Source organism: Phyllostomus hastatus, unplaced genomic scaffold, assembly GCF_019186645.2.
Source record: "Phyllostomus hastatus isolate PE091 unplaced genomic scaffold, TTU_PhHast_1.1 phas_scaffold_21, whole genome shotgun sequence".
Taxonomy (NCBI): Eukaryota; Metazoa; Chordata; class Mammalia; order Chiroptera; family Phyllostomidae; genus Phyllostomus; species Phyllostomus hastatus.
Genome location: NW_025334017.1, coordinates 26,534,380 through 27,111,095, shown reverse-complemented (window position 1 = coordinate 27,111,095; position 576,716 = coordinate 26,534,380). Strand labels below are relative to the sequence as shown.

The 576,716-nt window shown below is 38.9% G+C and overlaps 2 protein-coding genes, 2 long non-coding RNA genes, 1 other non-coding gene and 1 pseudogene across 15 annotated transcripts; 4 read left to right on the top strand and 2 right to left on the bottom strand.

Annotated features, from left to right (window-relative positions):
- Positions 1-33,388: 33,388 nt before the first annotated feature.
- Positions 33,389-35,621, top strand: LOC123833220 (annotated as a pseudogene).
- A 43,965-nt stretch (positions 35,622-79,586) lies between these two features.
- Positions 79,587-87,357, top strand: ABRA (actin binding Rho activating protein). The gene is made up of 2 exons (XM_045860722.1): positions 79,587-80,300; positions 85,966-87,357. The coding sequence occupies exons 1-2, from the start codon at positions 79,639-79,641 to the stop codon at positions 86,441-86,443; spliced, it is 1,140 nt and encodes a 379-aa protein (XP_045716678.1). The 5' UTR covers positions 79,587-79,638; the 3' UTR covers positions 86,444-87,357.
- Positions 87,358-92,605: 5,248 nt separating this feature from the next.
- Positions 92,606-467,453, bottom strand: OXR1 (oxidation resistance 1). Of its 11 annotated transcripts, XM_045861020.1 has the most exons (18): positions 467,332-467,453; positions 465,862-465,994; positions 392,519-392,689; positions 272,290-272,486; positions 154,973-155,055; positions 149,254-149,361; positions 148,218-148,331; positions 142,292-142,444; positions 137,573-137,757; positions 133,046-133,803; positions 129,828-129,996; positions 125,122-125,284; positions 104,359-104,439; positions 102,483-102,608; positions 101,571-101,723; positions 99,506-99,601; positions 97,415-97,488; positions 92,606-94,520 (listed from the first exon to the last, which is right to left on the bottom strand). In XM_045861020.1, exons 3-18 carry the CDS (start codon positions 392,539-392,541, stop codon positions 94,385-94,387), a joined length of 2,619 nt encoding a protein of 872 aa, XP_045716976.1. In that variant the 5' UTR covers positions 392,542-392,689; positions 465,862-465,994; positions 467,332-467,453; the 3' UTR covers positions 92,606-94,384. The 11 variants fall into 11 exon arrangements, with proteins under 11 accessions (XP_045716976.1, XP_045716975.1, XP_045716978.1 ...); XM_045861019.1 differs by lacking the exon at positions 465,862-465,994 and having other exon boundaries at positions 467,332-467,431; XM_045861022.1 differs by lacking the exons at positions 104,359-104,439; positions 465,862-465,994 and having other exon boundaries at positions 467,332-467,431.
- LOC123833031 lies at positions 164,272-178,133 on the top strand. The gene is made up of 3 exons (XR_006788154.1): positions 164,272-164,408; positions 173,082-173,226; positions 177,849-178,133. It is a non-coding gene; the product is annotated as an uncharacterized LOC123833031 (long non-coding RNA).
- On the bottom strand, positions 177,809-178,021 carry LOC123833405. The gene has a single exon (XR_006788243.1). It is a non-coding gene; the product is annotated as a small nucleolar RNA U3 (small nucleolar RNA).
- Positions 202,576-206,294, top strand: LOC123833032. The gene is made up of 3 exons (XR_006788155.1): positions 202,576-202,646; positions 204,957-205,102; positions 206,062-206,294. It is a non-coding gene; the product is annotated as an uncharacterized LOC123833032 (long non-coding RNA).
- Positions 467,454-576,716: the final 109,263 nt, after the last annotated feature.

Genomic DNA, 576,716 nt, shown 5'->3' with positions numbered 1-576,716 from the left:
TTTGTTTAGTTCTTTTTCTGGAGTTCTCTACTCTTCTTATATTTGGGCCATGTTTCTTTGTCTCCTCACTTTGGCAATCTCCTATGTTTGTTTCTAGGTATTTGGAGAGCTGTTCTGACCCCTGCTTTAGTAGTGTGGCACAAAAGCATACCTGTAAGTTGGATGGGGTGGAGCCTTTAATAATGGTCATGGTGGGGCAACCTATGTGAACCAGGTTAATGGAGTCTCAGATATGGTATCACCAGGCTGTTGATCTGGTTCGGGGAGAGCTCAGAAAAGGGATAATGGCTCTACCTGGCCTCTGGAGTTTGTTCCAGGAGGAAGCTGTCTCCCAACAGTCTTCCTGATGCCTGGTACTTCAGTTCCTTCCCATATGACACTGGTGCCCTTCCAGATGCTGTCCTGGTGCTGAGCCCAGAGAGAGTGAGTCTCCATAAGTCCTAAGTCCATTCTGGGACCTTTAAGAGGAGATGCCTGAGAATCCCACACTTTCTTCTGCAGTCCTACCCCCACAGATTTTGAAAGACAGAGGTTATGGGGGCTTATCTTCAGGCACTGGAACCCTGGGCTGGTCTGATATGGGGCTTGGATCCCTGGCTTCTGAGGTATCCCTCCCAATTAAATAGATTGACATATTAAGAAGATATTATTATTATTATATAATATCCTATACTGAGTTTAGGGCTTCCTAGTTTGTCCTGAAATAATTTTTGTCCCTTTTCTGTTTCCTTTTTGGTCTTTCTGGGGAAATATATAGTTTCTTCTCATGTTAAGGGATATAACTATATTCATATTCAAATACTAGATCCAGTCTAAACACATGAGGCTGACTTGTGTTCTTCAAACAAACCCAAGGCGATTCTCCCACAGTGGAGTGTGCAGAAGAGTCAAACCCAGAACACGATGAAAATGCTGCATCAGAACAGCTGGGGGAAACTAGAACATCAGGTTTTCTCTGTGCCTCCTTCAACCTGCACCCTTGTGATAGGCATGTGTTTAGGCTCGTTTCTCCCTGGTGCTACTGTTTATGTCAGATTAATGCCACCCAGTGAGATGATCATTGGCTTCACACCCCTTAAATTGCTGGTGGAATCTGAGTAGCATGCATATTTCCTAAACTGAGTTATTTTTTTTTCATCACTGTCATTTCTAATATACTCTGAGAGATTTGGTAGCATACTTAAATGCTTGTTGATACCTAATAGTCAACAATTAACATGATAACAGTTACAATGAGGGGACTAGAGCCTCCCTCTGGTACAGTGCTTATATCCTGCTGGGTCTGGAAAAGGAAATTACTTTGACCTTCCAAAGGTATGTTATCAGAGATGCAAAAAGATGAAAGTCTTAATTAAGATAAAGATTGACTTTGTCAGGGAAAATTCGAGTTTAGGGCATGGCTACCTGCCATAAACTGCTATTAGTTCGAATGTTTTCATTGCAGACTGTCTTGTATGGTTACCTTAGGTCTCTGAGTATGTAAGGTCACCATGCAGACCTCCCCTGAGCTTGTCATGTTAGTAGGTGACCTATTTTCTTCAACATGGCCCATTTCATTTATTGTTAAGTGATTTTTAAAAAGTAGATGTGAGTTTATTTTAATTACACAATTTTTGAGAATTCTGAAGGTATAATGTAGTGTAGCTTTCTGTCACGTAGGATTTGACTGGCATCACTGGAGCCAAATGCACATGTATCCACAGCCACGTTAGTGCCTGTGGAGCATCCTTCCTTATTCAGCATCCTCACCTTGCAGAATGGCCTCAGTATCTGCTGAGCCCAGCACTGCTATTCGGATATGCGGAATCTTGACACTTTTATTTGTTTACTGGCACTATTTGGGGTTTATCTCACAGTTCTTTCTCTTCTTCCCCTGCTTTCTCTTTCTCTATTCCACATCTTCATCTTTGGAAATGTCCTATGTTGTGTTTTTTTAATATATTTTATTGATTATGCTATAACAGTTGTCCCATCCCCCCCTTTATTCCCCTCTGCCTTGTATAACCCTTCCCACCTGCATTCTCCCCTTTTAATTCATGTCCATGGGTTGTACATATAAGTTCTTTGGCTTCTACATTTCCTATACTATTCTTAACCTTCCCCTATTTTTCTACCTTCCATTTATGCTACTTATTCTCTGTACCTTTTCCCAATCTCTCCCTTTTCTGCTCCCTTTGATAACCCTCCATGTGGTCTCCATTTCTGTGATTCTGTTCCTGTCCTAGTTGTTTGCTTAGTTCATTTTTTTTTGTTTTTTTAGGTTTTGTTGTTAATAACTGTGAGTTTGTTGTCATTTTACTGTTCATATTTTTGAACTTCTTTTTCTTAGATAAGTCCTTTTAACATTTCATAAAATAAGGGCTGAGTGATGATGAACTCCTTTAACTTGACCTTATCTGGGAAGCATTTTATCTGCCCTTCCATTCTAAATGATAGCTTTGCTGGATAGAGTAATCTTGGATGTAGGCCCTTGCCTTTCATGACTTTGAATACTTCTTTCTTCCGCTTCTTGCCTTCAAGGTTTCTTTTGAGAAATCAGCTGGCAATCTGATGGAAATTCCTTTGTAGGTAACTCTTTCCTTTTCTCCTGCTGCTTTTAAGATTCTTTCTTATCTTTAATCTTGGCTAATGTAATTATGATGATCCTCCTTGGAGGAACTGGAGAAGTCCCAGCTTCTTTAGGACTCTCTGAGCTTCCTGGACTTCCTGAAAGTCTATTCTCTTTGCCAGATTGGGGAGGTTCTCCATCATTTTTTCAAATAAGTTTTCAATTTCTTATTCTTCCTCTTATCCTTCTGGCACCCCTATGATTAGGATGTTGGAATATTTAAAGATGTCCTGGAAGTTCCTAAGCCTCTCCTTTTTTTTAGAATTATTGTTTCTTCATTCTGTTCTGGTTGAATGGAATGTTTTCCTCCCTTCTGCTCCAAACTGTTGATCTGAGTCCTGGTTTCCTTCCTGTCACTGTTGGTTCTCTGTAGATTTTTCTTTTTTTCATACAATTCAAACTTCATTGCTGCCTGGGTCTTTTTTAGGCTGTTAAAGTACCCAGTGAGTTCCTGGAGCATCTTGATAACCAGTGTTTTGAACAGTGCATCTGATAGGTTGGCTATCTCTTCATTGCTTAGTTGTATTTTTTCTGGAGCTTTGAACTGTTCTTTCATTAGGGCCATTTTTTTTTTTGTCTTGGGGAGCCTGTTAAATAGTAAAGGGTAGAGCCTTAGGTGTTCACCAGGGTGGGGCAACCCACCTGGTTGTGTTGTGATGCTGTATGTAGGGGAATGGTCCAAGAGGGAAGAGTGCAGCTTGCTCCATGCTCTGCCTGTTTTCAGTCACTTCCCAGGCTACCCACAATCAAATTGGGCTCTTAGTGCTCATTCCCTGGTGGGTGGGTTTGTGTATGTTCTAAGACCTGTGGGTCTCTCCAATGAGCTCTCCTGTGAGGCTGGGAGTTTCTCCCACTGCTGCCTCAACCACCACAGGAGTTTTCAGTCAGAGGCTTAGAGGCTTTGGGGCTTTATTTCCACATACTGGAACCCTGGGTTGTGCAATGTATCTTGCCCCCTAGTTGTTCCTCCCAGTTTATCTTCATGCGAATGTGGCATGGCCCAGTCCACCTCGTGGTAGGTCCTTTGCACTCTGCTGCCTGTCTCTGCCCCTCCTGGAGCAGAGTCTGGATGAATGTTTTTTCTTCAATTTCTTAGTTGTCAGGCTTCCATGCAGTTCAATTTTCTGTCAGTTCTGGTTGTTTTTTGTTTTAAATTTTTTGTTGTCCTTCTTTTGGTTGTGCGAGGAGGCACAGTGTCTCTGCCAATGCCTCCATCTTGGCCAGAAGTTCGATTTCGTAAGTTTTACATTGAGCCTAACTCTGCTTTAAAAAAGAAAGTATGTTATCAATGTTAGGGTAGTCAGTGACTCGGGCTTGAAGAATTCACAAAGAGAAGAAAGTGTGAAGAAAAAGTTTTTATTCATTCTGCAACAAAGGAGAGGGGCGTGGTGTGGAGAGATACACCAGTATTGATGGGTGGGATCTCTGAGATTTTATTGAATTATAATTGGGTTAAAAATGGGTGGAGTGTTGCTGTAGTGTGGGCCCTGGGCTGTTGGGAGTGTTGTAACCTGAGGCTGCTGTTTGTTCCAATGTTATCTTCTCCCTGTGGCTGTAGGGAGCAGTTAGTTCTATCCCTACTTCCAGTAGTTTCCAGTCTTGGGGACCTAAGCTCAGAAGAGTAAAATGGCAGTTGTGTTAACAAGGTCGTAGGCCTGCTAGGCAAATGGTGCCACAATAGCAAATGGGGCTGACTTTATCCTTTCAATAGTTATGCAGGGTCAATTTGCATTCCCATAGAAGGACCATTTGGAACATATATCCCATAGCTCTGCTCACATGGAAGCTAGACCTTGCCTTTCTTTGAAAGAATGTAGGGTTCTTCTAGAACCCTGAAGCATTTCTGAGTTATAATGTGCTTATTATATAGCATCCAGTACTGGAATTGGTTTGATTCATTTTATTTTCCTTATATGCCAGATTTTTTTAGCTTTATTAAAATCCAATTGTTACTTATCACATAATTAAACTAGTTATTTTCATTAAGAATGGACATGAAATACTAAATTATATCTGAAAAGAGGGCATAGGTTTTATATTTATGGACTTCTTTGGGAAAACAAATTTCAAGGATAGGTATACTAATATTTTCATTCTCCCAAATCCATCCTTCTAGCCTATATTATTTAAGATTATAGCATATGGACAGAAAAAGACAGCATATGGAAAGAGTACTAAATTTGTAGTCAGAAAAATTACTGTAATCTCAGTTTCAACAATAAACATTTGATTTTCAGCATTGTAATTAAACTCTAACAGCCTGTGTTTCCTCATTGTATACTAGAGATTATTTCTATTACACACAGTTATTATAAGGATTAAATCAATTAAACAAAATAGTATGTGTGGAATTACCCATTATGGTGTCCATTAGAGAGAAGCAGAATATGCCACCCCAAAACATGCCTCTTTGGCTCAAGGATTATCTTGAGCTCGTTATTTTTAAAAAACAACAGACACTGGAGAAGCTCTGAGAGCAATGTAGAAGTTGTCCCTTCTGTAAGAGACATGTACACTTACAAGGGAAACTTCCAATTTTGGGTGTGTCTCCCTCTCTGTGGGAGGAAAAGAAGAATGACTACCTAGAATCGCTTGTCCCTGGAGAAAGCATCAACTTAAACCTGTGTAACAACTCTACCCTTGTTTACTGTACTTTGCTTGATAACCTCCTATAACTGGTTTCTCCCCACCCCCACCCCACACCATCGCCATCTCCTTTTGTCTTTGGCTGGAGATGGTATTTAAGGTGATAGGTGATTGGTTGGATGATTTTGAGGAGTTACTCAGATATCCTGGATATAGGAGGTATACATGCTATTAGACCTCTGTTTTTCTCTTGTTAATCTATACTTTATGATGGAGAAGGTAGGGGGGGACCTACGCCAAAAACCTAGAAGAGGAGAAAATTATTTTTTTCTACTATACCAGCACATATAGCACTTAGACAGTATTATTTTTTCTTTCTTTTCTATGGGCTCTTTGAGCTAAGGTGATTAAATGTGTGGTTTCTAAAATATCTCTTGATTTTTTAAAATATTCATTTCCTTCTACAGCAAATATATCAGCCAATCTTTACATTAAGTTGAGAGTTAGTTTTTAAAAATAGCAGAGTGAACTTCTATCTATACAAATTAAGTTACTTTCAAGATATGGGAAGTTGGTTCTGATTGTAGTTAAAAATGTGAACAACGCTTATGTAGCTTTCGTTAGGCAAAATCTGGAACTGATCTCCAGAACTTTAACAGAACCAGCCTGATGAATCCCAGATGATGAAACATGGCTGTGTTTCTTAGACCCAGTGGATTATGAATGTGAATACATGGAAGGAAGGAAAACATTTGCAAGAACTAGGTGTCAAAGTGGCAGAGAGGGTATTTGGGTGTTAGCTTAGTTGCAGGGGTAGGAGGAGGTCTTTCTAAACGAGTAACCCCTTTAAAGTTGTATGCACATTATTAAGAAAAAGGTCTAATCTTTGATATCCTCAGTTGTATGTCTTAATAACTTTATTCATATTTTCTCCTGCAGATATTTTGAGTATCTACTATATTTATTCATATTCTCATTTCTACTGAGGAGCCCTGGTTAACTCTGGATGAGGCAGGTAAGAAAAATCAACTTTCTTGTTGGTACTGGGGCCACTTACCTTGTCCTTAACTCTTACTCTGGACCTCTTTCCTCTAAATCAGCTAAGATAATGGGGTCAAAGGAAACCTTAAGGCCTATTTCTATGCATTCCCTATCACTTGCCGATCTGAGAGTCAAACATTCAAACAGTCCTTTTTGATTGTTCCTCAGCTCCCTATTCCTCTGTTAGTCTGGGACCTTTTAGCCCATATGAGAACCATCTTGTTGTTCCCTGAAGAGCCACTTGATTTAAGCTAGGTCATGATAATCAGTAGTAGCCGAAACCAGCAGGAAATCCCAAGTTTGGTTCCGGATGCAGTAAACCCACTAGTTTGAGAGTCAGGGATTCTAGGAAGAGCAAAGACTTTATTACTGGTTAAAATCTAATTAAAGCCCAGGTCAGATTATCCTCACAGGAAGCTGTATCCTATTAAATGAGAAGCTTTGGAGGGATTACAACCTATCATAACTAAATTTATACAACATGGTCTCATAGTTCCTTGTCAATCTCCTTGCAATGCTCCCATTTTACCAGTGATAAAACCCATGGGAGAGTATAGGCTAGTTCAGGATCTAAGGTTAGTCTATGAAACAGTAGTACCTTAACATCCAATAGTAGCTAACCCTTACACCTTGCTCTCTCAGGTACCTGATGATGCTCAGTGGTATTAAGTATTAGATTTGAAAAATGCCTTCTTCTGCATCCCTTTGGGTCCTCTCAGTATCTGTTTGCTGTTGAGTGGACTGATTGAAACATGATGATACATCAGCACTACATTTGGATTGTATGGCCACAAGGGTTCAGGAACAGTCCTTACCTCTTTGCTAGGGTTATTAGAAAAGGATCTTAAAGAGCTACAGTTACAAGGAGGTGCCATTTTACAATATGTAGACAACAAACTAATCCACAGACTAATCTGCAGCCCCACCCAGAAGGCTTCTGGTCAAAATGCCATCCAGACTCTAAATTTCCTAGCTGAAAGAGGATATTGGGTATCAAAGAAGAAGGTTCAGACTACCAAACAAAAAGTAAATTATTTAGGGTATATTTTGACTCCTGGGTCTAGGCAATTATCACAGGAGAGAATTAAAGCCATTACTGAGTTAACACTGCCTGCTACTAAACAGTAGCTTCACTCCTTTTTAGGAATGGCAGGATTCTGTAGGATTTGAATCCCCAACTTTGGGCTAACTGCCAAATCTTTGTATGAAGCTACTAAGGTTCCAGACACTGAACCCATTATATGGGAAAAGGAATGTGATTAGGCTTTTAATAAAATGGAGCAGGCCTTAGTTGAGGCCCCCAGCCTTAGGCATCCCTAACTTCAATAAGCCTTTCTCTCTATACATAGCAGACAAGCAAGGAATAGTTTTAGGGGGTCTTAGTCCAATGACTAGGGAGTGAACCTCAAACACTGCATAGTTCTCTAAAAAACTGGACACGGTAGCAACCAGGTGGCATCCATGTCTAAGAGCAGTTGCAGTTGCAGCCACAGCCATGCTAACTGAGGAAGCTTCTAAATTAACTCTCGGGCAGAAGTTAGAGGTCTTAACTCCACATCAGGTACAAGGGGTATGCACAGTTATCAATAAAATTTGCCACACCTATGTAAATAACTCTGGAATAGTTGAAACTAACATAAGGAAAATTTATGAACAGGCAGAATGGCTATATAAATACAATCAACAGGGCCAGGGAATTAGGGATACCCTGACCTCCTGGCTCCCTAGCTTAATGTGACTATTACCCCTCCTAGGTCCCTTAATAACATTGCTGCTTTTATTACTTTCAGGATCTTCCTTGCTTAATTTACTTGTTAAATTTGTATCTTCTAGACTTAAGCAGTTCCACATCAAATTGATGATGCTCCAGGGTTTTCAACCAACCCCTGAGAGTGATATTGATGCTGACCAACATACAGCATCTGTGGTGGCCTCAGGGGCTCCTCTTCAACCTCTAGATAGAATAGGGTGAGAGTTTCATGATAGGGTGAGAGGTTCTTGATAGGCAGGGATGACCGCCCAATCTAAGCTGGAAGAAGTTACAGAAGAATGATCTTCACCCTTCAACAACCTCAAAAAGATTTTTGAGAACCATGTCTCTCAAGGGGGAAGTTGAGGCAGAAGATAGGAAGGAGGAAACTCCAGAGGTGCCTCGAGAATAAGATAAAGGACATAGATACAGGACAGAGACCCTGTTCTAAGACTAGTTGTTCCCAATTTATGGAAAGGCACTGAATCATGGTGACTCATGAATGCATCTGCATAGAAGATAGTACATGACCTCTGCTTCATTATAATAGCATTAAACTAAAATAACATTGTGTGACCCCTTTCTCCAGTGGCCAATCAAGGAGAATCATGGGAGAATCAAGGAGAATGTCACATGTGCAGCAGCTTTAAAGTAATACAACTATTTGTACATGTGCAATAAAAGCCTGCCAAACCTAGCCAGGAAAGATCCACCCTATAAGAATATAACCCCTCCAGATCCTGAGTTCCATCTGAGCTCAGAGTTGGCCCACTCCCATGTTCTGTGGAGTGTTCCATCACTTAGTAAATCTGTTCTCTCTCCTTTTGCTATAAACTCTGTGTGTTTGGCTCAATTATTTGTCCACGATCACCAAGAACCTGGATACCTGTGCCCACCTGTGGCGCTTCCACTGGCTGACCAGAGTAAACTTTCTTACAGAAAAATGGCACAAATGGAGATTGAACTTTATGGAACATAGTTAGTCACTCCTAAAGGAATAGTTAAGTTCACACTTACAAGTTTATAATAATCATATAGATATTATGCTATTTGGACATGGTTTTTTGAAATGATGACAAATTAATTAGAAGATTGTAGATTTGTCTTCACACAAACAAGTTTGATTGCATGGCAAAACAAGTTGCTTGAGTTTCACTGAAAACACCAACAATCCGACTGATTAAACAAGCTGTTTTTGTGCTGCAGAAACCACATGTGCAGGCTGCGGATGCAGACAGCATACACTAAGTTGTGCTGCTCCAGGTGAGCAGGAAATATTGTTTCTCTCCTCAGGAAGTTCACATTACATGTGTTTTAGTCAGCATCATCCATACTCGGAATGGTAACAAGAGCATAAAATCCCTCACCGTGAAGCTCTTTCACATTCTGAGTTTCAATGAAAAAAAAAATGCAGCTGTTTTTAAATGATGTGTGTGGACAATCCAACATGGTTAACTTTATACCAGCAGCATCTTATACTTTTGTGTCTCTTCTCCCACCTCCTCACATTCTGGTAACAAATACATCTATACTGTCTTCCAGTGCCATTTCAAATCATCAGTTTGAGCCATAAAAAATACTGGAGTGTTTCACCTCAAAAGAAAGGTTTTGCCAAGTTTTGAGTGAAAAGAGAGAATCATAACGGAAACCACTATGCACCGCGAGGAGCAGCCGTGTGTCTTCACAGTCACCCAGTGCTAGTGCGGCAGGAGGCCCTGGCTCGGACTCTCTGCGGCTCCAGTCCACCTCACCTCCTCCTTTCCCGTCACCGCAGGAGAACGTCTCCTTGTCCCCGTGTCTCCGGGTCTGTGAGGCAACATTGGGCCTGCTGGCTCTCCATCTTGCAATTTACCTTTTTTGCTCTCTTCTGGTTCAATTCTCATATTTTATTCTTCAATAGTGAACAAGAATCCACTATTAAAAGCTGAGGAACCAATAGTTTATTACCACTTTTGAACTCACCTGTTATGTGCCAGACACTAGAGGTGCTTTGCTTACTTTAATAAAACAACCCTATGAGCAAGGTACTAACATCTCCATTTTAGGGTTGTGGAGAGTGAGGCTCAGAGACTAAGGAAAATGCTGAAGGTTATGCAGCCAGGAAGTGAAATTGATGCAAGACCTCTGGACTGTTGCTTTCCAAAGCCACTCACTGTGCTTGAGTCTGTCGGCCCCCAGTCTAGTTTAGTGTGGGTTTCCCTCCCAGGCACAGGACACTGATCTTCCAGTGACCACTCTAGGACTTTTATCTTTCTCTAAGGATTAAGATTCTTCTTTGATTTTGCTACCTTTCTTCTGCCAGTCTATCTGGAGACTATAGCTCTAACTGGGACCCTGCTAGGTTATGTATTCCTGTCTGACTTCCAAGGCTCTTCCTGTTGCATCCTGCCGACTTCCTATCAGCACGATTGTTCCATTATCACCCATCCAGCAAGGGCTGGAGCCTACAACAAAGTTTGAACTTCAGTGGCCTAGTTTCTTGGAAATGCTTTCCAACTTATAACAAATGTTCTGACTTACCTTAAATACATTGCAGCTGCTCTTTTCTCTGTCTTTCCAGAGATAGTATCAGTCAGGATAGGGTGACAAGAAACATGAATCTAGCTATTTGAAGCACAAAGTGACTCAAAACAAGGAAGCAATAGCCTCCAGGAGTGACCGACCCTCAGAGTAACAATGAGCACCTTGCCAATGAGAGGAGCTGCTTCTCCTGTCAGGATGGAGGAGTAAGAAGAATCGGGCCACCTCTGCAAATGCTGCTGGGCATTTGCATCCAGGACAGCAACCAGGCACTGAGCGCCCATTCAGAAAGACCCAGCAGTCCTGGCTGTGACTGTCTACAGCAAACAGCAATGAAGTGGTCAGTGGCTTCCAACCACTTCCATCTTCTGCACACAGCACGGGTGGGTCTCATCTGGTGAACCCTGCCTGGTGTCTAGAACCCTAGCTACAAGGGAGATTGAAATGCAATTTTTAGTTTTCCAGTCTCTGCCACACAGAAACATTTTACAAAACAGATGGCAAAGAGGATTGGGAAGTGAATTATTCTTACTCAGAAGGGGGTGGTATTTGGTAAAGGCTGATTTTGTTTGTTTCTTTTGTATTAAGGTGAGGTAGAGAATTTCGCACAAATAGTTATAATACTGCAAACAGCAATAAACCACACCATGAGTCTGTTATTTGGTTGAATGACTGGTGTCCTGTCCTGTGGAATTGTATAAATATTTATGCTTCATTGATGACAGTACTTGACAAAAGCTACTCCTTTCTCAAATGCATAAATGGCTTCTTCGCTGGAGAGGATCTGTCCAAACACTCTGGGACTCCCTGCAGAGGGACCCATGAGTACATGCAAGCTCCATCATACTTATGGTCTAGAAAGGAAGGATATCATGTTGGCAAATGCTAGTTCAGATTAATCTAAACAACTACCAGTATTACAGGGAACCTAAAACCGATTCAAAGCAAATGAATCAACTTTAGAAAAGTTAATTGATAGTGAGATTACTGAGCAATGGCAAAAACAAAGCCTAAGGTATATTTCTCTAAGAGAGAAAAACTATTCTAGAGATCTCAGAAATAACAGCAATGTTAATGATGTACTTTGACTTGACAAAAGCATGAAATTAACATACAAACATTTCGTGACTTTAAATAAAGTTTGGTACTAAGTATCCCTTAAACATTTATGTTTTTGTTTTGTGGAAAACAAGTTATTATAGAAATAACAAGAGGCATTTACCCCCTAAGTGAGTTTATTAATTAGGGTAATAAACTAGTCATCCCAAACAACTTGCTAAAAAGTATACTCACGCATAAAATGGCACAAAAAACACATCATGAATTTATGAAGAAAGTTAGCTTTTAAGAAGTGAAGTCTAAATATAATACCAACTTTGAAAATCTTGAAAATGAAAAATTCTGTTTTGATTTCTTTTTTCTTTTTTTTTAAATTGTCTTTATTTACTTTAATTAATTAATTTTATTGTTTTTTATCACAAGCATTTTTATTGCACATCTGTACTTTTATCATACATTGACATTTTATTTTTTTAAACCTTCTTCATGATGCCTAGTCTGAGTTTTGAAATTGCAATTGGACAGGCACATAGAAGAGGAAAATGCTTTTTTATTGTGTTGTTTTGCTTTTGGCATAGACCTCAGGTTTTTATAGCCCTATCATATTTTAATCGTCATCAGTTGATTTCTTCCAAAGCTTATGTTATACTATGATTGGAAACACTTAAGTATAAAAAAAGCTTGGTATAAAATTCTCATACATTATTCATCAAAAATATAATAACCTGTTAAATATAATTAAGTTTTGAATTAATTTGTAGAAGTTTCCAAAGTGTCTGATGTTTTTTTTCTTTTTTTTCTTTTTTTCTTTTAATTATTGTTCAAATACAGTTTTCTCCTTTTTACTCCCAATCCAGCCCCCCCTCCCACCCTCCCCACTTCCCTCCCATTACCACCCTCCGCTTAGTTTATGACCATGTGTCCTTTAAGTTTGTTCCTGTGAACCCTTCCCACTGTCCCCTTAAATTCCCTCTTCTCTCCCCTCCGGTCACCGTCAACCTGTCCTCTATTTCAGTGTCTTTGGTTATATTTTGCTTGTTTCTTTGTTTTGTTATTTAGGTTCCTGTTAAAGGTGAGATCATATGGTATTTGCTTTCACTGCCTGGCTTGTTTCGCTAAGCATAATGTTTTCTAGCTCCATCCACGCTGTTGCAAAGGGTAGGAGCTCCTTCTTTCTTTCTGCTGCATAGAATTCCATTGTGTAAATGTACCATAGTTTTTTGATCCATTCATTTACTGATGGGCATCTTGGTTGCTTCCAGCATCTAGCTATTGTAAATTGTGCTGCTATGAACATTGGGATGCATAGGTTCTTTTGAATTGGTGTTTTAGTATTCTTAGGATAGAGTCCCAGCAGTGGAATTGCAGGGTCAAAAGGCAGATCCATTTTTAATTTTCTGAGGAAGTTCCATACTGCTTTCCATAGTGGTTGTACCAGTCTGCAGTCCCACCAGCAGTGCACTAGGGTCCCCTTTTCTCCACAACCTCTCCAACACTTGTTGTTTGTTGCTTTGTTTATGATGGCCATTCTGTCTGGTGTGAAGTGGTATCTCATTGTGGTTTTAATTTGCATCTCTCTGATAGCTAGCAATATTGAACAACGTTTCATGTGTCTTTGGATTTTCTGTATGTCCTCCTTGGAGAAGTGTCTGTTCAGGTCCTTTGCCCACTTTTTAATTGGATTCCTTGTCTTCTTAGAGTGCAGTCTTGTAAGTTCTTTATATATTTTGGAGATTAAACCCTTGTCTGAGGTATCACTGGCAAATATGTTTTCCCATACAGTCGGTTCTCTTTTAATTTTGATACTGTTTTCTTTAGCTGTGCAGAAGCTTTTTAATTTTGATGAGGTCCCATTTGTTTATTCTTTCCTTTATGTCCCTTGCTCTAGGGGACACGTCAGTAAAAAGTTTCTTCGTGAAATATCTGAGATTTTCCTACCTACGTTCTCCTCTAGGACTTTAATGGTGTCACATTTTATATTTAAGTGTTTTATCCACCTTGAATTTATTTTTTGTATATGGTGTAAGTTGGTGCTCAAGTTTCATTTTTTTGCATGTGGCTGTCCAGTTCTCCCAACACCATTTGTTGAAGAGGCTATTTTTATTCCATTTTATGTTGCTGCCTCCTTTGTCAAAAATTAATTGACCAAAGAGACTTGGGCTTATTTCTGGGCTCTCTGTTCTGTTCCATTGGTCTATGTGCCTGTTTTTATGCCAGTACCTGGCTGTTTTGATTACAATGGCCTTGTAGTATAGTTTAGTGTCAGGTATTGTGATCCGTCCTACTTTACTCTTCTTTCTCAAAATTGCAGCAGCTATTCGGGGTCATTTATAATTCCATATAAATTTTTGGAGTGTTTGTTCTATGTCTGTGAAATATGCCATTGGTACTTTAATAGGAAATTGCATTGAATGTGTAAATTGCTTTGGGTAGTATGGACATTTTGATGATATTAATTCTTCCAATCCATGAACACGGTATATGTTTCCATTTGTTTGTGTCTTCCTTGATTTCTTTCTTCAGTGTTGTGTAGTTTTTTTCTGAATACAGGTCTTTTACCTCTTTGGTTAGGTTTATTCCTAGATATTTTATTTTTCTTTTTGCTATTTCAAATGGGATTTTTTCCTTGATCTCTGTTTCTGCTGTTTCATTGTTGGTGTACAGAAATGCCTTTGATTTCTGGATATTGACTTTGTATCCCGCTGTTTTGCCAAATTCATTTATTAGGTCAAGCAGTTTTTTTGGTAGAGTCTATAGTATTTTCTATGTATACTATCATGTCATCTGCAAACAGTGACAGTTTTGTTTCCTCCTTTCCGATTTGAATGCCTTTTATTTCTTTTTCTTGTCTGATTGCTGTGGCTAAAACTTCCAGTAGTATATTGAATAGAAGTGGTGAAAGTGGACAGCCTTGTCTTGTTCCTGATCTTAGTGGAGAAGATTTTAATTTTTGGCCATTGAGTATGATGTTGGCTGAAGGTCTCTCATATATGGCCTTTATTATGTTGAGGACTGCTCCCTCTATTCCCACTTTGCTGAGTGTTTTTATCATGAATGGGTGCTGTACCTTATCAAATGCTTTTTCTGCATCAATTAATATGATCATGTGGTTTTTGTCTTTGCTTTTGTTTATGTGATGTATTACATTTACTGACTTGCGAATATTGAACCATCCTTGCATCCCTGGAATGAATCCCACTTGGTCATGGTGTATGATCTTTTTAATGTACTGTTCGATGCGGTTTTCCAATATTTTGTTGAGGATTTTAGCGTCAATGTTCATCAGTGATATTGGCCTGAAGTTTTCTTTCTTTGTTGTGTCTTTATTTGGTTTTGGAATTAGGATGATGTTGGCCTCATAAAAAGAGTTTGGGAGACTCCCATCTTTTTGGATTTTTTGGAATAGTCTGTGAAGGATAGGGGTTAGCTCTTCTTTAAATGCTTTATAGAATTCTCCTGTGAAACCATCTGGTCCCAGGCTTTTGTGTGTTGGGAGTTTTTTTATTACTGCTTCAATTTCTTTTGTTGTGATTGGTCTTTTCAGGCTTTCTGCTTCTTTTTCATTGAGTTTTGGAAGATTATATTTTTCTAGAAAGTTGTCCATTTCACCTAGGTTTTTACATTTCTTGGCATACAGCTCTTTGTAGTAATTTCTTACAATCCTTTGTATTTCTGTGGTATCTGTTGTAATCTCTCCTCTTTCATTTCTGATTGTGTTTATTTGTGTCTTCTCTCTTTTTTTCTTGATGAGTCTACTTAAAGGCTTGTCGATTTTGTTTATCTTTTCAAAGAACCAGCTCTTGGATTCATTGATCCTTAGAATTGTGCTTTTAGTCTCTATGTCATTTAATTCTGCTCTGATCTTGGTTATTTCCTTCCTTCTGCTTGCTCTGGGCTGCCTTTGTTGTTGTTCCTTGAGTTCTTGTAGACGTAGGGTTAGGTTGTTTGTTTGGAATGTTTCTAACCTTTTTAGGTGGGCCTGTATCGCTATGAACTTCCCTCTTAGGACTGCCTTGGCTGTGTCCCATAAGTTTTGGGTTGTTGTGAGTTTGTTTTCATTTGTTTCCAGAAACCTTTTGATTTCTTCCCTAATATCATTCTTGACCCATTCATTGTTTAATAGCATGCTATTTAATCTCCATGATTTTGAGTGCTTTTGGTTTTTTTCTTTGGGGTTGGTTTCTAGCTTTAGTCCCTTGTGGTCTGAGAAAATGCTTGGTATGATTTCAATTTTCTTGAAATTCTTGAGGCTTGTTTTGTGTCCTATCATGTGGTCTATCTTTGAGAATGTTCTGTGTACATTTGAAAAGAATGTATATTTAGCTTCTTTTGGATGGAGGACTCTGTATATATCAGTAAAGTCCATTTCATCAAGGGTATTGTTCAATGCCACAATATCTTTGTTGATATTTTGTTTAGAAGATCTGTCCATTTTTGATAGTGGGGTGTTAAAATCTCCCACTATAATTGTGTTGCTGTCCATATCTTTCTTGAAGTCCTCTAAGATTTTCTTTATGTATTTCGGTGCTCCTATGTTGGGTGCATATATATTTACAATATTTATGTCTTCTTGATGGATTCTTCCCTTGAGTATTATGAAGTGACCTTCTGGGTCTCTCTTTATGGACCTTTTTTGGAAGTCCATTTTGTCTGATATGAGTATTGCTACCCTGGCTTTTTTTTCCTGTCCATTTGCTTGGAAGATTTGTTTCCAGCCCTTCACTTTCAGCCTGTGTAGGTCTTTTATCCTGAGGTGGGTCTCTTGTAGACAGCAGATATGTGGGTCATTTTTTCTTATCCAATCAGCTATTCTATGTCTTTTGATTGGAGCATTTAATCCATTTACGTTTAAGGTTATTATTGATAGGTACTTATTCATTGTCTTTTATGTACGTGTGTTCCTCTCTCTCTCTCTCTCTCTCTCTCTCTCTCTCTCTCTCTCTCTCCCTCCCTTCCTTAAAGCAGTCCTTTTAGAATCTCTTGCAGAGCTGGTTTGGTCGAGGTGTATTCTTTTAGACTTCTTTTGTCTGGGAAGCTTCTTATTGACCTTCTATCTTGATCGAGAGCCTTGCTGGATATAGTAGCCTTGGTTGCAGACCTCTGGTTCTCATTACCTGGAGTATTTCTTGCCATTCTCTTCTGGCTTGAAGTGTTTCCATTGAGAAGTCAGCTGTTAGCCTTATTGGGGCTCCCTTGTATGTTACTTCCTTTTTCTCCCTTGCTGCCTTTAAGATTCTCTCTTTGTCTTGAAATTTTGTCATTTTAATTATGATGTGTCTTGGGGTGGATCTCTTTGGGTTCCTCTTGATTGGGATTCTGTGTTTCCTGGATTTCTGTGACTTTTTCTCTCATCAAATTAGGGAGGTTCTCCTTCATTACTTGTTCAACTAGGTTTTCGATCCCTTGCTCTTCTCCTTCTCCTTCTGGTATCCCTCTTATACGGATATTATTACATTTCATATTGTCTTGCATTTCTCTTAATCCCTCTTCATTCTTTCTGAGCCTCTTTTCCTTTTCTTGCTCTTTCTGGATGCTGTTTTCTACTTTGTCCTCCAGCTCGCTAATCCGATCTTCTGCTTCATCAATCCTGCTTTTCATTCCTTCTACTGTGTTCTTCAGTTCAGAAATTGTATTCTTCATTTCCTCTTGACCTTTGTTGAGAGTTTCTATTTCCTTTTGCATGTGTATATAGTTTGCAGTGAGATTGATGTAGTTTCCCTCTAATTTCTGAAAGCTCATTGTGAGTTCATTGAAATTCCTGGTAATCATTGTTTTGAACTCACTATCTGATAGTTGAGCTGTCTCTATTTCATTTAGCATTTTTCCTGAGGCTTCCTCGTTTCCCTTCAATTGGGGGTTGTTTCTTTGTTTTCTCATTGTTCGTGGGTTTCTTCTTTTTTTCTTCTTGTTTGTTAATTTGATCTGTTCTGATTCCCTGTAATTATGGTGTGAACTTCTGTGGTAGAATATTTGTGAGATTCAGTGGTGCAATCTCCTTCATGTATCCTGGTGTTCACAGCTTCCCCCTACTCTCTTGTTGGTTTCTAACTGGCCAGACAAGTTTTTCTGATCTTGCTGGCTTCAGCTGGCTGAGGGACCTTTGAAATGCTTCTCTCTCTCCCAGCCAGATCTCAGCAAGTCTGTCAGGTACCCTGGGCGCTCCCGAACACACTGCCTCTCTGGATCTCACTTCCACATTCTTCCGGACTCCGGGGTCCGTCTGGTTTTCCAGTGAGTGCAATAATTTTTGATGTCCTGCTTTCAAAAGTGATTTGGTAACCTAGCCCACTTGCTCTGTTTCTCCACTGATCCGCGAGTTTCCCCCCTCTTAACAGAAGCCAAGAAAAACGCTGCCTAGAGTAAAGCCGCCATCTTCCATCCTGATGTTTTTAAACCAATTTTATTGTTTTTTATTTAATTACTCAAAGAGAGAATCCAAGTTGGATAGTTCTCTTTTCAGGCTGGCCCAATGGGAACCACCCCTGTTTTGATTTCTTAAATCAATCTTGACCTCCTTGTTACTGTTTTTGGTGCGGGACAGGAAGAAAGGAAGGGGGTAAGGCTACCTCTTCTGCTCTGTTTTTTAAAAGCACTTTTAAATAGGTTTTCCTTTTCTAGTTCTTAACTACAAATGTTTTTGTTTCATTTCCTACTAGGATAGTCAGTTCAAGAAAACTGAGTCATAGGAGTTCTGGGTCAAGATGGCAACACAGGAGGATTCTAAACTAACTTCCCACGAACACACCAAATCTACAGCTACATATGCGACATTTTCCTCTGGAAGCAAAACAACAAATCTGGCCGAGCAACTCCTACAAATCAGGCGAACATGAAAAATAACCTACATGGAAGCAGGTAGGAGAGGCTGAGACACAGTCTTGCCATAAACCTCATCCCCAGCACAATGGTTTACTCTTGGGAGGGTACTTAAAACCCTGACTTCTCTCTGAGGAATGAAGGATTCGAACCCCACATTAGATTCCCCAACTTTTAAGTCTTGCCCATGAGAAATGAGCCCACAAGTGTTGATTTGAAAGCCAATGGGCCTGTGTCCTGGCGACACACAGGCTGCAGGGACCTGGGAAGAGTTCTCAAAGGGCTCACAGACACAGACTCACCTGCCCCAGGGCCCAGCACAGGGGCAGTCAGCTGCAAAGGGCCCAGACTTTCAGTGAAAATTGTTTACTTGCTTATCTTAGGGCATCAGCCTGAGGGACACTCATCTAATTTACCATGCCTCTAGGGTCCTGGATTTAGGTTACTGATGGCTCTTGGAAAGGAGCTTGCACACTCATCCACTGACCTGAATTTAGTGTCTGCCTCCCAGGGGACACCTTTAGATCACCGGGCTCTGGTAGCCAGCAGGCTTACACCTGAGGGTCCCACAGGACTCTAATAAACAGAGAAAGAGTTCTTAACGGACTGCCACCCACAGGAATCAGCAGAGAGACAACAGACTTAGGTGCTCAGTCTTTCTGTGGAAGAGGCCTAACAGCTTATCGTTATGGTTACGGCCTGAAGGGCAGTCTTCTGTGGAGGAGAAACTGTTCCATGGTGAGACCACTGCTGGACATGAATGCTGGATCCAGGAAAGAACAGAGATTGCTTTCCATAAATTGCCCCCAGAAAACTGACCTCTTCTCTAGGCTGCATGTGGTGCTATTTCTTGGAACAAGCTGTTGTCCTACCCCAGGCAAGCATGTAAGGCATTTTCCCTTGGATGGAACATGCACCCAACCTTTATGCATTCTGCCTTGTACTGTGAAATCCTTTAGCAACTTCCAAGCAGCATGAAGGATACCCACCTCCTCTTGCTACCACCCAAGATGTGCCTTGTATGTAAGTTCTCCTTAATAAACTAATTAATTGCCAGACAAAAGAGGCCTGCCATTTTCTTTGTGCTTTCCCTGTCCTCCAATTATGGAGGTAAATTTCACTCTCAGACAATGCCCTGAGTCGGTGTGTATAAGCAGCTTCTAATTAAACATACATCTACAAGCAAGCTACAGTTCTCTCCAGAGACTGGAGAAGAAAGTGAGCACCATCTTCACACGCTCCCTCTGACTCACTCCAGATCACTGGTGTCTCTGAGAAAGGGGCTTGTGAATATGTATGGTGCCTTGACTTTTGTGTCTGCTGCCCAGAGCACACATCCCTTGAAAGCCTGGCTCTGGTTGCTGGCAGGGCATGGGTTTACAGGACTGGTGGGAGAGTGGCAAGCTAAGAACCAGTACCTGGCTGGATATGACCCCAGGGCACAGAGTAGAGGGAGCAGATGGAAATGCCCATTCTTCCCCTGAAACAGGTATATTTACTTACTTTCAAAGAGGCTGTCTGTGGATCTGGCTTCCAATAAGCCTGAGTATACATGCTTACTGAAAACCTGCCCTTTGGGACACCGACAGGTTTCGGGATAATGAAAGGATAAAAAGAAAACAGCATGCTAGGATAACCACAATGGTTTGAGAGACAACCAAGACCTAGGGCAGCACTGAACAAAAATGTGTCTCCAAAAAGGGACCACTCCTTTAAGACTGGGAGAAGTAGCTATCTGAGCTAATATATAGAAAGCAACAAAGAAAGTTCAGGAGAATGAATAAACAAAGGAAAATGTTCCGAAGAAGAAAGCAAGATACAAATTCCGTGAAAGACCTGAATGAAATGAAGATAAAAATTCACATGATGAAGAGTTCAAAATAATGAACATAACCATGTTCACTGAGCAGAAGAGAGGACTACGTAAACAAAGTGAACACTTTAATAAAGAGCTAGAACATGGGAAAGGGGACTAAATAGAAGTCACAGTGCTGAAGAATGCAATAACTGAACTAACGAAAATGCAGTAAAAGGGCACAACAGCAGACTAGATGATGCAAAAGAAAGGATCTGTCACATCAGAGCCAGGGCAGTGGAACTCAACCTTCAGAAAAGCATGAAGAGAAAAGGACTTTAAACAGTAAAGATTGCTTAAGAAACACAGAATGACATCCAGTAGACCATTCACATTACAGGGTTCCCAGAAGAAGAACAGAGAAAAAGGTAGAAAAATTCTTCGAAGAAATAATGGGTGAAAACTTCTCTAACCTGGGGAAGGAAACAGAACTCCAGGTCCAGGAAGCCCAGAGCACACCCAAAAAGCTGAGCCCAAAGAGACCTACACCAAGACACATGATAATTAAAGTGTCAAAAGTTAAGAAGAAATCTTAAAAGCAGCAAGGGAAAAAACAAGTTGTTGTGTATAAGACAATCCATAAGAAAATCAGCAAATTTTTTAGCAGAGATGTTGTAGGGCAGAAGAGATTTACATGATATACTCAAAGTTTTGGGGGAAAATTGACCAACTAAGAATACTTTACCTAGAAAATTTTACCTTTAGAATGGTATATCCCAGACAAGCAAAAGCTAACGGAGTTAATCACCTTGAAACAGTACCTGCAAGAAATGTTAAATGAACTATTTAACTGAAACCAAAACACCCTAATTAGTAATAGGAAAACATATAAAAGTATGAATCTCACACATGAGGGTAAGTATATAGTAAAATTGAGAACAATCTACTTTTGGAAAGATGATGGGTTAGTCACTTGTAAACCTAGTATGAAGATTAAAAACAAATTAGTAAAAATAAGTGTAACTATAGTAATTTGTTAAAGGACATGCAAGCTAAAAAGGTGTAAATCGGGACATCAAGAACATCAAACACTGGTGAGGAAAGTAAATATAGAGAATTTCCATATGTGATCGAACTGAAGTTGTGATCAACTCAAAGAGATTGTTTTAGCTGTAAGTTGTTTGATGTAAGCCACAATGCAAAAACTTATATTCAACACACAAAGGATACAGATAATGGAATCTCAGTACAGAAAATTACCAAATCTCAATGAAGAGAGCAAGAGAAGAAAGTAACCAGAGAATTACAAAGCAGAAAAATCAAAACAAAATGGCAGTTAGTGCATGCCAACCAATATTCAGTTTAAATGTAAATGGACTAAATTCTCCAGTCATTAGACATAGAGTAGCTGAATGGGTAATAAAACAAAGACCTATTTATATGCTGCCTACAAGAGATGCTGCCTACTTCAGATGAAAGGATATACACACACTGGAAGTAAAGGAATGGGGAAAAATTATCCATGCAAATGGAAACAAACAAACAAAAACTTGTAGCAGCTATACTTTTATATGCCAGAAAAGACTTGAAGACACATATTGTATAAGAAACAAACAAGGTTATTACAGAATGATAGATCAATCCAACATGAGGTTATAACTTTCATAAATATTTATGCATCCAGCACAGGAGCACCCACATATATAAAGCAAATGTTAAGAGACCCAAAGAGACAGAACAACACAGTAATAGGAGGGGAATTTCATGCACCACTTTCATCAAGGGGTGGATTATCCAGACAGAAAAATCAGTGAGGAAACATTGGCCTTCAAGATGCCAGACTAGGTTGATCTAACAGACATAAAGGGAACATTCAATCCAAAAACCACAGAATACACCGTCTTTCTTCTCAAGTGCACATGGAACATTCTACAGGAGATGATTACATGTGAGGCCACAAAGCAAGTGTTAATAATTTTAAGGACACTGAAATTGTATCTGACTATAGTGGCATGAAATAAGAAATAAATTAGAAGGGAAAACTGTAAAATTCACCAATATGTGGAGATTAAACAACATGCTCCTGAAAACCAATGGGGCAAAGAAGAAATCAAGAGAAAAAGAAAAAAAATATTTTGAGGCTATTGAAAATGGAAAGAAAACAGCAAAATTTGTAGGATGCAGCCAAAGCAGTTCAAAGAGGGGAGTTCATCTTGATGCTTGTCTACACCAAGAAACCAGAGTGATGTCAAATAAGCTGACTCTACACATCACAGAACTACGAAAAGAACAAAATCCACATTATCAGAAGAAAGGAAATAGTAAAAACCAGACTGGAAAGAAATAAAATTGAAACTAAAAAGACAATTAAAAAGATATATGAAATTAAGAGCTATTTTTTTCAAATGATACACAGTATTTACAACCTTTAGCTAAAGTCACCAAGAAAAAAAGACACAGCTCATAACATCTAAGTTGCCACTGCCTCTCAGCATGCAGTCAGCATGGGCAGAGGCATGGCAGCTCTGAAAAACACACTCAGAAAGCACAAGCAAAAACGAGGGGAAAAAAGATGAGCTGAACTTCAAAATGAGAAATTTTTGATTCAAAGAACACTAAAAAGAAGTTGCAGAGAGCCCACTAATGGGAGAAAATGGTTGCAAATCATATAGCTGAGAAATTTGAATCTAAAATATAAAGTCTTTAAAAAAATAAAATATAAAGTCTTTACTTTATAATATATTTTTCAGTCATGCCATTACACTTGTTCCAATTTGCCCTTCTTATTCCTGTCCACCCCATTCACTCCAACAATCGCCTCCACAGTTCAAGTCACTGGATCGTGCCTATATATAAATCACCCATCCTGAAATGGGTAAACGCATTGAGAGTCTTCAGTGAAATCTCACTGAAGCTGATGGCAGCCACTCACAGCAACGCCAGCTGGTACAATTGACACTAATGGGATGCTAGCTCACCTAGTTGGGGGAGCTGTACTACCAGGGGCCTGCCCTCCAGAAAATAATTCCAATTTTTAATTACATTTTATTGATTACACAATATAGTATTTCCAACATTTTCCTCCTTGGCACCCTCCATTCTGCACTCCGTACTCCCTCAGGCAATCTCCATACCATGGTTCATGTCCATGGGTCATGCATATAAGCCATTGGCTGCTCCATTTCCTATACTGTACTTTACATTGCCATGTATTTCTTGCCATTTTATTGTTCACAGTTTTGATCTTCCTTTTCCACAGTAAGTCCCTTTAACACTTCATATAATAATGGCATGGTGATCATGAACTCCATTGGGTTTTTATTTTCTGGGAAGCTCTTCATGTGCCCTTTGATTCTAAATGATATCTTTTCTGGGTGGAGCAACCTCTGCCCTCCGTGGAGGATCAGCTGGGTAGAGGGAGGGGACTGGCGCTCTGATGTGGTCTGTAGCTGTCCACTGAGTGCGCAGGTTCTGGGGTCTCCCAGGTGGCACAGCCCCCATGTTGGGTTCTACCCAGGGACACCCTGCCCAAACTATAAAGCAATCTGAGATGGCTGCCTCTTGTGTTGGCCTTGGAGATTTCCAGGTGAAGCCAAGCTGCGAAATCCAGGCTGGCTGTTGCTGGTGCTGGGCCTGGGGCCACTTAGCAAGAGGTACAGGGGCTGGAGGTTTACTGACGCCTGCTCTTGCTTGTTTGATAGGATTTAGGAAGTTGTGAAGCATGAGCCAAAACCATTAGGAACAGTTTGGGTGGGCCCATAAGTTGGATGGGACTGAGTTTCAGGGGATCTCCAGGGCAGGGCAAACAACGTTAGCCAGGCTGATGGAGTCTCAGTTATGGCACACGCCTTGTGGTTCTATGGGCGGAGGACTCCAACAAGGGACAATGGCCCCTGCCTCTTTTCTGTCTGGACACGATGGACAACAGAAGATGACAGAAGAAGAAAAGAAGAACCTAGGCCTCAGCGGTGGCAACACGGAGGCAAGAATGTGAGGCAGTCATACACCTGAGACCGTGTTCTCTTCTTTTGTCCCCCAGCTCCCACCTCGATGCCAGACACTTGGATTCCTCTCTGTACACCGCTGGTGCCTTCCAACCTGCAACCCCGGTGCTGCAGCTCAGATGGAGTGGGTCTGAATGAGTCCATTCATCGGTTCTTGAAGGGGAACTGCTTGGGACTCCAGATATTTCTTCTACCGACTCAATAACCATTGGTTTTTGCAGCCAGAAGTTATGGGGGATCATCTTCCTGGCACTGGAACCCTGGGTGATGGGGGCTGGGATGCCTCAGGATAAAAATTCCGAAACTCCGAACCCTCCTACCAATTTGGATGGCTGTGGTTTCTTTAATTCCGTAGTTGTCAGAGTTCCAACTACGTGATTTCAGGTGGTTCTGAGGAATGGTTAGTCTATATTTCAGTTGTAATTTGATGTGGTTGTGCAAGGAGGCAAGCCATGTTTGCCTATGCTGCCATCTTGCCTGGAAATTTACCAGTTCTGGTTTTTATGGGTCACATAGTTTAGGAACTACTGTAGATTGATTTTTTACTCCGTGTCCGTGGAAAAGGGTTGTAGCCTCTTTGGAGGACGGGGCTGTAGTACTGGCTTCCCTTGGAGTACAAAGTCCAGGTACTCCTGTTCATCCCGCTGTGGTGTCTGATGTGGCAAGATATTTGGTAAGCTGCTTCTGGTGGTCAGCCAGTGCATGAAGAGCCCCTGGCGGCTCTCTGGTGTCTTGCCAGTGGATACCACAGAATCCTCACTCTCTCGTGCTACCACCCAGGACAGGGCCCTCTTTATCTTCTCTTGTCTTCTCATATTTTCTACCATGGCTGCGGCATGGCTCTTCTTTTTTAAAGGTATTGCCCTTATTGCCTTCAGCAGCTCCTCCAGCTCAGGAGTCATAATTTCATTCTCCAGGAGCTCAACTGGTCTCACGATTGTGGGTACTAGTTGTTGCCTCTTCAGTGGGATCTTACTATACTTGTTCTGCAGATTTTCACTTTTGATGGTTGGCTTTGCTTGGTTGACTTCAGATTCATCCTGGACCGGTAAATCATTCTTTAAAACCACTTTCCTATGTGTCTCCACTCCTTTCCTTGGCTGTGTTGCTTTTCCTGACTTTTCTGCTGCCCCCAAATCTGCCTCTGTTGGTTCCTCTGGTCCCAAATCATTTATTGCAGGCAGATGTGATGTTGAATGAATACAAGTGTCCTCTGCAAACTGGCCCCTGGAGTCTGGGCCTTCATTTTCCAGGCCACTGGGAGTAAGAGGCAACAAAGAGGAGGTGTCAGGGGCCTGCCAGTCGCTCACCCAACGAATACTTCTGGACCGTGCCCCACCTGTTGGTGGTCTAGGCACAAGTGGAGCCTGACGCACAATCCAGAATGGCTGCTCCGGTTGGTTGCTCCGCAGCCCAGTCCTTCCGGGAGTGGCCTTGAGTGGCACCATGCTGGAGGTGGGGGCCCTGAGAGGCACCTGGGTCCTGGATGGCATGCTGGTCCCCAGTGGTGCTGTTCTCAGTGGTGCCGGTCTAAACGGTGCTGGTCTGGGTGGTGCACGTGTAGATGGTGTTGGTCTGAGTGGTTCCAGTCTCAATGGTATTGATTCGGGTGGTGGACCCCTGGCACGCTGCTCTCCCGGTGTCCTGATCCCAGTCCCGGTGACACTCATGGGTGTCCTCTGGAAGCTCTTACCTAGTACGAGGAGCTTCGGCCCCTCACGGCCCTGCGGCCCTGCTAGCCTGCTCTCCACCATTGTCCTGGGTGGGCTCCCAGGAATGGTGGATGCTGACAGAAATTGCCACATCTCTTCGCTCTCTCCTCTCCAATCTCTTTCCCAGCTGGGAATGAGGAAACTGGTATGCCGGCCTCTCCTTCATAGCCTGGGCTTCATTGTGACCCGCCTCCATTTTGACCCAGGCAGAGGGAGCAGAGCCAGTTGAGCTTACAAGTCAGCCTTGGCCCCAGGGTGTGTGTTAGTGTTGGGGACACTTTTCTGGAAACAAAACACATTCTGAAGTCCTATGATGGGTTTGGTGCTGTTACACTCGGCTCCTGTAGCTAGGCCTTGAGTTCAGAGTTCAGCTTCCCCAGGCAGCTCAAGGGAAGCCTAGGGGATGCTGGACTCCAACTAGCCATTGGGCTTTATGCTATTGGCACTGGGTCTTAGCTTTCTCATGCTTGGACTCATTCTTGCTTTCTTATCCTCTTCTATAGTGGTACATTCAATGGGTTTCCACACCACCCAGATGTTCTCTTCCCTGTATATTTTTATATACTTTAGCATTTATTTTTTTAACTATATTTTATTGATGATGCTATTATATTGTCCCCGTTTCTGTCCCATTATCTCCATTCACACTGTACCCCACATTACCTTGGCCAAACCCCCACTTATTTCATATCCATGGGTCATGCATATATGTTCTTTGGCAACTCCATTTCCTATACATTTCTTAATATCTTCCTATCTATTCTGTACCTACCAATTGATTCTTCTTCATCCCTGCCCCTTTAACCCCATCACTCCCCTTCCACTCATCTGATAACCCTTCACATAGTCTAATAAAACTATGATTCTGTTTTTGTTCTGCTTGTTTGTTTTTTTTAGAATCAGTTGTTGGTGGTTGTGAATTTATCGCCATTTTAACGTTCATACTTTTGAAATCTTTTTCTTAAAATAGTCTCTTCATCATTTTATATGATAATGATTTGGTGATATAAACTCCTTTAGCTTTACCTTGTCTGGGAAGTACTTTATCCTCCATTTGATTCTAAATGAGAGCTTTACTGGTTAAAGTAATCTAGGTTGTAGCTCCTTGCTTTTCATCACTTTCTATACATTTTATCGGTTTCTTCTGTCCTGCAAAGTTTGTTTTGTGAAATCTGCTGACAGTCTGAGGGAACTACTTTGTAGGTACATATCTGCTTTTCTCTTGCTGCTTTTAAAATTCTGTTTATCTTTAAGCTTTGGCATTTTAATTATGACATGTCTTGGGGTGATCCTCTTTGTGTCCATCTTGATTAGGACTCTTTTTTCTTCCTGGACTTGTATGTCAATTTTGTTCCCAAAATTAGGGAACTTTTCTTTGATTATTTTCTCAAATAAGATTTTCATTTACTTGCTCTTTCTCACCTCCTTCGGGCAAACCTATGATTTGAATGTTGGTGCATTGGAAGTTGTCCCACAAGTTCCTCACCTTATCCTTACATTGCGGGGTTGTTTTTTCTTCTTACTGCTCTGATTGAATGTTTTTTTCTTCCTTATGTTCCAAATCATTGATTTGATTTTCAACTTTATCCCCTCCACTGTTGATTACCTGTAAATTCTTCATTTCACTTAGTGCAACCTTCATTTCTGCCTGGGTCTTTTTTTTTTTTTTCAATGCTGTAAAGTACCCAGTGAGTTCCTAAAGCATTCTTATCATTAGTGTTTTGAACTCTGCATCTGTTAGATTGCTTATCTCCATTTTGTTCAGTTCTTTTTCTGGAGTTTTGTTCTATTCTTTTATTTGGGCAATGTATCTTTGTTTCCCCATTTTGGCAGCCTTTCTTTGTTTGTTTCTGTGTATTAGGTAGAGCTGTTTTGACTCCCTGTCTTAGAAGTGTGGCCTATGTGGAAAAACACACCTATACGTTGGATGTAGAGCCTTAGGTAATGGCCAGGGTGGGGCTACCTGTATGAACCAGGTTGATGGAGTCTCAGATATGGTATTACCAGCCTGCTGATCTGTGTGGGGGAGGGCTCAGTAAAGGTATAATGGCTTCTGGCTGGCCTCTAGAGTTTCGTCTGGCTAGGAAACTGTCTCTCAGCACTCACCCTGATGCCAGGCACTTCAGTTTCTTCCCATATACCACTAGTGCCCTTCCAGATGCTGTTGGTGCTGAGCCCAGAGGCAGTGAGTCTGTATAAATCTGAAGGCTGTTGCAGGCCCTTTGAAAGGAGATGCTTAAGAATCCTACACTCTCTTCTGTCCCATCCCCACAAGGTTTTACAGCCAGAAGTTATGGGGACTTATCTCCTGGCACTGGAACCATGGGTGGGGTGGTCTTATATGGAGCTTGGATCCCTCGCTTCTGAGGAATGCTCCTGATATTTATTCACTACAAATAGTTGTGGGGCTGCCAGGTGTATGTCACTGCATCTCCACCCCTCCTGCCTGTCTGGATGGTTGTGATTTCTTCACTTCCTTTGTTGTAGGACTTCCACGGAGGGTGATATGTTGATGATTCTGGGTGACAGTTGTTTTGTAGTTGAGTTGTAATTTTTTGCTGCCTTTGTGTGAGCAGGTGAGTCAGGATGGAGTTGTGTTTATCTACACCTCCACCTTGTGATGGTCTGAGTCAGGTCAGGACATAATATGGGAGTGCTGCATCTGGCCTTGGTGGCTTTTCTCTTACCTCTGCCTGAAACCCAGGGTGAGGCTGACGTCAGTGTCTTGCACATGTGCAGGTTGTGGGGAGGCTCCAGGGTTGCACGTGGCTGAAGTGGGAGTCAGCAGGAGCGGATATGTGGAGGCCACACCAATGTGGACTTGCTCATTGAGGGGAAGGGGTGGCGGCTGTGAGGGCTCTTTCCTCTACATTTAAATAAATTATTGTTTGGGTGTCACTGAATCCTCTAACCATCTCCTTAGAAAGATGAAAATTCCTCAAATGCTATGACTCAACTGATAAGTGGGTAAACTTAGTTTATAACTGTTTTTTCCTGTTCTATCCAGTAGAATTCACCTGCATATATAGTCATCACATATGTGGATTACCTGGGTAGATTTTCAACTAATATAATTTTTCTTTAATAGTTTAAGGACTATTTATGATTTCCATTTCTTCTTCAGGGAGCTATACTAAGCATATATTTATAGAAATTTGGCCATTTTATTTAGGCTATTAAATAGATTGGCATATTAGTAAGATATGATGATTATTACATAATATCCTATGCTGAGCTTAGGGCTTCAGAGTTGTTCTTGATATAATTTTTGACCCATTTCTGTTTCCTTCTTGGTCTTTTCTGGGGAAATATATAGTTTCTTCTCATGTTGAGGGCTATAAGTACATTCATATTCAAATACTAGATCCAGTCTAAACACAGGAGTCTGACTTGTGCTCTTCAAACAAACCCAAGGCGATTCTCCCACAGTGGAGTATGCAGAAGGGCCAAACCCACAACATGATGAAAACCCTCCATCAGAACAGCTGGGAGAAACTAGAACATCAGGTTTTCTCTGTGCTTCCTTCTACCCGCGTCCTTGTGACAGCCATGTGTTTAGGCTTGTTTCTCCCCTGGTGCTACTGTTTATGTCAGATTAATGCCACCCAGTGAGATGATCATTGGCTTCGCACCCCTTAAATTGCTGGTGGAATCTGAGTAGCATGCATATTTCCTAAACTGAGTTATTTTTCTTATTTCATCACTGTCATTTCTAATATATTCTGAGAGATTTGGTTATGTAGTTTTTTCACTCACATTACGCAAAATGTTTTGGTTTTGAGAATGCATACTCTACAATGGTATTGCTAAAATCTAGAAGTCAATTGGCTAGTTAGATGACAGAGTTAAAATTTTCAGTTTTAACCTGTTGCAAAGTACTTCTCCAGTGAACAATATTTGGTGAAAATAGATACTAATTCACATTTTCCATCATCAATATAAATAAAATTATCTAAATATACTACTAAGACAGTTCCTATTTCAGTGCCCATTGAGATTTACCTTTAATACTTTTTATGGGACTTCAGAAGAGGACTTCAGGCATTTTGGAATTGAGTTATTGTCCACTAATGTCCATCACAACACAAATGAGTAAGGCAAATGCCTTCATTGGTGGGATTCCCCATCAGCAACTGGTTTGGGGGTGATATGATGTTCATAAAACTCCTCCAGCAGTTTATTCACAAAGACTGAGTATTAGGAGTATTGGATGACTGTCTGCTGTGCATTAATCACAAGACACTGAAGAGGTAGGATTGAGCAGGTTAGGTGTTGCCCTCTTCAGATTATATTATGTTGGTGGACTTTTGTCAGGTAATTTCACTGCACAGCAATAAGAGTTATGACAGGTTTACTATGAAGGCTTTAGAGCATGGAGGAGATGAACAGAACCCAGACTTGGGGATTAGAGGAGGCTTCCTGGAATAAACTGTCTCTGGGCCAAGACCTGGGTAACAACACTTAGTTAGGTGAAGACGTGTCCAGGCAGTAGACTGGGGGTCAGGAGTCCTAAACAGCAGCAGAACAAGCAAGCAAACAAACAAATGAAAACCCATGAGGAATGGGCTGGGGTTATGTGGAGCTGGGCAAGTTTGAGGAACTCAGTCTTCACAAGTTGAGTTGCAGTATGGACTGGATGAATTGAAGCAGTTTTAGGGCATGGGTCTGTCCCTCTTTGTTTTGTATCCTTTCTTTCCTATATACTGTTACACTTTCAATGCATGCATAAAATTCTAATGCCACACTTTACAGCTGTTTCCTACCTGGGACCAACACTGAGATGCACAAAAATGGCAAAAGGGGATGTTTGCAGAAGAGTGGTGATTATTAGTGGTCTGTCTAGTGAGAAGGGCACCAAGTTTATTAGTATAGGAAAACTCCATTTTAGCTCTTTTGGACCTAAGTTTTAAAAGCTTTACACACTAGCTCTAGCTGAAGTAGAACTTATACTGATGTACCCGTGCAACCAATGACAAGATGTAGAAAACCTATATCTCATGAATAAATGGACTCAAGGGCATTTGCTCTCTTACTCTATTTCATCTTTACTTCTATGTTTTTATTTTACTTCTTTTTTTTCTGGCTTAGAATAACTGTTCTCATTTTACAGAATTCATAGAAGCCAATAGCTCCAAAGATAGACGTATTTTTAAAGTCCTGTATCAGAGAGAAACTTTCTTGGTTCAGATGCAGAGAATCTTGGGAAGGGACCCTTTGTCTTAGACTGAGTCACATGTCCACTGTTGGAACAATCAGTTGTAACCACTGTCAACAGGGGCTGCTGTTTATTGGATTCATGTGAGTCTTGTCCCCCATCTTAGACCAATCCACTGTAGACAGGAGTATGGATTTATGTAAGACTTGGGAGTTCTCACAAGGATCCTATCAATGAGTTGGGGGGGGCAAGATATTTTCCAGCATAAAGAAAAATCATAAGCAGTCAAAATACAGCCAGTACACTAAAAGTTATTAGAAAGTCACTTCATTTATCTGAGTCTCACTTGTCTCTACTTTAAAAGGGTATGAATTAACTATTGCTATGAATTTGTAGCAAATATTTATTATTTGTTTTAAATGATAAGGTTCTATGCAATTATAAACTGTTGCTCTGATTATTACCATGACTCTGCTGAAGTAGGGGCTAGAATCTAGCCCTTGAGATCTTTAACTTCTCAAACTAGAATGCTTTTCTTCTATATCCTATAGTTATGGGCCAATAAAAGAAAGGGTATCTTCAACTGATGGAAGCTTTATTATGTACCAAGGGTTATGGTAGGAGCTTTGCACCTTAACCACAGTCAGATAAAGCAAACATTCTTACCAAGTGCACTATACATGAAGGAGGGCAAATAGATTAAATTCATAAAGTGAATAAACACCAGAGAGAGATTTAAATTCAGGTCTCAGTGATCACAAACATAAGCAACACATGGTAAGAATTATAAGGAGTTATTTTAACTTACTGTATAAGTGTGTTATAATTATTTTTGTTGTTCATCTTAACAATTCAAATATTATACTTGTGTTACTTAAGTAACATTCTGAACATTTTTAAAATAATATTTTGCTACTCCATTTCTATTTCTTGATCTGATTATTATATTTAAGTCCCCATGTTTGGTGAAGACAGAATTTCATAGAGTGGATTTACACAGAGCTGTTCTACTACTTCTTTTAAGAAATTAAAATTTTTATTTTGAATGTAAACAACCTTAAGAACAGAAGTATAAACAATCACATTTTGTCCTGAAACCCCCTGGGTGTCCTGGTGCAATGTGCAGAGGTACTTCTGTTTGCATGTGGATGTTCAATTAGTTGCAGACCCCAGGGGAGAGAAAAGAGAGTGACTCATGCTACCTTGTGCTGACGTCGCTCCCAGCTTTCCTTTCCTTTTCCGCGGTATATTGGGAATGCAGAAGGAACTATATAAAATACGAAGATATATGAAGGAAATAAACTCTCATAAAATCAAAGATTCAAATATTCTATCACCTATCTACCAATAAAACTTTAAATATACATAGGAACAAGCAAAAACAGAGGAAAATCTTCATCACATTGGATATGGCAATAGGATACCAAGAGCATAAGCCACACACAGAAAAAAATTAGATCGATTGTACTTCAGCAAAACTGAAAATGTTTAGGCATCAAAGGAAACATCAAGAAAGTTAAAAAAAAATCAACCCACAGAATGGGAAAAAATATTTACAAATCACATATCTACTAGGCATCTAACATCCGGACTAGAGAAAAAACTCTTACAATGCAATAACAAAGGAACAGTTAAAAACAGCCGAGTATTTTGCCCATGAGTGGAGCATCCTCTAGACATGATGCAGGATTCTGCCTATGATACAGGGAGCTGCCATGGCAACGGACTTCCATCGTCTAGGAAATGGCCTTCCTCTAGGCCTATGTCTGTATTGGCGGGCTGAAGCTCCCCTTTTTCTGGCTCTGCCCCAGGCTCGGAGTGTGTCCACACCCTCTACTCCGCCCTCAAGAGGAGCTCAATATGGAAGTGAGGGCTCCCTAAACCACCTTCTGTGTTCATCTGCCTCCATCGACCTCGCCCGCCCCGTGGGTTCTCACTGGAAGCGGGGACCTTGCAGACCACCAGCAAGCGATATTGCTCATGGTGTCTGGGACTGCGGGGCTTCCTAGGGTTTCGAGCGTCCTTCGCCCCTGGCTCGCCTACCTCTGCTGAAGCCGCCACCATTCTCTCACTGCCACCTCCAGTGCAGGACGCCAGTCTGCAGCTGCCCCGAGCTTCCCGTGAAGTTGCTGGAGGGGGCTGCTTTGGGGCCTGCCATGAGTGTGTGTGGGGGTGGGTGAGTGGATGAGTGGGGGTGGGGGGGCGTGAAGGCAAAGGCAGTGTACACCCCCACTTCCTGGGTTACACTGGACACCGCAGGAAGGAAAGCCGAGGCCACCCTGGCCTTGCCACCGCTGAACGTAGCAAGGCTTCCACTGGGTCAAGATGCTGCAAAACCCCACAACAAGCCCTCTGGAGAGGCCAATGCAGAGTTACTCGGGCTGGGTCCAGAGGATGAGGCGCCTGGGAAAAGGATTCGAAAGCCCCACAATGTCGGCAGTGCCAGCCTTATAACTGACCCCTGCCAACCCCACTCCTACCCGAAACCCCGCCCCCCCCAGAGGTATCCAATCCCGAAAAGCCAGGATGGGTCACCGCCGCCTGCAGTAACTGCGCAAGGTAGTGGCCACAGCTCTGTGGAAACGTCAGTTTGCATGGTCCTTCCTGCAGCCTGTGGGTGTCATCAAACCGGGTCTGCTGGATTATCACAAAATTATAAAGCACCCTGTGGACATGGCTACTATATATTATAGTGAGCCTTGAAAATAACCATTACTGGGCTGCTTCAGAGTCTATGCAGGATTTTAATACCATGTTCACCAACTGCTACAGCTACAACAAACCCACTGGTGATGGCACAGGTGCCAGAAAACATCTTCCTACACAAAGTGACATCAGTGCCACAAGAGGAGCAAGAACTTGTGGTGACCGTCCATAAGAACAGCCACAAGAAGGGGGCCAAACTGGCAGCACTCCAGAGCAGTATCACGAGCGCCCTCATGTGCCTGCTGTCTCTTCTGTATCTCACACAGCCATCCATACTCCACCTCCTGAGATAACCACCGCTGTTCTCAGCATTCCCGCACCCACCACTCATCTCGTCTCTCCTTCTCAAGTCCTTGCACTCTGCAGCTCCCTCAGACCAGCCCTTTGCCAAGAAAAAGGGGGTAAAGCACAGAACAGACACTACCACCCCTATGTCTGCAGCCATGCTGGTTCCGGGTTCCCCAGCTAGCCCCCCATGGGTCTTGAGCCTAAGGCAGCACGGCTTCCCCCACGTGGTGAGAAAGTGGCTGCCCCATTAAGCCCAAGCAAAGACTTGGCAACTCTGAGCAACGCCACTAGAGCTGCAAGAAAGGAAAGCTTTCAGAATACTTGAATATTGCAGTGGCATTTTGAAGGCATTCCTGTCTAAGAAGCATACTGCCTATGCCTGGCCTTTCTATAAACCAGTGGATGCATCTGCCCCTGGTCTGCATGATTGCCTCGACATACTTAAGCACCTTGTGGACCTCAGCACTGTCAAGAGGAATATGGAGAATTGTGAATTCCAGGATGCCCAGCAGTTTGCTGGTGGTGTGCAGCTTATGTTCTCCAACTGCTACAAGTACAATCCCCAGACCATGATGTTGTGGCCACCGCAAGACAGCTACAGGATGTACCTGAGTTCCATGATGCCATGATGCCAGATGAACCACTGGAACCAGGGCCACTCCCTGTCTCTATTGCCCAGCCTGATAGCTCGGCCTGATCATCTTCAGAGTCCTCTAGTGAAGAACGAGCTCATCTCCTGGCTGAACTACAGGAACAGCTTTGGGCTGGACATGAACAACTGGCTTCCCTGTCCCAAAGCCCAATATCCACACCCAAGTGGGACAGAAAAAAAAGAGAGAGAAAGAAGAAATGGAAGGCAGAGAAACACAGAGGCTGAGCTGGGGTAGATAAAGATTACAAGGGGCCTCGGGCACCCTGCCTTTCTCAGCACAAGAAGTCCAAGAAAGCAAGTGGCAGTGGGTGTGGCAGTGGTGCTGCACTAGGTTCCCCTGGCTTTGGACCTTCTGGAGGAAGTGGCATCAAGTGGCCCATAAAGACCACAAGGATGGCCCCACTGACCCTGCCTACGGTCTAGGGTTCAGAGGAGGAGGAAGAAAATAGGCCCATGAGTCAGGATGAGAAGCAGCAGGTGAGCCTGGACATCACCAAATTTCCTGGGGAGAAGCTGTGCCAACTCGTGCACATAATCCAAGCCTCCTTACATGACTCAGACCCAGTGGGGATTGAAACAGATTTTGAAACCCTCAAGCCACCCGTGGACAGAGAGCTTGAGCACTACATCCTTTCCTGCCTTTGAAAGAAATCTCGGAAGCCCTACACCATTAAAAACATTACACCATTAAAAACCTGTGGAAAGATGAAGGAAGAACTGGCTTTGCAAAGAAGTGGGAACTTGACAAGTGGTTATAAGATATTACTGGGCAGGTCAACTCCACCAAAAAACCCCCTAAGAAACTGAGTGAGTAAACACAGTCGTCATTTGCTCAGCAAACAGAGATGTCACTCCTCAGCACTTTCAGCTCTAGCTCCTCCTCTTCATCTTCCTCCTCTTCAGACACCAGTGATTCAGACTCAGGCTAAGGGGCCAGGCCAGACTGGTCAGAAGATTCTGCTGATGGGACCCTTAAAGGACCACCCTGCCCCACCCCTTCTCCCCTTGCCATGACACTTCTTGATCTCACCCTCCCCCCATTCCAGGAGAGCTGGCTCTGCAGGGGGACATTTACTGAAGGAGGGCACAGTGGACACGATAAGGTTGAATTCCCAGCCCCATAGACAGTAACCTCTTGGCCATGGAACGCCCATGCAGAATGTCTGGGACAGGGAAGGTTGACAGAGTGAGTGGGCAGACACTGAGAGGTGGTTACCTGAGGCCATAGCTGCCCTGTTCACATGTAAAGGCCCAGTTTTGAGGTTGGTTGGCTCCAATTTGTTTTAAGTAAGGGAAGACTGAGGGGTGTGGGGCCATGGGCACTCCCGGCCTCCATGGGGAGGGAAGAAGGAGGAGCTTGCTTTTTAGGTTGACTTTTTTTCTAGTCTGTTTTCCCTTTTTCTGCTCTATCTGGGGTCCCTGGGGGTTCCTGTCATCTCTCATTTGGTCCTCTGGATTGTCTTTGTCTGTTGATTCTAACTTAAACAATTATTCAAAAAATAAAATAAAATGGCCAAAATAAAATTAAACAGACTATTTCTGCAAAGAAGATATACAAATGGCCAAATGCACACACAATGATGCTTAACGTCATCAGTCATTAGGGAAATGCAAATTAAAATAACAATAAGATATCACTTTACACCCACGAGAATGGCCATAATAAGAAACAAAAATAACAAACGTCGGTGAGCATATGGAGAAACCAGAACCTACCTTCATTCATTGCTGGTGGAAATGGAAAATGGCACAGCCACTGTGGGAAATAGTTTGGTGTTTTTTTGCTAAGTTAAACTTAGAATTACAGTATGACCCAGCAATTCTGCTCCTAGGGTGTGTGTGTGTGTATGTGCCTGTGTGTAAAAGAAAATTTTAAACAAATGTTCACAGCAACTCGGTTCTCAATAGCTTAAAGGTGGAAATAATCCTTACACCCATAGTGAATGAATGGATAAACAAAATGTGGTATATTTATACAATGCAAGATTTAGCTGTCAAAAGGAATGAAGTACTGATACATGCTACGTGGATGAACCTTGAAAATATAATGTTAAGATAAAGAACCCAGACACATAAGACCACATAACTGGATTCAGTTTATATAAAATATCCAGAGCACATAAATCCATAGACAGAAAGCAGCTCAGCAGTAGCCAAGGGCTGATGGGGGGAGAGTGAGATGGGGAGTAAATACTTCCCGATAGGGTACAGGTTTAGTCTGCAGTGATGAAAAAGTTCTGGAACTAGGTAGTGATGATAGTTGTGCAACATGATGAATGAAAGTAGTACCCTGAATTTTCCACTTTAAAATGCAAACTTTTTTATTATATGTATTTTACCACAATTAAAAAAAAAAAAAAAACAAGCTGGGCCCTGGCTGGTGTGGCTTAGTGGATTGAGCACTGGCCTGCACACCCTAAGGGTTGCCAGTTCGATTTCTAGTGAGGGCACATGCCTGGGTTGCTGGCCAGGTCCCCAGTTGGGGGCGCATGAGAGGCAACCAACCACGCATTGATGTTTCTCTCTCCCTTTCTCCCTCCTTCCCCTCTGTCTAAAAATAAATAAAACCTTTAAAAAAAACAAGCTGGATTGTTTCAGAGAGCAGAAAAGGGGCTAGAGAGGTGTGAAGTTGCATCAGGTGTCTGTGGCATTGAGAACAACCACATGAAAGAAGCTGCATGAACACACCAGAAAGCACCCTCATTTTGAAGAGCTTTGAACATATCAAAGAGTTTTTACATTACTCTGGAAACTATGAAGAATCACTGAAGAGTTTTAAGCCACAAGATAAATTGATCTGACAATTCTAAATTTTCTGTGACACCCTTTTGATAGGATATCTAAACAGCTATCGGAAATGCTCTTTTATTGAGTTTCATTAGTAAACTTTATTTAAATTGTCTCCTCCTCTTTCCCAGGAAGTCAGGGCTCGAAAGTCTCCTAGTGGGTAATGTTTTCTATCTCCTTAAACCATGAGCCAAAAGAAGTAGCCAGATCGTGGCCATCTCTAGCAACATTCTACTGATATTTTAATACCTCTCTTAGGAGACTTCCAAAAGGAGATGAATGCCTCCCTAAACAGTGAGTGGATCGAAGGCCTAGGCTGTTTTTAAAAGGAAAACTTTTTAACAAAAGTTCCCCACTCCCAGGCAGCACCGAGGCCCTGTCCCAGCAGTGGGATGATCCCCTGGGCGTCAGCAGGAAAGCTGGGGCAGCTAACATTTCATGGCAGAGGGTCAACTCTGCCGCCTACAAGTCTGGCGTGTAAGGCACAGAGATCTCTCTTTGATCAAAACCACAGACAGTTGGCACTTTGGGCACTCTGAGAATGCAGGCAGCAATCCTCTATGATCTGACCCCAACCTAAAGCTCACAGGAACAGCTGCCGTTGAGAGGCTTTGTGAGAGCCACTGGTAACTCTCCTCTCTGCTGAGTACACACAATCCTATTAGAGTAAGGTGGGTTCACAAACTCATAGAGGCCTCAACCCCACAGTTCCCCACTTGTATGCCTTCCTGGATTTTAGGTTGATATAATAGCTTCAGACTCAAATATTCAACTAAAGAATATTTTTATTTTTAAAATCAAGCCACATGTTAGCCTGGATTCATTGAAGTCCTTATGTAAGTTGCTCATGCTATCCCTGTGGCCTCATCTCCTACTGATGCTCCACATAGTCATAGCTTTTGTCCACCCATCTCATTTACTGTGTACTTTCTGACATGTCAGTTGCTAAGGATATAGAGCTGAATAAAACATGGTTTCTGCCTTTAAGGTGTCATATCAGCCCATCAGAATGATGGACTTTGGGCTGTCGTAGAAACAGGTATTATTAGATAGTATTCAAGTCTATCCCTCGGGCACTTCTCTCAGTATCTACCAAAACTGTTCCAAATATGTTTGGGGATTTGGAAAACTAGACACATCCCCTCATCCTAAGCAGGCTCTTGCTTTGTACTGTTTAATCACAATGAGATGGAAACTTAGGACATTTAGAGAGACCAGCCAAAAGGTCTTTGTTGTCCCTTTATGCCTGACAAAATGTGGGCCAAGCAGTGTCCCAATGACCCCAGCTGCCACCCCATGCTGAGCATGGGGTGTGTCTTCCCCAGTAGACCACTGACCCAGGACCCCTAAGGCTTGCATACAATCCACAGTCAAACCAAACCTTGTGACCTGGACCAGGTGACAGCTTCAAAGGATGGGCAAGAGCTTCATCCTTTTGATGTCCCCTGGGCCTCAGACTGTGCTGTCTCATCACAATGCTCACTTCTCATGAGTCATGAGGTAAGGAGGAGAACAAAGGCGCAAAACTGGGGCAACTGTAATAGAATAACAGTAACATATTTAATTAAACAAAAAAAAGAAGACGACACCAAGTTGCTGACCAGCCTGCATATAGCCTGGACTGGCTTTCTGTCCCCACAGACCAGGAAGGCCACCAGGTGTCAGTGAAAGCAAGAAAATACTAACAAGTCCTTGGGTTGGTGGGTGGTTGGTTACACCAGGAGACAACATTCTGGACGTGTTTGAAATTAAATAATAATAACAGGAATATCAAACACAGAAACTCACAAATATTAGCAAACACATCAACACTATAGTAAATGAACTCCCAATTTTTCTCACAGTATCACAGAATGTCTAATTTAGTTAACCACTGCTACATTTGAGAGGAAGAAACAGTGGTTTCTATTGGTTGGATATGCAGCAAATGGCAGAATTACTTTAATGAACTTGACTGTCGGGTGTGTTCCCACCCGGGATCAGCACGTGCATCCTGTGAAATGGACAGTTATTATTCCAGGCTCACACTGCTGATTCATTCCAAGCACATTTATCTGGCTCTCCCACACTCATCCAGAGAATAATCTTGCTTCAGATTCTTACTGGCAAATTTAGGGAAAGTTCTGCCTATTCAGGTAATTGCCTCTGCCACAAAGATCAGGTAAAAACAATCAGCTCCCCCTCACGTGTCTGGGACCTAAAATGACCATGCTTCCAGTAGATTTCCCCTCCCCCCAAGGAAATTTGATATCTACTTCAGAAGTCAATGTGTTCTCACGTGGGCCTTACCTGTACTTTTGAAGTAGCCGTATTATTAGGAACTAGCTGCCTCTCTTTGCTTCACAAACACAATTACTCCTGAGGAAATAAAAACCAATATTTGAATACCATTTCATGTTTATAAGACAACACTTTCATCCATATTTGATATGAATAGGAATCCTGTTATATGGGTTAAAAAATATTTCCTGTCCATTTTATAGATGAAGGGGTAGAGCCTCAGCAATTAACCCAAGTTTGCATATTTGCTTCCAATTTGTAAATTTATTGGACTCAGCTCTAAGAGCAAATAAAAATAAACAAAGATCCATATTCTCTTAATAACGTTTTCAATTTCCAGAAAAAAAAACTACCATACAAAGGTAAAGAGAAATGTTGATGTGGTTGTATAACAGAAAAAAAATTAAAATGTTCAATACTGTCAAATAAAGCAATTTTTTTCAATTTTCTAGCTGAGGAGAGTAAGCATGTAATAAGACTCTGTCACTGTAAACAGAATAGAAAGTGGATATATGTATCTATATTTTTCCCCTGTCTTTTGGCAAAAAGAGTGGGTTGTCAGTCAAATGTACTTATTGTTCATTTGTAAGGCTTAATTTCATATTTTTAAAGTTTATTGTGAAGAAACTAGGAGAGGGAGAAAAGTCAAAGTCATGGGGATTTGAGAAGGAACCCAAGTAATGTACACCAGTCACACCCTTCTGCATTCTGACTGACTGAGACAACAGAAAGAAGAAGTCAGGCAGATGGGACCGGACATGTCAGCTCTATCACTCTCCAGCTGGTGGAGCATGTCACTTAGGTGGGAGGTGACAGTGGCTCCTAATAGTGTCCCCTGAACAGAGTCACCCAGAAGCAGGACCCAGGAGAGGGATTTGACTGCAAGTCGTTTATTTGGAAATTAATCCAAGCAGAAGAGTGGGGAGTGAGACAGGGAAGGGGGGAAAGCCAGCCAAGAACATGCCCTAACGCCAGTGATCACTGCAGGAATCCTGAGCTCAGTCCCTTTGGAGCTCTGGGAGACAGCCCAGAACACATCTCTGAGAGCTCTCTCGACTTAGTGTCTCTGAAGCTCCTACTCCGTCCTTGTTTTAGAGCTGCCTCTAGGGTCATCAACACCAGGGCACTTCCAGCTCATCTGTGCACGGGCCAAGCAGCCTGCTGTGCAGGAAGATCACTCAGACAGAAAGTACAAGTGTTGTAATAAACAACCTCCTGCCTATAGAGGCGAACTCTGGGAGGAGAGAGGTGGGTCATCCACAGCATTTGCTATACCCTTCGAGTCGCAGGTAGCTGTGCCCAACCTCAGGCCTCCCCAAAAGGGCACTTAGCTCTAAGCCGACCATATGGCCAAGTGCAGACCAGATCTAGGCTTTCCTCAGCAAAGAGTGAGAAAGGGCCTGAGTCACGTATACTCAGGTCCTCATCTGAACTCACGTCGGGTAAGACACTTCTCTGCAAAGGAATGAGTGAGGGGGCAAGAGGGGCTGGGGGGAACTCTAATGAAGCTAGAAAGAAAAAAGGTACCCCACCCACAACAATAGTAATCCTGGGTGAGAATTTTAGTAGGTGAGAAGTATCAAAAATTTACCTAGAATATCTTCACTCACCTTTTTACCTCTTGTTACTAAAAAGAAATCCAGGCAAGATACTTTTTCTGGTTTGCCGTAGGTTTCACTGAATTGTTAGCACATTTCTACATAAATAATAGAAGGAATAATTTGGTCACTAGAGGTCCAAAATAAATACATTTAACAGAGAGTCAGCTGGCATAAAAATTACTTTCAGACATTAATATATATCCTCTAAGGGAGAATTCAAAATCACAACCCAGTAATTGAGTAGTAAAATCAGCCTACTTTAAAATATTTTTATAACCCCCAAATACCAAGTAAATTGAATTTCAAAGGTGAGAAGTGAATAGGCAAAAAATTAATACTATGAATAGTAAAATGGCCTAGTAAATAATTTGTCAGAAAAAAGACAAGTTTTCTATAAGGTTATAGTGTACTTATGCTAGGACCTGAATGACCTCTGGGTGTGGCAGACCAGCACACACCATCCAACTCATTCTATTAGGAAAGGAAAACCTTTCGTATTCTAAGTATATATGGCAGCACAGTGTGCACAAATATGTATATATAAGGTACACACATGTGTCTGTATGTGTGTTTATGTGTATATATTGATGACTTATTTGTTGAAGATTAAATAACAGCCTTTGGCTAATTTCTGTTCTGTAGAGAGACAATCAATACAGAGCAATAAGGTTTCCATAACAAAAGCAAGTATGGGCTATGACAGACTGTGGACTGCTTTTGAGGGTCAAAAACAACACGTTCACTCATTCCTCATTCATTCTGCAGTGACTGAATTCCTACTTGGTGGATGGAAGATTAGGGGAATGGCAGAAGACAGGTTGGATTAGTTGCTGCATAATGAATTAACCCAAATGCAACAGCCTACAACAACAAAAATTTATTTCTTTAGAGTTCTGAGTGTGAAGAATCTGAGGGAGGCTTACTTGGGTAGATCTGGCTCAGAGTCTCTTACAGGGTTGCAGTTAAGATGTCAGCCAGAGCTGCAGGCACCTGACGTGTTAACTGGCTGGAGGATCTGCATCCAGGATCACTCATGGGGCTGTGCCCATGGTCCTCAGTTAGTCAGCACTCGGATGTCTCCATAGGACTGCCCCCAGCATGGCAGCTGGCCTCCCTAGAAGCACAAGCTCACAGAGAAAGAGGGCAACCAAGAAGGAAGCTACCTGGCTCTCTCTTTTGAGACGTGTATTGGCAGCCTTGAGTCACCATGCAAGAAGTCCTGCTACCCCAAAGCCACCAGGCTGGTGGGAAGTCTTGGAAAGGTCACACTGACCCAGAGAAAGATGCCAGAGGAGCCCCCGCTGTGGCAGCCCTTCGCCCAGGCAGCAGACACCACGACCCAGCCACTGAGGGACTGCAAGCCCATCAGAGACCCCAACACAGAAGAACCACTGAGCCAAGTGCAGCCAACTCTCAGTACTTGCAGAGATAAGAAGTGACTGTTAGGAGTTTTTGGACACTGTTTCAGGGGGTTTATTCCACAGTAACAGATAACCAGAAACACATCTTATGAAGACTAAAAGCTCCGTCCACTTCAACCAACCAGAAAGGGGGGCTAAAAGGCGTTGCTTGCTTACAAAGACACCAGTGCATTTTAGACATTTTAGACGGGTTTGGTGGCTGAAAGCCGGGGATTTCATCCTTCCAGCTTCCTCTCCCTCCTCCTCTTGGAGGCCTCTCCCAGCGCTTGTCCTTACGCAAACGCTCCGCTCTGTCATGACCTCTTCATCACAGCACAAATCAAACATCACCTTCCAATCCCTCCGTTTGGAAACTCCCACAGCCCTCTCCTTCAGAAATGATATTTTGAAGGAGAAAACTGTTATATGACACCGAGGAAATGTTTTTCTGGAATATGACAGCATCAAAATGGTTGTTTTCAATACAGCATTAATATAACTCTCATTAGCCGCTTGTTTTTTAAAGCACCATGTAAAACACTCATGGGTGGCTCCTTTCCATCAGCACACCAGGTGTTTTACCTATCGAAAGACACCCAATGCAGGCAATTATCTACAGTGCATTTGGTGGCCAGATCCTAACTACAGGAGACTACCTGTGCAGGTATGGAAGCAGCTTCAAGAAAAATAAGTGTAGTATCTGCCAATGAGACCAACCCTCACCTCTCAGCACCCCAGCCCCCAGCCCCAGGACACTGTAATCAACCTGGAAAGGCAACAGGGGGGTGGTGGCAGCCAGCAAACCGAATTAGAGAGACTGGGAAGAGTGGAGTGAAAGAAAGTGAAACAGCTGAGCTTGTAACTCAAAATAACATCAACTATTCGCCTGTAGGTGTGTGGTAGCACCCTCCGTGGAAACCAGTGTTCCACATATCACACACGCCAAAGGTGAGCTAAGTGACTGGCAGCTGGCTTTCCACAGGTACAGAAAACCAACACATCTTCGCTGTAAGACCACCGCCTGAGTCTTCGATTTGCCCTGTAGGTCTCAGAGGCCTCCGCTGGAGGATTTTGGTGTTTGCATATTGGCCTTTAGCTCTACACCAGCTCTGCCACCTCCTACAGATGCAATATGGGAATGTGGCCATGCAGTACCTTGTTGGGTTCAGTCACTTTGCAAGTCAACTCCTGGGTCTTCATACCAAACAAAAGAGCTTACCTAACACTATGTTACTTTGTAACAAATTAATTACAGTTAGGCTAATTGAATAACTAATTAAAAAACAGGAGGGTATTATTGCATGAGTTCTCAAACAAATGCAGTTCCTTGACCTTGGCCTTAATCTGCATGTCTGAGGGCATAACCTCTGCAGCTGTGGCTCTCGATTTCAGCAACACATTGGAATCACCTAGAGATGCTTTTAGAAAATGCTGATGACTAGGCTGCCCCAGACCAATTATATTAAAATTACTAGGGATAGGGCCCAGGCATTGGTAGTTTTTAAAGCTATCTCATGATTCAAATGTGCAATGAGGTACATGTCTGCTTTATACTATGTTTATGCACAATAAATTCTCAGTTATCAGAATTAGCACTGTATTATACAGGGTCTGACACAAATAATGCCCCTTTTTATTACAAACTCTATTACAAAATCACAAGCCTGTAATTCTGTGACATGACAGTATCACACTCAAGTACACCATATGACATTTTAGGTGAAATGTTCAAATTAAAACTATACATTATTATATTATTACCCTACCAACCATCTCAAGCAGGCCTTACTTCTGCCAGACCCTATATATATATATAGGGTCTTGTATGTATATATATATATATATATATATACATACACACACACACACACACACACACACACACGCACACACACACAAGACAGGACAAATGTATCTCCAAAAGGCCTTGACAAAAGTGTCCTTATTCCCATTTCTTGAAAAGTGAGAGAGAAAATTATGTAGCACAGAATATAGCAAAATATGCTTACAAATACTGTCTTCCTAAAATCCTACATTGCAGAATATCAGTATCTCTATATTCTCCCTGCTCTTTCAAGAACACTGTCAAAGATTCGGCCTACTCAGGATTTCCCATTACTCTCTTTTTTTCAAATCCATAAACCCATTCCTGCCTCCTAGAAATAGCTTTCTGTCATTTTAAGATTTCATTAGACCTCCATATTTTTTATTTTTCCTGTCCAGGTCCTCTGATTTCTTAATTTTAGTGGTAAGCAGCATATTTTTTCTTGGGAAAATCACTCCCTCCTCCTTGGAAGTGTTGCAGGTGTCGCTGGGCAAGCCCGTCTTCGGGACTGAGCCTGCCACCTGGCCTGCCACCTGGCCCACCACCTGCAGTCCACAGCGGTCTGTTCGGGGTGAGCACATGTCTCCGCCAGGCCGATTGGAGGCAATGCAACAATTCCCAAGTTGCTTGTGCTATTAGCCAAGAGCCTTTCTCTTTCTTCTGAGGATACCAGGCTAACAAATATACGTCCCTAATTGCCAAAAGGGAGTGTAAGAAGTCTGCGAATGAAGCCACTCACAGGGACAAGGAATTTAGGGATAGAAAGAACGTGCACCTGGAGTGACAGCATCTCTCAAGTAGGTTAATCCCAAGCCGCTTGAGCTTTTGATGAAAACCAGCTGGGCTTTAAGAAAAACTATCCTGCTTCACAAATAGAAGATAAGTTATTTTTAACTGTATTGAGTTAGGGTTTTGTCATTTGAAACTGACAGATGTGTCTAACAGAGAAACCAGTACTTGGAAATGGGGTATTATAAGTCCATCAAATGCTGAATTACTGAGCTGTGATGTGGTGGGTGGGAGTAAGGATACCTCTGTCCTTACTAAGCTAAGAAACTGGAAATGTCTGTTAAAAGGTGGGGATATAGAAAATGTGCCTAACCAGACTGGAATATTAGAAAGTTTTGCAGAAAAACCCTAGAAGGTAGGGATGTATTGGTTACTTCTTGCAGCTGTCACTAAACTCCAGCAAGAAACAATTTTTTTTACAAAGAACTCCTATGCCCACTAGCCCATCTGGAAATGGCTGGAAGAAAATAAAGCCTTGATAAGACAATTTCTGTATACAACTGGCAGATGTTTTGAATTCTGTTCCTCTTTTTACTTGCAGGGTTAGAGACACAAACCTCTCTGCCTCTGGATAAAGTTGGAATTTTGAGGCTAAAAGTGGAGCAGGAGATAAGATACCAGATGGAAGCAACAGCTTCCTCCCACAGGCTTCTTTTAAGTACCTCACCCTGTGAACTCTTTATCTAAAGAGGGGGGGAAATAAAAGCAAAATTGCCAGTCTTTGGACTACGGGCTGGGGACAGGAGAAAGACAAGATGGGACTTTGTAACTGTCTCAAGACAGAGGCCAGTCTGGAGAGTATTAAGCTGATCTCAGGATAAATGTGCCAAGCTCACTGTCTCTAGCACCAGGGGGCCAGAATCTAAATTCTGGCTCACTGACTTGACAACAGAATTAGCTTTGTCTTTACTAAAATTGACTGGCAGCAAAAGGATCCCCAACCTACTAAGCTTTTAAGGGAATCACGTTTGCAGAGAATTCTGTCTATAGAACACACCTATTGTTCTGTAGTTTTTTTCTTTTTTCAGTTAGAATACATCTTGGGAAAGAGATTCATATTAGAGACTACTTACTGGCTTAACCTCTCTTTACATCCTGCAAACGTATTTCATTGTATAAAGATTTTGCAATGAACCTGCTCCCCTATTGCTGACCACTAACTGCTGTCCAATTTAGAGATCTCATAATGAATGCTGCACTGAGTATCCTTGACTGTATGGCGAAAAGAGGTTTTTCTTTAAATCTCAAACCAAGTTCTCTAGGAAGGGTTACCATATCCTAGCTGACAACTTCTGGAAGCTCTAAGGAGCATTTGTTTAATAAGTGAATTGACAGACATCTTAATTAACCATGAGTTTTGAGTCCATTCCCAAATCTGAGCGTCTCAGAACTATCCTCTCATGTGCTTCAACCCAAGACGCCAGCAACGAAGGGAACAAGCCCGGTGAACAGTGAATTTAAGACCCGACCTTTGTGATGCGCGAGCAGCCCACCTGCGCAGAGCCTCCACACTGCGATTCTTTCTTCCTGGTTGGTTTGGTCAAAGCTCCACGACTTCCTAATGTGCCCACAGCGTGTTTGTTTTTCATCTGCTTGTGGTTTAGAAAGCCACAGATGTGGGTGGGTGGCAGGAACTCAGCACTTTGCTTCCTTAGCGATAAATACCGCCATCAACTGCACACATATGGCTCCTATTAAAGCAAATGGAAGGCACGTGTCTAATTTGGAGGGCAAAATTGGCAAAACTGAAACAGCTGTAACTATTGACCCTCTGTTTTAAATGGGTGCTATGTGAGGTGAATAGTTCAGTCTCTTTTTTCTAACCTGCTTATACGACTTCCTCATTATGTAATGTTCCTTTCTTTCTACTTCTGTTCACACATCATAGGATTTCCCTCAGATTTTCCTTGGCTCAGTCTTTCCTTCTTTCTCATTATGAAAGAAGAAACCTAGGAATGCTGTTTTATATAGAACCTATAAACACCAATGACAAACGGTAACCCTCCGGTGCCAGCAGAGACCAGGGCACCGATTATTGGTATATTTCAGAGGGGAATCAAATACTAACTGGGACAGTGGTTGAACGTAAGGTTCCTTCTGCCCGTAAGTGTCTGTGAGGCATGGGTTAATTCTGTGAACATATTTTAAGCATTTCAATATGCCAATTACTGGTAGAATCTGGACACACTCAAAACAAAGACAATTTCTATTTCCAAGGATTTCACATTTCCAGAAAGGACAGTCAGGAAAACTGTCTCTCCCAAGAAACCATGAAAAACTCGAGAGCAGAGAAAACAGTGTGATTTGTTGTCATGTTGTCAGTATTCAATATATATTATATGAATAAAATAATTGCAATGTGTATGAGGAAGGCAACAAGTGACTGTGGAAACATGGATCTGAAAGGTAAGAGAAAGGTCTAAATTTGGGTGGGGAATGATGAATCATTACCACAGAGATGTTAGCAAAAATGTAAAAATAGATGAGATTGACCAGGAAGAATGTGTGAAGTGTGGCCAGCTTTGGAGAAACTGACCTCTAAGGGACAGATAAAGGGCAAGGAGCCACCACGACGTCACCAAAGATGTGGGATGAGTACTGTGAAGAGTAATGTCCCAGACGTCAAGAGTGTGTCATAGTCCGTTCAGGTTACTGTGACAAAAATGCCATAAGCTAGGTGGCATATCAACAGCAGTGGGAAGTCCGAGATCAAACCACTGGCCGGTTGAATGTCTGGTGAGGCCCCCTCCCTGGTTCTCGGATGGCCATCTTTTCTCTGTCTGCACATGGCAGGAGCAGGGAGGGATTTCTCCAGGGCTTATTTTATAAGGGCACTGACCCCATTTCTGAGCATGCATCTTCATCACCTAGTCACCTTGCAAAGGTCCCATCTCCTAATACCCTCACTTTGGGAGTTAGGATATTAATGTGTGAATTACTAGGGATACATTAAGATCACAGCAGAGAGTTTCAAGAAGGGTATTACCAAAGATAAGAAAGGCTACAGAGTACATACATAATTTGCAGACTAAAAGGTACCCACTTAATAAAAAGAATTAGAAAATAATGAAGTAAAAGAAGGCCAAAATTATAGAGAAGTAACCTAGAAAAAGAAAACAAATAAACCTAGCAGAATAAGAAAAGACCTTATATTTTCCACCTTTTGGATAGAAGCTTCCTTTACATTCCTCCACAGTACTCAGCATGAAGATTATCAAAGTATTTTCCCATGCAGTTCAGATAAGTTTTAAGTTGGACAAAAGATATGGTATCATTAAAACAAAATACCAGTTGTCTACCCCAGTTTCAGGAGGAAAAATTTACAGGGAGAAGTGTTCTCAAAGGCCTCTTTGTCTCTCAGTCTTTGCTGTGCCCAGTCCACTCCACACTTCCGCTGTCAAATGTCAGAGGCTGAAAAAGAGAGGAAGTAAAAAGTAATAAATATTAAAGAGAGAAACCTAGGACAAAGCTAACCATGTTGACTTGGTGACTTTCTATGTCATGGATAGTTATACTCAAGATTGTAATTGTATGTTACTAACCTAAAGAATGTCTTTAGTTCAGATAATAGAATTAATTATGTCCATTTTTCCATGGTGTTCTGAAAAGTACCATGATATTTTTTACCCCAGAAGAATCTGGACATTCCATCTCTTGAACAAATTTGCAAACCATTGGCCTAACACACAATTTGCATGTTGTTTATATATATCCCTGCAGTAAAAATCAGAGAAAGAATGGTGCCACAGGGTCCTAAAACTGAAGACGTGATGGCTAAGTCCAGGCCAAATTTACTATTTACCAGTCACTTCTTTATTGATTGATTGATTGGAGAGAGAGAGAAAGAGGCTGGAGGAAGAGAGAGAGAGACATCAATTTGTTGTTCCATTTATGTCTACATTTGCCAGTTGATTCTTGTATGTTCTCTGACCAGGGATTGAACCCACAACCTTGACATATTGGGACACTCTCACCAACTAAGCTACTCAGCGAGGGCTACTACTTATATTTCTTAGAGTGAGTGTGGTATGGAATCCACCTTCTAGCAAAAAAGCAGCTCTTTCCTTTGTGCCTAAAGGGAAAGAGTTATTGCCGAGGACATAAAATATTCTAGATAGGGAAGTGAGACTCTGGGGAGAGGCTGGAGAGGCTAGATAATTGAAGAGAACAATGTATATTTTAACAGTAGTACTGTTTAATCCCCCCCCATTAATAGTTTCAAAATAGCACAATTGACACATTTCAGTTTTTTCTAGTTTCTTTTTTGGTGGTCTCGATTCTGTGTTTTGAATGTTAAACTACTAGTTAAATGTGGCTACGTGAGTCTTTGGGTTCACGGAGTCTCATCTAGAATTTCGGATCCATTCAGGGTCACGCTGAGACAGGTCTTTAGGGTTAACTGTAGTAACTTCCTGAGCAGAGAACTTTCTTCCCAGTGACTCATTGGTAACGTGTTCTCTCTGCCTATTACCCACCACCTCTGAGTAACGACATCCTTGGCAAATGACTCTGCCCTCAACCTGCAGCTAGGTGCAATTGGTCTCCCAGCCTTAGCCAAACTGCTAAGGACAAGGAACCAGAGGCCTTTTATCCCATGATGAAAAATTATTCCCACATCATTGGTATGCTATCATTTTTCCATTCAACCATCAAATTAGCTGAAAGAATTCCCATTTCCTCCACCCATGGGAGAATTAACGTTTTAAGAATAGACGTCTTACTGATTTACAGTTCTGAACAGGCTTTCCCACATATGTGAGAACACATTTCGCACAGGGCTTTTCTCAGCTGTTGCCTTTTCCTGAGTCGTGTCAAATGCTCTGGTAGGTGAATTCTGCATCCCTGTCATGGCCTTGGGTGTTGGCATTCGTAAGCCAGTATATTTCTGTCATCACACACATGCCAAAGCTCAAAAGAAAGCTACATGTGCGTTGGAGAAAAGGCAGCTGTCATTTTCTCTGGGGAAAAATACAATTAAGAAATCTTTTAGCAACATGCTCAGCATTTCCTTTGGAGAGTAAGAAGGAGAGTTGGAGAGCCAAGGGCATGCAGACTGGAGGAACAGGCTCCCTGGAACCAGATATGAGTCTGACTAAGAAGCTTAAGGAGATAGCAAAGTAGGAGCGCGTGACAAAAGATCAGGGTCTTGCCTCATTCCTCATTTTGCCCAAACCTTTGCCTGAGGCAGCACCCAGAAACTACATCCTTGATTCTGCCTCACAAGGTGGAGAAGTGGAGTTAATTTCCAATGCATTTTATGTTGTACAGCCCTGGCATGAACTGATTGGAACCCATGGAGCCAAATGAAGATACAGATATAGATATGAATATGGAGTCAATACAGATAGATATAGATACAGATACAGATACAGATAGAGTAGATATAGATACAGAGATAGAGATAGATGATATAGAGACAGAGATAAAGATAGAGATAGAGATCGATATCAAGAGTCATCCTACCCAGCCTGGTTACCCACCAACTGGAATATCCAACATTTCACTGGAAGACAATTAGGTACCTTTTCTACTTTATCAAATAAAAACAAGTTGGTAAAACCATCTCTGGGTTGAAGTAACACTTTATACACTGAAAAGAATATAAAATATTAGAACCAGAAATTACTTTAGTATTAAAATTTTCATACCCCCATTTTGGGTAAGAAAGATGAGACTCAGAGTGAGTTCATCCAAGTCAGCCAGCTCATTAGTGAGAATAGTGCTGTAATTGAGCATAGGACTCTCGAGGCAGGTGCTGATGTAAAGGAAAAGTGGTTTATTTTCAGGTGCCACCCACCTGGAAGATGGGGGATCTCACAGCCCATCTCCCTCTTTCAGTGCAGGCAGAGGTTTCTATAAGGAGGGAGAGGACACGCAGAACATAGAGATCAAGGGAGGGGCTTGCAAAGTTCTCTCAGTGCAGATGAGCACAGTCCATTCCGATAAGGCAGGTGCCGGTCCAGTGTGCATCATCCTGGTTAGTCATCCTGGCCCATGTCATTGGGGCTCCACAGCTGAAGGTCAGCAAATCTCCCGGAGCTGGGATGCCTGAAGGTTGGGGTCTGTATCTGTTGAAGTCAGCTCCTAGGATTCTTACACAAACTTGTTGTTTATCTACAAACTACATATTACTCAGAGTCAGCACTTACAGAAACAATGTCAAAAGATGGTGGGGTGGGTTACAATTTTCCGCTGTTATAGTACCAATAGTACTAAGGAGGGCAGAAGCTATGGTCTCCCTCAGGGAGGCCAAGGCTGAAGAATCATACGTGTGTGATGTGGATAAATCCAGGAGGGGATGAGCTCAATCAGGTGCCCTGTGCAAAGAGAAAGCAGGAGACCCAACACCCAGTCTCCTCGTGAGTCATCTGAGGCTACCTCCACAAGACCTAACCCCGTCCTTACCGTCGAAAGAAAAATTTAATATGATCACCACAGCACTACATTGCAAAGTCCTGTGATTTAAGAGAGTTTTATGTGAATGAAAAAAATGTCAAATTTGTTACCAAAATGCTCTGAAATTTTATACTTGCACTAGTTATTATGAAACAGATTTTGATACATAACTCAAATATCCCACAAGGACACATTTCTCTGTGATGAGCCAATCACAGCAGTTAGAACCCCTTCTCCCTTCGACCTGCAATCTTTTCCAGGTTGTCTTAGTCCCTTGGGGTTCTGGCTGCTGTAACAGAATACCACAGTCTGGGTGCCTCATAAACAACAGGCATGTATTTCTCACAGTTCCAAAGGCTGGAAGTCCAAGATCAAGGCACCGGCAGACATGGACCCCCTTCCTGGTGCTTAGCCATCTTTTCGCTGTGTCCTCACATGGTGCAAGGGGGTAAGGGCTCTCTTTACTTTATCAGGACCCTAATGCCATTCATGAGGATTCAACTTTCAAGACCTAATCAGTTCCCAAAGGCCAGTGTCCAAATAACATCACATTGGGGATTAGGTCTCAACATACAAAGTTTGGGGCCATGTAAACATTCAGTATATATCACAGGATTGTCTCTTCTAACAGTTTCTGAACATCTCAGTATCTGGTGTGCTCCCTAAATCTCCCCTCACCAGCCATCTGGTTCTGGACTTGAAGCGCTGCCTCTCATCTCGCGAGAGCTGCCCCTAAGTGGAGCAGAAGCCCCTCCCCTTCACTTCTCACAGTGTTGAAGAAGCAAACTACTTAAACAGTGGTAATAATCACAATACTCCAGAAGTAACAAAGATACTGCACAGTCCCCAGCCCCTTCTAGGTCCCTCACAAAGAAGGTTTACATCATGGCCTCTAGCCCAGGCCCCTCGCTCAACACAAAGGTTTATCCTATGCCCCAAAACTATGGCTGCTCCACGCACCTCCACACGGTCATGTCTAGACCAAAGGGGCCCAGGCCTCAGAGGAAGAAGGTACCTTAGTCCTTCTGGGTCTCAAGAAAATTATCTAAAGCAGTAAAAAAGGTGAAGTCAATATGAAGGACATTTAAGTCAATTAGAAATAAACTCTCCAAGGTTTCTCAACCTTGACTCATTGACATTTTGGGCCAGGTCATTCTTTGTTATGGGGGTACAGGCAGTCCTGTGCATTGTAAGATTTTTAGCAGCATCCCTGTCCTCCACCTCCTAGATGCCAGGAGCAACCCTTCGTGTATGACAACCAAAAATGCCTCCAGACCCTGCTAAGTACCTGCTGGGCGACAAAATCACCCTTGATCATGTTCTGTCCCAATGATATCTTCTCAGGGCAGAGAAGCTCTTCTATAAAAAGAACTTTGATTTCAGGATACGAAAAGGTTCAGCTGAGAAGTGTATACAGCTAGGACATGTGTCCGTCCCACAGGTCTTTAAATATATTTTTTCCCAGCTTTATGGAGATATAATTGATATAAAACATTTAAGGTATACAATACATGATTTGATATATGTAGATATTGCAAAGTGATCACCACTTTGTGCAACATATACACATAGGTGAGTTATACACAATGAGGCCAGTTCACATACCCTTCACCCTACTTACATACGTACATTTTGTGTGTGCTAAGAATTTTTTTAAATGTATTTTTTAAAAATTTTATTGTTGGCACTAATAGAGATGTCCGCATTCCCCCCTCCCCTTCTGTCTGGCCGTCTGTAAGGAACACACTGTGTTAGGCATGTAAGTGTCCATTTTGAAGTGATTTAGGTATCAGGACCTCCTTGCATAAATTCTCTGGACTCTCCACTTTTCGTACAGGTTCTCTCTCAGTGAGTCAATCATTTTTCCTGGCAAACTCACTCGGGATGGCATTAAAACAGAGCCAGGCACCGTGGCTTCACTTGTAAGGGCATTGGCATGGGTTCTTTGGAGATCACACAGCAACACAGCCGGCTTCAGGTGACTTCGAGTTACAGAGCACAGGGCAGAGGCAGGAGGGGGTGTTGCCAGGGAGCTCCCCATTGAGAGGGGCAAGGGCTTCAAACACAGCTGAAGCTGTTAGAAGGATCTACTCTCAGAAAAGAAAAATTCCATTGAATTCGATGTCACACGTACAACCCTCATTTTCATCCCATGAACAAGAGTTTGTTGCATTAGCCCTCGGTGCTGGCACCAGAGGCTGCCTCATGCAGGAGAAATCAAAGGTTATCTATTATTCTCAAATATGGTAATGATCTAAAAATAGGGAAGTGATTTAGGAACTAAACAAAGCAACTGAGTTAGTTGTTTATAGCCTCTGAATAAGTCAGCGCATGAATTCAGCTGACAACAATTTGAAAATGAAGAACTCAGCTTCGGCCCAAACTGAATATATTACTGGAGCAGATGAGCCAAGATTCTATTCCACAGAAAAGTTGCAAAGAATGGGATGCCATTTCTTTCAGACTACCAATAAAGTCGGCTGGATTTCTTTTGTGGACAGATGTTTTGATCAGAATTTTCTTTTTTTTGCATTTTATTTAATCTTTATTTTATTTTTCCATTACCTTTTAGTCCCCTTATATTTTCTTTAAAGTACATTTACCGTGTCCAGTTGTCATAGGGAGTGATTGTCTACGGAAGCAGTGTTTGGGAAAGGAAAAGTGACTTAAAAGTGATATAGAAATGACTTTTTTTAAAGCAGGGTTCTATTTTTAGGTGGTTTTAGAAATAGACTGCCTATAATTATCACTACACAATTAGAAATAAAAGCCCTCATTTCTCCTTCAAAATTATTAATAATTCCTGTTGTCCCTTTAGATTAATTCAAGGTAGTGTCTGAATTACATCACAGATAAAGGCACTACGGCAACAACTTAATCTCTCTTCAAATATTTCAAGGTCTGTAATCCTGGGGAAGGATTAAGTCCCTGCGTGTTTCTCTAGAACCAGGGCCCGTGGGTGGAAGTTTTAGAAAATAGGGTCTCAGAACAGACTATGAAAAAAGCCTTGTGCTGTTGTTTAAATGAGAATTGTTTAACCATAAACTGAACTCACTTGTGAATTGCTCTTCCACCAGGAGTTGCATCATCATTTGTTGAAACTGGGACATGCAGGAGCCCCAAGTTAACTGAGAGGCTAGACCAGCAGCCTTGAGAATGGCCTCTTCACACTGAGGGGGTCTGCACTGTGATAACTGCATCCATAGGGGGCTGTCACCTGGGGTTCTCATGTTCTGAATTCTAAGACATCAGGTGACTGCCCCAGCTGTGCAGTTACCTGACGTAACCCCCCAGAGCATCTGTGACAGGAGGTTTGTCCTATTTTCTGTTTGCTGGAGCCACACACTCTGTCAATAGCACAGGTTAGCATGGTATGAAGGAATGGTCCATCATCCCAATCCTCTCTGCCCCTCACTTCTTATCCATCAGCAAAGGTCTTATCCCTAATTGGTTAGGTCCTTTATTAATGTTGTCAAGCCAGCTCAAAATTTTGGCTCAGCTTATTCCCTAAGTATATTATAAACTAAAATCATTCATTCAGTAAATGTGCATTAAGAACCTATATGTGTCAGGCACCGTAGCAGGTACTGGGATTAAAGGAGCAAGCAAGATAGGGGTGGCCCCTGCCTTTCAAGGTGTTAACAGTTGAACAGGAAAGATACACAAATGATAAGCAATAGCATAAATGAGGCATAATAGGAGAAACACATGGCATTATAGGAGCATACGCAGCCTCTCACCTACTGGGGTGACATGTGACTTGCCAGGGCCAGGGGCCTTTGAGCTGAGACCTGGGGAACGAGTGGTTACCAGGCATGGAGAAGAACGGATGTTCCAAACACGGGAAGAAGCCTGAAGGCCAGCAGTCAACAGAGCTGTGTGCTCTGAGGAAGTGGTAGAAGCTGCCCCTGGCTGGGTGATAGAGGCCCAGATGAGGCTGGACAGATGGGTCGAGGTCCTTCTCAGTGACTGGGTGGGAGCAACATTAAACCCATTACAGTGGGAATGAGGAAAAGCACCTTCCACAGGCACTATAAAACAATCTACCCCCACACCAAAGTGTGTCTCTTCCTTGAACAGAGTCTGGTCCCTACCCAGACAACCCCAGGTGCTGATCTGCTCTGGACACTTCTCCTCCACACAGCCTAGAGGTGACGCTAATGGTAGAGTCAGTGACTGCCCTTCCATCCCATCTCTCTGCAATTTCCACTGAAGGTTGCTAGGAAGCTGCCACCTTCTCCCAGGGAGGGCCTACTGCTGAGGTGCATTGTACACCACAGTCTTCAGGTCCACCACCAGTCCTGATACAGGTAACACAATGCTGGCACATTTGCAATTGACAGATTTGAATAGGGACCTCGGTGGGACATGCCCATCTGTCAGCACTGTTCTCAGGGTGCAGCCTCACCTGGAGAGCGATGTGGGAGAGGAGAGTGAGATAGCATATCCCTTCCATACTGGGAGGGTTTTCTCCTTGCCTCCCCTGACACCACTAGGGTTGATTGGAAAGAGCATTCTACAATGACAGATACCAATCCCAGCCTCTCTCTTCTCCCACGCCCACCACTAGGCTGCATCATGTGGGAGGGGAAGGAGGTTGTATGGAAGCAGCAGTAAGCAATGCGGTCTCCTCCGTCTATAACTAGGGACCCTGCCCACACTTCTGCAACACCCGCTTACTAATGGGTGAAGCTAAAGCTTTCTCTGATTCCCACCTTAGCCACTACCACTGGTTCATTTCATTGGATGTATGTGGATTTGCAGGGCTCACCTGCCCCTGTTTCTCAGGGCAGGCAGCTCTCCTGGGCCTTTGGACATGATGCCCCTAGGGAACACTCTGGTTCTGAGTAAAAGTGGATCATCTTGGTGGCCAAAGGTTCTGACAGGCAGAGTGGCCATCCAGTGGTGACCACAGATATTGATGATGATCTCTACAAACCACACCTGGGAAGAGAAGCTGCAGTTTTATGTAGTTAAAAGCATGATTAGTTTGGTAGAATTTGAACCCTAACTGACTGATCATAATGTTAAGAAATGACTCTTCTCTTTGCGGTGTGATCATGGTATTAAGAATATATTAAAAATAAGAAAGAGACCTTATCTTTCAGAAAGACAGACCAGGCTGAAATATTTATTAATAAAGTGACATACAGTCTAGGATTTAGTTCAGCATAGCCTGACTACAGAAGGAGGATAGGTATGTATGTGGGTGAGATAAACTTGACCATGAACTAATGATTTTTGAACTTGGGTGATGGAGGCTCAGGGTAGATGGAAGTTACTATGCTGTATCCTCTACTTTTGCCTGTGTTTCAAATCTTTCTGCTCTGCAGTTTCAAAGAGCATCCTTAGTGAATATGCAAACTACTAGAAAATAACTCAAATCCTTTTAAAATGCTTTAACAAATAGCATATTACTAGATGAAGAAAGACAGAATAAAGTCTCCACAGCACATGTTGAATTCAGCAAACCAAAGATTGCTTTCAGAAGACATTCTGCTGTGAATTATAGGTAGATGAAACTTAGGCTCAGAGAATTAAAATTAGATCACATACAAAGAAGGGAAAATCATTAGCGAGATCTTAAGTAGTATATATTCTTTTTTGGTGATGATACCATTACATTTACCAGATAATCAAGACTGAAAAAAAGACAGCCAAAGGTTTGAGTCTGGCTCAGCCAGAGGGCAGAGGTCTGGTTCCAAGTCCCCTCCAGGTCTCCCACTTTGGTGGGAGTGTGAGAGATAATGTGAAACCTCTCACAGTCATTCTTTCCCCTCCACTGATGATGTTTGGTCCAAACAGGGACATAAATTTTATTATCAAAGCGGTTGGAAATGCTCAGTTGTCAATCAATGGCGCAGAGGCGTGGCGAGATTCGGGAAGTGAGTCCTAACCCTCAGGCTGAGCTCACGCTCGCCTGTACAAGAAAGAGGGAGAACACAGTGAGCTAGTCAGTCCATTCTCACTTAGAATTTGGTTGTCTGTCGCAGTCCAAGTTCCTGGTACTGAGTTCCATAAAGAGCGTGCTAGGTTTGCTGTCACTCTTCCAGCGCCAGTGAGGAACTGAATCAGGAGACAGACCCTGAGCACGTGAGCACGTGCCCCGGACACAGTCAGGCAGAATCGGAGTCTAACAGTGAACTCCTGAGTGCCCAGAACTTCACCAACAGGACCGAAAACAAACCTTCCAGCATGTTATCATCTTCCATTTTACTGATAGGGAAACCAGGGCACAGAGGTTCAGAAAGTCACCTGAGGCCATACAATTGGTAAGTCGCTAAGTTTGGATTGAAAACTAGATCTTTCTGACCACAGAATCCATGTCTTATGCCTCACAAGCCCATTTCATTAAATACAACAGAGACTAATAATATACGTCAGAGGCTACGTTCTCTCTGGCAGTGGCCAGGTAAACACATGTTCTTTTGTTGACTCATCAGGGAACTCATCCAGCCATGTTCTCTATCCCTCACTGCAGTTAACTGCTAGTGCTGTGAAACTGCTGTCCTTCTAGAAGATCAATAGAGCTCCAGTGTGGGAGCCACTCATACATACATTTAGAAGTAGTCACTTGTTTACACATGCACACATGTGTGCATGCACGGCCTCACACACACTGATTTTGGGGGGTTGAAAGTTAGAAACTAGGCTAAGGGAAAAGAATCCCTGAGATAATGAAAAATAACTTTTGATTAGGATTCAGAAGGCAGCCCAATCTAAGGCAAAGCTGACTTGTTCACATGCCAGAGGAACCTTCTAATTCCTGTCCAGAGAGGAGTAAATCTAGACCTGCAAGTATTTGGGAAAGCCGGCTGTGCATGACGTGATAAGGAGGTGGGAACGGAGGAAGTCCTTTCAGGTCAGATCTCTCTTAGGAATAAGAGGAAAGGCTAATCTCCACACCCCACCCCGGCAAGATCAAGCCCATTACCTCATAGGATCATCACAATTTATTGTGTGACTTTTAAGTGCATCCAATTACAGTGTCCTCGTTAACCTTGAAGGACAAGTTATTTGGCAGGAAAACTGAACACAATCCTCCCTTTTCAGAGAGAGAAGTATTTACCTCCCTCATATCACTGCAACAAGGAAGGATCTTGTAGCTAATAATATGCTGCATACAAAGATTCACCATAGTACTTGGTCCAATATTAATTAAATATTGGTCTTATTAATTAAATAACATCGTCTCTATGGCATAACTTTTATACTAGCTGACCAAAAACACTGGGAGGTAAAATAAGGCATATTGTTTCCTGGCTTTTGATGTTCACAAGGTCGACTACACGTGTGGACTCTAATGAACAAAATAAACTGATGAACGAAGTAGAGACAGAGGCCTGGCTACGTGGGACAGACAGCTGTCAGAGGGGAGGGGCTTGGGGGTCTGGGTGAAAGAAGGTGAAGGGATTAAGGGAAAAAAGGAAAAACATATATATGATACATGGGAACAGACAACAGTATGGCGAGCACCAGAGGGAAAGGGGGTGGGGTATGCGGAGGGAGGCAAAGGAGGGGGTGACATAGGGATGGAAAAAGACTTTGCTGGGGGGATGGTCACACTACACAGTGTGCAGATGACGTCTTATTGAATCGCACACGTGAAACCTGTATGGTTTTATAAACCAATGTCACCCCAATTAATTTAATTTAAAAAATTCAATTCAAGAACTCTTTGCTTTGTGGTATCATATTATGCATTTCAAGAAGATATCACCTATTAAATTCAGTGTTTAATTCAGTGTTTTCTTGTATTTTGTGCTGGGATTTCTCATAAATGGTAGTGACCAATTGCTTTTCTATGGTGCTAAGTCAAAAGACACCAGGTGGTGTCTTTTAGGTGTCATTATTAGGTGTGGTAAATTCCCTTAGGTGTAGTAAATTAATTAAACATGTTAAAAGGACAAATAATGGCCTCACATCTATTTTACAGTGCTATGAGGTGAGTGGCACAAATGAGTAATATCTAATTGCATTATAAAGTCAAAGTTTATGCATTTTTTTCTGAAATTTAAGCAAAATCATTTTTTGTATAAAGTTATTTTTGTTGAGTTATAAATTTTGATAGATTTTAAGTGATAAAATTCCAGTTCAAGGTAGCTTAAACATAAAAAGAATTCATTATTTAACATAACTGGGGTCTTAAGAGAGCAGCATCTTCAGGTATGGCTTGACCAAGGTGCTAAAACAGTATTTTTTGGACTCTCTCCATCTTCTGACTTTGTTCTCCTTTATGTTGATTTCACTTTCACACAGGCTCTCCCCATGAAGATGCAAAACAGCTTATTACTTAACAACACTGATAACAAGAAAATCCTTCCTTCCCACTAATTCTGGAAGAATCTGGGGTTGAGGCTCACTGTATCAAAAAGGGTAATTGTGCAGTCTTGTCTCCAGGGGGAATACAATATGCTGATTTATTAGATCACTCACTGGAAGTAGATAAACTGGGCAGGTGGTGGGTTTTTCAGACCCACCCAACTATGTCAGCATGGAGCAAGACAATTTCTGAGAGAAAAATTGAGATACTGTTTCCCGCAAAAAAGAAAAAATGACAAAACCAAGAGTAGTCAACTCTGTATGGCAAGAGGGGGTTTTAGCAAAAGCATTTGTAAACTGCACATAAAGAACAATCCATCTTATATTTCACTCTCTTGCATGACAACACCACCAATGAGGTTATGGTGATATTGGTGGATTATAATTTCATAAATCTTAGCAAATTGTTTGCTTATTTTATTGGTAGACTTATTTTTAATGTGGAAGAGAGAAGGGAAAAATGAAAAATGCAGAAACAGTAACTAAAATATCTATGTCTTTATGAGCTGTAATGCCATTATAGTAGACTTCGATTGAATTTACAATCAGATTTTCTTTAAACGCCATCTGCCATGCTCGTGAAAGCAGACAGAAGCCTGAGAGCCACTCCGAGACCTCAGGTGGCCGCCTCTGCAGCCGAGGCCACTGGCCCTCTGAGGACGTTTCTGGCTGCTCAGTCTATGTTGTTTGGGTTTATTTAGGAATTTTTTCCTTAAGAGTTTCAACCTATACTAGCATATAAAAATTACCATGTGTGTTATTCATACCAACAATATCATTTGCAGAAAGACCCATGCTTTAAAATGAGGGTACAAATGACTGACTTTTATTGTTTTATGTGTGTATCTGCCTCCAATGTTCTAACACTATTATCTTCTTTAATGTTATTATAGAATAAGGTATTCAATATTGGAAAAAAATTTAGGTAATTGTTTTAATTATGTATTATGTTGATATATTTTCTAAAATGCATTGTTTTATTTAGGAGCTTATATATATGTCATAGATAAAAATATCAATTAAACTGGGGTAGGGAAGTGATGGGGGAAATGGAGACAACTGTACTTGAATGACAATGAAAAATAAAATAAATTAAAAAAATCAAAGGCAATCTCAGGGGTCGTAACTTACTGGGGTTTGTATGGATCTTTCAACATAGATTAGATAACTTTAGACAATCGCTTAGGTAACTTCAACCTCCATCACTCACATGCAATTGGAATGCACCTGCTGTGTCCTCTTCTGCCAGAAGTTCGAATGGGGCTTCTTGGGTGCTCTAAAGAGATCTCCCTCACTGCAGTTTCCAGCCTTTGTTGAAGGGACAGCATAACTGAGCTTGTTAGAAGTTGTCCAAGATATATAGATTCGATATGACCACGTAAGGAGCTCTGCAATGGAGAAGGTAAAACAGGTCAAGGGCATGGGCTGTATTTCATGTTCATCAGCCACTCCACTCAAAACTCCAAGACGGCCTGGGCATGTCTGCATTCTTAGAGCATGCTAGATTGGCTGGTATATACTCAGCACTCAGTAAATACGTGTTGAATGACTACATAAATATACATCCTGGCATTTATTTTGACTGCCCGTAGGCTTTTCAACTTATTTTCATCTTGTTGGCTTTGTAGGTTTAGATATGTGAATTCTGCCTAAACTCTTACTGACAGGGCCTGTGAGGTAAGGAAACGTGTGCAAAACCACTCAGCTCAGTGTGTGGTATGTGGCACAACAGGTGCTCAGGAGCATGTGTTAAATCAGCATTTTCCTCGCCTATAATGTCTTTTCTTTTGCTTATTTTTCACATGGACTTTCTCTGGCCATGGAATTTTCAGAGGTTCCATGGTATCATGGGAAAACCACTTCATCGAGAGTGAGACTACAAAGTTGACATCCTTGGCTTTGTCACACATTATACAATTCTGTCAGTGGGCAATTAACGGAACTTCTGGGTGATGCGGACCCCGGCTCGTGGGGTCCGCCACATTGTGGATGAGACATGAGACATTCACATGAACTACCGAATCCGGTGGAGGAAAAAGGACTGCCTGGCTTTTCTCTCAAGCGGAGCAAAAGCTTTGGCCTCCGCCATGACAGGCCTTTATTCCTTTTCTGGTCACATTACATGATGGTCCTCATTTACTATGCACAGGTTCACTTTAGGTGGTTACCTTTTACAGAAAACAAAGGAGCCAGTGCTGCTAATCACATCACAGAAAAAGGATATTTGCAAATGAAAAGGGAAAAGTAGTTGAACCTGTCACACTCATCCTTAGAAGTTTAGCATGGTTTTTAGGAAATTGCTTTGCAGTAAATGTCCTCCATTCAGGGTGAGGGAGTTTTAGCAAAAGCAAGTCTCAAAGCGGCCTAGGTACAATGCAGGCCTGACTCCCCATGGGAGAACCTATCCGTGCACATGGGTCCGATGCATCTCCGAGTGGGAGCTGGGCCCATGCCACGCAGAATGATCTCCTCCTACATCTGGGAACCTTGGTTTCTTTGTAGGCAAATGGAAAGAATTATTCAGCTTAAAAACAATGCACTGAATGATAGTCAGTATTAAGGTTCTCTCACACTGATGTTTCCCTCCCTCTCTCCCTCCCTCTCGCTCTCTCTAAAATCAATAAGCATGTCCTTGGGTGAGGATTAAAAAACAGTAATGAGAAAACAAAAAGCAAAATTTTTGTTTGATTTTATTTACACCTTGTTGCTTTAAAAGAAAAAGTTACTTGTAGTTCAGTGCACTACAAGTATTAATTTAACCAAAGGGACTTGCCTCTGTCGCAGTTCTTGGCTTAGAGTTTGAACTGTACTACATATAGTATTTACTGCACTGCTGTTTCCTTTCCATATTTCACGAACGTCCCAGCTATAAGTTGAGAACCCCAAAGGTATTCAGGGAGCCTGAGGAAATATAAACCCCTCCCTATCGAAGTTTCTAATCACAAGTTCTTGACAAGCTTAATACACACTGGGTGTACAGAAAATGTTTGATGGAGGCTCGCTCCAATTGTAGGTTAGCCCCCTGGGTGGCTCTTGGTTAAATAAATATTAGGTCAGTTAGAAGGCTACTTCCCAACCATAACATAGCTGCCTGCTGAGCACAACAGTTGGTGGCTGAAAAAGGAGCAAATAAGAACATGCTCTGCCTGCTGCTGCGAACTGTGGAAGGGGTAGCTGATAGCCAGATTCGCCCTGAGAGACTCTGGGGAACAGAAAGGTCAAGCAACTCAGCTATATATTTGGAGTAAAATACAACTGAGTTGTTTCTGGAAGCCAAGTTCAGAGAGAGGATAGAACAAGAGGGGAAAATGAGATCATAGTATCCGTCTGCTGGCCGAAAAGTCAGGCTCTGGCCTTCAGGTCTGTTACTCAGTCAGAAACCACTGGTGCGGAAGCGCACCAGCAGCATTCAGTGACGGGACCTGGAGAGCCACCTGAGCGGGGAGGGAGAGGTGATGGGGTGCATTTCACGCTGAACCAGAGTACACTCAATTAAACTGGTTATCCATCAGCAACGCACGCCTCTTGCTGCTGTTGGCTGCCGTTACTAATTAGAAGGAAGTTTTACTTGGGAAATAGGGTTTAGGAATGCAAATGAATTAAGGTCATTAAGAGGAAATAATGTTTGACTCCATACAGGATAAAGGTTGAGATACCCTATGATAGCATTTCTGAACAGCCTCTGAGACAGATAACATCTGAATTTTATGTCTGCAATCTCTTTCCCTAAGAATGTCTTGACATTGGAGACATCTAGGTAATGTTAGAAATTTATGGTGGATCTTCACTATATGAAATGTTACTTTAATCATGTCATATCAGCGTTGCAGCAGAAAGACTAGGGCGGTTTATTTGTAGATATTTCAAACTTCAGTTACTAGTCCTCCCTCACTTAAAGAAACACAACTCATGAGGTTTATCAAACTCAATTCACAGTCTTTATCTTTCAGTGATGAGCACAAACTCTTCCTCATTCCTATGCACTTGAGGCCAGCTTAGCATAACCAGCAAGACTCACAGCTATGCAGTCAAAGCCTGGCACCCTCTAGGGAGTCATTCTGATAACGCTTCTGCTCTCCTCAGACGCTGCTTCAAAGCATATGTGGAGACACTGCTTCTTTTCTGTCTGCCTTTCCTGTCTCAGCAAGAGCAATCCAGAAGCCCCATCAGGGTATTCCTGATTTTCAAATATCAGACTCCATAAAAGTAGCTCTCCGGGTTGGAACTTTTCAGAGCAGAAGAACATTTTTAGAGTTTGAGATGAAAAGGTAATAAAACACATTGCAACAGAAAGAAGATATACCACTCTCCTTTAAAAAAGTTTTTTTAAAGTAATCCTCACCTGAGGATATATTCACTGACTTGTGGGGCAGGGGCAGAGGGAGAGACAAGGGGAGGAGAGAGAGAGAGAGAGAGAGAGAGAGAGAGAGAGAGAGAGAGAGAGAGAGATCAACAAGTTGCCTCCCACACATTCCCTGACTGGGGATTGAACACACAACCTGTGCATGTGCCCTGACCGGGAATTGAATCTGCAACCCCTTCCTTGGTGTGTAAGACAATGCTCCGACCAAAAATCATTATCCTTTTAAAGACAGCTACATGTCACTGAAACTTCACTGACATCACGGATACTTACTAAACAATGGTATCCTTGGGCAACATTCAAAATATTGAGCCACGGGAACAGCCTTCCCCCTGCTTTAAAACTGGGTCTTGAAGGCCCCATTACATGTCAGCTGTTACTTCTGCAGTTGCTGAGTTGGCGGTACGCATGGGTCCTTGGGACAGAGGTGGGGCGCTGAGCATGGTGGAGCTGCCCGTGTGCAGGTTCACACTCTGGCCACCACACTGGGTGAGCCTGCGCACACTGCCTGTCCTGGTCCAGTTCACAGCCCACTGTTTCTGAAGTGTTCGCCAAAGGCACAATGGGAAACAAACACAATATAGTCTAGGTTTGGTACCTTTGCTGCGTTTCTCATGCAATTGTATAATTAAGCTCGTTGTCTTGTTTTCCTCGTGTAAAATAATTTTCCCACTGTTAGTCCAGATACCATGAAAACACTGTGATTGTGAAAGATTTCTGAGGCAAAATCTATTATCTCAAAATATTTTTATTATTCTTGAGCATTGTTTGTCTTTGAAAGATTCTTAAAACATTTTTCTCATGCAGCTTTTCTAACAGTCATTAAAAATGAATACACACTAACTTGATTGGATTCATATTAAGTTAAAAGAAGGTATAACGATCATCATTGTATTGTATTGGCACTATTTAGATATATTCAGCCCTAATACAGATCTTAAAGTTTATGCTCACTTTTTTTTACTATCCCTAAATCAAGTGTTTTTAAATGCATTGAAAAAGTCTCTTCTCATGATCCTTTAACACAATAAAAAAAATTGTCACTGATGTTGGCATCTCAGGGTGGGAGTACATTAGAAGTCCAGGGACTTCAAATGCAAGGGTATAAATGAACACTTACATCTATGCAGATACCTATTATTAATCGAGATGTGACTTGTAGACACCAAGACTGACAAGTTAAATTGATTAACAAATAAGAAAAAATATATATTCTAACATGTTACTTTGACTAAGTGAGGGCATGCGGTTTTCATAGCTCAGCTGCACACTGAGGTGTGCAAGAATAGCCCCCCTGCCTTAGCAATGAACCTACACCCTTAGTTGATAAGGAATGAAAAGTAAAACATGGACTGAGGGAGTTGAACTTGTTTCCTTATCTCACCTGTTAGTGGCTTAGAAAAAGTTGCTGAGTGAATTTGGTTGCCCGTAGCAGAGGGTGACTTATGAAAGTTCAGTTGGAGAGTGACCCCTTCTGTGGTATTTGCAGAGCATCAAATAGAGTGTCTTTTGTGAACTAGGACCAAAAGCCGTCCTGAACGCACCGTGAGCATCAGAACAAAGGGTGACATAACAGGAGCTACCAGATCCTAGTCTCCTGAAAAGGCATCATAATTACAAGTATCTGAACAGTATTTTAAATACAATACGCAAGGTCATTCCAACAGAAAGGTGACACCGGCACTGAGAAAAAAATGACAGGGATACTCAGAAAGTTAATGGTCAGTAATGCACTGCACACGAAAACTCAGGAAGAAGCTAAACCAAAAAATTAAGACTCAGGAAAAAGGGTCAAATTCATGCCCCATGCTAATTTGCTGTCATGATAGCAACCAGCCTGCGGCCACTCAAAAGCTCAGACACCTGCCGTTGCTTCTGCGTTGTGTGCACCTGCAAGGGAGGGCGTGCGATCCGAAGCAACATTTGGGTAGTCGCAAAAAAAGTTTCTGTCAAGAGGGGAAGATGGATGGTTTCCCCAGGTTAAGAGGGGCAGACAGAAGAAAGAAGCAAGTGTTGCAATTTGCATCGGGAGATGCCTGTTTATACTCAGTCCTCTACCCGAACCTGTATGGTGCCACATACTGTTACAGAGCAAACAAGGGGGCCTGAGACGATACACTATTATTGAAAAAAAGCCCCCAGGTCCGTCATGTCCGCCGCCAGAGGAAAGACATCTCTCAATGCTAGAGATTTGTGAAAAGGAAAGGAAATGTTTATTTAATGCTAACTTAAAGTAGTGGCCTAATGTCTATCAAAAATCCTCAAGTCCCTTAAAACACCCACAAACAGACACAGTCCTTCCTTCCTTCCCCCGTTGCCCAGTCCAGAGTACCGTATCTCAGGAAAGGAAATAGAAGTCCATGGCTCAGGCAGTCTTCTGGTTATTCCCAGTTAGCACTCCATCTCGACTGGGAGACCTCCCTGGGTTCCCGGCACCCTCCACTGAGTCGCCGGGATCTCTGCTAAAACCAGGTGGCGGTTCCCCCTTCTAAAGCTGCGGGGGTCCCCACTCTGGCAAAGCCACGTGGTTCTCTCTCTCTCTCAGAGCTGCGGGAAGGGAGAGTCCCCACTCTGTCCAGGCTGCGTGGTTCTCCCTCTCTCAGGGCTGCGGGAAGGGAGAGTCTTCACTCTGCTAAAGCCGTGTGGTTTTTTTTTCCAATGGCTGTGATCCTCTCTGCACTTCCACAGCTGCATGGTTCTCTCCTCAGGGCCGTGGGAGTCTTCACTCTGCTAAAGCTGTGTGGTTCTCTCCTCCATAGCTGTGATCCTCTCTGCACTTCCACAGCTGCATGGTTCTCTCATCCATGGCTGCCACCTCTGGGTTTAAATCCCCGCACCCGTCTTCCTCGGCAGCCCCATTTCTGACTCCTCCCACACTCAGCTTCACATGCCAGTACTCATATCCTTCCAGCTTTACTGGGTTGCCATCATGAGTCTGGGCAGGTGTGGCCCCAAGTCCTGGAGCCAATCATCTCTAATCTCCCACGCAGGCACTGTAACTCTGGGAACCTGCCCCCCAGTTACGTCTAGGTGGGGAAGTTACTTCCATTCCCCTGGCTCAGAGCCTGGCCACAGCTATTTAACATATCTAAGCAACCAGCCAAAGGCTATAGATATGTTAAATGACCACGCCAGAGGTTAGCTGCAAGGCTGTTGCTATGAGAAACAGCTTTCAAAGGCCCTGCTCCATGTGTCCCTTCCCCCAGCCCACACCTGGGGGGTGGGGGTGAAGACATCTTAAAATCTCCTGGACACCTTGAGTTCTGGACCCCATTTTAAACACCCATTTGGGGTCCCCCCTCTTGGCTGCACCCTGTAACAGTACCACATAGCCCATGGCATCTGCAGAACCTGAGCTTGAATCCAGTTGACACATTTCAATTCTGTGTCTAATGTGGACAAGTCATTTCCTCCACAGTTCAACTAACCTGTCTGTAAAGTGAAGACAGATACGTAGTTTTCCACTTTGCACTGTAACTAGGAGACACCGGGATAGATTCTCTTCAGTGAATAAACCTAACACAAGAAGCCACATACGTTTACTGAAGTAAATTCAAAAGACACACTCTGGATGTCCTGGAACCTCATACACACGAGATACAACATAATCCTTGGCCACCACTCACTTTGTCTTTGCTGCTTCAGCCTCACGAAACAAGCAGTTTTCACAGGGCAGGGTATTATAATCACGTACTTGTTTGCATCAATTACATGCTACAATAATACAACCTTTTAGCCAGTTACCATGTTTTACCAAGCACAGTTTTAAGCACTCGGCACACATTACTCATTAATCTGCACAATGTCCCCATGCTATTTTTTCACCCTTTTTACATGTAAGCAAACTACGACAAGGTGGGTCAATATATTGCCCTAGATGTCCTGAGTTTCTGTTGCTATAACCAATTGCCACAAACTTAACTTGAAGCAGCACACATTTACAAACGTAGGGTTTCCGTTGGTCAAGAGTCCGGGCATGTCTTAAAGGTCCGGTGCTTGGGGTGTTACCGTGGCTGCGTTCAAAGTGTCAGCTGAGCTGCATTTTCATCCCAAGGGGCAGCGGGGGAAGGCTCTGCTTCCGAGGTCCCTCAGGTGATTCGTAGAAAACAACCTCCCTGTGGCCCTATGGCCCAGGGCCTCCTTTTTTTTGCGGGCCGTTGGCAAGAACCCGTCCTCGGGTCCTAGACACCACCTGCTGTGTGGCTTCCTCGCAGTGTGGCTTCTCCAACGTGGCCCCTTCTATCACGGAACCCGGAGGCAGAGTCTCTCCCCTCAGGGAAGGTTCAGTCCCTCCTTTGATGGCTGTTCACCAGATCAAGTCAGGCCCACCCAGGGTGCTCTCCCTTTTAACTGAAACTCAACCAATTTGAGCCACTAATTATATCCACAAATATAATAGATATACCTTGGAGATAGATATACCTTGACCATATCCTACTGGCTGCAAGTCGCAAGTCCCGCCTGCACTCAAGGGGAGGGGACTACACAAAAGCACGCACAACTGGGGGTAATAATTTTGGGGGGTCCCCCGGGTCTGTCTGCCACAGGAGATCAGTGCTTCTGCAACTTCCCCACACGTGCAAATCACCGGTGATCGTGTCAGGCACAGATTCTGAATCAGTAAGTCTGGGGTGGCGCCTGAGAGTCTGCATTTCCAAAAGCCCCTTCCCAGGTGACGCTGATGCCCCCGCTTGGTGTAGGGACCACCAGGACCCCATAAGGGTAGAAACCAGCATTTTGAGTCCCTGGACCCATGCCCTTGACCACTTCCCTAGACTTGTCAGATCACCCAGGACGGTGCACACGGCGCGGGGAGAGGACTTCGCCTGCTCCGGGGCCCTGCGTCTTGCTGGCTGAGGAGCGCGGGATGAGTGTGGCTCTCCATTTTCAACCACCACCTCCCTCCCTAAGTGAAAAGACTCCCTTCTTTCCTTGTTGTTTAAATTGAGCTTCCATGGACATTTTTATCTGACCAAAGTGTTTTACCAGATAAAGCTTTTCCTTTTAAAGAAAAGGAAGTACAAGCTTCAAACATTCCTTGGTTTTTGAAGATAAATATTTACTTTGAGGAAAAGACGAGGATTGAAAACATCTTACTGAACCACAAATAACGCTCCCTGGACTTGGTAGGGGAAAATAATTCTCAGGAAAAAGAGAAACACTGAGTGCAAGTTTCTCTTTCAGTGACCTCTCCCAGACAGGGAGCTGTTAACTACTTTAAAGGCTGCTGAGACCCTTACAGGGATTTGAGCTCTCAGGGAGCCTCTCCCTTCTCCCTGTGAGGCACAAGTGGTGTTAATGACACACAGATGCTAAACAGGATCCCTCCCTGCACAGCTTCCTTTGACTCTTGGAGTAAACTCCAATCTCCATTAAAAACAAACCAGAACAGAACGAAAGCTTGCAGATAAGCCTGTGGAGAGTTCTTAAATTAACATAACTCAGACATCCTGCCAGTGACCTGAAATTTACAATAGTGACATTTTCAATATCCCCGCCAGATTCGGACAGGGCTTTCAAAGCAGAGCCAGGGTTCTGGGATTGGAGCATGTCTCCAGCGCTGACCTTGGCCCAGGGGAAGTCAAGGCAGGAGGATGAGTTAACTGAACAAGGAAGAGGTGAAGGAGTCCTGTCTCTGCTCTCACAGGTCCTCACCATAATGGGCATTAATGCCTGTTTGATCTTTACCACCATCCTGGCAAATTCGTAGTCCTATTTCCCTCTGGAGAGAGAGCACAGGGAGAGGGAAGTGACATCCTCCAAAGGTCACACAGCTAACTGATGACTAGGCTTAGCTCGATCCAAAGTCAGCCTGTGTGATAGACACAGAGAACACTAAAAGCACAGTCAGATGCTGAAGGAGAACACCCTGCCAGGGAACTGTAGTGGGGTGAATGGTGGCTCCCCTAAGGGCATGCCCACACCCTAATACCCGGAATCTGTGAATATTGGAAGAAGGGCCTTTGCAGATGTGATTAATGAGAGGAGCTTGAGATGGTACTGCCCTGGATTCTCTGCTGGGTCCTAAGTCCAATGGAGTGTCCTTCCGGCAGAGAGAGGCAGAGGGAGATCTGACACAGACAGGGGAGGGGAGGACACGGGCACAGAGGAGATGACCGCCGAAGGGCAGAGGCAGAGGCTGGCACAACGCTGCCCCAAACCGAGGAAGCCTGGAGCCCCCAGAGGCTGGTCGGGGCAGGGAAGGCCACCCCCGTGCCCACCTGCAGCCCTCAGAAGGAGCCTGTCCAGGCCAACACCTTGACTCTGATTTCTGGCCTCTAGAATTGAGAGAATACATTTTTGTCTTAAATCAGCAGGTTTGTGGGGATTTGTTACAGCAGTCCTAGGAGAATAATGCAGACTTAGGGGGTGGGGAAATATCCTTAGCTTAACAACCTGTGGATGCCCTGTCATGACCGTGGGTGCCTGAATCCCCAATGAGATTATAAGCCCTGAGAGGAAATGGACACCACCTCATTCATCCCTGTTCCTCTGACATTCATGAGACTCGCCTGTGGTCCAGTGACTGTGTCTTGAATGGGACGGTGGGAATCATTGGATGTGCGGGGAGTGCAGACAGTAGAGACAGCGAGCCCAGAGTTATCAGTGAGCACACAGGTCAGTCCCTTTCAAAAGGGCCAGACCAGACTGAAATCACCCTGGCTGCTCATTTGCAGGATGCAGGTAGAGGAGCAGGAGCCCTGCCTCCTCTAGGGGGATAGAGAGGTGGTCCAGGAAAAGTTAGAGCAATTTTCAGCCCTGGTCTGATCAAAAAGTAATCATGGAAATGAAGAGTGATTCCTACATATTTTAAAGTGGAGAGAATAATAATAAATCTGAGGGTTGGTTTGTTTTGAATTTACTTTTGAAATAAGTTTACTGCTAAAATATACAAAGGTAGGCAGTGAAGTCTCCCTCTCCTACCACCCATTCATTCACTGACCACGTATTTGCTGAGTGCCTGCTGTACTGTTCCCAGTGCTTGGGATATGTCAGGGAATAAAACAGGCAAAAGCAACTGTCTTCATGGTCTTCACACTCAGCGGGGCTGAGAAAGCGAAGTGAGCCTCCTTGAGAAGGGAGACAAGCAGACTGGAAGTGAGGGAAGTTAGCCAAGCAAATGCCTTCCCCCTTCCATCTTGGTATTAGATTTTTCTGAATCCTTCTAGAGTTCCTTCATGTGTAGAGTAGGAAATTTGAATGTATATTCTTATTTTTTCTTTTATACAGAAGGCAGTATATTATACTGCATCTTGCAGCTTTTAATGTATCTTGTAGCTTTTCATTAGATAATTTTCTTTATCTGAAAGTTTCTTTATCGAGTAGTGCACTGTTGGCTAGAATGTCATTATTTGTGCAAACCCACAATAATTGAACTGTCTTGCTCTGTCCCAGGAATTATTGTGCTCTGCCTCCTTCCTCATCAAGGCCCTGTGTCTTCAAATTTGTGGCTAACGGTTCCCACTTTTCACCTGTTCAGTGGCAACATCTTCCTGGTGAGTGTTCTCTGTTGGTAATTTTACTGTACTTTTCTGCATGTTTTTCTGAAAGTGTCTTTGGGTTGACTTTTTCCCCATTTAAACATTTTTTTACATTACTGAATAAGTTGAATTTTTCGGGATTAGGCATTTAAGAGCGTCCCTGTGAGGAGGGATGAGGTGAGGTCCCAGGACAGCTTCCAGGTGTGAACCCTTGGAAGCACCTCCCAATGGACGGACTGTCACCTGCACGGAAGGTGCCTCCACGCAATTCCTCGTGTCACCCTCCTGCCTCGACCTCTTTGAATCCACTGCTGTTCCAAGTCAAAGGTTGAAAGGATTTTTATTGCCAGCCCCGGCACCCGACGTCTGTACTCACGGTAGCGAACAAGCCATGTGGCTTTTTTACTAGAGGGGGAACCTCTTTCTTTTATAAAATGTGTTTTTACAAAATCCTTCTACAACCCACCGCTGCTGGTCTTCTCAGTATTCTTTTTGACTTCCTGCTAGATGGATCCTATCCAATCTCAGCCACTTTTAGCAGTCATCACACGTATGACAGAGTCTGTAGGGTATCTGTGTCTTGTCAAACTGAAGATGGAGGCTGAGGTTTGGCTATAAGGAAGTTATCCATGACCTTGACTATGTCAGGTTCTGGGCAGAAACCAGAATTCTGAGTGGAACGAGTTGGGAAATGAATAGGAGGCTATAAATTAGGGAGTGCAGACTACTTTCTTAAGATACTTGGTCCCCCTGAGGCTTACTGAGATGTAACTGACATATAACATTGTGTAAATTTAAGTTGTATAATGTGCTGGCTTGCTACACGTAAATGGTGCCAAATCATTACCACAGTAGAGTTAGCTAACACTTCCATCAGGTCACACAGAGGCACTTGGCTATTAAGGAAAGGAAAGTTTTACAGGATCAGATAGAAAGTCAGAGCTTAGAAACTCTATATTTAGATCTTCTTGTTTAGACAGTGGTGTCACAAGCTGCGAAGTTCCGTCCTTCAAGGTGGGGGCGGGACACAAGGAGGAGAAACAGAATGTGTTAAGAGCTCGGTCATCCACAGCCCTGGCTCTGGGGTCAGAGCGCCTGGGTTTGAGCCTGTTGTAACGCCTGTTGCCTCTGTGACGTAGCACAACTTAGGCTCCATGATCCAAAATGATGCCCTAATTTATATAAGAGCCCAGACCTTCCCTCGAGTGCCAATCCCTGTCTACTGAACAACTTTCCCCAACTGTCCTATGGGTTTCCCTAAATTAATATGTGTAAAGGGGGTGGCAAATAGACTAGAGAGCCTACAAAGATCCCCAAACATCCTGGCCTTGGCTGGTCGGAGGTTTGATTTAAAAAAGTTATCTCAGGCTCTACTCTTGCCCACACACCACCATCCTTGAATGTGTCTGCTGTACCACCAACACAGTGAATTTATCAAACTGCAATTATGATCCAGCCATTCTGCAGGCTAAAACTTTACAGTGTTTGGATAACACCTGCATTTCTCATGAGGGCTTTACAGTTCCTGCCAAACCTGATCCTATCTCTTTAACTCTCTAGCCTCAAACCTCACTGGACCTCCTTCCTCAGTCTCTACTGCAGAAAGATAAAATAAAAAGTACTGCATCCTCTGTCCCACAGAGATGCTCAGCATCGTTTTCGAGAGCCCCTTTAGTTCAGAGAAAGACTTCACTGTGTCTTGTGAACATGTCGAGGCAATGGCACCAAGCTTGGTGGGAAGTAAGGAGGTTAACACAAATCCTAAGGCAGGTGCGAGCTTGGACATCAGTATGTCCAAGGCAGGTGCTACCGGGGCACAGGAGAGTCATGGGAGAAGCAGTCGGAGAGCTAACGGGGGAAGGGGCTGTAAGACTTTGCAGACCATTGGGAGGATTTTAGCTTTTATTCTGAGGCAAGAAACCATAGAAGCATTTTAAGCAAAGTGTAGGATCTGGCTTGGGTTTTTAAAGGAGCTGGCTGATGTTGAGAACAGACTGGACAAGGTGGGCGTGGGAACATCAGTTAAGGAGACTCCTCAATAATTTACACAAGAACTGACAGTGGCCTGAGCTGCTAATGGTCCAGGTGGGCAGAGGTGAGGAGGTTAACGGCTGTAAAAATGGTAAGAAGTGGTCAGATTCTGGATGCCTCACAAGGGTCATGCAACACACTTTGGACTGAATGTGGGACATGAGAGAAGTAAAGGAGTCAAAGACTCCTTCAGGTTTTTTGGCCTGAGCAACTGGTAGAACAAATCTGACTTGGAACTGAAAAGGGGAGTAGTGTGCAAACCTCAAACTGGAAAGACGCAGTGCAGTTTCATGCATGTTACGATTGAGCTGACCATCAGATATCCAATGCAGATGCCTCCCAGGCTGTTGCATTTACAAGCCTGGAGTACGAAGGCTAGGTCGGGCCGGAGATACGTGTTTGGAAATTGTCATCATAGAGATGGCATTTAAAGCCTTGAGATCACCAAGGAAGCAAGGGCACACTGAACAGTGACAAGGATCCACGCTGAGCCCTGCACACACCAGTGTAAAGAGCTGGGGAGCAAAGCAGGTGGCAGAGATAGAGAGGAAGCAGCCAGTGACGTAGGAGGACAATGAGGGAGTGCTTTGTCCCAGTCAGGTGGGGAGAGCATTTGAAAGAGCAGTGAGTGTTTGTGTCCAGCAATGCTTCACAGACAGCATCCCACATAAACACGATAACACCCCAGGGGTGGGGGAGCAGGGAGTGATAATATTATTGCCATTTCAGACAAGGCGATGGAGTCTCAGGGAACTCAGCAAAGTTCTCCGATGGGGCACAGATCCTGAAAGGAGATCCAGAATGCAAAACCAATCTGTCTGAACCCATACCTGGGTCACGACACATAAAACCTGCAAGCTGAGTGCCTGCTGGACCCACAGCACTTCTGAAGCTAGAACCACAGTTAGATTCAGGTGGGGCCAGGCAGGCCCTTTCCAGCAACAGCACTCCGCCACCTGTGGTTTCTAGAGCTGCACAGGTGATCCTAATGTGATTTAAGATCCTAATGGGATCCTCCTCAGGCATTGCAAAGCACTGAGCTCTACATTCCAGAAGGTTCCAGGAGTCTGCTCAGCTCTTTGTTTATCACTACCAAGTAACTGAGACATCATCTGACCCTCCCCAGGGTGAGGGAAACCTTTCAGACACTGCCTTATGAGCCTCACTATAAATTATCTTAAAATAAAACACTATAAATAAGCTTTCCCCTGAAGCCTCCATGCCCTACCAGTGACTTCACATGACCCTTCCACCGAAAGACTCACCCTGGTATCCGTCCTGTCCTTGGTCAAACGGAACTATTTAAGGAGCTTTAATTCTCTCACTCCAGGACTCAAAATCAAAATATTAACAACAATAACCACTTACTGAGAGTGTGCATTTATCAGGCATGGTGTGAAGTGCTTCCTGTGTTACCTCATTTAATGCCTGCACTGACTTCCTTGAGGTAAGCGCTCTGATGATACTGATCTCATAGATAAAGAAACTGAATCTTAGAGAAAATAAATTACATGCCCAGCATCACCCTGCTTACCACCAGCAGAGCCTGGGTTTTCATCTGGTTCTGCCCAACCACAGGGTCCATATTCCTGGTTATTCTCACTACTCGACCTCTCCACATACATGGTCCAGGGCTCCCTCAACTCCAGATGGAAACAGTTCCGTCTCACCACAGAGCCTCTCCTTCTGCCCGCCCCCTCCCAGCTTAGGTCACCCCCTCGTACCTGCCACTGAAATAGAAAACTCTGTATCATCCCTGACACCCATCACCCACGGCGACTAGCTGGTCCCTATGACCTATTACCCTCACTGGCTCTCAAATCTTTCTCTCTCCTTTCAAACCCTCATTTGGTTCTTTCCAAATTTCAGTAATTTAGTATTATTTAGTGACCCCTATAAACAGACTCCCTATCTTAGTCTTACCTTTTTCAAATCCAAACCCCATTTTGTTGGATCTAGATTTGATCACTTGGTAACCCAATTCTGGTATCGCGCCGAGGCTTAGAATCCCTGAGTGATGCCACGAGTCCCATATGATAAAACATCTGAATTCCTTAGCCAGATGTTCTTCATGATGCCACTCTTACTTCTTCAAAAGCCTGTCCTATTGCTTTCTGGCACCTTATTCTTGCCCCGTAAACACTGTATGCTCTTCTCTAAAAGGTGTAACAGGGGGCCCACAAACAGATTCAGTCCAGACATGCTACGCTGTGTTGGTTCCCCCAGTGCTATAGTGTGTATGTGTGAATGTGTGTTTGTGTGTGTGTGTTAACTGTCACCACTTAAAGAATTGGGTAAGTTTATATAAAAATCCAGATGTGTTGCAACTGTTCCAAGCAAGATGGGTTCAGGGAATTTGGGCAGATGGAAGAATATTCACAGAGCTGTTGGGATGTTTGACATGCCTTTATTCAAGCGTGGGTGGTCCACGCACGCTGCAAGCCACATACATGTCCCCTTGCATGTTGAACTCATGTTACACAGCAGGAATTCCCAACTCCCTTATATGCTACATGCACACAGAGCCGGCAAGAAGCCAAGATGTTATACAACAGAGCTTAGTTCTGCATATGTGAGCCACTCAAGGCTATGGGAACTGTTTATTGGACCCAGGCTCAAGGCTATGAGAACACTGCGTGCCAGGCCCATCCTCAAGGTTATGGGAAACTGCTTCTCTTAGTTGCCCAGACACCTGCCTCTGTTTACCCTACACCAGATCTCTAACTTCTCTTGAAGCATCACCACACCACCCCAGGTTGTGCCCCTACCCAACTCACCTCGCATTTAAGTGCTCCAAGTGACCCTGCCGGCATTGGAGTCTGTGGCCTCTGCTCTGTGTGAACCATGTGGCTTTGGGACTTTGTTCATGTTGTTTCTTCAGATTAGAGTGCCCTCTTGCCACGTGGCAAAGCTCCCTGTATGTTTAAGGACGAGATAAAGGATTGGCACGTCTGTGAAGTCCTTCTGATAAAATCAGTCACCCTTTACTCAATGACCCCATGAAGCCTTTTTCCCCCTAATGTAGCTGCCTCAAAACTATTGAAGGCGGTTGTATGTAATGTCTTCTCCTGGCTACACTGGGAAAACCCTGAAAGTAGGTTCTGCTTTGTTTGGCTTTATACCCCCTCCCACACTGTCTACCATCAGGCCTCACCCTTCGTACACCTTCCCCAGGCATCAGGCAAATGCACCTGAAATCAGCAGCTCTTTTTGCTCTCCATTGAAGTTTTTTCATCCCCATTTTTCTGAAACTAATCAAATAAAGGACCTACTAGCTTATGTAGAAAGGTTCAAAGAAATCATTGTCTCACATGAGCTTTGAGCAAACGTAGATTCTAAAGTCTGTTTAGTAAGGTTCTATAGCCGGTTAGGAGGTTTAGCTCTGTCTGATTCCTAACTGTATTGTGCAAAGAAGTGTATAAATACAACTCCCTCCCTTCCCTAGTACTGCTCATATCTTCAAATAACAACTAATATTTTTTCAAAACACGTTCACACTTACCAGAAATTCCTTAGGTGGTAATGACTTCATTAATCAGGTCTGCATCTTCCCTTACAGTTTCTAATCTCATGATTTTATAGAACACACACATTGTAAGCTACTTCTTATTCCACTATAGCTTTGTTTTTCAGACTTTACTTTCATCATTTACATCTTCTGTCAAAGTGGGAGGATGCTGCACTCCTGAGCATCCAGCTCTAGGTTCAGAAGATGATGAGACATTTGCACAGTCATCAGAAGGCGGCATGCAGACCTTGCCTTAGCGATGGAGTGCTCACTTTTTTCTGGAGAGGTATGAATGAAGGTCTGCAGTTGCCATGGAAGCGAAAGCTCACAAGAAATAACCGGACTCTTTTAGGAGCTGCCGCTGTGTTTTGCTGAGACTATGGCTGACAGTCCTGGTCCCCAGGCAGCCAGCTGCAACCCGTGAAAGACTAAGACCATTTTGCTGTCTCCATTTTTTCCTGCCTCTATCAGAACTGCACGTGGAGCGGGTGTGGCCAGGAAAGCAGAAAAATCCCCCTGGAAATTATCAATTAGCCTGACACTGGGCTAAGCTCAGGGGTGTGTGAGGAACCCCCTTCCCTCCGCAGGCGCCCACGTGCAACGAAGGGATTCTGAACAGGAACCAAACCATCTGCAGCATCTCTACATTTCCCAGAAAGCAAGCCAGAAATTTCGGACTTCAAATCCAGCCTTTGTTAGCAACAGTTTTCTTTCCTCGTGATCCAATTTCCTCGTAATTAATCAAGAGGGATTTCGACTCTGAATTGTTGGACCTCAGTTAACATTATCAGATAATGTTGAACTCTGAAAACACAGGTGACAGATTTCTAGATAGAGTATTAAATCATCTCCCACACTGTTTTAATCCTAGGAGGTAAATGACCTCAGGATGAAAATCTGGCATAATTTTTTTTTTAATGGAGGGGGCCTAACTCTCCAAAGTAATTAACTTTCATGCCTATTTGAGGCTCTGAGCAGTTTTGTTAACATGGTTAGCTGCGAGTCAAGATGGGAGGAAAGGGTACTGTACTGAAGTCCACAGAACTGCTGGATGAAAGCGATGGTATTTGTCTGTCTTTGAGTGCTCAGCTCTGAGCATTTTACCTGGTTCAGTACATTTCATAGATGGTTCTTCTGTCCAAAGGATCTATCAATCCAGTCCTTTAAAAAAAAACTATACCATTTGAATTTTTGTTCTGAGAATTTAAAGAGTGACCTTTTTTGCACGGAAGATCGTGTTATTAAAAACAAAATGTCAGGCACAGGTTCCTTCTGAGAGCATTCACTTCTTTTATCTTTAAATGGTCCTTTTAAACTAACAGTTTGAGAAGGTTTATTGTTATAATGATCTGTGAAATTCAATATTTGTGTAGGTCTTAATTTGAAGGTTTAAAAAATAACTGAAGCAGAAGTTTGACCACTGTCTTATTTCAGTATGATTTGTTTCTATGCTAATTCAAACCTAGGACCAGAAGACACAGCCATTGTCACCCCCTTCAGCTGGGTCTCAATTTTGTCGTCTGGAAAATAAAGGTTGGACGACGTGACTCATAAGGTCCATATTGAATAGAGCTGAAGACCAGAGAAAAAGGCACCTTGGGATCTTAGATCGCTAGGATAAAAAGAGGCACAAGCTTTGAAGCAGACAGATCTGGGTTCAAATCTCACATATTAATAGGTTTAGGAAGTTATATCTCATTGTACTCAGCTATAAAAGGGGACTAAGTGACAGCAATCTTGAGGGCTGTTGAGGTTTAAACGAGAACACACCTGTAATGTTCCTAGCACAATATGTGCACATATTTTATGCTTCTATAAATGGTAGGACCATATTTTAAGGTCAAAGAAAACATAAGGCTGAACACATGATCAGATCTAGTAATTTCCACTCTGGCACTTGGAGAAGAGAGTGAGTGAGCACATCACCGTCCTGGGCCAGCAGAGATGTCCCTGTGCTGTGATGAAATTGGAGCCCTCGGGGTTTAAAAAAAGAACACTGTCAGGGGGAAGGCGCCACATCTTGGCGAGAAATGCTTAACATACTTTCATCATCACCAAACTCTTCCTACCCCACACCCTGCTTCTATTTAAGTCCGAGGCACTCCCCGGGTCCCCAGTCATTTTAGCCAGTGCCCAGCTATCAGCACAGAAGAGAAGGGTAGCATGGTGGCGGAGGACAAGAAGAGAGGGGAGGGGCCAGCCAAGAGCGCCCTCCGGAAGATCCACAGAGCCACCCTGGTGATCAGCTTGGCCCGAGGTTGGCAGCAGTGGGCAAATGAGAACAGCACCAGGCAGGCCCAGGAGCCTGCAGGCTGGCTGCCGGGTGGGACTCAGGACTCAACCCAAGATCCTAAACCAGTGACACACCCCACTCCCAACCAGAAAGTTCAGAGTGCCCCAAAGTCTCCCTCCCTAAAGCCAGAGGGGCATGGGGACGGATGGAGCTCAGAGGAAGCCACTGAGGTCTCTCACATCAGAAGGAAAGAGGTGACCAAAACAGTTGTCAGCAAAGCTTATGAGAGAGGAAGAGATGTGAGCGACCTCAGCCACAGATACGAGAGGGACGGTGGCACCTCGGAACCTGGGCAGCCAGAGGATGACATTGACCGGATCCTCCACAGCCATGGCTCCCCGACACGGCGGAGAAAATGCTCCAACCTGGTGTCTGAGCTGACCAAGGGCTGGAAGGCGATGGAACAGGATGAGCCCACGGGGAGGAGTGACAGCATAGACACGGAGGACAGCGGCTACGGTGGCGAGACCGAGGACAGGCCCGAGGAGGATGGAGAGCAGGTAGCCCGAATCAGACGCGCCTTGCCTTCCCAGTAAGTGCATTTGTCCTGAGGCTGCTTGTGTGGCTGTGGAGCCCTGGCCAGCAGGGGACCGGGAAAGCAGGGAAGCACCACCAGTGGTAGTGAGGCTCTTGGAGCCTGAGCCGGCAGGGGGGTCCTGTGGGAAGGCGTGCCCCCGAACTAAAAGGGTAGTGCCCAGCTCAGGCAAGGGCCTCTGGGTAGAGGGCCTGCATTATTCCGTGTGAACTGAACACTCAAGTTTTAGCCTCAACAAAAATGAAGTTACCAGACAGGGGTGGTGAGTGCTTTGGGTAAAATTTTAAAATCAATTGAACAATGAGTAGCAAATTGGCTTATTTCTCTGCAGCGAAAAGTCTTGTTGGTAGATTGATTGGAGATACCTTTCCTTTGTCCGAAATCAGTTTAGTTATATCAGGGGCCACATCTACCCAGGCAGTGCCCATGGAACACGGATCTCTACGTCCCTGTAACCAGGTGGGAGGCTGCTAACTAATTTGAGAGCAAGCTCTGAAGTCAGACAGACCCAAGTTCAAATGCCAGCTCTGCCCTGACTGTAGATAACAATCCTATGTCATGTACCTGAAAGTTGCTAAGGGTAGGGCTTCAGTGTTCTTGCCACACATGCATCTGATTATTTTTCTCAGCCCATGTCCTGCTTTGTAAAACGAAAGCAACAGCAATCTTTGGGGACAAACTGTATTGTCCTGAGAGAAGCAGATGAGGGTGAGGCTGCCGAACACTTAGCAATGCCCGCCACGTATGCTCAGTGTGTGAAAGGCATCGTTACTCATATGCAGTCTATTATTTAGCACTTTTTCAAACTTCCAGAAAATATTTGTCATTTGTAAACAAAGAGAAATGCTACGAAAGCTAGGTAATTAAAGTACCACAATCCTTAAATGTTCAGATGTCAAGCGCGCACACACACACACACAGACTCAAACCACCACATTTATTCAGACAAGAAACACATGCTCTCTTGCAAGACACAAACTCTGCTTCCACAAAGTAGAAAGTCAGGCTATCTCACTCCACAACTGCAGGGTATCAAAATATGGGCAAAGTCTCTGATGTGATGGATGCCTTCAAACGGACTCCCTGTGAGAAGTTAGATGTGCGTGTTGTTTCAAGTTTTATGGAACAACTAGAAAGTAAAGAACAGAACTGGTTACCTAATTTGACAAAGAGCTGCTTTACAGTGTGTGACTTTACAGGTGCTTTGAGAAAAATCAGAACTTTTTGCAAATGTTCAAGAAAAATGAGATGGCACCATTAGATAATTTTAACAATCCCTCTGGTGTTTAGTGTGCACTATGGGTATTTTGCATGCTTTTCCCTTTTCATGCTTATGACCCTATGAAGTGGGTATCATCCCATTTTAGGAAGGAGAGCACGGAAGCTCAGAGGGAAGGTTTCCCTGGCAGGCTGGTGACAAAGCTGAGACATGCCTGTTTCTGTACGCAAGGGTGCCAACTCCCATGCAGTGCCTTCGGGATGTGTTCAGAGATTTGGGTTCTATTTACATCAATATAGAAATTCATGGTCAGAAATAACTATCCTACCAGAAATACAGACCCACAGTCTAAATTCTGGCCTTGTGGATTAAAGTGTATGAGTGTGTGTATGTGTGCATGCGCACAGGAACGTGGGTGCTAGGAAAAGAGTAATGGAGCCCAGCAGCATGAAGACAGATCGGCTCAGTGATGACCTTCCCATCAGCACATCTGCACTGGCCAGGAGTAGGGAGACGACAGCCGGCCCGGTCTCCAGGGCACGTCCTCGTCTCTGTACTTGTCTCAGCACGCCTCCTGTGTGTTTCACACAGTCCTCACAACATTCTCCCGGGGGCGCTATGGTCACTGTCCACACTGGATAGATGAGGACACGTGACAAAGGACTGTTAGGGAATGTCCGTAAGATCGTGCAGCCCACGGGATTGGAACCCAGGCATTCTGGCTCCAGAGCCCACCCTCTGGACCTCGACTCTGAACTCTCTGTCCTGGAAGTGGGGGCGGGCAGTCAGTGCCTTTCTCGTGGTTCCAGAAAGCGGGCAAGCGCGAGGCATGGGAACCTTCTCAGTGTGATGGGAAGCAGCTGAAGCTCTGAGTGAGAGATCTGAGTCCTAGTTGTGTTGGCAGATCCTAAGTCTCTTTGACCTCATCTAAAAAATAGCTGTGAGAATTAGTTATTTTTATATTAATTATGTAAAGCAATGGACTCAGAGGAGCTATTTAATAAGTCATATTCATTACAGCTGCAGGGGGCTGGCCCTGGTGATCCCAGCCATTCAAGGTGCTAGGAGCCTGGCTCTCAGGCTTGGCCAGGGGGAAGTGGGCATTAGGTCTCTCCTTGCTTCTTTGGTTCCTTTCCCTCTGTCTCTCAGGACACAGGGTCCCGGAACGCCCTGAGCAGCAGCAGCAGCAGCAAGCAGAAACTCTGAATGTCAGTGGTAATCCTAGCTGTGCTCAGAAAGCTTCAGCTGAACCTAATGGGACTTTTTGGCTAATGGGACTGTCAAATACTGCTTGAGAAATGAACGTGGCATTATTGAGTGAGCCTACAGAAAAGGGATTTTCACTTATTTTTAAACACCATTCTTTTCCCACATCCATCAACAGAGAGAAAAACATGAATCATGAGCATTTAAGTCGAGAGAGTTTTATTGGTAGTTAGGATAACAGAAATGAACAGGTCAGGTTTGGGAAAACAAGAGAGATTCCATGGTTTTGCTAACTTAGGTTTTACTTTGAAGACAGTTTATATATTACACTTCATTTTAAAAATACTTAGTCTTTTGATTGTACAGCCATGACTTCAGTCAGTCTAGCCCTTTAGACCAAGAAAATTGGGTCCCTCTCACATACAGAAAGAGTGAAGTATTCGAGAGTCAATCACCCATCTACCCTCTTCTCCAAGTTTTACTCAGTAAAAATAACAGGAGTTGAGAATGATGGTGCCATTTCACAGCCAAGGGCACTGGCGCACAGACACTGAGAAACGTGTCTAAACCATAGAGCTAGTCAGTGGTGATGCTGGGCAGGCCAGTGCCAGCGCTTGTGATCTTAGCCGCGCTGCTAGACTGCTTCCACAGAGAACAGACTTAAGGAGTAAAATAGGGCGTAAAGCGCTGATAAGACATATGGGACAGGGGAAATGTTTATTGATGAATTATAAGAAAATCTGTTTTGATAATGAAGAAACTAAAAAGGCGAGTCAGGACTAAACATTACTATCCCAAAGTATGGATGTGATGTTAAATATTGCTTTGCTTTCTATAAATTTATACAGACTGACTTCCTAAAACTCAGTCTAAACTATTACATACATTTTTACTTGTAAATTTAAAGAAAGCAGGATAAGAAAAATATTGACTTTTAAATTGATTGACCAAAAAGGTATTTAGGATATAAGACTTTTTAATCCTGATTTGAAATATTTTCAGACTTTTTTAAAATGGGAAAAATACGAAATAGTATAGAACATTTGTAACAGAGAAAAAACTGAATACTCATAGTGTATGTCCTCCTAGTACTTTTCTTTATAACCTTATTTTTAACACAGTTCTTGCTAACAGGACCAATTCTTTGTTTTCCTTCTCTTCTATCTGGCAAAATAACACATGCCTATTAAGATTTTAAAGGTGCTTCTTTTAGAAATGTTTTTCTTTTTCATAGACTTACAACCTTACCATCCCCAGCCCTTATTCCAAATGAAGCAGTTCCAACACTCAGGGAATCTAAGTTCCTAATTAACATTAGAAGAAACTGCAAATCTGGTATGACCTTTGGGTCCTGCAGGGATGGCCCGGGGCTCACTGTTTATCGAAGGCTATGCAAGTCATGGACTGCCATAGCTCCAAGGGGTAAGGTGTTTGCTCTCCTTCCATAATGAGGGGAAGCTGCCCGGACTCTGCGCAGCTGAACACGGACGGACAGTCTGTGGAGAGGGAGGTGATGGCGAGGACCAGCAGGGCAGAGAAATCCGTTTCACTTCAGTGTGATGCAACTCCTAGCACTTTCATATATACATATATATATATATTTTTTTTTTAAACATGTAACGATTGTGTATAATTTTTGTATGCTGCTTCTTCCCGATTACCTTTGTCATATCCTTTTGGTCCCTGTGGCTACACGAAAGAGTAGTGTGATATGTAGCAGTGTAGTCCTAGTTTGCATTCTATAGTTACAGGCTAGGACTTTTGGAAACACGGAGCCTGGGAATTAATGAAAGTGTGCCCTCTAGTGGATGTCACTCCTCCTTTGAAAACAATGCTGACTACAAATGTGCAGGCCTCCCCATCCATGTCTATTAGCTTCCCGCCCGCACTGGGAGAACCAGATTTCGGGAAGTGAGTTCAGACAGCTAGGAACACCCACATCTGTCTGACCTGTTCCTGGGTTTTCTAGAGCGAATCGTGAGTTTTGGTGGGAGGGGCTCCTTAGTTCAGGCACACCCTCCTTGTAAGCAGTTTCGGCACTGCTCTACACCTCCAAGTCCGATGCCTGCCCGCACATGGCCATTTGCTGTTGGGGAGGAGGAAGGTGGGTCATGAGTGAGGATGAGGAATACGGAGCTCAGACTGTTGGAGAGTCCAACAGATCATGTTTACCTGTGAAGGCAAAGAGATCTAGAGAAAAAGTCTAGATCAGAGATACAGAATCACAGGGAAGTGTTTTAAAGGCACACTGTGGCCATTTCAAAATTAGGCCTTCATCTTCCTTACACTATTGGTCTATGCTTCCCAGTGCTGTCTTTTTAATAATGCATCTGTTCTAAATTGCAAGGATACATACACATTTGACACACAACTCACCCATACACTGAGTGGCATCATGAAACTCAGAAAGAGCATTGACTTGAGCCTTAGTTGTGTTTGAACGCCACCTCTGCCACTGGTTTAGGGCAGTATTTCATAGTGATGCACAGGCTTTGGGGCCAGCTTCACACTGTTTCAAATCCCAGCTCTATCACTTAACAGTTTTGTGACTTTAAATTAATTACTTAACCCCTCTGGCCTCAGTTTCCTCATCTGTGAAATGAGCACACTAATAATACCTGTGTCATAGAACGGTTGTGGGAATATTAGTAAAAAGTATTTAGAAGAATGCCAGTACACAATATTCAATAAATGTTACTACTGCTAGCAAGTGTCTTCTATCTATACAATTTGGTACTTTACAATTTGTGGCACATCACTGATACTAGTGTAAATATGCCCTCATTAAAAATCCATACATGAAAATCTGCATGTGAGTACATATTACAGTGTGCTGGTATAAGCCCTTTTCCGGGGAAATACCTGGTTTCTGAAGATCTATATATACAGTCCTGATTCCAGTTCTAAAATGTTATTTACATGCAATTTAAGACGCATGTATTTGCATTAATTGTGTGTAAGGAAATGTTTTTCCCCTAAAATAGTTTAATATTATTATTATATAGTGCTTAAAACCTTCCTTCATCCAGAGAAAATAATCTAGGACATATAATAAACTAAAAGCAATGGTGGGACTGTGTATTTTTCTTCTTTCATTTCTATTTCCATTGTGCTTACATTCCTTACATAATGAGAAAAGTAGAGACTTACGTAAGTGCAGAAGTACAATGAGGAAGCACCACTTGTGTGTTAAAATACCAGTATCTTGATTCTTCACCCTGTCTCTCTCTCCTCAAGGGCAAGCCGATTTACGGAGAAACTCAACTGCAAGGCCCAACGGAAACACAGCCAAGTGCACAGCCTGAAAGGGAGATGGCAACAGTGGGCCGATGAACACATACAGTCCCAGAAGCTCAACCCCTTCAGTGAAGAGTTTGATTATCAGCTGGCCATGTCCACCCGCCTGCACAAGGGAGATGAAGGCTACGGCCGTCCCAAGGAGGGAACCAAAACTGCCGAGCGGGCCAAGCGAGCCGAGGAGCACATCTACAGAGAAATTATGGACATGTGCTTCATCATCCGCACGATGGCTCGCCACAGACGGGATGGAAAGATCCAGGTTACTTTCGGGGACCTCTTTGACAGATACGTTCGTATTTCAGATAAAGTAGTGGGCATCCTCATGCGCGCCAGGAAACACGGACTGGTTGACTTCGAAGGAGAGATGTTATGGCAAGGCCGGGATGACCATGTTTTGATTACTCTACTCGAGTGAACCTTCAACCACACGAGCCATACTTGATCCACTAATGTCTTAATGCTAAATGCTAATTTAGTAAAAACCAAAATGCAGACTGCTCTGTAATGATTTCATAAATATTAAATAATTTTTCCATGAATGACTTTTTGGCACATTATTTCTGAGGACCTTGGAAGATTTTGATAGAATATACATAACCATTTGGAACAATTCCACTTACCCTTCAGGGGGAGAGACCAAGGGGGTCTCTCACGCAGCCATTCCTGTGACGTCACTCTCAGCACTTACCCTTTTAGGCAAAAATTACCTGGGTATTCATTGCAGAAGTGATTGCAGGTCTTTAATGAAATAATTATTATATCTAAGAAGAAAGCTGAATATAGGTAAATATCAGCAGAATTATTATGATGTCAATTTTCAGGGAAAAAGAATTCCATTAAGTCTGGCAAAACTAAGCTTAAAATTTTCTAAGAAGATTGACTTCGTACTATTATTTTAATCATAGCATGACTTACAAAATAGGCACACAAATCAATAAGTTTTTAAAAAGGTAATGAAATTGCTCAAATATCTTTGTGGGCTTATAATTTAATGTTTCTGAAATTAGCCGTGCTTCTGGGTAATGTGTGCAAATCACATAAAAACAGACATTACTGGTCTCAGAGCCGACAGAGAAAGCGGGCATGTTCTGCTTCACTGTGAAAGCAAAGCAGAGGCGAGGGTTCAGATTTATCTGCCTTTGTAGGACTTCTTGCAGAAGTTTACTTTGTGTCAAAACCACACATACTAAGTCATGCTGCTTACATCGATGTCACTATACAGGGTCCAGCAGAAGTTAACGCCTGCTGGAGTGTGGTTGGTAGGTAATAACATGGGTGTAGTAATTTACAGTTTTAATTTAAACATTTCACATAATTTAACGTCATGTGGTATCCTTAAGTGTGATATTGTTACATTACAGAATTACATGCTTATGATTTTTCTTTTTTTTTTTTAAGATTTTATTTTTATTTATTTTTAGAGAGGGAAGGGAGGGAGAAAGAGAGAGAGACAAACATCAATGTGTGGTTGCTGGGGGCCATGGCCAGCAACCCAGGCATGTGCCCTGACTGGGAATTGAACCTGCAACACTTTGGTTCGCAGCCCACGCTCAATCCACTGAGCTACGCCAGCCAGGTGATTTTTCTAATAAAAAGGGGGTATTATTTGTGCTGGGCCCTGTATAATGAAATAGAAATACAGAAAATTCTACAATAAAGTGGAATGTTCATGTAGAACTCGACAGAATCACTGGCAAATCAGAAACAGATTTGAGACATTTCCATTTTCTTCATACTCTTAACAAACTTTACAAATAATCTAAAAATTATAAAAGAGCAATATTAGTTTTGCCAAAGTGAAAAAAGTGTACTTTAATGTGATGCCAAAGATAAATTTGACACTAATCTGCTACTTGTCATTTTTTCTCAATTCAATTTAATGTGCTTTATATCACTCTAACACAAACTGAGTAAAATGTGAGATTATAATTTTTACTGAATTCAATAAGAATTACTAAATTATATATAGCACATTTGGTGTTAAATACAAAAGTTAATGAATTATCATGCCTCAAAATAATAGTCATTCATAATTGTTAGGTGTTAGATTTAATATAAAATATTGATTAAGCTACTATAGGAATTATTTTTGTTTCATGGATGATTCTTTCAAATTTAAATTCTAATACTTTTTTAAAGAAGGTTTGCACATGTTTTCATAATAAATTACAAATTAATGACCAATATTAAGCAGAATTTCATGGAAGATGTATACTTCTATCACAACCATGAACCTATGTCAAAATTTTAAGGTATGGTACAAGAATAAAAGATATTTTCTTGTATTTCCTGTTCTGTGTTTGGACTATTTTTACTCCTTCATTGGAATACAACAAAATTACAGAGTACAAATTGGGTTACTTCTAGATATCAGTGGAATATTCAGGCCAAGGTTTCAAAAGAGTTTCCTCATATTCAACCCTGGACAATATTAGTTTCTGTGGGCACTGAAAGACTCTTCAAAGTTCCACTTGATTGAATTTGAGGAAGGCGTTAAAAAGTCTTTTCAGAGAGCTTACATTAACTAACGCTTCTGAATAAGATGTGGCTGTGAAGTCAGAGGGCTAGCCTCCTGTGCGGACAATGACTGATATGTGACATCTTTATCCTGAAAATTCTATGGTAGGAAAATCCAGTTGAAAACTTAGGGCTTCTGTTGGTTGGTTTTTACCTTTAATGATATCTTTTAATGGAAAGCTCTTAAAATTACAATGTAGCATAGTGTTTTCTCCTTTATAGCTAGTATTTTTGTGTTCCATTTAAGAAATGTATGTGTATCCTAAGATCATATTCTTCTGTATTTAAAAATGAACAGCACTACTGTTTTACCTTTCACATTTAGATCTATAATCTTTTTCTTTGTATGTGATGCGAGATAGGTCAAGATAAATGCCATTTATTGAAAAAAAAAAAACCTCTTCACTAAGCAGCAGTGTCATCTTTAAAAAAAAATCACTTCATTTTTGGACTCGATTTTGATTCATTCCTTTGTATATTTTTTGACCAATGCCACATCCTTTTACTCAGCTTTTAAAAAGATCATGCTATCTGGGTTTAAGACAACAGCCTCATTCTTCAATGTTGTCTTAGCTATTCTTTACTTTTACATTTCCATACAAATTATAAAACCAGCTTTATTTCCACAAAAATGAACCTGAGATCTTCACTGCCAATACAAATTGATTTTGGAGACCTGGAATCTTTCAATAGTTTTTCCAATCACAGATATATTTCCTTCTTTCTTATGGGTTTTCTTTGTTATATATCCAGTATTTTCAATGGTATTACAAATGGTAGTATTTTAAGCTTCATTTTCTAACTGTTGTTTGTACATTAAAAGTGAAAGTTCTAATGCTTTAAAAAATATCAAACTTGTATTTAGTGACCTTGAAAAATGAGTTAATTCCAACAATTTGAGCTTTTTGGAATTTACTATGCCCACAATCATGTCATATACAAATGACATTTAAAATTCTTCTTTCCTAATCCTTATACCTTTTTCTTGCTTTATTGCATTGGTTGTGACTTCCAGAACAATGTTAAAGAGAAGCAGAGATAACAATGATCATTATCAGTTTTTTAAAATCTCTGGGAAGAAACTTTCAGAAACTGTTAAAGATGACTCTTTCAGTACATTTTTTAAAAAGATTAAGATCCTTTCTTTCCTACTTAGCAAAGGGTTCTTAACAATAAATGGGCATTGAAATTTATCAAATGCTTGGCTTCTATAGAGGTCATATTAAGTAATTTTTTTCAATTATAGTTAACATACAGTGTTCTGTTCATTTCAGGAGTACAACATAGTGATTTGATACTTATGCAGCTTACAAACTTATCAACCTGGTAAATCTAGTACTCATCTGACACCATACTGGCCATTTGCACAGCTTAATCCCTTCCCCCTTTTCACTTAACACCTCTCCCATTTGGCAACCATCAGTTTCTTCTCTGTATCTATGAGTTTGTTCATTTACTTTTAGATTCCACATGTAAGTGAAATCATGTTATTTTTCTGACTTATTTCATTTGGTATTATATACTCTAGGCCCATCCATGTTGCCACAAATGTCAAGATTTCATTCATTCTTATTTATGGCTTAGTAATGTCCCATTGTATATGGCCTGGAAAAGGTCCAGCCACTGTTAATATAATGAGAATGGTTTGCATGACATTGATGTAACCTGGCTGAGGAGAGTGGACTGGAATGCACATGAGTGAACAATGACTTCACTATACTAGTAACTGGGGGCAGTAGATGCTGTTCAGTGAGCATGTGTACTATGTGGCTGTCACCTTCAAAATGATTGAGCAAGGAGAGAAAGGAATCTGCATCAAATTTTGTGTTAAACTTGAACATTCCTCTGTGGAAACTATTCCAATGATTCAGAAGGCTGCAGCTCAGGCCAACTGGTGACTGACAGCTTCAACATGACAATGCTCACACTCCTGTGTTACATCTTGTGCAGTTTTTTGTGAAACATCAAATCACCCAGGTGACTCAGCCCCTCTACAGCCCAGATTTGGCACCCTGCAACTCCTGGCTTTTCCCAAAACTAAAATCACCTTTGAAAGGTAAGAAATTTCAGATGATCAATGAGATTCAGGAAAATAGAATGGGGCAGCTGATGGTGACTGGGAGAACTGTGTGAAGTTCCAAGGTACCTTCTTTGAAGGGGAACTGAGGTGTCCTATGTACAATGTTTCTTGTATCTTCTTCAATTGATGTTTCTATTTTTCATATTACTTGGCTGGATACCTTCTGGACAGACTTTGTATATACCACTTGTTCATCCATTGATCTACCATTGGACACTTAAATTGCATCCATATCTTGGCTATTGTGAATAATTCTGCAATAAACATAGGGAGGCATATGTTTTTTCAAATTAGTGTTTTAGGTTTCTTCAGATAACTACCCAGAAATGGAATTGCAGGACCCTTTGTTAGTATTGCTACTCAGCTTTTTTCCCCCATCATTTTCATTGTCATGAATGATTTCTTTCCATCCCTTTACTTTCAGTCTGCAAGTGTCTTTGTGATCTGAAGCGGGCAGCATAATATGTTTTCTTATCCATTTAGTCACTTCACGTAATTTGATTGGAGCATTTAATCCATTTACATTTAAAGTAATTATTGACAGGTATGAGACTATTCTGGAATTTTATTTATTTGTAAGAATTTTAAATTTTGGTGTCAAGTCATGCTAGCCTCAAAATAAATTATCAGAAGTTCTCCCTTTTCTCAGTACCTTGGAAGAGTTCATCTAAGACTAATACCTTTTGTTTTTGGCTTAAAAAGTACTTAAAAGTATCACCCAAAGGGACCAACCAATCATATGGGCCTGGTTTTTTTTTTTTTTGTGGGAAAGCTTTTTTAAATAGACTCACTTTCTAGAATATGTTTTGTTGGATCAGGTTTAATAAATTGCTTTCCAAAATGGTTTTCTACTTCACCCTCATTGTCAAGTTTATTGATACAAAGTTTTTTACAATGTCCTATCTCTAAGGTCTACAGGCTCTGAAGTGATGTCTCCTTTTAAATTCTCAATTATGGTAATATTTTTCTTGATCTTGCTAGAGGTTTACAATTTTACTGTTCTCATATTTTCTGTTTTGCACATTTGTTTTAAAATTTATTGATTTCTGCTATTTTTATTTTGTCTTCTATTTTCATTAGGTATAATTTGTTGTTGTTCTTGTCCTTCTGGCTTTTTAAGATGGCAGCTTAGAGCCTTGTCATTTAATATTTCTAGATCCTAAAAATCTATCTCAAGATTTTTCTTTTTACTCATTCTATAATCTCCAAAGGCATGGCATCCATAGGATATGGTTTCAACATCTACCTGTGTGTTGATTAATTTTTTTCTCAGAATAGAATATTAAATCTCTCCCCAATCTATTCTACAATTTTTCACATCATAGTATAACAAGCTCCAGAGCTCACCTAATTTCCCACCTGCTTTTTTCTCCTCTTTGTATATCACCCATTGATAAATAATATACTGTTTTTAAGTAAAAAATCCTGACATACAATAACCAAGTCCTGTTAATCCTATTTCCTCAATCTCTTTCCAATCCTTCTTCTTTAATCACTATTGCTAATACTCTTCTTCAGACCTCAACATCTTCCCTCTGGACCTCGCAACAGACTTGTCTGTCTCTAGTTTTCCTCTCTACCAATCTATTTTGCAGAGATCTTCATGAAGTGCAAATTTGACCACCCATGTCATTCCTCCATTCAAATGATCTTAATTACTCCTATGAGAAAAAATAAATTTCTTTGCACTATGCACAACAGACCTCTTATGACATTAGTTATACCGTGCTATGCACTCCCCATCAAAAAACACATAATTAAAAAATGTCAAATTACTTTCACTTTTTCCATGTCAGGTTCCCTCTTACTCTCCCAGTTTTTAAAACCGCGGCACTCCCTCTACTTGAAATCATCCTTCCATCACCACCACCACCACCACCACCACCACCACCACCACGGTCATTAGGAACACTTTTTATATCTAATCAAAAACTTCTTAGCTATGAAAATAAATTGGCTGTCAATAAATCCAAACTCAAATTTGTATTTATGTATTTAATTTTATTTGGTATACACCACTATGACCTTATTTTAATTTAAATCCAATACAGGATTTTTTTTCATGATTAGTCAACTCCACAAAGACAATAATACTGCTGTGGAAGACCAAAGGCGAGGGGGGAACCCGATATATTTATTTACAATTCCCTATTTGTAAACATTTAATCTATATACTGTTACTAAGTTATAACGAGAGCTTTACATAGACAAGAAAAATGATGCCCTGCATTTCTATTCACATTCAGCAATAGCATATTAAATAGAACATCAGATTTTCTTTTCCATTAGCCTTATGCTTTCTTGAGATAATTATCTAAATTTTCAAAAGATCTAAATATATTTAAGTTCTATACAACTGAAACTACTTGAGCCAACATATTTGGCTTACAATTTCATTTTTAGAATAATTTAAAGTGCTATAAGCAACCTGGCAATCAACACTTTCTATAAGAACAAAACTACCTTTAAACATTAATTTACAAGATAATATACAATGTTTATCTGGAATAGCTGAAATTTCAGCACGAAGTCACTGTCACATGTATAACAGCAGGATTCTGTTTGCATAACATGAAGCTTTGAAATTAACTGATGAATTATTGCCATAATGGCTTATTACTGGTTTCCTACAAAAGAGGATAAGAACTACTAGTATATTCTATCGTTTTTTTCCCTTGAGGTCACTTGACAGTAAGTTTGCATATTCAACAAGTCTACTACTGAATTACAATATTGTCTACTATAATCATTGCCCTTTTATAACAGCAAATGCTAATGGTAACTAATAACATATACCACTCAAAAAAAATCACAAGTTTCTTGTCCTTTTGAACAGGAACCTACATTTTGGGAGTTGGTGTGCAATAAGGCTAAAACAAGAGAACTATAAAACAGTATACCTGACACAAATGTTGAAGAAATATGCATCTGTTTCATAGTTTTTGTACTTATAATGCCCTGCTACACTACAAATATATAAGTAGAATATTTTCTTGCTTGAGATATTAAACCCAGTAGGATCATCAAGTTCTCATTCTCCTTTGTCACTTTGTAACTATTTATCAGTTAATTCAGTGGTGAAAGCTTATGCCCAAACCTGCAGGTCATGTGCACTGCAGTCTGTTCCAACCAGAAATGTCCTCATGTTTCATTTTTATTAAAATGAAATTGAGAGTACCTGCAAAATTAATAAAGAGAATGTAGTGTGAATGAAAACTAGAACTCAGTGGTCCATGAGTACGCATTATTTTGGCATGTGTTTTGTCCTTAAGAATGGCTACGCTGAGCATGTTCGTAATTCCCCGGGCCCAACCTCATGAACTAGCAGTGTCTAGTATTCATTCCCTCAATGTCCCAATTAGACCGATCTGGTAAAACAATCAATATGATGTCAAAAGTAATAAACCAAGAGAGGTTCAACAGAAGAGCACCATCCGTTTAGGAGACTGAGATAACATGGACTATAGATGAGGTGGTCACTATGATTAAAATGCTGCCAAAATTCTAACAAAACCAAGCTTTTATACTGCATGGACCCACGCCATGGTCTAAACTGAAATGAACCCTAACTCTGGGACAGAAATGTGATTTAAAAAATAAATTTCAAATTATAACAGCAATAAATGGGGATACTGGGGATACGGACTAATTTTAAAGCACAAGTAACATGTTACATTGTATTGCTTCTTGAACTTTCCAAACAATGCTTGTCCATGTCAGGTTTGGGCCATTATCCTGCTAAGACAGAGAGCATTATATTTACTCAAAAGCCCAGATTTCAATGTCCTGGATAAAGAAATCTTCCTTCTTAGAAAGCGTATGATTTCCAAACGTTTTACAAGAATGGCTTCTTCCATGGTAGAGATCTCCATCAAGCCAAAGGGCAAATTCTCCCCTGCAACACATACAACAGTTTTAACAATAATCTCTTAAATACTTATGCCCCAAGTTGTAAAATAATAATTGCAGAGGCTGTAAAATAATTTAAACGAGACATTTCAAAATCCAACAACTCCAAAATCATTAAAATTTCCAAATCCTTCTCTGTTGTTTTCCACACCAGCACAACTGTGTTTTGTTCATATCCCATTATAAAATCACTTACTATACAGATCAAAGAATAAGATGAAAGCTCTGATACAAACTTCATATGGAATTAACTTTTGAGACAAGTGCTGCTCTGTTACTCTTTGGCTGACATTATGGGTTTCTCTTTGGCTCCATGGTTTTAATGCACAGGGTGGGGCAAAAGTAGGTTAACAGTTGTTTGTATGGAAAATAATACAATTAATAATTAATCATACAATATAAACTCTTTGTTTCATGTACTCACAACTGTAAACCTACTTTTCTGAATGGCACATTTATAACCTTTCCTATAAATCATTTCATAACAAGTCAACCAAAAATGAGCAATGAAACAGCAGATTTTATAGGATACTGGTGATGTACAATTTGGGTAATATTAAAAAAAATGGAATGACAAAAAAACCACAATGTCTGACCTGGTTAGGCAGTTTGCAACGTGACTTAATTGTTAGGAAAAAACAAACAACAAAAAACTCAACCAGACTAAGAGCAAGCAGCACAAAGTTCGGAAGAGCTTAAAGAAACGTGGGCCTCTGCAGCCCAGCCCCGAAGACTGTGTGGAGTGAGACTACTGACTCCTCTGGCTTAATTAACCATGAGCAATTCCTGAGGAACACAAGGTGGGGCAAAAGTAGGTTTACATTTGTGACTACCTGAAACATAATTTATTCTGTATTATTATTTATTAATTATTGGCCCTGACTGGCATAGCTCAGTTAGTTGAGCACCCTCTACAAAGCGGAAGGTCACCAGTTCCACCCCAGGCATTGCATACACCTGGGTTGTGGCCAGGTCCTGGGTCAGGGCACATGTGAGAGGCAGCTGATCAATGTTTCTCTCCTGCATCAATGTTTCTCTCCCTCTCCTTTCTCTCCTTTACCCTCTCTCTAAATATAAATACATAAAAATTTATTAATTATTATATTATTTTTCATACAAACAACCACTGTATACCTACACTTGCCCCACCTGGTATTTAACCTGAGTTTCCCAGAGACATAAAAGTTCCATATTATCTAAAATAAAATGTGGGGCTCAATCTCCACTTCACGGCTGAGGAAACACTAGACTTGAGTTTGCGCAAGGTCCCACATGTAACACACACTGAAGCTGGAATGAATCATGTCTGTTTGACTCCAAAGCCCACATTCAGTCTATCTCCATCATAATTTTGATTTCTTTGGGGCTCCTGTTTGGAATTCTGGAATATCAAGTGTCTGTAGCTCCCATTTTCTGAGCCTGTACTCTCTTTCTTTCTTTCTTTTTTTAAATCCTCACTCAAAGATATGTTTTTACTGTTTTTTTTTTTTTGAGAGAAAAAGATAAAAAAGTTGATCTGTTGCCTCCTGTAACATGCCCTGACCTATGAGGAACCCACAACCTATGCATGTGCCCTGAATGGGAATTGAACCTGCAACCTTTCGGTGCAAGGGATGATGTTCCAACAGACACATCCGCCCAGGGCTGTACTCTCTTTCTTCAAAGACAGTAAACTTGTCTTAATTTGTGAGCAAATTAGCCAAAGTTTAGTTTAGTTTGCTGGAATCATGTTGCACAATCAAAATCAAGTTCCAACAGGTATCTACTGACATTATGTATGTTATTTTCAAAAACACAGGCATCCTTAACAGCCTGAAATTATAAGCCTTTTGCTTGTGATGCCTTCCTGGAGAACTAACAAAATCCCATGAGAGACTACCATTTTGGGTAGGGCTGAATGACTGCTTCCTCTCTACCAAAAGAAAGGTATAATTGGAATATACAAACATATGCTGCTGATTCCAACAACTTAAGATAACATAGTTTTTAGTTATCTGGTTATGTCCTCCAGAGAAGGCTTTAATAACTAACCATGGTTATTTTTTAATCAATGAAATCATGTTTTCCAAACTCCTATCAAAAGAATTTGCTAGAGTCACTCAGAATGATGAATATTGTTTCAGGCTAATAAGACTCTGTGGCTTGAATATCCTCAACTATGGGAAACAAATAACACTTTTGTAAGTTTAGAAATTATTTGGCAAATTTTATGCCAGATCTTGAAGGAGAGACAGAAATATCAAAGGAAGAAGATGATGTTGGTTTGCTAAGCAAGCTATCTCCAAACACCATAAATGAAGTTGAGATACCAGAATAAGAAAACAAAGTTTCTCATAGTGCTTGCTATGCCAAAAAAATCAAATCAAGTTATTAATTGACTTACAATGTTAAAAGCAAAACAAAATATTTTAGGCGGAGTCACTAAAAGTTTTTGCAACATAAAATTTCAATTTTGTCTAAAATATTGGTCCAAATAGTCTCTAGGGTAGAATAACATGAAAACTACTGGACCTTTTTTATACATTGGGAGAAATAACAAACCACTATGGTATTTGAAAATTGGATTAAGTTCCACAGTATCAGTGTACTTCTTTTTCAAAATTAGAGTACAGAGCCACTGTACTCTAATAATAGGATAGGTTTTAACCAAAAAGGAATCAACTAAGCAACATTATAAAAAGAATAAATAAATATTCTACCAATGGTTTCAAATATTGCATTTAAGCACCTTCTTGCAAATAAATTATACTTTCTTAGTCATAACATACAAATTTGGATCCTAATGTCAAAACTTTCCAAAGATAACTAATTTTAAAAATAACACAAATAAATTTTTAAAGTTTCTTAAAAATCTTATGGTAAAATGTTCAAGAGACTTACCCTCCACCACCAAAAGCTAGGGAATCCATGTCTCCTTTGATAAAAAACATATTATCTCCTGTCCACTTAAAGACCTACATAAATAAATAAAAAAGCTTTAAATATGTAGATGAAAATGGTCACTAAACAGAGTTAGTTCTCCTGAACCCTAAATAGTTAACAAAGCTCAGATGGATAGTTAGAAAATCATAGCAAGAACAAAGAGTTTGAGCAGAAGGTTGTGGGACTTTGAATTTCAGTGTTTGTGTGACTAAATTTAAAAGCACATACATGATCCACTGCAATGTCATCTTCAATTCCAGTTCCTCAGAACTTATTTCTCTTCACACATACTTCCCTTTTCTAACTATACAGGTATTAAGAATTGGATGGTTGATAAAAATAGTTGAAGAAAACAGAAAATCAGTTTAAAACACTGATATGGATGCCATTAACATTTATTTTAATGTTAAATATAAATGTTAAACATAAACATATAGTATTTTGATATAGGGCCAAGGGCATTTCTTTGGGTATGTATTTTAACCACCATCATCATTCCTATATAAGTTAATGGCATATTCATGACTTCCAGTTTCAACTTCTTTAAAGAGCAGTGAGAACATAAAAGTACTTGAAAAGTCCAAGGAGAAAACTTCTAGATGTCAATAGCCCTAAAACGTATTTTTTACCTTTCACGGGAGTTTTACTGAAACCTAATACACAATAGCAATTTCTAGTACCTTACTCTTATCAAGTTTTTCCAAAGTATTCATTTTAGTTTTTAATAAAATAAACCTTAACGCTCACTTTTTCATAGTTATATAACATTTGATTAATTTTATTAAAACATTTATCAGGTAGAAACACCACAAAAAGTTTTGAGAATAAGGACGAACGGAGCTTAAAATTTTTGTAGCAACCTCAAGCTTCCAGTTAGGTGTGTCAGCTGACGTGTTTTATTAAGAGAAGGGAAAGCACTGGCTTTTCTGTTCAGCCAGCTGATTACACATTTGTTAAGAAAACAAATGTGTTTTCTATTTCAAATGTGGCTTCTATTTCAAATGTGGCTTCTATTGTGTTATTAAATCCTTCCTATTTTATTCATTATAGAAACTGTTTCTAAAGACTTTTTTTAACCAAATCTGTTGATTCTTTTCTCAAGATTCTAATTTCCTCTCTCAAAAAGGCTTGACATGCTGAATTTTAATGTACCTGAGAAGCTGGGGCTGCACTCAATGTTTTAAACAGGGTCACATGGTCACTAAAATTCATGCACACCATTTTATTTTAGATCTGACTGGCATTAGAATGCATCCTATTTTGCCATGTATAATGACTACAAACCATGGGCAAAACAATCCCTTGTATAATGTGCACAAAAACATGGGTGCGCTTATACACAGCAAATACAGTGTTCAATTTAAGTCAGTCAGGCTACAATAAAGAAAAAACTGGGTATTCACTTTTGAATTAAACACAAATAATTTATTTTTTAGGTGTTCAAGACATACACCATTAGGCTTATTAATTCATTAAAAGTTTCTAGGAATTTCACAGTGACAGTTCATAAACAGAACAGTAATAACGATGTATACGCCTTTCTGAGCCCATGATGCGTGTCTGGTACCATGCCAAGTGTTGTACATATAAGAGTCTCATGTAATTTTTATTTTTTAAAGGTTTTATTTATTTATTTTTAGAGAGAGGGGAGGGGAGGGAGAAAGAGAGGGAGGAAAACATCAATGTGCAAGAGATACATTGGTTGCCTCTCACACACCCGCTACTGGGGACCCAGCCTGCAACCCAGGTATGTGCCCCAACTGGGAATTGACCTGGCAACTCTTTGGTTCACAGGCCAGCATGCAATCCACTGAGCCACACAAACCAGGGCTCATTTAATTTTTAAACAACTCTGTTACACTTTATGGCCCATATTCTACCCACAAAAAAAAGCACAAAAACTGAAGCTCAAAATTATCAAAAAGATTGCTGTTTTCTGTTAGTGAAAAACAGATGAGAGTCAGATGCAAGTGCACGTGACTCCAATGTGCACGTTCCTTTCATTATGTCATCTCATTACAACCTGAATACTGCAGTAGCTGTCCTTACCTCAAACTCTGGACAGAATGTAAAAACAAAGGTCTCTCCAGTACCATAAAAGCCATCACTCACTTTAAATGGTTCAGATGCTAATGCACCAAAAACCTAAGGATTAAAAAGAAGGCACATTCAATGATATGACTGTTAATTTGTTTCATTAAGCAATATCCAATTATATATGTTTAAGTAAAATGCAAAAATTAGAAATCCAGTATAGTTTTATCCATTTGTATTTAAAAAAGGAACCATGATCAGTTGCTATATAATTCATATTAGTGCCAAATACAAATCATGTCAGTTTCTCGATAGGAAAAAAACCCAGATTTTTCTTAGTTTTAAAATCTAAAGAGATGCTGCTTATAACAATTGAACAGACCATCTTGAAAAATGGCCCCACACTGCAGGAGGACGTGCACGCACACCGCACGCACAATACAGATCACGCGCTGCTGTGGGAGCGGGGCTGTCAGGGAGGCAAAGCCCCGCAGCACAGGCAAACATCCTCCTGCTGAAAACACGCCGTCTTTCTCTTCATTGGCCAGTAAACTCCACGAGGGCAGCTCTTGGATCTGAATCGCTTGGCTCTGTTAAGGCCTTACACATTACAAGACACACAGATACCCTAAAACAGAATGGATGAGTCAAGAGACCTGGACAAGTCGTTTCAGCCCTCTGGGTCTAAGTTTCTACATCATAAATGGAATGTAGAGCATGTGACAAATCATCTCTACAGTCACTGTGTCTCCTGATATTCTATTTTTATAGTCTTAATTTTAAAAATAGACTTAATTATTGAAAGGTATATATTTTATGTATATAACATATGTACATACATAAAACATTCATGGACAGCTCAATTTTGAGTTATCAGAAAGTCCCATTTAACCTTAATTCAAATAAGAAACAGAATAACAAACACCAGAAGTTTTCCTTGTGCCTCCTCTGCCTCACCCGCTACCCCCACAAAGGAAGCCACTAGCCTGACAATACCATAGATTTGTTTTCCCCATTCATGAACTTTCTATAAAGAGAATCATAAGAAAGTTACTTTTTAGTGTCTCATTTTTAACTCATATTATATTTGTGACACTCATCTCTGTTAAGGCATGTAACAGTAGTTCATTTTTATTCCCTCAGATATCTTTTCTCAGATGTGGAACCTTGGGGAAGTTGATACACCTCTTTAAGTCATAGTTAACTTATCTTTACAACAGTATTGATAAAAATATCAACCTTACAGGGCTTTGGTGATTAATTAAGGTAATACATATAAAGTGATTAGACAAATATGCAATATAAGCACACTAAAGGTGACAGTAATAGAAGTAATGCTTTGTTTTGTTTAAATTAATATTGCTATCTGACCCTCTCATTACTCCCCAGTGTTGGTAATGACCTGAACTTGCCATTTTAGGAACACACCAATGCTTCTCTTGCTTATCTGTTGTTTTGTTCTCTGTATCATTCTTACGGAGAACAATTATCTTTAACTTTAAAAACTTTACGCATGCCTCGAGACTGTCAATTTCCACCCTGTCTGTGACCCTCATTCTCATCTTTGCCAAACAGATATGAACACGCCTTACTCCAAGCACTTCTTTTGTTTTTTTCTAGGTATTTATTACTTGGCATATTTTTCTTGGCACTAGACACAATGATATACTGTATTTTGCTGTGTATAATGAGCGCCCGTGTTTTGTGCACATTATAGACAGGATTATTAAACCCACGGTACGTAATCATTATACCCATGTATAATGTGCATCCTTATTTTTACCTCAAAAATTTGGGCAAAAAACGTATGCATTTATACACGGCAAAATAAAGTAGTTACATGTTCTTTTCTACCAGAGTATAATCCCTTTGAAGGCAGGAACTCTTTAAACATTACTCATGTTCATATCTACCTTCCGGAGCACTCAGTACTTTCTTGCATATTAAAAGTACTCAATGATTATCAGTTAAATTTAATAAAATGTACTAATAACAATTATTTTAATCAAAAAGATATATTAAAAGCTACTGTTACTGTAATCTCTTAAAAGGTAAGGTGTCTGTGTAGTTGTTTCCATACCTGCCCATCACTGTCTTTAATCACCATCAGCACTGGGGTGTCTAAACCTGTCATTGTACGATAGAGGGTCTTCAGGCTTGTGCCATGCTTCCCAGTTCCATAAATAAGAGTCCATGGATAGCCAATTGTTCTTGGTGGAAGATGCTTGGTAAGCTTTGAAAAATAAAATGTTAAAACTTACTTGATAGTTTATTGCCAGGATAGTAATACCAGTTGGAAAAGAATGGCACTTTATGAAATATAGGCTACAAAAAAATAACAGTAGAAATTATGATTCTATAAGATACTGAGATGTCTGAAGAATAATTGTACATTTCTTACTGTGAAGTATTAATTGTCTACTAGGAAAAGAAAGAATTAGGCTGAACAAGATACAAATTAGAACAGAGATAAGAAATATAAGTTACTCATAATGCCTTCTGTCGTGAATTAAGAAAAATATTGAATGGACTCTTCGCTTGATTATTAATTATTTCTTAAACAATGGGCTCCAGGGGCAGTCTGTCAGAAACCAAGCTTCAATACCTTTACCTGTGACTTTAACAAATTACTTAACCTCTTCATGTCCAATTTTCTTCACTTACAAAATGCACACAGTAAGAATACCCAACTCCTACAGGTGTTGTAACAACTATATGAGATAATCCACAAAAAGCACAGTATGAGAAATTAAATACAAGCTATTATAGTGGCCCACCTAAATTGCTTTGTTAATTTTTTAATGTTTGCTTACCTAAGTCTCCTAACACATTTACTATGTTTGCTATGCTGTGTTTACTTTTTCTTCATGGGAGAGGAAGACTATTAGCAGTAACCCTGCTTCTTCAGTTTTCAAAACAACTAAAAAGAGGCTTTTTTTTTTCTCTTAGGGGTACACACCCCCAGAAATACACATATGTGAGCATGTCATACCTTTTCGATTTGATCTGGCAGTAAAAGTTCACTGGGATCACTTAGGTTGGGTCGAAAAGATTCAGACTCCAGGTCTGCTTTCAGTGGAGCAACCTGCTTTGAATTTATGTCTTCCCTTGTAGTAATCTAAAGAAGGAAACAGCAGCAGCATATTAATATAAAATTGCAACACGCTTTCAAAAAACGTTAGCCTCTTGAGAGAGATCAAACTTTATACCTTAGAAAAAGTGGCTTAAGCTTTAATTTAGAATTTTAGAAGGCTCCATCTAATAATACCCAATGCAGAAAAAGATTTTTTTAACTATAAAAAGACATTTTCTCACCCAGTACATGAAGAAGGGCAGGTAATGAATGATAAGATCATACTTCTGTATAAAAGATCACTGCATGCACACTTCAATTCTTCTGATGAAGGACAAAAGTGACCCGTGCTCTTCAGGTGTGTTAGTTAAAATATGTGGGATCATTTTTTTCATGGTAAACATAAAATTTGCTGAAAATAACTTCCTTGGTGCTAAAATTTTAATTTAAAGAATAGTTCAATAAAAAGTTTAAGTTCACTGATGTGTGTTTGCTTTGATGAAAACATTACCATTTTAAAAAATGCCTTCACTGTTTTTGTGTTCTAAACGCTGAACGAATTTAAAAGTTTGTTTGTTCACCACTCTGTTTTAAATTAGATCAATTTGATGCATTAAAAAGAGTACATGCTTTTGTTTGATGAAAATGATCTCACTGATATTCTTAAAAATGATAAAAATATTAACTTAAAACTCCTGTACAATCACTGTTGTTGATACTTTTTCATATTTATTTTATTTTAATATAAAAAAACAATAATATTAGAAAATAAATTATGTGAAACAGCCATCATTAATAAAATTTTAAGTTGGGAAACAAGAGTTCTATTGGAGCAGATAACTAAAACGCAGCAATGCTCGGCAGCTTATGATTCTATACGGAAATGAAATGTAACCAAACCATTTTGTTCCTCTGACAGATTTCTTACCAAATCTAAACAGCATATATTTTCAACCAATACATGTTCAAGAACTGTATTGTTTTTTGATGAGAAGCTAAGCTTGAGCAATTCTCTCACATCATCATATTTTACCTTTATTTTGATGATGTGAAAGGTTAAAAAACAAATCCAAGGCAGCATGAAAAGCATTCAAAAAAAAGAAAAAAATACTTCAGTAGTTCTAGCAAAGCCATGAGAGCATATCATACAAAGAGGAAAACACACAGCACACAAAACTGGAAAATGATTTCAACTGTTATTGCTTTCTTTTTTTCCAAAAAAAAAATCACAAAGATTACTTCACAAAATTTTAAGAAATGTTATCTAGTTCTGGTGCCCAACCTATACTGTTTTCCAAAGTATTTCCAATACCAACCGGGAATACCTCAAGAACAAAACAATTTATTTCACTAACATATTTGATGTGGGGTTGATACAACTGAAGTAACCTTAAAGAGAAAATATTTAAAACCTTACTATCCATTAAAAATTTTCTCTTAGTACCACATCTTTCAGATTCTGTTTAGCAAAAATTCAATCTTAAACCAAAAGACAGTCTTCCAATGTTAAAATTAAATAAAAACTCATCACTCAAAGAAACATACAATGCTGAGAACAATTCTAAAGTGACAGAAAATTCCTCCGAATATTTTTCAAATGAAAAGATGATAGAAAGGATAATCCTACAGCCTTCAAAGCATTACTGTACTCGTTAGCACAAAAAGGAATTTTCTGATGGGCTATTTTAGTGCCACAGTCAAAACAAATCCTTCAAAAATGAGATCTGCCCGGACCAAAGACTGAAAACAGGGAGCAGTCAACCTCCGGAGGGGTTTAAGCTACTGAAGGGGGCACCTGGAGCCGTCTGCAGAGTGTGCGCAGTTCTTCAGTATTTAGAGCATCGATCCTGCGGTGATACTCAGCCACTGACACTACCTGAATGTGGAGACAGGAAGACAATAATTCCACTGACAATTGAGAAGAACAGCCAACAAATTTCTTAAAAATGGAGAAATTTAAATAGGGAAAGAGAACTGTAACAAAGATTTCTTTCCCCAACTCCATGCTGAAAATCCAAGAGATTTATATATCAAACTTCATTGAAATGTGCATGAACGAGTTTAACCACTATGTCCAACTAGTTCATAACATAAGACTTACTTTATGGATTGTTTCACAGAGACAGAATTTGAGTAATAAGAATTATAAAAGAAACACGTAAAATGTAACACACTTTGCTAGTATCAAAGATTATGACATCTCTAATCTAAATGTCTTGTTTACAAAGAAAGTGGTAGCTTCAACCCTTGTCTCCAATCAGTTTAGTTGAAGCACTGTATCCTAACAGATGCTGGAAAAATCTCCTCTAGGCAAAGGTGACAAACGTACCCATGCTATTATATGTGATCTGCATCGGAAAAAAAGGAGAGAAGGGAGCAAGAAAAAGATATGAAGTACATTTTAAAACTTAAGTCAGTAGGAAAAACAGGCTCTAGAATGTAGGAAAGTAGATTTTTCAAGAGCATATGTAATCAGCAATACCTTCTCAGGCATACTGCCTACTTCAGTATTTTTAAATGACTCTTTTTAGTTTTTGCCTCTCCTGTATCTTTTCTTTATGGTTGGTATTGTAGCAGTTACTTGTGAATAAAACTTGACAACCTTCCTACATTCTAAATTCCTAAGGGAAATTCTCTATCTTCTGTAATTGCCTAGACCAGTCTCTTGCACAGCACTGACTTTGAAAACTATATTTGACAGATAAACATTTCAAAAAAGCCACAAAAACAGACAGGTTTCCTCAGGTTGACACAACAGCTACAGCTTTTTCAGACTGTGACATAATTCCCCAGACAGTAACCACAATATAGTGACCTCTGGTGGTGCCATAAACATGTGTTGATTGTCCTGAGCTATGACAAATACCTCTTGTGATCAAATATGTGGAAGTTCTGGCCACCAAATGCAGTTAAACCAATCGGCCCATAGTGTTTAGATTTCTAAAAGGTTCTTGTTCTAGTCAACTAAAATTAATTAGCCACCAGTAAACATTAAGGTACCTCTATGGGTAACTTATGAAAGCTATGAAAGACATGAGAATAGAAAAAAGGAAAAGAAACTGCACATTTTTCCATTCTGGCCATTATTATTATACTGACTTGTGCAAAGCAGCAATACTTGCAGCATGACAGCTAACTCTTCACTTAGAAAGAAACCCAGTGCTTATGATCTCCAGCTCTGCGGCATCAGACAAATCTGGGTTTGGCCCCTTTTTCTATTTCTTCATAAAATGATAGAAGTAATAAGAGTACATACCAAATAGGGAGTTTATGTAAATAAAATGAGGAAATAAAATGGATATAAAGGATTGACTATAGTACCCAGCATATAGCAAATGGGAACTACCATTAACACTATTTTTACTTGATCATTTTTTACCTACTACCCTGAGTATTAAAGGATAATGCCTGAAGAGACTTCTCATTTATTTTTGATATGAAAATATTTCAATTTTGACAGCACAAATATTTTGTATGTCCTGAGTGACTTCTGAAATTAATTTTCCATTTTGGTATTAGATAACAATATTAAAGCCCTTTCAATTAAGAACAACAGAATTCTCAATGAACATGAAAAAAAAAAAGGTATTGAAAGTAAAAAACCATGGCCTTGCTTCTCTATGGTCAACAAAAGAAATCTCTACAAGATATTTAATGGTCAGTTATATTTTTCTTTCTTTTTCCCATGGCATTCAGTTTATTCAAGAGTCTCCTAGCCAAGTACTTTCAAACTGATGACTCATCTACTCTTCTGCATACCTTCTATCCCTCTAGTTAACACCAATCTTATTTCTTAAAGCTCCTTCTTTTACCATATTAAATATACTTCCTGAATGGAAGTGAAATTGACTAATGCTCTCAAAATGGAACAGTTGTAATCTAATTTCATCAACAGCACTGAGAGTAGGAGCTATCATTGAAGGAACCATGAACTGCCATTATAAACATTTGGTGAATTCAAAATTTCTTTAATATCATAAATCTACCTTTTCTCATTATATTTTAAAAAAATAATGTATTCTTTTCTGAGACTTACAAATGTATCACTTCCTTAACCTTCTAAATATTTACTCATGTTGTGATGAATGAAGATAGATAAAACTGTCAAGAGTCTATGAGTTAATAAAGAAAAGGGATCTAAAATGAAATGAGTACAGAAATATACCTCCTCTGAAAACAACAGAATAAAGAGATACAGAGGCCAGTATATATGATAGAGCTGGAATTGGTATTAATTTTTATCCCTTAGTAAATCATATTCCATGTATAGAACTTATTATTTTACCCAAAAGATTAAACGTAAGTAGAAAACATATATATTTCTACAAAATATCCCACATCACACTTTTAGTTATTAAGGATACAGAGAAGAGGAAACCAAGAACTTCTAATTAAAACTGTATTCACTGTCTGGCTAAAAAGTCACTTATTGAGGAATAAAGTGGCCTGCATATACTGCTAAGTCCTATCCAGAGGCACTAAGTACAATATAACCTACCCTCTGCAGAATTAAGTGCTTACTCTCTAGTCTTTGCAGCCTTTGACAAAGGATTCTCATACAAAGAAAGTGTTTCAAAGCACTTATTTTCACAGAATTACAAATTAAGGACAGGATTAAATCCACCTATCTCTGTTACAAAGGGACTAACAACAGCAACCTTAACAGAACAAAAGCTGAAAATAAGAGAAAAATTAATTTTTATTTGTTTTATATTTATAGGTTGTTGTCAATCCCATGAGTAAGAACATGTTCTTCTAGATATAAAGACCAATATTATGGTCTAACAGTCCTCCCTCTGGATGTCCAGTATTTCCCCCTAAGATTACCCCACAAACAAACCAAATACCTCCTTTCCCCCAACTGCCACACAGAGTAAAAGAAATCTGCGTGCCTTTTTAATTCCTAGCTTTTATTCTTTAGTAAAGGAGATGGGGTAGAAAGAAAAATATTACCTAATCATTGACACTTTTACTTACTTTAGTATCCAAAAATATACCCAACAGGAGGACATCGGAGTCTGAGCTGTAGCGTCCAACAAAGAGGACACACGGCAGCATCCCCGAGGTCACAAAATTCTTTTGTTCTCTAATTTCATCATATACAACAAAGTCATATTACAAAATAAAAAACTGGATTATATTAAAACTTTGCTCATTTTTGTCTTACATTAAAACTACTGCTTTCAAAGTTACTACTTTATGGAATGACATTAAATGAAGAGCAAATAGAGAATCATGAATTAGATAACTGGAGAATAGAATTGAGAGGTGAAACAAAGACAAATCCAGACTGAATTCCAAATAAAACACATCGAAGTTCTGATTTGAATAAATCTTCTGCATTTAAAATTACTTCCTATGAAGTATATTTGCAGATGACTCATCTTTTGATGAGAAGGCAGATATATTCACTGTTCTTTTAGTAAAAAAGAAATCTGTTAACTTCTTAAAACCATTCAATTACAATATGTATATACTGTTATTCGCTTCCTGGAACAATAAAACTAAGAAGTGAATCTCATAAAAAGGGAATAATCTCATTCTTGTAGCACATCAGGGGAAAAGAATATTCATGACACAATCTTGAAATGTATAAACCCACTATTATAGTTGGGGACTTCAAAACTCCTCTGTCAGTGACGCACAAATCCAGCAGTCAGAAATTCAGTAAGGACATAACTGAACTAAGCAGCGCCCTCAATTTATTTGGTCTAACTGACATGTAAAAAATCCTTCACCTAACAACAGAAAAACACACATTCTTCTCAAGCTCGCACGGAACATTCACAAGACAGAGCATATTCTGGGCCATAAAACACACCTCAACAAATAGAAATAACAAAACAGACCACAGTGAAGTTGAACTAGAAATCAGTAACAGGGAAATAATAGGAAAATATAAAAATACTTTAAAAAACACAATTTAAAGTATTTTGAACTAAATGAAAAAAGAGTAGCAATCAATAAAACTAAAAACAAAATCGATGGAGAAAAATTAACAAAACCAAAAGACAGTTCTCTAAAAAGATCAATTAAATTGATAAACCTCTAGCCAGACTAACTAGAATAACAGAGAGAAAACACAAATGAATTATATCAGAAATGAAGAGGGCCCTTACTATAGATCCTATGGGCATTAAAAGAATAATAGAGGACTATTATAAACAACTCTGTGTCCACAAATTTGACAGCCTAGATAAAATGGACCAGTTTCTTAAAAGACATAAACAACCAAACCTCACAAAAGAAGAAACATAATTTGAATAGACCTGTATCTATTTAAAGAAGTTGAATTAATAATCATCTTCCAAAATAGAAGGTACTAAGCCCAATTTTAGCCAACAAAAATGAATTAGCTACCAGTAAACAACCATCAAGGTAACTCAACAAAAAGCTACACAAACTTGTTGAAAGTTATGAAAGACATAGGGTACAAAAAAGAAAAATCTGGACAGATTTCCAGCCTGGCCATTAGTATTATATTAACTTTTGCAAAGCAAGAACAAAGTAGTTAGGGTCTCTACCTATGGAGTGTCTGGAATAAATCCAGATGGATTCATTGGTGAATTCTATCAAACTTTAAAAAAAAAAATTATAGTAATTCTTTATAATCTCTTCCAGATAACAGAACCAGAGGAAATACTTCTCAACTCATTCTATGATGCAAGCATTACACTAATTATAAAACAAAAACAAAGGCATTAAAAGAAAGGAAATACACAGACCAATATTTCTCATAAACATACATGCAAAAAGCCTCAACCAAATCTAGCAAATTGAATCTAACAATTTATAAAAATAAGAATATACAATGACCAAGTGAGATTTATTCCTGATATGCAAGGCACTCATAAGGTACTTCAACATGAAAAAAATCACTGATGTATGTAATTCATTGCATCAACAGGATAAAGAAAAAAATCATATGATTACATCAACAGATGCAAAAAAAAAGCACTATTCAAAAATCTAATACTCGCTGATGATTAACACTCAGTAACCTAGGAATAGAGGGAGCACTTTCTTCAACTTGATAAAGAACATCTACAAAAAAATCCTCCAGTTATTCAAATTAAGGTTTCTTATGTTTTTGATTAAATTTAGCCTCACAGTCCAGCTCTAGAAATTATCTCTCCCTCTCTCTACATATATACCACTCAGAGGCCTAGCCCACCCACTTCCCTGATAGTTAGCAATCCTCGAGGAAGCAGAAGATAGTAGCCCAAACTTGACTAACAGTCACAATGTCTGGACCTCTGGCAGACCAAAGGTAACATCTTGTCCTATGTTACATTTCAGCTTCCAAGTCCTAAGGTGGAACAACTCCGTGGCTACCTTCCCATGAAGCCAAACAAAACATCCACAATTTATTTTGTCTGTATGTCTAATAAATTAAACTGCATTAAAGTTTTAGCAAACCAATGGTGCTTAATGCAAATCAAAAACTACATTAATAGCATCACTGTTTTTTGGTTTAAAAAATAAAAACTGTGTTAAGTGGCTATTCTGAAAAATCTGATCAAAATTTTACCCAGTTCAATAATATCAGATTCCTAAATCCCTCTGTTATGATGTATCATATAAGCAAAAACCTGAAATCATTCAACTTTAAGAAAGTACTCCCAAGCCCAATTAAAAATAATAATGATTAAAGCCATCTTGGAATTTTTCATGCTTAACATTTAAGGTGGCAAGCTGCTTTGGCGACATCTTCCAAAGTCACTCCTGGTTCTAAGGAGACAGCTAGCCTTATTTAAATCACCTACAATTACAGTAAAAATAAAATTAACATTCATAAAATAAAATATGTTTCTAACAAATAATGCACACATTTATACTAAGAAATAACTAGGACTCTTAGAGAGTATGGTTGACTGATATTTTTCTTTACTAGACTATCTCTTCAAGTTTGGTAGTATTAGATAGCACTGCCTGAAATTTTCTGGATAGTTTCAAAAAGCCTTCTCTCAGATTGCTAAAATGATAGTCTTAATACACAATACTTTAAATGTATCTAGTTTGGGATCCAGTCTATAAAATTATAGTTAATTCACTCTTATTATACTACTCAATTTATTTTTAAGCAAGAAAAATATTCTGAATATTTTCCTACAAACTTAAAGCTTAAATAAAAAATTTAGGCAGCAATAAAGATTTGGTAACTACTGCTTATGTGGAATAGAAAAACCAATTTCTACAAAACAAAACTACAGTCCTTTATTCATTTCCTTTTTTAGTTTTTTTTAAAGATATTCAGGATTGGCAGAAATGACTTAAAGGTATTTTTCTGTAATCACACAATTTTATATTCTATGAATATTCTCTATGCTTAAACTTTCAGAATTGTGTAATTCTGCATAATGTCACCATAAAAAGATTAGTAAATACAAAAATTGAAGTCACGAAGATTTACCAGAGTATACTTATGATTAATTGGTTGATATCTTCTCCCTTTCTTCCCATACCAGAGGCGAGACATTTCCTTTTCAAGGCAAATTAAGTTACATCAGATTTCGTAAGAACTGGTTTAGAAAGCATTCTTTCTCTGTCAAAGACAAATTTCTAGCACAACAGCCCTTCCTACTACAGTGACAAAACAGTTTGCTAGAGACAAAGATTTGATTGACAATACAGAGAGCTAATCACTAAGTAGTATCCATTGCAAAGAGAGTCCTGAGTGGAGACTATAAAGCTGGGGAGGGAAGACCGGGTTTCCCATGTGTAAGTTTGGTTGCGCTGTACCAAAATGTGCAAAGAAAAGGGCTCAAAAGTTTAAAGACACAGTGCATGTATTTCCAAACACTAAGTACACTAAGAAATATACTAAAAATATCCTAGTCATAAAAATGTATTAAGTTGAGTATCCAGAGTCCCTCCCAAAGAACACAAATGACTTCAATTAACATTTTGTTTGCTCATAATCACAAAATTTTATTCTTTATATATATCTAAGAATCCTATAAAATGCATCTTTTATATGCGCATTTTTTAAAACAATAAGATGTTCTTTGAGGACCCTTCAAACCTCAAATTTCACAGAATGGCTATGTAAAAACCAAAGCCAACATAGCACAAATAAATCCTACAAAATATTCAAAGTGATCTGAAAATTTCTCTGCACAGCCCATTTTTAAATTGAATTTTCTAACATTTCTTGAAAAAGCACTTATATTTATTATGCCTACATACATACTTCACTAACTAGTAATAGGCTGAATATAACCAAAGAAGTAAAATTTTAAGATTTAAGTATTATTAATGCTATTAACTAAAATTGTCTAGTGCTCCATTTTAACTGGAACATCAATGTCGTAATAGTATACCTATAAATTTCTCCCACTTTAGGCTAAACCTGCTCCTACTCCTTTACCTTATGTGTATACACAATGACACCCTTTGTATACCTACCACCTTTCTAGTACACAGAAAAATGCACACTATACCCACCTACCCACATCTCTCTCCTTCTCATTGCCGCATGCATGTGCACAGGGCAGAGCACTCTATCCTGAACACCCTCCCTCCCCCACACACCCGCCATCTCCCCTGTGCCCTGTCTCCAACCAGCCCCACCACACTTACTGAAGATCTCATTCCCACAGTCTCCTAGAGGCACACTATAACCAACTCCACACTGGTGTCACTATACACCGAGTCCCAAATTACACCCACTCCTCCATCACTGCACTTGCCCTATACATACCGACAACATTACATAATTAGATGGTAGTGGGGTGCCATTTTGAAAACTTATTCATTACTTACAGCCACATTTTCAAAAGTTAAAAATATTATATGTATACCAAAATGAGGTTTAAATGATATTTTTACACACACACCAAGCACAGGATAGCTGTTAGCTGTCTATTCAACACACAACCCCATAGATTCTTCTAATACTGCTTTGATTTTGCCCGGGGATCTTTCCAGTCATGCGTTTCTGAGAAGGCTGTGTCCATGCGTGGGGAGGATGTGTCCTTACATCTGAAACAGTGGCTCTCAAAGTTCAGCCCGCATCACAGTTACCTGAAGCATTTGCCAAAACAAGAATGCTGGCCTTCAAAACCAGTTTCTGGTCAGGCAGACTGGAATGGTGACTTTAAAATAAATACCTAGATGCTGCTGCTGCTGATGGTCTGGGGACAATCCTTTTTTTTTTTTAATTTAATCTTTATTGTATTTTGTTCACTACCTTATAGGCTTCATAAACACCCCTGTCCCCCGCCATCACCGCACTGTTGTCCATGTCCACGAGCACTTTTACTTTTTTCCTCAATCCCTCCATCCCTAATTTCCCCCTTGCCTACTAGCTGTCATCCTGTTCTTCATCTATGAGTCACTTCCTATGGTCCTTGTTAGTTCAGGTTGTTCATTAGATTCCACATATGAGTGAAATCATATGGTATTTTGTCTTTCTTTGACTGGCTTTTTTCACTTAGCATAATGTTGTCCAGGTCTGTCCATACTGTTGCAAAGGGTAAGAGTTTCTTCTCTGTTTATGGCCAAGTAATATTCCACTGTGTAAATGTCCCATAATTGCATCATACACTTATCTATGAATGGACACCTGGGCATTTACACACCTTGGCCATTGTAAATAGCATTGCAATGAACACAGGGTTGCTTATGTTCTTTTGAATTAGTGTTTTGGGTTCCTTCTGATATATTCCCAGAAATGGGATTGCTGGGTCAAAAGGCAGATCCATTTTTAATTTTTTGCATTATCTCCACACTTTCCACAGTGGCTTCATCAGTCTGCATTCCCACCAACAGTGCACGAGAGTGCCCCTTTCTCCACAGCCTCGCCAGCACTTGTTTGTTGATTTATTGATGATAGTCATTCTGACAGGTGTGAGATGGTATCTCATTGTGGATGATTAGTGATGTATTTCTCTGATGATTAGTGATGTTGAGCATCTTTTCATATGTCTATTGGCCATGTCTGTATGTCGTCTTTGGAGAAGTGTTTCTTCAGGTCCTTTACCCATTTTTTAACTGGTTTGTTTGGGTTTTTTTGGTGTTGAGTCTTATAAGAACTTCATAAATTTTGAGTATTAACCCCTTATCACAATTAATATCCACACCCTGGCTGGTGTGGCTCAGTGGATTGAGTGCCAGACTGAGAAGCAAAGGGTCAGTGGTTCTATTTCCAGTCAGGACACATGCTTGGGTTGTGGGTCAGGTCCCCAGTATAGGGTGCAGAAGAGGCAACCATACATTGATGTTTCTCTCCCTTTCTTTCTCCTTCCCTTCCCTTCTCTCTAAAAATAAATAAATAAAATCTTTAAAAAATATTAATATCCAGAAATCAGTTGCATTTTTATATGCTAATAACAAAGTAATAGAAAGAAAAATGAAGAAAACAACCCCATTCACAATTGCTACAAAAAGAATAAAATACCTAGGGATAAACCTAACCAAGGATGTAAAAGACCTGCACTTGGAAAATTATAAGACTCTGAAGAAAGAAACTGAAGAAGATACAAATATGTGGAAGCACACACTGTGCTCATGGAGAGGGAGAATTAACATCATTAATATGTCCATACTACCCAAAGCGTCTATAGAATCAATTCAGTTCCTATCAAAATTCCAATGACATATTGCACAGAACTAGAATAAATATTTCAAAAATTTCTATGGGACTACAAAAGGCCCCACATAGAAACAGCAATCCTGAGAAAGAGGAGCAAAGTTGGAGGAATCACACTCACTAAAATCAAACTGCACTATAAGGCCATAATAATCAGAATAGCATGACACTGGCATAAAAACAGACACACAGATCAATGGAAAAGAATAGAGAGCCCAGAAATAAACCCACACCTTTATAGTCAATTAATATTCAACAGAGGAAGCAAGCACATACAATGGGCTAAAGGTAGTTTATTCAATAATGGTTGGGAAAATTGGACAGATATGTGAAGAAAAATGAAACTAGACCTTCTTCTTACACCACACACAGGAATAAATTCAAAATGGATCAAAGGCTTAAATGTTAGACCTGAAACCATAAAAATCCTAGAAGAAAATAGGCTGCAAAGTCTTGGACATTGATTGTAGCACTCTTTTATCAGATGTATCTCCCCAGGCAAGGGAAACAAAAGGAAAACAAATGGGACTACATCAAACTAAAAAGTTTTTGCACAGTAAAGGAAATCATCAACAAAATACAAAGACAACCCACAGAATAGAAGAGATTCACTGATACATCTGATAAGGGGACAATACTTTGAAAAACAACTAAACCACAATGAAATATCATCTCTCACCTGCTAGAGAGTGAGATGGCTATTATCAAAGAGCTGAAAAAAAAAAACAAGTGCTGGTAAGGATGTGGAAAAAAGGGAACCCCTGACTACTATAGGTAGGAATGTAAATTGGTTCAGCCACTATAGAAAACAGTATGGAGGCTCCTTAAAAATTTAAAATATAACTACCATATGACCCAGCAATTCTACTTCTGAGTGAATTTATTAAAAAAACTCACTAATTTGAAAAGATATATGCACCCATATTCTCTGAAGTATTACACTATTTACAATAGCCAAGATATACCACAGAATACTACTTAGCCATAAAAAAAGAATAAAATCTTGCCATTTGCAATACTATGTATAGACCTTGAGGGCATCATGGTAAATGAAATGATCAGTCAGACAAATACTATAAACCTCATTTGCATGTGGAACTCAAAACAACCACCACCATAACCACTACCACCACCACCAAAAATACCAACCTCACAGATAAAGATTACAGATTGGTGGTTGTCAAAGAGGTGGGTGAAATAGGTGAAGGAGGTCAAAAGATACAAATTTCCAGTTATAAAATAAGTCATGAGGGTGTAATGTACAGCATGTAACTGTAGTTAATAATACTGTATTGCATATTTGAGAGTTGCTAAGAGAATACATCTTACAAGTCTTCATCACAAAGAATTTTATTCTTAACTATATGTGATGACAGTGTCAAACAGATTTATTTTGACTATTATTTTGCAATGTCTACAAAAGCGAATCATTATGTTGTACACCTGAAATTACTGTTATATGTAAATTATAACACAATAAAAAACTGTTCAAGCTATTTTGAGTATGATTTTTGTTTATTGAAGTCAAGTGCTTCCTAATTAATAAGCATATTCCCTAGAAAACATAAAATGAGACCACTAAATGTCCTTCTTGCCCTTTCTTTTTTCATAGTGTTCAGAAACATGTTGCTAGACCATCTAAATTTGTCTAGACACCCCAGAGCTTAAAGCAGATGTCAGCTTGTCATTAGTATAAAATAACAGACTGTGACACAAAGCACTTTAAAAAACATAACCAGTTGAACATAATCTGTTCTCATAGTTCAGATATTAAATTAATAATATTTTCTTCTCTGTTTTCTTTATTGGGGCTGAAAGTATCGCATTACTGTACTTTATATCTGGTTTCCTCAGAATTGGGAGTGGTACTAGAAGCAACAATACCTAATCTACCATACTCAATATTTAAAGTAATATTTTAGAAGTAATTTTAATATTTCAAGTCATAAAAGTCTGTCATTCATTCATCTTGTCTCTTCTCAATCCACATTAAATTTACATTTTGGATTTTTAATGAAAATTTGAATAGTAACTGAGAAAGAATATTAACAGGTAGAGCAAAGCATTGCTTTACAATAGGGGTGTCAAACTCATTTTCACCAGGGGCCAAAGGGCTGAAGTAATTTTAGGACTGTATAAATGTAACTACTCCTTAACTGTGAAGGAGCTGAAATTACATTAAGCCATTTGAAGGCTACTGTGGCCCCCAGTGAAAATGAGTTTGACGCTCCTGATTTACAACTTTCCTGAGGTAGATATTCTTCTCATTTAACATTATTAGTAGTGAAAACAGACTGTATTAGGCATAATTCTGGGTGCTAAATGCGAATAAGAAAAAAATATATGAACAGACTACAACTAGAAATCCACCCCACAGCATAGTGCCTAATAATATTGTATTTGCATACCCAAAAATTGCTAAGAGGGTAGATCTTATGTTGAATGTTCTTATTACAAAATATAATAATAGTAATAATAATAATAATAATAATAATGGGAAGATTTGGCACTAATGAAAATGTTTATGGCATAGATTATAGTAATGATTTCATGAATGTACACTTTTTTGAAAACTCATCAAGTTATACATATTAAACAGGTATAGCTTTTACTGTGTCAATCATACCACAATAAAGTGGTTTTAGAAACATTCAAGACAGAAATGATATATAAGACAATTTGTATTTACACATAAATTCTAATTGTTTTTAATGCCTTTGAATTCTACCTTTTTCAGATTTACTGAATTTCTTCTGGAGTTATAGTTTATAATACTATGTGAATTGATCAATATAAAAATTAATTGCCTTCATCTGAAAATATGACCTCTCTTTATTTAGTGACTTATACATGGAGACTATTTTCATTTTGAACAAGACCAATTCTGTATGGATTTTGCTGGTTAGCTGAGAAGAGATAAAAAATGTTTTCTTTTATTTTACATAGTGGCTCAATTTTAATTTTGGTATCACTTGTGCTTTAATTAAAAAAAAAAGCCACATGTTTAATAAAATGAACATCAGAATACTCATATTTTGGCAGCTTAGGATATAAAATATTTACCAAATGGTTGAAGCCTTCCAATACTGGCGCTTCTTAAAAACTGCAGCAAAAAAAAGTATTGCAGCAATACCAAACTCCTGTAAAACTCTTCTCTGTGTAACCTAGTAAACAGCCATAGCAAGAACTCTGCTTAATTAATGGCAATTAAGAAAGCAGACTGACTCCAAAGGGTAATTATTAGTGAAAAACCAAATCCACTAAGGACATAATATAATAAATTTCATGGCCTACAATGCTAATATTAGGTAAAATTTTTATATTCATACAATTAAAATGGAGAACACTAAAAATTAACATCAAAACAGGAAAAGTCTATAAATGATTTAAAAAGTTATCTAAGAGGTAGATTCTAAAATATTTTGAGTAAGTATAAAATCTTTACAGATTTATGTAACAAGTAGTCAACATATTTACATTTATACTTACATTTAAATGAATAACCTAAGCTTATTTGAGAAAAGTGAGTAATTTGAAGCACCTAAAAATGAAAAAGTCATTTCAGAAACCAGAAATCAAATGGAACATATTTTTATCAAGACTTCAGCAAGGATAAGAAGTGGGAAGTAAGCCAGAGAAATTTTCTTCTAATACTAATCATTACTTTGAAAATGAAAAACATTAATATGTTATGTAATCTATTGGCATATGACCTTAGTAAACTTATATTTTAAAATTTTAACCAAACAGCATAAACCTGGGAGGTAAACTTCTATACAAATCAATTAAAGCTAATTTAATAAAGTCAATTTCTTTCTTGTTTTTTTATCATCCTAGTTAGCACTAGATGTTTTAGGAAGTAGGTCTGGAGTGTGAGAGATACTGAACTACGAGTGGTATAAAATTAACTTTAGAAACAAAAAATAAGAAAAACATTTTCTGCCTGTTCTTATGGCCAAAGGAGTGAAATTCAATCCAAAGGAAGTGAGATAAACAGCAATTTCAGCTTTAAAAGTTCTACTTTTAAGGCCTGTGTCATCAAGCAGCAAGCCCAGACAACACACATGACACTTGGAAACCTAAAAGTTTCAAAGGTCTGTACTACAGAGCCTCTTGAGGTTGGTACTTGGGGTTGAAGATGACATGGCCCAAGGGGTGCAGGAATGTGTTCTGAAACCACCTAGTGACAGAATACAAGTGACCTGTATCACTGTAGCATTATTTTACTTCATGCTAAGAAATTTACAAATTCTTTTTACATTACATCAGATAAATTAAGATGACGAATGCAAAGTTCACATGAACCTTCAAGATAAAACAGGCTTTAAAAATATTTCAGGTTTACTGTGATGGCTGCTGCTTTAGACTATACCACGGGACTCCTGGGCACATATCAAGTACATCAAACTTTACAGAATATTTGATGAAATAGTTCAAGAGGCACAGAACAATAGATTACAGCCTGGTATGTGCCCTCAGAGTCACTCCAAGGAGAGGGAAATCAACAGGTGATAGGAGTCTTTTAGTATGTAAGGGAGCTATGCCTGAAGGAATTGTATCAGCATGACTGCTCCTGACAGGAAAATATGTTTTCAAAAATAAAGGCACAGCCCTGGCTGGTGTTGCTCAGTGGACTGAGCGCCAGCCTGTGGGCCAAAAGGTTGCTGGTTTGATTCCCAGTCAGGGCACAAGTCTGGGCTGTGGGCCAGGTCCGCAGTTGGGGATGTGTAAGAGGCAACTGACTGCTGTTTCCCTCACATACCATGTCTCACTCCCTCTCTTTCTACCTCCTTTCCCCTTTCTCAAAAAATAAATAAATAAAAATCTTTTTACAAAAGGGCATAAACAATTAAAGAAACCTTTCTCTACAATGAATCAAATTTATGTTTTTGGTGTGCAGATGGAACACCAAGAAAAGTATTTTATACCATGTAACTTGCATGACAGAGACTTGAGAATTAAAGTATACCGTGATCAATACAGTCTGAAAGAATCTTCTGCAGCCTTAGCACCGTGTGAGTTTAATGCAATATCTGAAGTGGGGGCACACGGTATACACTACAGTGGTTTTCCCATTGATACTATACAATGAGGAGCTTTAAACAACACTGATAAGTAGGTCCTGTTCCCCCTAATTCTGATTTCATTGATTTGAGGTCATATGACCTTAAGCAATAAGATTTTTGAATGTTTTCCTACATGATTCAAAGGTTCTCACAGGTTGAGAACTTGGTATGTTAAAAAGATTATAGGCTCTGAATTATAAGACTAACTACTATGATTTATTACTATAAGAAGTAAATTTTCAGCCAAATAAGAAACAAGCTCAGAGAAATTATCTGTATAATAAAGATGATAGTCTATGGTTAAATAGGTCCCTCTAGATGTGAATTATCATTTGCAGGAAATTTGAGACAGAAGAACATATTAATAACACTGTAGGATGAAATCAGCAAAATCCAGATTGTGGGACTTTCTACAGGAAAAATGTTTCTTTTTTTTTTTTCAAAACTAAGATTACATGGAGAAAAAGTAAAGCAAAGCAATGGAGGAAGAATCTACAATTAGAGGGACTGACGAGACATTTTAACTAACTGAAACATTTGGATCTTAGTTGGATCCTGATTCAAATAAGCTGCAAAAATACATTTATATCATATTTTAAATACTTATGAAATTTGAAGAAATATAAAAATTCATTCACATTAAATGTATTTCCAACATTTTTTCATCACCAAAAAAGATTTATTCAGGAAAAAGAAAGGATCGCAATTCAGAACCTGCAGACATGGTGAGGCATGTGCAAATTCTTGTATTTTAAACCTTTTTATGACATGTGAAGAAATGTGAACTGGGGCATAGGAAATTGTAGACCAAATAAGTTGATAAAGCTGAGTGACTGGTACATGCAAATTCATCATACTATTAATCTCTATTTTTGTATACTTATTAAATCCACTATCAGGAAACAGTAGGTGCCAACAGGCATCTTTCCCCACCTTGCCCTTGGGACCTTCCTGACACTTTATTGAAATGACATTAGAGCTCTTCCTTTAGTAGTGAAATCTGTAAGAACAATCTCCATCAAAAAATAAAAAAGTAAGTAGCATTTTTTACAAAACTACTAAAGTCCCACATAAAACATTATCCTTTCACTTCACATGCTCTATCTTCCTGTCACTGGATACTGGCCAATACCAATAACCTTTCAGTAGCAAGGTAAGGTTATTAAACTCCCAACAGCATAAAAATTCATAATTAACTAACTCAAGATACTATGGTTAAAAAATCCAAGGGTGAGGTAAGCTGATGCTTTATACTAATTATGTTTATATCGACTAAATAGAACAGTAAGGAACATACAGAATATCGACCTCACATACATCTTAAGTGTTAGGTATAAGATCTTCTGAGATTCTTCCTCCCAATATTCAGGGATCTTAGTTTTGATGTTTCATTAGGGGCTCTTGCTTCTGACCACCTTAATTTGTCTGACTTTTCTTTCTCAGTAAACAGGTTTCTGCTTCTCTTACTTCTCTATGGAATTCACTCTACAAATAAATCTCTAGTGCTAATCTCCTCTCCTCCCTCGTTTTCTAATCACTTCACATCCCTAAATTCCAGCCTTTCCTAACTTTGTTCAATAGGATTGACTTTCAATTTATGTATTTTGGAACTAAAATTGTTTCAAATATCACAGAACTTTTCTTGCTACCCCAAGTGCATACTTTAATAATTTTACAATGGTTTGACACACTTTAGGGTAATGATTAAGATAGTGTAGGATCTAGAAAGACTTAAACAGAAGTACCAGCAAAAATAATCCTGGAAAAAGGTTAAGAAGAAAGATGATAAATATTTTCAGATTATCACAGTATACAGAAAATGGTTATTGATGTGCACCAGAAGGAAGAACAAAGACAAATGGGTTCAACTTACAAAGGTATGTTTCTGCCTGTTGAGGTAATAAACTCTCTGTTACCAAATATGTTAAAGCAGAACCAAGAATAGTATACAGTGTAAAATGAGAGCCCTGGCCAGGTGGCTCAGTTAGCTGGAGCACTGTCCTGTGCACCAAAAGGTTGCAGGTTCGATTTTCTGTCAAGGCACATGCCTGGGTTGCAGGTTCAATCCCCAGTCAGGGCACAAATGGGAGGCAACTAATTGATGTTGCTCTCTCACATCCATTTTTCTCTCTCCCTCCCTTTCTCCCTTTTCCTCTCTAGCAAAAATCAACAAATATATCCTCAGGTGGGGATTAAAAAATGTAAAAAAAGACAGGGTAGAATGTCAGTTAATTCCAACTTCCAGAGTCTAAGGCTTTATGACAAAATATTTACTACAACTGACATAAGAGCTTATTTTAGGGGCCCTGGCTGGTGTGGCTCAGTGGGTTGAGTACTGGCCTGCAAATGAAAGGGTCACTGGTTTGATTTCCAGTCTAGGGCACTTGCCTGAGTTGCTGGGCCAGGTCCCTAGTAGGGGGTGTGCAAGAAGCAACCACACATTGATGTTTCTTTCCCTTCTCCTCTCTAAAAATAAAGTCTTTAAAAAAAAGCTTTAAACAAACAAATATAAAAACTTATTTTAGGATACAGACCAATTTTGAAAGATAATGAGAAAGAAGTTTTATAACCAATTCTACTGTATACCCCAAATTATTCATTAACCAATAAATATTTATTGAGAATAAATTATACAGGGTGGGGATAAAAGTAGCCATAAGGTTGTGAGTACACAAAACACAGTTTATTCTTGCATTATTATTTATTAGTATATTAATTTCCATATGAACTGTAAACCTACTTTTGCCTCATCCTGCATTCTCACACTGTTTTTAGTTCTGAGGATATGAGAGTATGAAACTGCACTCATGGTGCTTACACAGGGAGGGAGACCAGTGGGAAACAGAATAAACTGGGAGTGGAGGTAAGTTTACTGTATGCAAAAGTTTCCCCAGCGTATAAATTCTGGTTAGCAATATATTTCTGCCTAAATAACAGATAATAAAAATCTAAGTATCACTGAAACAAAGCAAGAGTAAGTAGACCAGATAGGTTTAATCAAACAGACTGGTAGCTGTAATAAATTTATCCTAAATTCTAAGTTACCTATTCTCCATCCCTAGGCAGAAAAAAACCATAAAAATACCACTTCACATTTTGAAGTACTCTAGTTTTGTATAAGTGCTCTAGCCAAATTCCTTTTTCAAACATCACTTTAACATTTAAAATATTCTTATATCATTATACATTCATTCCAACCCACAGAATGTATAACACCAACAGTGATTTTGGATGAAAAAAAAATTACTTTTTAGGTATTAGTAACCACCGGGCACTAGACCATCACTGTACAGAAGAAATGTAAGACATATACAATTATAAATTTTCCAGTAGCCACATTAAAAAAGAAAAGGTTAAATTAAATTAAATATATTAAACCCAATATATCCAAAATATTATCATTTAGCATAATCAATACATATAATAATGATATCTTTTTTTAAAATTTTGTATAAAGAACGTGAAAGTTTTTTTATTTTTTTAAAAGATTTTATTTATGTATTTATTTTTAGAGAGGGAAGGGAGGGAGAAAGAGAGAGAGAGAAACATCAATGTGCAGTTGCTGTGGGCCGTGGCCTGCAACCCAGGTATGTGGCCTGACTGGGAATTGAACCTGCAACACTTTGGTTCGCAGCCCGTGCTCAATCCACTGAGTTACGCCAGCCAGGGCAAATAATAATGATATCTTACATTTTTTCTTCCAATTCTAAATCTTTAAAATCCAGTATATATTTTATATTTAAAGAGAACATTTCAATCTGGATAAGCCATATTTCAAGTTCTCAATATCCACATGTGGCTAGTGGCAATTTTATCTATAGGTATTACTATTTATACACTGTAGCACATTTCAATTAAGACACTATGTTTTTACAAGAAATACTTGTTCTTATTGAGATCTGCATTTATTTAAATTGTGTTTAGGTTTCATAAAATTTATAGTTGAAAAAGTAAATTAATAAATCTAAGTCATTCAAGTTATCCAAATGAGTAAAGTCTCAATTCCTAAATTTAAATTAATTAAAATTAAATTGAGTTAAATTAAAAATTCAGTTCCTTAGTTGCATTAGCCATACTTCAAGTTCTCAGTAGCCCTATGTGGCTAGTGGCCACCATACTGGACAAGTTTTTAAATTAATATTTTTATCTTCCATTTTCTCTTTATAATCAATTGTGGTTAAAAACAGGTAAAGAGACATTTATTAATCTTCCACAAGAACCAAGGCAGTTCCTTTGAACCAAAATTGTCAATAGCAAAATAATCATAATAGTCTATTATTGACGAAGTTAAGTGCTCCAATCCCAATGGAGTAAAAATCTGCAATTCCTGCCATCCACTTTGTACCCAAGTTAGAAACATCACTATTACCTGAGTGTTACTAAATCTAATCTTATTAGCTATGTAATTCCTTTTCAAAAAACTTTATTTCATCTCCTTCTGCTCTACCTTCAACTGTTGCTCTGAGTACAGGTAGATATCTTTGATCACCTGGGCTATTTAAAAGCCTCCTAAAGGTAATTTTAAATACATAGGGATTATTTTCCGTATATGTCAACACCCATGTAACCATCACCCAGAATAAAATATAGAAACTTTCCAGTACTCTGTGAAGTTCCCACATGCCCCTAGCATAATCCCTAATAACCCCCAGAAAAAAGTAGCTTGAGTGAATTTTGACTAGTTTTTCCTTTCTGAATGCTATACAAAAGGAATTATACAGTATATACTCATTTTTTTCCTGGCTTGGCTTCTCCTAGTACACATATTATGTGTGAGATTTATCTATAATGTTGACTGTGCCAGTGGACTGTTTTTATTGCCATATTATTTGGAATTTCATGAATATTCCAAAATTTATCCATTCTCCCTCTGACAGCATTCAGGCTGTTTCCAGTTTGGGGCTATTGTGAATAAAGCTGGTGAGAAGATTAATAAGGTTGGTTTAAGTGTTCAAAGAACCTAAAATGTATACTCAATATGTTACCTCTTTTCCCCAATTATATTAAAGTTATAGTAGAAACTGATGTATATATTACACAGATTGGACATTTAAAATCAGATTCACATTTTAAACAAAAGACATGCCATGTATACTTTCAATAATTATACATGTTAACTACATGCACAACAAATTTATATCACATAGACAACCACAAACTAACACCAAATGGATAACAAAATTTGATCCCATTTATTATCACATTTTAGCATCTGCTCTATATTGTCTAATGCATCAAGAAGAGATTAATCCAGGCAATCACAACAACAGATAGACCAGTAATTGCCACCCTATCAATCTCACAAAATGAAGCATGTAAAACACATATAATATTAAAAGATGTATCTAAAAGGGGTTATAAAAAGGAGATTAGTTTTAATTTGGCCATATAGATAAGCTCATTAAATTTGAGCACATAACATTTTTACCATTTTGTAAATTAGTACCAGCTTATTTCCCTAGCATTGTTGTTACATTCATGTCAAGATAATGTGTGGGTTTAGAATCAGAAGAGTGCTAATTTGCACGAATGTGTTAAATGACTACTGTGCTTACTCCATGTAGGAGGTAACAGTAATAAATCAGATCTGAGAAAATGTTTCATAAAAAATAGTATAAGAGCAAAGAATACTATTCTAGTTAACATGCACTCAGTAAGTCATTTTATTGCTGATACATTGGTTCTCTAGTATTTTAAAACAAAACAAGAAAAAAGGCAAATAATAATGAACTGAAGTTATTAGGTCAGAGTCATTCAATAAACACATATATACGTGAAGAGTAAAGCTTTTTAAAAAGTATTCTTTTCCACCAGGATTTCATGTACTTCCTGTACTACCATAAAGCTCTAAATTCACACAAAGGAAAAAGATCAATGAAGTCTTCAGTCTTTTCCTTACCTCCCATTCTCTGGCTGCTGCTTCATTAGTAGAATCCTCATTTGTTTCAGATTCTTCAATCTTTTTTACAACTATAAATCCAGGTTCTCTGGTATATTCACCAGCATCTTCCGCATATATTTCTGGACTCCACTGAATGAAGAAGGCATATAAGTGGTCTGTCCTGTTAGAACAAGTGACTATTAATAACACACCTAGTGTTCTGTGCTTTAAGCTAGAATTACAAAATTATATTTGTTAAACATCTTTGCAAAACTTGAGAATATAACATATACATAAAATATACAATGCTTTACTTTAAAAAGATAATAAAACCTACTACCAGCAAGGCATTAACTTAAAATTTTTTGTTTGGTTGTCTTCTATCAAGTTTTTCTGAGAAAACTGTAACAAATTAAAAAAAAAGAAAGAAAGAAAACTGTAACAAGATTTTCCTTGGCATGCTTTTTACTAGCTTGGGTGCTATCCATGGTAATATTTTTTCTCTTTAAAGCAACTAGTGATGGGAAGGATAACTGAACCCACGATACTGACACAATGATACAATGATACTAAAATACAAGTAAACAATTTACAAATTGCCAATTCGAAACCTGGATATTATACGGAATTTTGCCAAGTTAATAGAAATTTAATACGTTTAAGTTTTAAATGATACCAGGAACACACAGTGTATTATTGGTTCAGAGATAAATGATCTAAAAGTAAAAAATTTGTTGCTACAAAAGATAAGAAAAACCCAAGTAAACATAGTTGAGGGTCAAATGCACATTTCAAATAATTACGTTTTCTTGGCTTTAATTAGTATGGGAATTAAATTTGACTGCAAAGCTCTCAACTACCATATGGCAATCAATAACAATGGTTCTAGAATTTGTTTTCAATTTAGATTTTTTAAGTGTTGTTTCTTAGGTGGCATCTAATATACTAGAAGCGTGTTTAGTTCCATCTTTCAGATAATTTGTTTCACCAAAACGGCCATTTTCATAAATTACATGTATACAATAAAGTCCAAAATCCTAATAATACTAATTCTTAATGAATGTTAGCCAAGGTGAAAAAATGGAAAGTTCCATGTAAAAACTAAAATAAAGCCAATAGTAACGACAAAAACTAAATCATTAAGTTAGTTTTAATTAAAGATAAAATATTCAGGAATGCCTCATTTTATTGCACTTTGCTTACCTGTGCTTTAGGCTATTTCATAACGAACTGAAGGTTTGTGTCAACCTTGCACCGAGCAAATCTATCGGTAACATTTTTCCAACATCATTTGCTCACTTCATGTCTGTGTCACATTTTGGTAATTCTTGCAACAGTTCAAGCTTTTTCATTATTATTATATTTGTTATGGTGATCTATGATCAGTGTGATCTTTGATGTTACTATTGTGTTGTTTTGAGTGCCATGAACTACACCCATTTAAGATGGCCAACTTAATCTACAAATAACGTATGTATTCTGACTGTTCCACCAACCAGCTATGACCCCATCTCTCTCCCTCTCTTTGGGCTTCCCTATTCCTTGGGACACAACAATATTGAAATTAGGCCAATAACTCTACAATGGCCTCTAAGTATTCAAGTGAAAGGCAGAGTTGCATGCCTTTCACGTTAAATCAAAAGCTGGAAATGATTAAGCTTAGGGAGGAAAGCATGTCAAAAGCTAGGCCTCTTGCACAAAAGAGTTAGCCAAGGTGTAAATGCAAAGGAAAAGTTCTTGAAGAAATTTAAAAGTGCTACTGCAGTGAACACAAATAATAAGAAAGTAAAATACCCTTATTAATGATATGAATAAAGCTTTAGTGTGTTCTGGTCTAATCCAGAGCAAGGACCTTAACTATCTTCAGTTCAATGAAGGCTCAGAGAGGTAAGGGAGCTGGAAAAAAAAAAAGCAGCAGCTAATAGAAGTTGGTTCATGAGATTTAAGGAAAGAAGTATCTACATAACATAAAAGTACAAGGTGAGACCTGATCCACCTTGGTAGAGTAGGTAGAAGTTCCTGAAATTACTGAACAAGAAACTTGGATAACTATCTGAAGACCAGCTGAACAGAGGTTTTATAACTAAGGATATAAAGAAGCCACCTTGAAGAGACTGGTAGGAAGGGTGGAAAAGCAAAAGGGCAGTTGAAAATCCAGAGGGATATCTCAGCTGCAAAGGTACCTTCTGATGAGAGAGGAGGGGTCTCAACCCCATGCCAGGCTCCCTGGCTCAGAGCTCCGGTGCTGGGAATAGAAGCCCACATAACATCTGGCTGTGAAAATCAGTGGGGACTCTATCTGCCTGGGCGAGGAAAACTGCTAGAAACCCAAGCATTGTCTGAAAGGGACAACACACAAAATCTTGCTCTTATGGGGCTCCAGTGGAGGGATGGTGGCTCAGAGGGTACTGAAGTTACAGGGAGAAGGTGAGTCGTATGGCTCCAAGAAGAGGACTAGAGGGACAGCCACTAATGTCCAGCACCGCCCACAGAGGCCATCTGTCCTGGGTCAAGCACTCTTCCCACATGGCGTTAGCCTGGGGAGCCCCACTCGCCCCACTCTGATGACTCCCAGATGACCTGTGGCACCTAAGAGGTGAACTCTTAAGATAGTTCTAAGGGAATCAATTTCTTTGTCTTCAAAGGATAATGTTACTTTGTCTTGAAAGGATAATCTTTAAATGTTACTCTTCACTCATATTAATCTGATTGAAAAGTGTTAATGATATCTTAACAGAGTCCCTGCTCTCTGCTTTCACTAAAAGCACTAAACGGCTTTTTTTCTACCTTCTATATATAAAACAACATATCCTCATCTATCCAGAGCTTTATAATGGTATATGCCCTTAAAACTTCCAGGTCCCCCAAAGTTGGTATTAGGACAGGAAAAGATTCTAAAGACTGCATTATACGTCCTTTTGCATATCAGATGGTTTCTAATACACCACTTTCTATAAAACTGAAGTTTTCAATGAAGTTGTTCACTGATTATCACTAAACATACTTTTGATAAAAGATTAAGTAATTTTTGGAATATAAATAGAAACAAGTTTAAAGAATTGAATGACATTATTATAATAATACTCTGAAACCTCATAGACTTTCTTTCTTTTTTTTTTGTAAGCAAAGCTTCTCAGTACCTAAAAGAAAAAAAGAAGGAAGGGGAGTAGGCAGAACCAAGGGGCTGGATCCTATCTCATCCTTTCAACAAACAACATTATCAATTTATACATAAATTAACTGGGAGAAGGGGCCATCTATTTTATTAAGACACTTCCTGTATTATTTTACTTTTTATGTGTAATACTTACGAAAATTTATAATTTATGTTGCTATAATTGTGTTATTAACAATTGTAATAAAATAAATTTTTCTTCTAGATTTAGTTAACATTTGGAATAATGTAGTTTTTTATAGACAATTTTGGATTTCTGCATGTCCTGTAAGTAGAGGTACTGAGTACCTTTTTTCAGCCCTATCTTTTCACTATGTTGGCACCGTAAACATAGTGCAGCAGTCTTAGCAGTCATAGAAATAGTACCTTACTCGGGAGCAAAGGGGAACCATGCATACTGTACATTATAAAGGTTTAGGTTCCCTAAACTTATGGTTCCTCTTCTGTAACATAAGCCATGGCATAATGCACCTGTCACGTGGCCTTGTTCACATCACACTATGGGAAGTGAGGCTCAAAGAACTCATGCAAATGTTGGTACTCTGACTGCTGCTATTGTTGGGACTCGTGTTCTCTCCCAGCATGCATTAAACTGAGGCAGACCAACTTGTTAAGATGTCATGTAGGGTAAACCTTAGACCCATTACTATTTCAACAACAGTCACAGAAAATTTTAAAATACTGCAATTTCAATATGTACACACACAAACACATAAATGTATAAGTGTATGTGACTGGTTGCAAAGAAATATAATAGGGAATAAATATATAGTAACATAAGATTCTATGAGGAGGCAAAATGGAAATACAAGTTCAAAGAGAAAAAGTAATGATGCAAAGTAATGATTCAATGAGTTTAAAGAGAAAAAGTAATTCTGTTAAAGAGGAGTGCATTCAAGTATTTTTAAATGGATAATGGTAGAGGGCAAATTGTTGTTTAGAGTCTACTATATATACAAGGTCCAGCAGAAATAATGCCTGCTAGAGAGTGGTTGGTAGGGTAACAATATGAGTGTAATGATTTATAGTTTTAATTTGAACATTCCACCTAAAATGTCATACAGTGTGCTTGAGTGTGATATTGTCATGTTACAGAATTACATGCTTATGAATTTGTAAGAAAAAGGGGCATTATTTGTGCCAGACCCCATACTTTAAAAATCAGTGTAATAGTGCTATGTATATAGCAGGTATCCATTAAGTATTGGAGGAGACTTTAAAACAGGGATCATTCATTATCACCTGCCGTGAGGTAGGGGCCATTCCAGCTAGTATTTTGATGAAGAACCTTCTTGCTCTAAGACATTGTAAGTGTTTCTCTACTACTAAAACTAGGTGTATGTTTATATTTTTTACATGAAATCACCAAAAAGAATAACATTAAAAATAGGGTGAGTTAAAGAGTATAAAATAGGAGCTAAATTATTTTAAACAGATTTAATGTCAGGTTTTAATAATAAACTATATGTTTCAAAACTATGTTGTAACTGGTGTTAAGTGATATAGAAAGTAATTTTAATTCAAAGGATCTCAATAATTTTTTTTTTACCTTTCTTGTGGCACAGCAAACCAATATTCATGTTTCTTATCTCTCTGGGCATACTGTTGCATCGTTGCACTTGCTTGGGATACAAATGTTTTCCTCATTGGTTTTCCAACTCTGAGACATAAGAATTTATGTAATCGATGCCTTCTCTTTTCTTTTAAAAGTGCCGAACCTAGAATTGAGACACACACAGATTATTCAAGTCTTATACACCATGCTTAAATAATTTAAATTAAATAATGCTTATCTTCAAACTTCTGACAAATAATTACAGACTAATACTTCAACTTATTGACACTCAGGTGAATTCTCTTGTATTTTTTTCCATCAAAGGTATAGGTACAACAAGACTAATGAACTAACAGCCACATTATAAACTGAAATTATGTCTAAAGACCAGGAAAAAATGTCAAAGCTTCAGGAACTCTTGTTACATTTTTGTTTGTAACAACCATACTAAAATAATTACACATACAAATACAGCCTTCTGTACATCGTCTATCAGCTTTCTAGAATAATAGCCAAATAAGTCTGTAGAATTTTTTAAGGTTTACTTTAATATAGCTGTTACAGACAAAAATTTAATTAAAAAGATTCTAAAGCTTTAACATACATATTAAGGTGTGATTAATCAACATTATGCTAGAACCAGCCATCTGCTTAAACAGTTGATTGAGCCTGAGTTATCACTGACTCTCCCAACCACAGATTCGGACATAAGGCATCAAGGGTCTGACAATAGAGCTGAATTTAGGAATCTGGACACTAATTAGTTTACGAAGGCATCGTAGTGTAGAGGAAATACATAGTTATATTCAGGAAATCTGGGTATTAGTCATGGCTTTCTTCTGTGTAACACTGTGGAAGGCAAATAATCTGAGCCTAAGTATTTGCATATGGTTAAAAAATAAACCTTTACCATTCCTGCCCCGCCCCCAGATATATTCCAGTTTTATATTTATTGAACAGTTTTATTACAGAAGTCATTAAAGATCACGAATATTTCCCTATTATAGAATCTTAAATTACTTAAAGTTAGATAATTAATTACCACACACCCCTACCACACAAAAAATGGGAAGACACCAAACAGCAACGATGGGGGATGTCTGTCCGAACATACCTACCAGCTGTTCTCCTTTCAGGAGCTTGTCATCACAGATCCCCTCCCCACCAAACCCACTGCAGTGAGACAGCTCTCCCACAGTATGGTTTACAGAACCCCTTGTTCCACCTTTCTCAAAGATTCTAAATATAAGGCAACCATCAGACACAGAGATATCAATAAAGATGTTCCTGCCAACATTCTTTACAGCACCAAAGATGGGAAATATTTTAACAATAGGAACTGTTAATAACAACTGAATGTCTTAACAATATGGAAATGGGAAACATTCATGACATAAAATGTTAAGTGAAAAAAGCGGAAATCATACAGCATAATTATGATTTTATATAAAAAATAAATACATATACATACATATAAATATCAAAGTTGTGTATATATATATATGAATATATACATAACACACCAAAGATCAAAGATAAATGTACCAAATATTAATAATGATCATCTCTAGGTGATGAGTTCCAGGTAATTTTTATGAATTTTGTAAAAATTCCCTGTATTTTATTTTTAAAAAATCATCTTTAATGGACATTAACTCTGAATAAAGAAAAATATTACAAAGGAAGAAATATTCAATTTTTTATAGAGTTTGCTTTGAGTAAATGATTTCTTTAGCATCTACTGAATACAATCCTTAGGTCTTCAGAATATCTAAGATGACAGAAACGAAATTCAGTATTTTAAAAACTAAACCAACTTGATGTGCATTGCTGATAGAAATGTAAAATGGTGCAGGCACTGTGGAAAACAGTTGGGCAGTTACTCAAAAAAATTAAACGTAGAATAACCATGGAACCCAGCAAATCCACTTTTGGGTATATGCCCCCAAAAAACTGAAAGGAGGGGCTCGAACACGTATTTGTACTCTGGTGTTCACAGCAGCACTGTTTACAAAAGCCAGAGGTTGAACCAACCCAAATGCCCATTAATGAGTGAATAGATAAAGAAAACGTGATATGCATAATGGAATATTATTCTTTAAAAAGGAAGGAAATTCTAACATATTTTACAACACAGACCAAACCTGAAGGCATTACGTATGGGAAATAAGCTACAGACAAAAAGATAGATATTATATGATTCCATTTATATGAGGTACTTAGAATAGAGACAAAAATTCAGAGAGACAAAAAGTAGAATGGTGGTTGTCAGGAACTGGGAAAAGGAGAGAATAATTTTTTAACAGATACAGTTTCAGTTTGGGAAGACAAAAACATTTTGGAAATGGCTGGTGGTGACAGCTGTACAACAAGGTGAATATATTTACTGCCATTGAATTTTACATTTAAAAATGGTTAAAATGGTAATTTTTATTTTATGCATATTTTAATAATAAAAATTTGAATTAAAAAAAAGAAATGTCATGTATAAATTGGATTGGCCTGGAATCAGTATTCCAACAGACTCTAAGAAATGTTACTTAAGATACAGGAGCTGTACTCCATTAACCCATTAAGCAGAAGCACTATATATCAGACATAAAAGGCTATTTCTGTAATCTCCATAAGTAAACAGTTATCCAAAACAAAACTGGAAATGAAAGTGGTGTTTTAATTTATCCGTAGTGCTTCTGTTTAAAGGAAAACACTTAATCAAACAATGAAAGAACTTCTGGATACTGGAAGAATTGAAAGAACAGATTTTTATGTCTAATCGTACTTTTTTGAAAAGATGGGATTACAATTTCATCTATTACAAATGGTAATTAGCATATTATATATACAATGAAAAAAAAAGACATTTTAATGAGGCAACACACCAAAAACAAGTACAAAATAAAAAGGAGAAATTAAAGGTATTACAGAGCTTGTATGCATTTTCAAGAATTAAGTTGTTTAAAAATAATAGAATGTTGTGAGTTGGGAATGTTTAAACATGGTGGAAAAGACACTCATTATATGTATAATCTCCTGTGGGATGAGAAAAGTCAAGAAAGTAGAAACCAAAGGATGACGCTTTGCCCCAGAGAAACAGTAGGCAGGAGCCACTAGATTCTTCTGCAGAGAAGCCTAAGATGGAACAGCTTTTCAGTCAGTGAGGAAGAGGGAGACAGTATGTAACAATGTGAACTTATATACTCTTTACCACTTACCTTCTATATCAACAGCTGCTATTTTATGCTTAATTTCTTTTTGTGACACCTGTTGAATATTTTCCCTTTGCTGTTTAGTTTGTTGCATAGTATGGGTTTTCCAGAGTTTCCGTAGCTCCTCTACCTCTGTCTCCGAGTCCTGACTTTGTTCCTTCCCTTGTTTTCCTTTGACAGTTTGCTTTTGTTTGAATTCTGTTGCTTTCCCACAAGGTATACTTTCTTTTTCATTCTCTTCTACATGCGGTGAATTCTCATTGAGAAAATCCTGGTCTTCATTGCCTTTTATATTTATGCATTCTTCTTTAGGGCCTGATATTTCTTGATTATTATCTGTAGGCTGATCTCCTTCCTTAGTGGCCATTTCAAAATTATTTAAATCAGTTTTAAGTGAAAGAGCTCCAGCTTCACTTATAGAATGTCCAGAATCAGATTTTAACTGATCAGAAGTAGTAGCAGACTTGGACATGACTGTTGAACATTGTACGCCACTCTGATTGACAGTCTGCACAGACTCTGATGATGCACCAGACGATTTACCTTGTCGCAGCTTATCTGAAGAGACAAGCTCCTCCCGTATAGGAGAGAGTTCTGATTCTGTGAACACATCTTCAGAAAGAGACTCCTCGGTGCTCCTAGGAGCAGTGCTGGCACTATCGTTACCCGCCTCACGGATTCTTGAGTCTATTTCATCAGTATTACTTCTTGTCATTTTCTTTAAATGGCAGAAGTCCCTTCCTGATAACTGATCTGTTATTTCTCTGCCAGTAAATGAAACAGTAAGTTATTAGATTTTTTAAATGGTAGTCTTTCATTTTCCACAAAACTTACCACTAAATTAATATTCCAAAATAGGCTTTTCTAAAAGGATGTAGCATACATCTCTTAATAGCATATCACAAATTTTGATTTATTCATATAGACTGAGTAATAGTTAAGTTTTTACATCAATTGCTTAAGATATGGGAAACATCAACATAAGATTTCTTGAATACACCTGAAGAGAAGATAATGATATAAGTTTTAGGTGAAGCAAAATTCTAAGTTAAAATCTATTCATTGATAGCATATGAAAAATAAGCTTAGGTAAAATTTTGATTAAAATTGATATGTCTTAGTAAAGGAATACATTGATATTACACACACATGTACACACAGAGGTAATTTAAACAGAGATTAAAGTAAAATATAGAGCTCAAATGCAAAGCTGAAAACCAACCTGAGTAGAACTGAGGCAAAAGTACTTACAGGAATTCTTCAGGCTATCAGCAACAATTCTTAGTAAAAACTCTAAGAGAACTTGATCAACTAAAGGGATTAGGTATTAGACAGCTCAATGGCTTATAACTGCATCTAGATTTCCATGTTTAATGGCATTTGTGTATGTAAGTAATTTCAAAAGTTAAGTCTAAGTTCCAGAAGGAGGTAGTGCAAACATTTATAGCATGAAATACAACTCAGCAATTTAAAATGACAGTTAAAAATAGTTTCTGATAGATGGAAACTGCATGAGTTCTTAGTAGAAAAACTATTAACATTTATGCAAGTTTGAAAATAAATACACTGAAAAGTAATTCAACATAAAAATAATTGGTTGTCTCTGGATGGTGAAGCTGAGTTAACTCCTTTCTTCTTAGTCTACCTGTTGGTATTTTTCCAATTTCCTATCATGATTAGGATGGGAACAATTTATTTTTACAAAAAGTATAAATTAGTTGAAGTCCAGTGCATATTTCTGCCTCTTTTATCTGATTCATCTTAGAAAACACCAGCATTTAACCCGTGCTATCAAATATGTAACAGTGCCATCTACTGGTGATCCACTCATACTGCAAGCAGGGAGGGGCATAAGTAGGTTTACAGCTGTGAGTATAGGAAACAGTTTCTTCTTGTATTATTATTTATTAATTATTGTATTATTTTCCATTAGAACTGTAAACCTACTTTTTCCCTACCCTGTATATAGGTCTTGGAATATGGCAAAGTTTTGAGAAACTGTATATTTACATTTAATAAGACCCTTAAATAAGAGATAAGTAACAAACCTAATAGGATATATATATATATATATCTATGTAAGTCCTGTAACCTTTAGTGTTAATATGCCAAAAGACTAAACACTTACTAATGCCAATGATGCTTCTACTGATTATACAGTTCCAGAAAAAAACACCTTTAAAATAACTTCCCAAGCAGTTTAAAAGAAAATCAAATCTTATACCTCATTTTTGCCATGCATGACATTACCGTGAAATTACACTTCATTTATATGATTTGTCACAAATATTGTTTTTAATCAATTCATAAGGAAGAACTGAATGTTATTTATTTTTCTTTCTCTTTAAATATTTTAAAAATATTTAGATCAAATGCATGGTCTTTCCAGGTAATATTCTGAATGATAAAACAGTGATCTGCACGAGAAGGAACCCTACAGCATCCCTGTACAATAATTATGGATCACTCAACCTAAGAGAATCCCAAAATATAATGCAAATGGAAAAGCAGGGCAACAGAAAATTAACCTTACCAATGATTGATAATATGTACATACATATATAATTGTGTTTCTTTTAATTTAATCCTTTTATCCTTTACTTTTTTCTCATCCCCCTACCCACTCCAATAATCCTTATTTGCTGAAACTGACTTTGAATGATCTATAAAAATAACTGACATTAGAGGATATCCCAGGAATTATCTGTACCTTTAAAGATGAGTTTATCAAGCCAAAATAGTTACCTATTGAGTGAAAGGTATAATGAAGACTTTCTGAATAAGAAATTTTATTCTCCACATGTATCTTAACAACTCATGTAGTCTGCCTCACAAGCAAAATAATTTGTTCCTCTCCATTCTAAGTTAGTTCTATCCCACAAGATGAATTTTGAAACAGCCTTCATCATCCCTAAGGGCTAATAAAGGAATAGGTGAGGTTTGTCCAGAAAGTATCCAGCCATGTGCTATGAAAAATAGAGTCATTTATTGAAGAAGATACAAAATACAAGAAACATTGTACATAGGACAATGATGCCTCAAGTTCCCTTCAAAGTTAAGACCTTCTTGAGGAAATCTGGTTCATTGGTAGCAGTTTGAATCACATGATCAGCAACTGCGGCATGATGTTCCTTCTGCTCTGGTAGCAGAAGCTGCAGAACAAATTTTGCCACAACACATTTCATGCCAAGGTCCTGTGTCAAAATCTCAGACACAGGAGTTTTTGGAATCCCCAGATCAGCTTCTAGTTCTCACACTGTCAGTGGCCGATCTTTGTTAACTGCAGCCCATACACGTTCAACATTCTCAGGTGTTCTGCTCGTTGAAGGCCTTCCAGAACATGGATCACTTTCAACAGATTCTCAACCATCTTTGAAGTGTTTGTGCCATAGTTTTATTTGCGTTGTACTCATTGCATCATCCCTGAATACCTTCTGAATCATCCTGAATAGTTTCCATGGAGGAATGTGCAAGCTTAATGCAAAATTTGATGCAAATTTGTTGCTCTACTTGCTCAGTCATTTTGAATATGACGGCCACACAGTGCTCATGCTCACTCAACAGCATCTACCACCCCCACTGACTAGTACAGTGAAGTGTGAACATGCACATTCCAGTCCACTCTCCTTGGCTGCCAGGTTACATCGATGTCATGCAAACTGTTCTTGTTATATTAACAATAAGTGGACTTTTTCGGGACAGACCTCGTATATTTCAGAGACAGTTAAAGTGAAGCCAGTTTTTAAACTGTTGATGGTCATGTATGGAGAAATGTGGGAGTTCTTGTCCCTTACATATCAATTTCCTTCCTTTCTACTTCTTTCTTTCTTTCTTTGTATACCTATCTTACAAGCTTCTTCTATTTCTTATTTCTCCCTTTTCTCTCTAGTCAGTCCTTTGGCAGAGCACATTGCATACAAAGGCTTTGCTGACTTGTTGCCTTACACGTATGTTACCTGAATCACAATCAGATAACCACATATCCCCTGACCAGTATATTCCAAGGTTAACTCTTCATAATTGTGCAATTTGGGGATCTTCTCCCCCATATTTTACAGTTTTCTGAGAAAGAAGGATGCAAGCATATAAAGCAATAAATCAAAAACGGAAAGCCGCTCTGGCCATGGCAGTGTCAGGTCTTTGTTCACATGGCCTCCCCAAGTCCCACCCCAGGCTCTTGTAAGAAAAATTAAAAGCTACCCATGATTACTTATATTACCTTAAATTACTCATATAAATAATTTAGAATTCTGAATGCTATGTCTGAATTTAAAAAAGCTAGTAAACACTGTATTGAATTAGTACTATAGGTTACTTTTAAATACCCAATTCTCTGAACAAATATACAAATATAAACCTAAAACAACTCCTATTCTAAGTGCATTGAGAATAATCTTTTCAACACTACATATATTTTTGTTTCATTATTAATAAAATGAAAAGCAGCTATAATAAAAATACTTAAGAGTATTAGACTAGGGTCAACTATCTAAATGCAATAAAACTGCAAAGGAGTATAAAAAACACTCTTACATGGGTAAGGATTCCTTTATTTTGCTATCCAAAATTTCTTTGTACATTGCAGCTGACATCACCTCTTCCATTGGACACATGATCCCATACTCCTCACAGCCATTCTCTTGAACCAAAGGGTCAGTTTTATGTGGATCAAACATTATATTATTTGGTGTAACTAGCAGCACACCACTGACTGTGCCCTAAGATAAAAAGAAAATAATGTTTAATCTTCAAAGTTTAAATTTTCAAAAAGTATTCTAGCTATTTTTACTAATTTTCTTCTGATGCTAGGCCATCTGCTATATAAAAGCAGTACATTCAAGCATTAAGGCATTCTCATGGAAACATTAATAAAACACAAATTTTCCCAGGAAGTTCTCCTCATTAGTGGAGGCAAAATAAAAATAAAAATTATATTCACTCTTAATCGAAGTCGGGTATAAAATCTACGACCTTAGTAAAATACTGAGTTATATCAGCAAGACAACTGCAGTGATGTAAGAAGGGACTGTAAACTCCTCTAAGGCATGAGCCATGTTTTACATTCATTTTCGTGCTGCTTCCTGTGTTGTTCCCTCACTAGAGGTACCAAACATAGTTTTATGTACACAATGCAGGTTAAGAAATAACACTGACAATTTAATCCACTATAAAAGGAAAATAGTGTAATCTCTTTTAAAACATCTTTTTAGAAAATCTGTTTCACTTGACCTGACTACTACCTAGGAATGTGACCTTGAGTAGCAAGCAAAGCTGCAGGGCCTCAGTTTTTTAATCTATAACAGGAGTGTCAAACTCATTTTCACGGGGGGCCACATCAGCCTCATGGTTGCCTTCAAAGGGCCGAATGTAATTTCAGCTCCCTAACAGTTATTACAGCTCCTTAACATTTATTACAGTCTTAAAATTATTTTGACCCTTTGAAGGTAACTGTGAGACTGATGTGGCCCCCTGTGAAAATGAGTTTGAAACTCCTAATCTATAAAATTAGGTAGATTAGATGACCTTCAAGGTATACTGTAATCATTTAAATTTAATCATGACAGATATAAATTTTGAAGTATATTCATACAAATAGTGAATATTCACTATTCACATAAAGAGTTCAACCCTCTCATTTTACAAGCAGCAAACTGAAGTCTGTAAGAAGCCAATCCCACTAATATTAGCTAATTTACTGAATGCTTTGTATGTATCATGCTTTATATACATTATTGTTCATTTGACTATCAAAATCAACTCTGAGATGAGTACACATATTAGAAAATTAAGGTTGAAAGAGACTGGGAAACTTGACCAAAAGCAGTAACACAGCTAGCTAGTAAGTGGTAGAACAAGATTCAAAATGCGGACAGTGTGTGCTTTTACCACAATACCTCCACGTTAGAGTAACAAACTACATAATCACTTCAACTCAAGGGCCAAATACATGATGCCTTAGTCAATTTTTTTAAACTCCCATTTCACTATATTCTGGAGGTATAAAAATGAAGAACCAGACAGAATTCTAAAAATACAAATTGTTACTTCAGAGTTATCTTGTTTTTTTTTTCTGAACCTATTAAGAAAAAATTAAATCCTTTTTGATTTGGTATCATACCCCCCTTCCAACTCCATACTCAGCTCTGTGAATTTACTTGGTTTAAGAACATAAAACTATTTTTTAAAATAATCGAGTAGAACAAAAATGGTGACCTAAGCCCAAGTGGAAAAAAGCTATTACAAATGTTCAAGATAATAAAACATGCTTATCATTTATAGTAACTGTCTGCAATATTGGAGAGAAAAATACATGCATTTTGGTGGGAGAATGTGAATCAATCTGAAACTATGAGTAGCATCTCTTTTTGTTCAGGCCATGGGCCACCTAAATAAGTAACTTCATATAAACTATCACTTAATCATCTTTTGGGTAATATTTTAAGTAGATTAACATATATCAGTTTGTATTCCCAGATCACATTCCAACTCAGGGCAATGAGGGATGGTAAAGTATGCTGTAGGAACATTTACACTGCCTGGGTATAATCCAAGAAATAGATAATCAAGAGTAGAATATATATAATGTAAGAATACCTTGATATATATTCCATATAGTCAAGAATTTAGAAGAAAGATTATGCAAGTAAGTAGGGTCCATGAAAATATAAGAGATCCACTCTGAACTTTGATGAAAAATACACTAGATAGAACAGCAGGTCAGACATGGGAGAAAAATATTATTGAACATAAAGACACAGCAGTTGAAATTGCCTAAAACAAACAAAGAGAGCAGAGTACCAGGGATCTATGAGAAACATCCTTGAGAAACCTCAACATGCATAATCTGAGTTCCCAAAAGAGGGGAGAATGGGAGAGAAAAAAATATTTGAATATGGCCAAAAAGTTCATTAATTTGAGGAAAACTATAAACTCATGGATCCAAGAAGCTATATGAACCTCAAGCAAAACAAACAAAAAACACCAAGGCACATCATAATCAAATTGCTCAAAATGAGTGATAAACAGACCATCTTAAATAGAACTGAAAGAAAATATTATATTTTGTATAGATCACCAAATACTAAAACAACAGAAGACTTCTCTTCAGAAACAATGCAAGCTAGAGAACAGTGGATTTCTGAAAGAAACATCTTTAAAATTCTGAGAAAAAAGAAAACCCTGTCAATCTAAAATTCTATGCCCAATGAAAAGATCTTTCAAATACAAAGAAATGCCCAAAGATGTAGGATAGCAGATAAGCTTATAAAAATATGCTCAATATTGTAAGTCATTAGAGAAATGTGAATTAAAACAATGATTTACTGCTGAAGACCAGTGAGCATGGCTCAAATCTGAAACACTGACAGCAGTGAATGCCAGTGAAGACGTGGAGCAACAGCAAGTCTTACTGATTGCTTGTAGGAATACAAAATGGTACAAGCACGTGGGAAGACATCTTGGGAGTTTCTTGCAAAGCTAAATATAATCTTACCATATGATCTAGATCTACTGATAGCAATAACACTCCTTTCTACCCAAATATGGTAAAAACTTATGTCTACAAAAAAACGTGCACATGAATGCTTATAGTGGCTATATTCCTAAGTGCCCAAATTTTGAAGCAAACAAGATGTCCTTCAGTTGGTGAATACATAACACCCACACAATGAATTATTATTCAGCAATTAAAAGAAAAGAGCTGTCAAGTCAAAAAAGATGTGGAGGACTCTTTAAATGCATACTACTAAGTGAAAGAAGATAATCTGAAATCCTACAATCATACTGTGTGACCCTCAACTACAGGACACTATTGAAATGGCAAAACTGTTCAGTAAGAAGATTGTAGTTTCCCAGAGTTGAGCAGGAGAAATGACTAGCCAGAGCGCAGAGGATTTTTAGGGCAATGAAACTATTCCCTATAATACTGTAATGGTGGGTAGATGTCATTATTTGTCAAAACCCACAGAATGCAAAACACAAAGAGTGAATTCTAATGTAAGGTATGGAAATCCATTTTAAATATAAAGACAGAGGCCAAAAGTAAAACAACAAAAAAGATAAACCATGCTAACACTAATCAAAAGGGATCTGAAGTGACTGTATCACAAAGTAAATTACATAGCAAGAATATAACCAAGAATAATGAAACCAATCAATTCATCAAGACAATAAACATTTTTATGCCTAGTAGCAAAACTTCAAAACACACAAAACAAAAACAAAAATGAAAGGAGAGATAGACAACTACAGTGAGATTATTTCAATATCCTCCTGTCAATAACTGATAGAATAAACAGAAAATCAGTAGGAACACAGAACAACACCATCACTCAACTTGAATTAACGGACATTTATAGAATAGTCCTCCCAATAATAGCAGAATACACATCACTTTCAAGTACACATGTAATATTTACCCGAGATACACCACATTCTGGACCATAAAATAAGTCTTATATTAAGTCTTCAAAAGTAGCATGGTCTTTAATCATATGGAATAACATTAGAACTCAATAAAAAAAAAGATATTTTTAAAAATCTCCAAATGTTTAGAAACCAAATACTCTAAAAATGCCATGGGCCAAAGAAGAAATTCTTTGCAGTACCTGAAGTTTATTTTCTATCTCTGTGTTACTTTACTATATTCCCTCTGCAGACTTGATATCCTTTGTTTAGTAAAGCAGAAAGGTGTAGTATATAAAATACAGATTCAAACTCAGTTGGAATTGTGGCCGTGAAAGAGACTTGGACATATTAACCTTTTCTGATATTTATTTTTCCTATGAAAAAGGAATAGGACCACCTTTTGAACAGGATTATTTTGAGTTGATAAATTATTAAAACACCAAAAAACAGTTTCTGGCATCGATAGTCAATAAATGGTAGTTATCTTTCTATTCATGTGTTACGCTAACTTTGCAAGTTATTTAGCACTTCAAAGAGTGCCCAAGAGTAGTCACTTTATATAAGCTTTTTGAGATATTCTACCAACAGCAAGTGAACTGTACTTTAATACTGTCAGTTTATTTATATCCCATTGTCTTTAACAACTGCTACAGACCTCCAGATTGTTAGTTGCAAGCAAAGTCCACAGTAACTCAAACCAGTAGTTCCGCTAATACTTTTTAAAAATATTTAAGAATTTGCTGATGTGGGTGTGTTAAAACTGCCATATTTTAACTTGCCAAACTGTCATATTTTAGTAATAAATAAAGCATAGTTAAAAGTAGTTTCTAAGGTGCTATTTGTTACCTTGCCTCTGGTAATATATTTGCAATTAATTTTTAGAAACTTCTCAGTAAATGCTTCTTCCTCCTCAGAAGTTGAAGACACAACTCGTGCAGGCCGAATACCAGTAGAAATAGAGGAGGGAGTTGTTTCTTTTAGATGGACTACATCCGGATTCTTTAAAAAAAAAGAAAGAAAGGAATGAAAGTACTTCAGGGAACTAGATAAAAATAAGTACATTATTAAAGTCCCATGAACAGCTTTCCTCATTAAGTGTTCTTCCTTCTCACCAAGTTCTGGAGGTCTGCCCAAAATACTCATATGTAAAAATATAGGGAAGAATGGCACTGTTCTCACATTCAGTAAAGATCTCTAACACAGCTTACACTTACAACACACATTTTCAATGGTCCTTTAATGGGGGGCATACATATGAGTCATTTGGAGAATGTCCAAAACTACACTTCTTGTATCCCTAGCCCCACACATATAAATTCCTAACACAAAGACACTCGGGCACAGTCTCTCCCCACCCTCCTCTTCCTTTCAGTTGCTCCCAAATGAAACCACTGATACTGATAAGACCATTTACTGTATCCCTTCAGGTGTTGGGAGCAAAGAAAAAATAGAGTGCTTGTCTGTGATACCTAGGAATTTAGCAGAACCCATTCACTAGACGAGCATTTTAAAAATATATAATATATACATAGAGAGAGAAATAAGAAGAAAGGATGTAGGGAGGGGGAGAGAGAGCAGGGAGAAAGGTGTGTTAGTGACTAGCTTAAGGATGGCATATGTGAGAACAATTCTTAAAGCATATGCAATATTTAGCCTCTTAAAACTGTTCTGATATTTCTAACTAAATATTTAACTTCTTTCTGTCCTGATATTTCTAACTTAATATTTAACTTCTTGCAAGTCTGCTATTACTTGTAATTAATGTCTATTTTCAGGTATGTAACTTCAAGTTATCAATGAATCGTATGATTATGATTAAAATAGAAGGGGGCTTATTTTACTAGATTTCACAAATATCCTCAAGCTTCCCCAAACCTCTGTAAAAAATTAACCTCCCTCTTCCATACATCTTTTCATTCACAGCGAAGACAATACTCCCTGAATGTCTTTAAAAAATAATCGTATTTGAGAAGTTAGAAAATATTCTAATATCCCATTTTTCTTAGAAATAAGGGAGATTAAATCATATAATATAAGCTAAGTTCTATAAAATAAATTCTATAATTTTTCATTTTTTACAGGCAATGTTGTGGGTTGATTGTGTCATCCAAGAAGATACACTGAAGTCCTAATCCCCAGTACCTCAGAATGTGACCTTACTTGTAAATGGTGTTTTTACAGATGAAATGAGATGACATTGAGGTCACACAGCAGGAGTAGGGTGGACCCTTATTCCAATTATTACTAGTTTCCTCATATGAGAAGGAGACCAGAAGGTGAAGACACAGACCCACAGGTGGAAGACAGCCATGTGACTACAAAAGCAGAAGCAGGACTAATCTAAAACAAGCCAAGGAATGCCAGGGATCGCTGGCAAACACCTGATTCTGGAAGAGTCAAGGGAGGATATTCCCCCATGAGGACTGTGACATTGCCAACAGTTCGATTCCAGACACCTAGCCTCCAGAACTGTGAGACCAATGTCTGGGTTAAGCACACCCATTGTGTGACCCTTTGTTATGGCAGCCCCAGGAAACTAACACAGGCAACTAATAATTTTTTAAGTTACGTGAACAAAAGAACAGCATACTAAAAACTCCAGAAAATCTTAAATATTGACAGTAGAGGAGGAAAAGAAAAAGCAATGCTTTTGTTCACCTTTTAATCAGTTTAAACAATATTTCTGAATTATCTGCTATATTTTTATTTTTTGTTTTGGTTAAGCAAAAACTTCCTACATTTTAGACAGTTGTTTATTATAAACTTTCTAGTGTCTATAAGTGCATAGCAAGCATTTTTATTCATAAATACAACATAACTGTAGAAAAAGAAACTTTCTGTGTACCTAAGTTCTATAGCTTATGTATTATGTAGGACCTTCTAGGTTTCCATAGGAACTCTCAGTAGTATTTTTTTCAAAATTAAATTTCCTTACTAACCTGTATCTAGTCCAATGTTACAAGTACTCTAATTTTCTTATAATCTTTTATATTTTTTGATTTAATCTTTATTGTGTTTTTTCCTTTACCCTTCAGCCCCCTTACATGCCTCTTCCCACAGCAATCACCACATTAGAGTGTACTAAAGGGTATTCTATATTAAAGAGAAAACAACTCTCTGTATAGCCCATCCTTCAGTGAAGCACACTGATGTAAGTCTAAATAAAAACTATTTAAATTATTTCATTTTGCACATTACTTAAACATTTTTCCTCTGAATTTCTTCCTAAATATATCACACAGGTAGTTTTAAGCTAAAATAAACAAAAAAGGTTATACATTTATAAAAGGATGTTAGATATAAAGAAACTCATATAAAGATGATAGTGCAAACTGTCAGCTATTTCTATACTCATTTATAATGATTAAATGTTACTCATCTTATTGGCTCCAATTATTTATTGAGCAATAGTAGTTTCTGAGGTATCAATTTTCAGCTATAAAGTGGTAATTAAGAACATGGGCTCTGGATCCAGACTACCTGGGTTGGAATCTTAACTCAGCTACTAGCTGAGTAACTTAGATTATGTATTATCACTTATTGTCTCCCTCAGTTTTCCTCATCTGTAAAATAAACACTGCACTGATCATACATGGAAGAAACAGGCGGCACATCAAACTGAGTTAAGTTTGATAATGCAACTGTTTACGAAGGTACGCAGTGTAAAATGAAAATCCAGGTGAACAACAACAGAGGCTTCATTATCACATGTAGGCCTAAAGAGGTAAGGGGAGAAATTCATGCCTAAACCTAGAGACAGAGAGGACTCAGTAGAAAGGGTTGTCTATCCCACACGAGATGAGATATTAAGGAATACAGCCACTCTGGGGTGACCTTGTAGGCAGGGAGTGAGCAGAATAAACATGCCCCACCCCCTTTTCCTCTTATCTTTTGCCAGGGCTCTCAAAACACCCAAACCACCATAAGCAAAAGGTCAAGGGAGTCCAAGATATAATCGACAGCCCAAGGTAGTAGAGAAAAACATGTAGAATGGGTCTACAGTGAAAAACGAAGACAGCCAGGCCAAGTGTTTATCTCATGTATGTTTGAAATTAGGAATAAATAATACTTTTAAAGTGCTTAAAATTGTACTTGACAAATTTAACTATTTAACTATTATTTATTCTCACTTTGGTTTTATCTTTTGTTTCTTTATCACTATGTAAAGAAAAGGAAAAAACTGACCAGAGAAATTCTCAAAGATATTATTTTTAAAACAAATTCTTCAAAAAGCCACTGAGATCCAATGCTGTCAAAGCCACAAACATAACATTTTGGCTTTGTAGGTAAGCCACAGCAAAGCTGAATATTCAGCAAACCTATCAGTGATTATTAGAAATACAAATTCTAACAATTTTGGAGGAAAACCTAGTAGTATCAATACTAATAAGCATTATATTAATTAATATACAAATATGAATTGTATCTCATAAAACATAAGATCCCTGATCCTTTAGGTATCAGGGCTTATATATAGGATGGGAAACATAAATCCAATAATTACAATACTGAAATGAAAGCATTGGGTATGTAGAAAGCTATATAGGATTATGTTAGAACCTAGTAATGACTATACTTGTAGGTTTGAAAAGAAAAACACAACTGCCCTGGTGGATGTGGCTCAGTGAACTAAGTGCCAGGGAAGCCACAAGTCACCCATTCAATTCCAGGTCAGTGCACATGCCTGGGTTGCAGGCCAGGTCCCCAGTTGTGGGTGTGCAAGAGGCAATCGATTGATGTTTCTCTCCTCTCTTTCTTCCTCCCTTTTCCTCTCTCTGAAAATAATAAAATCTTAAAAAATAAAAAAAGACTAAAATTTACACTATTATTGTTCAAAAGAATTATTTCTCACTACTACCTACAATCAGGTAGCAGATGATGGCTACCATCAGGTAAAGGGAACTTCAAGGACTCTTACATTTCGCCCCCTTTTCCCGGCACCACCTTAGGGAGAAAGAATTTATTTAGGATTGGTTATATTAGAGGATCCTTTCTGAACCACTTCTGATAGCAGGTTAAACGGTCATTCATACGGCTTTATTATTCCCTCCCTCCCTTTCACCATCATGTCAAAAGTGAGAAAAAGAGCTTTTACAAGCAGGCGGAGACCTGGCCCTGTTACTCCCTTGAGCTTCAGCCTTCTCTTCTCTTTGATCTTATGCTTTCAATAAATCCAGTTGGTAGGCAAGTTTTGGGTAAAGTTGAGGGACAGAAAAGGGTCCCACAGCCTCCTAGTTAGGCAAGATGCTGCAGTCAAGGCTTTTCTCAATTCTGCTTTAGGGTTTAAAACACAAGCCCAATTAACCTAAGGCTACACCACACTCCTCTGTCACTGACCCTTGTAAATACATCTCTTTTTAAGCCCCATGGGAAAATGCCATGCCCATGTTGAACAAGGTATTCTTGCATCATTTAGCCCAGCAATACCTATCATTATAATCTGACTTTCATTCTCATCAGTGATGACAGTTAAGTGTGATATGTATATTCTTTTTCATGTGACTACATTCTAAAGTATAGTGTGGTCATATTTATGCAAATAAGAGATCCAGCTAATAAACACTTGAAAAAGACACCACTTCCTCCCTCCCTCCCCCTCTGTCTCTCTCATACACACACACACACATATCTCTGGGCAAGAAGAAAATAGTTCTCAATAATATTATGTACTTTAATCCACAAAAAAAGTAAAACTAATTTAATACTAGAGCTTTGAAATGAATAACACCTAATAATCCATGGGTGAGTTAAAATTGATAATCTATGTTTTATTACTAGTAAGCTATTTAGTATCCTAAACTTTCAGTGCAAATTGGGGCAACAAGAAAAATGATATCTCCTAAAGTCAATAGAGCAACACAGAGAATCTCTCACAGGAACCCAGCCATTTCATGGAGGCAGAGACTTTTACATATAAACATAATCCTTACATCATTATGAAAATGGGAAATGAGTAGTATTAATTTACATAGCAAAGGCGCAACAATATATTCCTTTTGGAGAGATTTTATTCAAAATTATTAAATAGCCCTGGCTGGCGTAGCTCAGTGGATTGAGCGTGGGCTGCGAACCAGGCATCACAGGTTCGATTCCCAGTCAGGGCACATGCCTAGGTTGCAAGTCATGGCCCCCAGCAACCACACATTGATGTTTCTCTCTCTCTCTTTCTCTCTCCCTCCCTCCCTTCCCTCTCTAAAAATAAATAAAATCTAAAAAAGAAAAGACCTTACAAATGATATGTTAAAAAAATTATTAAATAAAGTTTGGTCCCTTAAAACTCATTTGTAAAGTTACTTATATAAAACATTGGTTCCTTAAAAATGCTAAATTAACCCATTATTAATTACTTTGGATTAATACTTGGAAGAATGATTAAAATGATAATGAATTATTTTTTAGAAGGTAGTGTGTCAAAAATGAACTCAAGAGTTCTAAGTATTAAATAAATATTCACAGGAACTGAAATAAAAATCAAATTGCACACGAACTTCCTATCATGATACTCTCATGTTTGTTAGATAAAACTTCTTCCTTAATTAAATTATTACATGGCATTTATAAGACTGAATTGGTAAATATCCTTGGACCAGTATCACTAATAGTAAATTAATCCAAGCTGTCTGATTTAATAAAAATGTTTTACAAATTTAAGTAACAACAAAAGGTAGTATTTTGTTCTAACAATAGTCAAAGTAGGATTAAAAAACATGATGATATATACATGTACACTAAAATTGCTTCACAGTTATCTTGAGAGAGTAGGGACACTTACTGTGGTCTTATCAAATTCAGCCTCAGAAGATGTTGGTGACAGGGGACTTATGGGGCTTAGGGATGGAGAGCTCTCGACACTGGAGACATACTCAGGATCAGGAACATATAAAACCTGGAAGAAAACATTCACACAAACAGAATGTTAATAATTGGATGGTGTTTTATTGGCAAGAACCATTAAAACCTTCAGTAATAAACAGAAAAAATAAAAATCTTCAGATTAAAAAATATTTATTACTATAATAATTCTAATAAAATAAGAAAATATATATTTAAATTAATTAGCCAAAACTTGATAATACATACTATCAAGGATAGGATGAGGAAACAATAATTGTTTTATACTATGGGAGTTCCTCTTAAAAGACAGCAAATTTTGCAACAGCTAGCAAAATTTAAAATGCATATATTATTACATCAATTTTAGATATTTACTATAAAAATATCTGTATATAAGGAAAAAGGGATATGTTCCCTATAGCAATGTTTACAATAGCAAAAGAGCACAAACAATTAACAGCTTCTAATGCCTAATTAAACTAAATATATAAATACAGTGCAATACTCCACACATGAGAAACTCTGAGATCATGCTATGCTTAAACAAAACTTTTTCCAAAGTCAAAGTTAAATTAAAAAAAGAAAGGCTAGAATATTTCTGGAAGGGGATACAAATTAGTAACTGTGATTGCTTCTGGAAAAAGAAACTAGAAGTCTGAGATAGGATAACTTAATCTTTAAAAATGTTTGAATTTTTTATCATGTATTACTTTGGATATTTTAAGAAGCTCTTTAAAACTAAATTTAAAAGACAATTTACAATAATTTTCAATATGTATTAAGAAAATTCATTTGGATATAAGCGACAGTTAATTTTCTCTTTCAGAGCAGATCTGATTTGTTCAAAGCACGCATAAAATTACTCTTTAAAAAATTATTACTCTTAAATTTTCTCTATTATTAGCTATGCTGCAATGAATATTCTCTGTATTGTTACTTAATGCTTCTAAACACCAATGCATTAAAAAAGATACCTGTCCAGTAACAACTGCTCGGGAGAATAACTTATTTAATTGAACAAGTTCATTTGGTGTTGTATCAAATTTCAGAGATATACTATTCAACGAATCCCTTGATTCAACCTGTTTAAAAGAAAACATAAATTATTCTAATTTGTTAAAATAGAAAAAGTCAACTAAGAGATTTACTGATTAATATATTTATGGACCAATCTTACATTTGATTAACAAGTGGTATTTTTATCTTTGGAGATAGGATAACTTGAGAAATTCTATGTTTTGTTAGCAAATGATTTCCAGTTATTATGATAGAGTATATGCTTTATCATAATAAATCACAATTACATGTGAGCCTCTACTTCAAGCAATATCAAAATACAAAATATAATTTATAAAACACAAACAAGTGATTTTTATTTTACAAAGACTTTAAAACAGTATACTATTTCTTTAAGTAGTTTTTAAAACATATAACTTCTAGAAATATCCTATTTTATTTTAGCAAAGTATGCCCGTTTTACAGACTCATAGATAAAGAACAAACTGACAGCTGTCAGATGGGAGGCCCCATTGCAGGGCTAGGTGGAAAGGTAAAGGGATTAAGAGGGAAAAAAGAAAAACCTCATAGACACAGACAACTGTATGATGATTACCAAAGGGAAGGGGGTGTAGCAGGAGGTAAAAGAGGGCACAGGGGGAATAAATGGTGAGGGAAAGAGACTTGACATGGAGTGGTGACCACATAATACAATACACAGATGGTGCATCATAGAATTATATACCTGAAACCTATATAATTTTATTAACTAGTGTCACCCCAATAAATTCAATTTAAAAAGTATGCCTGTTTTAAACTTAAATTGCTATTTCAAGTGATCTTATGTATAGATCCTGCCATTTAAATGTATAAATTAGAAAACATATTTGAGCCCTGACCAGTGTGGCTCAGTTGTTGGGTGTCATTCTATAAAGCAAAAGGTTGCCTATTTGATTCCTGGTCAGGGCACAGGCCTGGTTGCGGTGCACAGGAGAGGCAAACCAATTGATGTTTCTCTCCCTCTCTCTAAAAGTAAATGAAATCTTAAAAAAAAAAAAAAGAAAATATATTTGAACCAAAGTTGAGCAATCTCTTTCTGAATCATTAGTATATTTTAATGATCATATTATATAAATTTTAAGTCATGGGATTTTGCCAATTAACCTGAAAGAAAAAGTCATTTTATCAGTCAACATATTCCTTTGGAATCCTCTACACCAGGGGTGTCAAACTCATTTTCACTGGGGGCCACATCAGCCTCATGGTTGCCTTCAAAGGGCTGAAATAATCTCAGGACTGTATACATGTAACTACTCCTTAACTTTAAGGAGTTGAAATTACATTTGGCCCTTGAAGGCAACTGTGAGGCTGATGTGACCCCAGGGAAAATGAGTTTGACACCCCTGCTCTACACCTAAAGCATTATCAGGGCTTTGTGGAGGACAAATTTAAGTGCAACTAAGTGGCTTTAGTTCACAAGAGATTTACAATCTGATTGGAAAATAAGACAAAAAAGGTCCTATAAATGAAACAATAAGTGTACCAGAAGTTCTGAGTATAAATAGAGCACCATATTTGCTCCATATTGTTCAGGGAAGACTTCACAGAAAAGATTTAAAGCAAGATCTGGAAGAAGGAATAGGAATTTGAGAGAAGAGAGGAGGAAAAACATTCAAAGTAAAGAGTTCAGAAATGACACATCTGAAGACAGAAAAGGGTAAAACATATTTGTGGAATACTGTCTCTTCCTCCTAAACCATCCAGAGTATACTCATGGATTTAAGATTTTAGGAAGGTAAGTGGCTAGTTAAATCTCAAAAAAAAAAAAATGAGATTAAACAGGCATTTAGAATTGTACTATAGAAGACTTTGAAAGTCAGGAATAGTAGTTATGTATATAGGTATAAAAAAGAATAACTAAATATATTTTTAATGGTGTTATAAAACCAAAGTTATGCCAAATATATAAGATAATAATCTAGTTCTGCTTCCTTCCTCTGTGCAAACCTTGTCTGTGCAGAGTTATGTATTACTTTATTGAGATAGTATATGTAAAAGCTCTCTGTAAACAAATTTTATTTTGCAGTAACGTCTAAGTTTACAAAGTACTTTTATTGATTATTACAGATTTTGATCTAACAATGATTCCATTAAATGAGGTGATAAAAATAATAAAAAACCAGGAATAATCATAAAACAAGAAAGTTACATGGCTCAAGTGGCAACTTAGAGTAGTGGAAACAGGTCTAGGATTAATGAGACCAAAGAATGAATGCTGAAAAACCAACATAATGCAACTATAGTACACCAGGTTTAAGGTAATAAAAATGTAAAGAGATTAAGGTATGAGATGTTCACAAAAGACTCAACAGAAGACAATTATTCAGTGAGGTTGTGATGATGGTGATAGCAGGTCAGGGGAGCAAATGTTAATGAGTAACAGATGTTGAAACTCCAAACGCCAAAATGAATGACTGACAGACTAAAGGGAAATGGAAATTTAAAAAACTGAGAGTTGGGCAAGGATGGAGAAGGAATTAGTAAGTGGTCTGCTATCAATAGTTAAGTATGAAATGGTAGTAGGGGACACACGCATCTAGAAAGGCATAATACAAAAAGTTTGCGTCTCACCCCACACAGTTTATGTAATAAAGTTCTTAAGCTCCCAAGTAATCGAATGTGAATGGAAAAGTGAAAAGAAACAAGAGACCACTCATATTTGGAATCAAGAAGAGTGGAACACCCAGCAAAGGAGATGAAGATACAGTCAAAATGGCAACAAGGATAACACAGAAATGAAGCATAATGATAGTGAAATGTAGGACAATTAGTTTCAAGAATAAATACAGAAAACGAGGAGAGGACATAATTAAAGAAATAACGGTTGAAAATTTTCCATAATTTATGAATAACATGATTCATTCATTAGACTAAACAAACACAAAAAGTAAAATAAATAAAAATTTGCCTGAACCTAGATTTCTTACAGTGGCATTGCAAAACTGTGAAGATGAGGAAACTTCAAAAACAATGAAAAAACAGAGAAAGAAAGACTGCAGAAATGAACAAAAATAAAAAGGCAACAGAGGGACATAAGACAATGGACTACTCACTATATCCAAACTCCTGACAGAAAATAAATGTCAACCTAATAATCTATAGACAGCTCGACTACCAGGAATGATGCTTCAATAGAGACTTTTCAGGTGCTGGTGGAGTGGCCCAGTTGGCTACAGTGTCCTCTGAATAAGTCAGGGTTTTAAGTTCAATCCCTGGTCAGGGCACATACAAGCATCTACCAATGAATGCATAAATAAGTAAAGCAACAAATTAATGTCTCTGTCTGTCTCTCCGTCTGTCTCAGATTACAAGGAAACAAACCCCCCACCCCCAAAAAACAAACAAACAAACAAAACCCCTTTTCAAACACTGCCTGATTACCCAATCACAGATCCTTATTGAAATAACTATTTAAGGACCTTGAGAAAAAGGAACGAAAAACAGAAAGAACAATGAACAGGAAGCAAAAACAACAAAATCCACTGGGTTTGATAATTAGACAATCATTAGTGACCTTGGAAAAGGCTCCTTCAGTAGAAGGTACTGAGATATTGAAATAAATAAGAAGAAAATGATAATGTATACTATTTTCAAGGTCTAATTTTGACTCCTACTGAAACTGATTTTATAATTAAAAACAGTATGTGTTTGTGCATATATGTATACATATGTATGATTTTAACCTTAAAGTTATCTAAAGTATAAAGTATAAAGTAAAATAATTTATTCTATATTTAGGTAGCCTGGAAACATCTTATAATTAGATCATAAATATTTTAAAATACACACACTTTGAAAATACATTGTGATATTAAGATACATAGTTTTATTTTAAAAGAAATATAAGGTTATATATTTTCCTAAATATAAAAATCATGTTATATTAATATTTTATATAAATATGTTTATGAAGATTTAAAAATCATAATAAGAATAGAATATAAGAGTAATACCTTAATTTCAGAATTACATTTGTTTCTTTCTTTTAAGGTTTGGCATGGGAAATACAGGGTTAAAAAATGAAAAAAAAAAAAAGGCTAAACAAAGGCCTGCTAAAAGATGTTTCATAATGTCTCTGGTGAATACTTACTTGATTATATTCCAAAGGTCTATTATATCATTAAGAAAATAATAATTGCAAATTTCAATTAAACTTCCCCCTAAAATAATGGTTTTTAATTTGAATTTTGCTACAGATAACACAAGTTTTACAGAATTACCAAAACAGTGAATGGTAAACTTCTAGATTCAAAACCAACCAAACTTTCACAATTCTGTATAGTCATATGGTTACACATGGAGGTAACACCTTATGCTTCATTCCTATAATCTCAAGCGTTAATAACACTCATGAATACATCAAATTACATCACCCAATATTTTACTGTTTGAACTTATTGCATCAATTTCTCAACAATAAAGAGGAAGGTAGAAGCACACTCAATTTAAGTTTATAATATGCTTTAAGAAGATATTTTTTTTAGATAGTAAACGTAATTCTACCCTAAATTATCTGGTTTTTAACCTTTTAAAAATACTTAACATGTCAAATTGTGAATTACACAATATATGAAAATAAAGTATAACTCAAGATTTTGATAATTGGTTCAACTTTAAGGATTCATAGAAAACAGTTAAGATTCAAACATTGGACGGTTTTACTATGACACAAATGCATAGATTGTTTTAAATTGTTATTTTCTTAATACATTATATTACCATATTGGAAAAACACAAAATTACACAAAATTAAGCTTAGTTACAATAAATGCTTTATAACATATTGACATTATCTAAATAAACAAGATTTACATTCAATCAAATAAACAGCACAGCAAACACTGAAGTCAATTCTTACTTCACTTTTCCATAGTAACCAGAAACCTGAAAAGCTGCCTGCAGGGAGATCTGAGGGTCATTTCTGAAGATAGAAAGAAGTTCCACTTTCAGAGCTAAAAGAAACTTAGCTATAAATTAGTATAAATAATCTAATGTGAGAGGTCATTCTGGAAGATTAATATCAACTTATCTTTTAAGTATTGTATCTGCCATTTTCATTATCATTAGCACTGCAGAGAATAAAATGAAGATCACATTTTTTAAAAAATTAACACTTTCTTAAAAGCCTAATCTAATGAAAATTATTGTAGCATAGGAACTTTGACTCCAATAAAGTAACATCAATATTAAATTGATTTTTGAAATATCTTTGTATCACTTAATTTCTCTTCAAATAAAAAATCCTGAAATACAACAAAAAAAATTAAGTGTTATTATTAATAAAACAGCTGTCAAAGTGAGGTACAGATTTCTAAATAATGCAATTAACAGCCCTGGCTGGGTCGTTCAGTTGGTGGGAGCATCGTCCTGATACACCAAGGTTGTAGGCTTGATCCTCGGTCGGCATACATACTAGAGTCAACCAATGAATGAATAAATAAGTGGAACAAAAAAAATCAATGTTTATCTCTCCCTTCTTCCCTCTTTCCTCTCTTCTTCCTCAAATAAATAAATTTCTGTTTTAAAAAAGGCAATTAACAACCCTTGTCTCATTTATAGTATAAAGAAAGAATATTTTAAGTAAGACTTAAAAAGACTGCAAAGATAAATCAGCTTTTTCAACAGCAAATAACTTACAGTATACTCAATAGTCCCTTTAGGTTTCTGAAAAGACATTCGTCTCCCATCTTTCTTGTCTAGGGTCTTCTTTTGGCCAGTGTCTAGAAAAAAAATAAGAGGCAAATTCTTATTATATTTATGCCCCTTTCAGAGTAATATTAAAGACTGCTAAATAAAGCTCACTGGGCTGATATCTATGAGATTCATTAGTAATACAGCTTGTTTCCTGGGATTCTCTGCTCTAAAATACAACCAACTGTCAAAAAAAGGGAATGTACTTCCTCCCTGCTTGGGCTAAGGACAGACCAGTATGAAATGCTAATAGTTGGAAGTAAATTCAAAACATAAGTGACTGTCAACAGCAAGGGAGTTATAAAAAACTAAATTATGAATAATTTCTTTTAACACATCTAACCTGATTAGTTGAAGATACATATACTTATTATTAACCAAAACCACGTCGAAAAAAATATAACATTAGTCCTCGCAGGAGAAAATAGTTCTACTTCTACAATCCAATGAATCTAGAAATATTTAATTGTTTTCCCTTTGCTTCAACCTTAAGTAACATTTTGACCACTCTAGAGTTTTTATGTACCTAACTAGCTCAGTTGGGCAAATAGTTCTAATGAAGCATTAATAATAAAATAATACTAATAACCAAGCCTAAATCCCAAAACAGTCAGCTCTGCAATACTTAAAAACAATCCTAATATGTTCCTGATCAGCAAGGCTAACCCAAGTCTCTGTTATTAATCACACAGCATCTTCACATTTTCTTCATAGCACCCCGCACCATTTAAATTTTTTTAATCTCTTCCACTAATCTGTAACCTATGTACACCATGCTTGCTTGGTTCCACAGTGCTCCGTTGGTGTCTAACAAATGGCCTGCCACATGGCAAGCATCCAATTTAAATGAACTAATATTCTGAAGCAACAACTTGAATTGTACCTACAACTACCTTATAACTTGTCATTAATTTTTCATAAAAAAGTGGAGAAAGAATTATGGCTCATCCACTGAACTCTAGGAGGATATACTAATCTCCATCCATCCCAGGGGATTCCAGTGGGCAGCCAGTGCTGAGAACCAATGCTCTACAACAATATTGGCTAATGATGTGCTTCTGCAATAACAGAAATGCTTTATCTACATTGTCTAATAGGTAGCCACCAGCCTTGTGGTTTCTGAGTACTTGAAATTAACTAGTGAAAATGAAAACTGACTTTTTAACTTTCACCTAAATTAATTTAAGCTAAAATATCCACATGTGCCTAGTTGTTACCATATTGGACAATGCAGACATAAAATCTAGAATATGGATTCTTCAATTCATTTCCTTACTAGTCACATTTCAAGTGCTCAATAACCACATTTGCCTAGTGACCACCACACTGACAATAAAAACAGAGAACATTTCCATCATCACAGCAAGTTCTACTGAGCGGCGCTGCTCTGGAAAATCTGAAGTCTAGAGTTTTGAATACATGATCTAAACTCTACAGTTTATAATCTAGCACCTACTCCCCAGTTAAGACACACCATCAGATATAAGTGCAGCTTCAGACTGCTCTGGATTGTCGAAAACTGCTTTTAGTAATTTGCATTTTGTTGTTACACTATTGAATTATATTAAAGAACTGTAGAAAATTAGCTTTTTGAAGTTAATATCTACATTGGCTATGAAGATGACGAGAATACTCTTGCTATATTAAGGGTCTCGTGAAGTTTTTTCTCTTTATTTTCACCAACAGAAATAGTTGTTTCTCCTGCCCGCCTAAGCAGCAGGGTTATCTTTATCTTAGCCATACTGTGACTCATGTCTGATCACATTTTCCTTTTTCACTGATTACTAAAAACAAAGGAAAATTTTTGGCCTTCCTTTAAGACATGAATGTGACCTTAAAACAAACCACCTTTTTGTACTGACATCATTCATTCACCAAAATGTATCAGGTCATCAGCTAAGTTTGCTCATAGCCATGAAGGGAGCCTTTATACGCAGAAAAAAACCATTTGCAGTTACTTTACTTTTAAACAAATGTTTGCTTTATTGAAGTACAAATATAAAAACCTACTTTTCCCTTAAACCTTCAACTATAAAGTGCATTCTATTTATAAATCTAGTAAATTTTAACATACTTTCTAAGATGATGTTGATAGTTGATCAATTCAAACAGAAAAACTAAATATTCTTATATAATCCTATTTATAAATGGGTAATTAAATTCTCTCAGATATACTAAATTGCATTTATAAGTTTACTATATCAACACTTTAATTACCTCTAACAAACCTTTCTAAGAACTCTAGTAAATACAATAGTATTAATTATAATGAATTTAAGTTCTCTTAAACATTCCAAGTTTCTAAATTTAGATACTTGTACCTTTTAACTTAAAATCACAAATCAAAAAACAACTAACACAAGTATTCATTTTATATTAGATTCACAGTACTAATTTGTATGTGCTCTTAGAGATCTAATTCTCCAAAATATAACAAATATTTTAAAACCAACCTTATTACAAAAATAATGCTAGTGAGCATTTGAAAATTTTCATCATTTCTATGTTTACTTCTAACCTTACCATGGATATAAGACTTACCCACTACAGAAAGTAAAGGTGTGGTCCCAAGACCAGTAGCATCAGTGCTACTTGGAAAATTGTTAGAAGTACAAATTATGGGGCCCAAAGCAGAAGCACTGAATCAGAAACTCTGGGAGAGGGGTCTAACATTTTTGTTTTAACCAGATTTCTGCAGTAACAGAAATGCTTTCTATCTACACTAATATGGTAGCCACCAGCTTTGTGGTTTTTGAATACTTAAAATGTAACTAGTAAAACTGAAAACTGACTTTTTAAATTTCACTTTAATACCACCGACAAAAAAAGTTTTTTTTGGTATTAGAGAAGGCACTGAAGAACATCACCTAAGAGATTTTGAACAGTATGAGAAAATTGAAGTGATTGAAATCATGACTGGCCAAGGGAGTGGCAAAAAGAGAGGCTTAGCTTTTGTAACCTTTAATGATCATGGCTCTGCAGACAAGACTGGCATTCAGAAATGCCATACTGTGAATGGCTGGGACTGTGAAGTATGGAAAGCCCTTTCTCCCATCCAAGTACTAACCAGGCCCGACCCTGCTTAGCTTTCCAGATCAGACGAGATCGGGCACGTTCAGGGTGGCATGGCAGTAGACAGAAAGCCCTTTCTAAGTAAGAGATGACTAGTGGTTCTAGAAACTTCAGAGTGGTTGTGGAGGTAGTTTTGGTGGGCATGACAAACTTGGTCATGAAGGAAACTTCAGTGGTCAAGGTGACTGCCTTGGTGATGGTGGATATGGTGGCAGTGGGGATGCTATAATGAATTTGGTAGTGATGGAAAGAGTTTTGGAGGTGATGGAAGCTACAATGATCAGGGCAATTACAGCAATCAATCTTCAAATGCTGCACCCATGAAAGGAGGAAAGTGTGGAGGCAGAAACGCTGGCCCCTATGGTGGAGGTCGATACTTTGCCACACCAGGAAACCAAGATGGCTATGACGCTTCCAGCAGCAGCAGCAGCAGTAGCTAAGGCAGCAGCAGCTAAGGCAGTGGAAGGTTTTGATTGCTGTCAGGAAACAAAGCTTAGCAGGAAAGGAGAGCCAGAGAAGTGACAGGGATGGACGCTACAGGAACAGATTTGTGGACTCAGCCAGGCCAAGCACAGTGGAGACAGTCTAGCTGCTATGAAGAAGACGTGTTTTAGACAATAGTCATGTGAATGGGAAAAACCTCAAGGACTGTATTAGTGACTAATTAATTGTATAACAGGTTATGTTAGTTTCTGTTCTATGGAAAGAGTAAACACATTCTAACAGAGGGTTTTAATGTAATTTTTTTGCACCGATGCCATTGACAGCTAAATGTAATAACAGTCTGATCATGATGCTGAATAATACATATATATTTTAAAAACATGTAAAGTTAGCCTACTCTGAAACCACCTTGGTAAATTACCCCAACAGTGTAAAGTTAGAACAATTCCTTCCAGGTGCCAGGCTCCATATGAAATTTATTTACAACCTGCTTGGGCACAGAAGCCATTGACTTCAGAAACCTTGGTGTAGTTGAATCAACAGTTCCTGTGCTGTAACCTGGATGGAATTCACTGTTTAGAGGGTCAACCAAGCCAAGCTGTGGAGTTTATTTGGTTATTAGTGATTGCTGGCATACCCTATGCAATATATTGTATCTACATTGAATTATGGTACCAGATAAACTTATGAAGCCTGTGTATCATCATTATTGTGTGTAATCAATAAATGATTTAACATCCTCTTGAAAAAAAGAACACAGGAAATACAAGAGACTTCACAGGTATCCTGTGAGGTAAGCAACAATTCCAAAATAGGCAAATCTACCTCATGCTTAAGAACTACTGGACCAAGGCAACAATATTATGCAAATTTAGCTGGAGTTGCCATCAGAGCAGATTGAGGTTGTGTAAGATGTTCTTCTCCCTCCCCACCCCTCACTTTAAGAAGTGAGCCAAAGAGTGTAGGCATCTAGAGTTATCATCTTCCGATGCTGACCAACACTGAATTGTTTTTTAAGTCAGTCCTGCGTCGTTTAATGGCAGGGAGATGTTCTGAGAAATGGGGTGTCAGGTGACTCCGTCATTGTTGAACATCACAAAGTGCACCTGGAAGGCAGGGCCTACCACACACGTAGGTTCTATGTGGTTCAGCCTATTGCTCCCGGGTTACAAACCTGTATAGCGTGTCACTGTACTGAATACTGCAGGCAGCTATAACAAAATAGTAAGTGCAATATTTGTGTATATAAAGATATCTAAACGGATTAAATCAAGCACAAGAGAAAGTGATGCAATCAAGACATGCAGTAAACGCAAGATATATCTGAGGCTGCTACCAGAGTAACACGGCACTGTTTTACAACAAATTTTTTATTTTTTAAAAGTAGAAAGATTACACTTAACAATAAAAGTACAACATAGTAAATATATAAACCAGTAGCATAGTCGTTTATTATCATCTGGCATACTGTACAAAATTATATATACTATACTTATGTACAACTGGCAGGACATGTTTGCTTACACCAGCATCACTACAAACGTGTGAGCAGTGTGTTGTGTTCTGATGTTAAGAAGGCTACGCCATCATTGGGCAATAGCAATTTTTCAGCTCAATTATTATTTATGGGACCACCATCATCTGTGCTGTCTCTCACCAAAACATTGTTTTGCGGTGCTTAACTACAGTTACTATGATAATTGGTACACCAAATCCTTTAGTGCCACTGTTCTTCCCTGTGTCCAAGATAAACTTTTATCTTAACTGTCCCGGATAATGTGCATCTGTGATTTCCAGCCTAAAATTTATCTAACTGTTGTAACATCCACTGGATTTTGCATTTTCAGCTCAGTCATCATCCTTCTAACTCTAAAGAAATTTCAATGACAATCCATCTTCTTCTTTACCTAATGTGTTTTGACTTTAACATCATACATAAAATAATTTTGCATTCATTCTTTTCATATTTTCCTTCTGTCTCACAAAGCCATAACTCTTACAAATACAAACACAATACTAAATAGATTCTACATCCCTTTTTTCTTGCCTGGCTCAGTTTCTTCATGAGGAAATTGAGGTAAGAACAGTACCTATCCTAAAGAGTTGTTGTTAGGATTAAATAAAAATATTTGCTAGTGCCTGCTCCATGGAAAGTGTTGTTAGCAGTTATTGTTCTTGTTGCCATTTCCCCCCAGAGATACTGTTTTAATTACTAAAAGTAAATATAAAGAAAATTTAAATAGGATTGAGATGTGTTTAAAGTATACTGTCATCAAGTGAGAAAATAGCATTGACATACGTAACAGGGCAGTTTATGATAAAAACTATAGTAAATTAAGGTGAGACTGAACTTGTTAAATCTATTTTTTTTTATTATCAGAGGGCCTAGTGAAGTGAATAACTTTAAAGGCTATAATAATGTAAATTTTTGGTCATGTCTCCAAATAAGAGCTATACTCAAGGTCCGAAGAATTTTTTTGAATCAAATAATTTACTCTAAGTAGGAGCAAGAATTGTATCACAAGACTTTTTTTTAAAAAAAATCCTCACCTGAGGATATTCTTGATTTGAAAGAGAGAAACATCAATTCAGTTGACTCTCATACATGCCCCAACTGGGGACAAAACCCGCAAGCTTTTGGTGTACAGGACAACACTCCAACCACCTTAAGCACTGAGCAAGGGCTCATAAGACTTTTTCTTCGTAATTGTTATTAACTAGAGCAATGGTGTGATAAGCTGCTTAATGTGTCTAAGTCCCAATTATGTTTTTCTTGAGGGGACTATGTAATGTTGGAATCAGCAAACACTAAAAGCTGGTAAGAGCAAAAGCAGCCACCTTGGAGAAGAATAAAAAGGCACAAGTAACACCACTAACAGTTCAGTATGTGGTTTGTTTATCGAAAGAGTAAAAGCAGAAACATTTGACCCAAGTTTTATCTGGTCCCTCCTTATAACATGTCAGTGGTACAACTACTTTATCAACATCATCACTAAATATGAAATAATGAGAAACAAGATCAGTAACAACAAACAGCATGCTGGAGGGCAACCAACGTGCAAGTGCGGTCAAGAAACCAAGTGCGGTGAAGTGTGTACAAGAAATAGTGCTACCACACACAGGACATTTTAAAGAACTGTAGGGAAGGTGGCAGACAACTGGAAACTTCAGCAGCTGTTATAAAAGTCTCAAATTAGGGGAGTCACAAGCAGAAGAAATCCCTCCAACTGACAGATACTCATTCTGAAGGACACTTAGGAAGATATACTTATTCTAAGAATGGCAGGGGATGATCAAATTATGGCAGTTGGGCACTTAATTCTTACATTGCCTTCAGAACTCTGTAGGCATAATTTCAGAGACCTACATTTTTAACCCCAACTGCTATTTCCTAGCTTTACTACCCATCATTTTCACTAGTTCTGTTTCAAAAGAAAAAAGACCTCTAGAATTGAGAGCCTTTGATGTCACCCAATTAAGCTCATTTACAAGCAAGAAAATACAGGCCAAAAGAGATTAGTTTGTACAAATTCTTTCAGCAAGTTAATACTAGGATATACCTGCTCACCTGATTCATGGTCATAACTGTGACATCACAGGGCCTCTCTAACTTGTTTCAGAGGTTTGGGGGCACCATAAATTTTAAAGGATGTCAAATATATGGTGACCAAAAGACTAGGCACACACAATGCAATACACAGATGTATTATAAAACTGTACATTTACATGTTTTTCATGCCACCCCAAAATATATAATAAAAAATAAAAATAATAAAGAATGTGTGATGAGTTCATAAGCAGTTTCAATAGAAGAGGAATTGGTACAGTAGTTTGAAGCTGCAACTCTGAAGGAGTGTCAGATATAGCAGTGCACTCAATACACATTTTTGAATGAGTGAATCAGATGTAAATGTTGGGCATATTTATTAAAATATCGATCATATTCCTTCCTCAAGTTATGCCACATATTTCTGAATTCTCCATCTAGCAAGGGTGTCCAACATGTGGCCTGGGGGCTGCATGCAGCTCAGAAAGGCCATGAATTCAGCCCAACACAAAATCATAAATTTACTTAAAATATTATGAGATTTTTTTTGTGATTACATGTCAAAATGTATTTAACGTGTGTGTGGCCTAAGACAACTCTTCTTCTTCCAGTATGGCACAGAGACACCAAAAAGTTGGACACCCCTGATACAGGCTGCTCAGGTATTAGTTTTTTTCAATTAGTCAACTGTTACAGATTTTTAAAAAATCTTTTTTCCAAATACTTTCAAGTTCCAGTCCTCATTCCAGGTCCCACCTTTAAAGAGGAAATTCTGCATCTGGCTAATGTCCTTCAAAGGAGAAACAAATTACTCCCCCTTTTCATATTCTAATTCCATAACTAGAAATTCTAATGACAGAATATTTTATGTAAAGTGAGGAAAATTATTAAAAGGGGTCATGCTAAAATTCAATAGTTAAGTTCCCTCAAAGCTTTAATTACACCCATACATACAAAGATCAACAAAAGATGTCCTTACTGTTTCACTGTTATAAAATGAACGGCATGATGTGGGGTTATAGATTATGTATTTTTTGTGCTTTTGTCTATTTTCTAAACTCTAATGCCCATATAGTCACTCATACTGTCAAACATGTAACAAAAATAAAACATACTTAACTACCTAGAGCAGTGATTTTCAACCAGTGTGCCCTACGCATTTTAAAAATATGCAACACCTGACACTTAGTCAGGCGCACTGACCTCTTTTCCCTTAGTCAAATTGAAAAATGACTGCAGCCAACACAAAATAGCTGATGATTTAAATGAATCAAAATTATAACTGTTTTTTGTCAGACAGGCAAAAATATATTTTTTGGTATGACGCAGAATCTTAGTAGTTTACGTATGCCAAGAGATGAAAACGGTTGAAAATTCCTGACTTTGGAGGAAGCCAACAACATTGGAGAAGTTATCATATGCTAATACTTAACAAGTGCTTTTAAAAGTTCCATGAAATATCAAATATCATACCATTATGACTGGCAGATTTTTTTTAAAGAATAGTATTATACAGAGACACTATGATGAACGAAAACTAACGTAGTAGCAGGCAATTGAGAAAAAAGTTTCTAGGTTATGCCACCTGCATTTCGTAAAACATGGAGCCTTACGAAATACAGGGCACAAAATCAACTAGGTTCCAGCTTAAGTTAAGCATTTTCTTTTCCACAGTATTAAGTGCTGAAGTGAACCTAACAGTTGTCAAATACCAAAAAGGCTGACCCAAACTCAAAATAGGCACAGCGATCTTAAGGACCTCAAAGATGAAGAAGACGGGCGTCATAATCGGGTAATATCATTCACCTCCCAGTGGGAGGGAAAAGCCAATGGATCCTACCCATGAAACACTTGGCGGGGTAAAGAAAGTCGGCTGTGGGTTAAGCAAGCAGGAAGGGCAGAGCAGGAAGAGCTCCGACGCACCCAGCCGAAAGTTTCCCGTCCCCGCGCGGAGTGAGGGCTCCCGCTCACCCCGCCCCCGCCCGCCGCTACCGGGCCTGGCGCACCTGCCCCGGGCCCCGCGACCCTCGCCCTCCCCGTTCCGGTCCGGCCCCTCACTGGGCCGCACACCGCCACCCAGCCCTCAGCCCGGGGCTGCCACGTGGGAGGCGAAGGAAGGCTGGGCTCACCAGGTCCCTCGGGGTTGGACGGCGCCGGGGGCCGAGGGGGCGGGGACCCGCACCCGGGGTCCCCCTGGGCGGGCTCCCTCAGGTAGTCCTCGAAGCACACCTGCCGGGCTTCGCCGCCACCCCCGAACCCCCAGAGGCGGTTGGCCGTGCCCCGCAGAAGGCGCCCGCTCTTCCCCGTGATCGTGATCAGGTAGTCCATGCCGCCGCGGGGCAGGGGCCGAGGAGGCCAAGGGTCTCCGCGGCAGCCGCCACACCCGACAAGGGGGCGGTGGCTCTGAGCGCCTCACTGGAGGCAGGGAGGGGGCGAGGGCGTCCCCAGCGCGGCCCTGGGGCAAACCATCAGGGAACCACGCACCGGGGGAGCAGAAGCTAGACAAAGTTTAGAAAAGTTTTTCTTCTTGCTTCCAAACACCCACGCAGGCAAAATTGAGCTTCCAAAGGAGGAACACATCTCCTAGAACAGCTGCATGCGTTGAAAAGCTGGCGACTTTTCAGCAAGCCGATGGCCCCATCTGCTCCTCCCCCATGCTCGCCGCGCTCCAATGGAGCAGCCCGCCCCTCCCTGCCGGCCCCGACCCGTCCGGCCCCTATAGAACTTTGGGGACTGCTGGGGGAGTGGGTGGAGGCTCAGCGCTGCGGCTGGTGGGCTGAGCAGGGGATGAAAATAGCCCAGGGGAGGGTTTGCTGGCTTTTTATACACTTTGGGGCCCTGGTAGAGCAGTGGCAAAAAGTTTCGCTGCGGGGCGGGGGGGCGGGGTTGTCTGTGCGTGTTCGCGGAGGCGCACAATCCACGTGAAACTTCTCCAGCTTGTAATTTTGAGAGGCGGGGTGGAGAGGAGGAAGACGGGACGGTTAGTTTTAAGGTAAAATTGCAATCATAGTTAAAGTAAAACCAGCCTAGATAGACAAAATGCTTCTTAGGAAGCACTATGAGACCGTCGTCGTAAAATAAAGACATTAATAGCTACGTTTAAGGTTCGTCGTGGCCTGAATCGGGTCCTGTAAGGCAAGGTAATCAAGGGCATCAGCGTTGAACCTTTTACCCTCCTTTAGGCAGAGAAAGAGGGATGACTTTTGACAGACGTTTACTACGCGATTGATTTCGTCACCAGTGAGATCTGGTTATTCCTTTCACGTCAGTTTACAGCTCTTTTAGGTTTTCTTAAGCTTTTTTTTTTTTACCGTGCCATTAAAAGACTTCCTCCTTACCCCTTTTAATAAATTGATTGATCTTTTCCCCACCATCACTGATTTCAGCTGAAATTCTTACTAAGTTGGACAAAGTTCACCACTCTAACATCAGCATCACTTATATATATGTCTGGTTAAAAAAATAAAATGTTTGGGCACTTTTATATTTTTAGATTAATACTACCCCAGACTGTAATTCCCAGTGTTTGTGAGAAAGGACGCAGGGGTATGCATTAGCGCGTGTTCAGATACGCTGCATGGGAAAGCACTGCCCCAGACTCCCCGCCGTACCTCCTTTGCTCCTCTTGGGCAGAGTAGCTAGGTGGCTCCTCTTTTTTCTGCGATTTCTATTTGATAAGGAAGATTTACCATGCTCAGTACTGCTTCTAACATCTCAGGCTCAGTAAGCTTTCAACATCAAATTTCAATGACTGAAATCTAATCCTGATGAACTTAGATTGAAATTGTTTTCTAAGATACTTTACATTTTGAATTTTGGCATTTAGTTTGTGATAATCATACCCAAAAGTGTTTGAATATATTATACCTGATTACATTTGGCACTTCTACATGCAACCTTGGCGGGAACCTGTTCAAATACTGTTTTACAGGCAGTTAATCCATTTTTTTTTCCTGCTTCTATTTCATGGAAATCTAGAGCTGATGGAGAAAAAAATGTATAACCTTGATGATTAAGAACTTTACTATTTTTTATTTAAACCGAGCTAAGTCATAATGGCTTCAGAATCATTTTACTTATGTAATCACCTTTTTTATTCTTTATATTTGTTGTCTGAACCATCACCATTCTCCTGAAATTATCAAACTCATTACTCAAGCATGTTACTTCATTTTCTTCATGACTCAAAAAATCATAGGCCATCAGACGTGAACACTGTACCACACACACACAAATTCATCTTCCTATTTTGCCTCAGAAGGAAGTCCTTATTCCTGCAAATGTCTCTTCTTCTTTAAATTAGCTCTTGATCTTAGTCTGGTGTCTATTAGGTATAACTTGCCAGTCTTAATTATTCCTCTATGTTGTATTATTTTATTCTCTCTCCACTCTGGTTCCTGCCCCCTTATCCTACCTATTTCCTCCACATCAACCCTTCCTATCCTTAAAAAATTTTTTCTTTTATTAACATAATGATCTAAAAGACATATAATTCATCTGTTAAAAGTATTTAATTCAATGATTGTTAGTATATTTAAACAGTTGTTAAACCATCACCAAAATCTAATTTTTGAACATTTCTATCACCCAGAAAAGAAACCTCCTACCAATTCCCACGCCGAGATGTAGGCAACCATTAATCTACTTTATCTATAAATATTAAAAAACACTGATGTCTTGAAAAAATCTACTTTGTCTCTGTGGATTTGCCCTTAATAGACATTTCCTATAAATGGAATCATACAATATCTTGTCTTTAGTGTCTGGCTTCTTACACTTAATGTTTCTGAAGCTTATTGATATAGTAGCATGTATTATTAACTTCATTCCTTTTTATTGCCAAATAATATTCCATTACATGGATATATCACATTTTGTTTATTCATTCATAAATTCATGGACATTTGGACACATTTTTTGGCTGTTATAAATAAGGTTTCTTGAATATCTACATACAAAAGGTTTCTTGAATATCTACATACAAAATTTTTTGTGGATATGTTTTAGTATATACTTAGGAGTAGAATTGTTCATTCTTTTTTTTAATAACATAGTCGAAGTTAAGATATACAATGTGATGATTTGATAGAGGTGTATATTGCAAAACGATTGCCACAGGTTAATTAACACCTCCATTAACTCATAATTGCCATTTATGTGTGTGTGTCGTGGTGAGAACATTTAATATTTACCCTTAGCAACTTTCAAGAACATATAATAAACTATTGTTAACTATAGTCACCATGCTATAATTAGATTCTCAAAATTTATTCATTTTAAAATTGGAAGTTTGTAACATTTGAGCAACATCTCACCATTTCTTCAACTCCCAGCCCCTCTCAATACTATTCTACTCTCTGTTTCTATGCATTTCACTGTTTTTTATAGATTCCACATGTAAGTGAGATCATACAGTATTTATCTTATGGCTGAATAATATTCTATATATATATATATATATTCATATCTTCTTTATTTGTTCATCCAATAATGGGCAGATATCTCCTTAAGAGAGTGATTTCATATCCTTTGGATATGTGCATAACTGGGATTGCTGGATCATATCATAGTTCAATTTGTAATTTTTTGAGGAACTTCCATACTGTTTTCCACAGTGACTGTACCAGTGGTGTCCAGGGTTCCCTTTTCTCCACACCCTCACCAACACTTGTTATCTATCGTCTTTCTGATAATAGCCATACTAACAGGTATCTCAGTGTGGTTTGGATTTGCACTTCCCTAATGATTAGTGATATTGAGCATCTTCCCATGTACCATTGGCCATTTGTATGTCATCTCTGGAAAATGTCTACTGAGGTCCTCTGTTTATTTTTAATTGGAGTTTTTTTTGCTATTAAGTTTATGAGATCCTTGTTTGTTTTGGATATTAACCACTCATCAGATAGGCTGCAAATAATTACTCCCATTTCTTGGGTTGGATTTTCATTCTGTTGATGTGTCTTTTGTTCAGAAGCTTTTTAGTTTGATATGGCGCCACTAGTTTATTTTGCTTTTGTCACTTATGCTTTTGGCATCATATCCAAAAAACAAAACAAAAAAAAGCTATTGCCAAGAATAATGTCAAGGAGCTTTTTCCCTATGATTTTCTTCTAGGACTATTATGGTTTTAAGTTTCACATTTCAGTCTTTAAACCATTCTGAGTAGTTAATTTTTGTGTATGATATAAGTTAGGGTCCTATTTTATTCATTTACATATAAATATCCAGTTTTCCCAACATCGTTTATTAAAGAGACTGTCCTTTCCCCATTGAGTATTTTTGGCTCTCTCATCAAATACTAGTTGACAGTACGTACATGGTTTATTTCTGGGTTCTTGATCCTGTTCCATTGGTCTATGTGTCTGTCCTTGTGCCAGTACTATACTGTTTTGATTACTCTAAGCTTTGTAATACAGTTTGAAATCAGGATGTGTTCTTCTCTCCCAGGATCGCTTTGGCTATTTGGGGTCTTTTGTAGTTTAACATTAATTTTAAAATTGTTCTATTTCTGTGAAAAAATGCCACTGAAATTTTGATAGGAGTTGCACTGAACGTGCAGAGCAACTTTGGATGATATGCACATTTTAACAATAATAAAGTAAGAATGTGGTAAGGACTTACTGATGCCATCTTACTGCTTTGGGGCTGTTATGTAGTTCCTTAGTTCCTATCTTCCTCTTTTTGTCTTTCTTTGTAAATTAATAATTTTCCATATGGAATGTTTTGATTACCTTCTTTTTATGTTTTTGGTGTCTTCTGTAGTTGTTCGCTTTCTAGCTACCAAATAAAACATTTTATAACAGTCTTTTTTAAGCTGGTAACTTAATTTCAATAGCCTATAAAGACTCTACCCTTCTACTCCTGCCCATTTCACATTATTGATGTTACAATTTACCTCTTTTCACATTGTCTATCCAATAACAAATTATTGTAACCATAGTTTTTTTAAAAATACTTTTATCTTTTAACCTTTTTAATAGAGTTAAGCAATTAACATACCACCATATTATAGTTTTAGAATATTCTGAGTTTCACTAATTACCTGTACCAGTGTGATTTATATTTTCATATTTTCTGTGTTACTAATTTGAAATCCTTTTATCTCAGACTGAAGAATTCCTTTTAGTTCTTTTTTTTTGGGGGGGGCGGTAAGGCAGATCTAGCAGTGATGAAGTCCTTCAGCTTTTGTTGGGGAAAATCTTTTTCTTTCCTTAATCTCAAGCAAAGTTTTCTTATGTGGTACCCATTGGCAGCCATTTCATTAGATAGAAATGCCAGCACTCAAATTTCTGATGTGATAAGCAGAATCACTGATAGACTCAATAAAGTGAACTAGTTAAGGATATTTTATAAGTGTTAAGAAAATACAGAAATGAATCTGTCATTTACTTAGTACATCTGGATCTCTCAATAAACATAACGCTCAAATTGAAAGATAGCCAAATTGTTTACCTTGACATTAACCCTATCTTTATTCAAAGCCTTAATGATTCTTTTTCTACTAAAAGGCTTTTGCTAGTGTTCAAACTCCTTATTATGTGGGACTCTCACTTGTGCCAAAATTACCACTGCAAGGAGGTTGTTGTTTTGACACAGCCATGATCAAAACACCAGAGCGCATGTGATAAAGATTTAATGTGGCCTTGCAATAGAATGGGAAAGAGCTTAGTATTGGTTAAAAACAAATTCCCCTCCAGTAGATGCCAACCTTGGGTATAATCATTCCAAGCCCCACTAAACCATGTAGCTTTTTCTCAGTTTGAAAACTGTCTTAAAAGTGTTAACTACACCCTTGTCAGAAATAACATATATAGTAATCAAACAAGGACCCAGAAATACCATCATTAAGAATTGTAATAGAAACTTGGGTCACAATAAGTCACATCAACTTACCACAGGAACATTTCAGGACTATTCGAATGCCCTATCAAAGATTATAATTACCATTATATAATTTTAGCCCCAAGTACTGAACACCTGCAATGTGGCAACTTCTGATTTTGGATCAGTTTCACTTAGTTTATTGAACAAGTGCCAAAGATACTGCCATTTATGCCCAAAGTTGAGAAAACTTAATAAAGCTTTAAAAGTCTTTGGATCAAACCCCCTAAAGAGGAATGTTACAAAGACAAATGTTCATGTTCCCTTTCTTTTACAGATTTCTTTCACTGCAGGTTTCTTTCTCTTTCTACTGCCTGTACTGTGCGGGATTGGGGTAGAGTGTGCATTTCTACAGATGGAACTGTATGCATCCCCATTAAGTAGTCACCCTCTGTCCATCTTTCTGGACTCATCCTCTCCAACCTTGTCCTACTTCTCTCTTAATTTTATATTAGGTCCTTACATGTTGCTACCACTTCTTATTTATGTTATTAAATAGACTCTTGATAGTAATGTTCTTACTCTACAAAAGCTGATACATTAAATGCTTTATTTTAATATGTTATTTTTAGGATTTATGTTAAATATTTTAAAGTTATATAATAATGGAAAAGTCTGCTTAGTTTTTTTCCATAAAATAAAATACATTTTTCATTTTCATCAATCACTTTATTGATTTGGATATTTTGAGTATGTTGGCTATCTCCTGTGTGGTAGAATGTTGATTGTTCTCAATTAATGTCTCGATTTGATTGCTATCAACTTCAACTGATCTACCCAACTGTGGAGCATAGTCCAGTAAGAAATCTCTAGCACAAAAGTTAGTAAACCACTTTTGACATGTTCAGTCAATCACAGCGCCTTCTCCATCCACTGCTTAATTTTCTTGCATTTCAGTTGTGTTTTTACCTTTCTTGAAATAATAAAGCATATTGTGCCAAATATTTTTTCTACCTTCAATATTAAAATGGCTACACGAAAATTCACCAATTTTGATGTTTTTTTTAACACATGCTGAGTGACAGCTGTCACAATACAATCTAACAAAATTGTTTCTCATGAAGTTAAAGGCAACTAAGTGCTACTAGAGCCATCAGTTACATTTTGGAGAAGACTGTATTAGAAATAATTTCCCTATCTTTGCTCTGAGAGAACAAAATAGTTTAGAAGAAACTTCTGCCTGCTACTAGTTATTACTTTCATGCCAAAATGCCAGTTTCTAGCTTCAGTCTATAGCTGGCAGTCAGGTGTGTGTTTGTTTTCACCTGTTTGGCGGGGGGGAACGGAACCCTGGGCTCTGTCAATACAAGACAGTTTGAAGAACAGCAATAAAGAGAGAACCTGTCCACAAGGCCATCCATCTCTCAGAGGAAAGCACTGGGCAGCACTGCCAAGTTCTTCTCAATGTTCCACTTGTTTCAGTCATGGCACATGAACAGCAAACTGGTAGGTGCTGGGAATAATGTTTGAAAGGAAGAGAATCTATTTTTCTTCCCAGAGTGTATGGGGGTTCTCTGTCTCTCCACATCCCCATCCCAAACACCATGGGGGAGAGACACTCGTAATGCCAGAATCCAGGCAGATGTAGGAGGAGAAACCAAAACCTGGACTGTCGGCCCTTAAATAATCCAGCACTGGCCAGACAGATTTATTTTCCAAAAGAATCATGCCCAGGGCATTTTCTCCCAGTGCAGATCTACTCTTAACGGTCTTCCCAGAAGGCAGAAGACACTGCAGTATACGTAATCAGTTCTGTGGTGCCCTAACAGGCATGTTTGACCACTTCTAGCAACCTCTCAAAAGAGAATCAGGTCATGCCTACCTACCCCAGGCACCACTCCCTATCCAGAGATGTCTATGGGTGCTGAGTTGGCTCTACAGCCAGCACTGTCTGCAGCAGTGGCATATGAAATGTTTACTGAAATGAGGAACAAGGACTGGTTGGCAGCTACTTTGTGACTACCCTACTGGTTTTCTGGGAGTCAAGGAAGGGAGCAGGGAGGTGGGGGATGATTCTGAAATAGAGAAATTTACAACAACATTGTTAGGCTCTTAGACTGAGCTGGCGCTGCTAACACACTATGATATAAAAGGGGGTACACACCCCCAAAATGTAATTATCTTATGAAGGGCAGGTCCCTTGTAGTGTAGGCTTCTCCCACTAGGTGAGTGTTCTAGGAACCCATCTGTATGAGTGTACCAGCTAGCACTGTTGTGAGAGGCTGCCTTTGGCTTCAGACAATTTTTTTGAAGACTCTTTTAACATGTTTGTCCACTTCATGATGGGTGATTTACGAGTGCATTGCACTGCGTTCAGCAGTTTTTGACCAAAACCAGCATGACCCCAGTGCCCCCACCTCCCTATTGACCCAATAAAAAAAGTCTTCAAAGGGAAATGTTTTAGCAATGTGGAAGAGGTTAAGCAAAAAAACGGCAGAAGCACTAAAAAGCATCAAAATCAGTGAGTTCAAAAACTGTTTTGAGCAGTGGAAAGCTAGGTGTATTGCATCAAATGGATAGTACTTTGACGGTGAGTGACGTTTAAACATATAAGAATAAATACACAATGTTTTTATAAATAAATTGCTTTTTGGGGTCCCCTCTCACATACACAAATACATTTATGTTTACTTTTTGAACCCTATATGTCTGTGACATGAAATCTCCCTGCATCTAATTTCTTCCCTTAATACCACCTCTAACACGGCAGCAGGGTAATCTTAAATCTACGTATCTAATTGTTGCTTTTCCTCTATTTTAAAAACACTACTTGTTCAGAGCAGTTGCTTCCTGTTGATAATAAGAATCAGCTGTGGAACATTTTATAAAATGCAAATTTCCCTCCTATACCCCAGAGATCCTGATTCCAGGGTCGAGGGGGGGTGGGGTTCAGGAACCTGCATTTTTTGATTATGAAACATGTTTGAAATCTGCTCCCTTATAGTTCTTCCAAGTGCTTTTGCATATTTAGTCCACGTGCATGACACATTAATTTCTGAAATAGGGTCATGAGACTAGTTTGGCAAACACTGAGCAGAACTGACAGGTGTGGCTTACACTCCCATGTAAAGAACAGCCTCTGTACAAAACAGTCAATGTGTTGCGCTCCAGATGCCTCTGCCCCTGCCTTAGCAACCAAGGATACACACTACCTGCATCAGATGGGACAGTTATGAGATGTCGGTACCACCTCCAACAGCCTGGATCCCTGAGAAGCTGTGTGGATCAGAGCTCCCCCACCCCCAACCAGAATTGGGTATGTAATATGAGCAAGAAATAAATACTACAACAGGCCATTAAGATTCTGGGATTCATTTAGCACCATAAACTTAGCTTACCTCAACTGTTTTTCAAATGCTTACTTTACATTTATTTTTATCATGTATGCCAAATTAATATACTGAGCATTAGGTTATTTATGTTGTGAATTTAACGCATTTTATTTTTCAGGCTTCTCTTGCCATTTCTGAATTCTGATGAGTTTTCTTAGATTGCAAGACTATTAATTGGTTTTTATCATTTAAACGAAGATGGGAATGGGATTTTCTTGACATTATAAAACCCAAAGCATGCAAACAAACATATAACCAAGTCACAATGAGTAGAACTCTGAGGTGCTGATGCTAAAAAGAATCCATCAATTATCTATTACTCCCAGCATAAAACTTCAGTTTCATTCATATCAGCCCAATTCTCTCAGTAAATGCCTTTATAATCAGAAAATATTACAAATTTGAACTTGTAAAACACCATGCGTGCTCATAAAATGCCATTTTTATGTTTTATATATTGGTTTTCTGTAAAACTATATTAGCAAAGATTGAAAAGAATTGCTTTTTGAGTTACAAAGAGTGTCAATTCTCTTTCACATGATGCCCTGAACAAGTATTAAGAGTAATCCTTCTGGACTTGAGAAGGGCTTTGGTGTTTATCTAGTTGAGTCTGTTATTTGTATTGCTTTGTTAGCCAAAGTCCAGAGAATTCAAGCGAGTCTCTCGAAGGTCACACACTTGACTAAGAACAGAGCCAGAAGAACCCAGGGCTTTCGCCTGGGGAGTGCGGCCCCATAAAGTACTCCACCTGAGTGAGTAATTGGGAGTCTCTCAATTCACCCAAACATTTGCTGATGTGGCATGATGTCCCATGAAATGTTACCCAGATGGGAAAGCCAGGTCAAGCTATTTATTCTTGAGATTTGGCTCTCTCATCTGCAAAAGAAGAGCAAACAATGCCTACCTTGTTCCTCTGTATGTAATGTGTTAGGCCCATTGTTCTTGGGCCATAAAGGAACAAATTTAGATTTACCACCTTCAGATTTCAGCCTACATACATCTAGATGAGAGTTCAGCAAAATCTGGGCCATGGGTCAAATCTGGCCTGGCACCTGTTTTTGTAAATCCAGTTTCATTGGAACACAGCCACACTGGTTCATTAATGTATTGTCTAGGGCTGTTTTAGGGCTACAGCAGCAGAAAAGGGCTAGTGTTTCAGACACCTGATGACCCAGAAGACTAAAAAATTTACTCTTTTGCTGTTTTCAGAAAAAATCTGCTGACCTACATTCTAGATTTCTGAGATTTGTTTGAAAGTACTGTTGATTCTCTCCTTTGCACTGTCATTGAATATCTCTCTCACCGAGTCAGCCACACATTTGTCTCTGTTCCATCATGAACATGGACAACAGTGTGGTGATTGCGGGCAGGTGGGGCCTAAGGGGGACAAATGGTAATGGAAAAAAATAAAATGAAAAAAATTTTTAAATTTGTCTTTCTCTTTTTTTGTGTGTTTAATGAGACATGGGCTAGGAGAGTCACATCACCCAGCACATGAGACCGCATTCCTGGTTGACAGTGATTACCACTCACTGGACACAGTATCTGAAGAAGTCTGAATCCACTAAATGGCACCATCACCCAGCTCTCATTTGTCAACAATGTCATTATTTGTTGAATGCCTTCCTAATATGCAGGAGATGATGAGGCACAGACTCCAAGGGGTCAGTGTTTTTCCAGTTCCAAGTGGTTTCAACCCTTGGTTGTTTCTATGTCCTTCAATTCCATTTCAACCCCATTTTTAAAATTTAAATTATTCATCTAACTACAGTTTTCTGGCAGACCTCCTATTTTCTGGGTAGAGACTGGTTAGCTGTCACCAAACCTGATTATTCTTTTTTCCTGGACACACTACATTTCTCAGTTTTCTTTTCAATTGGGGTGTCTAAGTGACTAATTTCTAGCTAATGGAAGGATTACAAAAGTGATGTGTGCTACTTTCAAACCTGGCCCGCAAAAGCATCCACTGGCGACCCTCCATAGATTTTTCCTTTTCACAGCCTGGAAAAGAGGAGCATGGAGACCTGAGAAGCCACTTATTAAAGATGCAGAGCCACAGGAAAGGAACCTGGGTCCCTAAATCCACTCTGAGAGGAGAGCGACCCACCACTCAAGAACGCCGGTTTCAGACTTGAACAAAAAACGAACTCATAGTGTAGTTAAACCATTATACGATACATATTTTGAGGTCTGACTGTTATAAAAAGGGGTATAATTTTCACAAATACACTATCTGACCTATAATATTACTATCAACTTTTCTGTGCCACACATAAAAATTTACTGATAACTCAGTTTTCTGGAGCAAGAGGTTAATAATACATGTAAAGTGGATGTGGGTAATCTATCTTCACCCATGCTAGCCTACAACTTTCCATTTCACAGTTTTTGTTTTGTATTTTCTAGTAGCTCATTCTTCTTAAGGAAAATAAAGCACAATGGGCGGTATGCTTGGTCTGCCTTCTAACAATCTGTTAAACGCTGCACATCTTCCTCAAAAACAGAACCTCACCCTTCTTATTCTCCCTTATTCTAGGACTTCCCTTTTCACAGAATGAGCCTACTGTGGTTAGCTAGTTTTTTTAGCGTGTTTTGGCCTTTATGACACTCTTTAATTTTATGCCATCCTCTTACTTGTCCTTGGAATATACTCTTGCTATTTCTGCCTCTTCTAAGAGCTAAGTTCAGAGGGCATCTTGTCCAGTCACACTGGCTTCTCCCCATCTTGCTTTCTTATTAAGACTATTGATGACTTCATTTGATTTTTTTTTGTAATGATACTATCTGCCATGTAGGCCTTTGTTCTAGTCTTTGAAATTAGATTAAAATGATTTGTTTGTGTATTGTTAGAACATAGCCTGGGATGTAGTAGGCACTCAGATATTCTATTTTGTTGAATAAATGAGTGAATGAAATCATGTCCATCTTTTCTTTCAATTAGATTCCAACCCACTTTTCTACAACCCAAGGATCAGATGCAATTAAGTCGAGCTCACCCCTTCTCTTCATTATTAAGGAGTGCCAATTGTCTGATACTCTTTCTTTTCTCTCAAAGAGTAGTTCTCAGCCTTGGCTATATATTTTAGGAGTTTTTGACAATCCCAACATTCAGGCCACACTCCAGATCAATGAAATCTAAATCTCTTGGGAGGTAGGATACAGACAGCTGGGAGGACACTTCCCAGGTGATTTCTATGTGCAGCCCAGACTGAGAATCACTGCAGGGCTCCTGTTGTGTCCTTCATACAATACAATCTTCCTCGTTAGTGAAACTTAAGTCCAGACACGAGTAAATATTATGGCGCCATCTTGTAAGGGGTTGCCAGATAGTAGTAACAGACATGTATCAATTATTTACTAGGTCTGGCATTGTATTAAGGGTATTTCCTACATTATTTCCATTATATCTGAGCTCTCCTTTGCAAACAAGGTTACTGGGGTCAGAGAGGTTAAGGAAAGCAACATGACCAATCAGGTTAGCCAGGAGTATCTTGGGTGTTTGCTCGTAACTTACTGATATCAACAGCACAGTGGACTTTCAATCATGGACAGTTTTGCCTCCTAGTAGGTTTACAGATAAAATATAGGACTTTTAGTTAAATTCAAATTTCAGATAAAAATAAAATTTTAGTACAAGTCTATACCAAATGTTGCATGGTACATACTTATACTAAAAGCTTATTTGCTGCTATCAGAAATTTAAATGTATCTGGGTGTCCTCTGGTTTTACTTGTGAAATTTGTCAAATGTTCCCCCAGGAAATATTTAGAGATACTACCATTACCTGAGGGTGTGCTACTGGCATCTAGTAAGCTGAGGCCATGATTCTGCTTATTGGGCAATGCTCAGGACAGCCCCCCAATGAAGAGCTGTCCCACTTTAGATGTCAGCAGTGCCCAGGCTGAGAACCCCAGACCCACAGATGCTGGGAAAGATTGAGCACTCCCATACCTACATCATGCCTCTGGCTACTTTTATAGCCTGTCTTCAGAAAGCCTTATTTTCATGTCACTTCCTGACATATCTTTCTGTGCTTTCTCTTTCTGCCCCTCATTTTCACTTACCACCTTCAAAATCTGTGGGGTCCCAATGAAAACCCATTCTCTCAAGTGTTCCTTGTACCAACTTGATTTAGCTGCAGTTAGTTCAAAGAAATCTTAGACTGAAAGAAAGGTGTGAGAAAAGCCCGCATAGTCAATATAATTATGATAGGTATGTGCAAAATAGTGTATTGCTAACAATAGAATAATGCTTCTTTAGCCAGCAAATATGTATGTTGTGAATACCATTAGCATGGGATTATCTGATTTTGATTCTATGGAAACTAATTATAAATTGTACAAACTGTTATCAATGCAAAATAATAAGGACATTATTGTCTTTAGTAAGTAAAAACTCTGTTCAATAGATTTTGAATTAACTTTCCTCCCCAATATGGAAGAATGTGCCTCCAGTAGCACATTTATGCATGTATGTATGCATGTATGTATGCATGTATTTATTTTCTCCACTCAGACTGTGTTCTCTCCCTCTCACTCTTCCAAAGGACGAGAAGAACAGACGCCAATGGCTATGGCAGTTGCAAAAACAACACCAAAAACCAGCTTCATGCTCAGAAGAAAACACTGTGTCTTCTCCTCGTGGTTTCAGGTGCTCTACACATTCCGAGAAACTTCTCTAGTCAAGAACTATAGAAATGATCCCTGAAAGTACAGTCGTTGCACATTTGTTTAATAATCCTGACCTATAATATGGCTATTTGGATTCTCCTTTGAACTGGGGTAACATCTTACTGGATCCCTCATTAATGAGTTAAATAAAATATTTAATGTGTTCCTTTTTATATGTCTTGATTTTACCTTTTTGGGGGGTAAAGTTATCCTTTAAAAGTATCCTCTTACTGTTTTATTTCTCTGATAGAACCCATTTGGGTTGCACACACTTGCACATACACACATTAAAGCTTACTCTTGATTTAATTAAATTCTTTTAAAATAGAGAAAATACAATTTTTGCTATAATTATTAATTCTTTAAACAATGAAACTTTGCATCATGCTTCTTCTCAAACCCATCTACAGTTTTAAATGAGTTTTTGATCTTTTACAATGTGGTTATATTTTATAACCATGTTAAGAGTAGCAACAAGGTTAGGGAAAACAACAAATTATGCTAACTACAATTCTGTAGCCAACGATTATAATATTGTGCTGTAGCAGAACAGCTGAGGGGTAGAGGGGTGAGTAGAAAATGTTTGTGGAACGCCACAAGATCACGATTTAACTAACTACCAGGGTTCGTTTGTGCTGAGGGCTGGCAAGAAGTACAGAGAATTTTATGCAGAGGCTGTACTGTGGAGGAAACAGAGAGACTAGATGACTGGGCATCTGTAGGAAGAATAAGGAAGAGGGAGAAAAAACAAATCAGGTGTCTACAAAACTGAAAATCGCACACATCTAACAATGTAACATCTTGAAACTAGAAAGCCTCTTGGGGGCATAACCTAAATTAAGGAAGCACAAGGAACAGCACCTGAGTGTCAGAAGTTCCGATTCAGAGTCACAATGAAAATGCCCTCCACCATCCCATGACTCATTTATTTCTCCTAGTACATATTTGTCTGAAGGAAAATCTTAGGTGCTCTGGTTTATTCCATTAAATCCAAACCAATGGACCCAAATATAGTACGGGAGAAAAACTCCTTGTGGTTAAAGCAGGAAGGCTTCTGGAAGCAAAGTCTTGTTCATCCACTGACTCACTCTGTAAACATGAGGCACCTACTAAACCAGTCAGGCGTTGGCAGTTCCTCTGTGAACAGAACAAGGTCTGCGTCTGGGGATGCTGGCCGAGTTTATTAGCTTCTGAGAACCATTCTCAGGTTTCTATAGGCAGGAGCCGGAAAATATAAAACACATGACCACAAACACTGCCACTTAATAAGTGACAGAAGAGCTTGGTTTTTCTTTTTAATAGCTTAGGGAATCTCGTTTGCTCCCTTTTCCAGAAGCCAAAAAAAAAAAATGATACGTTTGGAATGGGTAGGTGCATTAAGGTAAGGGTTTATGCTATGTTGAAAGGAGTGCCTGTGTATATGACAAATACACACCAGTTTAAAGGGTTTGCTATTGCCCGTGTAACATCAAAAGGCCTTAGTCTGCTCTTGCCAGCACAGACTCTCAGCAGGGTAAAATCAGTACAGGACGCTCTTTTAAATACTTAAGCTGGGGGAGTAGGTAGCACAGCATTCCATCAGTCAACCATACAGTGCCCCAAGAAGGAGAAAATGGGGCGTCAACACATGCACCCTTGACTGCTTTAAAAAAAAACACAACTAAGGCATTAAATCTAAGATCAATGGCCCATAATATTCACAAAGTATAACATCTACCATAGAATAATTTTTGAGAAAGGGAGCTTGACAGATTTTTTAAGTCTTCTGGCGTTTACCAGGACTACGTCTAAAATTGCCCCAAACCGATGAATATGTCTTGTTTCTAAAATCCTCTGCAGAAAGATTCTCTGGCATCTTGTTCAACGGTTAAGCCTTTTTTACTGTAAGAAACTTTTTTCTTTTAGTTATTTCTAAAATATCTATAGCACAAGACCATTTTTTGGCATTTAAAAATTATTAAAAATTCGATCATACTCAAAAGTAGAAGAATATCATGGCCCATCATATAGGTTAAAAAATTTTCAAGATTTTGTATCACTTATTGCTATTTTCTTTGCCAAAACATTTTAAAACAAATCCAAGACATTTCACCCCTATACGCTTCAGAGTACACATCTAAATTTTAAGAGATTTGAACATTCATATTAACTGTTGGGTGCTATTATCACACCTCATGAAATAGCACTCATTCCTTTGTAGAATCCAAGACCTAGTCCTTGCCCACGCACCCCGCTAGGTAACAATGTCTTTTTGCAGTTTGCTTGTTGAACCATGGTCTAAACAAGGTCTACACATTACAATTGGTTAAGTCTCTAGGCATCTAGACCAGGGTTTCTCCAATTCTCATGTGCAAAGGAATCATTTAGAGATCTTACTATTCGGTCAAGTCTGGGGCAGGACCCGAGAAATTGCATGTCTAACGATCTCCCAGATGGTGCTAATGTTGCCAGACTCGAAGTGGACCACACCCGGAGCAATAACATCCCAGCAAAGCCCCTCTGGTTTTTGTTTGTTTGTTTTCTCCAGGCCACTGGCTTATTGCAGAAACAGTCAGTGATCCTGGGCTACGCCCCAAGGTCTGGATGTCCATGTTTGGTTTTGTGAGATATTACTGAACTTATTCTTCCATTACCCTTACTTTCTCTAAATAATGTTAGCTCAAAACACGTGAATAAATCTAACCTTACCTTTTGGGTAGGAGTATCTTAAGAAGTATTCTGTGATTCAAATAATTATTCAGTCTGTGTGACTATCATTGGTGTCATGGTGACTGTCATGTTAAAGGGCCAGCTCTAGAGTCATATTTCTATGATTTAACTTCTACCTCCATCAATTCCTACTTATATAACCTTGGACAAGTTCATTTCCCCCAAGAGTCAGTTTTCTTGGCTGTAAAATGGGTATAATAATATTAATAATATCTATCTTATAGAGTAACTGTGAAGAATGACACAAGCTATTGTTATTGATTTTGTAATCTTTTTTGTCTGAATTGAAATAGTTTAGTTTTGGGGACTTTTCTTCTAAGTCCTTAAGCTAACTTTTTAGCTCTTTGTTCATCTTAGGGAATGTGTCATTCATTCATGTAAATCTATATAAATTATATACCCTTTTGGTGTGTCATCATTAATAAAGACACATTTTGACATGACGAGTGGGGCTTAGTCTGAGAGTAAATCTTCAGGAGATTTACGGAAGTTGAGCTGATGAGGCACTCTAATATTTCATTATCTTTTTGAAACAGGCTACTGACGTTGGGAGAGAATCCCCAATTAAACTTGATCCTTTGAGGAATCTAAGAGTCCAGGGAAAGAAGCCTGGGGCAGCCCGAAACAGCACTGTGCATTCTGAGTCTATTTTAGGACAACAGGAACACAGCACATGATTTACATGGACATGAAGTCGGCAATTGTAAGTTAAGCCATGACTTGTAAATTAATTTTCCCCTTTACATAAATTCAGTCGGCACATAGTCACTTAGAGTCATTTTTCATAACAAGCCAGTGCTGGCCTAGACGATCAGCACCAAAAGTGCCTTGGGCAATGAGCCCAGCACTGTTCTGCACTTTGCTCTTTGCTCTTCTTCCGTGTGAGCTTGATTTTCTCAAATGTCTTTGCTATGAGACTACAAATATATCTGTTTCAGAGATGTATTCTGTTAGTTGAAGGTGATAGAGAAAAATATGTGAGGGCAGAATCGGCAGAGTACTAGGACGAAAGTGAAATAATAGAAGGGAATGTTTTGAAAGTCAGTTCCTTTTGAAGAGTTATTGGCAAGGCAGCCATATGGTAAAAGAAGAGTAGTGATATTACCGCAGTCTTACTATTAGGCAGTATTTTGGAATCATAGGTATTTATAGGTGATACAAATCAAGAATAACTGGAAATCATATGCTAAACTACGGAATTATATTTAGCAACAAAAGGCAGCAAAATTTAAAGGAAAAAAAGACTGGTATTTAAAAAGTACCTTCCCCCTTTTACAGCTATGATACAGAAATAACACCTATATACACCTAAATCCAGATCCATGCAGAACAAGCATCCGTGAGGGAGGACCACCTATCTGTCATCAGAGAACAGAGTATTTCATTCCACATGTTTTATTTCCAAACACTTGACCACATTTAGCCTGAAATTATTGATTAAAAGCCAAACATGAAAAGGAATTAGATGGAATGAGAGTATCCAGAAACAAAGTAGCATTTTATAAACCTATTTAGATTTTAAGCCACAGCAGCCTTCCAGATAAAAAGCACAGAAAATGTGCTATGTAATCCATCTATCCAAAAGTGGATGACACTACCAAGCTGGGTGTGTACCTATGTACACACTTAAGCACATAAGTACTGAAGTACATAAGTACTACCATTTGAAGGGAGTATCTGTTTTCACATTAAGTATAAAGAACACAATTTTTTCTCCCTAAACCTTTTATTAAGATCTGAAGGGTAGGTCTAATTGCATTGTGTTGTATCTTTCTTTATTGCTAATATTTGCATGATCTAAATCTCCTAGGAAAAACTTCTGTCTTCCCATTCTATATTTAGGTTTAGGGAGCATATCTATAATATTTTCTCAATGAGTATAGACATCTTCTGTCTTTTTGATTAGACTATGAACTAAAATACTCCCAGTGCCTCCTATTTCAGTTTCTAAACTGCAAGTATGTAGCATTATTTTTTGCACTGACTGCTGATGAGGGGTACATGAGTATATAAAGTTGTAAAAAATAGCAGACATGGCAATTTCCTCAGAACAGAGGACTAAAGTTTTACTGAAGGGATTTTGATTAGAGGATATTGTTCATTAATTACTGTACCAGTAATATGTTTCCAAGAAAATGTGTGTTGAAAATCACTGAATGTATTTATCAGTTTTTCTTGGAATCAAATCTCTCCTAGTAGATTGATTGTGATCTTTTACAGCATGACCTAGTTCATTACTGGCACACAGTATTGGTGGCACACAACCATAAATATTTGGTGAATGAATTAATGAATAAATACAGAACACAATGAAAACATATTACACGTCCACTAAGCACTCCAAATGTGACTCATATCAATAAAATTGTTTATATTTTTCAATTCAATTTTTAACTACTTAAAAATTAAAGCCACAAAGATATTTTGATAGACTTTTTGTGTGCTCAAAAAGATTACTAGATACATGCAAAATGAGATACATAAACAATTCAAGGGTGACTATTTCTGAAGACACTTAATTTGCCGCCTTAATTTCACGTTCCATTCACATGCATGTAAAACACAGTCGCTTCCCATCCTCAGATAACACTATCAAGAGTCACTATAAAAATAGTGGTGAGATTTTAGAAAACTTAAGGTTGTATTTGTGTATGTGTGGAATCCACTCTAAAAAACTTCAATCATTTCCATAGTCTCTCCCTGCTCTCCTTTCTGCACCTCAACCCTTATCACTCGCCCATTCATCTTCCCTGTCTTTCATTTCTGAACGAGTGTTTGAGACATTTAATCAGCATTTTCTGCTCCTGCAATGATTTCCATGCCTAAGAATCATTTCCCTTGATCCAGAAGCATCTCTCTTGCTCTGTTGACTCTGCTGTATTCCTCCAGGCCTCACACCGGAGGTCAGGCCCCACCTCCTACAGCAACGGCTGGAGGAAAATCCTCCAAAAATCCCATATGATCTTTTCTTGGGCATAATGCTCCAGAATACTTCCAGCGATTCCCACTTAACAGTCCTATCTGTTCACAGAATATCAGTGCAGCCGTGATCCACGAACAAGCAAGCAGCCCACTGACCTCCGGCCCGCTCCACCGTGCCCCAGTCATGCGGGGCTACTGGGTGAAATACAACAGTCTAGTCGGCTGAAAATGAAGGAGACCTCTGGGGAGTGATCTCAGATCTTTGAATGAAATAAGTATCTTATTCATCTTGTATCTGTCTGGCTCTCAAGAGACAGGCTGTTTCAAATTAATTAGTAGTATTGCTACAGAGTTCTGTTGTTGCTGATATCTTTCACTGAGAGATTATTTGACTCTTTCTGAATCTGAATCTGTAAGAGAAGGTAATTTTATGGATGACCTCAAGATATTAGCTAGCTGATCTCTGATTTTTAACATTAATTTTGATTACATAGAAATAGTCTTGACAGAAAACATTTTTAACACATCATTCTATTGGAAAATGCATTTCTATGTAGAACACTGCCTGCCTGACAAAGGATATATATATAAAAATATGTACTTATTTTTGGACTATAAGACGCACCCCCCTGCCTCAAATTTGGGAGGAATAATGGTTGTTAATGCTGCTGTTGAGTTCTGTTTACATTTACATTGGTGAAATATTATGTCATTTATGTTATTGAATATTTTACCACTTTTTTTGCTTCAAAATTTTTTTATTATTTTCCTCTAAAACCTAGGTGCATGTTATGGTCCAAAAATATGGTATATAAATATATTTTTTAACTAGAAATGTCTGAAGTTCTTGTAATCTTGAATACATAAAACAATCAGGGGGGCACCATTCGTGTTACTTTAAAAATTCAGCTATGTACCTCCACCCCTTGGTTTGAAAAAAATTATTTTCCTAATCCACACTGGTGATTTCCAGATAGAAACATTTTCAGTGTCTTGTCCTTGTAACAGAGATGTCTGACCCTACTTTCAAGATGCTCCGAGACCATAACTGGGTTGTACTAAGATTGCTCAAATGGCCAGAGTTCAGACAGTTCATAGACTATGGAATAATTCGTAGTTGGTATATTTCAAGGCTAAGCTTTTACTACCCATTGGGATATTTTTCAAATGTCCAACATGAACTTTTAGATGCTTTGTGCGTATTTCACTCTCACTGATGACCAGAGAAGGGGAAAGGTATGCATTAGAGTCTCCTTCAAATACATACAACTCCTTCTGTCCTATTACCTTTTTAATAAAGTTAGTTTATTATTTATGTACTATTTTTACCTTTTCAATTTGCTAATGCCCTCATTTAATTTCCCCTAATCAATGCTGGAGTGGATGGAGACCAGGGAATTAAGGCACAACAAATAGTCATAACCATTTTATATAGGATGAGATACTGGCAGAGCAAATAAATAATTTTTCTAAGGTTATACAGTTACTTAATGGCTGTAGGAAGAGACTGCTAATTACCTAATATCCACTCTGCCATCTTCCTTCCTGATTTTATTTGGAATGACAATATATTTAGCAAAAAAAAAGCTAATTTTTTACTTTCTTTTTTCTAGGTAGTTCTGACACAGTTCTAGACACTGAGACATGAGCTAAAGTCTGTTAAAGGTTCCTCAGAAAGTTTTTACCTCAATGATACAGTTGCCATTACTTCCTGCCTCCACCTTCCTACTATCTGGAACATGGATGTGATGGCAGGAACTACAGCAGCCCTCTTAGAACCATGAGGCAAAGTCTAAGAAAATTGTAAAGAGACCCCAGCTTTGACATCCTGAGCCTGTATCAGTGACTTCCCACTTCTGGACTTCTTTCCACAAGAGAAAAATAAAGCTTTACATGTTTAGATGACTGGGGCCTTTACTTACAGACCAAGGCAATTCCTCACTATCAGTGTAAGAACTTGAACACAGGTTCTCAGGTTCCAGCTCTGTCATCTTCCATTGACTCTTTTAGATGATGATGTCTGCTAATTCCTAGACCACAAATTTGACTTGTTCTTATTCCTGCAATCATGAGATAGTGCACTCAACATCAAGTCCTAGAGCATGAGAAAAAGGCTACTGTCACATCTTGGATTTTTTTTTTGAATTTTTATAAGAGTTTTTTTGTGCCAAAGTGAAGACATGCCAGGGAGCAAGATATCAAATGCTCCCACATCTTGGATTTTAACTGGCTGTCTCTATAGCCCTAAGCAAAATATAAAAGTAGCCAAAAGCTATTTTTGGCATTTCTCACTAATCTGTTTTTTTTTTTTTTTTAATGAGCTGCTTTTTCCTCCTGGCACTCAATACCCTTTGGCATCTACTATTGATTCCTGTCCCCAGTCAAAGCTGATGTGATGAGAAGAGGAATGTAGAATTAGCATTACTGAAGTAATTTATGGGGACATGATTATTTTAAGAGGATATCTGCAGTTGGTAAGAAAGACCTGTAAATCCAGTAGAACCTCTAGGATTTGAGAGTGAGGGGTTCTCCTGTTAGATGATTCCTCATCTAACCTAAGCAACTCCTCTCTCCAAGTCAGCCCCTTAAACTTCCTCTCACCACCTCTGCACCCCCTCCCAGGCCAGGTGGCAAGGCTGCACAAAGCAGGGATTGGGTGCTCATTGTGAAGACTGCTACATCCTAGAATTCAGAGAGTGCTAGAAAGGGGGAAGGCAAGGGATGTGCTTTTGATTATTCTCTATACATTTAACAAATATCCTCAGTAGATATATTAGCTACCCATCAGGTAATACAGATCAGGTAATTAAAAGCTTTTCACATTGTAATGTATGTTTGGCATGATACTCAACTCTAATCATTATTCTTCCTTGTACCTTCCTCTTTTGTTATCTGCTGTCATGTTACTTGGGGTAAAATATCTACTTCCTTTTTCAGATCGTTCTATCATAGTCTTTATGCTCCTTCTATGTGCATGTCAATTCTACTGTGCCTATCATGTGAAAAAAATATTTAAAAAGTAAAATAAAATGAAGCACATTCAAGTTAAAGACTTGGTTTCTAGCCCCAGACGATTCATAGGCTTAATGGCCTTGGGCACAACATTTACCATTCCTGCCCCTCATTTTTGTAGCTAAAAAATGGTGAGGTGGATTCACCTTGGGAAGGTCCTTTTCAGTTCCAAGGTTTTGATTTAAGCTGTTGTTTACACACAGCCATTAATCTTTGCAACAACCTTATGGGAAAGGAGAGTAACATCATCCCCATGCTGCTGATGAAGAAACAGAAACAAGATGTAAAGAAGGCTCATTGACTTGTCTGCTGTTGTACACCTGGCAGGTAGCCATGCAAGGACCTGAACCCAGGTAACAGCTGACTTTCACCTCTGCAGAGAAATCTGAGCCACCACTTCCCTCCACAAAAAGAGGACAAAGGAGGTCACGGGGGTGAGATTTTTTAGGCTCGTCTATAAAGTTATAGGCAGAGGCAGGTGTTTCACTCTTTTGAGACGCCGCGGGGTTGTAACTTGCAGGGGCAGCAAACTGTATTCAGATCTCACTGACTGTTATTTTGTGTCACAGCATTACTATTTTCACCCAGGGTCCCAAACCTGCTCTAGACCTTACAGTTGTCAAATGTCACCTCGAGATGGAGGATCCTGCCACTCAAGTTTAAAAAAAAGAGAAAGCCATTGATTAAAAGTAATGTTTCCCTCATCGTCATACAGAATAATGATGCTTTTGTGCTGATATATGTGAGATTTATTTATTTAATTCTCATTGGAGGATATGTTTATTGATTTTAGGGAGAGAGAAGGAAGAGAGAGAGAGAGAGAGAGAGAGAGAGAGAGAGAGAGGGAGGGAGATATCAACTGGCTGCCTCCTGTACATAGACCCGACTGGGGACTGAAACTGCAATCTAGGTATGTTCTCGGACTCGGAATTGAACCCATGGCCTTTTGGTATATGGGACAACACTCCAACCAACTGAGCCACCCAGCCGGGGCATGAGCTCTCTATATTTTAGGGGATAATGTAAATTCTAGAAGTATTTCTATGTTGGTATTCTTGACATTAATACTATTATATATACCAACCAATAGAACACAGACATCTATGGGTTTAAAATTATTATTTTATCAAACAAATAAAAACAGAATATGAGCACTGGCAGTAACAGTGACTTAGTTTGACAAATATAACAGCCTCTATTTTTACCAAAGCCTCCAGGGCTCGTGGCAGGAGTTGGAGGAGCGGAAGCCTGGCCCAGCAGTCTGCAGACTTAAGCTCTGTTCCTGGGGCCAGGGCTGACTTACTCAGTGATCATGTGCCTGTCAGCTGACTTCCCTCCAACGTTCAGATGTTAGAATTTAGGAAGGTTTCCTAACTCATTAATGCTTTTGCTGTTGGTGTAGCTGTGTTTGGAGATTTTAAAAAGAATCAGCTGTGGGTGGGGGGAGCCTAAGACTTGAGTCTTAGACAACTTAGCATGAGGCATTACTAGTCCTTTTAGTGAGAGTTTAAATTTAACTTCACTATTTCTAAATGTTGCCTTGCTCCTTCAATCTTGTCTCTTTTTCATTTGGTAGGAAAAACATCTCAATGGTACAGAGGAAAAAGAGGAAGGAAGAGAAAGGGGATGATTTTGTCTTCTCCTCACCCCCTCCTCCCTCTGTGAATCTGATTACACTCTTTCCTAGTGATCTGGCTGAGTGTTATTTGGAGAGTTAGTCTGTTACACATTAGATGGAAGAAGGAATTCCTCATTTTTGAGCAAGGGGAAGCCCCAGAGATTTCAAAATTCTCCTCAGACATTGCTTCACCCCTTCACTTGTTCAACAACTTCTGAGTGCTGCACATTATGCTCAGCTCTGAGGATACGAAAACAATAAAGATAGGGTGCCTGCACCCGAGGGACCGCCAACAGGTCAGAGGCATGAGCTATCTGAACGCATCTTCACACTACAGTACGGTGAGCGTGCAGATGAAAGAGGACGGCGCGGAGGAGATGCGCACCTAGAAAGAGTCAAAGAAGTAGTTTATCAGTTAACATTGGTTAAAGTGGTGGGCAATGGAAGAAAAAAAAAGGTCATTTTTTACATACTGTAAGTTTTGTAGTAATGGACTTTAAAAATGAATATTTAATCAACCCAAATTGTACAGCAGGCAATGTGCCAGGTAGCACTAAAATCTATAAAAGCATCAGTTTTGGAGTTGGACAGATAGAATTACAACCCCATTTCTGTCTACAAATATGACCTTGGGCGAGTTGTCTGACATTTCAAAGTATTTCTTCATTTAGAGAATGGAGATTTATTAAAGTATCGACACCTCATGGGCTTGTATGAAGTTTAAATCACAGAACACATGGAAGCTCAGTCTTTGGCATCTGGTAAGATGGTAAGTGTTAAATAAATCCTAGTTATTATTAAGTACTTTACATACATTTCTCATTGAACTCTTGCAGTAATCCAATGGACAGGCTTTCCTAAAATCAGGTCTATGTGTAGAGTGTAAAGAACACAGGAGATACTAGGGAGGTAGGTTCTAATCCATGAAAGACTTTGTGTGCCGTACAAGGAGTGTGGAATACACAGAGCAGGCAGTGGGTGATCTGTAAGGGTTCTTAAAAGAGAGAACCAATGAGCTGTGTGTGCAGGTGTGTAGGAATGCCAGGTATGGTTGGTTGACTCCAATAGGTTACCATTAATTATTAGGCTTAGCTGGCTTGAGGCGGAGAAAGCTATAACTTTTTCGATATCATTCTGAGTATGTTTTAGAAGGATCATTAAGTATGGATAATGGATGGGAAGGGAAAGGAGAAATAAAAAAGGTTGGGAGTCACTCTCAGTAACAGTAGCATGGGAAATCCTAACTGCAATACCACAGACCTACAGAAGGGGAGGCTGGCAGACCCCCATGTCTCCAGCCTCCGCCTTCTCTTACATCGCCTCATGGCAGAAGCTTTAGGACTTGCCTCAATGCTAATGCTTTCAGCTATGAATTGCACCAGCACTGGTAATGTTTCCAGACTGTTTTTTTGTGTTGTTGTTGTTACTAAGGGGTATGAGGGTTTAATCACGTCTTAAGAGGCAGCAAGTAAGCTCCTGCCTGGAACTGGAAGAACTAAATATCAAAGTGATTGTTTCTTGGCTTCAGGGGAGAAGCAGAAAACAGATGCTCTGAAAACAGCAGTGTGCAACCTTTTTGGCACCAGAGACCGATTTCCTGGAAGACAGTTTTTTTAGGGCCAGGGTTGGTGGGGGGCGGGGGATGGTTTTGGGATGAGTCGAGCACATTACATTCAGCTCACCTCCTGTTGTGAGGCCTGGTTCCTAACAGGCACGGACCAGCGCTGGTCCATGGCCCAGATGCTGGGGACCCCCACTCTGAAAGCATTTGGGTCGTTTGATATCTTTTTTGTCACCTTCATATGTCATCATCATTAACTTTCTAGTGATTCAAAATTAGTAAATCATATAATAGTAGCGATGATATAAAAATGCAAATATGCAGGAGGGGACAAAAGTAGGTTTACAGTTGTGAGTATGCCAAACAGTTTATTCTTGTATTATTATTCATTGCTTACTTATTGTGTATTTATTATTATTATTAATCTACTCTTGCCCACCCCTATGTATTTCCACAGGGTTAACTTTTTTCTTTTGCACCATTGCCCATATGTCACTTTATTATTACTATTTGAATGTCATCATGGGTGGGACTGGGGCCATTCGTTCTTGTATTTTCCTATATTAAAAACTCACACTTTCTTTTTAGGAAAAAAAACCTGAAAGATAATGGGAGAAAGAGGCTTGTCTTTTTCTGATTGTGCTAAGCCAGGCAACTCTCAATTTTCCACTTAACCGGAAGGCATGCCTATTAAAGAAAATCATTGAGAGTGGACGGTTCTACACATACTTCTATTTTTTCAATTATTTTGCTCAGCCATTTAAATAAGGACTGTGGAGAATTTTGAACACAGACTCTGCGCCAGGGTCTTGGGTTTCAATCCTGGCTCTGACTCTTGCGTAGCTTGTTTGACCTTAGGCAAATTTCTTAATCTTTCTGTGTCATAACTTCCTCATTTGTGAAATGGGGTGTAATTGTACCTAATGAATAGGGTTTGAGGGGAGGATATATATATATATATATATATATATATATATATACTCAACAAATATTTACTGAGGACATATTATGCACCCGGCTCTGCTCTTTGTAGGAGGGATAGAATAGGCAAAAAAAAAAAAAAAAAAAGAGATGAAATTCCTTCTCTATAGAGTTTGCATTGCAGTTAACAACACGAATATGAACACACATACGCGTGTTAGGGATAAGTGCTGAGGAGAATAAAAGGGCAGAAAAGAGAGACGTGAACTACTGAGGTTTGACGTTATATGGACGTGTTCAGGGGAGGTCACACTGAGAAATCAACTTCTCAACGATGACCGAACAAAGCCAACAGCTGGCCAGCCATGCCAATCTCTGTGGGCGGAGCCACCAAGGCAGAGGGAACAGTCATTACAAAAGTCTTGAGAAAGAACGTATCTGGTGCGTTCAAGGAATAGCAACAAGGGCAGTGTAGTAGGAGTGGAGCGGATGAGGAAGAACTGGCAGGAAGTAAGATGTGTGTTTTGTGTGTTTGTCTTTCTGTGCCAAGGAAGGCTCTATGAAGATACAAGTTCATGTGCAAATTCTATGTCAGTTTAAGTTTTTATGTAAAATAGGGCCTGGTAAGTAAATAACACTGGGGCCCAACAAATAGGCAACTAAAATACACAAAACACAGAAAGACCACTAATGCTGGCAACTCCTCCACTTCCCCCAACTCTCGCAACATGTGTGTCCTTGACAGCAATGATTTAGACAAAAATGTCATACAATGATTCCAAAGTCCGCTGCTAAACATGCATACATCAGTTTTTCTAAAACCAAAGCCTTGCAGTAATTTACAGACTGATTTGTCTCTTACCTGGAAGGTACAAAAGCAGGGAAGGAATTGGGGAATCTCAGTGATGTCTTATTTGTACCACCACAGAGCGGCTGCAGGCTGTGGCTCTGCTAACTAAACAAAGGACATAAGCACTCGGAGACTGTCAGGGGTTCAGCACTGGGATTCAAAATAGCCAGGACCATTATAGCAAGGATGTTTTCTGAAGATACATTTCACAGTTCTCCTTGGATTTCAGACAGAGCAATGGGTCATAACATCATTTCTAAGGACAAGTAAAATGTAGAGCTTATTCCTTTTGTTGGGAACAGAGTCTATAATTGCTTTTTTCCCCTCAACTTTCCTCTCACAGTCTAATTATGTTTTGTTTGATGTTGATGCTAAAATTTATCATTGAACAGTACTTCACTGTTTATAAAGTGCTCTCATATACATTTAATATTCAATATTTTTACTGGTCCAATCGTTTTTACAAACTGCCCTAACACTCCAGTGATGAAGAAATTACTCATGTTATTTCTATTCTTTGATGGATAATGTGAAGCTCTGAGAATAATTGTTGGATCAGTAAATACACTGATCAGGTCAGAGCCATGACCTGAACCCAGGTCTTTAGTTTAAAAAACCTGTACCCTTTCCATTTCACTACAGCTATGTATCCATAATTAAATTACTAATAAAATTCTCTGCATCTTTTCCAGAGGTGTTCAGTCGAGACGGATGGTCCAAGCACAGGTAGAAGGCCGGGGGCAAGGCAATCAGGGCGGAGGAAGGTGGTGAGGGAAGGGCAATGTTAGCTATAAAAAAAGCCACAGCAAGCAAATACCCCCGCCCCCGATATTCTCACAAAGTTTAAATATGAAATGTGCAGCCTTTAGCATATTATGCAAGTAATAGATTTATCTTTTTTTACTGCAGTATGTCATCAAACTTAAGATAGCATTGATTAGAAGATATGCCACCAAGCCAGAAAAAAGAAAAAGTAAACCTTGCCAGTTAAACTATGATATGCCATTGATCCTAAGTTACTTTCAGATTTTAAAAAAGTTAAAAGGTAAAATAATGGTGCACCTTAGAACCAAGGAACTGTAGTACTGGTAACTGCACAGAGTATGAAAATTCTCAAAAATCAGTCATAATCTAACTTTACTAGACAATCAATAAGCATTTATTAAGTGGCTATGGATGTGTACAAAGAAGCAAAATGCAGCATCTCGATGAAGAGGCTTAAGTGCTACATATGAAATATTAATTGCTATCCTTCAGTTTCACAATGATTGATGACCACTATGAAAAAAATGGATTCACTCGTGCAGAAAGATGTCCGAGTGTGCAAGTGCCGGACGGTGTAAGGAACGGGAGAGAGGGGAAGGGGAGAGAGTCAGGAGGAAGGAAGCAGCTGGGGAAGGGAAGGACAGGTAGGATCACAGTAGTAAAACGGAAGGAGGGGTCTACTTTAGCCAAGAGCTTCACTGAAATTTAAGAGTAGTCTGAATCTTGTCTGTATCAGAGCTGATCTTATAAAGTATACTTGTTGTCCTGTATGTGAAATCATGCTTTAAAACACCAACTTTGAAAAGGACAGCATAGATTTCTGTAACATCTATAACTTCTTACATAATACTGAAGATTTGTCCACTCTAGGGTGAAAACTGAAAATGAGACAATTTTAATACCTCTCAAATTTGAACTAAAAGTGATGATTAAATATTGGGCATTGCTTGGAAATAAAATTTTGTTATGACTGGTTGTCAACCTCCATGATGATTTAAAAGTTTTAGATTTTGCGATTAAAGTCAAAAAGTCATTTGGGCTAAATATTTTACTTGGGCATTTTGTATGTATTGTGATTATCATCACAAAATCTGTGTGCTGAACTGGAAAAATGAAATCAGACTGTTTATTTCTAATTTAAAACATTTCTGTTTCTGCAATGAGAACTTTATAAACAAATTGCTTTATAATGTGAAATAATTGTTTTTGAAATTACCCAAATAAAAAAGACACTCAACCTTTTAGCTGTGCATTATGCTCATGAATTTATTATTAATTTGAGAAATAATATTCTGCAACATCATTAAGCTTCATGCCTAAGTGGTAAACTATATTACACATTCCAGTGTTGTCATACAGCTGCTGGTGACTGAGGAAAAACTAACCTAGTAATGGTAATTACTTCTTGTGAAAGGAAAACCCATAAATAAATAATAACGTAGAGCAATTTCATTTTTAAAAGTCAATAATGAATTCCATCTGCTTCATGCCATTAAAAATCAAAGAGGTTACTTACACGCCTCAGATCTTTTTATATCTTTATTGCTCCCATTTAAAAGGTACAAGTCGATCCATCAGTAATGTTATTTTGACTTGGCTAAAACTGGGAAAAAAAATAACAAGAAACTCCTCTCTCTTTCTCTCCTCATTTCTCTGGAGCCTAGAGAACTTAGAGAAATAAAATGCTAAAGGAAAACAAGGATATTTGAGCAAACTTTTAAGTGGGTGGTTGGGAGAAGCTACTGAAACGTACGTATTATCAGTCTTTGAAACTCACAGCTCGGCGGTGATAAAAGCCCGATCATGTGCCTCAATCACTGTGATTACCCTAGTTGTGCACGCTTTTTCAGTTAAGGGCAGGGTCAGGCAATATGGGAACCTACTGACAAGTGATTTCCTGCGAATGAATGCAAAGGTCTCTGAACGACTGTTATAAATGTCCACGGACATGAAGACAGACTCAACATCTCTATGTCTGAATCTATTTTGGGGAGTTCCCTCTTATAGAACCCCAGCAGCAGGACCCACAGCAAATCATAGACAAATAATGTACATGCACAGCAAGTCTTTTTTTAAAAAATAAATTCTGTATTTAAATTAGTATTCCAACAGAGTTTACTCCTTCCCCACCGCCCTCACCAAACATTCCCTCTCTGGAGACCATAGCCAGCAGATCCAAAACCATCTGGATTTTGGAAATATAAAGTCAGCCTTATGTGATTTTCCAAAATGACTTGTTTAAAGCTGAGAGCACTTACACATACCTTTACGTGGGCAGAACATTTCTGAGATCCTCTCTTCAGACTCCTGGGACAGCAATATGCCACCCTCAGGAAGAGAAGACAAGGATTCTGGTCCCTGTGCTTCCCGGTAACACAACACTTCCTCTCAGAGACAGCGTCTGGTCCCTGACCCCTGGTGGCAGTGTGTGGGACTCAGAGGTTTCTGTTTCTGCACGCTGTATCCGCCTAATGACTTTGGACTTGCTGCTGGTTCACTGAACATTTTGGAAACAGTGCCAGCACGCTCTACATAATATGTTACTAAGTTGACCCCATACATTTATCATGGAGTGAGATAACAGAACTCAATAGCTAACTTCTATACAGTCCCTCATTGTAAAGTGTATCAGTGGCACAGCCACCTTCAACAAATCTCTGTTATTACTGCTAATAGTGCTGACAGGAAGTGGCTCTGAAAAGGTCAGGTATTTTGTAATGTTCTGGTGTTTGGTACCCTCACGGACACTTAAATACTGCTAGTGCTGCCTCCCACCAGGATCTTTATCAGTGTCGTCATGATATAGTACACGCTGCTTGGCATCATACTTATTTTTTTTCTGCATTTTTCCCTATGAGGACAAGGAGGGAATTTACCACAACACCCATTATACTGTATTTTGTTGGGGGAGGGGAGAGGGATCAACAATCATCGGGCAGAGAAAATGCCAACTCAGGTGGAAACATCCCTGCCTAGTCCAAGGACTACTGGATGGCAGAATAGATGGAATCTAGAGGCAGGTTAAAAATATATACAAGTTATTTAAGAATATATGCAGTTAGTACATCATAATGAGCTGACTGATTATAAAGAAAACGAAGTTTACATTGCAGTCAGTTCGTGACAATGACACTCTATGTAATAGTAACGACACCCAGATTGCGCCTGCAATAAAAAACTTAGGGCCTTGGCCAAGTTCTGACAGCTCCATTGTAAGCTACTCACTGACTAGCAAAGTACCTGACCAAGCCAACATGGTTTTAGAGGGACATGGTATAAATTGGAAATATGATTCATTCTCAATTCTAAATGCATGATGTCTACTCCATGGAGCTACATTTGTATCCAACACAGACTCTTTATTTGGCTCCTGTAGGAGTTCGGTAATATTCCCTGTGAATGCTATTAAATAAATAAGGCAGCCTATATCAAATTTCTAGTCAAGTTCAGGACACTGCTATAATTAGGAGTTTAAAAGATATTAATTTCCCCCTGGCTGGCGTAGCTCAGTGGATTGAGCGCGGGCTGGGAACTAAAGTGTCCCAGGTTCGATTCCCAGCCAGGGTACATTCCTGGGTTGCAGGCCATAACCCCCGGCAACCGCACATTGATGTCTGTCTGTCTGTCTGTCTGTCTGTCTGTCTCTCTCCCTCCCTCCCTCCCTTCCCTCTCTAAAAATAAATAAATAAAATCTTAAAAAAAAGAGTATTTCCAGATAAATTGTAGGCATACTCCAGTTTGAGAAAGCACTGTACTTTACAAAAAAAAAACAAAAACAAAAACAAAACAAACAAAAAAGATATTAATTTCCACCCTTTTCCATAATGACATAATTGGCTTATTCCAGTCCCAATACTATTTGACTACATTAATGTAATGCTAATGATGACAGTGCCTTCCTATATGTGTGATGCTTTATCACTTACAAAGTGCTTCAACTAATGTTTTCATATAACAACACAACTACCCTGGGAGATACTGTTTACTGTTAAAGTTTTGCTGAGTCAGCTATGCAGAGAAAATTAATGAAAGACTGTTTCCTTGTAGCTTTATATGATGCGCAAAAAGAAAGAGCAGAAGTGTTTTGGGGATGCTCTGACAGCCATCCTCAAATAATGTAGCATCGCCACAGACGCTCAGGAAACAGCAGCAGAGAGAAGGTGGGAATGCATTGGCTCTTTTTGTCTCTCTAAGTGAGACTTCATATTAGAAGAAATTCACCCACAAAACAACCCTCTACAAAACATAGGCACATGGTTTTCAGCCTCTGTAGAAAATGCAACAGGGGAACCTTGACGTATTTCCGTCTCACATAGGTGGTCATTCTATCTATATTTGCATTGTGTTTCAATATGAGTAAGAGAGCTATAAAGACACACATATACACACACACTCATATCAAACACTCTTGTGAGCTGGTCATATGTGGGTACATATAGAAGCAAATATTTATATCTCCACATGTGCCAGAGCTACACGAGATACATATTTCCCAATAGTTTGTCATTTTCTTCCTATTGCTCTCCTTAGGAATCTAATAGGAATTAGATCTGAATCACTTGTCACCTAAGTGTAGCTCTTTCTAGGCTAAGTATAATTAAATCAATCTTTTAACTTATTTGGAGTTGGTCCACTAGGCATCTGGTAAACATAGCTTCCAATGAATAAACACTGGGTCTTCGGTGTTTCTTCTCTTCACTATCCATCACCTTTGGGATCCAGGTTCCCAAGAAGCTCTGATTTTAAACTATTTTTAATGCTGTGGAGAAATGCCACTGTTTCCACATCTCCTCTAGTTTTTATTTTATATTCTTATTCTCATTTAGTTTTATTTATTTTCCTAGTTTACTTCTTGATTTTTCCTCATATCTGTATCGATATCCTATAGATTGACCAATTTATGATGATGTGACTTATTTAACATTTTTTAAAAAGTATTTTTTTTTCAATTTTTATTATGGCAAAAACACTTAGCATGAGATGTAACCTCTTAAGAAATTTTAAGTGTACAATACATTATTATTAACTATGATCACATGACTTTAAATGTCTGTTGGTTTAGTTTTCATGAGATGGATAAATCTGCTCAATTACATAATTGGACCTTGTTTAAACTCGACTTTTTTTGTGACCATGGTAGGGATAAGACCCTTTGCTAATGAAATTTTATGATAAAAAAATCCTTCCAAAATTTGGATAATTTTGAAATCATCTGATCTTGCTGTTGATAGACAGATGTTAATTGTTGGAAGGTAGGATTATAAAAGTACTTTCACTAATATCACATTTTTACAAAACCCTCCATTAGAATGCCAAGGAGACAGTCTTAACCTGAGATGTGATTTTGACTTGTAGTGTGTTCCCTTATCAAAATGCACTCTGCAGAAGACCAGAAAGAACACTTCTCCTAAGTGAAGTACCAGAAGGGACCACTTGTATGTGGTCCAGATGCTGCAGGGTAGATGGTGTCAGTTCTGAAACAAGGTTCTCCAGGGGATGGATACAAGGAAAGACAAGAGAACACCTCTAGCTTCCCTACGGGAATGGTTACTTACCAAATATTTAACTAATTTCCCTTTTGGACAGAAGAGGTGTTTTAAGAGCAATTCTTTTTTTTAAAGATTTTTATTTATTTATTTATTTATTTATTTTAGAGAGGGAAGGGAGGGAGAAAGAGAGAGAGAGAAACATCAATGTGCGGTTGCTGGGGGTCATGGCCTGCAACCCAGGCATGTACCCTGACTGGGAATCGAACCTGCGACACTTTGGTTCGAAGCCCACGCTCAAACCACTGAGCTACACCAGCCAAGGCTTAAGAGCAATTCTTAAAAGAAAATTTGACTACTTATAGTAGCAATTATTGTTGGCTATATATAAGGTATTTCAAGTGAATTAGGCTTCATGGAAAACACATACTTCACAACATTCCTGTTTGTCTAGCCTGCACAGAAGAGCTTCCACTAACCCAGATCGGGTGGCATGTAACACGCATGAATGCTGTTTACTGAGCAACTAGGTGTCTGTGCTAAGTACTGGGGTTATGGTGGTGATCCGCCACCTGATCTCCACAGCCATTTTTATTTCCTTCTCTCTTTCTCCTTGTGAACATACTTACTGACTAAAGAAAAAAAGTCCCTGAAAAAGAAAAAGAAAAGAAGTCCCTTAAAGTCCTGTGCTTTTCCTTTGGGGAAAATGTCTCATATTGAGTAGGGCGCACGTGTTGCATCCCTTCCTCCCTCCTGTTAGATTTCTCAGCAATCCACACCGAGGAGTCAGCTTGCTCCCTGCATTCTCTGGGCTGTCTCAGCGAATGCAGCAGTGCATAGCAGAGAGCAGAGAAAATCTCCATTCCTTCACTTTACAGTCCTGAGGCCTGAGTGAATTATTGAACTCTCTGCCTCTCAGTATTTTCGTCAATGAAAATAGGATTTTAATACTTCCTACCTCATAGGGCTGCTACGATGATTTAATATATACAATGTAATTATAATAGTACTTGGCATGGAATAAGTGCTCAATAAATACCAGCTTGTTAAATTACCATTTTGAAGAAAGAGCTATATAAGTATGCATAGATATTTCACATAGCACCTGCCATGTGAAGATAGGGCATGTTAAGACAACATTCTTTTCAACATAGAAATTTATTAGGATGAACTCTTCAAACCAAAGCTTCTCTTAACTATCTGACTTAGAAAATTCAAACTGTCATAAAAAAAGAGATGCAGAAAAAATAAAAAGAACTCTCAGATCATAATAATGAATTAGCTTTAACCTTGATAAGAAAATAAAAGATAAAAATGTTGAAGTGATTAGACTCTGATTAACAAGAAAAAAATGAAATAGATATCATTTCAGAAAATAACTGAAGCTCTTACTGTCTATATAGGTTGATCCTGGAAACAAGTCACTCCTCTGGAAATACAGAATGACCTTTTATTGTTGTTGTTGTCTTTACATATTTTTTTCATACAGAGGTGTATACATTAAAATTCGATAACATTTGGTCTATATATACCACATGGCTGGAAACTGGTATAAAAATTGGAATTCACTATTTTATTTTATATTTTAAAATGATGTATTACACTTGGTTGTAATGCAGCACAAGAGTCACTGCTACCGTTCAAAAGCAGAAGTATCTGCATGACCATGTAATGGCTGGAAAGAACCTAGAGTTCGGCTGAGTGAATGTTGGAACAGTCAGGGAAGACGGGGGATGGGAAAGGGTGGAGGGAAGAGATGTGGATGTCCGGGCTGCTAGTCTGCGTGGGACAAAGGGTATGCTCCCCCTCCCCTACCTTTCTGACATCACCCTCCCAGCTCTGCAGGTTCTAGCCAGTTCTGGCTCATTAATCCTCAGAGCAACATCTCTGCACTGGGGAGGCTCTTCTCCCACTGTCCTTGGTCCCCAGTATCCCTTCTTTCCCACAAAATGCAATGCAGTTTGGGGTCTCAGGCAAAGTACAACATCATGAGTACAACTTAAGTGAAGACCCAGACTGAATTCGACTGACAGAGTGGATTCGCTGCTCACTATGTCAGCATCTGGCCATAAGAACTTTCCATCATCACTCTCTTGCTCACTGAGCTTAACACAAGCAGGCCCCTTTGTTGTTCTTTGAACACACTGAGCATGTTCCTGTCCTAATGTTACAGAACAGGGCCAAGGGGGGTACAATATACTATTACTGAAAGGACCACCCACTAGGTTCACTTGTCCAACGCCAGAGGAAAGGTGTCTCTTAATGCCAGAGACTTGTGAAAAGTAAAGGAAATGTTTATTTAAAGCTATACAGACTTAAAGTGGTGACCTAATGTCTTCATTTAAATATCAAAGTCCTTTAGGATACCCACAGCCTCACACAGTCCTTTCTTCTCCTTCTGCCCTAATCTGGGGTACCATAACTCAGGAAAAGAAGTAGAAGTCTGTGATTCAGGCTCCTGGCACCATCAGCTGTGTCGTCGTCAGTATCTCCAATATATGCAAAGCCATGTGGCACCTTCTCATGACCCACCAGCAAAAGTCCTTGTGCCCCTTTTTCTTCCAGGCAAGTCTCTCCTACTTCCTAAGCCATGTGGCCAAAAGGAGCACCCAAAAGCTGCATGGTTCCCCCCTTCAAAGCTGCAGGGTTCCCCATTCTCTCCAAAACTGTGTGGTTCTCTTTTCAATGGCTGCTGTGTCTGGGTTTAAATCCCCACACCAATCTTCCTCTGCACCCCCTTTTCCAACCCCTCCTACAGTCAATTACACCTGCCAGCATTCCTGTATTATTCCAAGTTTACTGGGCTGCCATCATGAGCCTAGGCAGGTGTGGCCCCATGTCATGGAGCCAATCTTTTCCAAGCTCTCATGCAGGCGCTGTAACCAGGGGGAGTTGCCCCCCAGTTATATCTTGAGTGGAAGTCACTTCCATCCCCCGGCTCAAAGCATGGCCACAGCTATTTGACATATCTATGCAACCAGTTAAAGGTTATAGATATGTTAAATGACCATGCCAGAGGTTAGCTGCAAAGCTGTTGCTGTACAAAACGGCCCTACATGTTCATGCTCCATGGGTCCCTTCCCCCAACTCACACCTGTGGGGGGACGGGGTGAGGACATCCTATATATCTTTCTAATATTTCCTGGACACTCTGAGTTCTGGACCTCATTCTAAATCCCTATTTGGCCCCCCCCTTTGGCTGCACCCTGTTACACTAAGGCCTTTGCTCTTGTTCCCCTTTTATTAGAATGTTCTTCCCCAGACATTGGCCTGACCTTGCTGTGTCTTTTCATTTAAGTTCCTGTTCATATACCTTTTGCATGGAGAGGTCTTCCCTGATGACAGTATCTAAGGAAGCACTCCTTACTTGTTTTTTCTTCACAATACTTATTAACTGCTAGTACACATTTACATGATTGTGAATAGTCACCTCTACCAAAATTTAAGCTCTAAGCATATTCTTGCTGTAATTTCTGCATCCAAAACAGTATCTAGAATATTGCAGGAGATCAATATATACCTGTTCAATGACCCAACCAAAAGTTGCTGGTCACATAACAGGTGTTCAATGAGTATTTGTGGAAAATCGTATTGACTGAATTAATGTATACATACTTCATGCTAGTTTCAAAACAATCCCATTATTTTGTCTTAAATTTACTTCCAATTACTAATTTGACCAGACTTGAGATGCCATGGACATTTCTTTCTCTCTCTCTCTCTCTCTCTCTCTCTCTCTTTCTCTCTCTCTCTCCCCCCCACCCCCATCTCTCTTGGGAGCAAACACTCTCCTTTCCCCTTCTCCTTCCCCCAGGCACATTCTCTCTGCTCCACCCCCCCCCTCCCCCCTCCCCAAGGGCCCTTCTTTGCTTCTGTGACTTGTTTCCTGAGCCCACGCAGCCCAGCTGGCTCACCTTTTCTACCTCTGTGACTTTCTAAACAAACTTTCTCTTATAATTTGAGTTCCCTGGTGAGTCCTTTCTTTGCCAAACTCAAGTACCAGAGGCCCTTGAGTTACAAGTACCTAGTACCAAGGTTGCTAAACTGAGGTCTGGTAACATTTCTTGTGCTGTTTTGCTGCTAACAACTTCTATAAAGAAGACTTAATGATTAAGGTTACCTTTCAGAAGAATCAAAATTAGAATTCTAAAAGATGCAGTGCATCAAAGCAGTAGCTAGAGGTAAACCCACTAGGCAGTCAGTAAGAGTCAGAGAGAGAAGACATACACCATTAGCATTCCTAATCTAACATGACCACGGCTGAACAATGCTGAACAAGGTGAGGCTTTATTTAAAACAGCCCTTTTGCACCCACTTACAAAGTTGCTAAACTGGTTTCTGTTTCCTTTGTGGGTGCTTTGATCAAAGAAGAAAAAGCACGTCTTGGCTAGTCACTCGGTACTGAGAGTTGATTTTTAATGGAAAAGAAACAGATATATCAGGATTATTGACCTTCACAAGAGCCCTAACTTAATGTGCCTCAAAGCTACCCACACATGGGCAAATGACTTCCTTCCCTTACCACGCCTCTGTTTTTTTTTCTTTGAGATATGAGAAATGCACCTGGACTAACCTGCAAGCCATGCCAAAGGCAGAGGTGTAAGTCCTAGATCTTTGATAAAAAATAGTACACGTAGCAGTCTTTAGTTGCCCACAGAAACCACCAATAAGGTGGCCAAACCATGATCCATCTGTCATTAGGCTACTGAAGGTTTACCCCTAAAGCACATAAACTCAGAGGAGCCTTCATAAAACAGATACCTTAAAAATCAAGTTAAATGGTGGGGCTTCATTGTGGTGGCAAAGTTAGGGGCTTTGAATGACTTTCAGGTGAGTTTGAATGATCTCTCTGCTATCCACTGTGTTCCTTTGGCTGAATTGCATAGAGCTTTGTAACCCTCTGCTGCCTCCCTTGTAAAATGGAGAAATAACGTCTACCTGCCAGGGTCCTGAACTAGGATTAAAGGAGGTAATGTATGTAGACTGTCTACGTACAATGTCTGCCATATGGTAGGTGCTCAAAAATAATTGCCTGAGCCCTTCAGCATGCTGACAAAGACTGATTTAATGCAAAACAAAAGGGCTCCTTTAAGGTGGGAGGATTGATTTGAGGCAGAGGGGACAGAGAGATGGGACCTGAGACTCAGTGGGGGTGCTGGCACACATCAGGGAAGCAAGGAAGGGAAGCAGGAGGCGGGAGTCCAGGCAAGGGCAGAAAAAGCTTGAACTTGGCCAGTCCCAGTGTGGGAGCCGACTGGCTGGGGAGTGACTCCCAGTGTTCACATCTGTGTGACGGAAAGGGTGGTGTTGCCGTGCAAGCCAGGAGGGAGGAGGGGGTAGTTTGAGTTAAAAAATGGTTATTCGAATTCTGGACATGTTTTCTTTTTTCATTTTTATTTTACTTTATTTATTTTGCTTTTTCTTAATTTTATTTTTTAATTACAGTTGGCATACCATGTTAGATTAGTTTCTGGTGCAGATGTTCTTTTTTTTATTGCCTTTCAGTTACAGTTGTCCCAACTTTTCCCGACTGCTCTCCCCACCCTGCCCATCCCCTGCCCCCACAGTCAGTCCCCACCCTGCTGTCCATGCCCATGAGTCCTTCATACGTGTGTTCTTTAACGAGGCCCTTCCCCTTCTTTCCCCCCTTGTCCCACTGCCCCCTCCCCTCTGTTTCCAAGGACACTGGGAATATCAGGGGAAATTGCCCAGTCAGGCTGGACAGGGGGTACTTTAAGCTGGACAGAAAGGAGAGCACTCCAGTTCACTTTAGGGAGTCAGCGACCTATAGGTGAGGTGATGCCATAGCAGAAAATATCCCGAAGAAAGGGAGAAATGCAGAGAGAAGAGGGAACAGGAAAGTTCCCTCTTCTTTACCGTTCAGCTTTAAAGGCAGAGTGCCAAACAACTGTTTGTAAAAGGTGTTGGAAGGCATTGTGGGAGGGTTCTACACTCATCCGGTTGGTTTCTGGGACATCGCTCAGCTAGCATCTTCTTACTAGAACAACAAAAAGCATTCAGACAGGATTTCTTTTTTTCTAGGGGGTTGAGAGTAGCAAACCCTAACACCCCCTGTGTGTTTACTCAGTGGCAAGCACCCTGGTGTGGTAGGGAGAATAAAGACCTCTGCAAGTGTTGTCCTGATCCCCAGAACCTATGAATATGTGACCTTACATGGCAGAGGGGAATCAAGGTCGCAAAGCAGTTGGCCTCGAGATAGGATATTATCCTGGTGGCCCAGAGTCATCACAAAGCTCCTCATAGATGGAAGAGGGAGACAGGAGAGTCAGTGTCTGAGTGATGGGACCCGAGAAAGACTTGACTGAAAATTGCTGCCTTTAAAGATGTCAGGGGCCAAGGGTTTGAACGAGAAACATCTAGAACCCTCTAGAAGCTAGTAAAGGCAAAAAAAGAAAAGAATCCTCCCCTAGAACCTCCAGAAAGAACGCAACCCTACCCACATACTGACTTTAGCCGAATAAAATACATTTTGGACTTTCGACCAGCAGAACTATAAGACAATAAATTTGGGTTGTTTCAAGCAACACGCTTTTTGGTAATTTGTTACAACTGTAACAGGAAACCAATACAAAGATGTATTAACTAATACATCTTTGTATTCCTTTCTGGTAAATACTCTGGTAAATGCGTACCATGCCTGAGGCAGGACCTATGGTTATCCCCGTTTTACAAACAATAAAAATGGAGGCTTAGAGAAGTCACACGCTAGTCTGACCAAAGCCCATACTCTCATCCAGTAAAACTTCTGCCCCTCCAAATTCTTCCGAAATATCTAGAGGGGAGCCTCCAATCATCATCTTTCTTTCTTAGAAAACTGCTCAATGTAGTTCTACTCTTCTAACAATACTCATACATGTCATCATATAATAGGACGACAATGGAGTATCATCACACCTAATAAAAAACAATACGCTTGCCTTTGTTAGGATGCCTCACCTTCCAACCAGAAAAGTAAAAAAGGCCTTATCACAAATAACTACGTGCCATTCCTTCAAGCTTAGTGTTTATGTTGTTTCAACCTAGATAAGAAGTAAGAGATACCCGGCTTGAGGCTTTTAGTGAAAATCTTGTTCACAATATTAAATCTTAGCTCTTTCTGTCCTGGCTCCTTCCCTACAGAATGTGGCTGGCTCAGCTAAAGCAGGCCAGCAGGCAAGCCGAGACTGACTCTTGTTGGAGAAGAAGGAAGAATATTTGCCCTGTACAAGTGGAGCTCAGACAGAAACCAAATCAGCAATGCAAGAAGCCAGCCATGCCCCACCCTGGTGTTGTAATTCCTACAGCTTTCATTTTAGTAACTCATTCCTTTAAAAAATTTTAGTTTTTAAGTGTGAAATAGTACATATTTTTATCTTTATGAATTATACAGTTATCTCTTCTAAAAACTTGCCTTTCCCAGGGACACCTTCTTCCTAACACCCCTTTCAATACAGAGGAATGATTCTGCCCTAAGGCAAATGAGAAGTCCCAGAATCTCACCTCTGTCAATTTATAAGATTTCAAAAAAATCTAAGCTGAAGAGAGCATTATGTAACTCTGACTCATTAAGTGATTGTGACCTGATGTGGCTTTTTAGCCAGAATGACATCCGGCACTGTCTCCACTGCTTTGCGGAAAGGGATGTGTGAATCATACTCGTGTGAGTGTCCACGGGCCACGCAACACAATCGCATGCATGTGCGCATGCCTACGCTGTTTAATTCATTTCTGAAATGCTTCCCTCTTGGTATATCCTGCAGGCATGTTACATAAACCTTTTGGAAACAGCTGTACGAGAACGACAACAAAAAAAACACTTAGATAACAATTATCAAAAGGAAGCCATGTCTTCTATGTCATTGCAAACAGCTGTACTACCATTTGTTAATCAGCTGTGTGCTGAAAAGGCAGCAAACAGTTTTAGTCAATAAAACTCTTCCTATCTCCTCTTTGTCCCACATTTAAAATCGTGCAATCTAACACATTATTTCATAAAGCAACTGAGATTTGTTACTGCATAAATTTCTTCATCTTTCCCTAGTGAACAAATGGATGAATTCAAAAGAAATGATTTTTAATGTTGGAAGTCACAATGAGAGTGATACCCAAAGAATTTTACAAAAAGCTAAGAACCAATATCGTATCTACCATTTAAAGAGTATGAAATTGTTTGCTGGAACATGTGTATATTTTTTTCATTTGAACCTTACTAAAGCTCTGAAAAAATATGACTCCTATTTTACAGGCAATGAAAAAGAAGGAGGAAGGTATGGTCAACACCGTTGAGCTTTGTCCCACACAGATTTTCCACTCAGGACGGCCCATCTCCATCATGCCACACCAGCACCACCATGATGTCCAAAGAGAGTTTCTTCTCGATAGTTAATAAGGTTCCTCCACATTCAAAAATGCTCTTGTTTTCCTAATAACTGGCCCCCTGCCCCGAATTCCCATAGGATGGTGGTGCTTCCTCATCCTAACACAATGGTGCCAAAGCTGCCACTGGAGGTCTCAGACCTCACCCCGATTCTGTATATATGACAGTACTGCATATTGGGGTTGGGCTCCTAATGGGTAAGGAGATCTTTTTGAAAGTACTGGCTGTTTTAAAGAAGCCTAGTCTTTTCAACTAATCTTTAAGCGCCTTGAAGATGGGACCATGTTTGTACCTGGTACATAAAAAAATTCAAATAGCTAGAGTACGATGGGTAATTTTATACATAAACTTGGCAAGGTGATATGCCCAGTTTTTTAGTCAAACGCCAGCCTAGATGTGGCTGTGAATAATTTTTAGATGTTATTAACTGAAACCAGTGAACATTCAGTAAAGTGAATTACCCCCTTAATGTGGATGGGCCTTATCCAATCCACTGAAGGCCTTAAAAGAAAAGGCTGAGGTATCCTGAAGAAGAAATAAGGCATCAAGACTGCAGCACAGGAACCCTGTCTGGGCTTCCAGACTGCCTGGCCTGCCCCTGCCAAGCTAGGACTAAAGAATGCAACATCAACTCCTACCTGAATTTCCAGCCTGCCAGCACGCTTGCCCTACAGATTTCATATGTGCCAGCTCCCACCATCACATCAGCCCATTTTTAAAAATAAAATCTCTCTAGAACACTCAAACACCAATCCAAAAGAATCTATGCATCCCAATGTTCATAGCAGCACAATTTACAATAGCTAGGTGCTGGAAGCAACCTAGATGCCCATCAGTAAATGAATGGATCAAAAAACTATGGTACATTTACACAATGGAATTCTATGCAGCAGAAAGAAAGAAGGAGCTCCTACCCTTTGCAACAGCTTGGATGGAACTGGAAAGCATTATGCTAAACGAAACAAGCCAGGCAGTGAAAGACAAATACCATATGGTCTCACCTTTAACAGGAACCTGAACAACAAAACAAAGAAACAAGCAAAATATAACCAAAGACACTGAAATAGAGGACAGGCTGACAGTGACCAGAGGGGAGAGAAGAGGGAATTTCAGGGGAGAATGGGAAGGGTTTACCGGAACAAATTTAAAGGACACATGGACCAAAACTAGGGGTGGGGGTGGTAATGGGAGGGAAGAGAGAAGGGTTGGGTGGGTGGGCTGGATTGGGAGTAAGAGGGAGAAAACTGTACTTGAACAATGATTAAAATAAAAAAAAGAAAGAGCAAAACAAAAAAAAATAAAATAAAATCTCTCTACATAGATAGAAATAATACACACACACACACACACACACACACACACACACACACACACATTTCTTACTGGTTTTGTTTCTCTGGAGAACCCTGACTAATCAATAGGGTTTGCTGAGGTTGTTGGCATGGGAGAATTTGATTCAGGAGATACTAAAGAAAACAACTGTAACTTCAAATCTGGAGCCTATCCTCTGTAAAGGTGAGGGTAGAAGTCCTGAGTGGATGGCACTTTGCAGAATACCTTAAGGTGTTATGAGAATACAAGTGTATGCTTAGGGCCCAGCCTGGGGTGGGGGTGAGGAGCTAAACAGCTGTGCAGCCTTCCCAGTTTGGGGGAGGCTGCAGAGCTGGGAGCCCGATGAGGGTTGTAGAAACAGGGTGCGGAGACCCCAGCAATGTGCTAAGAGGCTGGAGTCTGAGAGATACAGTTATCTCTTCTAAAAACTTGCCTTTCCCACTGAAATCTTCTTCCTAACATCCCTTTCAGCACAAAGGAATGATTCTGTCCTAAGGCAAATTAGAAGTCCCAGAATCTCGCCTCTATCAATTTATAAGATTTCAAGAAATCTAAGCTGAAGAGAACATTATGTGGCTCTGAGAGTCCAGCAATGTGTCAAGAGGCTTGAGTCTGAGACAGAGGTCCTCAGTGGTCAGGAAATGTCAGTACATTCTTAGAACGGTGGTGTCTGGGACTACATTTGAGTCATTTTCTGTTCTTTGCAGTAATGACCTTTACCTCTTGTTCTCTCCCATTCTTTGATCTATAACAAAGGGTGTCATATTCGCACTGTTGTTTTAGTTGTGCTTTGGCAGTCAAAAGGAAGAAAGGAGGGGTTTCCAGCCTGAACCACTTTGGGCACAGGAGTGAGCTTCTGCACCCTCTCCTCTGGGCGCTTTAGCAAAGAGCAATCATTAGAGGCAATAATGGCAGCGAAGCAGATTGAGGTAATCTGACTCAATGACAGCGATTCTCGAAAGTGGTGCAGTTTAAATTGCTTATACTTGTAAGAAAAACAGTTAGTACAGATAGCAGGCTAAGGAATACCAGTCACAGCTGAGAGTAAGAGTGAGGAGTGAGACAATCTTGAAGCTAAATCCTACCCTCACCATTTGCCAAGCAGCGATCTTGAACAAGCCCTCTCTCTGAGCAGTTTTTTACAACGGTGTCCTCATTTACAAAACTGGGTGACTTACAATCCTCAAAGTCTTCAAAAAGAGGATGCATGTAAAGCACAGAGCGGTCTGCTCAGCACATAGAAAAAACTCAAACAACAGATATTAGCATCATTAATAAAGAGCAGCCTGTAGGTTTTTATAATGTGGTTTGCAAATACCGTTTGGTTTGCAAACACCATTTAGTAACTGACACGGGTGTCTGCTGCTGGGCTGCCAAAGGGCTTCTTTCCCTCTGGGAGGCAGGCTTCCTGACTTCACAGCATCTGGGCTTATCCCTTCACCAACAGGGAGTCAGGTCCCTTTGACATTTTCTCTATGATTCATTCAAAAAAGGTGTTTGAAAATATATTTAAGGAGTGGTTTAGGTTTTCATAAAAGTATAAGTGTTAGTTTGGAGTCAAGTGTTAGGGCAAACAATATGCCATATGAGCCTGCTTTTTCAAAAGTTTCTTTCCACTGAATTCCTGCAAGTTGCTTCTGTTTGTTCTTGGTTTTAAAGCAATTTCAAGCCCTGACTGGTGTAGCTCAGTGGACTGAGCGAGGGCTGTGAACCAAAGGGTCACCAGTTCGATTCCCAGTCAGGGCACATGCCTGGCTTGCGGGTCTGGGGGCCAGGTGAGAGGCAGCTGCACATTGATGTTTCTCTCCCTCTCTGTCTCCCCATCTCTCCAAAATAAATAAAATCTTTTTTTTAAAATAAAGCAATTTCAAGGAATTGCTGCCTAAGACATCTTAAAACGCATTTTGTTAATGTTCAAAGTTCTGTTCAAATTTTTATTTTCAGAGAAAACTACATGTTAAATAATAAATTTCTGGGCAATATAGAAAAGTAAGAAAAATAAAATAATAACCCATTAAAGCCCAGCACCCACAGGAAACCATTATTAAATAATACACACCCTCACACGCCAAATACATTTGTAATGACTGATTTGTGAGATATACTGTAGACGTTTTAACTGATAGGTTTTTAGCTCAGGTAGTATTATCTGCCATATACCATTTTAAAAACAAGCAAAAAGGTGGAAACTGTTAAACACATTTTCTTTTGTTTAGGCAAACTACATCCAAATATTTTGTACTCTATGTTCTTGGAAGAACACTGGTTTGAGGATGAGGGCAGCACCACGGCTTTCTGACTCTGGCTGTACTTCGGGAGACTATATCAGAGAACACGCCTGTGTCTCATAGAGGATGCTCATTCGTTCTGTCTCCCTGAGGTGATTACGAAGGACAGGACTGCACACTAGTGGCCTGCAGCTGCAGCACAGTGAGACAGGTCAGGCCAGGGGGGCAGAACTCAGAACAATGTGCCACTCAAGACTGAAGCATGCCTTGAAGACACACGCTATGATAAATTAATAGATAAATGAGATTTTTTTCATTGTTAAACTGGCAAAGATGCTTTTAAAGTAATAATACTCAGTGGTGAAAGTGAGGTCAACTAGCGTTCTCAAGTACTATCGAAGGGAAGGTAAATTGGACTCAGCTTTCTAGAAGACGATTTACTCCATTGGAGTAAAAAGTATCTTAAGAATGTTCATCCCCTTCAGACCCAGTGACTCCAATTCTGGTGATATACTCTAAATAATAAGAATTGTAGCATAAGAACATTCACTAGGATGTCATTTATAAAGGTGAAAAAACAAAACAGTTTAAGCAAAAATAGAGTATAAGAGATGGGCTAAATACTTAAGAATAATATAAAGTGGAAATTATCAAATCATTCAAATTATTTTTTACTCTTAAAATGAAAATAATAAAATGAATTACTATCTTCCTATTTTTAGACAAGTAGTATATATGAGGTCTGTCCAGAAAAAGTCTAGTTACAGTTAATATAATGAGAACAATTGGTGCAACATTGATGTAACCTGGCAGCCAAGGAGAGTGGACTGGAATGTGCATGTGTGAACAATGACCACTTCACTGTACTAGTCTGTGGGAGAGGTAGATGACATTGAGTGAGCTGCATAGCTATCACATTCAAAATGACTGAGCGAGCAGAGCAACAAATCTGCATCAAATTTTGTGTTAAGCTTGAACATTCCTCCATGGAAACTATTTGGATGATTCCAAAGGCTGTAGCTATGGGCAACTGGTGATGGGCAGCTTCATCATGACAATGTGCTGTTCGTGCATCATGTCTTATGTAGATGTTTGTGGCAAAACATCAAATCACTCAGGTGACTCAAGCCCCCTAAAGCCCAGATTTGGTGCCCTTCTGGCTTTTCCCCAAACTAAAATCACCTTTGAAAGGGAGGAGATTTCAGACCATTGATGAGATTCAGGAAAATACAACGTGGCAGCTGATGGTGACTGGGAGAACTGTGTGAGGTCCCAAGGTGCCTACTTTGAATGGGACAGAGGTGCCATTGTCCTATGTACAATGTCTCTTGTATCTGGTATCTACTTTGATAAATGTCCCTATTTTTCATGATATATGACTGGATACCTTTTGGACAGACCATATATAATATATATACATGCATATATATATATGCCTATGTACACAAATATATATATAGTGTTTTATATATATGTAGGTTAATAATAAATACAATAATAAATAATAATTATACAAGAATAAACTCTCCGTTTTGTGAATTCAGAACTGTAAACCTACTTCTGCCCATCCCTATATAATGAATGTTTAAATACTAATTTGGTAAAATATATTTCTAAAACCAAACACCATCTTTTGGTACCCTCTCTCCTTTTATATTTAGTAAACAACACCGCCATTCACTCATTTGCTCGTGCCCAGATCCTCAGAATCATTCATAATCATTTCCTTTTTCTCACCCCCAAATCCTTTTAGCAGCAAGCCCTGCTTCATTTCCAATTCACTGGAAACCTGTCCACTTCTTTCTGTCTCTACCGCTAGCATCCTACTCCCAGCCACCCTTGTCCTACTCCCAGGACCGTGAGTGACAGTGACTCCCTCAACCCTTTCCATTTTTGTCCCTCTTTAACCAGTTTGCTCATTGAGAAGATCATGTCATTTTCATTCTATTAGTTTGCTATTGCTGTTTAATGAATTACCAGGAATTTATCAGCTTAAAAACAATACCAATTTCTTATCTCACAATTTACCACTTTTTGGAGTCAGGAGTCCAGGCACGGCTTCCCTGGGCTCTCTGTCCCAGGTCTCCCCAGGCAGAAATCAAAGTGTTGGCTAAGGTTGCAATATCATCTAAGTCACTTCCAAGCTCACTAGTTGGGGGCAGAATTCCATGCCTTGCAGTTGCAGGACTGAGGCCTCCAGCAGCTGGAGACCACTCTCTGCTCCCTATCACATGAGCCTTTTCCCACAGCTATTTGCTTCTTAGAGACTATAGGCAAGACTCTCTCCTGCCCTGAAGTTCTCTGACTTCTTCTGTTTGGGATCTCTAGCCCTTCTTATAGGGCTCATGTGATTATGTCAGGCCCTCCTACGATAATGTCTCTCTTAAAATAATTTAAAATAAACTGATTAGGAACTTTAATTACACTTCAAAATCCCTTCTCCTTCACCATATGACATAACCTAATAATGGGAGTGATATGTTTTCATATTTGTGTTCCTGCCCGTGCTTTATGGGAAAAGGTCACACAGAAAATGTATACTAGGGATGAGAATCTTGAAAGCTATGGACTGCATGTCGTGTCCCCCCAGACTTTATATGCTGAAACCCTAACCCCACTGAGATATATAAGGAAAGGGTGGGTCTTTTTGGAGGTCATTAGGGTTAGATTAGGTCATGAGGGTGGAGATTGCATGATTGGATCAGTGTTGTTATTTTAAGGAAGGGAAAGAGCCAGCCCTCTGCAAACCAGGGAGACTGCCTTCACGAGACACCAGATCTGCCAAAACCTTGTCCTGAGAGTTCCCAGCCTCCAGACCGTGAGAAATGAATGTGTGCTGTGGAAGTCACCCAGTCAGTGGTGTTCTGTTGTACTAGCCCAAACTGAGCAAGACAGTTGGAATTCTGTTGACCATACTTTCCATGCTATTCCATGGGGGATGGTAGCATGCATGATGTGTTATCTTTGTAATACTTTTTGTATTTTCTGAGTTGTCTACATTGATTATTGTTAGTATTCTCCTCTGCAAGTGAATCTGAGATCATTTCATGGTGCTGAACATCTTCAAATGTCCTTAGAAAACCCAAACTCCTTAGAAGTCCTTGCATGACCTGGCTCCTGCCTGCCTCTCCAGAATGTACTTCCCTCAGGGAGCTTTTTAATTATCTTTTTTTGTCTATTTATTTGACTAGAATGTAAACCTAAGGAAAGCAGAGACTTTCTTGTCTTTCTCTCCACTGTGTCCCAGTACCTGGTACAGTGCCTAGCACTATGAAATTGCTCAGTAAGTATGTATGTGATGGGATGAATAAATGCTAATGGTAAATGGGCCTTCCTAAGGTCAGCCTGTATGGCATGAGTCACATAAGTAAGCTTGGAATAAGAGGACTCTTTCTGCAGTTAAGGAACCGACTGTATCATCCATGAAGCAGAGTTAGAACTCTCAACAGTGAAAGACTCTCAAGGAACAATCACAAAACAGAAAGGTCTATTAAACTCTTGTTGGTCAGAGCAATCCACTATAAAAGTACACAAGTTGTTATTTTTATCCTAAAGCACTAAAGAGATTAGCATCATTACCATCTCTGTTATGACTGACAAAAAACTTGGTAGCTTCAAAAGCTGATGAGTTCTCATCACTGGAATTGTTCCAACAGAAGTGAACAGCGACTTGGCAGGAATGTTTCAGAAGGAATCTGGGTCTCGCATAAGAGTTTGGAAGAAACTGCTGTTTAGGTGGGCTAAGTCATAAGGGTGCCAGACTGGGGATCCATAACCCATATTTGTGGTGTGGATAGGTTTGTTTGAAAGACCTGACATTTACTTTTAAATTGGTTTGAATACTGTAGATAGGGAATGCACACTTGAATTGCCATACCTCGTAATATTTGCAAATGATGGAGATACTCATTTACAGTAGCTGCTTGACCCCAAACAAGCATATGGGTTTGCTATACTTGGACTCCCTAAGATCTCTTTCAATGCCTGACTGTAAAGGACAAGGTGATATGTTAAGGGAGTAGATGGGATAGAGGGATATAAACTTTACACTAAAAAAGTCATCACAGTATGACTTGCAAATCCTTTCTCTGCCCTTTATTTTTGACATTTTAGCCTACAAAGTCTCTCATTACTTAAGCCTGTGGCTCACCTGGAAAATTTTATCTGTTGTAAAAATATTAACTTAACCTTTTCCAATAAGAAATTTGATAACAGTCTAATATATCTGTGGACCAAAAGAAAATCAAACATCTCTTTTTCTTCCTGGTTGAAGAATCAATATGACCCAGTCCAGATATTTGAAGGAAGATATATAATGTAAGAAGTGTGTCTAATCATTGAATTCAGACTCAATGTTCTTTCGACTTCAGACCCTTGAATTCCAACTATATTTTATTCTATTAGTGCACATTTTAAACCACTGCGGTGGACTGACTGTGTCTTATTACCGACTGTCACTGTTTGAGACACTGCACTAGTATCTGATAAATGGGATGTTGACATGTTCTCCTTTCAGTAACAAACAGCAGCTGGAAAGAAAGAAAGTGGTCATTGTGCACAAGGGGGAGGGAACACTGTACTCTAACCCGGCTGGCAGCCAGCCCCCGTACATGAAACAGGTCTGCTAAGTGAAGCCACTGAACTTGTCTACCAAGTCCCCTCTTCCTCATTTCTTCATAATTTTCTCCAAAACAGAAGCTAATTTCTGTGGCAATTTTCCAAGTTTTACCAAATGAAATCTAAAACAAATACTTTTTAAAATTGACAACATGGGAAAAAATACTCTTTTTTCAGTACAATACAATAAATTTCACCCTAAATTTCTCAGATGAAAAAACCTGTACTTAGCATTTATTTTATTGATGTGAGCCTATGAATGATCAAAGAATACCTAAAAACTTACTTTAATCACTAAGAAATGATGTTAATTCTTTTAGGGTCCAGTGCCATTTAGCCAATTAGGATGTACTTAGGTCAGTAAGTAGTCACAGAACAAACAACTTAGCTTCTTGTCATCATAGAAACAGTCCACACCTTCTAACTGGGGAAAAGGGAACAAACAGCATCCCCCCCCTCCCCACTCTGCCACCACTCTTTGGCTTGTTAACCAAAAATGCAAGGTATTATTAAGGTAATGTGTGTTATGACTTGTACTTGAGACCCACCTTGCCTATAATCTTTAACTGCCTAAATATCTTTTAAGTAATATTAAATCTAGATTCATGTATAGCTTTTGGTGTAAAGGTTATTTAAATACTGAATAACAGGTTTGAATCTTTTAAGTTGCTATGGCAGTGGTCAACTGTTTTGAGCCAACAGAACACATCATCTATATTTTGGTTACAGAGAACGTGATCAAGGTGATCATTGGATTTTTTTATTCATAGGTTGTGTTTTCCTGTTTGAGGAGGTTGGGATGTGAGATTGTGTAAGAGTGGCCCCATAGGGGCTTGGAATGACCATATTCGGACGTAGCAGGGAGCACCCGCAGTGGCGGAGTTGCGCACACCAGAGCCCCTGAGGCCTGCAAGAGTAGAGGTTCTCATTTTGGTGAACTGATAATTCTTTGCTTTAGTTATATTATTGCTATTGCCTTCTACTTTCATTAAGTAAATCCAGGCATATCTTGGTCTCCCACTAACATCAACCTCTGATGGTGGAAATAAACTGCTTTCTTCCTGAGTTAAAGTATCATTAGGTATTAGTGGCTATTATTTGTTCACAATCCCCCGAAGTCTAGAGTGTGGGGCAAAGGGGACTTCATGAGATTGCCTCTGATAATCAGTGCCTTAGATTCTCACGTTTCGGGGTCCAATGGGAGACCTCAGAATGTACCACCAGAGGCCTTGTGATTCCGCAGAGTTGTCTCACCCTCATGGCTCCTGGCAAGATAGGAAAGAGCAGTGCCTTCGTGCCTTCACACCTTCACACCTTGCTTACACAGAGAAGCGTTCACACCTGTGCCTTCCTAGGCCACGTGGGGATCAGGTATGTTTAGTACAAGAATAGAGGCTGCAGGCAAAAAGTGTCTTGAGGAACAGCTGAAACCAGCGGCAATCCTGGAGGATGAATGAACTTCAAAGGGTCATACTGTCAGCATGATTGACAGTCAATTAGCCATTAGTGATCCATGATCCATAATTGACCCATAACTGATACTAATCCAAGTGTACATGTGGTAGACAATGATATGTAAGGCTCAATGTAAGGGGTTACACTCACCTAAAACATGAGATAGCCTCCTGTTAATTTTCTGAGGGCACGATGTCCTATAGTTGTGAGATTAAACTTTCAAAGACTATCTTCAAGGACAAAATTTATACCAAAATGTCATCCTGAATGTATTCCATCTGGATTATGTAAATATGAATATTAAGCACTTCAAAATTAGCAACCGTCTGCTCATAAGTTTTGTTTTTAGAGATACTTTGATACTTTCCAAAAATATTAAAAAGCACTAGTGTTAATTAAAAAAAAATATATATATATATAGCTTAAAAACAGTTATATTTTAAATTTTGCAAACTTTGGTTCACCTAACACAAAATTTTAAATGTAAGTTAAAATTAAAATAGAACCTGATAGACACATACAATTTTTTGTTGTTGTTTCATGGGGTACATGTGTATCTCCAAGGACACAATTTCACACAGTAACAATTGCCTTACAACTAAATATCATGGACTTGAAGAAAAGCAGACTTCCCTAGACACCTAATTATTTTTAGAAACTACTCTAAAATTAGGAGTTTAGAAAGCACACATGGAAAGGAAGACACAAAGCAAACACATCTGTGAACCACTAGCACCATCATTTATAATCATTTTTTCTTAGGTCCAAATTGTATTTATTCTTAAATTGAATATATTTATGTATTTTTAGCAGCTGTAGCTGTTGCTTTGTTTAAAAAAAGCTTTGCTTTTAGTTTTTTTTCCTTCACTGCATTTCAAGTATTTAAAATTCTACCTGAAGCACAGGGTAGTAGTTGGAAATTGCTCTTTTCTGGTATACCTCTCTGAACTGCACTTGTTCTGGAAATTCAATTAAGCAAAATTATCTGCATGTTCTAGTTGAAATTTATCCTAAACTTATATATGAGGATTTAAGTAACATGCTGAATTAAGAATGCTGATCATTCTCTAAGAACTCAGAACAAAACAAAAGACTAAGCAAGAATGATGGATGACAGAGCTCCATACTGGACAGCTCTGGTCCCACGCAATGTTCCTGGGCACCAAATACAGGGCAAGTCATGTAAGGGCAGAGACTGTGTATAAAGAAGCGCTACTGAAAGGTGGTATGACTCAGTGGAAGAAGCACCTGGACTGCTACATCTGTGTGAGCCTGGCCTCAGAAGATCACCTGACTTTTCTTTTCTTTTTAAAAAGATTTTATTTATTTCTTTTTTAGAGAGGGGAAGGGAGGGAGAAAGAGAGGAGAGAAACATCAATGTGTGGTTGCCTCTTATGCACTCCCCACCAGGGGCCTGGCCGGCAACCCAGGCATGTGCCCTAGACTGGGAATTGAAGCAGCAAGCCTTTGGTTCTCAGGTCAGCACTCAACCACGGGAGCCACAGCAGCCAGGGCAACTTTTCTAAGCCTCCTACACCTCACCTGTAAAATTGTCTTTCTGGGTTTGTGAGAACCAAATGAGACAGTGTGGGTCAGAGGGCTCTGTCTACTTGAAGGCCCTAAAGAAACCTTATGTTGAAACAATCAAAATTTCAAATTGAAATACTCTGATGCATTTTTTTTCTCCACTGGAGTCATCAATCTACCATTATAGTACCTGGAAGAGCTGATCAAAGACAAGACATTCCCAAAGTTCTATTTCTACTGTGAGTGAAAATGAAAATAACTGGGCAATGTTGGTACATCTTGAGCCTAACATATACAGCAGGCAATGTGGACTATGGTACCAAGGATCTCTACTGTCTCCCTTTGAAAAGGCTGTTGGCTGCTAGTTGCGCTGACCAAGAAATTCGCGACCATCCAGATGGACAAGACAACTGTGGACATTTTCCACTCATGTGCAAGATCTATGCTTAGCGAAGAGAAGATGCGGCAGCAGGTGACTCTGAAAGTAGGAACCCAGCTCCAGTGAGCAAACTGGGTTCATTTCCGTGGAGTGAAGAGAGGACCATCGATATAGGACTGAAGAACTGCCAGACATTGTTAAGTAGTTATCAAAATAGGAGAAGTTCTCGAGAGGACCAGAGAAAAGAAAGTTACCTTCTCTTCGGCAGTGGCGGAGCTGTGACAAGGACAGGAAGCACCTGGGAGGCGGAAACTGAAGTAAGCAGAAGCAGTGATCTGGAAGGAGATACCTTATGAGGCATTAAGCCTGCGTAGGAGGCATGCATGAAGTGACTAAGCTATCATCTTGAAAGATCAGAAAGAGGTGGGGAAAGGCTGAGCTCGTCAGATTATGGATTCCCCCATATCTAAGCTACACGACTCCTCTAAAATGTTACAGAAGTTTAGATGAGGGCTGGATCATCGAATAGGGCTCTGAAGGGGAAGTGTTGAGACAAATCACAAGGTCGAGGAGAAAGTTGTGGAAGGCCCTGGACCTGGAGGATTTTGAATGGGAGGCTCTACAAGGGCAGCTCCCTCTGTAGTCTGAACAACTGGTTCATCAAATTTTTTATTCATCAGTTGCAAGACCCATTGGGGCCATAAACTGTGCTAAGTACCAGGGATACAGTAATGGAGAAGATAGTTGGGGCTACTCTGGAGCTCACAGACAAGAAAACATGCAATCACAGGAGTAGCTAGTACTATGAGAGGGGTGAGCATACAGCTTGGGGAAAAATGGGAGTGGGGGGCACTGATTTCAGCTTTCGTGGAATCGGGGCAAGCTCACTAGAGGAAGCGATGCCCGTGGTGACCAGAACAGTCTCTTCAGGTGGGCAGACAGGCCACAGAGAACACAGGCAAGAGAGAACTTAGGCAAATGGGGAAAAGGAAGTAGCTCAGTGTCACTGACGTGAAAGGGACAGTGTGGAAAGGTAAGCAAAGGCCAAATCATGAAGGGCCTTGTGAGTCTTGATCAGAGGTTTGGTTTGAGGGTGGGGTCTCAGAGGGGGGCAACGAGGAACCACTGAAGGTAAGTAGCTTAAGCAAATCTCTAGGCTGATTCATTTCTTAATCTAGCCCCCCTGAAATAAAAATAAAATCAAAACAAAACAGAAAAAACAAAATGGAAATAATTCCACCTGCCTAGTGAATTATAATGGAATATGCTATGGTTTTATTCCTTTCTTTCACTGGAAGAATACGAAGTACCAAAAATAGATATTCTTTAAGAGGTTGAATTGTTTGTATTAAATTTGTCTTTCCCTCTTTGCTTTAAAGATCATGTATTCTATCAGTGCACATACCACACACCAGTTCTTCACCACTTAGGTTATACTGTTTTGATAAATGAGGGAGGGGGGATAGAGTGGGAAAGTCAAATAAAAGCGCTGACCTCATTCTGAAGGTCACTGGTCAGAAGTCACGTGAGGCCCACCCTGACCTGCCTATTAACAAATACAACATACATACTGCCACCCTGGTCCTTCTTCGCCTGCTCTACTTTTACTTTTTCATTGCACTTATTTCCTTATAGCATACCAGGAAATTTGTTACTTGTATTTACTAGTTCTGGGACATAAGCTCTTTGAGGGCAGGGATCGTCACCTGTTTTGTTAACCGATGGATCCCTTGTACTTAATGGGTGCTCAATAAATACTTATTGAATTAATTGAATGAATGACTAGATAAAAAAAGAGGTTCAGTAGAAAATTTTGCTAACATTTATATTTTTATTTATATTTTTTCATTTTTCATTTTTATTGTATTTACTGGGGTGACACTGGTTAACAAAATTATACAGGTGTCAGGTGCACGATTCCACAACACACCATCTGTGCACTGCGCTGTGTGTGCACCAGCCCAAGCCAGGTCTCCGTCCATCACCATTTACCCCCCCACCCCGTACCCACCTCCACTCCTCCCCATCCTCCTCACACACCCCTGACAATCCCCACTGTTGCTGGAGTCTATAACTTCTTTTTTTAAAGTCATATATGGTAAGTTGAAATTACAGAATTAAGAAGAAAGATTTAGAATCCATTTTCACAACCTAACGCGTTATTCAACACTTTCTTTTACAAGGGTTCCTATTAACTCGTCTCCTTCAACCTGGCTCTATTTACAGCCTATAGCTAGACGTGCCACAAACCCTTTTCCCCAAAATACTGAAGTGCGTACTGAATTCTTGTTGCAGCAACTTGTAGAGAATCTGAATACCGCCCTGCAAGTTTCATTTGCCACTTTTACTGGATGTGCCTCATTCCTGCTATGCTTGCAGGCTTGTTCACAAGCAAGGGGGAAAAGGCCACTTCTACCATGATGGCATGCTGGTAAAAAGTGACCAGAAAAACAAAACAAATGCTGTCTTTCTTCCTCCTCCTCCCTGGGCCCCAGGCCCCAGGTCCCATGAGGTATAGATCTGGTGTTCTTAAGGGGAAATATGCCTCAATTTGGACAGAGCACGTAATGATGTGATTGGTTGTTAATAAAGTAGAGTGAGTTTCTTTTCAGAGTCCAGGGACCAGGGGTTTATTATAATTTTAAAGTTAAAGGTTGCAAATTGGTGGTCCATAGGCCACATCTGGCCCATACACAGAAGAGTCTGGTTTTGTCTATAAGTTTCACAAACTTTTTTGAATTAATCGCCAACGCTTAAAGAACAGGATTGCATGACAAACCAGAATGGTGACCTTGTTGAAAAATCTGGCAACAAAAGCCAGACATTTCTGCAGAGTAATAGCTTACTGGAGCCAAACAGGAGCTGCCTGTCTGAACGGGTAGGTTCTTCCTGGTTCCAGACTCTCCGGGGGCGGCCTCTTTCCCTCCCCTGTAGTGCTTGCCCCTGCAGGCACGAGGGACTGTGGGAGGACTGAGCACCTTTTGTTGGAAGAGAGGCCAGTTCTGGTTCTCTTGCGCATGCCCACCCTGCTATTTGTGTTTCACGATCTGGTCTGGCTCTTAGCAACAACATGAATCAGTCCATTTTTTACCAGTACCCTTGCGTTCCATATTCCATGCCTGAAAACACTCCTGTTTGGCATCCTCTTGTATTTTAGGTACAATGAAATGATTTCCATTTTTTTAAATTGATTTTAGATAGAGAGGAAGGGGTCGGGGGAGAGAGAGAGAAAGAATCTTGATTAGTTGTCTCCCACATGTACCCAACCAGGGATCAAACCTGCAACCAAGGTATGTGCCCTGACAGGGAATCAAACCCCCAACCTTTCTGTTGATGAGATGACACTCGAACCAACTGAGCCACACTGGCCAGGGCCAATTTTCATTCTTTTTTTTTAATTCACATGAAATTATTATCCATTTATTAACAATATCAAAGTATTTTTTTAAAGATTTTATTTATTTTTTATTTTATTTTTTTTTAGAGAGGGAAGGGAGGGAGATAGAGAGAGAAACATCAATGTGCAGTTGTTGGGGGTTGTGGCCTGCAACCCAGGCATGTACCCTTGCTGGGAATTGAACCTGCGACACTTTGGTTCACAGCCCATGCTCAATCCACTGAGCTACACCAGCCAGGGCCCAATTTTCATTCTTAATTATACTTGCCCTTAGAAGAGATTTTGAACTCATTCACCCTGAAGGCAGAAAGACAGATGAGGACTTCAAGACATCTCCAAACGAGAGACATAACGCAAAAATAATCATCAAGTTCTCGACAGTGAAATGGCACACAGTTGGCTGCAGTTGGGGGTGGGGTGCGGAAGAGGTTTCCAGGGTTTCTGGAAGGAGGTGCCAGCATCATTCTCCGTTCTTGTGTGTGACAAAGAGGACTGGCCCAGCTGCGCTGGCTTCAGGACCACGTGTACAAACTGCCGGACGAACTGGGTGACAAGTTAATTTCATTTTGAACAGATGATGAGACTTTTTCTTACATAGTAATATTAGTGCTGATATGCCTGTTAGATTCACTTTTTGAGGAAAAATGCAGAGCCTAGAAATTGCCACTTAGAGAAAAGCTAAATCCTCAACAGTTTAAGAGACACTGTTCTACTTCCCCTGCTTGAGACTGAGATATGGTGGCTGTTCAGTGGGGCTTGGGAGGACCCCCAACTCCATTCTTTCCTGCATACGGCTCTGATAAAGGACCAAAAACATACTCTAAACCTCAAGTTTGTGATCTCATTTTCCACAAGTGGACATGGTTACATCAGAATCAATTAAACTGGGTTACCCAAGCACCTAGGATGTATATGCTCCTGTGCTTGGTGCTAGGTGGCATCGGGGGTACCAAGATGAGTGAAATCAGTTCTGGGCCCACTACCGCACATGGTACCTTTGTGCAGGTCAGATAGAAAAAGGAGCTCTCTGGATGGATGCAGCCCTGTGTCATGGGGCTGGGCGTGGGGAGCAGAGCTCAGGACTTCATGCATAGGTCACAGGCTGGTTGGGTGCTTTGGTGAAGGGGCAACACTCGCCCTCACCCATGGTGACCCTGCAAGTCCTAGTCTTTAATCTCAAGATTAGAACCTAAGGATGGAGCAGGTATTTCATGAATATCCCAGGATGGATGTTAACACAGGAAAACTGAACTTGAAACACTACAGAGTTCAAAGAATGGAATTATTATACAGTTGAGGGATCAGAAAAAGCTTCACAAATGTAATCTTATCAGAGAGGTTGCAATGAAGGTACCTTGGAGGAGAAAGGCTGGAGGTGTGTTCACTTGAGGGTACGTGGGAGGCATGATGGCTGGAGGGCCAGGAGCCATTGTTTCAGATCCTGGTTCTGCCTCTTAGGACCATTCTGGCCTCGTCTCAGTATGTCCACCTGTATGTAACATGCAATAGCTAGCTCGGTGTTGCCGTGAGAGCCCAGTGATGCAAATCACAAGAGACAGATCAGTGCCTTGAACTTCCTGTTCTCACAGTGGCCCAGAAATATGGTCATCACCATTACGACTCAGTACACGGATCATAAACTGAAATTATTTTAGTGATTGGTATTTTCTTATGTATTGGCTGTTTACTCACACAAGAATATGAGTTTTATCAGTGCAGAGATCTTGGTTTTCACTTCTCCCTCCTGAGTGTTTCCAACAGTACCAGACCCACAGATAATTTGTTAACTCTTGGTTTAACGGGGGAGAGAAACTATGGCAAAGCAGGAAGGAGTGACTTTTCAGTAGTCTAACCTTGAATCTTCCACCACTTTTTGCCACCTTGGTCACTTTCCTCATTAGTGTGATTCGATAATACAGGATACAGTTTTGTTAATTTTACAAGGCAACTAGTGAAAAAGGAAAATTACACATTAGCCAGCAGGGGGCAGCAGTGTGTAAAAAATGCATCTGTAGCTCTAATGCCCAGGTGTCCTCTCATTTCCCTTGAACTGAGTAACTTGTATTTAAATTTTTCATCAACATTACATCCTGCGAGATAAGGGGAAAAACACATCCTCAGAGAAATACAATGCAAACTGTCCTTTATTTCTTTAAAAACGGTTTTCAATTCAAGGATCAAGGAAAATTCATTTGTGCCTTCTGATTTTACTTCCAAGTGTGAAGCAGTTAGTCACGGGACGCACAAGCTATTAAAACATTGAGTAGAAAGATTACATAATCTGTCCAAAGTCATGCAGATGAGATATACAAGCCCTGATAGGAAGCTTTTAACTCTTGTGTCATATTATAAGAAGCTGCTTGGTTTAAAAGTAAATAAGGGATTATATGAATTTCTTGCATATAATTTAAAACCAAGAACCAAAGAGCATTTTCTCCCTTGCTCGAAAAATTAAATAAAAGGTTCAGTACTCAGTGAACCCAGCAGTGAGCAGACCCATTAAAAGTAACTGAAGACAGTTTGGGAGTCCTTCTGAGACATTACATTTCTGCACCATCCGCCTGCTTCCTTCTTTTGTTTGTATTTAGAACATCATGGGCCCCGCATTCTGAGCAAGTTTTTATCTAAATCTGTATCTTCCCCTTCTCTATTCTCATTCTAGTACCTTTTGTTTTCTCCTTTTCCCCAGTTCAAAAGTAATGGTTTCAATACTAACGTTTCCTTTTAGATCCATGCCAATAAAAAAGGCCAAACAGGCAAACCAGAGAGGTTTCAAGACGAGAGGGAGAAGAAGAGCCAGGCGGTAGAGTCAACCTAGGCACAGCAGTGGCTGCTATTTGGACTTCTATGAGAAATGTAGCCTACCATTTGAGAACATTCTTTATTCCCAGTCCATCTTAAAAGAATGACTGTAACTAAAGCTCCTTTGTAGTTTCGAATATAACTATACAGTCATGATAAGCAACCTTCCTGGAGATATTGATGACTGTGACCTTCAAGTGGCTTTTGTACTGTATTTTCCTAATTATGTACTTTCCCACTTTCCTAGAAGATGATTTCACATCATTTCTTTGCTCCTAACAAGCTCTTTCTTCATCCATATTCTTAGTTGATGAAGCATCCTGGGGAGGACTTTCACAGGACTCTCAGCACCACACCGACCCACCGGCGGCATCCGCACCCACCCACTCAGCCTTCTCATCTGCTTCTGTTTTAAGCTCATCTATCTCCCCTCCTCTCTCACCTATGGAAAGACAATTCCCGTGACACTCTACAATCTCCTGTACTTTGTCAAAATTTCCCCTCTCTAATGCATTGCTCTCATCCACATAAAAATAGGTTATTATTTCTCCCATCTTAAAAAAGCCCTCTCGTCTCAATTTACTCCACATAAATTGCTCTTCTTCTGCTGTTCTCCTCTGTTCCTACAAAGAAAATTGAAATTTTCTACATTTGCTATTTCTAGTGCTTCCCCCCGACCCTTTCTCTTAAATCCACTCCAATATGGCCTGCGGGCAGACCATGGCACTGCCCTCGTTGAAGTCACCCAGGAGCGCACCAGGATAAAACTGATGGTCATCTCAGTCCCCACTCCACACATCCATCTCTGCCTCCTTCTCCATACGGTCTTCACTGGCTTCCAGCCCATCACAGCCTCCTGGCTTTCCTCCTGTTCCACGGCTGTTCCTTCTGCCTCGTTTGCCAGATCTTCTCAACTCTGGGAACTCCGGTCCTCAGTTTGTGGTCATCTGTCAATGCCTACTCTGTTGGCGAGCTCATCTATAGTTTTTGTTATTATTATTATGTTAAAAACTCCCAAGGTAATATTTCCAGAACAATTTTTACCCCAAGCTCCAGATCTGTATAGGCAACTTGTTTATTCTCTATCCCCACTTCTTGGAGGCCTAGTTAACAACTCAAGTTCAACTCCAGAAGTCTCTGCAAACCCCTTCCACCCTCATCTTTCCCGCTCTACAGGAGAGGAAATCCATTCACTGGCCCTGGCCAAGAACTGTGGAGAAATACTTGACAGCTTATTTGTTTTTTCTTTCTTTTTACATTTAAAATGTAACCACAATGTGATGACTTCTCACTCCCTCTATCACAACCACCTTGACCCGAACTACCGTTTTTTTTTCTTGTTTTGAACTATCAATTAGAATGAATCTTTCAAAACCTAAGTCAGATCTTGAAACTTCTTTGCTAAAAATCGTGAACCATGCCTCATTTCACTCCGAGCAAGAAGCACAGCCCTGCACTCCAGATGAAACAGTTTCCAAGATGCCGTGGGCTCTGGCTCCCATAATCTCTCCAAATTTGACCCCCCCCCCCCCCCAGTTCACTTCTTTCCGATCACACACACTTGGATGTTCCTGCAATACCAAGCAAGCTCCTGCCTCAGGGCCTTTCTTTCCTTCTTCCTGGAATTTGATTTCCCCGGGTACCTGCACTGCTAACCCCTCACCCACTGAAGTGTGCTCTCCCTGCCACGTCACCACTGTGGTTGACCGTGACTGCCGGGAAAGAGAAACCCCAGCACGCCCCTTCTCTGGCACTCCAGATCTCCTTTATCTGGTTAGGCATTTTCTTTACTCATTACCACTTATCACTTAATTTCCTACACAATTTACTTATTTACGATGTTATTTATTTGCTTATTTATTTATTCATTTAGTCTTCTCTGCCGATACATAAGCACCAGGAGGAACTGAATTACTATAGTAAGTAGAATGGTGGGTAATGAGATAAGGTTAATTAAAAAAATAGTAAATTTAATTAGGTGGAAAAGATAACTTGTAATCTGGATAATAGGTATCTAACTTAGTCAATTTGTTTGGACAACAGTTGCCTGAGGTGAGAGGAAACGACAAGAAGAAGGAAACATGTGATTTACTAGGTTGTAAAACAGAGGGTTGGCTTGGAAATTTCCTTAAAAGAAGGGACTTGGCTTGTTAGCCTGCATTTGGATAGAGTTTTCCTAGAAGTGTCACTGAGAAGCCCAAGAATCACCATCCATGACCCAAATAAATGACCAGGGTGGCTGTAGTAGACTGGAGACAATGGTAACAGTTTTGTTGGTTGAATGAGTAACATTAAACATAAGAAAAACATACTAAAAAAAGTGCAGAGATGATGAAGAAATGAATTGCTCAAATTGGGATTATAGAAGATGTGAAATTTCTAATCAATTTGACGACTTGGTTATGTTTATTGTTTTACAAGTTTAGTTTGAATTTTTAATCAAAGGCCCGCATTCAATAAAGAAGCCAATAGTTAGTTCTCCCAGCTTTCTAACAGAGTAAAGCGGTTCCTCCAATCTCTTCCTTCTTCCACTCCCAGAGCCAACCTTGAACTCTTCATTTGGACCCGCTCCAGCCCAGACTGTTGTTCTGTAGGGCAGCTGTCTCCGTGGGCTCACCCGCACGCGATCCCCGTCACATCTCCCTCATGGAGGTCTCCTGAGTCACCAATTCTGTAATGTTTTCCTTCTCGCTTTATTTTCTTATCTTCTCAGGTAAGAAATGGGGGAGGGAGAGAAATTTTTAAGATGTGCATGTATGAGAATGGCTTTATTCTACTCGTACATATTATTGGTAATTTTAGTGAAATTTTGGTAGGAAATAATTTACCATTAAAATTTTGAAGGCAAACTCCGTTGTCCTGTAGTTTCTAGTGCTGCTGTCGACACATCTCATACCACTCTGATTCTCGACCCACTGAACAGGTATGTCCTCCTGAAGAACTGACAATCTCTTCTCTGTCATCAATTTTCTTAAGTTTCATGATAATGTGTCTAGGTGTGGGTCTATGTTTACTCATTGTTCTTGGCACTGGGGTCATTCCATTTGGAAATTCACGCCCTTCAGTCCTGGGAAATCTTCTTGAGTTACGTCTCTAAATTTTCTTTACCCTGTTTTTTCTCTCACATCTCTCTCTGGAATTCTTGTTTAAATGATGGACATCCATGAATGGCCCTCTAATTTCCCCATATATTTTTCTCCAATTTTCATTCTTTACCTTATTGTTATCCTTTTGGGAAAATTTCCTTCAAAACTTTTACTGAGTCTTTCACTTAGCAATCATATCTTTATTCTCTTATAGCTTTCTTTTGTTTGTTTTTGGAATATTCCTTTTGTATCTCTGTTGTGGTTTCATAGATATGAAATATTTTATCCTGTTGAGAATATTAAGTGTCATTAGAAAGTTTTCTTTTTCTGTATATTTCCCTGTATACAGAAAAGAAAGTTTTCTTTTTCTGTATATTTTCTGTTCCTTCCAAATTTTTTCCTTTTAAAAAATTTTTTGTTGAATTTATTAAGGTTAAGCAAAAGAAAAACCCCTCATAGACATAGGTAGAAGAGGGTAAATGGGGGATAAATGGTGATGGAAGGGGACTAGATTTGGGACAGTAAACGTACAATCTAATTTTTTCTGTTCACTTGGTTTGGTCAATATTCTCATAGTAGAACCTTTTTAAACTTAAAAAGGTAAGAGGGCTGAAACTAAGGAGGCACCACGGTGGCTTTCCTATTAAAGAGTAGAACTCTGAAAAAGCTGACTGGCAGTGGAGTTTGTCAACCATTGTTTTCCCTGGAAGATCCTGGGGGAGCTGACTCCTACAAGAATTTTTAATGTCAGTAACTTTTCTTGCAGGTCAGTCTACTTTGCAGACACACGTTTTAGTCCAACCTTTATTCCTGCTTTGGGAAATGCTCCTATCACCAGCTGCCTTCTGGGAGTTCCGCACTGCACACTGGGGCTTCTCAGCTTGTCCCACTGGGGTCCTTCGCTTCCTGGGTCTCCTGCGCCTTCTGCTGTCCAGTTTCCAAAATACTGCTGCTGTTATTTTGTCTTCTGTTTTTTCTCCTTTTGTCCTTTTTTGTCTCTTTTTTAAACAAAGTCACTTTACTGTCATTTTAGTTGAGTAACAAAAACGAACAGATCTGAATGGCTGTATTTCATCTGCGACCTTTAACCGAAAGTCTTGCCTCAAGTTCTGTATTTAAGATGGATTAAATGCTTAGGAAATTTTAATTTACTATATATATATAGATTTGACTTATTAGATTTATAGGTGTTAAGTGCTTAGAAAGTACTGGATTTTTACACTTTAAGTTTGTCCTATTATACATTTATGGTGTTTTTGTTAAAAATCACATACAAATCACAATTTGTTAAAAATCATTTTAAAGTGTAGCTTGAAATGTTTGAAGAGGTTTATTTAACTCGGTTAGTAAATTTCAGGGGAACCTAATCTGTTAAATTTATGAGTTAATGAAATCAAGTAACTATTTTTATACAAAATATCTAGACTTATAAATTGTGCTTAAATCTTAAGAAAAATTATGCTTTCTAATTAATATTCAGCTTATAAAACCTACATATTTAAATACAAATAACTTTAAATAGTGCTTATTACAAAACACAACCTCTCCACCCAACTAAAAACCTAGTCGATGAACCTGGAGGACATTATGTTTAAGTTAAAGAAGTCTGATACAGAAGAATACATACTACATGATCCTACTTACATGAGGAGTCTAAAAGAGTCCAACTGATAGTAGCAGAGAATAGAACGGTCGTTTCCAGGGGGTTGGAGGAGGGGGAGGGGAAAGAATTAGAATACAAAGTCTCAGTTATGCAACACGAGTAAGTCCTAGACAACTACTATTCAACATAGTGCCTATTGTTAACCACAGTGTATTGCATACTAATTTTTTTCTGAGAATGTGGGTATTATGTTAAGAGTTCTTATCATAAAAAATAAGCAAAATAAGGGTGGGAGAAAACTTTTGGGAGTGGTGGATGTTGATGGCATAGATTATGTGATGGCTTCACAGGTACATACTTATCTCCAAACTCATGAAGCTGTGTGCATTAGAGATATATACAGCTTTTATATGTCAATCATACCTCATGACAGTGTTTTTTAAAATCTGATAGGAGTAAATGAAAATATAGCATAACTACATCATGTCATAGAAGTGAAGAAGCTATGGAAACGGAACTTTTGTTTCACTTTTGCCGCCTGAGGACCTCAAGGCTGAAAACTAAGGAGTAGATACTATTTATTTCCCCATCTTACAAGTGAGGCTAAGAGACTGTCACATTGGCTGGCACCTGCCCATCACATACACAGAAGGTATAAAACAGCTGATACGAGAGACGCCAAGAGAGAATTTGTTTGGCGAAAGTGGTCCTATATTGTGCGTCTACCTGCATCCCCATGTGGTTTGGGGAGAAGGCTAGAGAAAGCTTCCTCCTCATTTCAAGGCAAGTGAGTGCCTTCAAGGGGACTAGTTAGAGGGTCTGGCCACAGCTGGCCGGCCCAAGGAAGAGGAGGGAGAGGCTGTGTGTGCAAGAGGTTCATTTCCACCAGTGGAACAGCCAAGAAGGCTATTTTCTGGAAACCGGGTGCCGTGGTAGCTAACTCCTTGGAATTGTTTGAAAGGCGGTCTCATGCAGGTGGCACACCTGCTAATGCAAGGAAAGCCTAGAAGACACCTGAAGGGCAGGTGGTTTAGAATAATTGTATATAATCAGACATCCTCTGGCATAGTTCTACAGAATTCCACAGAGGAAATTCTTCCAGCATCGGGAATGAATACTGCAATAAATATAAGTCACACAGCTTGTTGACTCTGTTATCTGTGGTCCACCAGAAAATGGAGCTTCCTTGTAATTTCACTGGCAAAAGACTTTGCTGGACTAGAAGGGAACAGAATACTGTCATAGCTATGGCTGGACATTCCTTATCATTGCCATCTACTACCAAAAAAGTCCCTCAGAAAGTCAAAGGTCTCTCTTTTTCTCTCTTCTATCCCAGTTTTCTGTAAGAAATCTGTTTGTTTCATAGTCACTCTGTGACTAAGTCCACAGTCTTCTTCAAAGCCTCACTGTGCTGCAGTGATTCCTTCATGAAACCAGCCTGCTGGGCATGGGCTAAGTGCCAGCATTTAGAGTCTGAAAACAGGTAAGATCACTGCTGCGGTCTCATGTGTTTTCTCTACAAACGGGGCGCTCTCCCGTAATTTTGTTAAAAATAAGCTTTACTTAGAAACTTAATAAGAAATTTGACTCTTTAAGATTAGCAAAGGCTAGAAGCTAAAAATTATAAACATGTTTTAAATTTTTATTTAAAAATAAACATGGTCTCCATTGCCAAATACTTGCCCCTGAGAAGATCTTACAGGAAGTTCTACAGTGGTAGGGACATTGCTGTTTTGATAGATACGTCCATAGTTGTTTTTATGCTAAGTAACTGTAATAGTAGTTAAACATAGAGACGAAATTTCATTGTCCCCAGATTTGCTATTTTTAGCTGTCACACAGAACAAGCACCTTGTGTTCAGCTTATTATTAACTTTTACTCTTACACTTCCACATAATCTTGCCTTACCTAACAGGTCTCTACCAATATTATTTTCCCAAGTGGGTACCCTGAGTTTTGACCAATATTTATTTTTTAAACATTTTTCATTGAATGCATTGGGGTGACATTAGATGACAAAATTATACAGGTTTCAGGTGTGCAATTCTATAGTACGTCATCTGTGTATTATATTGTGTTCACTACCCTCCCTTTTATATACATTTTCTGTGTTGATGTCTTTCTGTCGGTTCTTTTTGTAAATTATCTGATAGCATTAGAAAATTTACCAGTCACTACCTGGAAAATGTTAAATTTTATTTTTTTATACTAGCAATTCTTTTGAGAATCTACATGCTATATATAGTCTTATAGGAAATAAATGTGACATTAAGTGTGTTATAATTTCATTTTATTCATCTGTTGTCATGTTCAGAGTGAAAAAATGCTTCCAGAAGTTTCTACAAATGAGATGAGTAATGAAAACAAGAAAAATCAAACAATACAGAAATAACATAACTTTAACAGAAATAAGATAACTGTCTTGGAATTTTTTTTCACCTTGTACCTCAGAATCAAAATGTCAGACTACTAACATAACTAGTCCTCTTAAAATCAAAGGCCAGCAATTTCTGGTACTTACTTACTTTGCATGAGATTTTACCATTTGGTTGATTTCCATGTTTTAATAGCAGGACTCTGCTATCCCAACTAATGATTGGCATTTTAAGTAAATGAGAAATAAAAAAATAGAAAGGCGTAATTGCAGAAACTTACTTCTCAGCTTCATGGATATTGAACATAGTTCCTTGTGATTGAGCCTTCAGCAGCAGTGCGCTGAGAAGTTCTCTTTCAAACATCCTCGATATTTCAGCGAGTTTGTTTCCGCCCTGAATTCGAAATCTCTAAGGACAGGCTGTCTTTGAATAGCACTGTTTTTTCTCCATCTTTAGCAGACTGCTGCAGTGAGAAGTCCACACCTTCCCACTTGTCTTCCTCTCGCTAATTTTAAGAAGCTTTTAGAGCTGGATAAGATGGTGGTAGTTGAAAGAATAAAGAGACAAATATGTGTTTTAGGTTCAAAACAGCAAGTTATTCATTTACTCATGGAATGTTCTGGGAAATATTTAGCTCCTGAAATTAAACACACTGAGAGGGTGGGAGAACATTTAAATATGTTGGCCCCATATTGGTCTTCCAAAGTTTTGGCTTCAGTAATATTACATTTTCTAAAATCAAATGTATATTGTCTCCTCTCCAAAAAATTTAAAAATGTTTTACAGGATATGACAAGTATTAGCAAGGATGTGGAGAAATGAGACCCCGGTGCACTGTGGGCAGGACTGCAAAATGTTGCAAATGCTACGGAACACAACATGGAGCTTCCGCAAAAAACTTAAAAATAAAGCTACCAGAGGGTCGAGCACTGCTACTTCTGGATACATAGCCAAAAGAACTGAAAGCAGGGTCTCCAAGAGGTATTTGCTTGCCCATGTTCATAACAGCTCTATTCACAATAGCCAAGCAAGCACCTTACGTGTCCATCGGTAGCTGAATGGATAAATGAAATGCGGTACATACATACAATGGAATATTACTGAATTGCAAAAAAGAAGGAAATCCTGGCACATCCTATTCTATGGGTGAACCTTGAGAACTTTGTGCTAAGTGAAATGAACCAGTCACAAAAAGACAAACGTTGTATGATTCTAGTTATACTAGGTATCCAAGGTAGTCGAGTTCATAGAAACAGAAAATAGAATGGTGCTCACGAAGGACTGGGGGGTAAGGGGAAAGGAAGAAAGTATGTTTTAGGGGTATACGGTTTCAGTTGCGCAAGGTAGAAAAGTTCTGAACATCTGTTGCACAACAGTGTAAAATATTCTTAACATTGAGTGTGAACTGCACACTCAAATGGTTGAGATCTCTGCCTGCCATTCTGTGCTTTTAAAGTCACAAGTACCAGTTAATTCTACCCAGGAAGCACAAGCTAGTCTTCAGTAGAAGTTTCTAAGTCTGAATCATGATGACCTACCCAGCTGGCTGGAGTCGTGTGGTCAGTCGGAAGGCACACGCTTCTCTGTAAGCCTAGGGTAACAGCATCTGAGTTGCAGCCACAGGACTAGTGAAACTTTTTGGAGTTCTAACTAATCATTACTATTCCAAACTTCACTGAATTGGAGAAATGGACAGCTCAGGAAGGCTAAATTATATAAACTCAAGAACATGTGGCAACATGATTAAGAATATGGGCTCAGAACTCAGCTTCTCTGAATCAGAATCCTTACTACCCTACTTAGAGACTGAGATTTTGGACAAGTTACTTACCCTCTCTAAGCTGTAAGCTTTCTTTCTCTCACCTGTGTCGTGTAAAAGTGTAAGGACTTTGTAGGGTTCTGGTGAGTACTACATCAGATGGTGCATAGAAATGCTTACTATATTGCTGGGCACACAATAAACACTTAAATTTTGGGTCATGTTATAACTTGTTTTTTTCTTTTTGAAGAGATATTTGAAGCTAGAGATTTACTCTTCAATATTTTGAATGGGAAAATAAATCAAACTATTTTAGTGAGTCTCTAAAATTCCCCTTTATAATTACTTTGATTTTGTAGATTACTTAGTTCCTTTAAATATTAAGGTTTTAATTATTCACATATTAATGGTTTTCATTTTTCCCATTGTTAGCTTCAAACTCTATGACACCTTGTGAAGCAGTGAGAGAGTTGTGGTATCACCCTGAGGTAACAGAAAGAACACTAAATTTGGAGTGAATGATATGGGAGGTAGTAGGTACGCTGTTGACTGCCAGCTATGTTACACTGGATACATATATAAGCTTTCTATCTTGGGGTTAGTCTTCTCATATAGAAAATTAGATTAATTTCTATTAAAATCTTGAAAGTAAGTTAAATGGGATTAAGAGTAATCACACTTACAAAAAACTCTGTAAGCCCTAACATTATACAAATGTAACTAATAAGGTCTTTAGAGTTATTGGATAATTAAGATGCCTGATTATCTATATATATACATACATATGATATTAGTAAGTCTTCATTGTAGAATCATTATCTGGAGCAAAAAAGTGTTAGCTAATTACATGTATCCTCCATGGGTGAAAATATTATCTTTGTCTTGTACATGGGCCCAAATTGCAAATTTAGCTAGACTCTTAAAGGTTTAAACCAGCAACTTGGCTTTGGAATAGGCTGTTCTTAAGATTTCCATTGTGGTTACTGCTTCTTCCAGATTCCTACAATCTTTGAGCCTTTCAAACAGACTGAAATAAGGTCCTAAATGATTTTATTAATAGTGATTTTTTTCCCTTTTTCATTTAGAAATAGATGCCACATAAAGATGGAGGACCCTGGCTGGCGTAGCTCAGTGGATTGAGTGCGGGCTGCAAACCAAAGTGTTGCAGGTTCGATTCCCAGTCAGGGTATAATGCCTGGGTTGCAGGCCATGACCCCCAGCAACCGCACATTGATGTTTCTCTCTTTCTCTCTATCTCCCTCCCTTCCCTCTCTAAAAATAAATAAATAAAATCTTTAAAAAAAAGTTGGAGGATTCAACAGCTGTGTAAGGGAAGCTATGCCCACCTAAAGACACTCCCATAGTAATCGTCAGTCAGGAAAGTAGTCATGTAGACACGATCTTCAGTTTCAAATGACCAACAAAGTCATCAAGTGTAACTGAGGGATGATAAAGACAATGTCTAACATTTGAGTGCTTTTCCCCATGAATGACCTTCTGAGTGATTTATTTACATGCTTTATTTAAGTCGATCTTTACAATAATGTTGAGGCAGATATATCATACCAATGTTATATTTAAGAAAACTGAGGTGTGGAGAGGTAAAGAAACTTGCCTCAGGTCACATAACTAGTAGGTGACTGACCGAAGGCTGGAGCCCTTCCATCTGGCTCCAGAACCAGCAGCCACACCCGGCTTCACAGCATTCTTTCCTGAGCATTCAAACGTAGTCAGAGGTGCAAAAATGGTAACACGCTGAGTAAATTCTGGTACAGGTCATGTTAATGCAAACACTAAAATGATATTTAGAATCACATTTCACAGATGTGAGAAAAATGTATATTATCAGATTAAAAATGGAAAACTATTCAATTATGTAAAAGTAAAAGTTGCATGAAGAAAAGCCACAAAATAAATGCACTAAGCTCTTAAGAATGTTATTCTGGCTAATGGAATTATGGCCGATTGTTACCCTCTTTATATTTTTCTGTGTTTTCTGAACTTTCAAAAACATGCATTTTTGAAAACCAGAAACAAACAGTACATATTATAATTATTTTAAATGCTATATTCCATAACCGATGGTAACTACTGTAGCAATATTATTTTCATGTACAAGAGTCTTACATTCTGTCCGTGATGGTTCATAGTTGGACAACCTGGTACAGTACTTGAGAGAATAGGACAGATGCACCTTCACTTAGGTGGATAGGAAGTTAAGCAGCCTCCTTTCTTTAAGAGCTCTGTGCCAGAGTCTGCTGCTTTTCTCCCTAATATCTCCACTCATCTATAGTGACAGAGGGTTTAACTGTTATAGTGACAGAGGGTACTATGCTATACAGCAAAAGATTTTATTTCCCAGCCTTCCTTGGTTTTAAGTGTGGTCATGTGGTCACTAGTTTCCAGCCAATGAGAAAGGAACAGAAGTGAAGTGAAAAGTCCTGGGCCCATCTTTCCGGTACCCTCTACCCTGGCTGAAATGCAGACGCTGGAGTGGACACTAGAGATGCCTTTTCAGACCAAGAAATGGGAGTTGACTATTAAGGATGCCAACAGAACTAGCAGTCTCTACCCTTGGCACTCAAAAACCCGCCCAGGACTACATGCCCTTGGACTGTTGTATGGGACAAAAATAAAAATCTTTGACCTTTATTATAGCAGCCAAATTAGTATCCTAACTACTGCCACTTTGATCTAGTAGAAGCAGCTGGATTCAACTGATTACTTTTAGAAAATTAGCTCACCATTATTTACACCAAAACTGAAGCCACTATATTTAGCAGACATTTCCCAACATTTACATAGGCAACCTTAAATAACCCATTCTACAGTCCAATAAATACAGCTGTTTGAGAGTGCAGGGTGCCATGCCACTTGAAATCAGTTGTCCCAGAAGCCATCTAAAGTTCTTTTAAAAATAAGTTCCTTTTGTTTTTCAAATTAAAAATCACTCACTACAAGTCAGATGTGTCAGACTCAGCTGCTGGGGAAGATTCGAACCCTTTGCTGGGAGAATGCTGGGAGTACTTTCGGGCCACATGACTTTCCACATCAGGGCTGAAACGAGGGTCAGGTTCTCAACTGCTCGCAACAGAACATCAGGCACTTCAGATCCCACCCCTTGGGCAGAAAGAAACCTTGCCTGGCTTCTACTGGTACAGTGCCGTCCTGTAGTCCCTTCTCACAAAATTAAATCATGAATCGATGGTAACAGATTACTGCTCAAGAGTTTAAAATGGCCTTATTCGAAAGACTAATGGATATATTAGTAATCTATTCTAGATTGTCCAAATCATGTCTCCCATTCAATTAGAACATCAGAAAACAAAAAATGTGTGTGAAAATTTAGTATTTGACTGGTGTCTGATATAATCTAGCAGAATTATTACTAAAAACATTGTCGATGTTAAAGTTTCCTTCTGTTTTTAGACAATAAACTTTTCCTTGAATTTAATTTAATATCCAGAATTTAGCCCCAGAATTTAATTTCTGGGACTATCCATGTGTAGGTATACACGTGTGTGTGCGCGCACACACACACAACCCCGTGTTTCCCTTTAGTTGTAGCTGTTCTGGCGGATATCTGTCCTTTTAGCCTACCAGAATGTATTTCTCTTACTCTTGGTAACAGCACTCCGATTCTTGTGCTGGTTTCACCCCTCGCCAGTGCAGCCCATGGGCCTCAAGGGTAATAAGCTTCCCCTCCAAATTAAAAGGAGAGTCCATGGATCAGGCCTAGGCTAATGGGCATAAATAACCCCATATCCTGCCACATTTGTTGAGAAAGGGGTCACTAAGTGCTCTAAGTTAATTTATCTAGAAAAAGCTCAGGATTTTTGTTGAGAGTAAAAAAACCTGAGCTCTGCTGAATGAGAACGAGATAGCATGCAGGAAATTCGGGTTCTGAAACATTCACAGTAGCTATGTTATATCAGATATCTTAATGACAAAGAAACTTGAATGTGAACAAGGACGATGCGGTAGGAAGGCTGCACAGAGTGAAGTTAGCACTGAAGAAGCAGAGTCAAGAAACTGAGAGAGCATGAAAATGGGTCCTTCCCACATCGTTTATGTAGATAGACCGGGCCTGATCTCAAGTCTGCTTATCTCTGTATTTCAGTCACATGCACGTACGGATCTACTTTATTGTTTAAATTGATTTGGGACAGTTTTGCTGTTGTTTGTAACCGAAAGCATCCTGATAGACACAAGCAATTAAGACAAATTCAAGCCTTAATTCCCACACTAATTTCATTTCATTTGCTGATCATGCCAATCCCCTCTTACAGCAGTGGCCCTTCATTTCTTCAACTTAATCACATGACTTTACAGTATGTTGACTTCCATAAACCTCTGCAGACCCTTCTCACATTGCACAGGAAAGGGGTGGGAAAGAAACCTACATGAATTCTCTGCCTACCTTGATCAGGTATTTAATGTACACGATCTTTTTTTTTTAATTCAAAACTGAGAAGACAGGGTCACCATTAATAGCTACAGAAAATGAGGTTCAGGGAAGATAAGATTCCCAAGGTCACAGAGCCCTTAATTCAGCTGCTGGGACTCAGACCTCTAAAACTCAGCCTCTTGCCATTGAACCAGCTTGCTCTGGATGAGTGAAAAATTCCAAACAAATAAAAATCAATGGAGATTATCATTTAATATGTGGCTTGTTGAAACATTAGACACTGTCTGCCTCTACAAATGTGCCTAACATTTTAAGAATTACAGTTTCGCTTTGGAAAAATTGAGAAATTTTCAGGCCATTTGGAGATAACTTCAATGTCTCTGAAATAAGGCAGGTATCACTGACTCTTAAAAATGACAAAAACGTGGCTCTGGCTGGTGTGGCTCAGTGGATTAACTCAAACAGGAACTGAAAGGTCGCCAGTTCGAGTCCCTGTTAGGGCACATGCCTTGGTTGCGGGCCAGGTCCCCAGTTGGGGGTGTGCGAGAGGCAACCAACTGATGTTTCTCTCTCACATCTATGTTTCTCTCCTACTCTCTCTCTCAGAACATAAATAAATAAAATCTTTTAAAAAGTGACAAAAATATGAATGTACTAATTTGAACTAGTCTGACACTAGTAACTATTTCCCTCCCATCTTCCCCTCAGTCGGAACTACGTGTTTCAAATGACTCTCTGCCAAAGAGCTATTTTCAGATTTCATTTCACTAAGCTAGCTCTCTAAGCGAGCCAGAGGCCCACAGTTCAAATTTGTGCCTATTGTTACAGGGTGATTCTTGGCCATTCTTCTGCTTTCCTAATGTGGTGTCTCCTTTGATGTGCGGGGTCAGGGGGCAACTTTTCTTTTCTTCTCCTGCGGGTGGAGGTGAGCCTCTTTGTCAACATTTATATCATTTCCTTCTAGCCAGCACTGAAGTTCAAGTTTCCCATATGTTCTCGGAACAACCTGTTTAACTTCCTTTTTTCCCTTCTCTCTCTAAATCTTCACATGGTTGGTTACCCAGCTCTTTTCCTAACTGCTTGTGTTAGCCACTGTCCCTCTTCAGGCTACTTCTTAAATGGCAAAATCATGTCTAAAGCTCTTGGTAATCATTAACTGAGCACATCAAATTGAGCTCTATGTAAAACAGAAAGTACAGGGCCATTGGCCCTGCACTTGCAGGGCTATGTTGCCTAGAAATGTCTTCAAGCGGGGAAAAAAATCTCAGGTCTGGAGATGCCGACACAGTGAAAGCAGCATTAATGGTTTTCCTGAATGTCAAAGTCAGAGAACACAAGGAAGCACAACTGGATCTCATTAGATGTATTGTTCACTTAACAGTGGATGATAAAAATGTGTGCAAGAATCAGGGCTGGGGTCAAACTCAGATCAAAGCCTCAAAGCCACTCCATGACACCGACAAGGATGCAGGAGCTGGGGACATTATGTAAGACCATGTTCAGCAGCAACGTGTTCTGGTTATTTCAAGGCATTTGCACCTAGAGATATAAATAATAATCTATTTATCTTGGAAAAACAGCTCCCCCACAGACGTTTCATATTTATTGCCATAAGTGGAGAACACTGAACTGCTACAAATACTTCACAAGGTTTTACAGTGTTTCTGGGCTTCAGAGCAGTTTGGGATTAATTTAAACGGGCAGTGTCAAACTATCCCAATGCGAAATATGATTTACTGAAAACGATTTTAATGTGGCAGGGTAGAATGTCAAAGCGAGAATATTTTTGTGAACGCCAATGGAATATTTATAGGAACTTTCCGGTCATCTCTCCTAAATCAACCAAGTTAGTGAAACAAACAGGACAGAACTCTCTTTACATTGCTTTACCGAGACCGTGTCCTTGCTGGGTAAGAGATCCTGTATCTGAGAAACAGATTTCAGAAAGGTGCCCAAGGCTGGTAATGCGGCATGCAGAGTGGGTATTCTCACATTCAATATGCAATAATCTGCTTTTAAAACTTTTAAAAATATTTTTTCAACAAAATAAATACCTAATACTAATGAGAGTGCAGGTAAAAGGTCAATATCTGTTGACTGAATTGGGATTCGACAATTGTTTGAAGAGCAATTTGGGGTTATATAAGAATTCTTTGAAATTGTTAGCACATTACTTGAACTTGGCAATTCCACTTCTAAGACTATACTAACAAAGTCATAAAGAAAGAATAAAGCCATAGGTTTATTTGCATTATTGTTGATTAAAATACTGATACAGGCTAAAACAAAGTCCTAAAAAGGCGAATCCAATAACAGAGGGACAGTTGAGTAAGTTGTGCTATATCTGTACTGTAGAATACTATATAATCATTGAAAATGATGCTGCAGAATTGTATTTATTGGCATAAAAATATATAGCCTATGCTAGGTTAAAACAGTACCGTGACCAGCATCTTCTAGATGCTGGGAGATGGCACGGAACAGATCAATGCATACCGGCCGCAGCCCTTGCAGGGTGCACATTCTGGCCTCATCTTAGACCCATGTAGTATCAACCCGTTTTGTTAATGTGTATACATGATTTACATGCAGGTTGAAAACCTGGAAAATTATATAAATTAGTTCTCTCTAAAGAGTGTGTTTATGCTTCCTTTCTTCTGTTTGTTCACATTTTTTTAGTATTTTGTATAATGTACAAATGATCATGTTATTTTTAATTTAAAAATATTGGGGCCCTGGCTGGCGTAGCTCAGTGGACTGAGCACGGGCTGTGAACCAGGCATCGCAGGTTCGATTCCCAGTCAGGGCACATGCCTGGGCTGCAGGCCACGGCCCCCAGCAACTGCACATTGATGTTTCTCTCTCTCTTTCTCCTTCCCTTCCCTCTCTAAAAATAAATAAATAAAATCTTTAAAAAAACTTGGGGCATACAACAGGCAGTACAAACAATAAACTGGTGAAAAGGAGTGATGAGAAAAAGTTTTCTGTCATACAGGAAGCATGCCAAGACAGCTCAGGCAGCAAAAATATGATCTTTTAGGTCTTATCTGCTGTGGTTCTATGTTTACCATCCCTTCAGGACTGGGTCCAGGACTGTGACTTTTTCTGTAGGGACCCAAGGCCGGAGGCCAAAAGATTGCATAGAAAAGACAGCTTTTAGATTTCTAAAATGATGCACAATAAGAAAAGGAATACGATTTATTGAGGGCCTTGTGAGTTATTATAAATGAAGGATTCCACACTTGGAGTTTTAAATACTTCCTTATCTATCAGAAATCCACGAGGTAGGAGTTCTCCGCGTTACACATGAAGAATCTCACAGGTAAGGGGTCTTGTTCATGCTCACACAGCTAGGAAGTGAGGGAATGAGATTTGATTTCATATCTGGATCCAAATCAGTCCTTCTTTCATCAGCTTGATTGGCAGGGCAGAAGAAAACAAGATCTAATAAAATCAATGACCTATAAAGTCACAGCATGTTAGATCAGGAAAGGATTGCGTGGGATCGAGTGTTTTGATTTCCTGATATCTCAGATGGGGACGCAGTGACGCTGGGAGGATAAGAAATGTGTCCTGGGCCATAGTCCACCAGCACTAGGGAAAAGGATCATGAAATAGCAAGATTTGAGTCATTAAGCAATAATTCTGTTTTCTTTTGGCCATGGTTCAGTGGCAGTGAGCAAATTATTCAACGATCACACATCGTCCAGATAGAGCTTCCATGCAATGAATTCCTTTTACATTTTAATTGAAGATATTTTGTACGTATTAACAAACTGGAATGCAGAGCCACAGAAATCATTTAAAAATTACTTAGTTTCCATTAACTTTATCAACTCTTCCTGACTACTTCGTATTTTGGAGGAATGCCTCACAGACACAGCTTTCCAATTAGGCAACATATTTACTATTTTGACAGACAAACATGAGCTGCCAAATGTTCCTGTTTTAATTGCATTTGTATGTGGTACTGAAATGAGTTTTGGCAGGCCCGCTCCAGAGAAGTAACTCCTTATTTGGAGAATTATCTAGCAGTTTGCTCATAAGAAACAATAGACATGAGCCAAAAGAGTGTATCTGGACTCATTCCTCACCAAGGTAATCAGAAAATGAAAGTCAGGGCATCAAACTCAGCATCTCTCCTAAAGCTCTCGGTGCAGACGACATTGCAGAGCATCCCGAGAGGCCATGAGTAATCTTCCTGAGCCCAAGGAGCTTACCTGAAGTGTTTGGTCTACCTGTACTGAATCTAAATAAATTCAACACCCTGATATTTCTAGATGCATAGCAAACCTTTATAAAAAACAAAGTTCCCTCCTGCCTTTTCTCCCTGCATCCAGTGAGACAGAGAGTTGTGAATACAAAATGACCTCACAGGAGGTGAGACGGACAAGTTGTTAAGTCAAGGTGTAGCACAGCGGAACAAAGGAGATGGGCCAATGATGGATGGTTCGATCAGAGAGGGAATCTAACTTGTCATGGCCAGTGACTTCAGTTTCCAGCCTGGACTCATGCATATTACTTTTTTTTCCATATACCTTGGTTTATAACCTAACACCTCCTATTTATTTGGTTATTCAAATTGTTTCAGCTTTGTCCATGGAGGCCTCTTTCAGATTGCTTCTTGTAACCATCTGGCACACCCCTATCCTTTTTATGTATTTACTTTTAAGTAATTCCTTGCATTTCAACACCACAAGTTGCTTTGGTCTCATCTTGTATAGTTACTGCAGTGGCCAGTGACTTTAACACGATCTGGAGTCCAAGCTATTCAGGCTGGCACCCTGCTCAGGAGATGGGACTTCCAGGGAAAACAGGGACTTCAGGAGAGTCCCTACAGATCACGTGGCAAGGTTCAGGGCAGGCACCACCTCTGCGTGCCTGCTGTCAGCAATCCTGGCCAACTTTACACAACTACAGAAGTCAGCAAGTCATTGGGGAGCATCAGAAACTGGCTGATGTGGGAGGTTATGCAAGGACGGGCTCTGAGGAAAACCCAAAGCAGCTTATAGGGCAGAAAACCGGTAAACATTTCAAGTCTGCCTTAGCAAGCTGAAGCCCCTCTCTTTATTACTCAGGTTAGTGCCTTTCCAACTGCATTTCTTCAGTACAGTGGACGGTCTGTAGCCAGTGGTTTTCCAGTTTCAGAACCAGTAAGAATCATTTGTTTGCAATGCAGACTCCTGGGGTCCACCCCAGAGATTTTAGGTTTCTCCACACTCCTCCAGTTTTATGGTCCTCAGTGTTTTAGATCCATGGTGCCTTTTGCAATGGAGCATGTCTCTTCCACTTTAAGAATTGTGTATTTGGGAAAATTTATACCAACTTTACTTTTATTTTCTATTATGAAAAAAACGAGGCTCTTGGGTCCCACCTGACAAATATGATTGTTATAATATCAAAATACTTCATATGTTTGTTTTGAACTACCCATTACTACCATCTTGTCCCCAATTAAGTACTGTTGCCCTGTGCCTAAGAGGTATTTATATAACTCATGTCTGTTTTCGATGGGAGTTCCCTGGAATGTGACACAGACAGACGTAAGCAGCACCCCTGGTGCCAAGATGTCAGGGGCACCCGAGCTAACTGCAGGGTGAAGCGTATTAATGGTATCAAGAGACTTGGGGCAACACGGGCAGGAAGACTATACTGTGGGTGGGGCGGAGATAACTGTCAGGCACCGTGTAGCAGAAGTACTTTTATAATGGCTGATACACAGCTGCTGCAGCAATCCCCCCCCAATAACCCTCACCCTCATTGCCCAAGCTCTTCCATTCAGCCCCTCATACCAATGGATGGTCCAGGAACTAATGGACTGACATGACCTGGCAGGGGGCATCCAGGCTGGTGACCCAGCCATACAATTGTCTTTGATGGGTCCAAGCTTCTGTCGAAATGTTAGCTAAATATTTTGACTGTCATCCCTGAAAACAGGTAAAATACATAAGCATTCATAGAAATCAATTATTTTGATTGAGTGAACTGCAGAAGCATGAGAAACAAGAGGGGGCTCAGATGAGACGTGAGGAATCACCCAGGTAAGTGTCACCTAAATTGCCAACACCAAGAATTGTGAGCTCAATAAATGGTTGCTATTTTAAGCCAATGGCTTTTGGGTTGTTTTGTTCTGCAGCAGTAGCTAACTGATACAAAACAGTCATGGGGTTTTACTTCCCAGTGTGGTCTCTTCAAGAAGGAAGTTTACCCCAAGCCCATGTTGTAGAACTAGGAGCTCATCCCTCACGTAGTTCTCACAGTAACTCTATGAAGTGACAGTTATTTTCACTCTACACATGAGGAAATGGACATTCACAGAGGTGAAATGACTACTTCCATGTTAAAAAACCCAACCCGGTAAAACCAGGATTCAAAGTCAGTCACAGTTGACTTCACATCACTGAGGTTAACATCTGCAGTAACATGGAATATACATTAGTTTCCTGATATCTTCAATTTTCAGTTCAGCTTCTGAGTTAGTTATGTTTACATTATTCCTTTTGATTTTTTTCTTTATTAAGGTGAAACTTTTTCTCTTAAACATAAAAGCAGGCAAAAAATAATAAGTCACACTGAAGATCCCTCTTCACAGGAGGATTCTGTTGCTAATATGAATGGCATCTCACTACTACATAGAACAGCAGCTCTTCCTTATGGTTGGAAGGGACTGTTCTTGCTGAATTTTTGTTTACCTTAACCTAAGTTGCCTGCAGAGATGGAAAATGAATGCTGAGTCTCAACAGTACTTTTGGTGCCAATGGACCCTATGTGATAATTTCACACGTAGAATCCAGGGGAAATATTTGCTTCTTCCTCTTCTTGGGAGCTACCTTGCAATAAGGTTATTCCCAATCAATAAGCAGAATTCTACAAATCAGTAGTTTTACTGAGACCTGTTTTCTGCTAAATCCATGGCTCAGATCAACACGTCCAGGAAGGGTCAAGCACCTGAGTTGGCTGTCAACCCTGGTCATCCTGCAGGAGAAACCTCAGCCAGAAGAACAGTCTGTGGGCAGCACAGCCTTTAACCCTCTGCTCATATAATTAAAACTCCACTTTAAACGGAGCACTGGCATACAGCCATGTATGGAATTATTTCCCATGCTTCAGCTACCTTATTAAAGGCGGCATGAAATTAAAATGGTTTTAAGTGCCATAAAGGGGAAGGTTTCTTTAAATCCTACTGATCAGCTTTTCAGGTAATGGGTTCTATCTCCTTTATTAAAAAAAAAAAGAAAAAAGTCTCAATTAATTGGAAGGGCTTGATGTAGCAAACGTTTCATTAGCTACAATGAGAGCAGACACTAAAAGAAAAAGGAATTTCAGTTTATCTGGATCCATGATAAGAAAAGGAAAGAATTGGATTCTTAGGAGAGTTTAAGGGAAAAGGAAACTGCAGGTGGGTGCTCGCTCAGACTGCTCTAAAAGCTTCAAGGTCACACAATTAATGAGGGAAGGGAATTGCTCGGTTGCAGACGAGAGGACAGGAAGCCATGGCCTGAAGCTATGGAAGGTAAGCTGAGACTAGCTATTAGGAAACAGAGTTAGAAAGAGCATTTAGCTGTGGAGCAGACTCACAGACCAGCGCCCGCGGACTTTACGTAACCATGTGGAATGATTATGTAAGACAGGCGCGGCACTGGATGGCCGTCTTGCATAAGCAGGGGCTTCTGGGAAGTTTTTGCTAAGGGCAGTTTTCAATTCCCTTTGTGTCTTTGTTTTCTAAGGACTTGGGACATCCTATGCTCAGCTCTTTCTCTGAGATCTCATTTAATTATAAGAATCTATAATTAGGTACTTCTATTACCTTGCTTTACAGATGAAGGGAGAGATACCAGGTACTCCACACAGCTCAGGCAGGTAACAAAGGGAGAGCCAGGCCCTGGGCAGGTGACTCAGCTGGCTAGAACATCATCCAGTGTACCAAAAATGTGTGGGTTTGATCTCTGGTCCCAGCACTTTCGGGAGGCAACTGATCAATGTTTCTTTCTCACGTGGATGTTTCTCTCTCTCTCCTTTCCTCTCTCTCTAAAATCAGTAAATATATCTGTGGCTGAGGATTAAAAAATTTAAAAAATAAAGGCAGAGCCAGGATTTGAACTCAGATTCTGTCATATGATAGCTAATTTCAACAATAAATATTCTGTAATCACAGCAATTTTTGAACCCAATAGCTGATTGTTGGTTGGATACTATGTTTAATTGACTTTTCCAAAAATAAATATAGTGCTCAGGATGAGTCAATTTTCTGGATAATTTATATACTATCTTAAAATGTAAGTGTTCTTGATGGTAAACGATTTGAATTCTATTACTGCAATTAAATGTCAGAGTAAACAAAGGTGCGTCAGAACGGGAGCCTGGGGAAGGGAAAGGTTCATTTTGGGACTAAAAGTGTCACAGGAGCGGTACTGTGTAAATTCAGTTTGAATGCATTAATAGGCTATTATTTAGCTGAGGGTTAGCAGAGAGGACTGGGATAAAGAAGCCGTTGAGGGCCTAAACTTTGTGACAGCTCTTTTCCGCCCTGCAAGGTCATCTTCACTTCGCTGGATTATCAAACGTTCTAGACCCGCGGGTTTGTTCCCACCATGGGTGAAGTCCAGATGAACCCTTCTGGAATGCTGTTGTGTGGACGCATACAGACAGGGTGGGGCAAAAAGGCTTACAGTTGCCCGTATGGAAAATAATACAATTATTAATAAATAATAACACAAGAGTAAACTCTGTGTTGTGCAAACTCACAACTGTAAACCTACTTTTGCCACCCCCACCCCTGTACTATGATTCTGGCTCTTGCTCTTTGTCTACAGAGTGCACTGAGTGTCTTGAGAGCTGTGACTGCAGCATCTTTCTGTACTTGAATCCTCTGCTGAGAGAGAGAGAGAGAGGGAGAGAGAGTGTGTGAGAGGAAGAGAACGCAGTTCGAGACCATGACATTATTAGTAGAAGCCTGGGCTAACAGCACAGATTTCCAAGTTCCACTCCTTAGCCACAGTTTTCCAAAGAATGTAATACAGGAATTTGACAACTACCTCTTGGTGACAACTACCTTTGGTGTAATCCTTACACCAAATTCCTTGGTGTAAGGATTAAATTAGCTCTCTAGGAAAACTTTATTAGCACAATGCCAGTCAAAAATTAGAATCCAGAAATACCAGTGATTTTTATTCAGGATGACTTCTGCTAAACCATGTTCTTCTCAAAGGCCAAGGACCCAGCACCGAGGGTTGACTTCTATAACAGGACACAGAGGCTCCCCATGGACAGTTGACCCATCTCATTTATACCTTTAGTTTTTCATCTAAGTGATCACATGAGTTTAAAAACAGGTATCATGGGACATTAGTAGGGAATGACCTTTGGTGTCACGTGCAGAAACGAGAGCCCAGAGTTTAGAGAAATCAGGCCTTTCCCCGTTGTGCCCGGACACAGTTGCTAACACTCAGCGTTTGCTCACCAAGTCAACAGATGCTCAATGCGCCTTTCCTGTGGGTCCAGCCCTGAGCAAAGTGCTGGGGCGACAGTGATGAACCAGGCAGTCGTGAGGCCTGCCTTCCTGGGGATTAGGGCCTAGATCAAGATGAAAGTCACTTCAAAAATGGCTGACAGGCAGTTCTGCAGTCAGATTTGTAACATCATCATTCCCTTTGCTTTGAATGTGTGCACTGCTCCTGTGTACACTGTTTCTGTGTACACTGCTCCTGTGTACACTGTTCCAGTTCCCTGAAGGAAGGATGGAAGCCGAGAGCTTAGATTTACATCACTGCTGCTGTGGGGTTTGTGTTTTGTTTATTGTTTTTCTCCCAGTGATCATGAGCTGGAGGCAGATGTAATCTCTGCAGGCATTAGGATTGCTGCTTTATGCTGCTTTAATACATTCACAAAAGCACCTGGGAATTTTTCCCACTGTGATCAATTCCAGTGAAGGGAGAGGATTCTGCAACCAGACATTTAGACAAGTAGCTCTTTTTCTGTGGCTGTTTTTAGGCTGCCAGAAATGGCCCATTTTATAATATTCACAGACTATATTACCTCCCAATTCCAAGATACTTTGAGAAGTCTAAAAATTAAATCCCAATTTCTTCATATCAATACAAAATAGCAAAGCAACAGGCAATACAGATCCTACTAATATAGTCAGCTGTCTTTTACACAGAGCAGTCTCCTGAAAGCTACTTCATTAAGGCCCCTATGAAGTGGTTAAATGTCTCCTAATAAATTAAAACTATTTCAGCTGGTTATCCATTCATTGTTAAGACAGAATATAAATTACTTCTAAATCACCCTTCTTTACTAGTTTGTGAAAATATAATATTTGTTCATGTTTTTACTCAGCTTTTAAAATATAACATTTTTATTTTGGTAAGAACACTTAACATGACATCCACCCTTTAAGCAAAATTTTAAGTGTAGAAGACAGTATTGTTACTTACAGGCATACTTTTATAATTGTTTCCTCTGTAGTCTCTTATTTCCTGTTACCTCTCTTTTTCCTATAGCAAGAACTTAGGAAATGTTTAGCTATAATGAGAGAGAGGCAAAGGTGAAATTAAATGGGAAGTTTTGGTCCATCCCTCTCCATGTCTACTTGTGTGGCCAGAGGAACAGGATGGCTTGACAGGGGGTGGGGTGGGATGCTGGTCCAGGGGTCAGCAAACATGTTAAGCAGCCACTCAACCCGGAGAGAGTCCCATGAATTGCCTAACTCTGTCTCCCTATGGCAAAATGAGCGAGTCAAATTATACAACTGGTAAGACATAAAGATGATTAATTCATATCACTTCACACCCATCAGGATGACTATTATAAAAAAACAGATTAAAAACAAGTATTGGCGGAAAATGTGCAGAAATTGAAACTTTTGTGCATTGCTGGTGGAAATGTAAAATTATCAACCACTATGAAAAACAATATTATGTTTCCTCAAAAAAATAGAATTATCATATGATCCAGCCATTCCAGTTCTGCAAATATACTTGAAAAATTGAAAGCAAGGACACAAACAGATATTTGTACACATGTTTATAGTAGCACTGTCCATAATAGTCAAAAGGCAGAAACAACCAGTCCATCAATGAATGAATGGATTAAAAAATGCAGTATACATGAACAATAGAATATTATTTGACCTTAAAAAAGGGGACATTCTGAAAAATCCTACAACACGGTTGAAACTTGAAGACATTCTGCTAAGTGAAATAAAGCAATCAATCACAAAAGGTCAGATAAAAATGATTCCACCTCCACGAAGCACCCAGAGTAGTCCTACTCAGAGATCGAAGGTAGCATGGTGGTGGCCTGGGGGTAGGGGCAGCAGGAAATGGGGAGTCATCGTTACATTGGTGCCAAGTTCCAGTTTTGCAAGACAAAAATGTTTGCGAGGTAGATGGGGTCATGGTTACACACATATTATGGACTTAATGCCACTGAGCTGTACAGTTAAAATGGTAAATTTTACATAAAGTGCATCTTATCGCAATTCAAAACAGTGAATAACTCTGTTATAAGTATACTTCACATGAAACAAAGCCACTGTGCTAGCCCCCTCAGGACGCAGTGATGGAAATCTCCACAATGAGTGCGCTGTTTAGCAGAGAAGAGAGCTAAGAAAATAGTCATTTGCTGTGTTTACTACTTTATTGAAGTCTTGTGTTCAGATAAGTTTTCATTCAAATGTTTTGGTTTTACCAGGTAGACAACCATGTTATCTAAAATGATAATTTTGTCTTCCTTTCAGGCACTCTGTTTCTAGTTTCTGTTTTACATTGTAGTGCCTTGTCTAGAAGAATGCTTCTCAACCAGAGGTGACTTTCCCCAGAAGGATATTTGGCAATGCCCGGGGACATTTTTGGTTGTCCCAACTTGGGGTGGTAATACTAATGTCTAGTGGGTAGAGGCCAGGGGTGCTGCTAAACACCCTACAATGCACAGCACACCTCCCATAATGAAGAATCTTTTAGCCCAAAATGGCATTGGTGCCAAGGTTGAGAATGCCTGACCAAAAACCTCCAGAAAACATTAAATTACAGTGGTAAAAGGTGGACAGTATTGACTTGTTCTAGACAATCACTTTTGCGGCGATAAACTGATGAAAAGCTAGTCCCAAAGTTACACAGGACATGTAAGTGTACCAGCCATCCTGAAGGTGTTTGCCTCGTAACAGAAGAGCTACAAAATATTAATTAAATAATAGGAGATAATTTAGAGACAATCTAGAATGACCTTGTTTCAGGCTTTATAAATTGTCCCAGCACAACAACCACAGGGTCCTTCACATAAACCGTTCAGAGAACACCTACCATCTCTTGTGATGCTGAGATGCTGCACTGCAATTTTTTTCATTATTTTTATTGTCGGGGAACTCAGAATACTTTCACGTAGTTTTGTCAGTCAAGAAGGCTCTGACTCCCCAAGAAGAGCCGTGCTCCTTTCCCTGGAGCTCCTTGCACTAGTGACATGCATATGTTCAATTGCTCTCATCAACTGAAAACAAGTCAGATATACCTTAAAGAACATCTCCGTAATATGGTTCAACTTTTACCTTCTAAAACGGGATAAATAAAAAATACTGAAACACGTTCTTGTATGCTTCACCTTTTAATGTGTTCAGATTTATGAATAAAAATGGTCATAAAAAGCAAAGGAAAGCTGAAAGTTTCACGTATTTTGGTTGCTAGGTAACCTCCTTATTACTTGTACATTGCACATGTCTCTCTTTGGATTATAATGCTTGGACAAGAACACCACCTTGTAAATGGGAGGAAAAGCTTGTCCTCTCCGCTACTGAGAGGCAGACTAAGAATCGGTATGTAAACATACAGAATGCTAGCTCACTCAACATTACTCAAGCCAGTGCTTTGGGGGACAGACACAGTTCTACCTAAGACTTACATGAGGAATTGACCAGTACGCTTTTTATTGTATCTATATCAATACAGTCCCTTCCCAGGCCTTTTAGCACAATGACCCGAAGGCCTAGAAGCCTGGAAACTAGATTTATCTATAGTTTCCTGACACTAAGAGTCCCATTTAGACTCCATCAATGAGAGGTACTCATACTGATTTGGAAGAAGGTAAGAAGACTTTACTTTCCTCCATTAGTGGCAAAGGTAGGCTTAGGGGTGGATGGCAATGTGAGCTTTCCAGAAGCTTCTCGAGCGTCTCTGCAGATCATTTCAGTGCTGTAGGAAGCTGTGAGTATTGGCACCAGCTTCCTGACATATTTGCACTTCTGTTTTTTTTTTAAATTCAGTAATAGTTCTTTCTGACCTTTCCTCCCAGCCTTTCCTATGGCTTCACAAGCATGTAATTCCTTGTATTACATCCTGTCTTGCTCAGATACTTACAGTAGTTTCTGTTTTCCTAAGTAAACCTTAGCTGATGTACAGTATCAGCTCACCAATGAGTATCCATAGGGAGAAATTTACCTTCTTGTGTCGAAAGCAATCAACTTACCTAAGGACAGCAGGAGCTTTTCATACATTTTTAAAGAAATCACTTGTGACTGAGGATCACACAGTTCTACCGTTTGTGTTCTCTTTTGTCTGGTGTGTACATAACGCTCAATAGTGTCTCTTATGGGAATTATCGACCAACCTCTCATCCCCACATTTAGGCACTGAAGAATGAAACAATCCATCAACATACAACCTAGAAGAAAGGCAGGGATAACTGCATTGCATCTTGGATGGAAATGTTTAAAAAAACGGGTATAAAAACAAACAAAGGAATGACCACATATAGCTTAAATAAGCTGAATTAAGTAAGCCTTTTATACAGTTCTGTGAGGGGAGATGATCATGTTCAGTGTGTGGCCTCCTGCTCCTTTCCTCACTTATTCTTTGTAGATCCAAATGCCGATACTGAGAGCCAGCCACCGAGGATGTCACCGAGAAGGCCAGCATGTGCAGAGAAGCTGCAAGTTTCTGTAGGTGCAGCCCATATACTAAAAAGTCACAGAAATGTGGCCCCACAGAAATGGGACTTAAGACTCACAAGTCTCAAGGTTACACGGACTTATCAACCACATCTGAAATCAATTATAAGCAAAAAGGAATTTAGCTACAAAATAATACTGAATGTAAACTGTAATTGACAACTAAATTTAAAAACACCTTAAAAATAAAAAAATAATGGTCAGAATATCTAGAATCAAGAAAAAAAGATACATGGAACAGACTAACAGCTGTCAGAGCGGGGGTGTTGAAGGGCTGGGTAAAAGAAGGGAAAGGGGATATGTGTGTGTGTGTGTGTGTGTGTGTGTGTGCGTGCGCGCAGACACAGAAAACCACGTGGTGATGGCCAGAGGGAGAGGGGCTGGGGGTAGGTAGAAGTGGGCCAAGGGGAATACATAGGGATGGAAAGAGACTTTACTATGGATGATGGGTACACGATGCAGTGTGCAGATGATGTTTTGTTGAGTTGTACACTTGAAACTTGTATGATTTTGTGAACCGGTGTCATTCCAATAAATTCAGTAAAAAAAAAGAAAAAAAAGAGAGAACAAATTTAGCATATCCTGGGCCCTTGGGGGATTGTCAACACAAACTATTCCCATTTATGATAAAAGAGAACAAACCAGAGATTGGTAATGATTTGTTATCAAAAAAAGAAAAGTAAGAATATTCTGAGATACCAGAAATAAGTTACACATAGTTCCATTAAAATTTTATTTCTTGTGACCCTAAACCTCAAGCCAATGTGAAACTTAGTTTCTTTGTAGTGATATTATTTGCTGGTTAGTGTTGCTAACAGCATAATATATTTGAAACACTTATTTAAACTAAATATATTTATATATAGTAATTCTACCAAAGTTTTAGTGAAGGGGATGGGAATTACTAAATTTTTAAAGCCTAGCATACACTGGAAATTTACTAAGATAAAATAATTTTATAATTGTATATATAAATGTATGAACATATATACCATTTAATCAATACACTTTAACAGAAATATAGATTGACAAGAAAGTAAGTTTTTCTTATGAGCTTTTAAAGTTTTTAATAAGCACTTAATGTTTAGGAGGATTTGCCTCTAAAATATTTTGGAGCTGCTTTATGAAGATTAAAAAAACCTGTCTCAGGAATGGGGGAGAGAATATAGTATTTTCCTCATAGGTGCACTACCAGTTTAATAAACACTTGTTTTAGGCCACTTACTGTTTGCTATTTTTTTCTCATGGACTAATTTTATTTTAGTGATGTGGACCACGGCCCGCGGGGTCTGTGTGTTGTGGCTGCAACGGACAAATTCACACGGACCACAGAAGTCTTGTGGAGAAAAAGGGACGGCATGGCCACTCTCTGAATGAGAGAGGGCCCCAGCCCCTGCCCGGACAGGCTTTTATTGCTTTTCTGGGCACATTACATCCAGGATAGTCCTCAGTTACTACGCACAGGTTCGCTTTAGGTGGTTACCTTTTACAGATAACAAAGGAGAGCAAGTTGCTAATTACTACAGAGAAAAAGGATATTTGCAAATGTAAATTTAGGAAAAAGTGGTTGAACTGGTTACACTGTCCTTGGGAGGTTTAGCATAGATTTTAGGAAGTTACTTTAAAGATATGTAGTAAACATTTATTGCCTCAATCAGGGTGAGGAAGTTTTAGCAAAAAGCAAGCCTCAAAGCAGCCTAGGTACAATGCAGCCCTGACTCCCCACGGGAAAACCAATCCATAGGTTTGGCTTCCTGTGTGCCAACTCACGCCTGTCGGTTTTCCGGTACGGCTGGGCTACATTCGCCATGCCGAGTGGATTGGTTCCCTATATTTTAGAATTCCAGGTTGGGTATTATTCACAGTAACCTCCCAGTATAATCTTGCTGCTAAATACTCTCTCTAAAGCTAAAGAATCATCTATAAAAGGCTTGGGAAGATCGCCTGCATAGCTATCAGAATGGTGCAATAATTTTACTGTTTATAAAAGAGACAACCACTTCTATCTACTGAAGGCAGTACTATAGAGCAAACAAGCCTCTCCTTTTGCAAGGAAGACTGACTCAAAACCAGAGGGGACATGGGAGGGGACAATGGGGAGGAAAGGGGGAAGGGTTTTCAGGAACATGCATAAAGGAAACATGGACAAAATCAAGGTGGGGTGGGATCAAGGGTGGGAAGTGGGGATGGCTGGAGTCGGGGGGAAATGGAGATACCTGTACCTAAACAACAATAAAAAAGTGTGGAAAAGAAAAAAAAGCCTTGATCTACCGGTTACTGCAGGTCTCAGGCAAAGTACTTAACCTGTCTGTGCCTTAATTTGTTCATTTGTTAAATGGAGAAAGAAATACACGACTCACAGGATATATCAAGATAAACCAGAATGGTGCACGTAAGAGCCAGGAACAAATACAAGCAATTAACACTGGGTCTAGATAACGTGTTGGTATCTTATTCCCACCTCACATTATGCATTTCTTTTCTGCCGCCTTTGAGATCTCCACTCACTCCCTGGGACCCCTGTTGGCCTGCCCTGTATTTAAAAGATTCCAGGGTTAATCCTTGCCTTGCTTCTCCGGCTCTCACTGAAATCAACTGTTTCTGCAGCTCATCACACCTCAGGGAACTCCTCTGTGCTTCTGAGGTATCAGCTACCCACCTGCTACACTCAGTTTGGCCAAAGTGCTGGTCAGCGAGAATCAAAAGTATGTCCTTTCTTCTCCATGGGTGGATCAGTGATTCTCTGGGGCAAAGTCCTGCCTTTGTTTTACAGTTCACATGTGTGTTTTACTGGAGGGCTTTGGGACCCAACCAAAAGAGAAAGTATTCGGGGCAGATACTGCTTCATGATCCCCCCGCATCATGCAGAGTGACTTCTGTCTACTTCTCTTCCTCACCGCCGACCTCCCTTGGCTGAGGTAAACAACGGTAGTGAAGGAAGTTTGTATTTCCTGAGGAAAACGAAGGAAAGCATAGAGCACAGTGTATGTCTGGTGGTAGAGACACAAGTTTTGTGTCACATCCCACGAGTGCCTTTTTACCAGTTTGTTTCACATCAATATAACAGCTATTCACTTTCATTTATCTACCATGTACTGTGCGTCTGATACACTTCGAAGTGTGGTTTTAAAAACATGAATTATCATGATCTTGTAAACTATTATGAATGGATAGTTGTTCAACATGTATCGTATTTCAAAGGATAACCTCATTAAAACTGTATATTACCTACATTTATTCCTTGGGACAGCATGGTGATGTCGATGTCATCTTCTTTTTACAGATGTGGAAACTGAGGTTCAGGGAAATAAAGCAACCTTCCCAACATCACACAGTGAGTGGCAACACCCAGATGTAAATCAGGCTATAGTTGGCTCCGCAGCCAAGGCTCTGGATCCATTCTATGCTGCCTCTTACTGACGGACCCTCCTGAGTGAGGGCAGTCATGCAGAAAGTACTGGGATAAAAAGGAAAGCATTTCAAAGTCCAGAACATGCACAGAGAAGTTGACTGCGGCACTGCATCTTCAAAGATGCAATGGTACAGGCATTATCACGGCTTTGTGCAAAAATAAAATATGAATATATTGTTTCACAAGCAAACAGATAAACTATAGAGCAAGACTGTCTTAGAATACCCTCTTTTTACACCTAGCTATTTGCATATAGTCTTCCTTACATTCAGCTAAAAAACTGATCTTGGAACTTCACCCACTGGCTTCAGAACTGCACCTTCAGGCTCCATAGACGGAAGCTGGTCTCTCAGCCCTGGGGGGGGGGGGCACCTGCTGCCGTGTGCCCCTGAGGTCTGGGCCCTTCACGCTCATGTCTCCCTTTTGGCTTGCTATGCCACACTGTTGATGGGTCAGCTCTAAAACTAAAATCCATGGATCTACCTTTATTCAAATTGCTGTTAATCAGATTTTTTGAAATCTCAGATTTCAAAAGGGAGCAGTTGGCTTTTTCAAAGAGAAAAAGTAATACTAAAACTTACTAAATGTTAATTTTTTAGTTTCAATCAGTTATATAAACTTTGAGTTAATTATGTCCACATTAAGTTTTCAATTTCAGTCAATCATTTAAATGAACTTCTCTTGCACATTTTGATGTCACTCAGCATTGTGTCAATGTGTCTTATTTGTCTAGGTCAAAGATGCTGGTGAAATATGAGTGAGATGCATTCCTAAAGTGAGGTCTTGTGGTTCAGTATCAGAAGCCATTCACCAAGTGTATCCCTTGTTATTACTCATTCTCAAATGCAGAAATATTCACACAATCATCTTGTTTATTCCTCTCTCTTTCTAACTGACCATCACATAAAATTTGTCAGATTGTTCTGCTGAAAGCAAGATATTTTTTTCTATGACATTTTCCTAATCCTCAAGTTCTTCATCTAAAAAGGAATGGTTTGTTTGACGTGAGTCATTCTTGATGTATTCATACCTAATCCCAAAGCATGACCTTTGAAATTAATATATAATTTTTTAGCAATATCTTTAGTGAACTTTCTCTTGTTCCTGTCAAAAAGTTATTGTAATTTTATCAGTGGATAATTTACTAGAGCATGAAACATGTAAATCACAGAAGTCCTATTTAAGTTTTGCTAAATCCCCACCCCCTCGCCTCTCCCCCCACCCTGTGACAATCCCCAAAGTCAGATTATATATGTTTGCAAACACTGCCAATATTCTGCTTTCACTGAGAAATAAAAATGGGCATGTTTAGTGCTTCAGTGGGAACAATGCATTAATTATAAAATACTATTCCAAATACACATGAGAAGAAAAATTATACAAGCAAGACTAGTGCATAACTGTGCATACCAATTATTCATTATTGTTCCTTAGGAACCTCAAATGACTTACCCAGTTTTATTAATTACAGCAACAGTAAGTCACAGCTGCATAGCACTTTACAGTTTATATAGAGCATCGACTAAGTTGCCACAAAAGAGTAGGCCACGCACATTGGAGAAAGTGAAATTTAATGCAAAGAAGATAGGTTTTGGAGTCAAATGTGGGTTTAAATACTGGTTCTGCACCTTTCAACCTGGGGGACCTTGTGCGGGCCATGGATATCCCTGAGCCTTGTGTGGACTATAAGGACTACAAGTGCCTGTTGCTATGAGGTTTTCATGATGATTAAATGAAATGACAATGCACAGCTCCCAGCACACACATATGCTCATAACTGTTAGTTCTTTTCTCCTTCCATTTGCCCACTCTGAAGAGCCTAGCCCCACCTGCAGTTTGCATGCTAACTTTGACCTTGCTTTACTAGACTCAAAACACCTATTTTTATGCTATTCACAATTGTTGAGTTTGTCAGAACTCCCTGTGGTCATAAAACCAAAACAAAGGACATAATCACTGAAAAAAGATTCCTTTCTATAAAAGGATTTAATTATTACCAAGGCTGTTCATTTTAATGCAGCAATACAATTGCATTAAGTAAAAAAAGTTCAGGAGACTATTAAAAACAGACAAATCATGATAAATGGTTGGAATTATGAACAGGAAATAAAGAGGTACAACTTGAAACTTCTCCATTTGGGAAAAAGAACCTGGCCTAGTTTTGGAACAATAAACTTTAATGAAGGAATACTAAAAGTGGCAGAAAGAAGATGGTATAAGTAATTGAACATATACATTTTTTTATTTTTCATTTTTTGGTAGCACTATGGTTTATTAAGCTGTGCCTTAGTACAGGTGCTGGGGCTCACACATGGTGCTCTTGAGGTACAAAGCCCAGACGTTCCGCCAGTTCTTTCCGAGCGGTGACACCAGGAAGCTGACAGCTAAGTGGACGGTGCACACAAGTTCATCATCTGTCATCCTCAAGTGGCCACCAGCCACTGCCAGACACAGCGCCTTCTTCATCTGGGACTTAATTGTGGATTTCACTTCACTGACTTTGGCCACCATGAATTAAACATATTTTTAAAAACAAATGTTATTTTGAGCTGTATTTAGAGAGGTGATATGGCAGAATCAATGCTCAGAATAATTTCACAGAATCATTTCATGTGAATGGAATACGAATAAAATACATCTCAGTTAAAAATATTAAAATCCGTGGCTGGCGTAGCTCAGTGGATTGAGCATGGATTGAGCATGGGCTGCAAACCAAAGTGTCGCAGGATCAATGCCCAGTCAGGGTACATGCATGGGTTGCAGGCCATGACCCCCAGCAACCGCACATTGATGTTTCTCTCTCTCTCTCTATCTCCCTCCCTTCTCTCTCTAAAAATAAATAAATAAAATCTTTAAAAACATATTAAAATCCAAGGATTAGAGGCTCAAAGAATCTTCAGGACCATGAAGATACCAAATTCCCTCATTTATCAGAAGTGAGAGTGAGACACCCAGGAAGGCCAGGGACCCAGGTCCAGGACCACACATTTGGTTCAGAGGAAATGTGGGAACTGTTTCAAAATCACCTGATTTTCAAGTCGTGTCTTCCTACTATGAATGATGATGTGTCTGACCCTGCTGTCAGCTGAGGGGGTCTCTAGCCTATGTGTCCCATGTACAACATATTCTCCTCACTTCACCCCAGTTCAACCAGGACAAGGAACCTTGTCCTCCCATCAGTTTTCTACGGGAGATCCAGTCACAGCCAGAATTTCATGATGTGCATACAGTTTGCAGAAAGTTCAGAGTCACAGGCACAAGAGGCAAGGAGGTGACATCATAAGGCCTTCAGTGGAACCAAAGAAAACTGGTACCTGGGTTAAAGGATAACTAAATAAACAGAGAGATAGAGATAGAGGTATCTCCCTGTAGAGACAGAGATTTGTCTCCCTGAAGCTATGTGTTTACACTCCAAAGGAGGCTAAATTCCTAGCTATTTTATTTTGCAAAGGACTATAAAACTCAGGAAGCTTTCCCAGAGAAGATTCATTTACACAAGGGACAGCGGGTACAGGGTAGCTGTCCAGCTCCTTCCTACATGTCCAGATTTATAATGCCAGGGTTCCTGCAGTACAAACTCCCTGCAGCAGGGCTGACGGCTCCCTCCACCACATCACCACGAGGGAACTGAGCAAAGGGAAGCAGTGTGGTTACCGCAGCAGATGATCATACGCCTGATCCAGAAACCTCACTTTCGCTTTCAGGACAAAATCAATAAATGTAGATATTAAAAACTTATCAATAATGCATTTCCCCCAGGCTGAGACTCCTTATTACTGATTTAGCTATTATTTCCCTATTGGCTTCTCTACATTTTTCATTCTCCTTCTTTAATAAAATAGCAAATGTTTGTTAAGTATTCACTGGCCACTTAGATAATGTACTAAGAGCTTTATTTAAGGTTTTACTTTTTTATCATATTTAAAACTCACAAAAACTATGAAAAAAGTGCTTAGGTGCTTTTATTCCCATTCAATAGTTGAAAAACCTGGACAACAACCTTGACCGACGCAAGTAGCGAACAGCAATGCTAAAGTAGCCAGTCAGTGCCTAAATTCTAACAGGTCTATCTTGTTCGTACCGCTCTGCACTAAACTACCCTATGCTATCACACCTTAACTTTTCATAGTATGAAAACAATACATTTTACAGGATGAAAACAATGTATATGCGTGTGAAAGGTAATATCCAGATTCTTGTTTTTATTCTGAAAGTTTTTTGTACTACAAGTATCAAGGGTTGGGATTTAAGCAGTTTCAAGAAAAGAACACAAATATTAATGATAATCCTTGGTCCAGGATGATAACTTGGGTCCCTATACTTAAAAATATGTTACATGTGTTGCCAAGTAGAAAGCCTTGAGGCTCTTTAGACTGGCCTTGCTCTTCATGAGCATCACCCAAAATCTTGTGACAAATGCAAAACTGTGAGCTCCAGCCCAGACCTACGGAGTCGGCATCTATACTGTTTGTAAGATTTTCCAATGCACATTAAGAATCAGAAAGCAATTCTTTAGAATAGTTTTAAGGCACTGAAAATGTCCCTGTTGAGTCCTGTAGAGAAACGTAGAACATGCACCTACTCATGTTGGGTACCATGAAACTGCCTCCGGACACTGCGTCATCTGCTGTCAGCCGATCACCCCTGAGTTTTCCACAAGTCCTAAAATAATGCAGGAAAAAGCTCTCAGACCATGTGATGTGGTGTGACTCTGCATTAAATATGGTGTTTAAACAGAATGAATTATACGTGTGATTTACACTAAGAGAAGGGAATCATGAATACTGATTCAGTACTAAAAAAGATGTTTTGAGATTCATTTGCTTTTCTCTACATCAGATAAAATCCATTTGCTTTTACATCAAAATTTTTCTGATCTGACACTCAGACAGCAGTCCCAGTCCATCCCAATTCCCTGGACAGATTTTGTCACGCTGGTACACTTAAATCATAGGTGATGACCAGCAAAGAGAGGCTGCCACTAAAGAATATTGATAAAGAATATTCTCGACAAGCAAAAGTCCAGGCTTTGCATGTAAATTCTACTAAACATTTAAAGAAGAAAAAAGAACTTATTTTCTCACACTATTCCAACAAATTGGAGACGAAGAAATACTTACAAACTAATTCTATGAAGCCAGTATTACTCTGATATCAAAACCAGACAAAGGCACTATGAAAAGAGGAAAATTACAGACTGATACCCCTGGAAAACACACATAAACACTCAACAATATATTTGCAAACAGAATTCAATAATATATTTTAAAAAATCACACACTATGATCAAATGAGATTTATTGCAGGGATGCAAGAATACTTCAATATTGGCAAATCAATAATGTGATATAAAGCACATCAACAAAACTAAAGGGTAATAATCATATGACCATCTCAATAGATACCAAAAAAGCATTTTATAAAATTGAATGTTCATTTGTAAAAACGTTCAACAAAGTGGATATAGTGGGATAGATCTGAATATAATAAAGGCCATATATGACAGACTCACAGCTGAAAACATACTAAACAATGAAAAAATGAAAGCTTTTCCTCTAAAATCAGGAACAAAACAAGGATGTCCATTCTCACCAGGTTATTAGAATTTTTGGCCACAGAAATCAGACAAGAAGGAATAAAAAGGACCCAAATAGGAAAGAAGAAAGTAAAACCATCACTATTTGCAGAAGACATGATTATATACATACCTGAGTAGAATACTTTTCAAAGACATACAAATGGCCCACAGGTACATGAAAAGATGCTCAACATCACTAATCATCAGGGAAATGCAAATCAAAACCACAATGAGATACCACCTCATAACTCTCAGATTGGCTACTATCAAAAGGACAACAAATAACAAGTATTGGTGAGGATGTAAAGAAAAGAGAACCCTTATACAATGTTGGTGATATTGTAAATTATTATAGTCACTATGGAAATGGTATAAATTTTGATTAAAAAATTAAAAACAGAACCACCATATGACCCAACAATTCCACCTGTAGGTATCTATCCAAAGAAAATGAAAACACTAATTAAAAAAAGATATGTGCATCCCTATGTTCACTGCAACATTATTTACAATAGCCAGGACCAAGATATGGAATCAATTTCTGTGTCCATTGATAGAAGAATGAATAAAAAGATGTGGTATATGCATGTAACAGAATATTACTCAGCCATAATAAATGAAATCTTAGATGAAGCTACAGGCTGTCAAATAAGTCAGACAGAGAAGGACAAATACTGTATAATTTCACTTATATGTGGAATCTAAAAAAACCAAAATGAACAAATGAAACAGAAACAGACTCATAGATACACAGAAAAACTGATGGGTGCCAGAGGGAAGGAGGTGGGGGAAATGGTGAAAAAGATGAAGGTGAATAAGAGGTACAACTTTACAATTAGAAAACTGGTAAGTCCTAGGGATAAGTCACTGCACAGAATAGGGAATACAGTCAATAATATAGTAACTTTGGTGTCAGATGCTTACTACACTTACGTTGATCACTTTGAATGTATAAATGTTGAATAACTACATTGTACATGTGAAACTAATGTACTTTTATATATTAACCATATTTGACTAAAATAATTCTCTGCCCACCTCCAACACTGCTTTATGAATGAACACCTTTATTCTCTAATCCTAAAATGTCAAAGTCCCATCAAGATAATCTTCTGTTGTACTTTTGGTCATATCAATGGCACAGTTCATTTCTTTTCTAAATATCTAGTAGAGGATAAGACAGGCCAAATTTATTGGATTATAGAGCTTGAGGAAACAACCAAGATTGCCTCCTATATTTCTGAGCATCCTTTCTCATTTTCCTTTGCAGCCTATTGGTCTCATCTTAGTCCTTAAATTTTGGGTAGGACTCATTTCTTCTCACTTTACTCATTCTTGTTAAGAAACTCCTGCATACCTACATAATGATTTGGACTGATACCTTAATTCTAAACCTACCTCCTGAGCACCAGAACTGTAGATCCAACTGCCTGTTTCCATAGGTACCTCAGGTTCAAGTGACCCACAATTAAACTCAATATTCCATTTCAAAAGCTCTCCCTGGAGTAATTTCCATCTCCCTGGAGTAAATGGTAACCCCATTCTGAAATGTTCAAATCAGAAACTCAACAATTAACCTCATAGAAGTCTCAAACAAATCCCAGAAGTCACAAACAAATATAAAATCATTTTACTTATTGGGATATTTTAGTTGTAATGTAAAAATTTATTGAATTTATTGGTGTGACATTGGTTAATAAAATTTTATAGGTTTCAAGTGCACAACTCCATAATACATTATCTTTATATTGTATTGTGTTCACCACCCAAAATCCAGTTTCCTTCCATCACCATTTATCCCTCCTTTACCCTTTCCAACTTCACCCAAGCCCTCTTTCCCCTCTGTCTGTGCCTGTGAGGTGGTTTGTTTGTTTGTTTGTTTGTTTTGCTTAATGCCTTCACCTTTTTCACCCAACCCCACATTCCCTATACCCTCTGATCATCACCTTACTGTTGTCTGTGTTTATGAGTCTGTCTGTGTTTAGCTTGTTAGTTTAGTTTGTTCATTAGATTCTACATATGAGTGAAATCATATGGTACTTGCCTTTCTCTGACTGGTTTATTTCACTTAGCATAATGCTCTCCAGGTCCATCCATGCTGTAACACAGGTAAAAGGCCCTTCCTTTTTATAGCCTAGTAGTATTCCATTGTGTAAATGTCCCACAGCTTTTTTATCCAATCATCTACTGCATGCACTTGGGCTGTTTCCAAATACTTGCTATTGTAAATAATGTTTCACTATACACAGAGGTACACTTATTCTTTTAAATTAATGTTTCAATTTCTTAGGATATATTCCTAGAAGTGGGATCACTGAGTCATAAGGCAGTGGGTGCCTCTTTCTGGCTCTGATGCTCTGAGTAGGGGATCCCAGCTTGGGATTGAGACTCCACGCATCTCAGGGGAACACCCCTGCAGCTGAGATATCTCTCCAGAATTTCAACCAGTGCCCATGGGAGTGGGACCAGCCCTTTTTGTGTCTCTGCCCTTCCTACCAGTCTCCATGGGCTTCTTCTGTAAATCCTTGGTTATAGTCTTCAGTGGGTGGTTAAGAATAATTTTTCTATAATTTAGTTGTAATTCCAGTTTGGGCCTGTAGGAGGTGCATGTAGCTTCCACCTACTCTGCCACCATCTTGGATCTCCCTCATTAATTGTTTTTAGTAGGTATTATTACCTACTAAATAGATATTAAACTAATTTGCTGAACATAATATTTTCTGTTTCAGCAGAAGTCATGTTTCCATTACAAATCCACATAGCTTTTTATTTCTGGATTGTATTACCATGAAGCCTCTTCTACCTCATAGTTAGTTCAGATGCCCACAAAGTTTGAATTAGTGAAGTTTTAAATAGCTCACTAAAATGTGATTTAGCGTGAATGTATTGCGAATGGTCACTGAAACGTTTATAATTGGGTAACTCAAAGTAGTTAACTGCAGTCAAAGCAGTTTCAAAGCCTCCGGCAGAAACAGCAACAGAAGCATTCCTCCGCTTGGCTTGTAACCATCTTCACGGTCTTCTCAATAACCTTTTGGTTGGAGTTGGGAGTGTGGTCCACATTTCACGGAGCAGCATACTTCCTGCAGGTTTTCTTTTCTTTTCTTTTTTTTTAATGGGTGAAGAAATGTCTTCAGTATGAATTGGGAAGAAAAGCCAACTAAGAAAAATCAGGAGACACCAAGTTTGACATCTGAGTGTGTACAAGACCCTAGAAGCTCTTCAAATCCATCCTCTTGTAAAACTGGAAAGACTGAGGAAATGTGGACATATCTCACTATTCAAATTGCCATCGATCATTACATGTTTAAAATAAAGGAGGTCTTTCAAAAACAATATTTTTTTTAATGTGAAAGGATTAAGGAGCACAGATTGGCAGGTACAAAAGAGTCCCGGGGAGGGAAATTGCAGCCCAGGGAGTGCAGTCAACGATACTGTAATAACGACGCATGCGTCAGGTGGCTGCCAGACTTACTGGGGGATCACTTCATGAGTTACACAGATGTCTAACCTCTCTGCTGTATACTCGAAACTAATGTAATGTTGAATGTCTACTGTAACTGAAAACATAGTTAAATAATAATTTTTTCTTCCCTGGGCCATGGTTTAGTGAAAAGGAACATTCCTCTAAGTGCTGCAGTGTGGAAGGGGGAGTTTTGATCGTTGGCAGAGCTAAAGGATTTATTTTAATAGGGATTTAGCACATTTCAAACAGGATTGTGATTATTTCTCAACCATGAAGCAATGTCCACTTTAATTATTCCACAGTTTTAACCAGTATAGGTTTAATTGGGCTATTTAGAAATCATTAACTAAATTGACAGATATAATTTATTTTTAATACCTTATAAGACTATTATGGTGCTACTTGAACACCATACCAACAAGAATTGCTCAGGAAAACCTTGGAGCTGTTGACAATTTTCAGTCCACTCATCACAGCCATGGTTAAGCTGTGTTTCCTGATTCTGGGTTGATTACTGTTCACAGAGAGCAACCCCAGAGTCAGGGAAACGAGAAGGCAAATGTACAAAGTATGGTGCAAACCCAGTAAAGCTGGAGTTGGCAAACTTATCTGGTGCTCTGCCAATCTTTATGGGTGAAAATTAATGTTTTTCTTCCTTCTGAGGATACCCACTGCTGCTTAGAAAAGTTTAAATTGTGCATAAATGTTTAGTAAAAATATATCTAACTTCTCTAGAAAGAAAAAAAGTTTTCATATTTATTCTAGAGTTGAAAAGGGGTTTCTGCCTGTGGGTTTTCCTAGACCTCATGTTTTAAAGTAGGCTTTAAATGGAATTAATAAAAAAACATATAATAAGAACCCAACAAACATTCCCTTCTACAGACTCGCATATTCTGAACAAAGGCTGCGCATCGCACAAATGAACAAACCATTAAACTTGAATTCTCAATATCTTCGAATTCACTACCTCAACAACAATGACACATTCTTGTGCAATGTGCATGAAAAAGAGAAGAAATGGCCCTGGATGGTGTGGCTCAATGGATTGGGTGCTGGCCTGCAAACCAAAGGATGGGTAGTTCGATTCCCAGTCAGGGCACATGCCTGGGTTGTGGGCCAGGTCCCTGAAGGGAGTGTGTGAGAGGCAACCACACACTGATGTTTCTCTCCCTATCTTTCTCCTTCCCTTCCCTTCTCTCTAAAAGTAAATAAATCAAATCTTTTAAAAAAAGAAAAGAACTGACCCTCGCACACGTGCATCTGCTGTAAAATCTGTGAAAAGCCCACGTCTGTTGAGGCAATTCCAGATTCTATGTATAACCAGGAACTCCAGCAATGGAATAATTTCCCCTAAACCTTCTTGTGATCCAGAAAATACAAGGAATCATCAAACTGTCAGAACAAACTTCAAAACAAAGTCATTTTTCTCAAGAATGTAATTTAATTTGAACCCAGAGAGCAGTCATCCGTTTTCCTGTCGCGCATATACATGCAGCGACCTGGACCCCGGATGGTTCTGCTGATTGAATCACAGGTACCTGCTGCGTTCACACGAAGACTCTTCTTCCTGGAAGAGAAGGTTCTGGTTGGTGGTTTGGGGGGGGGTGACCTAGTTTCCCACTGTGGAACTCGTAGCCTCCAGCAAAATTAGGCTTTTCCTTTTTTTCCCTCTTCTGTAAATACTATTTTTACTTTAGAATTGATCTTTTTTATTCTTATAATTAAAAAGCCTGCCTTCAAAATGAGAGGCACACAAGTTATGTGATATTTTTAAAAGGCCTGCTATGTGGCAATTTAAAAGCAGTAAAATGTGCGTCGTGCTAGTCTCTTTTCAAAGTTCCCAGACTAGTGACCATATTTTAATTTTACCAGCTACTCAGAAAAATTCCCAGGGGACCCCTAGTTCTGTAGGCTCTCTTTTTAATATGTAAGCTGCCCGGGGTTGGTAGAACACAAATTTGTATTTAACTTGCTTCATTAGGCTTGGGATGCTGAAGGCATTCTATCCTGAAGGCGGGACAAAAGATAGATCATTGGATTTCAGATTTTGTAATTTCATAAACCAGTGAGATTTGAAAAGAATAATTTGGGGACATTTCCCATGTTAATTTTGTTATCCAAAAATCAGGAGATTTTCTAGGAAGAAATCTTATTACACAGACTGCCATCTGTGGTGATCACACTGTAAGGTTTTAAATGCAGAGTCATTACATTGTGCACACTTGAAACTAACATGTCAATTACACTTTATTAAAGAAGTGTAAAAAGAAAAAGAGAACCAAATGTCTGTATACACATCCACACACACAGTCTACCAAAGCAGTACATGTACTACGCTATCATTTCACAAACGTCAGTTCATTCTAACACAAGGCAGGGGGTAAGGGAAGAAAGGAAGGAGAAAGGGGAAGGGAAGAAAGAGGGAGGAAGAAAAGAGGAAAAGACAGTTCCTTTGGTTGGATAAATGTAATTTCACGGAAGACCAGTATTATTTTTCTAACAGGTTGTATCCCCATCCATGACAAGGACGACTGCTTGGGAAACCGCTCACTGAGGTTTCTGCCAATAACCTAGTGTCATTTTTGTGTTTGTTTTGCAGTGGAGAACTTGACCTGAAAACATGGAGAGGAGAGCTCTTCACCACTAGTCACCATTTACTTAGCTCCTTTCCTGGACTTTTCTACCACTGTGATTATGAAGACATCACGCGACTTTCAGAGACTTACTTGCACAGGGCGCTACATGGTGGCCGTTATATGTGTTCCACTTACCCTTTAGGAATGTTATAAGCATTCAATGAATTCAGTTTGTTAGTCACCTAAAAAATGGACAAAGTAAATGCTAAAATGCTTTGAAATGTGTTCAGCTTGAACAGATTGGGGAAGGTGTGGCCAGGATGAGGGAAGTTTGAATCCAACCACTGTTCAAGGCAGAAGGAAAAGTTTACATAAAGCTTACACGGGTGAACATATTTTCGTATGTGGAAAAGTATGAGTTTTCCGTATCCCTTAAATAAACCCAGAATGCATTCATCTGAATATAACTGGAAATGACTGTGCAAAGAACAGTGACGGACTTGTCCTACACAGCATTTCATAAAGAGAAGGTGTTAGAGTGAGACTAATATGAATATATTTACAACTATAAATAGGTAGAGACTGATTCACGAGGGCAAACAGGAGACTAAAAGGGCTGAGCAGGCTGTCAGTTCACATGACGAGGCGAGGACCACAGAGGGGAGGTCCCCAATGAAGGACAGTCCCAGAGGTATTACTCAGACCCCTCCAACCCAGGAGCCCCCTTATTGGGCCTGTTTGGAAGCTGAGTTGGAACCCTGGGAAGGCTAAGTTCCACCCTTTTCTGCCTCTTCCATGAACTTGGAAGAGAGCATTTAAATAGCATAAGTAATGAAAGAGGACTTTGCTAACTATTTTTTACACATATGAAGGTCGTACTATTATTCTCTTATTCACGGCAGGCATTCATTCCAATCCTCTCAAAAGCCCTGAGGCCGCCAAAGCTCTTCCTCAAACTGAACTCTTCACAGGTTCTCTCCTGGTGCCCTCCGCTGAGTTGGGCACACTCACCATCACGACCTCCACCAGCACCCCTTCCCTCCACCCCTGTCTCACCCCGACATTTATGTAGCAAATACCATGCACCTCACACTGCTCTAGGTGCCAGGATGAATGACATTAACCACATCATTCCCTGTTCACAGGCACTGAGACCTGGAGACGGACATGTCAACACAGGCAGATCGGGGGTCAGAAGGGCCAGACGCTGGGGGAGTTTATGAGCAAGGAGGACGGAGGGTGGTGCGAGGTGACTGGACCCACGGAGCCAGTAAAGAGCCCCTGAGTGTCACTATATTTGGATGCGATGTCTCCATCTCTCTGCACCCCACAGCACTTTGAGCAGGTCTGTCCTGACCACGGCTGCCTCACTGGTCCCCGCCACAGATTTAGGGCATCTGTCTTGTATTGCGCTCACTGATGTACCCGTTCTTACCCAGCATTCCCTTCGCCCACCCACATGACGACCACCTTGAACGCAAGGCTCTCTGGCTTACTTTCCTCTCTATTCAGAAAAGGGTCCCCAGTGAGGCGTTCACATGTGGGCTCTGGTCAGGGACTAATCAGCATTTCATGTTTCACTGAATGAGTCACTGTGGGATGTGCGTTCTGGAGCTGTCCCACTTTCCTAACTGTCAGGGGAAAGTCCTCCAAGTGGAGAAACATCAGCACCTGTTACTAAGAGTCACTGAAGGCACATGGAGACACAGGAGCTCCAGCTCTACATCTGGAAGCAAGGAACAGATGTGATGTGGGGTGGGACCCGTCTCCCCGAGGTGCCGAGAGAGATGTTTTGTGTCCCACATGTGGTCTTCTTCCCTGACTCCGTGCCTGATTTACTGTTCCTGGAGAAGTCCCCATGTGCAGTCCTCTGATGTAAAGGTAGCAAGTACACAGAGTATTATAAATAGATATCCGAGTCTACTATTTGGTTTCATTTTTTGTAAACTAGGACTATCATTTTGAAAGATACAGTTTCCTTATATCCATTCAAACTCCAGTAGTTTTATTGAGCACAAACAAAAGTTTGAGTAGTGAAAAATGTTATTCCATTTCCATCTATTAATATTTACTCAGTAGAGTGAGTCTATTGATTTGATGTTGTACTATTCTAGTTTTACTTAACACATTTTAAAAAATAATAGAATTTTAAGAATCTGAAGGACTTCAAATATCTAGTCCAGTATTTTTCAAACTGTAGGTGCAACTCATGCAATTTAGTGAGTTGAGAACACATTTAGAAAATGAAATAGGATGGAGTAACAATGATCAGAATAGGTGGTAAGGGACATGTTTTAAGGAAATTCTGTCTGAGCTGCGCTGGTAGTTCAGTGTGCACAGACTGGGCAAGGGGTGAACATGTGCTGGGGCAGAATTCTAGGACAGTCCCAAGACGCACACGCCTGTCTCACCCTCAGGAACCTGAATGGACATCACTTCCATCATAATGTTGAGTCTACGCCAAGGACGTCATGTGGGTGGCCCCGATCTGACCACACAAAACTCTTGCAGAGAGCTTCCTGGGACAGGCCCCAGGAGAGAAAGACAGAGATTCAAATGAGGAAGGTCTGACCCACAGCCACTGGTTTGAAGATGTAGAAGGACACGTGACAAGGAAAGAGTATGGCCTGTAAAGACTGAGGGTGGCCCTCCTTGACAACCAGAAAGGAAATGGGGGTCTCCACTACACAACAGCAAGGAACCGAATTCTGCCAACAAGAAGAAAGCCTGGAGAATGTCTCTCCCTAGTTATCCTCTGGACTTGAGCCTCCCAACACCGTAAGCAGAGAACCTAGCTATGCCATGTGGATGCTGACTTACAGAACCATGAGCTGATAAATGGGGGTTGTTGTAAACAGCTAAATTTGTGGTAATTTGTTTCATAGCAATTGCAAACTTACACAGTACTTTACATGGTCAGCTGCAACACTAAGAAGAGGAAAAAAAGAAGAAAAACTCAGACACTATTTTGCTCTAAATCTTTCTTGGTGTAGATGAGAAAAGTAAGGTCTAAATGTAAGGTAAATCACTTGCAAGATTATACAGTGAGTAATAGATGCAGGGCAGAAATAGTTCTTTCCTTTGCCAGATAAATTAAAGGCCTTCAATTTATCTGGAGATTCATGTATTTCACGTGAATAGAGAATAGTTTTCTTCCTACTTACACCAAATCAATAAAATTTTATTATAATTCTTGTAAAATGGTTACTCTTTTATTAAAAAGTAATGACTGTATGCTGTGCCATTTTTTTTGCTGCTGTATTAGATTTCTCCTGTTACAAAGAATAATTAAGCAGCAGAATCTGTTGTCTAGGTAAGGAGGCTATAATATCTCTTTCCTAGAGTTCTCTCACAGGAAGTATATCGCATACGTATGTCTAGGAAGGATAAAAGTTGGGGGATTAAAAACAAACCTCTAGAGAAGCTACTGTGGCCACTCAGCCACCAAGAGACATTTAAATACCCAAATTTTTCTAGTTCTTTATTTTTTATTAAAAAAACTTTAGATCCCCAGAATCACAGTTTTAATTTAAATATAGTATTTCAGCCCTGGCTGGTGTGGCTCAGTGGATGGAGTGCCAGCCTGCAAATCAAAGGGTAGCTGGTTTGGTTCCTGGTCAGGGCACATACCGGGGTTGCACGCCAGGTCCCCAGTAGGGGGTGTGTGAGAGGAAACTACACATTGATGTTTCTATTCCTCTCTTCCTCTCTCTAAAAATAAATCAATAAAATCTTAAAAGAAAATAAATACAGTATTTCACTTAAATATAGTACAATATCTCATTGCTAAATTTACATGTAGTACTCAAATTGGCCACGAGAGGGCACCCAGGAGACACTGAAAAATATCCTCAGTGAAGGGACATATTGGCTGGTGGATAGTTGGCATGGTTTCCTCAAATAAAATTATTTGGGAATTGCAGTAAACATATTAATCTACTATATTGCTTACAGAAACTCCTCTGACTCACTTCTGTGCGGAGGAGGATGGGATCCTTCTAAGTGACACAGCCAGCTACCTCTAAAATGTCACAAGTGGTTAATTTCACCTGCAGTGTCTGCCGCCGCTGACTCATGCCTGCCTTAATCTCACCAAGGTTCTAGCTCTCATCTGAAAATAACGAGTATAACACCTACCTCTCAGCATCGTTCTGAGAGTGAACGGAGATAGAAGAAAGGAGGTTAACTTGTGCCAGGCATATAGATAATCTCAGTTGTTACTGTTCATTACCAATAATATTTTACTGAGAAATACTGAAATAGATTTGTTTTGTGAAATGATCACATGGCTGCAAACATTTCAGCCCTAAAAATGTTTCCAGATCCAAGTTAGAAGAAGGTTACATAAATATAGTCAAGTTCACAATGCAGATGTCCATGTTACCATAATAGACATGCCATCGACATTGATTATTTGTCAATTTGTTTCAAATCCAATAATTAAAAATTACCTAGTGGTAGAGCTATTTTTAAAAACTCATAGTTATTTCTGCAATCCAAAGGCACCCTTTAGACTTCTGTGTCCTAGGCATATCTCTATTTTGTGTGGCCAACCTGGTCAGTATTTCTCATTTTCTCATCTTTGGAGAATGTTGAGTTTGTACAATAAACTGTTTTCTGAAGGCAACATACTGAGTCTTCTTAGCCAGCTAATAAATCAGAAGGCAACAGAAGGTCGCGGACATGTTGGAGGGTGGGAGGAGAGTAAACTGAAAAATGGAGACACAGTGATACAAACTTATGGGCTCTTTTAGTTGATTGTTTTGTAGAAATCTGCTATCCTAAGTTTTAAAAATGGAAATATTCACTTGTCTACACTGTCTTTTATCAATTTCCATTATTTGACTATTGACGTTGTTAAAGACATCATGCACATTGCCCATGGAAAAATAAGACTAAATATCTTAATCTGGAAAGAGAAAGCCTGAGAGGAGATATAGGAAGAGTGGGTACATAGAATATTGGGAAGGGAAAACACTGCTAGACTTGCATGGACGGAGGCAACTCTTAAAGCTTGAAGGGAAGTCATTTAACCCAAAGACACAGGAAAATGGCTTGACAAAATCATAAAGAAAACTGGTGTGGAAGTCAATTAGAAGTCTGATCTCCTGATTATTATCTCTAGCTAGGGACACTAAAATATTTGAGAAAAAAAATTTAAACATCCCATATGGGGGCTGTAGGGCTGGTGGATACCAAATAAAACAAGACCTCTTTGACATAACTTTGGTAAACCCATTAAGACACAGTATCTAATATTAAGGCTTCTGGATATGACTGAACTTCTCCAAAATGAAGTAACACATAAGGCCAAAGCACCCACCCTCTTCCTGGGTAGATTTCTCTTCTCTGGGTATCATCCTCTACCATGTATGATATGTTTAGCAACTTTTGTCTCAAACAGACCTAAGACACCGACAACTGTTTTTGTTACTTACAAAACAAGGATAAAGGCATGATGGACACATGCTGGCACATAAAAGTTAATAATTCAATTCATTTATGTTAATGACGTACAACACTCCAATTAGATCTTAAAGTTTAAACTTACAAGACACTATTCTACATGGGGAAAAAGGGACATTAGCCCACAAGACCTGCCCCCAGACCCTTTCACGCGGTGGGCTCTGGGTGTGACTCCCGCCCTCCAGAGAGAAGTAGTGTGCAAGTGCAGAACAGACCTACGCTGCCCCTGGTGCCCTCTCAGAAGGCAGCGACCTCCTATTTTCTTAGTGGCTTTGCCAGTTACAGGCTGACATCAACACTGTCTCAGCATCCTGACAGAATAGGGTCAGAGACCTGAGAGCCTGGAGGGAAAAAGAAAAGAACAAAAACCCCAAACCAAAAATGACGCTGGCCAAAGAATGGCGAAAATGAAAATGGTCCCACCTGAGCTTGAAAGTTGGAAAACCGCACGCACCATGTACTCGCCTTAGGCCAGACACAGAAGGCCCTCCAGCCTGCTGTCCTAACTTTGCTAGGGTTTTCAGTACTTTTCCATCTCCATGGACAGACCACACCAGAAATGCCCACATGAATCATCATAAAACAAGCACATTGTATGAAGAAGGGAGTATTTAACTCCAGGCCCACACATTGATGGTGCTCTCTAGACAGACGTTGCCTATTCACGTGCACGAAACGTGCGGTGCTCACCGATGGTGTAGAACCGCTTCAGTTCACTCCTGCGGGAAGGATGCTTCTGGGAGTTTGCTGAGTTGTTCTGCTCTTCTTCAATGATGGGCGTCTTGGGTGCGGGGGGCTTGCTGGCTTGGGGCATTGGCTTTCCCGCCCCCGCCAAAGGGTTGAGCCCTGGAGCAGTGATATCCACCGACTGGGACTTTTTCTTCAACCTACGGGCAAAGAAAACCACACGCTGTGACCACGGACTTGTGGAATACGTTTGTTTTGCATTTATCTCCAAACATATCTTATATCACCAGTTATGTCTGGCCCTGAAAGAACAAATTTTATTCAGAAATTATTGACCTTCCCGACAGGATTTTTAATTCCTCAAAGATTTCTGAAACTAGTCGAGAATAATAAATCTTCTGCCCAATTATTTTAAAAGATTTCACTAAAATATATTAAAATGTAAGGTGTTAAATCAAGGATGTCTCTTTTTTTTTTAAGTAACAGCAGACTAAAATGTGAAGCCGGAGGAAATGCACTTGGCTATTGCTTTTGCTTTGGAAAGGAGTATTCTTTCATGCTATAGTCAAGCAGTAGTTAGAAATAAATAATTGCAACCTGGAGAAGGATAATGAAATGATTATCTGGGTAACCAGAGGCAGCCAGTGCTTTGCTAGTTATGCTACACCAGCATCTTAGCTGTAAAAATTACATAGAGTTCATAGCATTTCTCCAGATACTCTCAGTGACAATAAAAGCATTGGTCATGTCCACCATTTAAAGAGCTGACACCAGGCCTATCTCAGAAAATAAAAAGCTACCCGTGAAACATTTTCCCCCACTCATGCATGAGAATGTGTCTCCTGGTGTAAAAATCAACTTTTATGTACCAGCATTTGTCCATTATGCCTTTATCCTTGTTTTCTAAGTAACAAAAACAGCTCCATAACTTGATATTTGTAATGTAAGTGAAGCTTAAGCTCAGCCTACTCTTGGCCCTTGGCCCATCTGGAGGCTAATGTTGTATCATTTTGTTCAAGTCCGAGTCCCTAGAGCAAACAAGTTCACAGGTTTCTTTATTAATTATGGCAATCACCCCTGAACATCTGCAATTTTCTAAAAGCTTCATACATCTTTACACCTCCAGGCTTTACTTGTGTTTTCTGGAAGTAAAGTATATTAACTTGCATTTTCTGCTCTACTCTGTGAGACTCAGCTTCAGCGTGGCCTCCCACGGAGAGCCTCCCACGACGCGAACCTCGATGGCCTCACGCCGCTCCGTAGAGAGGGCTGTTCATGATCAACTCTCAGTGAGCTTCTGGCACACCGAATTCACCAGAGCAAGAGCTTCATTACAGGGATGGATCATTTCAATAGTAAAGGGTTCATTACTGAAAGCAGTGTTTACTCGATTTTAGTTACTTCATTATCACCTATATGGTTTCTGCCACATCCACACATAACCTCTATTACCTACTTAATATTTATGAAAACTGACTTGCTTTATCCAAATTGCCAGCAAATACATTTAGGAGTGCTCAAGAGTGTTGGTCATAAGGAACGTAACATACCCCCCAGGATGGCTAACATGTACAGACATAGTATTGAGTGTAGTGATGAGGAGCAATTAGAATTCTCTGACACCGCTGGAGGGAATGGAAACTGGGTTGACCACTTTAGACAAGTGTCGGGCTGTATCTGCTTCGCTGAAGGTGTTCATCCTTTGACTCACCTCTTCAGTTCCTAGGACATACCCTACACAGATATGGACGCATTTTCCCTAAGACACAGTCAAGGATGTTCGTAGAAGCACCATTTATAATATACAACCATCAAAAGTGACCTAACTGTCTGCTCACAGTAGAAATGGGTGAATAAACTGTGATAACACTTATATAATGGGATTTTATACAGCAATGGAAGTGAATGAAGATTATAATAGTTACTGAACAGCTTACTTGCTAAAAAAGGTGACAGTAAAAAGAAATAGAATGGTGTTGTGGCCTCCAGCCTCCCAGAGATAGCTAGAGCAGAGTTCCCCACTGCGGGCGGCCACTCCTCATTGCCATCCCCAGTCATCCACAAGCCAAAAAGGACTGTTCATTCATCCCTCCATTGGCTGCTCTGCACCACAGACTGTCTCTTCTGGGCACAGGGACACTCCACTCCGTGAACAAAACCAGGAAAGTATCCGCTATCATGGAGTCCTCATTCTCATAAAGGTAGACAAGTAATAAGTATATAAACAAACTGATGAATAACAAACCAAGTAGTAAAAAGTGCTGTGGGTTAAAATACAGTGCAGCAAGAGGAACACTGAATGCAGGTACACGTGCATACTTGCACACGGAGGAGAGCACAGGCAGGGCTCTTGCACTGTCACTCTTCTGAGAAGAGCCCTGAAGGAAGAAGCTATGAGCATGCCCAGGGGAGCAGCATTTAACTCGCTTTTTGTGTTAGAGGAGCAAGGTGTCTGGAGTAGAGAAAAGGGGGAGTGAGAAGCAGGAGGTGAAGTCAAAAGATGGTGCTGGGGGGCAGCGGACTGAGGGCAGATCACATAAAGCTTCAAGGTCATTGAGGAATGAGGCCATGAGAGGGTTTGAGCAAAGGAGTCATCATACGATTGCTATATTTTACAAGAATCACTCTGACTGCTTTTTGGAAATTAGGTTGAAGTCTGTGTCTCCAAGTTAAGCAAGCTCCATACAAGTTCCTTTAAGGAGTAGCCACCGAAAATCACCTCGTGAACCACACACTTGAGGAAGCATGGATTTACTTTGCACAGTTATCTCATTATTGTCTCCATTTTGCTGGTAACACCATTCTCTCTTAGTCTGGAACTTGCAGGACTGGAGCTAGAAGCTATAGTTGTACTGCATGCAACCACAGAAGGCACTGAGATTAATAGTGAGTCATTAAGAAAAGAGTTGCAGGTCACCAGGACAACAAAATTAATTTGTCCCAACATGGCTTTCCAGAAAAGCAACTCAGACACACACAGACTAAGACTACACTAAAAATGTTATGCTCAACTCTGTAAATTCTAAGAAACTACTGATAGTTGACCATTTTCTCACCTACAAAATGTCAGTATTCTACAGTTCATCCTATAAACTTTATTTCAAATTTAAATTAGAATTTTAATATAAAGCATTTTTTGAGAGGAAGGTGGGTAGGGATGCAAAGGAAAGCTACTGAATTTACAGAGAGAAAGCCAGTTGCTCCTCAGTTCTTGGGAATAATTATTTTCAAAACACATGTGTGACAGGTTTAATCTCAAATTCACATAGCAAAATATTTGATCACCAGAAACTGTATTTTATACTGGCCTGTTTTAGAACTGGTCCGAGTGACTAAGGTCTCATATTGGAGACTTTGTTAATTACAGGCTATGTAATGACTTATATTTGATAAAAGCACCAGCTAATGTAATTTATATGATGGCTTATGTTTGATTACTTGGGTAATATAATTAATGAAGTTCTACATCACTTCAAAATGTCTAAGTGTCCCAGAGTCCTTCTACCACCTCTTTAGAGTGAGCGAAGGTCATGGCTCTGGTTTCCAAAGGCCAAAGGCAGGCAGAGCATGGCCCTCTGGCATTCCCCTCTTCTGTTTGCCCCTCCCCAATGGAAACTGGAAGGGTATCATGTCCTCATTGTTGCTGCCAGACTCAAGAACATTGATGGTAGGTTTGCTGGCTTGCTTAAGACAAGACTTGCACTTTCTTGGAAAGCAGAACTATGTGGGTAACTGAATTACTCCCTTAAAGATTCTAAAAATGACTACTATGGTTGACAAGGAAACCTGCTAACTGCTACCTTCAATTTCCAAATTTCATGAAAGGAGAAATCCTTCTGAATGTTGAACAATGCCTTCATTAAACGTGTTAAAGAAATGTAAATATAGCGGAACAGAATATGTAGGTGTACATGAGATAAAATACCCATTGATAATAAATGAAACGTTATAAACAGAGACTCAAACAACCCCTTCACAGGCACCGAAAGGAACTTTGTATTTCCAAAGAAAAATGAGTGCTGACATCTTGGACGCTGGAAAAATAAAAGAGGTGGAGAGGCCATCCCTCTTGGCATGACTCCAATAGACAGATGTGGGGTGTTTCATAATTTTTGCCCTTTTTCGTTGCTCCTTTAAAGCAGATTCCGACTCTTCCCCACATGCACTCCAATGTTGGTAACGATGTCGGACATTCTTTTGAGAGTCAATAGCCTCACTCATAAAACGGGGAATAAAACATACCCAGGAACATTCTGAGGACTAAGAAAACCTCCTCTAAGGAAACACTCAGCATACCACCTGCACAGGATGCTGTCAATAGATGCAAGTTCCAATCTCTTTGTAAGAGGGTGTAAGGCATGACAGAATTTTGTTCTTCAAACACTCAAGGGATGCTGAGGAAACTCTATCAGCCTCTCGGGATCCTTCCCTGCGGTACTCCCTGAGATAAACATTGAACTTGTGTGGGCTTCACTGCATTTTGTACAGAAGTTTTGCCTGTTTTGAAGTGTAGATTTCAGGGAAGGAGTGGGAAATAGTAAGAGGGAAAGTTAAATAGGAGTTCTCTGTGTTGTGTGCAAGGTGACATTTCTACTGTGAGAGTCCCCAACTGTTTTGGAAAATAATTCATCAATACTTCACTTGGGTGTATCCATCTTTTAGAAAAATCGGTGTGAGGCTGACTTAAAACAGCAAACCTACAAGCAGAGGTTAAGACTACAGAAACTTGAGAAAGTAAAGACAAGAATTAGTAGGGAAAGGAGGAGGGTTTTTGACTTTCTTATTCTGTAAAAATCGGGTTCATGCCAATTTCAACAGTTCTCCCACGGGCAGGAGAAGCCCTGTAGGCCAGCGATGAGATGTGAAATCATAGAAACTAGAGAAAAATAGAAGGGGCAGAAACTTCCTACGCCAACCAATTTTAACAGAGTTACCCTGATAGTAATCAGCTAAATTTTCTAATTGTATTTGTGCATAACTTATTTCTGCTTTCCTAGAAATATAAGAAATTTCCCACTCACTTTCCAAATTATTGTTTGGGTGGATATAGACATCTTTTGGCCTCAGTGAGTAAATGGACACGCCGAAGCCCGGGCTCGCACCAGTGGTGACTGAATGTACTTTCCCACTGCCTACAACAGAGGCTTCTCTCAGAGACCTGGGTCAGCTCTGTATTTCAATGGCTTTCGCCAGGGAGAAGCTTTCTCTCAGCTTCTTTACTTTTAGCCACTTCTTACTGTCTGTTATTTATTGCCCATCATACTCGTGGTCTTCCCTAACCTTTACCTCTCACATTGTGGACTCTCACCTTCTACCAATCTCCATCCTTCCATTTATGTCATAACCAAATGACACGTTTCATCTCTGTCTACCAGGCTCCGCACCTTTATTTTTCTTAAGTTAAAAAAAACATATTTATTGATGTTAGAGAGTGAGGGAGGGGGAGAGAGAGAGAGAGAGCAAGATCAATGTGAGACAGAAACACTGATTAGTGCCTCCCATTCATGCACTGACCGGGGACCAAACACACAATGCAGGCATGTACGATGATGCTCCAACCAACTGAACCACGCTGGCCAGGGCAAGGCTCTGCATCTTCAAATGGTCTTGTCATTTTGTCTAAATACCACATGATGAAATGCTACCTTAAGCCTAAACTAATTCCTGATATGACTTATTTGCATAAGACAAAATGTTTCCAATTACTTTGAGTTCTGAATTGGAATCACGCCTTCCATCACGTGGAATTCAAATTGTACCTGCATTATAACTACACGTTCCTGAGTTCTGTAGCCACCTAGGAAGAAAAAAGAACCTTCTACCATCCACTTACTATAGTGTCAGTACACCTTGGGCAACAGTTGAGAAAATCTATACCATATTTTATATATACTAAAATATAAACTAAAAAAATACTAGAGTATAGTGGAAATATTCCTTTGGTCATAGGAATTTAAGGTAGCATAACATTAGCATGTAAAAGCTATGTTTTCATGTAGTTGACTATGTACCTTGAGAATAACAGTGGAGTGGTTAAGACTAAGACATGGGGACCAGAGTTCCTAATCTGGTATTTTTTTTAAACTTAAAACAATTTTTTGTTTAGATTTTTATTTATATATTTTTAGAGAGAGAGGAAGGGAAAGGGGAAGAGAGGAAGAAAAACATCAATGTGTGGTTGCCTCTCACATGCCCCCTACTGGGGACCTGGCCTGCAACCCAGGCATGTGCCCTGACTGGAAATCAAACTAGTGACCCTTTGGTTTGCAGGCCCGCACTCAATCCAGTGAGCTACACCAGCCAGAGCCCTAATCTGGTATTTACTAGCTATATAACCTTAATCAATTTTCTTAACCTCTCCTTGTATCTGTTTTCTCATATGTAAAATGGAGGTATTAATAATACCATGTCATAAAATTGCTGTGAGAATTAAATTAACATTTATAAAAATACTTAAGAGACTTGATGCAATAACTATCAAATATGCTTTGCTTTCAACAAAAACACAAGCAAACATGATCACTGAGCTTTTATAATATACAGGGTATAGGCTACATACTATATATACATTATTTCATTTATTGATCACTACCACCTTTGAGGTATGTACCATATGTGCTATTTGTTGAGAGGTCAGTGAAGGTTTAGAGAATGTGATAAGGCTAAAAATTAGGGAAGCTGTACTTCAACAGGGACATTTTGTCCAAAACGTCACATTTTGGAATTAGGAGATGAATTTCAGCTCGGACACTTATTAGCCATGTGACTTTGGACAAGGATCTGGACTATCCATGTCTCAATTCACAATGGTACTATTCACCTACTTTGGCAGAGGGAGTTATTGTGAGCATAACATGAGTTTATTTACGTGAAAGCATTTTGTAAAATTCCACAGAAATCTACAGTACTTGTAGTAGCTATACAAACTCACACTTTCCCATTCATTTGTTGCCTACTTACACAAATGTGCATGTTACACATATCTACATGGGTACATGTGAATGGCTGTGCCCCAAAGACCCAAGCCTTGTCATCCTTCCCAGTAATTTCCAGCAAGAAGACCATCTGTGGTCGCACAACTTATTACTGTGAGCAAAGCTGTCTCCTTGCTTCCTAAAAGAGCTAATGTAAGGGTATTTTTTCAAGCAGTAAAGCTGCTGAGAATGCAGGCTATTCCAAGTTGGATACTGTGGCTGCTGCAAAAACCTCAAGTCACTCAGAAAGAGCTTCTGAGAGCAAATGCCTAAAAAATTTTCACATGGCAAAATTAAGGGCTTTTGTTACACTTCCTGTACAATCTGACTACAAATCAACAGCTAAAGACAAACTGCAAAATCAGCAAAAGTACAAGCATATTCAGAAGTCCAACCAGAAGAAATAATAGATTGGAAACCAATGTATTAAAACCAGAGAGCAATCCATCAGGATATAGAAGGTGGCCGTTGTAGCCTGCTCTGTAATTACTAGGGCCATAGTATTCTTTATGTCTCAAACAGCAGGAATGCAACAGAAAATCTCATGAACGTGCAATCAGGAATTATACAATCTTACAATTCCAAACTAATGCTAAATGTTTCAACAGCAGTACCCTTTGGGAGTGTACACCAGTTTTGGGACAGTTAATGGGATCCCCAAACTAGGTACCTTGTTATAATAAGACATGTTCCTAGCCCTGTATCCCTTCTAAGAAATTTATGTTTCCCTATTTTGGAAATCCAAAAACAGAAAATTCAAGAATGAAAGCACAGGTGCAATGATATGTAGGAATGGTCTGCTAGAAATTCTCTTCTTAAATGACATTGAATCCAACTCTGTAAAGGGCAAGGCCAGTGTGTGCACCATGACTAGTAGGAAGTATACATCAATTCATTGCTATTATATCTAATTTTATTCTAAAAATGCTAACAAAACAATCTGCCTCTCCAGAATTTTGTGAACCTAATATAAAATGCTAGCATTTCTTACTGAAATTTTTATGAAAAAGACACCCAAATTCTTGAAGTTTTTCAGCTGCTTTATATCTCTATGCCTATACCAGCCCAAAGAAAAGAGGTAGGAGAAAAGTAGCTTCTCTTAGGAGTCCTCACTTCCAGATCAACTTAATTCCTACATTTACAGAAATCCTGTCTATTTACTGTATTATCCCTAGAACTTAGTATAGCTCTTGGCATATAGCAAGTATTTAGTATACAAATCACTGAATGAATGAATGAATGAATGAATGAATGGCTTCATCATGGGAAAAAGCCACAAGAAATAATACTAAAAATGCAAGCATGTGCATATATAAAAATCCATGAAAGTAACCTAAGAGAATAAGACTTTGGACAGTTTGGTTGCTCATATTATGATCAATTTGATACATTCACATAACACAGACTTCATCCCACTGTACTATGGAAATGTTTTTTGAGCTTGGACTGAGGAAACAGTCCCATCTTCATTAACAATACTATGATAAATATTTCACTTTATTCACTAAATCAGCTTTCTAATTTCTTTTATTTTTTTTTTAAGATCTAACTGGCTTTGTTCAAAGATTCATGAATTAGGCAGGACTCCATCTGGTAAACAGAAAGGTGTTCCCCCAGCTTTGTAATTTCTAAAGAAACACCGTAGCTTTCATAAACTGACATCCTTATGCAAAAAAAAAATCAATGTTGGCATGGAGGAGTGAAAACAGCAAGGACTCTGGAATCAAATATTTAGGTTCAAGGTCAGGATCTACTGATTTTAAGCAATCTACTGATGAAACAACTATTGATTAGAAAGTTCTACTTTATGTTTTTTGAATATTCATTAAGAATCTTACATATTATCTTTCTACTACAAAATTTCAAAACATTAAGTCAAATAGTAAAATTTTTCATGAGTTTCCCCTTCTGTGTACTTTCCAATTATACTTCTATATTGCAAGCATTAACTTTGAAATTATACACATTTTCAATTTAATTCAGTTTTTGCCTTGGAACGTCAAAGCTTTTCAACGAGAAAATCCTGAAAGTAGAAAACCATTATGCAAATCCAAAGTTAGGGCTTGAAGGATTTGGAAGTCAAATTCTTGTAAATGTTGAACAGTCTTCAGCAGTAACTCCCAGTGATGAAACAATTATATTACCTTTTATGAAATGATTTGTAACATGCCATTGCCACAAGGATTGTGTTCTGTTTATTCAATTTAGGTGAAGGAATCAGAATAAAGACTATTATAAGACTTTAGGTTTATGTCCAATATTCCTGATTAAAGGAAGCTATATTTTACAGGGTCTATGACAAACTATCAGTATAAAGCATATGGACTTGCTGATTAAAATACAGTTTTGCTTATGCACAACATAAGGCAACCCCAAACATAATGATGATAGCTTCTGCAAGTAATAATAATCTGGGCCAAAGCCCAGTGGTTCATACTTAAAACGCCAATATAGCCCACACAACCTCCCATCTTAATTTCTTCAAATGAAGGCATGAGAAACAGAGAAGGTACAGAAAAAATATGGGTCTCCTATTTACATATTAGTTCAGGAATCTGATGGAAAACATCACTCTGGTTAATCCATCGCCTTTGCCTTTCACCACCTATGGTCTCACCTACAAGTGGAACCTAATCAACAAAACAAACAAGCAAGCAAAATATACCCAGAGACATTGAAATAAAGAATAAACTGACAGTAACCAGAGGGGAGAAGTAAAGACCCAGAAGTATATCTCTCTTTGCTAAACCACTCCCACCAGCATTCTGCCAGCTGCTAGCCTCTGTTGTCCCTTCAAGGCCTTTTCTTCCTCAGGCCACACCCCATCTCCTGGTTTCCCTCCTCTCACAGGACAGGGCTTCATCTCTTCCTCACTGCACTGCCTCTCCAATCCTGCGCCACTCCCACTTCTTTCACAGGACAACTCACAGATTTTCAATCGCTTCCTGTGGTCACATTCAAGAAGTACCTTCTGGTTTTTCATCTCTCTTAACCTTTTAGCGGCAGAATGTATTTGTGGAGGTGTTAAGGCCATGGACTCTGGAGTTCTGATGCCTGGATTCAAAACTCGGCTCCTTAGCAGGAGATCTTGGGCAAATTACTTAATCTCTCTGCAGTTTCCTCATTGTAAAATAGGTTTAATAACAGCATTTACCTGAAAGGATTATTAAAATGATAGTATAGAACATCATCATTCAGCATGCTGCACATTGGAACATAGAAGTCCTCAATTCTTTTATCATTTTTTTACTGTTTTACAGATTTTATTTATTTTATTTTTAGAGAGAGGGGAAGGGAGGGAGAAAGAGAGGGAAACATCAATGTGTGACTGCCTCTCGCACACCCCCTACCAGGGGCCTGGCCTGCAACCCAGGTATGTGCCCCAACTGGGAATGGAACCAGTGACCCTTGGGTTCTCAGGCCCATGTTCAATCCACTGAGCTGTACCACCTGGGGCCTCAATTCTTTTTTCTTTTTTTTTTTAACAGGCCTCTCTACCTTGAAGCATTCTACCTTAGTGTCCCTAATGCACAGTTCTTCTAAGATTTCTTTTTTCACTCTTGCTCAAAGAGTCTTTTTTTGTTTTTCTAGTCAATCCTATAGTTTGGGATATCCAGGGGCTATTGGAGCTAGGCCCTCCTTCATCCCCTGGGGATGTATATTTATATGCTGAAAACTCCCATGTCTATCCCTCCACCCCAAACTGTTCCCCATATAGCAAACTGAAATACCGATCACACTTGTTACTAGGTATTATCTGTTACCTAGGGCTCATCTTAAATTTAACATGCCCTTAAGCAAGTTCTCAACTCCTAAACTCACCCCAAACCTTCCTTCCTGTTGCCTCTGTAAATGGTACCACCACCCACACAGTTACCCACCCTCACAGTTAGTAAGGGTAAAGGGACCCAAATATTTGGTGACGGACGAGGACTTGACTTTGGGTGGTAGACATACAATGCAATATACAGATCATGCATCATAGAAATGTACACTTGAAACCTATATGATCCCATTAACCAATGTCACCCAATAAATTTAATAAAATATATAAATATTTTAAAAAAGAAAGAAAGAGGCTTGGGGTAGAATACCCTTTTAAACAAGTGTGGATTTGATACACTGGCATTGTGCTAATGGGCATTTCCCTCCTGCATTTTCCAGGCCTGACGCTTCTGCAGGTGGTAAATTGCATTAGCAGAGAAATCAGATGGAGAATGAATGCAGAGAAGCAAAATATCACACACTAACAAAGCCAGGAAAAAAAGTGCAGTGGAAAAAATATGTCCCCACATATGTTCATTTCTGATCTCAGCAAGGACAGAGAAGCTCCAACATAATTCATCATTAAAAAATAAGAAATAAAATTTGATGATGGAAAAAGGTAGCAATCTATTTTTAATCAGAGGACTTTTTTAATCTGGTGGAAACCCAAGTTCAAGCACTTAATTTTCCAGTGGCAGGAGTGGAACCGGAATTTCTTGGACTCATGCTCTATGTTAAGTAGACGACGAACGGCTGCCTTTAACCCACATGCCAGGAACTACCTGAGCTCAGGGACCGTCTTCCTCCTGTTTGAACCACCAGCGCTCTCCATCCCAGCAGGCCCACAGTGACCAGCATTAGAAGCTGGACTTCACCGAAGGGTAAATCGAACCACCTGGTACCAAAGCCACAGGAACGGCAGCCATAAAGCCTTCTCAGGAATTCCTGGTTGCTTTCCATCACAAACCTGCCGAAAGGCCGTACAGCGCCGCCGCTCTGGGCTCCTTTCCAGGCTGGTGATCGGAGTACATTCCATGTTACCGGGAAGACAGTTCGATGTCAGACACTTCTCCCGGCCCTCATCATTCTCACTGGCACAACGCTGACGATCACTCCTGTGACACTTGCCTAACAAAGTTACACATCTTTGTGTTCACCAGATACCTGGTGATTCTTTCCTACATTCAGACCACCACACCGTAGTCCCCCTTTTCTGTGGGGGATGGGTTACAGGACCCCAGTGGATGTCTGAAATCATGGATCATACCAAACCCTATATATTACAGATTTTCCTATACATCCATATGCCTTACGGCTTCTCTCTGGCATATTCAAATTGTTGGCATCACTCCTCTTGCACTTGGCAGCCATCATTAAGTAAAATCAAGGGTGACTTGGAACACAAGCACTGCCGTACTGCAACAGCTGATCTGGTAACAAAGACAGCGACTAGGTGACTAGTGGGTGGTAGGCAGCCTGTAGAGTGTGGAGATGCCGGACACACAGATGATTCATGTCCTGGGTGGGATGGAGCAGAGGACGTGAGATTTCATTCCTTTCCTCTGAACTGTGTGTAATTTAAAACTTAAAAATCGTTTATATCTGGATTTTTTTCCATTTAATATCTTTAGATCACAGTGGACCACAAGTAACAGAAACCATGGAAAACACAACTGTGAATAAGGAGGCAACTATCCTCCTAGACACCAGGGGTCTCGCTTGCTGGGCATCAGCACTCTGCATTTTGTTACGTGTCTGAAGATGACTCTCTCTCGTCAGGTGGGATATTTTATGGGTTATTTGTAGCTCACTCCTCATTGGGGATCACTTATCTGCAGTTTCTTCCTTTTCGGTGAATGCAACTCTTCCCACTGGTCCCTAAAAATTCCTTCCCTAGCCCCCAAGTACACCCTCATGTTCTTTCTTCTACTGTTACCTCTCAGCCCCCAGCAGCCCCATAGACATAATCTGAGACTCTTCCAGGCCAGATCTCTTTTGTATGACCACATTTTGCAAACAAGAAGCAAGAAGCCTTTGCCCCATAGGTGTTGGCACCCCCACGACGTAGCAGCCCTGGCATCCCCTTGACAGATGCTCCCACAGCTATAGTTCCTGCTCGCCATGCTTTCTCAGGGTGGGGTCAAGTCTCAGCCACTGCTCACACTGGCTGGAGGTGGGCTGTCAGCCAAGGGTCACAAAATCAGTTCCTGACCACCAGCTTTTCCAGCCTTGATTTGGTGGTCTCCCACCTCATTTTGAAAGGAGGGAATAAAAGGTGGCTTCTCAGTTCCAGCTGAAATTAAAAAAAAAAGTCTAATTTCAGCTTCCTGCTACAGATGCAATTCATCTTCATTAACCTTCCTGAAAGTCACTGCTCTTTAGCTAAGGAAGGGCTGGACCCGTCAAACAGGGTGGTGATGGAAGAGAGCAATGCCTCTAACTCAGGGATGTTTTTAAAATTACTCAAGGGATGTTAAAAATTACTTGTATATTTCCCAATTACTTTCTATATATTCGAGCTCAACACACTGTGCAAAGTTGCTGGTGATGAAAAAATGAAAAAAAAATGGTTGCTCTCATTCAGAACATAAAAAAGTTGAATTTACAAAATAAATTTATAGAAAATGACAAGTACTCTGGTAATAAGAGGAATCCTTCCCCAACTTTGAATCCTTCCCCAGATTTGCCTATAAAAATTTCTAATATTCATGTGGATTTATTTCTGATTACATTTTACTTAACTGCTAGAAATTGGATTTGAGTATTTCTGAACTGTGAGTCATTGCTTTTGGAAATAATTAGAATGAGAACAGTGAGGCTGAGGTTAGAAAAAATAGGTAAAAGTAAAGCAAAAGGCAGGGATAAGTTGCAAGTGAGTTTTGTTTTTTTGTTTTGTTTTGTTTCTTAGTCAAGAAGCATTGGGCTGAAATAAGGTGGTCATATTTTCTTTTATAAAAGTGCTTTAAGAACAAAGAAAGAACTTCTACCTATTACCAAAATGTTACAAAACAAAGATATGGTAGACCAAAAGTGGAAAGATGAAGTCAAATTCAGAATAAAGAAGGGCCCAAGTGGAGTCAATTCAGCTTTACAAAACTCTGAGGCCATCCTGACTCATGCCCTCATTTTGCCACAAGGAGGAAAAAGTCAGGTAGGCATGCACTGCACACAGGCACTTGAGAACCAGCGGACCAATGAAATGATCTCAGATTCTACAGGCAATGAATCTGCATTGCTCTGAACCCCTTTATGCAGATCTGCTCCTCTCCTGCCTCTTCATTTCTGACTTACAGCAGAAGGACAGATTTTAAAACAATTTTCCAAGCCCTGCATTTAGGACCAGCTACAGAATTTGTAGTACTCAATGCAAAAGGCTCCTTGTGAGACGATTACTAGGAATTCACCATAGTGACAGAGCACAGAACCCAAGTGTGTGGCCCTGTGAAGCACAGGCCCTGGGCAGCTGTGTGGGCTGCACACCCAGGAAGCTGACCCAGCCCTGCCCGTATTGCCTGACGTGACCCCCAATATTGATTCTCAAAGCACAGCTTTTAAAAACGATTCTTCAGCACACAGGCATCTTGCATAGTGAGAGAACTTTAGAATGACAGTCCAACTTAATAAACTCTGTTACTGGTCAGTAAATTCTATCTTGCAAGTCAGAGCTCAAACCCAAAGTACTATAGAGGATTAATTGAAATATTGTCTTAACCTTCTGGCAGTTGAATTTTCCTTAGTTTAAGTTAGTCTTTGTGTCTCTAGGCTATTATTGGAGCTTAAGAATAATGCGCTACATGCATGCTATTTAGTCCAAACCACCTGGATGGTTCAAAATAATCTCCACGTGGAGAAAAGGCCACTGAGAGTCCCCAGCTCTGGGATGGGAACAGCTATGGGGGAAGCATGCTATCTTCTCCTTTGCACAGAAGCGGGAAGGGTTTCAGTGGTGGGACGTTTACTCTGTGGAGGTACGGGCCTTTCAGCAAGGGTGAATTGGAGGGTCCTGGGAGGAGCGCTCTGGCTATCGCTCTCCGCTGACCCAGACTTATTTCTTCCTTACGCCAAGGTGCCTCCCGCTGTTGCTTCAACTCTTTCCTCTCTCTCATTCCATTTTCCATACAAAGAGCACAACGCCTTTTTCGATGGATAAGAGACTGAAATATAAGTTGTGATACCATAAAAGTGCCAGAGGAGAACATAGGCAGGATAATCTCAGACATTCCATGCAGTAATATTTTCACCAATATGTCCCCTAGAGCAAGGGATATAAAGGAAAGAATAAGCAAACAGGACTCCATCAAATGTAAAAGCTTCTGCACAGCTACAGAAAACATTAGCAAAATGAAAAGGAGACCAACTGTATGGCAAAATGCTCTTTTAAAAACATATTTCAGATCAAGGGGGGTCTTTTCAATGTGTTCTCATCTTCACAGAGAATACATTTCAGATGACTTATCATATCCTGCAGGGTCCTACATGGCCTGGCTGCCACCTACTTCACTGGCCCCATTTCTGTGCTCCTCCTCACACATTTCCTTCCATCCACACTCTGTTCCTAGAAACTACTCATCTCAAAGCTTTTGTACCGGAAGTTCCCTCTCCTTGAAATGCACCTTGCCTAGAAATTCACATGTCTGACTTCTGGTCACCCAGGTCTCAACCCAGAAGTCTCTTTACAGAAAAACCTGCCTTGGTCACCAAACCCAAAGTCGTCAACTCCCCTCACCATTCCCTATGTTATTGCTATAATTTCTGATAAATTACCTGTGGTCCCTATCCCCTTAATCAATGATGTGAGAGCTGGAAGCTTTACCTGCCTTGTTCACTGACGGAGCACCAGTGCCTGTAGCCGATTTTAGATGGTATAGCAATTTTTTTATGCACTCAAATACTTCATTCTGAATTAACTAAGAAGCTCTATACACTTCCTATCATTTAAAAATGATGATCTACCTATAGAGATTTTTAACTAAAAGGAAACGGTATACACTTTCGATCATTTAAAAAATGACAACTTCTCTACAGAGTTTTAAATATGCAAGAAAAAGACTGACATCTTAAATGTAGCACCTCATATACAGTATCTGCTGTGTTTCTCCTTGATGAATAAACTTAAAAAAAATCTTTTTGGCAATGTCTCAGGAGCTCAGTTAAGTAGTCTGCCCATGATGACAATTTGCATCACAAAAATCCACAGAGCACTACAGCCAGCAGTTTAGCCATTAGCAGTCACTTGTAATTCCTGGGTCACTGGGTTTTGTCACACTAAGCAAATGAAAGCTCAGTGAGTACATATTTAGCATTCATTTCTCAACATCATGGGCAACAAAAACACTGCTTTATTATTCAGACAATGATTTGAAATTGCAAGTCACTGCTGAGACAGTGACAAGGTCAGAGTTTTGGGGGAAGAACGGTGATTTTTCTACCACAAACTCTCCTGTTTAACTTCAAGGGTATTGCTGGAGTCCCACCCCAAATGTTGCTTTATCTCACTACAGATATCAGCTAATTATATTTCTGTGGTGCTTTTATACCTCAACATGAAATGTAAATCAGATTCTATTTGCTCTTCAAGAATCAAGGAAGAAGAGGGAAAATTGTAAAATTTGTTCATAATTCTAATCAGGAGCAATTTTAGTGATACTGATAGGTCCTTGTGTGTTTCCATCTTTCCATCAAATGTATATGAACCAAATATCATATACGTTTGGAGGAAAAAATCCCTCTCGACAGACATAGCAGAATCTCTTGTTAGTCTACCATTGACAACATAACATAAAAACACAAAACCATGCTACCCCAAGGTTTGGGGTCATAGAAGGGGAAGAAATTAAAATCAGTATCTTTTACATTAAACATGGATACTTTTTTCTTCCGACTTAGCATGACCCTCACTGACCAGTCTTCAATAAAGACCAAAGGAAGTAATAAAACTTTTGATAATACACATTAGCCTAAAATGAAAGGGTAATTAACAAGCAGTTACTCTGGTAATCACCTCCTGTGCAAAATTATAGTTGTTAAGGAAACAGGACACTATATACATTTTAAATATTTGTCTGTTCTTTGGCTAAAGAGGTGAAACCTGCATCAGTTGGTTCTTTGCCATGTAAAATGATGAGGTGAAATAATGGCAAATAAATTTGTATTAGAAAAACATCAACTGCAAGCATTTTTTAAAGTCTTCTAAGTAACATGCTACAATGAATCCAAGATGCAGCATATAATTTATAAACACACACACAACATAAGATATGAACAGAGTGGAAAACACAGATGTAATCATGATTTAAAGTAAGAGCCTAGTATTAAACTCCAGCTTAAATAAACTGTGTTCATATGGTCCATGCTGTGATTTAAAGGATTTTCGATTTCACAGAAAGGCTACTTTGAAGCCAAAATATGTAAGCTGCAAACTGTCTCATGAAATTTGTTTATTAGTAAGCATATCTTTATGACTTCTGCAGATAGATTATTCCCTCTATATACTTTTGTTATAGATGAATTACTGTCTTGATTGATTTGTTTATAAGACAAAGTATGTGAGGTATGTTTAAAGGAATAATGCATGTATAGATTTATTAGTTGGCAATAAACCTCAAAAACACATTTGAAAAAAATGTTTTGTTCTTAATTAAAAATGTTCATATAATTGCACTGTTTTCTTAAAAATAGTATTTTACTAATTTTACAAAATGAAATTCATAGCAAACAATATAAGTCAATTTCCAGGAGACTACATAAATCCTGTTAAGTGGCTGTTGCTCAAGAAAAATTACCAGCAAATTTTAGCAGGTAATTACATTAAGACAAAAGTCTTATATGCAAAAGTCAGAAATAAGCCAGGACATTTGAACTTAGTTAAAAGCATATAACTAATCCTCTAAGTAAGATTTTCTGGGTAATGCACATATATAGTAAGAATAAGGGGACAAACAGGTCCACAAAGTGGGCAGAGATTACAACGCGCATATTTCAGAGTGAAAAGGAGAAACATTCTTTACCAACATATGTCTGACCTCACTCTTTGACATTTAGTAAAGATACACGCACAAGGAAAAATATATATATTGTGGTCTCATAAATTCTGTTTAATCTCCTACTGGTACATTACAATGCAACTGAAAAAAATATTAGGGCCACTAAATAAAAATGCACCTTTTTAATTACAAATTTCAACCTTCGTCAGATACACATTTTTGGTGGCATAGTGGCTCAGACTCTGGTAGATATTTCCAAGAAGGTCAAGTCATAAAACCTTCACGAGATGAGCCAGGCTTTTTTATGAGACTGCATTAGCTCAATGTTTACTGTGGCTACTCTCTTATCATCCCATGGCTAATACCTCCTCTTTGTTCTGAGATCAAAGCCAGGCAGGCCGAGAGTATTACAGAAAAAGGCCAGGTGAATGTGTGTAACATTTTCCAACAGATGAAAAAGAATTACCTGTCGCAGTCACGAACGAATGATTAAGTACCAATGGCTCACATCACTTCATTAACTGAGTCCCAATATGAATGTAGAAAGATTACTGGTCTGAGGCTTTTCTAACTCAATAGGTCAATTCAGTTAGTGTTGAAATACCCGAAGCGTTTATTTTATCATCATCAAGAGCATTTAGGAAATCTCCTTCTAAAATGTCCTGCATTAAGTGCTAGGCTAGTGCAGTTTACACAGATAACAGCTCTAGTGGATATGAAGCTTACTCTGCAATCTCAGGAGAGTCAGAAAGACCACTTTCCTTTAAATCCACTTAAATCTAACACTGAGCATCCTGTGGCAGAAAACTCAATCTCAGTCAGTTTTGTACTTGCTTGCCATCCTTGCCCAGGATTATGCAAAAATTCCAGGGTGTTAAGCATGACCAAAGCAAAAAGGAAATGCTGCCTCCATTGGCCCATCCCAGCTGTTGGTCTATGCTGGTTACCTCAGTCACAGGCTGCGAGGAACACATTGGTCTGAACTAGTCCACGCACTGTTCCAGACTGCATGGATGCCACCGGGCCTGTGATTCTGCTGTTTCTGTGCTGGCTGCAAACAGGGGAGGCACTGGTGTGGCTGTGATGGTCTCCCTAGGGGTATTAACAGGTCATCCTGCTAATGTCTTTTTTTTTAAGATTTTATGTATTTATTTTTAGAGAGGGAAGGGAGGGAGATAGAGAGAGAGAGAAACATCAGTGTATGGTTGCTGGGGGTTATGGCCTGCAACCCAGGCATGTACCCTGGTTGGGAATTGAACCTACGGCACTTTGGTTCTCAGCCTGCGCTCAATCCACTGAGCTACACCAGACAGGGCCTAATGTCTTTCAATACTGTGTTAGTTGTCACCAGCTTCCTGGCTTCCGGGCATTTCCTGTCTCCCCAGACATTTGGGTAGAGCCATGTGACCAGCCCTGGCCAACTAGTTGTTAGTGGAGGTGATATGTGTCACTTCTGGTCTATTAATCATCAGTGTGAGAATGCACATTTCTCCAGTACTGGCAATGTGGCACGTGGTGGCTCTTCTGTCAACCAGTACCCCAGAACGAGGAGGCATGGAGCAGAACAAGCCCATGCTAGCCACAGTGGAAATGAGGCTTGAATGACAAACCATGTTGTTTTACAGTACCAACACCGGGGGGCTAGTTTATCAATAAAGTGTAATTTAGCACTCTGCTTCTACCAACTTGAGAGTGCATCAGAATCACTTTGTTAAAACCCTAATCGCTTGAGCCTGTTCCCAGAGCTTCTGACTCAGCAAGACTTGGGTAGGTCCTGAGCATTTACACTCCTAGCAAGTTGCCAGGTGACGCCGACGCTACTGGTTCAGGGATAAGACACAGAGAAGCACTGACCTAGACTATTCTCCCTAATACGCATTTAAATTCTGTTGGGAGATGCAGGGACTCAGAGTGATTGACATACAAGCTCTTCCTGTGAACCTGGGGTCCATGCTCAAGGAGCCCATGGACTGGGATGGGGCAATGATTATCTCCTTATTCTTATTAACCTCTCATTGAGCATTTCCTTCTAGTATAAATGTAAGAAATAAACCAAAATAGTATTAGAAGTAGCTGTAAATCCATGATGATTAAAAAGAGATATTTTTTGTGTCGCTTTATAGCTGAGATTTTGTGTTCATCACCATATTAAAATTAAGGTAATTATTACTTACATGACCAAACTGTATCTCAATCTTTAAAAATATTTTGATAACTGCATTTCAGTATAATAGGCTTCCTTTGTAATTCTTACCAAAACACTGAAGGGGACCGTGGTGTAGAAAAAAATGAGTAACACCCGTAACAGCGTCTTCTTAGCTCAGGCTGAATTCTTTGCTGCTTTGGAGACATTCCTTTTCCTCTAGCTTTTCTCAAAATAACTATTCTCTTTTCTATGCTGCCCCAACATACATAGCACAGTCTCTTCATCAAGGTCAGGATTTTACAAAAGGCACAAAGAGTAGATTTCCAGGAACTTCTGGAGCTGAATAATTACTTGGAGATGGGGAGGGGGAAGAACTCCTGGGTGAATAAAATTTAAGACTAAAAACCTCAAAAAATTCCTTGCCGTATTGTATCTACATGGAATATTTTCCTTGTCTTTTCCAACAGGTAGCTAATTTCAAAAAGTTTTATTGTATTTGCCCATAATACTCATTTGATGTGTTATTTTATATATATATATATACACACACACATATATACATACATACACACAAACTTAAGGTTGATAACATATTTCCCCAAATGCTGCCATGAGGATTAGGTAAACAATATGTAAGTATTACGGAACTATGTACATTGCCTTCCCCTGTTAGTCACGCGGTCATTCTCTGAGTCGCAAGTGTTGCCGGGCACTGCTGTGCGGGTAAACCAGCTCGCCGCTGCCCACGCCTGCGGGTGCCTAGGTTCTGGAGGCACAGCGTGCTCAGGGTAGAAAGGTCTATGCTCTCGTGGAACTTAAATTACATTGGAAGGCACAAGCGATAAGTAAAGTAACAAAGCAATAATCACCAAACACCACAGCGTTAGAAAGTTCAGAGAGGAACAGAATACCACAGTGCTTCCCGGAGTTTGACATGTGTAAGAACCCCCCGCCTGTCTGTGACCCTGGTGTCACCCGGGAGCTTGTCGGAGGGGCAGCCCCAAGTCCTGTCTTCCACCGATGGAACCAGACTTGGTATTTTAATAAGAGTCCACATGGTTCATTTGTATATTAATGTTTGAGAAGCACTGTAGTAGGTGACACGTAGTAGTGCAGTCCATGCTCAATATTTACTCATTAGTTAGAGAGTGTCCACGGACTGCATCCTGGTTCCAGGTTGACAACTCGAGACACTGACAGAAGGTGAAGAGGGTCATGGTTTACAGACCGGCATTCCCACCTTCAAGGATCCTGCATCATATTCAGGGCACTCTTTACTCATCACAGTACACACCTGTTGTGCATCATGAAATTTCACCAAACACAGTAACTTCTTTTTAATGAAGAAAAGACAATGTTTTTAGTGGGACCATAAACAACATATTCAGCTTTAAATTTCAGTAAGGGTCACCAAGGGAGGGAGAGAGGTAGGGGAGACAGGAGAGGGGGAGTGGAGGAGTAAAGGGACAAGAAGGGGAGGGAAGAAATAAAATCCCAGTCCTGCAAAAACTTGATGCTTCAGGAGCCTCAGCTTCTACAGGAAGCACTCAAGGCTGTAGAGTAAGGCAGGCAGGGCTGGAATTTGTTTTGTAGTTTGCTCTTTACAAGCCATGATCTGCTTGTAATATTCCCTTTTTTTCTGTCCCCAATTGCCTCATCTGTAAGATGGGGCTATTAATCATAACCAATCAGTGTTTAGTGCTTTCAGACATCTAATTTCTCTCAAAATTAAATTCTGATTTAATTCTCATAATTACTGTTTGAGGCAGGTGCCACCATTCCCTTTCTACAGGTGAGGAACTGAGGCACAGAGTGGTTGAGTTTCCAGCAGAGGTTCTGGAAAACACTGCCTCAAAGAGCTGGAGTCTGGTAGCAGGTGCAAAGGGCAGGCTGCAACGAGCTTGTCCGCACCGTTGGCTTGCGGAGCCTCGTGGAGCTGTTTTGGTGATGTCATACTGAACTGACCTGCATTCCCAGCTCCGTGTTTGTTTCAATCTCCTTTCCTATAACCACAAACATCAATGCAGAAAAGAAAAAAAAAGGCCTTGATATTCAATCAACAGACCCTGAGCCCCCAAAGAAATAAACACAGGTCAGAAAGATACTGACCTTCCAGGAAGGAAGAACAATCCATTTGAGTACAGAGTCCCACAAGGGCAAGAAATAATGAAGAAAAACTGGACAATCCAGTATGTCCTGACCTTTTCCCGATTTCAGTTAATGTGAGAATCACGTGGGAAGTTCATTGACAATGCTGATTCCTGGACTCCCTCCCTGAAAATGGCGATTCTGTGGGGCTGCAGTTTAAAAGGGCTCCTCAGAGGGGGTCTGGTCAGGTGGTCCATAGACCATGATCTTGGATAGGGTGGTGGCCAAGGGTGGATAAAATGGGGAGAGAGAAGAGAAGGAGGGGAGGAATGTGCAGGGAATACAAGGAGGTCTACATGTGACAAATGCACACTTGAACCTGATGGAGGCATCGTGCTATGTGTTCTGTGTCAAGAAATACATGTCTGCAGGCAGGAATGGCTTTTCCCTAGACTGCAATGTAGTGGCAACATTGCTTACCCCCAAAGGTCCCCACCAACCACACCTGTTTCTATAGCTACGACATTTAAGGATGCCACGCAATTTATAATGGATTTTAGAAAGGGTTATTTTTAATACTAGTTCAATGTGAAAAGTCACTTAGCCCAAAGGTCCACTCTAGCTACTTCTGTATATGTAATTATAGCTCTCCAGAATGGAGAGAAATTTATGTTGCATGTTAGGAAAAAAAGTCATTTTAACATCTGTTCACTTGTAAAAACTCTCGTCTCTATCTGTTCTGCAGCAATTCAGAAAGCTAACATCTACTGCTCAGGACCCGGGACTGGCGAAGTTTTGTTAAGAGCTCTGACAATGTAATTTGGTAAGCATTAATATCTAGCATATCATACGTATGACCTGAGGGGTTAATTGGTCTGGGAGTTTACAGAGCTAGACAGCAGTACTTCCTTTTTCTAAAGACTCAATTAGCTTTTCACTCTGGCCCAAATGCAGGTAGGCAGCAACTTAAAATGCCCTGAAAGTCCTGGAAGATGCATAAGTGGACCATGTTTTATTGTTGGTTTCCAGAGCCTGGAGGGAGGAACAGCAAACTTCAGACATTCTTTTTACATACATCTTTGTGCAGGTGACCTTCAGAGGTGCTCTGGAGAGCCACAGAAGCAGAAACTCCTACAATAGGCAGTGAGGCAACCGTAAGGGACACAGTGAACAGGGAGACTGAGTCTCCTTTTCTCTCCACGTTGCTTTAGATTCTCTGAGGCTTTCAGACGCACAACACTCCACCGGAGCTCCCAGCTTCCTTTCATAAGTTTTCCTGTAAAAGCCCCTTGAGGGCTTTTCTGTGCTAATGCCGTCTAAGCCCATCGAAATGTTTTGGAGGGGGAAGTTGTGAATTCACAGTGCACCACAATAGCCTGAATGTTTATTAAATAGTAGTCAGAGAGCTGAACAAGTTAGTGCCTTTACAATTTCCAAACTGTGCTCCAAGGCACCTGGGCGGCCACAACAAACTCACAGGAGTGGGGGGCAAATTTTCATAATTTGCAAGGAAAACAGATTGACATCTGATGGCTACCTTGCAGGCGTTTAGAGCTAATTAATTAACAAATTATTAGTTATTTACTTTAGCCTCAGGGTCCCATGAAAAATAAAACCTGAGATAAGAGTAAATCCAGAACATTTAAGAACCTCCACTATGTCTCATAAAACATAACCTGAAAGTACTTTACACCTTTTTACATTTTCACTTTTTTAAAAGATTTTATTTATTTATTTTTAGAGAAAGGGGAAGGGAAGGAGAAAGGGAGGGAGAGAAACATCAATGTGAGGTTGCCTCTTGTGCACCTCATATTGGGGACGCAGCCCACAAGTCAGGCACGTGCCCTGACCGGGAATCGAACTTGCAACCCTTTGGTTCACAATCTGGTGCTCAGTCCACTGAGCCACACCAGCCAGGGTAACATTTTCATTTTTTTTTTAAGTTTGCTTCTTCATTGTTCAATCTGGAGATAACATAATAAGGGTGGCAAGAAACATACCTTAGGATACACTAACATTAATTTAAATATTCATATTAACCATCATAATTAATACTGGGAAGTTCGTCTTTCTTAGTTTTATTTTACAGGTATGAGGTGGGGCATATGAGGCTGACTCACTTGCCCAAGGTCACACACTTTCAGAGCTGGCCCTTCTCACCCACACTGCTGCTCCTCCCAGCACAGAGCGTATAAAACACTGTGGCATGTAATTCAGCAAGCCTCTTCCACAGACTTGAAAACCGAAAATTTTGCACTACCAATATTTCCACACTTGCAAATGCCACAGATTTCATAGGGCCTTTTTGTGGGGAGTGGGATAAAGAGGCACATCTTACTATTCATTGTATGTGTTGGTTAAAATGTTTTCTATTTACATTAATTAAAATATGAAAAAATGTGCTTGTAGGTCAAGAAAAAACTACTATATTCACATTGGTGTGTGTACGGGTGTGTACAAATGAATGTGTGTGTCTATACACACATATTGATTTCAGTTCTATCAACTGAAATAAAATACCAACTAAGAAATGGGAAAGAAAAACTCACGAAAGATAACAAAGATAACTTGGAAGGCAAGTAAGAGCAAGAAAAGCAGAGCCAGTTATCTAAGCAATGTTGGGCAAAGGAATGGCCCCTTCCCAAGGGTACATAGCCAAGATCAAGTCTGCTGCTAATGTATTTAGCATTGGTAGAAACACGATGCTCATGTATTGAGCTCATGCATCAGAGAAGCACATCAAAAAGAAGAAAGAGAGTGATAGCCCCAGATGGAGACATACCAGTCAGTGGAAAAACAGAGGACACCCAGGGCAGGCGAAGGGGCTGGACACTATCATTTGTTTAATAATAGACCAATCCCATTAGGTAGACATTCCTCGGGTTGACATACGAAGTCCTCCATAATGCCATAACTAGCTCCTACAGCTTCCCCACAACAAGCCGAACAAGCCAAACCAAAGTCACCCTTCCCCTCTGCCTTCTTCAAGCCAGGGTGACAGAATAAAAGCCTCCCTCTCAGCCAGAGGGACTGACTCTTACATTTCCATCTTTAGTCCTTCTAGCCATACTTCCAGGCTCACCCTCCTGACACTGAACTTCCTCCTCTACTCTACTCCTTTGGTGGTTCTCAAATACTGGAAGCCAGGTGATATACGGTTCACATGAAAACAAATAAAATAGATCAGAGCAGAGTACTGCCAGTTGCTGGTAAAGAAGGAAGCTGGTGAAAGGGAAATCGATTCCTTTTTATATATTTTTTGTTCAGAACATGATGTCTTGCACATAAAACTACTGAACTACTATTTGTCATATTTAATGAAAACAGGGCCACAGGTAGAGTACCTGTCTCTCCCAATTGCCTGGGACGGTGTACCAGGAGTGTCCAACCTGCAGCCTGTGGGCCACTTGAGGCTCAGGATGGCTATGAATGCAGCCCAACACAAAATGGTAAACTTACTTAAAACATGAGATTTTTTTTGTTTTCATTAGTATTCGTGCATTTAATGCATGGCCAAAGACAACTCTTCTTCCAGTGTGGCCCAGAGATGCCAAAAGGTTAGACAGCCCTGGAGCATAAGCCAGTTGTCTGGTGCAATTGTTAAAGGCACTCTTACTGTCTCTCAAATGTTTCAGTTTGGATGCCTCAGTTACAGGAAGACAAGCTGTTGGACACCTGAGGAAAGTATGTTGTAGGAAAGGTTAAAGTAGTTCCTCAAAATCACAGAGTGCAGAAGGACCTTAGTACGTAAGCCTAAGTCAACAAGTATTTTTCACAAAACTGAACATAAATGCAGAAGACAGCTTATGAAACACATCTTATCATTAATTACTAGAACGTTTTTGAAATTATTCTTTATAATCATGTCATAACAAATCCTCATATCTCAATAATATTTTGTTATCTACATCATTCCTGATTTATATAATATCCTCCAAAATATCAATATAAATTCTCAGAAAGTCAAAATCAAACAACCTAGTGTTCTGCTACATCTACCATGCAAAACAATGTTCTATATACTAATACAAAATGTGTACTTTTCCACATGTCCTTAGTTATATTAAAGGAGGTCTATGTCCTGGTAAAATTTATACTGATGAGCTTTTCGGCCAATTCTCAAGTCAGCTCAGTGATGGGACTACTGGGGTGGGATTCCTTTTGCAGCTTCAGCCCGACTCTACCTAGTCATTCAACTGCATTAGAGGATCCTGGATTAAGATCCAGGAGAGCCTTACAATTTGGGGAGCATTTACTCAATATTACCTAGAGCTGCTCTTTACTTGAACTTTAAGCATTTTTAGTTTAAAAATTATACTGACATTTAAGATACTATCATATAGTGATTAGAACTTATTATTATTTGACTAGATCCCTTGAGAAGGGGGTTGGATTCCTGCTCTTTGCTCCTGTCCACTGGGTAATCTGGAGGCCCAGAGCACGCATGCCCATGGAGTAGGCCTGCAGAGACCCAATGAACACTCCATCCACCAACATGCATTGGTACAGGGAAGCCATATGGACACTCTGATGTTACACCCTAAGGGTTTTTCTTTTTTCTTTTTGCAGTTTTGTATTTTTTCTCCATTAAATAGCCACAATGCACTTAAGTCAGTATGGTACCTATCTCAGATTTGACAACCAGCAAATGTTTGTTTGATGAATGAATAAAGGCACCCATGAATGTTATGTACATGTTATTTTAACCTGCCCATTATCCTCCCCCAAGTTTTCTGATAACAATACCTCACATTTCTTTTCCTGTATATCCTGATCATGGAAGCCCAACAACACCACAAGCATTTAGGAAAAGGAGAAATAATTACGTAACCAACTCATAATTCATATACATGGCCATTAGGAGGAAGGTGTCACAGAATAAGATAAGCATCAATGGATATAATTAATTAGAATTTTAAGACACAAATCAAAATATGAATCTACCAGGGATATGTTTTAGATAGATTTTTTCAAAGTAGAACAAGTTAAAATACTAAAGAAATACATGGCAAATATAGTTGTTCTGTATACAGGATGATCCACACTTTTTTTCCTCAAAAAATATTTGGGTATAGTTTTCCCCCACAGCTCATCTTGAAAGTTTACCCTCCTGGTTCTCTAGTCAAAGGCACTTCATACTTTCAGGGCTTGAAAGTGAGGAAACTTTGAAAAGAACCAGTCAGATGTTCTTACTAGAGCTACCAAAATAGTTTGTTGAAGAATTAGGCAATATTGCCTTAGATAACTTTATGTTTAAAGAAGCATTAATATTCAAAACTCTGTCTGGTTACATTATGTTTCTGATATCCAGCCTTTCCCAATTGTCAGAACTTTTTAACATATATTTATAGAAGTCTTTTTGTTTAAATCTAACATATAAAATTAAGAAGGCAGCAGAACACGGTTACATAACTTCAGTATAGGGCCTTCTGAAACCCTTTCACATCCGGTCTTTACCACTAAGCAACCTGTATGTCACACATGCCCAGCCGTTTAATGTTCTGAGATCTAAACATACTTTACTAAACCACTGGCCTACCTTAGGATTAGCACCATATAACATTTCCAAAGAAACGAGAGTCTGCTGTCATTTGCCTCATCATTCTTGCTTCATTCTATCCTCGGCTTGGTTGTCTTCATTTACATGGTAAACTGTCTTAATAGTCCTGGGGATGATTATGGCAGATTCAGAGATACCAAATTATTTCATCCAGTGACTTGAAACAAGGAAGCTTTAAACGGTGACTGTCACCTTAGTTTTACTGCAAGCATTCAGTCATTCTTTCTTAGGTCCAGATGCCACTTTATGGGTCTACTTTTCTTCATGTACTTTAAGATAACTGAACATACACAACCCCTCGTGAAATAGGCAAGGCAGGAATTTTGTATGTCTGTTAGCATTCTAAGGCTCGGAAGGCTTAGGGATTGTGAAAGTTCACGTGGCTAGTGAGTGGGCCCACCCTTCAAGTCGGAGCGCGTTTTGCTGCACTACGGCACAAGCGTTTACTGAGGACTTATGCTAGGTGTGCCATACACACATCCCAGACACTCATGAGCTCGTTCAGGAAACAAGGATGAAACACAGGGTGGAGGTAAGCAATATTAGCACTCAGAAGTTCTGGGGCCGAAATATTTCAATAGTTGAATATCAGCAAATATCCAGTCAAACCATCAAAGTGTACCAATAGTACAAAAGAAAGCATTTTAAGGAGGGAAAAGGCATTATTATACCCACAGCCATTATTTTTGCCCGTAAGCCCAATTAAAGTAAAACTTATTGACATCAGATCTTTACTAAAAGAAAGTGAGAAAAATATAGAAAGTGACATAGCTCTAACAGGTCTGAATTTTAGAAGCAGGATAATTTGAGGATTATTACAATGCAGAAAAGCAAAAGATCAGGACTGGCACTGTGTACTGCCATGTAATGGTAACAAAGTCAAGATGCTCCTTCAAGGAAAAGGTTTTTCCTTTTTAAATCCTCTCCAGAGAACATATTTATTGTTTTTTTAAATTCTTTTTAATTGTTATTCTATCACAGTTGTCCCAATTTTTCCCCATTTGCCCTCCTCCGCCCATCCCCCCTCCTCCCAGTCAATCCCCACACCATTGTCCATGTTCATTGGTCATTCATATATGTTCTTTGAATAATCCCTTCCTCTTCTTTGCACAATTTCCCCCTCGCCCATCCCCTTCCCCTCTGGCTGATGTCAGTCTGTTCCATGTTTCCATGTTTCTGGCTCCAGTTTGCTCATTAGTTTATTTTGTTCATTAGATTCCAGTTGTAAGTGAGATCATAGGCTATTTGTCTGTCCTTGACTGGATTATTTCACTTAGCATAATATTCTCCACTTTCAACCATGCTGTTGCAAAAGGTAGGAGTTCCTTCTTTCTTTCTGCTGCATAGTATTCCATTGTGTAAATGTACCACAGTTTTTTGATCCACTCACCTACTGATGGGCACTAAGGTTGTTTCCAGCCCTTGGCTACTGTAAATTGTGCTTCTATGAACATAGGGATGCATAAATTCTTTTTAATTGGTGTTTCAGGATTCATAGGGTATATTCCAGCAGCAGAATCACTGGGTCAAAAGGCAGATCCATTTTTAATTTATTGGAGGACATTCCATACTGTTTTCCACAGTGGCTACACCAGTCTGCATTCCCATCAACTGGGCGTGAGGGTTCCCTTTTCTCCACATCCTTGCCAGCACTTGTTGTTTGTTGATTTATTAATGATGGCCATTCTGACAGGTGTGAGGTGATATCTCATTGTGGTTTTAATTTGCATCTCTCTGATGGCTAGTGATGTTAAGCATCTTTTCATATGTCTATGGGCCCTCTGTATGTCCTCCTTGGAGAAGTATCTATTCAGGTCCTTTGCCCATTTTTTAATTGGGTTGTTTGTCTTCTTGGTGTTGAGTTGTATGAGTTTATTATATATTTTGGAGATCAAAGCTTGTCCAATGTATCATTGGCAAATATGTTTTCCTATATGGTTGGTTGCCTTTTCATTTTGATGATGGTTTAACTGTGCAGAAGCTTTTTAATTTGATGTAGTCCCATATGCTTATTTTTTCTTATTTCCCTTGTCCTAGGAGATATGTTGGCAAAAAATATTGTTATGTGAGATATCTGAAATTTTACTGCCTATGTTTTTTTCTAGGATTTTTATGGTATCACAACTTATATTTAAGTCCCTTTAGCCATTTTGAGTTTATTTTGATGTACGGTATAAGTTGGTAGTCTAGTTTCATTTTTTTGCATGTACCAGTCCAATTCTCCCAACTCCATTTATTGAAGAGACTATTTTTACTCCATTGTATGTTCATGCTCCCTTTGTCCCATATTAATTGACCATAGTTATTTCTGGGGTCTCTATTCTTTTCCATTGATCTATGTGTCTGTTCTTATTCCAGGACCAAGCTGTTTTGATTATAGTGGCCCTATAGTGTATAGTTTTATATCAGGTATTGTGATCTCTCCAACTTTATCCTTTTTCAAGATTGCTGAGGCTATTCAAGGTCTTTTTTGGTTTCATATAACTTTTGGAGTATTTGTTTTAGATCTGTGAAATATGCCACTGGTATTTTAATAGGAACTGCATTGAATCTATAGATTGCTTTGTTTATTGATTTTTTAGAGAAAAAGGAATCATGTGATGAGGAAGGGAGAGAGAGACACAGACAGAGGAGAGACACATATGCACTGATCTGATCTCTTGGCTCCTACATGTGCCCCAACCAAGGATCAACACACAACCTACGTATGTACCCTGGTCTAACCCATAACCTTTTGGTGCATGGGATGATACTTCAACCTACTGAGCAACTCGGTCAGGAGGTGTTCCCTCTTTTTCTTTACCTTCTTGCCATCCCTTTTCAACTACTTATCACATATAGCTTGAGAATTAATGAAAAGAGAATTAGTTATGTAGGAACTAGTGTGAGAGAATGGAGCATTTCAGAAATTTAAAGCATTGCTACTACAGTTGTTAAAAATATAAAGAAGTCAAGAAGTAGCAAAATGCTTGTAACATACTAACATCACAACTCCTACACTTCTGCCTACATAACTAGCCAACTTCACAACTGAAAACATTGCACTGTAAATATGCCGAGATTACTTACATTTCTCATAGTGTTTCTTAAATATGTTCTTTAAATCAAGTAAAAAAATCAATCTTTTGTGAGTAAATTCTCAAGTCCAAAATTTTTTATTCTCAGGTGCCACAAGCAGTTCAGGAATAACTATAAATTTCTACAGAATAAAACAGGTATAAATACTGCTTAAATTCACAACAACTTGGTCATATAACTAAATCCTGGTTCTTCTTGCATCAAATCCATTTTATGTTCTTTTTGCATAACCCACTTTATGTCAATTAATTGGCCATCTCTAAATAATAAACATAAATATCTGCAACTGAGTCCTTCTGTGTTGGTGCAGGGAAGGTAACCTGGGCTGCCTATATGGCCGGGCAGGCTGTGCACTATGCAGTCCCAAGTGGCAGTGGCGCCACAGCACCCCCTGGGATTATGTAACGTGGCAGCTGTGCATGTGAATTGAGTTTATGTAACTGCTTCCTATCAGCAGCTGAGAAAGTGGGATGAACAAATCTAAAGTGGTGCTGCAGAGGGCAATAACGACACAGTAGGTAGAGGAGACATTGCAGGGAGTATGTCAATAAGAACTGAATAAAAGATTTTGATTTATGATTCCATTAGTCACAGTAACATGATAGCATGCATAATTATCAGGAGCATATGGTCAGCATCAATTACAAAAAATAATTTAAACATGCACAGTCCTTGAGAAGTTTACAATATAAGACAAACACTAACACAGTACTACTCAGGGCATGCACTGAATATTAGAGCAAAAAACTAATTATTAATATGACATTTTTTAAAAAGTCATGTAATACTAAGTTTGGATGGTATTGTAAAGTGATAAACCTAGAGGAAAGTAATGCCCTTTCTTCTCTTTTGAGGGGATGGGTATTGAATTGCTATTCAATGGAGCGTTATCTAAAACCTGCCAAAATCACCATAGGAACTGGATAAGGAACTTAAACTGTCATAGATTATTCAAACACAGTTCAATTTAATTCACTACTTTGGAAGTGGACACTCAAATATACACTCACCTAAAATACACATTCTTCAGCTTTTCTGAGAAGCCTATTCTAAGTTGTAGAATAGGACACTTACAGGAAAACTTTTTCTTACTGCTAAGAGTTACAATGGATTTCTAATGAAAAGTAAGTAGTAGGAGAATTACATAAAAGTGCTTTCTTATAATCAAATTATTTTTAGAATTAATCATATAGATTATGTTAAATTTAACTATTAACTATCTCAAAGGCATTGGGGACCTCCCACCAACCTCCTGTGCTAATTCACCCCACTCCAGCCTAAAATATTTTCTCTTTTTCTGAGTTTACTGAGTGAAGTGTTTATCTATAAACAAAGAATCTTTTCCAACCAATTACTGCACTTCATCTTTTTTTTAAAATAGGTGTTCTTTCTGCTGAGTGCTTTCTTGTCATTTAAATAAGAGAATTTAACCATGAGATATTTTTATTGCCCTTTTATTCTGCATTTCAATCAAGTGTGAATTAAAACAATCTAGCCAAACATCACATTTGGAAGACCAACTATATATGGTGTGTCTACACCCGACACAGCTTGTGATTCCTGGCGCTGGTATATTAACCCCAAACAATCAGTATTCGGAGTTCACATTCCAAACCACTGAAACCTGAAAGGGTTCTCATGTAGATGTATTATAAATGTGAACAAAGCAACTCCATCTCTGTGTCCTGGGTTTCATTTTACTTTTAAGCTTCATGCTGTGACCTTGTGCAAACCTCGCTGTACGCACCAAGCATAGCAAAGCCTTCTAGTTGATTCTCCGGGTTCTTTAAAATCTTGCCACAGATACTATTGTTAGTGATGACTGGAATGGCATGGCAATGGAGACAAACATCAAACTGGTGATACTATCAATCATAAAACAACCACCCCTCAGAAGACCACTGGGAGGTATGGCCCCTAGCACAACCGCATTCTTTGTCCCTTTGTCTCATCAATTATTAGGACCTGGGCTATACGACAAAGAAAGTGCAGTGACAGGGATGCATAGTAGAGAATAATCTGTGCAGAATGGCGGGGCATCTGTTCCTGTAAGTAAATTGCCCTGTAACAATGTCTATTATATTCTATGGAGTTGCCTGCTTCATTTTGGGGTCTGAAGAAATTTCCTTGTTTCAATGGCCTCACACCTTTGCCCCACCAGTCAGACACCTGTCTTAAATTCACCTGTTTAGATTTCCATAAGCTTTCTGGGTCTCTGAATCGACACATCCACTAGTATGCTGCTGTCCATGATCAGGTGCTGAAAAGCTTGGACCTCCCAAGCCCAACAGTCATAGTGAAGCCCTGTCACCTGGGGGTGCCAATTGAACAGATAAATAGACAAGCTCTTTAGATTACACAACCCACGTTATCAGTCCTAAGGGAGTATTAGTCTGAAATTCAGATGAAATACTATAAGCGATATGTTTTTCTCACTGGATTCATGATAGCACAGTACAACTACTCAAACAAACTTCTGCTTTTAAACTGGACGGCCTTTCCGCCTGCCACTGATGGTGGTAAGGCTCATGTCAGCGGCTAAGAAAGGCACAGGCAGAATGTAAAGGAAAACATAGCCTTCTCATCTGATCTATCTCAACAGGCTATTGAACAGATGAGACTCCGGATGTTAAATGTATGGGAACAAATTGATAGGCAATTGCTCTAAAAGCATCGTAGTGTATGTTTAAAGTGTTTTTATACAAGTATTTTTTAGACTACTCAAATTTACCCCCTGGAAAACAGAAATAATCCTCTTTAGAAATCTCTGCACTTCCCTCTAGAAATTAAACACTATTAAATTCTAATTTACTAACATGCCCTTTTCCCCCTATAGATTTGTGGTCATATCACATGGCTCTTTTTAGAGCCTTCTATAAAACAGATAGACACACACTTTGTGTTAAAACAAAGCCTGTACCATTATCTTAGGAGTTTATTATTTTACATAACAAAAGGTTACATTTCATTTCCTTTTAAACCTACAATCTAGTACTCAGAGCCCTAACATTTGCTTTATATTTCCAAAGAAACCCCAAGATGCCTAATGAGACCGTTGGCTGCCTAAATAAAACACATAGTTTAATAGTCTTTTCAAGTCGTGTTTTCAAAGGCACTGGGAGAAAGGCCAGTGTTGTGTGATAACTACCATCAGGATGCAGCGACATTCTTTGACCTTTACTTAATCACCATCATCAAAAGGCATTTACCAGGTGCCCAGTTGTGGCAACAGCTTATTTGTGCCGAGGCATTAAGTTCCATCCCATTTTAGAGCTGGAAGAGAACTTGAGTGGTCATTTTATCTAACATGAACTTCAAACCTAGAATACACTAATCCATTCAGAGAGTTTTCTCTCCTTTTCCAAATGGTATATTTGTACCTTTCCCTGTCAATCACTTCATAACAAAGTCAACCAAACGTAAGCGACGAAAAAGCAGATACAGCAGACTGTATAGGACCTATCAGTGATAAATAATTTGGGTAATGCTAAAAATGAGTGGCTGAAAAACTACAATGCATAACCTGGTTAGGCCATTTGCAACATGACTTATTATTAGGGGAAAAAAACAAATAAACAACTCAGCCAGACTAAGACCTCACAGCACAAAGTTCTGAACAGCCTAAAACACGTGGACCTCTGCAGCCCAGCCCTGAAGACCATGTAGAGTGAGACTACTGACTCCTCTGGCCTAGTTAACGGTGAGCCATTTCTGAGAAATACAGTCACTGGACACTGACGGTAGATGGCAGACAAATGTGACTATTAACTTTAGAAGAAAACAACTCCTCAGAGTGACAGATCCCTGTGATTTAATTGTTTAAGTCCCTTCCATGACCTGTACGCCTTGTAGATATATCCCCTACAGGAACAATAAATTTGTTTCACATTTTGAAGAGCATTTGCCCCTCTGCAAATTAAACTAATTCATATTTGAGGGTTATAGTAAATAACTGTTCTTCTTATCAGTCAGCATTCATTTACCCTCTTTCCTTATATGCTTCCCTATTTCCCTCAAAGAAACAATCTCTCTCCACTCTCAGTCACGTGCTTCCAGAAAGCCTCACTCTACACCCCAGCCCCAAGGTGTGTACGTGCTCCAGGCCTAGCCCAGGCCTTGCACTGCTTCCTGTGGTCACAGCTATTGGTTCAGGAACGGGAATATGAGTTAGACCACACCAGATGCAGGAAGGTACTGCTATTGTTTCTGGGGAAGTAATTCTTTTCCATTGTCCCTAAAACCCAGAAAAACACAGGAGGATTACTGCTGCCATTTTGTTAGCACATACAGACCAAGACTAAAGTCAACGAAACAGGAAGTATTGACAGAAGATAGAAAGGAAGATAGAATGTCACCACATCTTGATGACATTTTTAAAGCCCTGAATCCAGAAGATCCTTAGATCTGGGCTTGTCGGTCTATATGAGCCAATAGCTTTTTGTGTTTTATTTTGTTTAACCATTAAAAAGAAACTTAATTGGTTTAATGATTTAAAATGAATGAAAGAGTAACCCTCTCGTAACATATGGGTTTCATGTGCTCTTCTTTTAATCTTTCATGCATATATATTTTCATAGTGAACACATCCAGTCAAATAGTGAGTAAACTCGACACCTTGTCACCTTAGCTTGATGGTGTTTGATGTAAAAGATTGCATCTTACATGTCTTTGTATTTCTGAAGACATCCACCAGTATCTTTTTATTGTGTATTCTTAACATAATGAAGTTATTCTGTACCCATCTGGCTCGTGATAACTTCATTTCAACCACATTTCCCTGTTCAATGCTCTTCAGATATATCAGGCAGGCTCCCACCTTAGACCTTGTACTTCCTGTGCCTTCCCACAGCGGGGTCTCTCACTTCTTCTGGTACTGATCTGGCAACACCTTCACAGGCAAGCTTTCCATGGCCAGAGCACCCAGAATTTACCCTGCCAACACTTCCTACCTCCCTTTACTAATTTATTTTTATTCTTAGGACTGAAAGGTATTTAACATACTCTGTATTTTATTCAGGTATCTGCTCCTCCTCTCTCTGTATCCTCACTGAGGATAAGTACTCGTACATTTTTTCTTTACTATTTTATCCCTAGCACACAGCATGGAGTAGGTAATAAGAGCTCACTGAAGGAATAAATGACTAGAGGTGTCATAACAACAAAGAAGAAGCCCATGCTCAGTGATGCAGAACCGGGACCAGACAAGGCGTGACGATCCATGGGAACTGTGTAAAGGGGCACCTCCATGTTTGACGTACACTAGGTACCCAACGAATATTTGTTGAATGAATAAATTAATTGAAAATAGGGGACTTTCTTCCAGTTTCGGGATAAGTAAGACCTGCCATTAAACAACTATGATTCAATAATAAAAAAACGCCGTCAAATGCACTGCCAAGTGTCCTGCTCACTGACAGTGCCAAGGTCAAGAAACCCGGGGACACCAAAGGGTGGCTGTAGTAGACTGACATTTGTCATGTCAAAAGTTTTTCCACTCTAGGAAGAGAAAATAAGCATAATAGAAATCAAGAAACAAATGTTTTTCCTTTATGTCTTTAATTTTTAAAATTTTTTTTGTGCAAACAAACACATAGGGCACAAGCCTCCTCTCTTCTCACAAACATACATATATAACCCACTAATTTGTGTGGTCTAGAAAGAAACAGCTTAAATTAATTTTCCCCATTGTTTAATTTTACTCTATTTAGTATGCCATCAGTTTTCTCATCACAAAATAAAAATAAAAGTGCCCACATCACAAGATATTTGTCATAATAACAATGCACAAGTGTTAACGCAATGCTAGGTTTGAAAATGTTGTGCAGAGTCTCGCGTGCGCTTATTATTCCCAAGGAAACACCTGTGGAATGCAGTACTTTCCTACAAAGATTCTAGGTTCAACTCAGTAGGCTGCCATCAGACAAAACAATAAGCATATAGTCAGGGAATTTTATAAAGTACTATGTTAAAATGAAATAAATATATAAGTAACAGAAAAAGAGACAAATAGGTTCACTTAAGTGTGAAGATAAACAGATGAGGCTCTGTATTCACATTCTGCGATGCAGAAGTGCTTATGGTTTACAATGAAATCAATTATATATCAATACAGAAACTGCGATATGAGTACTATTATCCTACCTGGCTGTTGCAGGCTTAGAGCTCAGGTTTCCCTGCATCTAATTCAGCACTCCACAACACAGCAAGCAAACATTTATGGAGCTCTTACCATGTGCTAGTATTGCCTGAAGTACTTCACAGGGACAACACAATGATGTTGCCGCTCTTACAATCAATCCCTCCTTTCCTGATTGGCTAGTGGAGACTAAGGTAAATTAAGTAATCGGGCAAGGTTGCGCAGCTTGGAAGAGGCTGAACTAGAATCTGAAGCAGGACAAACTGGGGGCCGCAACCTCTCAACCTCTATGCCGCTTCTCCAGGTAGAACTAGATGGCCATCACGCAGTCTCTTCTCATACCAAATTAGCTGGTGGGTGAAAAAAAAATCTTAGCATAATGGTTCAGCACCTCCAGAGGGCAGCAAAAACACAAGCAAACATATCCTGTGTCTGTGGTATTAAAATTCTACCAGGAACAATTACTAAAAGGAACAATTACTAAAAGTGTTGGAAACACTGCCTTAGATGAATACCTAAGTGAACTTAAAAAAATAAATGTTTACTTATGTTGTAAATTGAGAATTGATTCAATAAATCCCTGGTACCATAAAATCCCTTCTTATCACCACTTAGGAGACTGCTACAGTTGAAGGTCACATGGAAGAATCATTGAAGAGAATCTAGCCTTATTAAATCTGACAGGCAGTGTCTCTCCAGGCATTTCTTTTCCTGTCAGTCTCCTTGACTTGCTACTTTGTTTCCTTAAAGTGGATAAAGCAGGGGGTTGGGAGAAAGGGCACTCAGTGAGTGTAGTAGAAAGAGCACAGGACTCAGAGGCAGAAGAGTGGAGGTGACTTCGATTAGTCATTTACTGGTACTGACAAATCATTTTTTTTAAATCCCCTGGGTTTCAGATCTCTCATTAATAAAATGGAAGTAATAAAGAACAGGAAAAGCATAAATAACAAAATTTTATTTTTTAAAATCTTAGGTACTATTACTATTGAAAGAGATGTAGGTGGTTGTGCTTATAACTAATAAAATACACTAATCAATTCAATGTACTTTTATATATTACAATGTTTGATCCTCAAGATAAGGTTGGATGGTCACTCCCAGCTTTCTTAATCACATAGGAAAAAATATGGTTCAGAGAGTTTAGTGCATTACCCCAAATCACAAAATTTGCAAGTGTTGGAACTAGGTCTTCTGATGGAGTGCTCTTTCCAGCAAATCTTTCTGTTAACTACTGGCACAGACTTCAAAGTGGCAAATTTCATTGAGTTTCTAATATATTAATTGCTTTAGAACACAAGTTATGATGCTGAGAAAACAAGGGAACATTCCCACCATGATGATGTTTATGCTGAATGAGATTCATTCTTCATGGGATGTTATGAGACTTTTAAATAGTTTACCCAAGGTCTTGTATTGCATTTGATATTTACTCAGAAAAGCAATGTATTTTCCCAAGGTTCAAGACAGAAACTGAAGAATATATGAGTGAGTAATGATTGAAACAGAGGTGGAAAAATAAACTAACGCATTCAATGAAGAAATACCAATTAAGAGATTGTGTTCCTTCTTCTCCACAACCTCTCCAACACTTATTATTATTTGTCTTGTTGATAATAGCCATTGTAACAGGTGTGAAGTGGCAGCTCATTGTAGTTTTGATTTGCATTTTCTGAATAGCTAGTGAAGTTGAACATCTTTTCATGCATCTGTTGGCCAGTTGTATGTCTTCTTGTGAGAGGAGTCTGTTCGGGTCCTCTGTTGTTTGTGTGGTGTTGAGTTGTATGATTTCTTTATATATTTTGGACATTAACCCCTTGTTGGAGCTCTTGTTTGCAAATATCGTATCCCATTTGATTGGTTACCTTTTGTCCCACTTGATTTGTTTTGTTGCTGGTTTCTTTCTGTACAGAAACTTCAGTCTGATGTACCGATAGTCCCATTCATTTATTTTTGCCTTTACTTGCCATGCCTTTGGGATCAAATTTATAAAATCTTCGCTGAGGCCAAGGTCCATAAGTTTAGTCCCTATGTTTTCCTTTCTGTAATCTTATATTTAGGTCTTCACTCCATTTTGAATTAATTTTTGTACATGGGGCAAACTGTAGTCTAGTTTCATTCTTTTGCATGTGGTTTGCCAATTTTCCCAGCACCATTTATTGAGGAGGCTTTCTTTTCTCCACTGTATGTTTTTGGCTCCTTTGTCAAAAATTATTTGCCCATATCACTGCTGGTGTGACAACCACTACGGAAAACAGTATGGGGGTTTCTCCAAAAAATTTAAGATTAGAGTTACCATATAACTCAGCAATCCCTCTTCTGGGTATCTACCCAAAATAGCTTGAAAACCTTTATTTACAAAGACATATGTGCCCCTATGCTCACTGCAACATTATTCATGGTGGCCACGGCATGGAAACAACGAGTGACCTTCAATAGAGGATTAGATAAAGAAGATGTGGTACATATACACGACAGAGTACTACCAGCCATTCAAAAAGATAAAATACTGCCATTTGCAACAACACGGATGGACCTTGAGAATACTATGCTAAGTGAAATAGTCAGAAAAATCTTAGAACCACATGATTTCACTCAGGTGAGGGATATAAAACTGAAACTTGTGGACACAGACAATAGTGTGGTGGTCACCAGAGGGAAGGAGGCTGTTGGGGCAGTAAAGGGTAAAGGGGGCCACATGTATTGTGACGGAAGATGACCTGACTCTGGGCGGTGGGCACACGATGCCATACACAGACGATGCATCACAGAATTGTGCACGTGAAACCTCTATGTGAGTGGGGGGCAGGCTGGGTGGAGGGAGACAAAGGGTTGGGGAAGTGGGACAACTGTAATAACATAAATAATAAAACATTAAAATATTTCAGAAATAATAAAAAATAAAATATCACAAAAAACCCTTATGATCTTGTTAACCAATGTAACCCAATAAATTTAATTTAAAAATTAAAAAAAAGAAGTTCAACACAGTATCTTACTTATGTTGGCACATTACCTAAAGCATAACAACTAAGGAAACGGCTGTCCTTTGGTAACCAAAGGTTAACCAAGTCTACTGTAGGAATGTGAGTACATGAATGCTGAGAAACTAACTTCATTTCTCTGAAGCAATATCAAAATCTGCTAAGTTATTTGCAGAGGTAAATTTTTCTGGAACAGGGTATAATCCTGTTCCAAAACTGCTTTGTGTGAGACACACAAAATAGGCTGACGCACCAACCAACAAACAAAAGCCTGGCTGTGAGATCACCCAAGATTCTTCTATGTATTCGAAAAATAGTACATTGACACTGTTAGCTAAAAAGTAAACATGAAAGGGAAATAAGTCCATCAGTATGCAAGTCCCTTTAAAGTGAGTCAGTACCATTTTCTCTAAACATAAGCCTCAAAAATACAAGTTCATGTAATATTTTTAGGTGTTTTAATTTAGATGTTTCTCAAAGATGCATATAATGAATACTGTGGTATTAGTCAGATCTGACTCACACTCATTAATGAGTAACTTCCTTTGATGCAATAGAAATACTCCTTAAGTTTTTGTGACACTTTGCATATATTATCTATTCTGATCTTCACGAAAACCTGTGAGAGGAAATGTAGGCATTATTGGAGTCAATTTACAAATAAAGAAACTTAGAGTCAGCAAGAATTCCATTTTCAGGCTTAAAATAACTGTAAAGTTAATCTATTTAAACCATGTAGTGATGCTTAATTCCACTCTGAAACTTCTATTTCATACGTAAATATAAAAACGTAACTCATCATCTCCCAAAGGACATGATTCTTACCCTGGCCAGACCTGAATCAAAACATTTTTCCACATAGTGAGCCAAAATCTGCTCACATCATCTCAAAGCACCGGCCCTCATTTACCTGTGAGGCCACCAGGACAACTCTAACTGCTCTGGGATAGACAGCTTCTCATATCTGTGTACTGGGCTGTTATCTTCCCCCAGTTCTTTCCTTCAGGCTAAATGGCCTATTTGTTCAACTCTTCTTCATGTGTTAAATATACACATACAATATGAAATACACACCTGATATACATTTTATATTAACCATCTTTTTTACATTAATCTGTATAAATAGGCCCCCAATACTATATTTCTCTGTGAATTTAAGCCCCTGGAGGTAAAACTGAATGTCATTGAATTGCATTGGTTTTCCAAGTTAATACATATTTGAGTGATTACCACATACCCCAAATTGGTTCAGCATCGATGGAAATAGGTGGAACACCTATGGAACTATTATCAGTCAATTTACAGTCCAGTTGGAGATATCTAATGTTAAAAGTATAATTTGCATTTATCATCTCACACTTGCCAACATAGCTATCATCAAAATCAACAAACAACATGAGCTGGTGAGGATGTGGAGAAAAGGGACCCCTTTTGCACTGTTGGTGGGAGTACAGATTGGTGCAGCCATTGTAGAAAGCAGTATGGAAATAGCCCCCAAATTTAAAAATGGATCTGCCTTTAACCCAGTGATCCTATTTCTAGAAATATATCTGAAGGAACCCAAAACATTAATTTGATGGAACGTAAGTAGCCCTATATTCATTGAAGCATTATTTATAATAGCCAAGATATGTAAGTAGCCCAGGTAGATAAGTGGATAAAAACAACTGTGGCACATTTACACAATGGAATAGTACTCAGCCATAAAAAACAAGTGAATTTGACCCTTTGCAACAGTATGGATGGACCTGGAAAGCATTATGCTAAGTGAAATAAGCCAGTCAGAGAAAGACAAATACTGTATGATCTCACGCATGTGGAATCTAAAGAACAAACTGCTCTAACATGTAAGACAGAGACAGACTCATAGATGGAGACAGGCTGACAGCTAAGGTGAGGGAGGTCAGGGGGTGGAGGGATTGAGCGAAAAGGAAAAAGGACCTATGGACATGGACAACCGGGGGGTGACTGCTGGAGGTAGGGGGGTATAAGTAGACTAAGTGGCAATGGGAAAATGCAATAAAAATAAAAAATAAAAGTAAATGAAATAATCCAAGTAAATTTAAACACCCAATCATCTGGTGCTAATTATGACTGCAACAGGAATTAATCCCACACAGGTCACATATGCTGCAATTGTTGTTGCCTTCTGCTGGCAGACACTGCTAAGAGATCATGGCACTGAATGCCAGCTCTGAGTTCATGGTCAGAATCCTTCTCGGGGAAGAGTACCTTAAGGGAAGTAATTAAAGGTAAGCTTGTGGATTTCCAGTGGAGTTCACTTATACAATGTTCAGCATGCTCTTGGATAACTGAGAAAGTATCTTAGATGTGCTCATCATAGTTTTTCTCAGAATTTATTACTGATTTTTCTGTGGTTATAGGTTATTGTTATAAGTTCTATAGAAACACTTTTTTAAGGGGGATTCCTTGTAAGAAATTTGACTCGTGATAATAACTTGCTTTAAGTGAAATTCCTCAATGTCCCATTAAAGATAGAATTAATACTCTTCATTTTCAAGTCTCTAAATTTAATAGTTGACCATAAAAATCATAGAAAGAACTAAATAGACCTCTATAAAACTAAGAATACTATGGAGTGTTTTTCTGTTTTCACAAAGGAGACAGTAAAGACAACAGTTAAACTATTTTCCCCAAGGTCATGACTATAGGCACACACGGACACACGCATTTAGTATGCTCAGCTACTTCTCTGTGTTCCTTAGGTAGGGACACAGTTTATACAGGCTGAGCCTCAGAGAATGCGGCACCTTAAATGATGTTTAATCAAAGTGAGTGGTGCCTTCTTCACAAGACCATTGGTGGCAAACACTTCCATTTATGCCACTACAACAATCCCATCTAGTGAATATAAGGGGTCAGGGGTATAAACTCAAAAGAGGCAAAAAGCGACAGCCTAGGGGCCATCTTCTCTGCAAGACAAGGGGAGGCATCAGCCTTTCTGAGTATGTTCCCACAGAGCATGTAGCATATACCCGCACCTAGGAAATACTTGAGTTTCTGTGAGATAAGTTTGGCTCATCAGCCATTAACTTTTCTTAGGCCAGGGTACAAGGCGCTACATTCTACGTCAGGGTGTAATTCTGCCTTATAGAAAGTCTCGCCCTTAACGAGACATGTTAAGGAGAACATATCCAGCACTTTGAACTATCCCAGCAGAGTGCATGCTTATTAACTTACTTTTACAAAGTGAAAATAATTACATAAATTGTTTCACCACCAACAAACATAATTTTGCCTAGACACAGGGATTAGCCACATTTAGAGGCTGCTTTTAAGCCTCTTAACCATCATCAAAAATGCTTCTGAAACCAAGGCTGTAGATGGCCTTGACCTGGTATACTTGACTTGGTACCAATGTTTTCAAAATGCCAGGCAAGCTTGAAGGAAATATCCCAGCTCTCTGAGTCTCATAAGCCTCCACTCTGCTGCCTTTCATGAAGTCCCCAGATAACCGGAAGCAGAATGCAGGGTAGTGTGAGACACATTTCTCATACATAAGATGATCGTGGTTTAATCCTGCACTTGGAGTGCAGCTGTAAATGAAGACGGCCCACCCTGAAGGATGGGGCAGCCTTGGATGGTGCACTGCAAGTCTTGGCAGATATTTCCAGGTGTAAGGACATTTTTAGAGATTATTCATTGGGTCTCTTTTAACTTACGAAGGCACTAGTTGAGAGCACTGATGTCAAAAGTAAAGTTTAGGTTGAGTTTCAAGTGCCAGATAGGAATCCACCAGGCTAGGACCACCTCTGCCTTCTCAGCCACCATGTTTCTTGTGCCTAGGACTGTGTCAGCCCAAGTAGGCACTCAATATGGACTTTACTTTCAATGGAGTGAATGCATAGATGAGTGAATGACTATGATGCGTTCAGAGTCCACTCTACCTCCCCTTGATTTTAGCACATGCAGCACAGCTGGCTTGTGATGTTGGGTGAATAATGAGGATGAACTATGATGTCATTTCCAGCAGCCTTCAGTATATCACAATAAATAGATTTTATTAAATTAAGATTGTTTTTAGCAAAGTCAAAAGTCTGCACTGTGGCAACTGATGCAACAGGGAAAATCAGGCATGTAGTGATGAGGCCATGTCATTATAGACACATTAAACTAAATGAAAAGCAGATATGCTAGGTCTTGGGCTTTTCAAGATATGGGCCTACCTGCTGCCTAGTGAAAGGCTCCTGAATAGGTGAGAAGATGGTTAGGAAGAGATTACTCCTCACATGTGGTGCCAGAAACCCAAGCTATGGCAGAAGAAAAGCAAGGTGGCTGCCAGGCAGGAGTTCTCTTGCTCACCTGCATCCCAGTGGCTGCCGCCACCAGGAACTGGCATGCTGGAGGTATTCAGTATATAGCTGTGATCAAATGTCTGATATCTACTGAGATATCAGATGAGTATACCCTAGCTTAAGAAGAGGAGAAAGACGAAAATTTTTGATGAAAATTGTCTAAGATATGTGATAACAATGCCAGTCAGATATCTGAGCCACTTAGGGGTCAATTTAATGATGCATTTTTATGTAATATGCATACAATAAATACAACTGCAACTCACAGGAAGAACACACACACATGCGCACACACACCCATTTATTTGGTCTCCTGGATTCCTGAATCTCCATTCATTCATCTACTGGTCCACCTGGAACTCTATTAAGAATCCAATTGAAAGAGGGACTAGGCAGAGGAAGTGTCTAGGCTCCAGAGGTAATAAAGTAGATGCCTAATTTATTGTTATGAAGTTTATCACAGGTGGATGTTCCAGAGGCTACATGAGCTATAAAGAAAAAATGCAGGTGAAATTGTGGTGTGGAGAAATAAGTCACAATAGCCCATCAAGGTGGAGTCAATTTGTCCCCTTCCTTCATACTACATGAATGCTATTAAATCACTTCCAACATAATTATTTTATCAATAGGAATAAAACCAGACAATGGTGCTAGACGTATTCAAATTCAATTATTTGATCACTTTGTCAAGTTTCCTTCTTATTGTATAAATATCCTAATGCTTTTTAAAAAGTAAATGATGCTCATTCTGCTTTTGTGAAAGATCTAGAAGAAGCCCGGAAAATCCTTCATGAAAAGCTTGTTCAGGAAACAGCCACTGTTTCATGTGAGCGTGCCTATATGACTCAGGGAATACGCTGAAGAATCGTCAGAGGAAGCAGGAAGTGGGTAAGGTTCAGGAGGATGATATCTGTATTCTATTCCCAGCTACCTCTCTATCCTCTGGATGACCTATGATGACTCACATCTCTCTTTCCGAGTGCTTGCAGTGACTCAGAGTTGTTTTAAAAAGTCCTCTATTTAATTCTATACCACACAGATCATTTCCTCTAGAAAGCAGACGAGATTATCTTTTTTAAGCTCTTTCCTCTATCTGTATTCAAAGTGATGATTAATTCCCCATGTATACAGATGGAAGGGAAATGCCATTACATTTACAGTATTTGATAGTGAACAAACTCATGATGAAAATTTTCTAGATAATATTTTTCAAAGTTTCTGAATTATGCAACCTAAGAGCACTGACGTTTACAGGCTAGAATTTGGGAATCAGTCCAGGTCTGCCAGGAAAACACTAAATATATCTTCTGTGGTATCAGATTCAGTGGATCATAATCTTAAAACACGTATTCTCAAATTGCTGTATCTACAGAAATCACACAGAACCCAGGGAATCAGACGCGGTGGCACCAGACTGCATTTCTACCCAGTTTCCATGTGACTGATGCAGCTGGACCAGGCAGTGTTTTCGGTGACACTGTTCCAGAGGGCCATCACCTGTTCCTTTGTCAGTATCTCTTTGAGAGTTATGTCAACATCTATAAAGAGAATGACTAATGGCTAACATTAGGGATTGGGACACAGAGTCTTCGTTTGTTCATGAGATGAGGAGATACTTTTAAAGGACAGGCATTTGACCTTGGCTAATGTTTTTTTTTTTTAATCAAAAGACAATCTTTCAACTGAAACTTTAAATTTGTTCCTAAAGATTCTAAAATTGCTTCCAGTTCTTATTTTTAGGCTCTGACCTCTGGTTAATTTTAGTGTAAAAACTATGATAAGGTAAATGATAATTTATCAATAGGTCATACAGTCTTGATGAAATGTACGCAGACATTGGGTTTGAGAGTTTCTACTTGTTTTGTAAAACATAGACCTTGGCCAATGCAGACTTAAATATCCTGACTAAAGCAAAATGTCAAGTTCTTTGTTAGATGGTGCTTGGTGGAGGGCACCAGCAATAGTATCGGGAGTCTTCCCAGGTCAGTTCTGGAACATTGTTCTCTCCTTCCGTACTAGTCAATCAGAGGAATGAGACAAACTATTTCTATTCAAGTTTTATCAAAAAATAACTATGTGCAAGCAGCAAGAGCACAGAATACCACACGGCTGCTCCTTATCCCAGGCCACGCAGTCTAAAAACCCAAGAGAACTGTTAAATGGGTGCGTGCAAGATGTCAGTGGCCACCAAAGGGGTAGAAACTGAGTCCCTTTGGGAAGTGAGGAAGGCGGGCTTGGAGATGGCATTCAAACTGTATCATGAAGGACTGGCTTGGCTTGAGAACAGAGAAGAGAAAGTTATTTCACACAGAGTGGTTAGGAAAAAATGCAATATCAGAGTTGGGAAAAAAATCTATCCTGATTCACAAAATGTCACATTTAAGAGTAAGAGTGTGCGAGACTGAGTGCTAGGGAGAGGGCAGCAGCGCAGACGGGGGTGGGGGCAGGTGAATGACAGCAGACACTCACTCCATGCTTATGTTCACTTCAATTTCATCTGCTCTGGTATGTACTTTATTTTGTAAGCTTTTATCTACTCCGAAATCAGGATGCAGGTAGCTGTTATGATGGTGTCACTACTCGTGCATGCACACAAAAATCTGCAAAGTGGGTACCAGCAGCTTGGAATAGAATGACCATTTTAAGAAATGCTTCCCCACTAATACTCCTAGTGAAACAGAAAACAATATAGTGTGAAACAAAACACTGATCTGAATGACTGTGAGGTGGAAAGAGATTCAGAAAAGCCAGGCTTTCATTGTAAAGTTGTATAAATGACCTTAACCCATTTATTTTTGCTTTTTATTTATGCACAGGAGTGATAGATCATAAAATTTTTTCTGAGGAAGTTGAAAAGTCTTTCAGTATGAATAAAATACAAATTTGAAGGGTTATAAGAAAGAATGAATTTTCCTATATTTTAATTTGCAGGTATTTTTTTCTTGGTGGTACATAAAATATTGTTGTGTTTTGTTATGACTGACATCTTATATTTGCACATGTGCATCAAGGCTGAGGATGTGCCAAGCAAGCACCATGCTAGGTGTCGGGGATATAACGATGGGCAAAACATGCTGCGTCCCAGAGCTCACACTGAGTCTGGGCTGCAGTCTTGAACGCTGGGCTGAAAATTCCAGAGTATGTTTTATAATAGAGACCCTCGGGGGGCTTAAGAGCAGAGATGATGTGGTCAGATATGTTTTAAGGAAGTTAACTCCACCCAGCAGTTATACACAGGAAGAAGGGAGGAAAGGGGGCTGGTGGGAGAGTGCCTATTTCGGAAGATCTTGAAATAGTTTGTGTGAGACGTCATGAGGGCTGAATGAAGGCATGGCCATGGGCAGAGCAAGAAAGAAGAGTATTTGATCAACATGATTCTCTGAATGCTTATCATCATGATCAGAGAAAACAAGCAGATAATTTAGACTGCCTTCACATTGCTGGGAATACAGTTGTACAGCATTTGTGACCTATTTGATCATCAATAGATCTTTCACTTTCAAGTGGTACATACACTTTAGCCTCATACCTCCTGACATTGAAGGCAAGGCACCATGGGAAGCTCTGGGGATACAAGGAAGAACTGAGTCCTCCCAGGTGGAGGGAAGACAGACACCAACAGGGGATGTGACTACACCAATATGATTGTGGGCAGGAATAGAGGGGTGCAGGAGGCACTGGGAGAGCATTGCCTGGTCATGGGAACAATCTCCAAGGGAAGCCACATCTGACCAGACACTTGAAAAAGCACAAAGAAGCCACGAAGGACAAAATGCAAAGGAGAGTATTCCAGGAAGAGGTAAGTCTGTGCAAAAACACAGAGCTGAGAAAGAACAAAGCACATTTAGACCAATTTTCAACACAGGAATGTGCCTACAGACAGTGGGGAGAGACACGGGAGCATACAACCCAGTGGGACTTACATCACATTAAAGGCCTTCAGTTTAGTTCTAAAGCACTGCAGACCCACTAAGGAACAGACTGTATTTCAGTTTAGATAGACCTTCACCATGTTTTCACTCTAAATTGGATTACAGATAAAAATAACCACTAGGAAGAGTTTCATCATGTTTCAAAAGAAACAATAAAAACCAAGGGATGGGGTTTCTAGTATGTCCTCACTGAAGTATGCAATTAACTTAAAATGCTTCTCAAAAAGTGAAATACCAGGAATAGTAAATTGGTAAATTGACCAATTTGACATTTTCTTTCTCTCTGAGTCCAATATCAAGTGGAGAGGGAGGCCCTGTTTTCAGAATTAGTCTGTGATGCACTTTGATGTAATAGGAAGAAAAGTTGTTTATAGACACCGAGTAGCCTGAAGATCTTTACTATAAAGATAACAAAATATGGGGAAATTTTCATTCATTAGAAGTTTCTTTTATATTTTTCAGGGTAGTACCAAAGCAAGCAAATACATAAAACAGTTAATTTAACCTCAACATTTTGGTTTGCTGTCATGTTTACAGCATAGATTAAAAAATACTGCTGTCTTTGAGTTCAGAATTGCAATGGGTTTCACAAATTTGAGAAACTGCTCCCAGGGAGCAGTTATATGCTGTATAAGGAGCTAATATGCTCCTCCTTTGGAAGTTCATGGGGTTTGGCACCCATCTTACATCATTTTGAAGTTACCGTCAAAGAATAAACCCCGTCTCTGTCCTGAGTCTTTTAGCCACACTTGACCTTGTTAGAAAGAAATCAAATGCAGTCAGAGTCAGGAGTTAGACCACAGTCTGTGTTTTATATGAGAAATGTTCCAAAATATTTGTAAGACTCTGGGACCCTAAAGTGAGCACGCAGTGGGCATGCAGTCAAGTATGCCCCCTTTCCTCAAACCACCTCACGTCCTCATGTGTCCTCATGTCCTGCTGTTCAAGCATGTGGCAGCCCTCCTGACGTCATACCATACATGCTATTTACACATGTGACTCCGTGTCAGCCACTAACCCGTAAAACTCTGGAGAGCGAAAATCAGATTGTATTCAGTTTCGAATCTTCTTGTAACAAAACACCAAGTGCCTCCCTGCAAAAATATAAAAATACCCTAAAGAAATCTTTACTGAACTAAATTACAATGTATGTACAATACTTAAATTTTTTTATTGCTGGTCTCTAGAGATAAAAGCATTTCTAGAGAACAATTAAAATTCTACACTATATACAGTTTTGTTTCTTTGTGCTATTTTTAAATCATTCATGTTCCAACCAGCATACTTCAGCATCATCAAATCCAACATCTGAAAAAACATTCCTATTATTCTGAATCAGAAACAATTGTTATAGAAATTGCTTTGCAACTGAGCAGGTTTTGAAGTGAATGATTATATGTACATAAACTTTCTGAAAATGTCAAAATTATAAGAACAAATCCTCTATTCAGAATAGCTATGTTTAAAGAATAACTACTCTGATACATTTTCTGGACAAGTTTTTGTTTCCCCAGTGAGTAGAATTCATCTGTACGAATAAAATATACATTAGAGCACTGTATATATTTGTAGGATTTCCAATATCTAAGGAACTCAGATGTAGCCTCAGATTTCACGTGGTCCAGAAGAGAATGTTCAGAGTATCGAGAGTAAAACACATTCTCAGATGACTGCATTCTTGTCATCAGCTCAAGGGCATTTTTTTTTGCACTAAACCCTGAGCAAATACACAATGTAAAATTTCTTTCAGACATTTATGATGTAAATACAGTTGAGCCCTACATCTCCAGCTTTGATGGGTTCCACAAGAAAACAAAGAATGTTCCTTTTTTTTTTCAGCTCCCGATCTTGATAGGAATAGCACTGAAACTCACTCTGCTGCTTTACGGAAAATACTGCCAGCACTAGAAGCAGGAAAAGTCAAGAAAACAGCTTGAAGAGCTGCTTGTTCTCGAGAAATAAGAAAATGAGGAATTACTTTTTTGAGGTACAAAGGGCAAGTACTAACCATAGATTTACTTTGTTTTCAACCTTTTCTTTTAAAAAAAAAGATCCTTAAAAAAGAAAAAACCTCTTTCAGGGTTCTGTAAAATGGAAAAATAAAAGCATTTAAAGAATAACTCTCCTCAGGAGGTACTGAGGTGGCTTAAAGATTTAATTCCATACAAAATACAGTGAAGTGCTGTTGCATCAGCCATGGAACACATTCTTACGGAGAATATCCGAGGTTGAATATTTCAGAGCTGCCTGTCCTTGTTTATTGTTTTGATTGCTTCTGTTTTCCTTTTCCAATCCAAAGTTTAGAACGGTGATAACTCAGTGTTCTTCTTCCTTCCATCAGCAAAAATTTAATGCTATACAGACATTTTGATTTTTACATTTCCTAAGCCATTCTAGTTTGCTTCAAAGAATCTAAACTTAAGATACTACATTGAAACAAACATAGGATGTCAATAATAGCCTTTGAGGTGACAGGACATTTTAAGAAATGTGCACTTGGGATGTAGCCAGGCATAATTTGGGTCAAGTAAATTGCCAAGAAACTGCAGTGTTAGGAGGAATGTCTTTGTTATCAGACCTTAGCTTAGGTTAAAGCACCTGGTTCATTCACTCTTTCTGTCAGGTGTCTATTTCAAACACTTAGGCAACTGATCACTCACTTATCTGAGCATCTATCATATCATGAATAAATTATGGTTCAATTCATCATAAAATATATTATGCACCAACACAAAGCTGAGCCATGACTCTGCTGGCCTGGCATTAGCATCACTCTGCTGTGACATGCCAACTGGTGAAATACCAAACTTCAGAGTGATGTTTATAGTATATTTTTATTTTTGTCTAAAAGTGTGCATGCACATGGGAAAGCATATCTATGTTTGCTGTTTAGGCATGAAGAACACGTGCAAGGATATTCTCCACTGCCAGGAAAGTTGATTTTTAGAAAGGGGATAGGGCTTATTTTTTTCTTTGTACATTTTATACTGTTGTGTTTGTATCAATAAGCACATATTCTGTCCTTTGAATATCTAATAAAGAAAGTGTTAAGTGAAGTTTAAAAAAATTGATCTGGGGTTGGATTTAATTTTTTTCTTTTGTTTAAGCACCCAGCTACTATGGACTCCAATGCCATCACTTACTAGCTGTGTGATGCTGCAAAACTTATTTGCCTTTTTTATACCTCAGTATGCAAATCAGAACAATAGAAATAACAATACCGATCATAGGAGTGGTTGTGATAATTGTGTTAACACATGTAAAGCACTGAATGGTGGCCTGTACTAAATAATAAACATCATCATCTAGTATAAATGGTTGTGCATCAGGGCTATTTCTAAAGAACTAATTTGCTATGGTTTCTGGATAATGCTACTGGTTTTGTAGCCAAAGCATATTCTATGTAGATACCTGCTTTTGGCTCAGAACTTTGGATGGTTTTAGTCACTTAAATACTGATGGAGGAAGGTAAGAACTGCAAGTTTTCCTTATTATTTAATGAAGAGTCAAAAGTGATCAAAGGGGGTAATACCTATTGAAGCTGGTTAATTTTAATTAGGCAATTTCAACCCCTAAAAGATCTCTATAATTCAGGCAGAAACTACCAGTATATATTTCTAATTTAGTTTCCAGATAATGGTGGTTTTCTGGCTTCCAAGATAAAAATCGATGTTCAGCTATAAATGTCAAGTCAGGCAGCAGAATGCTAATTAAGTAATCTGGCTAAATACTCAAGCTTCAGAAATTACATTTTTCTCTCACCTGCCCACCTGTGAACTCAGCATCAGAGGGAAATAAAGCTTTCATTATCTAAAACAATATAGTAATGTGTAATAATTTTGATACTTGAATGATGTTAAACACTATCAATTTTCTGTTGTCTACATCTTATTGAAATAAAGAAAAAGAAAATGCAATATTGTAGTTTTTTTTTAAGAGAGAGAGAGAATTAGTGAGTAAAAGGGGTGACTTTACTTCTGGGACGGAAGATGAGTTCACGCACTTGGGCCGTCCCTGATGCTCTAGAACGATCACTCGGGCACCCACCAGTGCCCACATGCAGCTGAAAAGCAAGAATATCCAAGACATAGTCTATGTTGTGAAACCTACATCACTGTTGCTTTAAAATATAAAGTGCTTGAAAAACCATTCTCAGAAAAACACAAAATCTCTCATGACTTGTTTTTTAAGTTATTTTAAGATGATTTTAAATAATAGATTAAGCTAAATACAACATACTAAAATATGTAAGTGCTTAAGATACTTTTAATGGAGAGTAAAAAGGATAATTATCTCTCCATGTCCCTTAACATCATTTAAACCATACAAGAAGAGGTTTAGTAAACAACTGGTAGACATAACATTAAAAAATGACAAAGCGGTATGTTTTGGAAAGGAATCAGATGTAATGGATACAGCAGACCGAGCGTGTCGGAGGGTTTCCCTTTCTTTAATACTCATGCCCCTGGCAGCCTGCCCTGCTCATGGTCCCATTTCACCAGGAAACAAATAGCAACAGGAATCCATCTGGTTGGTCCCATGCGCACAAAGATTTGATTCCCCACGAGCACAGAAAGCAGAACTCTATTTGATAATGGAACTAGGAAACGTTTCTTCATAATAACAGAAGAAGTAACAGCAGGTGAAGCTGGTAGATCCCACCTACCCTGGGCTGTTTTTGTCCTTCGTCATTTCTGCGCAGGCCAGAGGCAACCTTATAGCCTTGTGGGAGCCAGTCGGATCTGATGAGGTTCTGTTACTAGTGAGCCGGGTACTTGACGTCTGGCAAGCTCCGCCCACACCTCCTTGGGCAGGCTGCTGGGGGAAGGGCTGGCACGCTGAAAAAGCAACTAAGGAAAACGAAGATCCCAAACTCCACAGAGCAAGCTTTGAACATGACGTTCAGTGAGTACAACAAAGGTGGGTGTTAAACGCAATTGCTCTTCAGTTATGTATGTGGGAAATGTGCATCTACAAGTGTATTTTTTCTTTGCAGCATATCATCTAAACCAGACAATAAGATGTGTTAGTGAATGCGAGGTAGCGCTGTGGTGGAATTTCTTTGTAGCACGCCAGAAAACAAACAAACACACCCACACTGGTGATTTAGAGAGAGTGCCCATATCAGACTTTTAACCACCAAAGAATACAAAAATACTGATGTCAACAACATTGTAACTATAATTTGTTGGGCTCTTGCTATGTGCTAGGCAACGTGGTAAGTACCAATGCATTAATTAATCTGTCAGTGGCCTGTGAGGCACGTACTATTCATATTTCCACTAAACCAAAGAAAGAATGGAAATCAGTATGGTAGCAGAAACGTGGTCAAGGTCAAATAGTAAATGGCAGAGATGGAATCTGAACTCTGTCCTTTTAATATCCCAAAGACTTAGCTTGTTGACCACTTTACCACACTTCCCTCACCTTCATATCGCCAGAATATTCTTCCTAAATAGTAAAAGAAAAATAATTAGATAAGGTCAATTTGGTAATTTAATGCAAAGCACTACCATAATTCTGTTACTGTTAAATTAATACCTCAAAAAGTTTAAAATGCCTTAAAAACATTTAAGTTTTAATATATTTTCAAAATCTGAAATGTGGATGGTAACATTAAAAATGGAAATATGAGCTCTGGCCGGGCAGCTTCGTCGGTTAGAGTGTCAGCCTGATACACCAAGGTTGCAGGTTCGCTCACTGGTCAGGGCACAAGAAGAAGCAACCAGTGAATGCATCAGTGAGTGAGCAACAAAATCAATGTTTCGCTCGCTCTCTCTTTCCAAAAAAAATCAATAAATAAAAATTTTTAAAAAATGAAAACAATCCTTCGATATCATTTACCCACCATCATAACAAATGGCAGCAGCAGAAAAAGTACAATGTCATTTACTGGTATGTTGAGGGTGAGATAAAAACTTAGATTTCTTCCACCAGAGATCATTGTAAAAATTTAATTTCCAAGTAGAGAAGATTCCTATTGATTCAGAGAAGCCATGAAATAGGAAAAACCCGGGGTATTTCCACACTTTGACTTGTGAAGAAAAGTAAAAATGAGTTAGAGCAGTTTCCTCAGAGTATAAGCCAATCTGCCAGGAAACCACATTTGAACACACAAGGTGTCTGTCTGCCTTGCTGATTTCTAGAGATAACAGCGAAGGGGAATGAGCCACCTTTCATCACATTTATATTTTCCACTCTTATCCATCTGCTTGACCTGGAGAAGAAAACTGTCATAAAGCCAACCAACATTTCAGAGCTGAGTGAGAAGGGGCTCTCTTGCTTTCCCTGCACACATTAGGGTGTGAAAAATATGCCTAGATTGTGGTCTGGTTAATGCTTCTGTTTTCTGGAGTCCCAACCCCAGGAGAAATGAAGGCCAACTTGCTTGTAAGGGAGGACTTCATCTGGCCCAACAAAAAAACTGCGTTTTTGCCACTTTCCTTTAGAAGAAGCTACATTTTTATTGATTTTGAGAGGAGCAGTGAGAGACAACTTACTATGCACAGAAATTTCATTAAACTATGAAAAAACTAAGGTTTCATTAAACTATGATCCAATTAGCATGAGAGTCCTTTTATTTCTTTCCTTAGAATTTTTATTCAGGTAAAATCTGATTAAGTGGATGTCTAGAGTAAACTGAAAAGGTAAATGAAGTCTAGAAAAGCCAGGGACAGGATGTTCCATGTCTTGGCAAAAACGGGGAGAGGGCACATGGGAACCAGGCAAGGTGATAAGGCTGGTCTTCTAGCTCAGGCTGCAGCGGTGCCATCTGGGGGTGTTGCTCTGAAACATGCCCAGTTACTAAGGAGCAGTTCCCAGACGATGGGCACCAGGCTGTCAGCCTCAGAGTCCTGCAGATGTATTTGCTTGTGTTTGGATGGACTTAAAATTTAGCAGTGAGGACTCATGGTAATTTCTACCTCTTCGTTGTTAGTTTGTCTAGTGATTCAGGGTTCACCTTCTCGGGTATTTAGTGCCAAAATAAACCTCTTAAATGACTACAAACTTGTCAGCAGCCCATGAAGTTATACTAGAAATAAAGTAAGTGAGATTAGCATGTCTGTTTTCTCCACTGCACGGCAGGGCTCTTTAATAACAGGAAAGCAGGTGGATGTTATCAGGTCTGCTTTAGTAGTTTCCATTTAATTTCCTATAAATGAAGGGCTCTGTCAGTAGACTCATTAGAAAAAGGATTTAGAAACATCAGAAAAAGAACTCTCTTTGAATTCTTAATGCCTATCACCCAAGGTCATATATAAGATATTTTATATTTGTTCTTAAACACTGCAATTTTTATTAAATTCTCCTAATCTTAATATCTGTATGGTATATATAGATGTTGTTTGAAGGTGTACACATAGAAATTTTCTACAAGAAATTTGAAATTAAATGTTTCAAAAGATTGTTTCTTTTTTTAAAAAATGTCAAAGAGGAATGGATATATTTAACAGATGTTTGTAAGTCCAAGCTCACCTGTAAACATAAATGATGGTTAAGTTACACTGTGGGGATGTCATAAATGAGAGGGCACTATTCCATATACTTAACCTGAGACTCCATTGGTGAAAAACACTGTTCATCTAACATGCTGCACTCACGTCCTAATTTCAGTTTGGCACTACTTTATATTTTACTATGTTTTTCTAAGATGAAACATAAACTTTTATTACTATTTTATTACTAATAATTCCAACTGCCAAGTATTGTTTTCAATGTTGTTCTTTTACCGCCTATATCCAATGACCTCATCACTTCACCCCAAATCCAGTGCCTCCTTGAAAAGAAACAAGTGAGAGTAGAAACCCTGGATAGTAATCCATTCATCTGAGGACAGATATTTTTAGATGCATGCTTGGTCGATAGTAAAATTTAACAATCCAATTTTATTGAGTTGGAAATTATTCTATCACCTGGATCGAGAAAGAAATGAAATTCTCTTTTTACTCTTAACTATACACCAGATAATTCAAATAATGTTCACTTACTGAAATCAGCAGTGCTTCCAGCATAGAGAAAGAAACCCACAATTTCATCGTGCTGAATGCCCGGTGGCATTTATTAGTATTAAGGACAAAAATGTGCAGTAGTCCACATGGCACCCCTGAGCACAGCTGTCCAGGAGATGCCGCACTGCTTTTTTCAGAGCAGAGCCAATGTTCCCCAGCTTCTGGGGGATCGGGTGTGGGTGCCAGTGTAGGGACAAACCAATACATTATAAGTCTATGATAATCCAGACAACACCTACTCTTTCTTAAACTGGTGTCCACTCTACATTCTATCAGTGCAGTTTCATAGATGGGGAGCATTCCTGTGAATCCCCTCTGTGACAGATATTTTCTCCATTTTAGTACAAATGAAATTAAAATGTCAATTAAGTGAAATTTTACTCATGCCTACAATAGTCATAGATTTATCTATTTTAAGAGATTGAGAAATTATCTCATGATGTATTTTAAACAACAATTACCTGGAGATGAAGATCAGCATAAAGGGTAAGAAGTACTTCGGAGTTTATAAATCTGAATTTGAACCCGGACTGCGACACTTCCTAGTATTGGATCAAAGGCACATATGATGGATGGATGTTACTTTGTTTCATTTTTCACCCAAAGGTCATCCCCATGTCTTTTGGGGGAAGGTACAATGTACCACTTCTCTCCATGGGTTTGAGTTGTGCTGACCTACTTTCCTGCCCAGAGGGAGCATGTGATTCAGGCCAGGCAAACAAGGAAAATGATACTGAATTCCAGAACTGTGTAGGAACTGCAGGGAGAGGCGGCATGGCTGGTCACTGGGGACTGGAGAGCTGAGTGGGTGTGAGCAGGCAGCTGTTGGAAGCCATTCAGCCCGCTCAACAGGGAAGGCTGTGTGTGAAGGTAGCTGACTGGGAGAAGGCACGGCCAAGGGACGGACAGAGGGAGATTATATGCTCCCTGGGCTCAGGCCTGGCAGGAGCCAGTTCTGTCCCGAGACTTCACAAAAATTATTAATACCTAGATTTCCCATCACTTGAAATTGTAAGATCCTGACAAAAACTCTAAGTTATCAAACTGTCCTAAACTTTGTATTTTATCTGGTCTATGGCATTCATAGTTTTATGATCAAAATACATGACATCACCTGTTTCAAAGCACATTGAAATCTCCGATTCTTTTGGTAATTGTGTTCATGATGCCTCAGTATTACAGGTCTTACTGAGTTTTTCAGTGTTTTTTCATCACCTTTTCAGTTTAACAAAGTTCACAGTTTTGTAACAACAATGGCTTTTCTTACATTTTAGCAAGCAAAACACAAAACCCTCTGAAAAGTTTCTCTGATTTGGTGGAATATTAGTGTTGCTTAAACCACTGGGTCCACAGTAATTCAAATGGTCATATTGCTATGCACACCTACACAAACTGTATGTATAGAACATCAAAATCAAAAGTTTTAGTTTTAATAGCAGAAAACACACATCACTAGGGTGCAAGGTCAGAAATTCACATGATTTAAAATGTATGAGACTTAAAGGAGAAATATAATATGCTTCCTTAAAAAAAGGTTTTATGTTGGCTATTTTTCCCTCCTAAAATGACTTTTAGGTTTGCAAAGGAACATTTCATGAATGGTAGACTAATTCTCTGAGCAAAAATGATAATAATAATTTCAATGCAATTACTTTTATAGATGAATTTAACTGGTAGGTTAAAACAACAGAAATGTTTATTCTGTTACACATCCACAAGGAAAAAAAAAGAATATATTTTAAAAAATGTTCCTTTAAGCATTGTTTTAAAAAGTGAAAAATAAAAGTAACTAAAAATAAAAGTACCATCTAGAAATAACAGAATGGATAAATAAAATGTATGAAATAATATACCACAATTAAAATGACTGGCCTTGATAGATGGATACATATCCATATGTATATGGAGATATGTATATACAAACATGGACATATTTTGAAAAGAATGCTGATTGAAAAAAGCAAGATGCCACAAGATACATACAGTATGATATAACTTTTATGTAGTCTTAGAAATCATAGAATACTCTATTTCAATATTTCCTCATTCAACTTCTGGGATACCTACTTTATGTCAGCCATTACTCTAAGCACAAAAAGGATATAATCAAGGAAGGTCTCTGACCAAATAAAAGCTTATGATCTAGATCAAGAAATAGACAGCAAACAGATAAATTCATGCATACTTATATACATATGCAAATTCTGTCAGGTGGTAGAAGAAAAATAAAGCCAGGTAAGTGATTGTGAAGGCAGTTCAAGTATAGATTGGTTGGTCTCCCCAGCCGACCAGGAGGTGACTTTTGAACAAAACCCAAATGCAAGCAGTGACTACTGAAGCCACAAGAGACAGGCCTGCGGAAGGGTAATCCAAGGCAAGGAACAAGCAAATGCAAAGGCCCAGAGATGGAAATGTGCTCCCTGAACAGCTAGGAGGCCAGTGTGCCTGGAGCACAGGGAGCAAGGAGGAAAGGGGGAGAACTGATGGTTGGATCACACAGGGCCATGGTGAACATGGCAAAGACTTTGGCTGTTGTTCCAGACCAGACGGAGACCACTGAACGGCTAGAAGGAGGAAAGTTACATGACCTAATGTATGTTTTTTAAAGGACCGATCTGGCTGCTGGGTAGAGAAGATAAAGAGTTTGTCGGGGTGTGACTGAGAGAGAGACAGCAAAAAACAGTTAGGCGATGGCACAGCAATCCTGGGAAAATGTGACAGGAGTTGGCCGAGGGGAGTAGCAAGAGCAAGTGAAAGGAACTAGAATTATGATCTACTTTGAAGGCAGAGCCAAGCAGACATATTGTTTGTGCATAAAAGTATGTTGGGAAATCTCAAGAATATACATGTCAAACATAGAAAGGGCTGCCCCTACGACAGGAGAAAGGAGAATAGGAGAATACAGGTAGACTCGACATTCTAGTACTTTACTTCTTTAAGAGAAGAAACTCTGATGCGAACATGTTATGATCTTAACATTTGTCAATTCTGGGTTTGGATGTTTGCTTTATTATTTTGTACTATTCTAGTTATCATATTTTCCCAGAAGATTTATATTCCACATAGAAAAAGTAGTATCTATGCATTCTTTTCACCGTGAATCACTGGTTCCTTCATTCATCCTTTATTCACCATGTCTTCCTTGAATGCCTACTTATGGAGCAATAACATTTACCTCAAAGAATTGAAAGGGTAGCAAGTAAGGTACAGAAACTGCCCAGGATGCAGGTGTGGGTGCTAGCAAAGCTACAAGGAACAAAACGAAGTCCTTATGGAGTTTATATTCTGGGAGAATGAGGCAAACAATTGAATAAATAAAAATACAATATACCTTTTGGATTATGGGATATGAAGAAAAATAAAGCATGATGACAGTTATTTTAAATTGGTTCCAGTTCTGCATTCTTATAAGAGCAATCTCACTTACTCAATTATATCCCTGTGGTCACAAATCATAAATTTAATAAAATATCACAGAAGGATAGGCAATTGACAATTATTGGGAGGCCAAGAACACAGACTTTGGAGCCAGAAGCCCTGGGTTTCAAATTGGGAAGTGTTTCAATTACCTGTTCTGGCTTAAAACACCAACTTATCACCATCACCACCACCACCACCATCATCATCTTATTCTTATTATGACTTAAATTCACGATTGTGTGCGGCAGCAGTTTGGACTGGGTAGAGCAGAGACAGCTCACCTCTGTTCCATGATGCTGGAATTTCAGAGGTTGGGGGCAGAAACCACTGCAGGCTGGTTTAGCATATTTTAGGATTCCTTATAGCCTCAGAACTCCAGGAAGTGTCCTGGAAGTTGTGGGCAGAAGGTATAAGGCTTCCTATGGCCTGGCCTCTGAGTCAGAGTGTCACTGCTGGTCAAACAAGTCACCTCGGCCAGCCCAAATTCAAGGGAAGGGCAATTAAAGGGTACCTCTCAATGGAAGCAGTAGCAAGTTATTTAATCTACCACAGTGAGTTATTCAATTATCCAAAGAGGCATTAATCTAGCTATAAAATGGAGCGATAACATTTACCTCAAAGAATTACAAGGGTAGCAAGTAAGGTACAGAAACTGCCCAGTTCCTAAGGGAAGGACCCCTAAAATGAATGTTTCCCTCTACACTTACAGGGAACAACAAAGAGATTTCAAAACCATTTTTGCCTGAGCTGAGGAGGGCCCAGGAAATCCCTGAAGTCCACTGTTACTGGAAGAGGTGGATATTCATAAGAAAGTCCTGTTAACTTCTCCAGAAGTGGAAAGACCAGGATAGGAAGATACACCGTAAAATCGGATTCAAGGCGCTCCGGACTCTCTGCATCCGGGTTAGTCCTCAGTGCAATAACTCCTATAAAGTAGGCAGCGGCTTTGCTTCAGAATATCACTTTACACCCAGTCGGTGTTCAGAAGAGGAGAGAGTTAGGTAAGTGAAATCTTTCTTCTTAGGATTATAAAATCAATAGAGTTTTCCTCCCGAGGCAGCTGTTAAAACCAAGGTATTTTGAACATGGTACTAAATGTTCCCTCACTTCGCTCTGAAATGAAGTCAGGTAAAGAGCACAATCTACATCTGAAGAAAGTAGGGGATAAACTTAGCTTTCATTCCCATCTGTGCTGTATATTTTTAAAATGCTAGCTAATTTCACCCCATTGGTTCCTTTTTAAGACTAAGCAAACTAACTTGTCTATTGGTTTATATAACACATACAGCTCCTTTCAACTTTTTACAGTGGGCCTTGGGATGTTCAAAAAATACATTCATTTTTAAGGGATTATGACTTTAGGAAAAATACTTAAAGGAAATAAATGATACCAACACATCATGCAGAGGAAAGCATAAAATTAGCTAGACACAAAGAATAAGCTATAGAAATCCTTTGATTCTTAGTTTCCACTTTAAGTGAACATAAACCTCTATAACCATCAATGCAAAGAGATAAATTATTGTGGAAGTTACTGGAAAATACTTGAACTGAACATGCATAAGCTTTAAATATGCAGAATTAAATACTGGAAGACATTCACAAATTTACCTACATTCCACAATCATATTTTCTTAGCAAAACTGAGAAACTCAAAACAGCCTAGAAAAAACTCAACAGTCCCTGATATAGAAAAAGATATATATATAATCTAATAGTCCTCCAAAAATAAGAGACTTATTGATCATTGTTTGATAAAGTAATTATTTCTTAAGTCTCCACTATGTGCTAGATGCTCTGCTGGGATCTGAAGATAATTAGAAATTCTTACCTTTGGAGGAGTGCATTGTCTAGGGAAGGGTTCCTCCCCTCTGCTACTCGGAGACAGAGGGTGGATGGAGGTACTGGGGCCAATTTAATCTGATAGGGCAGCCACTCGTAATGAATTTCCATCTGAGGAACAAAGCTGAGCAGATACGGATCTTAGAAAGGCCACACGTTAGTACGTTAGTACGTGAAGGGACCACACTGAGCCCAGGGCTGAGTGACTGCAGAGCCCTGGCTGGCTCCCTTCTGCTTCACATACCTCGGGATCGGAATCCCGATGTCACCTGGTGGCTGTAAAGTTTTGGACAAGCCCCTTAAGTGCTCGCAGCCTCAGGTTTCTGTTCTGCAAAAGGAGGTTTTACATATCTGCTCATGGTTGAGAGGATACGTTTTAATGTCAGGGAAGGGTACTCGAGGGGGACTCATGGGCACAGGAAGCACCAGACTGTGCTTCTCACACATCCTGTAACCATGAGATGCCTACATATGTTAACATTTTGGTGTGGAGTCTCTAACTTTAGTACTTGTAATTCCAAAGCAACATGCTCAGTTGCTTTTAATATTCAAAGTCCACTTACATTAGTCCGTTGGTTTTCCTTAGGTACAGCACTCTTCGTCATCATTGATCCACTATATCAAAGCTCTAGCTCTATATTCTGTGGCACTAAATAGCCTTCAAGTCCAAGTCTAGTGCCATGTACAATTTGTCACCTAGATCTTTGACAAAGATATTGACAACTCCAGGCCCGTGATTGTGGAATTCCATTGGATAATTAACTAAGTGTCTGCTATGGGAAAACTGTAGGCCAGCACACTCCCTCTCCATTCCAGCTTTTCCCTCCTTTGGCCTTCTCTGCAACAGCACTGGTCAGAGATACACATAAACTCCCAGTCTCCCTTGCAGGCGGGGTAACCATGTAACACATCCTGGCCAATGAGAGATAGGCAGAAGTCTTTTGACAGTAACACAGAAGAGCCTCCTAAGGCGACTTAACTTTTTCCCCAACATCCTTCTTCCTGTGTTGAGTACAGACCAGCTGCCTTGGAGCACAGCCCTCTTGTGACCATCAGGATGAAAGCTGAACCTTAGGGCTCCTGAGAAAGAACACTGAAGGAGCTCATTTTCTTAATAACATCTTTAAGCACACATACTATCCCTGTACTTCCTAGTTCCAGATTTCTTCTTATGTGAGAAACAAGAAAAGGCATAGTACTTGATTAGGCCATCATTTATAGCTGCACTGTCCAATATGGTAGCCACTGTCTATATGTGGCTTTGAATTCTAAGTTAATTAAAATTAAATAATAACAAATTTAGTTCCTTGGTATTGGACTGTGCAATTATAGATCGTTTATATTATTACAGACATTCTAATTAAATAGCACTGAAAAATATTATTTTTTGCAGCCAAATATACTGTAAAAGCAACAGATGCTAATATTTTCATCACTAGGCTAAGGGTGAAACATTTCAGTCCCTGTCCCCCAGTCAAGCTCATATGCCCCCAGGTGTCTGTTTATTCCATACTGAGATATCACACATTGATTTGTCACTAGTTTTCATCCAAAAGATTTCTCACACTTTTTCAGAGCGCTAGATTAGTCTGTCAGAACATACCCTTCACATAGCTCCAGATAATCATGTACTCTTCTTCCCTGCAGACAATGACAGAGTTAAGAAATTAATATTCCTATGCTGACATTTCAGGAAGACGGAAAACAGCCACAATCATGTCACAATGACAGCAGCTGCTAATTAAAGCACCAGAATTGAACAGGCAGTGACCCTTGCAAGGGTGGTTCTCAGCCTTTTCAGGATGTACTCGTCCCTTTTATTGTCCTAAAAATTAACCCAGAGTGAGAGCTGAACTTGAGACCTAAATCTGAGACCCACACCAGCCACAGCTGCGAGCCTGGTTGTTGGAAGTCTTCTGGGAAGCTGTGTCCTATGGTTTCTGAGTGCCAGTGAATATAATCATGAATCAGTCTACTGAGTGAGGAGGCATACCACAGAATTAAAATCAGTGGGAAAAAAATATTTGTTGGGGCACTTTAACTTCATTAAAGCAAAAGAGAGAGAAATGATAAAAATTTCAAAAATATTTCTGAAAAATTTCCTGATATCATAATTCCAGTTTCAGTTTACTTATTTACTTGTAAATCACATTAAAACAGTGATTATAATAATAATATCCAATATTTATGTTTTACTATAAGCCAGGAAGCACCACAGGTAATGTTCATATCCTTTTATCTAACCCTCACAAATTCACTCTGAGATAAGTACTGTTATCATCTTAACTTTATAGATGAAGAGACTGAGGCACAAAAGAATTTTGAAAACTTAACCAGGGTCACAGAACTGAAAGCAGTGAAACTCAAATTGAGACCCATATAAGCCATCTCCAGGGACCTCATGCATAATCACTACAATCTTTTAAATTGATTATTCTCCTACAGAAATAAGTCAGAATTATTCAGAGAATATCCACTTTTATTCATGTGCTGAGATACTCCAGAAGCCTAAGACCACACTGAAACTTGTCTCCATCATGTACAACCCTACTTCTTAAAGAAAAGAAAAAAACAATTATGAATATGAATATTGTCCAAGACATAATGTTACTTTACATTCAGGCATGACTGTCAATAAAGTATTTAAAAGACTGAATAACAGAAGACATATAAAAGAAGAAAAGTAGGATGAATAAACCAGAAATTAGAGGCCTTTAGAGTCTGGATAGCAATTTAAAAAATAATATATAGTAGCATACAACTACAGATCCTTAAAGTGGAAAAGAGACTTTCTTTTTTGCAGATTTTTAAATTGATTTTGCTGTTATAGTTGTCCCAATATTTTCCCCTTTCCCTCCGTCCACCCAGGACCCCCCACTCCCTCAGGCAATCCCCACACCATGGTTCATGTCCATGGATCAGATGTATAAGTTATTTGGCTATTCCATTTCCTATACTGTGTTTTACATCCCCTTGTATTTATTGCCATTTAATTGTTCATAGTTTTGATCTTCTTTTTCTTCAATAAGCCCCTTAACACTTCATATAGTAATGGTTTGGTAATGATGAACTCCTTTAGTTTTTCTTGTCTGGGAAGCTCTTTATCTGCCCTTTAATTCTCAATGATATCTTTGCTGGGTAGAGCTATCTTGGCTTTAGGTTCCTGCTTTTCATGACTTTGAATATTTCTTGCCACTCCCTTCTGGACTGCAAAGTTTCTTTTGAGTAATCTGCTGATGGTCTTATGGGAACTCCCCTGTAGGTAACTAACTTCTTTTCTCTTGCTGCTTTTAAGATTCTCTCTTTAACTTTAACTTTTGACATTTTATTTATGATGTGTCTTGGAGCAGGCTTCTTTGCATCCATCTTGTTTGGGACTCTCTGTGCTTCCTAGACTTGCAAGTTTATTTCCTTCACCAAATTAGGGAAGTTTTCTTTCATTATTTTTTCAAATAAGTTTTCAATGTCTTGCTTTTTCTCTTTTCCTTCTGGCACCGTCATGATATAAATGTTGGTATGCTTGAAGTTGTCCCAGAAGCTGCTTACACTATCCTTGGTGTTTTTGGGGGGTGGGGGTGGGGAATATTTTTTCTTCTTCTTGTTCTGATTGGTTTGTTTTTTATTTGTTTGTTTGTTTGTTTGTTTGTCTGTTTCCTTATGTTCCAAATCATTTATTTGATTCTTGGCTTCATCCATCTACTGTTGTTTCCCTGTAAATTGTTCTTGATTTCAGTTAGTGTATCCTTCATTTCTGACTGGATCTTTTTAATACTGTTGAGGTCTTTACTAAGTTCCTTGAGCATCCTTATAACCAGTGTTTTGAACTCTGCATCTGATAGATTGCTTTGCTCCATTTTGTTTAGTTCTTTTTCTGGAGTTTTGATCAGTTCTTTCAGTTGGGCCATATTTCTTTGCCTCCTCATTTTGGCAGCCTCCCTATGTTTGTTTCAATGTATTAGGTAGAGTTGCTCTGGCTGCCTGTCTTGGTATCATGGCCTAGTAGGTGTCCTGTAGGGTCCAGTGGCACAGCCTTCCTCAACATCCTAGCTGGGTACTCAAGGTGTGCCATTCAAGTGGGCTGAATACACCCTCCTCTGGTAGTTGAGCCTTGGTTGCTGTTGGCAGGTCAATGGAAGGGATTTACCTAGGCGAGTTAGCTGCAAGGACAGACTGTGACTTCTGACCATCAATTTCCACCCTCCATGGAGTATCAGCTGTGCAGGTGAAGGATGGTGCTCTGATGTGATCTGTAGCTGTCCACTGTATGCACAGGCTCTGGGGTTTCCCTTGTGGTGCAGGCCAAGGTCAGACCCCACCTATGTTCTGCCTGGGACCACCTTGCATGAGATACAAAGCAATGTGAAATGGCTGCTACTTGTGCTGAGCTTGGAGATTTCTAGGGAAAGCTAGCCATGAATCTAGGCTGGCTGCTGCTAGTGGTTGGCCTAGGGCCACTTAGCAAGAGGTACAGGGGCTGGAGGCTTGCTGAGGCAGGCTATTGCTTGTTTGATAGGATTTAGGAAGTTGTGAAGCATGAGCCAAAAACAGCCATTCATATGAAAAAGTGTTGGATAACAGCTTGGAAGGGCCCATAAGTTGGGTGGGATGGAGTCTCAGGGAATCTCCAGGGCAGGACAAACAGTGTTAGCCAGATTGATAGAATCTCAGATATGGAACCCACCTGCTGGCTCTGTGGCTCTGTCGGGGGAGGGTTCGGGGGAGGGTTCAGGGAAGGGACGATGGCCTCTACCCACCTTTCTGTCTGGGAGAAAGAAGTCACCCAGCTCCTGCCTTGATGCCAGACATTTCAGTTCCTCCCAGTATGCCACTAGTGTCTTTCAAGCTGCTACTTCAGTGCTGGAGCTCTGAGGGAGTTAGTCTGAGTAAGCCCATGTGTGCTCTCTTTAAGGCGAACTACCTGGGACTCCAGCTATTTCTTCCACTGACTCAAACTCCATTGTTTTTTGCAGCCAGAAGTTATAGGGATTATCTTCCTGTCACTGGATCCTTGGGCTGGGTGGCCTAGTGTGGGGCTGGGACCCCTTGCTCCCAAGATAACCCTCCTGAATTTTTATCCACCACACATGGATGTGGGACTAGTTCATTCCATATCATCACCCCTCCTACCAGTCTGGATGTGTGTGGTTTCTTTAATTCTATAGTTGTCAGACTCCCATTCAACTTGATTTCTGATGTCCTGAGTGATGGTTGTTATATATTTTAGTTGTAATTCTGATGTGGTTGTGTGAGGTGGTGAGCCACCATCTTGACCCGAAGTCTCGAACACAGACTTTTTTAATGATTCAGATTGATTGCATCAAGGACCCCAATTACTTGCTTCTCATATTCATGCCTTTTATTCCTTAATATTGTGTTCCTCTTCCAATCTGATGCTGAGTCTAATCAGGTAACTTGCTTTTCTTTGGCCAATGAGATAGAAGTGTAAATGATGGAAGCAAAAGCTTGAAAAAGCATTTGGTCATTTAAGCTTCCAATCCTGCTTCTCTGAGATCATGGTAAGAACCTTCCAGTCTAACTTTCTGAAGGAATATAACAGACAAGGATATGGAAGGGAGTCCAGTTGTTCCTGCTGAAACCAACCTTGCCAGTCCATAGCTAGCCACGTGAGAAAACCCAGCCAAGATCAGAAAAACCACTTCCCCACCAGAGAACTAACTGCAGACCAAGTGAGCCCATCTGAGTTCAGAAGAATCACACAGCTGACTTATAGACTGGCAAATAATGCTAAATGCTTATTGTTTTAAACACTATGTTTTGGGGCAGGTTGTTATATAGTATTATTTTGGCAATAGATAACTAATATACTTGTAAATTGGTAAATCTGAGTTTTCCATTCATTTTCCAATTATACAATGCAGAACTGCTTTAATAGGTTTAGGGAAGACTAGAATTCTATCTAATGATCTCCAAAGTGTATATGTATTTGAAACACATACCCAGGTGTTTCAAAAAACATCTGTTTAGGAATGGTATAAAAGATATTAAAAATTTCTATTAATGTTAATAACTATTTTGAGAATGCTTTATGTACAGAGTACATATAGTAGCTCATGGATATAATTTATTAATAAATACATGCATATACATTTTTATTGGTAGGTGCACCCTCAAATAAATTCAGAGGCTACTGATCTTGACTGTGTTTACATTTTATAATTTTATTTTTTAGTAATAGTTCTCCTTATATTGTGAACTTCCATCACACTTCAACTCTTCAGAAATGAAATGAAGACCAATTCATTGGCTGGGGGTCACTCTTCTCTTCTGAATTTGATAGGAGATTTTAAATATATAAAAATGATTAGTATTTAGTTAAGATAAACTGAAAAAGTAAAAATGACTGTATAGTGGTTTCTTTTTTGTGCATAGTCAGTGTATAGAACAGTCATACGAGAAAACAGATCACAATCTGTTTGACTTGAGAACATTACTCAAATATCAAAGCTTTAACTTGTCATACCAATTATGGTGTTATATCTTATTAATTGTTTTTTTTTATTTTAATTGTTGTTCAAGTACAGTTTTCTGCCTTTTATCCCCATCCCAGCCCATCCCCCAGCCCTCCCCACCTCCCTCTCATATATCTTATTAATTTTAAGCTATTATTTTTAAACATGAAATATTTTTACTACTAAATATTTAACAGTAGACACAATTGTTTTAAAAAGTGTAGAGATTTAGGGGTTTATGATTTTATAGGCAATTGCACATATTAATGGTATAGTGATTTTAAAACACAGCTACCCCTGTCCGGGTGGCTCAGCTGGTTGGAGTGTTGTCCCTGCACCAAAAGGTTGTGGGTTTGATACCCGGCCACAGCATGTACCTAGGTTGAGGGTTAGAACCCCAGTTGGGATACATGCAGGAGGCAACTGATCAATGTTTCTTTCTCACATAGATGTTTCTCTATCTCCCTCTCCCCCACTTCCTCTCTCTCTAAAAATCAATAAATATATCCTTGGGTGAGGATTAAAAATAAACACAGCTAATTTAGTGGATCACATAAACTCTAAATAAGGAATGAGGTTTTTATTTCTCAGATGTAAAGAAATAGATAAGAAAGATATATTCTTCACAACTTCAAAGAGTAAAGACAAATGTTAGAACACAAATTCTATAAATTAACAAATAAAGATGTATGACCACCAATTCATAACCAGTTTTATGATGTGTTATATCTTTATAAGAAAAGTAATTTAAAATTGTCAACATGTTTCAATATGGCTTCCTTATATATTAAATTGCTCTTACAATTTTACCATCTATATTTTCCTTTTCTCTTTAAATCATCCTGCCAAATTCATACATGGGCATATTTAAAGACATTTTTTAAAACAACAAACAGCTCCCCATGCCTCTTGCCACATAACAAGTTATTTTCTTCCACTTCACACAAAAATGCTTTCCTTATTTTCTGCTCCAGAGAGTTAAGTATTTTCAGCTACTGATTTTCTAAGAGCTCGGTTTTAACCCTTTCGAAGAGGGTTGAAATAGTGTGTATATGTTTATGCAGGTGGTTATATTCTTTCTGAAAAAAAACAAAGGGGCTTAAGTGAAAAGCCTAATATCCATATTGATTTCAATAGTGATTTTGGTTATATCTGATTCTATACAATAAAATAAATCTGTTAGTTCAGACTACTGCAGTTGGACTAGCAAATAAAAAGTTCCAGTTATTAAAAAAATCTATTGAATTAACTGCCCAAACTAGAAACAAAGAACCAGAGGGTGGCTAAGAGCTTGTCTCCCAACAGTGTAGCAACACTGACACAGAGCTGGAGATGCAGGGATCCCCATTCTGCCCTGGTGGGGGCACTCTGCAGCCCCACAGAGGGAGTGGGGCATGATGTAGGAACAAGTCTCCTCACAGGCTTCATGGATTTCAGCTCCCCATGTCTCTCACCATATAACAAGCTCATCTATCATCTATTTAGCTTTGAGCCAACAGGCTAACGACTAGATCCAGACTCCAGGGACTGGGATGTTCTGGGAAGAGCTGCCAACTGTCACCGTGTGAACTTGATCAACCCAATCAATAGCGCTTACTCTTCAAACTTCTCTATCTGTAAATAGAGGATAAGAAATTGCTTGCAATACACTTGCCCCAACAGAGCGTGAGGAGATTGAGCGCATTCTTCCAAGTCACTGTGAATTCTGGGAACCAAGATGCTTGGTCAGGATAAAATATATTTTCTTGTCCATAGTGCTCTGAGCGACTAAAGTAACAGCTCGCCACCCCTCAGAAAACTCCTGGGCTTCCATTTCCCAAAATGCCACAAGCAAATATGTTATGATTAGATAAATGCAGCCAGGTCAATGCAGTCAGGTGTGTCACTGATGATAAATACAGGGGTGGGTTATTTTACTTGTTGTATTTCCTAATAATAGTGTTGTAGTTTTAATGGTTATGAGCTTTTGGTCTGAGCATTTTTCCAAAGTCAAAAAGAATTTATGTTCTGAGAACTAATATATGTTCATTGTAAAAATGTTTTTAATTACACAAAAAGTATGAAGTAAAATAACTCTGAATCCCATCAGTCAGAGATAATCACTGTTGATATTTGGGTAACTCTTCTAGACATCTTGGTGCACACACACACACAATACATATACACACACATACATACCTAGAGATATGTTTAAAATCGTACCTACTTATCTATCAACCCATGTAAGTATGTGCTGTTTTGCAACCACTTTTCTTCCAGTTGTTTTGGACACATATTTCTCTTCCATAAAATAAATAAATAGCATGATTTTCTATGGCTGCTGCATTGCGGTCCATAGCAAAGATATACTATTTTAGCCCTGGCTGGCATAGCTCAGTGGATTGAGTGTGGGCTGCAAACCAGGCATCGCAGGTTCGATTCCCAGTCAGGGCACATGCCTAGGTTGCAGGCCATGGCCCCCCAGCAACCTCACATTGATGTCTCTCTCTCTCTCTCTCTCTCTCTCTCTCTCTCTCTCTCTCTCTCTCTCTCCCTCCCTTCCATCTCTAAAAATAAATAAATAAAATCTTTTAAAAAAAGATATACTATTTTATTCATCTCCATTGCTGATACCCATTTTAAAGCATTCTGCAGAACAAACCACCAACAAACAACAGGAGCTTCAGAATGATTTCAAAAGATCAGACATTTTGTTATGAACAAAGGGCCAGAAAATGACAAGGACATTGTAAGATAGAGAAGGACATGAAATCTACAGAAAGGTGGCGAGGGGAGATGAACACATTAGTATATTTTCAAATGGATCTTGTATGTCTTATGTTATACATATACTAGTATATATGGAGCTGTTCACTAACAAGATAAAATAAAAACTAAAGATTACAAAATCCCAAATTTGCAGATTTCATCCATAGCCCCAGATGACTCCCCTCCATTGGCTCAATGTCTTTTTAAAAAAGTTCCTAATAATCAAATTCTTTCTGTCAAAAGTTGCAATTTAAGATGTTCCTTTACTACAGCTGGCCACTCAGTAGTGAGCCAACAGCCAGGGAAGGGCCTGCTAGGATGAGGCACAGCCCTGTGCCTCCATGGTCCTTGCTGAGTCACGCCTGGGGGCGGTGAAGCCCCCACTCCCCACCACCCCTGCCCTCCCCAGGGACTACCCTGGAGGTTACTGCCCTCTCCCTTGTGGCTCCCTACGCTCTGGTCAGCCCTTTGTAAATCACCCCTTTATTCAGCTCTCTTCAAGTTACCCATTTTGAGTGTTTTCTCCATTCCTGATTGGGACCTTGGCTAAGCCACATGTATTTCACAGGTATAAAGACAACACAGTGATGTTGATGCAATGTGGTAGAAGTTGAAACTGCCAGAGTTTTCTGTTTACATCTCAGAATTTGGCTGAGAAACCTCAAACGTGTTTCTATGAATGGTAATAGCTTTTGTAGATAGCAGCTATATTATATTAGGAGCAGACAGTTTGATAAATGAGCTTATTGGGCTCAAAGGTGCATTTGAAATTTACTTAGACTACTAGGTGTTTTCTGATCATAGTTGAAGCAAATGAATTCCCTCAGGCTCAAAAGCTGAAGTGAGAAATAATTAGTTCCCAAGAACAAGTACTATACACATCATGTTATAGCAAATCTTACTCAGACTTGAGTGATAGATCCATAATTTTAAGAAGTGTGCATTCTCTTTTATTTGTACAATCATGTCATATTTGTATAATAATAGAGTTACAATAGCTACATCAATGGAATATTTACTATCTGATGGCCACCATATCTGTCTGAGATGTTACAGAAATTATTGTACAGTCCTCCAAAGGACTATGATGTAGGTACTATTAGATGCCATGTTTTCAGATGAGGTCACACAGCAGATATAAGGCAGAGGCGAAACTTGACAATTCAAAGCACTGTGTTAATTGTGAGACACTAAAATGATCCACTAGGCACACAAAAATCTATTTGATGTGTGATGTTCCTATTAAGTCTGTTAATAACCTTCCTTTCTTGCATCAACCTTGTTTCTTTGTAATGTTAACTAACATTCTAAGTTAAGAGGAAACTTGATAAACCCTAAATCAGGGGCCCTTCCAAGTTTCACCAGCCACAAATGGCTAAGACACCCAATAAAACAAAATTTTCCAAAGCTGCTACTTTGCATTTAAGTCTAAAGATAAGAAATGGCAAAATAAGTAGCATTTTGACCCCTGGTGTCAACATTACTTGAAAAATAGTTGAGCAGGAAGACTAGACTTCAAGGCGATGTTGGCCAGATTTATGCATTCCCACCAGCCCAATGTACTTCACAACCTATTGGATATTTCCCAGAAATACGAGACAGGAAAAACACATAATGTAATAAGTAAAATTATATAAGTTCAAAATGATATTGGAATGCAGAGAAGGGAGCAAAAATTTATGACTACAGAAGCAGTAAGGGTGAGAGTAGAACTAATCACTACAACATATTAAAGAGAATATGTTTTATAAAAAACTTAGTAATGTAACCTGTTTGCCAGGAGCTGTTTCTCAGACAGAAGCAGTATAACTAACATCTAGCCCTTTCTTTACATACATGTATGCATATTCTGACTCTTACTCTCTTGCTTTTTCTTGCACATGTGACTATATATACACATGTATGTGCACATACACATAACATGTTAAAATCCTCTTAAAATAATCAAAAGATAAAGAAAGCTAACGATTTTTATGTAGCTCACTCTCCAAATTTAAAAAACGTTATCTTGGTTGCTAGAACTGAAATTTGAAAGTTGTCTTGTAGACAACATCAGCTGTTCATTCAAACTGCAGATAGCATAATGATGTCTTCCTTTTTGGCAAAGCATATTAATACCCATAAAGATGGCAAAGCATTAATACAAGTAATGAGACAGATGGCAGTAGATCTTGGGCCTGCTGAAAAGCCATAAAAGTACACTGAACATTTACAAGTGAAAGAGGTTTTAAAAATGGTGAAAAATAACTCACACGGCATGTTAAGGCGCTTTCATAACGTGGCACTCTGGAGTCAAATAAGGAAGCTGGCTCTCAGAAGACATGTCACCTGTCACTTCAGATATTTGTTTACACTTCCAGGAGTTTCTACTCTGTCATATAGGATGCCTCAGATTAAATTCAGGCCATCATCCCTCACAGTAATTGGTTTGTTAATTCGGTAGCACAGCTTTTGGCTTCTGCTCAGCAGTTGGCCTAAGGTCATAAACTGTACTATTTATTAAGCCTTATTAAGACGGCTGTCAGCTGTAATCATATTGCTTCTCTGCACTAAACCTTCAGTGGCTCCCTGCTGCCTTCATAATTAAGTCCACACTCCTTGTCTTCGCATTTGAAAGTCCTTTACAGTATGTTGCTAACCTTCCTTTCCAGTCTGTATTCTTCCTGCTCCTCCAAAGGTTGTTCTGGTCTGGTCAAACTAAACTTCTTTTTTCTCAAACACGATTTCTAATTTCTATCCTTTACTCAGGAGGTTCTGACCAGAATGTTCTTTCTGTTTCCCGTTCTTAATATCCGATTTCCACACAACTCTCTACCTGACCAAGCTTTTCTGATGTATCTCAGACATATGCTGTCAAAGTATACAAGTAGTATGAATGAAAAAAATCAAGTTTGCATGATATAGACTTGATTCCAAATTCTAATTTGTTTTTTACTTGCTGATGACCTTGAGCATCTTAAACGATATGCCATATGTAATGATCCTTTTATAGCATCTGGTAGAAAATCAATATACACCGTCTTCCCTGCTCCTGACTTCTCTAAGTCAACACGGTCTCTTCTCCCTTTGAAACACATAACAGAAAACATGCCAACTATGTCACCGAGGAGTTGTTCACAATTCCTTAGCTTTTGTCAAGTAGGAAATACTTGCTCTTCATTGGTGATAAATCATTGATGGTATATTTACAAAACAAAACCAAAAAACCATCAATGCCTAAAAACAAAGTTGTAAATATCCTAAATAGGTTCATCAAGTACATAAATTTAACACAGTTCCTTATTTAGAGTAGAAAATAATATTGATTATGAAAACAAAAAGCACCGTGCTGTACTAATGACAAAATATTTAAAATATTAAATTAAAAGTAGATATGGCATTAGCTATAATTTAATTCTATTTTTTTAAATTTACAATATGCTAACCACTGTGTGCTTTGAGAACTGGGTCTACTTTGAAAACCAGTGTAATTAGAGAATATCTAATTACAAATTTTCCAGAGAGCATGCAACTAAAATAAAATCTAAATACTGACCCAAACCAACCTATTAAAACTCTTTTCAGGGTAACTGAAAATTTGTCTTGATTAACTCTTATTCAGTGCAACCATGTTTAATGATCACTAACTGTGTCTAGGAGACCATAACAATTTTAAGATTATAGAAGCTCAATGGATGTTGAGGTCTGTCTAAAATTATTAGTTCATACATGAATCACAGTGAGTACCGGTAGGGACTCATCATGCTGAAAGAGTGTGTGAAGAGTATACAGGATTATTGTGCTCAGGTTCCTGCATGTGCCCTGAATACATGTTTGGCTTAATAGTAAATGACTGTGTATTTAAAAGCAATGTTAGATCAAAGTCAAAGCCAATGCCAAAAATTATCGTAGAATGAAAAACAGGCTTCATTAGATGATGAATGCAAAAGATTAATGACTACTCTAAAAAAATAAGGTGAATATTTTTTTTCCTTTTTTACTCAATTTGTTGGGGTGACACTGGTTAACAAAATTACACAGGTTTCAGGAGCACAATTCCACAGCACACCAGCTGTGCACTGTATTGTGTGTGCACCAGCCCAAGTCAAGTCCCTGTCCATCATTTATTCCCCCATTCCGTCCTCCTCCTCTCACTCCCCTCCCCTCGACAATCACCACACTGTCGTCGCTGTCCATGAATTATTTTCTCTTTTCTTCTCCTTTACTCAATCCTCTCACCCCCACCAACCCAGCCCCCAGCCCAGCCCTGACAGCTGTCAGCCTGCTCTCTATCTATGAGTCTGTGTCTATTTTGCTTGTTAGTTCATTTTGTCCACATTTGAGTGAAATCGTGTGGTACTTGTCTTTCTCTGACTGCCTTATTTCACTTAGCATGGTGCTCTTCAGGTCCATCCATGCTGTCACACAGGGTATGATTCATAGGGAAACTATTTTTTAAAACCTGCTATAAATGAAGGTAAAGCTGAGCCTTGTCTGAAACAAATTTTTCTTTAGTTAGTTGCCAAAACACATTCTAAGTCAGCATAGACAACCAAGTGTATTCCCTGGCAAGCAATAAAAACTAATATGGTATTTATCAAGAATAGCATTCAGAATAATATGTTACTATCACTGAATTCCTATAATATGTTAAGTACTAGTGTTCCCTTTATAGAACAATAAAAATAAACAGCATTAGAGAAGAGATAAACACATATTTTGCCATATATAACATGCACCCATGTTTTTGGCCCAAACTTTCAGGAAAAAAAAATCTTTTGTTTTAGTTTTTAATTCAATTATTTATTTATTTGTATTCAGAAACAAAACCCATTACTGTATTCTGGGGTATTATTTTCATACAAATATCATTATTGCTTTCTAAAGTTACACTTTTAATGCATAAGCATAATAAAAAAATTAAAAACATTTACATAGATATGGAATTAGTACTACCCATGTATAATGTGCATCCTTACTTTCCCCTCAAAAACTTGGGTAAAAAGTACACATTATACATAGCAAAATACAGTACATCATCATTATCTTACAATGAAATATACATCTTTTTAAACAAAAAAAATTATCTCTTTGAGTATCCAAATAATACATATTTATTGTAAAAGTTTTGGGGAACATAGAAAAACATTAAACAAGATGAGAAATCTCTAAATATATATACGAACTACAATTCAGTCTGCTCAGTGAACCAGTAAACATTGATGTAAGCCTCAACTGCCTGACTTGATCATTAACATAATTCTACTTCAGGGCAGAGTTTTCGGGTCTAAAACCTCCTGTGTACTTCAGCTTGACACATGATAATATTTGTTTAGGAACTTTCTCTGCCAAAATAAATTAGGTTTTGGAAATTGATAACACTTACGTAGGAAATGCTCGCAGCACAAAGGTCTATTTTGTTCCATTACTGTAAGCTGCACACTGTTAGGTATATGAGGACAGTTTTAAAGAGGTCTGCAAATTGTTTCCAAGGTGGGCCTTAAGTGGTTTTCATGTTTCCAGCTCGGTTTGAGAGATGCGACGCAGCTCTCTGTCAGCCCCAGAGCCACATTTTCCCCGTGCTGGCATCAGAAGGACAGGCTGCCCACTGGGATTCTGGGAACTCATTTGTATGCTACTGGATATATCTGAGGACATTTTCTGAGACACAAAAAGCCTGGGACAGCTTGATACACTCAAGAGTGAATGTCAAAAAAAAAAATCTAGGTTCTCACAGGAACTGAGAAAATGACCTTATAACACCAATACAAAACAATAACATCTTTGAGGGTTTAATATTGCATGTACAGGGAGTATACACAAATGCTATAGGCAGTTTCATATTCAAACATCACAATAAGCCTGTGAACTAGGTTCTGCTTTTTTCTCTATTTTATTGCTGACAAACTGAAGACAAGAAAATTAAAACATCTCAGTTGTAGAGAGTGGCAGAGTCATGATCAGATCCTAAGCAGTTTCACTCCAAAGTGTTTGATTTCTATATTTCCAGAGTAACATATTGTATGCAAAGTGCCTTTTACAGCCCAGCAACTTTACTGTCCTGAGTATAAAACAGAGCCCTTGGGTGATACTATATTTAAGATGACATAGTCCTCTTTAATCACAATGGATCAAAGGCAGAAGTAGCGTAAAACCTTAAATTCTCTAGGTGCTAAAAGGCCAAAGTTCTTCAAAGACTAATTAACATCATGTACGTATTCTGTGCCAATTACATACTGCACAGGGCCTTGACAGTGCAGTTCATAATAGATATCCATTTGATAAAAGCCAGCATGTTTTCATTTTTAATCCTCACTCGAGGACAGGCTTACTTATGTGTGTGTGAGAGAGAGAGAGAGAAGGGAGAGAAACATCAATGTGCCCTGAGGAGGGACTGAACCTGAAACCTAGGCATGTGCCCTGACCAGGAGTAGAACCTACAGCCTCTTAGTTCATGGGATGACACTGCAACCAACTGAGCCACACTAGCCAGGGCAAAAGCCAACATGTTCGACCTACAGTGCTTTGCATGACCTGGCCTTGCCTCATGCTGCGCCACACAGTCTGCCCTCACTCCTTGTCATCCTGGGAGACATCAGCACCTCCCCAGCCCAGGAAGTCGGCCCATATGCAGGTTTCAACTGAAGTGTCACTTTCGTGGAGAAATCTTTCTCCTGCACACTAGGTGAAATTTACCTGTAAGTCACTGTCTTCCTATAAAATATTATTCCTTCCTAACACTCATCCCAAATTTAATTAAACACTTATTTATGTAATTCATTGTATAGGGCCAAAACATTGTCAGTCTCATTTGCTGCTATATTCTCAGCACCTAGCATAGGTCTGGTACCTAATAGATGCTCAACAGTAATTGATTACATGAATAAGTGAATGAATAACCATTTCTGAATAAATGAATGATTTTTAGAGGATGCACAGAAAACCACAGATGTGACAGAAACATGAATACTGAGAAGCTTCAAGTTCAGTACAGACTAGAGTCACAAGTTATTATTCCTGTTTTCTCTGAGACACAGTTTTAAAAACTGGTTGTTACACACATTCCATCACTCTTCTTTTGCTTAGATCAGTCAGTAGTTCATATAATGATTTGCTAGTTTTTGAGCCACATCCTATATTCACTTATCCAAGTCTTAGGTTTTCAAGCTGGAGGCTTTGAATATCGATTTGCTGTGTTTAGAAACACTAGCATCCGCACTTGCGTGGCTCAGGTCCCATTTGCAGGAATTGCCCCGAAATCAACTCAGTATTCCAAGAGACCAACGGCCCTTCTGAAGGCTCAGGGCTCTTTTGGAGGAAGGTCCTGGGTTGATTTTGCACTCATGAATTGATTTATTGAATAAAGAAAGGATCACATCTTTCTTCCTTCTAAGGATAAATCATTAATAGCCAATATCTCCACATACAAGTAACCACTACTCCACCTACAAAAGATACTTAGTAATCATTGGAATTGATCAGAAACTCAAGAAATTTGTAACAGGGGCTTTAGCTTTCAAGCTAAATCAGCTTCATTTCATTCTCTTCTTTGACAAAATCTCTTCATTGGCATATGGAATATTCAGGACAGAAAGACGCTTACAGAGTACCAAATTATAATTCAGTCTAAATAAAAATTTGTGTTTATTAATCCTCTCCTTCCTAGAAATAAATGAGGCCAAGTGCTAATACAAACTCAAGACATTTTCAGTCATCTAGATCTTAGATGGTTACTGAAATAATAAGTATTTATATATTCATTGTCTGTGTCTGGCTGGACATCTCATTGGTAATTTTTAAAAGTTCATGTGTATATAAGTGTGTGTGTGTGTGTGTGTGTGTGTGTGTGTGTGTGTGTGTGTGATTTTCTGTAGGTATTGTTAAAAAATCCATCCCAATAAATCAAGAAAGAAAATCCTCACTTGGCTGTGTAGTGGCATGAGACCTTGTCACATACTCTCCAAGGTGAAACATTTGCAAAATGATTCTCTAAGGAGAGAATGTGATTAACCAATATTTTAAAAATCATCCAATTTACTAAACTCATTTGAAAGACCCTATTTAGTTATTTGATATATTCCAAGAAAAGAAAAACAATCTAATTCCTTTTCTATCATCAAGTTCAACAATAACTAAGCCCTTCATATAGTGCAACTGTATCATCCTGCTGTGTAAAGCGAGCAAGTGAACCACATTCTTTAAGACTTGTGAATTAATTACCCTGAATGTAATCCCACTGAGCTTTACTTAAATTTACTCTAAGTGTTTCAAGTTCCATATTCATTACTTTTACAATTGCATTGGCTTTTGAGTACTGAATACATTTAAAAGTCTAGTATATACCTTCTAGAAGATAAAACTTAATTTAACTTCTTTGGCAGGGGGACATTTTCTCCAGTTTAATTATTCCTTCCCAGGCCAAACTGTGTAACCATTTCCTAAGAATCAGATATTTATAGACAAAGAAAAATAAAATAGCTATACCAAAAGATACATTTTTGTGGTTTCCAACAGTAAAATCATCTTTCTTTTATTTGAGAAAAGACTGATGATGCTCCTACAAACTTCTCTGCTCTTGCAAAATTGACTCCCCTTCTGGAAAAATATTATAATCGTGAGAAAAAGTCATAAATGATCATTTTCCCTTCTTTGTGCAGTTGTAGTATTACCATTATTATAGGCCTGAAGTGGACCAGGCACTAGAAGAAAAGACTCAAGAGGCTCACAGTCTAGGGCAGAAAATAAATCTGTGGTATAATAAATGCCACTCTGGTGATAGAAGCTTTTCCTGGAGGATCCTTTGGTTAAATCCCTCAATAGGCTCCTGTTCCCTCTCTCAGCCTCCACAAACATCTCACCAAATAATAAATGGCCTTTTCTTCTGGGAAGATAACAAAATTATCTTTGTATGACTGCTACCCGTTCTCCTCAACTAAGTCATAATACCTGTGTGTACCTTGCCCAGGGAACAGCAAACATTGAAGAATAATATATAATCTTAATATTGCTGGAATAAAATTGCCACTAGAGGACAGAGAGGACCTGCCCATTGCATTTGCTCCCAGTGAGATAACAGTAGTTTGCTCTGATTAGAGCCCATATTCTCCTCTGGAAGGGGGAAGACTATGGAATGAAACCATCCCCTCCTCTCTCCTCTTGAAGCAGTGAAAATATCCCCATGTGTCCAAAACCTTCCAAAATTGGGGGCCCTGAACAGGAGAAGGGGGAGCAGAAAGAGATAAATAGGAGGAGGAAGGGGGGAGGAGACAGAGGAGGAGGTGGAAGAGAAATAGTTTCACCAACGAAGAACTGATACCAATGCGAGTCATATCTGGATATGGCTGAATTTCATCTTGGATTTAAAAATTGGAAAAAGTAGTTAAAAAGCATGAATTAATGTATATCTCTTGATGTCTTGAAATAGCCATCTTATTGCTTACTTTATTATATTTTCCTTGCGTATTTCAAAGGACTAAGTCTTTCCCACAAAGAAGAACCATGTCTGGTTTTGGCAAGCACTTAAAACCATGTGATGATTCAGTGTTTCTCAAAAGCAGCACTACTGACATCCTGGCCAGAGGACTCTCTGGTGTGGGAGGGCTGTCCTGTTTGTGTATTTCAGGATGTTCAGCAGCATCACTGGTCTCTACCCACTAAGCGCTAGTAGCAAGCTCAAGTCCTGTCAATCAAAGCTGTCTCCGGACATCTGTCACATGTTTCCTGAGACATAAAACGACCCCTTGATTGAGAACCATGTCTGTCACTGACATGTAGTACAAAGTTATGGTAGGGAACATTATTGGCAGTGCCTGGGGGCATTAGAATGGCTTCCCACAAAAGGTTGATTTTCAAGAGTAAAAATTTGTTCAGAAGGCCAAAATAAACCCTTTGCACATGAGTAAGTTTAATTGGAGAGTTGAAAATTGAGAACACTCAGGGTCAGTACCAGCTGTTCCTGGGCCAATTGATTCTCCAAATTGTACAGGTATGGTCACTCTGCTGTGCTTGCCTTCCTCCACCATGACGCATCCTGGACACTGTGCTGTACTGAAAGACAGTATACTGTGATAAATAATGGTACTGGCTCCATCCCTGACCAGCTAACTGGCCATGTGATCTTCAGACACCCAACTCTTAAAAGAGTTTCAGTGCCCATGTTTATAAAATGAAGGTGTTCAATTAGTAGAAGTCCTCCAGTGCTCCTTCAAATTAAGAAACTCTTTGATACATCTTTCTTGTTCTTTATGGTAGTCTCTCTGCTCATTAAAATGGGCACCTTTCATGTTATATTGATTTGCAGCAGACATTAATCAAACAGCAGTTCTAATAATCTGGGTACTGAAAACTGATTAGAAATGCTTCCTCTGTTTTCATGCCCCTCTGGGGAAAATGATTCAGATTCAAAGGAGAAATTTCTTACCCTTCAGACAAATCCTACCCTTACTGCACTGACAGTGAATTAAACTGCTCAGGAATGCATCAGTTGCAAAGAGTTACAACCTTGTCATCTCACAGATGTTCACAGGTATCGTACCAATATACTTCAAAAGTCCTGAAATATTTCCACAAGGAGAAAGAGGGAAGAGTCTAGTTCAATACATAACCAGAGCATTCAGATACTTTTTCCCCCAACTTTATTTTTTAGAGCAGTTACAGGTTCACAGCAAAACTGAGCAGAAAGCAGAGTTCCCATAAACACCCTGATACCACAAACGCACAGCTTCTCCCATTATCAACATCGCCCACCAGAGTGCTACCTTTGTTGCAGTTGATGAGCTTACACTTCCACATCATTAGTACCCAAAGCTCACAGCTCACATTCTTGGTGCTGTACATTCTATGGGTCTTGAAAAATGTATAATGTCAAGTTGAGAGTTGACATTATGGCAGTGGTGACAAATAAATGGTGGAGAGTCAGAATAACTCTCCACCATTCATAGTACAGTACAGAATTATTTCGGTGCCCTGAGAATCCTCTGTGCTCTGACCAGTCATCCCTCCCTTCCCTTTAAACCCTTGCAACCCCTGACTTTTTTGTCTCTGATTTTTGCCCTTTCCAGAATGTCATGGTTAGAAACATATAGTATGCAGCCTTTGCAAATGGGAGGGTTTTTTTTGTGACATGCATCAAAGGCTCCCCCATGACTTTGCATGGTTTGTTTGCTTATTTCCTTTTAGCACCGAGTAACATTCCATTGTCTGGGCATACCACTGTCTATTCCTCCATTCGCCTACTGAAGGGCATCTTGGTTGCTTCCAAGTTTGCAAGTTTTGGTCGTTATGAATCAGGATGCTGTAAGTAACCACGTGCAGGTTTCCATGCAGACACAGCAGATTCTTTTCAGAATGTAGTTTTATGTGGAAAAATAAGCAAAAAAATGGGTATCACAGCTTTATTCTTACTAAAAAATAAGTCAATGTCTATTAAGTGATCTTCTAATGTACATGTTTCTGAATAAACTCAGCAGTTGTCTTAGCCAGAAGTAACAGCCAGGTACTTGTACAAGTTTGAAAGCAAACAGCAAGGTGAGCAGGCCCGAAGACAAGATCAGATCGGTGTAAGGTACAGAGAGGAGGCTCCCAACTATGTTCTTCTAGCCATGCAGACTGCAGACACTTACTAGTTCCTTAGGAGGAATGAGAGATTGATTTTAGAATACTTTGCATATTTTTCAGAGTTTATTGTATATGAATATATAGATGAGAGTCCTTTAATACAATGCTTATTATTTAGTCTTTGTTTTATTACAAATTCCTTCAGTATATGAGTTAGCTATTGCTGCTTACCAAATCATCCCAAAATGTAGTGGCTAAAAACAACCACTTACTTAACTCATGATACTGTGGATGTATAATTTAGGTTGGACTCATCTGGTGGTTCTTTCTGTCTCAACTGGGCTCCCTCATTATCTGAGGTCAGGTGCAAGTTGGCTTTGCTGCTCTCTCTTGTCCTCTCTCACATCTCTGTGACTGGCTGGGACAAGCGGGCTGATTCAGCTCTGGACCACATTCTCTCATCATCCAGCAGGTTAGCATGCACTTGTTCATGTGGTGTCTGGGTAGGATTCCAAGAGAGTGGAAGCATGCAAGGACTCTTGTAGGCTAGGCTTTGGACTTGCACAATGTCCTTTCTGCTGGATTCTGTTGACAGAAGCAAGTCACAGTCCTACTCAGACTCCAGGGAAGGGGAAAGTCACTTCTTAACGGGAGAAGATGAAAAGTCACTTTGTGCGGGGTGTTGGTACAGGAAGAAATAAGTGCATATTTGACAATTTTGCAATCTGCTACTACTTATAGGACAATGTTGTGGTTTAAACTTTGAACTTTCAAAGTCAGCCACCAAAGCTCAAATCCCTGCTTTGCTTGCCATTCACTAGCTGAGTAGTACTAACCTCACTAAATCACCTTATTTGTAAAATCAGAATAATAATACTACCTTATAGTATTAATTTTTTCCAATTTCCTTTTTTTTTTGTTATTCAAGTACAGTTGTCTCCATTTCCCCCCACCACTCTCCTCTTTACCCTCCCCCCACCTCCCACCCTCAATCCTACCCCCCTTTGGCTTTGTTCCTGGGTCCTTTATACATGTTCCTTGATGACCCTTCCTTCCCCTTCTTCCCCCATGATCCCCCTCCCCCACCCCTCTGGTTACTGTCAGTTTGTTCTTTATTTCAATGTCTCAGTTATATTTTGTTATTAAAAGTGGTAGGCATACTGCCTGGAATATAACATCCAGTAAATATTTTTTCATTGTTATTATTTTATTATCATTACCATCTGTTTTTAAGACACTTTACCTCAATATAAGAAACAAAATTATTACCCAGTTTGGGCAAAATGAGATAAACTGCCCTTCCCCCTCAAATAATTAATCCTTAAGTCCTATTTCTGAGTAAACAGAATGAGCAGAAGAGTTATTTTTGGTTAGCTTTTATTTTTATGATAACAAACGGCTTTTTCTGATCTTTATTGACAAGAACAGAGCCATCATCAAAATTCTCATTTGCTAATAATTTGAAGTAAAAGTGATTTTAAATGTTTGGCTCCCCATCTGCCTTTATTTTGTTGTTGTTTCATTTTCTTAAATTTTCTTTCCCCATAGTAATGCGAACACACTGAAATGACAGCTCCGAAGCCCTTAAATTAAATAATTAAAAAGGATAAATTAATCTTTCAAAATACCTACTTGTATCTATCTGTTATAAGTCCATTCAAGAAGGTCAGAATAACTTTGAGCATAGTTTACATATCAAAATTAGATATTCTGTCTCTAAACATAATTCAAAATGAAACCTTGTTATGATGATATTTTATAACACACAAATTTAAATCCTATTTATTTTCCTAATCTCAGTTGCATGTTACAACTCAGTATTTCAGTCACTAAAATAACCTGCCAAATCTGGCTGTAATATCTGAGACCGGTTGATGTTAACCAAAAAGTAAAAGTCTAAATGTATTACTGTGAATATTTTAATATTCCTAGAAAAAGAAGAAAATGGGTTGAAAGGAATATTTTTGTTAATAATGAAGAAATATTGGGATTCTTCCAGGAGAAAATATTCATTCCATGTCATTCTCTTTTGAGGGTATTTTAAGAGTAGCCATACAATCAGAAGGATAAACCCCAGTGGGGTTGAAACTGATAGCTCTGTCATACATATACAGAAAGTAGTTTTATAGGAACATGATGTCCAGTCATTCAAATAAAATTCCTTTTTTATAATAGTAATATTTGGCATTTAATAAAAAGTACTTCTGAGCATCTACTCACACTTTGGTGGTGATTTAAAGAACAACTAGGTAATATTCCTGCCTTAGAAATGTTGCAGTATGCTGAAAAATACGGGACATGCGCACAGTAATGATGTAAAAATATACACAAAACACGTAAATCTGAATGATCATTAGAATAATCCAATATATATGCAACTGCTAAAAAACAGCAAAAAACAATCAATATAGTTAGAAGACTAATAATTAAAAATTTATTAACAAAAATGAGTCTTGAAAGGGTATAACAGATTATTTTTGTGAAAAACTAAAGGGTGTTGGCAAAAATAGAAACAGAATGAACATAACACATAGCATTGCTTTATGTAACTGCCTCATGATGAATTTCCTTGATTAACCAGAAACAAGAAGACTAGAAACAAGGAAAAATACATGGAGGTTTTCTGTAGAGCCCTATTTTATTGCAAAGGAAGCAAAGCACAGGAGTTCAAAGCTTACAATCCGGATTCAGAGTGCCTGGGTCCAGATGCCAGACTGCCACTCCCTAGCTATGTGACCTTGAACATCTTACTTTACTTCTTTGTGCCTGTCCCTCACTACCTGTTTCCTCACTTGCAAAAGAAGGACAATAGTAGCTCCTGCCTATATGCCTGATGTGGTGTATCAACTTATTTAGGGAATTGCATTTCCCAGAACCTCTTTTCCTGTGTGGTTCTGGGTATGAAGGTCAGAAGAGGAATTTGCAGGTGTGCAGAGTGGAAGTGAGGCAGTGGCCATTTAATCTCTAAAGTCACTGTGGTCAGATGTGATGATGGACAGGTGCAGAAATGCCTGCCAGGCTCCATCTTGTCCTGGCGTTTGCTCACCCCTGTCCTGCTTGTAAGGCTGCTGGCCAACAGCAGGTTCAGGCTGGCCAGCAAGCACCTGCCTGAAGACCCACAGAAGTGAAAAGTACTCAGCAAAGTGTCCACAGCTTCCCTAGAGACCACTCTCTGAGCTCCCCTTCATGTTGCCCCTTAACTGCTTGGACATACCTGGCTCCTCAGACGGACAGGCGGGTGACTTCCTGACCCTCCAGTTTCCATTTCTGGACCTTCATGTCCCTAGCTCCTCCCATAATTGTGAGATCCGATTCCTTTTTTAAAAACCCTTATGCCATAATACATAATACTGTGAATGGTCTCCTGCACAAATGGTAACTGATAATCTTTCTCATAATTTTTCACAGATTTTGTGGGTTAATACTTATAAAATTCTTAGAATAGTTTCTGGCATATAGCAAATACTTCTAAGTGTTTGTTAAATAAATCTCTAAGCTAGTAAGTATTAGGCAAATGAGGAAGAAATAAGAAAAATACCTTCGAAGGAGAAGGATGAAAAAATGCAACACTCTCTATGATACCTTTTGGGTAACTAGGGCATACACATGGAGATATAGTGAGTGATAAACAAGTGAAATACTCAAAGAACCTTTGACAAAAAAATTGCTAATACCTCCTGAGTGCTGTCTCTGTGTCTATGTCTCTGGTCTGAGTGCTGCTCTATGTCTGTTATAGAGACCGTTTCAGGTAACCTCACAAACGCCCTCTGAGGTAGGTAGGTATTCCTGTCTGTTATGCAGGGGAGTTAGTGCAGCACATTCAGCACCTATTGTACCATAACGAGGTCTAAGTAGGAGGCCCTGTGTAAAGGAGACTAACTGCCATACCTATAATCATTAGAGCTGGAAAGTGGGTCTAATCTATGGGAAAGCAGTGTTCTTTTCCTCCTGGCTTCTACGATGAAAGCACATTACATATTGTACTTGGGCCTGACAATCGCATAACCTACTAGAGATTCCAAGAGAGTCTATTCTGGAGAAAGACAATTGCTGCTGCTGTTTGGTCATGTTAAACATTGGGCAAGGGGGGCTACCAATGACATAAAAAAGCACAAATTCACACAACCAGGAAACCCCGTGTGTGACCCCTGACCTCCTGCGTGACCTTTAGTAAAGGCCTTCACAAGTTGGACCCTCATTTCCCTAAAGGAAAAATGGGGATAATACCATACTCACAGCACTTTTGCAAAGATTTATGAACAATAATATTTGGACAGTGTTTATCATATTTTAGGCACTTGGTACATGGCTGATACTATTTATTCCCTGGATATCAAGGTCTAAGAAAGAGAAAAATGATCAAACAGAAAATAAAAAAGCTCTGAGTTTATTCTTGTTAAAATTAATACCAGCAGTCTATGGTTTGCATATAATACCCACTGATTTCAAAATTACAAAGTTAATGTAGAAATGTAGAAATGGTGAATATCTTATTGAAAATATTATAACATAGAAAATAGACATTTCATGAATAAGGGACCATATGCGGAACAATGAGCACTTTCTAGGAGGTGGAGAGAAAGCGCACAGGTGGCCTGCCGAGTCACGAGACTAGAAGACATGTCTGACCACAGAAATTTTACCATGAAAATCTTGATAACCCATACTGTTAGAAAAAATAATAGAACATGAAATAATGAAAGTTCTGCTTATATTTCCATTTCAAAGTTAGCTATATACTTCAGAGGAAAAACTGACTTGACTTCATTCATCATACATGTCTATTAGTTAGTAAAAATGTATTTGCAATTTATCTCATATGTCACAGCAGGGCAATACTCAGACTTTCCTGTACTAGCATGCAATCACAATGGGTTGTCTTATCTAGGATATAGAGAAATATATCAACTGAAAGAATTATTAAAGTCCTGATTGAACCATTTTTTATTGTTCCTCTCTGTTTTGGGTATTAATTTGGCAATTATACATTTGTATCACTATATACATTCTGTTCTACTATTTAGTGCCTCCTGGCTGCCTTATGTAAGACACTGCATGTATTTGCAGTCCTAGGAAAAAGTGGTATAACTTAATTATTTCATTTCTATTCCATTCTAATTAAGTGATTTCTTTTCCTTTTTTATTATCAACTGAACCCAGTGAAATATTAAAAACAGAAGAAAAATGAAGTTTCTAATCATAGTCTATTTTATACTACAGAAAGTCTTCTATTTTAAATAACATTCATTAACTATTCACATCTATTGCTGTAGCACCCTTTTCTGGATTGTGAGTTTTAAAAAAATGATATTGGAAGAGGTATGTGTCATCAGATGAGAAAGCCCAAGAGGTGCTATATATAACAACTCATTTTTATTTCAATTGTTCCCAGACAGGTAAACACTGATAGCCAGTTGAAATAATGATGATGAAATGCTAGAATTGTTACAGTCACAGTCGCATCATTGAACACAATAAAAATTACGGAGAGAATGTTTTATGTTTGCTTACTCTTCTTATTCATCTGTTCTCCATGACCACAAGGTAGTGTGCTGGGGTAGTTATGGAATTGCTACATTCAAGTCAGAGATGTGGAAACTGACTCACAAATATTTAAGAGGATTAATACATAACTGATAGTTGCTTCCATTTTAACTTCACAACATTTTTGTAGTATTTTCAAGTGGCTTTTGGGCACCAAAATCATTATGGCAGGTGGAAATAAATGAAGACAATGGAGACAAAAGTCAAAGATTTAGTGTTCCAATTTGGATGAGACTATTGTGAAGCGAGAGGATTAAACTGAAATTTTAGGGAAATAAGAACCAGTGAAGCAGGATGTATGCAGGGAAAAGAAGGCATGTTTTCCTTCTAGTGTTACAACTCACTAACAACAACAATGAAATTCACAGTCAATCCGATTAAAAAATGGGCAGGAGCACTGAATGGACATTTTCCGGAAGACATCCAAATAAACAACAGGTCCAGGAAAGGTGCTCAGCATTGCTCATCAACAGGAAAATGCAAAGCAAACCCATGATGTTACAACACCTCACACATGTCAGACTGGTGCTGATCAAGAAGACAAGAGGGAACAAGAATTCGGTGAGGATGTAGAGAAAAAGGCACCCTGGCGCACTGTTGGTGGGAATGTAACTGGTTCAGCCACTGTGGAGAACAGTATGGGGGTTCCTCCGAAAATCAGAAATAGAACAACCGTACTGTCCAGCAATCCATTATCCAAAGGATGCAAACAAGTTGCTAAGAGACATTTGAGGGGGGCCTCCCAAAAAGAGAATATATTTATAAAAATTATGTATTTATTGCTACAGGCTTAAACTTGAGTCATCTTCAAAGTATTCTGCATTTGATTGCTGTACACCTATCGAGACATTTTTCCCACTGCTCAAAACAGTTTTGAACTCATTGAGTTTGATGCTTTTTAGTGCTTCTGCCATTTTTGTTTCATCTCTTCCACATTGACAAAATGTTTCCCTTTGAAGACTTTTCTCATCTGGGGAAACAAAAAATAAGTTGTTTGGGGTGAGATCAGGTGAATAGGGGGAGTGGGGAATGGGGGTTATGCAGTTTTCGGTCAAAAATTGCTGAACACTTAGTACGGGGTAGGCAGGTGCACTCGTAAATCACCCATCATGAAATGGTAAACGTACTGAAAGAGTCTTCAAAAAAAAAACCCTCACTAAAGCTGAACACAGCCTCTCACAACAAAGCCAGCAGGTGCACTGATACAGATGGGCTCTTAGAACACTCACCTGTGGTGGTGGGGGGGGGCTTGTACTATTGTACAAGGGGCCTGCCTTCCAGAAGGTGATGCCTGTTTTTTGTGTGGCCTCCTATATTACCTACTGCGTATTTGTAACTTATGTCTCTGATAGTGATGAATCTGGCTCCCATTATATGCAAATCCATAAACATATACATATTAAGTAATTTCAAAGTTGCTACCAGGTACTTCTATAAGAAACTTTCCAACTAGAGTATGGTCTTCATGCATAGTTCTTTTTTTGTTTTCAGTTTCATAGTTCCCAAAGCAGGGTTTTCTAAAGTTATTTAGGTAAACAACACCACCCCCACTACTTTTAGTATGGCTTTGTCATACATTTGTTAAAAAGTTAGATTTTCCCAGCCAGGGTGCATTCCTGGGTTGCAGGCCATAACCCCCAGCAACCGCACATTGATGTTTCTCTCTCTCTCTCTCTCTCCCTCCCTTCCCTCTCTAAAAAATAAATAAATAAAATATTTTTTTAAAAGTTAGATTTATTTGTCATTCTGGATTCTATCTTAGGGTCTCCTGATATCCTGCTTGATCCTTTTTTTTTAAAAAAGCACTTGCATACAATAAAGTTCATGTTTGTGATGCATTTATAGGCTTTGATAAATGCAGAGTGTCATGTATCTGCCATCCAAGAAGCACACAGAATAGTTCCATCACCCCAAAAATTCCCACATGTGCTCCCTTTTATTCAGCCACTGTCCTCTCCCCAAACCTTAGCAACTGCTGATCTGCTTTCCGTCCCTATACCTTTTCCAGAAATGTCACTTGTTCAGTCTAGTTGCCACTCAACAAAATATATGATTCATCCATGGAATTGCTATTATCAATAGTTTCTTCTTTTTATTGCCGAATAGCATTCTATTGCATGGCTATATGGCAGTGATTTATCTGTTCCCCAGTTGAAAAATGGGTATTTGTTTCCAATTTTTAGTGATTATTAATAAAGCTGTTACAATCATCCTCATACAGCTGTTCATGTGAATATTAGTTTTAATTTCCCTTGAGTAAATTATTTTGGAGTAGGATTGCTGGGTCATATGTCAAGTGTATGATTAATTTTGTAAGAAACTTTTCTTTTATCTTTTACTCCTTTGCTATTCCAGAAAGTGTGGAGCAGTAAACATATCCCTTTAAAATGTTCTCTAATTTTAAAGATTTCATCTTTCAAAAAGAGCTGCTTGTCATCATTTGCGGTTGGCTGTGTGACAATCGCTGGAAATATGTTCCTTCCCACTCCAACTCTTAGAATAAAATATTGTGTCTCAAAATGCCCTGTCATTGGCTATTTAATTATCTAATGGGTACTAAATCTTTAGAATAATTATGGCCTGTTCTTTAGGTTGGTATTCCATTAAAATAATTTTCTACTATTTTCCTACAACAGATGTTCTACTAGGTTCTTAAAATGTATTTTAAACTAAAATTATCTAAAGAATATGAAAGTATTACTTTTCCTTGGCTAATAATTTAATGTATACATTAGCTATACAGTTATATCAGGTGGTTAATATAATTTAATAGTAAACATGTGAGACTAATTATAGAAGTATATATAATAGAATATATACATAAAATTTTCTAGAACATTTATATTAGAACTATTATATATAGAAAAGTTCCTATATTTTTAAACTATGAGGTACTTTTTATGATTATGAATCTAAAATATAGGTATCTTTAATCTACCCTGTATTATATAATTCTTTACTTATGAACACCTTCAAGAAGTGAGAAGGTGGAATAAAAAAAGTTCCAGATTATTATTTTGGTAATGTTTAAGTGTTTAGAGATTTTCAAAGCTTAAACATAACATGTGGGTTGTACTTCTACTTATTGTAGAAATTAGTAGTGTAAATAAAAAAATTCAAAGCATTGCTATGAATTGGAGGCTAGATTATAATTCTTTTTTTTAAAGATTTTACTTATTTATTTTCAGAGAGGGAAGGGAGAGAGAAAGAGAGAGAGAAACATCAATGTGCAGTTGCTGGGGGCCATGGCCTACAACCCAGGTATGTGCCCTAACTGGGAATCAAACCTGCGATGCTTTGGTTCGCAGCCTGTGCTCAATCCACTGAGCTACGCCAGCCAGGGCTAGATTATAATTCTTAACTAGGATTACCCAGGCCCAAGTATGATATAGCAAGGTAAATAATGAATAACTTTCTCAAGTGGCTATGATATGCAAAGATGGGGTTATCAATTTATCACTAGACAACTGGTTTTGAATTATTTCTCTAGCAGTGAGAGTGGATAAGCTAATGTCCACCTACACTGTTTCCACTATTTGCTCTTCATCATACACGCTGAGATCAGCCACAGTTACAGGTACATACCGTAGCAATGAACGATTTAGTAACTCACTCAGTATCTAAGAGGTCAGACACAGAAATCATATGGAAACTGTGTCCTCCATCTGATTGGAGGACAATGAAAGGAAAGGAAAATGATGTCCAAGTTGAGTGGAGAAGTAGAAAAGGGAAGAAACCGTGACAGGTCCTCCAGCTCCACTAGGAGGGATAATGTGGTCCTAAAGGGCCCTGGTAAACTGTTCTGAAGCTCTGCACAACAGGAGCACTATTTTTGTTTGGGTTCAGGGTCATCTAAACTGGCACACCTATTGGGTGATAACCCCATCCTGTAAAGAAATACCAAGCCTTATTTATCCTTTCCAGGAAACGACTCTTCTGTTTGCCCCTGTCTAGTTAAGTACAAACTAGTTTAGGGTAATGGATACTTATAAGAAAATTTTAAATAACCTCACTCTATAGCTCCTTGGTTAAAGAATATGCAGTACCTTCTGCTATGAATTTTGTACAATGACAATCAACAATACCATGACACCATATCATAAGCTGTATGTTTTATATATTTGGCACTGCCTTACTACTCATGTCCATTTCAATGGGATCTTTCCTTGGATCCCTTAGATCTAGTAGTATTTCCCCACATCTCTTCCTTTGTGACCTAACTTATGCTGCAATGTACCAAGAAATGGCCCTCTTCTCTTTACCAACCCAGCTCGATTTTCACCTGCTCCAGCTGCCTCCTAGACATCCTCACTCAGATGTGTTAAAGACAGTTCAGAGTCAACATTTTCAAAAGTGAGCTCAAGAATCCTTTTCCCCAATCCAATCATATTCCACTGTCTTCTGGCTGAATGAATGGGCTCATCCTCTGGTCTAATATATAACGCAACACATATGTGGGGCTAGAATCTCCTATGTGCAGGAAGTCCTCTGTGCAACAGGGGAAATTCACTCTCATCCATGACCAGGACTGGGCATCCACTGATCACTGAAAGTGCTGAGATGTCACTCGGCAATAGAGCTCCCTCCGGGCTCCCTGCCATCTATAAGTGATGCACACAGCTTAGTGCCCATTGCTCTGGTACTTTTCCAAGTCCTGCAGCTCTGCTGCTTGTCTGTCATGCTTGGGGGCAGGGAATCCTTTGGTGAGGCTGAGAACCCCGTGGGGTACCATGCAGCTGCCCAACCTCCGGGGCAGTGCTAGGGGATAGTAGGAAGGTGCCTCTACCCTCAGTGTTTGATTGCTATTTCTGAATTACTATTTGCAGGTGACATTTTTCCTTTTAACATTTTCTATATTTAAATTTTTTATCTTTATAAATGTATTGCTTTAACCATCAGAAATAAATCAGTGTTTAGAAAAACACTAAAAAGGGAAAAATATAAAAATATACATGCTAAGAGTTTTTTATATTCTGAGTTTGCAGATCTCAGAAGAATGCACAAATGTATTCCTATTTCATAGGGAATTAACTTGTGGTAAGAACATTTGTTATAGTAAATGAAAAACTAAAGCAACACAGACTTGAAATCTCATTTTAAATAGATCACATGTTTTTGTTTCTTACATCTCAGTATTCATTATTCAAAAATTGTTTTAAAAAAGAAACACATTTTCCCTCATGACTCAAGTCAGGAGTGTGTAAATTGGTCTCAGAGCACAGGCATCATTTTAAATAAAATGGCTTATTGTTTGTTTACGCCACTCTAAGTATAATGCCATCTATATAAACTCTTAGCAATGTATGCCCCAAATTTCACTTTGGACGTTAACCCTGGTAGAATCACATAGAGAGTAAAATGTGAAATTATTTTTCATCAAATATACTCTCTTTTAAACTATAAAGTATGGAAAGTACCAAACATATACAAAAGTAGAGAAACAATATAACAAAGCTCATAATTCAACAATTATCAACTCACCACATATCTTCACTAATTATCAACTCATGGCCAATCCTGTCTTATCTATACGTCCATTCACTTTTCTCAACTCCAGTGACTTTGTAGCAATGCTCTGACTTCATAAAATTGGAACTTCTACATTGTTTTGAAAGGCAAACCCAATAAGAGATTAATGGCAAACATAAGCAAAGGTTATCTTTAATATAACACTGATTTTTCCTTCTTATACAGAAAGTAGAGTTGTAGGTACAAAGTTTGTAGACCACTACAGAGAATATTTTAGAGGCTCCAAAAGATCAAATGATCATAAAATAGATCATTTAGTCCCCCTACCTACTGCCTGATGGTGACATAGAGGCATTTCCTAGGATTAAGGCATTCTCTCTAAATGTCCCTTAATTACACATGGGTTGCCCAAAAGCAGAAGTGTCTGAGGCAGCCCATTGATCACTTTTTGAGCTATGGTAAGTACCTTCAAAGGGACAGAGAAGAAATGGGAAATAACCTCCAGGGGACAGAGATCAGAGGGATGTTGTGGGGTCCCTAAGGAGAAGAAAAAAAAAGACAGCATAACCAATAGGAAAGTCAGAGATACCAAAAATCACCTTTGCTAAGTTCACCATCTTGTCCACATTCCTTTTGATTTTTCTTGGTCATTAAGAAAAAATCTCAAGCAATAGGAATGAGTCATTCTCAAGTGGAGCTTCTAAATCTAGACTTTAAAGAGGCTAGTCATTAAAATTTCTAGTGACTCATTCACTTAAGACCAAATTATATGGAAGAGTCTTGTCTGTGATTCCATTGGAGAATCAATACATACTGACTGATAGAAGCATTTAGGTCTTCTGGAATAGAAGTTAAAAACCATGTTATCACATTACCATTAGCAAATTAACCATTGTGTTTTTCAACAGGTACATTCTTTTGCTGAATTATTTATTCTGCACATATTGTTATGATTAAAAAACTCCTGCAGAATAGAAGCATCAATAGACAGTGTGTGCAATGGTTACGAACTACACATCTGGATCCCAAATGCCTAGGTGTGCAGCCTCGCTCCAACACTGACTCACCGTGTGACCTCTCAGCACCTCCGTTTCCTCACGTATAAAATGGGAACTAGTAACAGGTCCCATCTCTTAGGGAAGTTCGGAGAGATTAGTTGAATTGATATATAGATGTTTACCAGAGTGCTTGGCCTTGCTCCCCAACCCCAGGATATAAATTCAAGGCAGAGTTGTGTTTTTGTTCATTAATAGTATCCCCAGTGCCTGGTACTGGCAAAAAAATCCAAAAAGTACAATATTTGTTGAATAAATTAATATATAGAACTTCAGGTATTTTACAGAATTTTAAACATAATATACATTATTTATTATAACATTAAAGAATATAAATGCTAAACAACCCTGCTGAAGTAGAACTTACAAAGTAAATGTGGAGGAGGAAGCCCTTGCAGGTTCTGTGATTGCTGCTTGTATTCATGGTGGATAAATTTTAAAGCCAAGAGCAAATGAAGCTAATCCATCTGTAAAAGGCAGTGGTGCCCAGAGATCTGTCCTTCTCGTTAAATATTTGTAGACATCTATCATCGAATATTAAACATCAGCTTTATTGAGATTGAACTTTTGCTTCTTTTCAGAAGATATACTCAATTTTGGATATCACATCTGGGAAATGCGCAGGATTTGCCTCTCACAAACTCTCCAGTCAGATGGATCACTCAATGAATTCCTCAACAAGGGTTAAAAATGCCAATTAAAAGCTTATTTAGGCTCCACACACATAAACATCTCAGGATTGGTAGGTGGATAATATTCAGTTTACTAATCAATACTTTGCTTTCTTAGGAGAGAACACAAACAAATATGGAGATGCTTCATTTCCTAGTGGGGGCAGTATATGAGATGTTTCACAGAATTTAACTTTTCAAATAACCTGAGCTTATCTCTCATATGTAGTGTTAAATCATTTACATGGGTAGTTTCCCAATATGGTTTTAATTCTTCCTTACTTTTTTTTTGTACATAGCAGACATTGCTTGATTAAATTATGTTAGATAATTTAACCTTTTTATAATTACTCAGAGTCATCATTACCAAAATTAATTAGTGCTCTGTTGTAATAGAGGAATATGCCCTCACGAGGTTCTGAAGTTTGCATAGTTGTCTTACTAATGGACCCAGACTGCTATGACTCTTCACTTCTTATTGAAGAATGGGAGTAAAGAAGGGGTCAACAGTGACCTCTCACTTCCAAGCCATAGGGCTCTGAATTTAGATCAAGGACATTCTCCCCCCAGGAGCTGTGTGTGGACTTTAACAGCTAGTCTTTAGAGGTTCAAGGCTACACCAGGAAGAAACTCCCTGAAGTGAGAGAAAGTAGAAGGGTTTCGCTGGCCAGAGGACTTCTGCAGCCTGAAGAATTCTACACTACCATCTCTGCAGTGTAGCTCATTGGTCTAAACTATTAAAGTAGTCTTCAAATAATTAAGCAAGGAGCTCATTAAACCAAGGTGGCACTAAAGCCTTGGTAGTGCACATAAGCAAACCAAAACCTAAACCAAAGTCATTACTCTCGAATGCAAGAGTGTGCAATTTAAAAACAACCAATCGTGAACAGCTAGCAAGTCTTTCCCAAATAAGGCAACTGCTTAAGCTATCACCAATCAAATCATTGCTTTCCTTTGCTTCAGCATCTTGTCTAGGAGAACCTCGCCCACAGCTCCTGGCAGCAGAGCACCCCTAAGCACCTTTGGTGTGGCACAGCCCAGTTCCAGTCCTCGTGTGCTCAAACACACTCTTGAAAATTTTAATGCACCCCAGTTAACCTTTCCAAAGCAGGAACCTATGAACCTCAGGGTGTAAAAAGGAAGGTGATAGAATTTTTTGGATGCTGTGTTCCTGAAGTTCAACTTAAGAAATTTCAGGGTTCTTAGGATATAATCCCAGCAGTGGAATTGCTGGGTCAAAGGGCAGTTCCATTTTTAGTTTTCTGAGAAAATTCCATATTGTTTTCCACAGTAGCTGCACCAGTCTACATTCCCACCAACAGTGCACTAGGGTCCCCTTTTCTCCACATCCTGGCCAACACTTGTTTGTTGATTTGTTTATGGTGGCCATTGTGACTGGTGTGAAGTGGTATCTCATTGTGGTTTTAATTTGCATCTCTCTGATGGCTAATGATGCTGAGCATCTTTTCATATGTCTCTGGCCCTGTATGTCCTCCTTGGAGAAGTGTCTGTTCAAGACTTTTGCCCATTTTTTAATTGTTTTTCTTGTTCCTGGAATGGAGTCATGTGAGTTCTTTATATATTTTAGAGATCAAACCCTTGTCTGAGGTATCATTGGCAAATATGTTTTCCCATATAGTAGCTAAGAACCCTGAAACACCAACCCAGAAGAACCTATGCACCCCAATGTTCATAGCAGCACAATTTACAATACCCAAGTGCTGGAAGCAATCTAAGTGCCCATCAGTAAATCAGTCGATCAAAAAACTACGGTACATTTACACAATGGATTACTACACAGCAGAATGAAAGAAGGAGCTTCTACCCTTTGCAATAGCATGCATGGATGGAACTAGGGAGCATTATGCTAAGTGAAATAAGCCAGGCAGTGACGGACAAATACCTATGATCTCACCTTTAACTGGAACCTAATCAACAAAAGGAAAAAGCAAGCAAAATATACCCAGAGACATTGAAATTAAGAACAATCTGAGTAACCAGAGGGGGGGGGTCGTGGGGGAAGGGTTTTCAGAAACAACTATAAAGGACACATGGACAAAACCAAGGTGGGGATGGAAGCAAGGGAGGGAGACAGGTTTGGCTGGGGTGCTGGGAGTGGTGGGGGAAAAATGCAGACAACTGTAATCAAACAATAATAAAATAATTTGAAAAGTAATTATTATTCTTATTTTGAAAAAAGAATTTTCAAATCCTGTGAACCTTGGTGGTAATAAATGGCATAATTAGCAGTGTTAGGCCAACAGCAAGGGCTGCGTGAGTTTGAAGTATTGACCCAAATACACAGGCATGGGATGGAGTTGTCATTGTTGCAGCACTTGCTAGAGGATTGGCCAAATATTTTATTTACATGTAGGCCTTTGAGTAGTTGTTCCTGAGAATAGGGAAATAAGGATTAAAAGAGTATCTTCATCACTGTTACAGTGAAACTCCTACCTTTTACCTCTTGATGAACTCGCCATATTTGCCAGTATTATACCTTCCTCCCCCCTGAATTTCTTGCTTTTAATTTATGATCTGAAAGGCCACACAGTCTAAGATTTCTAATTATGGATCCACAATAAAAGTATCATTTGCCTGATGGGTTCACCCACAGAAAGCATATGGGCAAAAGACATTGCTGTGTCTATTTTAAGATATAAGAAAATTTTATTTATTTTAGTTTTTAAAGAACTTTAAATTTTAATTTTCAATTGCAGTTTATATTCAACATTATTTTGTATTAGTTTCAGGTATACAGCATAGTGGTTAGGTAGTCATATACTTTAAAAAGTATTCCCCTCATATTTCTAGTACCCACCTGGCAACATACATAGTTATAAGATGTAAGAGAATTTTAAAGTTAATTGCAATTCTTTAATGTGTTCTAGATGGCAAAGATTGCAAAATAAATCACCTGGAGATAATTAAGGTGCTTTTGTAAACGGATTTGGAGCCCCTGAATTTACCAGCTGAGTCCTGATCCGATGCATATCAGTCAAGTCTCTGATCACAATGAACACTTTCTGAGCAGCCTCGTCCCTTGGAAAACTGAGTGTGCTTGTGCGATTTATCTGCTGCGTGTGACCTGCGATATCTAATTGGAATTAAATTCTAGGAGAGATGCAACTCTAAGCTTAAAATGATTTTTCATTCTTAAAATTTTCCATGTGGAAAAGTAAAAAGTTATTCTGAGTTCTTATGACCCTTGGGGTTTTCCATTATCTGCTAAATATTCCAATGCCTCCATAGTGTTTTTAAAAAGATTTACAAGAAAAAGCTAGAACAAAATCCTCAGAGAAACACCCAATAATCTCAAAAGAATGGCTTTCTTTCCCAGACTCATGAGAACAGTAGTACGGGCTCCTCCTATCACAGACTGGAAAATGTAATTACATCTAAATATAGAGAGAGGACTGTCACAGAATTCTCAGTGGTTGTGGGTTAGTCACTGCTGGTCAGGGTCACAAACTTGTACTACCAACCAACCAACCAGAAAGAACAGGTGGCCTGCAGGCAGCTGCACCCCTTGCCATTCGTCATCTACTCCTTACACTGTATTTGAAATTATGCTTCAAGGATGGACAATCCCCAAATTAAGTCATTTTACATCTTTATTCGTATTTATGTCTGTGGCATGGCATCAGTGACCATTCTCATCTTTTTGAAGCTCATTTTATTTCTGTACTCAGCTTTCAACACAATTTTCTAACTTGGCCCAGCATTCCTATACTAACTCCTAAGCTTTCCACTTCTAGCTTCATATTTCAAGTGTTTACTCTTCACTGCTTCAGACCCGTTCTCCCTCCTGTCTCTTATGCACCCCAGTCTTCCATCTTACCAATTTCATATTGATCCGTTTAAAAGAGTCTTTTAAAAGATCTGCTCAAAACCCCATCAGCCTCTCCACACAACAGTTCTTTCTGAACTCCTCTCTCCAGCCTTATGTTCTTGTTTCCCTGCCTTTCCCTTCACCCCAGCTAAACTTGCAGACCTCAAAGCCATCCTGCCCTTCTCAGTGACAGTTCACCACCAGGGACACCTTCAGCATCCTACCTGCCTTCCTTCAAGACTCAGTACAATTTCCAACTTCCCTTTGGCTTAGGAAGAGGACAGGAAAAGAAAAATTAAAGGAAAGAGAAAGATGAGAAAAACTCCATTATTGCTTCTTCACAACTGAGGGTATTAACATTAAAAGCAATGCTTTTAGAGACCTTTTTAAATGTTTATTCCTCAAGACAATGTCCATTACTTTTTCTAAGAGACATTATCTCCCACAAATGCAATGTTTTTTGTGAGATGGCCAACTCAGTGAAGGAAGAGAAAACCTCTGTTGAAAAACTGGCTTAGGAAAATACATAAAGGATCTCCTCCCTGCCCCATTCTCCTTAATCTGAAAACTCAGAGAACTTCAAACTTGAAATGGGCTTTCTACTCCAGCTTTCTAATATCAGAGGAACACATTGCCTCTAGCCAACTTTCCAGTACTGGAGGAACACCAAGTGTCAGAGAGACCCTTGAACTTATTAACATCCCTTAACAGGCCTGAAGCCCTCTGCACTAAGCAGGGTTCTTGTTCACAGGAAGGCAATCTAGCTAGCTCAAGTAGAAAGAATTTTATTACAGGGTAGCAAGTAGTTATGTAAGTTCCCAACACAACACAAGAATATTCTAGAAGAAATCTTAGAAATCTGCTGCTGCCACTGCCCCCACTCAGCAACTATGATGACAAAGACCAGACTAGCAACCACGGAAGAGCCTAATGTTTTTGCTTCTTTTCCTACAATTCCACACACTTCAAGTCTTAGACAACTGAATCTTCTTGACAGACACTGGAGCATGAACAAAACTCTAGCTGCAAGAGAGTCTTGAAAATGTGCTTTTTGAGATTCCAGCCTCTTTAGTACAAGAAGTATGCAAAAATGGAGTACAGTGGTTGTCAAATGAGCCAGCCTGCTGTATCTACCCCATGTGCTCATCATACAATGCATGAGTTTGTTTCCATCATAGATAACAAACAAGATAATGAAGCCAAGTAGAGACAATTGTAGGCCCTGGAGTGAGACTGCTAAGGTCCAATCACTTCTCAGACACTACGTGCACGACCTTTGACAGTCACTTATTATCTGAGGATTAAGTGCATTAAAATATAAAGTACCTGGAATGCTGCTTGTCATATACTGAGTGTTCAATAAATGTTATTATAATTATTTCTAGGAAGTTGCTTTTTAGAAAAATGTATGTACTCTGAACTAAGACCTGTGTGTATCTTTATCAGAAAACAAGTTATATGAATTGCAACAAATGTAACATATGATCTTTGCAAAGCACCAATGAGAATTTTCTCCCAAGGCTTTTTGCCAGCTTGCTTTTGTAATGCTGCTTTTAATGAATGGAAAGGAACCTGTCATTAACCTATCTTACATTAGGTAACTCTCACAGCCGATCACTGCTATCCTAGGTAAGGTAATGAAAGCTTTCAGACACCTTTCTCCATGGAAAGAACTGCACAGTCCCACTCCAGGATATTAAATTTGAGTTACAAACAAAACTCTATTTCTTTTCCTGAGAAAAAAATACAGAATCTAGACTGAAACTAGTATGAGAAATCACAACATGCTCATTTTGAGTCAAGAATTTAAGTACAGTAAAACAACAACAAAACCTTTCAATAACTCCTAGTATCCTAGATAACTGGATACTAAGATATCTCTATAGTAAAAGAAACAAAATTGGGGCCAGACCAAAGACAAAAGTATCTCTTCATTTTATGTAGACCCCAAACAGCTCCTCCAGCCATTTCTGGGGCAGCTCTACTTATTAGAAAGTTCTTTCACATGAGGCCTGAAATCCTTCTGCCGAATTTAACCCACTGGCTAGTTCTGCACATGGGTACTCTGTGAAACCACTCTCTCCCGACACTGTGCACTGCAGTCCGGGACAGCATTGTCAAGGATGGGCAGCTGCTTACATGTATGCGAGGCAGCATGTCACTGCCATTACAACATGGACCCCCACACTGCCTCTTCTTCACTGTAATCTCAGGGAGGTGCATGAACTGCTCTGTGCCCATTGTGTTATCTGAAAAATGGGAGATAATTATTATTCTTGCCTGACTGGATTGTGAGAACAGAAAATAAGGCAATATAATAAACATTAGTTATCGTTAATGATATCACTATCACCATCATCATAGATTCCAAAGCATCCTTAGACTTAACTAACACTTTTTAATTAAAACATCCTTATGAGATAAAGTGCTATTTTTATCTACTTTAATATGCAGGCTTCATTTTGTCAGACTCTTCCATTGAGATAGAAGTAAGCACCATCCTCTGCATGTGACTTAACTATCACAGCAGACAGATGAAGAATTCTCCCTTGCCCATTTGTTTTTGCCCCATACTTCTACTAATTCCGCCTATTACAATAGGTATGAGAGCTCATCACACTTCTGGTTTATATTGACTTTATGGACAAATAAAATCCCTATGTCTTTTCTTCTGGGGCTTCTATTATGCCAAGTATCTGTCAGTCTATAGTTTTTTTAAAAGATTGTATTTATTGAATTTTAGAGAGAGGGGAAGGGAGATAGGAAGAGAAGGAGAGAAACATCGATGTGAGAGAGAAACATCTATCATTGTCTCTCATACGTGCCCTGACCTGGACCAAACCCGCCACCCAGGCATGTGCCCTGACTGAGAGTGGAGCCAGCGAGCTTCCACTTTGTGGAACAACGCCCAACCAACTGAGCCACACCAGTCAGGGCCCATTCTGTAGTTTTGTGGGTCATTTTTTTACTCTAAGTGCTACATCATAAAATAACTCTGCTTACAGACAGCTTTGACTGGGCTTGTGTGATTTATGGGTTCAGATCCTTGAGGAAAATAGGATAAACCTAATAAAGATGATCCCCATGGTACCGAGAATCCAGTTATCTGTCCATGTCCTCCAACAGACTATTAGCTGTATGAAGCCCAAGTTCCAGTCTTGATCATCTACTTATCTTTTGGCCCCAAGTGCACACTCAGTACACGGTTAACTGGTAACCTCTGTATAGTAAATAAGTGGCTGGCCCTCTTTGTTTTTACTGATGATGTGCAAGATAATCCTGGTATATCTGTGAGTAGTGCATCAATTTCTTCATAATGCAGTCTTTCAAATCATGCAGTGACAAGGCACACATCTGGTTTACAACCAAGGCTTCACGTTAATGCAATCTTGTAGCTGCCTACAGGATGTAACATATGTCATCAATAATTCCTTTCCAAACTAATACAGCATGGCTTACTGCAGATACTGAAAATAAATTAGATGTACAGAAGCAAATGACGTTACCTATGTAAAATGTATGAAACTTTTACATAAATTTAAGAATAACTTTCATGCTATAACCTAATGAAAATACTGATCAACAGTGTTCTTACCTCATTACACAGGCAATCCAAAGGATAACAACTTATTTTCATAATTTATAATTAATAATGGGAAATATAATTTCCATTAAGTAGACACCTTGAAGTGAAATGAACATGCTTTTCAGAAATATGATTATCGAATTTCCCTTCCTCATATTCTTCAAGTCTCCCTCCTCCCCATCCTTTGAGATGTCTGGGAAGCAAACAAAATAAAGTGAAAAGAGCATTAAAGTTCTTCCATCCAGGTAAGCCCAGTATTCTTCCTCCCTGGAGTTACTCTAGACACACAAAAAATAGAGTAGCTAAGAGGGAAAACTTTGGATGTTAACTATCAGAGTTTCAGACCATTTCCCTCCACTTACTTGGGTAAGTCGTTGAACCTGAAGGCAGCTTAGTTTCCTCACGAATGAAGTGGTAATCACCCAACTTCCGGGACAGGTATAAAATTGGTGGGGATTATACTACAGAGTTCAGCATGGAAAGTGCTCCTACAGTCTTCCTAATCCCATACACAACCAAAACACAAACAGAACCCATCTCGCTGTGGTTCACAGACCTGGGGAGGAGAATCTGGAGTAGACAAGAGAACAGCAATTGCTGGGACCCCGTGGCAGGGTTGGGCTGTGGCAGAAAGTGCTGTAATCAGAATCAGGGCTCACATGGAGGAGGAGGCTGAGGTCTGAGCATGTGCTTTAATGCCATTCAGGAGGCCTGATCCGGGGTCAGACTGGCCGGCAACTCGGGGTCAACATTATAGTTACACATAAAGGGATTCAAGAACGGGAAGGAAACAGTATTAGGATTTCTGTTTGGAGAATCTGTAATCAACTAAAGAAATGAACAATGAGAAAATAAGACATTATGGTATTTTATACCTTTAAATTAGAATGCTGTGCTTTTTTTTAGATTTGGGGATCTGGGTTAGTAAACAAGGAGAAAATGCAGCTCTAAATTCTTGTAAAGACTCACAAATTAACAAAGCTGTGAGGGACTTACAATTTTATTTTGAACTTGTTATTTTATCATGAAGAAACAAAGTGGAAATGGGATTTGACCAGGAAGGAACACAGGGCTAATTATTTCACAGGCAGGACTTAGAGATGGGCGTACTGACTTTTGGTGAATTAAAAGTCTGATTTCTATATACATTTATTCTCCAATTATTGATAATACAGGAAAGCTTCATATACAACCCATCCAAACAAAGGGAAAATCGTCCAAGGAAAGCTCATTATTTAGAAAGCTATGTTTAAATTATTGTTTATTAAGAATCTAACATTTAAACATATTTATATTATTGTTTATTAATTTAGTTCAGCTAAGAGATTAAAATTAGTACTCTATATACCACCTGGAATTGTATATACAGAGGTATATCTGGACTATCAAAATATTGAATTGTAAGGGACATCAGGTACATTTTTGAATTATAAGCTTTCCTCGAACAGAGAGTCACTGTAAAAACAATATAGAATGGTCTATGAGAGGGAATATTTCTTCATAAATATATTGACCCTGATGATTTGATAGAAACTTCAGATGAGTATATTATGAGGGGGATGTGATTGGCAGGCCCGAGGTGAAGAGCAGACATGCCCTGTCTGTTCAGATCCCACCCCTGAGAAAGGACGGGGAGCTGGAGAGGAGGCGGGGCAGCCATCAGGGAATTGCTCCCCCTGTGTCTTCCACTCTGCCCTGCCTACCGCACTGAGAGTTTGCCCTCAGCCTCTCTTTTATGTGCAGCTGACTGCACATAAAACTTCCTTTCCATTGCCTCAAGCAGACTCACATCTTTCCAATCTAAAGAGCTCCCTCCTTGATCCTGCTTCCACCCCCTGATGAGCCTTTCTCCTACTCACCCTTATCTCCATTTATTAAAGGGAAACCTGTATGACTCCATTTCTATCCCTCCCCCTCACTTGGAAGCTGAGTGCATTATGATTCTTACCCCATCTTTCCAGAGAAATTGTTCCCCTGTGTCACTGGTAACCAGGACCCTGATTTCCACACTTAATAGCTTATATTTAGTTCTGATTCTTTTTGAACTCTTTGTTTTTTAGCAATCCACTCTTTATAGAAACACTCTTTTTTTCTTTGAAATTCTTCATTGGGTTTCTCCTCAACAAATTTGAAGCAAAATTCTTCAATTATGGATCCTGTATAAAAGCTGAATTGATGTGTAATTATCATAGCAGCGACTGTTGCTACTCTGTTTCATTAAAAAAAATTCACTCTTTAAAAATCTCTCATTAATCTTTTTCTCTCTATACAGAAATCATATCTAGTCCTTCAATCATTTAACAAAAAACTACCATAAAATCCTATATATGATAAGAGTCTGCATCAAGGACATATAAGGAACTTTCATGATTCAATAATGAAAAGTCAAATAATTCGAATAAATGCGGCAAAAGATCTCAGTAGCATTTCTCCAAAGCAGTGCCAAAAAGCATATAAAAAGATGTTTAAGTTCAACATCATAAACCATTAGGAAAGTACCAATCAAAGCCACAGTGAGATACTACTCATAGCCACTAAGATGTGTATATTCAGAAGACAGAGAATAACAAGTGCTGACAAGGGTACAGAGCAACAACGGGGACACTCATACATGGCCAGTGCGAACATAAAATAATGTCGCCCCCTTGCAAAATAGGCTGGCAGTTCCTCAAGAAATTGAATTCAGTGTTACTATATGACTAGCAAGTCCAGTCCTAATTATATACCCAAGATAAATAAAAATAATGTCCTCACAATAACTTGTACATGAGTGTTCACAGCAGCATTATTTATACTAGTAAAATGTGGAACAACCTAAGTGTCTATCAGCTGATGAATGGGTAAATAAAATGTGTATCTATTTATACATTAAAATATAGTCTATATTTGAACAGAGTAATTCTATCCAATGGACTATTTGGGGGATGATTTGGAATTATTTGGATTATTCTAGATTTGGAATAATGAAAAGAAAAGGTGGTAAAAGACAAATATCGTATGATCTCACCTATAAGTGAAACCTAATCAACAAAACAAACAAGCAAGGAAAATAGAACCAGAGACATTGAAATTAAGAACAAGCTGACAGTAACCAGGGGGGAGGTGGGAGGGAATAATGGGGGGAAAAGGGGGAAAGGGTTTTCAGGGACATCTATAAAGGACACACGGACAAAACCAAAGGGGGGTAGGATCGAGGGTGGGAAGTGGGGATGGCTAGTGTTGGGGGGAGTAGTAGGGGGAAAATGGAGACAACTGTACTTGAACAACAATAAACAAGTTAAAAGAAAAGAAGTACTGATACATGCTACAACATGAATGAACTCTGTGAAAACATTATGCTAAATGGAAAAAGAAACAGACACAAAAGACCATATATTATGTGGTGTCTTTTACATAAAATGTCTTAAATAGGAAAACTCATAGAGACAGAAAAATAAGTTAGTGGTTGCCTCCTGCTGAGGGGGGAGTCAGGTAAGGGAGGGAGTGGGGAGTGACTGCTAATGGGTAAGGAGGTTTTATTTTGGGGGGACGATGAAAGTGTTCCATTAATCATGGTGATGGCTGAACAACTTTGAATATTCTAAAGGTTACAAATGTATATTTTAAGTAAGGGAATTATATTTTAAGTAAGTGAATTATATGACACATGAATTTTATTTCAATAAAGTTATTACATAGTTTTTTAAATGCCACAAAAAAAACCGGAATGATCTCACGTATAACTGGAACCTAATCAACAAAACAAACAAATAACCAAAAAAGAAAGAGACATGGAAATAAAGAATAAACTGACAGTGACCAGAGGGGGAGAGGAATGGAGGAATGGGGGAAAGAATAGGAAGGCGCAAGTCAAGGACCATGGACAAAGGACCCATGGACAAGTACAATGGAGTGGGGATTGTCTTTGGGACTGCGGGGGTTGGACAGGGCAGGGGAGAGCCATGGGGAGGGGTGATTGGGACACCATAAGTGAACAATAAAAAAAAACAGAATGAGCATGAATGACCTTCAACAGCACATATTCCTCCTGAATGTCCTGCATGTTTTAAATCTTAAGGAATCAGAATTATTGTTTTTAACTTGTATACCAAAAAAAAAAATTGGTCCAAAGTTTACATCATTTGGATACCACAGCTAACAGAAAAAGAAGCATGATCTTATATGCTGACAATGTTCCCCTCCTGTCCAAAAAAAAGAAGGTTAAAAAATAGCTGAAACTGTTAAATATTATCAGAGAGCTCCTGCATGTCAATTATACCCAAGTCATTATCTTTGGCAATCACACTATAAATCTAGACCTCAGAGAGACAATTTTATACCATCTGTTCTCGAACTTATGCATACATCAAATCACTAGAGGAGCTCAATAAAATACAGATTGCTGCATCCCACCCTCAGAATTTCTGGTCCTGCTGGGCTGAGGCAGAGCCTCTAACTTCCCTGGTGATGTTGATTCTGCTCACTCAGGGACCAACCACACTTTTAAAAACCATTGATTGTTTCATGCTAACCTGTTTAGTTTTCTCGCGGTCTTACTTACAATTACTTTATCCTGATTGGATCAAACACAGTTTATACACAAAAATCAAAGGTGTTATACAAACCAAAGATAGACAAGAACTTCTATAGAAGCAGAAGTTCATGACTGAGACAAAGCTATTGCATAAGACAGTGGGGTGCTGAATGGCCCAATTCTTCAGCTTGAAATATATGGCAACTTAAACAGGGTAGCAGGTGCAGAATCAAAGGTCTCGAAGAAAGTCAGGCACCCATGAATCAGATTAATGCCAAAAAAGTAGAAAGGAGATCAATAAAGTTTTGCTCCTGAGGGCAACCAGATGACAGTCACGAGGGCACCACTGTATCTTAATTGGCCTTCAATCCCTGAACCACATTCTCAGCTCTGTGAGTCCCAGTGGTACAGCTGTCCCGGAGTCCCCCTGACCCTTTCTTGTGCCATTTCTGCAGTACGATGTGCTTTACTGTGTGGCTTATATGGCTCTCTTCATTATTTCAGAGTTATTCCTACAATAACCTGTCTCAAACACAGTAGCTTAGGCAGCTTGCCTTGAAAGTCCAATGAACCGATTTCAAGAAAAGATCTTAATTGCGACAGGTTGATAGGCTAACTCTCACAAGATGATATTTGATACAGATATAAGCTTATCATGGAGTTCCAGCTCACATGAGACAAGCACATAATGAAACTGGCAGAAACAAAACAGGGCAAAATGAAACACAAATGAAATCTTATTGTATGTATTGTGTAATATGTACATATTATACATACAACCAGAAAAAAATAACAAGATAACAGCCCCATGCAGCACTAGGTCACCGATACCTGATATTCTGTGCACAGTTATTACCAGGGTTCCCTTCTGTTTCAACAGAAACAAAGACAAAGTAACACATGTTCAGGGTTGAGCAGAAGGGACTGGATATCATGTAAGTGAGTACAGGTTAAAGGAATCAACATGTTTAGTTTGAGAAACTTTAATGAAAGGGAGAGGAAGGGAGGAAGATAGCTTTTCTCTAATAATTTTAGTGCAGTCCCAAATTAGCATCAACTACAAGGCAGAAAAACAATTCCACAGTCTAAATTTGGGAAACCCAGGTTATCCTATCTTCCTCATATATACAATATCACTAGTAAAGATTAGCATGTAGAACACTGCCTGCGTTTTGTTATGTGCCCCAAAACATTTGTTGAATGAACTGACCAATTAAAGAATTTTTAAAGTACTGAAATTAAATAATTTACTGTTTGAATGATTGTTTCCCCAAATAATTTGACTACAGTATCAGTGTTCTCTATAAGACATTAGGGATAATGTTACATTATACGGAACACACAGGGTGCTGGGTAAAATTATAAAGTAGTGAATAGAGCGGTAGACTCAGATCCAGTGTAGGTAAAAACTTGTAATAATTAGAAGAGCCCAAAATTATAATGGGTTGCCCATGAGGGAAAAGTTTTGAGGAAAGGATACATTACCATTTGTTAGGGTTTTTGTTGATGAGATTCATGGTTTGGGTAATTAGCTGAACTAGATCAGTAGTTCCCAGACTCTTGGATTTACAGAACCATAAATTTGAAAATTAGAACTGGAAGCCTACTTTTGGGATATCTATTTCTGCTTTTATCAATTAGGGACAGACATAATATCACATACTATCACCTTCATTTCATAAAAAGAAGGCCATTTTAATACTAAATAATTATGCTGGGCATCATTTCAGACTAAAAAGATTAGCAAAATTGGACAAATATTATATTTATTTTTCTCATTTTGGAACAAGATGCTGTATCACTGACTGGCCCTTGTCTGTGAACCCCTACTTTATGATCATATGACTTCACAGCTTTTTCCCAGAAAATGTCCTACGATTTTAGGGAAATGATCTGTCAATGTCGGCCAATAATTTATGAGGAGGAGAAAGGGCTAACAGACCGTTAGAAAGGGCAGAAGATGACAGAATGCAGATCTGAGGAAATTTCTCCAAAGTGTAGAGGTTAAAAATCCAGAGCACAGAATGGGAGCAGAGTGATTTTGTTTTCTTAAATATCAGGAAAGTTCTCGTCTTAGCTCAAGTGAGCCACAGCTCAAATGAAGAGCTGGAAATATATCCACTGGACTCATGTGCCTAGTGACAAATGTCTGCATGCATTAGACATAGAATAACCTTACAGCAGCCGAATCCATCACCTCCTATTCCAATGCTCAAAGCTTTTTTTAAACCATCACCTTCCCACCTTTGATAATACTCTCCATTACAACACCTGGCAGGGGATCAGACTGTACTCTGGTGAACATTCAGCCATTCGCGAGTGCACAGTGTACCTGCTGAGTACCAGGTGCCCACGATGTGCAGGATGACCTCACCCCTGTCCTAGCAGTCGGCTGTCCAAATCCATCCCACCTGGGAAATGCAGTTTCTTACATGTCATCCTGCAGGTCCTCATAACAGCTAAAGCTGACATTTGTAACTTCAATCTATCACACTTATAACTTGCCAAATGTAGTATTTTTATATATCTGTTTTATTCTCCAAATGCTTAAAATCTGAACTGGGAACAAATCTGGAGGGATACCAAGCAAATTCTCACTTCAAGAAAATTACTCTCTTATTCAGTTCATGAGAACCCAGCAGTAATAAATATAATGAATGTTTTCACCAGGCAACTGAATTAATAGATGCTTTTTAAGTCTTTTCTTATCATCATCTTTATAGTCATCCCAAATATCTAGCTAGTTTTCCATAAAAAAAAACACTGAAATGAATATTTTGAATTGAAAAACATCATCAAAATTTCAATGAGCCTCATTCTATGCAGATTCTGAAGGCAATTTTGTGGTACTCTAAAAACCTCAGGGAAAATGTCTAAATGAAAATGGCACCCAGCGACATCAATTAGTTTGAATTTCAATTTTTTTCTGTCATATTCCTGAAAGCACTTTGTATCAGAAATCTAAAACTCAAGAGTAGTTAACCTAACCTAATGTGTGTGTCAAATGTTGGAGTAAAACCAATTTTCAGTTACAGCAGGAGCCCGTGAAGCTCGTGAGCTAAAAGCCGAGGAAAACCATCTGGAACAGCATTATCCTCTACATGAAATTTAGCAGCCAGAAAAGATGGTGGACGTCTCAGAACCTCACCAATCCACCACGCGTCGCCAACTGAAAGAGGGAGGCCGGGGCACTTGGTTCCTTAGAAAGTCATCTAATGTTGGAGATCATTCTGTCTCTGCTGCTGTTTACTGGCTGTTCTCAATGCTTAGCACCAAAATGCTAAAATCATGCACCGTTTTAGCTAATCAGACGTAGGTCAAAGAAAAAATGTCCACTTGAGTTCAGCGGGAATCTATAATTAATAGTTTCAACCCCCCAAATATGATTATGTGATCACTGTAAATGTGAACGTCAGAGCATTCAGCTTTCCAAATTCTCCAGAATCAAAACACATTCAAAGGCTCGAAGCCTTGTTATCATGATACAGAGATATTTATTTCTTATTACTTGGGAGTAGTGTTACCCAGTTACATAGCATTGAGCAATGAACTGATTTTGTCCATAATAAAAAATAAGTTTGCTGAAATACCAGTAGGGAATATTAACACTATCTGATAAATAAAATATAATCATTAAAAAGAGAAGAAAAATACATAAGTGTTAAATATGACTTAAAATGAATAGCTGGGAAGAAGTAAATGTAATCCTGGAGCGATACTTCCTGGATCAATGGTAAACATGCATTCAGGAAGACAGATGGACTAGCCAGGCCTCCTTATATAGGCCCTGGCTTGCATAAGTCCAGTGAGAAAGAATCCAATAGGTTGAATGTTATATGCTTGTAAAACCATTTGGTCCCATTCCAGACAGTAAAGTAATTTCCAAGCTTTCTCAATACACTGAATCTACAAGTCCATAATGGCAAATGAAGGTGGCAGATATCCACAAGTGATTTTTTTCTATGATCTGGATCATATACTATCAACAATTAACACTTTGGAATAAAGTAGTTTAAAATAATTCCCAGCATGCCTGAAGTTCCAGCCTTTTTGATTTCATGGTCTAATTAAATTAAAGCACACACACACACAACACATGTGAGGAGGAATGGGACCAACATTGAGTTTCTGACTTCTATTTTGTCAGGTAGAAATATAAAAAAGAAAAATAACCTAACTTCCATCTATGACCAGTACCCTAAAAGAAACCATATTTGACCATCAAAAGTGTAGAATGGTCATAATCTTCAAATGGAAGTGAATTTTTTTTCTAAGAAAGAACATCTAGTAATTTTATGCCAATATTCTCTCCAAAATACACATTAGTATTTGGGTAGATGGTTTATTGCATTTGGTTCCTCACTAAAACCACACATACATTAAATAACCAGTATAGACTAGACATTTCTTTGCTGAATGCACCTTTGTGTTTATATGTTGAAAATAATCTTAAAATTTATGGGGTAGGAGAAAAAGATTTAAAAATAAATGTAAAACTTAAGCTAAACAATTGATAACCTATTCTTAATTTCCATAATTTATAAAATCAATCATTAAGGACTGTAAAAGATAGAGTGCTTTTATGGATGAAATCTCTTTTATATTATGTACTTAATTATTCATATGTATCAGATTTGTGGAATCTTTTTAAATGAATGATAATGAGACACAAGCTATATTTGTGAAAAAGGTTTTAACCTCTTTTTTCTTTCATTATTACATCTTATCAATCATATCTGCTGAGTATTTATATTAATAATATAATATAAATTGTTTTCATAAAATTTGAACATCATAGAGAAATTAGATCAAGACTCTCACTGAATTTTGCTATATTTATACTTATTTATTCATTTTCCCCTTTGATGATGTGGCCATTCAGATCTTTTGCCCATTTTTTTCAATTTTGTTAACTCCAAAGATTTTTTAAAATTATAGTAAAAAACCCCATAACAATACTGTCCATCTTAACTATTTTTAAGAGTACAACAGCAGTGTTAACTGTATGCACATCGTTCTGCAACAGTTCCCTAGAACTTTCTAACCTTGCCAAAGTGAGACTCCATTTCCCCATCCAACACTTTCCGTTTCCCCGGGTTTGCCTACTTTGGATACCTCTCATAACTGGAGTCATGCAGTGTTTGTCTTTTTGTGACTGGATTATTTCACTTAGCATAACTAAATTTATACTAAATTTATATTTAATGTAAACATTCATCTGTAACCTAATAAGTGAGGAGAAAGTTTTCAATCACATTTAAAATATAATCCAGTCTTTCTCAGGACCTGCACGGCCCGCTGCTACCTCTCCAAGCTCAGTTCCAGGGACCCTCCCCTCTGCTGGCTCTCTCCACCCAACTGGCTTCCTTCCTGGGTCTTCAGACGCACAGGTACCTTTCAGCCTCAGGGCCTCGGTCCTTCCCATTTTTCTGCCTGCAACGTTTCCTACGAGTGGTAAGGCTCATTTTCCTCTCTGATTAAATATCACCTTGTCCAACAGGCTTGTCCTGGCCAAGTCCTCACCCTATCACTCTTTTCACTCTGCTCCATTATTCTTCATATCACTGTCTAATAGTATTTAAAAAACAGAAACTTCTGTTTCATTCATCATTCTATCCACAACCTCAAAAATTGCACATTGTACACACTCAAACATTTTGTTGAATGAAGAGATGGGTGAATATAAACCTAAGAAAATATCTTCTAATTTACATTAAAATGTAGTGCCAGTCTACATACAATTAAACTATACTAATTCATCTCTTTGTGCAAGAATTATGGTTAAATTCCTATAAGACTCACAATAACAAACCAATTCTTTAAAAAGGGACATACAATCAGATATAAATGAATGCACCTAACTCGCTTAGCGAGTATCCAGATGGGTTAAAAAGTGCTTTTTGTTTTCTCAAACAAAATAACTTTAAAATCAAGGTGAACTCGTCCTGGCTGGCATAGCTCAGTGGATTGAGTGCGGGCTGAGAACCAAAGCATTGCAGATTCCATTCCCAGTCAGGGTACATGCCTGGGTTGCAGGCCACGGCCCCCAGCAACCACACACTGATGTTTCTCTCTCTCTCTTTCTCCCTCCCTTCCCTCTCTAAAAATAAATAAATAAGATTTAAGAAATCTTCCTCAAATCCTTTAAATAAGTAAATAAATAAATAAAATCAAGGTGAACTCTTTTCACAATCTTAAAAACAAGTTAAAAAAAAAAAACAAAGTCCAATGAACAAACACAAAAATACAACTGGGGATATATACCAAAACAGTACACCATTGAAATTTTAGACACCAGTGGCAAAAAATGTTTATGATTTCACAATTTTGATCATGCTGAAAATAACAAACCTTAGCCTACATAACTATTTGAAAAACTGAAATGATTCCATAGACCATTCACTGGTATTTATCTTAATTGCTCAAGTCCAAAAAGGGCCGGTGCATAGTTACTGTTGCCTGAAGTTTGGGATGGACAGCCCAATTTTATGTTAAAGCTTCTACAGTCTAAAGAAATATTGCTGTGATAATTCACTGTAGCTCTTTCACAAGAGAGTAAGTTATGATTTCTCTGAGAATGATGAAAAGACATATTTCAAAACATTTATAGTCCTGGATGCTTTTCAAAAGGAAGCTGATACATGGGAATCCCTCAAGTCACTTGTTTATATTTTTCCCAATACTAGCTGTGAGTTGGCGATCATCAATCAACTGTTTCAATCAACTGTTTCTAAAGGCTTCTGACCAATGGTGAAGCTGGGATGAAGGGCTGGTCAAGGTCATGGGTGTAGGCTTCTGCTATGAAAGAGAGTGAAACTAATTGTTCCCTCTGGGAACAGAACTTGTGACCTCAGATTCATTAACTTCACAAGAAAGCAAACTCTTCTAAGCAGATCAAAACTCACCAAACAGTTTTCTTCAAAATGTGATTCATGTCTAGTTGGCACAAGTACTTAAGAACAAAAGTAAAATATTCATTTTAATCATTATTTCATTATTTAAGGAGAAACAATTTGAGGTAGAGATATGGAGAAAAATAAATATCTGAGATGTTTCTTACAAAGGTTTTATTTTTAAAAAGCTATTTATAAAGGCATATAGCTCAAAGCCAAAAATGGTCCAGGGATTCTAAAAACATAATGCGGTTACTTAAAGTGTCCAGCCCAAATCAAAATAGCATTAATGATGTTAATAATGACGTGATTTCTATTGTAAAAGGCATACTATGAATAGAAACACATATTGGAACTTTTCAGAATTCAGTAACTTGACTTGCATCCAAATCACCACACTGTAACTTAAAGTGTTATATAATTTTAGGGACAGATTTTTATTTCTCTTGAGCTTTCATTTCGGCTGTATTATTCTTCTGTCTGCCTCTCCTAGCTTATTTGCCCCTTGTTTGTTCTCTAAATCAAGTTACTCATCATCTGTGCTCTGGATCCATGACTTTCTAGCTGAACAGCCACACTGTTTTAGGCTCTCAACCCCACCCTTCCCAGCACCTAAAATATATTAATCATTCATTCAACATGGACTTATCATGCATACTGAGAAATACAGAACCTTGACAAGTCAGCTTTCCTACCATTTGGAAAGTCTTATTTTTATTTCAGTTAGAAACATGTGATTTATATTTACATCTAGACTTTTCCTTTTTTTCCTCTTCTCTAATAAAAGGCTGTTGACAATTCTGACATGCACCTTTCACTGTGAAACTCAGGGTAAAACTTCCCCTTGCAATGTCTACTTTATTCACATTTTTCCTCTCTATGGGTTCTGATCCCTCCAAAAATAGAGATAATTCAGGACTCTACTTCCCCTGCCATTGCAAATACTGTCCCTGACAGTCTGCCTTTTAACAGTGTAAATAGGGCAAGTCATTTGCAGAATAGTGGCTAAGGTAACTTTTGAACAGAAATCCTTATTTTACTTCCTCCTTAGAATAAATAGGCTGCTTCTGTCCCTCTAGTTTTTTTTATTTTTTCAACTAAATCCAGGTGCCAAAGAATGATAAGGAATGATTCACTTCTTCATTTATTCACTAAAGAAGAACTTATATAAAAATATTATGAATAATATGAATAATCTAACAAAGCAAAGTATCTATACTTCTAAATTTGCATCTCTCTCAACTCGAGGATTCTAACACACTTTTACTTTTGGATGAAGAATATAATTCAAATTAGTTTTCATCTCATGGTAGAGCATTATTAAGCTTGCCAACATTCATAACAGCATTTTACACTATAAGCATGCTCAGTAAAGGCCATTTACCACTTCTAAATTTAGTCTATACAACCATAATTTACAACACAATTCATACTTTGTTTTATTCACAATCTATGGGCATGCTTGATGGAATAGTTTGTGGATATATGATAAAATTTTATCAGTCAACTCTAAGTACACATTTCTCTGACAATTATCAGCATGTTTTCAATATTTATGAGGGGCAAAATCTGGTGAAAGGGCTGGCATACACGATGGGTCCTTTCTGAAATAAAAAGAGAGATGAGGTGACGAGACACCTACTCAGAAATACAAGTTTTCTGCACAGCCCGGATGTCTGCAACCCAGGGAGCCACAACAAGCAGGGCCTCCTCACCAGGGGCCCTGCATGGCACAGCACCTCGTGACCCGGACGGCTGAAGTGAATAACGCTACTGCTATACAATGTCACCCAGCATTTACATGTGATGATGTCAGTCAACAGCCATCAAATACAGCGACGGCCATAGAAACTGTTCAGTGGACCCAGAAGATGTCAAAGTATCAGACATGGTTTGAGTCCATTTTTGCAAAACTGCGTGAACATATGTAGAAAGAAGCATTAGCATTTACAACAGGGTCATCTTTGAATCGTACAATTTAGGTTATATTTTATTTCTCCTTTATAATTTTCTGTAATGTTTGACCCTTTATAATTAGCATATTTATTTTTATAACCAAATACAAGATATGTATTTGCATTTCAGGAAAATAAGCCATTTTATTCCAAAGCTGGAAAAACAAATACCTTTTTTGTCCCTTAAAACACCCCAAACCTACCTTTTGAGATTCTTTGTCACATTAAGTCAGTTATTTGATTACTTAGTTTTCTGGCTAAAACACCAGCTCCTACGCGAGCAGCTGTTACTTTTCACGAACACTGCACCAGGCTCTCAGCACAGGGCAGGGCACAGGAGAGATGCTCAGTAGATTACTGCTTGTTCTTTGGCTTCTTGATCTCATCCAGAGTCTTCTTTCTCCCATACCTGGCTCTAGATGAGTTACCTCCACCTCTGTCAGCTGCCATGCAGTCTTTAAGATACTGTGGGACAAAAGCTGAAGTGTTTGCAGGCATCACAGTGGAAACCAACTGGGGGTCAAAAAGATGCACTTGGCAAAATTGGTTGAGCCACTCTAAATACTGGTTAACATGAATAGAACAACACTGAACTAACAGGAGCTGAGGGTGCAGAAGGGTCTGGGAGAACAGAAAGTACGTGATTCGGCTGAGGGTCTCTGTGGGATGGGCGACTGAGGACCATTCCGTGGAATTGTAGCAAAGCCCTGATATCCTTCTGTTGTGCTTTCCTCTCATGATGAAGCCTGACTGACACTTTCTAGTTGGTAAAATAACGGTGGAACAAAGATTTCTATTTTGTAGTGTGTGTAGCTCACTTTGCATAAATTTCAAATTTCAACTAAGTTTCTGATAGTAACAACCTCCTTAACTGCCCTAAAAACTTTGCGGGCTCCTCCCCTGCCCCCACACCCACCCTCAATACTGTCCCAATGCCAGACCGAGCTCCTAGGTGCATACACTCACTTCCTTCTGGGAGAAGCCCCAGGGCTTCCACATGGGAGGCCGTTAAGGGAAACCTTCTAGCTGGAAACGGAATACTGGGGCACTGGCCTCACAGCAAGGATATGGTATTGACGAGCACTCTTCTTGTTTTGCACAGGGAGGTCAGTGGTTAGGAGCACCACCTGGCTGCCTGCGTTCCTTTCCTAGCTCAGCTATTTTGTGGCTGTGTCACATTGGGCAACTCCCTCAGCTTGCAGTGCTTCACTTTCCCATTTGTGAGATAATGCAAATAATGCAAATAATCACACCTCATTCCTGATGAGGTTGTTGTGAGGAGGATGTGGGTAAATATCAGCTTGTGTCTAAAAAGGTGCCTGGTATGTAGTAAATGCCAAGTACGTGTTCACTTGATAATATTAGCTTAGCTTGCATGTTGTAAATATATGTTTTCAATGTTATATATGCTATATATAAGGTATGAACGTGTTTTTTAAGATATATATAAGATACATATCTTAAAAGTACTTTTACAAGGAGAGACTGAGGATGACTGTTGGGGAAGGAAGCACTTAAAGTCCTTTCAAGCGCCCCTGGCATCACGCCGTTTCCCTCTCGGCGCTGTGGGCACAGGGCCCTTTTCCAAGTCTCTGTGCCTCTTCGTGTCTCCGGTAAATTATCTCTGCTGCCAGCAACTTTTCTGTCCCTCACACCACAGCCTCGACCTGTCGCCTGTTCATGGGTGTCTGCAACTGATTCCCTACATCCCTTTGTCTCCATCTCGACCAGCATCAGCTCAGTCACCGTCTCCCTCTGGCGAGTATTTACTCAACAGGAAGATTCGTGAAACATCTGTGGTTTGGCACCGACTCTTGTAAGCCATTCCCACCACCCTCCGTACCTGACTGACACCGCAGTTCCTAGAAACTTGGAAGTCTCAGAGATTGGTTTTCTTTTTGAGACTTCCATCAAAGGGCCAAATTACTTTATATTTCTTCTGCAGGTCATACACTTAACTATCAGGACAAGAACTTTTTTATTTTACTCTGTACAAAGATAACTTTCTTCTGCTGGATATTTAAAAGCTGGTGTGTTCCCTGGTAACTGTCGATATAAATGTATCTTAGCCTATGCTTTCTAAATTCCTAGGTTGATCTGGAAATCACAGTCAGGCACCAGTCCCTTCCTAAGAGCTCAGCATTGAATTTTAAAATCAACATGTACATATGGTCAGATATGCACCACGTCACGGTGGGCAGACCGAACTGGCCACAGACTGAAGTAGGTTTGGACTATAAACGCAGGGCTAATGTGAATGAGGACGCCAAGCCAAGAAGAGTCTGGCGGAAGTGAAACTCAAGAGAATAAGAGAAAAACATGGACAGTGTTCCTCTAACTCCAGGCTGCGAAGAAGCTGCCCTAAGAAGCAGGCAGGGATGTTAGGCACCTGCATCCTTACTGACAGATGTATCTCACCAGGTGCATTCTGTCCCAACGCCTCTGGACATGGAAAGCAGATAACTTTCCTTGCTGTGATGATGCAACGTCAGCCAAACTTCTTGGATTCCCAACAGTTAACAGACGACACTGGTCAGGCCAAGTCAAGTGTCCTGAGCATGTTTAAGTAGCGTATCTTACTTTAAATTCATAATCTGTCAACCCAGCTTCTTTTCCCATGTCAGTATTTTCATAGCTGAGTTTCTGGATTTCAGAACAGAGAGCCAGACTCTGAGCTGTAATAATTTCACTAAATTAATGTAGCTCTGTGAACAATCCCCACAGAGAATTGATGAGTTACCATTCACTTCTATTCACAAGTGTATAGTATGATGTTTTCCTAAATATAGACTTCAGATGTCAGGAAATATAGAAAAATTACAAAAGTTAATGTGAAAAAAAGGTTAATGGTTTTTCAACTGTGTATAAGTGAAATAAATCAGCCATTTGTTTTGCATATCTTAGGTCTCCTTCCTAGGGTCTTTGCTGGCATGTGGGGAACACAAGTGCTAAGAGGGGAGATAAAGATGCCAGCTCTCTCACAGCTGTGTAACAGTGGACAACTGTGACAGTGGGAAATCGTAACCCACCCCACCATCCTTTTGACATTGTTTCTGCAAGTGCTGACTCTGGCGAATATGTAGCTTGTAGATGAACAGCATGCTTGCATAAGAATCCTAGGAATTAACTTCAAAAGATACAGACTCTGACCTTCAGGCATCCAGCTCTGAGAGATTTGCTGACCTTCAGCTGTGGAGCCCGGATGACGTGGAGGCAGGATGACTAACCAGGATGATGCACACCGGACCAGCACTTGCCTCATTGGAATGGGCTGTATTTGTCTGCACGGAGAGAACTTTTTAACGCCGTTCTTTTGATCTTTTTGTTGAGTTCCCCTCTCCTTCCTTACAAAAACCTCTGCCTCTACTGAGAGGTGGAGATGGGCTTTGTGACATGAGTCCCCCATCCTCCAGGTGGCCAGCACCTGAAAACAAACCACTTTCCTTTCCATCACCACCTGCCTCTTAAGTATTGGTTTTCGTTGTGACAGGCAGCTGGACCTGTGTTCGGCTCCAGTTGCATGACAGTGTGGCATTGATAAAACAAATAAAAAGCTCCCCATATAGAAATCTAACGTGGAACATTAGTTTAGCCAGAATTCAGGGTACTGTTGAGTGAAAATATCTAAGAATTTTTCTTTAAAGTTTGAGCCTTTGACAAGAATTATAACAAACTTCATGTATGTGCATTCTGTAAGATATTCCTACCATTTTAAATTTTATTTTAGAATAAAAACACTAATTTACCATTGAATTACCTGCCTTGCATTTTTTGTTACAGATTTACAATGCACAAATTTAAAGAACATCTACTAAATTGCAGATGCTGTGATGGGCAAATGGGCTGGAGTCACAACATACAATTTCTCTCTTCGTGGAGCTCGCTGTGTTAGGGATGACCCTCAATCAAACCATGATATCACATCAGGGACGCTATTACGTGAGGTATACATGCACCAAGGACAGGCTCCAGGGACAGCCTGTGAACCAAGCCAACCACACCCTACGGTGAGATATGACAATCATATCTATGTTTTCATCTCTCTCTCCCACTCCCGCTCCTTCTTGTTCTGGTTCACATATTCAATAGGGTGAATTTACATTTCACATATTCAGATCTTTATATATTAAAAAAACCCAAAGTTCAACAAAATGTTTCAAATTCATCCCTGCTAGCATTACTCTTCATTGCCATAATAAGTTATTTTTGCTAGAAAATTGTCTTTATACTTTTTAAAATTATAAACAGCTTTAACATATAAACTGTAAGTAAATGATTACTCAGAATGCCAGTTCTTTCAAGATATAAATCTATAAGGAAATTTCCTCTTCAATGTTTGAGCTCTATCCAGTTCAGAAATAGGAATTCTGAGGAAAAGTGCTGTTGAGACAGTGCCTATCCCACCCCCAGAGCCACGGTCCAGCTTGCTAGCCCTGAGTAGACAGGAACATTGCAAGGCTATTTTATTCCTACTCCTCTTTCCCACAGGGTGTGCTGAAAAGAAAGGCTTTGGATGTCACTGGAAAGCAGTGGGAGGCTTGAACCATTCCAGAGTCCCCAGATACCAGAGTGCTGAAAGTGTCAACCTTTTAATGCTAAGTTGCTTTCCTCAGCCGAACAAGGGACGACAATCTCCATTAACTGGATTTTTTAAGTTCGCCCAGTACAACTTATAAACTATTGTGTCATGATATACAAGTGTTTGCATTTAAGGTTAGAAAGCGAGCCACTTACCATGATAAATTAGATACAGACATTGCAGCAATGGAGGGAGCAGACTCGTGGAGCAGGCTTCTCTTGAGTCCAGAATGGAAGAGTAGGTCAAGTAGACAAGACAACTGGGGACTTTAGCTTGGCTGCTGGAAGGATGCGCAAACCACTTAGTCAGTCACAGTTCGAGAAGACCTGTAAAGAAGAGGAAGAGAGGAATACCTTTAGTGCCTGGTCCATGTGACTTTTCACAGATTTATATCATCCAGTCAATAGTTTCTCGTGTCATAAGACACATCAAAAAGAATATTATTTTTTCCTTAAAGTACAAGATAAGTCACAAGCCGAAGATAAAATGAAACCAAGCTCATGATGAGCTTATGGTTTTACCTTGAAAATCAATTGAAAGGTCATTAAAATGTTTATTCCCTCAAGTCGACAATTCCTTGTTCATTCAAGGAAAGCATACGTTTTAGAGGCACCCCATCTTGATTACCCACAGCAGACACTAAAAAAGGAGTTCTTGGCACAAACTGTCATCATGCCCAAAGTTTAACAGAAACTCATTCACTGTAACTGAGTAAAAATTTATACTGAGTAACATGAGGGAGGTAAGCCATGTGTATTTATAAATACAACAAACATTGCCCACATTTTTTTTGAGTACCTACTGTGTACAGGTCCTATGATCCTGAACCAAAATTTTCTGAGGGTGTGATTAGTTCCCTGCTAGTATGTTAGGCACTTTAATTAGTTTGGTGCATTAATCCTGTCCTGCTCAGTTGAGCATTTGTTGAGCATATACTATGCACATGTATACTATCCTAGGTATAGCTCATGGGTAAAGATGAACGAATGACACATGACTGAGACACTGTCCCTGCCCTCAGAGAGTGCTTTATGTAAAAAGGACAACTGTAAAACAATGTGGTAAAATGTTCAAATAAAGGTTTACACAGAGTACACGGAAGCACAGAAGAGAGGCTTCCAGCCCAGCCTTAGGGGTTTGGGAAGGATCGCTAAAGAAAATATGCCCCAAACTACTACCTTTCAATTTGGCTGCAAGTTTCAAAAGAAAAAAAAATCTAAAATCAAAACGAATTACAAAAAAACAGTCTATTTCTCTCTCATATAAATAAAATTTGAGCCTTCAGTCTGTGGCGGATATGGAGGCTCCTTTCTTGGTATCTCTTGTGGTTCCCCTTCATGTCCCAGTGGCCGCTGAGCTCCAGCAAGTGTCTCCTGTGTTCCACTCAGCAGAAAGAAGAGAGAAAGCAGGATGCTTCCCAGAATGTACACACGACTCTTCCACTTGCATGTCATTGGCCAGAGTCACTTAGCCATTCTTATTCTAAGGGAGACTGGGAAATGCAGCCATTATTCTGGGCAGCCAGAGGGTCAACTACAAACAAAGGTGCTTAACAGAAAGGAAGGGGGTGAAAGTGGGTGTTGGGAGAAAACTAGCCTTGTCTGCCATCATGTTGGAGAGTTGGTATTTACCCCCTCTACTGGAATTCACTTAAATTCACCTTTACCCCCAATACTTTATGATTCTGTACCTACTGCAAAGTGGAAAACATGGGGTAAAGGGGAGGTAGAATGACTCTGTTGGTAATTTTACATATTTGTGTATAAATTTAAATATTAAACGTCTTCAGTTTTCCTAAATCATTCATAGGTCAACAAATTATGTTTTGTGCCCTACTATTTACCAGGCTCTAACTATGTACTAAGGACACAAAGATTAATAAAATAATAGTCTTTGCATATAAAGGATTCACTAACATAAATACCATAAGAAAAAAAAAGACATAAACTATGCTCTAAAAATCATTCTATATGTACCACGCACATGAGTAGCTATCAGGGAACAGAGAAAAATCCTTAGTTCCAGTGGATTCTCATTTCAGTAGACCCTGAATGATAATGGAGTAAGCAGCTATAAGGTCCATATTTTAAATTGTGTCCTTATATTCCAAAAGGGGCTTTCAAATCCATCTTGACCTTGGTTAACTTAAGGCATCTGGATTTACATGTGGAACTCAAAATTCTGCTCCCCAAACCGGTAATTTCACACTCTCAAAATCTGTATTACCCTATTCTTATCAAGGATTCAGTTAGCAAAAAAAGGAAAAAAAGTATGTAATATTGTCTGATGCAATTCTTCTAGATATTCTTAATCCTATTTTTAGAGACGGTATAGCTGGATGTCATTATTTTAATACCTAACAAAATTACTTTTACTGAATTATACTTTGGGGTTTTGCCAAGAGTTTGCATTGGGGAACATCACTGAAGAAAATAATAAACAAGCAAAAGCCGGGAATGTGAAGGCAGCTATTTAGTGGAATATTTGCCAACACAAAAATGCTGTTTTTATGAGCACTCAAAGGAAAAGTGTGTCAGGTTTCAACACCAGCAAAACTATTATCCTAAATTTCTGATTTGCCTTAACCCTGGGGGTGTGGGGGCATTATTGCAATTTATGCTTCTTTCCTTGTATTAACTTACGGGTAAACTCTGAAGCAAACGTGTACCATTTCTTTAAGAACTCTTCAAGGCCTTTGAGGTTTGCTTTTTTATACTAACCTCCCCCCTTTCCCTCCAATTTTAATTTTTAATCTTTGTTTTGTAAACACATGCATAAAGACAATTTCACACACATATACATTATATTTATGTAAATACATAACAAACCCTCAACATGCTCATTTTAGAGTTAAGAAGAGTACAATTAAACAGCATAATGCCAGATTTGTTCGCTTCTATGGAATGTAGATACAACATGCACAGAAGTTTGAAGCCAGGATCTCGGCTCAAACCATTGTTTTTGTAGGTCAAAATGGTCAAATATTGTCAATGTACCAGTCTTTGTTATACCTTAATAACTTAAGAGTCCCTACGACAGCCTGTCATTCCCTTCAGTCTAACTAAACTTTACAAAGGCTTCCTCCTGACCCTGATCCCCGACCTGCCTTTCCTTTGAGTACTTACTTTAGAAAACTGGCAATTGTAAGTTCCTTCTTTGCCCCTTTGAGATATAAATCTTCGTCCATTCTCTTGCCAGTTTTACAAGCCAGGAATGTCTTGCTCAAGGACCTGGGAGCCATAAGGCCCTGTTGCCAAGGCTCTGTGGGAGGGTGGCTGCTAACATCCCTAAGGGACAATTAGCAAACACAGGTGGCCCACTCACGCCCACCAACCCCCCTAACTCCCCTCAGCACTGTTCTACAAGCTCACCCCAGCTGCTGAAAACCCCTCCTGCCTTTTGTCTCAGCAGAGTTGACTTCAGTGGTCTCCTCTATTAGGCGCGATAGTCTTGAATTAAGTTTCCCGTGCTTGTCGAACTCTGTAACTTTTCTTTGAGAAGGTATCCTTTTCCCCTAAAGTTCAGGAAAATTTCTGAAGATGCTGGCAGTACTGTTAAAAAGTGTGATGTTTTCCCAATGTCTTTTGCCTGCAGTAACTACCAACTTGGATTTTGAAAGCTATGAATTTGTAAAATTAAATAAATATTAGCGAACTGAACTTTTCCAGTTTTAAACCTAGATGTCAATAAGAATAAAATGTTTGAACACAAAAAAATCATAGTGATTATTCATAACAATTTCAATAATCACTCTGGCCTTCATTTTGGTATTCTATAATCTCTTTACTTTATCTGCATCTTGTCATTCACTATCTGATTAATTTGTTCAAGGATATACAGCCATGATGCAATCAGTAAAGTTTACTGAGTTGAATAACACAACAAAAGAAAAAAAAAACTATTGTGTTTACATTTTTCTGACGTGATATTTTCTAAAGGCCACGGTAGTGGGTGTGTTATTCTTTTAGTGACATTTAAATGACTCATGGCTTCTCAATGCAACCTTTCCAGAGAAAAGAACTTTAGGATCTTCAAGCAAGTTTATAATTCACAGTCTTTATACAAATCCAGTATCAGTCACACTTAAGTATATATGCTTTCATAGTGTTCAGCTAAAACTCTAACATTCCTGAGAGCCACCATCTGCCCCTTTGTCACAAGGGAGTGAAGGGCGTGTCTTTGTGTTAGGGGAAGCTGTCCAGAACACGTGGAGGGTGAGGGACAAGTACAGGCACACTGATCACTTTAGGTCACTCTTCCAGCACGATGTTGAGGAAAATAGTACGTAGATGTAATAGAAGACCCTTCATTCGACATGTTTACTAAAATATGAACAGCTCTGAAACATAACAACAGATTGTTGAGATAGTACTTTACCCAAATAATCACTGTAATCATTTTACTCATGAATAAGATTCTGGGCTTCAAATTCAACCAAAGGAATACTATTATCTTAGTATGTTCATTTAATTGTAATTACTTTGTCATTTAGTTACATAACCTAAAAGAACTTCTGTAAAGTGTTTTTTGAATCAATAAACATATTTTAAAAATAAAAGGAAATTTAAATTTTTTTAATTTAAAAAAAACACCTGATTTTATTTAAGCCAAAGAAGAATTTTCATTACCTATCTCCACGAATACACAGATGATTTTATATTGTTAATATGTTAAAATTCCATGAATATCAGTTTGAATACCTGCCAGATAATAAATATGTTTTTATATATTCCACACATAAGACAGTGAACGTATGAAAATTACTTAGAAGAAGAAGGAAAATGATTGAAGGTTTTGAATATAAGCACTATTGAGTGTGCATAATAAGTGGATCCCTTTGCTTTTCCTAGAGAAACTAGATCTTGGAACCCAAGGGATACTAAACATCATGGGATCATTTCAAACCGTGTGAGACTAAGGGTCCGCCTGGTTCGGCTGACGTGATGCAGTGCACTGGAGAGGAGGTGCACATGCCTTCCAGTTCCCTCAGGGCCTGGGTGTGCCTGTGTGTGCTGGTTTCAGGGGTACAGCTCAGTGGCTGGACAATCGTATACTTTACATAGTGTTCCCCTAGATTATTTCCAGTACCCCAAGTGGAACCATGCATAGTTATCACAGTATTATTGACTACATTTCCCACATTTTACTTACTTCCCTGTGGATATTTTTTAACCAAGAATCTGTGCTCCTTAGACCCTTCACCTCTGTCACCGAGTCCCGCTACACCCCTCCCCCCGGGCAACCGCTAGTCTGCTCTCTGTGTCTGTAAGTCTGTTTCAGATTTGTTTGTTCACTTATTTTTGTTCGTTTGCTTCCACGTGTATGTGAAATTACAGAGTATTTGTCTTTCTCTGACTGACTCTTTTCACTGAGCACAATACCCTCTAGATCCAGCTATGGCACAGGGGTGTCAACCTCATTTTCACCCGAGGCCACATCAGCCTCGCGGTGGCCTTCAAAGGGCTGAATGTAATTTTAGGACTGTAAAAATGTAACTGCTCCTTAACTAGGGGCAAGGAGCTGCCACTGGGTAGAAACAAGGTGCAGGACCAGATTCGGCCCGCGGGCCCTGTGTTTGCCACCTCCATCTATGCTATCACAAACGGTAAGATTTCATTCTTGTCATGGCCGAATAATAAATGAATAATTAAATCATTAGGTAAGAAAAGAACATTTTGACACTAGAGATTCAAAATAAATGTTAGCAAAAATTAGAATATTTTGAATTTTTCAGAGCAGCTTCCTATTTATTATCACATCAAACTAAAGGCCTCTTTCATACCTATGGTTCCCCTACAAACTAATATCAATATCCCCCATCCCTGACCCCTACCCTGGTAGAAGTGCTTCCTTACAATGCTCATTCCTGAGCCTTGACTCTCCTACAACGTTCTGATTCTCCTATGTGACCTGGTGTTTCCTTTCCCCTCTAATTGCACATTTCCAAATTCTTCCAAGAACACCCCAAGGCCCACAGATTCTGTGAACTCTGGCCTCATAGTCCCAGGTTTCTCTGATCTCCCCTCTTTCTCCTCTATCCTACACCCACTTTAGCAATTAAAGTATACTGAGCATTAAAATGTGTACATAATCTTTCATGTATGCTATTTTTACTTACTTCAATAAACTAAGTTTGCAAAGGTCAGAAAATGTCTTTTATGCTCAAACTCCAGAGCAACTAGGTAAGTACCAAGTACTGTCTAGGTATTAATAAACTAAAGGACAAAATGCAGTATCTTAATAGCAATATAACTTCAATGGCTAAAAATAACAGTTTGAGCATTACCTTTTTTCTTATTATATTCTCATACTTGTATTTTGAGTTTTGGGACCTCCAGAACCAATCAGTTGTGGGGAAATATATTATTTCTCTTGTGAAACCTCTGGCTAAATATAGAGATAAATCTTTAAATAAGCAGGGATTTGTCTATTCTCTTTATCTCATACATATTTCTCTGGATATAAGATTTTAAAAGACTGGGTTCTGCCTTGAATTTTATCATTTATATTATGGCTATTGACTTTTAAAATGAGAAATGTATGCATGCAAAGCAAAATCAAAAGGCTATGCAATGAAGGATAACTATCTCTGCCTTTTCTGTCCTCTCTCCCCAGTCACCCGGTCAGTTCACCTTCGCTGAGGCAGCTACTATTATTACCAGTATTATTATCCTTAAAAAGATATTGTATGGCTTCTATGCAATATCTATCTATCTATCTATCTATCTATCTGTCATCTATCTATCTATCTACCTATCATCTATCTGTCACAAATATGATAGTGTATTATACACACTTCCTCCTGCAACCTGGCTTTCACACGCATACGTAACCATATATCCGTATACAATATTTCCCTATCAGTCCACACACAGAGATGCTGTGTCACCTTTCAGGGGTTGTAAAGCATTTTATTGAATGGATTTACCCCCAATTTATTTGTCCATTTCATACCACAGGATATTTAGTTTGCATCCAGTATTTGCAATTACATACAATTCTGCAGTGCATATCTTTGTATATATGATACAATGTACATGCATATTTGTGGATAAATATCTGGAAGTAAAATTTCTGGGTCAAATGTATGCATGTTTTTAATTCTGAAAGATAATGGTAAATTGCATTTCACAGAAGTTGTATCAATTTACATTCCTACCAGCAATGTATAAGCTTAATCATTCTGACATTATTACTTCTTAAGAGTTCTAGTAAACTAGGTAAATTTTACAAATACTAAAGTGTACTCATTTTCCAAGCCCGAAATACTTGTCCACTGGTATCCAGTTAATCCCTAAGCCTCGTTGATTCTGCCTTTGAGGTACCTTCACAATTTATCTTCTTTTCTCCATTCTTACTGGTTCTGTCCACTGTCCTCTGTTGCCCGAATAATAACAAGGGCCTCCAGCTAGCTCCCTTTTCTAGTTTAGCTTTCTTCTGCAGCACATTACACACTGAATGGTCTGCATGGAATGCAATCATTCCCCACATAAGAGCTGGAGGGACAGGAAGACGACATTAGACAAATGTGATTTCCAGCTACGCTTCTTGGTAACTTCTGATCTCAGAAAAGCTAAAGTACATTCCCTAGCTTGTTTCTTTATTTTTATTTATTATTATTTTATCTTTTTACTTGTAGAGATGGGGAAGGGAGGGAAAAAGAAAGCGGGAGAAACATTGATGTGTGAGAGATACATCAGTTGGTTGCCTCTCACACGCCCTCCTACTGGGGACCTGGCCTGCAACCCAGGCATGTGCCCTGACTGGGAATCAAACAGGCGATCTCTTGGTTTGCAGGCCAGCACTCAGTTCACTGAGATACCCGCCAGGGCGAGTTGCTTCTTTATTTTTAAAATAGGAATGTTAATAGTGTAAGATTATCGCAAGAATTTTTTAGAAAATAATGCATGAAAGGAGTTCATTTCCTGGCACATAGTAAGAGTTCAAAAATAGATAATGACAATAACGGTGATGAAGAGGAGCAGGATACACTGATGATAATAAATGTCTGTTCCAATACCTTTTAACTGCTCTATTTTGCACTCATGGTAGAGCCCTAATTCCTAAAGATAGTTTACAAGACTAGAGGTGATCTGATATCTGCTTACTTTTCTACCTTTCTTTCTCACTGAGGCCTGTACCACTCTTGCCCAATCCCCTACACACTTTATTTCAACTAAACTGATTTGCATTTTTTTCAAACCTGTGTCTCTTTAGCTTATAGGCCATTTGCATGATAGTTCCATTGCACATTACATGCATCTTTTTGCTTTCCCGCTCTGCGTGGCTACCTTGACACATTACACCTCCACAGTGATAGTGTTTCTTCCTAACTTTCCCAGCTCTTGTTAGCGGAAGCCCCCTATGCTCTCTCATATCACCTGCTCCTAACCCACGGCAGTTTTTAGAAACACAGGCTTAATTCTTTGATGCTGGTCTGTATTTCTCTCCAGATCATAAGTTTCTTGAGGGCAGACAACTAGTCTCAACATAATGTAGGAAACCCAGGGCCCACCACAGTGCCTGCAACAGAGAAGGTATTCAATACATTTGCTGGAGAAAAAGAAAAGAATAAATGTCTAAATCAGGAAGTGTAAAATTCTACAGAATGTGGAATTAAAAGTAGTATCCTTTTTCCTTTGAAAATATAAAAGTATGATTGACTTAATTTTTTATCACATTTACAGGCTTCAGATTCAACATATCATTATTTTAAACTATTTTTATATTTGTTTAAAACATATTAATCATGGAATATTAATTACAGGAACTTTGGGTAGAAGTCATTCTATTCTCAAATCTGTTTTGCTTCTCAGTTTTATCCAGAATATAGTTTCGTAGTAAAGTACGTAAAGTAACACCTTTTTGTTTGGATATGTAAAGTGGAGTCAGACAATCCTGATACTCTAGCTACTTTGACCATCATCACACAGAATTCCTAACAGGAGACAGACATGTGTGTCCCTGGAGCAACTGAGGTCAGCATGGATATAGACCAAATGGAACGAGTACCTTCCTCATTGCTTTCATACTGTATTGATACCTAGCCTGAAAATACAGCCTTTGCAGAGGGTTGAGAAAACCCACCCATAAAAGCTCCAGATCAGTACAGACAGTAACCTTGGTGACAAGCTAAAACAAAGCTTTCTGTGTCCTTCCACTGCCCTGCAGCTGTCATTTTACTTGTATTAAAGCCATTTCAGGGGAGGTATTAGTATTTAATTGAGCATGTCAGTAATTGGTTTAAAAGCATTTATCACAGAGATGTGCCTATATTTGTGATTATCGTAAGTACCTACTTCAGAAATATCCCCCCTGCCAGGTCCAAATTACAGGAAGTATTTACCATAGCCAGAGAAGTAAAGCACTATGGACTTTACAGTCATTCTCAAATAAATTATCGTACTAAACAAAGATCGCCTTCACCTTTAAAAGAGCTTGGGATTCTTTTCTTCAGAATAATTGCACCAGATATTGTTATAATTTTCAGAGAAGATTTCCTTTTAAGAACTTATAGGAACTACAAAGATGTTGCTTCATCGTGCTTCCGTGCTTGATCTCATCTCCTCTTGACCCATAATGCACTCGCAGGCTGTTCTGTCGCCCACACCCTCCATCTCTGCCTCCTCCTGGTCCTTCTCCTCTGTGTCGCTGGCTCTTTACAGCCTTTCCTTGCCTCAACCATGACTTCACCCCACTCCTTTCTCTTCCTTCTTCCCTCACTGACACACTCTGCAAAAATATTACTCCACATCCATTGTCTTCCCTGTTTCTCCGCCCACTCTTGCTTTCTGATCTCTACTTCAACATTCTCGCCATCAGTCAACTTGACTTGACTTGAACTGTCCTTCTTAGACCTCCAGGATGGTGGAGTATCCAGCCTCTCCTAATCCTCTCTGCTCTTCAGTGACCATCATCCTTCTCCTGTTGCATTTATGTTGATATTCTTCAAAATTCTGTCCAAGGTGACTTTCCCAGTAGATGATTCAGAAATTTCTATATATGGGTCTTATCTTTTCTCTTGATGTCCAGAATCATTTCCACTAATTATTCATTAAACAGTTGCTGAATCTTATTTTTGTTTTTACTTTTTTAGTGTACTTTTTCAATAATATCTTTTTAAGTCATTATCTCCTTTTTACTACCACCACCAACCCCCCATGTTGAAGCCCTTACTGACTTTTGTATTGGCCAGCTTTTTTTTCCATCTTTTGAAATAATTTCATTAATTAAAATAGATTTCAAAATCTTAATAATCAACAAACAACCTAATTTTAAAAATAGGTTAAAAACGGTTGGTTGGATAGTTTGAGATGTTTAGTGTTTTCTGGGCAGCATGTCACTGCCTGCAAAGTGAGCGGCCCACGCCCCTGAGCACCAGTCTTCTCTGGTGCCCAGTTTGCCAACCCTGGCTGGAAGTTGCTGTGCTGGACTTCAAACTTGTCCCTGACCCCCAATCTGTTCTACAAATTAATTTTACTAAGGCAAAGTACGTATATATGCAAATTCCTTGTTTAAAAATAAGCTCAAATAGTCATTCCACCTAAATGTTCCATTAACCTGGGGAATCCTATACTATACAGTCTATCCTACATTTTTGGGCTTGTCTATACTCATGCTGGAGTACTATTTTTATATGAACTTGTTTCCACCCTGCACTGAAGGCCCAGCACATCACTCTGCACGTTGGAACTAGTCAAAATAGAAGCTTGAATTCTGAGTTCCAAACTAAAGCTTTCCTCAATATTTTTTCTGATGTATTTCCTTGGATGAGGACAATAAAAGAAAAAATAAACAAATGAGACTACATCAGACTAAAAACATTTTGCACAGCAAAGGAAACCATCAACAAAATGAAACACAACCCACTGAATGGAAGAATATATCTGCCAATGATACACCTGATGAGAGGTTAACATCTAAAATTTATAAAGAACTCATATAACTCAATACCAAAAACAAACAAACAATCCACATAAAAACTGGGAAGAGGACCTGAATAGAAACTTCTCCAAAGAGGATATAAAGATGACCGTTAGACACATGGAAAGATGCTCAAAATCACTAATTACCAGAAAAAAAAAGGCAAATTAAAACCACGATGAGCCTGAACCTCACACCTGTCAGAATGGCTGTCATCAACAGATCCACAAACAACAAGTGCTGGCGAGGATGTGGAGAAGGGGAACACTTTTGCGTGCAGGTGGGAATGCAGACTGGTGCAGCCACTGTGGAAAGCAGTTTGGAAGATCATCGAAAAATTAAAAACAGAACTGCTTTATGACCCAGTGATTCTACTTCTGGGTATGTATCCAAAGAAACCCAAAACACTAATTTTAAAAAAAAGAATACATGTACTCCTATGTTCATTGCAACATTATTTTCAATAGCCAAGGTATGGAAGGATCCCAAGTGCTCATCAATAGATGCATAGATAAAAAAGCTGTGGTACATATACACAATGGAACCTTAGTTGGCCATAAAAATGAGTACAGTCTTACCATTTGCAAAAGCAATGAATGGACCTAGAGAGTATTAAGTGAAACAAGTCAATCATAGAAAGACGATATAAACAAACAAACAAAATGGAAATAGACTCATAGATACAGAGGACAGACTGATGGTTGCCAGAAGAGAGGAGGTGTGTGGGGCTGGGTAGAAAAGTGAAGGGATTAAGAAGTACAAATTGGTAGTTACAAAGTAGTCGCGGGGATGTAAAGTACAGTGTAGGGAACATAGTCAATAATGTTGTAATAACTATGTATGGTGGCAGGTGGGTACTGGAAATACCAGGGGGAGCACTTTGTAAAGTATGTGACTGTCTAACCACTATGCTGTACACCTAAAACTAGTACAAAATAATGTTGAATGTAAACTGTAATAAAAAAAGAGCACTAAAAAAACTTAAGCTTTTTTGGTGTACATTATTACCGTGCTCAAGGGTTGCGCTAAGTAAATGAAACTTTTAAAAAGTGCTGTGTATCTAAACAGGCTGGTGTTTTTAGAATTCATAGTAAATTTCAATGAATCTCTGGAGTCTACAGGTTCAAGCTCATGCAGATCACCCTCCCCCAGAGAAAGAATCCCTGAAACTCAGTCTAATTAAAAACAGAAAGAAACAAAGCAGCTGACTAGTTTTTTTCCCTAAATAAATGTTTCAAGTTTAAACACCTCTTAGGCCCACTTATGAATCTTTCTGTAGTCTCAGCGCATGAGCACCATAACATTCAGAATGAACTTGGCAGCAGTGGGGAAAACCTGCCCGTGATCCCCGTGCACTTCAGGAATGTAACAGAGAGTTGCTGCTATTTCTTCTCTGCAGACTTTTAGGTGTTGCTTCAAGGCCCTTCACAGATCAGCCCAGTAACCTGGTTGATCCTTATCTCAGGCTACCCGCCCCTGCCCTCCCTTCCCTCTCCCTAAGGCTTGAAAACATATGTGCCTGGTTCCTTTCTGAATAAACTAAACACCGTCATGCCTGTATGATTCAGCATGAACAGACTGATTATTATGTCCCCACTTCCAGTAATGTCTCTCCTCTCCTTGTCTAGAAAATTTATTTGTCCCACAAAATACAACACAAATGTCAATACTCCTATAATTTAAAACTTGTTAGAATTATTTCCCCTTCATTAATTGTAATCTTCTCATGACATACATATTTCTTCTGTGATATCATCATATTTTATTAATGTTATGGTTTACCTATCTTGGAAAGATGAGCATTTTATATTGATAATATATTATGATATTATTTAACTACTTAAGAGATAATTACTTAGAAAACATGAAATTTGAAGTTTCTGGCCATAGAGGGAGAAGAGCACCCTTGTGTTATAACAAATGGACAAACGAGATACAGTAATGTTTATTTAAAATATATTTATTTGCAGATATTTTAGAAAAACTACAAACACAAAAGAAATACCATCTTTACCCAACCATTTACCTTGGCATCACTAGTTTTTCAAGAGCAATAATTATATCCTTTTTTATTTATCCCTGTAATACCTAGCATAGCTTATTACCTCGAATACATAATTAATAAATATCTGTTCAATTTACTTTCATTGAATTGCTATACTATTAGGGTCATGAAAATTGTTGATTTTTCTTCTGTTTGACAATGAAGGCATCTGTATAAGAAATACTCAAGCAATAAGTATAAGAAAAAAGCAGCTTACTTCCAAGAAAAGCAATCTTAAGGCATGAAACTTCCCTGTTGATAACGACTAGTCAGGCCCTACCTGGAGACAATACCTGCTGCTTAGGGAATATAGCACCCTGGAGAGAGGCAGTTTTCACAAGTACAGATTACAAGAAAAATGTGCATGCCACTCTTTGCTTAGGCAAATTTTCTTCTTTTCAGGACCACCTGAAAGTATCCAACATGATGAAAATCAATTTACTTCTACTAAACAAGTCCTTTTGATGAGCCTGGAGAAGAGCCCTTGCCTTTCATTTTGCAGGGATAAACAAGGTGAATTAAAACAGGAAAGTGAGGTTTGGGCAAGGTTAAAGATAAAGGGAGAAACTTAAAAGCAGCAAGAGAAAAGCAGTTAGGTCCCTTGGGGGGGGGGTGCCCATAAGACTTTCAGCTGATTTCTCAAAAGAATCATTGCAGGTGAGAAGGGACTGGCAAGAAGTATTCAAAGTCACAAGAAGCAGGGACCTACAATCCACATCACTCTACCCAGGAAAGATATCATTCAGAACCAAAGAGCAGACAAAGAGCTTCCCAGACAAGAAAACACTAAAGGTGTTCATCATCACCAAGCCATTATTATATGAAACATTAAAGGGACTTATTTAAGAAAAAGAAGACAAAAACTATGAACAATAAAATGGCAATAACTACATATCTATCAACAATGGAATCTAAGAAACAAACTAAGCAAACAAGAAAAACAGAGACAGAATCACGGATACAAAGAGTGTTTTGATGGTTGCCAGGTTGCAGGGGGGTGTGGCGGAATGGGTGAAGAGGTGTGGGGATTAAGAAGTACAAAGAGGTATTCAGAATAGCCATTGGGATGTAAAGCACAATATAGGAAATGGAGTAACCAAAGAACTTACACACGTGACCCATGGACATGAACAATGGTGTGGGGACTGCCTGAGGGAGTGAGGGGTGCCGGGTAGAGGGAAAGAAAGAGAGAAAAATTGGGACAACTGTATTGATAAAATATAATTTCAAAAAACGAAAACTGAGGGACTTCCACCTTTTGGAGCTAAACAAAAAGAAGCTCTAAACATCGGGGAGTATCATTGAAGGTTCAGTAAAGCCAAATCCTGTGACGGTACACTGTCTCCTCCATGGAGGGATGATTTTGCCACTGGCAAAGTGAGTTAGAGATGGAAAAACAGTTCAAGTGTCCATGCTGAGAGGGGGAAAAAAGCATTTTCTTAGCTTAGCATCCAAGCTGTTCTTCTTCACAGCAGCAGCTACTCAAAAACTTCTTCATCAGCTTTTTATTTTATTAAATAAAAATGAACTAAAATCTCAACCCCAACTCTTTACATTCTTGTAAGACTTCACACCCCTAAAAAATGATTTGTCAGAAATTATGATTCCTTGAGTAATGACTAAATACCTCCTCTGTACACCAAAATGTTATGATATGAAAACATATAGCAGGCAACTTATTCTTCAAGATTTATTTCCAGAGCTCAGGGTGCTCAGAGTCATACAAATAGAGGTTTGGGTTCAACATCTCCTTTATGATTTTCACTTACAAGTTGTGTCAGGCAATCTTTGAATGTTTAATGTCCTTGCTCTGTTTTTTTTATGATAAGATGGCATTCACTTTTAAAAAGCCAAATTTTATCAAGAAAAAATGGTGATAATGGAAATGTGTTAACTACCTTTGTCGATGGCTTTCTGTAATTCACTGGGAAAAACTGTGCAACCTCATTACAAAAAAGTTGCTTCCTGTGCGATCCACGAACAATACTATCTTACACAGTTTTTAAGTCGTTTGTACCATTCTAGATTTAAAGTTGAAACTGGACTTCTTTATCAAATGATCAAACTCCTTCCTCATCTTCAGATCTTCAAAGGTGTGCAGCGCCATCAGCAGCATCTTCATGGTTTCAAAGACAAAGATTATCTATCCAGCGCATGAGGGACATTTCCAGCTTTTCAAACATACATCTTGTGCTTGAGTAAAATCAATAATCACAGGATAATATTTTAAAACTTTTTCTCACAAGTGGAAAAAAGCCTATGCATAGACATATGCAAAAAACAAGCTTATGTCCTTTCTGTGTTCACCCTCTCAATATACTGTGTACCTCCAATGTTCCTTTTAGTGCACGGGATTTCCCAGACCTTCTGTGCTCACCAGTTTTCTTCCCAGGCTTCCCCGTTTCTACAGAAGACACTGACATGGCCCTGTAAAGAGAGTATCTGAGCTGCGATGGAAGAATGGTCTATGTCTGTCTGTCTGCATGGGCTCACCCACGATTTCACCCACAATTTCACCATTTCCATTGTTATACTTATACAAACTTGTAATGGCAGAATTCCTATTTAAATAGTACATTTCTGCTGAAAATGTCCATCAGTCGTATAGCAAATATTTGGACAACAACAGTTCAGAGAGGGAGGGCTATCTGTATTGCATGCATATATGTGTTTGCTGGTTTCTAATTCAGAATCTTTGCATGAGAAACATTCCCCACCTCTTTCCTCTCAGCTCTAGCCAGAATTAACTACTGTCAGGAGCCCCTATTATAGTTTCTACATATTTCTTTTATTTGTTTATTCGTTCATTTATTTAGCAACTGCTATGCGTTGGGCAGTATGGTAGAGATATAAGAATAAATAAAATGTAGTCCACTCCTACAATGGAACATTATTCAGTCATAAAAAGGAAAGAAGTACTGATGTATGCTACAACATGGATGAACCTTGAAAACATTATGCTAAGTAAAAGGATTCAGACAAAAAAGGTCACATGTTATAGGATTCCACATATAAAATTTTCAAAATAGGCAAATCCATAGAGACAGAAAGTATGGTTGCCAGGGGCTGGGAGAGGGAGGAGTGGGAAGTGACTGCTGATGAGCACAGCATTTTTTTTAGAGATGATAAAAATGTTTTGGAATTAGGCCGTTGGTGACGGTTGCACAGGTTTTTGAATATATTACAACTCACTGGGTTGTACACTTTAAAAGGGTGAATTTTATAGCACATGTATTATATCTCAATTTTTAAATAAAGCTTTAATGTGTGAAAGACATACAACAATTTAATGAGGAAGTTGGTGCCAGAATTCAGATCCGCTAATTCCATCCGGGTTCTAACTGCAGTAGCGCATTGCACTTCTCAACATTGGAGGCCCATGCATAAACCTTAACCTCTTGGAATGGCACAAACATACTTAAGAATTGTTTCTTTCTTATTTCTTGGAATATAAAAACCACATTACTGGAAAATACACAAGTAACCCCAGCAGCCAACAAAGGAAATGTAAACTCTGCAAAAGGAATAATGGTAGGCCTTAGTGTCAATACGGTGTAAATCTTCGAAACCTAGTGCTACCTTTCCTAGCTTTTCCTATGATCAGCCCTCATACTGGAAATGCATTCTGTCTCCTACTAACAAATTACTTAGGCATCAATAAAATCTGATTTGTTATGATAAGCATTGCAAGTTTCTTAAACACACATGACAAGATCTCAAGTGTCAACTTTTCTCCCCTAATATTTCAACAAGTGACAATCCCACTGGAAGAAGATCCAACCCAAAGGAGAAACATGGCAAAGACAGGTTCTTAGAACAATAACAACTCAAATTTTGAAGCTGTTAATCTATCATGTTAGACTAAATTCTCCCTTGATCCTCTCTCATATTTGTTTCCAAATTCTTTAACACATAAATTAATTTTATGAATTCTCATATCCAAAAAAATGTTATTGCTTATTTTGTAAAACAACAACAACTACAACAACGGCAAACTAGTGTGTGGGGAGTGAAGAGGCAGAAAGTGGGTGCATGCACACCACCCCCCTCTTTTTCCTAAAAAAATAAACATAACAAATAGTGCCAAAAGCACGTTGTTAAAGATATTTTAGGCAGTGCTTCCCATTATAATTTGCAAAAAATTAAAAGTTTGTTATACTGGGATTCATGATATTTCATTCAATAGTTCATTACAAATCATTTCAAAGCCATCATTTATTCTAATAATTATTAAAAAGCTAATATAAGTTCTTTTAAAAAGTTTATAATTTATTCCTAAAACACTTCTAAGACATTGTAGTTGTAATGATTTCACAAAGAAATTAAATGTATTTGTATGAGTTTCGATGACAAATTAATCTATGGTAACCACAACTGCAATGATGAAAAACATCTGAAGCAATTTTTCAAACATTTCATTTCAATCGACTAATGAAAAATATCCAGTTGTGTTTGCATAAAGTTAATTTTAAAATGTTTTGTTGATATTAGACAATTAGAATACATTGCTGTTTTTTGTCAGTGGATGAGATGTTTGTTTACTTGAGGACTAAAGATAAAGTGAAGTTAAATAATTATGAAGTAGGGCCAATAGAACTTGAGCAGTAAGTAGTTCCTAAACAAGCAAGTAACGAGCAGGTCTTGAACAAGACAGTCATTTGTTGTACTGAAGTGATTCTGGGCTGCCCAACCACACTGAAACAATGCAATGTTCAAAGAGAGTATAGATGTGCCCCCTATCTGCTCGAGATGTTCTCCAAGACCCCCTGTGGATGCCTGAAACTGTGGATAATACCAAATCCTATATATACTATGTTTTTCCCTATACATTCATGCCTTTTCACTTAAATGAAGCAACTACAGCTGCTCTTTGTCATATTCAAATTGCCAGCTTCACTGCTTTGGCATTGTGTGGCCACTATTTAGTAAAATAAGGGTTACCTGAATGCAAGCGCTGCGATACCACAACAGATGATCTGTTAATGGTGGCAGCTACTAAGCAACCAATGGGCAGGTAGTATACACAGTGTGGAGACACTGGACAAAGGGATGACTCACATCCCTGTGGAACAGACCAGGACGGTACAAAATTTCACCATGCTACTCAGAATGGCATACAATTTAAAATTTGTGAATTGTTTGTTTCTGGAATTTTCCATTTAATATTTTTGAACCATGGTTGACCATGAATAATTGAAACTGAGAAAAGCAAAACTGTGGACAAGGGTCGGGGGGAAATACTGTAACTCCAAAGTCTAAAAGATATTTACAATGGACCTTGGTTCCTCTTAGCACTTCAGACTTTTCTTAACCAGTGTTTTTGAAAACTAGCTGGTCACCCTTTATCCAAACTAGCTTGTGGAAATCAGCAAAGAATTATTATTTCTGAATCCTTAGAAAAAGTTACCAAGAAGCAGCTACACATTCTTGTAAAAGAAGTGCTTTTACTGTGGTCAAATCACTTCGGTTGAATGTTTCAAAACTGGTGAAAATGAGAGTGCCACCAGCCCTGAGTATCTTGATGACACAGCCCGATGGACTCCACAGCAGTGACCTGCACATAATGGATCATGCTGGTTCTCTCCAATGCAGAAAACGTGGAGTCTTGAGGAGGCAAGCCATAATCAAGGAGGAGTTCTGTACACATAGCAGCCATAAACGCCATCCATCAGGAAAACAAAACACGCCCAGAGAAACTTCTACCCACGAGATGGTTTGTATATTTCCCCTTAATACCATAAATGAACATTTTCCTTTTTTAAGTATCTTACATGTTAAATTGAGCTTATTTGAAACAGACAGGATGGTCAAAGTGAACTGGAAAGGGATGTGAAAAATCACTGCACTTAGCCCCGAAAACTTATTCCCCTACACTTGGACACCTGTGACCGCAGGGTGAAGCAGTTTCTTCCACCAAGGGTTTTCCATTAAAGCTCCTGTGAGGCTGAACCCAAAGCAAATCCACGAGAAAGCCAATTCCATGTTGAGGAATGAACTTCTCACAAGTCTTCAACTAAGTGCAGGAAAGCACTGTAAATGCCAAGCAAGATATAATTACTAACCTTGGACCGATCAGGCTAGTGGGGGAAACAGAGGAAGCAAGATGTATAAAGGCCAAGAAGTGTAAAGTAGGGCGGCACTTCAGCAACCAAGAGGTCTGCTGACTCACAGGGCAGATATGGGGGAGTGGCCAAGGATAAGGCAAGGGAGGGAGAAAGAACTCACAGTGTAGGCAATATTGATTAAGATTGCACCATATTCCAGTTGCTGTGGTAAATGTATCACATAGTAATTTTTTCTCATTTAGTCCTTACAAAAAAAGTCTATAAAGCAGATCTTATTCTGACTACCCGTTACAGGTGAGGAAGCTGAAGCAGAGAAGATGTGTAAAGTGATGCCTGTGCTACTCAGCTAAAAAGCAGGAGCACCGCGCTGTGATCCCAGCTCCCAGACCCCAGATCCCGTCTGTCATGAAGGGTCTTGTGTACAAATAAAGCATTTGCATTTTCCTTCTAGATGAGGTGTCGCTGATGAGTATCCCACAGATAAGTAGCACAACTAGCTTGACCCCAAAGAATGGTGTGCCTGACCCCAAAGATGTGCATAGGTCAGAGGGGAGAGACCAGGAAGCAGGTGGGTAACTGGATGGCCAAAGCGGTAACCTAGGCTGTAGATGAAGGAATTTTGGCAGCAGAAATAAAAAGGGGGCAATTGTCCACTTAGAGCATTCATTCAATTAGAGATCATTACATTTCTACATAATGACTATGGAATGAGAAGTTCACTACTGGTAATACTTAAGACTCATCACATCTATCCCTGTTCAAAAAGGATGGTAAGTAATGAGGACTCTTGTTAGGGTGCTATTCCTGCTCAGGGAGTCTTCTTTTTTCCTATCCATTGTTTTTGTCTTTTACTTTTGGGTCTAACATGACGTTGTCATCCTTTCAAAGGATGAATCTCAGACTGACTGACATTGAAGTTTCACATAACACACATGTTTCACCATGGCCCTCTGGACTCATCCAGAGTACAGATGTGCCTCCTTATTAAATTTATCTTTAATTTTTAAAATGGAATTTATTAATCTAAAGGAGGACTTTACTGGATAGGAGTAAAGACAAGTAAATAATAAACATGTTAACACAACTTTCCCCTTTATAGTTGTGAAACAAATGAAGCTAATCTACACACACCAGTGCATCTTACACATCCCAAATTCAAAAGGGCCCCAAATATATCGAGGTACTGCTTGCTTCACAGAAAAACCAAGGACTCCCATCTTTAAAGTGCAATTTGCAGTGTGGTGATTTCTGGTAGGGAGAGGGTATAAGGGGACTAAACGGTAATGGAAAAATATATAATACAGATTAAACTTCTAAAAAATAAAAATAAAAAAGCTTAAAAATAAAATACAACTTGTATCCTGACTCCTTAGCACTTTAAAGAACTCTACTGACAGAATACAAACATTATACTGTGATTTAGTTTATTTGTATTTCTCTAGGAGTTCTGAACAGGCAGCATGATTAGCTGAGGAGACAGCCATTTGAATGGAAAGAAGAACATGTTCGTACTTTTTTGAGAACAGCTGTATCTGAGCTGTCCGTGGTTCTGAGAAATTTAGAATGTCACCGAAGAAGTTCTAAATTTTAAGTAACTGACAAATTCAACTAATGAACAAAATAGAACCACAAGCATGGAAACATGGAACAGACTGAAAGTGACCAGATGGGAGGAGGGAGGGGGGTAATGGTGGAAGGAAGGCGAAGGGACTAGACAAAGAACACATGTGAATGACCTACGGACACGGACAGCAGTGTGGGGACCGACTGTGGGAGAGGGGGGTGGGATGGGTGGACGAGGGTAAACGGGGAAAAATTGGGACAACTGTAATAGAATAACAATAAAAATGATTTAATACAACAACAACAACAACAATAAACTAATCAGAGGAACTACTAATTCAGAGATTTGCTATTTGCATCCCTGACACTTGCCAAAAAAACAACTGATTCAGACGGGAATGTGCTGCTTTTGTTGTGTCTTCTTTTCCTGGTCTAAGCACCTCCCATCCTCCGTTCATGCCATGCCACTCACCCCAACTCAGTAAGGCACCCAACCCTTGTTAGTCAGTTTCTCATCCCTCTGAATGAAAATTTATCCAGGAATGTGCACATGGCCAAGAATGACCCAATGTAACCCTTCGGAAGAAATGATGAACATAAGGAGGAAAAGAATCCTGGTCTTTTTTCTGGGAGGATTAGCTATGAGGCTATCTAAACCTGGGAGTGGCAGCTGGCCATCTCTGAGGCCACATGTTACCCCAAAATGATGCAAAAATCAGGAGCTAGTAAAGGCAAGAGAGACATACAAACATCCAGAATCCTAGTGCTATCATGTGACCCCTGGATCCACTGTGGTATCCAAAGCAACACACACCCTTCAGCTTTTCCGTCCCTTTTTCAGTTAAGATAATTTGCACTGAACTCTGCCACTTGCAGCTGAGACAGTTCTGGTTACCAATGCAAAACCAAATATAAATTAGTGTCCTCTCTTTGAAAACACAAAATAACAGGGTACTGGATAGAAAGAGGTGCATTACGTAGTGTAATAAATCTATGTTTTGCTTATCGATAGCCTAACTTGAATTATGAGCTGGTGTTCTCAATTGTTTTGGCACAGAGTAATAAACTTTTACAAAAGCTGAGGTAGAAGGCCAAAATGTATTCTTTTGGGAAGAAACATTTTTGAAGAAAGCCAATGACAAAACAGACTAAACGAGACTTTCTCACAAGTATAAAAGCATAGGAATCTAAAGATTTCAACGACATCTAAAACAATGTGGACAGCTGCACTTAGAGAGGCATTTTCAGTTGAGGACAATGGGAAACATGAGTGAATCTATTTCATGAATTATGCATTGTATCAGAACCTCTTTTGGTAAGCATTCTTGACCTTCACTATTTCTGTGCTGGCACCTATTGTACTAACGATTAATCAAAAAAAGAAAGATTAACATGGTAGATAATAGATAATGTTAGAATGAAAGACAGGAAATTGAAAACCCTTAGAGTAATCTAACATTTAAAAGCATGAAATTAGTTTTACAGCATGGCATTGGCACAAAAACAGGCATAGAGATCAATGGCACAGAAGAGACAGCACAGAAATAAACTCACGCCTGTATGGCCAGTTAATATTTGACAAAGGAGATTAGAAGAATAAGTGGTGTTGGGAAAATTGGATATATACATGCAAAAAAATGAAACAAAACCACCAACTTAAACCACACACAAGAATGAACTCAAAATGGTTTAAAGACAAATGTAAGTCATGAAACTACAAAAATTCTGGAAGAAAACTTAGGTAGTAAAATTTCAGACCTTTCTTGTAGCAATATTTTTTGCCAATACATCTCCTCAGGCAAGGAAAACAAAGGAATGCAAAGGAAAAAATAAGCAAATGGGACAATACCAAACTAAAAATCTGTTGCACAACAAAAGAAACCACCAACAGAATGGAAAGGAAACCCACTGAATGGAAGAACATATATGCCAATGATACATCTGATAAGGGGTTAATTTCCAAAATATACAAAGAAACATGAAAAGAGCTCAACACCGGGAAGACAAACAACCAAAATAAAAAAAGTGAGAAAAGGACCCAAATAGACACTTCTCCAAAGAAGACAAAGATGGCCAATAAATGTAAAAAAATGCTCAACTTCACAAATCATCAGAAAGATGAAAATTAAAACCACAATGAAACATCACTTTGTGCCTGTCATAATGGCTGTCATCAATAAATCAACAAACAAGTACTGGCGAGGATGTGGAGAAAAGGAAAGTCTCATGCACTGTTGGTAAGAATGCATTCTGGGGCAGCCACTGTGGAACTAACTGCCTTTTGACCCAGCAGTTCCACTCCTGGACATATATCCTAAGAATCCCAAAACACTAATTCAAAAGAATATAAACACCCCTACGTTCATTGGAGTATTATTTACAATAGCCAAGATCTGCAAACAGCAGAAGTGCCCATCAGCAGAAGAGTGGATAAAAAAGCTGTGGTACATTTACACAATAGACTACTGCTCGGCTATTAAAAAAAAAAAGGAAATCTTACCTTTTGTGACAGCATGGATGGACTTGGAGATATGGTCTTATGCTAAGTGAAATAAGCCAGTCAGAAAAAGACAAATACCATATGATCTCACTTTTATGTGGAATCTAATGAACAAAATAAACTGATGAATGAAGAGTCATGGACAGACAGAACAGACTGACAGCTGTTGGAGGGGAGGGGGCAGGGGCACTGGATGAAAGAAGGTAAAGAGATTAACCCGATGCCTAACCGATAGGCACAAACAGCACTGTGGTGATGGCCAGAGAGAAGGAGACCGGGGTCGGGTGGAGACGGGTGGTGGGCAGGGTGGCGGGGCAGGGGGTACTTCTCTAATAGTGTCAACAATAAAAAAAATCAAGGTACATAACTGCTCCAAATTTCATGTAAATTAATATCTATCAGATGTCTCTTTTAAAATTTTTTTTATTGTTTTGAGAGAGAGAGAGAGAGAGAGAATCAATTTTATTGTTCCATCCATCCATGCATTCATTGGAAATTCTTGTGTGTGTCCTGACTAGAGATCGAACCCACAACCTTGGCACATCTGGACAACACTCTAACCAACTGAGCTACCTGACCAGGGCATCAGGTGATTCTAATGTGCAGTTAGGGCTGGGAACTTCTGGTCTAGTATACTCATCTGCATAATCTTTGACTTCAGTTGTACTTGATTTCTCATTGTCTACAACTTCTGAATCCTGTGAGTCCTTCTACCAGATTCTAAGCTGAAGGATGGTCTTGGAGACCTCCAACATGTCACCCTACTTCTAAGGCCACGGTCAAGTCCTACTAATGTGGAAGCTTTTCCTTATCCAGGCCTCTTTGCTTTAGCCCTTTTCTGCCACTATATTGCATGTTGTCTTATCCTTTCCTATGGTTCACTGGTCGTTTCACTTAAGAAAATCTTACTGCCTCAGCCAGGTAAGTAATTACAAAACTCTTGTGGACAATATATATCCAATACTATACTGATTCAGACATCCAGTACAAATCTGTTACATTGAATTAAATTCTGATACTTATTGGCAACTTTAACAAAATACTAATCAAACTCTTTTAGACTCTGCAATTCAGACAAGACAGTTAGAGTGGAGATACTTAATTCATTTGTGTGCTAAACTGAAAAACAAGTATCAAAATACATTATGGTCATATGCTATCAGGAGATGTTTTTTTCTCCCTTCCATTTATTTGTAGATATATGCAATGAACTATTTGCATATACAAATCAAGTTTCATGGTAAACTGTTAAAAAAGAGACTGACTCAGAGTCCAAAATATATCTTTATATGAAACAAACACTAATCTACCAGTTGTTTGCAAAGGGGACTTGAGTGAGTGTCTATGTTTTCATCTTATCATTTACTATCCATTTAAACATATTAAATCAAACATTTTATATTTTATAATCATAAAAATATTGGGAATGCATTTTACTGCTAAAAAGCATAATAAAGCTAATTTAGCTCACTGAGGAAATGGAAGCTCTGAGAAGTTAAGTGATTTGGTCAAAGACATGCAACAATTTTACGGGGGTGCTGGCGCCAGAAATGAGGGTCCCTATTTCCATCTAGGTCCTAGCTGCAGTAGCATATCGCACTTCTGAACTTTGGAGGCTCATTTACAAATCTCGTCCTCTTGAAATGGCACAAACATATTTCAGAACTGTTTCTTGCTTATTTTTGGAATTGAAAAACAACATGTCGCTGGAAAATGTAGAAGTAATTCCGGCAGCCAGCAAAGCACTTCCCAAGTCTCTGTGGCAGTAAAGTGCTCCCCAAGTATTATGTCTGGGACAGCCAAGTGAGTGCCCAGTGCTTGGCTGAGCTGACTCTCTGTTTGTGGCTATAGGACCTCTGCTTTTTCTATCCCCTTCGACCACAGGCCCCTCCAGTGGGTAGTGCTTTGTCAGATACTAGCGCATGCTAGACACCACGTCCGGGTACTCACATGTCTCCTGGGCACCCACAACACTTCTACTGGGTGCCGTTCTCACTTTGACTTAGACTTGCTGATACCCCTGAATACAGAAGCCACTGATGCTGGAGACTTCTGTCAATTCTGGTGGGCGTTGCTGTTTCGTATTAGACACCACTGTTCTATCACTTGCCAGACTCTGCAATCTCCCTTTAGGTAGACTGGGGACGTGCTGAGTCCCTCAGAGGCAAGAATGTACCTGTTATATGACAGACGAGAACCAAAGCACATGACCCCATTTCTTCCATATTATTAAAGCAAACAGATTTAGATTTAGGTAGAGTCCTCCTTTTCCCTGGAACTCAGATATTTATTAATGAGAGAATCTAAAAGGAAAGATACCTAGCTATTTATTCCAGCAAACTTACTCCCGGCTTTGTTACTGGGTCAAACTGTTAACAATAGGGTCGTCTCCTTTGCCTAAGAAGTCCCCCAGATTCTCATCCAACTGACTCTCACAGTGACGGTTGTCATTTCCACTCAACGCACTCAGGGGACATTCTTCTATTAGTATAACTGGTTCACCGTGGGAATGTTTCCTGGAAGGGTGAGAGATGCAGATAAACTGAATTTTTGACTGTAGATGGGGTCAAAGGTGGTACATACCCACCAATTATTATAATTATCAGTAATCACAGACAAAACATTTTATGTTACAATTCCAAAGATGCCAAAGCAACTGAATTTATATATTTGGTATCCTGGGGTCTAGAAGATCAGTCACACTGATGAGGACTACAGGCTATGCATACCTCTTTTTTATACTTGCATTTTATAAGCAATAAAAATGGACTGCAGTAGATACCATCTGAATTTATTCTTCTACAGACCCTCACCTACAAATGATTTCACCTTCAAAGACAATTTTATCTCATAGCAAACAATGAGTTAAAACTGGTATAATTATTTTTCTAAAGAATAATTAAAATCAACTCATCAGTCTATTTGCATAGAAATGTAAACGTAAAGTACACTCGAAGGTTTTCTCTGTGTGCATATCTTCCTAAAACATTCAGATCCACGTGACAAATATAAATCAAGTAAAACAAATGTGTTAAACTTCAGGTTGATTCAAGAATTGGTTTGCATTAATAACAGTGATAGTGGATAACGTTTACTGAACGTGCCTTTTGTTCTTTCCTCTGCATCACATGCCGTTCTTTCGTATAACAATGTTCTGTTATTGCTCGGCTTTTATTTATTTAATGAAGATAAATTTGTACAAAGAGGTATTACAATGAATTTTTTCCCAACTAATAATTTAGGGCCTTTTCGACAAAAAGTTAATACCAAGTCTTTCCAACATCAAACACAACAGATATTCAGTAGTTCCCAATTCAAGAAGTGTTTATTTCACAACTTCAGCATAAAGCTTCATTCTAGAAAATAGACCCCTGTTAAGAAAACCAAAAACAACTTCTGACATCAGTTAAAATACACTTGGTGGAATCTGGAGCCTGATGCCTTTGGGTGGTTGGAAAGCCCAAACGTGAAGGAGAGGCTACGCTCCATCTCTTCCACCTCCTCACTCTTCTTGCTGCTCACCTAACACCCTTTCAAAATAGTCCTAACACCATTTGATACGTGGCGTAAAAGTTCTTTGTATTCAGTAACGCCTAGGGCTGCCTGGTCCATCTGCTCCTCTGACTACTCACCCACCCCAACCTTGACCTCCACCTCCAACCTCTTCTTCCAACCTGTTCCTGCTGCAAACACCTTGAACCACATACACTGCCAGTCACACAACCACTGTCAGAGGACCCATCTTGCCATAAAGATTCCACTTCTTTAACAGGAGTAGAAAAATGAATGTGCTAAAAAGACCAAACTGTCAACCATTATACTTTCCTGTGAAGGGCGAACTGTCAACTCCAACATTAACACTGGGAAAAATGTGTGTGCAATCCTCTGATCAATGAATGAACATTCGCACAAAACCATTTCTGTAAATTGCAATTCCAAAGGTCATTTAGCCTAACCACGATCACATTCCATGTGTAATTTGTGGAGGTAAAACAAATCCTAGATTTGAAAAAATTTTGTGCTCTAGATTTTCATTACTAAGTCTTATGCATATTAAGTAACATGTTCAGCTGTCAAAAGCTGTAAACAAGTAATAACCATGGTCAAGAATGACAGAAAAAGAGGAAGAAAAGGAACAAAAGGGATGGAGAGGGAGAATGAGAATTACAAACACAGAGTGATTTCACACTTACGAACCAAGAAATTACTTGTGGAATGGAATATACACTCGGTAATTCCTGGCTGATAAAATTCTCCCTATTTTGTCCTAAATCCTAAATGGAAGGGCATGTTTAATTAGGATTATTACAGTAGATAAAGCAGTAGAGTTATAGGACAGGCTAAAATGTTAAATATACATTTCCTTAATCATTCCTACTTCTCCCCTTCTAAAGAGGATTTTTGCTCTCTTGTCTTTTTGGGCTAACCAGAGGTAAAGGGTAGAAAAAAATATTTGGAGAAATCTAAATCTATGACAAGAATATCCTGAAGGTATCAGTAGGCAATGAGAAAATGTCTGTGAGGACACTGGGGGAAAAAGAAAGTAGGGTACAGTGAAAAGCAGAATCCCAGAACATTGAAGAGATTTGAACATTCAAGAGAGATCGGAGCACCTGAGTACAACTTACAGAGGGGATCTGCTGTGACCTGTGATGTGCCTCCATCAACAGATTTCCGTAATAGTTAGGATTGCTCTGAGACCTGCAGTCTGAGGGACTGATAAGAGGTGTTTCCTGAAGAGGTACAGAGTTTTGGAGTGTAACTCACTCTGCTTCTCAGCTTCATTCCAGACCACAGAAGGACATCTCTCAAACTACCTTCAACTTAGAAACAGAGAAAAGTCTGGCTGCTGTGGTTCAGTGGACTGAGTGCCGGCCTTCGAACCAAAGGTTCACAGGCTTGAATTCCCAGTCGGGGCATATGCCTGGATTGCGGGCCAGGTCCCCAGTAGGGGGCGCACGAGAGGCAATCACACACTGATGTTTCTCTCCTCTTTCTCCCTCCCTTCCCCTCTCTCTAAAAATAAGTAAATAAAATCTTAAAAAAAAAAACAAAGGAGACAAAAGAACCTTAACCAACCACAGGACTCCCCACCCCCACAACCAAACTCCAGGGAGGACAAGACATACTGCTGATCAACAACTACTCCTAATCAAATGTTGTTGACTTTTTCACTTGGGCTCACCAACCAATTCACAGAAGTAGCCACACTATAAAAAAATAAATAAATAAAGCATCGGCTTTATTCCTCCCACCCAAAGCTATTGAGGAACCCATTTATCTTCAGGGAGTTATTCTCTCAAAAATTCCCCCCAGAATGCTGCCTCAGGGGAAATGGCTGCAGCTGCTTCTTAATGTAATTTTTGTCAGGAAGATAAGTGTCCTCATTGAAAGAGTAAATGGAAGAAGAAAAGGCTTCTTCAAACTGATATTTCACAAGAAAAGGGCCCTTTAAAATTCCCTGGGAGTTTGATTTTTCTCTTACAGACCAGAAGAGCTTTAATTGCCTTACTTCAAGATAAGCGACATAGGCCTTATTTCTTCAGTCTAAACTGAGACCAGAAGTTGAATTCTCTGAACTGCTTCCCTTCTGGATATACAGTTGGCCAATCACTGGTCTGAAAATATGCTGCCTTTTGTGAAATGTGATTTTCTGTAGTCAAAGAAAAGGTGGTTTTCAGGTCGTCCTTCTGGCTCCTTGCAAAGGGGCAGTTCGCCTGCTTCTGATCTGTTTCTCTGGCTCCAGTGCCACCAGGGACCCAGAAGTTTTTGGATGGACCCCAACCCTACATTATGTTTGCTGGAAGATCTTAGGGAAGTAAGAGCCTATAAAGCAGTCAGTTTAAAGAAAATGGCATGATGCATTGTAGCTAGTTAAATTAATTTTGTAAAGCTATAGTAAAACATAGAAGCACTGTAAATTACCTTGGGAATATAGAGGTTTCTGGACGTATCATCTATTCAACCAGCCCATCCACTTAAACATTAAGATTAATATACTCACACAAAAGGGAAGACATTTGTACATTTTCCCCCTTGTTTATTAAAGTGGCTGTTGAAGACTAGACAGATCTATGATTCATGTATTTACCTCTTTGACCTTGCCAGGTCCTAGGGATAAAAAAATAAACAATATTTTGTACCTGGTCTCCAAAAAACGAACAGAAATAGCAGAAAGGCAAGCTCCCTATCATATTAGGATACATGCCATACTTGTGATATAAATAAGGCATGAAGGAATGCAGAAGTCAGTAATTTGGCTAGGAGACAGAAGGAGAAAAATGCAAGAAGCCTTCACTTGAGGGGAAATTCAAGTTGAATTTTGAGAACAATTAGAATTTGCTAGGCAGGAAATTAATGACAGTGGCATTTAAAAGACAGTGACAATCTAACACCTGGAGAAAAGGCAGAGAACTTGGTGAGCACAGGAAGCAGGTGGCAGGGTAGGAGAGACTAACAAGATAGGCTCCTGGGAGTAAAAAGGAGAAAACTGTATTTGAACAATGATTAAAAAAATAATAAAAAAAATTATCTAAAAAAAAAAAAGATAGGCTCCTGTAAGGCCTGAACACCACACACAAAAAACGAAAACTTCTTTGAGGCTCTAAGGAGCTGTCCAAGGTTTCTGGGTAAGTAAGAAGCCTCAAACAGAGCTGTTTGGCCGGAAACATTGCCATGACTTTTCCTTTTCGTTAAACTTGAAACAAATGACAATTGCAATAAACATTACGCATCATAGCTTTTAAAAATCACATTTTCTTTCAGTGAGATTTTCATCAGCTCTAGGGAGAGATCAGAGGTGAAATGCTAACCAATGACTTTTAGACTTCCCATTTTGTGTGTTACACTCAGATAGCAAAGCAACTGATATTTTTAAAATTTATTAATCTTGCTACCATAATTCTCAAGGCTGGAATTCTGTGTAAGATGCCTTTGTGTATAATTACCACATACATCCAATATTTATAAAATTTATCTGAGATGGGAGTTTAATAATATAAACATTATTACTTGTCAGAGTTGGTTGGATTATATTAATTTTACCTTTCCACATTTAATCTTATTTTTTACTGCTATGTAAAGAATAAGATTAAATGAATATTTAATGAATAAATAATATTCTTTGTTAGTCTTTCCTTTGTGACCTCTTTTATGGCTGGAAGAAAGATTAGAATCTGGATGTACTTTATGGTGGCTGAATTCACCAAAAAGATTTCTCTAAGTTTTACAAAAACAATACAAACTCTCCAACTCCTTTGAGAATTTAGAAAAAAAAGCCAGAGGAAGGATGGGAGCGCATTCTCGCCTTCAGGAAGATGCTCTGCGGCATCCTGCTGTGTCAGTCAGATTCTACATCTGCTCAAAATAGGAGACATCCGGAAGCATGGTACTGGGGATGGGAGAGGAGCATTTTTTTTTTTTTTACTGACTTGCTCCAATGATGCCCTAGCTAGAAAGTCATCTGGGGGCATGAGCTAAAGGAAAATACACATTAAGGTTACACTTTATGCAAAATGCATTCATATAATCAATATTTAAAAAACAAGTCTTAAACTTAGAATGCTCATTCACTTGCACAAAAATGTCTTTATATATAACACATATAAATCAGTCATGTTTATATAAACATTAACATAAAAATAGTAAGGTATGTTGCAAATTTGTTCATAAAATTGCAGTTAAAAATACTACTCTGTCTGTTCGAAGAGAAAACAAACACATCAAGCCATTAGCCTTTCCCAGCCTGCTTTACTGAAGTCTGGAGGAGAGAATTTCAATACTGAATCTTTACAGGGATCCAAATAAAACGAAGAAACTAGGATGTGATTTACCATTGTAGGTTCATTTATCCTCCTTTGTAAAAACAAAAACTCACTGTACGTAAATGGTGATAACCCTGAATGACCAAGAGAGGTGAGAGGGCAGATAAATGGGAAATGTAATGAGGTAGGATTGTCCACAAAGCCCTGCATGTCTTCAGTCCAGATTCTCTTCAATAAAGATTGATTACAGCCTTCAAGGCAGAATGAATGTCATCGTTCTTCAGACACCCCATCCGGGATGCTAAACTCCTCCCCGGCTATGTTCATCAAGCTGTGTTTGTCTGTACTTGACACAGAGAAAAAGAAGCTTTGAATCATAGTTTGTAAATGGACCCTTATATAACCAAAGCAACAGATAGTTTGTGCTCAGATATAATAATCCAGTATGGGTGCCTACGTTTCTCGGATGGTCCGAGTTTCCTTTACACACTACGGTACCAATGCTGAGCCACTTCTGCGACAGATATGCCCTGTAGATTCACTACAGCTTTTTATCTAACAAAAATTTTTATAAAATCACACAAACCACTCAGGACCAACTGCCTCTCGAAATGGTCTGTCCTACAGATTAACCATTTCTAAAGGCCTTTGAGAAATACATTTCAGCATTCTTCTTTAGTTCATGTCAAACTTTAAAAATAATACACAGACCAAAAAAAAAGGGGTTTTCCCAATCTACTCTACATGCTTCTTATATCCAATTTGGCTCACTCAGATTTATTCTTTGAGTAGTTAAAGGCTAGTGTTAAATAAAAATATAGAGGACCATCCCCAACAAAGGGGATCAGGAGCCCTCTCTCCACCCACTACCATGCTGGCTCTTTGGAGCTTCGGTTTCCTTTCAATGAAATGAAGAAAGAGTTGCATATGTGATGCAACTCTTTACAACCTCTCTGCTATGTTACCCATTATGTTTTCTACTGTACATCTTTGATTCTAAGGCACCATTGATTATTCTCTCACTGGCTAATTAATGACAGCTTTTCTGAACATTTCTGTAATGTAAATGAGTAAAAACATGGTTTTAGAATCAGGAAAAAGAATTTTTAAGGCAATTTCAATTTCAGCCAGGCTTTAAAGACCCCCAACTACAAATTAGTTTGCCATCCAGTGGTAAAAAGTTCCTGATATTTTATCTTGTGTTTAAAAAGTGAAAGAAGTTAATTTCTATAACAAATAAAATTTTAAATATTACTAAGGTAGGGAAATGGGGAAGAAAAATATCATTTATTGGTTATTGGCTATGTGCCCCATGCTTTATTTACATTCTTTCATTTACAATTTATAATAATCCTATGAATACATACTACTTTACCCATTTTACATTGGAAAAAAAAACATTTGACCAGAACAGCGCATCTAGTAAGTGGCAGAATGATGACTCCAATAGTCTAAGACCCTTTCCATTATAATGCCTCTATAAGAAATGCCAAGTTGACAAATTTATGAAAAACAGACAAAATTTCTGCTAAAATATACTTTCATATGCTTACAATCATTTTCTTGGAAATATATCTTTTATATCATCTCAACCCAATTCTTCAGGAATATTTACTCTCTGATCATTAACACTAAAGCCAGTCATCCTCAGAGGTAATGCTGAAATTCTGTGGAACTATATTGTTACATTTTAATTAACATCATCTTTTTAAAAATTCAGTTACTGTCCCATTATTTTCATGTAAATCGGGACACTCTTGCTTTAATCAGAATGAACAACTAGTATTCTATCCCTGTCAGTAGTTCCCAGGAGGTAGTGAGGAGCTTGTGCAGCCCGGCTAGGCTGGGTCTCTGTCCTCACTTGTTTGTTACGAGCCACAGAAGCCTGGAACACTCACTGAGCTTCTTTAAGCCACATGTCACCATCATTTACGAGTTCATGTGTGTAAAGCTCTTAGCCCATTGCCTAGGACAAAGTAAGCCCAACTGATTCATTCCATAAATATTTTAAATGCTACTTAAGTATACAGCCTATAAAGGGAATTCAAAATCTCAACACATTTAATTTTAGCTTAGGCAGTAAGCAAAGTGCACTCGGTGTCTTATATATAGACATAATTAAACCTAATTTTAGATTCAGGCATACTATAATCTGCCCCATCTCTTATTAAAATATCAAATATTGCCTTCCCTTTAAAATTGGATAACCCCTGGTAAAACTGATGGCAGTCCATAATATGTACCTTTGAGAGGTCATACCATCAAAACATTAAGAACACAGTGAACTTTAGTTTGCAATGAATTAGAAATACCAATTAAGGTGTCTCCCAGAATTTGTTCCATAGATACTGACCTTCTGACATATTCCTAGAGGAAAAAGTGCTCCCTGCAATTTTGGATTCACATAAAATATTCCCCTTTGGGCACACAATGATCACGTATGTGGTATGTGATCACCTGCAGAAAAGAAGTCTGATTAACTATGTTTACAGACTTATAATTTCCTGAATTTTCATGCTCACAGAGTTGCTTTTCTGTACATGACACCTATTAAAACAAATTCTATGGAAAATAGTCCAGAATTCAATGTCCAGTGGAAGGTCCACACGCACACAGAAAGACCCTCTTCCTTAAGTTCTAATCAAAGTAATGGTATTATGGATCTTCTCTTCAGTTTTCAGAAAAATGATGCCATAGAGGCATGGAGGTACATGTTAAACTTCAGCTAATTTAGGGTGGAGGGCTACAGCGTGTGAGCAGCATGTGGCGGTGAGTCTTACACTTCCCACCTACAAGAACTGTTGCAGTTCCATGAAAAGATTTCTGATTTTTTTGGCAATGGATCCTTGCCACAGAGATGATATATCTCTAGGCTGCAATGTGGCTGGAAGAATTCACTTTGTCCTAAAAAGAGGCAGAAAAACTCCCCTGAACTAGGGATTCTCCTTCATCACAAATACCAGTAAGTATTTTGCAACTGATAATTATTCTTATTAAGAGAAAAAGTTCTTCCACAGTGAAACATGGTGTCAGTTTACTGGTCACCAATTTAGAAAAATCTCATTAAATCCCAAACACCCAAAGGAAAAATCAAACAACCATGGAAAATAGTGTACCTCATTTGCATGTTTTTGAAATCTACTGCAAGAAGGAATATGCTGCACCCTAATTATGTTTGTTTCTAAGGGATTTAAAATTAAAATGACAACATTCTAAAAAAGAAAAGTATGTACTTAGGGAATTTAAAGTTCCAAGAATGAACCTGTAGCTCCAACAGCATGATGTAAGGGAAGAGTAAATCTTCACCAATATGGAAGGCAGTCATGATAATAGCAACATGTCTCAATGAGGGAGGGGCCAATATTTCATCACCATGAAATGATACTTCACACAGTGTTATTGCCATGTGGAGAGTTAGGATAAAAAACAGAAATGCATACTGAAAAAAAATCAAGATCCTCTTTATCCTCCTTAAATTGCACTTTGCTTAATGATATCTGATGTTCTTTATGATAACATGTGTCTAATAACCATTTATCTAAATAAGGAAATACCTCCAAAATATATTCTATCCAGATGAAATGCCAGATATATAGATAGAAAGATACAGATATAGGCAGATAGATGTGTGTGTATATATATATACACACACATATGTGTGTGTACCTTTTATCAACATCTGAAGGGATAATTTTAAGTTCAACTCATTTATAGAGTCCTTGTAAACTGACAACTAAAGTCAAATTATAGAACAAATTATATGTTTCTAAGTTAATCTAAACTTTATAAGTAACTTTCAAGATTATTCACAAGTAACACCATGAGATTTAGTTTATCTAAGAGCACTAATCTAAGTCACTAAAGCTTAAGAGTACTATAGACTGAATATCTCTGTCCTCTCAAAATGCATGTCCTAAAACCCAGTTCCTAAAGTGACAGTATTCAGAGGGGCCTTTGGGAGGGGATTAGGTCATGAAGTCTCTTATAAAGAGACCCTATTAGTGCTCTTACAAAAGAGACCCAGCAGAGTTCCCTTGCCCTTCTGCTACGTGAGCACATATAAGACAACCATCTATGAAGCAGGCAGCAGTCCCTCACCAGACACCAAATCTGGTGGCACCTTGGCCATGAACTTCCTAGCCTTCAGAACTGGAAGAAATATATTTCTGTTGTTTATGAGACACTGGTCTATGGTATTTTGTTATAGCAGCATAACAGATGAAAACAGAGTAACCTAATAACTAAGGGAGCCTAGATAAATATCCAGTGTGGTAGCCAACTTCCAGTGTAACCTGCAATGACTCCTGCCTCATGGAATTCAGACTCCTGTGCATTCTCTCCCACTGTAAATAAAGCTAGCCGATCTAACTCCTAGAATGCTGTGGAAATGGAGGGGTGTGGCATCTGAGGCTAGATTACAGATGACGCTGTGGTTTCTGCCTCGTTTCCTTGGCGTGTTCATTCTGGCAGAAGCCAGGCACCATGTCGTGAGGACACTCAATTATGGAGAGGTCAAGAGGGGTAAGAACTAAGGCCTCTTGACAGGAACTACCAGCAGGCAAATGAAGCATCTTGGAAGACACCCCAAGTTAACCTGCTGATAACTGCAGCGCTGTCTGGCAAATAAATTCAATCTTTCAAGAAGCTCCCAGTCCAAGCATCTAGCTAAGCTGCTTCTAAAGCCTTGACCCACAAAAATTGTGTGACATGATGTTTATTGTATCTTTAAGCTCTTAAATTGTGGGGTAACTTGCTGCACAGTAATGAATAAGTATACCCAATATCCCCAATCCACAGTGTTTTGTAGCTTGGACTTGTTATAATATATTTGTTTTATAAGTAAGGTATATGCTCTAGTGGTAAGCATTATGTACAGATTATTCAAAGAAGTTGTGAATTTCTCTTACATGTCAGGGGTTTACTGTACAGTGAATTACAGGTAGTACAGAAGTGTGGGTTCTGTGACAGCATACATTTTGCCTGTTTTATTTTCGTATAAGCGTAATACTAGGTGAATGAATATATGCAGAGTTGGGAGGGCATCTCCCATGTAACTCTCATTAAGCACAAACACTCTTTGTTTTAGAATGCTTTCTGTTATTATAGGAAGGAACACTAGATAGAAATGAATATTTACTCTGCCCGGTCTGCTTGGAAGACACACCCTCCACGGCTCCAAATGTTCCTCCGTGCCTACTGCCTCCTTCTCATGGCAAGTGATTCACACACTGAAACTGAAGCTGGCTGTGGGCTGGCCGAAGATTGAGTTCTGCTGTTGGTCTTAAAGCCCCTGGGGTAGAGTTTGGTAACAGTAGGACTGTTAACTATTGCAGAGGAAGCAAAAGAGGGGAGAAAAGAAGTGTACTCAAATTACACTTCGTTCAAGAATATAGTGATGACATGAACTCTACTCTTTTAAACCTCTTAAAATCTTTAAGACTCCCAGTTAAGTAAGTTATTTCCTGCTCCCTCCTATAACTGCACAAAAGTGCTAATAAAGGGTGTAAAAGGGCATAATCCAGAAGTACAGTAAGAATAGGAAGAGAAACAATATCAGAGAATGGAGGGGAGGAGAAAGATAGGGTACAAATTATGACTGCTGGAAAGTAAATAAACAAGTGATAATTGACTTAGAACAGAGAAAGCCGAAAGTTCAATGCCAAGAAGGTGGCAGGGAGAAGCAATGACCAAGAAACAAGCAAATTCACTTGATAGAAATCATCAAAAGGTAGGAATAGGGAAGGTCTTGTATTTTTGGAGGCAGTGGCAAGTGTGGGCTCAAAGGATGGTTAGTTGAACATCTAAGAAGTGTATAAGTCCATAGACCCAATTCTCTACCTTGAGAAACTGGATGGTTATACCTCCTCCACCTAGGAAAGAGGATGGCTGTTTGGTCTTCTAAAAAGATGCATGACAATACAAAAGATCCCAGGGAGAGGCGAGAGCTAGGGTGTCATAAAGAGAACAGGGAATACCTAACTGTCTAGTGAATGTCTATGTACTCAAAAGTCATCCCCTTCCCCAAGCACACAACCAACTATCCTGGCCCTACTAAATGCTAAGAATGCCAGTAACCTAGTAGGAAGGATTATAGAATATTCCTCTCTGAGGAAATTGAGAAGTACAAAATAAAATACTTACAGTTACTAGCAGTTTGGTATATGAACTATAGACACAGAGGTATATAGTTTGGTATGTATACCAAATAAAATGATTAAAAATGCATATGTGACAATACATGAAGCTTACCAATCAACAACTTTACCCATGAAGACCAGGTATACAATTGGCTTTTAAATGCCTCATTTGCAAATACAAAATGACAGTCTAGAAGACAGAGGCCAAGGAAACAAGAAAAATGGAAAAACACAGAGAACAGAAGAAAACTTCAGAGAGCTATAATCAATAAGAGAAAACATGGAAACATGAAGCAGAAACAGGATATTGTACAAAATGACTGTGGAAATTAAAAATAAGAGCAGAATATATCCAATAGAGAAGATGGAGGATTAAGTTGAAGAAATCTCACTCACGAAGAACAAGAATGAGAAAAAGATGGAAATTAGAGAGGAATGATACGAAAATAAAGCATCCACCAAGTTGATCTAATATCTGTATAATAGGACCTCCAGAAATGCAGAGCAGAAAATCAAGATAATCATCTAAGAAAATGGATCAGAAAATACATTACAACTAACACATACAAGTCACCAGATAGAAAGGGTCTACTAAGTATTTCACATAGTAAATAATAATGCAACTTAGGACACATCAATGTAAAATTTCAGAAAACTAAGGACAAAAAGAAATCCCTAAAAGCTTTAATCAAAGAAAAAGATGAAAAAGTGGACAAAAACCAAAATGTTAAGTAGCAAGCTAACTCATACTTCTCAACAACAACTGAGTGCTAAAAGAAAATGGAGGAATGTCTTCAAAGTTTGGGGGGATAAATATTTCTAACCTATATTTCTATACCCAGTCAAACTATCAGTCAAATGTGAAATTAGAATAAGAGCATTTTCAGAACATATACTATCTCAAAAAGTACCTCCAATCACATAATCTTTCTCTGGAAATTATAAGAGGATGTGCTTGCCTAAAGTGAGAGAGAAAACTAAGAAAAGACAAGACAGGAAACCAAAGAGGAGGAAATGCATGATGAGATAAGCAAAGGAAATTTACAGATGACAGTGAAGGGGAATTATGACCAAGTGTAGCAGAATTGCAGATCAACTAATCCTGATTGGAACAAGAGGGTAGACAGCTATAACACAGCTATGCGAGGAACGTCTCCAACAAAATAAATAAGATATTAAAAACACCAGATTGGTATTAAGTTATTGAAAAGTTTACATTTCTGATAGTTTAGAATGAATGGGGGGTGGGGAAGGATAGAAAGTGAATCAATTATTAACTACAGGAAAAAACAGCATTGTTCAAAACAAGCAATGTAATCACAATAAATAACATTTCCTTAGCCATAATTTTAGCACTAAAAATTGATATAACCAACTGAAAAGATGGAAGAAAAATAATTTTTAAAATTACTTCCATGTTCCATAGTGGAAAATCAAAGGACTACACAAAACAGAAACATGAAGAAGCGAAGATATTTGCTAATAGAGATAAATCTAGAGAAAAAAGTAGCTAAGAATGTTAAAAGTGGTTGCCCTAAAAAATAAGAATACAGAGGTAAGGAGAAAAGGGACAGAGTATTGCTACCTTTGTTATAAACCTTGTAAAACTACTGAAATTTAAATGATATATCTATGTAACTATCTATCTATGATCTATCTATCTACCTGACTTAAAAACATTTAGATTTAAAAGAGCAAAGCTAACTGACCTCCCAGAGAGTACTAAACATTTTATATTCCCTACAACACGGGAAGGATTCCCCCACATATGAATGCAACGGGAGAAGAACAAATCGCATCTCCCAAAGGAAAAAATAAAAACATTTGCCTCTGTAAGAATGAGAAATTTACTTTCTTCATTGTTCCTTAGACATCAAAGGCTTCAGTAACTAATTATAATAATACAGTCCAGATATACTTTCAAAGGCTGACTAATAGAAAAGCTAAATAAATGAGGCTTTTAGCAGGTCTGTGCCCATCAGCAAATGAGTGGATCAAAAAGCTATGGTACATTTACACAATGAAATTCTACACAGCAGAGAGAAAGAAAGAGCTCCTACCCTTTGCAACAGCATGGGTGGAACTGGAAAGCATTATGCTAAGCGAAATAAGCCAAGCGGTGAGGGACAAATACCATATGATCTCACCTTTAACTGGAACATAATCAACAAAACAAAAAAGCAAACAAAATATAACCAGAGACGTTGAAATTAAGAACAATCTAACAAGAGCCAGAGGGGAGGAAGGAGGAGACTGGGGGCTGAAGGGTTTTCAGGAACTGCTATAAAGGGCACGTGGACAAAACCAAGAGGGGGGGTGGAAGTAAGGGAGGGAGGTGGGTTTGGCTGGGGTGGGGGTGGGGGAGTGGTGGGGAGAAAATGCAGACAACTGTAATTGAACAACAATAAAATAATTTATGAAAAAAAAGGATAAAATTATTTCATGTATCCTAGAGTATATTCCTGCTACTTTATTGTCCACATAAAGTTTTCTGTACATACACACACACAAATGCACACACATGCATGTACAGAAATTATTCAAAATTTGGATGTAGGATCAAGAAGGATAATTTTTCTGTGGTTACCTTTCAATTGATTTTATTTCTCTGAAAATGTTTTGTTCAGTGTAAGAATTTCAACTTCTATATCTATAAGGTATAGATAGATCATTTTTATGAGTATTATTTTGAATAAGGAACACAGCTAAATATTATAATGAATATGAAATTAGGGAAAGTACCCATTCTAAATTTTGAAGTTTTTACATCTGAAGTCACACATTATTTGTTTCTAATTAAGTATACTGACTTTCTTGATGACAGACCCAAGAAGTTATAAGACTATCTTGCAGAAAAATTTAATGATTTCATTAGTAAATTTATATTTATCTACCCAATAAAATAGTTTTGCTTACAAATATATTGAGAATGTATTTTATAACAGGACAGAAATTGCATCTGTCAGCAATTGATTCCAGCAATTGTCTGACACCATGTCTTCTAAATATTTTTCTTCTACAGTCAGTGTTCTAAAGCTTTTCAGAGTAGTACAATTGAAATCACATATCGATTTCAAAACTCAGAAATATTTTTTATCTCATCCAGTTGTTTACTTATTGTCAGTCCCCCCCCTCCCCACCGTGAGTGTAAGCTCTGTAAGGGGCAGCATTTTATTTACTGTTTTTTACAGTATATTCCAGGGTTTGGAGCAATACCTGACAACCTGGCATGTATCAGGCACTCAGTGCATATAGTTTGGATGAATAAAAGAGTAAATTTAAAAATACAATGAGGCATACGAAAGTGTCTAGCCTGCAAAATGCTTAAATTTGCTGGGGTTTTTTTACTCTTTTTTCCACACTTTTTTTTTACTGTTGTTCAAGTACAGTTGTCTCTATTTTACCCCTACCATTCACCCTCACCCCAGCCATCCCCACCTCCCACCCTTTTCCTATCCCCCTTTGGCTTTGACCATGTGTCCTTTATATATGTTCCTTGACAACACTTTCCCCTTTTCCCCCTATTATCCCCTCCCCCTCCTCTCTGGTTACTGTCATTTTGTTCTTAATTTCAATGTCTCTGGTTGTATTTTGCTTGCTTGTTTGTTTTGTCGATTAGGTTCTGCTTATAGGTGAGATCATATGGTATTTGTCTTTCACTCTCTGGCTTTATTTCTGTTTTTCTTTGTCAGGAGTTTGTAAACAATAAGGATAATAAGCAGGTAATAAGGGCAATTGAGTGTTTTCCCATGTCAAAATACACATTTACCTGACTTTACATTTGTTTGTGTAGAACGAAGAAGTTTATGGCATTATTCAATAATGACTATATAAAAGCTTTCTGTTGTGTAGATAATCACTTGTAGCTTCTTTCTTTGACCTTGATCTAATTGGAAAGCAGTTAACAGCAAGGAAGCTGCTAATACACAGGGCAGACAAGGAATTCTTGAACTCTTCTAGGTCTTACCAGGTCAGCATTCGATTATTGACCTACAGTAAATAATACTAATTTTCAGAAAGTGGACTCTGACAATTGCTGCCTTTACTCTCTCTATAACCTCAGCCATCTCGAAGAATTTGTACCCATTCACCAAGCAGCTTGAGAACTGTCTACATTTTAAAACAGATCCCTGGAAAGCAACTACCCCCCAGGCCACCATGCTACTTGCTGAGGATACCAACCTTCTAAAGGACACATATATGGTTCCTGCCCTTAAGAAACTTACATTCTAGTAGTAAACACATACAGATAAAAACTTACAGTACACACAACAGGACGCAAAAGAAATCCTGGAGCAAGCGAGCCTCTAACCCAAGAAGTCTGAAGCACAAATGTAGAAAGAGTGCTTGAATCCGAGGGAAGAACATGCTCCAGAGTGAAAGAGAGCAAGACACATTCTGGAAGTCAGACGACGATGGGTGGATGAGGAGTATAAGGAAGGGAGAGGGCAGGAAAAGGATGAGGCTGGGGAGGTAGAGGGGCTGCCAGACCACAAAAGATAAAGGTCTTATATTTGTCATGTCATTGGGAAATCATTACATCCTTTAAAATTTTATTTCCATCCAAGTGCTATGTATACACAGTACACATATTTGAGTGATGGATAAGCTTGTGCTGAAAAACCCTGGAGCGTAGCCACACCTTCCTCCATGGTACTGTCCCCAGGAAGTAACCACTTCTCCCCGTTTCTTATTGTAGGTCACTTGCTGGATCCCAAATAAAATGACGATTCCTTGATACCACATGCTATTTGTTATTTCTTTCCACAGTTTTGACGATCACATTATTTTTTATAAATTTAAAATTGGTGTTCCCTTGCCCTGCTATATCAAGTAAACTTGCAAGTACTTCTGCACCTTCCTTCATCTTTGCATTCTTTCCTACTTCTCTCCCAGTCGGTTGGCTAACATTTTCCTTTTATTATTGCAAACTTGTTAACATCTACATTTTATTTTTAAAATCTTCATAAAATGTTCACAGAGTGAAATGCACAGATACTAAGTGTACAATTAGATAAGGGTCAGCAATTGTATACACCCCTGTAATCCACATCCCACTCAAGATCTAAAACATCTCCACGGCCCCAGAAGGTTTTCTTCCCCTCTCAGTGTAGTCAATTCTCAGCTCCACAGGCAACCCCTCTTACAGTCTGCTATTACACAGATTAGTTTTGCCTACTCTAGAAATTCATAAAAATTAAATCATACAATACATGTGTGCTTTTCTCTCACTCAACAAAATGTCATAAGGACACCTGTGTTCTTGTGAGCATTAGTACTTCATTTTTCTCCATTTCACTAAGTTGTATTTTATTGCATGAATATACCACAACTTGTTTATTCATTCTCTTCTTGGTAGATATTTATGACTTTTTTTAAGTTTTTGCCTATTACAATTAAAATATGTAAAGTATGAACATGTACAATTATATTTGGAAACAAGCCTTCCATTTCTTTTGAATAAGTATCTTGAACTAGTCATAGGCTAGGTATATGTTCAATGAAATCGAGAGAGAATGGATTCTCACAGCTTTAAATCCAATTTATTAAGAGTAAGAAGAAAATAAAATTATTAACTTTACACATCAGTGATTTATGAATCCAAATTTGCTGAATCCCCTTGAAGGATAAATCTAAACACTTATGTCTAATATTGCAATTTAGGAGCCATGAAGAAAATTAGTTCTTTGATGTCCCCAAAGGAGAAATGATTTTAGCACAGGAAGATTTTAAAACTGAAGCACATAATCATATCAATAGCTCCTCAAAATCTAGAGAATTAGATTCATACTGCCTTTTAATAAGAAAAAAAATCTTTTTAAAGTATGGGGGAAATTGCACAGTGAAGTTAACCTAAAAAGTAGGAAATAAACCACTTCCTAAAAATTTAGGCCCACTGCATAATCTCTTTTACTCTCCTTAGGTGTCTAAGTAGATCAGCAAAGAGTCCTCTAGTTTTTGCTGTAGAATAAAAACTGAGGCTTTGAGTTAAAACCAGCAATAAAAACCTCTCTATCCCAGTTCCAGGTGGGAACAAAAAAGAAGGAAGATCCAACTAACATAGACCTACAAATAGGAATGGGGCAAAAATGTATGACAGAGAATAAATCTAACACACAGACACTACTAAGAATAGATAGTGGGCCTAGAAAAATCAAGGGTAACACTGGAGAAGTGAAAAAAAAGGAAAAACTTGGAACCATAAAACTCCTAGGAGAAAACATGAGCAGGAGACTCTCTGACATTGGTCTCAGCGATACTGTTTTGGCTATATCTTCTCAGGCAAGGGCAATAAAAGCAAAGATAACCAAATGGGACAACATCAAGCTAAAAAGTTATAAAATAAATCCATCATGGGGATATAATGTATTGCATAAGGAATATGGTCAATAATATCATGATAACTTTTTTTAAAGATTTATTTATTTATTTTTAGAGAAGGAAAGGAGGGAGAAAGAGAGAGAGAGTGAGAGAGAGAGAGAAACATCAATGTGCGGTTGCTAGGGACTATGGCCTGCAACCCCGGCACGTGTCCTGGCTGGGAATTGAACCTGCAATGCTTTGGTTCGCAGCCCGAGCTCAATCCACTGAGCTACGCCAGCCAGGGCTTCATAATAACTTTTTTTGTGACAGATAGTTACTAGACTTACTGTGGTGGGCACATAAGGTATATAAATGTTGAATCACTAAATTGAACACCTGAAATTAATAAAACATTGGATGCCAGCTACACTTTAATTTAAAAAAAAAATTTAAAGAGTAACTGAATAGCAAAAATAATGGATGGATGTTTGGGGGATATTAGAAGGTAAAAATAGATTCTGGAAATTATCCACACAGCTAACCCTAATGTGTCTCAAGTTAATGTAAATAAATCAAAGGTAGTTTTCATATAATCAAAAAGAACTATTAGCAAAATCACAAAAAGAATTGCTTAAATCTATCTCTTAAGCTACTTAAAGTTACTTAATTGGAGTGTTTTCCTTAACCAGAACTGTTAACACTTAAAGGTATATTTGCTAAATCTCATTCTCTGCAGTAACATTCGAAGCATGTACGCTCACTCATGTTGAATATTAAGCAGGAAATACGTATCAACTCTTTTGGCTACCTTTTCATAAAATATATTTTGGAGATTAAGAAAAAAATTTAAGATAATACAAATTCTAGTACCAAATAGGGGAATAACACATAGAAGAAAAAAATGAATGGAATTCAGTTGATGGAAGGAGTGCACAGGAAAAATGTACCTCAAGTCGAATGTACAATATGCCAAGAGGTTTTCCCACAAATAACCATTTAGACCTGAGTTGTCCAATATGACAGCCACTAGCCACATGTGACTGTTAGCATGTGGAAAGGGGCTAGTACCATGGAAAAGCTGGATATTTTTAATCTAACTGAAATATGCTCTAAGTGTAAAAGAGACACCAGATTTCAAAGGCTTGGTATAAAAATATTGAACATCTCATTGATACTCTTTTATATTCCTTACAAATTGAAGCGGTAATATTTTTGACATACTGGTCCTAAATAAAATGTATTATTAAAAGTAATTTCTAAAAGAAGAAAAGCAATTTCACCTTTCTTTTTACTTTTTTAAAGTTGCTACTAGGAAATTTAAAATTACATATGTGGCTCATATTATTACATTTCTACCAGACAGCTCTGCTTTAGACAATTTAAAAGAAAATGAAAACAGACTTTGTGGTTCTGATAGGTTTTAAAAGCTATGGATTCATTTAACTTTCTTCAAATTCAAACTGACATTGTGTAAGCCCAATATTTCTCATGACTAAGGTTGGCTCTGACCATTACTGATTAGGCATAATTCTGAGCTTAGACTTTAAAGAACGAAAAAGATCACAAAACACTTATTCAAGAAAATGTGCTTTCAAGCAAAAGACTTAGTGGAAGTGATACAGAAAGAGTCGACTCGTTTTTTTTGCCTTTTAAAAGAAATACATGAAATATTTAGGAATATATGTGATGAGTCAGGATTCTGGGTTAGCAAAGAAGTTCAGTCACCATTTAGAGATTAAATCACGGCACAGTAACAAACTAAGTCAGAGAGGATTTGATTTAAAAGAACTCAAATTTCATCAGAATTTTAATCACTAGTGCAAAGACTTGAATAAATTTTGAATAAAGATTGAATAAATTTTCCTGAAAAAGTTCATTAAAGTAATATATACTGATGGAGCCAAATGATTTTATTTCATGAAATACATGAGGCATGTAAAAGCAGTGATTTTTACTATTTATAAATAAATATTTTAATAATTTGCACAGTTAAAAATAGAAATAATGCCACTTTATTTTAGTTGTTTTTACAAACATATATGACATACATACTTGTCAAATTCATAGTAGATATTATAATTTTGGAAGGCAAACCACATACGCAAGTGTATTTAACTGACAGGTATTGGAAGGGAAGCCACACCAATGTAAAAATATTTACTTAGAATTTATATGAAAACAAATTCATGTTTTAAACATTTTTCATTCCAAATATGTTAATTATTTCACTAAATAGTGAACCATAAATTCTAAAATTGCCAACAGTGACTCTGAATTCTGGTTTTTAATCTATTCCATAGATTTACCCAAATGGTTAAATGCAACAATACATACAAATTTCCAAGTTCATAACAGAGTAAGCATCCATGAAGTTTACTTCTTTCCCTATAAATATGAAATTTAGACTTTAAAAAAATTAAAGACAAATTCAACCAAATCAATACAAAAAATTAAAATATTAGGCTAACTCAGGACTTTCCATCATAAGCATTTTAGAAAGGACATGTATGCTTTCCCTTCCTTCCTTCCTTCAAAACATTCAATCCATAGTTTTCCTTCCATCCTCATTACACTCTGATGCCATATTTTGGTGATAGTTTCCAAATGACACTCAGTGTTTTTTTTTAAGGCATTGGCTCACTCTTAATTATGGAATGTATTAAATTTAGTATTGTGGAAAAACCGAATTGCTGAATTCGAATAGAGTAGGGAGTTCTGACCAAAGAATGACTCTCTAACTCAGGACAATGAAGGCTGGCAATAAACTAGAGCAATGTAGCAGGTGGCCATGAACTCTATTTTATCAAGTTATGACGCCAGTGCTCCCCACAACTTCAGTCTTGCCATAAGTAAGTAGGTCCTTCTTTACTTCTTCCTTTCTTATCCCTGCGATAAGTACTGTAACCAAACCATTTTTATTTTTATCTTTTAATTCTCTCATGTGATAGAAACTTTTGTTTTCTTTTAGAAGGATAGTATGGCCACACTACATTTTTACTTTTGATTTTTAAGAGGAAATATTTTTTACTTGACATGTAAACAGGTTATCTTAAATAACTGAGAGGCATTTATTGAATCCTTAAAATAAGGCTCAAGATTTTTACATGTTCTGTCATATGACTTTAGAATATCCTTGCAAATATTAAAAACTTTCTGAGTGAGTTAATATTATTCATTCACATTTTACCAGAAAAGAAAATCAAAGTTCACAGAGATTATTACTTAACTTACCCAAAATCATACAAGGACTATATTCCTTAGATTCTAAGATTAGGCTGGTTTTGTTTTAAGTCTTTCCTGAAATTGGGATACTATATACAATTAGTGATGTCTTCATTTGATGAAATTCAGTAAGGAGAGCATTGAGGCAGAAGTTTGGACCCTAGTTTGTTAAACCAGCCCCTCTGGCTCCTCTGCATAATCGCATCCCCACGGGCCCTTGCCTCCGCACCTGCAGTCCAGAGCCCAACTGAGCTCCAGGTGTCTGCAAACTTCAAAGCCAGGCTACACTTTTATTCTCCTATATACTGAGTACTGAAATCAATCTGCCGAGATATAAAAAACAAATTAATACAATAAATTTTAAAACAGCTACAGTATGTCATATGTGCACAGGAAAGGCACTTTAATTCTCAAATTACATGATTTAGTGAAGTCAATCAATACATAAATATAGCTGAAATACACAGGGACTGAAAATTTTGTAAGCAGCACCCTATCAGTAACAAGCATTGATTCCTCAAATCATTTGGCACCAGGTAATATCCATCACTCCTAATTTGGGGGTGATTATACAGTTACACCCAAACACTACACTGAAAATCAAGAATGCTGACTTTATATCCCAGCTTTCCTATGGCCTGGGATTTATGACTTTATATATTTGGACTTAAAATTATCACGTTTTGGCCCTGGCTGGCATAGCTCAGTGGATTGAGCATGGGCTGCAAACCAAAGTGTCACAGGTTCGATTCCCAGTTAGGGTACATGCAGGCCATGTACCCCCAGCAAACACACATTGATGTTTCTCTCTCTATCTCTATCTCCTTCCCTTCCCTCTCTAAAAATAAAATAAATAAAATCTTTAAAAAAAATTATCGCATTTTACAACATAAGGGGTTGGAACCATTTTAAAATACTCCTGTTCAAAACCCAAACTATCCATTCTCTAACCCAGAAATAAAGAAAGGGAAGAGTGAAAAATAAAAGTGAAATTAGCCAACACGGTTTCCACAGAGATAGCCTGGAAGGTGGCTATATGAAGAGCTGCTTCCTCCTTAGTGGAAAGCAAAACATTGATACGCAGTGTTCCTGGCCTCAGCTCAATTGAACCTTTTCAAAAAGGCAATACAGAAGTTCTTGTTCAGTATCTGTACCCCCGGCTTTGATGGAACCGTAGCTGAAGCAACGACGGCTTTCCTGGCAGGTTACACTTTGATCTGTGTCTGAAATGTCAGCACAAAACAGTCTTTATGCCAGAGATGAGTCATTAAATGCCCCGGGTCGAATATTTGTAGAACATCATAAACACAATGATTCATGGTGCATTTCATGATGCAAATGACTCATTACTTCATTTTCTAAATACATTAGCTGAGGGAACTATGGATGTTAGAGAAAATTGTATACGTTGAACAGAAATGTAGAAATCCATACATGAAAGGAATGTAGAGGAGAGAGATCTTTTAGGCCATTCACTATGACTAGCCCACTCTATGCACATGGAATAAGCAAAACAAAGAGGCTTAAATAGAAATCTTAGACATGAAAAGGGTGAAAGATCAGCGGCCCACGTTAATCAAAGGTAGCGGATGCAAGGAGACCACAGGGCGCAGTCTGGAACACTGGTCAGTTGAAAGGGTGAGTACGAGTGAGGTTATGCTCTCTTGTCCAGGGCCAGGAGGCCACAGAGAGACTCGGGAAGGCTGACCTTTCTAGATACATCTGATGGATTCCATCAAATAACTCCAGCATTTCCCTTAAACTGTACATCCAATCGTACCTCTAACTGTGCTTTCCCCAAGTCCTATACCCCAACTAGAAAGAACTACTTATATTTGTCAAACATGTTTTACTTTTTCTCCTGTCTCTGCTTTTCTTTATGCTAATAACTTTGCTTAGAAGACTTTCACCGCACTTCTGTTTTGACTTTTAACAAACTCCCACTCATCTTTCTCAAGATCTCATCTGCAATGTCACATAAACTAACCTGTTCCCAAAGAATCTGCCATTCTCTCCTCCATGTGCTAAGGCCCTTAGTAAACTCTTCCCTAACATGTTTGCCTCTCCCACAAAACGGTGGTCTAATTTCCTTCACCCACTCTAATGCTTAATCAATACATATTGTAATAGAATAAACTGTTTCCTCCTGACCTTACAAAACTAAGAGACAGTGTGTGAATGAGATCGAGTTGTCATAAAGGACATGGCAGTGTGCCTGACAGAGTAGGTTCTCAGTCAATATTTGATTGAAAAATATGGGGGCTATTCTTTGTGATATGGAAATAGAGACCCAATGTCATCAATGGAATGAATAAAAATATTAAAAAGAAATGGGGGGAGGGGAAATATGACAATAAAAGAGGCTAAAACCAAAAAGCAATGTTTTGTTCCTATCTATTACTACCTCTTCAACTGCCTGGAAAAAATACCTAGGAGTAGATGGACTGGCCCCTGTGAGTACAAATCCATTCTGGTAACTACAATTCACTCACCGCACACCAAGACCCCCAAACATAGTATTAGTATTGGGTATCACTGTAATGGGCTACCATACTGCAGTAGCTGGCTTTATTGTTCAAAAATATTGCTGCAGGAAAATCACATATACTCATTCCATGCTGACGTCAGGTTTGAACATGACTTACCACTTACTGGTGAAATGTGAGAAGAATTGACACATGTGGGCAGAAGCTCTTGGATCTATTATGAGGTCTACAACGTTTTTTTTCCCCATCTTATATGAGCCAGGCAATACCCCAGATACAGGCTACACCATGACCCTGGGGCCAGAATGCAATGTTATAAAGGAGAGCTGAGGCTGACTTGCAGTAGGCATGTAGCGTGAGTGAGAAATGAACTTTTATGGCCTAAACCACTACAATTGGGGGCTGACTGTTATACACCATAGCCTAGCTTATCCTGACTCATTATATTTATGTATATATGGGATTATATAACAATGTAGGACATAAAAGCACATACCTGCATAAAACATACATGTATAAACATGCCTTTCTCATGTTTTGTTTCAGGGTTTCAGGGTGACTGGAGGGGAAGGAAGGTGTGTCAGTGTGGACAGATTAATAAGCTTCTTAATCTTCTGCCAATAAACAAAATTGCTTTTGTCCTATTTTCTTGCCCAGGAGAACTTCCTTTCAATAAAACAATAAGCACAAATATCATCTGATACTCCATATCAAATCAGCTTTGTGCATATTTTCATAGTTCTGGCTCTGATTATTCACCTTTGTACCATTTTCTATTCCATTCCACTCTGTTTTATTGTAGTCCACTCACCTTTATAAAATACTGCATAAAATATAGGTATTGAGGCAGAGACTGTACTCCTCATGACTGATTCAATTATAAGGACTTATTTTCTCCTAATCCCTACTTGATATGCATCAATGACCAGTAGCAAATCTGACAGAGAAAGCAGAGGAGCAAATAAGGAAATATTTCGTTAACTAAAAATATTTTTTGCAATATTTCTTGGTAAGGTTTATACTTGGTCCATTGCTGGATCACCGCCCCCCTCAGTGATAGGTATTACATATTGTATCCTCCAGGGCAATAGTTCCCCATCGGAAATTCGTTTTCCATGTTAAACCTCTGCTCTGTACTCACCAAGTACCCTCACCAGTTCTTGCTTTTTCCCCTTATCTTGTATATTTCTCCCTACTCCTTTCTCAAGGTGTTCTCAGGCAAAGATGTTCTCAGGCATCTGTGCGAAAACATTCTCAATGAATTATTTACACTGAGTCGTAAGATTAGGACAAATAAGAACCTATATGCAAACAGCACAGTGCCCAGCAAATAGCAGATATTTAGGAAGTGGTAGTATCCCTCCCCTTAATAAAAGTATCTCATTCAGGACAAAAGAATATATCTAATCCAAGACAAAATAAAATAAAGTAAAACCTTAGCGCCCACTCATCTAATATATTACCAACCATGGGGCTCATGCCACTTTATGATGACAGTAAAGGAGTAAGTAATGCAGTCAGCAGCCATGCAGATTACTATATTAGTAATAGAGTGGAATCAACTTCATATGGTTTATATGAGAAGTAAATGAGAAAATGCACACAAAGGAGGTGGCAATTTCAGGCATAAATGCCTCTAATTTATTAGTGGCAGTGACATTGAGTGGGGCCATCATCACAGCTTTAAAGTGTGCTTAGACTCCCCTGATAACTAAAGAATAATTACTTAAGGGAAAATCAAGGGTAACCAGGTCAAAAGTAACAATGGGCCCTGGCTGGTGTGGCTCAGTGGACTGAACGCTGGCCTGTGAACCAATCCCAGGTTCGCTGGTTCTATTCCCAGTCAGGGCACATGTCTTGGTTGTGGGCCAGGTCCCTGATGGAGGGCATATAAGGGGCAACCACACACGGATTTTTTTTCCTTTCTCTTTCTCCCTCCCTTCCCCTCTCTAAAAATAAATACATAAAATTAAAAATAAATAATGGAAAACTTGGGCCAAAATTTAGAAGCACTTATTCCAACATGGACCAGGAATTGGGTGCCAAAATCTGAAATTACTCTTGTCCCAGCATCATCTTTACCCTCTTGAACCTGCTTTGCCCCTTGGCCCAATCTCTGAATCTATAAAGACAAACTTTCCCTGCTTGTCCAAGGAGAGAACCACAGCCAGAGGTTACATTTAGTCCACAATATGTTCGCAGGCCTCACCACTACTCATCAAACACAAGCCAGGCCATTTCTGGCTTTTAGCCAATCACAGGAAGGTAATAGAAGAACCAGAGCTCTACACAGGGCTCAGTGTATAAGTGACTCCCTCTCATTGGGTGGTAGGAACTGAAGAGGGTGATGGTCAAGTTACTTATTTTCTTTTTGTTTTGATTACTCACCTATAAAATGGTCATAATGGTGGTACCTTCCTTTCAGAGTTGTTAAGGAATAAACAAGAAAATATCTGCAAACCCACTAGGACAGGGACTCACCTATTTTTAGTCCTCAGCAAATACTAGTGACATGTTATTATTACCATCATTAGTACCACCATTATCTAAAAGAGCTTGCAGCAATCATTAAGTCCTGTTTGTACCAGCATTCAGGAACTCAGTAAGAAGGACACCTTCAGGGAGCTCACTCACAGCCAGTGAGAGTTGATAGAACCTTCTATTGCCTCAGGGTGAAACAAGGCAATGAGTTGGGGAGGGAACAATGCAAGTTGAAGAACCCATAAGACTGCATAAGAGCTGCAGACTGAGCAACCAGCAAGAGATTATGAACAGCACTGGCTTTCAAAATTGCTGCCATGGCTGGGATCTTACCAATGAGTGACACACCTAGGGGAACAACAATGTGAGAACTGATGGAAACAGCCACCTCTGGGAGCAATCAGTGGGAACGGCAGACAGGGCCGGGCGAAGAGACTTGCAAGCTCTGAGATCTCCACCAAGGAAGCATGACTCACCCTCCAGGGAAAAGGGCTCAGTTTCATTATCCTATAACATTTAAAGTATGTGCAGCAAAGGGACGGATGATATTTCATTTTACCCCTCCTTAGCAACAAGACCCGCATCTAATTCATCATGTCTTCCCCCAGAGTTCCTAGTACTTAAATGATACCCGGTACTTCTTTACCTGGTAAATGCTAAAAAAAAATACCTGTTAAATTAAAAAAAATTGAAAAATACTTTAGATCCAAGTATTCTGATTAGTTAAAAAACTAGGATAACTGAATAGTAACTGGCCCCTTGTAAAGTGTAATCAGATGTTAAGCTTTTGAAGGGATTTTGCTAAATATCACACGTGAATTCCAACAGGTGATCAAGAAAGGATGAGAATTGCTAGATTCCTTCACCTCAAATCTCATGGTAATCTGTTGTAGAATGAGTCATTCCCTCTACAATGAGGTTATTATAACCTATATACAGTAGTTCCCTTTATTTCCGAAATAACATCACTCAGCCAGTTGTTCTCTTTTAAATAGATATGGCTGAGGAGGCCAATCTGTTATACTCATTTAAATATTAGAAATTTTTTTATAATTTGAGGCTAAAATAGGTGGTATTTACCTTGGATTTTGATTAGTCTTCACTTTGGCAGTGACCTCAAACTTGAATGCTAACTGTTATGGCCAACAGCATAAAAAGTTATCTTATTGTTCTTTGAAAATATGGTCATGCTATTTAGCTTATGAAGTTTAACTGGACAGCTACAATGTACCAGACATTTTGCAGGGTACTGACATTGTAAGACACAGTCTTCTTTCTACTTGCTTATAATATGGGGGCAGGCAGGGAAAGGCAAAGCAAGCAGTTTTGATTTATAATAGTACTAGGGTAGAGGTAAAACACACAAGTGTTAAGAGAACATAAGACACACACATCTCGGAATGGTTAGAAGATTTAAGAGACCTGCTAAATGATGGAGCAGTCACTAAGTTCTGAAGAACTAATAAGGGTTAGCATGAGTTGCCCTGTGACCCTGCGTTACAAGCATGGATTAATGTGTTATTTTAAAAAAGAAATTTTCTAAGTGTATTCTTTTACATTTGCCTAGAAGTCAAAAAACAAAACGTAACGAAGCTTATGAAAAATGTAGAAATCATAACTTCTATTGATTCTTTTATAGTTTATATTTTATAGCATAGCTCTGTGCATGCAGTTCATTAACCCTGGCAACCACAGCACAATACACAATACAAAATCAGCAATTGTTCGAGAGTGCACCGTACGTGGATAAATCCAAGGACTAAGTAGTACTGTCATGGCTTTGACTGGTGACTTGATGTAAAGCCATGCTCCTTATATTAAGGGCTGCAGATGAGTCTGGTCTGGAAACTCTCTCTGGTCTAAGGCAAAACACGGAGTTTGTGCCACAATGTAAATGTATATCCCGTTTCCTTCATTGAGAAAATCTTGCTACAAAAAAGTCAGCCAATCTACATTTTGGCGCAAGCTCCTTATGTTGTCCCAGATCCGTGGCAAAGCTTGCAGACCAGTCCCTGAGCAGCCCTGACCTAAACAAAGACCACTCTCAGACCCAGCCTGAGCCCATCAGCAAATCCCATGTATACTACCAGTTTTGGTGCGCCACTTCCTACCATATTTTGCACAGACCCCAAATGCAGCTACTTTCACCACCTCTACCACTACAATCACAGTCCAAACAACCCTTACTTCTCACACTGGCTATGGCAACAGCCCCTGTCCCTGCCCTACAACACTCCTGCCTCCTTGGCCTCCGGGGTGAAACTTCCAAAGGCATCATGAGCTCCAGTCGCTCCAGGGCCAAACACGTGACTTAAATGTTCTAGAAGGACAGTGTCCTTGGTTTTCCTGCTCCCTCACTCACCACTTCTTCTCAAGACTTTTCTTCCCATCCTCTAAACACTCCTCTGCCCTGGAGTCGATCTTCAGATCCCTTCTCTTTTTCATCTACATCCTATTATTGTTCCTCAGCTCTCACATGATCTCAATACATTGTCTTCAAAGCCTCTATCTAAGCATGTGCATAACTGTTGTTTATCTCCACAACCTGCAATATAATGTCTCTGAAAGCACGTGTTTCCTGGGATTTATTCACCACTTTTTTTTTCAATGTCTGGCAGAGTGAACAATCAATTTACATACTAAATGAATGAAGAATGAATGAATAAATGAGTTGGGGATCCCTGAGATTAATATGGAATGAAAATGATAATCAGGTTATTACACAGTTAAGCTGGAGTTTTACTGTACAAAAATGCACATTGGGGAGGGGCTGCCTGTGTCAACTCCAGTCATACCCTCACTCATGCCTGGCCGTAGGGAATGTCTGGACTGTCCCTCCACTTTTGTCACCAGCTGTGGCTCCTCTGTGGCTCTTGTTCTGTGGTGTAGCAGTCCCTTCCCTGCTCCAGGATACAGCAAACAGCAAGAAATGCCAGGCCTCTGTTGGCAAGTGGACTGAGTGCAAGGTTCAAAACTCAGAGTCACCACTTCTGCAGGCCTAGCTCTTTCCTCTTAATTCCACAAAATTTCAGGAGGCTCCCACATCTTCCAGAGCACTTTGCCTGCCACAACTGAATTCTCACTGCCCAGAAACCCCATCTGTGTGCTCAGCCCAGGTGGCCCTATGCTGCAACTGCAGGTCCCAGCCAGCCACCTCCAAATGCTGCATGGGTGCAGCCTTGGCCACGGGATGTAGGACGAGCTTCATGGCTCGCACCTGTTGGTAAAAGAGTGTGCAGAGTGCGATCCCAATGCACCAGAAACCCCACTGAGCAGAAGTGTGGATTCCAGCCACTTTCCACGTGAGACCAGAAGCGCTCCATGTGGCTGCAACAACTCAGAGAGGCTCTGTTCTCTTAGCTACCTACGTTTGTATTTTTGCAGAAACAATAACTGATACCAAACCAAATACGTGGGGGCAAACCTCAAATTTAAATGTGAGTGCTAATTTTTTGTTTACTAAACAATCTCCTGGGGATACAAAGATAAGAACTACTTTTTGTCACCTAGGCAACAGACTGTTAAGCCATCACTTCACTAAACACAGCACAACAAAGCTTCATTATCTTCATGTTACTTCATCCTGTGCAGCATTTTTCTTTTGAAAACGTGACTTTTTTCCCCATTAAATTACCGAGGAAGAGAGCCCTATTTTTCCTATTACATGAGCATGAGGGATAATAAATACCTCAGTATCTTCTAGGATACCTTGTGGAAAATCAGTGTTTATTGTATTTTCACCCCTCATTGGAAGTGAGCTAACTGAGATGCTTCATAATGTACTTGGAGACCATGAAGGCCATAACCCAGAAGACAGTGTTCTCTGGTCACTGACTTACCGCACACAGAGCACCTCTTCTTATAGCTTAGTAACCAGGCTCCAGTTTTAGCTAAAGGGCTTATCTATCTCACAGCCCCACTTAGCAGAAATTATTATCCATGACACAAGCATCAATGTAAGATAAAGTGAGTCTTAATAATACATGTGACTTCCCTAGGATTCCTTTTAGACATGAACAATCCCAATTTACAGATGTTGTATGTATCTCCTCATAAAGGAAGCATGGAAAAATATAAAGCACCAGCATGAACTTGTATCAGAAATGTATTACAGTTTCTTTGCTTCCCATGTCACGGTCACAGGGCACTTGAAATACTCATTTTCATTACCACACAGTGTATCTTTTCTTCCATGTCTTTAAAAGGAAATATCTGTAGGAAACCAATACCCAGGATACAAAATGGAATGAAGCTGTGGTAGAATTCTGCGTCCAAAATGACTGACTCATGTTCTCTAGCTATTTAATGTCCAAATGAGAACACAAATGTCTTTCATTGCTCAGTTGCTAGAAATAGAGGATAATTTGTCTTCTATTAATTTTATTGCTTGTCCCTCTAATCTTGTTATTCATGTCCGAGCCCATTACTGGGGTTGTAATATCTTATCTGTTGAACAATAGACCCTAGGGTGCCTCCTGCTAAAAGCAAAAGCGTAGCAAATAAATGTAGTCACATATTTCATACGGCATGGCTGGAACCAGGAACCACTCAGCTACCATTTTGTTTGCTTCCGTAATACAGACTGACACTAAGTCTCTCATTTCTGTATATGAGAGAAACCAGGAATCGACTTCCTCAGAATGTAGTTTAAAAGATGCCATGCTATTTAAAGGGAGTGACCACAGGAAGGTAAAATCAGCACATTCTTTTGTCTCTCTTACAAACTCTTCTTGGCTCAGAGCAAGAGAGACTTCAGTTCTTCCCCAGGCATATAGACAGCATCTTCAGACCTCTCCCCTTCTGCTGCCACCTCAGAACAGGGACCCTTTATGGGCAGCATTCATGTTTTAGTTATTTTAGTTGAAAGTAACACAAACCTAATTCTAATTCGCTTAAATATAAACAGAAGATAATGGGACTGGAATTGTAAGGATTTCAGGTTGTGTGGGATCAATGGGTTGAAATGTGCCTTTTTCATCTTTGTATTTTCTTTGGAATAGCTTCATTTTCAGGCAAACCTTCTCCACTTCGACAACAATGGTGGCCATCAGCAGCTCTGGATACAAATCTTCACAGCTTTGTGAGCCCCATGAGAAAGAGAGCATTTTCTTGGCATTCTGTCAACATCAGGGATTCCACCCTCACCATCTTGCCAGCTGAGACCATATACCTATCCCTGAACAAACTACTGTGGCTAGAAGCAGGGGAACTGTGGTGGGGTACATGTGCCTCTAGGGGAGCAGGAGCAAGGGATGCAGGTCAGCCCCACACCAACCGCAGAACTGAAAACTGGGGACTGGGGGTGGGGACCATCTGCAAAGGAGTATTTGTACAGACAAAAGACATTTTCATGGAATACATGAAAAATTGAACAAAGCCCTATGGTTAGGCTCTCCGGTTCTTGTTGACATTATGTGTAAAGATGCCAAACACACACAGAAAGCATGTAAGCATTCCTCTGTAATGCCCTAGTCACCTCTTCTAATATCCTTTTCTCAAGGACCTTTCAAAGTCCGTCACAATGTAGAATCAATAAGTGTCCTCTGCAGTCTTCTGTACACTAGACAAAAATAATGTGGGTACTAATAATAATTCCCTTTAGTACAGGTCAATGCTAGCAGTTTCAGCGCTCAATGCATTAGCTGCATGTGAAACGGTTCAGAAACTGCACAGATGGGAACAGAGAGACCCTGGGTTGACAGCTTTAAAGGGGAAAATGCTCCTCTTGTTCTCGCCCAGTGTCTCAGGGTAGCCAAAAAGCAAAGCCTGACTATCCAACAAAATAATGCAATGAGCTGGGAACTAATTCGTCCATTGGTAGCTAACATTAAAAATGAGGCAGAGCTGCTCAACTATTTTGCAGACAAGATGTTGCCATTTCAAAAAGTATATACATGGACATAAACCTGTATTTGACATCCTTGCTCAAATGACAAAAGATCACACTGTAGTAGCTGACAGGACCATCAGATATCAATCCGTATTCAGTGCCCCTATGACCCATATTGCTAATGAAATTGTTAGCAGTGAATGTCAGACCTTGGTTGTTGAGTTCCGCTAAGAAAGAATTCAGAGCCAAGAACTCTAACTCGAGTTTATTTAGACTGTCACAGAGGTGGGAGAGGTGAGCCAGCTGGGCTGTGCGGACTCAGGAAACAAATTACAGAGGCAGAGGAAGGGCCCTTGGAGCATAAGGAGAAAAAAAGCAAAGGATATGCACCTGGGAAAGAAGGTATAGGCATGGGACGGGGGCAGGGAGCGGGAGGGGGCAGAGAGAGAGAGAGAGAGAACTGGGTACCTTGCCTTAAGGGTTTTCTGTTTTATAAAGGCAGGAATTTTAGGGGGGATCTGAGGGGAGGATCTGAACAGAATATTCATCAGCTTTCCAGGGGTGTCCTTTCAGGGTCCTGTTCCCTGCTGACTCATCAGCGCTGGGCAAGAGAGTCAGTGCAGCTGGTCCTGCTGGCAGCCATGTGGCTGCTTCATCTGGTTTTGCTGCTTTTGTGGGCCTGGAGCTGAAACACAACTGAGGCCTAGATGTTATCTCCAGTTTCACCAAGACTCTGCTTCTGTGGTCAACAGCCCTGAGGCTTTGCTCCTAAAATTGTTTGAAGCTAATCAGAACCTCATTGTCCTGAGGGCTTAATACTTAAGAGAGGGGGTCATGCGAGGGCTTGTATGGGAGTCATATGAGGCTATTCTCCAGCCTCCTTGCCCCTTTTGTAAGGGGATCTGAACAGCATAACTAGTGCCACGCTAGGGGGGAAGCTCACCCTGGGAGTGAGGTCCTAGCGTATAATAGTTGTTTTCTCCAGTTTTGCCCGTTGCTAGGCACCCAGGACGTTCAGTCCTGGTGATGTTCAGTACCTGGCCTATCGTCCCTGCTCCTGCCTCTCTAACTGCCTACTCTATGAAAAGGGAGAATGTGAAGCATTTTCCTGTAAATGTAAATGTATCCGAGAGTGTCATCCCTGAAAAAGGGTTTCTTTGCAAGTTAGTTCAATTTGATCATACTAATTACACCTCCAGCCCTTTATAGTGAAGTCCAAGTAAACAGATAAACAATGGCAACTAAAACAGAAAGCAGATATCTGAGTGATGTTTAATAGCTTTTTTTTTCAAAATATCGAATATAATGTGAATTGCTTTTATAATAGAAACTTTACAGGGAAGTCTGCAAAGGCAAATGACAAAGGAACGTGGTTTAGAATGCCCTCATCCGAGAACCTCAAAGAAACAAGTAACTAACTGCATCCTAGGACTCAAACAAAAAGCTTATTACCCAGGGGTGAAGGAACAGTATTTGGAATAATGTATATGAGCATGTACATGTGTCATGTCCACTGTGTTTAAACAACGGACATTTTTTAAGTTGCTACCCATCCTGCTTTTGCTTAATGGTATCTGTTCTCTTGGGGAAAAACAGTTACCTCTGTATCAATAAAGGAGGGTTGACCATGTCACCCGCTGCTTCGAACACCAAAATGCTCAGCCCAGCCCGGGACATGCTTCATTGTCTAATGCTGGCTTATCTCTCTGCCTCCACCTGGTCCCACCGTCACCCTCGTCCCAGCCACACTGATCGTGTTTGCTTTCCTCTGCCTGCCAAGCTGTTTCCTCTGCCTGGACCATTCCTCTGCTCCCGGCCCCAACTCCAGCCTCACGCAGCGCTCACCCGAGGGACCCCTCCTCTCTCAGACTCAGGTAACTGTGTTGCACAGCCTCCAGCCTCACCTGCCTGGTCGTCCGAGGATCTTCCTGGTGCTATAGGTGACACCTACCCCCAACACCCAGGAGAGCAGGAGCCTGCTTTGCCCCCTAATTCATCCCCAGTGCTCATCAGAGTGTCTGACATACACTCGGACACTCAGACCCCAAACATCTGTTAGAAGAGTGGCCCACACAGCCCTAGACTAAAGCTTCCTAGTAAGCTTATTTCTGCCAAAATCTCTTTTGATTTGGAAGATTTCCTACAATCTGCATGCCTCAGACACATCAGGAAAGTCACAATGAGAGCATTTTAGTCACTTCAGAAATTCCTAGGCAATTGTGAGGTTTTACAGACCAGTCCTAGGTCATTGACAGAAATTAGACGACAGCAGACTTTACTCCAAAAGAGGCAAAACTTGCCATCAGTGTTGTCAAAAATAAAATAAGGTATCCTGGGATATTGAAAAAATGTATCTTCAGACCATTCGGTAAGTATCTAACTATAAAACAGTACCCATGGGGAAGCAATCCTCCCATTCCTCAGGGGCCCCTGGGTCCCCATCAGATCCCTGCCACCCACCGCTGGCATGCCCGTCACCCAGTCCACTCTAGCATGATAGCACTTAGAATAAACATAATTTAAAAGATAATGAAAAGAGTATAAAGATCCTGGCAAGGGAGGGGGGTTCATTTGAATCACACCCAGCCTGCCAGGGAACCAGATGAAAACTAGAAGAACAGCCCTGACCTCCGGCTCTGAAGTGTGACATCGGTCCTCCTCACGTCCTCACACACACAGAAGGTGGACCCTGCCAGCGTGGCCTCTGACAGAGCTGCCCATCTCCCCACCAAGGGTGCAGAGATCCAGCGCCATGAATGTGGGATGGTGCCCCAAAACCTGGGCCCCCTAACAGGCAAGGCTGAAACACGTCACACGGGGGTCCTTCCTTCGGAGGCTGCATTGGCCCCACTGTTGTCGAGGGGGCCCACTGCTCCCACCAGGGGGCCTGAAACCTGCTCGAACCAACATTTCCTACGGAGTAGCACAGCGGGCATCTGGCAGGTCAAGCACAAGCGTGGTAAATTAGAACACACTCGACAGTTCAGGCTTTTGGGACAAAGCCATGGGCACTGAATGGAACTCACAGCTGAGAGTCCGAGAAAGATGTTAGGTTCTTAGCCTTTTTTCATGCTGTGAATCCCTCCCGGAGTCTGTTAGAGTCTGCGACCTCTCCTAAGAGAAGTACATAGGATTACAAAGGAAACCAAATACAATGAAACATTATCAAACATTAAATGGATGAGTTTGTGATATGGTATATGCGTTTCCTTATTAATACTTTAAATAAAAACATATAACAGCAGGTCTAATAACCACCAAGTTTTCAAAATAGGGATAAACATAAGTGATTTTTTAAAAAACAAACATCTGTAATGTGATAGGATGTTATCTGTGACTGGTTGGCAGCAAAGTCACGGGTACTGCTGATGCTCTCTCCTTGTCTGTGTGGCCCACGTTCATTATTAAGGAGGAAGCTAGATCTGAATGGGGTTCGTCACAATGAAGATGCCATTTTCTCTACCCAAGTTTGTGTAGTGACTGAATTCCATCCACTGCTGCGAACAATAGGTTAAAAATCAACCCTGTGTTAGAAGGATACTAGATGGATTCTAAAGATCTTTTAACCTTGAAGAAAATATAACCAACCCGACATAAATTTAGGATAGGGAAAAAGCCATGTAGCTATTTATAGACTTTGAGTTTCATAAACAGAGTAATTTATAAATCTGTAGTAGCTTATGTATCATAACGGGAAAATAAAAACTCAGCATGTAGGGTTTTTTCTTGCCTAGAAAATGATAGTCTGTAGATCTCTCCTCTCTTTATAATCAACCACTCTAAGCTACCCCTGCTTTCTACGTAATTGTCTTGATCTACTTCTGAGCCTTTGTATTTTCTAAAGTGCCATGTTTTTCATGAAATATTCATGGCTCCCTCCCTGATGGTTATGCTCAGTGATCATTGGCACAGTGGTGAGTTCAGCAAATTTCCTTTTATTCCTTTATATTGTCAAGTAAAATTCTAGTCAATGGAACACCACCACAATTTGTCCGTTTTCTAACGGATGGACATCTGGGTTGTTTCCAATACTAGCAATTATGAAAACAGCTGCTACAAACATGTGAGTTCTCTGGGTCTATCCTCAATCTTAGGCCCTGTGAACCTGGGCCTTGAGCTGGCTTTTCCTCCATTTTTCTGCCCCTCACTCCTTTTGTGGCAACCAAAATGTGGTCTGGATCTCTTGTAAATCTCTGTGTTTTTTCAGTGTAAGATCCAGGACAGGGTTTCTCCCCTTCCCTCAGTAGCTTGAGGCTTTTGCATAGGAGATGAACCTGGGGTTGTATGTGAGATTTTGTGCTGGTTTCCAGGGGCAACGTCTCACTATCTGCACACCTGCGGAACCTAGGGGCTCTCTCTCTGGTCAGCCTCCCTGGCCCCAAACCTTCTGGTAAGTACTCAGCAGAGGCCCATGGGAAGAAGCTTGTGATAAGTGCAGATTCCTCGTGCACCTGCTGCACTCCCAATAATTCTAAAGTATCCTGCTAGCCCTCCTTGACCCTCAAGGATTTATTAAAGACTTTAAATGCTTTCTTCTTCGTCATGCCTTAAATTTTTTTTATTATTTTTAGTTGTGGCAAAACACCTGTAACACAAAATTTACTATCTTAACCATTTTAAGTGGACAGTTCAGTGGCATTAAGTCTATCTTTACGTTATTGCACAAACATCACCTCCATCCACCCCCAGAACACTTTTCATCTCGTGTTCTGAAGCCAAATCTCTGCACCCCCTTCGACGACTCTCCCTCTCCCCTTGCCCCAGTTCCTGACACCCTTTGTCCAACTTTCAACCTCCATGAGTTTGACTGTTCAAGTTGCCTCCTGTAAGTGGCCTCATGCAGCATTGACCTTTCTGTGACTTACCGTGTCTTCAGGGTTCACCCAGGGTTCAGCATGTGTCAGAATGTCCTTCCTTTTTAAGGCTGAATAATATTCTATTGCACACACATGCCACATTGCATTCATCCATTCAGCTGTTGATGAACACTTGGGTTGCTTCCACCCCTTGGCTATTCTGAATAACGCTGGTATGAATGAGCGTGGTCTTCTTATTCACATTTACGGAAACGACTTCTTCTTCATATGCTCTGCTAGAGGTGAAAGGGTTTGTGACCCTCCTCTCCTTGGAAAGGCATGACCTTTCCTGAATTTCAGTCCACTTGCTTATCCTGTGACCTAAGCTCTTGACGGGCTCAAGACAAGTTATAATTATGTGTATTACCCAGCTTTTTCTCATCGGAAAGGTGGAAGTGATTTCTTAAGACTGTCTACCTCATGAGTGAAACACAGAACTTCTAAATTTTTATTTTGTCAAAAACTAATAAAATAATGGTGGAAATAGTGGGAAGGTGGAAGAGGGAGACGGTAGAGGGGGGCTAATACAATAAAATGTATAAATCTTCATCTTCCATAGCTGTTAATCTAGGACCTGGAACCTGAAGTACATATTGAGGCATGTGGAGGTGATCACCAGGAAAAACGCAGTTGCCTCCCATGAACTGTAACTGGGCTGGCGAGCACTGAGACAGAAACTGCCCCTCCATGTTCTATGCCTTGTACAAAAATCTGATTGTTTAAACACGATATGTTCAAAACTCCTTCAGTATCATGATTAATTCCCTGATGGTAAACTGTAGAAACTGTAAAAAAAAATTTTTTTAATCTTCTTACTTCTTTGAAGCCAGTGCCCTATCACAAATAGCAGGTGGAGGGCGGGGCAAAAAAACTACAGTGGAAAATCACACAAATTGATTGGTCATCCATTCTAGCAAGCTAAGAATATGCTTTAAAAGCCATCCCCCCCAAAAAACCATTCTGAATTGCTTTTCAAGGACAGTTCAGGAATACACAGCACCTAGGCACAGTAAGCCATGCAAAGCCATAGTTAAATGCACAATTTGCCCTTTCTTTGGGCCAGCTGATTCTCCATCTGAGCCAGTGAGGGAAGTGAGGGGTCTTCTGGGAATGGCTGCTTCCAGCTGCCAGAAAAAAACAGGGAAGAAAGTCCAGACGTGAACCGTCAGGCATACACTACCTTTTTGATGGTTTTAAATATGATACCGTTTTAAAAAATTTAACTGCATGAATTTTAAAGGAGGCTTTGCATCATCACTTTATATGGAAACTGGCACTTAGCATAAGTGGAAGATAAAAAAATGAATACCGTTAAAAGAAAAGTTTTACTGGACTTCTGAAAGCTCTGTATTTTAAAGCCTGTTCTTTCTTAAAATGGGAGCTATAGGTGTATGGAGGAGGTGTTAAAAACTAGCACCAATGGAAACTTCTTCCTTGCCTTACTAAGAAACACCAAAAGAGACAGATTCAACATCCTTTCAATTCAATTCAATATATATCCATATACCACCCAAATTCATTTTGCATTAAACCAGTCTGAGAAATGCCGCTTTAGCCACAGGGCCCTCACTCTTCACGTTCATGTATTAACTTCCGAGGTTCAGGTCTGCCTGTCCTGGCGAAGACAGCCTAGAGGAGAAAGGGGAATAAGGGGAAACACTGCCCCCCACCTCCAACCCCATTCTTCAGATGGCCAAAATGAAACAAAGAGAGGGATGATAGTTAAGCCAGGCGGCCCTAGATAACCTGAAGGCTATAGAGAAACAGTGTGAAGCATTACAGCAGGACTGGTAGTGATCGGGTAAGTACTCCAGGTAAGCAACTCAAACAGGTGTGTGTAAAGGGGACTCTCATTAGAAAATAAATTCATCCAACAAACAGTTATTGATTTTGTGCTTTGTGCCAGACACTGTGCTGGATACTGCATTGCTCTTCATCACTGTGGCACTACACCTCTGCAATACTGATCTCTGTGCTAGCTAGACACTCTATCTGTCACGTTTACTTCTACATCCACTAGCTTATAACCCTGGGCTGGCTGCTCAGTAAATGATTCTGGGGTCACTGGTGTCCTATGCATTACTAAAAGAAGATAATCTTGAACATGAAACTTTGTACAGTTGCCTAATTTAAGCGCTCTTCTCCTGAACCACATTCATGTAAGAATGTTCTTGCTTATAGTGAGAGGAAATCAGCTCCCCTGAAACTTCCAGCCAGTGGTCCTAGTTCTCTCCAGATGAGCAACAGAGACTACACCTTTTGACATTTCTAAGTTCGTATTATATTATCCCAAATTCCTCTTTGCCAAGTTTATGGTCCATAGTTTAAAAAAAAAATCTGAGCTTAAAGAGCAAATGGTTTCCCACTAGGTGTCCAGGGGACACAGGATCACCTGAACAGGGCTGCACAAACCAGGCAACTACCCTTTCAGGCGTAGCTGTATAACACAGAGAAGCAGGGTGTTCCCCCTCCACTCTTCAGACCTAGCTATGTGCACTGTTGTTGGTTTACCACATCACACTTGTACTAGGTTGGCCAGTGTCTCCCCAGAGTTCACATCCTTCCTGGGACCTCAGAATGTGACCTTACTTGGTAACTGGGTAATGACAGATGTAAGCGCTTACATTAAGATGAGATCACGCTGGGATAGGGTGGGCCCTTAATCCAATACGATCCGTGTCCTTAGTAGAAGAGAAGATACGCAAAGTCAGAGACACAGGGGAGAATGGATGCTATGGGACAATGCAGGCAGAGACTGAAGAGGCCCAGCTATAAACCAAGGAATGCCAATGACTGCTAACTGGCAGCATTCAAGGCTAAGAAAAAAGTGTGGAAGAAATTCTCCCCACTGAGTCCACAAGGACAGACAGCCCTGCCCACACCCTGGCTTCAGACTTCCAGCCTCCAGACCTGAGAGTGAACCTGTTGTGTCAGGGCAGCCTTAGGAAATGGATGCAGTGTTTTTGTCTGCCAGGTAGATGCTGTTTAAGTAATACAATCAGGGTTTTCTTTTCTTTTTTTCTTCTAGTAATTCATCATCACTGAAGCATGTTCCTCCATTGTGAGTGTATGCAGTGGGCATTAGTTGAGTGTGCCTGCCAGGTATCATTTATTCCCTCTTTCCCGTAGCAGCAGAGGACAGGTTAAGCCTTGGGCTAACCACCTGGGCTCACAGAACACGGTGTTGGGCTATCAGTCAAGATGCCCTGTTCTTCCTCAGATACTCCCCTCCCTCCCTCCGTCCCCCCCTCCTTCCCGCCATCCCTGTCTCTCCATTCTCAGCCTTGGGCCCAGTGACACATTGATGGAAAACCCTAGAGCTGATTCATCCGAGCAGTGAGCTTATCACCTTTCCAAGGCCTTATTCTTCAGCACTTCCTTCAATTCCATGAACTCCTCCCTGAACATGCCATGAATTCCTTTTTGCATAAATTAACCAAAATCAGTTTCTATCTAGTTCAGTTAGGAAACTCAAGCAACAGCAACAGCCAAAGAAAAATTTCCCCATAGTAATCCATGACAATCATGATGCATGCCTGACACCAACACGCAAAACTCTTACTGTGTGACATAATCAGTAGCTGCGTCTGCGAGGCCATGTTAAAATATCTCCCCAGGTTTTTCTAAAAATTGCTGAACACTTCCATAGTGCCAGAATGGTTCTTTTACCCTCTTGGTTGTTCATCTTATATTTAAGGTAATTAAAAACTATGTCTTATTCTTCTTCTGTTCTACATTCACCAAATGAGTTTCACTCATTTGAAACTTTAAAACATGCTGGTAGCGACTGAAAAACTCACTGCAATTGACACCTCAATGGCAGAAAAGGGCACCTTTAAATCTCCTTGGCCTGCTTACAAATGTAAGCTCTAAATAGTTCTAACAGGTAATGAATGCCATGCTGACTCGTCTAGTTTCACACTTTTTAGCTTCATTGTGCTAGCCTGTATTTCCCTTATTGTTGGAAACTATGGGGAAGCCAATCACTGCACTGACGTACTCACCTCACTCATCACCAGAAGCCTGAGAGTCAGCTTCAAAGCTGTGAGAATATGTGACTTCATGTTCCCATTTTGAAGCATTTTAAAATAAGGCACTTATATTTATTTACATTAATAAATAGTTTAGATCAATGAAAACAGAAGAAAAAATGCTTTTGCTCAAAGCTATTTATCATGGCTATTAACATTGCTGCTGCATGTGTATAAACATGTGATGTGTGGTTGTGCCAGCCTGTTGCTGTGATCCATGTGAAGGGTTTAAAAGAGATGAGGAAAGGAATCCTTAGTCCAGAATATATTAATTCACAATGTAAGATCATGTTTTGTGTTAGAAAACAATTGTATTTTGGAGACTTCTGTGATGACAGCTTCAATGGGGATTATAGAATTTGTAAATAAATATAAAGATTTAACCTATTAACCTTTCTAGAATATACTGTTAGCTGCCCACGTGTAGCCGTTTACAAACATTAAGAATTGCCTGTTGCATGAATCTTAGTGACCTTAGTGCACATCACGATTTGGTCTGTGAATGTAGGGCCAGAGGCCAGCAAGTACCCCCATGACCCAAAAAACTTAGGTAATGATTTACACAATGGCAGCTACTCCTGACATGTTTGAGAAAACAGCGATCCTACAACCAAGTACCTAATGTAAGAAAACACATTCACTTGTTCCTTCAACAAACATTTATTTATATCAAAACATGAATCCTGATGTCTACCCAGCTAGTCTAATGACATCTACTATAGGAAGAAAGCTAAGGTCCACTGGTTTCATTTAAACATGAAGAATTAGATCCATCACCAGAAAGATACATTCAGTAATAGAGAAGAAAAAATTCTCTAGGCTTTACCCATGACTCAGATGAAATAAAACCATAGTTCCAACATTGGGGGGAGGCAGACAATAACAACAGTGCCGTGCTAGCCCCTAACTGTTTATCTACCTATCATACACACAACGTACAAGCCCCCTCCCCCCCAAATCAATCTCCCACCTTTCCATAGGAAAACATACCTCCCAACAAGTATACCATCCTCTGGCTACTGTGACTGGAAGAATAGGCTGTGTAGCTAATTAGAACCAGTGAAAGAGAAGGAGAATTGTTGGGATTTCTTGCAGCTTCCTCTGCAAGAATGATGGAAAGACTCTCCTCTTCATTAGATGTACATTAGATGTGAATCTGGGAATATGAAGTCTAGCAAGCCTCAGGCAGTCATCTTAAAACCCCAAGGACAGAGCCTCTCAAGAATGGAGCCAACACTCAGAAAAAGTGGAGCTAAGAAAGTGCAATGGGAAAATAAGGAACCAGTCACATGGTTTGATCCCTAAATCAGGTCCTACCTGGAGCCACAATCCCCTCCTCTGTTGCCATCATTGTCGCTCTCTCTCTCCCTCTCTCTCTCTCTCTCTCTCTCTCTTATCTGAAACCACTTGAAATCAGATTTTCTCATTCTTGACAGTGAATGAATCTGAACAGATTCAAAAATAAATGATCACTTTCAAAGGCACAGCTGAAGTGTGGCAGAGTGAGCAGTATACAAGGACAAAGAAGGCAGGCAGGAGTCATGCCAAGATCCTTCCTCCCTTATCTCACTCAATCATCACACCTGTAACCAGGTGGGTGTGATTCGCAAAAGAGAGAAGCTGAAAAGTCAAGTAATTTGCCCAAGTTTCACAGCCACTAACTAAAAAATAGAGACTTGAATTTGAGTTTGTCTGATTCTAAAGGGAGTCTTCTTTCAAAGTGGCCATCTGCCCTGGCTTCCAATTTTAAACCTTTTATTACTGCAATTGATTACATATCTTCATCATAAGCTGCAAATAAGACAACAGATGTAATATATTTTACAATTCACAAAGTACCACTAACACATATAGGCATTTACATTTTCATTGACTCTGAAATTCTTCAGAAAACCCCAATGGCAACAGCCTTAGACTGATTTAAAACAAAAACCAAACTATTAACCAACAGAATCATAAACAAGAGGCAGTCTTCTATTTTCTGATCATTAACAGACATAATGCAGTTGAAAGATACAATCTGCAGTGGCGTTTCTTTGTTTTTAGACACCTTCACCTAAAACCCTACTTATGTTCACCCCATTTGGGAAAGAAATTAAAGTTGTGAATGATCATTTTGACCCCTTGGGTCAAATTTCTATACAAATTCAATTAGAGATCCCATTAATGACTTGTTTTTGCCTGTAGAAGATCGAAAATATCATCATTTGAGCTGAATAAGTATTGTTAAATGAACAGGAGAAACATGGATTTAACCAAGAAAACAAGTGTGCTCTTCAGGTAGAGAAAGGTCTGGACAGAGCCTTTGAAAAATGTAGACTCAGCTGAAATAATGCGGTGACTATCGAGCATGCGCAAATCACTTCATAACCCTAAATCCCCAATGTCTCCTAAGGCAAAAGAGGACATCAGACCACAGCACCTCCGAGATCCCTTGCTAAGCTACCATCCACCTCCACGGTCCTTTTCCATCTCCCTTTGCTCACCAACAGCCCTCTGACATCGTACCCCACTTCCTCCGCCTTCTTGGACAGTGGCCGTTGAAATTCAGCACTAGAAGGACACGCAAATGCCACCACTATTTAATAGGCGTCTCTGTTCTCAAACTATTTCACAAAACCTGAAAATACAATGTCCAGATAAAAAGTATCTCCATTTCAAAGATGAGGAAAGTGGAGTTCTATAAACTTAAAAAAATAAATCAAAAATCACAAAACTACCAAGTGCCAGAGTTGATGGCAAAGCTCTTCATCCTCCCTCAGCCACTGTATCTGTTTCTTTGTCATGGGTAGTTAGTGTTCTGGCTCATCAATCAGTTTTTTCCTAATGCATTAATTAATTCTTAAGCCTGATCACAATGTTAGTTCAAAATAACAATGTTAAAATCAAGCTTCTTAATCCAGAAGACTGAGACCTATGTTTTGGTCCGTGAGGGTCCCAGACCGATTGTCAAGTAGCACGCATGTCCTGGGGTGGACCAGGCTGCTGTCTGCACCCACAGAGGTGCTCCCGTCCCTCCACCTTCTTTAAGAGGACAGAGACTACTCTAAGTCACGGAATTAGAATTGCCTCAGCCAACTCAGCTCAGTATTCAGATTCCAAATGACATCACTTAACCAATACTCTGAAGACAGAAGAGACGCACTCTTTATAAAGAAGGCTGAAAGCCTCAGAAAACATTCTGGGCTATTTGTTTCTTAAGATGAATAAGCATTAATAAACAAAAGCACAACCTTCCACAGGCAAGATAGCCTTTTTCATGCATTGCTATTGCTCATTCTTAACAATAAGCTAAAATGAAATAAACAAAGAAACTCTCTTTGCCTTTGCTGGAGCATAAATTTCAAAACTTTGCTTTTGTTGTTGTTCACAAATTCAGCAGAGGCAAAGCACAGGGTTGGATAAAATTCCTTCCCTTCATACCAGTCTTTTTCCAGTTAAGACAATAGCAAGCTTATTTAAAGGAAAGAGGAGCCACTATATTATTTCATTTCCCCACAAATAAGTATACTCCAACACCTTGAAACATAGGTATTACCTAGTGTTCAAGACAGCAAAAATGCTCACTTTCATAATTCTTCCATTAGTCTCCTTAAAATAGTGACATGGTATGATCAATCTTTGGAAGTATGTGTTCAAAGGCTTTGTTGCAAATATTATTAGGACAGAATCGTTTTGAAATTCTGCTTCACTCTAGCCATTATACCAGCCACGCTACTACTGCCTTCTACCACCATGGCTATCAGAAGTGTAAAAGGACGTGCATCCACCCAACAAGTAACAGTGGGAATGCAACCATCTCTCCTTGTCCAGATGTCAAACAAAATCAATAACAATTTCCTAAATAAAGTTAAAGAGAAACAAGAACTGACCCCTTTCACCTCCTATTGCTCACTCTCTTCTTGCCTGGTCCATACAGAAAGCCACGCAATTGTTTCCCCACGTAATTGTTGCTTCTGCCCTCTGCATTTCACCTACTATGTTCGGAAATATTTTCAAGATTGAGGCTACATAACTGCTCCAAATTTCATGAACATGTCTATACATCATGTGTTTCTTTTTACAGACAGGCTTTTAGAGACATGGGGAATATATGTATATTCTGTGAATAAACCTGTTCTTGCAAACTGGTTGCAATGAACAAGGCAGCTCAGTCTTGCAAATGCAACAGTCCCAGTGCTTAGAACAGAACTTCCTTTTGAATTTGCAAATGCCTGTTGAATTTATAAGCTATGATTCTCACTGGTTTAAGTCATTTTTGAGCTTTCTCATAGTCCAATGATAGGTGCACTCTATCAACACTCATGTTTCTCAAGCTGAAGATCTGTTTTCCTCAATTCTTTCACTACTTCCTTGGGAAAGACAAAGCCCTTCTAACAGCAACAATAGGCAATTGTGTGAACAACTGAACAAAAACAATTCAAAGATGCAAGCAGAGAAACTGGGTTGCCTTTGTGGGAAACAAGGGCTCTCCCATTGCCCTTTTCCCAGAGACACACATCTCTGTTCCACTTTGGAAGGAACACAGAGCTGTTTGTGTTTGTACACACAGGAGAAAAGGAGGGGTTATTATTGGGTGCCCAAGGGATGTAGCAGGAGTATAAAGTCTCCTCTGCTACATGTACTCCTGAGGGACTGAAGGATGGTAATGGCCAAGGATGGAAGGAATGGTTATTAGAACAAGAAGGGAAGTAAGCAGCCCCAGTGATGATCCCTGCAGAATGAATTCTGAAACCAACCAACCAACCAACCGGTAGGGCTGGGGCAGGAGAGAGGGTGGAAACACTGACCAAATCTCTTTAGCTTTCTAGCTCCAGTGATGACAAAGCTTTTTCCTGGTAAGTGCTCTGAGTTCCTGCGTATTATCAATATTAGAACAGATCCCTGATCTTATTACATTTAAGGGTGTAAGCTGTTGTTGTTACTTCTGGGTACAGTACAGTGCTATACAGGCTACAGGGATTTGTTTCTCAATGTATACCACGCTGATGATTTAAAACTGAAACTAAATACATGAAAATTATATGGGATTCTTACCTTCCTGTATAGATACCTACAAATACTAAGGTTTCATTTTGTAATTCATGAGACTTCTAATAAATATTCCTATAACATTCTCTGATTCTGTACAATCCCTTACTACATGAAGAAATTACTAGTTGTAATTTTAATTAAATTACAATTTTAAAAATTAAAGCTATGTATTTTCAAAGGCACCAAACAAGTTCAATAAAAAATAAAAAACAGTACGTGAACAGTTTAGTTTCTGTCAAACATGTTTGCTCACTTCACATGCAAACTATATAATTGATCGTTTTAAATATTCCTAATATATTTTTTGAATTTTTTAAGACTGAAAAGATATTCTACTAAAAGAAAAACACCTTGAAACACCCTAAAACAAAGAGTATTTTAACATGGGGCCACTTTGCAAAGTCAGTCTCTTAATATCAACTACTCTTGATTTTCAAGATAGACTTCCATTAGGAATATTTGAAAGTATCCTCACAGCAGTTGCTTTTAATTCTCACCGTATCTTGTTCTAAGCCAGGGTTTCTCAACTTCAACACTGTTGACATTTGCAGTCAGGTAGTTCTTTGTTATGAGGGACCATCCAGGGCCTTATAGAATGGTAGCAACGTGCCTGGTCTCTGCCCATGGGATGCAGGGACACCCCTCCCCAAGTTGTAGCACCTTCAAACCATCTCCAGACATTGCTAGTGGCCCCCAGGAGGCAAAACTGGCCGGTTGTGAGCCATTTTTCTCTCAATAAGACACCCCAGCATAAGAAAAAGTGATGTCTCTTATTCCAGTTCAACTAACAATTCTATCATCATTCTGCCTCATTAAGCCCTTTCATCACCTTTCAAAAAATGCATTTACCCGAGGGCAGCAAAGATTCCATTGGTCATTTCCTAGGGCACACCTGGGTCTAGGGAACAACAGTCTAGGAAAATCAGTGCCAAATTAGGCTTCGGAGGACGGAGGACAAGGGGTACAATCCTTTGTGTTTCCAATGCAGGACGTAAAGAATGAAGAAGGAAGGGTTCTCTCATTTCACATTAAATTTAGCATTCTATAAACAAACGCTTCACCTGCACAGGTGGTGAACCTCCACAGGAGCTTCAGGCGCCCAAATCCTGCCTTCAGTTGACAACCTGATGAATTTGCCCCACAATCCCTCCTCCTTGACCACCAAACCAAAAAAAAAAAAAAATAGGCAAACATGTAAGATTATGTTTTATTTGAACAGCACTCTGGGGAGAACAGAATTAATGGCTAAAATAATAATTTATTTTACCTTCAGTACAATTACTAATAATAATCAGGAGGAAGTAAACATAGTAATAGAAGCAGAAAGATCTTATTCAAACTTTCCACCATACAGATGTTCGGAAGCACAGACATATGGTATTTCAAAAGGTATATTTCAATAGTTACTGTACTAGAAACCAGGCCAGCCACTGCCACATGGAATAATAAGAGGGCAAGCCCTGGTCATTAGAAGTTGGCTGTCTTCTGTGCTGTGTCCCTCCGCAGGTCCTTGATCACACTGCAAGACAACCCAGGAGTTCTCACTTCCTTTCATTTGAGTCATCCACCCCGCCCCCCACCCCTCTATTTTGGACGGGCACAGCCATGTCTGATGGTTGCACACACGCCATCTCAAAGCCCTCTCGGATACCGGCAGGCTGTAGGTACAGTTTTCACTTCCCTTCTTTGAGTCCTTCCACAGATGGCAGGTTTCCAGAGTCGCCTTCATCCTCACTTGGTTCCCTGTATCTGATAAAGTCGCGCTTAAAATATGGCACCAATGACGACGGCAGAACACAGACGCCGCCGGATGGAGTCGGAGAAGCCAGGAACTTGGTGACAACACCTGCCCGCCCCGCACGCCCCAGTTTCCAATCTTGTACGCAGAAGCTTCTTCCTTTCTTGAGGTTGGTGGGCGAAATCTTTCCCACAGGCGTTTTTACGTAAAGCTTTTTGCACTAGATGCTTGTTGATTCTATTTATCTTGTCTTTTCTTTTTAAGTTACATTAATGTGTGGGGAATTCCGGGGACCCCCCCCCCCCACACACACACACACAATCCATAAGTGCTGCTTGGTTACTCTTCAGGGCCTCCCTTTCCCACTGGTCAATTGGAGCCACCGCGTTTCCCCAGGCCGAGGGGCAACCTCACCACGTCACCTGCAGGGGCAGCAGAGTGAACTGCGGACCTCCAGAGCTACGCCCCAGGGAAGGGCCAGTGGATCCCGAGCCCAGCCCATCTGACCGCCGGGACTCCTACCTCCGGCAGTGGAGGGACAGCCACCTCCTCCGAGTACGGGATCAGGGGACCAGACCAGCATCAGTTTTGGGGGATGCGAGGGCCGGGAAGAGGTTAAGGAGGAGCATCACTGAACCAGCAAAAAAATGTGACCCTGGGGAAAGGAGGTAGAAGAGTAGGAAAGCACGTTCTCTTTAATGCCCTCCCCGTGCTGCCGGTAGAGCCCAGGATCTCCTCGTCATAGACGCACACTGCAGCAACACACGCGGCCCCGGCAGGCAATACGCACACGCGCGCGCGCGCACATACACACTCACACGCCCCGCCGCGAGTTGCACGCTGCAGACTTCTACCTGACTTTCCGGCCCAAAACACCACACCTCTCCGGTGAGACCACAGATTCCCGGGGTCTGTAACGGACACCACTGCTGTCGCCCACCCTGAAGCACACATACTGGGACCCTACATTGCACCCCAAGGGTGCCGGGAACGACTTAGGGGAAGCCTCGGCGGCTCCCCAATAACTGACTACCTTCCTGGCATTTGGATTAGTCCAAATCTCCAACAAGCTCAAGTAGAGCTAGCCTCGGGCGACCAAACCAGGTAGGAGATGGAGAAGCCTGCGGTGCAAGTGAACCGCAGAGAACCGCTACTAAGTCACTATTCGCGGGTCGCACGTAGCCTCCAACCCTTTCCAGAGCCTTTCGGCCCCACCGGCAGCCCTGTTTTTCCGTCCAATCCCTGCACTGCTCCCCTCCTCCCCTTCACCCAAATCCCTCAGCGATTTTCCTGCTGGCCCTTCCAGCCACTTTCTGCCTCCATCCTCTCTCCAGCAGGTTCCCAACATGTGGCCGCGCGTACTCCCTCCAAAAACCTTCCCTTCAAAGCTGCCTCTCTCCATCATTAAATCGTCCTGACCTGGTATTGATTCCCTAAATTATCAGGGTCCACTTGTTCTCCGGAGCCCACTGTCCCTTCTTCCACCGGCGTCCTTTGCTCTAGTTCAAATCCGCTTTCCACGCGCCCCACTTTCCACCCATCTTCCCTCCCGCCGCTCAGGCCAAGGCACGCTCACCATCTACTATACCTCCCATACTGCGCTTTCACGGCGCTCCCACCCTACCCCCGGAGACACCCCGCTTTCCTTCTGCGGCTGTTCTCGGCCAGGCGCCCGCATCCTCTGCCCAGCCTCTCCAACCCGCACCAGCCCGCTCCCCGCCTTCCGAGTCCCTCTCTCTCCGCGCGGTCCTTTTCTCTTTCCTCGACCTCTGCCCGAGCCAGTTCAGCCCTCCTGCTTTGCCGGTAGCCTCTGCTCCGGCATCCGAGTGGCCACCCGCTTTCAAATTGGCCAAGAGGCTCGCCGAGGAGCTGGGCACAGGGGACAGTGGCCAGCCAGATCTCCCGTGCGGCAGTCTCGCCTCCCGCCGGCCAGCTTAGGCTCCCCGGGGCTCAGTGCCCTCGCCCCACCGCCCAACAACCTCACAAACTTACTTGCGGGTCGCCAGGAGGGGGCTGCGGTGAGCGGCGGTGGCCCCGCCTCGGCGAGTGCGCCCCTCTCGGCAGGGCTGGGCGGCGCGGCACTGGCGCTGCGCTCCTGCGGCCGCGCGGTGAATGGGCTCAGCCTGACGCAGCCGGGCTCTGCCTCCGCCGCCGCCGCCGCGCCGCGGAGAGGTTCCAGACATGCTCAGTTTCCAGGCCGGCCCGCGTGGGCCATACCAAGAGCCAGCCACGGAGGGGGATACGGAGAGTAACACGGAGCGATTGCAGCCAGACGGAGGCCAGGGAAGAAGGGGGCGCTGTGCCGCTAAAAATAGCTCCTGCGGAAGCCAAGGCTGGGACTGAAAGCTACACATCCCCATTCCGGCGCTTGGGGGTCAAGGTCCAGGGCGCGCGTCTGGCTAGGACCGTGACCGCACTCTGCATCCCACCCGGAGGAAACCGACCCTTCTCCGCAGACATCCCCCAGTTTCGCCCGAGGCTGCCCCGATTCCTGGCTCCCTCCTTTGGTTCTCTGCAAAGAAACGGAGGAAAGTTGGATTAAAGAGATGTAAAAGCTCTGCCACCGGAAATTGACTCAGACTTAGAGAAAAAAAGTTAGGGGGAATGCCTGGATTTGCAGGAAGGAAAAATGAGGAAAGGACGACGTTCAACAGCTTCCCGGGGTGGTTGGGGGCGGGGGGCCGGAGGGCAAAGGGCTGTGTGAGGCTGGCTGGAGGGGACTGTGCAAAGATCTTCTACCATGGAGAATTCTTTTCTGCGCATTTACGACTCCTCATTCCGCAGAATTTTGCATAGTTCGCTGACACACACCCTGACCTTGGTGATTTTGTTCTTGCTATCTGAATTTCCCTAGGTTATTTCCGCCCCCACGTTCGATTTCCACCCTTCCTCTTCTAACCAGGCTTTAAATTGCCACAAGAAAAGGGCGCAAACTGAAGACGGGTGGATTACGACACCTGAATTGGAGCCTGTCCCTTTGCTAACCCTTTGTAATGAGGGCTTGGTCCTGTGGCCAAGTTAGCGCCAAGATGTGTCCTGGGTCTCCTGAGCACTGTCAGTTGATGTCTCAAAACCACCGCACCGGCAAATTCACCACATCTGTCCCCGTTGTTACTGTTAAGTATATTCTACCTCCTTCCTGATAATCTACTTTTGAATTTTTTCTTCCTGAGAGGTATATGTGTTTCCTCTCAGGGTAAATTCACCAGAGCCACCCCATAAAAGAATCATTATTATTCCCGTTTGACAGATGACGTTGAAGTTCAGAGACATTCATCTCTTGCCTTGAATAATAACTTAGTGTTGACCCAGAGGGTACCTGACTAGAAACTTTCATGACTTCCACACAACCAACCCCCTTGAAACAGTAGTTTTACTTGAGACGGGAAATTTAGGAATTATTCTCTGTAGAGTAGTAAATATTGAAAAATGCTGATTGCAAGTTTTGATCTCCATTATTTCCCCCACCCTTGATTTTTTTTTCTGGGCATTTACAGCTTACATTTTGTCTATTTTGTTGAAAGTGACTGTTTTCGTTTGTATTCATTGAGAGAATTTACTGAGAATCTTCTAAGAGCGGTGCATTCACCTAGATGTATCACAATTCAGCTTGTTTGCTAAAGCTACTTTCTTTGGCCATTGTTAGAAATTAGTGAGGTTTTGTGAAACTTAGTGAAGTAGGTGCGCTCGTTTCACAGAACTGTAACAGTATGGGTATATTTGGATGAAGTTTTCTTCCCTCCTAAGCTGCCTCCTTCCCTCCCCACTTACAATTTGGTGCCATACCCAACCCAAAATGTTTGATCTTTTACCTGCTAGACTCCAGCTCCTTGATTCATTTTTTCTTTAGAGTGTGTTTCCAATAGATGGCATCTCCAGGACTAGAGCCACTTTGTAATGACAGTGCCATTTTTGTAATGTTATATGAGCCATTCATTGGGAAATCAAAATGGAACTTCCTTAGGGTATCAGCACAACTCACTCATTCCTTTCTGAAGGTAGTGAAAAAAGACGAAAAATATACTTTACCTTTATCCCAGTTGTTTTCCTTCTTCCTTTCTCAGTAATTAATCTTATAGTGCCTGTGATTGTCTGAACGTGTTCACGCTACTGCATGAGCACTAGGTATAATCATGAAATGGGCAATTGATTTCAAAGTTTAGATTTTTTTTTATTTTCTACCTAAATATGAAGTTCAAAAACATATTGTATTCAAAACTCTTAATAGCACATGGCAGACTCAACTCCAACTACCAGGCAGACAAAGACAGTGCAGTGGCTGTGTCTCGCAGAAGAGCAAGGAGTGGAGGTTGATCCAGGGCTGACCGTCAGTGGGAATGTTTCTCCCTCTCCCACACTTGCTCTCAGCATTGCTTTCAGTGTTGGTTTCATTCTCCACCAGTCTGTGTCCCTAGTGCAGTTCCAGCCCTACACAGAGGACAAGCTTTTGATCTTGCCAAGAAAGCAAACCTCGTGCGCTGATGGGCAGGTCAATCTTTGAAAAAGGACTCGGGCTGGCTGTCCAGAGTCACACAGATCCTCTAGGGGAAGAAACCTTCTCAAAAGGAGGGAAAGGATCCAGTTAGCAGAAAAAGAGAGAGGGGATGCTTTCAAGATAGAAATAATAGACACCTACCACAACCATGGACTGGCCTGTTTCCCCACAGACAAAAAAAGGACAGCAGTCCCCCAGTGGGATATCTTTTGGCTTGAATTATTCAGGAATAAGCAAAAGAGTAATAATGCTTTTAAGTGATGTTTCCTACCTCTTTTTAGGCTCAGATGCTTCGATCTGCCTGCCTAATGGTAGCAGCCAGTCCCCTCTTTGTTGCTTTTCTCTTTGTTTCTGGCCCTGGTTACCTCCAAGGTGGTGCCTCTTGCTAATGTCTTCCAATGAGCCTCCAATCAGCTCAGGCCTGCAGTCCACAACTGTCTCTACGGGAAAAGGCTATTTTCTGTATTCTTAAAGCCCGTTCTTTCTTTTGTGACTTAACATTCTTGATCATTACCCAAACCATTTAATAACTAATTAGTTATAAAAGTAACTAAGGCTTTTCTCTTTTGCCTCCAACCCTAAACATATAAGGGGGAAATGCTACTCTTATAGTAAATGTATTATGTCTGTCATAGGGATCACTGCTAGGATTATTTAAGTAAATTATTATCACTCCTTTTCTTTGTATTTACCCCCAAATGCATGAAATTCACTTGTTACCTCTTTTAATTGGTTTATTAAAAAAATAATGCAGTCCTGGCCAAGTGGCTCAGTTGGTTGGAGCATCAGCCCAATGTGCCAAGGTTACAGAATTGGTCCCCAGTCGGGGCACATATAAAGTTGGCCAGTGAATACATGAGTAAGTGGAAGGACAGGTTGGTGCTCCTCTCTCTCTTTCGCCCCATCCCCCATCAATAAATTAAAAACAATTTTAAAAAAAGAAATAATTCAATCAGTACATGAATCACTTCATTTAAACTGCATTTTATAGTTACATTAAAGTCATCCAATCCAGGATTTTTTCTTCCTTAATCTTCTTCCTCATTGGCTTGTTTACACATGGTCTTCTAGGGCCTCCTCACTCAGCGTTTGTCACCCACACCTCTCAATCCACATCCCTGGTTCTACCTCTTTTCTCTTTCCAGTTCTTCGTATCCCACCTCAGCAGTTTGTTGACCTTCTCTCACATCGGTAGGACTCTCCCACTTGCTTTAGTTACCTATATACTTGCTTCTCCCCCAACCCCTGCAAACTACTAGTTCATGGAAGATTTGGACTATGGAAAATTTATAAACGTATGTATTTTTATCTTCAGTGTTCCCTAGATGCTTACTGAAACATTAAAGGATTATAAGGGGAAGGGGAATATTTGGCTCTGAAACAAGAGGACTCATGGGGCATGGGTTAAGTCCCTTGGTATCAGGGAGTGGAGAAAAGACGGGGAGGGATTGGTACTCGAGGTGGACAGCACGGGATAGACACTTTGACTATTTCACCATTTTGTTTAGGGATAGCTCTATGGTGCCCCTTCTTCCCTCCTTTATGTTTTCTTATCAAACTTCTCTAGCTCGGAATTCCTTCAGTACGATCTGTATCACACTGCCCAGCTTCTCTACGTTTTCCAGTATTGTCACTGACTACTGGGCACACTCCCCTTCTGTGACATGGAGGCAGCCTGGTTCAGACACTAGGACACCGGTGCATTTCTTTTATACTAAGTTTGCCTTTAGAAAATGAGGATGAAATTAACACACAGGTGACTTCTTTAAAAGAAAAAGAAATATAAAGATGGCTTCATGGAAGAGCTTTTTAAAAGCTTGTCTTCTTAATAGCTGATATTTTGTCAATGTTCAAAAAAAATTATACTATGGAAAATTAAATGGGAGCAATTCAAAGTCACTAATGCCTAAATTATTCTTTAAATTCATGACTATAGGGAAATGTCAAAACAGATCAACTAATGACATGTACTGAAGACATAAATGTTCATGTTCCCCTGTCTCTGCACTTCAAGGCTAAAACTGCTCCAGGAAATAGTCATGAGACATTAAGGATGCTCATACTATTTGTGAACCCAAAATGCTTCTTGAGTAAAAGACTTAGCTCTGCCAGCACTCTCCTTGGGGAAGGAGATTGTGGATAATTATGTACTTCAAATATCAGGCTTCTCTCTTCTTGCCTCTAAATCTAGCACAAACATGACTTAGTGAACACGCAGCAAGGTCGTGAAACACCTGCAACTCTTCCACTTTTCACTGAGTCCAATGCTTCAATAACAAATGGTTTGCATGTATAATCCCAGATTCTCAAGTATTATCAAGAAATTCATGACCAAAATTGTTTCCATAATACATTTGAATATAATGTATTCAAAAAATGTGTTGGCATCAATTAATAATAATAATAATAATATTCAACATTTATCAGTACCTCTATGTATCTCATCCCGTGGCAGGTACTTACTTTGCATAGTACTTATTCTCATAACAATTCAATGAGGTAGTATGGTACTTTGCATCTTTCTGGTTGTCTATACAAAAACTCAACGTAAACTAGTGTAGATGAAAAAGGAAGTCTTCTGACACAACAGTGGTATGAAATGTGACTTCTGCAGGCAGGGGTTCCTCAGAGCCTCCTGGAAACATTGCCATGATTTTGTCCCTTCCTCATCAGCATCTCTCTCTTGCGTCAGGTTTATTTTCCCACCTTGCTGATAGGCTTTGCCTATGGTCTGCACAGCCCAGGATCCCTCCACTAAATAAAGACTGAGTCTATTCCATTTGTTTTGGCTTAAAAATTCCCAGATAACTTATTATTTGCTTGTGAAGAATATAGTATGCAAAAGGAAAAGGTGGGGAGCCTTGGCAGACACCCCCTTAACCAGGTAATAAAAGTTAACCTCATCAGGGAGGTCATGTGGGTATCTCTTACCTTCTGATGCTGTGCTCTAAGGCTACCTCATCTCCGTGGAATTACTGGCAAAAAACTGCATTCTAGTTCTATCATGAGGAAAAATATCAAACCCAAACTGAGGGACATTCTACAAAATACCTGACCAGCACTCCTCAAACCTGGCAGTCATAAAAAAAAAAAAAAAAAAAACAAGGAAAGACTTAGAAACTGTCATAGTCCAAAGGAGACCAAGGAGTCTTGACAATTGAATCTGGTGTTGTTTCCTAGACTGGATCTTGCAATGGAAAGAGAAAATTAGTGAAAAAAATTAATGGAATCCAGAGTTTAGTTAATAGCAATGAGCCCATATTAGTTTCTTAGTTTTGACAAATGTACGATGGTAAATGTAGGGGAAACTGGGTAAAAGATATATAGGAGCTCTCTGTGTTACCTTTACAACTTCCCTATAAACCTAAAATTATTCCAAAATTTAAAAATGCATTTAAAAGCAGCAAAGATAAAAGCCAATATTAATAAAACAAATTCCCAGGGAAAAACCATGATCCCAGACCAATTAACTAGGAGCAGCAGGCAAGGTCATCTAACAGAGAAAATGGCCCCCGGATGCCACATTTGCTGTTCCAGCCACTCCCAGAGAATGCGACAGAGGGAAAAGGGTGAAGCAGATAGTTGTCAGCTAGGAAGGAATCCAACAAGTGCAACTACAGATGAAAAAGCTAAAGGTCAAGGGACTGAATACCATATTTTGTCAATTCTCAGGTGCACTAGTCCATATTTTAACTTTTATGAAAGCGGGATACAGTTTTGATTTGTTAGTGATATTATTAATGTTTTAGATGTGATGAAATATGGTCATTTGTTTCTGATGATAGCAAATGACGGACCCAGAATTCAAACTCAGTTTCTTAATCACTTTTATCTGGAAAAGAAAGGAGAGAAAAAGAAAGGAAGAAAGGAAAGAAAGGAAAGAAAGGGAAGAAAGGGAAGAGAGAAAAGAAAGGAAAGAAAGAGGAAAAGGAAAGGGAAGAAAGAAAGAAAGAAAGCTTTGACTGTCATTCCCTTCAGGTGTCCCTCAATATTGACTGTACCACCATGCAACAGAAGTGCTGATTGCATCAACCCAAACTGCAGAAACCAAAGTGGAATTGAGACGATGACAAATTTGACCTAAGAATTTGTTTTTCTGATAAAGTTATCACCAAGACACCATACACAGCAAATTCTGGGAAATTAGGATAGTCAAGAACCAGAATTTATACTCTTTTGCAAATATATATACATACAATGTCTTAACACTCCATTTCAGCGGGCTCACTTTTATATTTCAGCTCAAATAGATTGAAGCTAGATTGATTTAAAAAATAAATTTTGTTAATGATATACTAGTTAGTTCATAAGGTATTATGAAACCAGGAAACATGAAGATTTATGTTTAATCCCTTTAAGAAATAATAATAACCCTATTAGAAAATCTTAAGACAATGATCCAGAGTCTATGTCAGTTCAGTTTATAAATTCACAATCATTTACTGGGCATCTGTTAGGGTGGTGCCCAAGCACCACACTAAGCCCTAGTGATACTGCACTACAAGAAGATAGGCTTGGTCCCTGTTTCCATGGAGCTTTCATAGTATAATTACAAATGAGGGAGGACTTTAGAAATTATGGACGTTCAAGGAGCATATGACCAGAGAATTTAACCTAGTCTAGATGGACAGAAATGGCCTAAGGAAATAGTATTTAAGCTGAGACTAGAGAAACAAGCGCAAACGTTTACTAAACACTTGCTGTGTGCCAGGTGCATTAGGTGCTTTACCCACCCTGACAGATACTCTTCCAGATGGTCGGTGGCTCATTACACGTCCAGATCTCTTTCTAAAGGTTTTACTGTAGGCAGAAGTGGAAAGGCTAAAATCTGCCTTTTTCAAGCATCCTTGCAGTTCAAGTTCCAGTTATAATTTAAGCTCCACCCATCAGAAGCACTGAGTAGACTCTGACATTGAGACTGAGTACGTGGAAGAGACATGATGAACTCGGGACTTGCTGGTCTGGTAGTTGCAGGTGTAGCCATGTCTTCCCGATCCTGGAATAACAATTTAATGTCCTTCCAGTAGTGTGATCCCAGCTGCAAGGGTGCAATTTTGGAGCTGGCAGTTACCACAAAGCCTGCAGAAAACTGCGCCTCCTTTGTGACAGAAGTAACAGCTCTCCTCGTGGGCCATTGGTGGGGCATTTTTCTGAAGTATGATGAGATGCGAAATGTGAAGAATGCGTGGTGGGCTGACTATGCATAACTGTCTTAAAGAGCAGACTCTTTAGACAGAGAAAAAAGTTTAGGAATTTAAATTCTTAGCTCAAGGCATAGCCTGAGAGCAACAGTTTCTAAAATGATTCTAACAAAAACAATTATCTCATATATAATTGATATACATCTATTAAAACAACAGATGTGGAATCTAATCTATGGATCTGTGAGTTACAGTTTAGTGTGCATTTATGGCCTGCAAACAAATGGATCGATTGGTAAATATGTATCCCAAGAATTAAAATGATGACAAATATATGTGATGACACTTGGAAGAATGACTCCATATTTCCTGAGCACCAAGTTTCACTGATACTTACATGTCTGCAGAAACCCTGTCTTTGCCTTACCTATAGCTACCTAGTCTGAGGGGGTTACCTTAACAGATAATGTTCTCCTTTCACCCACCTCTCCAACTATACCAGTCTAAACCTGTACAGCACAAGTGAAATCCTAGCCAAGGAAGCGGGATAAGGTAAGGGAGCAATTTCAAAGCCAACCCCCATAGGATTTCCACCTGCTTAAAGGATGCAATATTTGGCCATTTTGAAATTACATCAGCAAAAATCAGGGGAATGCATGTGTGTGTGTGTGTGTGTGTGTGTGTGTGTGTGTGTGTGTGTGTGTGTGTTGTGAGGCTGCTAGCCCAGGGAAGAAAGAGGAACATAATTTTCCAGTGTAAGGGTACTTATCAGAGAGTGTACCTTGATCTACTAGCTTGAATAATTGGGAAAGGTTCTAATGGTTTGTTCATTTGTTTAACTAGACCCTGGTCTTAATTATCAACTATACTGAATGAAGTTGAGATGCTAGAAATTTCTATGTGTAATATAAAAGGGGTCTGAGAAGTTGTGGAGATGAGGATGCTGGAGTGGCATTAACAAGAATCATTGGCACAGCTACTCCCTAACTATTGGTACTTGAGAAGACTCAGAAGACCCTTCTTTCATCACGCACTAATTACATCATTGACTCTCCTCTTTGGCCACAAATGAAGATGGGAGGTGCTGACATTGAATAGGTTACTAGGATTGAACAGTGATGAAGGCTTACCAGGTTGGAAGAGGCCAGGTAGCAACTTAACCACCAGCATCAAGGTGGGTGACTATCATAATGGGTGATAGGGCTGAAATGATTATAAAAACTGTGACCCACAGAGACACTAAGAAGTGGCCGAAAGATCACAGGCTCCTTAGTACTGGAATACCTGGGCATCACACTAAGGTCCTACTTAGTCTATACAGCCAAGGTAGCTTTCGTTGAAGGTAGACCTGACTTAAATCATCACAACAGAGGATCATGGCTCCCCTCCTGATATCCAGATCTGAGTTAGTGCCCAGGAATCTGGGTAAGCTCAGAGCAGGGTCCTGTACCACAAGTACTTGACTTTTTCTCATAGCCTTCCTGCACAGGACCTGCAATTATTTACCAGAGCAACTGTCTCTGGGGAAAATAGAAGTTCCCAGACCTTTCTGGAGAGTTTTGCATTCTAATTCTAATCCAGAGTGTCATTGTGGTTCACTGGCAGGTGATAAACAGCAATTTTGTGTTGAGTTAATGTCACTGGGATTCAGTGGTTTTGCAAACCCATTTTGCATTTAATTCCCCCATTCCTGAGTCTACACTTGGAACATATATACACTCAGTAGCCGTTATTGACTCCCTGACATTGTCATGAATGCTTTCAAAGTAGAAAATCTCCTCCCCACCCCCACAAAAAAAAACAAGCAAAATAATCCCCCCAAATCCTAAACCTCACAATCCTTAGCAAAATTATAGGTAGTGAGCCAAAGCTATATTGCATTCTCAGGGGGAGTCATAGAGAAAAGTGTTACCACCAAATACTTGAAAATTGCAAGGGTAGTGACCGCAATCACATCCTCCATTTTGCTCACCTGTTCAATTTAGGCAAAAGCTGTATGGATCCGGGAAAAAGAAGATTCTCAAAAGCTTAGTTAGGTGATTGAACCAGTTGCAGTTGATTTTCCAAAGGTGACCTCATTACTCTAACAACTCATGACAGCCTCCGATCCCCAGCATGCAGCTGTTTATTGGCCGGATGTGTTGTTCACTGTGTTCATAAACACAGAGCCCCAGGAGGTGTTTGACCTCGCCTTCACTGGATAGAAAAGCAGGACAATTTACTGTCTTGTCTCAGACCAGATCACCTCTGATTCTGCACCACAATACAGGGGTGGGCAAAAGGGGGCTTATAGTTGTTGTGCAGGTTATGGCTATTATAATAGCTTTATTAGCTCCAGAAGAATAAACTCCATGTTTTGCATACTCACAACTGTAAACCTCCTTTTGCTCACCCCTTATATATAATCCAGAGCCCCTTGATTATGTCATAATTTCCCAAGTTTTATGCTGAACAACTAAACTGATGGCACTCTCCTAGGAGCATCTGGTGATCAGAAAACAGTTGGGATACTAGGTAGCTTGACAAGACATATAGCTGATAGATTCAGATAAAAAGTCCATAATGTACGTATGTATGTTTATATGTACTGGGCTGGCCAAAATGTTCCTTTGATTTTTTTTCTATAAGATGGCTCCAGTCACACTTAGTTGTCTTTAACTTTATTCAAAACAATTTTGTTAGATTGTATTGTGACAGCTGTCATACCAGCATGCATTTTAAAAACTTATCAAAATTGCTGAATCTTTGTGTAGCCATTTGAATATTGAAGAAAGAAAACAGGCAACATTTTGGGTGTATTATGCTTTACTATTTCAAGAAAGGTAAAAACACAACTGGAACACAAAAAGAGTTTGTGCAGTGTGTGGAGAAGGTGCTGTGGCTGATTGAACATGTCAGGGGTGGTTTGAAAAGTTTCATGCTGGAAGTTTTTCACTGGACAATGCTCCACAGTCATGTAGACCAGCTGAAGTTGAGAGTGATTAAATTGAGACATTAATTAAGAGTAATCAATGTTATAGCACATAGGAGAAAGCTGACATACTCAAAATATCCAAATCAATAAAGTTATTGGTGAAAATGAAAAATGCATCTTTTATTTTATGGAAAAAAACGTGTAGACTTTTTGACCAAGCCAATGCTTGTTATCCAATTTTTTTTAAATTTAATGTTGCTCTTCATAACTAGAGTGTATATGTTCCAGGAGAGCAAGGATGATGTCTGCTTTGTTCACCACCATAGTCCCAGCACAACCCTGGCACCTAGAAGAATGTTCACCTAGAACGTGTTCAATGGATAGTTCTGTCCTTCACTATACACCCTCTCTCAAAGAACAGTGAGAGTTTCGTAATAGCTATTTTCTTTGGGTAAAGATGAAATTTGGCTGCTAAAAATTACAATTCAAAGATCTTGAATGCTGCTAAAATGAGATTTGATGTGAAACCATTTGGAAGAAGCATGGTTTGGAATAAGGAATAAACATAAATTTCCTCAACTTGCAATGACGTGTTTGAAAGAACTCCCATTTATGAAAAAGAGAAGAATAATTACTTAGTTTCAGGGATGTAAGGAAGATAGCGGTCACATAGGGAACTTATGATATTTTTGTGTATTTGTTTGCTTTTACCATTTAACATAGAACAAACAGTTCATGAAACACCAAAATAATGCATATTTAATAAGACAGAAAGTCAAGGAAAAAAAGGAAAGGATTAAACAAAAATGACACATCACTAAGACATTTCATATCAGATTTTGTTAAAAGAAGTGGTTAAGAGGGGAAAATATGCAATGTTTTTTGCTTATCCAAATGACAATTGGTGAAAAAAAGTTTTTGTACTAAAAATTAAATCAGGCTATCTTAAAGCCTCCAAGGTAAGATAGAATGAGCAGAGGCTCCTCCCTAAATAAACAAGATATTATGCCAACAAAGGAAAATCTACACAGGAAACCAGGAACAGGTCATCTACATGCCATACCTTGGCTAGTGCAAGTCAGATGAATTTGCTCCACACCCCCCACCTCCCATCATCTCTCCAGGATCAGCACAGATGTCACTCCCTGACACCCCATCCCCATTGCTCAGGGTTGGCTGAGTGCTCTTCCTAAGTGTTATCAACTTAGCAAGTTCTACTCATTCCTCTTTAATACTTCATAATTGTAGTTGCTTATTGTCTCCTCTAATGCTGAAATTGAAGGGAGGGGCTATATCCTGTGAAAGATTATATCCCTCAAACTCACACAGTGCCTGGGCAAAAAGTAGCTTCTGATAAATATGGGCAGAGACACCAAACATGACACTTGACACTGTTGACAGAGAGCATTCTCCCAGGTGTGAAGAAGGGTCTGGTTGTTCCTGATGACACTGTTCAATTCGGAGAAACAAGCATGGAGGTGAGGATCAACTGTGCAGTTGGAAGGCCTACAACCTAGACTTGCACTTTCTTTTAAGGATCAGCATCTTCTTGACCCATTCAGCATGGGAAGAAAGCCTTGCAGGAAAGGCCATAGTATGATCTCTTGTAAAACAAATCAGTGAGTGCAGTGAGAGGGTTTTTAACGGTTTTCTCTGCTCTGGTTACAGAAATAATCAATCCTTTTCACTATCACCTAAAGGCTTTTTATGTCCTTGTCCTTATGTCCTATGTCAGGATCTAGGGCTCCATCTTAATATTATTATAAATAGTATTGCTATTTTAATTTTATTATCAATTGTTGCTAGTATATAGAAGTACGATTTTGTTTTTACATTGACCTTGTGTCATGGAAATTAATTCACTAGTTCTAGTAATTTTTAACAGATTATTTAGGATTTTTTAGTCAAATATCCTGTCCCCTGAAGATAGAGAGTTTTACTTCTTTCTTTCCAATGTTTTTGTCTTTAATTTCTTTTTCTTTCCTTACTGCAATGACTAGAAATTGAATCACAATAATGAATAGAGATGACAAAGTGGACATTCTTGCCTTTTCTTGATCTTAGATAAAGTGTATTGTTAATTACACCATTAGGATGGTGTGAGCTCTGGGTTCTTCACAACAGCCCTTAATACATTCAGATAGTTTTTCCCTTCTTCATTTTTGATAGTGTTTGTCATAAATGGGTACTAAATTTTCTCATTTTCTCCATTTATTAATTATATTGAAATAGAGTGATCAGTGTTTAGAACTCTGAATCAAGCTTTTATTCTTGGGCTAACCTTCACTTGATAATAATGTATTATTCTTTTACTTACTGGATTCAATTTACTTATATTTTGTTGAAGATTTCTGTGGAGCCTCATCAGGAGTATTTGCTGTAATTTACCTATACTGTAATGTCTTTCTAGGGTGATAGTATCAAGACATCCTTAAAAAAATGATCTGGGAATTGTTCTCTCCTTATCATTTTCTAAAAGAATTTTTGTCAGGTTGATACCGTATAAAACCAGCTAGGTCTAGAGTTTTAGATCATCAATGAAATTTCATTAACAGATAAGTCTATATAGATATTTGATTTCTTGTTGGGTGTTGAAATGTTGTATTCTTCAAGGAATTTGTCCACTTTTCTAAATTATGAATGTATTAACCTAAAGAAATTTATCTTTTATTATAGGTTTAATGCTTGTAAGATTTGTCATGATATCCCCTATTTCTTTTCCAGTGTTAATACTTTGTATTTTCTTTTACATAATTAACACTATTATGTTTTTTGCTAATTTTATTGATTTAAAAAAAAACACAACTTGGCCTCCTGACCAGTGTGGCTCAGTTGGTTGGGCATCACTTTGCAAAGAAAAGGTCACTCATTCCATTCCTAGTCAGGGCACATGCCTGGGTTGTGGGTTCAGCTTCTGGTTGGGGCACAAACAAGAGGTAACTAATCAATGTTTCTTTCTCATATAGATATTTCTCTTCCTGTCTTCCTCTCAAAAAATTAATTTAAAAAATCTTTAAAAAACAACTTTGCTCTTTACAAAAATTGACTCAAAATGGATCATATATCTGAATATAAAATGCAAAAGTGTAAAACTTGTAAAAGATAAAACAGAGAAGACCTAGATGACCTTGGGTATGGTGATGCCTTTTAGATACACCAAAGGCATGAATGGAACTGTAGCAGATTAAAAAGCTTCTTCTGCACAGCAAAAGAAATTGTCATGAAAACAAAAAGGCAACCGATCAAAAGGAAGAACGTATTTGCAAACAACACCTCCAACAAGGGGTTAATATGCAAAATATATTAACAATTCATACAACTCAACAACAGAAACATACAACCCAATTTTTTAAAAAAATGGGCAAAGGACCCGAACAGACATTTCTTCTAAAAAGAAATACAGGAAAAATAAACTCACAGACACTGACAAGAGTGTGGTGATAGCCAGGGGTGGAGGGGTGTGGGGAGGAGGAGGAGGGAATAGGGAAGATAAATGGTGATAGAAGGAGACTTGACTTGGGGTGGTGAATATACAGTACAGTGTAGAGATGTTGTGTTGTAGAATTGTGCACCTGAGACTTGTAATTGTGTTAACCAGTTTCACCCCAACAAATTCAATAAAAAGGAAAAAATCAGGAACAGTACCAGGTATTGGAAAAGAGGTGAGCAATTAGAACTCTCTCTCTCATTGCTGGTACAACCACTTTGGAAAGCTGTATGATTGCTTCTTATAAAGTAGACATGTGACCATTCTATGCCCAGCAGTTTCACTCCTTGGTATTTACCCAAGAGAAATAAAAACATAAACCCACATACACACAAAGACATACAAATGGCCAACAGATATGAAAAGATGCTCAAGCCCAGCAGGCATTAGGGAAATGCAAATCAAAACTAAAATGAGATACCACGTCATAACTGTTAGAATCAACAAGACAAGTAAAAACACGTGTTGGAGAGGTTGTCAAGAAAAAGGAACCCACGTTCACTTCTAGTGGGAATGTAAACTGGCACAGCCACTATAGAAATCAGTATGGAGTTTCCTCAAAAAAATTAGAATGGAGTTGCTATATAACCCAGCAACCTCTCTTCTGGATAGTTACTTCCTTTTTGATATTGCATTTATTTCCTCTCTTGACTTCTTAGCTATGCCTCTTCTTCGTTTTTCAAGTGGTTGCTGAGCTCCTACACCTCTTTTATTAATTTATTGTATTTTTTTATTTCTTGCTTCACAAACGTGAAGACTATGCATTTTTTTTTAAACCACACTGTACTATTTCCTGTGAAACTGACCAGTTCCTATGAAACTCACCATTGTCTAAATAATCTATTATACTGGAAGACATGCTAATGGAACAAAAGAATGAAAAATATCCCTGGAGAGTGATGAAATTTTAGTTGTTAAAAACATTGGCATTAAAACTATTTACATTTATAGAACTAACTCTAGGTAATTGTTTTATGTATGTTTACAAAGTTTATTATAAGTGTGTTTTTCACTAGAAAGATACACTATATAGTAGTGTCACCTGACAATGATTAAGAATCTATAAATGTTTCATTTTCCATGAAAGAGAATTTTAGAAAAATGTCTACCTTTTAGATAGATAACAGAAGGAATGAAAGTTTAATAAGCCAGAATTCAAAAGTGGTGATCTCTGCGAGGCAAAATTATACCTTATTTATTTCACTATGCTTTTCTGTATTTTTTGAAACAATAAAAAATTTAAACCATATTACAAAAATATACTTCTCCTTTATTGTCATGAAAGGCTCAAAGCACTTGAAACATGTAGCAGCTTTGACTTCCATTCAGAAAATGCAGCTGCGCAGGGCACGTTTCCCTGGAGCCGCCTGCCGGGCTCGTGGGAAAGGCAGCCTCCAGCACTCCCGGAACCCTCCCTGACAACAGTGGCCCTGACTGTTGTATGGACGACACAAAACCCAAAGACCCCACCTTCTGTTGACCCCCACTGTTTACTGTTCAACTGGCCAGTGTCTTGAAGGTCAACAGATATCTCCTTCTCTTGCCACCTAGAAGAGAGGAAATCTCGCCATATTCTTCAGGTCCTGCTATGCACAGAATTTCTGGGCCTCTTCTGCTTCCTATGTTCGATCACATCATCATCTCCCTACTACTTCTTTTAGCTCCCTCAAAACACCTCTCTTCCCTTTCTCTTTGTGGCATAATTCCCTATTTAGTTAAGGTTTTCATAAAAGATAGGAAGAGATCTTGTCATCTTAAAAAGAAAATCTCCATTTTGTTCTTTGTGATGAGTTGATAGCCAAGGAGTTTTGGCAGTCGGTGCTGAGAAAAGCTCTTTGCTAGGTGCCGGAGTTGAAAGGAGCTCACGAGCCAGCTGGGAAGATAGGCCACCCATATGGATAAATAATGAGCCAGGGAGAGCCAATGCATCAAAGTGGAGGATAAATTGGTGGTGTCATGTCTTCCAAGCTTCTTTAAAAAATCTTTTCTGCAACTTTTTACTTCCCTTTTCTTGATCTGTGCTTTTTGTTTTCCATATGTGTTTAATCGGTGTCCTCAGTCCTACCCCCCAAGTGGAAGCAGATTTCTTCCTTCCTACACAGTTTACTCAGAAGGGTATATCGGAAGGGTTTTTGTTTTTCTCACAAAGCAAATTAGAAATTTCAAATGTCAGGTAGACCGATACGTTAAAAGTTCTTCTCAGGTCAAGGAAGAGAGATGATTCAAAATCTATATATACAGGGAAATCAATAGATTTAGTTCTAGTGTGTTTTGTAGAAATAAATCTTATCAATTGCAGTTCTAAATTATTTCAACAAAATCTCTGCCTTTTCAAAGGTTTCTCAAGAAACACCACCCTGTTAAATAAACCAAGTGGTACCATAACACATCTGACTGGCTTTCTCATTTTATCCCAAGTTGTCAGTTTTTATGAGCATTTTTTCTTCTCTAAATATGCCTATTTTAATGAAAGAAACATAAGATTTCCCTAAATGAGCTAGTTTTTCCAATACAGAATAATCTTGTCCAGTTGTCCTAGTCACCTCAGTGTCTATCTTTTTAATCCACCAGAGGGAAAAAATTAGAAAAAAATAAATGATAAGGGACTATGTAACTATTCACAAGCCTCTAACATCAGAAGATTGGGACAAGACAGAGAAAGCCATTTAACTGCTACCTCTCCCCACAACATTCCCCCAGACTCTCCATTCTTATGACACTGACCCTAAAAATTTCCTATTTTAGGGTCTCCAGAACAGATAAATAGCACATACTAAACACATATTGTCTTATGTGTTATTGTCCTGATTGGAAAGAAGCTCTGTTCACAGACATCCCAGTTTTAGTGTCAAAAGACCTGGGTTCTAATAACACTTCTCAGACAAGGGATATTGTGGAAGTGAAAGCTACTTTGTGTTTTAGTTTCCTCATTGGTAAGAGAAGGAAAAGAGTACAATCCAAGTTCCTAGGATTGTTGTGAGGGACATGAGACACACCAATAAAACCACAGAGCCTAGAAAACACAAAGTACTTATTTGAAATTTTTAAATGCCTTCTTTTACATAAAGGAAAAGACACACTATTTTGTAAGTTTTATTTAGACATTTGGGATTTGCCTATGGATCTTCCCTCTCTTTGCATATACATCAGGTGCCACTAGCCAGTACCTGAAGAGTTTTAGGGAGAGCCTTTTAAAACTACCAGAATTCTGTGGAGTGCTCTCTGCAGTTATAGAAACATGATCTACTTTTACCATTTGTTGAATTTGACTTCTGCTCATAACCTAACTGTGACATATCACTTGGTGTTTTTTATCTCAGCTCCAACTTATCAGCTGTCCTTGGCCACCCTTTATTTTTCTTCTCCTGCTCACTTGCCCACAGGCTTGCCCAGGACAATTCACTTTGCTTTTCTTGCCTCAGAAATGACCCTGGCAGTGATGTCTGGCAGGGTTCAGGGCTCTGCTCTCCAAAGGAGCATGGGGAGTAACTAAAGCTATTATAAAGTGTCAGTAAAACAATAATACTAAGGCTAGTATTTAATAACTCCATATTTGCTTACTTATTGGATTCATTTAGCTCCTTTCCTCAGAAGAAAGCAAGTTTCTGAAGCTTCTTTAGTCCTAAGATTTAAAAAAAAAACCACTTTATTTGAATCTTAAAAGACAAAAGAGATTTAAAGTGGTAATTTAGATAGTATTTATAATTCACTACATTTGTTTATGTATATTTTTCCAATTTTAAGTAAAAATTTAATAAAGAAAGTGCATCAAATGCTATGTGGGTATAAAGTTAAATCAGATGTAACCTATTTATTATTACATGTTGAATAAAGAGCAAAATGCTAGAAAACAAATGAAAAGCAAAGCATTAGAGGAATAGAGTCTTATGGGAATTGAAAGGAAAGGGAGATTATTTCTAGCTAGAAAAATCCAGAAAACCTTCATGTAAGAGATAGTTGCCTATTTCTTTTTTCATTGTTAATTGTATTTCATTGTGAAAAAAAAAATCAGTGGAGGCTAAGAAAGAAATGAAGAAAGGCCAAAAGGTAAGTACAAGGAAGCACGTTTAATGAAATAAAATTATTACTTCCAAAGCTTGGCAGTGGAAAGGAGAATTGGTTAGGTTTCCAGTAAGAGTCAAAAGTTTGACTCTAGTTGAAGAAGGCAATGGGCCATATACCTGTAAAGCTGATGGATGGTAATTCCATGCATAACTGGATCCAGATGCCCAAACTACATCATCAGGCTCCCCAGGTGTTCTCTGTCCCAGCCTATTGGCTTCTGACCATTTCGTAGGGGAAGGTGGTTCTTTGGCCAGTTCTGCATTACCTAGGAACCCTTAGAGCCTGAGAATGGGGTCAGCCTCAAGGTAACCCCATAGTCTGAGAATGGAGAACATAGTACACCAGGAAACGAAGATTATGGGACTGTAAGGATGTAAGGGTGACTGTATGGTGGGATAGCAAGAGCGCACAGTATTCGCTTGTCAAGGGGAAGCGCCAGGCGGTGCGGGATGAGTGCTGATGAAGCAGCCCCACCCTCTCCCTGATCTCTGTCGTTGTCCTTCAGGTACTGCACCTTCCTCAACACTCCAGTTCAAGTGTGCATACTCGTATTTTAAAAGCAAACAAATCTCAATTTTGTCTCTTAGCACAGCTGAGGCCACCTGGGTCTTTAAAAAACCCTAAGGAAAAAAAGGAAATACATACTGTTAAGAGATAAACGCTGGTATATTAAAAATTTTTAAGAATTTATCTGAGCAAAACTCAATTTGAACTGGGCAGCATGAAACCAGAAGTGGTTAGGGACGCTTCACCAAGGCCAGTCAGGGAAAAGACATATACAGAAGGTGCTGAAACGAAGGAAGGAAATTATTCATGGCTATAGCTTAGGGCTTCATCAACTGTGATTGGTTGTCTTTAGGTTTCAATTTTGTCACCCTGAGGCATTTTGGTTTGCTTACTTCGGCTGCCATGATGCTAGAGCCGCCTCAGTCTAATGGGCCCCTTGTTAAATGTAACATTCAAAGGGGTACAAATATTACAAAATAAAGATTTCTTATATTTAAAAAACCATAGTGTAGGGAAAACATTGGCTGTCAACATTCATTTTCTGCATCTTTCTTTCCTGATAGTGCCCAGAATTTTATTTCAATACTCTCAGCTCTGCAATAGTGTCCAAGTCCCTCGACCAAAGCTGCTTCCTCCACAGCAATGGGGCTTCTGCAAATGTCCTCACCATAAGGCATGAGGTGTGAGCAAGATTTCCTGGGGTTTTCTGGGAAGATATTTCCCCCTTTTAAAGAATAAGACTCCATAAAAAAAAGGAGAAGAAAACAGTGTTTCTTTTTCAATCATGGTGTGTAGACATTAAAATTAGAAGGGGAAGGGTCAAGTCAAGGAACATGTATAAAGGCCCCATGGACAAAGACAATGGGGAGGGAGGATTGAGTGTGGGAGGTGTGGGTAGGGCAGGGGAGAGCAATGGGAGGAAAATAGGGACAGCTGTAATTGAACAACAATAAAAAAATAAGTAAAACTATCAACTTTTTATAGAGAAAAAAAGAAAAAGAAAATTTGGTTTTGTTGCTGTTATTTTGCCACCAGAAGGGACTTCTTCTTCCCCTTTCCTCCCCATTCCTCCTCTTCTTCCTTCTCTTTCTCCTTTTCTTTCTTCTTTGTTTTCTCTTTATTGAACAATAACAAAACCCATGGAGAGTTAAGTCTAAAAATACTAGCTTCGGGTGCAAAGAGATAGGATTGTCTAGCTTAAATGCCACATGAAACCAGAGCAGTGTCAACATGTACACTGCTACGAAAATCCACTAACTGTGCTCATACCCCACATTGCCAGTGTCACTGGGTCCCATGTCTACAGCTCAATCAATGTGATCTGACTGTTTCATGACTAACTTGATGTGGGCTATTCATTCACAGAGGATCTTCAAACACCATGAGTTAAAACACTTACCACGGACACTTCCATTTTGGCATGTTTATTTCCCCCCTTCAACTAGATTAATTGCCCAGTTACCCACATTTGAATAAAAATAATTATCAGTCTTTGAGGAATACTTTCACAACAGGCACTCTTTAGAGCCATAGTCTTAAAGGTGGAATATTTTACTCCTCATGGCTTTCTGGTTTGTTAGAATCACTGTCGACATCAAGATGTCAATTTCTGCGTCTGTTCATACATTCAGAGCCCAACCGACATCACCGAAGAGGGGAGCGAAAAGGAGTGTGAAAGGTCAGGTCAAAATCCATCTTCTTTTGCACTGATGAAGCCTAGGACAGCTTGGAGTGCCGGCTTCCTTATCCTTTCAGATGATACTGGCTGTGATATGTGTTTTCACACCAGTGTGAAAATCTGTTGTGAGCTCGATGAGAATAAATAGGATCTAGCAAAATTAACACCTGGAAAAAAAATGTTCCTCTATACTATGGGTCACTCTTTGAATCTATAAAAATCACACAGTATAAAACCTATTTATTCCCATGTCAAAATAGATATAGGACACCAGTTAAGTGGTGTCCTAGGTTAAGCAGAGCTTAATCCTAATGTGCAATTTGAATAATGAGTCAGTTTTTTCACTTACTCCTTTGGAGTAAGTAAGTAAGTTGCCTTTTTGGAACTGATTTTCATTCCAAAAAGTATAGACAGTTTTTGTACATAAAATCAGGCAAATATGTGAACCATAAGTGGGTTTTAAATGAAGTTTATGTTATTATTGTTTTAACCCCTTACTGCCTTCATTAAGGTTTTTTGTTGGTTTTGGTTTTTCATATTGTAGTCCTCAAATTACACCTTGTGACAGTTAATTTTATGTGTCAACTTGAGTAGGTCTGGATTAAGCTTTGAGGCTTCCCAGACTAAACATGGTTCTGGTGTGTTTGTGAGAGTGTTTTCACATGAGTAGCATTCAGATCTGGACTCAGTAAAGTAGGTGGCCCTCTGCAATGTGGTTGAGCACCATCCAGTCCACCGAGGGCCTGAATAGAACAAAAAGGAAAGGAAGGAGGATTTGCCCCCTTTCCTGCCTCACTGCTTGAACCAGGACATTTCATCTCATCTTTTCGTGACCACAGACTGGGATTTACATCAAAGGGTCTTCTGGTTCTCAGGTCTTTGGACTCATACTGAGTTATACCCCTGACTTTCCTCTGTATCCACCTTGAAGATTGCAGATCTCAAGACTTCCCAGCTTGCTCTCTCTCCATATACATATAGAGAGAGAGCTGATCCTCGAACAACACAGGGGTTAGGGGTTAAGAGTTCTAGAAATCCATATATAACTTTTGATCCCCCTACAACTTAGCTATAGTCACCCCTTAGTATGCACAGGGGCATTGGTACCAGGACTCCCCTGGATTCTAAATTCAAAGATGCTCAGTTTTTTTACGTCCAATGGCAGGGAACAATGCACACAGTGGGCCCTCCCACCGTGGATTCACAACCATGGATAGAAAATACCGTTTTCAATGCACGATTGGTTGAATCCACAGATGAGAATCCCAAGGATACTAAGGGTCAACTGTGTATTGATTGAAAAAAATATGTGTGTAAGTGGACCCATGCAGTTCAAACCTGTGTTGTTCAAGGGTCAACTGTGTACATGCTTTTATTAATTCTTTTCCTCTGGTGAAACTGGCTAATATAAACCCTATATAACAGTTTGCTTCCTGGACTCTGAGAGCTGAACAAAACTACCAAATTCTCTTTAGAAAAGAAAATGTTTCTATTGTCTAATAAATTTAGGAAACATCAGGCATTAGAAGACAAAGAGGCTTCTTCACTTGAGCACTTTTTAGAGCCTCTACTACTAACCTAATGCGCATGAAGACTCCAGAGAGAGCAAATGTAACATGCGGCATTTATTTATTTTATCACCGACGGTCCAGTAGTGAACACCCTACAGGACTGTTGTTCCTTAAAACACACTGTGGGAAAAGGCTATTGTAAGGCCTCCAGGAACTGGGGGTCAGGAATTATGGGCGGCTACATGCTTCTTTCTTTTAAGCTGACACGTTTGGATGCTCCAGAAAGGAGATAAATTCTGCAGCTCCAAATTCATTTACTCCATTTTCTTGTTTACTACCAGCTCAAAGTTCCATATAAAAAAAGTCATTATCAAAATGTCATACTCTAATAGCTTAGAGCAACTTAGAAAAAGTCTCATAAAATCACACAGTTTTAAAAGTTCCAAGTAACCAATAATTTTTTTTGAAGAAAAAGAAATAAGTATTCAAAAAGACCTATACATTTTAGAAGCAATGTACTTTCATTATTTGCAACTTATTTGAGAGCGTGGAGGTGAGAGCTTCAGTAACACTGGTCTCTAAAGTATGTATTGGAAAATTTCATGATGATTTATGTGAAGGGCCGAAATGACAGCACTTAAATTTCTATTCCTGTCAACAGTGTGTGTAGAGAGGGCACATGTACACTTTAAACATAGAGTGACATTTGAAATAAGTCAGGTAAAGATTCTGCATTTTCACACTGAAACTCAGGAAGAATATTTCACAGATAAGTTTTGGAGTTAGATATTTTTTCTTAAAGAGAATCTCTCTGTGAATGATCTTAGCTTTGTAAAAATAGAACTTACTTCCAGATAATCATACTTTCTGGGAATTTCACTTTACATTTCATTTATACATATATTCATTATTCATATACCTATGCTCATACATACATATACATGAATAACAATTTTATTAGTGTGCCTTTTTGTGACTCCTAAAATAATCATTTCTGTCAATGAGTGATAGCACAATTTCCCTTTCCTCCTATGAACTGGGAATATTCAAACCACAGAATAGGCACTTATAATCTTCTTGTGGCCTAAGGACTACATTTACTTATTTTTTATTGTTGTTCAAGTACAATTGTCTCCATTTTCACTCCAACACATTCCCCTCCCCACCCATCCCCACCTCCCACCCTTGAATAAACCCCCTTTGGCTTTGTCCATATGTCCTTCATACATGTTCCTCCATTACCCCACCCATTATCCCCTATTGTCCCTCTCCCTCCTCCTCTCTGGTCACTGTCAGATTATTCTTTATTTCGATGTCTCTGGTTGTATTTTGCTTGCTTGTTTGTTTTGTTGATTAAGTTCCAGGTATAGATAAGATCACATGGTATTTCTCTTGGCTTGTTTCACTTAGCATAATGCTCTCCAGTTCCATCCATGCTGTCATGAAGGGTAGGAGCTCCTTCTTTCTTTTGCTGCAAAGTATTCCAAGGTGTAAATGGACCATAGTTTTTTGATCCACTCTTTTACTGATGGGCACTTAGGTTGCTTCTAGAACTTGGCTATTGTGAATTGTGCTGCTTTTAAATATTTTTAAATAAATGTAAAATTGTGTATTTTTAAAACTTCAAATCAATTGATGCTATATGAAAGACAAAAGAAAAGCCCACACTGCTCTTCTCCTCAGCATCCCAATCTTCAATGAGTGTTTCTCTTGGTTCACAACAGTTGAAGAGGGAGAACCTTGCCCGTCTGTCTCATGCAACCCCCCAACCAGCTCCTTCGTGTGCCACCAGTACGTCACCCTCTGCCTCGCTTACGCTGGGGTCTCACTGTGGGAATCTCCTCCTGGTCTGTGGATGCCCACGGGCAGCACTCAGCTGGGGCACGGTTTAGCAGTTGCACAGTTTCTTGGATTACTGTAGCATCTGCTGATCACGGACTCTATTTTTAGCAGGAGTGAGAGGAAAAGTCACAACCTCTTTCTATCTTGATGACCAGTTCACCTTTTAAATCTAGGCTCTATTTCATCCCTTTTGATTTCCATCCTCTGCAACCATCCACAACTTCCAGTGCATGGTCATTTCTGTTCTTCGTTTCTTCAAAGGTGTGATAGCTTAGTCTTCAAATCACACTGTCTGGATGTGAATTTGAGTTATAACTCTTGTCAGCTAATTGGTCTTGAAAATAACTTAGACCTGGTTTATTAGATGGCAGAATAATAATAATAACAATAATACCAAACTCATAAGGTTGATAGGAGTATCAAGTGAAATAAATATCAATTAAAACCCTGGCACATAATTGATATTCCATAAATATCAGGCCTCTGTGGAAATTTTTCTTTTTCTGTATAAACTCTACAGACATTTTTTCAATTTTCTCCTACTTCCAGTGAAAGCAGCAGCAGAGTCAAAATTATTTTCTGGTCATTGATTGGACTCTTCAGTGTAGTAAAATAATTACAAATTAATATATTTAGCAATTATTTACCATGCAATTCATGTTCATTGTTCTGCATTGAGGATAGTATAAAGAAATTTAACAAACAACCTCTACTTTCTAGAAGAAGCAGTACATGAGAAATAAAACTGCACAGTAGCATTCATAGTTGTATACAAGGTCCAGCAGAAATAATTCCCCTTTTTGTTACATAAAAATATTTTATTACAAAATTTTAACCATGTAATTCTGTAACACAACAATATCACACCCAAGCATACCATATGGCATTTTAGGTGAAATATTCAAATTGCTGTCCATCTCGTGTGAGACATTTACATACCCTACCAACCAGGCATTATTTCTCCTGGAGTCAATTAATTGAAAAAAAAGTGAGTGTCTTAAGTGCTGTGTAATTTTTTTTAACTGGAGATCTTAGCGTAGGAATGTTTGGAAAAGGCCTTTTGAAATCTAACCATCTATAAAAGGAGGCTTATGGTAAAATGATCCCATAAGATTTTTTTTTCATTCTCTATTTCAAGCTTCATATTTATTTTTTGTTTTATTTTTCTGAATATTTTCTTCAATTTCCCTGTGGTACAATTGAAATTTGCTTCTCAGAGGCAAGATGGCTTTTAATTCTATGGGAAAATAATAGTCACTTTAACCATAAAATAAGTGATTATTTAAAAATTGTTTATCTGCCCTGGCTAGTATGGCTCAGTGGACTGAGTGCCAGCCTGAGAACTGAAATGTCACTGGTTTGATTCCCTGTCAGGCCATTTACTTGGGGCCCAGGCCAGGTCCCCAGCTGGGGGTGTGTGAGAGGCAACCAGTCAATGCATCTGTTGCACATGGATGCTTCTCTCCCTCTCTTTCTCCCTCCCTTCCCCTCTCTCTAAATGTAAATAAATAACATCTTTAAAAACTGAAAATAAAAATTGTTTAAATTATAAAAAAAGGCAAGAGCTACTTTAGTTAGACAATATAATAACTTTTAAATAACTTTCTTTGGATAACTTTATTTCAAAATGAAGTCATTCACTATTATAGTTTAGTAAGTACCATGTTTCAGTGCCATATATAAAGCTCATTCCTTTTTGATGTGTTAATATATACACTCAACAAATATTACTGTGTCTTTCACAAATTACATGTGGCCCCCACCCTCCTAGAGAGCCTATGGTTTAGTGTGGTATTTAAATACAAATTTAGGTATTTAAATACAAATATATAACTAAATAAATAATTACCAATTTTAATAAATGTTGATGGAAGATAAGAATGGGTTCTATATGAGAGACAATAAAAAGAGCTATTAAATTAAAATTTAAATTTAAAAGAGGGGGTCAGGTAGGCCTCTCAGTGCAACTGACCTGCAGACTGAACACTAAGGAATGAGTAGGAATTAGCTGCAGAAGAGTAGGGGGAAAGAAGTCCAGGCTTAGGGAAGAGCATGTGCAAAGTCTCTGGACTAACAAACAGCTTAGTACAGTATTTTAAGACATTTATAAAGACCACTTAGCTAAAATAGAAAGAGTGGGGTGTGGGGGTGATGAAATTAAGAAAGGCCTGAGAGGTCAGGGCAAGGGGCTTGGACTTTATTCTAAGTAAAAGAGGAAGCCATTGAAAGTTAAAAGTTACCTTTATATAGTGATTGCTACATCACAGCATGTAATACATACAATATAGTAATATACTTTCTGATTCTTAGCAAGTGCCAATAAATTGTGACTCATTTTATCATTATCAACATGAAAATGGATTAAACATGAGAATTCAATCTGAAGAGAAATTTTTTTGGAATTTTGTATTACTATTCCCGAGCTTCTCAATTTCACACATTAATGTGACTAATTATGACTAAAGAGATTAGTTCTTACAGATTCTAGCACCCTGAAGTCCTAAAGTCATAAAGATGCCAGGATTCCTCAGTAAATAAAGAAATAATTTCTTTGAATTACAGTAATATCAACACAAAATTCTTTAAGGTACATTCCTTGAAATTCAAAATTTTGAGTTCTGTCACTATCCACAACATATATTTTTAAAACTCATATTGTGACTTAGGTCCTTGAGCTACAAAAGCATATAAGAAACAGCCCTGGAGGACTTTAGAATCTGAAGGTCAAGTTGAAATGTCCATGAAAAGACAGGGACAGACAGGTACATTGCAGGAATTCAGATGGAGAGTTCCCATCAGGAATGAACTGAAATTCTTTGCTAAAGGCGGTTCAGTGTGAGCTTAGAATTAAGAAGAGGGCAGCCCTTTCAAACAAAACACTTAGAATGTCTCCAGATAAACATGATGTTATTTCACTGCAAAAATATTAAAATATCTGTGGCAAATGCATTCTTCAGAGAAGTCAGATTTTTCCTTCCTACGCTCTTCATGAGTGAGAAAATCTATAATTGGGGGAATTCACCCAGACCTGATTAATTAACTCAACAGAAATTCCACACTTTAATTACAAGCAGCAGCAAACATGAGAATATCTACTTTGAACCCAATTTTAGCATTAATAAGGGCAGAGTCTTCCAAAATATGACTTCTTACTAAAGGAGACAGTGATGATAACACTTCTTCAAATGCTGGTGTTGTGTTTATAGCCACATAATCCTTTCACAGGTTTGATTTCACTTCATTTCTGTACAACTAGTATGAAATTCAGTAGAAGTTTTCTCTTAATTTCCCAGATAGTAAACTCATAAATTTATATGACCTCAAAATTTTAATTTTAACTTAGATACTGAGTTTGCTCCATACAAACAACTACACATTTCACTTTTACTTTTCCAAGATTGCTTTTTTGATATCCAGGATCTGATAACTAAAGTGGCATCCCCTTCATTCATTTCCTAGAGAATTTGATCAGACAAATCTTGGACAGAAGAATAAAACGCACCATGGGAAACAATGAATTGATGAATTGAGGAGAGGGTAAACAGAAAAGGTTCTTTTGTGGTCAATTTCTCTGGATTGTTTCCACCAAGGCATCTTCCTCTTAAAATAAAATCTGGTTTTTTTTTACACTCAAGATGACTGACAGGGATGGTAACTCTAGTAGACTGTATTTTTTTTTCAAAATGTTGTTAACTTTCAGGCCCTTGTCCTCAGTCTTTCTCTGGGTAGTCACTTCCTATCAGAGTACCATTCTTCCTGCTCCTTGGCTGTCAAGCTTGACATGACTTGCTTTAGCCAATGAAATGTGAGCACAGGTGATGGGCACCACTTCTGAGGAGAAAGTTTAAAGACCATGTGAGGTTCTGTCATTGTTCCTTTCCCTCTGTAGTGTTCTGGGTAGGTGCTATGTCTTTATTTTAGAACAAGAGGACACAAAGAGCAGAGTCGCAGCTTATCTCCAGACAGCATGTAATGTGGACGAAAAAGTTGGTTGTTGTAACCACTGGTATTCGGGGTTGGTTTGTTACCCCAGCATCCCCTAAGGAAAGCTGACAGTACCATAGACAGCCACCATTTTTTCCATCTCACTTGGGTCCCTGAGAGGCGGTCTTCTATTCTCTTACAGAGAGAGCACAGATAGCAATGTGAAACAGTTCTCAGTATTTTGTAAAAGACAGAAACACTAAAAAAAAAACCAACCCTATGCTTTCGTTTTCTGTCTCTTGTTATGAATTATATAATGTATGTTTGGAAGAAGACCTGTATTAGGACCTGCTGTGCTAGTCCATCCTAATGGTGTTTGACCAATACCGATGTGTTCACAAAAGAAGGAAGCAAAGTCACATGACAAGTATCTTAAATCTCCCCCAGTCTGATGCGGCAGGAATGGGCAAGAGACAGTAGCATATTTCACATCTCAATTTCTTCTTATCGATTGAACAGATGGGAGCTATACTATTTGAGGAATAGTAAAACCTGGTACTTGGCCATTATTCAAAGCAAAGTGAAAGAAGGGGGTGACACTCATCTGGCTCTGTAACAGAAGACAACTCAAAATGCACCCAGCACCATCCGAGCAGGGATGCTATTTGCTGGGCAAGAGTGTGTTTTTCTCAGCAGCTTGGGGGTCTTCCATTCACAAGTACTAAATTGCCTACTAATTTGTCAGATACATTCGCTTCATTGTTGTGCTCATTTAACCTTCACCTTTATGGCCTCTCCATTTTATATTAACCTAAAACACAGATTAAGATGATTTATACACGGAAACATGGCCTGATTTTTCTCATCCCACTGAGTCCAAGTGTAAAGCTCCTGGTGATCAGAAGTTTCTAGACAAATGCTGTAACTTTATTTTGAAAGGCAACATTTTTCTTAGTTATGAAAGTTACATTGCTAAGGTCTTTGTAAACTTCAAGGTGAAGTTTACAAAGGACCTTCAACCTTCAGGTCCTCTGAGGGTTGCTGATAGTAACATTAGTAATGAATTGCCACTTATTACTTGAGCAATTACTAGAATGACTAAGTTTTTTTTCTCATAGAACAGGGATTCTCAATCAGTGTGCCAAAAGAACTTTCAACACCTGTAACACTTGACTATTTAGTCAGGAGCACTGACCTCTTTTCCCTTAGATTATCAAATTTAAAGTAATGACAACAGCCAACACAACAATAGTTGTCTAGTGTGAATGAATCAAAATTATGCCTATATATATATATAATATATATATAATATATATATATAATATATATATTTATATATATAAATATATTATATATAATATATATATTTGGTGTGCCATGAGATGAAAAGGTTAAATATCACTGCCATAGAGTATTTGAATATTCAATGACAATCTCTTAAAACAAAGCCTAATATTTCTATCTACACTGCTGTGACCATGATTTTAGATTCTAAACCAGAAGAGTGACAGCACTCACTGAAGATTAGTATATGAGGATACATGTAAGCCATAATGCTGAGAAGAGAGGTTATTGATTGGAAGATCAAAAAATGAACTGGCACTCCTGAGGCTCACAAGTGGCTCTTGTGCTTCTCTCAGCAGATCTTACTTTTTTATATGTATTTGAGATGCTGTTGATAAAATCACATCCTAAAATCAAATAAACAAGCTACAAGAACATGAAACAGCATGGAGGAAACTCACAAACGTAATCTGATCAAAGGAAGCCAGATACAAGAGATCACATGTGTATAAACTCATTCATAAATTACAAAGCCGGGTAGATATAATCTATATCATTACAAGTCATTGTCTTTGCAGAGGATGCAGAGGCTAGAAACTGAACAGGGACGTGAGGAAGCCCTCGGGGATGGTAGCCATGTTTTATTTCTTGATCTCAGTGGTAGTTGCACCAATGTGTTCCATTCATGAAAACCCATGAAGGGGGATATTTGTAATTTGTGCACTTTTCTGCAAATGTGTTACACTTTAATTAAAAAGGGAAAATCATACTTTAGAATTAAAAGCACAATCTTGAGTGGCAAGGTCTTAAGAGTTTATTTTGAAATACTTTCTCCTTCTTCAAGTCCATTAAATCAAGCTTAATGCTTTTGCTAGCTACTTCTAACCAATTAACAACCTCAGTGTCTTGAACATGGGCAAATTCTGACTCACAATTTAATGATGACTGATTCATGCTTTTCAAGCCACACGATAGCACTGCTCATTCACTTACAGAGTCTCCCTCTCCCTAAAGCCAAGCTGGCTGATTCTTATGTGGATCAGATATTGGCACCATATATTTCAATTTGACCTAGTTCTTTATTCCATGGAATTTTAAAATTTTGGATGACCTCAATGAAATCCAGGCAACTTTATATTCTACTATGGTTAGCTACCTATAGAGTCTTAAACCAGTCTAGTCTGATCATCTGTGGATACCCTTCAGTATCTCACTCTTAAAATTTGTATGTACTTCTCCATTTGTTATTTAAATTACATTAGACATATTATTTACTTGACTTGATATTTTTTAATGAAATTTATTTTGAGATCTTCTCCACTCAGGGCTCCAGGAGATACTTATTGAATATTATGCCTGTTAATAGAAACATTTAATGTATAATCAGGCGTTGTTATTAGATCTAGTGTACTTTTTAACTCAATCTTCATACCAGGCATGTCAAGACTGACTTAGGTTCTGTAGACACAAATTATCATTAACATTTATTTTTCTATATAGATTTACTTCCCCAGTAACTATGTTGAAACAGTCTTCCTTAAAGGTGTACCTACACATGCTATCCAGGTGTGTGAATTAATATTAAAGTCTATAGTTGTCTCTGGCATGAGAACTGAGTTTTCTTAGCTTGTACAGAGAGCCCCTTGAGTAGTTTCCAGATATGTTCTAAATAGGGATGACATAGCTTTCTAGGTCCCCTAAGTACTTGTTACTGGGAAATTTGGGTAAATACACTCATAATGACAACCTTCATCAAGAGTAGCTTACCATAAGTATGAAAGGAGTGGGGGCCCAGGCTGGAAAAGTAAAACTTTTATCAAGTGAAAAATTCTTAATATCAAATAATTAGGGGGGTTAAAATATATTTTTCTGGTACTTGTTGAGTTTCACATATAGTTTTTCTTGGACTCTCCAACATTACTTTTTTTTTCATAATTAACTCATAACTTGTCTCCTATTTGACCAAAAGAGACTTTCATTTTTCCTTAATATTTTTGGTGAGTCATACAATCATGTTCTTGATATGGGTTAATAAGTGAGAAATCTCATGTGTTTATACTATTTTTCCAAGATTTTGGCTTTTATTTTCAAGAATCATATTTTTTGGAATAAATCTGGAACACAAGCAAGCTTCATGTTTACTTGGGCTTCAACAAAGAAACACCAAGTCTTTTATTTGTGGCGTCTTCATGGTGGTTGTGACCACATATATCTGGCACCAGAGGGCCTTTTGATTTACTGACCACATTTATTTCCTTCATTTTTTTCTTCCTATTCCTGTTCTTATCTGTTAGGAGGTAGGTGACTAGGGAGAGAGCATCATAAAGGTGGGGTCCATTAAAACCAGCCCCAAACAGGACTTGCCATTCACAGGCCCAAGTCTGCTAATGTTTCTGAGCAATGAAGACTTTGATTTCAGACCTAAGTAATCTGTCCATCACTCCACTCTGTTCAATGCTCGGAGGTGTGAGTAAAGTCGTTTCATTTTATACTCACATTGTGCACCCACTCTTAGACAATTCAAGTTGTGAAATTTATTCCCTCAGCAGATATACCAGGGCCAGGAATCCTATATACCTGAACAACATTCCACACACACCTATTCATGGTGACCCATTAACCAGAAAAGTAATTCCATGGCCTGCATAAAAATGGTACACAAATGCCCTGGCTGGTGTAGCTCAGTGGATTGAGCACGGGCTGCAAACCAAAGCATCGAAGGTTCGATTCCCAGTCAGGGCACATGCCTGGGTTGCAGGCCACGGCCCCCAGCAACCACACATTGATGTTTCTCTCTCTCTCTTTCTCCCTCCTTTCCCTCTCTAAAAATAGATAAATAAAATCTTAAAGAAAAAAAGAATGATACACAAACTTATTTCTATCTAATGGTGTAATATGTCCCAGTAATAGACATATAAGTATTGATATACATATGAAAAGATAATCAACCTCATCCATAATAAAATAAATGCAAAATACATTCAAACTTAGATGCCATTTTTTATATACAAGACCGGCAATATCAAAACACTGAATAAATTTATGTTAATGAGGAAGGGAGTGCACATCTCGTAACTTCTATGGAGCATAATTGGGCAATAGCTACCAAAAGTACAAATGCATTTCTACTATGACGCAGCATTTCCCTGTCTAGGAGTTTATTTTGCAGCTATACTCGAACTGTGAGAAATGATACATGTAGAATAGTCATTAAAGCATTATGGTTGTCATAGCAAGACCGCAAGCAACTTAAATGTCAGTCAGTATGAAGGAAATGAAATATAGAATGATACACTCACACAAAGTAGCAACATGCAGTAATTAAAAATAGAAGGGGAGCTTTCTATGTATTGAAATGGAATGCTCTTCAAGATAAATGTTTTATTAAAACTAGATGCCAAATTGTGTATAGTATACAACCATTTATGCCAAAAAGAGTGAGACTAATAAATATTTGCTCCTTGAGTATAAAACATCTCTGGTGGGTAGAAGAGAAACTGATAACACCAGTGACCTCAAAGGGAAAAAAGGGAGTCACTAGGGGACAGGAAGGGAGGGAGAGTTTTTATTATAGGTCCCTTTGTATGTTGTGAATTTTGAAATTTATAAATAAATTACCTAATCAAACTAAACTATAAATGCAATTGGAAAAAACAAAGAAAAGAATGCTATTTTCCTGTTCACTGATCTTACCCAATCACAATTCAAAATATCATCTTAATATAAGAAATAATAATAAGCCCAGGACAACTCGAGTTGGCACAACTCCATTGAGACTCCAACATCTACAATTAAAGGGCAGGACCTATAGGTGTTCATTTGAGGCCAAACTGGCTACTTAAAGGGGCAGCCAGTTGGCTAGATTACCCAGTTCGTCTTACGCTCAGATCTCAGTTGTGATTTCAATCACCCCTTCTGGGTCCTGGTGCAGTTCCTTATTTATAATTGTGGTGCAGTGAGGGAGCTCCAGAGGTTTCTGTTTCATAGTCTTCCATCATATGTGCACAGCCTCTGTGTTACATATCTGAGCCAAAGCTCCTCCTTGCTGCTGCATTACTCTAAACACACAGTAAAGGAGAAATAAATCCACCCCAGGGAATATCTTTAATCCTGCATAGCCAACAACAACAAAACATATCCCAAATCATAAACTCTGAATCCTTGCTACTCAAACTCCTTCACTTGTCCAAGGGGTCCTTCTTGTTATCTTGGAATTAGTGCTTCCCTGAACCTGTATCTGAAAGCCCCTGAAATTATTATATTTATATATTTTCTACCAAACAGCTGGACTGTGGCATAGGACTAACGCCTTCCCAGAAAGACTTCATATTCTACATGGAAAGAAGGAACCGGGCTATTTATCTTTCCTTTCAGACTGACTAGACTGAACAGGGTACATTGAAATTAGTTTCCCTTAGGACTGCACCTTAAAATTGGGAGGAGTGTCAGTAGAGATCATTATTAAACCACTTTTCCTGTTTGCTAGTCGTGCACACTCGTGAAGTCTAAAAGAATTCTGGCTCAAGAAGCACATTTCTAACCCATACCAGGAGCACAAGAATTGTGCGGCACTGTGGGGTGGGAAAAGGGTGCTGTGGAGCCTGGAAGTACTCCTTTGATCTTTTCAAACTATTCTCAGGTCACCAGAAGATCAGAGTCTTTTGGAAAAGGTACTGGATACCTCACAAGGCTGTCTCTCTTGCCACTTTTAGGGAATAAACTCACCCCTTTGGACTCTTTTCTGCCCTCCCTCTTCCATCCATTAATGCTTTGTTTTTCTTCCTCAGATATCCACATTTTCCCCTCAGCCTCTGATGTATTTTCTGTTCCACTTTGGATGAAGAACACAGGATGGAGCAGGAATCATTGAATCTCACCAATGGACCGTTGAAATAATCAAACCTCCAACCCTCAAGATTGTCTCCTAAGATGCTGAAACAGTCTGACTCTTCCTCTGCCTTGAATTCCATTCCCAAGTGCTGCTCTCAGCTCTCTGTTTTGAGTAGGTGCTAGGACTGGAGGAAGAAGGAATCCTACCCTGCTCTACTACTGTTCTTTTTAAGAGATAGAAGCACCCAACATTTGGCCCTAGCTTGAAAGCGTGCTTGTTTAATTGAGAGTCAGATTAACTAGACATCTTTAGCTTTGCTACCTCTGACTTTCTTTCCCTGCTCCTTTTCTGTTTTGTTCAAGAAAAGTGTTTATGTTCTTTACCAGCTTTTTCTTGACTCAGCTCTTAGCTTAATATGAATAATTAAAAACTATGCAACTATGAACCTCAGAAAGCTAATTTATTTTAATTAAAATTTGATTCACAGAGTTCCAGCTAGTCCCAATAGGCAGAAATGTGCAGCCAAGTTCAGAAGATGCTTTGGAAGCCTGGAGGCCAGTCAGCATTCCCAAGCACCAATGAAGCCTTGAGATCATCAAGATGACTTTCGGGAAAGTAAACAGTAATTGTGAAATAGATAGAAGCATTTATGTATATTTCAGTGCTTGGTCTGGTAGAACTAAAGACTCCTCTGGGCTTCTAAGTTTGAAGATATTGACGAGTCTGGAAAAGTAATTTATAAATATTTAAAATGCATGTGCACAATTGTAAATTTGGGGGTCCAAATTAAGATTAAGTTAAAAATGGGTACCTTGCATTTAAGAGCAAGAATGGAATGCCTGCATTATATGGAAAAGAAATTACTTATTCTATATTATAATTCAATTTTTAAGAGCCCATCTCTGCAGTGATTGCATGTTAAACAGCATCAGCCGGATGTTGGAGTCCATTTGATAGTAGTGTCATCTCCTAAATTTTCCATTTATTCCATTCCATATCTTTATGCAATGTTAACCAGTCAGATATTTGATCTCTTATGCCCTTAGGCACTGTTTACTAGCTTAAAGCAGTTTGTGATTATTTTAGGCTATTTATAATTGTCCATAGTAAGTAAATCTCTCACAACTTGGCATGCATTGTTAATTTGACAGTCATTAAGTAATACTACATCTTCTCAAAAGAGCTTGTCTCTATCTTCAGTTTTGTGTAATCTCCAAGGAGTTTTGATTGGACTTTACTTTTTTTTTCTAAAAAGATTTTATTTATTTATTTTTAGAGAGAGGGGAAAGGAGGGAGAAAAAGAGGGAGAGAAACATCAGTATGTGAGAGATACATTTGATCAGTTGCCTCTTACATACCCCCAACTGGGGACCTGACCCACAACCTAGGCATGTGCCCTGACTGGAATTGAACCAGTGATGCTTTGGTTTGGGTTCACAGGCCAGCACTTAATCCACAGAGCCATACCAGCCAGGGCTGACTGAGCTGTACTTTTAACAGGTTACCAGTGAAGGACATGAAACAGGTGTTGGAAACTTCTCATTCCTATTACTCAATTACTATGCCTAGCATACCAAAACCACTAAAATATTAATATTTTTGAATGACAGTTGACTGAATATATGATGAGAAATATCCTTCAATTATGCTTGTGATTTATGGCTTCTGTGTGGCATCCTCCTGGACCCTGTGCCTGTCCTTTGCTTTTATTTGCTACTTTTTTTTTTAAGATTTTATTTATTTATTTTTTGGCGGGGGGAGAGAGAGAGAGAGAGAGAGAGAGAGAGAGAGAGAGAGTCATCAATGTGCGGTTGCTGGGGGTTATGGCCTGAAACCCAGGAATGTACCCTGGCTGGGAATCGAACCTGGGACACTTTGGTTCCCAGCCCACGCTCAATCCACTGAGCTACGCCAGCCAGGGCTTTATTTGCTACTCTTGTTTAGGCCATTGCAACACAGAGTTATCATACCTTTCCTCCAGGGGAGGTAGGACAAGACAAGAAAGTCATCACAGCCACAACTTTAAAAATGGATTTAGTACATGAATATATGTGAGGATACTATTCAGCAATTAAAAAGAACTCAATCTTGCCTTTTATGACAACATGGATGGACCTAGAAGGTCCTATGCTAAGTAAAGTAAGTTAGAGAAAAAAAAGTATGACTTCACTTATGCAGAATTAAAAACAATCAGAATAAACAAGACAAAATGAAAACCAACTCATAGAAACAAAGAACAAATTGATGGTTGCCAGAGGGGAGGGGGATGAGGGACTGGTGAAAAAAAAAGGTGAAGGGGAATGTAGTCAATAATAGTGTGATAATTCTGTACAGTGCCAGATGGTTGTTAGACTTACTATGCAGAACACAGAGCAACATATATAAATGTGAAATCACTGTGGTACACCAGAAACTAATGTTGTATGCTAACTTTACTTTAAAGTAAATAAATAAATAAAAATAACAGGAACTTCTTTTTCAATGGACTTACTGAAATGCTCATGTGTATGAAGTTCACTCACATACACATATAAATTCAAACATATTATATTTTACTAATAGGGAAAAATGTAGCTGAGACATATGAAAAAAGGAAAAAAATAAAAGACCTGTCCAAAAGAGAATTATGGTAAGTGCATTTTCTAAGCATTCTTCATTGCCGCAGCATCAGGGCGAGTTCAGTCCTTAGCTCTGAAAAGCTTTTAAAGATTTTAACAAAGTAGAGGTCACAGGCTTGGCTGAAATTTTCCATTCAAAAAGCCAGGCTGATTTATAGTTACATAAAAGAAAAAATAGCGAGTGCAGGCTAGGTTGATGTGTGGCCCAGTTTGGACAGGACCTAGTGGACCCCACCTCTCTGAGACAATGACTCACTTCAGGACAGCGGGCCTGGGCCGTCTTCTTCCTGTCCTCTTCGTCTCACCCCCGGGGCTGGGGCCAGGGCCGACGTTAAGACTGTCATGGGTGCTAGGCACTGCCTTTGTCCGGCTCTTTCTCCATAAAAATGTATTTTAAACTGCTAAAAGACAAATATGCTAATATTGTATATTCACATGTCCTCTTCAACCCACACATGCTTTTTTTCCCTACCGATAAAATAAAAATCAAACATTTTTTGTGAACCCCAAAAGGGATTATGGCCTTAGATACGATGCTTACTGAGCCCCCTGGATGGTCAGCCTTGTTCATTGCCATACACCAGCTGAAAAGAAAGACGACTCAGAGTGTTGGAGCTGGAAGAATCTTTAAAATGGAAGTTCAATGTTTTCTTAGTTACTGGGCTAACATCACACTGAAATAAAAAATAAGCTATTGGGACACTTCTAATTTGTGCAATTCAAGGATGGATGGTTTTTCTTTTGAGACTTAATTTGAATAAAAAGGCACAGCTTTGCAAAGGACTAGCTGTAAATGAGTATAGCTTAATTAAATATCATTAACAAATGTATACTGAAATATAAAATATATGTGTATCAAAAAGTACATATATTAAAATTGAACAGCTCAATGAATTATCACAATATGAACATCCTCAAGTGCAAACATACTACCAGAAAATGCTATCAGCATTTCAACACAGACAATATAAAGTATATATTTTAGAGTTTGGAGCTAAAAATGTAAAGAAGTGTGGGTTACCATATATTCTAATTCTAAAAAGAAATGACTCTAAAATAAATGTGTAAGTGTTCAATTTTATTTTATGTTGTCAAGTCATTTGTAACAGGTACCCCACATCCTGTTACTGAACTTCACTGCTGATCCTTGAACCCACATCTGACCTTTACCTTATTCCTGAATGGAATATCAGTCCCGACCTCCCTTTTCTTTATTCCTGACATGCCTGCTCCTGACACCCTGTCACTCATTCATCCACAAACATTGGAGGGGACTTACTTTGTGCCGGTCACTGTACTAGGTGCCAGGGTAGAGCAGTGAAAGGTCTAGACCACCCTGGAGCTTCACACTTAATATGAGACATAGGCATTTCATGAATAATTATTAAATTCAATTGTGATAAATACTAAAAGGAAAAAGAACAGCATGCCATGTAAAGGGAGTAACAGGAAGACCTAATCTAATTCTGATGGCAGTTTATTCATTCTTTCTCTTTTTATTAGGCTAAAGATGGTAATGGTCATATTAATGACTAGTGACAACTAGGATGAGATAAGAAGCATAAACAGTTTCATGTTAAATAATGAATGGAATTGTAAACCCTTACACTGCTTTGTGTTTGTTCTAAAGAGTTTGTGTTTCTATCTCTTAGAAGGGCAGCATCAAAGCAACAGCCTCCTCACGTTCATGGTATCCAAAGCACTGCATCAGATGCCCTTCTATATCTGCTCATTCAAATTCATTCTCTCTCCCTCCCCCACCCCCACAGCAAAATCCACAAATAACAATGTTAAGCAACTCCCAGGTCTCCACAATTTTTTCTGTTTATTTCAAGAGAAGCACAAGATTAAAAAATCTGGCCAATTAAAAATTCTCATAGATTTATGCCAAATAAAATCCAAAGGAGGCAATCATATCACTGCTGAATTGATCCCTTTGGCCAGCATTATTTGTAAACCTCCAACAGGAGCTAGTTTACTAAACCACATGTGCATTTCATGTGTTATCCCCTGTCTGAGCTCTGCTTGTCTATCAAGTGCTTAGTGAGAAGGTAAGGCAGGTCAGATGACTATTGCTGCTCTCTATGCATGTCATCAGCCCCTTGTTCTCAGAGACAAATGCATTTTCAATTTTTCAATATATTTCTTTCTCATCACACTCAGCTAATGGAGTTACATCCTTGGCTTGTTTTACTCCTCTCAGAGATCTCTGTAGGAATCTTCCCTATGACTTTGTAGTTGACACTTTGGCAAGTAAATAATACTACCACCTCATTTCTAGCCTATGTGGGCAGAAACATTTCTAGCCTCTGTGGGCAGAGAAAGAATAGACGCCTAGACACCAGCTTAGCTGTCTCCCTCCTGTATCGAAGCAACCATTCCCTCACCCACCCTATCACACAAGTCCTTTAAGCTGATTGCTGCCATTTGGTGACATCCTGCCACTGTTCCATGAGTCTTTTTTTTTCTCACTAAGTCTTCTGCGTACAAATTTTCTTAGTGTTCTTAGTTTTAGTCCTTGAATATGCATGTCTTCCTGTTCAATGCCAACAGACTTGACCGTGGCCACCATTCAGTGAGAGGCATGCACGGAGAGTGGTGTGTCCTGACTCCCCCATTCTTCGAGCATGGCTGTGGTAGGGCATACAAACAGAAACCCTGAAAATGCATGAAGATCCAGGTACACTTACGTTAGTTTGCTTTTTTCCCTCCAGATAAAAATTGAGGTCCCTGAGTCTTGGAATACTTTGAAATATATATATATATACACACACATTTTTTTTCCCCTAGCACATGGTCCAGCACCTGGCACCTAGCAGGGAATCAGTAAGTGTTTGCTGATTGAATGGATTTGTTTCCTTTGTTCTCTCCATGTACTCAATGGGCCAGCATGACATCCTCTAGGGAAACAAGGTGGGCTTCATTTAGAAGTTTTGACATGTGTGGTGGGCCAGCCCTTGGCAATGACACTCTGGCTATAGTTTCCACAGTCTCCTGGGAGACTCTTCTCGGGCAAACTCTCTTCCTCTACCATTGTTGCATTTATGAAGAAAGCTTTTTTACATTTTGGGCAACAACTCAACAATTTCCTCCTTAGGTTAATTTAAAGTTTTCAGGTAGCTACCATCTGTTTTCTTGGATTTAACTACATTTAGTCTGTTCATAATTTTCAGAATTGCCAATGTTTCCTCAAGCACCTCCTACCTGTATATTTTGAAAAGCAATTTGGGAGTGAGAAGACTCTTGACAACTTCTTCTCTAAAAATGTTGACAAATAATTTGTCTATTATCTCTCCAATCTGTTCTTCTCTTTTAATATGTCCCACACAGCATGATTATCAAGTTGAATGTTTTTTTTTTTTTGTCTAAAAACACACAGGTTTCACAGTGGAGCCCCTGGAAGGCAATTTGTGTCTTCATTTTTTATTTATACCATACCTGCTACACTCTGATGTACTAAAGTTCTTTTACTTTGCCTAGATTATAAATATATATGTTTTTAAATGGCTTGTATATAGAATAATTCCTTTACAATTTCCAGCTAAGGATGTTAGCTTTTTAAAAATACAGGGGTAGGCAAGAGTAGGTTTATAGTTATAATACAAATAAATAATACAATAATTAATCAACAATAATACAAAAATAAACTCTGTTTTGAACTCTGAAAACTGTAAATCTATTTTTCCCACCCCTGTCTATGGTCAGTTTGATCATTATTGCTGATTCTATTCAATGATTTCATAGTCATGGCTTCAGCAATCTTGAAGAACTTCTAAAATTCTTACAGATTAAATGATTTTTATGTAGCTTCATTGAAATTATCTATGTTTTGTTCCCTCATTTATTAAAAGCACCAATTTAGAAGGGAAATGCATTAATATAGTATAATGGATGTCAGCAAGATGTATGGGAAGATATTTGGTGGAATAAATATGGGCATGTAGACCACTACGATGATGATTACACAAGCTGAAGAGTTTAAGGGTGAAAAAAAATTCTTAGATGCTTTGGACATACCAGCCATGAAGTGATTAAGGGACTGAGTCATTCTTAAGGAAGGCATCTGGGGTCAGGCCACAGGCTCTGCTAACTGGACAATTCACTTGAAAACCTAATGCAATCTTGGGCCTCAGGAAGAGTAGTTGAAAAAGAGAATGAATCAGGCTATATTTTTATCACATCTGTAATGTGCTCTTTGTCTTGGATGTCAGGACCTCTTTTTAAATTTAAAAAGGACACTGTCAGACTATAATGTAATAAGATAAGCAACACTTAATGACAAGTTGCTTAAAAACAATGAAGAAACCAAGTGGCCAAAGTGGGAAAATGAAAGGATGACTTCAAATATTTGAGGGATGTCATGTGAAATAAGGACTTACCACAATTTAGCTCCAGAAAAGAAAAGAAAAGGGAAGGGAAGGGAAGGGAAGGGAAGGGAAGGGAGGGGAGGGGGAGGGGGAGGGGAGGGGAGGGGAGGGGAGGGGAGGGGAGGGAAGGGGAGGGAAGGGAAGGGAAGGGAAGGGAAGGGAAGGGAAGGGAAGGGAAGGGAAGGGAAGGGAAGGGAAGGGAAGGGAAGGGAAGGGAAGGGAAGGGAAGGGAAAGGAAAGGAAAGGAAAGGAAAGGAAAGGAAAGGAAAGGAAAGGAAAGGAAAGGAGAGGAAAGAAAAAAGAAAAGAAAAGAAAAGAAAAGAAAAAAGAAAAGAAAAGAAAAGAAAAGAAGAAAAGAAAACCTAGAGTCAACAATTAGAATTTAAGAGGCTGCCAGCCTCAGCTCAGCATAAAAGGTTTTTAAAGGTTGTTCCAGCCGAGTGGTGGTGTTAGCCCTGTGAGGCATAAGCTCCCTGCTGCCAGAGCTATTAAGCAGATGCTGAATAAAACTCTCTCAGAAGTACCATTGGGTTGGAGGTTAAAATAAGTTCATAATTTCCCCCTCCAAATCAGAGGTACATTCTATTTTCCACAACTGGAGGAGTAATGCTGGCTGTAAGTGCTGTACACTCCTTCAGAACCCATTTAGGGCAACTCCCCACACTTACCAGTGACAGCAGTACTGGCAGCCTAGATGGTGGTGCTCACATTCCCTGGGCTCTACATTCTACCGAAAAAAACAAAATGTGGAGGAACCTGTACAGCCCTGTCTTCAAGGACTTGAACCAGGCTGTCTCTGTTCTATATCAGTCTCCTTTCTTTATCTTTGTCAGCAAACATCTACTGCTGGAGGGTCCTTTTTACAATGGTTCACTGAGTCACCTTCACCTTTCAACCCTTTCTCCTGACTGCCTTCTGGGTTGTCATGGAATAGAAGCAGAGACTCACGGTGGGATTCCTGGAAATGTCTTCGATTTCCTGACACAGGCACTGCCTCTTGCTCCTTCTTTGGGGTTTAATCATGAAACCTGGTGATGGAGCCACAGCGGCTAATGTACAGACGTGAGCAAAAGCCCCGGGAGAGCTGTAAGACATCAGCACTGAAAACAACTGCCTTACAGACATTCTCCTATTTGTTTAAACATTTCTGCCCAGATTTTTTGTTGTTGCTGTTGCCAGCAGCTGAAAACATTTCTGAGACATGATCCTTTATGATGTCTCCCCTTCGGAATGTAATATTGCCAGTCACATGAGTGCTTAAGCATCTTGTGTGACTTAACACAACCCTCATTTGTTGCTGAGAGGTCTGAGCAACAAATTGGATTTCAGGAAATCATAGAATCTTAGAGTTAGAAGGAAATTTCAGGACTCATCAAATATGGAAAGTTCATAAGAATGAGAATGTTTTTTCTTTGAGGTCCCTGATAACTGTCACTATTCATGCAATAATTCATGAAATATTTATTGAGTGACTACTAGACTTGAATGCTTTAAGGGATCTCAGTAGCTATCAAGGTAATCTTTGAATATCCCTGACTGATAGAAATTCTTTGGTTTATAAACCAAAATACTTTGATCTTATAAAGGGCATCGCTTTTTCAAAAATCTTAGCTTTCCTGAGTGTGTGCTCTCTGAAATATTATAGTAATTAATATAATTTATAGGAAAATGACTTGTCACAGTTGGAAAGCATAGGATCTTTGAGATAGAAGATAACAGTTTACAGGAGCTGCCTCTTACCATCTGTGTGACTTTGGGCAAGTTATGTAGGTGGGTTATTCTCTGTTTGTCCCCCCCCCATTCCCCTTACTCCCTCTGTGCTGAGAATTTCAGAATGTATTCGCTAAGCTCCCTTCCTCCTGTGAGTGGGTATGGGTAGTCAGAGGGAGGTATCTGCAGGAGACTGGGGATGGAAGGGGAGACGATAGAGAGCCACCAGGGGTATTAGTCCCCACTCCGCATCCCCAGGAAACTGCCCCCATTCCCCGTGGTTCTACCTATGGCTGCATTCCTCTGTGGTTGCAACTCCCATAGGAGGGCCTTGCTTTCCTCAAACCATCATGTGTCTGGTAACATGCACTGTTGCCTTTCCCTTTGGGTGCAGGTGAGGTAGTGCTCTCTGCTGTTGCACACTCCTATTCCTATTGCCATTGTTGTGTGTCCTTTGCATGTACTTCACCATCCCTTGCAGGTTTTCTTATCCATTTCCACCTTGGAAAATTGTCCTTTTTGAATATGTCATCTGTTTCCTGTGGGTCCCCAGCTGCTACATTATCAAATCTCCCTGAGCCTCAGTTTACTCATGGGCATGGCAATACTAATAGTTATATTCAAGAGTTCCTGTGTGAGATTAAATGACGTTACATCTGGAATGCAGTGTATGTCTGGCACATAGTAGTGTTCCATAAATGTAAGGCTGTATGAATATCAGAGTCGGAAATGTAACTGGCTTAGCAGTGAGTGCGCCAGGAGCATCCTTCCCATTTTCACACATGGACAGGAGGCTTTTTCCAGTATAAATATGGCCAAGCACAAAGAAGTAGAAAGAAAATGAGAGAATGTCAATGGTTACAGATGTAATAAGGAGCATTGCTTGTCTCAAAATCCTCACTTTCCCCTACCAAGCCCGTTCATCTTTTTCTCCCTGGGGTCTGCTCATTTAAGGATGAATAATAGGCCATGCTTCACAAGCTAAAAACAGTGCACCTTCATTCGTTTTAGGACCAATATAATTACCTGACTAAAGGCAATTTAAGACATTGTATCACTACCATTGATTCTGGTTTTAGATATGGCCAAATTAAAAGCTAATTAGCATGTACACAGTTTCACATAAAGAAACCCTTTCTGCACATTCTTTCCAATGTGGATATTCTTTCCTTGGAATTTGCACATGCGCCTATGTATTGCTAATGAAGCTGTTTGCTGCTTACTTGCTTTCACATTGCTCTTTTCAGTGAGACTTTTACCTACAGCACCTGTCAGAGTTGCCTTACACATAGTAGGCACTTAATAAGTGTTTGTTGAATGAATGGCACATATTAGTCAGCAGGGACTATTGCTTCTATTTAGGAGACACAGATGGCTCAGCAGATGGCACATAAGGTCACACAGTGCCTTCCCAGGGAGATATTCACAGAAAGCCATTGCGTCACCACTGTGACCGGCTTGAGCACGCCCGTGAATCTGAGCAGACACATTAGCTAGCAACAGGATGACTCGTGGGGGAGAGTTCAGCATCCTGCTCCCTGTTTCAAAAAGACAATACACAGAATTTTAAAAAAACCAATGGCCTCCACAGGTCAATGAGAGCTCTATCTTAAGTTGAACTACAATTAAGGTCAAGAGCCCCAAAAAATATTTCTGGTACTTTTTTCTTTCTAACAGATCTTTTGGGGTTAGATGTTGAACATTTTAAAATAATGGACAAATAGGAAATGGTGATTATAAACTATTTGAATTCATGGTTGAAAACACATCAGCAAAGAAATCCAAGGTCTATTGAGAATTTCTTCACTGAGATCATCTTCTTTTCTATTGACTGCTTTTGTTATTCAGAAGATACAGAGTGAGTTAAAAAGTATATGTACTTAACATTTCCTCATTGATCTGTAATGATGCAAAGCATATAGGGCTTTTAATCTTTACCCTCCAAACTTTTATTTCTGAAGCGAAAAAAAACTATAGTATCAAATGGAATACTCCTTTATGTCAGGCTTCTGACACTGCTATAGCTCTAAGATGCTTTCTTCTCCTTTTTAGCTATCTAAATCCTGAATGTGAAGCCTTCCACAATTACACTAAGCCAGGAGAATTACCCATCCTGTGGGCTTCCCCTATGAAAATATCTTGGCACAGCAGACTTTATCAGTAACCTAAGTGAATTGTATCATCAGACAAACTCATATATAGCTAGTTAAAGTTATAAAGGGTTCCTCTAGCCTCTCATTATTTTTTAATTAAATCTATTGGAGCAACAATTTTTATTAAGATTATGCAGGCTTTAAGGGTACAACTATATGACACATCTCCTGCATACTGCACTGTGTGTCCACCACCTGAAGTCAATCTTTTTCTGTTACCATGTGTGTGGTCCCCTTCACCCTTTACTAACTCCCACCCCCTTCCCTCTGGTAACCACCACACTGTTCCCTGTGTCCATGAGTTTTTGTTTGTCTTATCTGTTCACTTGCTTTCAGTTTTATGTCTCACATATGAGTAAAATCATATGGTTCTTAACTTTGGGCAGAGGACCTGAACAGACACTTCTCCCAAGAAGACATACACATGGCCAACAGATATATGAAAGATGCTTAACTCCACTAGCAATTAGAGGAATGCAATCAAAACTACAATGAGATACCACCTGACATCTGTTAGAATGGATATTATGTCATTATTTTTCCCAATAGTCATGGTAGTACTGGAGGTGCCCCCGAGAGATTACCTGGCTCCACTGATACTCTTCCCACTACAAAGCAGATACTCTCTAGTGGATATTTTGATGTAGTGTAGATGACATGAAATATAGGTCTTGTTCACCTAGCTTCTGGTCATACCACTGGTGGACAGTCCTACCCCTCAACCCTCTTTGGAGGTAGCTTCAACTAAAGAGAGCCTCCTAACAAAGCTGGCTTTCTGTAGTGACCCAGGCTCTTTCTACAGCTTGGGAGAGCTGTGAAGGGTTGTTCCATCTTCACAATTCCCCACAAAGTAGACTGAGGCTCTGGCTGAGGCTATACTGCTGCTCTATTTCACCCTATGCCCAGTTGCTTTCCTCTCCTTCCCTTTCACAGGTATTGAGCCAAAGAGTTCTTCCAAAGGAACCTTCTATATGCTAATATTTCAATCAAGAAGGTCCATCTGTGACAGTTAGTGGTAGGAGTGATTCAAGAGAGCACACATGGGGATGGGGTTTGCAGCAGGATCACCCAGCTGCATGGCAGGCGATGTGGACCCTATACTAGTGGTAGGTAGAACACAGATAGCCCTGTGGCACAAGATAATGTGCAGCTTAAGAGTTTCACCTGCAGAAAACAAGGATGGCATCCAGTTGGAAGGGGATGCATTAGCTGTTATAATATATGCATTTGAGAAGTATGGGGAAAATACTAAACACAAGGAAAACAGAGTTGGATGACTAACTAAGCTTGATTGATACTTTAGAAAAATACAACAAATAGCTGAGAATGATTAATCTTCACTTAAAAAATCTGTTTGGAAGCCAGGAGGGTGTCCTTAGATGAGGTTGTATAGAGGAGGATCTGATCTTCTGCAGCAGAAGGGCAGAGAAATCAGGACCAGGACCAGGACTGAACAGTAGCTGGAGTCCAAAATGGTCCAAATCCTTAGAGAGTGGGTCTGTTGCTCCAGGACCATGGCTTTGGTTGAGGGAGCAGGGGGAAGGACCATGACCCATGTGATGGGATTGATATCCTAAAAATCTTGAATTCCCAAGATATCGTTTAGTCCTTTGAGTTTAAACAAAGGCTTCCTTCTTCCTATAAAGACTAGGACATTTTTCATTTGGAAATGATGCAGAAGCCTCTTCCCTTCTCCAAAGATAGTACATACCCCTCCCCCCATTTCCCCAAGATCTGTCCTCACTTCCTTCTGTCCACTAGGCAATAATAGGGTTGAGCTATAACATAGCCTTAGTCATGGACATACTGGACCATTGAGGAAGGAAAAGGGATACACCTCCCAAACACTGCAGGACCTGCTGACATGTACAGTTAGGATCTGGGGGAGTAAACATGACCCTGAATGTTGGTAGTGCTTGCTCAGGCTGGGCAAAACATAAGGGCTGAATAAAGGAGATTATATTTATTTGTCATGGATAATTGAACACCCTGGCAAGAGCTTAGGGAGATGGTGAGGACAAGCTACCAGTCATGGACCACACATGATGTATGAGTGCTGGAATTTCCAAGATATATTGTGTGACAAGGGATTAAAAGAGAGATATAGGTATGATAGAGGGACTATATTATTGTTATGTTATACAAGGCCAGAAGTCTCACTAGGGGCCTATGTCCCATAAAAGAGCCCAGAGGATATACCATTTACCAAAGCAGCATGGAATATCTTGGTGAGGAGGTTAGCAGCAAAGCTGAAAAGGGATGGTCATATTCTGTAGGCTGGGGCTAATAGCAGGCTTTGCAGTGAGGAGGCAAAAATCCTTGAAACAACCGAGTTCAGTGATAGCATTTTACTTTTGGAAGTCAGGTAAACAAGATAGCATTTTAATGAGTGGCAAATTTGGAAGGTCTGCTGAATGGGGCCTGACTTTCAGAGAATCTAGAAATGGTTAATACAACATGATGGATGTCACTAGGAGCAAAATAAATTGGCAGCCAGTAAAAGTACTAGTAAAACTGTGCAATTAGAAGAAATTAAGAATGAATGATTGGAAGGCTGATGGCAGTTGGTGCACCCCCCGCCAAAATTACAATACCTTGCCTGGACCTGAGACAGTTATTGGACCTGGGAAGTAATAACTGAAGAAGAGGTATGATTCCCAAGAGCACATGTTTTGAATCTCCCAGGTTTTCCCCAGTACTTAGTTTTAAGCTACTAAGTTTTGGGGTGGTTTGTTACACAGCAATAGATAACTGATACAGCTACTCTGGTCACTTTGTGTCTGAGCTCACTGAACAAGCATTGGGGTCACTGGGGAAGGATCCATAGTGAATCATCTTTCCTCCTAATTAAGAAAAACCTTTTCTAGAGTGGGAGCCTTTGAGGAGGATTCACATGACAAACACTCATTTTCATCAGCAGGTCTATCCATCACTTTGCCCCAACCTTGCTTATCACTGATCTTCTCTCATTTTTTCTCTTGTCCCCAAATCCATGACCATAAAGTTGAACCATTCATTCTTCACAAATTGTTGTAGATCTTGATTTTAAGACAACTCTCCCTTGAGACAAAGAGGATAATGTCATCTATTAGCCAAGGTTTTGCCTACTGATAAGACTTGCCTTATCCACTGCCTTTTAAGTGGTGGTGTGACTCTCTACCAGTCCACTTCCAGCTGATACAGCACACAGAGCAGAATCACCTCTAAACCACACAGCTGTGCATGGAGGAGGGAGAAGTGGTGTTCCAGGACTATACAAGCAAGCCCATGCTCTGAGACAAGAATTTGGAGTTTATCTCACTTGTTTTTTCAGCTAACAATTGCTATTGAAAGCCCTTGGCCCACCTTGCCCTATAGTCATTCAATATTCCATGTCCTTCATATGCCATTGGTGACACAGACCTCCCAGATCTTGCCTTTGATAGGTGTTTCATTCTGTGGGGACTCAGGGGATAATTATATTAGGTGTTTGTCATGGTGGGTCACAGGCCACCAATTTACTCTCCCTTAAGAGTGATTAGATGTTTTCTACCTCCCTGATTTCCTAGAGGTTTTGTGCTACAGATATTCCTGATACCATTTTCTGTAAATTCAGGTTCTTACCATCAACAGAAGTTGATTTTAGCTGAATTACATTGAAAAATAATTTATTGAACACATATTGGGTTACTTGATGAATCTCTGCAAAAACAAGGAACCAGAAGAAAATGAGCAAGTGTAAAAGATAATGACATAGTGAGAAGTAAAAAAGAAAACCAGTTTTGAGAAGCAGTCTGGCAAGAAGACTACTAATGATGCTGCTAGATACAAATGCTGCAGCTACACCCACACTGTCGCTAGCACTGGACACTGGGCACTGGATGTTGGCATGGCAACACTGCCAATCCTACCTTTGGACACTGGATGTTGCTGCTGCTGCTTCTGCAATAGAAACAGTTTTCCTCTTTGCTTCTTTATGTCACTAGCTCTTGACTCCAAATGCAGTCAGGTGCATTTGATTGCCTGGATCTGGACCATAAGTCTGAACAGTAGTAACTTCAGGAACTGACATTATGTCTTTCATAGCAGTGGATGGATTCAGCTTCCTACTAACACTCATGTTTAGAAAATTTCTGAAATATAGATAAGAGGGAGGTCAGATATTAAACAGGGAAGAAAAATACTGTCCTCTATATAAGATCCCTCTGCTCTTTTGTCCCTGGTCCTCTTTCCCACTACATTATATATGGCAGTCTTCTTCAGGAATCCATTTATGTCATAGGATTTGCGATAATAAACTTCCTAATCTTAAACGTGCTAGCTTACCACAGGATGAACTTCTGATATGCTCTGAAGAATTGCAAAGATAAGCTGAATAAGGAATTAATCTTTTTTAGAAGGATAAATGCATACAAAGGAAATTCTAAGTTCTAGAAAAAATACAAATGCTTTGAGTTGAGAGTTACTTGTTTTAGTAACTGATGCCCACAGGCAGTCCCACAGTGTTGGAAATTGGCACTGTATTGGAGGAATACAAATGACTTAGGAAAAAGCATTGTGCCAGAGCCATCAGAAATGAAGTTAGAAAATCCAGATTAACAAAACTGAATGAATATTTTGAAGATATTTGAATCTGAACTTAAGGTCTTTCATAAAAGAGTGAGTAATGATAAATGAAAAATAATTTTACATATTCTGAGGCAAGTTCAAATGAGATATTTAAATATAATTTGGCCTCTGGCCTCCTTTTCACATATGAGCCACACTAAATTTGGAGAAGAGATGAAAATGTGAATACACACATTAGGGAAGACAGAAATGGTGAATTTAAAAACTCTATTTACACATGGTTCATGGTATTAATAGCCAAAAATTGCCACAGATTTATCTATGACTTGGGCTGGCGTTACCATGCTGTCAAGCAGATGACTCAACAAATACTCTAGGTAAGAATTTTTTTTCCACATAGATGCATGAAGTGGGTAGTTAGGTGTTGAGCAAAGCTGGAAAGGTCATAGTGCCCTTCAGATTCATTGCAAACACTGTGTAGTGGGCCAAAAACATGAGTTCCAAAACAGATATTACACAGGTAGGTCACTGGTGTGCATGACACATGCTCAGAGAAACAGAAATGATAGCGTCTCCAGGACTATTCTTCCCAGGCCTACTCAAGCAGCCCTCACTAAGTCGCTTACCAGTGGTGTTTTCAGGTTCATCTGTCATCTCTTCTGTAAGATATTCTCTCTCTCTTCTCCCCTGACCCATCCCTATCCAAGAGAGCAAGAGAGATCCCATGGCATAAAACCCCAAGAACTTGTATTGCAAAGTCAGACTTCTATCATCATCCTCATTGATTGATCATCATCATCATCATCTATCATTTCTTACAGAGAAATTTAAACATAAAAAGAAAATAGTGAGTCTTTATGTACTCATTTCCCAGCTTCAATAAGGGTCAAGTTGTGGCCTCCTCTACATTTCCCATATTTTTTTAAGCAAATATCTGACCATATAATTGGATCTGCAAATATTCTGGTAAATATCTCTAAAAGTTAACAACTCTTTAAAGACATGTAACTGCAATATCATTATTACAAAGAAAATTAGCAATGTTTATTAATTATTACCAGTCAGTGTTCTAATTTCCAATTATTTCATAGATCTCATAAAATAAGAGAATTCTGGGGGGAAGAGGATGGGATCAAACTTTGGATAAGGTCCCTGCATTATGATTAGTTGATTAAACATGTTTCTTTTGTCTTTCTCCATCTATCTGTTCCTCCTTTATCACTGTGTTTCTCTCCCTCTCCCACCTTGCAACTTATTTTTGAAGAAACCAGGTCATTCATCCTGCAGAGTTTCCCAGCCTGGAGCTGTGAATTTTTTGAGAACAAAATGTAGTAATATATGAAGTGTGAGCATGCACAGCCTGTGCTCCTGGCCCCGGAGAGAAGTCTGACTTTGCAATGTAAGTTTTTAGGGCATTGTACCATGGGATCAGAGCAATAACAGAGAGAAAAAAGGGACTTGGGAAAAGCCAGGATGGAGAATTTGCCCCTGAAATAGACAAAGGAAAGAAGAATGAAGTGGAAGACACGAGAGGAGTTTAGAAAAAGAAGCTCTAGAAGGAGCCTAGTGGCGGCCGTGAGCAGCTGTAGGCTGGGAGTTAAAACTGGGAGAGAAGGAGGTTTGGGGGTGTAGCTCACATTTTCATGGCTAATGCTGAGGTCACAGAAGTAGAGAGAAGCTTTTATTTTTAGCTTTTTGATATAAATTATATATATGCTTATCTCACCTCTAACCTTTCGGTGTTTCTGAGAAGCAAAGAAAATCCTGAAATTACTTTTATTTGTATTTTTTCATTAGATTGCCATTTTTTAAATGTGACACTGAGTAGAAATAGACCACAATGAACTTCCTTTAATCTAGATCTTCAGGTTTCTTTATCCAGATGAAACCCCCAGGACAGTGTTCTCTTTACCCACTCTCCCACCCATGGCGGCCGGAAGTCAAATGTTTGCTCTTTAACTGTTTTTCCTCACTTGACCCTAGTAGGGTCAATAGGACCCTGTATCAGTTGATGAGCTTTTGGCTGCAGTAATAAAAAAAATCTTAACTCAAAGTCATATAAATAAAATGAATTTATAATGTCATATAATACGAAGGTCTGAGATAGGGCAGGTTATTTTTAACCCTGCAATCTGTTTATCTTTAACAGCCCGGCTTCGCCCTCCTTGGCCCCTCTCATGGTGCTACGAGAGCTGTGGCAGGCCTGCAGATGAATGGGACCCCTTCGGGTCCTGAAGCACACGGTCCACAGCCTCGCAGCCTCCGAGGCTATCTGTGAACTTTCTTCTGCGCAAATGACGTGAGGGCTGAAACACTAGTGGGGAAAGACAAATCTGGAAACAGTACTTTGAAGACAACAAGGAGTTTTTTGGGCTGTCCCTGGTGGGTTATACATACTACTGAAATCAGTGGCCAAAACCCATTCTGGGATGTGGATGGGAGCATGGTGCCCCCCGGATGGCATCACTGACCTCACAGCATGACTGATGATTCTCCACCAACAAAACCACCTACAGCTGGTAAATCCCTTTGGACAAACCATAAGCTCAACGTGCGTGGCACTCCTGAACAATATGTAGCTTACCCTACCCCAGGAGAGGATTCAGGAGTGGGTTCCACCCTCAACACCTTACAAGTAAAAACCATGAAAAACAATTTAAGCATGTAAAATATAAGACTTTTTATGTAATTGCACTTTTACTGCTTAACGTTAACTTGATTTAAAAAAAATAGTTGCGACAGTTTCAACAATCATGTCTTCACCTAGCAATATCCAGGAAATAATAATTCTTCTGTGTTCCTCTTTAAGAGCAAAAGTGCTTTTTCAAAAAGCAAGCTCATTCACCAGCTTTCCCCTCTTGTCTCATTCTCCAGAATTGGGTTCCATGGCTTGTCCTAAGCCAATCATTGGCAAGGGAAATAGAATTACCATGATGCCATTGGTTTGGACTAACCAAGACCCACACTTTTAAGACTGGGGATTCTGACAACCTCCATGAGCACAAGGTCTGGTGGGAGAGCAAACATCTGAACAGGGGTCTGCCATTGAAGAGGGGTGAGGTGGGGGATCCATTTGCTTAGGCATCTAACAGTGTCTGCTATGGGCCTTATCCAACACAGATGTAGGAATTAAAATTACTACAGAAACAAAAACAGTCATAGAAATGAAAAAACTTCTTATTAGTGACTATTTTTTGTCCTTCCTTCTCCTCCAAAACTCTTACCACAGACATACCTCCAGATCCCCATTAAGTATCTTAAAACTTAGAGTCTGAAACAGTTTACCTATGGTGATGAAGTGATGGAAGAGATTATCAAATGCCCTTCACTCTTATCACAGCAGCACATTGGGTATAAACCTAGGGAAGGTACATTTCAGGGTGGAAAGTTAAAAGTTTCAGCTTTGCAATTCCTTTTATTTGCTAGAATCAGAAGAGCCAGAGCTGGGCTCAGCTCTGAAATCAAAGTTAAGAGGGGAAAAGGATCCTTCTCATCACACAGTCATGCTCAGCATGGCAGAGATTCAGAAGGAAGTGAGATGAGAAGTGAGTGGGTGCATTCAAATGGAATATCGATTTTGCTGTGTCTCTTACAACTTTGGCATAATGGTTAGTAGCTGGACTGAATGGAAAACATCAGGAAAAAAGGAAGGACTTACTCTCCAACTCAGTAGTCCAGTGGTTGTCTCAGGAGAAGTGGTCAAGAAAGAGGGAAGAAAGATTGACAAATAGGCTTACTCATGTAGGCCTCTGGATTCCAGAAGGAAAATTTAACATTTTCTCTCTCATTCATTTATTCATTCATTCACTCAGAAAATATCACAAACTCATTCCCTATTTCTTTCCCCTCCAGTTATGTTCAGTTTTGTTCAAATAGAGAAACCATGAACAATCTCTCTTGTAAACTTGGAAAATACTGGCACTACTTATTCTCTATGTATGGCATTCATTACCTCTTTGATTCTGGATCAGTCATATTCTGTGTTGAGACACAGCTCTAATTTCTGTCACTACTAAAGTATTTGGATATGTACTAAATAAGATTATTTCCTGCACCCTTCTTTTTTCATGCTACAGGCTTTCTCTAGATATTTTCACCCACTCCCAGTCTTTAAACTCTATTTACATATCAATAACTTTTATGCTGATACTTTCAGCCCAAACTTCTTTCCCATTTTCAAGCCTTCAGTAAACACATATACCTGAAAACCTCACAGGCTTCTCACATGCTCCATCTCCAACCAAAGTGGATCTCCTCACCTTTGCCCCCTGTTAGACCCTTCTCATGAAATCAGAATATAAAACACTTGTTGACTCATTTATTCTACCAATCTTGGGGCTAAGTACTTTGAATAATCAAATGATGAGTATTCTGTAATTCCCTTAACATGTTACTCCTTAATTTTTTTACCTTACAATGAAGAAAAGAGAGAAAAAAATCATAAGAATTCTCTTCCTTGTTTTCTAAAATTCTGCATTGTCAGCCACATATTTAAAAGGGTATATGTTTAAATAGCATAGGTTTAAATAGAAACGCTACTCCTTTCATTTCAACAGAAATGGCTTATGTAATGAATTGGGGTTGTTTTGTCAAATAAATGACTTAAACGATAAAACAGCATGATACAGCAATGTTATTTTAATCAAGATGATTGGTGGTGACCTTGAAAGCTTTCATAAAAGTTTTAAAGTGACATAAACTAGTGACACAAGATGAATAAAGAAATGGCTTCTCTGTATGAAATAGAAAAATCTTTTAACAAGAGGATAATTCAAGTGGACCAAAGTAAAAATGGCTTTAGAGCAAAGACTTGGATCACACAATTAGCTATCAGGGAATCAGGCTTCTTTCTCATCTGTTACAATCTTTCATGATTACATGACAGAAAGGTCAGTATTCTGTTATTTCTAAGTATAAAAGGTTCCTCACTGCTGTCCATGTCCACGAGTCCTTGATCCTTTTTACTCAGTCCCTTCACCCAAAAATCACCACTCCCACTAGCTGTCATCCTGCTCTCCATCTGAGTCTGTCCTCGTTTTTCTTGTGACTTCAGTTTGTTCATTAGATTCCACATATGAGTGAAATCATATGGTATTTGTCTTTCTCTGACTGGCTTATTTTACTTAGCCTAATGTTCTCCAGTGTGGTGCTTGCTGTGGGGAGGAGGTATAAAGGGACTAAATGGTAATGGAAAAAAATGAATAAATAAAGATAAAGGTCTGGCTGGCGTAGCTCAGTGGATTGAGCGCGGGCTGGGAACCAAAGTGTCCCAGGTTCGATTCCCAGCCAGGGTACATTCCTGGGTTGCAGGCCATAACCCCCAGCAACCGCACATTGATGTTTCTCTCTCTCTGTCTCCCTCCCTTCCCTCTCTAAAAAATAAATAAATAAAATATTTAAAAAAAAGATAAAGGTAAAAAATACAAAAAAAGAGAAATCTCTTGCATTTCAAGTACTTAGTAAAAAATGTAAAATATATTATTGTCATATTGATTACATAGTACAATGATATTTCAAATATATTGGATTAAATATGATATATTATTAAAATTATGTTCACACATCAAAAAAGTTCCTAGAATCTAATTTCTTAATGAAGATGATTTGAGACTGATGCCTAAATTGTTTCTTTGCAATGTTTTTATAGACATGGGTTAGTGATGATCATGATATAAATAAAATATGTAATATGACTAGGTAATATCCATTAAAAAGTGAGTATGGCCCTTAAGTGCTCAGAGTCTGCCCTTTGGGTTAGAAATTAGTAGGGAGATGAGTCACATTCGCAAGCTTCTCTTATACAAGGTAAACATTGATATGTTCTACAAAATACAAACACAGAGCTATGGGAATTCAAATAAAGGGAGTTCACTAGTAATAAGTTGTCATTGGAAAAGAAACCACTTGGGTGGGATTTTGAAGGTGAGCTCAGCAGTCAGTGCAGGCCAGGTGTGAGCTGCTGGGTCTTGATGCTGGTCTGTGGAGTACATGGTGAGATAAGGAGCAAATTCAGTATGAGGAGCTGGATGGTATGCAATGCAAGTTTTGAAAAAGCAAATTCCAACCGGTTTTTCAAACTAAGGGCTAGGTGACAAATGAGGGTTGTGGTATGAGAAAAAAAGAAAGAATTAAAGACATGAGTAAGGAATATAGGAGTAAGATGATTAAAGGAGATCTAGATAAAAATAAAAGACACTTGTTGAGGCTTTTCATTGAATCCCTCTGTGGGTTTACATTACTGAGCTGTGGTTATTTAAAGGGCACAGAGGATAGTCAGAGGTCTGTTTCAAAACAGAAAGAAGGGCATGAATCTGAATGAAAATTTGGATAAAGACCTGCTTGATATGGAAAGCAGTAACTGATAATTAGACTGATAATTAGTGTGTATTTAGAGAAAGAACTATTCATACAGGAATGTGGGGGAGATGGTTGCATTTAGGTGTTAAAAGGAGAAACAAGAGCCAAAAAAGAATCAAGTGGTGGTCCCATGTTGCAGGAAGACTAAGACACACAAACTGAGAAAAGGACTTTTGAAAAACCAGCTTCACTAAATGAAAAAAGCTAAATTTCAATGTGGGATCCTCATCCTTGGGGATGCCTGAAGTATAATAATTAATGATGAAAGTCCAACTACAGTTACAGCTGGAGCCATTGTGCTATTAACCCTCTCTGATATAAATATCACTGTTTATCCAGGCCCTAGTTCAGATTAGGAGAGCACTGGTATCTACATTATTTTTTTTTGGAAGAAAACATGTGGTTTACCCAGTGGACTATTCTTTTCAAAAATGCACAGGGAATAGTTTTTGCTATTTACTAAACTTATTTGTTTTGAAAATGTTTAATGAGAAATTTAGTATCTTGCACAAAAATTTAAGATACCCTTTTTCCTAGAGCTCTTAGCTTGGTTGGAGTTAAACAGAATCATTATATGCGGCTAGAAAAAGAAGCAAAGAGAGGAAATTTGCAAAGCTAGAACTAGACATAGGAAGAAAAAGAAAGATGAGGTCTTTTACTGAAAATAGTGTCTCAGTTACCAGCTTGCCTGGGTTCAGCTGGATGGTTCTTCTGCTCTACATGAGATTGACTTGGAATAGTCATCTGAGGAGTCTACTGAATATAATGTCTAAGATTTCTTATTCATGTGGCTGGAAGTTAACCCTGGCTTCTAAATGGGTGTTCAGCTGGGCTATCATCTGGAGTATTTACAGGTAGACTTCCATGTGTCTTAGTGTATCATAGTACGGTACCTGGATAGTGAAATGAAGTGTCCCAGGAATGAGCATTTCAAGAGGGAGGGAGCAGAATCTGCCATGCTCCTAAAGGACAGGCTCAGAACTGGCACAGTGTTGTTTCTATCACATGCTGCCATTGAGCACTTATAGGGCCAGCTGGATTCAAACAGAGGTGAAGTCAAGTCCACCTGTCAATGGGAAGAATGACAAAGAATGTACAGCTAACCTTAATCTCCCCTGAAGTGGGGACAGAAATAAATGCTTGGAAGCAAGAAATATAGAAGTACAAGAGAATCAATTAGGTTAGAGAAAGCAAAGGCAGAAAAAGGTTTTGCTGTGAATTTTTTACTGCTTATGTATAATGGGCATTCGAAATACTCTGAGATGCCCACAAATACATGAAAATCTCCCTTAGATAAATCTGATATTACAGTTGAACCAAGTTTGGTCAGGAAAGGAAAAGGGATTTTTCTAAACTTTGCCATTTTTCTAAACTTGCAGTTGTCCTCAATTTTTCTTTCCAGCATCCAGAGACTTTTTCTAGATTTTCTATTTCTGTATGGTTAGCAATTATACTGATTTCTGTTTCTAACACAGTGTGGCTATTAGGCAGTAGCTTCTTGTAGGCCAGATGATAGGGAAAAAATGTTTAGCTATTATGCATCAAGTAGGAACAAGTACTCATAAGAGTCCCTGTGAAAATCACTTTTAAAAATGGATCTTTGAAGGGCTTAGTGTTGTGCAGTCTACCCATACAGATGAAAACAAAAATCATACAATATGAGAAACGATGGGAAGAATGGACCTGCTTTTGCAATGTGATTCTCAGCTGCTAAAATATAGAAAAAGTGCTTGATGTTGGAATCAGTAACTGCTCAGTTCTTAGTCCATGACTTACATAAGGCTAACTTGTTAAAGTTCTCATTTAAAATTTTTATTCAACTTGTTCAAGTTCTTATATAGGTATTTTACAAGCAAAATTAAAAGACTATCCTTTCCTTTGGCAGACCAGTGCTCTGATTTACTTGTTACCATGAATAATCTGTACTTTTACATCCGTGTTTGGGATAGGACTGATCGTTCAATTAAGACCAAGTCTGCTTTGGGCTAATTGTCAAGATAGATGTGGAAGGATCTGTACTTTAGATCATTTATTCTGATTTTGAGAGAGTTAATTTTTTTAGAACATTATGCTGAAGAAAACCATTGGTACAATCTAATATAACCTCTATTTTTGTTTCAACTGAACTGAAAAAAGGAAATGAGGGCTTAAGCAATTAAGTGACTTATTCAAGTTGACCCAGCTTTACTGAACAGGAGGCATGTGGTAGATTCAAACCAGTCTGTAAGCACAAGAAGTCTGTCTTATTCACCACTATCTTTGGTGCCTGCCTTACTGACTGGCATAGCATAAGTATTTAATACATCTCTGTTGGATCCATGAAATAATAAGGAGTGGGTGATTTCAATCATTTTTATGCTTTGTCAAAGTTACTAAATCCAAGGAGTCTCTTCAATCTCAAATATATGCATTTGCCTCTGCTACTTATTTCTTATTATAACTAAAGTTTTGTTTGTTTGTGTAGCAAAATGGTGGGGTAAAGAAAGTATAGCTGAAACCTACAGACTATTCAGACCATAACAGCCTAATCAGGTGATGAAATAAGCCCTATCCACAGGAAAAGAGGGAAAGCATTTTGTCTTCATTGGAAAATTTGGTCTGCATCAAGCCTGAGAATTGAGCACATTGGTGATGGGTAAGAAGGCAGTTGTACAGAGACAAGTTTGAAAGTATTTTGCTTGCTAGTGTATAGAACACGGTATTAAGGAGCTTGAAACCAGGTGATGGGATAAAGGCCACAAACAGATACCAAGTGGCTATTCAGCTCCCAAGCCATTTGTCTGGGCTTCAGGTTCAAGACTCTTATCCCTAATAAACCATGAAAGTCCCTGTGATTATTGGAGAAGAAAGGAAATTGAAATTCCAGCTTACCTAACCAGGGCAAAGCATTGTATGAACCAAATAGGGACTGAACTACTGACAAAACAAGAAAGTTATTGCTCCTGAAAAATTAAATGTGATCAACTAAAATTCCAAGTAGGTTAAAGTTTTCACATAAACTTTGGGCTCTTTTGGAACATAATCCCTTTTTGGAAGCACTTTCAACAGAACGTGTTGACAGGAAGGAGCTGAGGTGTTACCCTTAGCACAATGCAACATTCGGGGAGCACGAGCAGATAAAGCCTGCCACAAACTGATGCCCAGAAACTACTGTTTCCAGATTCTTTTTAACCCTTGAATTTATAGTCAAGGGTCCTAGTCAGATATCTCAGAAATTAAAAAATGTATAATTTTTGTATAAATACATTGACAAGTTTCTAAGACTAGAATTGTGCCACAAAATTCTATGAAAGACAAAATCAGAATATTCTAAAGGGACTTCTATAGACACATTGTAAAATTTAATGAGTATGAAATGCTGTGTTAATTTAAAACTATTGATAAATTATTGTGAAGGACAGACAGTAACAGTCATTAAATTGTATGTTCCCACTGATTCTGACATGGTAATAAGCTCAGACGCATAAACCAAGGCCTCAGTTCAAGGGTGGCAGGCCAAAGAGCCTAACGGATCTCCAATTTATTATGTTGGAAATGTGTGGTCTTAGAGTAAATCTTTTGGATAGGAATTGAATCTTTGAAATGGCTTCATACAGAGCTAGTACAACAAGCTACTAATACAGCAACTTACTAATTACTGCTGATTGTTGGTGAGGTAGATGGCAGTAGTGGGAAATGACTGATCTGAAAAGATGCCAATGGGTGGGGTGGAGGAGTTCTGTAACCGAAATCCAAGGTATCTCAAGTCAGTATTCTGACGTCCTTGTTCCTTCATTCTCTGGTCGTTATTACCTGGCAGCTTAAAGGACTTGGATGATGTGATTCATCTACTTATTTTTCCACTCCTGTTTGCTACTGTGGGTTCCCAGCTGCAGGCAAGGGCGACAGTTTTCAGGTTAGCAGCACATGGAGCAGTAGAAAGGTAGAGATTTACCTGCCCCATGCCTTTGAACTCTCTGCCTCCACAGACGCCCCATTAGCCCCATCTGTGGGCTGAGCCTCAAACAAAATTCTGAGACAATTTCTCTATGTGACGTGATTTAAGTGGATAAGAATCAGATCAGCCTTGTTGCGCACAGTGCCTGCTCTGACACTACCTGCAGTTCTAGAACCTAAGCTTTGGCTGCAGTCCTGGAGAAAAGCTCCGACACATGCTGCCCGTTCTGGAGTCACCAGCCAGCATGTGCTCAAAAGAACAAGAATCAGGCCCTAGGGAAAGAGCGAAGATCCAGGAAGAAGAGCTGTGATCTAAGGTGGAGAATCATGTTAAGATTTTTGAGGAATAAGATTATATTCCATTTGGAAGAGCTGGATATCTGTTCTGTTTGGGCAGAATCACCAGCATATTTTACTCACTAGTAAAATATGAGTGCCCTGGGTATTGACAGTGATCTCCTTTAATCCCTCCTCTGGGGAAAAATAGGCTCATTCAGCCTAAGAGAGGATCAGGCTGTCTCAGTAACGAGGAGAGAAAAGTAGTTGGGTAGGTAGCCAAACACAAATTCATATGCTTAATACTATGTGTATTTTCAATTACTTGTTGAACTGGAAAGTGGCAAAAAGATTGAAAGCAATATTGCTTTTCTGCACCAAGGTTACGTTAAGTCAGTGAAACACCAGTAAATAATTAAACAGGAAATGGTTCCAATGTGCCATCTTTTAAAAAGGCTGCGTAGAAAATTGGCATAGCCTTCTCCATTGGTATCTGAGGGTACCTATAGTAGAGGTCATTTTGCTTGAGATTTCGAGTCTAAATTGCTTACGCTAATATGTGGAGGACTGCATGTGCTTCCCCTGGATGGATACACACACACACACACACACACACACACACACACACACACACAGATTTTGTTTAGAAAAACTCTGAATATTGGAATATCTTAAATCTGAGTCTTTTGGGGGTTAGGTCCTTATAGCTCTGCCTATCAAATTCTGCACTCTGCATTTCTGATGAGCTTACTTCTTTTTACAAAAAGTTATTGGGGTGACATTGGTTAATAAAATTATATAGGTTTCAGGTGTACAGTTCTAGTCTCCTCCATCACTATTTACCCCTTACTTGACCTCCCCTCCCCTTCACCCTCTGATGGTCATCATTCTGTCATCTGTGTCTATGTGTTTTTTTAATCTCTTCACCTTTCTCACCCAGCCTCATAATGCCCTGCTCCTTTGACAGCTGTCAGTCTGTATGTTTATTTCTAAAGTCATTTTTTTTCTTTTTTCACATTTCACATATGACTTTTCAGTAATGCAAAGATCCCCAAAATGTGGTCATAGTAAATGTTAATCAATAAAACCATTCTGTGGCCCAAATGCACTTAAGAAATGCTGGATTGAATAAAGTAAAAATAATTTTCTTTATTGTAGGATTTTGCAGAGTCTTAGAAAATGTGAATAGTTGTTAAGCTCTGAGAAAAATTAGAATGTTGGATCTTTATTTAAAAACAGAACCCTCACTATTTTTTCCCCACCATGAAGAGCTCCAGGATTTATTTGGTATTGGAGCACATTTTGGGAAAAGCTGCTGTGCAAACCAAAAGAAAAAGCTTAAATAGGATTTTTTTTCTGTTTTTATCTTTTCAAGTTGACTTCTCCTTTGTTGTTTTAAAAACTCAGAAGAAATAATCCTTGTATATCACATTCCCTGGGATGAGCAAAAAGCAGATCTTCTTTAGAATATTAACTTTGCATCCGTTATTTGTTCCTGGCCTTGATTCCTTTGCTTTGAGGCATGAATTTTCCTTTCCTAAAATAGAAATCTTGCTATAATCAGTGAAGCACAATCATGGCCCTGAAAAGCTCATTTTTAGGTACTGTTTGTATTATAGACATGGCAGTTGTATGCTAAAATATATTGGTGACATTTCTATCACTATACAACACAACCCTAGGCAAAATAATATTACTAGATGGTTGACATGTTTATTTTAGGCACTAACAGGTCATAAGTAATGTATGCAATAAATAACAGCTATAAATTATTGTTGACCACTCTTAATACCAGGAAGGACATGATTATTTACAACTAATACAATGCAGAAGCATGTAAAAATTATGGGGGAATTTTATAGAATTTATAATTAAACTTTTTACATTAATGATCATTAATAAATAAATCACCTCTAATTTTGATCTGGTTGTTTTGAAAATCTCACTTTATTTTTTTGTCAGTAGCAATAGTGATTAAGGTTTAACAGGGCTTCCCATAGTACAATATGCTATGATCTCAGTTACAGCCCAAAACTCCGTGATTATTAATTAATTCCCTTCAGAGATGAAGAGGGTAAGTAAATAACTCAGTCGTGACCAACTATATTTAAGTCTCAGAACCAAGATATAGGTTCACCGCTCACAACACCAAATCCAAAAGTCCATGTGCCAAAAATCTGTGCCATTTAAATAGCATTATCCTTCAACATATATATTTAATGTATATAATGACTACACACTTAGTATGTTGTCTTCATAGAAAAGGACGTGAGCAAAGCATCCAATTATATGAGTGGTGGTCACATTTTAATTAGTTGATGGTAAATCTTTCAGACTATGACTAATTTAAATTTTTTCACCCTTACTCCCCTTGCTTTACCTATTTTTTCCCATTTCAGTGCACCAGAGAAAAGGCATTGAACATGTCATACGAGACGCAGAAAAGCTATTCACTTCAGTTGCTCATAGAATCTGCTGAATAATTTTATGGCATACTAATGTTACACACTTCGTTGTCCAGCATTCCAGAAAGCATAGGGACAGGATGACATATACCTCTTGAGTAAATGCCAGACGTCCCCAGGTATGTAAAGGTACCTGGATAAGTAAAGAATTTGTGAAATATCTGGTCTCCAGTTATTTCTATTCTTTAGAAAGATCACACCCAACCCTGCAAGCTCAGCTTAGGGCACCTAAAACCCCAGTGGTGACCACTCAGATACGATATGTTGATATGCATATTGCAATTATGACAGTTGTCCTGGCTGTCCCACGACTAGATATCACAAGTATATTTTGGTATATTTCCAAGATAACTACCACTGCTGTGCTTTTCTTCTTTGTTACAAACCTTTCCAAAGTTTGCCAGGGTTCTCCAGGGAGGTGTCAGGAAGGTGATGATATTATTTCTTTCCATTCTTACCAAAGATTTTACCACTTTCATTTCCTCCTCCCTCTACTGATTTTCCTCAAGAGTTATGTAACTGAGAAGATGCTTTCTCCCTAAAAATCTCTCCATCTGTCAGTGACAACATACTCCATAGTAGTCATTAGATTATACATATACAATTTGTTTTGAGATATTTGAAATGGGTTCATATCTACCAGATCCACTTGCAAAGCAATGATGTGGTAAAGATACAAATTATTCACATTATTTTTCAGAGGCTGTATATAATTTCTTGTGAATTTATTCTCAGTACCATACAGGCTCCCAGGGAAAATTCAATACCTTAGATTCTCCCTAGAATTTATTGATTAATTCTCATTAGATGTATTGTGACTATTTTTAGGATAAAGCACCATAGTTACTTCCATGTTCATCTCTTAACAATTTAATTTTTAAAAATATCTCCATCAAAAGAAAAATGATTTTATAGATGGAAAAGCTGAGCCATAAGGAATTAAGGTTAGCATAAAACCACAAAGCTTGAAGAGACAGGTAGGAACTGAACTTTTATATCTGTGTTCTGCTTTTGATGTTTTGGTGTTTGACAGAATATAGGAAGCCTGGTAAGAAAAACTATTACAGGACTTAGATGTGGGCACCCTGAGCTTGAATTCCAGCTCTGTTAGTTACTAGCTGTGACCTCTCTGGTCTTGGGTTTCATTATCTAGGAGAAAATAGAATTAGAGAGTTTGTAGGACTGAGACAGCATATGTGAATGCATTTGGCATTGGTAGGTGTCAACTAATTGTTAAATGGTATCTGTAGATTTCCAATAGCAGTTACCTGCCTTTTTGATATATCAGACATGGGAAAAATGGCTATTGGTGGGAGAGGCATTCTGATTTTAAGACTGACATGTATCCAAGCAAATTAATATTCCAGTCCAGAGCCCATGATGTGAACATGAGGAAAATACTTGTGCTAAGAATTTGTCTTAACATAGAAAATAATGGTCTGAACAATGCATCCCAGGAAATGAGGCCAATGCACCAAGCAATTTAGTCATACCCTCAAATAATAAAGAAGGGAAAGAGCAATGAGGAAAACCACAAAGACTCTAGGAGACAGGGTACTTTTATATAAGGGAAAGAAATTGATGGAAATTGAGCCACAGAAATCAAACAGAATAGTGCAGAGTAGCCCCCCAGAGAGGATTCAAAAGGCAAAGCCCTTAGACAATAATATCAGAACAGAGTGTGGCATCAGAGCAGAACAGACTCTGAAGGGCTCCAGTGTCTACAGTGGAAACCTGTGGTTAGCTTCTGGCCTGCACTGGACCCCACTGTCAGAGCTCTCATTACAAAGGAATGGCCTGAGTCAGGGCTTCTTATGTTGAGGATTTTTTATTGACTATTGTGGTGAGAAGGTGAAAAGAGGCTGCAGAAAACTGATCCAGACACATGGTCCCATTCCAGAACTGGAGGCGGAGAAGAATGAGAAATGATTAATTCAGATTATTCATATTCTAATCATTCAGCAAAACGTCTTTCTTCTGAGGCTTAATTTGATTTGAAAGCATCTAATTTTATTTATATTGTTGAACTAACACTACTCATCTCAAAGTTGAATTGTTGACATTTATAACGTGAAAATACCATAGTTGTACTAGGCCAAAAATTGGTTAGTGGGGGACTATTAATTGAGAAAGAGTCCTCCTTCAGATAGAATAGAATAGAAAACAATGAGAGACTGAAAACCAAATGAGGGATTGACATTGCAACATGCCAGTGCACTCTTCTGGAGAATAAACCTCATTTGCATTACATGATACTAGATGTTTTAAGATGTAACTACAGAGGATTAGGAAAGCCTGATCTGCTATTAAACCTTTAATAAAATCATGTATGGCTTCCCTTTCCTTTTGTCATCTAGTTTAAAGCCAAATTCAAATTATGAAGAAGTTGGAAAAAAAACAAAAAAATCTATTCCCTGAAATAAGTTTTATTTTAAGCAGGCATTTACACAGCTCTGCGGCAAGACCGACAGCTTACATAATCCTGTGAGTCACCAAGGGAAGCTGGTGTGATTGACCTACATGATTTCGATGCTCAACAGAAGAGACTAAGGAAATGATGGAAATGTGTCTGGTGCCTCACATTAAGGTTAACATCTTTGGGAGGGTCCTCTCCTGGGTTTTCTTTGCAAGATTCACTTGACACCATCTTGATCTCATAAATTACTATTAATTAAAATGAGACTGGAATCCCATTTGCCTCTGTTTTCCTCATTTTGATGTTTGGGAGTACATTTATTTAGAGTATAAAGCAATGATGTGCTGAAGACACAAAGAAAGGAATAGAAGGTAATGACTCATCCTATTTAAGGTATCTTCTTGTCATAAGAATTTTTTTTGGAGGGCGGCATCTTTGCTCTGATGCTTTTTGACCCAAGGGAATCAAGGGAATGACATTTTTTCCCCCAAGAATACATAAAGTTCCTCAATCCGACAATTTGCAGGACCCTGGCAGATTATCAGTCAGGGAATGCTGGCTACAAAAATGATAAGGTTTTAAAATTGTGGTGGATTTTCAAAAAAATACAAAAATTATAAATGTTTCTCAAAAATAACTTAAACAGTTTTGAAATATTCACAATAAGAAGAGAAAATCTTGTCCTTAATATCCTCTTCTCTTTTGTTAACAGTGTGGTATGTATTCTTAAGGAATAACCCAACCATACGTAGTAGCTTATTGTTACAAAAACTAAAACAGAATAAGAGTATGTATTACCTTGTCCCTGAAAAATATAGGCTTTGAAATTGTTCCTTGTTACAACAGAAACATTTCATTATTTTTAATAACTATGAAATATTCTTTAACATCAGTATACCATAATAGAATCCTTCCTCTCTTATTTTACTTTTTTCATCGCCATTTATCCCCCATACCCTCTCTGACTCCCACCCACTCCCTTTCCCCCTGCAATCACCACACTGTTGTCCTTGTCCATGAGTTTTTTTCTCTTTTATTTTTTTTTGCTTAATCCCTCCACCCCACCTTCACCATAGCTGCCAACCTGTTCCTATGCTACGTGAAATAAGCCAGTCAGAGAAAGACAAGTACCATGTGAATTCACTCATATGTGGAATCTATGAACAAACTGAACTAACAAGCAAAATGGAGACAGACTCATAGATAATCTTTCCTCTCCTGATGAACATTTATATTGTCTAATGTTTTTATTTTCTCTATTTTTCAGAAACATTTTTATACATATATCCCTAAATAGTATTGCAAACATTTCTGTGTGATAGAATCCTAGATGTAAAATTGTTGGATAAAAGAACCAAATACTTTAAACTTTTATAATTATTCCTCAAAAGAGTATTTGATTTGCATTCTCATCCCAGTGTAAGAGGGGGCCTGCTTCCTCACAAGCATGCCTACCTTGGGTAATCTCATTGTTTTTATCTGTGATAAATGAAGAGATGATAAATGATATATAAATATTCTTTTAAATTGCCACAAAAGAAACATCGATGCTATGCTCTTTGACTTTTTCACTTTTCCTTTCTCTTCGTCAGTTCTCTAGATAAAATTATGTTATACCCCCATCTTTTACATCCTCTCTGTATTCCCATTGGATACATTGTCATAGAATTGAAGCAGTTTAAGGTGAGAAGTGGTGTTGATCAAAATCTATTCTTCCACCATCTAATGCTTGTTTAATTCCACCAAGAAGCATCTGGTCAACTTGTGCTTGAACACTTCCAAGGACTGAGAATTTATGATCTTCTGAGGTAACCTGTTCCATCTTTCAATGGTCTTTCTTTTCTTCTTAATTGATTTTCTTTTAAGAATTGTGATTTAAAATTTTTTTCTTTATTTTTACTGTGGTCACTATTACAGATGCCCCCATTTGCCCCTACTTTGCCTGCCTCTACCCAGTTCCGGCACCCCCTTCCCCCTGGCCGTCGTCACACTGCTGTGTGCGTGTATGGGTTATGCAAACATAATGCTCTTTAGCTAAGAATTGTATTTTTGATGTCATTTATAAGGACTCTTCATGAAGTCCTAATGATCTTGCAATATATGAAATATTTTTCTAACTAGACAAAAGCTCTCACTCTATAGTTTCCACCCATTATATACCTCATGAGATTTCAATGTGCAATTGAGAGTATAGGTGGTTCCCCCTGCCCTAGCAATTTCTTCTAGGGGTGCTTTTCCTAAGATCACTTTGCATTTCTATGAATTAGTTGAGAGTAATGGCTAAATGGAAGCCTTGCTTACATTCTCTGGAGCACCTCAAGTATCTCAGAGAGGAGGCTTATTTTCATTTTGTGCAACAGTAGTTACGCACTGTCTCTCCTTGTATTCCTGCTATGATTTCCATTGTTTGTGGCTTAGACACTGTAGCATCAATGCATACATTTTCCAATGTCAAGAGAATAAATATGATATTCATCGGGATTCAGATAATTCATCCAAAATATATTGATTACAGTTCATTAGATTTGTTTACTGAGGAGTGGATAAAACTCAGCTAGACTGGTTCTGTTATGAACAATCTGAGGGGATAACTCACAAAAAATGTATTTGCAGGTTGAACCTAGATCAGAAAATTAACCTTCCATTTTATTTTAATTTTCCTTTATTTTTTTGGCATTTCAACCTCTGTGCATTTGCTTTCTTACTCCATATTAAAGATAAGAGATGTTTTTATCTGAGCTGTTCCTGCTTCTTGTTTTTCCTTATTTACAAATTGAAATTGGGTTACTTAAATTTACATATTTCAGCTCTATTCCTGGACTCAAGGAAGGAGGCCTTCCACTCACTCAGGAATGAAGTGCGAAGGGGAAGTGGGTGGTCCTGGCTTTTTTTTTCTCTTTTCTCTGAAAAGCAAATTTTGCCAACCAGCTGCAGGGCACTGAACTTGAAAATTATGAGCATGACAGCTTTTCCTTCTTCTGTTTTTTACTTGTGCTTTATTCCAGGTAAGTGGAATATTATTATAATTTCAATGTTGGATAAAATGGTTTCAGATTTTACTTTTGCTTTTTGTTTTTCCTTCAAATTGAATAGCTACATCAAGGGAATCAGGTAGTTTTAGAAAGCAGGATCCTGGGGAAATTTTTAAATTAATTCAGTACTTTCAAGTTGCTTTCTGACTGTGTTTGGATCAATAGGTAGGACGGCTCCTTATGTGAGAGAACAGGTGGCAAAGCTATTGAAACACAATACAGAAGTTTTAATAAAGCTATTTCAGGTTTTCTGCCAAGTCAGACTGGATTTCATTTCTAATGAAAAATCTTTTCTTATGCATAATAGCAAGGTGCTAAATCTCAAACAGAAAAGAAGCCTATTAAAGTCCATCACCCTTAGAAATGTTCACAAAAATCTCCATTTGAAAAAGTAAATCTCTCACATTGTGTGCAATGGCTAGTACTATGGATCTGTGAGAAACTTCGAAGTAAAAACCAGTACAAAATATGATTACAGATAATGTTAGAAGTAGAGAGAGATAGGTAAATATTCAAGGTCTATCACTGACTGTAACTTTGGAGAAGTCATTTATCTACTATCAGCTTCACTTCTGTCAACTATGATGGAGATAATTATAGCACTTGATACATTACATTTTGTAGGACTTGTGAGGATTACACAGCATGGTTATGAAGACAAGTGAGATAAGCAATTTAAAAATAGTAATTCCTATCAAATTATAACACTTCTACAAACATTCCAAAGGCTCCCAATTATAACTAGATTAAAATCCAGATACTTTATCTTGGCTTGCAAGGTCTTATGTGATTTGAACCAAAGATAGTTTTCCAATTTCTCTCCTGCAGTATTTACTCAGCTCTGCTACTCCAGCTATGCTTTCCTTCCCCTCCCCCTGCCCTGAGTTTCTTCAATAAGAATTATGTATTTCCATCCAGAGTCTCTAAATTTGCTTTCCGGAATGATTTTCTCCTAAGCATTCCAAGACTGCTTGTATCCAGGAAACTACTTAAATTGTGCATCCTCAGACAGTTTATCCAACCTGTTTAACATAGTACCTGTGTTTACAGGCAGTGGATGGAGGCATGCGCCTGCACCAGAACCCTCAGTGACACCATGTGGAAGTAGCTGCCAACCGAAGATTCCATACCCAGTGAAAATACTCCTCAAAAATAAAGGTGAAATAAGTATGTTTTCAGACAAGCCAAATTAAGATAATTTGTCACCTGAAGGCCTACATTTCAAACAAAATAAAACTTGAAAAAAGCAATACTTTACAGAGAAATTTTTCATCAGAAGGAAAATAATCTTGGACAGAAATATAGAAATTCACAAAGAGTATATTAGTGTGTAAATACAAATGAATATTGAATATGTAAAAGAATAATTAAATGTTTTGTAGAGTTTATGTGCAACAACAAAGAGAGTGTATACAAAATGGCAAATGCATATGATAATACAGAAGGCAGGAGGGGGGTAAATGGTATTTAACAGTTTTAAGGTCCTTCAAAATATCTGATATAACCAGAGGGAGGAAATAACAATTCTGCATTCAGATTTTTAAACTACTCCCTCAACAACTGATAGAACAGTTGGCCAAAGTTCAGTAAAGATAATATGACCTACAAAATGCCATCACCCACCTTCACCTCGCTGATATCTCTACAAGACCACACCCAACAATTCCAAAACACATTTTTAAAAGTGCAAATGGTACATTACCAAGACAGAACATATGCTAGCTCATAGAACAAACCATAGTAAATGTTAAAAGACTGAGTAATTCTATTTTTTTCTGAGAAAAGAATATTATACATCAATAACAATCAGATATCTAAGAAATCACAGAGTATTTGGAAATTCAATAGCATACTTTTAAATAATCCTTCATGAAAGAGGAAGTCACAAGAGTATAACATACTTTGAACTGAATGACCATGGAAACAGCACATCAACATATGTGGGATGCAGCTAAAGCAGTACTTAGAGGAACATTTATAGATTTAATGCTTAATTAGATATGAAGAAAGGTCTAAAATCAATGACTTAAGGTCATGTATTAAGAAGCTAATAAAAAGCAGAATAAATGTAAGTGGAAGGAAATAATCAAAGTTAGAGCAAATAGTGAAATAAAAAGCCAACAATAGATTTTTAAAAGATCAACAAAATTGATTAATCACTAGCTAGACTAACCAAGAATAAATGAATGAACGCAAGACTGTAAACTTGCTTAAACATTAGAAATCAATCAATTTCACCTCCATTATGAAAAAAATAAAGAAAAATACCATATGATCATCTCAATAAATGTAGATAAAGTGCTGGACAAACACCAACATCCATTTACAATAAAAGAAACTAAGAATAGAAAGAAACTTCTTCAAATTGATGAAGAGCATTTACAAAAACCATACAACTCACATAATAATTAATAGTGAAATATTGAACTCTTTTTCTCCAATATCTAGAACAGGCCAAGGATGCTCACTTTCATCACTTTGATTAAAAGATGGACTGTTGTTGAATGTGATTAATTCATGTACAATGCTGGCCGTGTAGTTATCATGTAGTACATGTTGGACATTCTTACTCATTTTATACTACATATTGAATCTTGCTTTATTTATTTGTGGAAGGGTATAATGTCACTTGCTTTATTGGTCATGTCCTGCCTGATTAAATGAAAACATCAGCAAGGAGAGACTATGCTATAGACACTATACATCCATCTTAGCCAATGGCTTAACCATCTCAGATGAAGACTGGCAAAACTACCGTATTTTTCAGACTATAAGATGCACTCCCCCCACCAATTTGGGAGGGATAATGGTTGTTAATGTTGCTGTTGAGTTCTATTTACATTTATATTGGTGAAATATTATGTTATTTATGTTATTAAGTATTTTACCACATTTTTTTGCTTCAAAATTTTTTTCTATTTTCCTCCTCTAAAACCTAGGTGCATCTTATGGTCCAAAAATAGGGTATGTGTTTAGATTATCATGGAAGCTCATTGCCACTCTAGGAAAAGCAACTGCTTGAAAATAATGAGTGGTAAGTTTGATTGTTTGCATTTATAGAGGGGCAAATACTTGTTAAGTATTAGGTTAATATGGATTGCATTCCTGATGAGATGGATAAAAGTGTTTATTTCAGAAAAGAAGAAAACAATGTTCCAGCCCTCTAGGGAGAAGTATAATAAGAACACTTTTACCTTGTCATGGTGTCTTTCAGCAAAACTCTTTATTTACCTGCTTACATCAAGTCTGGTGCAAACTGACAATTGTAAGAAAACACCTGCCTGTAATCCTACTTTAGAAGTAATGTTGCCTCACAAAACAATGGTGAGAGCCTGCCACATGTTATGAGAAGTTGAGACAGATGTCAGATCCAACTGTTCAGTTGTTTTAGAGCATCCTGTGTTTATTAAATCTGGTATTCAAATTACAAAATAATCTGGATTTTTTATAAAGCATTTTTGATAGGTTTGTGTAGAAGGCACTAGTTAACAGTCAAAGAATATTTCCAGATGCAAATTGTGTTATGGAATATATAATAACAGCAACGTGCTTGGTTCATCTGTCTTTATTCCCCACCCTGGATCTCAGATAACAGAAAAGATTTATTTCTGGTATTAAGGTGGCTTGCTGTATCTCTTATACTCAGAACCATTTTGCTATTGACCTAACTCAAATTGGAAACCAGGGTTCAGAGAGTCATCTACAAGTAGGTTAAACGTTTTCTGGCATTTGGTTACAAACTTGGGTTTCTCTTATATTTCAATGACAATGTTTCAAGTGAATGTCCTCAGGTTTTCTAAAATTTCTGTTCAGTTTTTTTTTTTTGTCTGGATATAAATACACTAAACTAAGTAGAGGGACAGTTCTGGATGTACCTGCCTCCTCTCTGCTTTGCTGTTCACTCTCCTCCAGCTCTCTCCTGCTACTTCAGCTTCAGCTGTCCTATCACTGGACTCAGGGCAAACAGCCTCAGATGACAAAAACTACTTGCAATACCTCCTTTTTTTTACTCCTGTGAGTATCAATAGCACCGGGAATGGCAAAGAAAGAAAGAAGTAGGGTGCAGAAAGGGAACAGAGCTTTTCCAGATATGGAGTTTCCTCTTCATCCGCTTCCAAAAGCAGTCCAGAAAGTAAATCAATATTTCAGTCCTGGGATAGACCATCAATAATATTTCCTTAAGTCTGACATTAAAATTGAAAATAAAGTTGTAAATTTTCATAAATACCACCAAAGTTTGAGTTGATTTAAAGAGGATTGAGTGTATGCGTGTATTCTTTTATAACAAATTGAATAGCCAGGGCCAGCATGTAAAGGAGGGAAAGGCAGTTTCTCTTGCATTTAAAAGAACACAATGAATGAGTTAGAATTGGATACTACTAATAATTAAAATTTACATATCAGTTGCCAGGTGCAGCCTCAGTGTTAACTGTTCAGCTGAGGAAACTGAGCCTATGAGAGTTGAAGTAACTTGTTCAGGGCCATGCAGATAATAAAAGATGGAATAAACCCAGGTCTTTTGGACTATAGTGCACCTATCCTTGAGGCCCAACTACAGCTTTGTACTGCCTCTCTTGAAGCAGACAGAAGTGAGGGCACCTTCTAGATCAGGAGAACATCATAACCAGTGATGAGGAGGAAATTATAAATATACCGTGTGCAGATGACTGCCAAAATTAGCCTGATAAAAATGTAATTGCTTATTGGATGCTGTGGAGCCTGAGCTACCATTTCCCTGTGAGACTCTCTTTAAGTGCTCTCACAGGCATGAAATGTTATCTGGAAGTGTTTGGTACAGTGGGAGAGGTGATGTCAGCCTGTGTGGACTTTAAGAAGGAAAAAGAAAAAAGTCTGACCTGAGAGCTGCCTGTAAAACTCCCCACCCTTGATACTTCCCCAGAGTTCGTTGCCTTTGCCAAAGAGGAACTACTTTCTTTTGGGGCACAGTTCTCTGACAATTTTTTCTTATTTTCACCAATAACTTTATTGATTTGGATATTTTGAGTATGTTGTCTATCTCCCTCTATTGGCTTCTAATGGGTAGAGGCCAGGGGTATTGCTAAACATCTTCCAATGCACAAGACATCTGCATAGCAAAGAATTATTTGACCAAAATGTGAACAGTACCAAGACACTTTGCAAACCACTTTTGATACATTCAATCAGTCACGACTTTAAACTTGAGCTCTTTTACTAACCAATTATTGGCTATTAATCATTCATCACATAGATTCTAGCTGTACAATTGAATAAGATCATTAATTTAGAAGAAAAGGAAGTTTGAAAAGAAACCAATTATTTTAGACTCACTTGAATTTTTACATAACAAATTTTCAGTTGTGGGGTGTTAAAATAAAAATACCCTAAAGACTACTAGTATTATGGGAATAGACCATGAGTGACAGATCAATAATGAAGATTTATATTTGAGAATCAGCAAATAACAGCATTCTATTGCTTAAAGAGGTCTTAGACAGCATCTGGTACAATCTCCTCAAATTCACAGATTATGAAATTGAGCCCCAAGAATTTAAATAATATTTAAGCCCAAAGTCATGAAGCAATTAAATGTAAGAGCACTGGCTCCCAGGTCTTTGACCATCAACTAGTCCAATATTTCTATCAGGCCATTATTGAATTATTATCAGGATAATAATGATTACTTAAGCTATAAAAAATGTGAATCAAAGGAGAGTGAAACATATGAAAATAAATTGAGAGATATGGAAAAGAATGCTGACCCCAGAGTTTTAGGGGACATTTGTGATTGAGTTGCATGTGGAGGGAGAAAGAAGAGCAGTATATACAGTAGAGGGTTGATGGGAGGCAGGAAAACTTTCTTCCTAGAGATTAACCATGAAAGGCTATGAAGTCTTTTCCAGTGCGTATTTTTTCTGTCATGTTGTATAAAAACACAATAGAGGTGACCTGTCCATTGAGAATATCAGATGTAAGTTTTAAAAGAATAAAGAATACTTTTTTGAATTCTGCTCACTCATGTGTCCAAACACATAGTAGGTCCTACATATATAGTCATTGATTGAATGAGTAAAAGTCTTCTTACCTCTCTATACTTGAATATATTATCAAATATTTTGATATAAAAAACTCCCAAGTGAACCATAATTTTAGAAATGATAACTACAGTCATTATCATTGAATTAAACTAGTTTCTAGTTAGTTAGGTCAGTAATTTTTTTTAAATTGTAACTAATTTCAAAAGTCAACTTAGATTTCCTCCAATTTTATTAATAATTTGAGTCAGAGACTACTCTAAAATTAAACTAGGATAGTCAGAAGAAAATTCACTGATGAATAATAGTGTAGATTGTTTTAAAGAAGTAACATGACATAAATATATATGGTATACATGTATTCTGTGTTTGCTAAATTACAGAGAATCTGCCACTTTTATATGTAAAAGAGAAATCTTCCTCTAGAGATTATTATGACAGCTGGATAGAAAAAGAGTACACTTAATATTAAGATCCAATTTCCATGTCATGAATTCTTTGCACATTTTGGAGAAGAAAGCTATGCAAAAAATGTATTGTTATGACTAACATATTTAATACCAGTAACATTTGTATTCTGAAAACAGAAAATTGTCATTATGTTTGAATGTAAACCAACCCTTTTAGACTTGCTGAGTTTTAAGATATGGAAATATAGGCATGGATAGTTAAATGATACAGAAATTTATAAGGTGCAAAATTATTTCATTTATATAGAATTCAAAATTTTGCACATTATCCTATTTTTTTCTGTGTTGCTTCTCTTTTCTTAATTGAAGTTCTCCCTTCTACTTAAAATAAAAAAATTGAGTGCTCAGTTTGCACAAGGCTATGCTCCAAAAGCTTTTTATGTTTTAACTCATGTAACCCTCATAACCATCTTAAGAAGTAGTTACCATTGTCATCCTTACATGTGAGGAAAGTGAGGTACAGAGGCGTTAAAGAGCTTGCTCAAGTTTATACAACTATTAAAGAAATAGTGAGATTTAAACCCAAGAAATCTATCTATGAAGACCACATTTTGAGAAACCTATGTTCATTTGCAGAGTACCTATTTATTCCCACTAACCCTTACCCATTTTGGGTTTACCTTACTTAGATCTATTGTTAAGCTCCTCGGGTCTGTGTGCTTATATTTTCTGTCTGATTTGGGCTACCATTTTTTCATTCTTTTCTTGCCCAATCTGTTCCTTCCTGCTCTAGGATTCCAATTATACACATATTATGAAGTTTTTTATTATTCCATAGATCACTAGGTCTTTGGGCCTCCTTTTTTTGTATTTTTTTCTTATTTTTAATTCAGTTTAAATAGTTCCTATTTAACTGTCCTCAGGTCCACTGGTCCATTCTTTTCCAGTATTCAGTTTTCTCTTAATTTTACCCAGTGAATTGTTCACCTCATATTGTATTTTTAATTCTAAAAATTCCATTGGTTTTTCACAGCTCCGTAATATTTACCACTTAGAGAAACTGACAAAGAAGAACATAAATAAAGCTAAGTTTGAATTTCCTTTTATTATAGACTTGACTAATAATTTAATGGATATTTATATATTATAAAGTAAAAAGTAAATTCACAGAATAATACATAAATAAAACAAGATGAAGGAGGTTTATATAACTTATAATGGTATATTGTGAACAAAGAACTACAATTATATATTGGGCAACTCTACTCCTGAGAGGCAGACCAATTTTCTTAAATAAAGAAACAGGCAATAGGTAATACTACTAGAAAGAGAGATGATATCAACCAATACTTTTCTCTGCTCCTTCCTGTCCTTGGAACTCACTGCCAGCTTCATCTGTAAGCAGAAAGAAACAGATTCAATATTCATTGAATTTCTAGGTCTGTCCCTTCTAACTCAGGAAGTACCTCAATGAGTACAGCATCCCGACATTCCATTTAGAAGGGCTCCTGTGTATGTCCTACCCAGACATGGGATCCAGAACATTAAGCAGAACCATAGGCCTCCTTAATTACATAATGCATATGAAATCTCCAGCTCTCTGGGGTGACCCTGCACACATATGAGTCTCTATGTGCCTCTCTTCATTTCTGGCTTCTCCAATACCAATTATCACCACTCCTTATATCACTTGTCCTGCCTACACACACACACACACACACACACACACACACACACACACACACACGGCTTCGTTGGTCTCTAATACTGAAGACTGGATCCACGCCCAGGCCAGGAGCTCTGCTGCTTTCTTTTTCATGCTTGTCTTTGGCTCTAAACTGGGGACTTTGTTCCATATTCTCTGTGTTATTGCCAAGGTCACACCACTGTTTGATTTCCATGTAGGCCCTCTCATCTGTCTCAGATATCATGCTCTTTTGACAGAGCTCACCACAGGATAACTCATGCTAGTGTGTTCAACTCAAGCGTCTCCTCCTCTGCCCAGCACGTCCCATTCCACCATCCTCACAGCACTGAAAGCTCTAGCAAGGAAATTCCATTGTATTTTTTTTTATTTGAAGTCACAGTGTTTTAATGTGTCAGCATTTTCAAGGTTTTTTCCTACCTTTTTTTTCAATTCAAATAGGTTCTTTCTTTGCCAACCCCTTTCCGGGGCTTTCTGTAGGAGTAATGATGACAGAAGACAGGGGAAGGCAGGGCTAGAAAGGCTGCAGGCTGTGCTTTTGTTAAGAAGAATCTCAGTAATTGATTAAAAACAACAACAAATAAATTTGAAGCCACAGAAAAACTGAAAAGCCACCTGAGTAGACAAAGGAAGAATTTTTGAGGATTGAGCAATTAATAAGCTCTAAAACATTCACAGAGAAAGGAAGAATTTTAGTGAAACAAAGAGGAAAACACTTTGTATGCAGTGTTGCTATAGGTTATAAGTTGAATTTTTGGTAGTGTTTTCCAAAAACAACCATAAAGACAAATTACTTTTGAATTATTTACAACTGCTTGACTTAAAAAAAAATTAACTCCATAAGAGTCCTGGCTCCTTTGTGTGTATGTTATATCTCAAATCATTGGTGGCCCATCATCTAAACTGTAAGTAGGCACACACATGCTCAAGAATCTTTGAGATGATTTGTGTTATATTGTGTTATAATTTTGTGTTATATGAATGTGTTATAATTTAAGTTGTGTTATAATTTAAGTTCTTGTGTTATAATTTGTGTTGAATTGTGTTATAATTTAAGTTCTAGGCAAGAATATAGATTTTGTTTAGGATACAGCAGAAAGACACTAAAGGCATTTTTTTTTAACCAGGAAAATATCGGCATTGGATTTCTTTTAGATTTGGTAACTATGGAAACAATGTAGGGGTTCATTTAGATATAAGAAGAGAGTGGAGGGAGCAAGAACTCTCATGAAGCAGTAATGATGAACAATAAGAGTCTATGCAGGCTGCCCTCAGAGTCTCAGAATGAAAATAAGTGGGTGAACACAAGTGTCATTGTGTGGGCAGAGTTATTAGGGCTGGCCTCAACTTACGGGTATCTTCAGGAAACTTATACTTGATCTTAATCTGTGCTGTAGCATGTAAGAGAATTCCTCCCTCATTCAAAGTTGTTAAGTCAGTGGTTATAAGGTTGGGAATGTTATGAATTGGGGGGATAAACAACAATACTTGTATTATGAATGTTTAAAAAAGTAAAAAAAAAAAAGGTCATTATTTGGGACCAGAAACACAGAAGAAAGGAGTTAGGATTAAGATAGCAGGTGATGTATTCTGTTGAGATACTTTGATTTTTATGCTTCATATAAAAACCATATAGAATGTACTAACGGTGCCTGATTTGGAGCTTAAAAGAGGTTTCAGGGCCAGAGACCTTTTGAGGATTATTTTCCTGGAATTAATCATAAGAACTATGGAAATGGTATTTCTGATGGGATAGCGCATAGATCATAGTGAGAAACGGGATGCGCTGAGGTGTAAACTTTGGGGAACACTGCATTGCTGAGCAGATTAAATCATGCTAGCAAATCAGAGTCAGAAGAAATCATAGAAGGAGACTTCAGCCACTGAAGATGAAAAGAATGCCAAAGATTTCAAGAATAATATGGCCAATAATGAGGGACCCTGCAATAGTCAGTGTAAGCTGAAGAGTTTGGCTTCAGAAAAGGCAAGGAACCAATAATGGGTAGAGACATTAGTGGTCAAGCCGAATGAGGCCTAAGAAAAATCTATTTAATTTAGCACAATATTAGTGGACCTTAGCAAAGAAGATTGGTTAGAAATGGACACCGTGTCCAGATATTGGAGCCAGCATAGAGAAGGTGTGAGAAAATGGAGGCAACAAATAGTGATGCTCCTTCCAGAAGTTTTGTGATAAGAGAAGAAGGTAGCCAACTTGAGGAGGACAGGGAGTTGAAGAGGTGGATTTGAAGTTCTGTTTAGTTTGAGGGAAGGGAGGCAATAGAAAGTTTGAAAACATAAAGAAATGGAACAGACCGATGCAACAAGGTCCCGAGGGAGTCAGGGAGGACTGAAATGTCCCTGGGAGCAGAGCTCTTCGGTACATAAATCTTAACAAGAAACATTTGCAGGGAGAGAGGAGAGGTTAGAGAATTCATGTGAGATGGCCTCGATCATTCCTGGAAAGTCAGTGTTCTGATTATCCACCAGGAGAAGGATTCTAGTACTGCCTCAGGGTTTCATGGTGCATAGAAATGAGTTCAGATAATTTCCTTTCATATGTTTCCAAAAAGTTTGGAGGCTGTTGGCGTATCTTCCAAATCCTCTGAAGCTCTTTGGAGAGTATAGACTTTATAAAGATGAAATATCACACCTCTTTTATTTTACCCCCCAAATGGGTGGCTAGCCCTTGACTCACCTCAGAAATTTGGAAGCTATTCACCTCGAATCTGTGTACTATGCACTAGCTATTGCAATCAGATTGTTTTCTCCAAGTTTAATTAGCTTTGCAGCAGCTTGTTTTCTGCCTCTGACATTTTGCAGTGAGTTTTCTGCAGCAGCCCTGGGTGAGTGAGTGGGTAGGCAGGGGCAGGGGCAGGGGCGGGGGCAGGGGCACGGGCAGCTCTGGGCCCGGCTGCCAGCAAACTGTTTCCTTCCCAAATGTCAATGCATCTAGTGATCGAGGCTCATCACATGTCATTTTAAATGGACAATTCTCTGTAATTGGATCACAGTCAGATGGTATTATTCCAGACAAACAGCCTAGATCACAACTGTCATTGTACCCCTAGGAGTGTAATATGTCTAAGTAAACTATATTTATGTTTTACAAGTAACAACTCTCACTAAGGAAATCTTTTAAAGTAGGTTATACCATCACCCTTAAAAATGTCCACACCTTTTACTCCATGTAGGAAGTGGATTCCCAGGTGGTCCTGGCATTTGGACAAGAGCTATGAGCATTACAAAAATCCGAATGAGTTCTTGTCTAACAGACATGCTGTGTCCTGTGCAGTAAATTAGATAGGTTTGACTTCAGGTGAGTTTGAGCAAACGAACAATAACAACAATAAAAACAGTGGTATAAAGAGGAAAGAAATCTATTTCTCTCCCAATCAATAGTCTAAAAGTCTGCAAACCACAGCAGGTTTGGCAGCTCTGTTTTGTGAAGTCATTGGGGGCCCAGGCTCTCTGTCCAGCTGAATTGGGCTTTTTGCTCAGTTCATTCCAGACCTTATGATAGAACAGGGTGTAAGGAAGGAAGTGGGCACGAGACATTAGAGAGAACGCCCAAGTCTGCCACACAGACCTTACGGCAGAGCTTAGTCACATGGCCAGAGACAGTTAAAGAAGCTAAGAATGACTATCGTTTGCTGGGTCCTCCAGTGCTAAGCTAACATTTGGAGGCTGCATGACCGAGTTCAGCTAGGAATCTTGGCCACAGGAGCATCTGCTCCTCTCTGCCTTGGAAGGGAATATTCATAAGCATGATTAGCAAGGAGGCCACTGACTAGACGACAGAAGAGTGAAGCAGTTTCTTGGCCCAGGAAACAAATGAAAACTAGCTCTATGTCCAAAGTAATATTAAGAGTTCTTTACCACCCCTGTCTAAGTACAAACTGGTTAACACCCTCTTTGGTGCCACCTTTGCCTTTACTCTTGTGTGTGTAGTTGTGAGAATCTAAGTAAGATTGCCAACACATTGAGAAGAATCAGAGTTGCTTGCAATGATTGGATAGTCAGGCAGCTGCTGAAGGAGGTGTTGAATTCTGACTCAGGAATGACAACTTTGTGTATGTAATTGTTCAGTTAAAAACATATGTCCTACATATATCATTTAGTATATGAAAAGTCTGGAGTGATGAATACAGGTAAATTAGTAGTTAATGTAGGGTTAGGAACAAAATATATGAGTTCCCAGAGATTAGTATTTTGGGGGGTATTCTACTCTTAAAAAATCTTTAAAAATTTTTTGACTTAGAATTAAAAATAAGTATTAAACCAATATATTTTATTGCATTGTGTCTTTTATACATGGAAAATAGCTCACATGGAAAAATATGGTATTTGCTATATTTCATTAACATGTTACATAAATACCCTTTAGTAATAGTCCTCTATCATCCTAAAGGTAATGAGTCAGTCAATATCCACCAATTTTTGTAAAAATACATTACAATTAAAGGAGACCCAAGAAATCTTGGGACCCTATCATTTAGTGCTTGGTTCTTTCATCATTTTTGTTCTTAGTCCTTACAAATGCTTTGCTACTGACAAGTAAGACACAGATGAGGTGCTGGGTTTCATCTTCCCAAGAGAAGGGGGGGTGAAAATCTATAGCACTCATCTTGCCATACTCGTCCTGTCATTGATTACCTTTCGGACCTTGCTCGGCAGCCCATCTCACCGTGATAACAGGCACTTAGCCTCTCTAGTGCTGACCAGCAATAAAAAGAGGATCAATAGCATAGCCTTCCTTTCTTTTTATCTTCATTTTTTTCTTTCTTTTCTCTCTCTCTCTCCCCCTTCCTTTCCTCTCTCCCTCCTTCCCTTGCTTCCTTCTTCTTTCTCCTTCCCTACCCCCTCCCTTCCCTTCTTCCCATTCTTCCTTTCCCCTGCTACTCTCAAACTGAAAGATGGGGAAGGCATTCATACAGTAGCAAATCAGACTTTGCAGCATGAAGATCAGTTTAAACTTTGGATCTGAGTCTTCATGTTCTGGGTCTGTTAGAAGATTTGTTTGATTAGGCAGTCAGTAAAAATAGAGTCAGATAATAGAAAAGAGGCAGAAAAAAAAGAAACCCTTATACGTATAGAGAAGACAATAAGAAGCTTTCTTCTTTTATTTCAAAGAGAAAGTCAGCTTTATACAATGTGTTATGTAGTGGTATACAAACTTCTTGATTATGTAATTTATCTGTACAAAGTGTTGAGCTCTCATCTCTGATATATGTATATTTTTAAGTGTATCAAAGATTATTTTGGTATTGAAATATTAAAAATTATATATGTAAAATGATGAAATACAAAATAAGTATGAATGTATATAATCCTATAATCTTCCCACACTTGCCTTTAGCCCACTCCACTTCAAACATCTGGAACACAGTGCATTTGATGTGAGCCCATCTCTGAAGAGTCTTGAACTTCCCAAATGCCAGAGGTTTTTAGTCAACTGACTGACCAGGTTTTTAAATCTTCTGGGACTATACAATTAGGAGTGCCTGATAATTTGCCCACAAATTTCCAAAGCTCAGCTGACTAGTTCAAGATAGTAGTGGTGAACTGGGACGTAGTTCTTCAATTATTATACGGTGACAGGAAGGGTAGGTAGTTGTCTTTCCTGGGATGGAGGACAGTGGGTGTATGCTCCATAGAACTCTGAGTGTGATCAGCCCAGGTGGAAGAGTTGCCCACACAATCAGCTGAAAGGCTTACACACCAGCCTTAATACCAAATGTCCAGAATGTATGCAAAAGTCTCTCCAGCTTCCTCAGTGTTCCTGCCCAGACCACTGCTGCCCTAGGCAACACCACCTTTGCCAACCAGAGTATCAAAGGCTAGTAGGATTGAAGGCTAGTAGAGATTTGTTTTGCACATATTTTGTGATATATTACTAGATGAGTATTACTAGAGTGATATGTCTTCAGTGTGACAACTTTTCCAGGGAGAAGGAATAAAGATCTATTATGTCTTTGTGGCCACCAAGAGATTGGTTTATCTGAGTAGAACAGCCAACTCTACTCACTACTTTTACTGGGTCAATAGGAGCTACAGTTGATTTGATGCATGTTAAAATACATTTTACTCTAGATTGCTCCAATGACTCCAAAAAAATGTATATCTACCTGAACATTAACAATATGCTTCACACAGGATAAATACTCAATTAGCAACTTCCGAATGAATTGGAATTAGCTTGTCCAGAGGTCAGGACTGGTGAGAAAAACCAGGTGATCTAGCTCTGCACTGCTTCAAATTGAATGTGCAGAGCAATCACTTTTTAAATTGCAGGTTCTGGCACTCACAAGTTCCCAGGTCACGTCAGTGATGCTGGCCCTTGGAAAAGACTTGGAGTAGGAAGAACATAGTGCTCTGGTTCTCAAACATTGGAATCACTTGGAGAGCTCTAAGAAATGCAGGTGATTGGGTTCCACTTCTGCAGATTTCCATTTAATTAGTATGGGGTGTGGCCTGGTCACTGCTGTGTGGCAAAGCCCTAACAGTGAGAGAACCACTGACATAAAGGATAGAATGAGATGGGTATGAGAGGAGCACAGTCTGGTTAAAAGAAAGTTTTATTATAAAGTTGCTGTTCCTTAATATATGTGGAAATTCACTGGTAAAAAACAGTCCAGAACACATTTTCATTTCACCTTTGAATATATCTGTTATGAGCAAGAATAGTTTTTCCCTGTTGGGCAACAGTGCGCCCGATCGCTGGCTTTGCACCTGTTCTTGCCTGGCAAGGCACCTACTGTTTCCAGCTCCCTGACTTAAAAAAAAACAAAAAAACAAATCCTCCAATGTGCTTTTTCATTATCTTTAAAAAACACAGTCATATGTTGCTCATCTAATTCTAACTACATGGCTTCCTGAGAGCTGTTTGATTTTATGGGGAGACTGAACAGAGATTGCTCCTGAGATGAAAGCAAACATGTCCTTCTGTGAGGGGACATATGCCAGCTGAACAAGGAAGCTCTAGCTCTTCTCCGGTACACCCAGGGGAAGTCAATGAATCATTAAGATAAGCAAAACTCTTGACTACCTGATAACAGTGGAAAATCCTGGTGAAGCTTTTTGTAAAAGTTTAGCACATATCTCATTTGAAAGGATATTTCTAAGTTTAAATGCAGTGGAAAGGATGAAGGAAAAGAGGTATAGTTCTGAATATTTAATTTAAAAATATTCTTCAAGTATTAATATCACAAATGTTCTTTCATTCTGTAAAGGCCTTAATTAGGCCTTACTTATTTGTTGCAGGCATAATGCTAAGCTCTGGATGGACAGTGGCGAGTAAAACAGATATGGTTTGGCTTTTCCTGGAGCAAAAAGAACATTTAGAAGGAAAACATAAACTTTAAAAAATATTTGAAACAGGTATTCTAAGGACACAGTGACCCAAACACAACTTCCTTTCCATCCCCCTGTTTCTATGCCCTAAATCCAAGTCACTTGCCTCTAGGGATACAATGACTAGAGGATTCTATGGGCAGATGTGTACAAATGTTCAAGATTTTGCTGGCATCTTGGTAGAGAGAACTGGTGCTGGGATTTCTTCTCCACAGACTTAGAGAGAAGCTGGGGAATAGTGTGAGTTTCTATGTAAAATCTGAGAGTAGTGGATCCTGGTGAGAGTTTGGCCCTTAGAGAAGTGGAGACGCTCATTCTCCCTGATTCTTCCTGCAGGAGCCTACCAGCAAACTGGCAACCCGCCTGCTGGTACACCATGAGCACTGGGGCAAGGACACATTACCTTCCACTACCTATGAGAATGCTGCCACTTAGAGAACTTTAATGTTGGCAGAGCCCTTATGGACAGCCAAAGGAAAAAAAAGCGCCCATCTAAGCAAACCAAGAGCCAGAAGTTGGAAGATCAATCAGAATTAATGAAATCCATTCCAAATGAAATAGAGCTTCTGGAGGAGACAAAAAATGAATTGAAGAGAAACATGAGAGCACTTTTGGAGCTAAGACATGATCTTTTGCAATTGTACAATTCAGAATATAAATGAAGAAGAGGATGATTTCTGCTGAAACCTGAGTTTTTACCCTGAAGATCAAGTTCAAGCACTACCCCAAAGTACAGAGGGAAGTAGAAATTGAAGGAATAAAATCGAAGACATGAGAGAGTTAGTGAATAGATTCAAGAAAATGAAAAAGTGAAAAATAGGGATCACAGGAAGGAATTGGAACAAATGTAGGAGAGGAAATCATCAAACAAGTAAGATTTTTTTTTTCTGGGGTGGAGGAAGATCTGCATTGCCAATTGAAAGGACTTAATATGTTCCTGACAGGATGAATGAGAAAATTTACTCACCTAGGCAAAGTCTAACAAAACTCCCAGACTTGCAAGCTTTCGTGCAGAAAAAATAAGTAGTCTACAGAAGAATGCAAAATCAGATGGATGCTGGCCATCTCATTCACAACTGAATTGAAAGGCAGTGAAATAACACCTACAAATTACTGAGAGGAAAGAACACAGCTAAGCTATCCATGAAGACAAAAGATTGGGGGAAGATGCAATGTTCTTGAATGGTAAGACTCAATCTCATAAAATATAAGTTCTCCAGAATTTGTAAATGTTACAATTCCAATCGAAATCCCAACAACTTTGTTTTCAAGTAGAGGAGGTTGGATAAAATAGCATTAAATATATGTAGTATATTCAATATCAGAACACAGCCAGAATATGCGAATTAGGAGAATAATACAAGTGTAGCTCTTTTTTTTTAATTTTATTTTAATCATTGTTCAAGTACAGTTTTCTGTCCTTTAGTCCCATCCCTCCCCACCTCCCTCCCATTTCCACACCCCCTAGTTTTTGTCCATGTGTCCTTTATATTTGTTCCTGTAAACCCTTCCTTAACCCCAGAAGAATAATATAAGTGTAGCTCCTGCCTTACTAGATATCATAATACTTAAAAAATAAGTTCTTTGTAATAATATTAACATAACATTGAAATAGAAATAAACAAATAGAAAATATTTAAAAATGTCAGAAATAGATCTATGAAACATAATTATTTATTACATTCTAAAAATAATGATATAATTCAATGGGGAAAAGATGCATTGTTAAAATTATACTGAATCAATTGGCTATTCATCTTGGAAGAAATGGAAGTGAACCATATCTTATGCCATATGCAAACAGCATTCAATAAAAAATAAATACATGTAGAAAGCTTAAATATCTTGCAATGACCCCTGGAGACTGCATGAAAAACCAAGAGGTGGACGATGCTTTCTTAATCAAGACAGAGAAAGCAGACACCCATAAAAGGAGATTAACATTTTTGACTACTTAAAATGTGTACCTTTTATAAGGCAAACAAACAAACAAAACCCCATAATGTCTATACATAAATGTTTGATTTGGGAAAACAACTATACAGCACATACCACACAAAGAGGTAAAATCTATAATATACCAAATATCTTTTACAAACTGACAGAAAAACAATGAAAAGAAAAGGGGTAATATACAGTGTCCAGGAGAAGTAAGGCCTGCTTGAGTGTGGTTGGTAGGGTAATAATATGGGTATAATAGTTTATAGTTTTAATTTGAACATTTCACCTAAAATGTCATATGATGTGCTTGAGTGTGATATGGTTATGTTACAGAATTACATGCTTATGATTTTGTAATCAAAGATTTTATAATAAAAAGGGGCATTATTTGTGCTGGACCCTGTATATGGATAGGCAATTACACAGGAGTATAAATCCTAATAGCCAACAAGTTGATAAAAAGATCTTCAACTTCATTAGCAGGGAAATACAACTGTAAATAATCATATAAAAGTGATGTACCACTTTATTATTAGACTAGAAAAAAATCTATAATACCTATGGCTTATGGGTCCATAGGGAAAATGATATTTTATGCAAGTGGGACCAAAACAAACTGGAATTACCTTCTAGAGGGCAGGCCCCTTGTAGTACAGACTTCCCCTGCTAGATGAGTGTTCTAGGAACCCATCTGTATCAACCCAATGCCAGTGTTCCAGCTGGCGTTGTTGTGAGAGACTATTCAGCTTCAGTGAGTTTTTTGAAGACTTTTTCAGTGCATTTGGCCATTTCATAATGGGTGATCGAAGAGTGCACCTGCCCACACCACAATGAGTGTTCAGCAGTTTTTGACCAAAAACACCTTAATCCTCATGCCCCACCCTCCCTATTCACTCAGTCTCACCCCAAGTGACTCTTTTGTACCCTCAGATGAAAAAACATCCTCAAAGGAAAACATTTTGCCCATGTGGAAGAGATAAAACAAACAAACAAAACAGCAGAAGCACTAAAAGGCATCAAAATTGATGAGTTCAAAAACCACTTTGGGCAGTGGAAAAAAGTCTCAATAGGTGTGTTGCATCAAATGGAGAGTACTTTTATAGTGACTGAAGTTTAGACATGTAAGAATAAATATATAATTTTTAATAAATAAATTCTGTTTTGGGGGCTCCCCCTCATATATTATGTATAATGTAAGGTTTTTGCTGCTTTTTAAGAACTCAATCTGACCACATTTCTTAAGAGTAGCATGCAAAACCTTGGAAAACCCTTGCTCATGGAAATCAAACATCAACACAAAATACAAGGATTTTTATTTCAGCATTGTATATAGTAACAAAAAAACTGGCAACAAGGTTAATTTTTGACAAAAGATAAATGACTGAATAAATTAGGATTCATCTGTATCATGGCATATACTATTTGGCAATTAAAAAATGGATACTGCTTGGCTTAGAAGACTTTTCTATGGTACTATTCAATGAGAATAGTGAAGTACGGGAAGGTGTACAAAACAAGAATGAATTAAATATTTCAAAAGAAAAAATAATATCCTACATATAAAACACTCTTATCATAAATGGTATGAAGAATTTCAGGGGACTGGAAAGACATATATGTGTTTTCCCTAAAGCAGCAGCATTTACAGTAAGACACAAAGGATAGATATGTCAAGGTTGGCTATGTGAGGGAGGAGAAAGCTCTTCCAGATGGACACAGTGGCATGGGAGAAGGTTGCAGGTTGGGAAAGAGATCAAAATGACACCAAGGAGGAACTGTAAGAGTTCCAGAACAATAGGAACTTGATAAGCAGAGCACAACCTAGTTCAGGATGAGATTGAGGAGTAAGCAAGCAGGTGGATTTTCAGCATGAGAAACTCAGTGTTATCCCAGACAAAGGGGCAGCCATCGAACAGTTTAAGTAAGACAGAAAACACCAGCAATTAGTGTTTTAAGACCACTCCGGCTGTTAGTTGGAGTTTGGATTATAGTGAGCAAAAGTGGTGAGGATTGCCCTAAAGCCTTAAAGACTTAGCCAGTTACAAGTGAATTGGCCTAGGATGGTGGAAAGAACATATTTACATATAATTAATGATTCAGTGGGAAAAAAAACATGTTATAGTGGCAAAGCTTGAACAGTATATATTGTGACCTTCACTTCATACAAGGGAGAAAGAAGTATGTGTGTATACATATGTATGACTCAGAAAATGTGTGTGAGTCTTCAGGTGGAAATACACTGAAATGAGCATTGGTATGTTATATTTGGCGTGATCATGTGTCATTTCCTTTCTCATTATAATTTTTTGTGCTTTCTAAGTTTTCTGTAATGACTATAAACTACTCTATTAGTCATAGATTTTTATTTATTTATTTTTAAAACACAGGATAACTTTTTAAAAAAGTACTTATTGATTTTTATTTTTTGAGAGAGAGAAAGGAAGGGAAATGGAGGGGAAGAGAAACATTCATTTGCTGTTCTACTTGTTTATGTGTTCATTTTTGTGTGTGCCCTGACCAGTGATTGAAACCACAAGCTTGGTATAGTGAGATGATGCTCTAACCATTGGGATACACGGCCAGACCCAAGATTTTTAAATAAATAGGAGGATAAAGAATGTTTTGTCATAGAAAATTTTCTGATGTTTATCCAAATTGCTAAATTAGCCAAATTAATTTTGTCCTCACAATTTAAAAAATTTTCATTTGTATTCAGGTTACGAGTTATTTAAATCCCTATTTTCCTTAAACCTTTAAATATGTAAAAGAAGTTAAGTTAGCAAAAGTATATGCAGATTTTAATTAACCTTCAAGTTCAAAAGCCATTATTATTTCTAGTTCATTTTGCTGGAATTCTGGATGAGTTAGCAAATCCGACACATTATTAATGTTAAATTTAGATTGTCATAAAAACTTCAGTTAAAAACTTCAGAAGTAGGGAGAGAAACACTGGCAATAGAGGGAATTTAATAAGTCATAATTCTAAAATCTGTCTACATTGAGTAATACACTTATTCTTAATATAGAATGAAAAGATGAAGATTAAGCTTATACACATAGATAAGATAGAATGCTCTGCCTTAAATACCAGAAAAGGTCAATTTCATTACATAGGCTTTTCTAAGTTTTCATAAGATGGGTTTTTCTTGTGGGAATGAGAAGCTGGGAAGTAAATATTTTCATTATGTGAAAAAAGAGGAAATTTGATATATATAAAATATGTGTTTATAAAGCATATATGATATAGACATATCAAAGTATCACATATACTTAAAATTTGGCCCAAAACTTTACATTTCAAAACTTCTTAAAATCCTCACCCAAGGATATGTTCACTGATTGCAGAGAGAGGGACAGAAACATTGATCGGTTTCCTCTCCTGTGTTCCCCAGCTGGGGATCAAACCCACAACCCAGGTATGTGCCGGACCAGAAATCAAACTCGCAACATTTTGGTGCATGGGACAATGCTCCAACCAGCTAAACCACCTGGCCAGGGCTATCTTTCAAAACTTTTAAGCTATCTCTACGTGAATAAATTGTGGGTGAAAAAGGGGTGTTGTAATAAATATTGATTCCTGGAATACTACACAGCAGAAAGAAAGAAGGAGCCCCTACCCTTCACAACAGCATGGATGGAACTGGAGAGCATCATGCTAAGTGAAATAAGCCAGGAAGTGAAAGACAAATATTATTTGATCTCACCTGTAAGTGGAACCTAATCAACAAAACAAACATGTGAGCAAAATAGAACCATGAACATGGAAACAAAGAACAAACTCACAGTGACCAGAGGGGAGGGGGGAGAAGGATAACGGGAGAAAGAAGGGGAAGGATCAAGTCAAGGAACTAGCATAAAGGATCCAGGGACAAAGACAACGTAGGGGTGGGGAGGACTGAATATGGAAGGTGAGGGTAGGTCGGGCAAGGGAGAAGAATGGGAGAAAAATGAGGGCAACTGTATTGAACAACAAATTTAAAAAAAGAAAAAAAAAGTCCTAACTGGGCAGGTCATGGTGGGTAGGCCCACCCCAGGCCTATAACTTCTTTCATGAAAAGTTTTTAAGTTCCAGAGACACCTAGAAGTACGTGGGGGACTGAAGTTCAGTTTCAGATTTTACAATTTTTACTTAAAAATAAGATTCTAAAAATATATACAAAATTAACAGCTGATCTGTGGCAGAACTTTGACATTTCCAGAGATGGATAGCATGGCCCTGTACCAATGGTCAAATGTCATCTAGCCTCAGATAATTTGACTAAAACTAATCTCAGTGATAAAAATACAGGTTGTTCTGGGGCAAAGTTTGATTTTGGGGGAAGGTGGTAGGAGCATGACCTCGACCACAGAGAAAAAGGTTTTCAATATAGACTGTCTTTCAAAGGTCAAAACACTATTTCGTTTTGTGTTCTATCCCCATATACATGTTTCTTGGCCTTTCCTTTTAATTGATGGTGTTATTCTTTTCTTCTTTGTAGATAAATTACATTTCACTGTGGACGTTTCCCAAGATTTGTGACTTGGCTCTAAGGCTTATTATGGGCTTTCAGTTTTCTGTCAGGTTTCATATCTTTTAATCTTCAGAATTTCGACAGATGGTGACTTTCTGGAGGTTAGATGAGCAATTCGAATGCTGGGTGCTCGCTTTGTGTCAGCGCCTGTGCCACCACATTTCATGCTAAATGTGAGCGAGCCACACAGTCTTCTTCTGCCTTCTTTTCCTCTTTGGGGATTTAGGAATAGAAATAGTCATTCTTCCTGCCTGCTGTGCGGAATGAGTCATAGGAAAGATGCAGCAACTAGCTCAGCTAATATCCACCAAACCTGGGCAAAACCTGCTCCCAAAGTAGCCTCCTGTCCTCAATAGGGGTTCACGGCATATAGTCAAATAATGTTATAAAGGCAGGTCACAAATTAACCCGAGCACAAGAAATGAACTGTCTAGAGGTACCCCCCTGTACCTTAACAGACAAATGGGCCATACTGTAGTTACCATTTTCTGTTTTGTTAGAAGTTGACTATATATATATATGCATATGTGGCATTCATTCCAGCCTATCAGGGACACTATTAAAATTTGAATAAGATGTTGAATTGCACTGGAAACATAAAGTGTTTTCAGTAAATTTAACACACTTTTATTGCATGTCACATCTATAATGAATAAAGTTCTATACTTAGCATGGAAGGTCAATCTGGGGAATAAAAATGATAGATAAAACAATCTTTGCTTAGAAGGAACTTAACAATAAATTTAGAACAGATGAGATTACATTGCCATTGCCTGGAGGGCCCTAAATAAACATTTATTAAATCATTGTTCAATGTCATGGGAGGGGTGAGATACTGGTATTGGAGCATAGAGTAGGCATTAAACTTGAGTGGGAGTATTGGGGAGGACTTCAAAGAAAGGGCAATAATGATAATTGACTTTCAATAAAGTAGATGGGGCTCTTGAGAAGAGGGATTCCTGGTGTGGAGACTGGCACAGCCTGGGTTACAGGTGTGGACATCACTCACTTACAACCAGGGCGCTGTGAGCAGCCCTGTGTGTGTCTGGAGATTGTGGAGTGGGATGTGAAGCTAGGAAGGAAGTTTGAGGACAGATTATACACTAAATGACTTCAACTTCAGGCAATGGGAAACACCAAACTTTGAAAGTTTTTCAAACTTTGAAAATACTGGCAGTATTATGCTGGTAAACTTGCTCTTTAAAATCAAAGAAAAAGGATGATTTGTAGCATTTGTCAATATTCAGAATATAAATATTCCCACTAGGCCTGACTTGGAACTACTGACCTGAAATCAGTAAACTCAGAGTTGGGAAGAGACGGCTGTCATCAGCCCTTGCCAGTGGGTCTGAGCTGGCTCCAGGCATTGTAGACCCCACTGGGCACACACGGGTGGGTATCTGTGTTAAAGAATTCTTCTCAGTATCTGGTTGAAGAGTAGATTGGAGATAGGAGTCAAAGACTCAGGTGAAACACTAAATTGGAGCTCAGATGAGAGACAGAGAAAACTGAAACGTGGAGCACAAATGGAAAGCTGAGACAGAGTCAGAAGACAACACTTAGCAGAGCGGGGTTTCTGAGACTGGGGTCGAAGGATAAGTGAACTCCCTGGAAATCTACGCACTTTCTTGTGTAAGTGCCTTCGGCTGTGAGTTTTTATTAGATTTGGAACTGGTCTATGACCCTCAAAATTTAAGAACTGTTGTTTTTAGGTAAGATACGATTTGACAAACAGCTGTATGTGGTACAAAAAGAGCTCTGGTGATAAAAAGAGTAAAGTAACAGATGATTTGGAGATTCATAACCTGGACAATTGGAAAGATTTTATAACATTTTCTTGGACAGAGAATAAAAAAATAGTGCAAATCAGAGAATTAAATACTGCAAGTAAATGTGATTTTTAAAAATATTTTTAGAGCAGTTTTGGGTTCACACTAAATTAAGAGGAAGGTACACAGATATCTCATACTCTCCCTCCCCCCACACATGCATAGCCTCTCTTATTAGCAGTGTGGCCCACCAGCCTGGTACACTTGTCACAATTGATGAATCTATACTGACAGATCGTAATCACCCAAAGTCCAGCATTTATGTTAGGGTTTATTCTTGGTGGTGTACATTCTATGACTTTTGAGATAGATAGATGATAGATAGATAGATAGATAGATAGATAGATAGATAGATAGATAGATCCCATTATTATAGTATGACACAGAGTGTTTTCATTGCCCTAAAAATTAAATGTGCTTTGTCTACTCATTCTTACCTCTTCCTCAACCCCTGGCCACCAGTGAATTTTTATTGTCTATATCATTTTGCTTTTTTCAGAATGTCATATAGTTGGGATCATACAGTAGGTAGTCCTCTCAGATGGGCTTCTTTCACTTAATAATATGCATTTAATGTTCCTCTATATATTTTCATGGCTTGATAGCTCCTTCTTTAGCACTGAATTAACATTTCATTGTCTGGAGGTACCCCAGTTTATTTACCAATTCACCTGCTGAAGGGTATCTTGATTGCTTCCAAGTTTTGCTAATTATTAATAAAGCCTCTATAAACACCAGTGCACAAGTTTTTTGTGTGTACATAACTACTCAATTCCTTTAAGTAAATAACAATGAGAATGCTGGATCACATGGTAAGAGTATGTTTAGTTCTATGAGAAACGCCATACTGTCTTCCAAAGTGGCTGCATTCCCACCAGCAGTGAACGAGAGCTCCTGTTGCTCCACATACGCAGCAGCATTCAGTGTGGTCAGTGTTCTGGATTTTGGCCATTCCAGTAGGTGTGCAGTGGTATCTCACTGTTGTTGTTGTTGTTGTTTTTAATTTCCCTGATAATATGTAATGGAAAGAATCTTTTCATTTACTTATTTGATATCTGTATATCTTCTTTTGTTAGATGCTTAGTCTTTGACCCGTTTTAAAATCTGGTTGTTTTCTTATTGTTGAGTTTTCAGAGTTCTTTGTATATTTTGGATAATAGTCCTTTATCATACGTGTCTTCTGCAAATACTTTCTCTCATCATGTGGCTTGCCTTCTCATTTTCCTGGCATTATCTTTTGCAGAACAGAAGTTTTAAATTTCAATGAAGTCCAGCTTATCAATTATTTCTTTCAAGGATCCTAGCTTTGGTGTTATATCTATAAAGCCATTGTCATACTCAAGACCATCTAGATTTTCTCCTGTATTGTCTTCTGGGAGTTTTGTAGTTTTGTGGTCTACATTTATAACTGTGATCCACCCTGTAAAAGATATAAGTTCTGTTTTTACATTCTATTTTTTTTCTTGCATGTGGATGTCTAGCTGTTCCAGGACCTCTTGTTGAAAAGACAACCTTTGCTCCATTAGTCAAAGATTAGTTGACTATATTTATGTGTGTCTATTTCTGAAACTAAATGTGATTTTCATGAGATTTTAGAACAAAATAACTAGCAATGCAGCAGAGCACAATACATAAAGCATGAGAAAATTGGATGCTATTATCAATTTTATTACTAATTATGTGATTCTAGATATTGGAATTCAGTATATATTTTGTTATAGAAATAAAATAATAATTTTGATTATATGTCTAGACCAACTCCCAGATCCTTCTGATGAGGAAGAGAGGGAGGAGGAGGTGAAGAAAGAGAAGGAAAAAGACAGAAAAAGCTTAAGTCCTATTCTAAGTTCTTTTTTCTTCAAGCAACATATGGCAGCAGATATTTGAGTTAAGAGGAAGTGCAGGATAGTGGAGAGAACACAGGCTAGGAAACCAGAGACCTTCATTTTATCTCATTAGCTTCATAACTTTCAGCAAGTAAATTAAATTCTCTAATTCTCATCACTTCTAACATAAAAATACCAAAAACCTACTTCTCAAAACCATTGTAAACATAGGAGATAATGTCTATAAAAATCTGATAATTGCTCAAACTGGCCATTATTGTTAAAGCAAAATAATTCTTTGATATTTATTAAGGTAGAATCTGATTTGCCTATACAAAATGTAGAGGGGGATTGGGGAGCTGGGTGGAAAAGGAAAACGCACAGACAACATTACGGCGATTGCCGGAGGGAGGGGGTGGGGCCGGAGGGAGGGGATGGGGGCAGTGGGAGGGGCAGAGCAGGGCAGGTGGTGGTGGTGAGAGACTCTGCTTCCCGTGGAACGTGGGTGCGGTGTGCAGAGGACGTGTTAGAGTTGCGCACTTGAAACCTGTGTGGTTTTACTGACCAGCGTCACCCCAATAGATTCAATTAAAAATTTAAATATATATGATATACATATTTTATAACACATACTATGCATGTACACACATTTTAACTTCTAATATGAATACAAAATTTGAAGGTTTGGGTAAATAAAGTTGTATTTCAGTGGGATTTTGTTTAATTGTGGTTTCTTTCCAGTCAACCACCACTTTAGCTTGTGGATGTACAAAAGAAATGAAAAGGAATTCCATGCAACCAAAATCAGTGAGACCCATAAATGTCTGTTCACCCCATAACGGATTTCAATGAAAACTGACTTTTTTTGGTTGATATTCAATAGGCAGTTGAGCAGGAAGTACCTCAGGGTTCAGGATGCTGAGTCATATGCCTTCGGCTTCCTTTGTCTTGCTGAAAGATGACTGTTTAAAACAAGTCTTTGTAAATTGAACAAGAATTTCAGTTAAATGATAAAATGTGACTATAATAGACTCCAAAGATTTCTTCAGGACAGATTAAAAAGGGTTTGCATTTAAGACCTAAAGCAGTTTAAGTAGTTTCTGAGAGCTGACATAACAAATTACACAAATTGGGTGGCTTAAAACAACAGAAATTTATTCTCTCACAGTTCTGGAGGCCGGAGTCCGAGATCAAGATGCCTGCACTGCAGTGGGAGAGCGAAGTGTTCCTCGCCCGCAGACGTTTCTTGACTTATGGTTGCCCCACTTCAGGGTGTGCCTCTTTCTTCACTTTCTCCTGCCTGTGTGCGTGTGTGTGTGTGTGTGTGAGTGATCTCTCTCTGCCTCTCTCTCATAAGAGCATGTTGGATGGCATTTAGGGCCCCAAGATGATCTCCTCATCCCAAATCCTTAATCACATCCGTAGAGACCCTCTTTCCAAATAACGGTAGCATTTACTCATTTAACATACAACGTTCTATTCACAGGTGCTGGGGATCAGCAAGTGAATGTATCATTGGGGGTGGGGGGATGTTTTTTCTAGACCACCACCCTGGTTGCCATAAGTAGTGGTGTTCAGAATAAATTCTTTTTTAAAAATACTGCTGAGAGTAAAACAAAGTATATGAAAAGAGTCAAGAGACAAGGTTCTCTTAAAGACAGGGGAGTCTTACTTCACTTTGGTTACGCCTGAAGTCTCCATGTATGTGTTTCTTCTCACCATCGATAGCTAGAGATTGCTTTCATCTGTGTTCCTCAATTTCAGCTTCAGTTGAGAGTAACAACGTAATGACATCTTACGGGAAGCTACAAAGAAGCTTTGGAGCTTTCACACAGCCAACAGGCTTAAATGTGCCTTTAACTTATCAGCCTCCCTCTTTGGGATTATTTCAGTTCCCTTTAACCTTTTCTCATATAGGGACATATCAGCATTTCAGGTCTAAAAGCTAACCTGTGATTAAGAGTCCTGTTGTCAACTTAATGGTAATTGTTTTAACACTTGTATTTAAGCCCAGGTTGAAAAGTCAAAATAAGTAAAAAGTAATAGAAATGGTAAACAGATCTAAAAGCTGGTACTTTGAAATGTACGATGAAGTAGATAAAACATGCGGTCAGATAAGAAAATGTGAGAGAGAGAGAAAGCAAAAATTTCACTAGTCAGAGTGAGAAAATGTAATCACAGGTATAGAAGTAATTTTAGAATTGTGAGAGATTATTTTTGCAACTTTCTGCAACTTTAAAAGAACATATGGCAAAAATTTTAAGGACCTAGGAAAATTATTTTCAACTAAAATATTACATAAAACTGACCCAAGAAGGGGCAGAGCCTCTAAATAGATCAATCACCATTAAAAAGTTTGCCAAAGTAATTGAAAAGTCACCATACTAAGGAGCTATAAGCCATATTTTGAAGCTGAGTTTGACCTCATTTTCCAAATGTAATCTTTATCATATTTTCTCATTATATTTAGTCCCCTTATATCCCCTCCCCACAGCAATCACCACACTGTTGTCCATGTCCACGAGTCTCTTTTCCTTTTCGCTCAATCCCTCTGCTCCCTAACCTCCCCCCACCGCTACCTGTCATCCTGCTCTCCATCTATGTGTCTGTCCCCATTTTCCTTTTTAAAAAGATGACTTCTTTTAGCATTAAAGCTACTTTAGGTAAGAGAATACCCTTTTTATACAGCATGAACCTAATACAAATATATTAAATTTAGTATGGAAAAGAAAATGGGGATCAAATTTACTCACAGATATGTATTATAAAAACTCTATTGTTCACAAATTAAATTCATCAATGAGTTGAGATTAATTCAATATGACCACATATGGTTTATTACAAGAACACAAATTTAAGTCAACATTAAGAAATATATAATCATTAGTAACATAATTGAGTATATCCACAAATTATGGAGAGAGATTTCATGCTAATATAAGTTGATAGTAAAAAGGTCTTAATAAAATTTAGAAGATATTGCATATGAAAGCCCTGACTATGATAAGGATATAATATCATCAATGATTAATTTTGGTTGATTAGTATATTTATAATTATTATGCTTTTCTCAATACCTTTCAGCAAATTTTAATGTAACATATGCATTTATATATTTAAAAGAATATAAGCAAATATTTAAACATAATAAAAACTATTTGTTATAACCAAAAGCTAATATTATACCACATAGTGAATGATAAAGCCATTTCCATTAAAATCAGGAATAAGACAGAAATACCCAAAACTACCCTTATATTTTAATACATTGAGTCTAGAAAATGCAGCAAGATTTTCAAAAAGATTTTATTACTGGAAAAGGAGAAATAAATTCTTTTTATTTGCAGATGATATACTTATAAACCCAGGAAATCTGGGGAACTTAAGATTAACACATTAAAAATTCACAGTAAACTTTACAGTGTGGTATCAGTACTCAAATAAACAAAAACATTGGTGGAAAGATAGGATCCTAAAATATATTCTTAAATATATGTGGAAATACAGTGTATAGCAAAATTGACATTTCAATTTTGCAGGAAACATGATGGTTTGTTTAATAAGGTAGTAGTGACATTGGCATTTAATCTGGAAGAAAATAAAGGCCCTATCTCATATCATACATAAATATATATTCTAGATGGATTAAATAATTTAGACCTACAGCACAAAACAACAGAATGTTGAAGAAATTTAGTAGATTGTATATGTCAAATTTTGGATACCTTTTTCTTTATTAAGTGCAAAGCTGAGAAAAATGAAGCATATGGCACATAAAATGAAACATACAATGCTATAAGAAAGAGTAAAAGATAATTGCTATCTTTGGAAAAATATTTGTGATGCATATATTACACTCAAAAGCTTAAAACCCAATTATGCAATGTATCTTTATTAATTGTTTGAAGCAAAGCCAATAAAAAATAATAAAAATGGGCAAAATATATAATAAGTTCAATTTCTTGAAGGGGAAATACCGGTGACCAAAACAAAGTGAAAGATACTCAGTCTCAGGAATAGTCAGAAAAAGCAAATTAGAGGTGACAGGCAGGAAAGACACCCAGCTGCGCCCGTCTGCCATGTCTGGCAGGTCCCCTCTTCCAGAGGGGCTGCCAGGCTGTGGCCCGAGAACTGCCAGCGTGTGCTTGTTGACTCTGCTAATGTCTCCTCTTGTTCTGTCTGTGTAATGCCTTATACGGTCTAGAGTATTTTACATGTTCATATTTTTCCAGTATTTCTTAGCACCTGTCTGTGGAAGCTGCCTGTCCAGGGTAGAAATCAGATACATAGACAGATAATTTAGGATATGACGGGGGTAAGTAGAAAAATGGAGGCCCCAAAGAGAGAGACCCGACCCTTGTTTACAGAGGCCAGAATGGGAAAGGCTGCTGCCGAAGATCCTGCTTTCTAAGTTCACAGGTTTGAAAAACTGGATTCAGAGCCTAGCTTTACAGCAGTGGTAGCGAGTCTGAAGTGATGTCTTCACTTCCAGCGCTGTCTGGGTCACTGGCGTCTTCCCTCTTTTCTGATCATCTGCTCAGTCTAGTTAGAGGTTTATCATGTTTATTGATCTGCTTGAAGAGCTAGCTTTAGATTTTACTGATTTTCTCTATTGTTTTTTTCCTCTTTCCTAGATTTTCAGTCTGACCTTTGTAACCTTATTTTCAACTTCCTTTGGGTTTAATTTGCTCTTCTGTTTTTCTAAGGTGGAAGCTGAAATCATTGACTTGAGAACTTTATTCTTTTAATAAAGCATTTAGTTCTATACATTTTCCCCTTTGTACTGCTTTATTAGTGCCTTATAACTTCTAATAGATAGTGTTTTCATTTTCATCCAGTGTAAATGCTTTGCAATTTCCACTTTGATTATTATTTTTTATTTATGAGTTATTTTGTAGGGCATTATTTAGTTTCCAAATATTTAGGGAATTTTTTAGGAATCTTTCTGTTATTGATTTAATTTTATTGTGGTCAGAAAACATACTTTAAATTCATCTGAATTTTTTGAATTTTTGAGACTATTTAATGGCTCACAATATGGTCTGTCTTGGCAACTGTTCCATGTGCACTTGCAAAGAATGCACATTCTGCTGTTGTTGGGTAGAATGCTCTAAAAATGTCAACTAATTAGATGAATTTGTCCAAATCTGAGTTATTCTTACTGAACCTCTATCCCTGGTTTTCTCACTTTATAAATTTAGTTTCTATCCATGCTTATAATGTTCCAAATATTGACATCTGCTCTTTAAGTTACTAAGTTACTGAGGACAGTGGCATAGTGACTATATCCAAACCTTTGTATTTAAAATAATCTCTTGTTCTGAATGTTAAGAAGAATGTATTTAGTGAGAAATAAATAGTTCAGGGGATTATGAATTCTTTCTAATTATTTCTCAGCATGATGAATTTAATTGAAGTTTTAGGCATAAAACTTTTTAGTTCATATATATAACAAAGTTTAATTTTTTTAAGTTTATTGAGAGAGAAAGAGAGAGAAACATCAATTTGTTGTCCACTTATTCATGCATTCATTGGTTGCTTGTTGTATGTGTCCTGACCAGAGATTGAACCCGCAGCCTTGGTGTAAGCTTTAACCAACTGAGCACCCTGGCCAGGGCCCAAAATAATTTTTATCATTACAGAGGTCTAAACATCTATATCATTTTCTAATCTTTTTGTCAATTCATATTATTACCTATAATTTTATGTGTAAAATGAAAGATGGGCTTCTTTGTCACAAAAACAGCAAATTAGTCTATCGTTTCTTCTGCTCTATGCCCACACAAGTGACACAAATTCCTCATTCCCCAAACCTTTCAATCCTTCTACATGTAGTAATTAAATACCTACTACACGTTCTTATGGGTTGAACTATATCCCTCCAGCATTTCAGGATGTGACCTTATTTGGGAACAGAGTCTTTTTCAAGGTAAAATGAGGTAATTATGGGTGGGCTCTAATCCAGTATCACTGGTTTACATATAAACAGGCGACATCTGGAAGGAACCATACCAGGTGAACATGAAGATGACCATTTACAAACCAAGTAGAAAGGTGAGGGGATAGATCCTTCCCTCACAGCTCTCAGAATGAACACGCCCTGCTAACACACTGATTTTGAACTTCCAGGCTCCAGAACTCTGGGGCAGTAAGTTTTTGTGGGTTAAGCCACCTAGTTTGTCGTACTGGGCTACAGTCAACCTAGAACTCTGAAACATGCATAGATGTAGGGCAGAACATCCAGAGGTAAAAAGTACCAACAAATCCAAAGTCTAGTAGAGAGATAGTCCTGTAAACTTTTAATCGGTACACAGCCAATCAAACTCATGTCACAGAGTGACATATAGTCTAGATCTGATCAGGGCATGGGACATCTTGTTTTTGAAATATCTGAGTTCATCTTGAGTATGACTTAGAAAACTAACGGACTGAGATGAGGTTAAAGGAAAAGGGGTAACATCTGCAGACAGCAAATAATAGCCAGACTGTTCAATCACATGATGAGCCAGGAGCTGGGAGTAAGTGTTTGATATGGCTGGAACCTAGCTTGTTCAGGGCGCTGGTGAGAGATGAGACTAAAGAAACAGGGGTAATATTATGAAGAAGGCAAATAAACTTCATATAAGGGGCTTACAATCTAGTTGCAGAGACAAAATGTAAATATGTGAAGAGCACCAGAAAAGATAAATCTGTGTGAAAATATAGATGAATATTAACTCCATAAAATCATAGCAGTAATAGCTTGTGGGTTTAAATGAATATAGAATTAAGGTACTTAACAACAATATGACAAAAAGGTGAGAAGGGTAATTGAATAAAAACATTCTGAGGTCCTTGATGGAAAATGGTAAAAGTATTCATCGAGAGTCAGGGGTATATGTGATAATATCTAGGGTAACAACAGAAAGGTAATAAGAGAATGTATAACCAATGATCTAATCTAGCTAAAATGAAATAATAAAACACAAAATTTGAATCATCAAAAAGATGGCAAAAACAAAAAGTAAAAGGAACAAAAAGCAACCAAACAGAAAACAAATACGAAATGGTAGAATTAAATTCAAATGTGCCAATCATTAGTTTAAAGCAACTGATTAAATATTAAATTAATTTCTCAGATTAATTTTTGTGGGTCAGAGGTGATTTTCCCTCCTAGATTTTACAGCGTATGTGATTAAATCTTGCATTTTAAATGCATTTTATATAACTTGATATACCCAGAATTGCTTAATGAATGTTAATTAACAAAGGATAAGAAATCTAAAAATGCTTATGGCCTTTAGGGAACCTCAGTTTTGAGAAAGCCAAGTATTTTATGTGACTAAAGTTTATACCCTCCAAGTAAGGTCTGTTCATGGAAAGAAAGCCTTATATTGTTCCATGGAGAAATCAGAGATTCATGTAGAGATGACAGAGTTAAAGGAAAGGTTCATTTTATCTTTTATATGGAGTCACCATCAGGTACTGAAGAAGGCAGAGTCAAAACTGGCCAAATACTTCCAAACACCGAGGCTGTCATTTGAGGTAACCGAGCCCGGTGAAATCCCATGCTTAGGGTGTCTGTTCAATTTTGCTCCTGAAGCAAATCTGGCCTTAACTTCTTTTTTTGACTTTTCTTTCCTTGCTATTCCTCCTGTGCTTCCTGCACATTTTTCTTAATTCTGCATGCAAATATTTTTAACTAAACTCTGGTTTCTAATGTTCCATGTTTTTAATTTTGTGCACTGTATTTTAAACAGATGCTTAAAATAACTAGATGTCTAGTTATTTAATTTTGTGTGCTGTATTTTAAACAGTTGTCATAAAATAACTAGGTTTGTAGTTATTTTAAGATAGAGCATTGAAAAGACCAGGGGAATTATAATAATTCTGATATTAAATGTGTATTTCAGTTGCTTTGGCTCTCTCAGGTGCCTTAGCGAAAGAGTTATGAATTCTTGTTCATAGCTAGCTCTCCTGCATCCTACTCACAGATCAATATTCATAGCTAGTTCTCTTGTGGTTGTACTCACAGATCAATAAGCAGTGCTCTCAAGCATACTAAGCTCTTGGCATAATCAGCTTCTCGTTCAAACATGCCATCTGTGCTCTACCACGATGTCTTTCTCTCACAAAACTAGCAATAGTGACAAAGTTCATTTAAATACCCAGTCCTTATCATCATCAAGGAGTCTAGGTTCTCTTTAATAAACACAGCCTCCACTACTCCAAAATCTCCTACTGCCTGTTACAGTAAATCAAGTTTTGCATTTATTTTCCATGCGGGAAAAAGAATGCCTCATGGCATTTCCCTTAGATCTTGGCTCATTCTATACCGTTTTGCCATGTTCCCCAAAACAGACTCCTTCATCATCATCATCATGCTTTTTCACTGGAATCCACCAACACAGAGGCTGAAGGAAATCGGATAGAAATCTCCATGGGAGCTGTCAGACCTACGGGTTTCTGCTCAACATATGAGACATTGGCCCTCTGCCCAGAGATTAAGGATGATCTGCTCAGAGGCAATGTGCAGGGAAGCGCTACAGCCGCCTATGAACACAGGCTAACTCATCAGAGGTTTATTTCCTCTCTTAGCATCTGAGAACAACAAAACAAAAAGATAAGCTCGACACTCTCACTAGCTCTAAGCATATTTCAGGATAGGTTAGAATGCTGCTTATAAAACATGCTTTCATCAGTCTGGAGGTTGTAAACTATAGACGCCAATGGATTTTCATTTTGTTTGTTTGTTTTCTATATTTAACAAGGAATAAACTACTAAAATGCTGCTGAAAAGAAGGTTTTCTTTTTTCCTGGCTGGCTTTAAATCTCCCAGTATTCCAATCAAGGTCAAATGTGAAAAATGATACCCATGGAAGGAATGTGAGATTAGTGTCCCTGGACAGCCCCAGAGAAGCAGGAAAGGTAAGTCAATGAGGAGATGAGGTTCTCTTTGGGGTTTTGGCAGTGACACAAGCAATATGTCTTTTGGTTTTGTAAATCTGGCACCATTTGGAGAGCAGTGAAATCTTCATGTCCCCACTGTAGGCAAGCTAACTAACGCTTCCTAGGGCAATCAAATGCTTGTCACTCCAATGTTGTCAGGATTACCCTCAGTTTCAAAAATTGCCTATTAAGAGTCTACAAAAACATTCATTTGTATTTCCCCTTGGATGGTTTCCACTTCCAATAGACCGAAAAAAATGGACTAAGTAACTTGGCTTATTTTTGTCACTCTGGGTTAATATTTGGTCAGAAAAGTAGTTATTAATCTATTCTAAAATATTGAATAAATACCCATTAAATATCAGGTGCTGATTAGGCATTGATGTTGAAGAGGAAAAGCATGTATGGAAAGATACAGAATTTCATATATCAGACATATTTCTAAAATGGTGTGTGAATCAAATTCTATAAATAAAGGTATTTAAAATATGAAGACAGATATATCCTGTCTCTTTCTCCAAAAATGTTGCATCTACATATTGCACATATATATATTCCAGGGGTGTCCAACACATGGCCCAGGATGGCTATAAATGCAGCCCAATACAGAATTGTAAATTTACTTAAAACCATTTTATTTTTTTGCTCATTAGTTTTTGTTAGTGTTTGTGTATTTAACATGTGGCCCAAAACAACTCTTCTTCCAGTGTGGCTCAGAGATGCCAAAAGTTTGGACACCCCTGGCACAGAGTACCAGAGGATGGACAGCTTGTCCTTTATACCTAACTCCAAATATTCAATACATATAAAATATAACCTCCCAAGGTAGACTAAAACCTGGACTATGAGTTTGCTCAGAATACTTAGAAGAGTGCAGTAAGCATTGCAGATGATCAAAGAATTATTACTCGGTCGATGTTAACACAGTGATCCCATGCAAGTGGTTCAATGTAGAGGGGCCAGGTAAGTCATCCCAGGCAGCAAGTCCTCTGCTAGATTACTGAAATATATATATATATATATATATATATATATATATATATATATATATATAAATTATATATACATATAAAATTTGAAAACAAAATCATTACTGTATCCCACTGAGATTCTACCTGTCTTCATGCTCTGAGTTCAAAATGATCATTTCCAGTAGAGTCACAATGTGTTAGTGTTAGTGTCCATCCCCAGAATCTTAAATTCTAGTTTATTTGTTGTCTTATTTACAGCTATAGAGTTGTTCATTATTGAGGGATGGTAACCAACTTTCTGTCTTAAATTTGGGTAACAGAAGACAAAATAAACAGGTGCTCTTCCTGAAGAATTGATATTTAGCAAAAGAGGAATTTTTTCAAGTGAGTTACTAAGCAGTGAGGAACAATGACATCACTGAGGCCTGGGATACACTGTTACCATCAGATTCACTATGTTGTACAGCAAACACTTGTACACATGTATTCCCACAAAAACATGCATTGCTAGGAGGTGGGCGGGGGTCTATACCTTGTTCAGTTTGTGTTCTGAGCTCATAGCACAGTTCGATGTTTGGGGATAAATAAGGGAGTCCCTAGTGTAGCTTAGAAGCTTTCTCTTCACTTGTAATTCTGTCTGCAGCCATAGAAGAGGGTCATGGCAGTAACCAAGGCTGGGCTCAATGCTTCCTTATAACACAATCTTATTGTATTTCTTGACTTGTTGTATCACTTCTGTTGTATCAAAAGTGAAACTATTTTTTATCTTATTTCCTTTTAAAGCCCAGTGCAGTACTGGTACATTGTGGCTATTTAATACATATTTACAAATGAATGAATGAGGAAAATAATTTTTGTCCAGCTCTAAGGTCCTATGAGGTTCTCTTTTCATGTGTGTCCACAGATAATATATGTTCATCTTCAGAATCTTAATGTTTATCTGAGAAAACTCACCAGTTATTTTTAGGGATCAATTTGTCCAATGCAAAATCTTTGTTTACCCCATGCATCAAACCTATTGTTGAAGCTATGCAAAGAAATAAATTCCCCAACTTGTTAATTAAGTTGGACTTTTATTGAAGATACACAGAGCAGAAAGTATTATTAAAAATTTACTTTTAGTTCTCTCATCCAATATGAAATTTAAAAAAGTAATTCAAAGGAGACGGAAAATTTTTGTGCTACTTGGTGAAAAATAGGTATGCCTCTATTTTGTCTTGTATAAATACCCTGGCATATTTAAAGAGTCAGAAAATGAACTACGGTTTTCCCCAGTAGCAAGATACCCTTTTATATCATTTTTTATTTTGTCTGAAATGAACTTATGAAGGTTATGTTAAAAAGTCACAGCTCCTACTGCAGAATTATTATTCTCCATGTATTTACTAGTCACTCAGTGTTAGGCAAGTCCCTTATGCTTTCAGATTCTCAATTACCTCATTGCAAAAAGCGTGTGGAGAATTTATGAGGATTAGCAATGATAAGTGGCAAATATCTAGTGAAATGCCTGGTACCTATTTGATGCTCAATAACTGATGGGTGTTTCACCCATCATCACCTTCATAATAAACATCTTAGGTAATTTTTATAAAAATTAACTTAAAGTTGAAACATTTTTAGATTCAGGGAACAAAATAGTACAAATAATTCATATTGTTAATAATAAATGGAAAATACTGTGGTCTTCCCAAATCATTCTGTTCTTCTTTAGTAGAGGCAATTAATTGATCTATCAAGTCTTTGGCTTATTTTAACTTAATCAGAGGAAGACACACATAGTTACACATGTACTAACTTTCAGTGGGCTCCTTGAAAAGTTGTATCCTACAATATTTCTGAATTATAAAAAGTGGGATGCACTGATTATGTGATTGTTCAGAATCTGATGGAAGACTTCACACAGGACTAAATAGCAAAAAACATAATCAGGTAGCAAACATACTTAAAAATCCTCATACTTGTTAATAACAAAAATTTTCATTTTCATCAAACAACAGTATACTCAAATGGTGAAAGTTATGACACTTGTTTCAAAACAATGTGTTAATATATTTTTATGACATTGAAAATTAGTATAGACTTTGGAGAAGCAATTTATCTATAGGTCAAAAGTCAAACAATGTGTCTCCCATTGACGAAGCAACTAAAATGTGTGTAATGTATTTTTAAAAGCAAAAGATATATGGAGATGTTCATTGAACATTTTCTATGTATTGAAAGTGAAAAACTAGTCATAGCAGCCAACACTTAGGTAGTACTTCTGTTCCAGTACATTTTGGGTGTTTCCCATACTTATCCCCCCCCACCCACCCACCTTTCCTCATCTCACAGATACGGAAGCCAAGGTGCAAAGGGCTTGCCTGGGTCACTTGCCACAGTGTAGCAGGCACCTGACTGCAGGTTTTGGGCTCTGCCATTATTTAGCCACACAAGTAAAGGAAATAACCTATGACTTAGCAGTAGGGAAATTGTTATGTAAATATTTATTTTAAATGGACATAATATTATACAACCATTAAAATGAACTTGTGGAGAATAGGAAACAATATGAACTTTTAGGAAATTATGCAAAATCACAAAATCATACAGTTTCGTCACCCATTGTGGTCACAACTGTCAAAGATGATTCTCATAGGGACTTTATATGAATGAGTGCACAGGGCTAGCCACATGCACAAAGAGACTGAGAGAGGATGGAGGTAATGAAGAGGGTGAGCCAGAGGAGCTAGCCATCAGCTAATCCTGCTGGCGGGAGCACAGCAGCAGTTCACAGTCACTCCCAGGGACTGTGGCACTAATGTGTTCACCCACCTGATGCTGCAAAGGCCTCCTGCTTGAAGGGCATTCACACTGAAAGGTGGAGAAGAGTGCCTGGCTTCAGAAGTGGGAAGTGGAGATGGAGGAAGGGCCAGAGAGAGAAGGAAAAATTTTTCTGCAATCTCAACCAGATAAAAGGGAAGGGAGGTTGAAACTCGATCCTGACCCCTAGTTAGACAGAAGTTATAAGAACAAACTCTAGTGCTCGCTGGCTGAGATGGTGAGCAGGGCTCCTCGTGGTGCCAAAGACTGGGAGGCACTGTGAAAACGAGATACCAACGAGATTCCAGCAGAGGTGAATGGTTGTCGATGGGAATGGGGTGTCAGACCAGATAGGAAGCTGGGTCTCCCTTTGATTGAAAGGATTTCTAGAAGTCTTGAGGTTTTGAAATCACAGAACACTAAGAGCTACAGAATCCTTGAGTACAGAGCAGTAGAAGATCCTCTAAATCCTACTGTGTAGGGCCAGGATTGCCCTCCAGCCTCTGCCCCTGTGGGACTCAGTGGGGGACTGAGCCAGGGGCACCAACAGCTGAGAGGGCACAAGACCCTCACAAGGCTGACAATTTAAAAAAGATATGGGAAGTGATGCATTCAGTCAAAGACTAGTAAATATTTGGACTTTTTAATCTTATAAATTTCTTTTAATGTGGAAATATTTCTTTTACAGTTTTAAAGTCTGGTGACCTGTGGAGGCTATACTTTAACAAGTAGGCTCTTGGAGCTGTCTGTTTACGTTCTTGTAAATGGATGATTCCAGTGGGTATTTCCCTTCTTTCTGTTTCTCTCACAGGTAGGAACAATGCCAATGACCCACCACTGAATTCATTCATTCACATCAAATATTTCTCTCAGTGTTTATCATAATATAGGATACTGAGCCCCCTTTTCACTTCAGCACTGGTGACAAGCTCCCATTCAAAGATGGAAGTAACATGCCTGTTCTTTCATTGAAATACAACTTTTAAAAGTGCCATCTGTTTCAGAGCTAACAAATATTGAGAAGTAGTGAATGATTTTGCCTTTTTAAAATATTTCATGGAACTACTAATTAGCCTCCATCAGACCTTCTGTGTGGGGGATTGCAATGACAGGGAAATAATGTGACGTCAGCCCGACAGATGCAGCCCCTGAGAGTGGTAACACCCAGCAACAATAAAAATCAATTGAAACAGGTAAGTTTATATACAGATATTTGCTTATCTCTCATCTGCTTTCCTTTTCCCTTCCTAGAAAATTTTAGAGACATTAGTTGTTACTAGATGAGTGTTTAGGTGTGCTAGCTCAGCATTTTAATTACACAAACTCAGTGAGTACTTTATTATAGGGAGTTAATTGGAAGATTTTAAAAGTAAGCAAATTTCTTATTACAATAATTAAAAAGTAAGATATGGACAAAAGTGACAAAAATATATCAAGTTCTATTTTGATTCATTTGATATTAAAAAAAATCTACCTGATTTCTGGACTTTTGGAGTTCCTATGGAATCAAATTTTGTATGGTACCTATACCTATTGTATGCACAGTAGTTATCTAAATGGCCTTGGCCACCATTCGTAGATTCAAGTTCTAACATTAAACAAATTATCATATGAAATTCTTGTCACTGGGTCATTTTGGAGATTAAGAGAATCAAGTGCTTCTGAAAAGGGTATACTCTATGCCTGTCTTTCTAGACTAATAGTCATCAATCTGTACCATCCGACCACATTTAATTTCTATTAAACTACCCATACTATCTAACAACTTTTCATTTATTTTTCTAAGTAGCAAAATTTAAGTCTTGATTGGTTTGTCCAGCAAATAGAAGCTGGTCTAGGGGATTTGCCAATGGAAATCAAGAAATTGTATAGGTGAGCTTTTTAAACACTGTCAAATTACAGTCAAAAGCATGCATAAACTGTCCTATATTGATGCTGGGCCAGCTGGATGCTAATGAACTTCTTTTACAAGTCCTGGATCTGCTGCATTTCCTGTGACTCAGCCCAGCTTCCCACTCTCCATTGAAAAGAGTCATGGACCATTTGAGAATAGTTTGCAGTATGCACCCTTTATGCTTTGAGGACATCAAACATAGTTATATTTAGTCAATAAAGTACAAACATTTGCCCAGAGAACCAGCCACAGCACTCCCTTTTACCAAAATAAGATACCTGTCTCCACCAACCAAGCAGCTAACTTTACTGAACGGTCACTGTGGTCAGGCACTTTTCAGAGCTCAATGCATCTACTAACTCAGTTAAACCTCTAAATAACCCTAGCAAGAAAATATCATTATCACTTCCACTTGTCAGATGAGTAAACTGAGGCACAGAACATTGAATAACATGCTCAAGCTCTCACAGAGAAATTGGGATTCTACACCAGGTGATTTGGTACCACATTCCCTACCCATGAGTCTCAATTTCTCATTGACCCTTCTTGCCCTGCCCATCATCTCCTTGCTCTTTACACGTAGTCTGTGCTCCAGTCAATCTGGACTACTCTGTAGCTCTTCAAACACATTTCTGTTCTTCCACTTCTAAATTAGAGGCCCTTTCTGTGTACTGCCATTGACCCCTGCACATGCCCTGTTCTGCTTTCTCCGAGGGATTATGCCCCAGCTGCCATTAAACCAAAGTGTTAGGTAAAGCTCTAGAGAACTTCTGTAGTTGAAGGGTGGTGTTTGGAAGACATCCAGAAAGGAGAACTAATTTTTTCTTTACCTTAGTGTTAATCTGCACAATTATTAGCCGAGTATTGAGAGGAAAGATACTAGAGAGAAAAATTACAGTAAAGATGGCTAGGATCAGAGGTTCCCCACTGTGCTAAGCATTAACCCTAAGTTGTTTGGGTGACAGGGTATTGTGGAAGGGCCTAAGGTAGGTAGGAGAACCCTTGCGAAATTTCAAGCATGATCTGTTTATCAACAGGTATAACATTATTTAAATATTTAAATTTTTATTTAGGGTCCTACTAGTGCATCTTGGCTGAAGATTCTTACTAAGTAGCATCTTGTGTTAGTGGTCTAAATGGGACTCTGAAACCCCCAAACTGTCTTCCTATTCCTCCTTTTCCCTTCTTTTATCACAGCTGACATTCCGTTTTGTACAGCAATAATTCATTCATATTCACGTCTCAAAGAAGTGGAGTGATTCTTCCCTGTCTGGCTTTACTGAGAATACATTAAACTCCTTGATTACTTCATCTTGGAGCCAATACTTACAGGAATGAAGTTCACAGTACATTTGAAAATCTGTGTTCGCTGGTCTTATTTTCATCACTTTCAGAATTATCATTTTCTTTACTTCCTGTAGTGGAAATACACTGCTTTGATCTTCTGTTGATAGATGACATATCTAATGTCACCTCTCAGGGCTGGGAAGTTGAGAATGGAGGTCCAGACTTTAGAGAATGAGTAGCTCGGCGTACAGGTTCCTGCTCCCTTCAGCTTGTGTTCAAAGTCAACTGCACTTAACCTACTTAACTACTTGCCACTTAAGGCACCTGGTACCATCGCATCACCCACATTACTTTC

What these genes read in the sequence shown, in the direction of transcription:
- ABRA (XM_045860722.1), top strand. Translation starts at nt 79,639, where the DNA reads ATGGTGGCGGAGGACAAGAAGAGAGGGGAGGGGCCAGCCAAGAGCGCC. An exon ending in AGACGCGCCTTGCCTTCCCA is followed by an intron (nt 80,301 to 85,965) that starts GTAAGTGCATTT and finishes TCTCTCCTCAAG; the next exon opens with GGCAAGCCGATTTACGGAGA.
- OXR1 (XM_045861020.1), bottom strand. Translation starts at nt 392,541, where the DNA reads ATGTCTGTATCTAATTTATCATG. An exon ending in TCTGTATCTAATTTATCATG is followed by an intron (nt 272,487 to 392,518) that starts GTAAGTGGCTCG and finishes CTTTGCCCGTAG; the next exon opens with GTTGAAGAAAAAGTCCCAGT. An exon ending in GAAGCGGTTCTACACCATCG is followed by an intron (nt 155,056 to 272,289) that starts GTGAGCACCGCA and finishes TTTTTTTTCTAG; the next exon opens with ACACTGGCCAAAAGAAGACC.